Source organism: Anguilla rostrata, chromosome 7 (assembly GCF_018555375.3).
Source record: "Anguilla rostrata isolate EN2019 chromosome 7, ASM1855537v3, whole genome shotgun sequence".
Taxonomy (NCBI): domain Eukaryota; kingdom Metazoa; phylum Chordata; class Actinopteri; order Anguilliformes; family Anguillidae; genus Anguilla; species Anguilla rostrata.
This window is the reverse complement of record NC_057939.1, coordinates 45264722-45841437: the sequence shown is the minus strand read 5'-3', so window position 1 is coordinate 45841437 and position 576716 is coordinate 45264722. Positions and strand designations below refer to the sequence as shown.

At 45.8% G+C, this 576716-nt stretch overlaps 14 protein-coding genes and 2 long non-coding RNA genes across 96 annotated transcripts in view; 10 read left to right on the top strand and 6 right to left on the bottom strand.

Moving 5' to 3' along the window:
* trim24 (tripartite motif containing 24) overlaps window positions 1-9492 on the bottom strand; it is a 13648-nt gene extending 4156 nt beyond the window's left edge. For 2 of the 5 annotated variants that reach the window (XM_064344684.1, XM_064344687.1), the window contains exons 1-15: window positions 8655-9492; window positions 7198-7316; window positions 6563-6713; window positions 5963-6095; window positions 5676-5792; window positions 5427-5541; window positions 4430-4576; window positions 3878-3992; window positions 3163-3644; window positions 2490-2624; window positions 2049-2163; window positions 1280-1337; window positions 909-1047; window positions 551-789; window positions 52-184 (exon numbers count right to left, since the gene is read on the bottom strand). In XM_064344684.1, coding sequence (XP_064200754.1) covers window positions 52-184; window positions 551-789; window positions 909-1047; window positions 1280-1337; window positions 2049-2163; window positions 2490-2624; window positions 3163-3644; window positions 3878-3992; window positions 4430-4576; window positions 5427-5541; window positions 5676-5792; window positions 5963-6095; window positions 6563-6713; window positions 7198-7316; window positions 8655-8940 — 2484 coding nt within the window. In that variant the 5' untranslated portion in view covers window positions 8941-9492. The remainder of the gene's footprint in view (window positions 1-51; window positions 185-550; window positions 790-908; window positions 1048-1279; window positions 1338-2048; window positions 2164-2489; window positions 2625-3162; window positions 3645-3877; window positions 3993-4429; window positions 4577-5426; window positions 5542-5675; window positions 5793-5962; window positions 6096-6562; window positions 6714-7197; window positions 7317-8654) is intronic. The other 3 variants (XM_064344685.1, XM_064344688.1, XM_064344686.1) reach the window with 2 other exon arrangements.
* Window positions 9493-12354: 2862 nt separating this feature from the next.
* LOC135259840 (ubiquitin carboxyl-terminal hydrolase 15-like) lies at window positions 12355-32536 on the top strand. Of its 11 annotated transcripts, none has more exons than XR_010331395.1 (23): window positions 12355-12509; window positions 14453-14580; window positions 15251-15381; window positions 17653-17779; window positions 17878-18023; window positions 20381-20442; window positions 21352-21438; window positions 23169-23313; window positions 24303-24476; window positions 24840-24998; window positions 25466-25690; window positions 25944-26027; window positions 26391-26485; window positions 26598-26786; window positions 26963-27090; window positions 27448-27717; window positions 28106-28176; window positions 28521-28636; window positions 28812-28961; window positions 29165-29268; window positions 29653-29741; window positions 30231-30693; window positions 30856-32536. XR_010331395.1 is itself a non-coding variant. In XM_064344679.1 (22 exons), the coding sequence occupies exons 1-22, from the start codon at window positions 12421-12423 to the stop codon at window positions 30474-30476; spliced, it is 3015 nt and encodes a 1004-aa protein (XP_064200749.1). In that variant the 5' UTR covers window positions 12355-12420; the 3' UTR covers window positions 30477-32536. The 11 variants fall into 11 exon arrangements, 4 of the variants coding, with proteins under 4 accessions (XP_064200749.1, XP_064200750.1, XP_064200751.1 ...); XR_010331394.1 differs by having other exon boundaries at window positions 30792-32536; XR_010331391.1 differs by having other exon boundaries at window positions 30231-30760.
* Window positions 32537-33250: 714 nt separating this feature from the next.
* On the top strand, window positions 33251-62847 carry LOC135259839 (protein MON2 homolog). Of its 3 annotated transcripts, none has more exons than XM_064344676.1 (35): window positions 33251-33757; window positions 41110-41173; window positions 41911-42038; window positions 43288-43419; window positions 43687-43816; window positions 44552-44649; window positions 44836-44961; window positions 45120-45314; window positions 45766-45890; window positions 46257-46387; window positions 46899-47052; window positions 48000-48211; window positions 49102-49183; window positions 49345-49526; window positions 49664-49776; window positions 49966-50070; window positions 50229-50309; window positions 50598-50671; window positions 50848-50938; window positions 51367-51468; window positions 52819-52929; window positions 53016-53191; window positions 53488-53650; window positions 54264-54557; window positions 54841-55039; window positions 55144-55784; window positions 55943-56086; window positions 56726-56743; window positions 57213-57341; window positions 58659-58849; window positions 59182-59242; window positions 59453-59576; window positions 60049-60256; window positions 61673-61755; window positions 61982-62847. In XM_064344676.1, exons 1-35 carry the CDS (start codon window positions 33650-33652, stop codon window positions 62143-62145), a joined length of 5139 nt encoding a protein of 1712 aa, XP_064200746.1. In that variant the 5' UTR covers window positions 33251-33649; the 3' UTR covers window positions 62146-62847. The 3 variants fall into 3 exon arrangements, with proteins under 3 accessions (XP_064200746.1, XP_064200747.1, XP_064200748.1); XM_064344677.1 differs by lacking the exon at window positions 56726-56743 and adding an exon at window positions 56613-56627; XM_064344678.1 differs by lacking the exon at window positions 56726-56743.
* Window positions 62848-75325: 12478 nt separating this feature from the next.
* Window positions 75326-79534, top strand: LOC135259838 (uncharacterized). Its single transcript, XR_010331390.1, has 3 exons — window positions 75326-75641; window positions 78702-78822; window positions 79390-79534. It is a non-coding gene; the product is annotated as an uncharacterized LOC135259838 (long non-coding RNA).
* An 11881-nt stretch (window positions 79535-91415) lies between these two features.
* Window positions 91416-95604, bottom strand: LOC135259837 (arg8-vasotocin receptor-like). Its single transcript, XM_064344674.1, has 2 exons — window positions 94520-95604; window positions 91416-93719 (listed from the first exon to the last, which is right to left on the bottom strand). Exons 1-2 carry the CDS (start codon window positions 95487-95489, stop codon window positions 93427-93429), a joined length of 1263 nt encoding a protein of 420 aa, XP_064200744.1. The 5' UTR covers window positions 95490-95604; the 3' UTR covers window positions 91416-93426.
* A 52790-nt stretch (window positions 95605-148394) lies between these two features.
* rxylt1 (ribitol xylosyltransferase 1) lies at window positions 148395-156111 on the top strand. The gene is made up of 6 exons (XM_064344673.1): window positions 148395-148683; window positions 149608-149811; window positions 150234-150336; window positions 153360-153674; window positions 154169-154339; window positions 154475-156111. The coding sequence occupies exons 1-6, from the start codon at window positions 148542-148544 to the stop codon at window positions 154881-154883; spliced, it is 1344 nt and encodes a 447-aa protein (XP_064200743.1). The 5' UTR covers window positions 148395-148541; the 3' UTR covers window positions 154884-156111.
* Window positions 156112-157133: 1022 nt separating this feature from the next.
* Window positions 157134-225690, top strand: LOC135259831 (SLIT-ROBO Rho GTPase-activating protein 1-like). Of its 3 annotated transcripts, none has more exons than XM_064344658.1 (23): window positions 157134-157474; window positions 157734-157833; window positions 183228-183423; window positions 191539-191701; window positions 197114-197176; window positions 199917-200099; window positions 201286-201414; window positions 203268-203489; window positions 203961-204062; window positions 205702-205899; window positions 206500-206584; window positions 207238-207265; window positions 208067-208097; window positions 208593-208653; window positions 209273-209350; window positions 209811-209945; window positions 212104-212212; window positions 212913-213137; window positions 214165-214244; window positions 216628-216808; window positions 218355-218489; window positions 222145-222496; window positions 222745-225690. In XM_064344658.1, the coding sequence occupies exons 2-23, from the start codon at window positions 157767-157769 to the stop codon at window positions 223117-223119; spliced, it is 3198 nt and encodes a 1065-aa protein (XP_064200728.1). In that variant the 5' UTR covers window positions 157134-157474; window positions 157734-157766; the 3' UTR covers window positions 223120-225690. The 3 variants fall into 3 exon arrangements, with proteins under 3 accessions (XP_064200728.1, XP_064200727.1, XP_064200726.1); XM_064344657.1 differs by having other exon boundaries at window positions 208064-208097; window positions 222148-222496; XM_064344656.1 differs by having other exon boundaries at window positions 157135-157474; window positions 208064-208097.
* Window positions 225691-226926: 1236 nt separating this feature from the next.
* On the bottom strand, window positions 226927-232390 carry kics2 (KICSTOR subunit 2). 4 transcript variants are annotated; one of them, XM_064344664.1, is made up of 5 exons: window positions 232044-232390; window positions 231217-231448; window positions 230145-230433; window positions 229460-229961; window positions 226927-228931 (listed from the first exon to the last, which is right to left on the bottom strand). In XM_064344664.1, exons 1-5 carry the CDS (start codon window positions 232101-232103, stop codon window positions 228617-228619), a joined length of 1398 nt encoding a protein of 465 aa, XP_064200734.1. In that variant the 5' UTR covers window positions 232104-232390; the 3' UTR covers window positions 226927-228616. The 4 variants fall into 4 exon arrangements, with proteins under 4 accessions (XP_064200734.1, XP_064200736.1, XP_064200737.1 ...); XM_064344666.1 differs by having other exon boundaries at window positions 231217-231489; window positions 232044-232389; XM_064344667.1 differs by having other exon boundaries at window positions 231217-231356; window positions 232044-232388.
* LOC135259835 (protein mono-ADP-ribosyltransferase PARP12-like) lies at window positions 231938-238490 on the top strand. Of its 4 annotated transcripts, XM_064344670.1 has the most exons (10): window positions 231938-232060; window positions 233187-233343; window positions 234041-234176; window positions 234642-234897; window positions 235079-235189; window positions 235638-235770; window positions 235930-236098; window positions 236441-236561; window positions 236700-236796; window positions 237397-238490. In XM_064344670.1, the coding sequence occupies exons 2-10, from the start codon at window positions 233216-233218 to the stop codon at window positions 237398-237400; spliced, it is 1155 nt and encodes a 384-aa protein (XP_064200740.1). In that variant the 5' UTR covers window positions 231938-232060; window positions 233187-233215; the 3' UTR covers window positions 237401-238490. The 4 variants fall into 4 exon arrangements, with proteins under 4 accessions (XP_064200740.1, XP_064200742.1, XP_064200739.1 ...); XM_064344672.1 differs by lacking the exon at window positions 233187-233343 and having other exon boundaries at window positions 231942-232060; XM_064344669.1 differs by lacking the exon at window positions 231938-232060 and having other exon boundaries at window positions 232844-233343; window positions 235091-235189.
* A 732-nt stretch (window positions 238491-239222) lies between these two features.
* LOC135259833 (protein mono-ADP-ribosyltransferase PARP12-like) lies at window positions 239223-246794 on the top strand. Its single transcript, XM_064344663.1, has 8 exons — window positions 239223-239906; window positions 240679-240814; window positions 242125-242383; window positions 242733-242828; window positions 243337-243463; window positions 243699-243867; window positions 244402-244522; window positions 245024-246794. Exons 1-8 carry the CDS (start codon window positions 239455-239457, stop codon window positions 245122-245124), a joined length of 1461 nt encoding a protein of 486 aa, XP_064200733.1. The 5' UTR covers window positions 239223-239454; the 3' UTR covers window positions 245125-246794.
* A 687-nt stretch (window positions 246795-247481) lies between these two features.
* tbxas1 (thromboxane A synthase 1 (platelet)) lies at window positions 247482-278424 on the bottom strand. Of its 3 annotated transcripts, none has more exons than XM_064344659.1 (14): window positions 278268-278424; window positions 271955-272063; window positions 265187-265280; window positions 261476-261528; window positions 259903-259999; window positions 258737-258853; window positions 256036-256124; window positions 255511-255659; window positions 254651-254781; window positions 254048-254401; window positions 249710-249798; window positions 249313-249450; window positions 248797-248959; window positions 247482-248379 (listed from the first exon to the last, which is right to left on the bottom strand). In XM_064344659.1, exons 2-14 carry the CDS (start codon window positions 272053-272055, stop codon window positions 248269-248271), a joined length of 1686 nt encoding a protein of 561 aa, XP_064200729.1. In that variant the 5' UTR covers window positions 272056-272063; window positions 278268-278424; the 3' UTR covers window positions 247482-248268. The 3 variants fall into 3 exon arrangements, with proteins under 3 accessions (XP_064200729.1, XP_064200730.1, XP_064200732.1); XM_064344660.1 differs by lacking the exon at window positions 278268-278424 and adding an exon at window positions 276770-276921; XM_064344662.1 differs by lacking the exon at window positions 278268-278424 and adding an exon at window positions 272666-272803.
* An 845-nt stretch (window positions 278425-279269) lies between these two features.
* Window positions 279270-326201, top strand: hipk2 (homeodomain interacting protein kinase 2). Of its 2 annotated transcripts, none has more exons than XM_064344655.1 (15): window positions 279270-279638; window positions 292203-293289; window positions 309267-309390; window positions 310018-310137; window positions 310381-310467; window positions 310675-310859; window positions 311521-311683; window positions 313678-313882; window positions 314532-314653; window positions 316176-316303; window positions 318075-318257; window positions 318497-318766; window positions 319523-319767; window positions 319925-320073; window positions 320482-326201. In XM_064344655.1, exons 1-15 carry the CDS (start codon window positions 279620-279622, stop codon window positions 320923-320925), a joined length of 3531 nt encoding a protein of 1176 aa, XP_064200725.1. In that variant the 5' UTR covers window positions 279270-279619; the 3' UTR covers window positions 320926-326201. The 2 variants fall into 2 exon arrangements, with proteins under 2 accessions (XP_064200725.1, XP_064200724.1); XM_064344654.1 differs by having other exon boundaries at window positions 279271-279638; window positions 316173-316303.
* A 4120-nt stretch (window positions 326202-330321) lies between these two features.
* On the top strand, window positions 330322-366607 carry LOC135259827 (serine/threonine-protein kinase DCLK2-like). 5 transcript variants are annotated; one of them, XM_064344650.1, is made up of 18 exons: window positions 330322-331412; window positions 334386-334768; window positions 345934-346063; window positions 348235-348339; window positions 349056-349106; window positions 351905-351999; window positions 352461-352533; window positions 353447-353555; window positions 354902-354959; window positions 356002-356121; window positions 356344-356490; window positions 357218-357351; window positions 357927-358004; window positions 359535-359631; window positions 360267-360347; window positions 360630-360743; window positions 364446-364458; window positions 365145-365294. In XM_064344650.1, exons 1-18 carry the CDS (start codon window positions 331010-331012, stop codon window positions 365159-365161), a joined length of 2208 nt encoding a protein of 735 aa, XP_064200720.1. In that variant the 5' UTR covers window positions 330322-331009; the 3' UTR covers window positions 365162-365294. The 5 variants fall into 5 exon arrangements, with proteins under 5 accessions (XP_064200720.1, XP_064200718.1, XP_064200717.1 ...); XM_064344648.1 differs by lacking the exon at window positions 364446-364458 and having other exon boundaries at window positions 353450-353555; window positions 365145-366607; XM_064344647.1 differs by lacking the exon at window positions 364446-364458 and having other exon boundaries at window positions 365145-366607.
* Window positions 366608-367190: 583 nt separating this feature from the next.
* On the bottom strand, window positions 367191-574462 carry LOC135259824 (lipopolysaccharide-responsive and beige-like anchor protein). 50 transcript variants are annotated; one of them, XM_064344634.1, is made up of 59 exons: window positions 573362-574462; window positions 550045-550276; window positions 547425-547525; window positions 545980-546075; window positions 543866-543987; window positions 542911-543037; window positions 542381-542500; window positions 541363-541509; window positions 540703-540900; window positions 539723-539856; window positions 538899-539007; window positions 538332-538484; window positions 537123-537291; window positions 536489-536568; window positions 536114-536176; window positions 534627-534724; window positions 533645-533737; window positions 532609-532717; window positions 531550-531631; window positions 529441-529564; window positions 528841-529033; window positions 522532-523398; window positions 522457-522498; window positions 521203-522336; window positions 520564-520754; window positions 519657-519810; window positions 518891-519071; window positions 517446-517576; window positions 515474-515581; window positions 512268-512409; window positions 511517-511901; window positions 504921-505078; window positions 502250-502334; window positions 501500-501633; window positions 498750-498811; window positions 489160-489224; window positions 487731-487839; window positions 475840-476006; window positions 458639-458763; window positions 458286-458300; window positions 450600-450743; window positions 448439-448575; window positions 424246-424363; window positions 423762-423864; window positions 422027-422142; window positions 421631-421743; window positions 413274-413414; window positions 411764-411883; window positions 407289-407441; window positions 394067-394234; window positions 388130-388219; window positions 383301-383478; window positions 382658-382723; window positions 380705-380860; window positions 378497-378664; window positions 373841-373942; window positions 373183-373379; window positions 369512-369663; window positions 367191-369083 (listed from the first exon to the last, which is right to left on the bottom strand). In XM_064344634.1, exons 1-59 carry the CDS (start codon window positions 573554-573556, stop codon window positions 368993-368995), a joined length of 9513 nt encoding a protein of 3170 aa, XP_064200704.1. In that variant the 5' UTR covers window positions 573557-574462; the 3' UTR covers window positions 367191-368992. The 50 variants fall into 50 exon arrangements, 49 of the variants coding, with proteins under 49 accessions (XP_064200704.1, XP_064200709.1, XP_064200712.1 ...); XM_064344639.1 differs by lacking the exon at window positions 522457-522498 and having other exon boundaries at window positions 521203-522375; window positions 522499-522555; window positions 522649-523398; XM_064344642.1 differs by lacking the exon at window positions 522457-522498 and having other exon boundaries at window positions 522499-522555; window positions 522649-523398.
* Window positions 444422-446218, top strand: LOC135259828 (protein mab-21-like 2). Its single transcript, XM_064344652.1, has one exon. The coding sequence runs from the start codon at window positions 444798-444800 to the stop codon at window positions 445875-445877; it is 1080 nt and encodes a 359-aa protein (XP_064200722.1). The 5' UTR covers window positions 444422-444797; the 3' UTR covers window positions 445878-446218.
* LOC135259829 (uncharacterized) lies at window positions 567771-573355 on the bottom strand. Its single transcript, XR_010331389.1, has 2 exons — window positions 572391-573355; window positions 567771-572273 (listed from the first exon to the last, which is right to left on the bottom strand). It is a non-coding gene; the product is annotated as an uncharacterized LOC135259829 (long non-coding RNA).
* Window positions 574463-576716: the final 2254 nt, after the last annotated feature.

Below are 576716 nucleotides of genomic sequence, written 5' to 3'. Positions count from 1 at the left end.
TGCGTTTGAAATTGTGGAGCTGTGAGTAAATCTCTAACGTTGAGCGCTTACTCTCTTGTCCACGGGGGGAAACCCTTCTGAATTGGGCTCCTCCTTCACCGCTTTGGATTCTGGGCCGCAGTCACAGTCGTACTCCATCTCAGGGGAGGACAGATCCCGGCAGAATGAGCAAAACCACTCCCCGCTGTAAAAAAAAAACAGATCAATCGCTCACTTTACTGCGTAGACAAAGAGGAGCGGCTGGCTGTACTGTACAGACACAGATCAATCGCTCACTTTACCACGGAGGCAAAGAGGAACAGCTTGCTTTACTGTACAGACAGAGAAACCACTTACTGTACTGCACAGTCAGAGAAACCACTCACTCTCTTATACAGGCCATTACAGAGCCAAGAAAGAAGGTTTATGCGAGCGAACCGACCAAGGAGGAGATGAGGGGCAGGTGAGGGGGCTGTAGCTGGGGCAGGTGTGGGGCTGTACCTGGCCCAGGTTAGGGGGCTGTACACAGGGCAGGTGTGGGGGTTATAGCTGAGGCAGGAGAGGCGCGTACCTGGGGGAGCCCAGCAGCGTGGGGATGTGGCAGGTCAGGTGGAAGACTTTGGGACACTTGTCACAGCAGAGCAGCTCCCCTCCATTCTGGCACACGGCACACCAGTCCTCGTTCGGGTCGTCCTCTTGGATTGGCTCGCTCTCTGCTGTCGGCTCCGTCCTGGGGGAGGGGGCTCGCGTCTGCGTCTGCGCACGGTCACCTGTGCTGTCCGGGAGGCTGGCCCGGACGCTGGACTGCACCTGCGCAGACGCACTTAGACTGTAGCTGTGCAGGCACAAGCAATCTGTACTGTATCACACATGCACAAGCTCACACACTAACAAACACACAGACACACGCGTGCACACACGGTTCTTACAAAGCGCACATCGTCGTCATCCTCGGGTTCGTCCTTGATGACGATGATGGGTCCCGGAGAGGACCGGCGCCTCCGTTTGGGCGGCCCCGAGGTCAGAGCCCCGCTGCCCTGTGTCTCCGGGGCCTTCCAGGAAACAGCCCTGAAAAACAGGAAGTGAGGTCATAAATTGCAGAAATGGAGCAGATGTCGCAGGGATTCAAATTTTCATCTCTGGAATGCCCTCCTGGGCTCCACCAATCAAACGTGGCTTCTGTGCCACACATGCAATAGCATGATCTGTATGCAACAACTCCTCTTACTGTCCGCAGAGCACTAAGATTCTGTCTGGATTATTATTATAATAATAATAATAATGACAGGTTTTGCCTTACCCAGGTCTTCCCTCTGAAGCAGAAGCTGTGGACATGGGAGAGTTCTGCCTTCCAAGAGCTAGAGAGAGAAAGAGGAAGAGAGTGAAAAAGTGATTGTTCAAATATTAAACACACTCCTGCCTCTGTACAATTACATTGAGAAAATACACAGAAGACAATAAAAATTTCACCTGACATTAAACACTCACAAATAAACACAAGAAACAGAAAAAAGAAAGAAAGAAACACACAGAGCCTAAAATGCAAGCAATACAGTGCCATCACCATTCACTGTACATAGAGCGCCCCCTACACATAATATATGGATGAAGCCCTCCATCTTCCCCATCAGCCCATAATATGGTAGTTCCACCCCAAGGCTAGCTGCTAGCATCCCATTCATCATCAAAACAGCAATCCACAGTCTCACAGTCTCCAGACCCTGGGGTTCTTGTTGCACCTAGTCTTCTAAATCACCAACTTTGCCACTCCAGAAACAAAACTGACCAAGGTGTGTGTGCAGGCCTCTTTTTTGGAATATTTAGGTCCAAAAATGAAACAGGAAAAAAGAACACCTGCAAGCCAAGAAGCAAAAGTTCAACTAAACCAAACACCCCCCAAACCTAGAACACTCAACAAACAAGTGAGCGATGGACCCCATGGCTTGAAGAAAGGGAGAGAGAGAGACAGGAAAAGAAAAAAGAGAGAGAGAGGACCCCTTTGTTTTGTGGATTTTGGTGTGACTCCATGGTTTTAGGATGCTTCCATAGCTGTGGACTGTAAGACTTACCGCTGCGTTCTGCCACAGATGGCGCCAGGGTCTGAGGGAAGTTGGGCCGCAGCATCGATAACGAGGCACTGGCTTCATTCCTCTTGTTCAGGTACGCCGACTCCATCAAATTCAGCTGAAATAAAATCGTAACGAAAAATGAATTCTGCAACCAATCGCAAATTTGACATTGTCCAAGCTAAGGTTTGTCCGGTCAAGATCCACCAGAAATATCCCACCAGCTAAGGTTAAGTTTAAGTTTTTAACTTTATGTTTTTCACTAAAAACTATCAGCCCAAACTAACAATCGCTAACTAATGTGCAGGAGTTTTTGTGACGCCTGCTGTGGTCCTTTAACCTGCAGCAGATTCAGACCGAGCGCACGGTCGAGCGGTTGATGGGCCGTTCGGCAAACACTGGTTCCAGCAGCACGTCAATCAGCGCAGAGGGCCAAGTGCTCACCTGCTGCAGGGAATGCTGGGGGTTGTGGCTAGCCGCGCTGGAGAGAGATGCATTGTGGGAGTAGCGTGAAGCGTTCTGGAAGGTGTCCAAGGGTTTCGGCGGAATACTGGAACTGCTAACGAGTCCCCTCAGAGTCTGCACAGACAATTGGAGAAGAGGGGCGGGGACAAACAATGACATCATTCAACCCGACGACAGCTGAGACCATGCAGAAACAGAGCACACTGAGGCAAACACTTTAATTGCACACCAGGGGAATAAACTGCTGATAGAAGTCTATATATATTTTCACCAATGTTCAAAAAAAATCGTCGTGATGGTGATTTGCAGGTGACAAATGAAGGCCTTTGATGCTGACATTCTGAGACCCATGGGGTCCATTCGGGTCATAGCTGTCCCGGGACATTGCCCGTCACATTCCCCTGTCCATCAGCATACTGTGCTTCCACTGTTCTCTGATACCAAACTGACCTTGCAGAGGCACCATCAAGGGCAATTTTCAATGGAGGTTTTTTCACAACAAGAGCTTGTGACCTTACAATGGACAATATTAAGGATACATGCAATATGTATAATATAAAATTAAATTTACATGCATTTTAAAAAAATCTGCCTGGTGCAAAGAAATTGATGGTTTACAGAGTTTCCCTGGCAACCCTGGGACAGTGTTCACCTGAGGAGGGAATCCGAGGTTCTGCAGGGTTCCGTTGGGGTTCTGCATGGTTCCGTTGGGGTTCTGCATGGTTCCGTTGGGGCTCTGGGGGTTGGGGTGGGGGTGGGGGGCCATGAACCGGCGGACCTGCTGGGAGGGGCCCGACAGGCTCTGCGAGGGGGACCCGCCCTGGATGGGCCGGGTGGGCGGCGGCCTCTGGAGACGCACGTTCTGGTACCAGGCCCAGTGGGAGGAGGGCGGGGGCGGCTGGCGGTTGGGCTGGTGGGCCAGCTTCTCCACCTGCATCTGCAGCTGGGCCAGGGTGCTGTGAGACCCCATGCGCTGCTGGGGGGGGCCCGGGGGAAAGCCGCTGCCACCGCCGCCACCCCCTCCGCCTCCGATGCTGGGGTCCCCCGGTCTCTGCAACGGCTGGTTCAGCTGATACGGAAAGTTCTGGATCCCCACCTGTTGGCGGGCCGGCACGTTCTCCACCACCAGAGAGCCTGGCCACACAAACGGACACCCGTGAACAATCTTCCGGTAGCAGCCATCACAGCAAAACACAAAAACACAGCCAATAAAATCTGCTGTGCTAATTTACATTCCCTTCAGTATTATTACAATAGGGCAGATACATGTATCCTGTGCAACTTACAGGACACAATGGGCACAGTTCAGAAATCAAGTGCAGAAGCACAACTACAGGGGGAAATACAGAAGTGCGTCAGGCTCTCACCCAGATCGACGTTGGAGGCCCAGAATCCCGAGCGGCACTGGAAACGCACCATGCTCTGGGGAACGAAAGAGGGATTGCAGCGAGCCCTCAGGAGGTTCTGAATCTGAAACAGAATCTGGAACAGAAGCGGCATGAATAAAACATCATTTTGCAAAGAAAACAAACAGTAACCATAAAATACAAAAATAAACTGCATCCTAAAAACCCAAACACTCAACTCGTTTTCACAAGCCCTTGAGAGGGTTTGGTGATAGAAGAGACCAGATCCAAGACAAATCTGGGTCAAATAATTACCAGAAATGATTAACCCTTTAGGTGCAACTAGGTTACATTTCGGCAAATTAATGACTTCAGTTAAAATTAGATGAAAAATATTTCTTTAACATTTATTTTCCACCTAATCTTAACTAAATTCTTCAGTCACATGACAAATGCCATATGTATGATCCACTGACATTTTCTCAGACATCCGCAGGAGTGTTACCAGATGTCATTGGGATCTAAAGCACTGAAGCATTCGGGACACGCTGCTGGGGAGAGACCAGGCCTCACCAGCCGTTTGGAGTACAGGAGGGCGGTCCCGCTGCTGCTGGCCGTCGCCCACTTGGTGAAGTTGATGACGTGATTGAGGTGACGGGAGAGCGAGCTGACGTCCTCCTGCTGCTTCCTCAGGCCACTCTCGTGGTCCTTCATCAGGCCCTGGGGAAGGGGGGGGGTGACACACAAGCATCTTACTGAGCAGACAGCTCCAACACAAGGAGCATCTTACTGAGCAGACAGCTCCAACACAAGGAGCATCTTACTGAGCAGACAGCTCCAACACAAGGAGCGTCTTACTGAGCAGACAGCTCCAACACAAGGAGCATCTTACTGAGCAGACAGCTCCAACACAAGGAGCATCTTACTGAGCAGACAGCTCCAACACAAGGAGCGTCTTACTGAGCAGACAGCTCCAACACAAGGAGCATCTTACTGAGCAGACAGCTCCAACACAAGGAGCGTCTTGCAGAGCCGACAGTTACACTACAACAAGCATCTTTCCAAGCCGACAATTCAACCACAATGAGCATCTTATCAAGACAACAATAAATCTGCAACATATCTTACAGAGCCGACAGTTCAACCGCAGCAAGCGTCTTATCAAGCTGACAATTCAACCACAATAAGCATATTACTGAGCCAACAATTCAACCACAATGAGCATCTTACCATGGCAACAATTTAACTGCAATGAGCATCTTTCCATGCCAACAATTCTACTGCAACAAGCAATTTAACAAGCCAACAATTTAGCTGCAAAGAGCATTTTACTGAGCCAACAACAACATTCAACCGCTACAAGCAACTCACCAAGCCAGCACATCTTACCAAATGGGCAAATCAACCACAACAAGTATCTTTCCAATTAGGCCGTAGAATTGACTACCATTTCTTTTCTCTATGTATTTACATAGCAGACGCTCTTATCTGGAGTGACCTAGAACACAACTACCAGAACCTGCTGAACTCAGCACAAGCACGTAAGATCAAAGTGCAAAGTCAGTCTCACCTCCAGCTGATTGACCAGGATCTTCCCTTTCCTGTTAATCTCCAAAATTAAAGCACAGATGGACTTCTTGATTTCATTATGTACAGACTTGCGGTTTTCATCCACCTGCAGGAGTCTGTGGGAAAATTGTAGTAAAAATAACAGATAATCATTAAATTTCATGTTTTGAATATCATATTAAATAACACAAATAACCACTGGCTTGGTAAATCGCTATGGCACTAAGCCAAAAGCAACATGATACCGCACCCATTGTTAATGGAATTGGACACTTCTTCAATGGCCTTCTTCTTCTCCTGCAGCTGAAGAGTCATGTTGACCATGTGCTCTCTGTGGTTTTTATAGGCATCTTCTAAAAACTGGTAACTGGAGGAAGAACAGAAAAACACTAATGAGAGAAGTCGGGATTCAGTACCTGTGCTTTGCACCCCCAGGAACAAGCAATCTGATTCTATCCTCATTCACAGTTTCACTTAGGGTGACCTGTAGGCTCACTGTTTAAATTCAGCTTTGGATTAGCAGTTGATTAGCCGTACTTGTGGTCTTTATGCTTGAGGAGCTGACAGTCCCTGCAGGTCAAACGGTCGCAGGTTTCGCAGAACAGCTTCAGGGGCTCCTGCTTGTGAATGTCGCAGAACACGGGCTTCTGGGTAGAAACACTCATTGCATCTGGAGGACAGGCAGACAATAATCAGCTTTGTGCACACAAATGCATGCATGCACACAACACACAACATAACAACACACACACATACACACACGCACGCACACAAGACAACACAACAAAACACTAGACAAAACACACACACAGCATATTCCCTGCAAGTTTAAGAGAGACATGAATCCAGAGAGCCAGGTTTCCCCAGTCATGTTCACCTTCAAAGGCATTAAATAAAATTTCCATCCAGCATCCTTTTATTGAGCATTCAAATTACATTTTCATTCAGAAGACATCTGTACCCAAAATAACCTATCCAAATGACTTTTTTATATACAATTTGTTTATACAGCTAGAAATTCAGGTTAAGCACCTTGCTCGCACAACAGCAGACATGGGTACAACCACAGGGGCCTACAACCAGCACGACACAAGCCCAGGGCCCTAACCGTTATGCTACCCTGTCAGAGGGCCTCACCTGGAGAAACCTCCTCCTTCTGCCGGATGATGTGGTCCTTGGTGAACTTCACCCTCTGGTGGGCTTCGATGCAGGTGACGCACAGGAACTCCACGCACTCCACGCAAAAACCAGACGCCTCCGTGTTGTCCTCGCAGCTCGTGCACAGCTGCTGACAGGGGGGGGGAAGGGTGGGGGAATCAAGCAATCGGGCGTCACCCCTCGCACGTGCCCTGTAATCACTGAAGCTTTACAGAAGCACCTCACAGGGCTGAGGCCACGCCTCCTGAAAACAGTCCTGCCGTGGGTGTGGCGGGGAGATGAATATAGCCATGAGGCCCTTTCAAAGCAAAACATAAAAGACACCAGTTTGTTTGCGCTAAATGTCATCTTTGTCTCAACTCTGGAGAGCCACAGGATCAGGGGATTCCCCCCCTGCTACTCAGCACATCAAGCAAAGCAGTTAATTACACAGATCACACAGATACACAGACCTCTCCCAGTTTCCCGGGTCTAAATCACATCATGATTTTAAGGTAAAAGCAAAAACCAGCAAGAACCCTGTGGCTCCCCAGGACCAGGACTGGAGAACCCCTGTCTTTCCATGTGTGGGTCTTTACAGCGAACTCCAATGTTTGTGTTCCAGCGGCACTGACCTGGCTGGTCTTCTCCACGGTGCTGCTGGGAACCTCCATGGAGTCCTTCACAAAGAAGTTGTCCATCACGTCCACCTCCATACACTCCTGTCTGCACACCGGGCACCGGATCACGTTGACTGCAGAGAATCACAGGAAAGAAACTAAGTCACTGCAGAACAGCCTCCTAAAACATCTCAACAGCCCTCAGGGACCAGGAACAAAAACACCATCTCCAAACAAAACGACTGTCCATCTCCCTGGTGCACACACAATAACATGCTTCTCCACACACTGTGATACAGACTATAAACACATACTGCAGTGCCCTGAAAAATAGAGTAGATCTTAAATATTGCAGATTAATCTAAATGTAATTTAAAACTAAATTATTTCATTTAATGATTCATTGATTTTGCTTTCTTCCCTTTCATTTTCCCTTGTGATTAAGCCAGACTGCTGTAAGTGAAGCAATCTTAAACAAGAAAGTGTAGCCAAATTCTACACATTACTCAAGTATTCAGTCCCATTAGTCAATTCTTGATGAAAGCAACTTTGGCAACTACTTGCCTATTTCTTTGGGCATTTCAAGGTCATTCCATACTAGCTCTGCACAAGAGTAATTTCTGCCAAATCTTCAGGGACATGTTGCTCAATCTGTGACAAGATCATTAGGGGATTGTTGTGAAATGTATTTCTAACAGATTAAAGTAGGACAGGGTTGCTCATTGACACTGATCAGTGCGGCTGTGTCTAGGATTTGGAGTTATTCTGTTCTCTCCCGGCACTGTGGATTTTCAAAAGAGTTCTACGTACTGTTTTCCCTTTACGATTTACCGTAAGTCTATGGTGTTGATAAGCTCCCCCACAGCAAGATGTTTCCAGGACAGTACCTGACAGCTGTAAACCGTGCTGACGGGGAGGTGTACCATACTGGGCCAGTGTCAGAAACAAAGCTTTGAATTTGGACTACAAAACTGAATTTGTGTAGCCTACCATCTGGCTACAGCAATCGCATCTCACGTGCATGTAGTATCCCTTTACGTATGTAGACTCGGTGCGATATTTAGACTTGAATCTTTTCAGCAATTGCGACTTTCTTTCCGTTTTCCCATATGGGCCAGCTGTGCGCATCCGTGGGCGATTTCCCGGTAGCTCACATTGGAGGGAGCCGAGTACAGGCAATAATAACCGATTTATTTGATTTTACCGTGATCACTTCATGATTTGACTTCACCCCACAAAAAAACGCCACTCCACTACTTTAACATCATGTTTTCTTCTTCCTCTTTTGCTCCCATTATAAGCAGGTAGGCTACGCTCCAGAAACTTAAAACTGGCAATTGAAATGGGTCGATGCGCATGACAGGTTTTCTTAACTCCATACCATAAATAATATTTTACCACAACAAAAAAATTCCAAACAGTTAAGTTTTTCGACTTGACATCTTGACAGAATATAAACAAATACAACTCACGTGGCTTACTGGCGTTGTCACCCTGAAGTTGCGGGGTCCCGGTTTGATCGTGCAGGACCAAACTCCTGGACGGTGACGGCAGACACTTCTTGCAGAAAGAATGGAGACATGGCAGCAGTTTAGGCTCGCGGCTGTTGAAATTCAAACTACATACGGCGCAAGTGTCCAGCAAATTGGGTGTATTTTGCGGCTTTGCGCTCTTCTCTTGAACTGGCATGCTCTCTGCCTCATTTTCCACGATGATAACGGCATCGTCCGATTCTACTTGCTCCGTACTATCGTCCATGTTTGTGCATTAGTGGATAGCTAGGTCAGCTAGCTGGTAAACACATAAAACGAATAAGAAAATCCGACCGCACTCGCGATTTCCGATCGCCTTCTCTAAAATGTTAAGACAATCCCGATTTCGTTCCCCCTGGACGTTTTCCGTTTGTGGTATTCAGATGGCAGATGTTCTTGGAGTCCACACGTAGGCTAGCCACATTGCCTGCTTACCGAGCCGCCCACAATAATGCCTTAGGAATTAGATGTAGCCACGGTTGGCTAACTAAATTAGCTTCCCAATTGTGAAACAAAACGTCCGTGCGTCCTGTACGCAGTCATGAATGACGGAAACGAACAGTTCTCCGTCTTTAGAATATGCCTAAAAATATTAATATTCATTCCAAAAACGTGGGCTAATCAATAATCACAGTAAGTAACTGCAATGTAGAAAATGACTAATTTCTAGGCCGCCTGTGTGTGATTCAGATCCTCGCAAAACAGTTCCAATCCCAGACGTCCTTGCGACAGACGCAGTAGGGGTGTGGATAATATTGCGCATGATCACGCAGTCTGCCGTTCGCAATGCAGTCCCAGCAGTGATTACATCACCGACAGCAGCCAGCACGTGATGCTAGTTCAGGTTTTAACAGATGTGTGTATAGATGAAGCTGGTGTGGTCACGTCAATATGGTTACACCGAGGAAACTTTGGCAAGCTCTAAACATACGGGGGAAATTGCTGAAGATTGTGCACTGCTGTGCGACTGTGCAGATTCTCTGATCTTGAACTAATCTTGGTATCTCATCCTGCCCCTCCAGATGATCCGCATGATATGAAGATCGGTGGGGTCTGCACAGAGGCCACGTCAGTGGTTCCCAACCTCGTTTCTGGGGACCCCTTGGGCATGCTGGTTTTCGTTCCAACCACACAATACAAACAATTACATAAAATGAAGTAACGAAATAATTAATCTTCTTAATTTGACAAATACAACTGAGGTGAATCAATAGGCTCCTAATTGGAGAAAGTGTGGACACATTGGTTTCAGAACTGACAAAGACAAAGCAAATGAAACAAGCCAATCTTGAGTTGTACTAATGTCAAAGGAAAAAAAAAATTAACGAACTGAAACGCATGTGTTCAACAACCTAATTAGGAACCAATTGATTCACCTAATTTGATCCGTTTAAATTTTTGTAATGGACATCCTCATGACTACAAAATGGCATGATAGCTATACACTGCCCTGTACCAAGCCTTTTAAAAATGAATAAAAACTTGAATTACAAAAAAAACTGAAGACTGTCAAAAATGGGAGATCAACTGAAAAACAGCAATGAAAAGCTTGGCATTTCTGTACACTTGAAGTTTGGACAAGTTTATGAAGTACACTGCCACCTTTATTCTAACAATCCCCAGAAGCAGTGTTCGTCCGGCTTAACAGAAGCCTACAGTAGCTGAAAGCCCTTGTTATTTGTCTTTTTTAAAAAAAATTTTAAACTTTTTTTACTGAGCCCTCAAGGATAACAGCTGCCTTTATGCCAGTTTCACACCAGAAAATGCATGCATAGTGCATTTGCCAAGAACAACAGTATAAATACTTTTAGAAATAATAACGAATTGCAAAGCAGTCGACAAGATGCAGTCGGAAGAGGGAGGTTTCAGTCGGTGCCTGAAAGACCAAAAAGCTGGCCACCCAATGTAACAGAATGGTCAGGAATCTGGGTTACTCACAGATTGTAGGCTCAGTTTTTTGGTGGAGTGCTGCCATTGCACCCTTGAGTACAGCTACTTAATGTGCATGGCTGTAGTAAATATCCACCAGCTGCGTGTAAGCATTTTGTAGACTGCATAAAGGAGTTCACACAATGCCTAAATGCAATGTACAGTGATGGGCGTTCTGATTGCAGTTGGTAAGTCATTCCACCACTAGGTGACAAGCGATTCATAACTTCTTGAACTTCATGTACAACAAACTTTAACTTATTTATAATTGGTCAGGGATGATTTTATCAGCGGCCAACACCGCTGATAAAATTCAAGCTGGGATAGGCTCCAGCACCCCGAAGAGGTTGGTGGACCGAGGAACAGGATGAGCAAAGATGAAAAGCTATGATGATGTATCTGCTGTGTGATTAGTGTATACTAGCAATGAATGCAAACAATTATTGTTTTCACAAAATGAATGGTCTATATCTGTTTTTATGTTTAGAATACATCTAAACATCAGGATACTCTCATAAAACATAATAAAAAGTCATCTTATGTGTTCTTAGTCATAATGGAAGTAAGCAGCTGGGGATGGGGTTGACATTCAGCTGTAACTTGGACTCATAAACAGCCAGAAATGTCAGTTTTCATGTTCACCAAATTTTGCCTTCAGAATATTTCAGCAAGTCCAGTAATAACCAAAAATGCCTTTGTGAAAAAAATGTTTTATTCTTGCACTTGTATAAGCACTATGGATGCATGTAAAATGTGGATGTGAAGCTGTCTTGTCATACTGAACTTTTCTAAGTCGTTTTGTATACGAGCTTCTGCCAAATGGCAGTGACATACCACGGGATCTAGAACCAGGCCTCCCAGGATTCCTTCATTTTACAAACATACTTTATGCAAACACACAGCATACTGAAAAAAAACGAGAAAGTCAACCCTGTGCTGTTTGTTGAATAGAGACAAATGTATTAACGTCATATTTAACAGAAGGAAAAATATGTTTAAAAAATAAGAGTGAAAGGAACTGCATTGTGTGATTTTGTGAGGGAAATCTGAACATGTATTTTGGAATTAAATAAACAGCGTCGCTGTCCTCACTTGACATGGCTTTGTCTATAGAATGAACACCCTAACAAACTGTCATCCTTGCCTGACGAATTGGTTGTGTGCTCAATACTTTTCCTGGGGGGTGTTCCATGAAGTAGGATTCCTGCATTTGCTGGATTACTGCACTAAGTAAAACCCGGAACACTGCCAAATCTGGAACATGGACTTAAGTAAAAAGAGCTGTTTCGGGTATTCCTGAGCGCAGTTATCCAGCGAACTCAGTAATCCTGCTACGTGAAACATGGTATACACCTGTCAGGCTCTACAAGTTTTAAATCGCTTAATTTACCAGATGTAGCAAGCTGGATATTACTGGAAAGCACCTAAAGAGGCAAATATCAGGTGTAGATTATTACCAAAAATGTAATAACTAGAAAAGAAAGAAGAATTTTGTGCAATTCATAACTACATTGGCGTGGACCCGAATATCATCTGCTGATGTCTACACAACTCTGTCTTTTTGTGTTTACCTATTTATGCAGGAATTTAATAATATTTAACAACACCGTTACGCAGTGATTTTCGCCCAAACCAAGATACCAGGGTAGTTTTAAGGCAACTTGGTCCATAGCGTCCCCTACTGACCGCTTACAGCCTTTTGCTACTTGCGTACGACCCGCGACGGTAGCCAGCGACTCCGCGCTTTCCCGTCATGCAGCGGCTCAGTTAAAGAAAGATGGCGGAGGGAGGAGCGGCTGATCTGGGGGTTCAGCGGGGAGAAATCGCGGCGCTGTTGAAAACTCAGCTACGGAAGGAGGACACTTGGTAAGGGGTAGCCAAGAAGTGTGTGCGGTCTTGTGGGCTTTGATCCACGGCATTGTCGGGCTGTCAGTCGGAGGGGAAAGTGACACACGGGCCATTTTTAATTCCGTTAGCCATAACTGGCTAGGCAGCAGCAAGTCATCAAGCTATGCAGACACCTAACGACGAATGTCTACACACTATCCCGCTAGCTGTAAATGCTTTTAATCAATTATCAAAAATCGGCGACATGTTTAGTCCTTCTAGAGTTTATTATTCGGGTTATTATTACTGGACTTTATTATTTGGGTTCACTCTGAAGTGATAAGTGATCACTAGGATTGATGTGTGGACTGGTTAATTTAGCACATCTAGGTAAACCGGTGATATAAACTTGGTCTGTGTGAACCACGGCGTCTCATTTGGAGGGGTGCTCAGGGCAAAGGAAACCCTAGGAAGTGTCCCTTTCATACGGGCATACCATGTCAGTGATCAACAAAACCCCGTTCATCGGGCCACCGTTTGCTTTGGATACCTGAGAAGTTTCGCTGCTTGCATTAAGTTAATACTGCAGAACTTGGTCAGCTAGCTTGACAGCAACAGGGTATTTAGTCATATCTGTAAATTTCATAAACAATGTGTGAATCGCCCCTTTAAATTCGTTGACTGAAACAAATTTTGTGATTGGAGAGTGAGACACACGAAAATGTACTGTGTTTTCTAAATCCCTCGAGGGCAAAATTTTCTCGAGCATTCTGTCCAAATGCACGGAATTTTCTAGAAGAGGTCGGCATGCTATCTTCAGAAACTGAGAACCAATGTTTAGTGTTTTACCTTTGCCAAGTCAGCGCTGGCTCATAAATATTGCTCGGGAATATTCGCTGGCAGTGTTCAACAACTGACTTGCTGTTTCCTGTAGTGACAAGTTCTGTTTATGAAGGGTGTGTGCTTGCATGCAAATCAAAATTTATCGTCGAAAGATAAGGTATCACGTGAATAGCATATTAAGGGGTGGTTGAGTGCAGTTGTGTGACTTGATTTTATACGGGAACTAGAGGTTTGAATCTGTGGCATTTGGGTTCAGGCATTGCTGATAAAGGCCTATTGAACTGGTCAGCCTGACTCCGTACATATCCACCAATTAAAAGTATTTTCCAAGCGGACAATCTGCTCTTGTGTCCTACCTTTCCTGTCGATCTCGTGGCTGTTTGGTGATAAATGCAGTGGCATCAGAGAGTTTTATTGCTTCTGTCAGCTGTTCAGAGAAGCTGTTTGTGCATGTGTTTGTGTGCGTCTGATTGCGAGTGTGTGTTTGTGTGTGTGTGCGCGCGCGCTTGTGCGGGTATGTACATATGCCGAATTAATGTACGTGTGTGCGTGCCCAAGCTTACGACCAGGAATGCTCTATTTGGGAGATTTAGCGTCTAATAATTATATTATTCAGTATTTCATAATTAAACACGAGAAATCAAGAAGAATCGCTTCGCTGCGTTGGGTAGACTTAAAGGGGAAGTTCTGTGATGACTGATTGTAATGCACTTTTTAACAATGCTAATTTTAATGGCCTTTTCCCTCTGCTGGCAGAGCTGCTAGTGTTTATAAGTGTATTCTGAATTATTTTATAAAGTTGTAGTTCTCTCTAGACTGTGACTGTCTAGCCAGATCCCAGCCCATTCGCTATGTGCCAAATAAAGATAGCCAGTGGCTGTTGATGGGGAACTGTGGTTTTGCGGGTACAATTAGAGCAGAGGTTGCATACCCCCTTACACAAGTGACTGATCATTTTTCATCATCAGTCAGATAATTTTATTGTTCCGAAATTGTACTGTTCAGCTTCTCTTTGACTTCTATAGTTATCGTCATTAGTAGCTGGTGCCAGTACCTAGGCAACACTATTGCAACCACAAGTTAAATGACTACGGTTTCAGTTGTATTTATCGTGTTTTTGTTGTTTTTGTTTTTTGCAGGTACTTGGTGGACAGTCGCTGGTTCAAACAGTGGAAAAAATATGTTGGCTTTGACAGCTGGGACAAATATCAAATGGGAGAGCAGAATGTCTACCCAGGCCCAGTGGACAACTCTGGACTCCTCAAAGGTAAAAATAAAAGATGAAAAATAAATAAAAGTGCATCTGAGCTTTGACATTGACGTTATTAAATAAATATAAACACTTAATATTATATTTACATAATATTCCATCAGATATTGCCAGTTCTCTTCAATTAGGATATTTGGTGAGCTGTGAAATTGTTTGTGTTTGTGTATCACAAAAGTGTGCACATTTGTTGACGTTATTTAAAATTGTGGACACGTGTTCTTTGTTCTCCACATTCACACTTGCAGAATATTGGGGAATATATGGCTAAGATACGCAATGTGCAGGTTTTGTTGGATAGCCTTTATTGCATGCTGTGCTGAAAGCTAATGCGGTAGTTAACAGAGTGGTATATAATTTTTAAGTGTTCTCAGTGAGTAAAACTAATTTTTCTAAATTGAATTTATCGTTTAATCTCCCTAACATGATCTGATGAAGGAAACTTTTTTTCCTGCTGATGGATTATTCAGATCATTGACACGCTTGTTATTTTAGGAAATTAATGGAAACAGTTCGAGGCCAATGATCTGTTTAAAGGGAAGTCTGACACGGGTAATACTGGTATCAACTGTGTTTTAGAGGGATGTAATACCAGTGTCAAGCCTACTCCACATGTTGCTGTTAAACGTCAGTCAGCACTGGCATTCACTGTTCTCTCTTCTGTGTGCAGAGGATGATGTTTTGGCCCTTAAGGAGCACCTGATTGACGAGCTGGACTACATCCTGCTTCCTGCTGAGGGGTGGAATAAACTCATCAGCTGGTACGGGCTGATAGACAACCAGGAGCCAATCGCACGCAAGGTAATGTAGGGTCAATCCTGAGTCCTGAACAGCAAATATAATGCAAGCGAATGCCACAGTTAATCTGTAGAATGTCCGATTGATCTGGGTTTGGAATTGACCCCTGCGGTTAATCTGGGTTTGTAATCAGTTGGACCACGGCAGTTCATCTGAGGTTTGGAATCAGAGCATTGGAATCAGAGCTCTGCAGTTAATATCGATTTGGAACACTGTAGTGCCGATTCTCAGTTTTCGGTCACACTGTCACTGAGTCTTGGAAATGTGGGTGCCGTTTAAGCCTGGTGTCCAAATAAACGCGTTGTTACAACGCCCTTATTTAAACCTTAATGTAGAAAGGCTGAGCTGAAGCTAGCTAACCTGGCTTAGACTGGAAGAGTGACTTGCTTTTTTTCAGAATGTGCCAGTACCAGTGCCTGAATCACCAGTCCCTCATTAGACTCTGCTATGGTATCAGAAAACTATTTGGGTACAGGGCCCTAATTACAGCCGACTGGGTCAGTGCCGATACGGCTCGGTCCTTTTGCTTGTAAACATCCCTTCTAACAAGAAAGGTTATGATTAAAGGAATGAAAATACTTGTTGAATGAAACCCATCTGTGCAGACATGCTTCAGCTAAATAGTCATGAACAAAAAGTTCTTTGGTTTTTTTTCCTGATGATTAAAAACAACCTCTTCTCCATGTATTGAAAAGAAACACTCAGTGACGCCATTTGTAATTTTAATGGTTTTAATAAAACTAAAAGTTACAAATTTTCTTTTTCTTTTTTTAATGTGTTGTCATGCAAATTAAACTTGAATCAAAAACACGTTTTCTGATTTTTCATTAGTCACTCCTCTCTGTATCAATAGAGGGCGCTCTTCTGTGTGGATGGATTTCATATAGAGTAGACTAACCAGCTTTTCATTCTGCTGAAAATGTTCTTTTTCTTTACTTCTTTCTTTTCATGTGGTCATGTCATGATTTTTTAAATTTGATTTCACACTGTTGCCGTGCAGTTGAAATGCAACCCGAAGCCGTATGATTTCTATTTAATGTAATTTTTTTTTGCCGATTCATCTAGTCAGGGCAACATGGCGACTGCAGTGGCTTCCCTGTGTCTTAATCAGTCCTCCCCCTTTTGCCATGTATGCTTGGGGAGGGTGTCGGGTGGCAGCTGCTTCTATTTTCGACCGGGCTGTGGAAGTCACAGATGTCGCAAGGGGCGATGGACCGGGCCAACATGCAGGAGGTTCTCTGCTCTTTCCTACTTTCGGGGGGTTCGCCTACGTGCTTCGGCGCGAAAGCCGGGTTTCCCGTTCCGTTCGCGGGCCGCGGTTGTTTTCGGGGGTTCTCGCGGGTTTGGCGCGGGAAGGGGTCCGGTGACCTTGTTTTAGGGGAGAGGAACGCCGGCTCAGACGGAAACGGAGCGGATCGAGTGGAGGGGGGGTCCGGCGCTGGGGGCTTCTGTGGAGTGGCGAGTGTTCTCGCACCGCACGCGTTCTGTCCTTTCTGTCGTACGCCTATGTGAAGCAACTGGTCTGTGTGAAGCAGCTGGTCCCCCCCCCCCCCTTCCTTGCCACAGCGGCGGTATTCGCGGGGTCTTCGTACAGTAGTGGCGGGGGGTCCGGTAGCGGCCGGGCCGTTGTGAAATAAATCGGGACGCTTCCCCCTTCAGCTGTTGCTAGGCTGCCGTGCTAAATTAAGGCCTGCATGACTTGCTGTATCAGCCCGACGGCAAACGGGCGGAGAGAGAAACTTACCGCCAGGTTCTGAGGCTCCGAACGCGAGACATACCGCGGACGCGAACGCTCGAGACGCACCGTCGCTAGCAGGTGGCATTCTTTTCCGTCTTCTTTTTCTGAACTGGAGGTCGAACGCTTCTACCTTTTCCCATGGTCAGTAGTTTGTTAAGTGTGACTGTGCATGTGGTCTTGGTGTTGACCAGTGACCTGTTTTGAATTGACTGAATTGAAAATGAATTGACCCCCAATTCTGGTACACTGTCATAGATCTGCTAGGTGCCCTGTTCTTCGTTTTTCCCCCAAAACATGTGCTAGCGTACCTGTTCAGTTTGGTTGCTGGTGGCTCAGCAGGGCCTGTTTGAGCTAGCATATCTGTTTGGTTTGGTTCTTGGTGGTTGAGCAGGTCCTGTCAGGGCTAGCATACCTGGTCTGTTTGGTTGCAGGTGGATGAGCAGGGCCTGTTTGGGCTAGCGTACCTGATCTCTTTGGTTACAGGTTATTGAGCGGAGCTTGTTTGGTGCTAGCGTACCTGTTCTCTTTGGTTGCAGGTGATCGAGCAGGGCATGTTCGTGAAGCACTGTAAGGTGGAGGTGTATCTCACTGAGCTCAAGCTGTGCGAGAACAGAAACATGGAGAACCTGGTCACCAGACGCTTCAGCAAGGCGGACACCATAGGTAAGGCCCTCCTCCTCTTACCTGTGTGAGCTTTTTAAACGCATGGACGGATGGGAAGTTGTGTGATGATTATTGTTCTTCTGCTTGTTCCCATCTAGACACCATAGAAAAAGAGATGAGGAAGTTGTTCAGTATTCCGGATGAGAAGGAGACCAGGCTGTGGAACAGGTACATGAGCAACACCTTTGAGCCGCTCAACAAACCTGACAGCACCGTACAGGACGCCGGCCTCTATCAAGGACAGGTAAACCACACACCTGCGCAGACAAGGCTAATGTCACATATCACAGGATACGGCAAAACAGGATTTATCTCAGCAAGCAAATAACCCTCAACATGCTGCTCAGATAATTAGCTCTGAACAGCTGGGCCTTATATGAACAATGTGAATACAACATTGACAGTTTTGTTTTTAGCACTGAATTTATAAACTTAGGATATGGGCATGAAAACTGTTCCTAGATCAGCTCTATAATCCTGTTTTAATACAGGCCCTGATTATGGATCAGTTTTGCCTTTTAGCTTGTAATGGAGGTAGTTAGGATGTTGTCGGAAGAAAACTAATCTTGATCAACGTTCCTAATCTGAGATGCCGTGTGAATGTGATCCCTGGTCTTCAGGAGGGTTTGGACTGTCTCGGTTCTGCTCAGGTGAAGCCCAGATTTTTTGAGGAAGTGCGGTTAGTTCAGCTGCTGCTGATGGTCTCACTTGTGTCCTCTCTCCGGTTGTTTTCTGTTATCCTCCACTCCTGTATGTCGCTGGTGGTGTGTGTTTAAAATTCTCTGAGATTTTCTAACGATGCTGCTACGGCACCGGACTGTACAGCAGAATTGTGTTTGGATGGCATGGAGTCACACAGTGGATTCATTCTTCCAGTGTTCTTCTATCTCGCGTACCGTTTTCCCAGTTATGGTATGTGACCGGCACGTGGAGAGCAAAAGCACAGACTATCTATTCTATTTGGAGGATTTCACTGTGTTCACCTGCTTTATGAGTGAATATGGATTTAGAAACCACACTTTTCATTGTCTACCTTCTGTCTACCGGAAGTTTATTTATTTATTTATTTATTTATTTATTTTTCATATTGATATTTTTGGATTGATATTTTTTCATGCTCAGCCTGTTGCATTTCAAGTTTTTCTGTGTTTGAGTGTTCCTGTGGACGGCTAAACCACGCCTGGTTCTGTTACACATTTCCCGGCCTGTTCAGTGGTTCCCATGACTGTGTATTGTAATAACTGTGTAATTACATTGGGTTAACATCTTAAGCGCATATTGTTACACGACAGTCAACAGCTTATATATAGTGTAATGGGACTTGGATAGACCGGAAAGTTTAGAGTTTGGACAAAAACAGCCTCAGTAAAGGCTAATGTGTTTGTATGTTAATTCCGCACTTTCCTGGATTGCGTGAGTTAAATTTGTACTTGTTGTTATGTAATAAGTTGCAAAGGTCTGTGTTTGGAATGCAGTGTATAGTAAAAGGATTGGAAAAATGAAATGCCTTCCTTTCAGTTATGCCTGGCTCCATGTATAGCCTGTTTATTGAAAATAGTGGCATTCAGGGTTTAGTCTTCAAAGCAGCCTGTCCTCTGCCTCTCCATTGTCATGGTGCTCCGTTGCTTAGCGACAAATGTAGTTCTGTGTGTTCCGGTGGGCTGTACCTGACTATCATGCCTTTGATACAGTGAACTTTGTTGACTGGGCTGGTATCTGTCATGTCAGACTCCTGTGAATGAGGCTGGAAATTAGCTGCAACTGCAAATGAACCTGTCACATGGTCTGTTGCGCATCACCTGTCACATGATATGGGTGTATGTGATGGCTGGCAGTTGCCTTCTCCTCAGCTGGCACCCTGTTGCTTTTGGCATGGCAGGTCAGGTCACGTGAGGGACCTCTTTGCGGCCAGTTGAGGTACTGCATATAGCTCGCCACAGTAGCCACTGTTTAATCATCACTTTTTATGTCAGCAATACATAATAAGAACTTCATACTCTTTTCAACACAATGATATTTGTTTTGTAGGGCTATTCATTGCATTTTATCAGTCGATATTTGTGTTGTGTTATACCTTACGAAGTTGATAAACATGTAGGTGTAAAAAACCATCTCTGTCATAATGGCTGCTCAAATGTTGTATTTGCTATTACTGCTAGTGTAGCTAGCTACCTAGCTAAACCAGAGTTAGCTGGCTGGTGTCAAAATATGGCAAGATTCTCACCCATAGCTGGTTATAAATCATCATGAACCAGCCAACCAATCAACATCGCGTAGCCTCTATGCTCGTGGAAATGGTTTGAAAATAAGATAATTTCATAAGCACTGTCATAAGTATGTCAGCATATAATTACGTATTCTGCCCATTGCTGTCAACTGTAGGAAGAGCCCCGAGTATGTGGTTAGCATGTAGTAATATCTGTTGTCATATAATCTAATAATGTAACAAAGGGTCATGGGCTAGGAGAATATTCATGTGAGCAGTGTTGAACGCGGCTGAGTTGCGTTCCGTCCCTGTATAAAAGTGACCCAGCTTTGTCCGTCCCACAGGTGTGGGAAAATGTGGGCGGAGCATTGATGAAATGATGGTTCTCCTTTCAGGTTCTTGTAATAGAGCAAAAAAATGAGGACGGAACGTGGCCCAGAGGCTCCTCCACACCCAAGTGAGTGTGACTGCGACTCAGCTGAGGCTGACTGTGACCGTGACTGACTGTTGGAGTGACTGCCTCTCTCTCCTCACAGACTAGTTTTGGTTTTTTGTTTAGGTGGTGGCCCCTTTGTTGTTTGTTCTTTTCTGTTGTACACGATACAGCGGTGCTTCAACACGTTCTCCACACATCCACTCACCAACACTGTTATGATACTGACTTTGACTCTCCTCACTTATCTTTTCTGTTTTTGTACATTTAGGCTGTTCTTTTCAAATTTCAACTTGTCTTCCAAATGCCTCGGTGTGCATTTGTCACGGCCATTGGGCTTGACATTGTTTTGATTGTGACTGTGACCATTGTTTTGTTTGCGACTGTTGTTCTTGGTTGACTGATTGATAGATTGACTGACTGACTGTGAATGACTGATTGACGCTTTGATTGTGACTGAATGTGACTGACTGGCTTTGCTGTAGTGAAATCTAACTTCACAGTTGGGTGGTGGTGGTGAGGATGTCAGAACTGTTCTTATCTACGCATTGTGTGTGTAGCGTTGCACTGATGAGTGACTTCATATCTTGGGCCCTCTCCTTTGAAATGGACTCCCTTCTATGTTTGATTCACTGGTGGTGGTAGAGCTGGTCAGGGGAGAGGTTGTGTGTGTGTGTGTGCATGAGTAGTATTGTCTATGTGTGTGCGCTTTCGTGTGTGTGTTAGAGTGTGTAGCACCTAAGGTGCCAAATTTTTCTGAACAATATGGACACTTCTGTCACAACTGCTCTTTAGTTTCTGATCTGCTGTTTTTGTGTTGACAAGGTTTAATTTGTGAATTGGCTCTCGTCCCTAAATCAAACTTTTGAGTCCTTTTTTCTCTCTCTCCTTCTTTTCTAATGGGTGAAACTATTTTTTTTTTTATCTTCCAAGGTCATCAAGCACTTCCAATCTTTCAGCTTTGCCAAAGACCTCCCCTTCTTCTCTCACAAACAATTATAACAGCTTCAGCAACAGAAAGTAAGAGTTGGGTTGGTGTGTGTGGGGTGTTAGGGGGTGTGGTTTGGGAATGACTTGCGGGGCGTGTTGTAATCAGAGACACATGATTCATTCGCCTTGCTGGATGGGTTCTCTGGGTTCTCCAGGCTCTCTCTTCCAGTTCTTGCTCTGATGTTTTTGACTGTCTCACTGCTGTTAGCAGTACACACCTGCATGATGGAATGGGTATAATCTATGTGCTGCTCACTCCAGTGATGTGGTGTAGGCCATTATGTTTTTTAACGTGGTTGCACTGTAGTGGCTGTGAATCATCCCTGAACCATGTCTTCTGGGATGTGTTGCATGTTAGCATGAGTGTCGAAATGTCATTATAACTACTGTCATAATGTTACTGTGATTCCATGGATCTGTACTGAATGTAAATCAGTAAGGAAGTGTTCTTTCCCAGATGTGATCCCCCCCCCAGTCTCCTTCTCTGTCCCTCTGTCTCACTCTCTTGCTCTCCCCCATCTCATTCTCTCTCCTGCTCATTCACTCTCTTTTTCTCCCCCCTCTCCTTCTCTCTATCCCCCCAGTATATGCTGCAGTGCTGGCTGTGTCCTTCAGACCGTACTGCTTTATGCACCCCCCCTCCCAACCCACCCCAAACTGCAGTGTGGAGAAAGGGGGGATGTCAGTGTGTCCCAGTGCTCCAATATTGCTTTCTTCCCATTAACTTTTCCTGTATTCAGTTTCTGAGAAATTGGATACTGAAGACAAAATAATTATCTAAACTCATCTAAATTATCGTTTTTAATTAATACCCTCATATCTATTCTGAAAAAATGATTCTGCAGAAATAAAATAAACATTCCATGTAATACGATATGAATAATATATGACATGTAAGACATGGAGAGGTAATCTCCGTTCTCACTGTGCTGGGAGGCATTAATGGCGATAATGGAGTCGCGGAACGCCGGCAGCGCGCGTTCCATCCCGCTACATTCTGCAGATTCAGACTCCCCCCCTCCCGCCGCTATAAATAGAACCCACGATGCACTGGGGCGGTGATGTCATACAGGCCCCTCGGAACTTCTCTGCCTCTCCTGTACCCTCCCCTCTCCTCTCCTCTCCTCTCCTCATCTCTTCTCTCCTTTTTCTCATCTGTCGTTTTTTGTTGTGGGAAGCTGGGGGGGTTTGCGGGAGTGGGGGTGCGATGGCACCGCGAGGGGCGGGGTTCTGAAATGAGATGCTGTCGGTGGTGTGCCACAGAGTGTCTAGACTTGCAGGGGAGTGTAGAGAGTGCCGACCCGGTCGAGCAATGGTACAGACTCTTTGCACTGTCATCCGAGGTCCGGTTCTCAATATAGCTCCTTATCGTACTGTGAAATTGTTCTGCTTGTTTTTTCTTGTTTTTATTTTTCATTATAAGTGGGTTGCCAGTCGTGTTTCCTGTTTTTAGTATTTTTTGTGAGGTTGTTATTGTGCTGATTTTATTTTTATTGTGACGCTTTTCCGTGCATGTTCGCATCCTGTTTTAATGAGTTTCTGTACTTCAGTTCTTGGCTTGTGTTCCACCGCTGCTCGTAATTATGGGGGAAAACCTCTTAATCAATTTGTGTGTTTATAATGTTGAGAACATTCTGTATGTTTCTGATGTTTGTTTCTGTTTGTGTGCGTGTGTGCACGTCCGTGTGTGTGTGTGTGTGTTGTGGGGACGGTCCTGCTGTGAACTCGCTGTCCTGTCTCCTCTCTCTCTCTGTCTGAAGTGTGAAGAACTCCAGTTACTGCCTGTCGGCCTGCCCCGGGTACAGCAGCTATGAGCGGGGAGAGCCGGGCTGTCGCAGCGAGACTCCTGGCCTCTGTGGGCTCTGCAACCTGGGGAACACCTGCTTTATGAACTCTGCCGTGCAGGTCTGCTTATAATGCACTACACACACAAATACGCACACACCCACACACAAACATGCACACACCCACACACAAACACACACACACCCACACACACACCCACACACAAACACGCAACCACACACACAAACACACACACACCCACACACACACACAAACACGCACACACCCACAAACAAACACGCACACACCCACAAACAAACACGCACACACCCACACACAAACACGCACACACCCACACACAAACACACACACACACACACACACACACACAAACACGCACACACACACACACACACACACACACACACACAAACACGCACACATGCACACACCCACACACATACACGCACACACAGACACTCACACACACACACACAAACACGCACACACCCACACACAAACACACACACACACACACACACACACACAAACACGCACACACCCACACACAAACACACAACCACACACACAAACATACATACACTCACACACACACACACACACACACACAAACACGCAACCACACACACAAACATACATACACTCACACACACACACACACACACACACACACACACACACACACACACACAAACACGCAACCACACGCACAAACATTCCAGGCTTAGGGCACAGCTAGTGCAGTGAGGAAATGTTAGCAGAACCCGTCTCCGCTCCTGGCGATTCTCTGAGTCAGAAGAAACAGGAAAATGGCGCAAAGTGCTCTTATCTTTATTTGTTCAATTTGTATATGTGTTAATAGCAAAGGGCGTGTCACATTCATGTTGTGAGGCACAAGCACAGTTTGTGTGCACACGTTGTGTGGTCACAGGAACATGCACAGGGCCCTTTGTGTTTTTAACCCGTTTCCTCTTCTTCCCTCCTTTTCGACATTCCACCTTTCATTTCACGTTCCGTAAAACACAGGCCAGTATCTCCAGCCTCGGTTTCCTTTTCTCATCTGTTCTATTATTATTATTTCAACGCAGTGTTTAAGCAATGTCCCTCCTCTCACGGAATACTTCCTGAGAGACAAATACCAGGAGGAGCTGAACGTGGACAACCCCCTGGGCATGAGGGGGGAGATCGCCAAGGCCTACGCCGAGCTGACCAAGCAGGTGTGGTCAGGGAAGTACAGCTACGTCACGCCCAGGTCCTTCAAGGTGATTCTGAGATTCTGCGTTCTCGAGCTGCGCCTGTTCGTGCCAAGATCCGATTAAGATCTTATCTGATTGTGATTTGATTGATTTGGTTCTCGTTCGTGTGCCTGTGTGTCTGTCCGATTGGATCATTTTGTGCTGTGTTGATTTGTGTTTTCTGTTTTTGTATGGTCATGTTGTTTGCGTGCTGTTGTATGTTCCGTGTTGCTTGTTGTTGTTGTGGGGAGCCTTAGCGTGTTTGTGGAATATGTTAGCCAAGACTAGCCTCAGTGGCCTGAGTGTGACACAGGTGAGTTTACTTATGTGCATCTCGCTGAATGGGCATCTCTCTCCCTCCCTCCCTCTCCCTCCCTCTGTCCCGTGCAGACGCAGGTGGGCCGTTTCGCCCCCCAGTTTTCGGGGTACCAGCAGCAGGACTCCCAGGAGCTGCTGGCGTTCCTGCTGGATGGGCTGCACGAGGACCTGAACCGGATCAGGCAGAAGCCCTACATCCTGCTCAAAGACGCCGACGGCCGGCCCGACAAGGTATCAGGTACCCTAACCCCCCATCTCCCCACGTCCCCCTATCACCCCCCTCCAACAGCCACCCACATCACCTTTTATTCTGCTAGCTCACCTGTTCCAGGCTGGTTTGTGACAGAGCAGTCTCTGTCTGGTTTGTGACAGAGCGGTCTCTGTGGACAGAGCAGTCTCTATCTGGTTTGTGACAGAGCGGTCTCTGTGGACAGAGCAGTCTCTATCTGGTTTGTGACAGAGCGGTCTCTGTGGATAGAGCAGTCTCTATCTGGTTTGTGACAGAGCGGTCTCTGTGGACAGAGCAGTCTCTATCTGGTTTGTGACCGAGTGGTCTCTGTGGACAGAGCAGTCTCTATCTGGTTTGTGACTGAGTGGTCTCTGTGGACAGAGCAGTCTCTATCTGGTTTGTGACACTGTGGTCTCTATCTAGTTTATGAGAGGGTTGTCTATCTGATCTCTCTGGTCTCCAATGGCAGGTGGTAGCGGAGGAAGCTTGGGAGAATCACATAAAGAGGAACGATTCCATCATCGTGGACATCTTCCACGGCCTCTTCAAATCCACCCTGGTCTGCCCCGTCTGCGCCAAAGTCTCTGTGACCTTTGACCCCTTCTGCTACCTGACCCTCCCCCTGCCCATGAAGAAGGAGCGCACTGTGGAGGTCTGCCTGGTGTGGATGGACCCCCTGGCCAGACCCACACAGGTACAGTCCCAGACTGGGGGATTGTGGGGCATGTAGTCTGTCTGTAGTTTCTTCAGTGGTGGGGAATGTGATGATGACAGGATAGAGATAAGTATAACCTGTGTGTACTTGTGTGTGTTAATTCTACACTCTTAGTTTTTTATTTTTATTTTACATTTTTACGTGGCACTCCACAAAGCATTGCCTATTGGGACAGTAAAGTCAATCTCTCTCTCTCTCCCCCTCTGTCTCTCTCTCTCTCTGTCTATCTCAGTACAAACTGACCGTGCCCAAAGTTGGGGGCATCACTGACCTCTGCGCCTCCCTCTCTGCTTTATCAGGGGTACCTGCCGACAAGGTAAAAACGGGAAGCTGTTGAAACTCATTTGCTTTTGAATGCAAGGGCAGTTGAACATGTTTTCAATTGAGATTCAATTCAGTATGCATTATTGGCATGAAATACAGGTAGTACATATTGCCAAAGCAAACAAGAAAAATACAAAACTAGTAGTATAACATCACGGAAGTAGAAGTACAACGTGAACAACCATTACTACTTAATACAATTACAATTAGGTTTAAAATGGAATAAAATGATAATAATAATGTCATTTTGATAGTGTAAAGTATAAAATAATGAACAAGAGTCACACATCTCCGTTCTTTTTATCCTATCGTATTAAAGTTTGTTCTCTCTGTCTCTCTCTGTCTCTCCACGCAGATGATCGTGACGGACGTGTACAATCACCGGTTTCACCGAATATTCGCCACCAACGAGAACCTGAGCAGCATCATGGAGCGGGACGACATTTACGTGTAAGAATCTGGGGGGACGGCGTTCTCTTCCTGGGGTACACGATTGCGGTCAGACTGGTGTTTTGCGGTCGGTCCGTGATGCGCTTACGGTCCCGTTCTGCTGAACGCGCAGGTTCGAGGTGGAGGCGACCCGCCCGGAGGATTCGGACCAGGCGGTGGTCCCGGTCCACCTGAGGGAGAAGTACAGGCAGTCGGGGTTCAACAACACCAGCACCCCTCTTTTCGGCGTCCCCTTCCTCATCAGCGTCCCCCGAAGACTCAGCAGGAACAAGCTCTACAACCTGCTGCTGCTGCGCATGAGGTACCGCCCCCGCCCCGCTCTGATTGGACCCCTCACCATGCATTCTGATTGGATGGTACCACCCATCTGTCTTTAACATGGGTTTTGATTGGATGAGTGAGCTGGTTAGTAGTCTGCTGGGGTTTGCGTGCACCTTGAAGATCTCCAGAAACATAAAGTGTACTTTCTGCTTCCAGCCGGTACATCCGCATGGCTGATGAAGTCAAAGAGGAGGAAGAGGAGGAGGTAGTGTCACACGTCCCGAAAGTCAATGGCATCAATGGCAACGCCAACACCAATGGAGTCCTAGAGGAGGGCAATCCCAGTGAGTCTCGTGTTCTCCCATGCCCCCTCCTGCACCACCACACCCCACTCCTCCCTGCCCCGTCCTGCCCCCCCTTGCCCCACCACACTCTGCCCTGCCTCGTCCCCATCAGGCCCTCTCCTATTTAATCTAGCCTTATCCTGGGTCAAATACATACTTTAGATACTAATCTCTTGTTATTCTGGTAAAATCTGAAAACACTCCTGTAGATCTCTGACCATTTTCAGCTCAACATTGTTTAAGCAATTAATCACAGTGACATTCAGGAATTTCACTGTGGCTGAAGGGTATTTCAGATGCAAGTCCCAAATCCGGGTTTTTTGTGTCTGTTCACTGATTGGCTGCCGCCTGTGCCAGGTGAGATGGAGACGGACGATCAGGACGAGGAGTCCAGTCAAGACCAGGAGCTGCCTTCCGAGAACGACAACAGCCAATCGGAGGGGTCGGTGGGCGGGGACAACGACCTGGCGAATGGCGTTGGCCCAGAGCAGACGAGCGAGAGCCAGTCGGTGGCGAAGCACAGAGAAAGGCTTTTCACATTCCACTTTAACAACATGGGCAGGACCGACTCCATCCAGGACGAGCCCGAAATCATCCAGTTTGACGAGGCGCACCTTCGACTCAGTGGTGAGTACGACGGGGCCGCTCGCGGTCCTGTCGATCAGTGTCTCCGGAACTTTCTGGGCCCGCAACCCTCTTTATCAGCAAATACATTTTATGTGTGTGATGATGGGTAACCATTTTCTTTATACCGGGTTGTCTACAGCCCTGGTCCTGGAGAGTTGCAGCATTTGCTGGGTCTTGTTCTTACTGCGCACGTAATTGATCAGTTATAGTTCTGTATTATACAGTTACCTCTCTTGGTTTTTTGGGTCTCAACTGGTTGTTGATTTTTAAGGTGAAAATAGCAACCAGCAGATCCCATTGGCTTTCTGGAACCGGGATTGCAGAGCCCTAATAATGTTCCATTGTGTGTAATTTCTTCATAAGTCTTATATTACTTTCCTTTGAACAGAAAGGTCTTATATCTCCTTGGACTGGGAACCGGATATAAAGAAGAAGTACTTTGATGAACGTTTAGCAGAGGTAAAGCTGATCGTAAACACGTGATTGGCCCAAGTTATTGTCACTCACCTGTACTGTCCAGTCCTGTTGAATGCACAGTGCTCCAGGCCGATTTACCATTGTGCATGCAACAGAGTGTGCATGCAACAGAGTTACGTCAGTGTTAACCAAAATACTTCCAGCATTTGTGCAATTAAAGAATAAGACATTGTGCAGTATTATAATGTAGGGAATTCTATTTCTTTGTGTGTGTGTGTGTGTGTGTGTGTGCACGCGTGCGTTTTCCTCCACGCTGTAAACACTATGGAAGTGACTCATTTCTCACCCCCCCCCCCCTTCCTCTCCCGACTGACTGAAATATAAAGGATTTTGAGAAGCACGAGAGCATGGAGTACAAGCCGCAGAAGAAGGCCTTTTTCCAGCTGCAGGACTGCATCCAGCTCTTCACCACCAAGGAGAAGCTGGGAGCGGAGGACCCTTGGTGAGGATAGCGAGACACGCTGTCGGAGAACGACGCGCCCTCCCGCTCCTCAGACGGGCTCGTTCTTAAATAAAGTCTCAGTGGTGTTTGTTATGTTAACTTGAAAAAATGTGTATTCTCAGACTTTTTTTATAAAGCTGTTACTTACATTACAGTTCAATTTGCAACATTGCAGGTACTGTCCAAGCTGTAAGGAGCACCAGCAGGCCTTTAAGAAGCTGGACCTGTGGTCGCTGCCGCCGGTGCTGGTAGTGCATCTGAAGCGCTTCTCCTACAGCCGCTACATGAGGGACAAACTGGATTTCCTGGTGGACTTCCCCCTCAGGTACTCAACACCGGTGTGACTCAACACTGACTCAACAGCGGCGTGACTCAACCCTGACTCAACACCAGATTGGCTTAACACTGCCTAAACGCTGGCCTAACTCAACATTGACTCAACATCGTACTTTAGACATGTCTTAGTCTCTTCCCTATTCTTCTGCAGGAATTTAAACTTGTCTGAGTCTCTTCCCTCTTCTCCTGCAGGGATTTAGACATGTCTGAGTTCCTGATAAACCCCAACACCGGTCCCTGCACCTATGACCTCATCGCTGTGTCCAATCACTACGGCGGATTGGGAGGCGGTCACTGTAAGGAAAACCCTTCTGTTTACACGTCTATTTAGCCAAAACACTTTGCTCAAATATATACTCAATATACTCTAGTAAAACATTAAAATATATTATCTAATTATTGAAACACTTCACAATATATGTGGAAGTATACTAATTATTGCTATTTTCAGATATTACATTACGCTTCTGTGAAATATATTTATCATTATATTTTTGAAAAAGTGTGCATGTTTACAATATATTTGAGTATGTTCCATTTCAAAGCTAGCTTTGCCTTCTTTTCTACTGGTACACTTGGCCTTGGAAGATAAGAACATTCATGTCCGTTATTGTGCTTATGGATCATAGTGTTTAAGTCCATTTTCTATCAAGGTTAATATGATCATGTTTGGTTTTCAGATACAGCATTTGCTAAGAACAAAGACAATGACAAATGGTACTACTTTGATGACAGCAGTGTGTCACCGGCTAGTGAAGATCAAATCGTGGTGAGCCGGTCTGACCTTTTCCCTGTCCAATTCATTTTTACACATAAATTTGGTGTAATTCTAAAATAATTATTTCTATGAGCGTTGTTGGCACAGAAAATCTCTTGCATCTAACATAGATTGGGATTTCAAAGAAGTGCAAAAACTTGTCACTTTTTAGTGCCAGACTGTGAACAGAGTGGTGATTGGATGGATTTATTGTAATGAATGGGGGCAGTAATTGGGTGGATGCATTTCAGTAAACAGGGCAATGATTGGGTGTATTTATTTCAGTAAGCAAGCCTTCATTTGGGTGGGTATAATGTGAACAACAGGGTCAGTGATTGGGTGTATTTATTTCAGTAAGCAGGCCTGTGATTGGTTGTAATTTCAATTAGCCGGGCTGTGATTGGGCGTAATTTCAGTAAGCAGGTCTGGGATTGGATGTGTATATGTTATTGTGTGCTTGTTGCTGCTGGCTCTGTGAGTAACTTCCCCTCTCTGGTCCAGTCCAAGGCGGCATACGTGCTGTTTTATCAGCGCCGGGACACCTTCAGCGGCACAGGCTACTTCCCCCTGGACCGGGAGACCCTGGAGGCCAGCTCCGAGAAGGGAGCGTCTAATCAGAGCGAGGAAGACGAGGAGAACAACAGCGAGAATGAGAACGAGAACGAGGAAGATGGCGATGACGAAGAGGATGACGACGACAGCGAGGAGAAGGAGCCCGACCATGATGTCACGATGAACGCTCACTGAGCCGGGAGGGGGAGGAGCTATCTTAACACGCACTACAGAGGAGCACAAACCCTGAGTCAGACGGGCTGCAGTCTGCGCGCATACACACACACACACTCAGGAAGGAGGGGCGTGTTACGGAGACTTCACAGGGAAGGAAGGAGGGCTGTGTTATTGAGACTTCACAGGGAAGGAAGGAAGGGTGTGTTCTTGAGACTTCACAGGGACAGAAGGGGGGGTGTGTTCTTGAAACTTCACAGGGAAGGAAGGGTGTTTTATTGAGACTTCACAGGGACAGAAGGGGGGTGTGTTCTTGAAACTTCACAGGGAAGGAAGGGTGTTTTCTTCAGACTTCACATAGAAGGAAGGGTGTTTTCTTCAGACTTCACAGGGAAGGAAGGGTGTTTTATTGAGACTTCACAGGGAAGGAAGAGCGTTTTCTGCAGACTTCACAGGGAAGGCCCAAAATGAGGAACTGCTCAGCCCTCAGGGCTCTTGTGCTTTAGCCCCGTTTGTTTTTCAGTGGTCAGAACGCACAGACGCGCCTTTGTGTTTCCAGAAAACCACTTCCTGCTCCTGTGCCCAGCTCGGGTCTGCTGACGATGGCGAGCGGATTCGCTCGCACGCGCACGCGTTATAAGCAGGCGGCACCCGCGCACGCTACGCGCGTGACCCTGTTCATCCAGAAGAGCGTCGGCGAGCCGCGCCGCGGTCGGTTCTCCTTTTGCCAATGTTTGGTTTGCGTTCCTTTGAGCAAAGCGTTTTTTTTGCATATTAATCTTGATTAAACTCTGCTTTGTAAATACCTCGAGTCAGGCCAGCGCAGTTTGTGGGTTCACAGCTAAGACGCTGCGCAAAAACTAGTGCCACATACGCCAGCGCTCTTACAACCACCCAGAGGTTCTTCACATTGAAATAATAAGACTTCATGAACTGCTTTCTGACTACGGAGGGGAATGTATCATAAGACCTGTCTGCTCCTTTCAAGGAAAGAATGCTTTTAACCTCGGAACAGCCACGATTATTTTGAATGCTGCTCTATTTTAGAAATTGTAGACATGCGTAAATTCATAAAAGCTTTGCACACACGTCCTCTTAGCCACGCCAAACTGTCTTAACCACACAGGCTCCAGGCTTTAGAGTTTGGTTTCTCCTCTCACCTTTGTGCTTCACGCGGTAAACGCAGATTCTTTTTTTTTTTGAGATTTTGAATATTGGGTGATGTGTTTGGTTTTTAAAAAAATGTCCAAATAGTAAAAAAATCACCACCGCCTTACTGTAATCTGAAGTCCTGCTAATTTTTCGCTTTCTCATGTCACTGTCAGCCTGCGTCGCTGTGGAGGGGTTGTCTGCCGGCTACATTCGGCCTTTCGCCTCAGTGGACTCCCAACTAACTGGGCCAGAATGTCCACAGAACACAGAAATGTCAAGAGATTGAGATTGACGCTTTAACTGTTGCCCCCCGTTCATAATTGTAGGCATAGAAATGCAGTTTTTGTTTTATTTTTGGTTGAATGTGGGGATGTACTGGCACATCATTGCCTTTAAGTGGCGCTATGCAAAGAAGCAGGGAAATGCTGCTTATGGTGACTTATAAGCAGGAACATGAAGTGGTCTGTTGCTTTTGGGGGGGTTGGGCGGGGGGTAGAGTGTAATATTAATTTGTGTGAGAGACAGTAAATTGAATAGAAGCTATACATACTGTATATAAGAGGTCACTCTGTGAGTGTACATATGGTAAATTATTTATATGTTAGCATGACAAAAATGGTGAAATATATTTAAAACTGAGAGAAGAGGGAATGTGTATATGACATGGCGTTGCTCTGTCACTCAGGACTCCCACCAGTGCTCAGTGGGGTATTCAGTATTTTAATGATGCTCTTGGATTTAGACTTTTTTTTTTGTAAGATTAATATTTGTATCCTGCATGATTGGGACTGGGGTGGGGGGGGGGTGGGCGGGGTCTGGTTTCATATTTGGCTGCACTTGAGTTCACGTGGATTTACATTTGAAATGTGCATGTTTATTTGTACACAAATTTAAATAAAGTTATGCAAAGCCATAGTCTTTGTACATAATTTTATTTCTTTTCTATTATCTTGTCTGAAAATAATGCTGTGATTATCCATGTGCCGGTGCTTTGTAATGTTTACATTTAATATCATTTTTAAACGAGACCATGTCACGATTTTAGTTCAGAATTGCACTGTACGGCTTGTGCCCACAGTACAGGTGCAGCCCTGTACATTTCCCACCAGGTGGCGATAGAACACGCAAAGTACGGTAAATCCGCGGAAAACTGTTTCGACACAGATAAAATACCGCAACTAATTAAAGCGACAGTATTCAATTTCACGTTAACTAAAATTAAGCACGGCCTTTTCGGTTGTCTACCAGTTGTTAACACTGGTTAAATCATATTTGTTTTCAGTATTTAGTGCATGAATTGTATTCTTTCATTTAAAGTTTTAAAGAGTTTTCATGACCCCCAGACATTTTTACAATCATCCTTTCACAACTCTGACCCAGGCGTCACGAAAATTCTGTCCGTGTTTACGGAAGCTGAAAATGACGTGTCAGTGGGCACTCGGGAATTGTGGGACTGGAACAGCAATGTTGACCACGCGATGAGATTTATTACAAAAATGTAAACAAACTATTCATATTAACCAAACAATAGTATACTTACAGGATTACATGTCATTTTGAGTCAATAATGCAACGCAAATACTAAGAAAGCGTGAATTTTTACTTTTATTGTGAAATTTCCCGCTCTAGTGGTTACCGGAAGTCACATTTTTATTGTGGCTTTTGCTTCATACTGCTGCTGCAAATGGTGGAGACCGAGAAGCCCCGATAGTTCGGGCTCAAATTTACATATAAATCACATTTAGTGAACCTTTCGCATGGAAGGCGACTGCCTTATAATGATTACAATCAACTGTAAGGACACGGGGATCTGTGTCTGAACGGCATGTACGTGTGTCACCACTGCAAATCGGTTTGACAGGCGGAAAGTGCAAATCTGAGGACTGGAAGATTGTGTCAATGGACGCTTCTGTGGTGGCACAAAACGTTTTCTTTTTTTCCACAGGAGGTAAAAAGTAGGCCGGATTGTGTCCTAGGATTGCGATCACAGTCTTTTTTTAAATACCTGACACCGAGAGTTTTTGACAAAGGCAGTATCGAAAATGACGACCAGCAGCCCCGAAGCGGTGAAGAAATTACTTGAGAATATGCAGACGGATTTGCGGTCGCTGTCCATGGAATGCAAGAAAAAATTCCCCCCAGTCAAAGAGGTACCTGATCTGGTGTATTGCTAAAATTCATAGCTGGACAGATCTTACCTGTAGTTTTCCTTGATTTCTCTAACTTGCTAGTTGTCTTTCTGTCTAACTCATTGGTACGATTTCGTTGTGCGTTTTCTCCGTAAATTAAACGCGTTTGTTTCCTGTTTGTTCTAAGCAAATTAAACCAGTTGGGATGCAACGCCGGGCTGCGTTTTTGGAAGAAGCGGCTGGTAGAACTACCGTGTGGGCGTGAATGGCAGGAACTTTAGCGTAACGTAACGTTACGCTAAAGTCAGATTTAAATGTCCGGTGTGTGTATGAAAGTGATGAATAATCTAAGATCGCTGGTTATATTGGCACCTGTGTTGAAAACGTTACTATACAGCGTTCTACAGTGCTCCCATTTTACGAGTATCTGTCCTGACAATTTGTGTGTACTAACTGACAAATAATTGGGATGCATTGTGCTCCTAAATTTTCAATTTAGGAGCACATGCGCACCGTGGAAGAACGTTAGCGTCGAGCCCTGCTATAATGATTATACTTGTAGCTAATAAGGCATTTGGTAAGACAATAGCTGTACATATGCAAAATTAAAATTAAAAACGAATGGCGCTTTCATGTTGTGTCAGAGTTAGCTGGGATCAGTTCGGGGGCTTCTCTGAAAACCAGGCTGGCCACAATGACGTTGACACCGTGTTAGACTTTTTGAACTTACATTCCACTACAGTTGACGGGTCACTGACTTGAAGTGAAGATGCTTCAGTATCTTGCCAGCTCCCTTATAGCGGTTGCTCACCAGCGGTAGCCGCACACATTGTTTTCTTGCTCCTCCGAGCATGCTTGCTAAGGACAGGACAGCAGCAATACTTTGTTACAACGTTATCTAATAAAATAAAATAACATTACTATCAAGCAAAACATGTGCATAAGGCTTTCGGTGTAGGCCTATTTGATTTTAGTCTTGAAGTGCTCGATCTGAAGTTGGGCGATTTCATGTACACGTAACTGCTTTTGCTTATTTTCCGAAGGGCAGATTCTGGTTTTGGAACAAGGAGATGCTTTCTTTCGTAGAAACTGACGTGTCACATTTAAGCCTACTTATGACAGAGAGGCCTGTCTGAGTCGAGATCACTGGGTTAGTATGAGTTCAGAACAACAGAGTCATTCATTCTTTCAGAAAAATACAAACACCCCCACACCCCACTCCTACAGCACGTGTTAACTTGTTTTGCTTGGCCCAACCAGTCCAGTCCAGTGCAGAGTTCTACAGTCTCAGAAGAAGGGGTTCCAGAAGGCTTCTCTGTGTCTCCATAGAGGCACCCTATCTAGTTCAAGGGATCTCTGTTGGACAAAATGGTTCAGTTTGTGAGCTTTCACACGTTTCACACCTACCATCCCTATGGAGACAGGCCCAAGAACCTTTCCAGAACCCCTTTTTGGCTGGACCGCAACAGCGGGGCCAGCCCTACAAACGCGAATGTCTGTGACTAAGTGACTGAGTGATGAAGTTACACCATTGGTCGGCCGAGTTATGAAGTTACACCATTGGTCGGCCGGATGAAGTGTGTTAGGTCCAGCCATATACTAGGTTTTGACCTGGTCTTGTTTCAGAGAGAGCTGGATTGTGAATTCAACTTTTTATTGCTGGTTGCACAGCCTTTTCAGTGGGCAAATTCCAGTGGGTCCTTTTTGTAGTGCCATGCTATTTCTTGTTTTGAATATGAGCTGCTTTCAAGCTCAGTAGATGAGTTTATTTATTTTTTCATTACTTAGTATGTAGCAAGCGGCTAAGAGCACCTAAAAACTTCCCTGGCATATTTTATCCAAACATAAAGTTGGTCAGCTGAGTTCCTTTCTGACTCTGAAACCTGCCCTGTTTAGGCCTTATTTTTCATTTAGGTGTCCATAAATAACTTTTATCTCTTGTCTCTCATCAACAGCCGATCATATAATGGACCTAGTTTACTCAGAAGTGTTGGCATTCTTAGATTTATAATAGCAAATTAAAGGCATTTGTTAACTAAATTGAATCATCAGCTGTTTCCAAGTTACCCACAGTACAGGGTATGTATATTTGAAAACTATATTTAAAATGTATAGAGTTGTGGATATGTTGTAATGGCATAATGTAATTAGGCTACTGAAAGGTGTGGACAGGAGTAAGTAGCCTATAAGCTATGACGAGATATACTCAAATTTTTTTCATGAGTTGTGAGTTTTTGTTTTTCTGGTAATTCAAAAGTCTGTCTGGAAATTGATCTTCAAAATATCCAGATTATTATTATTATTATTATTATTGTTGTTGTTGTTGTTATTAGCTTTGTGGATACCCTTAACCAGTGTGACTTATACATGTTACGCAATCAATTTATGCAGCTGGATGTTTATGGACGCAATCTAGGTCATTCTTGCCCAAGGGTACAATGGCAATATCCCACCTGAGATCTGAACCTGCACGCTTTGCGTCAAAAGCCCACCTCCTTAGCCATAATAGATACCAGGCACACGTTCCACCCAGATTCAGACATAAACTGCAGTGTAATATCTTCTCCCACCTCGTCTCTGTTTGCCCTGCACTGATTTTCCATTTGCGGTGGAAACGTCCACTGTGTGTATTCCTGCCTCTCGCCCAGTGCACGCTGGGATAGGCTCCAGCACCCCCCTGCGACCTTGCCCAGGATAAGCAGGTATAGATAATGGACGGACGTCCACAGTTCCTTCGCACCGGTGGCTTTTACTGTTTTGTATTGTATTCATCAACGGGCGTCTCGGAATTGTCCTGCGCGGAGGGGATGACGGTCCCGCTGTAATGCATGAGCGACTCCTCCCCGGTTTTGGCTGCCTTCTAGAAAAAAAAGTCCGCTTGTGCAATTGTTCGTATTTTGTGGGAGCGAAAGAAAAACAGACGTTTCCCAGAATGGTTGCAGATGTTTTTTTTTTTTGTTTTTTTTGAGTCTATGTGCTAAGTGGGTGGCTTTGTACAGTGTGACAGAGGGGTGTGTGGCAGAATGACGAGTTTGCTCGGGAAGGGGGTGGGGTGCTTAGTGGTGCCCTGACTGTTTTCTTCCCAAGTTTCTTTTTCTTTCTTTCTCAGTGGAACTGAACTTAAGAGAGTTTGAGAAGTTGAGCTATTTAGTTTATGATCGACAGGCTTGGCGTCAGTTCCTTTTAACCCTTTAAAGAGTAGGTCTTTTGGAATGTTTTTTCAGAATCCTAATTTAGTGTTCTGGACCTCCATTGTTTTCAATTACCAGTCGCTGTTGTTGCGTCAGCGTTAGAAGGTTCAGTTGAGAACATTCTAATCACATATTTGTGATCTTACACCTTAAAGGGGTGAATTCAGAAAATCATTGAATTTGATGACTATTGCATCAGTACTTAGTTCAAACACCCCTACTTACCCCAGATTAGCTCCAGTGATACTAAAATAGGGGTGAGACAGCCATGACATCAGCTCACTGGTAGTAAACAGTCGAGGGAGCTGCACCAATCACAGAGTACTCAACGGTGGTGGGTGGATACTACTTCCTGTTAATACCCAAAGGGAAGGAAGTATAGCCAGGGCCCAAGTGTCAGCCACGTTGCAGTTGAGGCTGGGTTCTTTCTGGGTTTGGCTGTAATAGAAATTATAGGATGGGGAATGGAACACTAAGTTGTCATCAAAACTTGGCGCATTCCCCTATTAAAGGCAGGCAGAGTGATCATTTCACTTCATGTCATCTTGTGTCTTTGTAAATGATGGTATCCTGGGTTAACTGTAAACTGCAGCCCAATAGCAGTGATTTAAGCAGAGTGAGATTGCCCATGGCTCTCCTTCTGTTCTCCTGCGGTGTTCATCTGGAATGTGACAGGCTTTAATCTTCAGACAAAAAAGGTGTTTCAAATGGCTTTTACAGCCTGTGTGAGAAGTACAGAAATGTTTTCAACCCTTCTTACGTATGTTAAAAATACGTGTCGCTAGATTCTGCCTTTGAAGGGAGGTGGGGTTTAAACCGAGGGCTGTATTTGAAGTCAAACCCTGTTAGCATCGCTCGAATGTTTCATTTCATTTCTAAAAGCCGTGTGAAAGAATGTGAATTTCAGCTGTTTGCGTTTCCTGCGTGGTGCGTCCCCACAGCTGGTGCACCCGGAGGCTGTATGTGTGTGCCAGACATTACAGGATCTACATCACATTTTGGCGTATCGGAGATGCAGTTTCGGTGCCAGTACACAGGGTATGACTGCTATTCCAGGTTATTCCAGGAATAACCTGCAATAATGGACTCGCTGCTATCATGGACAGGAAGACAAAGCTTCCTTAATAGCCACAAAGAGAACCACAGCATTAGGTATGTCCATTCATTCACAGAGCTTTTAGAATGGACAGGGAATGTGGGGCCACAGACTGTACTTCACCTCACCCACCACTGGGGGAGCTCTACAGCAGGGGGACCTCAGGTGCAGTTTAAATAATAATAATAATAATAATAAAAGGATTTATGCTGTCTTTTATGTTCCAAAGAATTTATTTACACAATAATGACTTTTTTCCATGTTTTTTTGTAAAGTGCAAAGCTTTAATATGTATGTATATTTAAATTTAAATTCAAATTAAATAGTATTTTTTTACTGAATCTTTCACAAATGTGAGATGGAAATTCATTTGCCTGTTTACATTTAGACAAAAGAGAAAGAAAACTATTCATGGCTTAATTCAGGATGATTAGCATTTTCTGAAAAGAGCTGCCGTTTCTGATGAAGCCAGTCCCGCGTCTGGCACAAAATGGCTGGCTTTCATAAAAATTGCATTCAGTCAGCTGGTGGCAAGGCTGCACCCAGAGGCGCACAGCTGTGGTCCTGTAAGGCGGGTCTGTGTGCTGGCTTTTTGTTCCAACCAATTGCCTTAGTTTTAGATTCATGACAGCTCTCTAAACTAACCTGGTTCACTTGAGCACTGTAAAATCTTTTGGATACGCTTGCAGTGTGCGGCAGTAGCTGTTGCTGACACAAACGCCAGATCAGGATGTGATTGAGCTAATGAAATAATTAAGAGCAGAAGTTGGCACTAAATCCTGGAGCGGATCGGCCTAGGGCGCACCCCTGCTGTAGCCATAATGAGCCAGAATGGAGCTCAGCGGCAAACACATTAGGCTGCATGTTGCCCGTCCGTCGTTCAGAAACGATTAGGAGAAGCCCTCTGCTTCGGATCGGAGGTAATCCGTTATCAGGAAGCAGAATCTGCCCGTGAGTCGGGTCATTATTCTGCTAATTGGAATTTGTGTGTTGCGCACGGGAGGCCTGGATGCCATAAATCTCGAATCGATTTGCGGCGAAGTGCGGCAGGCCTAATCCCCCGCAATTTACGGCCCGGAGTTTGGCACACCGCTTCTTCCGTGGCGAGCAAGGGGTGGCGTGGCATGCAATGAGTTGGAGAGTGTGAAAGTGTGTGTGTAATGTGTGTGTGTGTGACAGACAGAGACAGCCTGCCAGCTGAACCCTTAATCTACCCAAGGGTGAAATCATGTCTCACACCCGGTGGACAGCCAGTGAAAGAGTTTCGCACAGCGCCGCGTTGTGATGTGTCATTTTTCCTGGAGGGCTTGTTTGGTGACATCACGCGGCGGGTCTGTTTGTATTGCCTCTGTTTGAAAAGGCAGACGGTATTTTATACCCAGAAGCTGTTGGAGCAGTCAGTCCTGCACCGTCATCCTGATATAGCTCCCTGGGTGCTGTTTTTCAGATGCAAGCAGTGCATAAAATAAACAATTTTTGTGTGTAATGACACAGATGAATGAGAACTAAAAAATGAACTAAAAAATCATTTTGGGCTATGTAAAATCTTGATCTCTCCTGTCTGTATTACTTTTGTTTGACCATTCCCTCTCACTCTCTTTCTCTGTCTCTGTCTTTCGCTCCCTCTCCCTCTCCCTCTCTATCTCTCTATCTCTCTCTCTCTCACTCTGTCTCTGTCTCTGTCTTTCGCTCTCTCTCCCTGACACACACACGTATTTTGTATGGTTTTGGTTCACGTTTCTGTATTGCCGTTTGCCTGTTTTCTTTGGAAGTGGTGTATGCAGAAAACTTGAGAACGTTCCCACTGGAGACTGAATGTTCGTTCAGTTCGCTCTGTGTCTTTTGAAATCGAGCATCTCTGAATCCTTAACAAAAAGGATTTGGGGGGTTGGGAGTACTTTGGGGGTTGGGGAGGACTTGGAGATTTACATATTGTACTCCTGAAGTCATTTGACCAGAAAATTTTGCTCAATAATGTCAGACCGTTCAGTTTGACCAGATAGTCTGATTATTAACATCTGTGAGGGTTCTCTGGGTTATTTTCACAAGAATTGATATTGTTATGGGTAATTCCCCTTGGCTTACGTTTGGATTTGGCCCAATGAAACGGCGATGGCGGCTGTTGTTTTGCCTTTATTATTTATGACTTTGTCTTTGTGATGGATGTGCGCTCCTGAGGCATGTTCGTTCTGTACTGTAAATGAATGATATTTGTCTTATTGGTTATGTGCTTATTCACAGCACCCTGAGGTTACTGTGTGAGAGTGGATTGCTCAGTGCTGTGCTGCCGTGTGTCTGTTTGCTGAGAGGGTTTGATGGTTGACAGACGGCGTGCGGTAAGATGTATTTGCTGTTTGATAGACGTGCGATTGCACTGGCCAGCTCTGAGAGGTAAAGCCCCCACTTAGGCCCTCGGGTGAGCCCATAGACCCTGCTTTCAGGCCCCAAACAATGAGCTGAGAAATTAAACGTCTGAATCACTTTTGCATCGTTGCTATCGCACGTTACGAGACATAAGTGCAAATTGGCAATGGCTGTGGAAAATGATATGTATATTATTGCTACAATACACAAAATGCCTCCAGAAAATGTATTAATAAAATGGTCAAAATGCTGGAGGTGGTAGCTGCTTTGCAGGTTGGCACAGAGAAAAGAGACTAGCAGCACGTATTAAATATGAAATGCAGACATGCGAATGCATATTTCACATACTTGTGTTTGAAATTCTGCCCAGCCCTGGAGGTGGGTTGGTCTTACTTCTCATGAACAGGGAGCTGTCTGCCTACAGCATGGCAGATATTGCATTAACCTCTTCATCTCAAACCAAACATCTTTCCTTAGGTACAGTATAGAATAAAATGGTGTTCATTTTTAAAATAAAATTTCCACTAATGATAACGCGAGTTGCAACGTAACATAGTGTTGATTAAACAACCAAAACATTTAATCCCTATAGCAGATTATGTATATCTCAAATAAACTACATATTTTCTTCATTTAAATTTGTTTGGCCTGTTCAGAGTCTAGGTTGTTATCATTTTGACAGTGTTGTGCTAGTAAAATTATAAACCCGTCTTTTTGTCCAGGCTGCAGAATCTGGGATTGTGAAGATCAAAACCATTGCAGCGAGGAACACAGACATCCTGGCAGGTGGGTGAGATGGCTCCATATCGCCCCCTGGGGGTGTGGATGATACCACTGAAGGGGACAAGGGAAGATTGATGCTTCTAGAGAGAGAGAGCACCTGTCTGACAGTGTCACGCTGAGCATGTCCTCAGGCTTTTATCTGTTGATTAAGTCTACCTTCATATGAACTGACAGGCAAACGCATGCATGGTTCAGGGCGGGGAATTGGCTTTTGGGGAAACAGCCAGTGTTACTGATTGATGAAGTAATTTGCAAACCACTAGGGGGTTAGTTCCAATTCAAATTCATTACATGAAGTTAAAAGTAACCCTAAAACTGAATGAGGAAGTTTCAGCGAATTGAAATTAATTTATTAATTTATTCTAATTAATTTAATTTCATTAATTGAGTCTAAATGGAATGAAGCACCAACCTGGTGTTTTATTTGTGACTTGTGTGTGTACGCAGCATCATTATACGGTAGGGCTGTGACAGTGTAGCAGTGCTAAGTGACAGTGTTGGTAGGCATTTGTGTCTGCTGTTGCCATAGCTCGGAAAGAGAAGAGAGTTATGCCAGTGTTATGCTTGTGCCAAGTGACAGTGTTAATCTGTTTCAATGTTATGTCACAGTGTTGGGGAGTGTGTTAAGTGACAGTGTTAATCTGTTTCCTCAACCCCTGAAAGAGAACAAAGTTATGCCACGGTTAGGGAGTGTGTTAAGACAGTGTTGAGTGATAGTGTTAATTTGTTTCTCTCCTCAGCTCTGAAAGAAAGCAGCTCGGAGGTGGTGCAGCCGTTCCTGATGGGATGTGGCACCAAGGAGCCCAAGATCACCCAGCTGTGCCTGGCGGCCATCCAGAGACTCATGTCCCATGAAGTAGTGTCTGAGGTGCAGAATCCAGCAATAAAACCTGCTAGGATTACCGTAGACACAGTAACTCTCACCAGAATCAAACAGGATTACCATAGACACAGTAACTCTCACCAGAATCAAACAGGATTACCATAGACATAGGAACTCTCACCAGAATCAAACGGGATTACTATAGACACAGGATTACCATAGACACAGTAACTCTCACCAGAATCAAACTGGATTACCATAGACACAGTACCTTTCACGAGAATCAAATGGAATAACCATAGATACAGTAGCTCTCACCAGAATGAAACAGAATTACCGCCACCAGAATCTACCAGGATATCACCAGATATATGATTAAATATTAATTTAGCAAATGCCCTTAATTAGTTTCACAAAATGATGTGCACAAGTGATTCTTCCTGCCAGTGTGTTCTTCTTTGTTCTTCTCTCTTTTGGTCAGAATTTACACAACAACACTGTTCTGTTTCAGTGTTGTGGTGTAAATTCTGACCCCTGGTCTTGTACTTGACATTGGGCTGTTCCTCATTGATAATCTGGAAAGTTATGTCCAACCTTCAAGTCCTACTCTTGGGAAACACGTTGCTGTTTCAATATATTGCATCATGTTTTAGTTTCGGAAAATCTCTAAATTGCACCAGAGTATATCACAGCTCTGAATCTCAATAAATTATTTTTCTCAATTAAGTCTATTTATGGTCACTAGCTTACAGACTGCATACATCCTTGCAGCCAGACGTTTCTGAAAACTGAAATCTGATTTTGACTGGTTTGACTTGTAAAGAGACTCTTCTGTATGTGTGTGCGTATGTGTATTTGTGTTTGGGTGCGTGCGCATGTGTGTGTATGTGCGTGTGTGTGTTGTATAGGCGTATTATCAGGGAACGTCATTTACATGCTGTGTGTATGTTTGTATTGTATATGTACATTATGAGGACTCTGCAGGGAATATCATTAACAGGTTGTGTGTGTGTGTGTGCTTGTATATGTGCATTGTCAGGCCGCTGCAGGGAATATCATTAACACGTTGTGTGTGTGTGTCATGTATATGTGCATTATCAGGCCACTGCAGGGAATAATGTTAACATGCTGTGTGTGTGTGTGAGAGACTGGCGAACAAGACTTTTTGTTATACTAGAATGGTATAATGACAATAAAACTGAATTGAATTGAATTGTGTGTGTGTGTGTGTGTGTGTGTGTGTGTGTGTGTGTGTGTGTGTGTGTGTGTGTGTGTTGTGTATGTGCATTATCAGGCCGCAGCAGGGAACATCATTAACATGCTGTGGCAGCTGATGGAGAACGGGCTGGAGGAGCTGAAGCTGCTGCAGACGGTGCTGGTTCTGCTCACCACCAACACTGTGGTGCACGATGAGGTGCTATCCAAGGTGAACACACTCTCACACACACACACACACACACACACACACCACACTCAGGGGTCCCCGCTATACACCATTCTATATGCATACCCACATGTGCACTATATAACGACGCTCACAGTTACAATGCACACGCACACACACACAAGCAGCCATAGAAAGGTGTGAGTTGCTCATTAAACCCTGAATCTGTGTGTACGTGTACGCACGTGCGATTCTGATTTCGATGTCGCTCTGGTGTGAGACCATTAAAGCCCCGTTGATCTTTCTCAGGCCATCGTCCTGTGCTTCCGGCTGCACTTCACCAAGGACAACATCACCAACAACACCGCGGCCGCCACTGTGCGCCAAGTCGTCACCGTCGTCTTCGAGAGGATGGTTGCCGAGGACGACCGGCACAAAGGTCAGAGGGCGGCGCGCGTTCGGTTTGTCTCCACAGAGAAGAACGAGAGAGCGGAATTCCGGTTTCCCATCTCTCTCTCTCTCTCTCTCTCTGTCACTCTTATTCTCTCTCTCTCACTCTCTCTCTCTCTCTCTCTCTCTGTCACTCTTATTTTCTCTTATTCTCTCTCTCTCTCTCTCTGTCTCTGTCTCTCTCTCACTCTCTCTCTCTCTCTCTCTCTGTCACTCTTATTCTCTCTCTCTCTCTCTGTCTCTGCCTCTCTCTGACTCTCTCTCTGTCACTCTTATTCTCTCTCTCTCTCTCTCTGTCTCTGTCTCTCTCTCACTCTCTCTCTCTCTCAGTGCTTTGGAATTACAAATGTGCTGCGTGTTGCGGGGGTGGGGTGTTGTGTTCAAATATGTCGGGTGGCAATAAAATAATTTCTCCAACATTTCTAAAGCCGTAATCAAATTACCTTTCTCTCTGGAGAAGCTTTGACTCAGCCACTTTCCTTAAAAGCTTTTTTATTTTCGTTTTTTCTGCGTTTAACTGTTGAGCCGCATAGTGGTGTTAGAGGCAGACTCGTATGAAGCCGCTGTTTCCCTGGATCAGTCGAAAAGCTGAGCAGTGCTGATCCAGGATCCATTATGAGCTAAATGGTAAAACTGACCCGGATCAGCACTCCTTGTCTCAGGTGCTTTATGAATACAGGGCCCGTAGATCACATGACCCAGCTGTTCTCTCATACCTGCGCAGGTATCGTGGAGCAGCCGCCGCCCGTCCAGGGAAACAGCAACCGCAGATCCGTTAGCACCCTGAGGCCCAGCGCTAAGGATGCCTACATGCTGTTCCAGGTAATAAACCTCACCTTTACCTGCGGTTCAAACTGCACTCCTGCTCTACTCACCTGGCTGCTCGACCCTCACCTGCTGTAATGACGTGTCTGCTGTACCTTTACCTGCTCTGAGTTGAGCGTTTGGCCTGCGCTGGCTGTGGCGACTGAGCGAGCGATGAGTTCTAACCCCTGTGTCCGGGCGTAGGACCTGTGCCAGCTGGTGAATGCCGACGCCCCCTACTGGCTGGTGGGGATGACGGAGATGACACGGACGTTTGGCCTGGAGCTCCTGGAGTCGGTGTTAAACGATTTCCCAGGAGTGTTTCTGCAGGTAACTCCACCCTCTCTCTCCTCATCTGAATAGGCTGTTGTGGGAATAGCCTGGTTCTTGTCTGACCTCTAGCCTGGTTCTGGCCTGGTTCTGGCCTGCTTCCTGGCTTGTTCTGACCGTGTTCTGACCTGGGTCTGACCCCTGCTTCTCCTCCGCAGCACCTGGAGTTCAGCTTCCTGCTGAAGGAGCGCGTGTGCCCGCTGGTGATCAAGCTCTTCTCCCCGAACATCAAGTTCCGGCAGGGCCTGGCGTCCGCCCCCTCCCCTGGTCCCGTGGAGAAGCCCTACTTCCCCATCTGCATGCGGCTCCTCAGAGTGGTGTCCGTGCTCATCAAGCACTTCTACAGCCTGCTGGTGAGAGGGCACACACAGACACACACACACACACACACATGCACACTTACTCTCTCACACACACACACACACACACGCACACCTACTCTCTCACACACACACACACACACACACACCACACACACACATGCACACTCAATCTCTCTCACACAACGCACACACACACAGATGCACACTCACTCTCTCACACACACACACACACACACGCACATGCACATTCACTCTGTCTCTCACACACACACACACACACACGTGCACACTCACTCTTTCACACACACACAAACACACACACACAGACATGCACACTCAATCTCTCTCACACACACACAGAAGAATGCGCACACATACTCATGCATGCATGCACTCACAGACATGCACACGTGCGCTCACACACTTGCACTCTGTCACACTCCAGTTGATCTGTAATAATGTGTGTGTGTGTGTGCTGCAGGTGACGGAGTGTGAGATCTTCCTCTCCCTGCTGGTGAAGTTTCTGGACGGGGAGAAGCCGCAGTGGCTGCGGGCGGTAGCTGTGGAGTCCATCCACCGGCTGTGTGTGCAGCCGCACCTCTTAAGGTAAGGACCACAACACAACCGCACCTCTTTAGGTAAGCACCACACGACCACAACACAACCGCACCTCTTAAGGTAAGGACCACAACACAACCGCACCTCTTTAGGTAAGCACCACACGACCACAACACAACCGCAGCTCTTAAGGTAAGGACCACAGCACAACCACACCTCTTAAGGTAAGAACCACGACCACAACACAACCGCACCTCTTATGGTAACAACCACAATACACCTGGATCTTTTACGTTAAGAAGCACACAACCACACCTCTTACAATACTGACCACACAACCACTTCACATCCTTACCTCTTGCAGTAAGAACCTCTCAACTATGCTGACCGTCTCTCCTTCCCTTCCTGTTCCAGATCGTTCTGCCAGTCCTATGATATGAAGCAGCACTCCACAAAGGTGTTCAGAGACATCGTTAACGCGCTGGGGTCCTTCATACAGTCTCTGTTCATTGCACCGAGCGCTGTGCCTGCCAACACAGCTGCTGGTGAGTACACGCATGCGCAAACACACTTAAACACACACATGTGCACACACACACACACACACACACACACTGCTACTCAGACACGTTCACTGACTTCACATGTACAGAGTGCCTGGTGAGGTATGGTAGCTCATGCTTATTAATGAGCAGAGATCCTAGTGAGGTAGTTCATGAATATTAATGAGCTGAGATTCAGAGACCCTTGGGCTCTGATTCTATTGGCTGTGGATGCCTGTTGAATTGTTCTTGCTGTCAGTCCATTAACGATGAGGATCTGATGCTCATGTGTATTAATCCCTGCTCAAGGGAGGTTCAGCGTTCACAGGATCTCTAGCTTTTTAAGACAGGATGTGTTCTCTTAAAGGGGGCTCTTTCTAGGGTAAAGAATCTCTGCCCCGGTGAACATCTCTTATATGTCTCTAACTAGCATAACCTTCATATAGGGATGTCTTCATTTCACACAGCTCTTGTTTCTCTCTCTCTCTCCATTCTTCCCCCCTCCCCCCTTCAGGTGGGTCAGTCTCCGGGGGGCCGGCAGGTGTCCAGGGCGGGGCAGGCGCCGGGGGAGCTGGCGGGGGTCCGACCGCGCAGGCAGCGTTTGAATACCGCGGCACCTGGATTCCTCTGATGGCCGTCAATGTCCAGGGTAGCGCTAAGGCTACTTAGTGAGTGTCATTTGTTACATTTTTCTACCCATGAGAAATGCAGATAAAGGAACACTTAGAGATGACAACAAAAATAGCGGAGTGTTCTAGATCAATTTCTCTTATGCTTATAATTAACTTCCATTTGTTTAACAAGGTAATTCACAAGGATTGACAGAAGCAGGTAATGTTTTGAAATGGAAAAATTGCATAACAGAACAGAAGAATAAAATTAAGCTGATATTCACTGAAATCTACCAATACTGAAAAAGTACAACCATAAGTCATTTAAATTAAATTAGACATGTTGGACTTAAAAAGCCGAGGTCTGTCATATGTTTAGATCAGTGTGTAGCTACAAGTCCACATAACTCTTGTTCACATGCAGAAGTGATTTGCAGTGATGCGCTGTGGGAAGCGATGATTAAACCCATTGTTTTTGCAGCTGTGCAAACAGCCACTAGACAAACAAAGGCATTTCTGTCCTGTGTGGTGGGACCTCTGCCCGCCGTGCGGAGGGCCCAGCTGTTTCGCGTCGCGTTACATGTTTTAGCCCCCGAGAGAAGCCCAACAGCGGGAGGACCGCCCCAACAGCTGGCCTCTCTCTTCTCATTGCTCAAAATGAGCTCAGCCCTGCGGGCAGGGCTCGACTTAAGCAGTAGTCAAATTATGCATCAGTGATGAGACTAGATGGGCTGAATGGCTTGTTCTGCTCATTATGTATTCTTATGGTTTTATGTTCCTGAGTTGTGAAGTGGCCTAACATGAAAAGGCCTGAATATCAAGAGCAAAGAGCTTCTGGTTTCTATAGAGGGTATTTGACACAGTGGGTGTCACGTCAATGCATTAGCTGTCCTGTTCCCACTGCTACATATATGTATATATACACACACAGGCATGCGTACACGTGCACACATGCATACATTTCCCAACATCCTCTCTGCCTTGTCCCCCCCCCCCCCCCCCAGCCTGGAGATGTTGGACAAAGTGGAGCCCCCCTCCATCCCGGAGGGGTACGCGATGTCCGTGGCGTTCAGCGCCCTTCTGGACCTGGTGAGGGGAATCACCGCCATGATCGAGCGGGAGCTGGCCAAGGAGGCCGCCGCCGCTGCCGCCGCCCACAACGGCTCGGACGCGCCCCCCGCTGACCCTCAGGGCCACGCCCAAGATCAGGAGCCAGGTAAGCGAGCGAAGGGAGGCAGCGTTAGGAGAGGTACTTCCTCCACACTGTCTGCCTGGTTCATGCAGAAGGAGGATAGAAAATGCTGCTTCTTTTATACAACCATCCAAGTCTATATAATCTGAAGTCTGTAGCCGCTTGCCACAAGCAGCGGTCTGCTATGACATTGTAATACATTACTGGCATTTAGCAGAGAATGCAAACACAAGTACAAAGGTCAGGGGCCAAAGTGTAACAATTCATTAGAAGCGGAAAGTTTAGTCCCAAGAGAGACAGCAAGTACAGGCTCCACTGCCAACTTATCATCTACCCTACTGAACATTAAACAAGTTACACAAACACGAGCAAAACAAGCCCTCGTGAGCACAGAACTGCATTATACAAACAATAGGGAAGAACCACAGCCTCTGTATACATATGATGTTAGCTGCAGCAGGTGGTTAACTTTAACTTCAGCCAGAATGAGGACTGCGGGTGCAAACAGACGCACGTATTGAGCATCATTCCTGTAGTCATTCTGCCGAACGTTGGAGGAGAACGCAAGCGGTTAATCAGAGTTGCGGTCTGTGACCCTGGTCCTGGCATGCCAGTGGGTCTACTGCTTTCTGTAATAACTTGGAAACTAATTAATTTTAAAAATCAGTCCATGAAAGCATTTGATTAAACGGTTAACTCCCTTCACTTGGTTTCTTGGGTCTGAACTGGTTGCTGATTTTAACAGCAGAACTTGCAGATCTCCAGGACCAGGGATGCAGAACCCCTGTAGCGTAAAGTGTTCTCTGACTGAAGGCAGTCTGAAGCTCTATGCTGTCCTCTGCTGGTGTACTGGTGGATTGCAGTTAACTCTGCTCACTAATCTGTGCTGACTGTAATATCTCTCCCTCTCTCAGTTCCCCAGCTGGTTTGGGAGGAGATGGTAAACGCATGCTGGTGTGGACTCCTTGCGGCTCTCTCCCTCCTGCTAGATGCCAGGTACACATCAGCTTCCTCCAGAGAGTTTCAAAAGCTGCTTTACTTAATTTGCTTTTATTGTTACACCGACTGAACAAGTTAAAGAAAACAGCTGCACAAAAGAGCATCAGAGATAACTGCTTTAATTATATGTGTGTGTGTGCACGTGTGTGTGTGTCCAGCACGGACGAGACGGCCACGGAGAACATCCTGAAGGCGGAGCTGACGATGGCGTCACTGTGCGGGCGTTTGGGCCTGGTCACGCCCCGCGACGCCTTCATTACCGCCATCTGCAAGGCCTCCCTCCCGCCGCACTACGCCCTGACTGTGCTCAGCAGCTCCTCCGCCAGTCTCACCACCAAGAGTAAGGCTGTGTGTGTGTGTGTGTGTGTGTGTATGAGTATGACTGTATGTGTGTGTATAATATTGTGTTTGTGTGTGTGTGTGTGTGAGCATGTGTGTTTGTGTGTGTGTGTGTGTAATACTGTGTGTCTTTCACAGCGTACTCCATCCAGGGACAGAGTGTGCAGATGATCAGCCCCTCCAGTGAGTCCCATCAGCAGGTGGTGGCTGTGGGCCAGCCTCTCTCCGCCCAGCCCCAGGGCACTGTGGTGGTAAGGACCCCGGCCTGCTGGTCACCTCCTTCCAATCAGCAGCCAGTGTAGGCCTCGTAAACAAATTGGGTGGACTCTTCAGCCAATCGGTGACTTAAATCAACTTACAAGATGTAAGCGTTGAAGCTCATCCAAAACCCCGCCCAGAGTGTATAGCCCCGAGTGTGTAACCCCGCCCTCTTTCTGCAGCTGACGGCGAAGAACATCCAGTGCATGCGGACTCTGCTGAACCTGGCGCACTGCCACGGGGCCGTGCTCGGCACGTCCTGGCAGCTGGTCCTGGCCACCCTGCAGGTACCCTCCCATCTCCAGGCCTCTCCTGTACGGCAGGTGCTGCCTTAAGTTTGGTGCTCTCAGCTGAGTCACAGCTTTTAATGGAAAGTAAGGTAAAAGCTCTGAGGTCTGCCAGATCCCCCGATCCCCCCTTGCAGCTCACTCTGTCTTTCCTGCAGCACCTGGTGTGGATTCTAGGCCTGAAGCCTGGGGCCGGTGGTGCTCTGAAGCCCGGCCGTGCAGTGGAGGGCCCCAGCACGGTGAGCGGCCTCTCACCCTGGTCTACCCTCTCAACCCTCCAGTCCTATAGACAGCACAGTCACATGACCCACGCGGCTCCTCTCCCTCCATCCTTCAATCCTTCTGTCAACACAGTCACATGACCCACAAGGCTCCTCCCCCTCCGTCTTCCAGTCCTGCAGTCAGCACTGTCACATGATCCATGTGGCTCCTCCCTCTCCATCCTCCAATCCTACAGTCAGTCACATGACCCACACCACTCCTTCGAAGGATCTGACCGCTCGCACCCTCTGCTGTCTGTTCCACAGGTGCTGACCACAGCCGTGATGACTGACCTGCCGGTCATTTCCAACATCTTATCCAGGCTGTTCGAGAGCTCCCAGTCAGTAAACAAGCTCCCCTTCTCTGATGGCTAACACTCTTAACAGCTGCGGTTGCCTTTACGTGTTGAGATTCCGTGTTTGGTTCACGTTTGGCCCACGTTTGGTTCAAGTTTTTTTTCATGTTTGGTGTGCGTTTGGCCAATGTTTGGCTCACATTCTCCGTGTCTGTGTGCAGGTACTTGGATGACGTGTCCCTGCACCACCTGATCAACGCTCTCTGCTCGCTGTCCATGGAGGCCATGGAAATGGCTTATGGGAACAATAAGGTACAGTGTGGCCCCTCAGGAGCGGCATTCAGATGCTAATCTGTGTGCAGGAGTACCAGTCTGCTTTTGGAAAAGCCTTAATATTTATTGATCAACGGCAATTACTTGTGCCTGACTCTGTAGACCAACCATCTGCTACCCTGGTCCTGGAGAGCTGCCTGCTGGCTTGTGCTGGTACTCTGTACTTAACTGGTCAATTAAAGCAGCTGATTACATAGTTAACTCGTCTAAGCTACGTTTTAGAGTCTGAATTGGTTGCTGAATTTATATTGAAGACAAATTCCAGAAAACCCTGCAGGTCTTCAAGATCACTGCTGCTGTAGACTTCTCAAGCGATTTTACAGTTCTGCGTGACTTGTTCACAATACACCTGTCCAAGTCTTAAGAATATTGTTCTTAATTTTGATTTCTATGGTTCCCTTGTTTAGGAGCCTTCCTTGTTTGCAGTCGCAAAGCTGCTTGAGACCGGTCTGGTCAACATGGACCGCATTGAGATTCTCTGGAGGCCTTTGACTGGTCACTTGCTGGAGGTACATATATCAGTCAAACAGTATCGCCCAATAGCTTCCACTTTGTAAAAGGCTAGCTGATTGGCTCATTGAGGCAGAGTGTTTGTGATGCATATGTGTTTGTGATGTGTACTTGTACTACCCCCTGTGTTAATATGTAAACCATGCTGGTTGGTGGCTGCATCTTTTTAGTAGTGTATATTAGAGATTAGAGAGAGCGCTAACCTCCATGTTAACCTGAAATATCCACCACTTGCTTTTTCATTTATATTCTTGTTTAGCAGTAGATTAACCTGTCTGGTTTGTGCACGGCCCGTGAGAGCCAGCCATGTGTCTGTGAGTGTTTTTGTCTTCACGGTGTCTCTCTTTCTCCCTGTCTCTCTCTCTCTCTCTCTCTCTCTGCCGCTTTCTCTTTTGCGTACATTTGTCTTTTGCAGAAGGTAAGTTCTAAAACTCCTCTTCTCCCTTGTTCGCTCTCTTGCCGAAAACCCCAAAGATTTCCGCGTTGTTTCTTCTACACCGGCGATCAGAAAGGACTGCTCAGTGAGTTAAGTGGGCGGGGTAAGGTCATGGTTAAGGCTGGTTTCTTGTACGTGCGGTGTTGTGAGTGGCATGGTGATCAGGTTTTTCCACTGGGGACCAGTTGTCCTTCTGATGAGTCATTCTTTCTTGTCGCCGCTGTGTTTTTTCTCTTTCCCTTCACTGTTGGGGACTTGCAACTCTGCTGTAGACGTCACAGAGATTTGATTTTTAACTTATTTCATTATATACTTTATCTTCACATAAAATCCATCCTGAAACTGTAATGTGTAGACATTCACAAATTTTGTATATTTAACAAAAAAATTCACTATTTATATAATGGACCATAACCGTTTATATATGACTTATGGAATTAGTTACGAAAAAATTATCAAAAAGTTGATTCATTATCTATTTGCAGTACAAATTTATCATTTCAGTGGTTGTCAGAATTTACAGCTTGTAATGAATTGTGGATGCCATTTCCCATTAGACGTAACACAATGTAATTATGAAGTGATCATGTGATGCAGGATTACTGGGTGATATGTGAAGTGTAAAGGAGGGATTGATGGTGACTGTCTGCACTCTATTGAACCTGTGATTCTGAACAGCATGCACACACACACACAAATACACGCACACGCTCTCACACGCACACACACGCACACACACACTCTCTCTTTCTCTCTTCCTCTCACGCACTTGCACCACCTTCTCTACCCCACCTGCGTACAGACTTGTTTACACCACCCCCTCCCTCTCTCTTTCACTCTCCTGATCTCTCTCTTTCTCTGTCTTTTCTCTGCGCGCCTGTTTGTCCATGTTCCTCCCGCTGCACCCCCACAGGTGTGTCAGCACCCCAACTCTCGAATGCGGGAATGGGGTGCGGAGGCCCTGACGTCGCTGATCAAAGCAGGCCTGGCCTACAAGCACGACCCGCCCCTGTCCCAAAACCAGGTACTGGCTCGCAGTTTACGACGATGATGATGTCATTATTGCTATTATTGTTAGTGTTGTTAATTGGACCCGCTCTGGTCCTGCAGAGGCTGCAGCTGCTCCTCCTGGGCCCGCTGAAGGACCTCTCGGGCATCCTGCACGCTGACATCCGGCACCGGCAGCTGGAGAGCGTGCTGCAGATCCTGCAGAGCCAGGGGGACAGCCTGGGCCCCGGGTGGCCCCTGGTGCTGGGGGTCATCGGAGCCATCCGCAACGACCAGGGGTGAGCGACTTGGGTGCAGGGCTTCAGAGCGAGGCTTCAGAGTGGGTTACCGGGCTTTAAGCAGGGCTTTAGAACAGGTCTTTAGAGCGTGTCAAGCTGCACCTTCAGGCCGTTGGTGAAATCACACACTCAGTAAAAATGGCTTTTCTTTATTTGGGTCAGGTTGTCATTCTCTGAATGAAAGCTGAATTTGTTTCTGAGTGTGCCGACACTGTCCATTGTGGAAATTGCAGCTTTCTTCTGTCAGCTGTGAGCCTCTGCAGCCCCTAGTCTCACCACCTCTCTCCTCCCTTCAGCGAATCCTTGATCCGAACGGCCTTCCAGTGCCTGCAGCTGGTGGTGACGGACTTCCTACCCACAATGCCTTGCACCTGTCTCCAGATTGTGGTGGATGTCGCTGGCAGCTTTGGGCTGCAGAACCAGGAGCTGAACATCAGCCTGACCTCCATTGGGCTCCTGGTGAGTGTTGCTGATGGCCGACTGAACCCGTGCTCTGTCTCACCTGTTCACAGTCTTACTCATGAGATTCTCTAATAGCACTAACTTCATTACACACCTCTACGATGCTGCAAGTTGCTCTATAGGCTCTGCTATTTATATATATAAATGTAATTCTTCAGGTTTCAATCTATATACGTTAGATTCTGCAGGTCCATACACATTTACATTATATTATTTGGATTAGTAGCCATTTACATTTGATCCCTTTTGTTTATACCTAAGGGATGCTTTTGATTTCTTGGGTTAGCATCCATGCACAATAGAGTGTTTGGATTTAAACGTGTTTACCAAAAATTATCTGGATTATATTGCATTATTGTGTTAATTTACAGTTTACAGGAAAAACATTCCTCAATTTTCTTGATGGACTGAGAGCCATAATTTATTGGATTAGATTTTGTTGCTTTTGTTGCTGATGGTTTGAAATTTAAACAATTAAATTAAAAACCATCAGCAGCAAAAGCTAATATAATATAGTCCCTATAATATCTTAGTAAATCTTTAAAGCCTCTCTCTCTCTCTCTCCCTCTCTCTCTCTCACTCTCTCACTTATTCTCTCTCCTCTTTGCAGTGGAACATCTCGGACTACTTCTTCCAGCGGGGGGAGCTCATCGTACAGGAGCTGAACAGGGAGGAGGCCCTGATGGAGAAGCAGGCCAAGGAGAAGGGCGTGGCCCTGAACAGGCCCTTCCACCCGGCTCCGCCCTTCGACTGCCTGTGGCTGTGCCTGTACGCCAAGCTGGGGGAGCTGTGCGTGGACCCCCGTCCCGCCGTCCGCAAGAGCGCCGGACAGACCCTCTTCTCCACCATCAGCGCTCACGGCACCCTACTGCAGCCAAGCACCTGGCACACTGTGATCTGGAAGGTGCGTGCTGGTTATTACCACATTCACTGTAGTATTAGAGCTGATTATTATCATTACCGTATTCACTGTAGTATTAGAGCTGATTATTATCATGATCGTATACACTGTAGTATTAGAGCTGATTGTTATCCTGACCATATTCACTGTAGTATTAGAGCTGATTATTATTATGACCAATTATGAAAAAGAATGTAAAAATATTGTACTGAAAGTATGCACTGCGCTAAACAGAATTCCAAGGCCCAGTGAGGTCACTTCCTGTTTCTTCCTCTTGCTCTTCAAGGTACTCTTCCACCTGCTGGACTGTGTGAGGAAGTCCTCCACCACGGCAGACAAGGAGAAGATCGAGTCTGGGGGCGGGAACATCCTCATCCACCACTCACGCGACACGGCTGAGAAGCAGTGGGCGGAGACCTGGGTGCTGACTCTGGCGGGCGTGGCTCGTATCTTCAACACCCGGAGATACCTGCTGCAGTCACTCGGTGAGTGGGAACAGTGGGTGGGGTCACTGCGTGGGTGAGGTTGGGACTTTTTTTTTCCCAGAATCCTGTGTGAGTTCTACTTCTTTCTCTCTCCGATCCTGCAGGTGACTTCTTCAAAGCCTGGGAGGTGCTGCTGGATCACATCCAATCAGCCGCCCTCAGCAAGAATAACGAGGTCTCATTGGCTGCGCTCAAGAGCTTCCAGGAGATCCTCCAGATCACCTCGCCCGCCCGCGATTCCGAAAAGCCCGACGCGCTCGCCGCCATGGGCGTGCCCGCCCTCGCCGACCCCCTCCCCGCCTCCGGGCCCGGCAGACCCCTCCCCCTCGCCCTGCCGCGATCCGATTCGCTGTCCGAGAGGCTTTGCCGCTACGAGGGGGCGGAGCAGGCGCCCTGCGGGCCGGTGGACGAGGCGGAGGACTCAGCGCTGTGGTGGTCGGCCTGGAACACCTGGTACCGGACCGGCATGGAGTGCACCCGCCCCCCGAGCGCCGCCGACAAGCTGGCCTTCATCCCCAGCCAGCCCTTCCTCACCGCGCTGGTCCAGATCTTCCCGGCGCTCTACCAGCACGTCAAGGCCAACTTCAGCATGGAGGACCTGGGCAAGCTGGGCGTCATCCTCCAGGGGGCGGTGTCCGTGCCCATCAGCTCCGACGCCTCGCCCTTCATACTGCCCTCCTACACCGAGGCCGTCCTCACCAGCCTGCAGGAGGCGGTGCTCACCGCGCTGGACGTTCTGCAGAAGGTGAGTGGCCGGGGGTGCTGCCCCCTGCTGGTTTGGAGGTGCTCTGCACACAGGAAATGCAGGTATAGATTGTAAATTATGCTTGAGATGATGAAGCGTCTTTGTGATCAGTAAGTGATCAGTGCCTTCCCTGGGTTTTCTCCCTGGGGGGTATGCAGGCCATCTGCGTGGGCCCGGAGAACATGCAGGCCATGTTTCCCGCCATCTTGGACCAGCTGTTGCTGTTTGTGGAGTTCTCCTGCAAGCCCCCGCAGTACGGCAAGCTGGAGACCAAGCACATCGCCAACGCCAAGTACAACCAGGCAAGCAGCCCTCGCCAGAGTCGTTATGACGATCGGGGGGGGGGGGGTGGCTAGTGGGTGCTTGAAGACAGGGGTGTGATGGATTGGGTGCTTCTGTTAGTCTGATGTCTTCTGTTCTGTCTGTCTGTCCGTCCGTCTACACACACTCATCCCACCCACCCCTCTTGTTGGGGAAAAAAATATCTTTTTGAGAGAATTTTTTTTTTTATCCTGCTCGACTTCTCCAGCAGCTGAATGTGTTTGTTTTTCAGAAATGAAGCCCGTGTTAAGTTTGGTCTGATTCTGTTTCATCTCATGAAAAAGGCATAAATATGTGTATATCAGTAAATCTCTCTGTAGCTTTAGTTCTGAGGGAAATTCAGTCAGAACGCTCTCTTCTCATCATGGTCCCAGTTGGTGCACCATGCCAGGTCTACTGTGTCAGTAATTTACCTCAGAAAAAACTCAGTTCCAACAGTCGTAGTCAGATTTGCTGCATTTTTTACGTTACCTGTTTTTTTTTGGTTGTTTTTTTTTTTTTAAACAGAGAACTACAAGCAAGGTAACGGTTTGTGTGATCTTTTTTCCTCTTTATTTTTTGTCTTCTTTTTATTTTTTCCTCATTTTTCTGATACTACAAAAACGGATCGTCTTTAATAGATCCAACTGTTTGCTCCGGTGAGTTCCGCCTCCCTTCAGTCTGCTTACAGCTTTGACCCGGTCTGAATGATAACTCCGGGGGGAGTGTGAATGATGGCATGGGCAGCACCCCCTCATCTTCCTCTTCCTCACTCACAGTCCCTCTCAGTGGCCCGTCTCCGTCCCTGGATGCTGACGTCGTGTTTGTGCTGTCATGTGCCTGTGATTTCTCTTGTTATTTAATCTTGTGTTATGGCGATTAATGCGTTTGTATGGCCGCATGCTATTAGCCTTTTTTGTTGTTTAATAAAGTTTTATGTTGCTGTGTTTGACATAAGGTGCTTTCTTGCCCTTTCTATCTCTCTCTCACTCTTTTTCACTCACATGCTCCCTCTCTCTTGCTCCCTCTATCTCTGTTTCTCACATTATCTCTCTTTCTGGCTCTCTTTTTACGTCTTTCCTTCTCTCTCTGCCTTCTCCCCCGTGCCTCTCTCTGATTGGACAATAGGCAGAGTGGGTGGCCTTAAACTACGTCCCCTTTGCGGAGCGGTCCTTAGAGGTGGTGGTGGATCTGTACCAGAAGACTGCCTGCCACAAAGCAGTGGTCAATGAGAAGGTTCTGCAGAACATCATAAAGGTACGGAATCGAGAACACCAACACTTAACAGTTTCCACGGAGACCTGTGTGATGTCACACAGGCCAATACAGAGAACCAGTGCAGCAGTAGATCAGGCCCACACCTGACAATCAAACCCCACCCCCCAATCTTGGGCGTGGCTGTGAGCTGATATGATGTATAACACAGGGTGCTGTGGGGGCCTTTCATTTCATATGACTGTGTGCTGGCTCTGTTTTCTCTCCCCCCTGAATGATATGGGCCATGGCAGTAAAACTGGGACCTGTGGGAGTCCCGTGAAGTTCTGGAAGTAGAAACTTGCCTTCCCTCTCGTTATGGGTGCATTGGGGCTCATTAAAAACTCTGTTCTGTCTTGGTCACGTATGATTTATTTTTAGTGGTCTGGTTGTTTCAGCTAGATTTCCCATGTTTGACACGCAGCTGAAAACTAGCTCAGCCCAAGATTTTATGTGCCATCTAGAAATTTGATGACAAAGAGTCAAGACGTGTTTATTGATGTGTGTAGCATCTGCTGGCCTGGTAAAGGTGGAATGCATTATCATTTTCCATTTTAAACACGTTTAATTTTCTCTTCAGTTTTGCTTTTTTTCACATAAAAACTTTATTTAATTTGTAGAATGGGAGAGCATGTGATTCAGGGCAAGATTCTTTCTAGTCGTAACCACACAGACATAACCATTGTGAGAATGCTGGTACTGTGCCTGCAGAGCAGCCATATTCCCTTCCCTCTATCCTTGGAGAGCCACAGGCAGAGTTTTTATTGCCATCTTAAATTCAGCAGACATTTTATACCCTGGAAACCCGGTGAGGTGAAGTAGTGCTGACTGCTTAGTAACAGTGAAAACCAGCACACCCTTGGGCAAGGCTCCCTTGTGTGTGTGTGCGGTGGTGGTGTGGTGGTGGTGTGCGTGGTGGTGTGTGTGTGGGTGGTGGTGGTGTGTGGGTGTGTGTGTGTGGTGTGTGTGTGTGTGTGTGTGTGTGTGTGTGTGTGTGTGTGTGTGTGTGTGTGTGTGTGTGTGTGTGTGTGTGTGTGTGTGTGTGTGTGTGTGTGTGTGTGTTTTTATGGCACAACAAAATTCCTCTGCCTCTGGTTGAGATATTTAGGCTTTGAAAATCATTATTTCCTGATTAATCTGGGAAAAAATTATTTCAGAGGCATTTAGAGACAGATGATTACGTCATATGCAGTAGAAATAACATAACTGCAATGCAGAAGAAGGAATTTGCCAGAAGCAGCTTTATGGCCCATTAGACTGGGTACAGGAAGTAGTCCGGCTCCTCTGAGCTGCTTCCCGTGTTCGCCCCCCCCCCCACAGACTCTGAGGGTGCCGCTGGGTCTGAAGTACGCCTGCCCGTCGGAGAGCACCTGGAAGCTGGCCGTGTCCTCCCTGCTCCGGGTCCTGTCCGTCGGCCTGCCCGTCGCCCGGCAACACGCCTCCTCCGGGAGGTTCGACACCATGTGGCCGGAGCTCGCAAACGCCTTCGAGGACTTCCTGTTCACTAAAAGGTGTCGCACCCGCCCCCTTTTTTACATTCAAAAAATTCCCCGTCATCGTTGGCACTTTCGCTTTTTAGAATGAGCCGGACTGCAGTTCTAACTGGTCAGCTGAGGTTGGTTTATTGTGTCATAGTCGCATATTAATAATCTCATAATTGGTGTCGGTTTTGTAAGCACGGGTTTATTGATTGATTGATAAGCTGTGGTGGAAGTTGACTATTTGAAAACCTGTGCATGTAATAAAAAAACTCAATTTCATCTAAGAGAGAAAAGACTTGATTTGAGTTTTTGTGATTTTTTTTCCCCCCCAAATGACAAAAATCGGCCTCTTTCCTCCATAGCACACCCCCTGATAATCTGTCCATTCAGGAATTCCAGAGAAACGAAAGCATCGATGTTGAGGTAAAACCACTTTTGTTCACCTTTTTTTGGGTTGTTGTCATTAATGTTGCATTTTAAAGGAAAACGGTTTAAGATGTTTATTACATTACAAGGCTAAGGCTACCCTGTTAAACACAATTTAGGATATAGAGCTTCAAGCGGCAGAATGATTGGAGGATGTCATATTGGACCCAGAATAAATGTTTGTGTTTCTGACTCTGTTGTTTGCAGGTAGTTCGGCTCATCAGCACGGAGATTTTGCCTTTCGCCAACTTCATCCCCAAAGAGTTCGTCGGGCAGATCATGGCGATGCTCAATAAGGGATCCATCCACTCGCAGTCCTCCTCATTCACAGGTCAGAAAATGGCTGCCCTGTAAACCACAACTCCCCACATTAAACCCTGTGAATGTCAGTTATGATGGTCACAAAGAATTACATTGTTTTATACATCATTCATTCTTTTGTACATTTTATACATTTAATGCATAATTTTTAGCTATTGTTCCATGCTTAAATATGTTTTTTAAGGCTCACCAAAAGCAAGGATTGTCACCCTAGGCAACTATTGTAGAAAATAAATGGTTTAGGTTTGGATGATGGAGTTTAAGTTCAAGATCCGTGTTTTAATTGGTGGTTATTATTTTGCTTCATGATCCCGGCTCTAAACGGTGGTGATTAGTTTATTTTGACATCCCTGCACTGAATGGTTGCTATTACTTTATTGTGAGTTCCAAGATCATAATTGGAGGTGATTTATTTTGTTTTGAGATTCCTGTTCTAAGGGGAGTTTTTATTTTTGTCTTGTTGTTTCTCCGTTCCCCTGCAGAAGCGGAGATTGACGTGCGGATGCGGGAGGAGTTCTCCAAGGTGTGCTTCGAGACGCTGCTCCAGTTCTCCTTCAGCAATAAGGGCTCCACGCCGCAGGAGGGCTACATCTCGCGCATGGCGCTCTCCGTCCTGCTGAAGCGGTCCCAGGACGTCCTGCGCCGCTACGTGGAAGACGAGAGGCTGAGCGGCCGCTGCCCCCTCCCCAGGTGAGACCCCCCCCCACCCCCTCCCCCCCGCCACCCATAGAATCCAACCACAGGGTGAGATTGCTCACTCTGGCAACCTCTAGGCATACACATGTAAGTATTTTAGGCACAGTCGCTGTCAGAGCCAGGTGTGAACAGATAATGATGCTGGGTCTTACCTGTCACGTAGGTAAATTTGTCAGTCACTGTCACAGGCGCAGGAAGGTGTGTACAGGTATGTATTTTACTCGCTGGCATAGTAACGAGGTGTATACAGGTAAGTTTGACAGATGCTACGCTAACACATCCAGGTGCGTATGTTAGTCACGCTCTCTGACAGAGCAAGGTACGCACAGTTTGGTGTTTTAGGCAATGCTTAACACTAAGCCAGATGCACAGGTATGTATGTCTGTTACCGTCTCTTTCATTACGTTACAATTGCGTTATAGGCATTTAGCAGACGCTCTTATTCAGTGCAACTTACACAACGTTGGGCAGGTGTGCACAGGTGAGTGTTTTAGGTGTCACCTATGATGACATAGCCAGCTGCACAGGTAAGTATGTCACTCATCGTCTCTTACACGGGCAGGTGTGCACAGGTGAGTCCAGGTCAGGTATGTACAGCATGCGCTGAATTCAGGCACGGTCTATTGGGAGAGCAAACCTCCGCTTGTGTTGGATCTCTCTCTGCTCTCTGTGAATGAATGCTTGCGTGTTGCTATGATACTCAGGCGTAGTGTAACGGTCTTTTCACTGTCTTCCTCAGTCCACAGAGGACGAAGCTTGATTGCCATCAGCTCAGGTTAATGCCATTTGCCTCCTTCAGATATCGTTTCGTTTTCCTTTTTTTTTTTTATCCGGAAGGAAACCAATGCTTGTTTCTTTTCTTTTCCCCCTTTGTGAGTGAGTCCACTCCTCTCCACAGTGATGCAGTTACCGGGGGGTGGGGGGTTAGGGGGAGGGGGGCACGGTGCCATTTTGAATGTTATAAGTTGTGTTTGTTTGTGTTTTTGAAGCATATTTTTAACGGTTCACTCTAGAGGGCAGTGTCCTCTCTGAGAAAAGGAGAGAGATGGCTTGAGAAACACCTGGGTTAAAAAAGACAGTATTTGAAGTTCTTTAAACCTTCAGAGACTGGTGAAATTCCTGCAGATTACTGACCATTTTAAAACGCATCTGTTTTCACCCGCTATTGAGAACGATGACAATTCTTCTTTTGTATGATAATGCGTTTTGGTAATCCTTTTTTGCTGAAAATTCTCGGGGATCTGCAGGAACTGTTTTCACATTATACGGGCATCTGAAGTATTAAAGTAGTTCAAATACATTTGACCCAGGTTTGGTAAGAAATACGTGTATGCTTGTGCATGTATGAAGGTCAATTTGGTAAACGGTGGGTTCTTTATTTACTTACTTACTTTCTTTATTGTTCCCCAGGCAACAAGTCACTGAGATCATCTTTGTTCTAAAAGCAATCAGCACCCTTATGGACTCTCTTAAGAAGACTCAGCCTGAGAATGGTGAGGCCAGACTCCTCCCAGAAACACGCCATTGCCGCTTTTAAGTATACAGTATGCAGTATAATTATTAGATCACCAGGCTTGGAACTTGAGGGTTGCAGGCTTGATTCCCAGTTACTCTGGATGAAAGCGTTTTGCTGTGTGTGTCAGTGTGAATGTTGCGTAATGGACGGCCGAGCGTTCTAGCTCAGCGCTGATTCCTCTGTCTCTCTCTCTCTCCCTCCAGTGGACGGGAACACCTGGGCACAGGTGATCACTCTGTATCCCACGCTGGTGGAGTGCATCACCTGCTCCTCCTCGGAGGTCAGCTCCGCCCTGAAGGAGGCCCTGGGGCCGTTCAAAGACTTTATGCAGCCGCCGGTCAGCAAAGTCCAGAACGGGGAGTCGTGACCGGCCCGCGTCCGGCACCGGAGCTCGGACACCGGAGTTCGCTCTTTTGGTTTGTTCTTTTTTTTGTTTGTTTAATGAACGATGGAGGACATGTTTTGCCTTCCTTTTTTCTTTGATTTACGGATAACATGCGTGTGAACTCTCTGCTCACCATGAGCCCATCTAACAGACCATGATACTCCACACCCCCCACCCCTCCCCCGAGGGAAAATTGTGAGTGACAGGCCGGACCTCGACGGCGAGTCTTGAAAGGCCTCAGCGTGTGCTTTTTGTTCAGAGTGTGGGCGACACAGTCAGACTGGCTGGATTTCTGCATCAACCGCTGCTTTTGTTGAACTGCAGTGTTCCTGTTCTATTTTGGATTTTTTTTTTTTTTGCTTGATTTGCTTTTTGTTTTCTTTTTTCCCCCCTTAAGAAAAGGCAAATGTACAGTGTGTGGTGATAGTGTTAATGATGTCATTACGAATAAAGTATTTGGGCTGTACTAACACTAAAAGCAAAAAAAAACAAAAAAAAAACTCATTAACATATTCAAAAAAAAAAAAAGATTTTTTTCTGCACTTTTTCCAACATCAAGAATTTTATGCAAGATCTTACTGGAACATTCCATATCATCATTAGCCAGCCTGAAAGGGGTGTGCTTGTGTGTGTAAAATAAATGGTACAGTTCTATTAAAAAACAACCAAATATTTTCCTCTGTCTTCATGCTGCCCTGTGTTTCTGTTATTCTGGAATTGTTTGCCATACAGTACATGTTGCAGGAAATGAAAGCATTCACTGATCTCTGAATGATAAGAAGTCACCAGTTTAGAATATAGGCCATGTATATTCTTCATGAAATGCATACCTATTTCTGACATAATCTGGTTTAAAGAGAGTAAAAGTTTTGAATTTTGCAGTCATTCCATTGTCTATCTGTGACACAGTGACCCTGATCTTCACTGGCATGTAGTTATGTCTTATGGCAAAAGCAAAAAGACTGTCACTCAATCTTAACTGTGCCGTGACCTAATAAAATTTTAAAACGATGCCCAATACAAATCTTGCTTATGTTGTTTTGGAGTTAGCATGTTACTTCTTGGCTGCATTATGATGTTGATAGATTTTATTCCAATTTTGACATTTTCTTGTATTAAACGTTGAGGAAAGGGAAAACATTGTTCTATATATATATAATCAGTTTTACTTTATCCAGTCACAGAAGGACTTGTGCAGAATGACTTTTTTTAAGTAATGTTTTTCACTATTTTATGGTGCAATCATTCCCTGCCTTCTCTTGTTGAAGGTTGAAATTCAATGAAGTCACAATTTACAATTTTGTTTACTGTCCTAACTACTAAAAGTGAGGACAGGCAAATATCTATAGACAGCTTTCTCCTGAAATCGAAATGAAAACTGATTTGTCAATAATGTGCGACTGTTGTGATTTATCCGAAGACCATGAATAGATTTATATGCAGGCCACTGTTAGTTCGCCGGAATAAAATATTAATGATCGAATGTTTTGCGCATTCCGGTGACCGGTGTGGGGGGAAACTCTGTTTCCCAAAATCCACCATGGATCGGCTGATCACGTGGAAATGTACGCCACGTCTGACGTTTCCCGCGAATTTTATCCGGAGTGGATCAGAAATCACGTACAGAAAAAGCCTAGGTTTTCGGTGGTGACGAAGTGAGTGGTGTACATCTGCTTGTGTGCCTGGCCGCCCGCTGCGCAGTGATAAGATCCAAAGGATGTTTGAAGGGAAGACGCGGAGATAGCGTCTGTCCGAAGCATAAAGGAAGATCAGCGAAGACAAAGTCTGAGGCTTTGCACAAATTTACGGGATTGCTTGGTGTATCCTTAATTTACGGTTTATGCTAGCTAGCCAGCGCATTATGGAGTGAAGAAAATAATGCGGGTGGTGTCATCGCCTTGATCGTTTCGGCATACGGGTTCGATGAAACTAACTGAATATTACAAACGGCAAATTATGTGCAGTTTGGCGGATGGCTGTCTAGCCGATCAGTATAGCTAGTAATAATTCAGCCTTGTTTTTTAGAAAGCAGGCCCGCGGGTTGAAGAGAGACCTATTCGCTAGCAGCCTGTTCTTTAGCATATTGTGGCTCCAGCTAATCTGGAAAGATTTCAGGTAGTGAGCAAACGCAAGCAAGCAGTAACTGGCCAACACTAGCCATCTCGCTAATGGTATGCCATGTGGTTTAACCTGCCAGGTTACCCGTGTAGCTAGCAAGCAAGATGCCATTCGGTTAAGGTAGCCCGTAGAGTAATTTAGCAGAACGTTAAAATGCATACGACAGCGGTCGCCTGTTATCCACTTCGGTGGCTGTTAGTGAAATGCAAAAATGTGCAGCAACTGTTCCTTGTTAAGTAGTAATTTCTTGACTGTAGCAAACCAGCTACCTGACCGCACGTGCGCATTAGCTGGCTGGCTAGCTAATTTAGGGAAGAGGTGACATTTAAGGTTTTCTTGCTGAGAACATATTGTAAAATCTAAAAATACGTCTTCTCGCACTGGACCGGACGGTGCCCGTTTTGTATTAAAATGCAGCATTTGAAATATGCATCGGCGTTCTGGCTATACCGACCTTGTTAACCGAGACCAGAAATGCCAGTCTTGCTAGTTAGCTAACTAGCTGCTGCATTGGCTAACGACGTACTGTTGACAACCAACAACTCGAAACGTTGCTATTAAGTTTTTAACCTCGTGTAAGATACCTGGGTAGCATGCAAGCATTGGAAATATTTCCATTGCAACGCTAATATTATCATAGTTCTTTAATCAGTTTAGTAGTTTTTAGTCCACGCACTGTAGACAATTGTTTGCCTACTAGGCGGACTGTGTGCTTTACGCAAATTTAAAAAAACGAGGCATGACACACCAGTTGCAGGTCATACCAGGGAAAGGGCCCTGGATGGGGAGGGGGGGGGGATCCTGGGTGGGGTTTTCCCTGCTCTTTCGGCATGCGCACACTGGCTGGGAATCGTCTGCTAAACCAGACGGAACCCGGGAGCGGGGTCATTGATCGGCAGCCTGCCGACGTTCGTTGCTGGAGGACCCGAACCCCACCGGCTCCCAGGTCCGCTGCCGCCCGCACTATGCACTGGCTGAGGTAGTAGTTTGTGCTGTTGGTTGGGTTGTGACAGTGCCCGCTATGGAGATGACTGCGCAAGCTACTGCCTTGCTAGTGCTGGTGATCTGCTTCCGACGGACACGACGCCGCTAACGGCTGGGATTGTATTTACCTACAGGTTCAAAAAGCCATTCCAGCATAACTAGCTTTTAAAAATTGCATTTATTTATCCTCTTCGTTTTTTTCGCACACCTAAGTGCCTCTGAGTTGTATCGTTGGGGCCTGCGTGTATATTTCAGAGTATGTTTCTGAGTATAATTACCATGTTACCATATGAATGTCTTGAGAATACGTATGATTGTGTTTTGAATGTGCATAATGTTTACTCATTCTTTAATGACTGAAATAAAATGGTAGATTCTTCTTATTGGTGATAGTCTTTATCAATGTCAGTTTCCATTTCGTAGGTATACGAGTGCTTTTTAAAATCTTGCTACACAGCATAGTTTGAGTGTTTTATGGTGCCGTAATGACTGAAGCTACGTGAAGGGAGCTGTAGGGTTCAGCTAGTTTTTGTTTTAACCTTGAAAGTGGCAACCAGCTCAGACCGAAGAAAACCGGTGAGGTGCATTAACTGCAATCAGCAGCTTTCGGTTGATTAATTAGTGCTGAGTAACGGTGAAAAGCAGCAGACCCTGCAGGTCTCCTGTACCAGGGTTTCACACACCTTGCAAACCTGTGGCCAGGGATGGTATGAGCCTGGGGTAAAGCCTGGTTGCCGTGAGAAGTTTCACTGGAAGGCCTCTAGGGGGGTAGGCTTCCCTATGGACCAATCAACAGAACAATGCCCCTGGGAGTGATGGGGACACTGGATTGGGAGGTGCCTGCCTGTCGAATGAGATGATAAATCAAGGTTCTGGCTCGCTGAACTCAATGACCCTGTCTCACAGCAGAGAGCAGTTAGTTCCCTAACTGCCCTAGTCAAATTCCCATTTTTCTGAATTTGACTGTATAATCGTTTTTAAATTAAATGCGACACTGTGCTTTCTCTCTGCTCCTCAACTGATTTGTGAGGGCTGTTCTGGCACAAAATTGCTGCTGTGCAAAACCAGGTGGGTGGTGTTGCTTATTGGTGGTTGGAATGATCAGGTGTGCGTACCTGTGCCGCCCTTTGAGATTGAAGGACATGCTATCATTTCCATACATTTTTTTAACCTTCCAAATCAGCTAACGCCTGTTTTTCTGGACATTAATTTTCCCTGCATTAAAATTCTTTCCTTCCTCTTCATGTCTGCGACAGTCTTCCGAAATGTAGAGGTGATGTCATTTTTTTTCACCGGGGAGCGGGGAGGGAGCACTTGCAAGTTATTAATTTTTCGATATTTGATTTCACCCCAAGGCAGTGAAACTGCAGCCGCCATCCATAAACATTTAGATCGCGGCAGGGCTGCTGACCGTACACCAATTACATGGTTTATAAAGGAGCCCGTGATTTATGGCGGTGTTTCTCTGGGACGGGCTGTAATGTGTTAGTATTTAGCTCGTCTCTCCGTACAGAGTCTGGGATGTGTGGTGCAGGCGGGACCCGTATACCTCGGCTGTAATTGGAGCGGTGGCTGCATACATGCTGAATTGTGTTGAGGTTGGATTTTGAACCGAATTTTGTAGCTCAGTTTTTGTTGTGGAATCCGTACAGGTCGCACGCTTCCCTGAAATCCATGTCCCCTCAAATCTATATGGCTGGATGTGTATGAGAGAGAGAACAAAGGCCATAAAGTAGGGACAGGCTGGAGGGCTGGTTCATAAGAGGGTTTTTAATGCCTCCAATTACTCTGGTCTAACTACGTAATGTGCTGTTCTCAGCAGCCCTGATTAAATTGTAAATTGGACGTTTAGGGGAAATGGTTAATATATATGGACCCAAGAACAGTCTAAAGCCATCATTCTGAAACCTAACTTTAAAAACGATTGGCTGAAAAGCGAGATCACATGATCGAGCTGCTTGACTAACTGAGTGCAAGGAAATGGCGTTATTCCGGAAGGTGATCCGGCCTTCCCAGCCATAGGCCACACCGGAGCGCAGAGCTGGATTGGCTGAGGAGAGGGACTGATTGGGCGCATGAGTGTCCTCCTGTTTCTAGACCAGGCGGACAGCATTTTGGGCAGAGAGTCCGCTCCGCTCAAAGAGTGAACTACAGGAAGAGCGAGCAGGGAGACGCTGAGACTGTCAAAAAAAAACACTTGGGATTAAACCCCTGAGAGGTAAATTCTCCAAAGTTGGTACAAAATGATTGCTTGCCTGACTCTAAACATCTTTACATTTTATCATCTTTATTTAATATGTATCATACATTGGATGGCGGCTTTATCCTTCAAGTACTGCTGCATCCTGTTTTTCTCTCGTTCACGGGGGAAGAATCTGCAGCCACATATTTATCACAGCTGTACGTGGAAACCCCCCCCCCCCACATGCCTGGACCCTGCATTTTTCAGATGTTTTGAGATTGCCCAACTCTGGCCTTTAGTAACATGATTTTCGCAATGTCGACAAAGACAGTGGGAGGCAGGAAGTGTTTATGCATTTCTTGGACACTGATCAGTGTTCCCAAATAATGATGAAATTCCTGAAAAATCCTCCAATCCTTTCGAGTAACTCTAATAAAAATTTTAAGGTACCCCCTCCACATTCTGCCTACCAGCTTTTAAAATCCCTCATCAAATATGTACTCCCATGCATTGTACCTTTAGCCCATGATGGATATGGTTCGGATATTATGGACTGGGGAAACCTGATCGTAGTTCTGCAGCTCCCTTGGTGACAGATTACCTTGTCACCTGTGCACGCAATGTGCTCTTTTGGCACGCACCATAGACACCGTACAGAATGACTCTGAGGAACTGCTGCAGAGAATGCTGGGATGAAAAGACGGTTCTGCTGGCTGAATTTTTAATTCGGCGTCCCGTTAAAGATCCTTTCGCTCGGGTCGTAGGATGAGATGAGAGGCAGCTGGGACGTCTCTTGGCCGGGCGCCAAGCCCCTGTAATAGCCGTCCTGAAGATGTACTGCCTGCCACTGTCCTTAACCCCCCCATTTTGACCTTTTCACCCTCCTCTATTAGTATGCAGGAGCAAAGAGACCAGTATAAGCGAATAACAAGTAGGATTCCCCTGTCTCACTTTGTGATGGTGGCTAAAGCCTAGTAGCACCTCATAAACTACCTAAATTGAGCAGATGCATGTGTAAAAGCTCACTCGTATTCCTCCAGTCAGGTTTGAAAGAAACAAGACACTGGGAGCTCCTCAAATTCGGTGGTCCATAGATATTTTATGCAGCTTTAACTTTGCCTTCATATAAAGTCATTTCTGTGTGTTGTATTCCTTTTAAAAATACAATTTAAACTTTTATTTTCATTTATGCTTTAGTGGGTTTTGTTGCATTATGTTGAGTATTAGGCTAGAAGTTTCCATTGATTTCAGTGTTGGATGAATTACACAATTGTGCATCTGCACCATGAAGAGTGAGCCTGAAGTCTGGCAAGCTGTCTGTAGATGAAGCTGAGCACCGGACTATAAACTGACTTTAAACTGACGGGTTTGTGAAAAGAATTTGAAAATGTCTCTGCCACACAGTCAGTGATTGCTTGAAGTGCATTTGTCAGGCTGTAGAGTTGTGGATGAGGCTTCAGAGAATTGAAATGCGTACAGCAGCTACCCTGGCCTACTCCTCCAGAGAGAATTTGGTGACCGTGGCAAGCCACGCACACACTCTTACTTGCACTCACACGCCATCTTCCCCACACACACACGAGCAAATACATACCACTCCCCACCCACACATTCACACACCTACCTACACCTGGAGCACTTACCACTCCCTACCACCAACACACACATACCTACACACACACGCTCACACGCTCACACACACACACACACACACACACCCCACCCCGGAGCTGTTCGGCCTGTTGGCAGGTCGCTGTCGTTGAGCGCTGAGCAGATGGATGACTAAGCCCTGCCTCCCACTGTGACACGTAGTGATCCCCTCTCTGCAGTTCAGAAACACGAGAGCCAGGAGATGCATTTAAATTGCCCTGCTACAGTTTCACAGTAAACTGCTTCACTATTTATCGCATTTACTTTTTCCAGTAAAGCACATTATACGCAAGTCCAGTTCATGTACCCCCAGCTGATTTTTGCGACTGGATATTTACAGAACTGATTCAAGTTTCAGGGAAAATTTCAAGTGGTCCTGTTTAGAATGAGTGTAACATTCAAGGGAAACTGTGGTGAAATGTTTTGCATCTTGAAAGACAACCACCCCCCACCCCCCGCCCCCTTCACCACTGGCATTTGTAAATGAAAAACCACTGCCTTTTCGGGCATGTCACAGTTGACCCTATTAACCCTGCAGTTCTGGGGGTGTTGGTTGGACAGTTCTGGGCAGAACTGGGTAACCAGCCAATCCAGGGCAACCAAAGGCCTTAGATCTCGCCAAAGGCCTATTTTCCTCCACGACTCCATCAAAGTTTTTGTTTTTTATCTTTCTTTGTCTCAAATTAAAAAGTTGGCTTTCTATCTGGGGAAATCTTGGTTTAAAAACCAGCTGCTGCAATTATTTCATGATTAAGCCCCAGCTGAGTTGATGCATTACACCTTAACAGCTTTTCTGATTGCTGTAAAAAAAAAAAAAAAGTACCTCAGACCAGGCAGGAGGGCTCAGTCCTCACAGGTGAAAAGGTGCAAACATCTGCCAGATGGTTTGGGCTCCAGCTCCCCCCCTCAGGAGTCTAAACTCTATAACTGTGGTTTCCTTCCATTTTATTTTCTCATTTTATTTGTTTGTTGTTTGTCCAGGTGAGTCCCATGAAGGTCCCATGAGCAGGAATTACACGTTTGCCATTTCAGTCACCTGACAGTCTTCAAATTAAGTAAAATTCTGGAATGGTCTTGAAAATCACAAAATTGTGACAACGCATGTTGATTTGTTCTTGAAAATTGTCATGTCCAATGACTTTCCGCTCAAAATGGTGAGCAGATTTGGATGTGAGGTTGAGAGGTTGAAGCTGGAATTGACAAATCATTCTCAGAGAAAGAGGCAATTTGCATCTTTAATGACCTGTGACATTTGATGAAGCCTACTGTCCAGTTTACGGAGGTCCATGAGTTCAGCAGGATTGGACCTTGAAAATATTTTAAACAAACATGAATTTGTGGGATATGAAAGTGTCACAACCCTGTCACTGTGTGTTAAAAAAGGTATTTCCTTTAGCTGGCCTAGGAGTTCCCCACCCTGGTCCAGGGGAGCCACAGGGGAGCTGGGTTCTCCTATCCCTCACCTGTGGAGCCACAGGGTTCTGCTGAGTTTACCAGTCTTCGTCCTGGGGAGCCAGAGTCACCATTGTTACTCAGAATTTAGCTAGTTGTGGTGATTGTACAAGTAACTCAACTCACTGGTTTCTTATGTCGGAATCAGTTGCTGATTTGAAGTTGAAAACTGAAAATCAGCAGAATCCTGTGGCTGTCTAGCACCAGAGTTGGTCATCCCGGAGCTATACAAATACGACTTTATGAACAACGACTGAGATTTGGACAAATGAGACCGACTACACTGTTCTCCCATCTGGAAAAAAACCAGGTTTAAATCCCAGGTGCTCTGATAAACAGAGCAGAAACATTTTACACTAGAGCTAGGAACAACAATTATAAAAAAATAATATAATTAATAGGCTTTAAGAAGTTATGGCTTTGCAGTAGTTTAGGACCCTGGGCCATCAGCCTGTATTTCCCCATTAGATATTTCAGCTCGTACGTTTGAGTATGATTTACGAGCCGTAATAACGGTCAAAGGGTATCGAGTTTCGAATCCAACAGCGCTGCGTAATTTTCTGCTGGCGCTGGGCCATGTGACCTGCGCTAAGCTCGGATGACGAGGCTGAATTCATGGTCCTCCGCCAGGCCGCCGCTTAACCTGATCTGGGAGTTCTCTGCTGCGCCTGAGGTCATGCAGGCTAAAACATAATGGCTGAAAAAGGTATATGTAAAGAAATATCCTTTGTATCACAGGGGTGCAAAATACAAAGAGAAGAAATAAATCTAGGTCGGTGCGGTGGGTAGCACTGTTGCATGGTTTCCCCGTGTCCACGTGGATTTCCTCCGGGTACTCTGGTTTCTTCCCACAGTCCAAAGACATACAGGTTAGGCTCATTGGAGAGTCTAAATAGCCCCTAGGTATGAGTGTGTTAGTGATTGGTGTGTGTTCCCTGCGATGGACTGGCGAACTGTCCAGGGTGTGTTCCTGCCATGTATGCTGGGATGGGCTCCAGCACCTCCTGACGCCCTTACCAGGAAAAAGTGGGTATAGATAATGGAGGAATGGATGGATGGAATAAATCTACAGTAAATGGGCTAAATGTAAGAATCGCCCAGGAAGTAAATTTGAAGTCTTTTAGAATTTCTCTTATGAATAGCAAAAAATGTATATATATATATATAAAGAATTAGGAACTCTACTGGTGAGGATTTGTAATGACTTTCAGAGAGTGCTGAGTGTTTGAAAATAACTGCCTGCAGGAGGCTATGAACGACCGTAACAAGCTCGCAGTTGCCAGAAACTGAAAGTCTATGATGACAGTGAATGAACAGAAAGATGCCAATTAGATTGAACAGGGACTGAGTTGGTGACAGATTTTAATTAGAGAGTCAATCACATCGCCGACACAAAGACACAGCGACACTCTCAAATGAAGTGTCAGAACCCTCTGAGACTCTGCAAATCTTTTGTAATCCCAATAGGGGGATCCGTTTTTATACTGTCCCTAACTAAATATATTTAGATTATATTTATATTTAGGTTATTATTTTAGCGCAGATGGTACTTATGTATTTATAGAATACATCTAATGGCACAACCAAAAAAAAAAAAAAAGATATTTTGAGCTGTTTTGAGAGCTCTCAGCCCTAAGGGGTAGCTGTCAGAGTGATTAAAGCTACAGCCTTTGAGCAGAATTTCCCTCAGGTTTGCCTTTCAGGTCAGCTACTGCCCTGAACTCAGAACTTCAGCCAGGAACCACAGTTTGCATTCCAGGTTAGCATTTGGCCCAACCTCTGAATTTCACTTGGGTCCACCGCATCACCAGGTCCTGAGCTGCCGTGGTGTACCTGCACTGCGCGACAGGTGGAGGTCAAGGTTCACAAGTCTGCAGATACTTAAAATAAGCCAAAGCACAGTTGCCTTCATTCACTGTGTATCAGGGATCTCACACTCCAGTCCTGGAGGGCCGCAATGCCTGCAGGTCTAACTCCAGTCCTGGAGGGCTGCAGTGCCTGCAGGTCTAACTGTAGTCCTGGAGGGCCGACCACTGGCCACTCACACCATTGGCTACTTGCGGTCTCATGCAGTTTTACATCACAGGCCTCTCACATGGCACTCGCAAGGGGAGGAATGTGCGCACGTTATCCGACAGCTGTAACCATGGTGACGGAAACATTTGCGTGCGAGGCGTGTGTGAAAGCTCTGCGAGCAGCGGCAGGATGCGCTGACCTTTCACCACCCACACAGGTGAGCCGTCAATCACAGAGAACACTCCTGTACACCGCCACCCTGAGCCTAACGGCGTGATTTCTCACCGCCGGCTACCGGAAGCCCAGAGGCCTCTGCTCTCACACTCCTTTAACAAGTGTTTAAATTCAGTTTTCTTTCTGCGTGCTGGATACTCAAGTTCTGGAACCCGTGCTGAGATATCTTTTTCGTACTGGGTGTTAATTATGTCGATTTCACAATTTGCATTTTTCTTTATGTATATAGGACTATACCTTTACTTTTGCCCAGCAGGACAGGAATGGCTTTATTTGAAATCCTGGCCCAAGTGGCAGCAGTATCTTGAGATTAATTGTTGAGTGGCCATCAGCCCCTTTGGAGAACTCTTGCCATTTGTCTCTCCCCCTCACTATCCCTCTTTCTCCATCTCTCCATCTATTATCCTATCATCTATCTCTCCATCCCACTTCAAAGTAAGATTTGGCCCTGTCTTCTGGTCTGTGATGTTGGCTGGACGCGATCACAGCTGGCCCTTAAGCTGCTGTTTGTGTTTGTCAGTGTGGGATCAAACTGCCTCTCGCTCACAGAAAGAGGGAGGGAGAGGGAGAGAGGGCTGAATGATGGCTTACACCAGACTGATTCATTACATTTGGCCTAGATTTTAAACTTGGAATGTAAGGGTGCTGGTTCTATACCTGTGATGTCATGCTATCATACAGTATCACCTGTGATGTCATAATGCAAGATCACCTCAGATGTCACAACACTGACTATGTCAAGCCATTATACAGCATTGCCTGTGATGTCACAATGCAACACCACCTACAGTTGGTTTTTGTACTGCTGTTGTGTCTTTAGATACAGATCAATACAGAGCATGTCCTCATAAGCAATATATCTAACCCACGACCTCTCAGCTATCGCAACCAAACACTTAACTGTGTAAAAAATGGAGCGGTTTTTCTGTCATCGTTAGGCATACAGCATCGGTTTGATATTGTCTTTTCTCCATAAAGGTTTCTTTAGTTCCTGACATTCACACAAATGTTTGGTGTCCTACAGAAGGCAGAGGGGCAGAGAATTCAATGTGTGTGTGTGTGCATGCGCGCGCGTGTGTGTATATGAATGTGTTTGTGAGTGTGTGTGGGTTTTAGAACCCTCACCCTATAACCACTCCAGGGTAAAGGGAGAGAGAAAGAGTGGGGGAGGTCATTTTTCTTTGTACATTTTGATCAGTAACAGTGATCTCTGTAAATTCAAGAGTTTTTGTTTAATATACCCATTAATGCCATCTAAATATGCATTTGACCCATGCCTGGATTCAACGTATCCAAAGCTCTGGTTTCAAACAGAGAGATAGATAGAGAGGAAGGAAAAAATACAGAAAGAGTTGGCGGCAGCATATTACAATACACTCTGTTTTAATATGATTTAATACTACCCAGCAGACTTACATCTCCACAGCTTTTTCATTGGCCTAAACCCCAAACAATTACCAGTAATGACAGCATACTCAAAACTCTAAAGCCAGACAGCAAGAAGGTTCATGTTTAAGCCTTTTGCCCCTGTTCCCCCTAATGCTGTGGACCAGCTGAACCTGCTCCTGTACTGCTGAATAATGCACCAGCAGTGATAAACTGCCTGGGTACACAGAGAATTAAGGCAATGGGGGGAGGTTTGGGGAGGTTTGGGGGGGGCTTGCTCATCTTTTAAAAATATCTATATTTTAAGCCTAAGAATTTCATAATTCCACTTATGAAACCAATAACTATAGCTCATAGGGTGACACAAAATAACACATCTCCTACTGTGACACAAATACACAGTGAAATGTCCAATGTTAATTCAACTCTTAACAGATGACATTTGCTCCCACATTCCAAAGTGGGACCAATTGTTATCGGTTAAGAGTTGAAGTAACACTGGCCATTTCACTGTGTACCAGGTAAATGTGCATTTAACTCGAACATGGATTCATACTTAATCAGGACACCAATAGTAAATGTAATAAAAAAGTTGTCCGGGATCTTGACACATCGGCTCTTTTCCCTGTCTGCTGCCTTTAATTAATTTATAGGCAAACAGCGTATAGGCCTACAAATTGCTACAGATCAAACAGCATCGTTAAAGTGCTAGCTACCGCCGAGCCGTGCGTACGCGCTGTCAACCACGGAACGTTTGCCCCAGCCTCTCCGCAGGAAATAATGCGATGAATTGATATAACCGACCGATGTATAGGGTTAATTCAAAAAAGTTTAAGCAAAGAGCAGGAGCAATACCAAGTTATTAGTTTCAAAACCGATACTGTGCCGACAGCTAGTTTTCTAATTAGTGATTACAGTTTAGAGCGAGTCCCAATCTATCCAGAAAGGGCAGTGTGTGGCACACCTGTTTCTACTAATCCACTTGAGTCTTTGCTAAGCACCTTGATTAGTAGAATCAGGTGTGTGCACCAAAACTGGCCCTTTCTGATAGACTGGGGACCAGCTCTAAACATGAAGCACTAACTGGAAAATAAACAGCTGTAATATTCTGGATTGCAGTTGGGTTGGATGAACCAGACACAGTGGTCCCCCAGGATCGAGTGTGAGAACCACTGCGTTAGAGGGCCATGTTCCCCCAAGGCCAAATAATCAGTGCCCCTAGGCAGTGACAGGAACGCCGTGCTGTAGGCGACGCTGTCTTTGGGATGAGACGTAAAACCGAGTTCCTGACTCACCGTGCTCTCTCAACCTGCCACCACATCACCCCCTGATTTAATAGGCTAAAAACTGTTATCTCCCTCTCCGCCTCAGCTGATGTGTTGTGAGCGTTAGCCTACGACGCAAATTGGCTGTCGTGCGTCACCCAGGTGGGTGATACACATCGATCGTGGTTATGGTGAGTTTCCCCTCACAACTGTGAAACACTTTGAGCGTCTGGAAAAGTGATGCATAAATGCAGTGTTTCGTTTAATTTCTAATATTACGTGAACTTACAACCTTACATTACAATGCTGTGGAAGGGAGTTGTAGCCCTATAAATCGACTGAAAATAACAGGTGCTTGATCGCTCGGGGCAGGCACGGTCAGTATATTTAAACGTGTTAAAGTGAGGAAAATAAGATGCTTTTTGTTTACACATCATAAATAATCTCGGGTAAATAAGCATCGTGGGCAACGGAAGAATTTTCCATAGGCTTCGCTGTGATACCCGGCGTCCTTAACGAAAACAGGAGATGGGCTACGTACGCTAGACCGAACTAAAACCATATGGAAATTCCAGAAATAGCCATCATTTATAACACGTATAAAACACTCAGGGCACGCAGGATAGCCATGTTATAAATATAATCACTCTTCCAGCGGCCTCAAGTTTGAAGACGATACAATGAGTATTTATTTATATTTGTATTAAAAAGGTTCAATTTGATTCAGATTTTCATTTAATTTTCAGGGACATGTTCTGAGCCTGGAATGGGTTTTTAATAGACTGCAGGTTAAACTCTCGCTGGGTCCATATGCTTTCAAGCTGTGTGAAGCACCAGAATCAGCATTTTTACACCGTAGAGTTGAGCACCGCGGACTCAGGTCTGGAACTGCTACAGCAGACTACTTCGATTCACTTAACTGGCATGGCCACACACCGGCACAGTGTCACCAAGTCCACTATTCACTACACAATATTAATTTAAAAATCATTTGCTACAACCGTCATCTTATTGTCCTGCTCCCTTAAATTTTGTGTGCTACCGCCTTTTCATCTTAGAAACTAACCGGGTGGTGATTTGCGTGGCTAACGCAGATCAGTCTGGTCTTTTATACCTGTTCCAGCCGTTTCCCTCAACAACTGCACACGGTTTGGCATGATGCATTTAACGCTTTGCATGCTATTTGTGTGACACCGCGGCACAGCTTCAGAAAAAATGACAGCCAATCACTAGTCTCCTTGTAATTGCGGAGTGACAATGACATGCCACTGGCTGCCAAGGTTGTGTAATATATGGAGGTCTTACCAGAGACCTCTTTGGAGATGAAGGTCAACCTCTCTCACTCACTCACTCACACACATACACACGTAAACGCACATTCCTACCTGGAAAGATTGATTGTGGAACAATTCTAGCAGACTTGAAAGTACAATGAAAATCCCTTAATTTATTCCATAAGGAGTAAGATCTGCAATCCTGCAGAGGAGGCGTGAGTTACAACAACCCTGGAAAAATAAATATTTCCAAAAACCTTTTCTTGTTTACCAACTGGAACATTTTTTTTCCTGTGTTGATCACAAGCTGGTCTCGATGTCTGACAGGTAGCCCTTTATCACAGAGCTCTGGAATCTTGAACCAGCTGCACAGACCTACATCTCCAATACAACCTGTCATCCAAAGACTACAAAGCCCTGAACACACACTATAGCCACTGCCATCACTGAACACAACCTACAGACACTCATTACAGCACCCTGAACACTATGGACTTAAGGACCTGGTATTCTTGTACTCATAAAGTGCCTTTTGAGTAGGAGTGCTGAACTAGGAACAGTTCTGACCTTAGCAGTGTGTCTCAAATGTGTACACAGTCTTGTCACTGTCAGGTTGATGTGGGTTTTTCCTTCACGAGTCAGTGACATACTGTGGCAAAGGGAGCGCAGGCTAAGTGCGCTATATGCTAGCGCTAAAGCTGCCGCTGCACTCGGGACAGAGTGTTCCTGTGCATAGAGTAATCAGATGAATGATTCATAGCACAGACTCGTCCTCACGCTGGAGGAGAGACTGAGGACTGCCCTATTATCTCCACTACTCGGGGAGGGAGGGAGAGAGAGAGGGAGAGAGGGAGGAAAGAGATCAAGATAGATACTGAGAAAGAAGAAAAAGAAGAGAGGTGGAATGTGGGGTAAGGTAACAGAAAAGAGAGATGGACAAAGATTAGGCAAAGGGTGAGGGAGAGGGGCGGAGTCAGTACTTGCCAACCCGTCACTGTAAAGTCGTGGTACAGCCTCTTCCCGAACTTACACTGCAGTCTCCTGGGGAACTCCAGGTGTGTGAACTGCCCCCCCCAGCAGGTACGGCTGCACGTACGCCTGTAACAGGAGAGTTCAGGTACTCAGCTCACCTGTCCTGGGGCAGGCAGGTGAGCTCACTTGACTGTGCCAATGCAAATCACTCAATTTTCATACTAAAGTATTACCAACCAACAGAAAGCATGGCTATTGCACCACATAATTAAAATAACCATCATAATCATTGGCATTATCATCACTACAAACAGAATATTACATTAATATTATAGATTCCTCTTCTATTCATCGTCTCTGTAGATATGGACATATGCGTATGAATGTTAAACAGCAGCATAAACTGCCCAGAGAGAATAACCACGGTAAAAAGAAAAGTCAATTTCCCATTTTCCTCACCACAAATTGCCGCTTCTGTCGCCCTCATTCGGGAGTGAACTCTGTAGTCATGGGGATGACCTCTCTGCTCCGAATGATGACGGCTCTGACGATGAACAACAGCAGAGCAAACAACACCGTAAAAAAAAGAAACACTTAAATCCATCTCCATGACCCACATGACTGTGTGCAAGAAACAGTTTCGGGTTTTTCTAACAGAAGCACTTAAAGTTTGACTTCAGGATGCAGATATAGCCCTTTCATCCTTTGCTCAGGAAGGTCTATGAAGGAGTCCATATAAAAATAAATTTATATTTCCATATTTCGTAAATAACATATTCTTGACATCTGGATAAAATAAACCTCGTCCGGTTTTAACATCCTTGGAAATACTATTTTTTTGCTAAATAGCCATGTCTTCTATCGATCCACAGTATCCAAATTATCATCATCTAAGCATGTCACCATGTGCTAGTGTTTTAACCAGCCACTGCATTGCAGACCGTAGCGGGTGCGGGATAAATGTGTTTAAGGTGAAGGTTAATGATTTTATTTAATTTATTGCAGGCATATTTGCAGACCCACAGGCCAGCTGAACAGGAAGCACGTTTGGTCTAAGCTGAAGCCACGTGGCGGAGCACCGTTATGAATAACAGTGTGTGCCGGGAAGCCTCGTCACAAAGGCCAAGTAAGTAAGGTGGGGTGATCTTGCTTGAATATCCCTGTTTGTTGGGCATTGCTAACTGTTACTGTGAATTAGAACACATTTTTGTCAGGTTTTTTGTGACCTCCTCTGTTATTAGAGATATTTTATTTAGGAACATGGAAAAATGGGAAGTTGAATTGGACACTGATACAAAAATAAAAAAATCTAATAAAACAAGCCATTATTGGGCACTGGGCAGCCTCCAGAAATACTGTACATAGCCGTAACTGTGTGTCCTACAAACAAACACAGGCACTTACACACAGAAAACACACACATACTGAAAACACACGCACGCACACACACACAGAGAAAATACACACACATGCACACTCACACACTGAAAAAACATGCACGCACACACACGCATGTACACACATACATCAGTTGCGTGCGATATACAGAAAACAGCAGCTTGAGCTACTATGTTGCAGTCCTGCAGTTAAGATGCTTGTTTTCATAATCCCTCTTTCATGCTTGAGACGTGATGAAGCCTTCCAAGACACAAAGGAGAACAGCTATGATGATATTAAACCCTTTATTTTATAGCCACCTACACGGCTAAAGCAGACCATGCGGATCTCTGTACACCTACGCCCAGGAGCACGGCTCAGCCAAGCGACTGGTACCTCATCACACTGCTTAATTAAACAGATTCATTATGCTAATTAAACCAAGGGATGATTAAAATATCCATTATATGAATTAATGAGATGAATAATTAATTGCTCACTTGATTAATTATAAAAGTAACACAAAATAGAAATATGAAACTTATTTTCATATAAGACATCACAAAATAATCCAATATCCAGTGGGAATTGACCAGTTCAATCTGGTAGAAAAGTAGAGAGTGTGTTGCACATTGAAACTCAGTCACGCCCTTTGACCTTTAAGTGAACAGTCAGTCTCCTGCTCAGCCACACGAGAGACAGCGCTGTGCGTTCTCACTCCGAAAACCTGAACCGGCCATGGGGGTAACAGAGCCAGGCACGTGTACAGATAAACACCAACATATGCTGAAGCATAGGCCTCGGTCACGCAACAGCAAAGGTGCCATTTTATTTAAAATCACATGCCCTTTGTGATCACAATGTACACCCTCCCCACAACCTCTCTCCCACCCCATGACCTCTCTCCCAAATTGAAGGAGAACGCCCCTGCTAAGAGATGTTGTAAAAAAAAAATAGTCAACAGTTCAGCATTTGCTAGATAAAATGAAAAAGTAAAAACACCCCAGGGGTTCAAAAACTGGTTTACATAAAGAACACAAAGACACAAACATGCACTGAAATTATGCTTTTTTTTCCTGGGGGGTGGGGTTGGGGGGGTGCAATGGGGTAGGTGTGACCCCCACGGCCTCACAGGATCATGGACACGAGTGCGCATATTTCAGCTCAGGTGTAGCCTTGGTAGGCGAAGTCATTTTAAAAATCAGCGAGGGGTGGGGCGGTGATACTACCTAAAGCGCTCTCCTACAGCAGTGAATAATGAGTCACCGGCAGCGCGGGATTTATCGCCGGAAATAAAAAGTGACGCCACAGCAGCACCGCCGCCGTTCTTCAAAGTCCGCTCGTGCTCAGCCGTCGTAAACGCGCCGTGTCCCGCATTCAGCGAAGCGGCGAGCCGCGACGCCTAATTACACCTGGCTCTCCTGGCGCCGCTGGCGAAAACACCGTGTGCAAACGGTAAAATTACCGATTTATATGCAAATGAAGCGCGTGTGAATAGCGGGGAGATTCGCATGTAATAACAGAGGGAAGTATTAGCGCGGTGTATTGCGCTGAATTCCGCATGCGTCCGCACCCAAGGAAACCTGGAAAGGCGGCTCTGTTTCCAGGTCTCAGAGCCTCCATCTTTTATCCAGTGAATGAACACTGGTGGTGACAAGCCCACGACCAGGGCTCCCGCTACCGTAAGCCCATAACTATGGCTCTGCAATATTTCTCGTACGCACCCATGCAGTTGCGCCATAAAGGTGGGGGATGGTTGGGCGGTGGAGGGGGGGGTCAGTACGATTCCCTGGGCCCTGACTGACTGTGGCCCTCAAAGAATATGAGAACATTGGGTTTTCTGGTGTGCTCGTGGAGGGGTCGAATATGAAAATCCCAGTTGCAGCCTCTGTGCGCATGTCTCCAACAGGCTCCAATGAAGGCTGTGAGACCAGCGAACGTGGAAACGGGACGTGACCTGAACGACTGCACCGCGAAGAGTAAGCGGTTTCTAGACTGAGATAAATTAATTGGCCAAATTACATTCGCCAGAAAATACAGTGCAGTTGCGCACAACTGATATGCCAAAAATGCCTGCTACTACCTCATACCCTACAGTATTGGAGGGAATTATGGGAAAATAAGTGACATGATTGATGGATTTCCTTCCCTCACGTCAGAACATATTGGATTGTGGTGCTGTGATGTGTCCTTCCATTATTAAATTCATATGTCATATTTAGACCCCTGCCCCAATAAGGGTTTATCGTAAATTTAAATGAAGATGGCAGAATGTGTTGAAGGACACCACCATCTAGTGGCCAAAGACCACTTAAAATAATTTTATCTGGTAAAGCACAGGCTCTAATAATGCTACCAGTAAACTGATGCTAGTAGTGGTAACTAGTAGTGCTGCCCCCGTCCTCAGCAGTGACCTTGTAACTACAGGCAACCAGATTGAAAGGAGTAACATAATTATGATCTTAAATAAGGAAACGGAATAGCAGAAACTGGAAAAAAGACACAGTTCAAGTACACTCCAACATGGACAGGGTTTTATTGCCATTTAGAGTACACGAGTCGAAAACGAGATCTGGATTTCGTAGCCCAGCTGTCAGCGCCAGCGACCGGGCTGCTCCAGTGTTGGTGGTACCGTAGCTCTTTCAGTTCTGAAAGCGAGCGCTCCATTCTAAGCCAGATGGCTGTGCCATTTTCCATGTGGGCAAAAAAAAAAAATCTACTTTGATGCAATGGATGGAAACCATATGCTGCAGGTTTTAATGGCGCCGCCTCAGACAGTGGATTAGCAGGATGAGTGGGTGTAGCGGGCATTTCAGAGACAAATAAAAGCAAATTAAAAAAAGCAAATTTCTTTGTAAAGCTAATTTTACCAAACGTTTGTCATAATATGCTAATTACAGCATAGAATCAATCCTAACAGTCACACTGACAAAGAGAATCTCCCAAATCAGCAGTAACCTTGGGAGGAGCCAGACTCAGTAGGGGGAGCCCTTCGTCTTTGAGAAGAATTTGGGCGGGGAGGACCTCCTCTTGGTTGTGGGAGTTTTATTTGGGGCGCAGGTGCCTCCCATCATCCTCTTTGCACACAGAACCTCACAGTAGGCCTGATCCTTATTCAGAGTGCTCTTCCCTGTGTTAATCACTCAGCAGGAGACAATGGGAAAACTTCAGCAAATTCAAGGGCCATCAAACTCGCGTGAACTACTGTGGGTCTGTGAAGTACATTTACAATAAGTAACAGTATAATAGACAGTGTCCTCAATAAGCGTGGAAACGGCAGAGTGACATTTATTTTTGCTATATATTAAAGCCATTTCAATTTAAGATCAAAAGATGAATGAGACAAAAGTACTGGCAGTCAGCTTTAATTTCATGGTATTTACATGCGTATATGTTTTGCCATGACCATTTTACAGAAACTGCTGCTTTTGTGTTGAGACGAGGGTTACACACTGCACCACCATGCCGCCCCGAGCGCGTTCTTTCCCGGTTATAAGCAGTAAATGGGGCGAACAAATCAATATTACAGTCTGGAACTGTGTGATTTTACACAGCTGCTTTCAATGAATTTCACCGCACTATAGTAGAATAAAGACAAGCAATGGCAAGAGCACATTGAGACCAGATCAAAACATAATGTGCCTTCATCACTCATCTACCGTCATCCACATCAAATGAGCTTCTTACTTTGCATGTAAAATGTGTTGAAATGTATTTGAATAACCCTGTTGCTGGGGTGAAGCAGTCATTCTCACAGCATTCGAATTTAAAATGCTGTGGAAGACAGATCGGTGACGGAAACAGTGATTGTAGGCTAGGGGCTCCCGAACATGCTGGCAAATTTCTGTGATCCACTCCCCATTTAAAATGTCGCCTTATTCTGGAGTTTATGCACACACAAATAAACTCCAAAATGAGCACGGTCATGTGACACACCAGGATTTGGTCGCGGGGCCGATCCTTTGAGAGACTCATTCCCCGTAGCGGGTGGTCACCAATTCTAGGTCAGACTTTTAGAATTGTAAAACATGACGGGTACTTTGGGCCCTCATCATGTAAGACCATCTGTGCACGGTCCATGTAATACCATCTCTGTGAGGTCCGCTTCTGTTTGACCACCTCTGTGCGATTCATGTGAGACCATCTCTGCGTGGTCCATGTCAGACCATCTGTGCGTGGCCCTGTTGTTGAATCTATGCAGCGCTGGGTCTTCTTTTGTAAAAATTTTAAGTCCAATCCCGGTAGAGGCAGCTTTGTGCACATGGCAGCCTGTATGACTCATTCAGTCCCCCACAGGCACCACGTGCAAGACACAGACATCCCCCCTCCCAGCTTTTCCTGCAAATGCTGACATTACAATGATAATAGCTAGTGTTTGACTGACAGGTGTTTGAGCTGAGACCATTATTGTTTGTGAACGCAGAACCGTGTCACCGCTTAACTGCCTAGACCCCAGTGTGTTCTAAAACCGTTCAAAAGCAACTAAGTCGCAGATGTGTCAGGAGCTTGGACAGATTTTTACTGACATTAAAGTGGAATTATTGACACTGAAATAAACTACTGGTGACTGTGCTGGTGTCTATGAGACTCACTGGTCTTCAGCTTTATTGCTGTCCACTCTTGAGATGAACTTTGTAATTTGTAATTTGCCTTTTGTTAAAAATGTGGATGTTGATTAGCTACAGTATATTGTGCTCCATAATTGCTGCATATATTATTCATTTGATAAAAATAAGGATATTAACCTTATTTATTTCTAAATTATCTTATGGAGGAAAATGGATAATAACAAAGGAACATTGGATGTTTTAAATGTTTAATAACACCATTAATTGAACTGAGGATGTAACCAGTCAGAGAAATATGGACAAAAACCTAATTTCAGTCGCAAGGAAATTGCCCTTTGTTAGAATGAATGAATTCAAGACTTTAATGAAGCCAAACTGGCAGAATGTCTGCATCTATAATTCATGAATGCGTTTCACTGACCTCATAAGGTCAGCAGTTGTGATAATGTTCCCTTAAATCTGCAGTGTGATATAGTAATGAATGCATTGTAGTAATGAATGCATTTAAGACCTTCTTTATTGACGTATAGAAAGAAGATTCAAAACTAACTTGGCATTGATGCCTGCTATTATTTTTAATAGAAATTCAAGATCACAGCCAGTATGTCTTCCTGCTGTTTGTTTTTACGCAATGCGAAAATATTTTCCTTTTGTAGAGGTTGATGCCAAGCTCGTACATGGCAGGCCGTGCTGCTCTTAGGTCTGAATTCAATGAACATTTTTCCTAAACTCTGACTCATGATTAATTGCACGTGTTGCTGTTTTTCCATAACAGACACGGTTTGGTGAGTTTGGAAGGAGTGCAAAATTGCATTAATTGCCATGACAACAGTTTGAATTGAACCCTTTGCTTTTACCTCCCAGGGTCACTAACACCGTTAAATTCAGTTCCTTGCATTCCACACTTCTTCCTAGCCCTCGAGTTGTAAGGGTTGTCATGACTACGGTGCTTCGAAAGAGTCTGGAACGATCCGGCCGCTGTGTTCTGACAGAAGGGCAGCGATGCTTTGCCTGTCTAGTATTAGCAGAATGTTGAAGGCAAAGAAAGTTGATCGTACCAGCGGCTAACCACTAGGGGTCAGTATAGGGCTATATCGCTGCATAGCTAACAGAAGCATCCCTGTAAGTCAGTGGTTCGCAACCCTGTTCCTGGAAAGCTACCCGTCCTGAAGGCTTTAATTTCAACCCAATATGTGGCACACCTGAATCTACTAATTAGCTGCTCAACAAGATCTCTAGCTGTTGAATGCAGTGTGATTTGTTAGAGTTGGAGTGAAAACCAACAGGATGGTAGATCTCTTGGAACAAGGTTGGGAATCAAATATGTAAGTGGAGCAATGACATTTTTTGAAGCCAGGTTTGATCTGGTTGCTTTGTAATTGTATAAAATACCTAACTATACAAATTTAAGCATGTTACTGTTTTCCAAGTCAACAGGCAGACATGGGCTTTTTAAACTCCTTTCATTGTTTTTATTGAATATTTAGTTTATTGTGGAAACAAGGGACAACGGTACCCAAAATGACTATATTTGGAAAAGGCTTGTACAGCATCGAATGGAGAAAGAGCTGGTCCTCTGTGGGGTGAATGGGAAATAATTGTCCTTATTAGTTGTCCTTAATTGTCCTTAATTGCCCACCCATGCAGAAAGGGAGGGAGATGAAATGCACTGCGTAGACCAGAGCCTTTTGAATAATGTCACATCAGCTCACACAGCAAATATTTGATTGGCTGCTGGTTCCCAGACTGTTTGACTGAGTGCATGAGATACCTCACAGCACCACGGAGAGCAGAGGAAGAAAGATAGGGGTGGGGGGGGGATGAAAGACAGACCAAGAAAGAGAGGAACAAGATAGCAAGAGAGAGGGAGAGAGAGAGTGATACAGGGAGAGAGAGAGAGAGAGATATACATTATATGCTTTTACCCCTGAGGTCACAGAGAGTGAGATTATTTTGTGAAAATGGAGATTGTAAATGTCAAGGCTTGAGGCTTGATTCTCATTATGGCTGTGATTTATGCTAAATGCAGTTTCCTTTCCCCCTGCCATGCCTTGAACCCAAGAGCTCCGCAGTTAAACAAAAATAACCAAAATAAATGAGACACACAGACAATGATATGGTGCATACAAGGTAGCTGCCATGCAAGGTAAATACTTTTTAAAAAGGTTGTGGGACAGCTGTGGTTATACTGCAAGTTTCCAACTCTCTTTGTCTGCAATGTATACAAATGATGGGAAACAAGGTGTAGACAGTTATCTGGCAATTAGGAAACATTGTTGGCTTGCAGGAAAAGGCCTGAATGTCAATCAGAACTATTGTGACATCATCACTTAAACAGAATTTCTTCTGATTGCAAACTTCAGTTTATTATCCCAGCTGCAGTGCATTTTTACAACTGACCCTGAAACCAGAAAGGAAAACAGCAGTCCGTAACTTTCCTAGTTTCCCAGAGTGCAAGAGTGCTGATGGAATCTCTGTAGTTTTTAGCCATTAAAAAAAATCTATTAATCAGTTTTACCTATTCCTAATCAGGCCACTGTTGTAATTACATAAAAAGCGTCAATTATTTAATTAACATGGATAAATAATAACAATTTCAGTAATGTTAATGAATACCTCATTATTTCAGAAGTATTACCCCGTGCATCAAATACATTTGTTTGTCATTCATTATTAATCATTGCTAATGATGTTCATGCCTCAATGAACCGGCAGAGAACAAATCACTCATGCTCTAACTAGCGTATTAGCCATGTCTGTTCCTTTTATGATGACCGTTCCCTCATGCCTGTTTAAAAGCTATAGGACCCTGTTGTTTAAATGTAGCCCATTAAATAGGATATACACTGAATGCAGAATGTACAGTACGTAGGATGTGCAGTTGTGTAGTTTTGAGCATGAGAACTCACTTTAGCCCTTCTAGTCTACAAAACGATGAGTATGAACAGATAGGCTACTATGCTGACATTCAGGATATCTTCATTTTTAAAATTCTATTTATTGTCTTGTAGTGTTTGTGTGGTCAACTCCAGTCCTGGAGGGCTGTGTGTATGTATAGGTTCCCAATGTGTTGTGGGAGCGTTTACTGTGCGAGTTGATATAATGTATTTGTGTGCTTGATAGGTTGGATAACTGCACGAAAGTTCATGTTTTGTTGAGTACACACCTCTACTGACCTCATATAAATATTTATAATACCTGAGGTTTTATTACCTCTTATTAAAGTATGTGTATTAAACATTGTTAAATCAATAATTAAAATTCAACAAGTCTTGTTAGTGACTCTTGCAATGTCTGTTTTTAAAAGGTTGGATTCCTGCTTCTCTGATTCAGTCCTCTTTAATTCAGAGAATCATTACAGGCTGCAGGAGGGCAAAAAAGAACTGTTTCTCTGCTTTTATTGGTTCATTATTTCAAGAGTGGAGAGGTAGGTTGGGCAGTAGAACAACTCATAAATAGAGTTCAGTTCATACTTGAGTATTTCTCTAAATATGTCAAGTCAACATGAACTTACAAAAATGTTCACGCTTAAATTGAATTTGAAATGTGTAGATTGTTCTTAGCTGAGAGGTTTTATTTTAAAAGAAACTATTTAGATTCTTGCTGAAACAATGTCTTGTTAGGTTTCTGTGCTTTTGTTTTTTTTGGAAATTTCTGAATGAGCCTTTGAGGTGGGCATCCTTGGTCCAAGAAAGATCGGCACCCTTCAAAAAAAAAATGAAGAGGAAGGTTTTTCATCTTATGCCATACTCACCCTTTACTCGCTCTGGCAATTTTCCCTGAATTGATTTTGCTGAATGTTTTGACCTTCCTTTTTGATCCTACAACTCAGAAAGGCATATTAATTATGCAACAAATCAATTAGATTCCCCGGTTTTGCACAGAATGTGCGTGTTTGGAGAATATAGGGTTAAATTACAAAACATTTTTTCTCATCCTCATGTCATGTACATCTGCTTGCTCTGAGCCATGATTTCAACACAGTTCAATTTCAACTGCCGTTTTTTTGTGCAAAGTTGTTTCACTCTCTTCTTTTCATTTGTATCTCTGGGCCATTTGGTCATAGTTTATCCCGGACCATAGGCAATAGAGGTCTTTTGCTATTGCTTTCTGAACAGCGCGTACACGCTAAAACCCAACTCTGATTTAATGGCCGTGTGGCAGATGGCATAACATGACTGATGACACGTATACGTTTGAGAGCCTGTTACAAGATGCCTTTTATTTCCTGCCAAGTTTTTTATTTCCTGCTGAGTCCCATTGGACCAAATCCACACACACACACGCACAAACACACATGCATGCACCAACTCACGCGCGCACACACACACATGCACACACACACAAACACCCAAGCAAGCCTGTGGGTGCCTGAAATATTGATGGGATCCTGGACCCCTCATTTTTATTACCTGTAGAGAAACCCACGAAACCACTTTAGCACAGCAGTTTGAGGTAACAGAGTTGTTGTCTGAAAGTCCAAATTCTCTGCGTCACAGAGTTTGATATTTGCTGATGAGCTCCTTGGCTTTAGCATCTCTACTGAAGGGTTAAAAGCAAGTGGCACTGCTTTGATTTAAATTTAGATGCCCGGAGCAGATGCCCTAGCATGCTATCATAATACAGCTGAGATGTTGTCCTACAAACTGCTGGAAAAAACAAGTGCTTTAAGCACAGAACAGTGGAAATGAGCTGTTTAAGGTCAGGGTCCTGATGGGACCCCTTTCATCTCCTAATTTTGAGCGACGCCCCTGCCACCCCCTCACGCCCGGTAGGGTCACATCTATCCCCGTTGGCAGGAAATGGGGCCTCTTGTTTTTGAGAATTTGTTTGGTGAATGGGCACTTAACCGGCTCGTCGGTTAAAGCTAGGCCCTTTACTGTCGAGCACGGCAGTACAGCAAACACTGCACTTAGGAACAAAATATGTTTTGAAAGAAGGAAAAAAAAAAGATTCAAGGTAGTGATAAGTAGGTTGCAACCATCTTGGACTCGCTTGAGTTTTGTGTGAAGATAAGTTGAACAAAGATGATGTTTTAACGAAGAGAAACTTGTTTATTTGAGTTCAGGTGGCAGTGGAGGGAGCAGTGAACTTAATCAGCTAATGGATGCTGTAGATATATTAATTGGGGATTAATATATCAATTGAAAAGATTGTTTCTTAGGAAATATCCAAGGAAAGCCACTTGGGCAAAGTCAGCAAAGGACATTTCTTTAAATGTGATTTTTCCCCCCCTGCTTTATGGACAATGTCAATTTAAAAAATGTTCTCTCAGATTCAAAAACTTCTTTGCAGTCATTATTCATCAGCACTGTACTTTTAAATAAGTGCTCCTGTGGTTTGATTATACTTGGTTAAACTGTCAGACAGGCGTGATTGTAGGGTTGAGTTTATCTATTTATCTTTGTACTTAAAACTGCTCCGTTCTTTGAAAAGTATTGTTTTTTGTCGATACCATTTGTGTTTAAATTGACCGGTCTTGGATGTTGCTGCTGCTCCCAGAGTTTTGTCAGATAAATGCTGTGACATCGGGAAGTCTTTGCACAAAATTGATACTAGCCCTCTATAGCAGTTCCCCATTTTGTTTCAAGGAATTGGCATATGCATTTGCAGATGTAGCCAGGGGGGCAATTGCAAGGCAAGATCGATTATCATCACCTGACAATTAACTCCATTATTGCTGTAATTGAGCCGGTGCTGTTTAAATGCACAGACTGCACAATTGAAGCAGTGGAGGGAAATGTAGGCATACACTAGCAGGGTGGTGGAAGAGGATAGTTTATTGCAGTGTATGTCATTACGGGCATAGGTAGAGAGCACAAGGTGTGCATGTCCCCTGGTCTTAGAAGCAGGCCAAATTGCCCCCCTCAATAATAATAATGATAATTAAATTATTGTTCTGCAGGACATTAATTTTTTAAAACTATTTGACTGTGCCACAGTAAGTCCCCCCTTTCACCTGGTCATTTGTTCTCATTGTAGGTTCAGCTTTGTGTCCTTTTCACAAAAGCCTCTAGAGATAAACATTTTGCCCATGGGAACCCTCCTCCACCAACCAATGTCCAGCTGAGTCTAACATCGTGGTTTGCCGGTGGTCAGTAAAAGGTATAGAAAAAATATGAGATCCCTCCCAAGAATACAGCATGTACATACACACACACATGCTCATGCACATGCACACACGCACAAACAAAGGCATACATGCAAACACATGAGCGCGCACACACAGGATACTTATTTTTATCCTTAAAGTGCAGTGTTCTGGTACATTTCACTTTAGTCACTCTCTGAATTGCGTAGTCCATTGATAGCAATTCCAGATGCAGTCCTGAGTTTCCTATTATTGATGCAGCTGCCAGAAACCTCACACGCCATCAGCACCCAGGAGTTTGGCCCTCTGGGTTCAACTCAATATGTAATCTCTGAATTCACTTGTCTAATTTGCTGTGAAAAGCACAGTAATTGTTTCAGTGTGTCCTCAGATGCACATGTCACACGTATTGATTGTTTTGGGGAAAAATTCATTCTGGAAGTTCTTCATGGTGTTTCTTTCACTACTAAACCACCGTGAGGTCGTTTCAGCTGGTAAATGCGCATGCAACATGAAAGGAATGCTCTTGTGTTGCCATAATATAATTCATTCTTCTAACAATAATCACTATTCTGGGAACATTCCTGCCGTAACTTTACTTCGTAACCAAATGGGATTCCAGGCGACGTTCTTTGATATTCTTGCGGTGTTTCTTATTAGCTGGGTCCCTGCACTGGAAGGACAGCATCGCGCTGGAGTGCAATGGGCAGTTTTCTAAAGACTTCTGATACATTAAATATTTGAATATATGGCAGGCATGTGTAGATCCCAGTAGGTATAGGAAGTATGTATATATATTTTCCTGCTCCATTACCTTTGTAATTGTGCATCTGTTTGCAAAGACCTGTGGGAGATTTTTGCCCACAAGGAATTTTGTCGCACATATGTGTGCTGTAAAGCTTTATCTGGTTTGGGTTAAACACAGGGCTGTTTGCCAGAATTTCCAGCACTCCCAGATTTCTAATAAGCTTACAGTAAAGTACCATCATTCTGTCCTTCGTGGCTTAATGCTGTTCAATAGCACATGTGGACACACAGCGTGAACATCATCTTGAGTTTCTCCAAATGGCTCAATCTCACATCAAGCAGCACTTCATAGGAGCAAAACTCAGGCATCCCTACCTGGTGTGATTGATTTCTGAGAGAGAACACTTTTACAGTGCATTTCAGGAACATATTTGGGAGATTTTTTTTAGGGGGGTATGTATTGCAGTACTTTCAGAGTATATGTGGTAGGAGGAGGGGTTGGGGGGTATGTGATATAATCTTTCAGATTTCCATTAAAGCAAACTGCCCCAGCCAGTTGATGTTTCACAAGATCTCAGTGAAACAGATGTGCGATGTGTTAGGGAACCATTTCCTGGTGCTTTTACACGGTTTCCTGGAGTGCAGGGCTGCGGGCTTTTAATGCAGGACGCACAGGCTACCTGAGAACCTGAAGCAGGACATCTCTGTGGTAGATCAGTCCCAGGCCTGGGTTCAGAAAGCATCTCAGATCAGAAGAAGCGCTGGTCATGTGGACACTGCTATATGATGTACTGTTGCTTTTAAGTAGCCTTTAAAGTGTCCTCAGAGGTCATTTTTGAATGAGAGTATCGTACCAATAGCAGTTTAAAAACATTTTCTCTCATCATTTAATGTTCATCTACAATGTGTCCAAGCAAAACAGGATACACATTCTTAATAACTTCATAATTTATTAAGATTTAAAATGGTATAATTACATTCATATTATTTACAAATGAATTTACATTTATGACTCATCCAAGCTTTCATTTCCATGCCATGTTTTAAAGACCCAGCATGATGAAAGAGTGCCAAAAAAATAGAAAACGTGTGAAGGCAATAACACACAATAAACTCTCTACAACAGTTCGTTCTGGAATAATAATACACAGTAAGACTACATACAGACACGCTCATACAGACAGACAGACAGACACACACGCACACACAGTTTATGAGTGGGTTTTAACAGCATTTGTGGGAATGAGGTTTAGTTTTTGTCCAGAACAGACGCTCATGTTCTGGTCCAGTATTCATAATGCATCTCAGGGTCAAGAGAGCCAAACTATGATCAGTTTAGCCTGTTCATATCCTAACCTTGTCGGTTATGAACCGAAAGGTGAAACTGATCCTGGATCAGCACTCCTCCTCTGAGATGCGTCATGAATACCGGCTATGAAGTGGGCGCATACTTACCTGACAGGCCTATTCCTCTTTCCCTTCACCTGTGTCTCACAGGTAAGGCGGCGGCTTGTGCGCTTGTGCTGACTACAAGTATTACAAATGTCAAAAAATTTGATTATCTAAAAAAGTATATACATTTATATAAACATACCTTTTTAACTGGTAGGACATAGAAAATTGAATGCACAAATACTCACATATATTACTGTATGGGGATATTAACAATGATATTCAGAATGGACAGAGCTCCATAGAAAGACACATCAACAGCCATCTATGTAACTATGTCTTATGGAAATAACTAACATTTTAACTTTTTCACCGAGACAGGAGTAATTATCACAATGTGTTTCTACATGCAACACTAAACTTTGAAACTCTTTACACTATGATATGTGAATATACATGTGTTTGCAGCATATTGGGGTCCATTATAGTCGTTTTTACACATTCGGTTTGTTATTTTTTTAAAAGCAAAGGAAATAAAACTTGTCCTCTCATATCAAATTTTCTGACTTCCCAGTGAGTGTGAGAAATAGTTTACTTCCCAAATGTCATAAACGGTAATGTAAACTGCCGAATTTTGTTTTTGTAAACAATCATGACACAATCATGCAATAAAAGTATGAATCTCAACTGGAAAAAAACAGCCGCGCGCTCATAAAAGTGCACATTCACATTCTGTAAAACCTTAAGAATTCTACATATTAATTCAGTTGCATTACAAATCCAGGCAGTCTATCGTCTATTCGAAGCCAATATTGGTTGCTTGTAATCTTACTCCGCATAGCAAAGACTGTTGTATATATGTAAAAATGTAGTTGTAATTGTACATTGTATCAAAAATAGCCGCTCAAGTATTTACATCTCATCACTTTAGTTTTATAAGTTTATTTAGTTATATACAGCACGTGGTTCTACACGTTCAGTCCAGTAAAGAAAACGTAGCAAATCTTCATTAAAGGCTTGTTGGCTTTGTGTTGTATGGTACGTGTAATTGACAGTGTCATGGCTATGTGTGCATTACCGCAGTTTTACACTGAATAACAAATTATAATGTTATGAATCGGCTAGTAACCGCTTATTATAATGTGTTATTGAATTGTTTTAAAAAATCCCCTCACCCAATTTAAACGCATAATTAAAAGAACTGATGAACTGCAATGTTGTCTCAATGCTGTACACCACGAAGATGAACGTATTTCTCTTTTCAGCTACCATATCGTTCCAAAATGTTATTTAACTGTATTTAAGATATGTCCATATTTGGACTACTGTTTGTAACATTCAGGTAAATTATATCGTATTAAGCCCAGAATGCAATGCATTGGTACAAAACACGAAAAAATGCCAAGCTGTGAAATTACAAATTTTACAGAAGAGAGGAGTATTTACAGAACAGTTTCGTTTGGCTGTAATTTCAGGATTCACTGCCTGCTGAACACGATTTGTCAATCGTCCATAAATATAAATACTCTCAACAGCCGGGGATGTGGATAATTATTCAGGACTCTGTCGGTATTAATGTGGCTAATTTGGGGGAGTTGTCGAAATCTTTCCAGGTACCGGAACTGCAGGTGGGACTCCTGGTTGTAATTTTGGTGAGGAGCGTGGTTCTCCGGGTGCTGCTGTCCGAATCCTCCTTTTTGAAACTGTGTTTTATTTTCTGACAGCAGGGGAAACATTGGGCGAAGTCTTGGAGGAGGTGGCCGCTAAAGATCATGTAGATCCAGGGGTTGCAGCAGCTGTTCAGGCTGGCGAGCAGCGCCGACAGCGTGACTGCGGTGCTCTCCGACTCTGAAAGGAGGAAAAATGCGGAGCGAGGGAAACACAGTATCACGTTAACTGCGCCGCTTAAGTGGCAGTCAGCCATAACGTCTGGCTTTTAGTTGTAGTCCGCTTGGTGGATGGAGTGGCCGAGTCGGTGTTGACTACTGTCACTTAGAATGAAATAGGCGTTTCGGGTCCAACGGCTCAATGGTGTATCATAGCATTCCATGTATAATGACATGCAACTAAATTAGCATTTTTAACATGAAAAACCTAACATGCCTATGAAATGAAATAGATTCGGTGAGAAATCATATGAATGCTACGTTGGTTATTTAAAATAAAATGTCGTTAGCATCTCTGTTTAAATCACATACACATGCAGTAGGCCTTTTGGAATGCTGCGTAAAGTCATTTGGTGCACTGCAATTTAGCTGGCAGCGGATGTGCTAGTTTTCGATTATTTTGAATGCAATAATTGTGAATGATAAGCGTCCACACTTGAACAACGTCGTAATCCTTTAACAAGTAGGCTATCCCGTTTCTGTATACTACCTGAAAACAAGTGCACAATAGCCGCGTAAAGTCGCTGAAAATTTGGAGAGCCTTGTTTTACTTTGTGTGGCATTAATGTTTCAGATTTATTTTATCTCTCTCTCTTTCTCTCCCGATCTCTTTCTCTCTCTCACACACACACACACACACACACACACACACACATAATACAAGATATGTTCATGTTGAAATTTCCTTTGTTTCTATATTTTCAAACAATCGAAACTGCACTTTCGGAGAACGTACTTGGATTTAACAAGTCATATACATACCGTCCCATAAAAAGTTCTCGTCCCAAACCGACCACATCTGCACGAGGAAAAAAGGAGCCCAGCACACGACGTACGCCAGGACTATCACAAAAGTCATTTTGACTGTTCTCAGCTTCGCTCTGGATATCGTGGTGATACTGCTTACGGCGGACTTGCCAATCAGATCGTTTTTAGACTTGGGTCCCGGTGCGCTCTTTTTGGTTTTGTACTTGATGTTCTTCCAGATGCTGTGGCAAATGAAACCATAACAGATCACCAGAATGGCGACCGGGATGACAAAAATACTAATTGTTATCCAGGTAATGTAAGCCCTAACGCCCCACGGTTCGATGAAGTGCCCCCAGCAGTCGTACACGTCGGACCCGTTCTTGATTTCGCTCAGTGAAAATATGAAGTACTGCGGAGAGCTTAGCACCAGACTGCACACCCACGTACTCACAATCATGACATATGATCTTCGGGTGGGCTGTTGAAGTGTTTTCAGAGGGTGGCAAATGGCGATGTATCGGTCCAGAGTCATCATGACCATCATGTAGGTTGAGGCAAACATGCCCAGCACCTGCAGGTGTTTGACTATTCTGCACAGAAAGTCGGGTCCGTAAAAGCGAAAGGTGATTTCCCAACAAAGCTGAGGCAAGACCTGGAAGAAAGCGACCACCAAATCGGCCAGGCTCAGATGTTTGATGAACAGGTGCATCCGAGACATTTTTTTCTTTGTGTTGTACATGGCTAACAAAACGCACAGGTTGCCGATAACGGCCACGACCAAGGTGATGCTCAGAACTGCGATCTCTATCTTCGCAACTTCTTCATTCCTTCCGAATGGGTCGCTGTCGTTTCTCGCGGCGCTGCCATTATCAACGTTTCTCATGACCGGGTCTTCCATGGGGCCAAGTCTCAGGGACTGGTTGTCATCGGCGAAATTCCCTACGGTTCCGGAGTAGAGGAGTACGCTGACAGGAAAGTACATGGCACAGCTCCGCTGCAGAGCGCGTGCGGTTCCTCTCCAACGCGCTACTGTTTCTCCACGCGACTCCTGCGTGCCTCGCCACAACTTCTGACCGCTGGTTGCGCTGAGAACCCGCGGGGTTTTATACACGGCTCAGATTTCAATGACCGCGTACGGCTTGCCACCAGCCACGCCCACTTTGTCCATGCCAGAAACCAGTCGTATATCGCATAACTGAACACACAAACACTCCCTCCCTCTTCCATCAAACTTCTCAGCTGTAGCCTATTTGATTTGTATACCTACCTTCAAAGTGTGCTTAGTGGCTTCAGTGTAGATAGTTATTAAGATACGGGTGAATTCACACAACGTGAGAGTTTGCCCTTTGTGGGATCCCGTTGCTTTGGTGCTTAATAAAAACACCTCTCTTGCTGCTAAACGATTACGTGTTTTTTGAACGCGTACTACCTTAGGAAAGAGTGGTGTAGTTCGTCGAACTGCTCCAGCGGTATCAGAAGCATACAGACTTTGAAGACATATTGCCATGCATTGGGCTCATTTATAAGAAAACTGTATTCTGATTTGGATGGCAGTTTTCTATAGTATCTACTCATGATTTCAGTGATATGTACTCAATTTTCTTTTTCATTGTAATAACTTTAATTAATCAGAACCATCTCAAATTATCAGTTACATTTGTTAAATTTTAAAGTATATGTAACACGATTTCAAAGCTGTAAAGTCAGTATTTTAGAGAAGAAATGTCTCGGCAATAAAATGAAGTAATTTGGGGTTAAAGTTTTCGGAGTTTAATACATGATGGTGTGGGGGGCGTACATTGAGGCGTTTATATACACAAAAATGTGTTTTTCTCCTGTAAATTAGACTTCTAATTTTATGAATTATTTATGTCGGGCCATATGAATCTTTTACATACACATGTATGGTATGCATATTACATGCATGCATTACAGTGTGCTGGAATGTCACAATAATGTAATTATGAACCACCTTTTAAAAGCAAAAACGTGGTGTGAAACGTATGCTGTTGCAGCCATTTCTACAGTAGCTCGTAAAAAATGGTAACGGAAAGGATGTGAAGAGGCTGGAACTCGGGTCTCCAAGGGAAGAGGCAGCTGCGATAACCACTGCATTAACGATGTTTGTGCGCGCGTAATATATAATTTATTTTTTAAATGTATTTTTTCGTTAAAATGGACCGTTCACCTCTGTTCGCCTGTCATGTTCTTGCAAACTGATTAACACCCTTTTCGTTTACATTTTATTTATTAAATTCTCAGGTGTGTGATTTTTAAAACACATATATATATGATTGTTTTAATGGACCTATTTTGCTTGATCGCGCTGAGTTATCATAAAAATTCTTCGTGTCCCACGTGTCTTGCTAAAGAGCAGTGAACGAAAACAGATGGGCAAACCTTTTTCTTTGGGAAGATTTTCTCAGAATGCCCAAGAAACCTCAAGTCGTCATGCATCGGTACAGTTCCGAGCTTTTCCTTCAGCTTTTGAGGATGAAGGGTGGAAATGAACTTTTTTAAAACTTATCTTGCTGGTTATGCCAAAATGAACGATTTACCTCAGCTGTTTCATAAGCCGTAGTAATTTTTTTGTGACACAAAAGTTAACTTCACATTTTACCCAAGGAAGTCCATCCCATGTGATCAAAACTATATTTAAAAAAGGCATTATTTCAGAGTTTTGGTCATTAAAACATTCTGATTTCAATTATTTATAGCAATTGATCACATACACACGCACACACGGATCAGAGGAATGCCAATTTCCCTCATATCTCTTCACTTGAACGGAAGAATTCTCACCTTTCTCTGATTCTATGACATTTTATGCTTTTATTGTAACATTTTTTTAAAAGCAGTGACAGTAAAGTACAGTGACAAGGGCAGAACTATATTCTGTAGATGTGCCTCTCTTTCTCTCTCTCCCTCCTCCATATATATATTGTGACCTAACTCTATGTCAGCCACCCGAGAAAGTGTGAGAGGTGGAATACATCCACACAATTCCACAACAGGTGTGGTTCTGGCAGGGAATGCCAAGACTTTTATTTTGAATACAGCTCCCACCGACCAGTACAAAGAAAAATAAACTAAAGACTTGGCTCAAAATTGAGCCTTTCTACTGCACATTGGACTCTCTTGGGGTCGCTCTCTAAACCAGGGCAGGTAAGGTTAAACAAACAAAGAAAATAAAGACAGAGCATTAAACCAAACAACCTGTTGTCTTCCTTCTTCTGATAGCATTAGCAGGGAATGGGGTAGGGGCAGGGGCAATGGCGGGGGGACGACACTCGATGGGTTTGGTGGAAGTGCCTTTCCCAGTGAATTTGCACCCCCAATACACACCATTTGCATAGCCCCCTAGCTCTCCTACTTTTATATGTTACTGCTAATTAGCAACGCTTATATAATCCCTCAACAAACTTATATTTGTCCAAAAAGACAATTGCTACTTTAGTGCCATACAGGTCAGCGTGGTGCATTGGAGCAAGGCAAACATGTAGCAACTTGTAGCATTTGTAGTTGGTGGCTAATATAGACCTGGCTATCTTGCACATCCATGAAATCAAAGGAGTCCCTCGGTTTTTCAGTAATGATCGGTTTCCTGGGAAAGAATTCCTGGGAACTGATGGTTTTGAATTAGTTTGAACACATGGCCCCCAGTGTCTCGGAGTAGGAGTACTGATCTAGGGTCAGTTTTGAGTTTTAGCTCAGTATGGATAAGGTTAAGATATGGCCAGGGCATCCTGATCCTAGATCAGTACTTACTCTCAGAGGCTTTCTTAAATGTGGGCCTTGATAACAGTTCAGTTAAGATACCCACCACATGGTACACGTGTTAAAATCTTGATATTTCACCAATTTTTTTCCACACCTGTAGCAGGCTTACTGGTGGTAACACCGTTATCAGAAGAAGCACAAAGTCTCACATTGCAGAAGCAATATAAACCGTACAACAAAGCACAGTTTTGCTGTGAAATAAAGTTAAACCTTTTTTCTCTCTTTTTAGAGCCAATATAAACATTTCACCGCACGGTGCCGATGGCTTTAGGGGCCCTACAATAACACTGTCATTTCTGTTCTGTGGGGGATGATAAATAAAGACCCAAACCTTAGCCATCATTCTAACCACGTTAAGGTCAGTGTGGCGCTAAGATGTCTGAAATGGTGAATTTTGTGCTTGCATCTTTATTTGAAAATCCTCTTTTAGGGGCATTTAGTCTCTCATATCGTTCATTTTGTTCAAATCTGGGGCAGCTGGTCATGACCAATTCTGGCAGAATCTTCTCACACGTAATGCAATCGTTGTAGAACACAACGGCTTTTGTATTATTTTTATTTTTGGATGTTATTTAGCGATGGAGGAGAGGTTTCCTTTTTTCCTTTGGCATTTTTCTACCCGATATTTAAGATTTTTGACGTAATGGTCCTGGTGATGTCACATACAATTACTAAGAAACTTTAAAATTTTCGGGCACTTATCCAGAGGGATTAGTAAATTGGAAACTCACACGGGGGGTGGACGTAAAGGCCTGCTTCCTCCCCCGTCTCTTACCAGGGCTTCACTGCTTTACACCCCAAAACCTACAACAACCCCCCCCCCCCAGGTTTTTGGACAGACATCTTGTTCTCATTTGAATGAGACATGTTGTTCTCATTCTTTCTGTACCTTGTCCTTTTTAGAAAGTTTGGAGAGGAAGCAAAAGTATTTTACAAGACAGGCCCCCAAGTTACTAAATGTTGAAAGCACAAAATGATGTTTTAATACATTTTTTGCACAGTTTTACATAAGATAAAATTAGTTAAAATTAGTTTAAATTAATCTACAAAACCAGGTGGCGACATAGCTCATTTGAAATAAGACATTGTCTCATTCTGAGCTTGCCTGTTCAAACGCTTGGAGGGGCAAAGTTTTACAAGACACCCCCTAATCTAACTGCTCTGGCACAATGATGTATCATTTTGAAGTTTTAGATAAAAGCTAGTAAAATTAGTCATTTAACTCATATGCCTTTTTAAAACTGTTTTGTTCAAAGCACTTGCTCTATGATTGAAGAGAACGAGCATTAGAACATGCTATTGGTGCATTTACAGTCACGCATGCTCCTCTCATTATCTTTAAGGAAGTAAATGGACCAATCAGGTTCACTTCACTCCTTTTACTTTTTTCACATGAAACTAAGTTCATTGACTGATATTCTTAAAAATAAATTATACAGAATTAAAAGGTGACACTTCGTTAAATTTGGAACAATGAATTTCGTAATTGTAAAAGATAATCTTGTCAAACTGAATAGGTCCAATCCTGCCTCTTTGTCACAATTCTACATTTTCATTAAAAATGTAAGTTCTTCATTGCTTGGATCGTTGTTAAAAAAACTTGCTCCCTTCATTTTCTATACATAATCTAAAAGCAATTCATTGTGGAATATTTTCCAGTGTACTGAAGATATGGAAATGCATACAATACGCTTTCCCCAGAAGATGTTGGACAGTTTAATGTGTTATTTATATGCAGAGAGTGATTGGCACTACAACAAATTCAGGGCTAGAAGAAAATATGTTTTTTGTGGGAGTGGAAAACCAGTGATTGATCTCACATAGCCACAAGTAGAGTAACTGTCGGGTCAAGAGTTGGGCAGTGAGATTTGCAATGTGTGTTCAGCTTCTTTTTCTGATTGGTTTAGATGTCTCTCTATAATCCCAGTCAGGATTCTATCAATGTCCAGGCTCATCATTTACCTACAAATGAGGTTGTATCTAGCAGTGCATCAAAACTGGACTAGATCTATATATATATATATATATATATATATATATATATATAGAATTTACCCTTATCTAAATTTGACCTGTGTCCCTCCTGTCGAAATGACAGAAATATCTCCAGCAGTCCAGCTCGTAATCCCTTGTATGAGTTTAAAAACCTGGCTGTGTTAAAGCTGTTGCAGAAAGATAGGGACGTGTTGCGGGCAGGCTCGGGGTGTGTCTGGGCCAGCAGTCCGTCCATATTCGCCATAATCCGGTTCTCTTTAGACTGTGCGGTAAATGAACCACTGTCTGTGGTTCTGCTCTGTGGGAGAAGGAGTAACGCTCCTTTACGTAGATAAAAAGTCAAGGAAGAAGTTAAGACGGCGGGTAAGGGTGACATCAGTTTTAAGGAGAAAAGCACTTGCTAAAAGGCTGCGTCGACTGCCGATTTGGTTCTAGCGGCTGTATCTCAAGACGAAATCCACCCTGACGTTTTCCGTTAACGGAAGAGACAACACAGAGACTAAAGGGGGACCACGTGGAGAGCGTTATCTCTCAACAGCAGTTTCGCTTGACGAGGTTGTCTTTTTTCATGACGCTTATTAACTCTTCAGAGCTCATAAATCCCTCCTCATTCCATCTCCGTACTGGAAATTTAATAGACTCTTTTATGGATTGGATAGACGAGCACAGGTCTTGTAGCGGCAATCCGTGAATTGTGTGTTATGTAGCCTAATTCTTATGCCTTAACATCGTGTGCACTGTCTGCACGCAGGTGCTGTCTGGAAAGGCAAACAGAACAGAACATAAGGTTCTCGAACTCCGAGAGACATTTCTGCATCATTACTAGTTATGCAATGTGTATTCCATTGACCTGTTAACGCATAGGAAAGATGGTATTTTAATCCTCTTGATTTTTTACGGTGAACATTTTCAAAGGTCGTGTTTGTTGTTAATGTACACTTAGCTAGTTTCCAATGTACTCAATGCAAATATTTTTTTAAAAGCTATCTCTGAATAATGACATATCGACACAAAGTTGCATGAAAGCACACATCAGTGATTGTAACCTTTAACGGACAGGGTAATCAGGGGGACTATATATTTCTTAGTCAATGATGTTTGCTCATCTTTGTGAGCAATAAGTAAAATATTTGGAATGGTAAATATTTGTGTACCTTAGGCGCACTAATTAAGTCCACTGCTCAGGAAAAATATTAGTTCTGTCTGTCTGACTATCAAAGAAAAGAAAGCTAAATTTGATGTATTTTTTATAGTTTCATCATATTTTCCTGGTTACTTTTTATCTTAATGTGGTGATTTCATAAATCATAATTCTGTAAGTGTGTATAACACTTGGGAGTCTTTAAAAATGATCTTGCTGTTGTTTTATATGAAATTTTGACATATTGATTGTCTATGCTAATGCTTTTGACCTGTTTTTCTTATGTTAAAAGAAATACTTAAACCAAATTATGTCTACACAAGACTGTAAAATGATCTTTATTCTAATTTATTGAACTTCTCTGGAAGCTTCAGTACACCTGAAATTTTGTACAGAACATCTGTCACAAATATAATAATAACCAAGCTGACAGATGAAAGCTTTTTAAGTCCTTTCTCTCCAATCATGGAATGGTACCCACTGGATTTGGGCTTATGGTTTGATTTATCAAGAATATGTTTCTAAAGAGATGGTTCTCTGATTTCAGAATTTATGCACAGACTAAATTCCCCTCAGTGGCGGCTGAACTGTGCCAGAGTGCATTTGGCTGAAGTCTTACGTTAGGATCATCATATGCAGTATAATTTCACAGCCATGACTTTTAGCACTTGTGCACTTCCTATGAATTTATGCCTTCATATTGTACATTCTGTATATAACCTTCAAGCTGATTTGTATGCTTTTGTATTGTTGGCACGAGGAGCAAAATGAATAATTTTAGCACTTCATTTGACCTGCCTTTGTTTTAAAAAGTAGAAAAACAGAAAACAGAAAAAAACATTTAATCTTCTCTTGGGAAATTTTTTGCTAAATGACTAAACTGCTAACAGTATTTTAGGAGGCAATAGTTAATCTATTTTGGACATTAAGTGTAAGTAAAAATAATAGTTATTTGGATTTATTGAACCATTCCAGCCAATTGCTTTCAGAAGGGTGTAATTTTAGGATTCAAAATGGTGAGAAAATTACTTTCAGCATCATTGTCATAGCAATGTTGTGTATATCTATTAGCAATCAGAAACAAAAAGAAATATACAAAATATACTGCTCTGAAAGCAACTTGCAGTGCCGTTCTAAAATTCCTGTTTTATGGTCTTTTCAACAGTAGTCTGTGTGTCAGAGTTGACATGCAAAGGGCACCATAGCTGACTGAAATAAACATAGTTGTTACTTTTCGTGTTTTTCCAGTAAAATTCTCAGCATCTTTACAACCCTCACGCCCTTCTGACCTCATACAGTCCCTCTTGACCAATCAGAACAGTGCACCCTTTATGCTTAACTTAAGAGAGTCCAGAGGGGCTCATATTTTAAGCAGAAATGTTGGTGTGGGTTTGCTCCTGGGGTTGCCAGTTCAAAGCCTGCCTCGTAACTCTCAAGCCTCCCACCACTGGTTGCTAGTCACTGAACTCAGCTGCTAAATGCAGGATTTATGCTGCTAAGTATCCCCTAATAAAAAATGTATTTGTCTACATTCTCTCCCACCAACCTACTGCTTCCCTGACAAAGTACTCATAGCTAGAGCTTACCTGGACAGATACACCTACTGTACCCCCCCCCCCCCCAATGGAACTGAAGTCGTAGTGGAACATAAATACTCCATAATTACTGCTGACATAGCAACCCCCTTTAAATTTTTTGCACCACTGTCCCCCTCACACTTTGGAGGAAACTTTTCTCCTTTTCGCCAGTATTAAATGATGAACTAAAATTAATTATAATTTACACATTTAAAAAGTACTGATAGCGTAGTCATACTGGGGTCATATCATGGTCATATTTTAGTCGTGTTATGGTCATATCCTAGTCATATCATGGTCATATTATGGTCATGCCCTGATCAAATTGTGGTCATACTGTGGTTGGTGACTGAGGGCTTGCTGTTTTATTTACAAGTGGTTAAACAGCAAGCCGTCAGTCACCAAGATTGCGTTCCAAAATGCCCTTTCATCCACTTGAAATGCTTCAAATCGATTCTTCCTGCATGGAACATTCGTCTGCCATAGTATTAAGCTGTTTTTGTTTTTAATTTGGCATGTCCAATCCCACCCACATTTGGAATGTCCAATTGGCGAAATATATACAAGTGTGCTATTGGTTCCCTGCCTGTTAGCCCCATTCCTCAGCTTGCTTGTGACTGACAGGTTTTATTGCATTTTTTTTTTTTTGGGGAGGTGGGGGGCGCTGTTTTGTATTCATTCCCATAATTTGGAATATCACCAGGAGGCGGTAAGGTCATGTGGAATTATCCGCATGCCAGAGTCAACGCAGGAGTTCCGCCCGGCGTGTTCCGGAATCCTCAGACGTTCCATCTGCAGTTACACAAAAACACTGGCCATTCTGCTCAGGTTCTGCTGCCTGTCCCGTTCTCTAATGGATGCTGTATGAAGCATGACACTGCCTTATGCTGCAGTTTTGGTATGCGAAACAATAACAGGCTTGTACGTTCTCGGGTTTTGTGTGTGTGTGTGTATGCGCGTTTATTTTTGGATGTTGTATTCTCACTATGCCACAACCCCTAATTTATGAGCGTGTTTACCGATCTCCCCTGTGAACTGTTCTCCACGTCCTGGTGTATTTTGAAACCAGCATTCGAATACAGCACTTTATCACAGGGGATGGGGGTGCTTAACAGCATTTCATTTCATTTCATTTTTAGTATTTATTATTGATTGCATTTGTGGTAACTTGATAGCAACTTGATTGTGATCCTGTTTATCCAGTGTATAACTTGTTATTAATCAAAGTCTTACATGTGGCACATTTTGTCCAAGTTGAGCGAAAACCCTTTTAGGCTGAAATATGCAACGTCTTGGCTAATACCATGCTGCTGCTATTCCTATCCTAGACTGTGAGGTGTGCCAAGGATGCAAGCTTTGGTTGACAGCTCTGAGAAAGAAATGTGTTCCAGCACCTCTTTCTCCACCTGTACTTAAGCTTAGCTGTACCTCCTGGTTCCATCTCCACCTGTACTGAAGTTCAGCCGTACCTCCTGGTTCACTGCATTGACGGGCTTTAGCAAGATCGAACACATGCAGCCAATGCTATCGTGTTTATCCAAAGCCTCGCCTGTTGTGTAGATAAAATGGACGGATCGTGTGCTGCAGTATCTCAGGTAACATCTGCTGTGGCCGCATCACACCGATGGCACCCGACCACGCTACCAGGGATGGACAAAAGCACATGGAAATGTGGGAAATATACCTCCCAGATGTACAGATTGGCACTGCAGCCCAAAAAATGCATGGGCTGCAGCCTGCTTTGCAAAGGGTACAGAGAAATGAACCACACAAAAAAAAGATAGAGGCAGCCCATTCTGCATGTGAAAAACATACATGCACATATACATGTTACATGCAGGCGCATGTTTAAAATATTGCATCTCTGACTGCTATAACTCACCAGGTCACCATGCGATGGGATTGGTTGAGATGGACTTGATCTGATTGGCCTAAGATCAGAGACATGAATCATATAATTATCAGTCATATTAAAGTTGCTTTCCTCCCATAATTCGGATTAGGAATGGGACAGGACCCCGAGCACCAGGAGCCCCTTACTCTTTAGAGATGGGGGTTAAAAGTGTAATGGCTTCCTTTTGAAGGCGTGGCTTATCGCTGCCTCACCCAATTATGCGCCTCGGGCTTGTAACGGATACACGGAAGCTTGAAGATAATGGCTCCTTACCTGGGTAGTAAATTCGCCCCTGAGCAAGGACGTTATCCGATGATAGGGATGAGTGACTGCTGGAAAAGCAGCTTAACAGTTAACGTTAGCTTTTTAAAGCCTGATTCTCATTACTTTCTCATCCTACAGCTGGACTAAACATTGAAGCGAAGATGATTAAAAATAAAGGAAACCTGATCTTAAATTTTGTAATTTTATGCTGTACTCGAGGTGCACGTTCTGTGTGACAACTGTGTGACACACTTGACCTGCAAAAAAAAAAACAATCAATCACCCTTAAAAACTGCCACATTTTTGACAGGCCTGTCTCTTATCCGAGCCTGGTTCACCGGATGGTGTGGGATTTCCATTGATATGCAAATGAGGTGAAGACCTCACACATAATCGAACGTGCATGGCTGTGGTTGCTAGGTTGCATGTCGCAATTATCTGCTGTCAATGGCGCTAGCTGTCATGGCGGAAAGCGGTGCTGTTAATATTTGTGTATGTGTTTGAGCCCATGGAGCCTGATGGACCACAATATGATATCGCCATGGAAGATGCCTTTGCTACATTCGGCACAAGAAGTCAGAGAACAGTAGGTTTAATTTGCCTGCCAGAGTGTGTGTTTCTGCTAGTGTTGTTACGCCGAAGATGTGTGTCATTGCACATCTGTGGTCTTCTGTTAACCTTGGCTTTAAATCAGTAGAGCGGTCATATATTGAGAATACGGTTGCTATGAAATAAAAAAACTAATTATTTCGACTCCGCAGTTCACGCTGGGCTCCATGCTGACTAAATCGCTCTGCGGCACGGAGCCGTCTGTTGATGCTCACGCCCGTCTCGCTGGGCTGCTCGAAGTCTGCTGCACTCCCTCCCATCCCTCTCTCTGAAGTGCGTGAAAGCAAGCAGAGCTACCCACAATGCAATGCTTCACCCATGTATGAAAGAAATGTGCACTTGGGCCGAATTCCGGAACAACTCTTTTTTACTCCAGTCCGTATTAAAGGTTTGAGAGGGTTCCAGGTTTTATTCATTGCCGTTATCCAGCTAACTCAGTAATCCTGCTTTGTGAAGGAGGGCCCTGTTTGACTGATTGCTGGAGCTCATTGTTTAGACTGGGCCATCTGTTCATAAGAGAGCAGTGTGAGGGGCGGGGATCAGTGTTCACAGTCAGCGCCTCGGCGTGCGGGTGATGAATGGCGTTATTGTGACCCCCTCCCCAGCGCTAAAGGTCCCACAGGCACATGCTAAAACAGGATAACAGGTTCCCTCGCTCGTCTGTGCGCGTTGCTGCATCTCCTGGGCAATTACGCATAAACAGACTCCATTCTGCACCGTCGCCCTCCGCTTGACAACTGAACAGAATAACCGAAATGATTTGGCTCATTGTGACAAATATTATGTTTGGCTGCTAATGTTCACAAAGATCGAGGACACACAAGTGATGCTGTCTCCAGCCCCCCAGTTCTTTCTGGCTTCTTTCAATAAGAAATGATAGATAGGACCATTGTGAACCATTCAAACATTTCAGTTGTTTTATTCAGTAGCTGTTTGCATTCTCCGTTTTCTTTTTTCCACTTATTCTTAAAAATGACTTTTATTTTCTGGTCATTGGGGTTAGAGACATTCATCCTATTTTTTTCAGACGGGTTATGGATATATACAGTACGCTTTCTCGAATTGGTGATTGTTGCATTGTATAATTTGCCTGACAGTTGGCATTGACATCGCACTGATAAATAATCCAGTCCGGACAGTCTGCAGGTTGCTTCAATTTCAGAGATGAGGAAAGAGCTACTAGAAATGTAGATTCAGCCAGAACTCTGGTTGAACCTGCACCATGATCCAGTCTGCATCCGGATTCAGCCTTTGCTCCAGTTCAGCCTGCACACCGATTCAGCCTGCACCCAAATTCAGCCTGTTCCCTGTTTCAGCCTGTGCCCTGTTTCAGCCTGTGCCCTGATTCAGCCTGCGCCCTGATTCAGCCTGCGCCCTGATTCAGCCTGTACCCCGATTCAGCCTGCGTCCTGATTCAGCCTGTTCCCTGATTCAGCCTGTGCCCTGTTTCAGCCTGTTCCCTGATTCACCCTATGCCCTGATTCAGCCTGTGTGCTGATTCAGCCTACATCCCAATTCAGGTCACCGGTTCAATGCCAGCTACATGCAGTCATGTGACCAACCTGCTGGAAAAGAGAGAGAGAAGTCCATTACCCGTGAGACAGCAGCCAGTCTGCCAGCCGCGGAGTGATGCAGCTGTGAAACGTGAACATGACGTTGCGCTCTCACAGCCACACACAGCCTCCCTGTCAGCGTGGGGGTCACAGGTGCTTAGCAACCACTCGTGTCTGCAGACAAGCCTCGCCACGGAGGCGACGGTATGCTATCGCTCCGATTGTCACGCTGACGGATTACAGACATAAACACTCCCGCGCACAAGCCCGTGAGTCCCGGACCTGACAAAGAGCATGACGTTAAAATTCTTTAAGGATGACATTAGTTACTGCAAAAGGCTCATTTATCACTGGCTATAACTCAGTGGCCCCCACCTCTTCCCATTGGAGGACCACCTGATCTGCTGGTCTGCTGTTTTCCCCTTAAAAAAAGTTTTTATAGGAGTTTTTTTATTTTTATTTATTGTTGCATCATTCCATGCACATGCTGGTTATAAACAACCTAGATAAACTGCTCTTCACACCAATACTGCAGAAATTTAGACTACTTTTACACATAAACACGATGATTCAGTTTTGCAGTGGTCATAAAAACCGCTGCTTTCCCATGTGTGAGTTAAAATGCCTTCCTGAAGGGTATTGTCTCTATTTAGCAGATGTTTTAGCAGGGCAGTTATTCAAGTAAGTCTCAGTAGTCCTTATACGTGTAATGATTCCATGATGATGCATGCCAGCAAGAAGATCACCTTTATTTTAATTTAAGCAGTTTTCATGTTCAAAGTGCTGATGTTGAATTTTTCTGACTTTAATATTCAGTTATGTGACAATGCAAATAGAAGAGTACAGGACTCTAGGGGAAGCCAATATTAAATCTACTCTAGCCCCAGTGAAAATATTGTTGTTTATGCAATGTGATGCACCTAGAAATCGTGACGATGTATTTTGCCTACAGTATATTTCCAATTCCGCCTGTATTTCATTTTAGAAAGGTTTTCAAACAAGCTTTGACTTTACAGACCTGTGGGTCCTGCTGCTAACATTGCCCAGTGTATTTATTGAAAGAGACTTAAGGGGAAGTTGCTGGTCCTGCTGAGTCACAGGTGGCTGGTTTTGTGTTTGTTGTTAAAGACTCCACTGCTTATTTGTCCTAGGGGAGTCAGAAGCGACGCTCCCAACTGCTCAAACTAACTCCAGTCAGGACGACTCACGCATTAAAATATTTGCATGAATATGTAAATACATTTTTGGTTTGGCGCTGAATGGATCTGCTTCAGGTATTAGTGCACCTGCACACACTACCCTATCTAACAGGGAGTACTATACATTTTCCATGCTAAACAGGAGGAATACTAGAAAATCCCCCAGTATAATAAGGTGCTCCATTGGTGATGTGTGCCTGTGATTGGATGGGTAAGAGAAAAAGTGTTGTGTGTGTGTACTCAGTTGATTATGGAAATGTGTGAATATGCAGTTACTGGGGCTGACCGAATGGTCGGCTGCAATTTTGAGTTTCCTCACCAGACTTGCTTTGCCCATTCCATGCACCCCGCTCATTTAAAGGACAACAAGACCAGGTTAAAACCTAGTATATGGCTGGACCTAACACACGTGATCCGGTCCACCAATGGTGTAACTTCATAACTCGGCCAACCAATGGTGTAACTTCATCGCTCAGTCAGTCAGTCACTCACAGACATTCGCGTTTGTAGGGCTGGCCCCGCTGTTGCACTCCAGCCAAAAAAAAAAAATGCAAAGGCCTCAAAAATTCCAGCTTTATTCAGAGTGTGAATTAAAGTAAAAGTAAGCCAATTTCCAGGAGACTGTAGCAGCACATAAAGCACACGATTGGGCCACGGGCTGTGGATTGCTCCAAATGGCTTGATGTACGCTCCTCGGTATTTCACATTATTTAATAACCTTGTTTAAAAAAAAAAAAAAAAAACTTTCACAGTGTTTTCGTTTGGCTTTTAAATCATTTACTATCAGTGGAGGACATGGGGTGGCTCAGGATCAGATGCGAGGGTAATGCGCTTTGTTTTTATCTCTTGGAGACCAAAAGCTCGCCACAAGCCTGGCAATTACACCCGCGTAAGCTGCTCATCCGGGCTTTCGATATCAGTCAATCATACCGACAGCCGGCTTTTCCCCCCCACTAATGAAAGCGGAACAGCACACAAAGCGCTGGGCCCCACTGTAAAAATAGGCCCACGTGTGGATGGGTTTGAGTGGCATTCCACACCGGGGGCCTGCATGGGGGGGCGGGGAGGGTAAAGTCCCTGTCTGGGGCTCTGGTACTGACAGGGTGAGAGAGGAGAGACCGCAGCCCATGTCTCTCAGCATCGAATCTTCTATGCCGCCGATCCAAATTTGTCACGGTTGGCTGCGTTCCTCATGAAATGTAATGAAAAAGTATGATTTGCCACTTTACTAGTTTCCTCTATTATTGTACATTTGTCATACTAAATGATTTCTGATCTTTAGACATACGTAATATTAGACGAAGCTGAGTAAATGCAAACACATTTCAAAAATGATTGGATCATCATCTTGCTGCATAAGCCAGTTACGCCTCAGCTTATCTCATAGACAGATGCCCGGACATTCTCCTTAAGAAGTTTCTCTTGGTCAGCAGCGGTTTCCACTCCGCTACTTCCCCATGGATCCCATTATTGCCTCATCCCTTTCTTGTTTTGTGGAGTTATGAGCTGAGGCTAGAGATGCCTGCAGTTCTTTGGATGTTCTCCTGGGACCTTTTGTGACTTCCTGGATGAGTTGTTGCTGTGCCTCTGGAGAAATTTTGTCAGTCAGTATTCTCCATTTGGAGATAATGGCTCTCACTGTGGTTAAGTTAGGAGTCCCAGAGCCTTAGAAATGGCATTTAAGCCTTTCCAGACCTATATATTTCAACTGATCTCTTCTGGTTTTGTTGATCATGGCATAGTGTGCTTGTAAAAACCAATGACTGAAGCAAACCTTTTCGATTTTGAGTAGCGTTAAGGCAATCAACACAGATACTTAAACATGAAGCTTTTTTTCCCTTTTCAGGAAATGCTGCTAATGACCGTATTCATAAGTTCAAGTCAGTTCTGATTGTGTGAGAGTGAGCCTTTTGATTAGCTGGTCCAGTGTGTGAGAGCTGGCCCTCACATTGGTTGGTTTGGTTCCTCTTGTGGCTTCACTCGTAGATCTTTTAGTTTGCTTCTTAAAGACTTCTACCCTGTGTAGTTTATTGTCAGCAGCTTGTGACCCTTCTAGCTGCGTGGTGCGTGACATTTCAGATTAATTTCCTGAGTGATTTCACTGAATGTACAGCAGTAAAGCCATCAAATATTGATCAACATTTTACAGTCTATAGCAGGCAGACAGAGTGGGTTCCTTATGCTATAGAAAATATAACAGTGGGAAAAGTCAACATTCAGGCCCATATTGGGCAGGACAGATAAGAGCATGTGGCATTGAAATGTTATACAACAACGCAGGTGCACGCACACGCACGAATGCGTGCACACAGACATGTACACACACACACACACACACGCACACACTCAGACATGCACACCTGCACACACATACAGTCATGCGTGCACAAACACATGCGCATTCACACATACACACACACACACACTCAGACACGTACGCGCACACACACACACTCAGACATGTACACACCCATACACACGCACACGCACACACATACACACACATGCATACACACGCACGCTTGCTACAGACCAACATGCCTCTGGAGTGAAAGATACTTTGTGTGTCAGAGAGCGAAGCACATGACGCACTCTTCACTATGTGCGACAGCTTTGGGTTTGACGCAGTCTTCACTGTGTATGACAGTTTTGGGTTTGACGAAGTCTTCACTGTGTGTGGGAGAGCATTGGGTTTGACGCAGTCTTCACTGCGTGCGACAGAGCGTTGGGAGGGAAGCACTTTTTGTTGTGTGTGACAGAGCGTTGGGGGGTGAGCACCACACGGATATCCGTGTGTTTCAGGTGCATTTCACTAAGTGCTTTTTGATTACGGGGTAATTAAACACAGCACCGGTGTGATTTCATGGGCTTCCTCTCTTTATTCTGCTGTTTTTATGTAGTGATTCATACAGACCCATTTACAGGCTGCGTAATGCCCTGCTGTACGAAACACACCGTCCCTGGGCGTGACCTTAATGCACCCGTCAACACGACATGCAGTCCCTGGGCGTGACCTTAATGCACCCGTCAACACAGCACAGTCTCTGGGCATGGCCTTAATGCCCCCGTCAACACGACACAGTCACTGGGCGTGGTCTTAATGCCCCCGTCGACACAGCACAGTCTCTGGGCGTGGCCTTAATGCCCCCGTCAATGCAGCACAGTTTTTGGGTGTGGCCTTGACCCCTCTCTTTGATTTCTGATTGGTGGTTTCCGTCGCCACTGTGCCTCTGCTCAGTTCCTGTTGCCTCAGCTATTAAGCGGAGAGGGAATTCACTCTGACCTTTTCCATCGCTAAACCCAAAAGCGCTCAGTGCTAACGGCACGGCTCGGCTTTCACGTTTTTGGGGTTTTCTGTGACATTTCGCCTCTGTAGCGTCGCTTCTGTGAGCGCGCTGAAAGCAACCTCCGCTTAGCGGGGCTGCGGTTCACATCCCTGCGGCTCGAGGGCTGGAGGGTCCAACTCGTCTAACTGCCGCGGGTCACTTTTAAAAGAGAGTGCAGCTTGAATTCAATCCTCCTCCTGCTTTTATTTCTTTTTCCGCACTACGAACATGATTTCTGTTGGTAGCAACACAGCTTTGACAGTTCTCACTGTTCGTGAGAATAATACAAGTATAGCCTTCGTCCTTTATTATGCTATCCCAACCAAAGTTATTTCACAGTCACTCAGCTCTCCTCTCCATCTATCACCTCTCTTTCAGTCACTGAGCACTCCCCAACAACAATAACCTCTCTTTCACCGTCAGCTCTCCTCTCCAACAATCACCCCTCTTTTACGGTCCCTGCACACAACACACATTAAAGGCTTAGGTGTGTGTTGTGTGCTCTGATTTGCTTAATTAAACGCTGAGGTGTGTGTTGTGTACTCTGCTTTGCATATATTTGGCGTCCCTCACCCATCCTGGTGTTTCCAGTTTTTTTTAATGTTCACTTCCTGTGCTCTGCGATGCTTGTGAGACAGTGCTGGGTCCATCACCAGTAATGACACTACAAGTGAAAGCACAAGGTGATGCAAAATGACTACGTGTTTTATGAGTTCACAGAGTTCATGTCTCTGCTGGCAAATAGGAAAATTGCCCGTTGGAATTGGTCCAGCCCCCTGTGAACACGCGACAATCGGAAGCAGCAGTTTTACATCCATTAGCGGGCAAACACGAATGGATGTAACACAAAAAGCAGTTCACATGCCATGCAGACCCTGCGGTGTTCTAACACTGAAAACACTGAAGATGGTCCAAATGCCTTTTGAGACCTACTGTAAGACCCAGAGTACCTGCTGACAATAGTTGGCAGAAATGACAGAACTACTGCCAGGGGGACAAAGCCAAAGTCCAGTGCTTGGAGGGGAAACATGAATGCCTTTCTCAGTGCATGTCGCAGACAAACAAGTGCACCCACACAGGACTGCTGTCTCCTTTCTTTTAGACTCACAAACACACACGCTCGCTCATACACACACACAATCACACATACACACACACAAACACACATGCACACACAACACACACACACACACACACACACACACACAAAACTGTTTTATAGAGGAAAACTCTGCAATAAGGAAAAACTCTGTAACGGTCCTGCAGGACCACAATGCTTTGCATTGCATAGTGTCTGCCCAGCTGGAAAATCAAGGCAGGGAACTGTTTCTCCTCTTTGATTTTGTGTTTGCTCTGTACTCTTTGGAAAATATGCTCTTTTTTTAAACAAAAAAGAAATAAAAAACATAGGAAAGTCTCTCACAAACAAATCATTCGGTGGCTGTTGGAATGGTGCCCAAACCGTTTTTATTCCCAGTACTTTTCCTCCCAGTCTGGAAGGGAATTTTGAGTCCCATCTCATCAATTTATCATCAAGCTAGTGACCGTATAATGGAACATATCTACTTCCAACATGTTCTGTGTGCAGCTGTTCCAGGTATTGTTGTATGTTCCAGGTATTGTGTTCCAGGTATATACTGCCCGTTCCAGGTGTTTTGATGGCTTCACTTCCACAGCCTTCCGCATTTAACCTGTTCCTTTTGCAGTGGAGAGAGGCTTTATTTCAAGCATAGTTAGATTCTGGTCCTTGAGAATATATGTTGTTGGCGGTGGGACAAGCAGTGTGCTCATAATGTTTTATTATCTGTGAAGAGCACAGTGACTACCTGTTATTTTCCATACTCATCCTACTTTTTTGGACATCTGTTCAGTTCATCCAAACATCCTTTGGTTTTTTTTTCCTGGTACTACATACAAAAATTGTTCACGCATCAACAAACAGTCTTTGTAAATTTGCCTGTGTCTTTGCCTCTAATGCGTTGAGTAAACAGCTCCTGATTTCTGGCTTCTGTACTGAGGGGGATTGTAAATCAAAGCATTATCCACCACACTAGAAGTCACCAAAAGACAGTTCTCCCCACATAGAACACTCCTGGCTCTTATTACTTTGATTGTAGTCAGCTGTTTTTCCTGTTGGTTCACGTGCTGTTTGTTTCAAGTTTTGTTAAGTTGTACTGTATGTCAGGCAGGAGTGGAAAGGTCTACCTCCATATGGTTCTGTAGGGACAGGTTTTTTCTCCAATTTCCCAGGCTAAATGAGCAAATTACCTTCTACATTTTATACACTATAATGTCAGCTTGTTTATTCAGAAATAATTTATAAATGTCATTTCAAAACTTACATTTAGAGTTTAATGTGGTAAACTTCAGTGTTTTTAAAATGACATTGTTCATCAGCATTTTTCAGACGCTCCCAGGCTTTCAGAAAGACATGCATCCTTCATATAAATATGAATATTAAAATAAGTTTGATATACATTTTTTTGTTTTCAGGCCTTTGGACTCCCTGAGGAGGGAGACAGACCTGCGTGTGTGGGTGATAAAGACTCCTGACTAAACCTGGGAGAGTTAGCCAGTTGTTGTTGAACCAATCAGAGAAGGCAGTGGCAAGCGCATGAGGATGATTGTGTTCGCAATAATAACCTTTGCAATAATCAGTGCAGATGTTATTCACGTGATGTAAGCCGGAGCTTGATGAGTCCTCTTTACCTGCCTCTCTCACTGATTACGCACTCTGTGTTTAAGCACCTGGCTGAATGGATGACTTTGTAATGGATGAGTTCACAAGCGGCTGCTAAGCCTTTTATTATTATTATGGCTTTGTAACTGTATTTTATGGAAACGGATCCCCTGCTCATAATAGCAATTTTTCGAAATATGATTGATCTCCAGATCTCCGTTAATTCTCCGGATGTTTACCTCTGACCAACTAGGTGCCATCATCCCTGGTTATTATTTTTTATTTTTTCACTGCATAATTAATTATTAAGGTCTTGAAATCGCAGAATGTGTCATTGCCACACACAGAGTATCATCCCTTCATATGAATCACTGTTGTTGGTACAATCACCTTGTTTCACAGAGAGCTGATTTATCTGTATGTAAGCCTTCATGTTGTGGGTCAATGGCAAAGATTGGACGTTGGATTTTGGGGTGTCCACAGGTCATGCCTCCCTAAGAACAGGAGGGTGATTGATGGACAGTTAAAGCTTGGGAATGAGGAGAGAGAGAGCTGTGCTCGAATTTGGCACGCTTTGTTAATTCTCCATTGAGTTCCAGCTTCAACTGTGTCTAATGATGTTAAAAACGGGTTCTAAACTAGTCCCTCAGAGCAAACAGCTGGCTCTGCGATTGTCTAATTAACCAGGGGAATTTCACTGAGGACTGATATATTGGGCTTGTACTGAAGTGGTTTTAATGATTTTCTTTCTCAGTATGAAGTACGGTGCTTGAAAGTGCTTGCACAAGATAAATAAATAAACAAACAAATAAATAAATAGATTGCAAATAGCACAGTCATGTGCTATAAGAATCATCATTCTGATTGTTTAAAAAAAAGTTTGCCATTATTGGTAAAAACTTTAACAAAACAACATTAGTATTAGCCTAAGTGAGAAAGTTAGGGGCAAATAAACCAGTTTAAGTAGACTATATTTTCTGCTTTATTGAGTTAAAACAAAAAAATGCTGTGGTTATGGCTTGTTCCTGTTTATTCATGTTTTGGGTGAACCAACTTGGACTTTTTAATTTCAACGAATGCGTTATTTCTAAAATCAAAGCCTTCAAAACATAGAATGTGTTATTTTTATTTTGGTTCTTTCATCTCAGGAAACTCTCAATGGATATCAGTATTATGTTTTGCACTAGTCCAGGCTTGACACAATGCTGGATATTCCTTAGTCAAGGTAAATTCTAACCTTGTTGGGTTGAGTGTCCTATCATCATCATTATGTGCTCTTCATGTTCAAATTAAATGCACACGTTTTTAAAATGTTTAACACTGGCAGTATTCATTTTTGCAGTGTTCACTGGCTGCTGTTTTGTGTGATTTTGACTGTTGTCTGACGACGCTGATGTTCCTGTGAATTCATCGCTGGCTCATGGCTTGTTGACAATGCATGACAAAGCACCGTATATCTCGATTTACCATCTATGTGGGATAATAGGCCTGATTTGGTGCACCGCATCAATTCAAAGCCCCTTTATAGCCTCAGATTATACCGAAATGTCAACATTGTGGCCTCCTCAAGGTTTGGGAAGGAACATATCGATTTCAGCTTTCTCCAGATGTGTTGATTGTTGGCACCGAATGAAAAAGGAAATCGGAAGAAACACCTGGTGAAAGTGATAGCCAAGTGTCTTACTTTTAACCTGACTGCTTTTTAAGTTGTGAAGGAACAAGCCGTAATTCAGCCTCTTAAACCGTGGATTCACTAGAGAGACCTGAAAGCCAACTCTTAAAATAATTATTTTTCTTTTGAAGGCGTTTTATGGGAACAGGCTGAAGCCATTAGGGTTTAAGAAAGAGGCTTACAGCGATGGCCACAGAAAGGTCTGGACAAAGGAACTCGTGACCTCATTGGTCTTCACCGTATTTAAAGCCTACAAGGTTAAGCCCCCTCTGTTTAATTCCATAGTTTAATTCTCAAGTTATAAGTGCTAAATTCAGGCGTGTTCTTGTATTGCTGGTATTGTAGCACTCGGCAGGAGCAGGGTACATCATGTTATGGCTGCTGGCAACAGTCATGCAACAAATGTATACCCTAAACAGGGTCATGTTTTTGTCTTTAACCAAATCTATGACCTAAACAGAGTCATGCTGTTCTTAAACTATAGCCTGACCTTTCTGTAGGTGCCAGAATGACTATGGTGTTTAGCTTGTTTATTAGTTGTGCCACACAAAAACAAGCTAGTTGTTAAAATGCTACCGGAGTTTGTACTGATTGACCAATTGATTGGCTGACTGATCGACTGCTCGACAGATCGGTTGATTGATTGTGTTTTTGAATTGCTGCAGGGTATCAAAATCAAATGGTAAATTATGACTTAGATTCAATAAAAACCTCCCCTGATGTGATAAAGTAAGAACTCCAACTTTGCCTTTGTAAACACATTTTAGTGATTGCTGAACCTGCCAAAGTGTGAAGAAAAAGACTTAATTTACATTCAAGTAAGAGCTACAGGCAAATACTGATTAAATTATGGCCAGATTGTTATTGCCTTTAGAATGGAAGTGAGCTAAAGTTCAAGAAAAAGAATACGTAATGAAGAGAACAGGCCATTCGGTCCATCTAAAATATTAGAACATAAAAATACCTAATGAGGAGAACAGGCCATCCAGCCCATCTAGAACATAAGAACATAAGAACACGTAATGAGGAGAATGACCTACAGACTAGAGAGCACTGCATCAAGTCTGGACATCAACACCCAGAGAGTCTCTGGATTGACAAATATCTGTGTAAAGAATTATTTCCTTAGATCTGAAGTGTTGTCAGTTCTGGCTGGCAGTCCTGCCAAAAGAGACAGCATTTAAAGTGCATTGTGCTTTTTTGATTCTTCTTTATATCATTCATAGATTTGCTGAAAGTCCAGGTTATCTGGTTTGATGACAGCATGCTGTAACATGACGACTGTATTCATCTCGTAGCATAAGCTGTGAGCGGAGAGCACGGCTTTATTGAAAAACCTCCTGGCTCCAGTTCTGACTGCTAGGCCCCATTTCCTGTCGACATTTCCTTTAAACCCTCTATAATCTGGGAAACTCATACCAAGAAGAGAGACGCTTGTATAGATGCGAAAGCCCCAATAAGCAGGAGAGCCTGTGGTAAGGAAAACAGCTGGGGTTGAGCTATTGGCAGGATAGACAGGTCTGGAGTCCAAGTGCAGCAATATACTTCAGCCTCCTGCTGAGAAGGATTGATGCTGCATTACGTCTGGCCACACAGAAATTTTCATGTTAAAGGAAGGTTCTTATGATAGAATATTAGACATGTGATGGTCTGAAACACGAAGTCCCCAAACTAGTTCACAGCCACCTTTTTTGCCAATAGTTGTGGCAGCCATTTTTGCTTCTGCTGCACTTCAAAACTTTGGCCTTTGTGAAGTTCGACTGATGATTAAAAAAACACTTCCAACAACCTTTTTCCTCTCTGGATTCATCTCTGATATGAAAGGGCTGTTAATTCAGTTTTCCTTTCTATTTCTTTTTCTTTTTTCTTAACGAGCCATGGTGAGTCAGAGCAAGGAGGACTGGCACAGGGTATTATCAGTGTCCTCACGTTTGTGTTTATTTTTTTCCACACGGGCTTAAAGGCATGCGTACATGACTGGAGGCAGAACGTGCGCTGGGAGTACACACATGTTTCAGCTCACAAGACACTTTTAGTGCTGTTGGATTCCGTTCGCTTGGTAAAATCCTTCTTACATTATATTGTTATGAAATGTTCGGTTGCCATTACGTTTAAAATTAATACTGCTAGTTCCGCGATAGGGGATGAATAACGTAATTGCGAAAATAACGTTATTTATCTTAGATAAACATTGGATCGTGCGGCCCCCCCAGCGGTTGTGGCCCTAAACAACCGCATAGACTGTTTATGCCACGGGCCGGCCCTGTGTAGCGTTTACCCAGGTTTTATTTTTTCTATAAACTTAATAATTTCATCTTTAACTTCTCATCTCTTTGTTGTCGTAGTTTTGATCTAAATTGTGCTTTTGGTTTGTGGTGCCATTTGAATACATGCCGCCAGTCTCAAGAATGTCCATGAATGCACTGTCCCCCCCCCCACCCCCCACCCATTCCAAGAAGCCCACTAACTTAATTTTACAATAATTAAACCCATACCCATCTCATTTAAAGTGACAGTAACCCAAGAATTGGTTGGTACAATCGTGAGAGACAACGCAGTCCAGATGCTGACAATTGACAGGCTCTGTCTCCCGGTAGCAGAACTTGCAGCATCCGGAATCAACACGGTTCCCAGGGGAGCATCACAAACAGTCGAGCTGGCCCACATTAAACCGCGCAATTAAATAACAGGGCCCATAAAATATATTCTCTGATGCGATATAGCTGCATAACGGCCAAATGACACAGAGCGATGTTGAACAAACCTAATAAAACATAGAAATAAAAAAGCGCGAGTGAGGGAGTTGTTAAAGTGGTTGGAGCCGCAGTTCTGCCCTGTTTTTGACACACACCACTCATCATTCTGTATAATACACACGTACGTCCCACTGGCTTTATGGGTATATTTTTTTTAAAGAGCTGCAGGGTGCACTACGCTAGTAGCTGTTCTGCTGTTTGCCTGGCCACTGTGTCCCTCATAAAAGGGAGCGATAGTCCTCTGTCCCCTGCCTGGTACCAGGGAGAACCCTGTGCGAAGCTACACTATTAAAGCCCTCAATGTGACCTTCTCCATGTGAGATATCAGCTCTGTCCAACAGCCAGGGGCTCAACTGGACCAGAACCATCTATGAAATGCTAAGAAAAAAATACATATTTGACAAGGAGTTTTCACAAATAACAACAACGGTACCATCCATTTTTTGTACCCATCCAGTCAATTTGTTCCTGGAGTCCGTTTACTCATTTGGCCAAAAGAGGCAGCTGGAGAGCACATTCTGGGAAAATTCAAGAATGTTTGTGTTGATTTTTTCAGGAGTTAAAATGGATCCTCATTTCTCAACCCCCACCCCCCACCTTACCCCCAGTCCAGGGGGTTGCAGAAATTGCATTGATGGGAAAATGAATCCTATCCGTTTCCTAGATGAATCCAACCATCACAGTCATTTGGCTAATTTCCATGGGGAGTGGAGAGTTTAGAATGGGCGGAGTGGTTGTGATTGTTGTCTAATCTCTAAGTCTCTCTGATCAGAGCAGTGCAATTCCCTGAGGTCAGAATGATGTGCACACATGTACACACACGCATGTGCATCTACACACGCATGCACGCATGACGCACACAGACACATTTTGTACATAATGTATTAAGTACAGGGGAAGATATGGAGATCTAGATATGAACAGCTCTCACAGGAAAACTGCTTTTTTTATTCCTGCCATGAAGTATCAACTGAAAATGAAGAACAGTATTTGTATACAGTTTAATTCAATTCATTTTGCTGGAAAGCGTAAGTAGCCAGATATTGAAATGGAGATGTGAAGCAGACGCGTTCTGAACTTATTTTCCGCACTTTGGCGGAATTTAGTAAACACGTCTGAAAAATACTTTTTTTTGTGTGTTTTATCTTTGATCTATCTCGAACCAAATGTACTGCCTAGTTTTCTGATGGATTTGCTCCACAAGATGTTTTTGAAAAAGACTTGAATGAACCTGTACTGTAGATCTGTGAGCACTGAGGAATCTGCCCTTACACAGCCAAATACCCAGTGTTAATTCAGCTCTAGCAGTGTTAATTCACATTCCAGAGTGGGACCAAACGTTATCTGTTGAGAGTTGAATTAACACGTTAGAGTTGAGTGGACACTGGACATTTTACTGTGTGTGAAAGCTGCTGCTCTTTCATAAATCAACAGAATTTTCGGGGGCATGGCTTCAGTAGCCCTCCCTCCCACCAGAGTTATTGCCAGCGCTGCTCAGATGTTCCAATGAGCTGCTCTGGGTTCCCCTCGGTGTTGCAGGTTCCCCTCATTATCTCATTTTCACGTTTCCACACTGTCGCTTTCTACCCTCCTGTTTCGCGATCAAACGGGAGCGGAGGAAACGAAGCCCAGCTGATGATTCATCTGCCCAGCGCGGTCCTCCAGAGAACAGAGCAGATAAAAGGACAAGGTGTCTCCAGCCAAACTGCAGACAAAAAATGGGCCAGCTCTCCAAAAAAGAATAAATAAATAGAAAACAATTCTGGGGAAACAGTCTGGTGACAGTGGATGGAAACTGACGGGAGAGAGTCCTACAGAACCTTAAAGCTAACCATAGCCATAGAGCCATTGATCTGGAATATATGGGGTATAATGACCTGGAATTAAAATGGCCTCTTCTGATTTGTATTTCTAACAGCATGAGCAATGAAAATTTAACAAACAACACTGCAAAAATCCTGAATAAGGCACAGTGGTAAACACAGACTGTGGCCCAGAATCAAGAAACATTTGTCTCCAAATTTGATTTACAATTACACACGTGTTTGAACACAAACACAGTTTGTTAGTTCAGCAATAATCAAAATGAACTCAAAATGAACAAACTGTTTCTGTACAGAAGAAAGGAATCGCTTGAGTTTATTTGTGATTTAAGTGAAAGTTCTCAAGTTCTGATGTCATGTCTGCCTTGTGCACTGATGACAGCCATTTTGTAAACAGCATTTTTGTATAGGAATCAAGAACAAAAAAAGCAAGCAGAATTACTTATTCAGTATACTCTCATTGAATAAAGTTCACTAGTGGGCAAATGTCTTTTTTTTAAATTTTTTTTTATGAAAGTTGAATTCAAATGAATCAAATAATTGTTCAGATTTGTTCAAATTTACTGCCATCAAAATTTCAATTAAAAAATGCTTAAATTAGTAAATATTAGTATGGCCCAATTTTACTTTCCCATTAAACCTGTAGCTGAATAGCTTCAAAGCCCTAAGCAATGACTAAGAAATAATGACAGCGGTATTTTGAAGTTTTATTAAGCAAAATAAAGCCAAGAAAGGTCATAATGCTAATGATGCTGTTCACAGGAATAAAATGACAGATCAGCAGTGGCACAAATGAAAGAGAACTGATGAGTCCATTAATTCACAACAAAGGCTTGGATGGCTTACATAGACTAAATTGAAATGATCAAAATTCTTTGGAGGGGAAAAAAGTGTTGGCCTTTGGAGGGCTAGTCAGGCAGTTGCTGCCTGCCTACTTTTGTCCTTGGTTATTGTATAGAACCCGTAATATTTCCAAATCAAATGGCACTCCTAAGATGCGGTGGTCACAATTTTTCATTGCTCCTCCATTTCGAATGTATTGCCTACAGGCTGCACAGATAGCATGACCCATACATGAACTTCATTTAGGCCACCAACAGTATGCCCTGCAGAAAAAACAATAGCATGACTTGTTGTTTATCGTTCTGTTTGATACTGAGCGCTACCATGAGCACAACATGGATGAGGGCCGAACGCAAGTGGCCTCCTTATTTTGCCTAGGCAAGGGTGCCACCAGGGATTTTGAAACACACCCCATGAAAAGATCAAATTGGGCCCCACCATCCAAGAAAATCTTATTTTCTTAAATTTTTTGAGGGCTCCTGTCAGTCAGGGCCCCTTGAATCATCCTAACTTTCCCCCTTACAGTACTCCTGTTCCTAGACAACAGGATTACAAGTTTGAAACCTAAATAATATATTTGAAATTTAAATTTTCAAACAAGATTCAAAGAAGTTTAATTATCGACAGCCCTAGTAGGTAATGAGGAATTCCCATTCCATGTGACAATGTCTGGCGAGGGCAGCTTAAAAGTTCATTCTTGAAGCGTGGCTATTCTTATCCCTTTAACTTTTAAAGGGAGGTTTTAATCACCTTCCAAAATGTCAAGGTGTGCTTTGTGTAAGCCAGCCCAGGGCTCAGAGAAGGGCAGAATTGGCGACGTCCATATGAATGGGTGATGGAGCTCGGTCTTGCTGTTAGTAAGCAGTTGCTTCGGGAACGCAGATAAGCCAGCTCTCGCATGCGGCATTTCAGAAACGAGCTCATTGTTACATGCCTCTGCTTCTCTGGCATTCATTATGAGAGGTGTCACATAAAGCCTGTGGATACTCGTGTACTTGTTGGGTGTGCTGCCTTGTACTTAGGGTACCTAAGTATTCTGCATTATGCAATTGCACATTTGCGCTGGCGCCATGGAAATGAACAGTAATAAATTGTGTTGTCCTGGAGTCCGATGGTAATATAACTGTACAGGATTTTTACTAACTGGCCTGGCGGGTAATAAATTGTTAAATTGCTTGTTTTGTGGTGCTCCGACATTCAGTCATCAGGTTTTCGGGCATCAGTACTGCCTTGAGTTTTTTTTCAGTACTCATCTGCATGAGAAATTATTCCCTTAATAAAGATTTGGTGGAATGTAATGTGGAGATGCTAATGTTGTTGATATTTTAATATCCATTGAGTATTTGGGTTTGAAATAATTGGTCTGACTGCTCCTGAGCTGGGCTGTCTGTTCTTCAGACTAAACTAGCAAAGCATTAAAAATCCTACATGTCTCTTTAATCCTTTATAGAATGTCAGTACCCACTGCAGGTGTCATTGTGATGGATGCTGTAATACGGTAAAACGTTCTTTACTTGCTGGCAAATGTCCAGTTGTGCTTCAAGGTCTTTTTTTTTCATGCTCTTATAAAGACCTGTGTGGATTGCGGTTATACAGTAAGAACTTGAATTGCTCGCCTAAATCAATTTTATTTATGGCCGCCTCTCATCTATAAGTCGATAAAGAAGAACATCTTTCATAAAAGGTTGCTTAAACAAGAATATTAGTTGTTAGCACACGATAATCATCCAGCCAACGCAAGCGCTGGTCTTTAGAAATTTTCTTTTTCAAGTCCTCTGCATAACCAAGCTTCAATTTTAATTTTAGCTGAAGATCTCACATATTTTTCACAAATAATCAATTCATACAACTGCCCACCTGGCGACTGGATTTATCAGGTTGACCCGCGATGATTCTAGGCGGGGGTGGTTGTTGATGGGGTGGGGCGAAGGGACTGTTGACCACAGATTTAGGTCTCGAGAGATGGAATGTGGGGTGCATCCACATGGAGCAAGGAAGCTGGCAATGATAGGCAACTGGGTTGATGCTTCGTTCTATCTCAAAGTGCCCATGGATGACCTCTGGAGTGAGCTGTGTGCATACTCAGCCCAGGGTAGCAGTTGGTTTCAGGACAGGACACTGATTGGACAGGGCGTCTGGTTCAGAGTTCTTAGAACCTGGGGTGGGGGATAAGAAATAGTGAAATTAAAATTGTTATAAAAGAAAGACCATCTGACCTGATGTGAGTTGAGGTGCTTCGCCTCTGGTTATTGTGATCGGTGAAAACAATAAAAGGATGCTCCACCCCCTCCAAACAATACCTCCACTCATTGAATGTCAGTTTGATAACCAAGAGTTCTTTGTTTCCAATGTCATAATTCCTCTCAGATGGCCATCAAGAGAAAAGGGCAGAAGGGCCTCATTTCTGATCTTTATGGGTGCGCTGAAAGAGCACCGCCCCCACCCCCACCCCCACGTCTGAGGCATCTACCTCCACAAAGAAGGGCAGGGACAGGTCCAGGAAAAGAGCACAAGAGCGATGCTGAACCTTTGTTTTAGATTGAGATGTGATTTTTTTAAAATCAGAATCCCAAAGTGCTTTTCGTGTAAAACCAACAAGTAACAACAAATGAAATGAAAACAAGTTAATGAAAACAACGAGTTTGTTGGTAGTTGGTTCTGTTATTCATTTAGGCATTGCACCACTCTTTGCTTAAAACGAAACCATTAAAAGCAGTTTAAAAATCCATTCTGAAACTCACTAGCAGCCAGAGTGGAGGGGTGGGACGGGGGCAGTGTGTACTCTCAGGATGTGCTTGGTCACTGCGGATCAAAGAGAGGGTTCAGAGAAAGGGCCCATTTCAGCCCGCTTGGCTGCGATTTCCCAATGTTTGGTCCAGCTCTCCATATGAGCACCAGCATTTTAAACACTGTATATTCAAAAGCTATGCATAATGTTAAAAACACATTATTTTACAGTCCCGTTGACAAGCTTACTTCACCTTCGTGAGAGAGTCACTGTGCTTCACCAGAGAGCCCGTGAGCAGAAGGAGAACCTGTGCAGAGTGAAAAAACAATCTGTTATGAAATCGCAATCGAAAGCCCTCCCTGGTGATGTGACATATTGGACTTCCTCACAACCCAGGAAATGACCTCAGCAGGTGTCTGGCCCTGTTTTTCTCTACAGCCTGCAGCCTTTGTAATAATATATGTGTTCTACAAGCTTCTGTTTCGGCCAGGCTAGGGGTTATGTTAGTTATCTGAAAATAGTAAGGGTAAAAAATTTCCCATTTCAACGCGTCGTCTCTCGCCTCTGATGGACACTGACACTGGTGGGATCAGTTTAAGTAGCTGTACATTATTGTTATTTTTGATGTGAGATGTTAGATGTGAGTTGGAAAATTTTTTTGTGATTTATTCACCCAGAATCACCACAGGTATGAATTTAGCTGTGCATGACAAGGTTTGTTTTTGTGACCAGTATCAATAGTTAACATGTGACCACTCCTGCAGAAAAGGGGTTACTGGCTGCTGCCACACTGTAGGATACACCGTGGTCAAACACTCCCCCTCAGCCCCCACCCCCCCAATGGGCAAAATCCTGTGCACTGATCTGGTGTGATTGAACGCTGGATTCGGGGATTGGGTCTACCCTTTAAAAACCGATCCGGATGAGCCGCACAGGTTGTTGAGGGTAGGGGGAAAGCCTTTCATCCCACAGGATGGCTGGTTTTCTTTGTTCTGCGCTGTTCATCATAACGAACAGGGCTCGCCGACATTTCCTCCTTCATCCATTACTGAACAGAACACATTTCATCATGCAGTGAACAGGGTATCTATACAGGGTTGTGCATTATTATATGTCTCAGTGTCTCAGGCACTTGGAATACCGGAATTTTCAGGCTGAGATTCCCGGCAACTTTCCATAAATTGAGCAGGTTTAAGCTCTGTTGAGAATTCTTGGGGAAAGTGGAAAAGTGACCTGAAAATCGATTTTGCATGCCTACTCTGTCACGGCGATGAAATAATCTTCCAATGTTCTTCTGCTTTCGCCTTTATAAAGACATTTTTAGCGGGTTGCTCCTCAGGTCAGTGGGACACCTGCAGTCTGCCAGATGTGTCTTCGCAGGGAGCGCAGTCTTTTGTCCGGCTGTGCTGCTGGGCTGTGCAGTGATAAGCAGCAGTGGCAGGGTGTGTGTGTTCTTGTCTGCATTCTCCTGCATTGGTGAAGGAGGTGCCTGTTATGGATTACTGTGTTGAGAATAAGATACTGCAATCCAATGCAAGATGCAATTCAAACTATTTGAAAATGTGGTACCAAAATCAGTATTAATGAGCAAAGGACTGAATTATGAATGACTTTCTCAGTGTTGTCTTCAGTTTGACCTTTAATAATGGGTTATAACCCATGCACACACACACAGACCCACACACACAAGCACAAGCACACACACACTCACCCACACACAAACATACAAAATAAAACATTTTCTTTTTAAAAAATCCTGGTCTGGATATAACAAAACAAAAACCTACAATGAAAAGTGAATAGTGAGGTATTATCTTTATCCCCCTGAGGCTTTGCAGTAGACAGCCCCATACAGATAACGTCAAGCGAAATACAGATCCAGCCACACTTTGAGAGGAATGTGCTTGACCTTTTCGTGGATCTCAGTTCTTGGCCAGGCCCTCCTTGAAGTGGAGTCCAAAGAGACAGAGCGCAAGCAGCATGTGCACTTGTAAATGTCAGATTCTCTTAATGTGATACGGCACAATGCAAAGAAATTGAACGAGTTTGCAAGCCTGCTGTGACCACTGCAAAAACATCCTGCTGTATTTCTAGGAAAGTTTTTTTTTCATGCGCGTGCAGATTTGGCAAGAACTGTATTTACATCCTTCAGGCAGAGTTCGAAGTCAAAACATATAAATTCCTTGCACAGTCATGTTTCATTACAGGGCTACTGTAGTGCCATTGTGTTTAATATTAGGATCATAAAAATGTTTCATTGCGTTGCAGTTCACTACAGTATATTATTATTGGCACAGAGCAAACTTTCTCTAATGTAGAATAACTCAGAGTGGGAAACATTGGGTTTGAGGCAGTTGTCCGTGAACCACAGCACAGATTTGGCTTTTTCAGTAGCACCATTCAGCTAGACCACAATGCACTTCTCCTTCATGACCTGTGTGATTGAATTTGAGTTTGATATATATATATATATATGTGTGGGTAACTGGTTATTGGTGGTTGCCTGGCATGGCATTCCAAACCTTTTCGCTTCCTGTCGGTTTCTATCCCTCCCTCTGTTTCCCTTTCATTCTTCCTCCTGAAAACCATACTTTATATGGAAGATAAACCCTCTGATCCTGACATCTCTTCGTCTTTAATGCCTCTCTGTGAGGCATTAAATAATCCATGCACTGACCCCACCAGCCGCCCCTCAGAGCCTCCTCATACTAAAGTAGCTCAGGCTCAGAGGTCAGAGGTCAGCTTGAGGGTGCCGCACTAATCAGACACGGACCTCTCGTCACGCGGTGAACACCGCCTGATTCTGCGCCGGGTTAGCTTCGAGCGTGCTTATCTTTCAACCTGACGGCGAAAAACCTTCCCTCTCGCCCCCCATGGATTAGCAGCAGGCTCTCCCTGCAGAAAGCTTTCGTGGGAAAAATCAGTAAGTGGTATATCAAAAATCGGTATTCCGCAGCAGTGTCCTGATGGGTTGCATGGAGGGGCTAGTTATTGTTCCATGAAGATCCTGCTGTGAATGTCACACCACCTGCCATTTTACCCCGTGTCCAATATGCTGTATGGATGCTGTGAAGCTTCTCGTAGTCGTCAATTGACAAGCTCATGGGATTCTGTCTCAGTAAACCACTGTTAGAATGAAGTCAGTTTCGCAGTCTAAGTCACGAAAGCCGCCTCCCAACTTCAGTCACGGCCGTACTTTTGGTAAAGTTTTCTACGCGGTATTTTTTTTGGCTGTGATCCTGTGCCGCGAGCTGAAATTGCAAGCCATTTGTTATCTGGTAATAACCAAATGCCCTCGGCGTCGAGGAGGCGTTTATCATGGTTTTCCCCCCCACTCCTTTTCTAGTAAGGTCGGTGCAGAGCGTTTGCACAGCCTTTCTGGGTGATTTTATTTCCGTTCTGCGCCTCAGACGCTGGTATCCGGGGTAAAACTGATCGCCTCCGAATTGCAGGCTCCGAGCTTCAAGGAACGTCCAGAATTTGATTAGCTTCACTGACTCACCGTCGCTGAGGAATGAAATAAGGTTCGTTTGTGGTTCTCTGAGAAAGCCCAAACTGTAACTTATTGAGCGTTGTGAAAGGTGTTATTAAATCTCTCCGACACACGACCGAAATGTACCGCTCCAAATCTACTGTCTGATGAAAACCGCAGGGATGGTGTCCAATTTCAAACGGACATGAAGAATTCTGGTATTGATCGCAATAATGCCTGTAATGGTCATTCACCTATTAGGAACCTGTAAACCTGTGGTTGGTTATTTAGAAAATAAAAGTAAATTGCATTGTTTTTATTTGTTTTGTGCATGTGGTTTGAGCCAGTATGTGATTCTTTTATTCACGTAAGTACCATTTGTTGGAGACCTGGTTATTACTGTAACATGGGAATTGGGAATTCTATTGTATTTAATGTTTTATATATTAAATGTGGGTACCATATAAATCAGCACAGAGTCTCAAATTTTTTGTAAAATAGAAGAGGTTATTCTGGGGATATAAATTTGGGAAATCAGTCCATTGGCAATTTAAGAAGAAAAAGAACCACATGAATCATTTATTGTAATCCATGTCTGAAAGGAATACGCATTCTTTCATTCAGTATATGAAATTCATCATGAGCCATTGCATGATGCTACTTATGGAAAGAGAAAATCTAGATTTTGTGGGATTAATCAAATGAAGCTGCAGTTTCAGTGCTTTACTATTTTGACAAATGATCATTTGACATTCAGATCATTATAACTAATGGGGATTTGAACCCAGTACCATACTCAGGTGCGATGTAGACCTGTGGGGGGCTGAACAGAAATGTGTTTCAGTTTTACAGCATGTTACAGTAGAGTTTTGTCTGAAATGTACAGATTTTTCATGCATTTACACTTGACGTGGAAATACTTGAATGTCAGTGTTCAAGTTGCTTTTTCCTATATTTCACTGTAAAATAAAAGAATAGTTAGACATTTATGGATGCCGCTGTAGCTAGCTGCAGTGCTAATTTATCTTGCAACCTAGATACTGTGTGGGGCATCTGGGCAGTTATATGCATGAAATTAATGAAAAAACCCAAGCACGTACTGCAACCAACGCACTTTCAGTTTACCTTACATTACACTGCATTCATTTAGCGGCCACTCTTAAAACACACACACACAAACACACACACACTCATGCACACACACACACACATACACACAAACGTGCATACACTCATGCACACACAGAGAAACCCAGCACGCACACACATAATTGTGCACACACAAACACACAAACATGCACACACCCACATACACGAGCGTGCACACGCACACACAAAAACACACTCACAAACGCACACACAAACATGCACACGCACGTACACACACGTGTGCGCACACACACACACACACAGGGTGTAAGCGTGATTAAGATTTCGCTGGGGACAGAACCCCCTGTTGCGCTGTGCCTGCAGTGCGGTTCACTTCTCCAGGTGTCACGGCACCGTCGCCGTGTCCGTGCGCAAAGCGGGGTGCTGAAAGCGCCGCAGGCTGACTCATCAGCAGGGGGCGACGAGAGCTCGGTTTCCTGGCCAGAGGTACATTCAAAGGGCCCCGCTGTCATTTGCATTTGACTCTTAAGATGCGCTGCCCCGCGGGCCTGGGAGGTGCTGAGTACATTTTGGCTGCCTCGGACCCGTCACAAGGCAGCGTTACACCGTACGTCCTGGAGGAATTACCCGGGAACTGGAAGTGGAAAATAAGAGCAGAACGCACTGTGCATTCACAAGAGTCCCCGTGTCTCGTGTGCCCCCACAAATCTGAAAGTCAATGTGGAGCGGGCCGCTGAAGTGGACCATTTATTGATGTGGGGACCGTCCTCTGGGACAGGGGTCCTCCACGGAGTCTGCCGGTTTCAGGTTTCGCCTTAAAATCGGCAATCAGTTCAGTTTCCAAGAAACAGGTAATCTGAGGTGACTGCAAAAAGCAGGTGATCTGAGGTGACTGTAAAAAAAACAGTTGAACTGAGGTGACTAATCTGCAAGTGTTGGTTATTTGATGCATATCAATGAAAGCTTGGGGGAAAGGGCTGCCATCAACAATGTTGTTGTGTATCTTTAGGCACGTGTTACGTGAAGAACACAAAGTGTGATGACACCACAGTACATCAGCTGCATTAAAACTGCCGTTGAAGTGGTCCTTATCTGCATTTATGTTTGCACGTTCGGACATTTGGTTGATGAGGTTCTCCTCCAGAACAGCTCTCAAAAAACGAGTAAGTGAATTTGCCTGTGTGTTACCTCCACTGAGTGATCGGAGTAGGCTTAGAATCATTTGTTCCCCTCCCTATGTTGTTTGTGGCTCACTTTGCGCCTGTCACTCATGTAGCTGTGCCAGGTGTTTTCCCGCATTTTCCTGCTCCCGTTGCCTCACCTGACCCTGCGGATAAGGAGAATTCACACCGCCGCTTAAAAAAGACACTGCAGTCGGGTCTGCTTTTGAAATATGTTTTTTTTGAAATATATATTTTGTACTGCACAAAAAACAAATAATAAAGAACTAAGTGCAAAGTTTTCGAAGTTTTTCAAAAGTTGGCTGTGAGGAAAGACTTAAAAGAAGTGCTGGTTGAGCCACATCTGTTGGGTTTGCCAGCGCACACTCACTCTAAGGAGCCTCTGTACTGGGACACTGAAGGCTCTGTATTTGTAAGGATGCGTCCAGCTGATTTCCGTCCCTTTGCTCTGGCGGACTGTGTTTCTTCTTTTTTTAAAACTGACAGCACCTGCACTCAAATCTCTGTGTGCCTTTCCGGTTAGTAAAGACTTGTGCGGCTTTTTGTATAATTTTGGTTATTTCTCCAAATGATTATTTCTCATGAACAGTTAAAAAATAGTTTTTCTCTTTACCACAACAACTGGTAGAAAGTCATGTATGTATGACTTCTTTGCCGTGGCAACAAGAGAGTTCCATTGGTCCTGGGAAAAACATGTGCAAAGTGGTCAAGCAAGTGAAAGATTGACAGCTTATCCCTCGTTCCGCCCATTAATGGAGTTGAGCGTGCGATGAGGGAGATGAGCGAGCAATGGGTGGAGATGAGTGTGCAATGGGGGAAGATGAGCATCTTTTAGTTAGGGTGTGATTCAGGCCACTGATGTGCATATGCACTATCACTCATCTGTTTTATTACCTTTGTCTCTCCCTCTTCCCCTCTCCCTCCCTCCCGCTCTCCCCAATGCCCCTCTCTGCATCTGCAGCTCAGTATATACTGCAGTGAGTCAGGCTTTTCAGCTTCGTAATCAACTGAATCGACAGCAGGTTTTTGGCAGTTTAACTCAAGGCTGTGGCTGTCTGTCCCTGCCATGTATGGGCAAATTATACTGTTTGCATAACACAAGCTTTGAGTAACTCTTTGCTGGAGGGAAACATTTTGTTCCACCTCTTTGTTTTCAATCAGTTTTGTTTATATTCTATGTATTATGTATTCTCTTCTAGATCTTATGCCATATGCCTCTTATTTTAGAAAGTCTGTAACAGAGATGACTGAGATGCAGAATTGTGCAGAAGCACTGTCAGTTTCTTCTCTTTTCACTTTTTAAATCCATCACAAGTACATGTTTTTTCCATTGAATATGATGATCTAGAACTATCTTAATTATTTGGCAAAAGGTTTTGGTGTCTGGAATTTAAGAGAAGCTGGAATTTTCAATTATTGTGACGTTCTGGAGTCTAGAATATTACAAATAGAGTCGCATTCTGGAATCTGGAGTCTGGAATGTTACAATAGAGTAGCATTCTGGAATCTGGAATGTTACAATAGAGTAGCATTCTGGAATCTGGAGTCTGGAGTGTTACAATAGAGTAGCATTCTGGAATCTGGAGTCTGGAATGTTACAACAGAGTAGCATTCTGGAATCAACTCTGTTACAAACAGAGATGATCAAGTCTTTCCCTGCCGGAGGGAATGGCGTTAACACCACTTTCTGTTTCCACCAACTATTCAGTCTGAAGTTTCTAACTAGATGTATGCACCTGTGTTTTTCTCAAGTATCAAGTTATCAAATAATTGACACAAGGTGCCTTTAATGACATTTTTTTTCTTCTTCTAGCCTCAAAGATATTTTATTCAGGATACAAACCCTCTGTAACCACAGGGGTGTTGGTGTTTATGTACAATATTCTGGAGCTGTAGATTTTATTTTATGTGCTTGTATTAAGACGCAGCTGGAGAGAGACATTTATTATATTCAAAAGAGAGTACTGCCATTATACCTCTCTGGGGTCGGTTTCACAGGAGAATAGTTTTTGGGCTTAAAGAAAGTTGAGGAAGAGATGGCAATAAACAGAGAGAGAGTCATGTTTGGAAAGAAAATAACGTCCTGCATGTCTGGTCTTTATCACCAAAGATTTCTTTAAAATCCATCCGATGTTTACACTGAATGCAAATTACAATCATGTTTAATAACCCATTTTTCTTCAGCAATGCTCAATTAGTCTTCAAACCACTTCTGTTTGGTGGTCCAATTTAGAATGGTTGTTTTTTCCCTAACAAAATTAAGCTGACGCCTGATTGGCTTATCCCTTCGGGACCTCATTATGTGGTGGCATGTTTCGGTGCATCTGCAAGAATTGAAAACGGGAACGTCGTGCCCTTGTACCCCCTTGTACCTTTGATTGCCTGTGACTCATGAGTCTGCACTGTTGGGGAGTGGAAGGGGAGGGGGGGAGGGGTGTCAGTCAATGGAAATTAAATGTCAACTTGAATGGAGGCGAGAAAATAGCACTCTCACAGTATGTCTGTGTTATCCATTAGCCAAAATGCCACACCTTCTGCCAAAAAATGGGCAAACACTAGAGAAACTGTTTGGATCTCACTTGATTGTTGTGATGGGAAAATAAGATTTCCATTGACCAGAAATGGGTCTGATATTCTATCAGTGTCTCGTTGGTTTGAACCAATTGCTGTGTTTTGATGTGGCAAGCATAGCCTTTTGGTTGGTTCAAAATGATAATTGACTGCTCATTGTGACTCCACCCATTATCAGGTTTGGATAACCTCTCTCTCTCTCTAATGAACCACTATGACCTCACCAAAAAATATTCAGTGCCGCAAAGTTTTCAGCAGTCTGTCTGTCAGCATTGGTGACCAATGACCAATATAATGACGATCAATCATTCCACCTTAAATTATTATTATTGTTGTTGTTGTTGTTGTTATGATGATGATGATGATGACGATGATGATGATTATTATTATCATTATTATTATTATTATTATTATTGGTTTAAACTGTCGCACAATTTTTAGTTAAATTTGTATTGGCACTGATGAGAGATTGTGAGCAATTGATGTGGGCGGTTTTAAGGTTGCCTGTGTTTGTGTTAGCTGCTCTCCAAAATCAGTACTGCTAATCCCTGGGGACGGTACAGAGCACTGAAAGTTCTCACCACTCAGCTCTGTAAAAAGAATCTTTCCCCAAGTCCATATCAACACCATTTCCAATCTTTTTTTTCTTCTTCCGGTCTGATTGCAGTAGATCAGATACGCTTATCTGAACTGAAAATAAATAACCTTTGCGCTGGACCATTATAGCTTGTGGCCAGCGGGAACAAACTGAATATGATCAGTTATACGGAGTCAACATTGCTTTGTCCTTTTTTAACCCTCTTTTCTTCTTCTCTTGATTTTATGAGACCGATGAAATAATTGTGTTGTTCGGGCCAGCAGATATATTTCTCCTTTGCAGACAGGCTATATTAATTCCAGATGCAAGCAGCAACGTCTCTCCACTCATTGGCCACGATGTTTTAACTGTGATTATTTCCTCTGAAGATCACAAATGGTCAAGTGGTCCTTGAGGCCTGTTGGCTGGTCGCCTGGATTCTAAATCATGCCCAATGCTGCTCAGTTACCTACGAAGGGCTGTGGTATATCATGCTTAAAATATTTGGGTCAAATATGTCGCCAAAATGCTTTCATGCATTAGATAGCGGTAAAAGTATGAAAGGAGTACTTCCTGTTTACAATTTTCAATAGAACGTGCAACGTGAGATAATCACTAGAGTTGCATGAAAGAAGAGCCAAAAGAAGAAAGAATATTGGGGGAAATAAATTATAATTGTAGGTATAAGCTACCGGAGATTTGCTGGTTTTGAGTAGCTGTGCAGCTGAGACTGCGGAGGGGACATGTGACTGCAGTCAGCTGCATGCGTTTCAGAGGATGCAAATGCACATGCTACTATATGAGCCCTATGGAGTTTCTACACCCCCAGTATGGTGGTGGTCTGTGTCATTCTCGTACACTCCCAGTATGACGGTCTGTCTCATATTCATACCCTCCCAGTATGGTGATCTGTCTTCTTCTCATACACACCCAGTATGGTGGTCTGTGTCATTCTCATACACACCCAGTATGGTGGCCTGTGTCGTTCTCATACACAGCCAGGATGGTGGTCTGTGTCATTCTCATACACAGCCAGTATGGCGGTCTGTGTCATTCTCATACACTCCCATTATGGCGGTCTGTGTCATTCTCATTCACAGCCAGTATGGTGGCCTGTGTCATTCTCATACACAGCCAGTATGGTGGTCTGTCTCATTCTCATACACTCTCAGTATGGTGGTCTGTGTAATCCTCATACACTCCCAGTTTGGTGGTCTGTGTTATTTTAGTCTTTGTACACCTTGTATTTCCTAGTTGATCCCCAGGTATGTAACCATTTTTATTTTTTATTTCCGTTATTATCATTCAGCTGGCCATGCCTCCTCAGTGTTCCAATGCTGCGGGCCTCTGTAATAAAGTGGAGCTTCTTTGATGCCTGCACTGCGTGTCTTTGTGCCAGGCTTTGCACTGTCACCTGGCCCAGCCAGCCCACGGCGCTGGCGATCTGCGTGTTCGGATGTACCCCAGCCAAAAGATCAAAGACACTCCTCCTGATCAGAGTCTTTGCACGAACGCTTCACACACCAGGGGAGGGAGAAAAAATATTTGGCTGTTTCACAGCATTAACCACACTTTGTATCAATAACAAGGGAGCTACATAGTGCTACTTGTCTAGGAGTCTGGCTTTGTCGAAGGCAAACCTCTTGTTGTGGAATTTCAATCCTTTAATTGAGTTTATGCATGAGTGTTGTGACCTCTGCTTTAGTTGTTACCTGCTTTTGCGAGTGTGGAGAAGGTGCGGAGAGTGTCCTCAGGTGTGTCTGGGACAGACACGGTGACATGGCACATTCTCAGAATGTTGAAAACCGGCTTAGACGGATGGCTGGAACTGAATCTCCTCTCGGGAACTGTGGAACGATCCACCCCAGGTCACCCCCAGAATTCCTTCGCCACAACCTGGGTGTTTCTTCTGTGCCCGGTCATGGCTGGTTTCTCTTTCACCACCCACATCACTGGGTATTTGCCGTCGGCAAAGTAATCAGCTAAAACAAATACATTGTTGATTTAAATAACGGCTTTCAATTCCTGATCATCACCTTAATACTTTATATTTTACATTTGGCTGCGCTACGCTTGCGAGAAAAACACGTGATCTTAACAAATGAGGTGATCATGAGTTATTGTCAGTAAACCAAAAAAAAATGGATGTTTCCACCTCAAGCATTACTTCGGTGTATCCTGTTGAAATGTTATTGGCTGAATTTTCATTCTGAAATTCCCAACTGTTTTACTTTAATGGCATTTTTGTGTCTGTCGTAAAAAAGAAATGAATCACTGTACTTGTGAGGATAGCAGCGTAAGACTGGAGAATAGCTATTGTGTACAGATGTTCAACACCTGAGACCAATATACACACTGTTTAAATATGTTTTAGAATGGATGTGTTGGACAATAAAAGCTAAAGAATGCATTTGGCTTTATTAAGCCCAGTTTATCAAAGGACTGCATTCAAACAACATGTTCCTTAACTTATGCTAAGTGTTAGTACTTAGTCCTTAATAAATGCTAAGTGTTAGTACTTTCTTTAAAAACACGAAAACAGTTTGGGTTGTTGGGTAATTACAACATTTTGTGCTTCAAAGCACAGGATTAAAGCTTATTTAACCAGGGCCTTTGCCTGCAATGTGATAGAGCCGAATTGAAAATCCAAACGATTTTATTCTTCACAAGAGAAATACATGCATGCAAACACAGACAGCAATAATACTTCTGACATTTTCTTGGACGTTCCATATTTACAAAATATAATCTAATATAAGTCGGTATGTGTTTTTCTAAAAAGCAATAAAATATGATTGTGGTGGATTATCTCCTGCTGAAATGGCAAAACACGGATGGAAATCCTGAGAGGATTACCCTCGCTAAGTTGTTGGGGTTAGTCATGTTCTTAGAATGGCCCACTACAGTATGTGGCCGTATATCACACTTAACTCAACTTGACTATTTATCATCATGCATCTCAATAGGCCATAGAGTGCGTGAGTGGGTTCCTTTGTATTACAGTATTTACGTTAAGATCCATTGCTATTATTCGGTGAGCAGCACTGTGAACACAACAGTATTGTATCCAGCTGTGGAAAGAATATTAAAACGTATTTGGGTCTCCAACAACAGGGGTGAGAACAATAAGCAGGACTCTTTACGCTTTAGAAACGTTTGCAAACCCTAGAACAAGCCTGCTGTTTATCTCCTTTGACTAAATGAAAATATAACTACTGAGTTCTGTATAACTACCGAGGAGAGAATCATTATTTCAAACTGGCATTTGTTTTACAGGAACAGGAAAGCAATCCAGTTACTGTTTAATGTGAAACTCATACTGTAGAAAATGTCAGATTTTTGCCCCCTCACAGACCGCAGAACGTACTACAATATATAATGTAAATACATGGACCTTTAGAAAATTTAATGCTAAATATATTTCCCAACAGTATAAAATACATGGGTTGTTCTGGGGAAATGGATGATCTGTCATTGGGTGTCTTTTTCAAACTTGTTATTCATAAACTGTAATATAATAATTGAATAACTGTAATTCATCACCAATTAATTACTTCTGAGAGAGTGGTGTGTGTGTGCGTGTGTGTGTGTGTGTGTACACATGCATGTGCGTAAGTGTATGTGTGTCTGTGTGTTGGTGTGGGTGGGTGGGTGTGCGTGTGCGCATGGGTGTGTGTGTGTGTGTGTGCTTGACTGTGTGTGTGTGTATACAGCCTGCAGTCAAGTTCTGTGCAGTTTCCCCCTCTCTTTTCAAGCATTCCTTGTACAGAGCGGAGAAACGGATAGCTGTAGGAAGGAGATATTTACATGCTGCTTTTTCTTGAAGCCCACTCTCCACCCCCCCCCCCACCCACACACACACACACGCACAAGCTGCTCTGCATTGACCTGACTTCCGCACAAAAACACCAGCGCTGGCAGAGATGCGGAGAGGGAAAGAACAGTGAATGGCAGGGTAATTACGAGCGCCCACAGCGCTCTGACGCTATTGATGTTCTGCTGTAGACTCGGTCCTCACTGGGAACAGGCTATAGGGACCTGCGTAGGACGGCTGTTTAGGGGACCTGAAGGCTCCATTATGGTTTGATTGATGTTGGGCAGATAGCTCAATTATAAAGTTGACACTTACATGTAATATGAAAGGGATGCTTAATAACATCATTAAAGGCTTTGATTGAAAGCCCCGCCCTGCTTTTTTCCCTGCTTCTGCATGACGTTATTGGCTTGCTCGGGTAAACGCTGTATTTAGAGCATCTTACACAGCTTATGTTTTTACATGTGAACTGTCCCATAATGCATCTGGATTTTCACTGTAGCATCTCGGGTTACTGACTTTGACTTTTCTTACACCTTGGTTACGACGTCAGCAGATCAACGGGGAATCAAACCTGCAACCTCAGAGTTACAAGCTCATTTCCATTTAAAAAAGCCATTGCATTTGTCTATTTTTATGAAAGTAGGTTCGTTATTTATGATAGCTTCTCTTTGTCGATAATGACCTGGCCAGGACACATGGAAGGACGGGTGAAATGGACAAGCCTGCTGAACTGTGGGGGTTTTGCGGGATCTGACAAAGTGCTCAGTCTTCTTAGTGCTGTGTCATGGTTCCCTGCTGGTCCTGCTGGCTTGTCTCTGATTCACCTTCTCTCTGGTGACGTGCTGGTCGATACAAAGCCCAAGGGGCGTGGCCGAAAAAGGCGTGGCCCACTACATGGCAGGGACCTGTCTGCTGCTCTAGAATAGGCTCTGGTAGCTGTAAGGGGGTTTCTTCCTCTCCCCTCAGCCCATCTCCTCCATGTGGGACGGAGGTAACTGAGTCAGGGTTCCCCTCAATGTGGGAGGGGGGTAACAGTGTCAGGGTTCTCAGTATGGGACAGGGGTAACTGAGTCAAAGTTCCCAGCGTGGGACAGGGGTAACTGAGTCAGGGTTCCCCTCGGTGTGGGGTGGGGGTAACAGAGTCAGGGTTCTCAGTGTGGAACAAGGGTAACTCATTCATTGTTCCTGGAGTGGGACAGGGGTCACAGAGTTAGGGTTCTCAGTATTGGACAGGGGTAACTGAGTCATGGTTCCCCTCGGTGTGGGAGACAAAGTGTTAAAGTTTAGCTTCAGCTTCCTTTTTTTTTAGACTTTACTTAATAATGACTGGATAAACTTTCCCTCGTCGACTGGAAATGAAAACCGCGGAATCTCTGCCATTGAAAGCACTTATGTAGTAATTTTGTTCTTGGACGGCTGCCTTAAAGGGATCTCCCGCCAGATCTGAAACTGCTCGGCCCGAAATATAAATTTGCGGGAGAAACAGAGCTGACGCTCCAAGAGCTTTTCCCTCGGGACGTTCCAGCGCTGTGTGTCAGAGGTGCCGCAGACGCTGCTGGAAGGAGTCCTTGGCTCGCGCGCGGTAAACATTATCTTGGTGCAGCGCATGCTGCGGAGACGGTTCCTCGCGATTCACCCGGGGTTGCGAGCGTTCGGATGAAACACGTCAGCTCTTCTTTCGCGTGTCTCTTTCGGCGTTGCTCTGATAACGCGTATTGGGGAGGTTGGTATTAATTTCAGCGGTTCTGCTAGAGTACACCTCACTGCAAAAAAAAATTGTCCCAAGTGTTTTTGTCTTCTAATGAGACTTAAAACTTATTTCTTTTCTTTCAAATAGAAAATATTAGCTTATTTTTCGTTTTTTTTCTTTTAGTAAAAATGTCTCACCCCTTTGGCAAATCTTGAAATGAGTCAAACTATCTCACCCCATTGGCACTCTTTTTGTAAGTAATAGAAATAATATTTTAAGTCTATAAGACCAAAATGCATTTCAAGATTGACTCACGTTTGGGTTTTTGCAGTTCTGAGGTTTCTATTACTGTGATGAGAAAACCAGGCCTGGCTACTTAACTACTTAAGTGCAGTTTGCTCTATAATGCAGAAATGGTTTTGGTAGTGTTAGTTATTTCAGCATTGTACAGTCTTTGCTGACATTTACATTTGTTCTCCTCTTGTGTATTTACAGAGGGAAATTGTTTTATCTCTGAAGTTTGATTGCCTTTCTTTACAGTGGCTTACAAGCTAATAATTGTAGGGAGATGGACCCGAAGTTTAGCTTTGTTCTCCATTGATACATTTTTGAAAAAATGAAGTTCAGGATAAATAACTGGTTGCCAGAATAACAACAAATAGACAGCCCTGCTTCAGATCACACAAGGAAACATGTACTTGTCCCAAGGAAAGTGTTCAGATTTCCAACATATTCTTGAATCTCGTTACGTATCTAATGAATCTAGAGTGGGATAAGCAGCCAGGAGCAAGTAGGGTAAGCTTTTGCTTTTATTTTTGGACATGCAGTATTTTTACTACATGTTTCCACAGCATGACAAATTATCGGCATCACGCAGAGTTCTTCTGAAGGGAAACGACAGCCTGGCTTGCTCAGGGGGTCAGCTTCCTGGCAGAACTCACTGAGCCCCCCAGGCTCGGACCTGTGGCTGTGAGAGAACCTGACCCTGTTCGTGGAGAACAACCTGGGGAATGCTCTTCTGTGGGAACAAAGATCGTCCTCAGAACACCGTTGAGCGGCGACTTAAACGGACAGAAGGGAGTAACGTGAGGTTATCCCTAAGTCAGAATGCTTGAAAACAAGGGACGCTCCCCCAAGGCCCGCTTCTGTTTCTCATGTTCCGCCTTGTTTGCAATAAACCCCCCCCAACCCCCCCGCCCTCCCCCATCCCCCACAAAAACATTTTTAAGCATGTTTTCATGGACTTTTTGCACGAATCACAAGCAGATCAAAGCAGTTGTGTTGCTACCCAGATAGGCCGCCGGGCATTGCACAGCTCTCCTACACAGCGCTGATTACCCCCGTGCTTTAGAAGCTCTCTCTGCAGGAAAGGGTCAGGGACCATCACCCCGCAGTGTGACTAATGCTTCCTTATTGTACCATGAGCACAAAGCACTTTGATGTTTTACTCAGGTTTGTGCGTCGCTCTCTGAGATTCGCTGTGACAAGCTGACAGGTGGAGTACTCAAAGACTGCGTGTTGTCTGCTCGGTGTGGAGAGCACATCCTGCACTGTTGTCCTTCACAACGGAGAACACATTCTTCACTGTTGTTTGTGCGCCATGGAGAACAAGCCCTGCATGTTTTCCACTTTTCTTCAACCTTAGGAGGTGACAACAGCCTGATTCAGCAGTGAATCACCTTATCGGAACTAGTAGTGCCATGGCAGCATCTATTGTATCCACACAAATGTAATCTTATCTGTGGGAAAAAACTCTATGGTCTAGAGGCCCTAGCCAGATATCTATGGTCTAAGAGAAGCAGTAGCAAGATCTATTTCTCTGTTTCTCATATAACTCACGTGGGAAGCGCATGTGTTCTCTTGCATTGTGAGCTGCTGTAGACAAGAGCTTCTGGTAAATGATAGTAATGTTCAATTGCTCATGTGAGGGAAACTAAAGCCTCAACCCGTAGCCATGTTGCTCTCTTCTCTGCAGCTGAACAGAATGATTTACATATTAACAGTGTAAAATCAATAGTGATAGAGTACTTTCAAGAGAGCCTTATGCATGATTAATACCGTCTTATGTTGAGGAGAATTCGTGTCCCAGGAACAAGTGCTGTAGAATGTCCCTGAAACATTTTGTTCTCAAATGAAATGACCGACATGCAGTTTTTTTTTTTTTTGCACGCAATGTTTTGACGCTCGCGGTGAACAGTAGGAGCACCGCTCTTCCGTGCCAAACTGGAGAGAGCCGAGGCAGAAACCCAGAAAGGTGACAAACAAGAACAGCTGAAAAACAAAAAGCAAAAAAGAGGAGGCAAAAAAAAAAACCCCACAAGGTATGGACGCTCCGTGAACCACGGGTCGTTTCAGTGCACTTTTGAAAGCCGGAGGATGTGCTGGGCACTCCAGATCTGAAGGTGGGTTTAAAAGCTCGCCGTCTGCCCCGGGCTGAAGGGCCGGGCACCGGTATCAGCGCCACGCAGGCGGGCTCCGGGCCGCTGGGGTCCAGACTCGTCCATTGTTTTCCCGCTGACCCAAAAGGTCAGCCGCTCAAAAGGCTGTATTTGTCTGAGTGCAGATTCCCACTGGTCTGTGCTCTCTGTGTGGTTCTATTGAGCCAGGCTAAAAAAAAGGAAACCGTGCTGATAAATGTGCCTTTTTGCTCTTTATTTCTTTACAAAAAATGTTTTTCTTTTTCTGTTTATATAAAAGCGCTGCATCTTTAGAAAATGCATATCGGGAGGGCTGCTGGGCATCTCATCCTTTTAGAGACTCTGGCTTCTAGGGCATGGATGGGCCCTGGGGCCCGATATCGAATCCGGACTGTGCCAATATCTCCGCAGGGTGACTCATGATTGGACGTTGCATCGTCCAGAGAGGAAGAGATCTGGTCGTAATTGGAATGCCCCTGTTTCATCGCTCACCAGCGCCCCCGTCTGCTCAGTCGGGTGCCTGCGGTCTGTCTAGTGAGTGAAAAGAAAAGGTAGGGTGGAGTACGTGTTTCGGAGGATAACCTGCATTTTCCTGTGCGCTACTGAATTAATGGAGAAACACTCAGGCGAGAGGACCAACCCGCAAATCCAGCAAAAAGCCTGCAACTGAAACGAAATCAATCTGGATTAAAAGATGCTTTAAAAATGGAATCCGTGTCGGGACATAACTCTCCCCTATGATAGCTCATTGTGCATTCAGCGCTGTAATCGTATGTAATTACGTGCAGTGCTGTCGCTCGTGATTTTGCTAAACAATCTGGAAAGGATTAGACCCTGTTCTCTGAGTCATAGCTCCACAGTTAAGATGAGTTTTCTCCTTGTTGTTTTTAGAAGACAAAATTCAATTTTCTCTTTTTCTTCCCGCATCCACAGCGCTTACAGAGACATGATGGCAATCAAATAAAGAAGCATATTTTCCAGAGGGGGGGGAAACTGAAATACAAATAATATATATCCTCATAAGTCACTAAGTTTCGTTAATAGGTTATTTTTCACTCCTTAGGCTGTATGTTTAAGTCCTTAGTGTTCAAATACTGTATCATGTGATAGGTGATGATATACAATGTAGCCTACCACCCAAGCAAACAAACTGGTTGGTTGGAATATGACTGCAAGGCCCCTGCCAGAGTCGATAGTCTGCAAGGAAAAACATGTTGACACCCTAGGCATGGAAACAGGCTGGTTCCAGTTGTCCTTGCATGCTGTCAAAAACCGTGTCCCCCAATTTCCTGCACCCCTCTAACCTCTAATAGACAAAAGAATACATAAATAACAAAACTGTCCCATGTGGGTGATTCTGTGCTTTGACCCCAGTGGAGAGACACTACAGGAAAACTCTCATACGGGATTCATTACATTACATTTACATTACAGGCATTTAGCAGACACTTTCATCCAAAGCTTACAGAACGTTTTACGTTGCATTTATATTGCATCCATTTCTACAGCTGGATATGCAGTATACTGAAGCAATGCAGGTTAAGTACCTTGGTCAAGGAGACTCAGGAACCGACAAACAGAAATGGGAGTTTCCTAGTGTTTCATGCTAGCTTAGGGCATATGTTAAAACAGGCCCCGGGGGTCATATGAGAGGAGCACACACGACCAGATTATTAATGACATTTTAAATGCGTGGGGCATGTAACTGTGCAGGAAACAGCAGGAAACCGGCCTCTCGTGGTCCTTTTCATACCCCATGGCACTGTAAAGGTGAGGTGCTGTTTGTTTCCATCGAGGGGTAGAAGTAGGACACAGACTCTGTTGCTCTATGTAATTTTCACACCCTGATTTCAGGGAGAAGGTGACAGCTTATAACCACAGCTGTTTGCACATGCGAGCGATCCGATACAGTGTAAACAGTAGCTTGACGTGAAGAAGCAGGATGCGGTATTATCACGCATCAGCACAGGGCAGTGTCAACATCCACAGGGTTCTTTTAAGTAAATGTGCCTGTTTGTTTTCAAACACCACTGACACACGAACACTGCACGTGTGTACGGTACCTTGCCTCTATAGCATATGGAGATACATAGAAGACACATAGAAGAGGATTAACACCTCACCTGTGTCATCCATAGAGCCAAAATGGTGTTTCTGGGCAGACATTTCTCACGAGTTTCTTCCGGTGGCTTGTCTTCATAAGAACTATCATTGATGTACGTGGGATTCTCTAACAGCGGCATTACAAAAAGAAAAGATTGTCCACACCCTCAGGCGCTCATATTAAACCTTAGCGGAATCGAGTTAGGCCTCAAGCTGAAATGTTCCCTTTTGGCAGAGCGGGTTATTCGCGAGAATGACACAGTGCAGAGCGTTTCACTAAATGCCTTTGCTCTAGAATGTGGCTTCCTGCTCATCAGAGCCTCTTCTGCTCATCAGCGTACCGCTGCAGAGCTGATGTAAGAGTCTCATTGATCGTCTTTTTCAGATGATCTGCCACCCAGCTCTTCCCGCACCTCAGTGCTTTATGACATCATTCCTCTCCCACTGCCAACGCTATGGGCAACGTCAGCCCTTCAGCTGCACAGGCTTTTATTCACTTCTTAATGAAGAGATACTTTGTGTTCCTCAGCGAAATGGACTGAAAATCTGCTAATAAAATTCATTTAAAAAGTAAGAAATCAATTATGGGTTAGGAGTAGGAGTGCAGAGGAATACAAAGGGGCAATAAAGAATCCAATTTTCGCACGAGGAACTGAGGGAACGTTTTGCACAAATATTGTTAGGAGGCTTGATTTGTCTTTATTTTTGGTATAGTGGTTTCTTGAAATGCAGTTTCCTTGTGGAAAAACGTGCCGTTTATATGCGAACAAAAGTAACCGAGGAGAGTTCACCCAAACTTATAATGGAGGAACTCTCTTCAGTTTTCCTCCTGGCGCACAGATCTTAGAAAGCTGACCGTCCCGTCCGAAAATTCAACTTGGCTGTTCATTGCAATACTGCGTAACATTTATATTCCCTCCGGCTCAATACAAACGGGGAGGGGGGAAGGGGGGGAGGGTTTGCCATAATCCAAAATGCTGCAGCCTGGACATTAGCGCTTTAATGTGGGACTAAATGTCTTTAGCCAGTGTAGCAGAAAGCAATTTTAGAGCTGTTGTGCCGTAGTGGAAGGAAAATAGCTGATAGCGATTTATCTCTGCAGTCGACTCACTGGCTGGTATTAAAACAGCAGGTCTGACCACTCTAATCCAAACTGGAGGGCCCGCCTAGCCGGCAGAAGAAGCTACAATTGCTGTGATTTCTCTCCATTTCTCCTTTCCAATAATACAATGCAGTACTGGACACACTCTGTGTTTTTCTCAGGGAGTCTAGGAATGTCGTTAGCCAGGTCTGGCACTGAGCTCAGGCAGCTGCAGTTATGGACTGGTTCATTGCAAGTTACTCTGGTTAAGAGCAACTGCTAAATTTATATAATATAATGTACCGAGTACATAAACTTGTATCATTGTTTAATAGTTTTTTCAGTTTGGAATGTCCTAATGGAGTCACTGATTCTTTTCACTCCACTGTCCAGCTGAGGTCACATGCAATTAGCCTGTTGGTGGTTTGTTGACCAGCAGGGGTCACTGGTGAGTGATGAGAGATTAGTGAAGCTATGACCAATAATGCCTTACCCTGCTGTGCAACCTTAGAGTATATAATATGTAGAGACAGCGAGAACCAGGGAGTACAATTTTTTTTCGCTTAACAGACATGCTCAGTTGTGTCCTTGGTCACATGCCTGATCCACGTGTACAGAGCGCAGAGCAGTGACGTGAATGCTGCACAAATCCCATCCCCCTTCTCAACAGATGATAATGGAGTGTTACAGTGATGGTGTCTTTTTGTATGCCTACTCAGAAGGTTCTTCCACCATGGGTTCCCTCTGCAGATTTCCAATGCTTTCTTCGCATAGTGATTTGATTTTTTTTGCAGAAAATAAGGGTCTCTGGGTAACGTAAGCCTAAGACAGTTTCACATTTCGTTCTGAGATAAATTACAACTGTTAATGTCTCAGCCGTGAATTTCGAAGCCGTTCCGTGCCTTAAAAGAGTACGTTGCTAACAAGTTGCTACATTGGAACTACAACGGTTGTCGCGTGCAGGCGGATGAGTATGGAAACTTGGGCTGCGGGTGCCGGAATGAGACTGTTGTTGTAGTTGAGAACCGCAAGCTGGCCCCTTGGGTGCAGCCTGCCATAGTCAGCACTGACACTGCGAGACCATGAGGCCCAGTTTCTGATTTCATAGCTTGCGGATATTTTAGCTTGTGTAAGTAAATCACATTCAAATGTGGACCCCAGGAAGAGTAGCTGATTGCCACGGCATCAGCTAATGGGGATCCTATAAATAAACAAATAAACAAATGGTGAGGTTCTCCAGATGGGGGTTTAGTGGTGGGGGAGTCCCACTCTTTACCAATCTGAGTGACACCACAACACCGTTCGTGGTAGAGAATATCAGAAAAAATAAATAGAGAAAAAAACTGAGGGGGAGAACTAGAGCGGGTGGGGGCTTTGAACTGACTGCCCTTCCTGCTGCTAAAGCAAAGCAGTGAACATTAGTGGAGTAAACACAAATTGAACTTTCTGTCAAACTAGTCATAAATCACACAGCTCATTAAAAAAAAAACATTTTCTTCTTTTCTTCATTTATCAGTGGCCAGCTTTAATTTGCCATGCAAATTGAACTAAAGGCACATTTTAAAAAATGGGTTAAGGACTCTGAGTCCCAGAGGGCTCTGGATTTAGCTAGTAGTGTGTGTGTGTGTGTGTGTGTGTGTGCGTGCATATGTGTGTATGTGTGTGTGTGTGTATGTGTGTGTGCGTGTGTGCACGCGTATGTGTGTGTATGATTGCATGTCTGTATGTGTGTCTGCTGTGAGTGTGTGTATGTGTAAGTGGGTTTTCAAGGGGGTTTGGGTAAGGGAGGGTAATCTTTTGCCTTGTGCTGAAGGCAAAACAGATCCAGGCCATTTCAGCTGTGATTGCTTGTATCGTACAGTCTGTGGTTTAAAAAAAAAAAAAAAAATGTGTGATTTAGAATAGCACTGCTCAATGAGAAATTATGGGTCCTTTATGACAAAAGGGCGCTTTGATGAACACGAGAACAGTGACACCTTGGGAGGAACCATTCATGTCACGATCAAGCCAGGTTATCATTCCAGGTATGGTTTCATTTGACCATGACCCCCAGAAATCCTTGCCGCCTTGCCGTAATTTGGATCTTGTTAGGAAAATTACATTCTAATACTGATATTGATTGATACTGATACGTGCTGTCAGTCACTTAGAGGCCTACTTTAGCAGGTGTGAGGTGGATCAGCAGGAGCAGAAACTACACCTGACAGTGATTCCAATACAGATCACTGGCAAGAATTTAGTGCCATCTTCTGGTGGGGAAATGTGACCCATCTTAAATGACCGCTGCCATTCATCCAGTCACTGTACACTTTGTATTCATTCAAATAACTTCTGAGTTCATTTGACCCTCAGTGTAAAATGAGATTAACACTTTTGAGTATTGACCAGTGTGACTCTCAATTGTGACACAATTCAGTGTTACATTAACACTGTGGCAAGAGTAAAAATTATGCTGTGTAGGGATTGGGACCACATTATCTCAGACAATGTTTGATTTGACTCTATAGGAGTTAATTTAATACTGGTGATTTTATTGCATGTACTTTTTGTGCATGTGTTCCTGTACAGCAAAGGCAAGGCAAGGATGTGCTTCATCTCACAGTATGTAGAAATTCACAGTCAATTGTCTGAGTTGCATGTGTTATACAACACAATTTAAGATAAGATGAAAGCCTTTTTTATATTTTAAGCTTATTAGTGTGAACTGCATTAAATTACAAATAGGACTAAAATACTGTTTGCCATTTTGCTGCTAACCCTATTCATATTTATACTTGTGCTTATTCTTATTACACTTCCACCTATATTTGCATTGTCAGAAAACTGAAATGCCATTTTCAAACCCAAAAACACTGTGTGTGTTGTCCTATACTTTCCTTTATTTGCCAGATGGGTTAAAAATAACCATTATCTGAGATTTACTCTCCATTTGAGAAGACTGAAGAGATAAGGTCTGTAGATAAACAGGCTAAAATGTAAAATGGCTTTTCTGATTGTAGAGTGATAAATGGCCTTTGTGTGTGCTACACTGATAGAAAAAGGTTAACGTGGTATTACACAGAATGTAATTTGCAGTTTTAAAGATTTTTTAATCTACATCTGAAAGGTCAAAAGATATTAAAAGGACCGAGTTGTGGTCATCTTAAATAGCATTCAGAGAACCCGTTTTTCATATTGGATTAGTTGTATTATGATTTGTTGTATAGCCAAACAGATATAAATTAAGCCTGAGGAAAGAACATGCTTCAGTCATTAAAAGCTAAATATGACATATTTATTCTGTAGGCAATTCTCTTAATGTAAGAGTTAATAATTTCTGAGAAAATGATGAAGGGAAATTAAGATTGATACCTATAATTATATGTGAGTAATCTAGCCTTAAGACAGACAGTTCCTGTCCAATTATGATTTTAATTATTATAGGTAGGTGCTTCATAAGAACATTTAATGTCAATACTCAAATTGGCCATAAAGTTTTCTGGAAGGAGGACAGAAATTAAGTTTAGGAGGAAATATGAATCTCAGTCAGTGGAAGGGCTGGTGCATGAAAATGGTGATAGCAGTTCATAGAATAAGCAATTCTGCAAAGAAACAAGGATTCATCATTACTAAGGTGGCCAATCTTACAGTAAGGACAGATATTAGAGTGAAGATGATCAATTTCAAACATCTGCTTGTGCTGGAATCACAAAATCCAATTCAAGCGGGTCAAATGAATTCATAATAGGTATTAGTAATTGATGTCGAGAGGCACTGCCCGTTTGCAAACGTGCTGTGAAAGCAATGTGTGAAACCGGTGCGCAAATTCGTTAAATATTGGGAACCATTTCTCTGTCTTGGGTTACTTCCACGTTGCTTTTAAAAACAACAAATAATATAATAGTTAAAATACCTAATAAAGAACAGCAGTCAAATGTAACTGTGGTCATAAAAGGCGTTGCGTGGGCTATGACTAGTCATGTATACTGCAGCCTACCAGCACTTCAGCGCTAAGGCAGTACAAGTTTAATTTAATTCTGTGCAGGCAGTTTCTGAGACTGCAGTTTCTAAATTACGTCATCTTTGTGTCGGGTCCTTGTGCGACTCGTCGGGTTTCGGTGAAAACATTTGTGTTATGATCTGAGTCAAAATAATAATAATAATAACAGTGTTGCAGAATGGTAACTTGAAAAATCATGAAATTCGGCCGCAGAAAAATATGCTTTTGCATTGTTTTAGTGTATCTGATATTTTCTTTGTATGCTGCTTATAACGTCTTTTTCAACACGAAAGCTATATCTAGAGTCCACAGGGTGGTGAAAAAAATCACAGTCGCTGGTAAGAGAATTTTGAGGATTGACTTAGATGTATCTTAGCTTAGATATATCGCCAATTTCTTGATCATTTAAGGTGGTTGAAAATGTGTTTAAGTTCTACCATAATTGTGTGGTTAATCTTGTTTTAACGCACTGCAGCTTTGATTTGTTGCCTTTCGCTGTCAGTAAATTCCATTTTGCACAGATGGTTTCACGTAGGTTTAATGCTCTCGCCAAATAAGACCCAACCGAACCGATTTATTTAAATGGTGGCCTTATTGACTACGTCTCCAGCATCCGTGCAGAATATCACGTGGTCGACCAGGGCGTTTTATAATTATTTCACAGCTGCTGTCTGTTGTCCAGATGAAGCGTCTTGTGTAGCTACGTATTGTGAAGGACGCTTTTAGAAATTGTTTAAAAGGAACGAAACGAAACCGTTTTACCCAGGGCTGTGTAACACAATTCTCTGCAACACAGTAGTAAAGTTTTTAAACTATTTGAATAACTATGTGTTTTCTTTTGAGATGAGTAAAAATAGATGCATTGTCTTGCTCAATATAAAATGCTTTTCACTAACATAATTATATAATAATATTTTCTTTTTTGGGATGGGGCAGGGAGGCATTATTCTTGCAATATTTCACAATGCACACACATACACACTGAGCAATTGTTAATTGACTCTTCTTGGCTTGGTGGGCTGTCAGTATTGTGCGGCAGTCACTTAAGCTATAATCCCTGAGTCATCAGAAATCTGAAACACAGAGAATCCAACGTAACTTAATGTCTGATAAAGTGAGCGATTTTCTGTAGATCATATAAATACGGGATTACTTTACTTACCCCCCATAAGTGAGTGTCCTTACGCTACTGAAGGGCTTATTGCAGTCCCTGACCTCGTACCCTTCCCTGATTTTTCATTTTTTTGCTCCCTGTTTTTCAGACAGTGCAAAGGGTTTGGGGGTGCAGCCGAGGAGCGCCGCGGTCCCGTCCAGAGGTGAGGGCTGGAACCCCTGGGAGGAGGACGAGCGGGCGGCATCCGTCTCCGTCCTGCAGAGGAGACAGGAGTTCAGAGCCCATCAGGCCCGAATTGCCAAGGACCGGCCCAGGAGACACAAAATCCAGATCTGGGGCAAAGCCGCCATCGGTAAGAGAGAGAGAGTGGGACTGTTCTGCACTGTTTGTTTATGTCTGGTTTCTGCACCCTTGAAAAAATTCTAATTATTCAGCTGTCTGTTTTTCCTCCTATTAACATCTGACGGACATCCAATGAAAACAGTGGAGGACAGTCATGTGACTTGTTGATGACAATCGGCTGTCAGTTAATGAAACTGAGCCCTGGCTTTAAGTCTAAGTGCAGACATCTTTCCACACTGAGTCCTTGAGAGGGCGGAATCAAACCATGATAAGTGAACAAGAGCGGGTTGTTTTGATGAGAACAGGCCATTCAGCCCATCCAGGCTTATCATTTACCTACAGACTGGAAAGCACTGCCTCAAGCCTGGACCTGAACACCTCGAGGGTCTCAACTAATTTTTTGGACTCATCCTTGCCTCTGGTGTCTTCCAGGCCTGTATTTATGGGAGCATATTCTCGAAGGACCCCTGAACCCCGCGGACAGAAAGGCACAGTGGAGGGAAGGAGAGGTGCAGTCAGGGGCCATCACTTTCAGGTAAGAGTTCCACTAACCGCTGTGGCTACGGCGGCCATTTTATTACCATTCAGCCTGTGAAGCTGACTGGTCTCCAGAAGGCACTGATTCAGGGATCCTGTTACATTGCCTTCTAATGCTGTGTGTAATTTAGAGATGAAACAGGCTCACAATTGCTCTGAGTTTGTCAACTAGTTGAAAAGTTTTATCTTCCAGTAACTCGATGTTAGGTTCTTAAATTGCCTGTATTGATGTAGAAATGACCGCAATCTATCTGAAAGATGGCTTACTATTCTGTTCCTGTATTGCAGGACAGCTTTTTCTTGTTAGCTGTCCTTTACAAGTTTTTATTGCTACCACCTCACACACCATTTTTTTCCACCAAATATAACACACTGTCAAAGAATGATAATTGTATGCAAATTGGTATTATTTCTAACAATATTGACATTATTACAATACATTATTACTTGGTTTAAAGATAATAATAAACTGGCCTCACTCAGTAGAACTCAGATCTGTGGGAAGGGGTTAACAGAGAGGCTCTTGGGTAACTAAGAGGCTCATGGGTTATGGAGTCTTAAAGGTTTTCCTTCTGAAGAAGCGAATAGACGTTTTATTATCATCTTTAGTAACAGCACTGTAGCTCTGTTGTTGGTTAGTGGGCTGTAACATGACTCTAAAAGCATAGAGATTAGCGGTGGAGTTCATGCTAAACAGGCCTTAGTCTTCTGCAGTCACCACAGTTATTGTTCCTGCATACTTCTTGGCTTGGTTGTGCTCGGAAGCACGATGGAAGATCATCTGAGGTCTTCAGATACTTGACACGCTAATATACAGAAGCGTAAATTACGAAACCTGAAAGGATAATTTAAGGACGCAGGAAACTGCGGGCCTGGTATGTGCAGCTCACCAGTCCCTGTCTGCCTATTTCTGTCACTCTGAAGTCTTTAAAAAAACTATTATGTGGGTAATAGGGCAAGTATGTCAACACCCCCACCACCCATTCTGTTGTGATTGGCTACGGCTCCTGGCTGCTCTCATTCATTTGTTTTCTGTTATCAGTTGGCTCACCTGAGATGAGTTCTCTTTTGCCGTGACAACCCTGGGGAATGGAAATGGGCGGGAAAAGCACCGGGTTGTGTAGCCAATCAGATGTAGGGTTGTGATTAGGTGGCCAGATGTGGGGATCCATTGTCTGTGTGAAATTTGGCCAGAGTAGTGGGAGTAACAGGCCTACTCTTTTTGAAAAGTGTGCTGGGATTATAACCGTGACCTTACTGGCTCAGAATGTCGGTTATGCATCTTATCTGAATGACAGATCAGCATCTCCCCATTTGACAGACTGTAATTCTGGCTAAACTGTAACGTCCCCGCAGGCTGCGCCAGGCACACTGAGTTCTGGAAGCCCAGCTTTGTTTTGTGATGCTCTCATCTGAGCTGGGCCACCAGCTCCTTTCGCCTAGTGACCTCGAGTGTCCTCCTGCAGGAGGCGGAGCCGTTTCCCAGGATTCAGTGCGGAATTTGAGCACATTCCGGCGTTTCTCACCGCGCGTTCCTTCCAAACTGTCCCAAAGGCTCCGAGAACGCGTTCTCTTAGGGAGGAAATGAGACGCGTAGCGAATCCGTCAGTGACAAGCTGACCGCTCCCCAACTGTCCTGTCCGTTTGGCCGTCAAAGAGTTTCACCCCTACATCATGGGAGCAAATGGAATCTGACACTGTGGGAATTTTACTCATGACAAGTACTGGGTTTGGGTGTTGAGCGCAGATTGATTTCAGACTACATTCCTCTCCCAGCAGAGCAAAAGTATTATGACAGCATGGAGGGGGGGGTGGGTCATTCATAAGATTAAAAGCCATGTTTGTGATGAGTAATCTGATTTTAGAGCACTCAGCTTGGAGCGATCTCAAAATGGTCTCTCCGCTGGCTGTCGACATTAGGAGAGGAGATGGAAAGAACAGGCAGTTCCCATAGACTCAAGGAATATCCTGTCTTTATTCTTGGCGCTCGTTACCTTTCCTCCCATTATGGAATGGGGACTGGAGAGAATGGAGAGCGAGTGAGTTTAGCAGTAGACAGAGTAAACTGCTGACTGGGAGAGACAGTGTGTTTAATGATAGGCAGGGTGAGCTAATCAAGACAAATCCCTTAATATTCACTGAATATGCCCTTCTTGCTTCTATCTCCCAAACCCACCAGAGCGTACCTGCGCATATGTGCGTCTGTGTTTGTGTGTTACAGGCGAGAGTGTGTGGGATTATCCCCTCTGTATCCGAGCCTGTGTTACAGGCCAGAGTGTGTGGGATTATCCCCTCTGTATCTGAGCCTGTGTTACAGGCAAGAGTGTGTGGGATTATCCCCTCTGTATCCGAGCCTGTGTTACAGACCAGAGTGTGTGGGATTATCCCCTCTGTATCTGAGCCTGTGTTACAGACCAGAGTGTGTGGAATTATCCCCTCTGTATCTGAGCCTGTGTTACAGGCGAGAGTGTGTGGGATTATCCCCTCTGTATCTGAGCCTGTGTTACAGACCAGAGTGCGTACGATGGTCCCCTCTGTGTGTTTCCTCTTCAGGGGGTGTCTTCATTGATGAAGGCTAACAGCTGTTTTTATCGTTGTGGTTGTTGTTGTCGGTCTGTTGTGCATCTGTTTATGGACCAATCAATTCATCTGTCAGGATTTTAAAATTTTGTTCGTGGCCATGCGATGCATGATTACCTTTTAACTGGTAAATTACGTACAACATTGCACATACAACACAAGATGTTACAGAACACTTTATCATTACATTACAGAACAACATGTCAGTCCATTGCACGTTTCTCTCTCAAGGTTGGCTTTAAAGTCCAGGTGGGCTATGGCCTTTTTTTCCATTTGCCTGAATTACTTCAGTAAAATATTCAGCTGTACAAATAAATTGTATGTAAAAGTGATACTAGTAATTTAGCCAGCGTAAGAGGCTTTGGATATGAGCATCTGCTATGTGCGTGGTGTGTGTATAACTGTTGTAGACTGTTTTCTGTTCTCTGCCGCCCCCTGCAGTTTCTACACGGGTCCTGCGGTGGTGCAGGGGCAGATCCCGCTCGACACCGACAGCGTGGTCCTGGTGCTGAACGGCCGCGAGGAGCAGAAGATCGCCTACGCCACCCGGTGGCTGGAGCACGCCGGCGCGCTGGTCCGGACGCGCGCCCTGGCCCGCGTCGCCGTGGTGATGCTGGGCAGCGAGCGGTGCGCTAACGACTGGCTCCGCCCCTACCTGCGGGCGCACGGCGGATTCGTGGACCTGCTCTTCCTGGTGTACGACAGCCCCTGGGCCAACGAGCGGGACGTCCTGCAGTGGCCTCTCGGGGTGGCAACGTACGCTCCTCTGGCACATTTTCACCCTCCGAATTTTACTGACACGCTTACCCACAAATTACCATTTCCTGCTTGAGCCCAGACTTACATCTGACAAAATGAGATATCAGGTTGACAGGGTACATACATAGGCTGGTATACTATCTTTACCGACAGAATAAGATATCACGTTTGGCTCAAAACTGAATTGACTTCATGTCTCAATTTATATAGATATAGATAAGGGGGTTGGGATGGATTCCTTTTCTGTTCAGTCCATTGAGGAAGTGAACTGGAAATAGGTTCATGACTTGGGAAAATTCGGAGAAGGCATGAATGTTGCAGTTCATTTCCTGAATTGAAGGTGAAATAGAATTTTGCAATGATTCACAGTTATTTTCACATGAGATATAAATTTCAGACCGCAGACTTCCCTTCTTTTTCTGACAGGACTTTTTGCTTGGAGAAAATGTTAAAAGAAGCGATGCTTCCTCTCCTGTCTGTCCGTGTCTCAGGTACAGAGACTTCCCCGTCGTCCCCCCCAGCGTTGAGATGGTGACCTCGCAGAGGCCCTACCTGTGTAACTTCCTGGGGACGGTGTACAGGAACTCTTCCCGAGAGAAGCTGATGGAGATCCTGAAAAGGCACGGGTTGGAGGGGGAGTGTGTCGTCGCGGCCCGAGAACAGTACGTCCCGTCGTGGGCCCCCCTAGAAGGGCCCCCCTCAAAGGGCCCCCCCTATAAGGGCCCCGCTCCGGCTGAGGTCATTCGGTTGTTGTGACGGTTCAGGCGACGACCTCAGGGTGTCTCTCCCTCGCGCAGGTGGGTTCCCACGGAGACGGCGGAGTCGCTGCGGCGGTACCGGGCGGCGCTGGCGCAGAGCGACCTCACGCTGTGCCCGGTGGGCGTGAACCCCGAGTGCTACCGCGTGTACGAGGCCTGCTCCTACGGCTCGGTGCCCGTGGTGGAGGACGTGGACACGGCGGGCGGGTGCGCGGGCGGGGCCGGGGGCGGCTCCCCGCTCCGCCTGCTCAAGGCCTCGGGCGCGCCCTTCCTCTTCCTCAGAGACTGGGCGGAGCTCCCCGCCCTGCTGGAGAGGGAGAGGAGGATGACGCCGGAGGAGAAGGCGGAGAGGAGGCGGAGACTGCTGGAGTGGTACGGAACGTTCCGGATGAGGATGAGGGATCGGTTCACCCAGGCCCTGGAGGAGACCTTCTTCAGAACCGGCTGATGGGGGGGGGGGGGGGCTTGTCGGGTTTGGGGGGGGTCAGGGTACAATGAGGTTAATGAGAGCTGAGAGCTAGAGCACGACCTCAGCACAAGACACTCCCCTACCGCTCATACTGCAGTGACACTGCTGATGAACTACATGTATGACAGGGTCAAGGGTCAGTTACGTTTCACTCTGTTCAGGAAATGAATTGAAAGTGAGTTTGTTAATTGCAAAATTGACAAAATGTGGATTTTTAGATGCATTTATTAAATTTCAAATAACTGATTTGAAATTGAGTTGACCCAAAACCCTGATGTGTGATTGGGTATCACTAACGAGCATGCACACATTCGCCATGAGGGGTATGGTCAGTTGACTTTGGTCAAATAATTATCCTTTCTGAAATAACTGTTTAGATTCCAGTAGGAATCCTGCAGATTGCTGACACTTTTAATAACTTTATTTTCTCATAATATTCATAACAAACTAATTATTTAATATTTAATGTGCGTTTTGGTCAGAATCATGTTTTGTTGAAAATTCTCCCATATCTGCGGGAGTGTGTTTCAGATTTTACCAGCAATTAAGAGTTAAGTTTTTTTAAATGACCGGTTGACCCAGGTCTGTTAGCCAGTGGGTCAGTACTGAACTTTTTCTGCAAGATGTTTATTTTCTGGTGGTAAATTCACCGGTTCTTTTCGGCTTCACACACACACAGTCCACAGCAGCGTCATAAAGAAAGGAGACATGACGCGGCTTTCCTATGTATTTACTATGGAACTGGCATTTGTTCTCAGCCAATCCGCCCACTAGCTACAATGCTGCGTTGTTTTTCTCATATTAGTTTTCAGTGAAACTCAAATCTGCAACGTTTTGTGTTGTCAGTAACTTCGTGGATTCGTTAGCACTGGTTTCACAGTGTGCAATTCCTCCCTAAGAATGTGTGAAATGTTTATTTTTAATGTGAATATAACGTATTTAATGTCGGAAATTAAGTGCTAACCACCATGAGCTTTCACCTTGTTAATTTATCTCCATGTGTTACCGATTCCTACCACGTGGTGGGGCTATTCGTTTCATATTTATGCGGAATCTGGAATTTTGTACGGTGTCGTATATTGTTAAAATGAAAGTGTAGACTATTTACATTGTATTACGATAGCGCTTCCTTGCACTTGTCTGAAACAGTTTCCTCTACCTTAATTTTGAACAGAAAAAAATAAATAAATGTGTGTGTGTGAATTTATGGGATTTGTGTTCTAGTTCCTTTAGAGTTCCATTATTTTTATTTGATGTGTTATAGGCTGTGTAATTCCGGGGAGTTCTAATGTACGGAGAAGTTCACAACTTTGATCTAAAATTATAAATGTTTAGACAATGAACACTAGATGGCAGATAGGCTACGCATTACAGCGTGACCACAGTAATGCGACAAACGGGCAGAAATGTAATCACCTCTAGAGTGTCTAATGACATTTCTTTCTAATAGTTTAGAGAACAATGTTTGAGACAGGACATTACAGATGTTGATTTTGCGACACTAGTGGAATGCATTTACATTATGTTAACAGTAAAGATTTTTTTTCAATGTTCACGTAAGTCTACCACAGATAATCAACTTTAAAAAAGATGACCATAAATAACCAATATCGAAAAAGTGAGGACGGCCATATTCCTGCATATATTTAAGTGAGTCGTATTTATTAACGAATTACAAGCATACGTTTTAATAGGCCAAATTGCACTGGGCCAAAGCAGTATAGCGTAGCTACATTCCATGCTTGAAACAAAACTTGCAGCTCTGATGGAAAGGGTGGTTTCTAAGGTAACGGAAGCAAATGCGTGCCTCCTGGGTTATGTTCTGCAACACAAAAGCGTTTTTATTATATATTTTCTTCTGCTGTAATCTAAATGTGATTCTGTTACATTCGATGGGCTGCGTGTTCAACTGGATTATGGAAGAAACAGGTAGGCTACAACCATGTCGTTTACCTGGTGAAATGCAATTGATTTTGAAGACGAACGAGAAACAAATTTCTAAACACCCTTTCGCTGGTTTTCGCGCAACTGGTGCGAAAACAAATAACAGACTATCCAACCCCCCTGAAGCGGATGACAAAGGACCGTGGCTATGACTTTCACCAAGTAGGATACGAGAAACCCTGTCCGCGCGTTCGTATAAACTCACTTTGTAACTGACAAATTGTCTCTGAAAGAAAGAAAGAAAACCCCACACATTGGTTGGACTGGTCCGAGTAGTTGTCAATCCTGACCACGTTTCCGCTCGGAGCGCTTCTCCGATCCCTCCCATTCCCACTCTCCGCCAGCTGCGCCGCGGTCGGTTTGCGTCTGGGAAGCAACGAGGCTCCGATGTGTGGGGTTCAGTTACACCAGAGCGCCCGAGGAAGTGCACGCGGCTATATGGCTGTCTCGTTCTCCATTTTTTCCAGCGTGCAATTGCAGATTCCCATTTGCGATTTAGATTGCTTGACCAGAAGAAGGTCACCCTGATCATTTTCAAACATTTGCTTTGAGGTTTTCCTCCCGGACTATCAGCTCCGCAGCTCGTTTTGCACCCGCTGCCTTTAAATTTGTCAGTGATTGAATTGGTAAGATTCTGTGAAGGCGTTTACAGTTTCCTTGAAAGCAGAGAAATGTGATCTCAAAACACGTTTTATATTTTGTAAAAATCAAAGCTCACCTTCGCACAAGGACTGCTAAATTTATCTGACGAATTAAAACGAGCCTCCATGCCCGTATATTTTTTTCCCCTTTTGTCACAGTTGTGAAGACTTTCTGCTAAACCTGTAGGATGCACTAGGCGTAAGTTACAGCAGGACTAAGAACACATTTGTTGATTTAACCTAGCAACTTCGAGAAAACAACCCGAACGGATCCGAGATGTCCAATCCAACGAAGTTCAAAAAGGATAAAGAAATAATCGCCGAGTATGAGAGCCAAGTGAAGGGTAAGTTTTTAAAAATGCATTTTATGTCTCATTGTTCTGTCAGTTCTTTCACCTGCAGCGGTGCCATTTTCTGCTAGCACTGAGAACAATGATTACCCTATGTGTGAGTTGTAAAATTAAAGTATACAATATAAATGCTGAGCCTAACGTCAGTGAGGTTATAGTCGTACGGTGACAGTTTTTTTTCGAATACTGAATGCTGTCTTTGTGTTCAGCGTTGTAGGCTACTATTACGAGCCGTCAGCGTTTCTTCGCATCCAAGCATTGGAAGATTTACCATTCTTGGTTAATGAAGAATGTTTTACACTTGGATAGCTAGATTGTTGCTTTAGGTAGAATTACAGATTTGATGTTCAGATTTATATCTGCTAGCCTGATGGGGCCAGAATAAGGTTTATGTAGGCTATGTTGCTGACGGGCGAAACATTTCACACTGGAATCATAATATCAAGCGTTGCTTTCTCCTGTTTGAGAGAGTATTTTGGCCATTCAAACTTTGTGTGGGCTGTACTGTGCTTGGGCTAATCTTCGTATCATTGGATTATGCCACGGCTGCGGTCCAAATTTCTTTTCTTGGCTTGCTTAATGTCAACGTTTCTGGTCCAATGCGCTTTTTGTGCACAAGATTTTAGTAATTCAGTTCTAGACTTTGAAGAACTTTGAAATGACGTTGGATATTATAACAGTGCTTCTTTTGTGGTCAATTCCATAACTCTGTGACTTATATTTCAAACACTTTTATGATTGTGTTGCATTTGCATGGCACTTGGTGATTTTATAACTGTCCGCTTCAGTCTAAAGAGAGATCGTTAGTTACTTTCTTGTGATTCATAGTTCATTAATAGACATTCAACAGCTGCCAAGCTCATTTCCATGTCCAGTGTAGTGAATATCTGTCCGCATTTTAGACACTGGCAAGACGTTGTTATCCTGCCAATCAACCACTTTGAACTGCCATTGCATTACTGGCCTCAGTTTGTCTGCGCGAATTGATCCTGGCAGCTGGTTGGCATGTAGGCCTACATTAAGTTAATACAATGAACATTTTACCTAACGATTCACAGGCTCTGTATCTGGAACATAATGTGCCGTAACTTTTCACGTTGTATCTTGAATCCTATCCTACTGATGCATTTTTTTCCATTCTTTGGGAACTTGTGTTTTTGGAATGTTTTGGGATGGCATTCAGAAGACAGTAGAGATGTGATCTTGTTTTGTTGTCTCGCCTAGTGTTTCTGTGGAGAAATCTTTTCGAACACAGCCGTTCGGGATAGTTAAAACACTTGGAGCTGGCTACCGTCTCTGCACGTTGGGTCTCTCACAAGCCGATCTTCTTATCCCGTCCATGGCCCATCCATGTGCAGCAGAGGAAGCCGTTGTTGCATTTTGGTAACCATGGGGATTTGGACTGATGCCAGGACCTGGGCTCCGTAGTTAGCAGGCAGAAATGTCTCCTACTCGTCTTTCTATAAGCAAAATCTGGATATGCATAGTGGGGTAGACCCACCGAGACAGAGAAAAGTGGTTCTTATGGAATCACAGGATTGTGTACGCGGGAGCAGAGGCGCTCCTCTACCGGGAATGTTCAGCCTGAGTACAGAGTGCGATGACTCAGGCATTTCGTACTTTAATAGCTGCCTGATGCAGTCACATATGTGATTCGGCGGGAGCTGGCCGCTGCTATTCTCGTTTGTCACGCAAAGAGAGCCGACGGGATAATAACGCCACGCGGATACTGCTGGAATTAATGCAAACCGAGACGGGGGTCGGGGTGCGACTGCTCTGCCTTAACACTGCCAGTTAAATGTACTCAAACAAGTAAACATTTTGCTCTTTAGTTCTCGCTCTGTCTGCAGTGGATAAACATTACCAAAACTCATCACCATAGAAGTTATTTAATATAAAGCTGACTTTCTTTTAATAAATTAGTCTGCCCAATGTTCTTTAGAGTTACACTCTCTTGTTTATTTTTTTTTTCCTCCTTCTTTTTTTTTTTTTTTTTTTTTTTTTTGCAACCTCCCATGCTGTAGTTGTAATTTACAGCTCTGTGCGGTCTGGTTTGAGGTTATAGCTCGTTTGCATTGCAAATGGGAGCTCTATTCAGTTAAGAGCTTAACTCTCAAAACAGAGAGCTGTTTCCCATACGGAACCAATATGTTTGTGCCATTATTCAAAGGGCAGAATGGGCAAGGTTTTGTTTATATGCATGTGAGGAAGCCTGACATTATTTATTGATTATGAATTAACTGCTAGTAAATGAATAATAAATAAACAAAAAACGAAAAAGACTCTCCCATGCTGGCAAGAGTAACAGTAACACTGCAGCCTTCAGTTCTATATCCTCCTGCTGCTTCCACTTGCCTCTCCAAAAACATTTCTCAACTGTAGGTCTAGCTATTGCTCTGTTGCCACAAAGAAACGAAATCAACTTTGAAAAGAAACAGAAATTGAAAGAATTGGAGGGAAATTGACCCCTGTTCCACCTGTTACAGCTGCGGTCGTAGTACTCGAGGCCGCTGTTTGCCGTGGGGCAAACGGGTGTGAGTTCTGTAGTCTCTTGGGGTTAGAAGACTGAAACAGAGAGACTCATCTGAGCCCTGGGGTCAGAGAGGAGGAGGAGGAGGAGGCGGTTGAAGAGTCACGGCAGAGGCGGCAGCAGGTCGGACCGTTTGCGGTAAATCTGGCGCCGTTTGACGGCTCGTCCCGGGGCCAGAGATGACCCCACCCTGACGAGAGAGGGAAAGGAGAGCGAGAACAAGAGAGACGGTTAAAGAGAGGGACAATAAGTGGGGGGAGAGAAAACGGGAAAGCAACAGAGACTTCGGAGCAGCTGTGGCATTCAGTAGGATCTGTCCTCATCTTACATCTGGAGCACACTGGCCTTCAGTGGCCTTTTTTTTACCAGCCAATGACACGTCTTCGTGTTTGGGCTGGTTTGCTGTTTCTCGTGTGGTATAATCCAGACTCTCAGAAGTGTCCTACCTGTGAGAAAGCAGCTTTTAGCTTTAGGGGTAGATTGATAATGAATGAAGTGCCTTTAGAAAGCAGTGGACTCTTGGATGGATGTTCAGACACCTGCAGGCTGAACGTTATGTACAGATATGGTGATATCTTTCCGAGTGGGTAGCCTATTGAGCCACTCCAGATCTTTTTGTTGGCAGGTGAGGAGAATTGACCAACAGACAACTTCTACTCTGCCCATTCCAGGTTTTACAACATCTGCATGTTGTAAAACCAGGAATGGCTCAAACTGCTCCACCCTCTGACGTGCAGTTTGATATGTTGCATCCCTGAGTTATGATATTCCTGGCTCTCCTCTTTGTGCCGTCCAGACTGGCAGGGATGTGTGGAGAATGTAGATTGGCTCTGTTTGGGTTGGTAATGTGTGATCAGGATTCAGTGCGTGTAGCGGGTGCAGGCTGGCGTAGAGGCATCGGTCGTTTGGGGGAGAGAGGGAGGATATGAAAACTTTGGATGGATCCCTTTCAACAGCAGGCTCCGGCTGTCCATTATCCTGGTTCTGGTCCCAGTTCAGGTTTTGGTTTTGGTTCTGGTTCTATATTGTTAATTTAGAACACTGTGATAACATCACTGGATTTTATTTATTTTCTGACAAGGGCCATTATAGAGATTTTTGTGGAGATAACTTCATTAACAGGCTCTGTAGAGGGTGTGCTTCATGAAAAAATGTTTCCTCGTTGTTTGGTCATTTTGGCATTCTGAGGGCATGATAAACTTTTATCTTTAAGACGGTAAAATAAACTACACATGGTGATGCTTTTATAACAGTATTACAATTAATTTCCTCGAAGGTGAATAATGCCATTTTTAAATATTGTTTTCTGTTGTATGGGCTGACATGGTGTCTTCAGATTTGCTCTGACCCTGTAAAGTGTCCGTATCTTGGCAGGCAGAAAGGGAGAAATGCTCTGTGTTTGATCAGATGCTGATGGAACCCTCGCAAATCCTCCCAGCACACTTCCTCAGGGCTAAGAGTGCTCCGTACAGTCAGCATTATTTAGTCATTCAGTCGGGTTTGCGCTCCTGACTGCCAGTGGAGAAATGAAACTGCTAGTTTGATGCCGGGAAGGAGCTGGTCACTTTTCAGCTTTTTAAAAAAAAAACACTTTCAGGGGTTTTTCAGAATTATTTCCTTTTTAGATTATGTTTTCAGTTAGACTGGGCAGTCTTTTTGTGTGGTGAAGGATATTTTAGATACAGAAGTTCCTGACACCTAGCTGGCATTACATTTGAGCAGGTGTTTATCCCCAATTAGCCTATATGCAGAAATACCAGTTTTTTTATTTTCCCGGTATGTGTTTCCTTGAGCGTCATTGTCTCGGGTTGCATGCACCGTGGGAAAATGTTCCAACCAAAAATTATATTAAATGTATATTTTTTTAGAAGAATAATTGGGTAAAATGCACATGTACAGTCTCTGGAGGAATAACGTCACTGTACAAGCTGTTCTGGCGTTGGCCTCCTTAAATTGTAAAGATAACACCCATGTACCAGCCATTGTTAAAAAGCTGGCAGGTGGTTACAATCATATGCATTTAAAATATTCTTTATTGCACATTAAATCTGTAAGGGTCATTTGGGGGGGGGGGGGGGGGGGGGGGTGTACACTAATACTAAAATGTGGAAAAAACTGAGAACTTTAGATATATCAGGAAGTACAAGCATTTCAAAGCATGCTGTCCACTTTTCTGGGTTCTTGAATTTGAGAAAATGGGATCCTGAAATGACTGAAAAAGCCATTGAATGTGTGGAATAGGTGAGTGTGGGAACCTTGCTTCTGAAATTCTGTCTGTTCCTTGGGGGTCACGACCCCTGGGTCACCCCTGAACCCTGGGGGGGGCTGTCCTATCAGAACTGAAAGTCGTCTATTTATCCCTCCAGCCCAGGTTTGAGCTCATTTTAGTGCGATACCAGTTGGTCTTATTGGTCTTTAAACATGGCTTTGATGAGGCATAGTCATGTTGTGGGGTCTCGCAGTGCTGTGGTCCAGTACTAGTCTATTTAATCCCAGATCCACAGAGTCCCAGGGAGAAGGGAGGTTTCCCGTCCGTGCGTTTTTAAATCGGGCTGTTAGCACGCGCTAAATGCTTCGAATGGCTGGCCGTTCTCGGCAGGGATGTGCCGTTGTGCGAGGCCAAAGCATTCTGATCCGAGGCATTCACTCAGCTGCCAGGTCTTTATTTAGAAACATCAGTGCCCCCCACCCCACCCCCCACCCAACCCCTAACCCCCCCCCCACAGTAAGCAACCGACTGCACCTTTTATCTGGAACATTGTGACCCTACAGTTCCAGGAAAGAAACGTGTTGACCGACAGAATGCCTACGTAGTCAGGGAAATCACGTTTGTCTCTGCAGTGGACACGGACAAATTTTATATGACTGGCAACAGCACATTCTTCATATCTGTATCTATATTACTTTTTTAAAAATCTTGCATCCCTTTGGTTATATCCTATCATTTAAATAAAGAGTGGGACATAATTTCAGGAAGGGGGGGGCTAGAAAGTTGAAATGTAGGAACTGTTTCCAAATGCAAATCGGTGAACCTGGATGCAGGCTGGATTGGCTTCCCTGCTGAACCTGTACTGCGCGAGAGGGACTAATGTGGTGTGTCTCATCACACACATTTATCCAAAAGAGATTTAGTATATATAAACAGCGACTTTTAGCTATAATAAGTGACCTACTCAGTTGGGACCCTTACAAAACAATGAGAAGACGGCCTCAGTGAAAAATTTGAGAACAGCTTATAAGTAATTACAACGCTTGTTATGGTGTGGTTTGTCACCATGTAGTGTGTGAACGTGTGTGGTGTGAGTGCGTGTGTGTGGTTGTCCCATTTGTTTTAATGTACTCAGTTGAGTTTTCAAATGACCCCGGTGCCCCCGACCCCCGCCTACCCCCGCTGTTCTTTTCAATCCCTCCACAAAAGCCATCACACAAAAAGAGGGGGGGGGGGTCTCCATTCCCAAGCCCTCTATCACCCCCCCATTCTGTCCTGATTTCAACAATGAGACATTAACTTGGGTCGTACTGCTGCAAAAGACGCTCATAAAAGCAGAGCCATCTTCTGTAGCTGTGACGAATTCCGGCTAATTTCAGATTTCTTCGCAGCATGTTCGACCTCCGGATTGCAAAGGTGAGCCTCGGTTGTAGACAGGTTTCAGCACTTCAAAAATAAAAATGCAGAATTTCTTTTTATGCTGGTTCAGCTGGTTTCCTTTATCCTCCTTGTTATGGAACTGTGTCTAAGCTGCGAATGGCGAGGGTGAGCCTCATTTCGGGTAGCTGTTGTTTAAGGAACAGGTCTTTTTCCTGTGCCGTAATGGGCTTGATTTAGCGCGTTCGCCTGAGGGGTAGCGCTGGCTCGGAGCAGTGGGCGGGCGGCGGTGATGGGTTCTGTAATGAGGCTGGGTGGCGTTCATCAGGGAGCTCTGGGCTGTTACGCAGGCTGATATTAGATATGCAGCGTTAATGAAATTAAACCACGCCAGCAGGGCGGCCGGGATTCGCACGCTTCCGTCGGCAGTTGTTTGCGCCTCAGCGCCCCCTGCTGGAACAGATGGACAGACAGACGGACAGGCCCGTATTGTTCATTTACATTCGTGCTGTTGGCAGAAAATATTAGACTGACATTCCGAGCGTAGTCTGTTTCATATACAGTCCAATTATAATGTGTGTGGGAGCGTGGAAGAATCCCTTTTGTGATTGAACATCCTAGAAGCCAGTTCCTCAGTCTCCACTTTTGCCTTAACAATGTGACAGCTGCCATTTTGGCTCTCTGCTTCCTTCCCTTTTTATATTTTCAAAGGATCCCGTCCGTAGTCGGGGCGATCAGTCTTCAAGCTGTTCCCCAGGTGTTCTGTCCAGTCCCCGTGACTTTTGAAGAATTGCTGTGTCGTGCGGCTGTTTCTAATGCTCAAGCATTCGCTCTTGATTTTCGTTTTGGAAATCCTTTACCGTTTGTCTCCAATATGCTCTTACCCAGTTCCCACGCTCTTAATGCATTATCGGATCCAGGGTGTGTAAAATAATCTGTTACATGTCCAACGGACCATCAAGCTCAGCTCAGTTTGAAAAGCTTCTCGTGTCTCCCCAGATCCCCTGCACATCCTGACTTTAATGTCATTGGCTGATGTGCTCATCCCTTCTTGTTTGAATCTACGTGCTGCAGTTCTTTAAGTCTCTTCAGGACTGCATATGGCCCCATTCACTGTAGTCTCCATTTTTCTCTGAGTCATCCCTGTGTGTTTTTCTCGTCTCTTGGAGCGGTACCCTTGACTCAGGTCATGTGATGCCGCGGGTCATGTGATTCTCTGTTATTTCTGCAAATTAGTCTGCAAATTAGTTTAGAACGAAAGCACACGGAACTGCTGTGAAGGAACTGTGGCAGTGCAAAGGCCAGTAGCTCCGGTTGTGCATTATATGCTGTATGCTCAAGCACATCGGTTTTATTCTTGTCATTGTCAAAGCCGAAATGTATTGAGAACAGTGCGAGCGTGTAGCCTAATGAAAATGGTAGTCTGTGACCATGCACAATATAACAGTAGTAATATAAAAGTGGTACACTTTTAAAGCTGATGATCTTCATGCTAATATTGTGAGATGCTTGATGGTATGGATTTAAAAAAATTTCTTGTCTTGTTTCTCCCTCGACATCGACAGCTGTCCAATTTTAATTCAGTTATTTCTTAATGACTTAATTAGAGCTAATAAGTTGTGATCAGCCTGTCAGGAGCGGATGCATGCTTTATCGATGCATTGTTGGTTTGGCTTTAGCCTATGTGAAGCCTGTGCTCTTTTTGTGTAATTAGTCTTTTTGTAATATTGATTTAAAAAAAAAAAAAAAAAATGTTTTTACATCATTGTGTTTTTGTGCCACCATAAGGCGGTAGACTTGGAATAGTTAGAACAATGACCGCATTGCCGTTAGGAATACAGTAGTGTCATAGGATTAGCTCCAAGGATTGCTGGAGTGGGGCGTAGCGTGTGTGGAAAATGTATTACGGAAAAACCTGCCAAGTCAGCCTACCCACTTTCCTACAACAATTTATTTCTGCCTACGCCACTGTAGCTTGTGCAAAATGAGTAAATAAAATGTTTTTTTTTATTTTTTATTATCCTTTGTGGCAAAATTTTGTTTTTATCAGAATGCCAAAACAGCTGCTTATTTCTTCCCACTTCTGGTACAAGTGTCATAATAAAATTATGAACAACATACATTTATTTTGCCATTATTGTGAGTTGGCATATTATGGCAAAAAATAGGTTCTTTTTTATCAGAACTCTAGTGACTTAGTGTAAAACGCAGATTTTGAAATGTCCTGCGTTCCAAAGACACAGCATTCCATGGGCTAGCACGACCACTGTATCGGTACCTTCAGTTTGTATTGGAATAAAAAAACCCTCTCGCTGCTTGTTTTCCTTCCTGTGTTGACCTCATTCGGGTGCATTGTTAGGTACAGGGTAAAACTGTAGAGCTATTTTTGATGCTCACATGCATCACAGGGCGATATATCCCCACGCGTATCTGGAAGTGGTTGCACGGGTTCTGAAATCTCATCAGAGAGATCTCTTTGGCAGTTAGTCAAATAGCGGTGCAAATGAATGACGTCACTGTTTGAAAACCGTGGGGGTCGGAGAGCTTTTGAGCCCCCCCCCCTTCCTGCCTGCCTAATCCAAGGTGACGCACGGTGCAGCTGAAATGTGAGCTAGCATGAAAAAGTGTCTAAGTGTCTGAACGAAATGTTTAAGTGCGGTGAATAGTTGACAGGAAAAGGGCGAATGTGAGCTTCAGTAAATAAAAGAATATCTGCAATCGATCCTGTTACAAAGGTCATCTTATCGTGCTTGTGGAGTTTCTGTATTCCTTTGTTCAGCCTTTTCTGAAATCTGTTTATGCCCTTTCAATGCATAAAATGGAATAATATACGATTTAACAACATGAGTGGACAAAAATAAATCTGCTGAATGAAGGGAAAGAACGACCAGAATTCAGCCAATAACAGAAGCTGATAACGAGACGAGGAGGCGTGTCTGTGTGTGTGTAATCGTAATAATGTGGTGGGGAATTAATTGGGGGAAAAAAGGTTAATTGAATAACCCAAGTAAAGTCCTAAACAAATTGCAGCCCCCCCCCCCGCCATTTGGGTTCCTGTCAGGACTGATTGGTTCCAGGCTTGTCTTGGCATTTTGAGAACGCTCACCTGCCAAGGTGACCCTGCTCTGTACGCTCACTTCCTGTCCTCCTGAGGCAGCTCGACTCCCTGTTTCCTTCTGAAGGACTTGCCGCTCCCAACTGCAAGTCCGCTGAGAAGCACCGGGGCCCCCTCCCCGCAGAGGGGAGCAGGTGGTTACCTCTGTTTCCTGTCAGGGGTCTGTCCCCGCAGAGGGAAGGAGAAATAACGGCGGACATTTTACAAGCCGCTCCGCGCTCCGTCGTAAACCGCACGCCGCTTCGAGACGCCTCGCCGGGCAGGGTGGCCACGCGAAGCGGTAAATCTCGGGGAGAAGCGGAAACGTATTCTCTCTCTCAGATCGTGTGACTGTTTCTGGCTCAAGGTCGTCCTCATGGCTTTCAAAGAGCTTTTTTAATCCTCCTGCCTCAGGTGTGATTGGAGACTGACCGTGCTGTGAATTTCAGCCGGTAAGGTGATGAGCACAGTGCCACACACTCATTATTCCCCCCCTGCTCATTTTGTGTATGTAAGACCTGTAATGTTGTGGTGTGTGTGTAATGGTGCAGTTTATTTAATAGGTGTCCAAGTAATGATGCTGTGTATGTAACAGGGACCTGTAGTGGTGCTGTGTGTAACAGGTGCCTGTAGTGGGTGTGTGTGTGTGTGTGTGTGTGTGTGTAACAGGTTCAGTGTTGAATTTACCAGTTGTTAACATTAATGGGAGGGTATTTCTTTGTATTGTATTCACTGCAGTTTTTGTCATGCGTGTTCTGTGATCCCACCTCAACCCCTCCCATTGAACCATGGTTTGGGTTCCCCTGGACCAAGGTGTTGGCTCCGAGCTGCTGTGAGGACCCCGATGGGGTGGCCATGGCTGTGCCTTTTCCCGTGCGATCAATCCTTCCATGATGGAGGAGAGATCCATTCGCTGGCAGGTCCTGCCCCCCTCTCTTCTCCTGGCCTGACCTTTGGCTTTTCCAGGGAGGTCTCCCAACAGCAGTGGCATGGCGATCGATGGCTAAAGGCCACTGTTCCAGTGGGGGGTTCCCTTTGAAAGTCGTGAGGGCAGGAGTCGAAGGAGGCGGAGTCAATCTTTCAAAGCCATCAGCCAATGTGATGGCAGCCTGGGGCTACTCTTTTGAAAGCTCCACAGTCCTTCTTTTTTGTGTGGGACCTCTGTGCTCCTGCCACTCCATAGTGGGTTCCCTTTCCAGCCTATAAATATTATTTAAATTCTCAGTGTTTTTGCTTCTTTACTGGGAATATTAGTCTCTTCCTGCATCTGTGGTTTCAGTGAAGTTTACTCTACATCTACAAGAGTTGTTATTTGTGCGTTGGATCAGTACAAGGCCTACACTGAACCCCTGAACCCCAAAACTGCGCCCTGCTTGTCAGATGCCACCCCTGTGTGTCAGTTAGCTCTTCATTTCTCTCAGTTCTGTGTTCCTGTTTGGAGCAGAAGCTCTGGTTTTCTGTGCAAATTGAATAAAAACATTAGAGAGTGTTTTAGTTTTAACTGCCTGGCAGAGCTTTGTAATGGAGCCATAACTAAATGAACAGTGGCTGGTGATTGGTATTGCTTGTGTTTGGCAGAACTGACCATTTGTGTGAGGTCTATGCATTTGCATAGGCCCTGAGGGCATTGTAGTTCCGAGTCTTAATTGTATAATATGTTGCCTCATTGAGCATGCAGTAATATTTCACATGAATATTTTAAATGCCTTTAAACATCTCTAGGCAGAAAGATGAAAATTGCATTTGTGCCATTTTGAATCCGGAAGGAATTAGGCTGAATGTTTGATCTCCCTGGATTTCTCAGTCTGTCTCCCTGTATATTTGTCTCTCTCATTTCCCAGATCTTTCTCTCGCTCTCCTCTCTCTACCCCCTCTCCCCACCCCCCCTCGCTCGCTCACACACTTACTCACCGACTGGCTACTGCTGCAGTCCTCTCACCTGTTTCTTGTGCACAGGTCAGAGTTTGCAATTAACACCTGCCACCAGCCAAATGCTGGTAGAATTTTGATTGTGGCTAGTAAGAGTCTCTACTGTACAAGCCACTTTGGGAGTTAACCAACCAGGTTGTGTTCCATTGTGAGCGGTAATGTGGCTGGTGTAGTGTTGAAAATCCCAGGTGATTTTTTTTTTTTTCATAAAATCCACAAGCTACCCAGGCCACGTACCCTGTTCCTCTCGTGATGCCAGCGCTTTACCACCCGAACGCTCTGCGGCCATGTTGCCGGCTCCTCTTCCTCCTCTTCCTCCCGTGTGTATGCGCGATGCTCCAGCTGTGCCAGGTCTCCGCGGGTTCATCAGCCGCTCCAGAAGCGCTGTTTCTCAAAGGCCGCTGATTGGCGGCTGATGGCGGAGAGACGGCCACATGTGGAGAGGAACGGGAATTTATCCCCGCTCCCTTAATCCTGTGTGTGGCACCCCAGCCCTGAGCTGCTGGTCCGTGCCGTCATCGGGTGACAGGAATGGGATTCGCGTGATTGGTTAAATTACACACCACAGGCCGCGCTTAATGTTCGCCACCTGACCCAGGAGTGACATACGCATCGTTCCCCGGGATCGCTCACCCGCGGCAACAGAAGCGGTGATGGAGAAAGGGGGCGGGGCTACCAAGCGTGTTTATGTGGCTCTCTGTAATTGGAGCTTGGGAGTCTGGTGCCCCGTGATGTGGTCTGTCTGTCTGTCGCTCTCTCTGTCTCTGTGTCTCTCTCGCCCTCCTTTTGGAGGGTTTTTCTGTCAGATAGGAGGAACACAGTAACGGCCTTGCGTGCCCTGCAGGGACTGCCTTTGTGCTCGGGTCCTCGCACTTTGAGTCTCGGGTTTCCAAGCAGATGCCTGTCGAGAAATCAACCCGGGCTGCTTGGAACCCTGGAGAGGGTGGGTTTGCAAGGGTGGTTGGGGTGGGGGGCTGGTGTCTGAAGTTAAAGGACACCCCCCCTCCCTTGGGTTATTATTTATAGATTAAAGATGGTCTGATAAACACAGGAAACTCCTGAAGCTCTGTAAAGTTCAAAAGTGTTTGTCTGTGTGCGTCTGTGTGCGTCTGTGTGCGTCTGTGTGCGTCTGTGTGCGTCTGTGTGCGTCTGTGTGCGTCTGTGTGTGTGTGTGTGTGTGTGTGCGTGCGCGCGCGCGCGTCTGTGTGTATGTGTGTGTGTGTGTGTGTGTGTGTGTGGCGAGGGATAAACTGCCAGAGCCGTTTCAGGCATTGATTGCCTTGAACTCAGGAAAGTTATCTGTCTTGATGACATAATACTGTTATCTGGCTACATTGAGACATGCTGATATTGTCAGTTCAATACTCACCTCAGCTGGAGTCAATCGGTGTGTCACTATCAGCAAGTGCATCATTTCTGTACCAGGGATCTCAGTCTCTGGTCCTAGAGGGCCACTGTATGCAGGTTTAACTCTAGTCCAGAGGGGTGCAGTGTCTGATTCAGTGGGTGATTTGATTGGCTGGTTTGAGTGAACTTGCATGAGCTGTAACTGGAAGCATGCACTCCTGCTCCTGATTCTTCCCTTCGCTGAGCTCATCTACCCTGTCGCCGTGGCGATTCAAGGTGATTAGCGATCATATGAAGTGATCATTAAAAATGCATCCGAATTTCCTCCTGCTGAAGACACTGTCTGAATGTCCCTCCTGAATAATTTAAGCACTTTCATTTGGATTTAGTCTTGTGCTTTGAAGATGAGATCTTGCCGAAATGATGCCGTTCTGCAGGTTTAGGATATTACCTCAGGGTGATGTCACAGCAAGGTGAGGGAGGTGAGAGGAAGGAGAGACCATTGAAGCAGCCTAAAAATGGCTACTTCATCAAACCGTGCAGCTTTGAATCCTCACTGTGCGAATCTTCAGACTCGTAGCTGCCCTGTAATCTGGGCTCTGGATGGCTGACTGTCCGCTGCTCAACCCCAAATGTGAGACCTTCACACCTGAGTTTCTAAAGACCGTGACTTGGCAGGATCACAGTCACAGCTGGACATATAGCAGCAGCGGCCAATTAGCATGCAGAAGTGTGCTCGTGTCATCATTACAGAATAAAAGCTTGGTGTAGGGCTGGGCGATATACCACAACGATATTTATCGAATGCATTAACGGTCATGGCCACCATGTGGCGTATTACGTTTCTTTTGGCCTTTTTCTCTTTTCTACCTAATGCGGTGTTAAACAACCAAACTTAAGAGCCTGTGTAAAATGGTTCCAGGGAAAAAATGTCACTATTGTGGGTGTTCTGTCGGGTGTTCTGTTGGGCTCCCTCCCTCTGTGTGTTCAGTCACCCCAGGCTTGTCTGAGCACTGCATTACCGTGGCGATCTCGCGCTGACTGGGTTTCCGCTGCTGAAACGGCGCTTCTTGGGCTGCCGCGGTTACAAGATTGATGGGATGGATTTAGTTCCCTTATTTCATTAAGTAATTAACTGAAGTACTGCCCTGGAATTGCTTTCCCGCTCCAGGTTTTTCAGATGAAGTAGCTTTTAAACCATGAATTGTACATCCAGTGGTACCCTAATGCACAATGAAAGCTGTGTGCTAACATTCAGACGCTGAGGTTATAACCCTGTGTCCATAGTGAGATTTTGTTGGGTTATAATTCAGTATTCATGGTGAGGTTTTGTTGTTGGGTTAGAACTCTGTGTTCATGGTGACGTTTTGTTGTTTCATTATAACTGTATTCACTGTGAGGTTTTGTTGTTGGGTTATAACTTGGTATTCATAATGAGCTTTTGTTCCTGATTGCTTGGATGTGGTTATTTTTTTCAGTGCATTTCTTTTCATGGAATCCATTGAAACCTTGATGAATTCGGCCAAAAGTAGCGAAGGCTAAAGTTTTTTTGAAATGTGCTTAACAGAGTCACTCTCTCCTTGGGAGTGTGAGTGAGTGTGTTGTTCTTCCCTTAGCCTTGCACATGGAATCGGGCAGCATCGCCATGGCGAGGAGAAGCTGTGCTTCTGTGCTTTCGTTGCCATGGCAACATCCCTGTTCCCTCTCAATGGAGAGGTAGCACCTCAGAAGGTGTGCGAGTGTGTGTGTGTGTGTGTGTGCACGCTTGAATGTGTGTATCAGCCGTCAGTGAATGTGCTCCCAGTTCTCTCTGGATTGTCCAGATTTAGGCTGAAGCACTCCATTTAGGATCCATTGTTTGTAGCTACTTCATGCCGAATTGAAACCTGTTCACTGGTGGGTTAGAGACTGTGTTCAGTGTGCTTATTTGTATTAATATTTGCACTTTGCAACATATTTAACAACAGTCCCAAAGGGGTTTTAAGTGAGACTTTGGCAAACAGCTTGAATCCCTCTAATTTCCTCATTTAGGAGTCTCCAACTACCCAGTGGGGATGTTGGGGAGTCTGAGACAAACCCCCCTAAATCACTTGAGATGTGACCCCAGGTCACCAGGTCTCTCCATGACCTTTGACCCTTTTGACTAACCCTAAGCTCAAGTCAGTGCTTCTGTCTAGACAACGCTCCTCCCCCCCACTTCTGCCCGCTACATGGTGAGAACAGTTATTCATTTTGACTTTTTGGGTTTTCTTTTTGTGCAAATTGAAAATTCTTACCCAGTTCTCTGCTCTGTAAATATTTCATAACTCAACTACCAGTGACATTGGTTCAAAACCCTGTGTGTTTAAACCATAATGACCTGTTGCTAAATGACAGAAAACATTTACCTGCTATTCCTGAACATTTAATGTGGAAAACAACGGGTGTTTTTGCATCTCGTGCTTTATATGTTACAGAATAAAACGCACAAAGCATGTTTTCACGGCAGCTGCTGTTGTCGGTGGTCGTGGAGCGAAGGCTGAATGAAAAGCCGTATCGTTGCGTTTCTTGAAGACTGACCTGCTCGACCTGCTCCAGAGCGGAGCTGGAGGATCGATGGGGGGCATCTCTGAGTATCTCCTGCGTTTCAGGGTGTCCATTATGACCTCTCATAGGCCGAGTGGGGAAAAAAATCACTCCGGAGGACCTCGGCCTGTCTGTACGGCCGCCAGCCCGTGTGGACCCCTCTGTCAGAGGTGCATTGTGGGATACGGCAGCACCCAGTGCTGTCCCCTGGACCTGTCCCCCCCATCCCTTTGCCTTATTAATTGAGGGAGGGGGCAGGTCAATAAGCCATGCATTAGCCAGCCCTCTACCAGCTGTTAGTAATACTGCACCATGCCGTTTTCATTAGCCTGAGTGCTGTTTGAGAACCATCCCTGGGGGGAGGGGTTGTGGAGGACTAGGGGGGGTGTGGGCTGGCTGGCACCGGGGTGAACCGGCGGATATACTATACTCTGAGGGTCGATATATATTCATTTTTTTGTTGTTTTTTACCCAGAAGCCCCTTGGATCATGTTCTTCTGCATTGTGTTCCATGCCTGACTGAGGTGGTGGTGCAGTGGCAGTGGTGGAATATGTTTCTGTCCCCGGAGGAGGGGGGCAGGTGCTCTCCGTAATTGGATAACCGTTAGCGGAGCAAGCGTAATATTTAACAAAACGGGCACGAACGTCAAAACTGCGGTGCTATAATTGGCGGCGGATTGCGGAAGCGCTAAGTGCGGAGTCCCGAGAATTGTTGAGGTGTTAAAGGCTGCGCGTGACAGCCCCGTTAAGTCGGGGAGAGTGCTCCCTGAACTGCGTGTTTAGCGGGTCCATATTAAGCACTTACGGTAATGGCTGGGTGATTAAGCTCTGGTATAAATGGAATGGGAAGATGGAGACTCGTCTGCGCCTGGCTCACAGCGACGGCGGAGTCAGGTTTGCTTCCTCCTGGAGGATTGTGGGTCATTCCGAATGCACTCGCGTGCTGAGCGTTGCGATTGGCTGAAAGGGGTGGCGCTGTGGTTCTGATTGGCAGCAGGTGTTGTCCGTTCTCCCTTGCTACTGTAAGCCACGTGCCTTCAGACCCTGCGCAGAACTGTGCAGCCGGCAGGCTCTGCTTATGCTGTGTGGAGCTAGCTGTGCTGTCCAGGTGTGTGTGTGTGTGTGTGTCTGTGTGTGCATGTGTGTGTGGGAGGGGGGCCTCCTGCTTAGGAGCTGTCAGGTGATACTTGTGGTTTGCACGCTAAGGTGTGTGGGTGTATTGCCTGTGTAAAGGCTGCTCTGCTCTTAGGCTATGAACACTCTCTACTCTTTGTGCTTTGAGCGTCACCAAAGGGTGAAGCTTGCTGCCTCAGTCAACATTAATGCGTTGTTCCGGAAGCCTCTTTGCTCGTTTCGTGTTGACATCCGCGTCCTTTTCCGGTTCCCTGGTGAAAGGACAACAGGCATTTGCATCTCTTTACAGATTTTTCTTTTTGCCAAGCGCTGCGGTCAGAACGTTCCGGAAGGTGTGGAAGAAATGATCGCGCTACTCTGTACTGGCCGGGCAGGCCTGCACAAGCTCGGCTGCGTTCTACTGGCTGAACACAATGAGTGGGTGGGGGCCACACGGCGAAACCTGATCTTCTTTCTGTCCCTCCATCACTAGAACCCACCCCCCCAAAAAAAAAAAAGTACAAAGCCTCAGATGTCCATAGATGAATGCCACTGTCTCTTTTTGCAGCCCACGCACAAAATAAAGAAAAAGAAAAAAAAAAAGAAGGCTGAAAGAGCGAGACTGACTTCAGCGCCTGAGTCCCTCCCCCCCCTTTTTTTATAAAAAAAAAAAAAAAAAGGAGCCAGACAGGGCAGCCAAGCCAGGCCAGATGATAAATCACAGAACCGCCGAGGCTGAGGAACGGTCAGGTGATAATCGCGGTGTAGGTCAGCGCGGGCGGACGCGTGTTCAGCGAGGACATCCTTCGTGGCTAACTGTGCCCGTGTAACGGCTACTCTTGAGGGATTTCGAATGATAAGAGCCAAATGCTCACTGCCTTCCCCTTTGGCAGCAATTTTTTCCTGTGTCGCACGCTACCCTTTAAAGCTGTTTGTGGATGTTTCTGCTGAACAAAAAAAAGAACTTTTGATGTTCAGGAAGCTTAAGGTATGATAAATCACAGAGCTCTTACGTACGGTGAGATTATATAGCCTATTTCACGGTTGTAGGATATGGGCTTGTAAAGTGGTCAAGTGCAGTCCAGTCAAATCTTAATAGACTAAGACCCTGCCCCCTATTCTGACCCATGACTCCTCTGCCAATGTTTCACGTTTTGGTCTGTTCGGGTGCGGCTTTGGGGGCGGGGGATGGGGGGGGTTTGGTTTGTCTCTTTTCTTTGTTCTTTCTCACCCTTCTGCTTGCTGTCAAGGCGTCGCCCAGAGCAAGCCTACTGACCCCTGGTATAGTAGATATATAAATAAGTAAAATCCCCCCCCCCAACCCTCTCTCGCTCTCTCTGTCTCCGTGTCTCCGTGTCTTCATCTCTCCATCTCCCCCTCCCCACAGCTCGGTGGCTGTAGGGAAGCTCTCTGTTTTGGTTTGGCTTGACTGATGGCCCTCCCAGGCCACCGTAATTATTCTCCCTGTGATTGATGCTCCTCCGTTCCCCTGCTTTACTGACCATCGGGCTGTCGCCATGGAAACAGTCTCAGAAATAATAAATAATAAAATATGAGCTGATTTTATTAAAACTTTAGTTAATAATGCAGGAAATATGAAGTAAACATTTGGGCAATTAACCAGCTGAACTGAAAACAAACTGAGCACACTAGGCACACACTCCATGTGTCTGATGGTGGTTTGTAGTAATGCATTATTAATGTACGTCTGCAAGATTCTGATTAGTCAGCATATTTGCTCTCCATAGTTACATTTGCTATATTTTTCTCGGAAACCAAACTTTCTTGCTGTGGTCAGGGTCATCTTCCCTGCGTTTAATTTTGGCCTTCGTGAGGTAGAGTGGTGTTTGGATTCACCGAACTTTAGCGACAAACTTTTTTTCCTGAATCGCCCTTTAAAATAGGAAGGCAGGAAGGAACCTGAGCGTTCATAAGGCCGCACACTCCTGCAGTCCGAGCTGCATTTCCTGTCGCATGTGAGGCAGGAACCTCTGGAGAATGAGCGAGGGGAACGGGCACGGGTTCGACTCAGACCTTCGTCTCGCAGCAACACCAACCAACTCCTCCCTGCTGAAGCCCTGGTTCAGCTATAATGCACACGGTGGTTGTTTGTGAGAGCGTTTGATCAAGTGTTGGAGAGAGCGCTCAATTCCCTCAGAAACCCACCCTCATCTTACGAAGATCCTGCATGAAGGGCTCTGCCCTCTCTTTGCCTGTGACACCAAGGCAAGCAGGTAACAAAAAAAAAAGACGATCATATCAAATACACACAACTTCAGGGGTCATTTCACCAAACGGTGAAAGCAATCAGCTGTTAAAACATGCACTGCAATAAGCAGCTGTATTGTGTTCATTAGCCTCATAATGGCAGCATATTGAGCAGGTTGCCTTGGCCATATCAGATATGTAAGGGATTGGAACTAGGCTAGTCTGTAATCAAAGATCACAGATTGTTCCTTCATTTCCTTTTTCTGTGTTTCTGGCACTGTGTGCGTGTGGCTGTGCTCTGCCCGGTTACATGTTTTTGTGCTTCTGTGAATGTGCTGAGTTTTTATCAGTAAATAGATGAGCATTGTGGTATTCAACCACAGCAGACTGACTGATGATGGCTGATATGGTATGGATCTGTCTCTCTACCACTCTGTCTTCCTCTTTCCCCTTCCCCTTTTCTCCCTCTTTATCTCTATCCCTCTCTCTGTCACCCTCTGTCTCTCTTCCTCTGTCTACCTCTATCTCTTCCTGCTCTCCCTCTCACTCGTATTCTCTTCCCTCTCTCTCCCTTTCTTTTTTTCCCTCTCCCTGTTTCTCTCTCTCTTTGTCTCCCACTCTCCCTCTTTCTCTTTGTCTTTCTGTCCTTCTCTCTGTCCCAGCTCCCTGCCCCCCCCCCATGCTGCAGTTCTCTGGGGGTTTGCCTTTCACATGCTCTCGCATTCCTCTCATCCGGAATGCCCGTCTCCCCCGGTCTCCAGGGAGTCTCCGTGGTGACAGTGTACCCTGCTAGCTATGCATAAACTCTGCCTGCCAGACTGTGGAGAGTGTAGATCGCAGGGCTGATGGTCAGCTGGCTGCTGTGGGCTTAGAATGTATAGCCTGTAAGGCACACACGCACACACACACACATGCACACACACACACACACATACACACACACACACACACACACACACACACGCACAAGTGCTGCCATGCTTGGTGTTGTTTGGTTACATGTTTGAGACCCACATGTCTCATTGTAATCGTTACTCTGGAGAAAACGGTGTCCAGTAGCGGCATGAGGGCTGTCATCTTGTGCTTAGTTTGGATACTGTCAGCAACCGCGATCGCACGGTAATTACTGTGACCATAGTCTGCTCCGTCAGAAACCGCGATCGCAGGCAGAGAGATAACTGAGCCTGGCGTGTTTCACCCAGCAGGTCCGCGTCCTACAGACAGCCTCGTGAAGTCATGTCCTGAGGAACAGACTATGGAATTGTCTGTTCAACCACAGGTTCTGTAGATGCTTTGCCCTGTATTTTAACAAATTGAATCTGAAGCTACAATTTGTTGCCTTTTCTGAATTGCTGTTACTTGCAGGAAGTGTAGTGGAACAATGAGACTAGTAAAAAGAGTCTTCTGATTTTTTGTGCTCATATATTTTTTAATAATAATTTAATTATATAGCACATTTCATACAAGCAAGTGCAATATAGTGTGTTTTAGATTAGATAAAAACAGCAAAGAAGTATAGGAGAGAGAGGAGAATAATAATAAATAAAGAGGGAAAATAACAAGACGATGATTTTACACTAGTAGATGATGGTCACCCATTACAATCTGAGAATACAGGGGCCAGACTTTTCCTATGTGGCCCCTAACTGTTCTGTCCATGCCTTGTAAATGACCATCTGTACCCAGGAACCCTTTGCTCCTGTTACCGATAGGATGAGAGCAAACCCTGCTCAGAGCCAGCCAGTGAAATGCAGCTAGAGGTCACATGACGGGCACCTGCGATTGTGATGTCACAGGTGGCGAAGCTTAATTACATTTCTGGGTGAGGGAACGTTCCGCGATATTCCCCTGGAACGCTCTTTCTTGTCGGTTGTCTTGGCAACGGCAGTAAATGCAATCTCCCTGTCAGGTGGCAGGGTGAAATGGGCAATGCCGCAAGGATAAGCGTTCGGGTACGAGCACAGTTTCAATTTCTGAGCTGTGTTTCTGTTGTGTATGGATTTTTACTAAATCACCTGGCGATTTTACTCAACAAAGGTATTTGTGCTGTGGTTTTTTCCAGTATATTCCCAGAGCAGTACTTTTCCTTTTTTTTTTTGCCCAACCAGAGTGTAAACTTCATTGAGACTTCCCTTTCCCACAGTACTTTGAAATTAAATGAACTGAAACAGAGAAAAGACTCACACATAATGCGTGTACCTCTTACATCTTTGTATGTACTTGTACATGATAGTAGTACAGAGCACCGCAGCGTTTTGCAGTGTTGAGAGGAGTGTTCGCCCCTAGAGACCGACGTTTCACAATCTCTTCGGTGATATTTCGCCTAATTAGCGGCCTTGCTACTGGTGTGGTACCCCTGTCTTCCTCAGTGCATCGGAGGCAATCTTCCCGGGCTTTAATGAAGAGCAGATTGCGGAGGTGGACTGGCGTCCTACATTTACCGCACTGGGTCCTGGTGCCGGCTGCTATTTTGGGTGCCGTCAAAGACCTGCGTTAGGCAAAGAAATGTTTTGACCCAGATATTATTTCATTTTTTTGCTTTTGTTGAAGGTGAAGAGGTAGTGTTTGCTACAGGTCACAGAGGGGGGTGTGTAAACTTGTTCAGCGCTATAAATGTCTTTTAATGATGGGAATTAATTGTAAGTAATTTATTTTAAATGGCTCTGGGTTAAGGGGGTCTGCCAAGTGAGTGCAGTGTAATGAACTGTGTGTATGTTATTGCTGCCACTGGTTTGGCCACTGGCTGTGCTTTTCTATTTCTTTCTCTCTCTCTCTCTCTCTCTCTCTCTCTCTCTCTCTCTCTCATTGCATTGTACTCACTCGATGACTGATGAGAGGGAGGCCCTGACCCTGTGCAGGGGATTGTGGGTAGCGTCCTTCAAAGGGAATCTGGTTTGGGTGCTGGCCAGTTTGGAACAACAGGGCTTTGGTTCTAGTTTGTCCGAGTTTGACCATTTACACGGATCGTTTATACTGATAGTTTATTTTGGAGTTAAAGGGGAACGGGTGTCGTGGGGCATATGTCATATGTGACCTCATAAGATGATTCGCACACAAATTGTCAGTTGACAGAGGATGGACATGCCCACTGACTTATTTTTATGCACAGACTGACAGAGCAAGGGTCAGGGCATCCTCTGTCTCCTGATCTGCTGGAATGACTGGTAACTTTTGTGCATTAGTCATACCAGATCCCCAAACATTTGAGCTCTTTTCAGGAAGAACTCTCTTGTATTTAAAGATCCATTGAACATTAATTTTGACACTTTTAAAACTGGGGAGCATGCACACACACGCTGTATCATAAGCCTCTTGGCCAGTTTGTTGCTGAATTGATTCTGAATGGACTTTATTGTGCAAATAAGTAAACATTATACTGACGCCTGCGGTGAAAGAAAAGAGAGCCAACTGATTGATTTAACTGGAAATGTCTACGGGTAAACTTGACACATTGTCGAAACGGTTCTTTTGATCAAAGAAGCTGGGTTCTGCGGCCGTCCTACCTGCCGAGTAAATGCGTAAAATAAGTCTCCGGTAGAATGTTCCTCGCTGGGGGGATTCGACTGCTCTGTTAAACTCATTTAGTTTATATCCCGAATAAATAAGGAGAATCACTGGGACGCAGGAGAGATGGTTCTACCCTGCATGCAGCTGAGGGCAGGCAACTATTCAGCAGAAATGCCTCCCCCATGCGCAGAAGTCGTGCCTTTTTAATACCGCACCGAGCGCACGAACCGCTTTGACTGGTAAAAAAAAAAGGAACTTGGCGCTAATCTTTAGCCTCCGTGAACGGGGCAAAGGTTGAAAAATCGTATTAAGATTTATCCCAATAATTAAGGCGTCCATTTCACTTTTTCGGTTGCTCTCGTCTACAGACTCCACTTGCATGAAAACTCGTGTGCAATGCAATGCAGTGTCCTTGCTGTTACAAACTTAATGTGTTTTTTTATGTTGGAGAAGGCCGCGTATTATTGTGATGACATAATTGAAATGCAATACAGATAAGACTGCGGAGTTGACTTTGCTTTCTTTTTGCTCACATTGTCCTGTATTGAATTTGTGGTCACGCTGCATTTTTCTTTCAAAGTGAATGAATAGGATTACTGTCCCAGCATGAAGATTCTCGCAGGTAATAACGTTTATTAATGAGCTTGGCTTTTGTGTAAATGTCATTTCCTCGGGGGTTAATTTCCGGATCATCTTTCACTGTGGTTTTTATGTACATTCGCACGAAGGAATGAGTCACATTTGCGACGCTTGGTTTCCGCTGTCGTTAAACAAACATCGGAGCTTTGATGTCTGCCCAAGTCCCCTGCTCGTCCTTCTGACGGTGCGGTCAGAATCGTGATCAGTTTAATCTCATTTTAATGAAGGACTTCCGGCTTCTTTGTTTAGTACCTCTCCAGACTTCATTATGCGACAGCGCTGATGATGGAGAAGGACATTTTAAAAATTAAATAAAAAAGTTTTGTTCACTGTGTGTGGACGATTCCTAAACTGCACCCAGTTATTTGAACAGGGTTGGCAAATGGATGATTTTTTACATCATGCCGAGAGCTTTGCGCAAATCAATGTGACAAGCTTTAGGGTAAATATAGGCTATTCTGGAATAAATTGTGTGAATGGGGGGTTTAAAATAAAGTATTAGTGTCTAGTCTTAAGAACGTGTATGGGAGTCCGTAAAAGTCGCGGATTTGAAAGCGTCTTTTGGAGGATAAAAATCGCAGGGATCTGACAGCGCTGGGTGTAGAGCTAGCAGAGCGCTTGTTGGCTTCGGTTTCTGCGGTTACCGCGTGATGCTTCCGGCGTCACTTCAGAAGGAAGGGCACCGCAGAACACCGTACAAGACACGCTGGGACCGCAGTGACTGGCCGCTACCTGCTGCGCTGTGGATGTGACTGAGCTCCCCCCCGCCACCCCCAGCGTTCTGCTTCCTCTGGAAACCAAAGCCGGCTAATCCTCTTCCGCCTGCCGCTTCCCATTTGCATGATTTATTTTCACGTTTGGTGCCAAGATTAGAGACCTACTGTCCCGACTGTGGTGCGGAGTTTAATGCTGATAAATCACCCCACATCTTTCTGTAATTATTAGGATTGTGGAAATAGTTACTGACCAAATGCTTGGGTTGACCCTCTAAATATTAGGGCAGACCTGTCCCTGTTGATTAAGTGATTTAAAAAAGTGCTGCTGTAGTTTCTATTCTGGAAATGGTTTCTTTTTTTGTCTTAAGAGTGCTGGTACATTCAGCTTTCCCACAATACAGAACTGTGCCTGGATGGCAACAACTGCCCTTCCCCATTCCCTGTCTCTCATCTCTTCTCTCCTCCCCTTTACTTCTCTCTTGTGCTTCCCCCTTCCTTCCTCCGTAACAAGAAATTCTGTTTTGAGTAATGGTACAGTAAAAATAGATTTATTTTGAACTGTCGGATATCTGCAGGGATTATACTGGTGTCTACATGGTTAAATATTTAAAATAAGTGTTTGGCCCAGCTCTGGGTTATTATATCAGTCTTATGCAGCATGACTGCCCGTTTGTTTGTGGGTTTGATTCTGCCCATTTTTCTTAGTAGATTTCTTGAGGGTTTTAGCAATGTGAATTATAAAATCTACAGAGATTCTGACATCTACAGAAAATTAGGGGGACTCGATGAGTCATTTCACAAGTGGGTTTTTTAATGTTTGGAACTGGCCTGGAAAATTTGAAAGGAAGTTAATGATATTCTGCAAAACCAGGAATGATTTAGTGTTCTGTGTGTTTCAGGATTTATTCATGTGTGACTCTTCTGAGCTCATCTCCCATTTGGAGTTTTTATTAGTTAACAAGTTAGGTCTCCTGCAGGTATCAAACTGGCGGCACATTGAGAGATGTGATTGGTCTGCCGAGCTAAAGGCCATAGGTCAAGGGAACCAATCACACTCTTTGTCAGACTCCCGGGGCATTGTAGCCTTCTGTAATGGATGTTCACGGACAGACATGTTTCTATGTTCCACTACACAATGCTGGCAGGATGGAATTTTCTGGTCATTTTAGTTTTTTTAACCTTTAAATGAAATGGTTACCCCGCCTTGTTATCCTGCTGAGATCTTCCCATTAAATGGGGTCGTCCAGATAGGGAAATGTCAAAGCCTAGGCACCCAGTATTCACGGATATGCATTATGCATGGTGAGGGGCCCCCTGGACCCAGCCAGTGAAACGGTCACGGTGTGGAAGAAGCCGCTTTTGTAGCAGATGCAGTTTTAATGAGATGCATGTTCTGTGGCAGGTGAGTTATATATCACATGCGTGGGAGAAACCCACAGGGGGGGGGTAAAGGGAGGGGGGGTGGGCTGCTTCAAACAACCACGACTCCCCCATTTTTTTAGTTTTTATTATTTTTTTATTGCTGTTAAATATGCAGTCGGGGTACCCCAGGGACCATCTTTGGCCCCCTCTCTTTTTTCCTGTGTGATTAGATTCTGGGGCTCCTATTTCTGTTCCCTGGGGGGTGTAGTGATGTACAGTCGTACTAAAATATCTCCATTTGTGTGCATCATGATAAACGCAGCTGTTAATCAGTTGCCGTTTGTACAGCGCCAAACTGTTCTTATTTAAAAATACGTCCCTCTTTGCTGTTGCAGACTCATTTGGCACTTTATTTTATTATGTTTTAGTTGCTGTTGTTGAGGTTTAGTTTAATGGGACAGCTTGCACTAAACTTGGGTAGTCTCATATTGAAGTTGTTATTTCAGCTGTAAGGTTGGGCATGGTTGTGTTTTTAGCAGAAGTACAGGGACAATTTCCTACTTGGTTTTGTGTTAGTTTAAAGGTCTTCATGAACAGCTGCTTTAGCAAATTACTTTTGCTGAAAATTTACTCTAACTCTAATTTACTCTCTCTCTCTCTCTCACTCTCACTCTCACTCTCCTATTCACTTACTCTCTCCTGTTTTCATTCTGAGATCTGGACCCATCTGTTGGAGCAGTAGTTTGAACTGACGGTGGCTCATTCTCTCTCTGTGTTTCTGGTTCTGTTCAGAGATCCGGGCCCAGCTGGTGGAACAGCAGAAATGTTTGGAGCAGCAGACGGAGATGAGGGTCCAACTGCTCCAGGACCTGCAGGACTTTTTCCGGAAGAAGTCCGAAATTGAGACCGAGTATTCCCGTAACCTGGAGAAACTGGCCGAGCGGTTCATGGCCAAGACTCGCAGCACCAAGGATCATCAGCAGTACAAGTGAGTGTGTGTGTCCATGTGTGTTTGTGTGTGTCTGTGTGCGCAGGTCCGCGCATGTCTGCATGTGTACATACGTGCAGCCTGCATGCACGTATGCTTGTGCGTGTGCATCCACGTGCCTGTACGTGCAGTCATCGTGTAAAAGTTTTACCCTCTGGCTGTGGTCACTGTGGCGCTAGAATAGATTTTGCTGACCAAAGCTGTTTTCCTTTTAAATTTATGAAAAAATGAGAAGTTCAGTGTGTTCCAGTTATTCAGTATTAATGAGTAGAAAATGTGTCCTCCCAGTGTCTTGTTCAGATTGTGAATGAGCTGTCCCAGGATAGGGCCTAGTTCTGCAGGATATATTTGTAGGTTACTGCATGTGCAGTCAGAGAACAGAGCCAAGGGGAGTGCTGCAGAGAGAAACGGAAGCTTCTGCCTGTCCTTATAAATAAAATATATGCAATAAAACAAACTTTAAAGAACATTGTGTCAGGGAATGGGTGGGGGTGATTCCTGCTCACTGTATGACTCACTCTCATAATAACCAAAATCCTGGCTGGTTATACTATAAAAACCTAATGCATTTCCATATAGAAAATTGCTTATCGTCACTGTATTGCTGTGAAGTGCTTAAGATGATTTCCATGCTGTCCCATGCCAATCTCAATCATAAATCACAGAAACAGTTTTAAAATGACAGTCTTATGACTAGGGCCACCAGTTTGTCTCCCCTTGTTTTCTCACATTGACTTCAGTCCTCTGTCAAGCCCCTTCTCAAACAATTATCCCATTTTCACCACCTCTAACATCTAAGTTGATAAAAGCAATTGCCACCAATTAAGCACAGATGAGGATTGACAGCGATGTTTACAAGCGACACACGCGTGTAAAATTCAGTTTGATTACTTACTACCGTGGAAATGCTGCAGTATTTTAAAATGTTGTACAGGGGCATGATAGGTTGTGTTATAGCAGAGCAGTTATATAACATTTAACGTCAATAAAGACCTTAAGTAGAATCAGGTGTCTTAGTGATGGGCTAAAGAAAACCTGCCGCCACACCAGCCCTTTTTGGATAAGATCGGACACCCCTGCTTTACATGGATGCATTTTTCTTTTTACTGCAGTGATCCTCAATCCTGGCTCTGGAGAGCCAGAGTTCACTAGTGTTTGTTTTTTTCCCCTTAAGATCAGCAATCAATTCAGACCCAAGTACCAGGTGACCTGAATTAATGGTGTAATCAACTGCTTTAATTGATCGATTGCTGTGCTACTCAAGTACTGAGTAACAATGAAAGCCCGCTGACCCTGTGGCTCTTCATGACCAGGAGTGAGGACCAGTGGCTCAGAGACATGCTTTTCATAGCATTTAAACTTTCATCCATGTTCGTGTTCCTTCCTGACTCCTCATAATAGATCAACTAATTATTTTTATGAATGCCTCAATTAGAACCTCAATTGTACAGTTAGTGACTGTGCCGTTGGAGTGCCTGTGGGGGACCCCTGGAGAATAACCATTGAGATCCAAGTTTAAATCCCTGCAGGTCACATGGTGGAATTAAACTGGTAGCCCCTAATCATGACCTCATAGCTGAATGACCTCTTTTCTTGAGTTTTTTCCTGCTGAACAAAGCCACTTGCTTCAAATGCCATCTCATCTAGATCATTCAGCTTTAGCTTTGTTCTGTTTTCTTCACCTGAACCATAGCTCTCTACCTATAAAGTTGTCACATGGGAAGTATTTTAAAGGTGACCTTGAATCACACAGCTCTAAATCAAAATATTTTATTGAAGCATATGCCTTGATGAGATTGCTCTTGTTTGATTGCACTTTTTGCCCTTCTCTAGTTCTATTAGTATTTGCTTAACATGCTAACTGCACTTTTCCAAGTTGCTTTGCCGAAAACCATCTGGAAAGCCAACATATTTTAAATTACGTACGCCAGTCGTTTTGTTTCATAATATAAACAGAAACTTTTTTGGCTGCATTCCTTTTGTTGAAACGTACAGCAGAAAAAGTCTTGTTTTTTTTCCTGCACCCAGAATGAGTACTGTTCATGTCAAAGGCAAAAGACATTATTTAGCGTTCCTTGAAAAGACACAGCGAAGAGAGGCTGCGTTTAAGAGGCACAGAGGAAGGGAAGAGGTAGTCGTGGAAAAAAAGCAGCAGGAGGTTTCCGCGTCTCTCGTGATTCCCGGGGCGCTCACGTGAACGCCGCGGGCCTGAATTGTTTCTCGCTTAGCCAAGGATTCAGCGCCGCTGCGCTGTTTTACCGTCTGCGTTCGTTCAGACGGCCGCGCGCGGCGTCGGGCCCCGGGTTCGGCCCCCAGCTGCAGTCTCACCTCGTTCAGATGAGAATTCCAATTTGTTTCGGTCGCTCGGCGGTTCCGCCGAGGTGTCGGGCTGGAGATGTGCTGCGGCAGGGCTGCGCCGTATTTATTTTAAAAAATAATAATCATTTTGAGCCAGTAATATTTCCCGTTTCTTTCTTGGCATTAAAGAAGAAGAAAAAAACGCCCTTGGTTATAATAAAGCGCTATTGGAGATCATGTGATGAGATGATGTATATATATATATGACGTTTTTTTTTTCTTCTACTGAATAAATGAATAAATAAAACATTAAAAGCTGAAATGCAATATTCTGTGTGAGCGGGAGGCAGGTGCGGCTCCCTGTATGGAGGGGGGGGGTCTTAATAAATATTCCTATTTCTCTCACACTCTCGCTCTCTCTCTCTCTCTCTCTCTCCCTCTTTCTCTCTCTCTCTCTCTCTCTCTCCCCCCTCCACACACACACACACCCCTGCGCTGTATAACTGCCCTTTATTTCTTTATCATTGCTGATTTAAGAGTGATGTCTACGCTTAAAGCGATTTTATTTTTCTGCAGCAGGCTTTAAAGATCCACAGGCCTTTGCTCCCCACACGGCTAAGGCTGAAATTCCAGGCCGTTCCCTGCGATCGCTGAGCCGCGAGCCTGAGTTCGCGGAGCGCGGGGGGGCCTCGTTTCGGCCCGAATAAAACGGCACGGCTGTTTCTGCGAGCGGCGCGCGGCGGTCAGCAGTATTCCGCTGTGATTTTATTTTTTTAAACACACATCGTACCGGGGGTTTACTGCTCCATAAACACAGCTTTCTCTGAGCGGGGCTTTGTGTGCCGCGAATACTGAACCTTTTTATCGTGTTATCGGAAGGAAGCGCTTTCCTTTAATGTCTTAAGGACCTTCAGAAATGGAAATGGTAAAAACAAAAATAGAGAGAGGTTAATAGTGAACTATTTTTGATAATCTGAGGGAGAAATTTGAAAGAGCTCTTTATGAAACAATTTTATGCCTTTAAGGCACATCAACAGTGATCAGACACAATTAAATTTAAAGGAAATTTGTTTTCATAGCTCACACTCAACATTCGTGGACCTGCACGGAGGGGATAGGCCCAGACTTTCTTTACATCGCTGGGCTCATCTCTCGTTAATCGGACAGATGGCCTTATTCCAGGCTGCAGGGTTATATAAATCTACCTGATCAGTATGGCTGCTGCATAGAGCACGGAGGCCTTCTTCAAACGGACTTTGTTCTGTATTCCTCCTCCTGGCGCGGACCGTCTGTCGGAACGTTCCGGATTCCGCGCAATGCCGATCGCGGTATCGGCTCCCAGCGGGGAGGTGGAATGTTTGTGAAGCGGACGTTTACGGATTATTTACATGTCCGCAAACGGCCGGCGTAGGAAGGAGGGAGAGAGGGAGGGAGAGAGCATACGGTTCGCCTTCAGACACCGCAAAATCAGACGCCGCTGCGGGGAATGGTTTTCGCAGATGTGTTTCGGGGGTTCAGGGGCAGTTTAAGTACTTGGTTTTCTTTTCATTACAAAAAAATCTGTACAGCAGTTCTCAGAGAGCCACCATCTTGTAGCATATTCCCTTGGACTGTGCTTTGGTAAATCTTAGCAAACCACAAGTCCAGATGGTGTGCCAGATCCATGCACCCACATTTTTTCCTCCTTTTAATTTGAGAGAGGAAGCATTTAAAACAGGTGTGTCCAGTCTTAACTGAGAAGGGTCGGTGTGGTGCAGGTTTTTTTGTTTCATCCCAGACACATAGTGCCTGGCTAAAACCCAAAACCTGCACCCACACCGGCCCTTTTAGACACCCCTGGTTTAAAGCCTTGTGTTTGATCTGTTGTTTTAATAAGCAGCGTCGGTGTAAACGGCTCTGTGTGTTTCTCCAAAGCTCCAACATTAGTCCCACGTGCGCAACGATTTGCACGAACTAGGAACGGGCGCTTAAATCGCGTGGTCGTTAGCAGAAGTTTCCACGCCGCGGGGCGGGGAGAGCCGAAGCTCTTCTCAGACTGAGAACGGCGGTTTGGTTTTAATGCGGTCTGTGAAAGTGTCTGCCGTTTAAAGGCAGAAATCACACTCCATAAATCAGACCCGCTGCTCCCCCCCTCTGTTTTCTGGCCGTCCGGCTACAGACTCTCAAGCTTTTAAAGCGTTCCAGAGATGCGGCCTGCGACCACCCCCCCCCCCCCAGGCCAGCGTTGAAAGAAACCAACACCAGCTGCAGATGTCACCCTGTCTACAGAGCCTAGCGTCAGCCCATGTGCTGTTTCTATTTCTTTACCCCCTCCCCTCGTACGGAGTACTAGTCCGTGGAGACACTATTCACGTTTTTCGGGGGGGGGGTCGGTTCAGCCAAGGGAATTGTGGGTAGGTTTTCACTGTCTTAGCAGCAGGAGCAGCAGTTTGCAGCGTGACGGATTGAAGCTGGAAGCAAGCGACTGTTTTTTCAGAGGTGAAGCCGCACGCCAAGGACTGCCAGTCCGCTCTGACACGCATACTGATGCGTATCTCGCCATCTGGAAAAACAAGCCTGACCTTTACCGCATATAACCTTCATAACATAACTTTATGTAATGCAGTGCTCATAAGTGTGTTATAACACCTGTCATAACCAGTTATAGAATATTACTGAGTATGACCTATTTTATAACACTCATGTAATGTATGTAGTAATAATTTAGAATAAGTCATTTTGAATCTGTTTCGTAAATTTGCTGTTCTCTTGTTTGACTGTGGCTTTGGACTTTGTTGCTGATAGTTTAAGTAAAATGCTATGATGTTACGATGTTTTAAATCTTATTTTGTCCTTCGCTTTACTTTGGGCTCTTCATAGCCACAGAACACTGCAAATAATTTAAAAAATGAAATGTTATTTTATATATAGATTCGGTTAGTTGAGGTTCTTGGTAGCTTGGAGGCTCAAAAACCTTCTTCCAAGTGTCAAGCCTAAAAATAAACAGAAAAAAACAAAAACACACCGCCACCATTGTGTGAACCCCCCACCACCACCCCATAAGAATGCCTCTGTATTCTCAACAAAAGCTTGCTACTGCTCACATGCCAGAGTTGTGTAGGATTAAGCAGTCTCCTGCTATCTCGCCATCATATGAAATGACAGCTGTAAGCACTCTGTCGCTTATAAAAGGCTTATTAATCTCCATAACGACAGCAGCGGCAGTTTTAACGGAGCGGTTTATGACGTACGAAATGAGGTTCCGCCGTCCTCGGCCGTTGCGTCGGAAAGGATGCGCTGTCGTCCGCGGGGAGCACAGAAGGCACGTGCGGGAGAGATGCTGGGTCTTCACCCCAGAGGTGAGGCGCGGGCCGTTCACCCTGCGGGGAAATTTGGGCACGAGCGAATGTTAATGAATCAAATTGTCGCTGCTCTCCTCTTTCGATTGCTTTTTCCCCTCATTCCATCCATCTGTTTCACTTTCCCCATCTTGATTTTGTCCCTGTGCCTCGACATTGCCCACAATGCACCTGTGCATAACATTTCCCACAGTGCAGTTGCACAGGACCACTGGCAGCGCCTTCAGATTCTGTTCTCGGGGCCTGCTGGTTTGTGCCGGCGTGTGTGTGTGAGAGTCTATGAGAGTCCCCTTATTGGCCAGTACAGTTGCCGCTAGGAACAGCCTCTTCCTTTTTATAATGCCGAAGGTTCACTTTCAGGCTTTATACCCACAATTCATTGCTCCTATGCCACCATTTCACATAATACAGCTGTTTGTTCTGCAAAAAAAGACTCCCAAGACCCGTGTTTGAAAAGCTTTTGCATTACAATAGCTGGCATTCAGTGAGTCTTCACATCTTTCATCGCACTGCCAGACTTTCAGAACACTTCTGCCAGCGTGCTGAATGGGATCAAACTTCAATTTATCAGTTTTCTAAAAGCTTATTGCGCTGCTGCCCGGTCTTCCGGTGTTTTTCTGTTTGTTTTTTTATTTTTTTTTACGTTAAAGTTTGCTGTGGCGGTTAAGTTCGCCGAAGACCTTGGCAGAAATGGCAGCTGTACGTTCGAATCATTCGCCATTGTGAAGCGCACAAAGCCAATATCCTGTTATCATTTTGTCAGTCGGCTGAAATAAGCAGTTCTCCGCCGTTCAATTTGCCTGCCCTCGTGTAAATCTCCTCCCTGTTGGTAACGTTGTGTCATAACACTCATCCGAATTACAGGCCGCGGAGATGATGATATTGATCATAACACACCGAGAACGCTGTGATTAACACTGATGTGGTTTTTATTGCACATTTTATTGTAAATGCACATGGGCGTGAGCGGGAAGTAAATGTCGGAGATTATCCTGTGCAATCTGGCACTTCTGTCTGTTTCAGTCGTAGAATAAAGTGATCTGATTTCTGGGCTCCTGTTTGCCGAGGGGATTTCTCTCTAGTGTAGCCGTGCGCGTCACATGAACTCTGCTACGAGGAAGTAAGCAGTTTGGCTGGAGAAGTTGACGCCGTGAGATCTTTCTCTTTTGCGTAACCTCGTGGTTTTTCTCTACTGCCGAGTGCTCTGCGTTTGCGTAAGCTCGTATGATGTTTCTCTCTCGCCCTGTGGAGTTTTTTTTTTCTTCCCCTCTGATGTTTTTTGACGTCTGAGGTGTTATGGGAAGCGTTTTCATCCAGCAGTTTGTTTTTTTTGCCTAATATGAGGTTTTGGTTCCCAGCTGACATCCGAGTTCAGTCGTTCAGGGTTAGGGTCACTGTCACAGAGCTTCGCCCGTTGACACCTTCATCTCGGCCACAGCCAATCAGCCGGCCCTTCCTGACTGAACTCCATTTTGTTCCTTCCCGTGACGCCGGTGTGTGGGAGTTCCAGAAAAAACAGAGAAAATCAACCTTCTCCAGTGCCATCATTCTCTATTAGACTTCTCTAGACTTTGATAAAGCCCTGTCAAGATTGAAGAAGCTGTGTGCGCATGTTTGTTTGTTTGTGCGTGTGCCTGTGTGCGTGCGTGTGTGCGCGTGCATTGAGCGTGCATATGTGTGTTTGCGTGCGTGTGTGTGTGTGTTAGGCTGAGGTGAGCTTTATTGGGCTGAGTGAGGGCTCCATTAGAGTTTTCTGGCTCTTGCTTCTCCCCGGAGAGAGTCCCTGGAAACGTGTCAAATGGAGCAGGGGAGTCAGCCAGAGTTTACCCTCAGTGTGAGAGAGAAAAAGCGAAGTACAAATAAATGGAGAAAATTCACCTCGCTCCTCAGTGTGGTCCTTTGTCAGATTCGATACAGCATTCTGACTGTATCATCTATATCTTCAAACTGCTACAAAGTGACCAATGAGAAGCAAGGATTTTCGCCCGAGAGGAGAGGCCTACCGAGAGCTTCTGAGCTCCATGAGTTTGGTGAACCATGTCCTCCCTCGTGGCCGTGAGGTGGTCCTGCTCAGAACGCCGCTGCGGTCCTGCCCCAGAAAAGTCCGGAACGGGAGCTGAGACGAAGCTATCCCAGCATCCTCGGCGCAGGGGCCCGCAGTTGTCAGCTGTGGTAATATAGGGCGCCTACCGTCAGGGGATCTCTGAGAACACGCGTCTCGCTAATGCGTTTGTGATGTCAGCTGATCCACTTTAGAAGCTCTTCAAACGTGGAGCTGCATGCTGCATTGGCCTCGGCAAGGGCGGAGCCATCAAGTCCCGGAGCCTGAGTCTCCGCCCACGAAACCGGTGACAGGATTCAGGGGCCAGGCTCCAGTTAGCATTCCACTCCAGAGTAATCAAATGAGGTGTGACAGTGTTATGTGCTCTCTCTCCCTCTATCTCTCTCTCTCTGTCCCCCTCTCGCTCGCTCTCTCCAGGAAGGACCAGAACCTTCTCTCCCCAGTGAACTGCTGGTACCTGCTGCTGAACCAGGTGAGGAGAGAGAGTAAAGACCACGCAACGCTGAGCGACATCTACCTGAACAACGTCATCATGCGCTTCATGCAAATCAGCGAGGACTCCACCCGCCTCCTGAAGAAGGTGAGAGAAACACCTCTGCCCCTAACCCCTCTTTCTCTCTGCCCCTAAACCCTCTCTCTCCCTGCCCCGGTCTGAGTTACTGGGGCTCTGTGAGGGTGGATATTTCCTTCAATAGATCTTATTCATGGTGGAGGAATAAAAAAAAAACAAGCAAAACCAAGTGTCTTGTGATGTCAGTGGTCACTGCCTTGAGGGAAAACAGGAAGAGTTCAGTGTTATTTCCTCTTGCGCTGCTGTCAGTGAGTTCTTCTCTGAGTTACAGGCTGCATGCTGGACTGCCAGCTCCTCACACACAGTGCGATTGCAGGCTCCTCCCACTGCTCGCTGCGCAGTGTCCAGCACGTTCACGGGGCCCAGTGATGGGTCATTACTCACTGTGATTCCTCACGGGAGCGCAGAAAGCTCCTCGGGGAGCTGTAGAGGTTGAATGGGGTGGAGGCCTGTCTGTTAACTAATGTCAGTAATCACGGGAACGCGGTGCCTCATGTCCCGTCTGACGCTCGCCTGTAACAGAAGCGTTGGTGCTGGAGCCCTACAGGCTGAGCTGAGCTGCGCAGTCGCTCTGCAGTCCCCCAGCTGAGCTGCGCAGTCACTGTAGGAGTGCACTTTGTACAAAGCTGAAATCAGTTAGGGACTCAGTTCCATTTCAGGAAAACACGGTAACTGTGCATGAAGGGCATTTTCAAGCTTATTAAATTAATTTAAGTTCATTTCCTGCCTTAATTGAAGTGACACTGAATTGACCCCCCAGTCCCTCCCGGCAGGAATAATTTGACTGCGTTGGGTAACGTCTCTGCACCAAGGATAAGTGACTTGGTTGGACACACCAGCTCCTATGACTGTGTGTTAAAGCTTCTTGTGTTTCCTTCCCTGGTCCGCTGTATGTCTGTTGAAGCATTCTACCTTACAAAATGCGTTGTTCGTTGTTTGTGTTTGCGCCCCCAAAAAATGCAAGGTGCGGCCCTGGAGGAGCCTGCGAATATGGAGACAGATGAGCGGCTTCCGTCTTTATTTAGAAAACGTGCGCATCGGCGAAACCGGTGTACACTGCGGGATTAAATATCTGCAAGGTTCCGCAAAAAACATTTCATAAAAATACACGTGAGGGAAAAAAATGGATAACGCATTTAAAATGAAATAGATTTGTGACACAATTGGCAACTCACAGAAAACTCACTGTTTTTGCTCAATAATCTACACTGTACATGCCATTGATATTCTGACTATGTGAAGCCAGTGTTAATTACTTGACATGTTTGTGTTGAGCCAATATGTGCATTTTTTTTAAATCATCGTGCATATTTGCATGCTGTTTACTGCCTAAGTGGGTAATTTAATTACTTTGGACTGCAAATGGCAAATGAGTCTGTGATAATGTTAACCCAAGGGCTGGGATATTTGGCAGAAACGGTGTTTTCGCTTGGTTTTGTGAGATGGTGGATGTATGGGAGGTCGTACATTATGATTGGCTTTCTGTGTTACAGGCTCTATAGGGTATTTCTGCACAATAAAGTGAGTATTTTTATGTAACTCCATTTTACTTGCACGGTGGAGAGCTTGCTGCCTGCCCCCAAAAAAAAAAAAATCAATAAAACGGATCAAAATCCTGGAACCGAAAGTAATGTGCTCTTGTGTTCTCTGGTGGGATGAAAATGCGTCTTTTTGTAACTGCCAGAAAGTCACCAGAGTAAGGTATGGGGGAGGAAAAAAAAACATTAAATTGAGTTTGGAAATTTGCAAATTTGCCTTGGGGGTTAGCATGTAGATTTTATGTTCAAACAGTTATGATCGTACCACACATTTAGTTTTCATTATTTATACAGCCGCCTTTGTACCCCGTTCCAGTGTTTAATTTATGTACTGTAAGCTGCAGTCCAGTAAGTTTTTTTTTTTTTTTTTTTTTAAATCGCAGAGTGAGTCTTTTTATTTTTTATTTTTTTCGAGAGCTTAAAAGCTTTAACTGAAGAGTTCAGATTGACCTGTTAGAGGTGCTCTGTTTTCACATGTTGTGATTGATTAAATACAGTTTATGTTGAATAGTAGTGAACTACTTGTTGGGGGTTCTCCAAATGTTTTCATTTTTCAAACACCCTAAAATGTCCACCATGTGGTTTCAACTGCGCTCTCAAACTGACAGGGTTCCGTGTTTATCCAGATGCTAGTATAGGCTGTATTCAAGAGGCCATTTGACACAAGTAGATGGAAATGTGTTTAAATCACGCTGTTGTCCTGGCCTGGATGTGTAGAAGTTTAGTACGATGTAAATAATGACTCATGTTGATTCGTTGGCATTATTAAATATGAAAGTGTTTACAAAATAGGGAATATAATTGCCCCTTTTGCTGGGGACTAGTTTGAGGAACCCCTGTTCTATAACACTCATTACGAATCACATCTCATCACATTGAATGTTTTATTTTATTTTATTTTGTTTTCAATCGGTTGGCATGGACCCTTGGTTCCATCGCAGTGTTGGATTTAATTGCCTGAGTAGATGAACGCTTCATTTTGATCACACTGTGGACCGTTTACTGCCTCTGCGTCGTTAAGTTCATTACCAGGGTCTGCTGTATGTCACACCGTGAGGCTCGGGTTTGTGGGGCATAATATTTACGGTTATATCGAGGCATTTAGCAGATGCTATTATCTGGAGCCACTTTCCGCACACAAGCCATTTATACAGCTGGATTTTTACTGAAGTTACAAATTCAGGATGAGGTCAAGGGTACAATGGCAAAGCCACACCTGGGATTTGTTTCAGGCGCAGGTTCCTAACCCCTATACTGCTCTGATTGCGATTGGCTGGGCTGTATCTCAGCAACACAGGAGTAAAATCAACCCTTTTTACTTGAGGCTGATTGATGTGAGAGCCAGTAATAAATTGCCTCCCTTAACCCCGCCCTTTTGGGGCTCCATTTAAGGGGGTGGGGCAGGTAAGTGCTGCGGCCCCTACTAACATGGTATGAAATTTATGGGAATTTAGCCAGTAAATTATCATTACGCGAACAGGCGCGTAAATTTAACGTCGCCAGGGGAGGCCAGCAGCCACTGATTTTACTCCTTCCGAATGGACAGTTACTGGGTGATGAGGTACATGGCCACCGTTGGCGATAGTTTCCACAAGGCCATATAGGCCACGATTCCTGCCGGTCCTGTTTTTGTGAGACGTTCATTCACTGTGGTCAGTGATTTCCCTGATTATCATTATGTGTCCACCGTGGTCATGTGACCATATTGTTTTTTGCCAATGCAATGGGGGGCCCCCCCATAACCCGGCTGCACCTGTCCTGTACCTTCCGGGACCTTTGGAGTGGGCGTTTAATTGAGCTTTTTGGAAGGCGTCCCGGTCTCTCCGGTGAGAACCGCTGACGGTTTGTTGGAGCTGAGAAAGGACCGTTGCTCCGTCTTCAGAACGAGAGCGGTGCTGACATTTATTCCCCCGAGGAGCGCACGGCTCAGCTTTCCCCGGGTTCTACACAGACGCAGAAAAGGAAGTGGGTTTTTTTCTTCTTCTTTTGCACAGGGTTACAAGCACACTTTTCAAAGGGGGAGGTGGGGGTCCTTTTTGAAGATCCCTGAAAGCTTTAGTAAGTTGCCAATAATGTTCTCACGGCAATTGGGTGAAAGGGAGTAATCAGGCAGGTTCGGGGGTATAATGAAGTAACACTGGGTAATGGTGCGATTTAAGCTAATTAAGACATCGTGCTAACGTGCTGCTTTGTACCGATTTACTTGTATGCATTGCAGAATGGAAAGTAGTGCTCTTTCTGAATATTGCAGTTGTTTGTTTTTTTTTGCCAATGGGGAATTGTGGTTGAAAGAACAGCAGGGAGTGCTGGTTACACCGTTCAACTAATCTAACATGCCAATCAGCTGAATAATCTCTCTCTCGCAGAGAAAGCCAGGCCGTGAGTGTTTTGTCCTGGCTTTGTTGTAACTCCATTTTGGGTGTTTTGAAGATACTGAAGAGCAGCCAGCAGCAAAGGTTAAATGGCAATGGAGGTTTTAATCACCGGGGGAATTACGCTCTCGTTCAAGGCACAAATGAGGCATCTCTCCCCGCGTATCTGTGTCCTTTATAAAGAAAGCTGGAAGGCCTCATACTTCCATCGGCTCTCCAGCCGATTCCCCTGTTCCAAATTGAACTAGGCGAGTGTGCTTGTTCATCCTTGGCCTCCACACACAGATGGGTGTGCAGTGCACCGACCTTCCGTCCTCAAGTCAGGGGTTCATAGTGCTGTTAGCCAATGCAAAAGGTTTCCATAGCATTTCTGCTATATTTTTCATTTAAAAAAAAAAAGAAGAAAGTATTTACTTTTCTATTCTGGCCTTCTCACAACAGAATGTTCCACAGCACAATGTTCCGCAACGGACAACCAATGGAGAGCAGGCTATTGTGGAAGCGAAATCGCTGTCCTTTTTTTAGGTTCCGTGGCAGATCACGCCAGGAGAGCGTGCGTGCCCCAACACCCCGACCCCTACCCCCGCGCTCCGCCCTTGCGTCGTCCTGTGGTCCTGTCGGAAAGCCGCTGGAGGCGGGCCGCGGAGGGAACTAAAGTAGGACGCGCAGTCAGCACCTGCTCCTCCCCGCGGAGTGGCGGTGGGATTGGGGCCGGGTCTCAGCGGCAGAGAGAGAGGGATGAAGCGCGTTAATACCCAGCATGCCGAGCTGGGACGTCCAGCTGGAGAGCCGCAGCTCCGCAGAGCCTGGCTGACTGAAATAGCTTCTGGTGTCGGTGCGATGCAAACTAAGATAGTGTGCGTCTCAGCACCACTTACCTGCACAGCCAGGTCCTTGGTTCAAGTTGTACTTGTTCCTGGTGCCTTTTGTGTTTAACTGATGCCAATCCTGGAGGGGCGAGGTACCTCCCCCCTCCATCCGTTTGGTCCACATCAGGGGTCAGGATTGATTCTCCGAGCCCTGTAATGAGACGATGCCAGGAAAGGCCTGCAGAATGAGATTAGTGCTGAAGTAACTGGGTTAGAGAGAAGTGGGGATGGTGTGAGATGGACTGGCTCCTGCGAGTTCTCTGGGCTCCACACTGCTCTGGATACGTATGTAAGCCAGAATAGGCCGCTCTGCTTCCACATACTGCTGGATACGTAATTTAGCACACAGCTGTCCTGTCAGTCAAAGTTACAATCAGTTTGTCTCCTTTCTTTCACCAAAACTGAATCACCCTGCATAATTAGTATATTATCTTGGGTGTTTGTGGCGGTTACAGTATTCTCAAATTTTGATGAAACACTTGATTTAATTCTTCATATAACATCACATTGTGTTTCAGCTTGCTCACAAACAATTTTTGGATGTTAAAAAGGGATATTCATTCCCCGCACATACCAGCTGTCTCCATTGAGCCGTTTTACTGGCCTGATTATTAATTTATCCTTTCTTTCCTTCCCTTTCAGAGTAAGGATATAGCCTTTCAGCTCCAGGAGGACTTGATGAAGGTGCTAAACGAGCTCTACACTGTAAGTGCGTCTTCATTTCTTCCTTTCTTTACACAGTATGACAGATATACTCAGAGCAACCGAGGAAGTCCTTTTTCCACTTCAGCTCAGTATAGATAATAGGATCGCACCAGGCACTCAACTCCTGTGTTACTGTGCATCTCTCTGTCGTTTCCGGTTAAGCAGAGGAGGTTGTGGTAATTGTTGCCACAATGGATGTTCTGTGCTGTTATCCTTGACCTTTGTGAGTTTTTATGAGATGTGTCAAACTAGGACGTCTGTTAGTCACCGAGGTGACAGAAGGTTCAGTATTGAGATACAGAGCTGAGTATCTGGGGAGTTTAGAGAATCTGTGACCGCATCGCTGAACCAAAGTGTCGCTGCCATGGATACTGTAACAGCAGGTTCTGGCAACCGCATACGGAGCGCCCAGGGAAGAGCGGTTGCCAGATCCGGCACCTCGCCAGCTTCTCAGACGCGATTTATGAGATCGATCCTGAAACGTTGACCTCAGCTGATGCACGGCTGTCGGATTCCTAGACTTAAAGACCTCCGATTTGTTCAGAAACGAGAAATTACTCCCAGGATACATAAAATCAGCTGAAACCAGCCACAGAGGTGCGTGCGGTGGGTGTTATTCACCCCGTCCTGGTTCACACCTGAACACGGACCATGTTCGGGGGGGGGGGGGGTGTGCAGGGGGAGTAGGAGGGGTACCCCGTAAATCTGAGGGGTGCTTCTGGGCGCTTTCACAGATCTGTGACCTTGCCGGAGTCTGATACCTAAGCTACCAATCAATACTTAATTTCCGGGCCTTGATTGCTGTTTCTGGGCTTTGCTGCGACGCCCAAGGACAAAGCAGATCGCGCGTTCGTCCCGGGCGAAGCTAATCACATGTAAATGCGCCGCCAGGTCTCGGAGATTTTATGCCCGGCGTGTCTTACAGACTGCACCCCCCCTCCCCCCCCCACACACACACACACACACACACACACACCTGCCTAAACCCCTGATTTATGGCGCGTAATGTACGGCAGGTATTAATCTTTTGCCGGCTGGTGCGGCGTGGCGGGCGTTCTGGAGCGGGTTCTTGCCGTAAAGGGCGGCACCTCACCGCCGCACGCGGCGTTTGGCTCTGCTTGCCAAACGCGCGTCTTTCTGTTCTGTCTTTCAGTCAGTGCACCTTGCCACGGTTTATGACCTTGAATCCAGGAGTGGGCATGCTTGTTTAGGTTTGTGTGCGTGTCTGAGAGGCTGTGTGTGTGTGTGTTTGTGTGTGGATGTATGTCTGATTGTGTGAGAGAGTGCACGTTGGTGTGTGTTTGTGCACGTGTGCTAGTCTGCGTGTGTGTCTGTCATGTCTTTTGCTGGGTTGTGTGTTTCTAATGCAGCGCATTATCCAGCTAGCACTCGGCTTCGTTCATACCGCTAGATATTTACTGAAGCAGTTCTGGCTAAGCCCCTTTGCTCAAGGATACTCCGACTGGTAATTGAACCTGCAGCCTCCAAGTTACGATCCCAGTTCCCTAACCGCAATACTCCACTGTCATCAGTATTTTTATAGCACCTTTATAGCACAAACTGAAGGTGCTCCACAGCGAAAGGAGGGAGCTTCTCTTCCCCACCCGGGTCACGGGCGGCAGCCATTTTGTGGCACAACTCTAAGTACACATCAGCTGAAGTGGAGGGGGAGGGGAGGGGGAATAATTAAGCCAATTAAACAGGAATGAAATTAGCTTGCTGAGAGGAACTCGTCCTCTTGCCATGCTTCAGGGATGTATTCTGTGAGTCTGTTTCTTTTTTGCGGAAGAAAATGACTGATTTGGGGGATAGGAAGGTTGGGGGGGGGGGGGTGTTATTTTTCCCCAGCTGCCACCCCACCCACGCCGACGAAGTTACAGCTTACATTCGCTGTTCCCTCCGCTCCAGGTGCAGCTGGTGATAAAAAAACCGAACTTCTTACTTTTGTTACCTGTCGTGTCGGCGCCTTAGTCACTTCCTGTGTACGTGGGAGTCGTTTTTAAAATGAATGTGGGGCCTCGTGTCTTGGCTGTGACTCAGAAGAGGGGTACGCGTGTTCACCAGCGCGTTGTCCAGGAGGTAGTGCGTGTCTGGAGCGGTCGAAGTGACTTTGACGAGAGCTGGGCTGTCGCTGAACACCCCCCGCTCGTACAGAGCCGTGTGACGTGGACGCACTTTCGCCCTGGCCTCTTTCCGAATCGCCCCCATGAGCACGCCACAGTCCGCAGCTCGGTCACCAATTATTTTAAACTTAAAAGGCTAAGTGTGGGAGGGGCCTTGTGGGGGGTCGTCTGCCAGTGGCTTAGCCTTGTATTTCTGTCTAGCGCTGCTCGGCGGGTTTCCGTTCTCTCTCTGTGGTCACAGAGGCAGCAGATTGGCTATTTGTGGCTGATCTAAGGTCCCTCAGTGTCCTATTAAATAGCGAGTGTTATTGCGATTTCAGTAAAATCTCCCTCTGTCGTAGTTATTCCAACCAAATGCTGAATGTACATCACTGGTTAATGAGCCTGGTGCAGTGCCTTAAACGCCGCTGTAATTAACTGGTTCTGGAGCTCGTACGAGGAAGAGGAAGTGTAGCTCTGGTGTCCAGTGGCTTCCTTTCATGGCACCCGGCCGCTAATTGGTCTCCGAGTCGGCGGATGAAAAGCTGCCCTTGTTTGCGCGCGGTTCAAAGCCGAGGCCCCGGGGGCCCCCCCGTGAACCCTGACCTCTGACCTCTGACCTCTGAACCCCCGCGCAGGTGATGAAGACCTACCACATGTACCACACGGAGAGCATGAGCGCCGAGTGCAAGCTGAAGGAGGCGGAGAAGCAGGAGGAGAGGCAGATCGGCCGCTCCGGCGACCCCGTCTTCCACCTCCGCATGGAGGACAAGAACCAGAGGCGCGGCACCGTCAAGAAGATCGAGAAGATGAAGGAGAAGGTTGATCTTTTTTTTAAATAATTATAATAACAATAGTAATGTTTAGAGGTGGGGGAGTAGCAGGGCAGTAGCATCATGTGAAGGTGTTTATTTTGTCTCTTTCCAGTGTATTATTTTTTTATTTTTTTTAAATCTCAGTATCAGTTAAATACAGTTGGCACAGCTATTGTGTCAAAGTTAGTTTATCAGTTGGCCATGGGAACTCCTGTAACATTAACTGGGTAGTTACGAGGGTGGAAATATGAGTTGGAATGTAGCAGTTTGAGCCAGTTCAGGTTTTATATGAAGCAGGTGGGTCCTGCTACTTGTCTGGGTTGTGCTCAGAGCTCTGTCCTGCTGCTAGTAAAACCTGGAACAGCTCAAACCGCCACGCACCGGGAGCCTTGCTTCCACCGCTGTCAAATGTCATTAATTCGGCTCCTACGTCCAGCTCCACCCAGTCAGATCCGCGTTGACGTGGGAGTCCGGAATCCCGGCACTCATCAACTGGTCAGCCCGCCCCCCGGCCCGCCGCCGTTCTGGAAACCAAAACCATAAATATTACCACCGGTCTGAGTTACTCACCGGAAAAAAGGCCCGGAATCCCGCTTCGGAAATCAGCAGGGCTCGCTTTGTGACGGAGCGATTAAAAGCCACGTCGGGGTAGTTTTTTTTGGGGGGGAGGCTTCCTGGAGTGCGGTCAGAGAGCTGAAATGTGGAAGTGGGTCCGTGAGTCAGCGTCCGTGGGTCAGTCGTCTCCGCTCCGGCCCACGGGACAGGAAGCAGACGAACGCTCCGCGCGGCGTCCGCGATTGAGGAACCGAAAACAGGAAAGCGAGATTTTACGGAGTCAGCCTTTTTTTAAACGTGCATTTTATAAATAGTACTGCGTGTTTAAAAAAAATGTTTTTTTTAAATAGTTTGTTTCTGTCTTACTCACTCCATATTTAAATTCTGCTGCAGTATATTGGGAAGCCTGAGGAAGTATATTACGGCTGCCATCTTGACTGACACAAAAGCACCCTTAGCTATCAATAGATTGTTTTCCCTCTTTTATTAAATTTCTAAACATTTCTCTCTCTTTCTCTCCCCCTTTCTGTCCCTTTCTCTCCCCGTCTCTCTCTCTCTCTCTCTCCTGACCTCTCCTCTCTCTCCCTCCCTTTCCCTCTCTCTCTTTCTTCCTCTCCCTCTCTCTGTCTTTCATCAGCGCCAGGCCAAGTACTCTGAGAACAAGCTGAAGTCGATGAAAGCCCGTAACGAGTATCTCCTGACGCTGGAAGCCACAAACTCCTCCGTGTTCAAGTATTACATACACGACCTGTCTGACTTAATTGACGTGAGTACAAAAAAAAAAAAAAAAAACACAGATTTTTAATCAGAGGAAAGCTGAAGCTGAAGGACACGCTCTTGGTTTTATTTTCCTGTGAAACTGACAACTCAAAATATAAATTTTTTTCTCTGTGGCCTGGAAATATGACAGCTCTTCCCGTGAATATACGCCGTTTCCCTCATTACTGTCTCGTTAAAGGGTTCTTTACGATGCTTCCTGTCTGCGGCTTTGCAGATCACGGGACGCACGCTCGCCACATTGCCCTGCGTCTGCTTTTTGTGGTGCGAAGCTGTGTAATTAAAACCCGTTTATTTTTACACGGTGTGGAGTCAGCAGAACGGTCAACTGTTGGGCTGCTTTTGTCCGTTGTGTCAATCTGGTGTGAGTAGTGTGTGAGTAACGCGAGTATCGTGCGAGTAGTTTAACTCTGCGTATTCTCTCCTACAAAATTATGCTGGGTTTCTCCATCCTCGCGTTCGCCACCTAATTAAACCTCTGTGGAGGTTATCAGGAAGCAGTGGAGATAAGATAAATTGGATGGTCTTAAAGGTCAGGTTGGTGGGAGATGAGGCTTTTATTCTGACAGGAGTTAAAGGCCCCTGACCTTTGTGCTTTGTTTTGAGAGAAAAACGAAAACTGCCTCTGGAGGAGACACTTTAGGGTTGTCCTGCGCAAAGCCCGACCAAAAATAAAAAGGGAATCTGACCACAGGGAGGTTTTACCTGCCAAGACGTGAGTTTCTACGGTCATGGTGGACACTAGGGGCCCGGTGTCTAATCCTGGGTATACCGGTGCTCACGGTGGCTGGCTGTCCCGCCCGGCGATGCCTAAATTTGTGTCGTTTCACCCAGGAAAGGGAGGGTTTTGGACAGTGGTGTTGTCCTCAAGCGCTGGTTTTGGGTGGTACTCTTTGCTGTGTTTTAGTGTTCTAGAAAGACGTTCTAGACCAGGAACCTGTTTTTTGGGTGACTCCGCCCTGTCCTGTCGCGTCTCCCGCGGGTCGTTCATACGCGAGCTTCGAGAATCGCGACGCTCGGCCAGAACGCGCGGGAGAGCGCTGTTTGGCGGTTTCGCAGGCCGCTTCCTGGAAAAAAAACGATTCCTCCGAGAAGCTGCTCGCGGTGTTATTCGCCCTCCTCGGGAAATAGAACGAGCGCTCGCATTGATCCCGTTACCTGGGAAACGGGGGAAGAGAGCAGCGCTCTGCAGCTGTTCGGTGGCCTCGCGCAGCCCAGGAAGGAAACGGACTCAAACTTTCGCGATGCGCCGTCTCTGTAACCCCCCCCCCCCTCTGTACCTCCGACAGCGATTACACGCTTGTTTTAGCTTCAGCTGTTGTTTTCGCTGCGCAGTCCACTGTGTGTGTCAGCGGGAGGTTGTAACCTGTAAGGAACGGGATGTTTTTGTGTGTTTCTCAGTTACACTTTACCTCAGATATGCGCTATGAAGCCTGAATAAGGCTGTCGTACGCATGACATTACACCCGTGAAGTGTCTTAACACTTGCGATGAATGCAGATGTTTTAATGTATTGTATGGCATTTTTATATTGTATTTTACAAAACTGATTAAAAATTTCTTGAATTGAATTATCCTTGCATACTCTATTACAGTGCTATTGTACGGTACTTTATACTGCTAAGACTAGTTATGATGATTTATGAACTGGTGTTATGTCCTGGTTATGGCACCATTTTCTAGACTTCAAGGCTTTTGGTTGCAGTAAAATGTTATTGCTTTTTTTTGTCTAAATCTGTGTCAGTTAAATCCGTGAGTGAAGCAGGAGGAGCTCTGAAGCTCTGAAACCCTAGACTTCCTGTTCCTGTGGCTGAGCTCTTGTTCTGCGTGTGTTCTGCGCAGTGCTGTGACCTGGGCTACCACGCCAGCCTGAACCGCGCCCTGCGCACCTACCTGTCGGCCGAGTACAACCTGGAGACGTCGCGGCACGAGGGCCTGGACATCCTGGAGAACGCCGTGGACAGCCTGGACCCCCGCAGCGACCGGCAGAGGTTCATGGAGATGTACCCCACCGCCTTCTGCCCCCCCGCCAAGTTTGAGTTCCAGCCCCACATGGGGGACGAGGTCGGTGGGAGGGAGGGGACGTGTGCACCCTTCCGCATGTGTCCTCCGTGGCCTAGAATAATAATAATAATAATATTAACTTTATTTGTATAGCACATTTTCATACAAGGATTGTAACTCAAAGTGCTTCACATGAAAAGAACATACTAATACGTCACATAAGAAACGCTTGACAAAACGGAAATAGACAGACATCATATAAAGGGATAATAAAACTTAATAAATAAATAATGTTCTAGAATGTGTTTTCCAGTGTTCTAAAATGTTTGCTTGGTCTCTCAGATATATTAAATACATTGGTTCTTAAGACTTCATTGATCTTTCTTCCAAACGAGCCTGTGTAAATGAACTTAACGGTAAACCTGCTGTGCTTGTGTGAATGCGTTTAGCGGTAATAGTGCCGTGCCTGTGAATGCGTTTAGCGGTAAGTGCGATGGTCAGCTGACGTGACCCCTCCCCCCCTCCGTGCAGGTGTGCCAGATCACAGCGCAGCCCCCCGTTCACGCCGAGCTCCTGCTCAGGTACCAGCAGCTGCAGTCCCGCCTCACCACGCTCCAGATCGAGAACGAGGAGGTGAGAACGGGGGAAGTTTTTATTTTGGGGTTGAAAATTGGTTTAAAAAATAGATAAATAAAAAAGCAGCCCATTGTTGCTGTCGGTTGGGAGTGCAGTTGCATTCTGTGTTTACTGGAGCCGAAGCTCTGCTGTGTGTTTGGATGAATGGCTGGTTTCTAATGAGGTGGACTCCAGCGGTTTGAGACCGGTGCACCTGTAAATGAGTGGACAGCTCAGGAATAAAGAGCCCGTTTGCTGCCCCACACGCCAGCCTTAACCGCCAGCGCCATCCATCGCGGCTACGCTAAGCAGAACCCAGAGTCTGTCCCCACTGTGCTGAGGGGTCTCTGGTGTTCATTCGGCTTCCTGTAATAACATTGTTTCTGTGGGTAAATATATTTGCTGTTATTTTTTCTGTGGAGTCAGGCAGGGAGCGGGGGATAGCGGCAATCAATCTTCTCTGGGAAGGTGCTTGATATCCCCAGAGCTCGCTCTGTGTGAACTGAGATACTGCACTCTGGAACTCTCTCTGTGTAAACTGAAATACTGCACTGGACTGTAATGTTGGTAAAGAAAATGAGCAATGATAATTTGGGACCACAGACAGTCCACCCGTGCGTGTGTGCGTGTAACTTCCTGTATATATGTATGTTTTTATATATGTATGTTGTATGTGTGTGCTTGCATTCCTTTCTGTCTGTAGTGTTGAGCTCATACAGATGTACAGGAATGTGCTCTGTGTTCTGAAGCTTCTCAGAAGAGGGCAGGAAGTGAGTTCAGAACTCTGTAGTATCAGCAGATTCCTCACTTTCCTGAACACGCGGGGTGCTGGAAATGGGTATTTGAGGGTCCTCAACTGCCCATTTCCTGATCCAAAAAATTCCCCATCAGACTTGGATTTCAGGATGATGGTTATTATAAACTTGGGTCAAATAATTATTTGAAATACTTCCCGCTACCATGGAATACCAAGCCTTTTGACACCACCAAAATTCTGGCAGATTACTGACAAATTTGCATAAAGAACACATCTGTTTTCAGCAGTATTTGGAACAGAATTCTCCTTTTATGTGAAAGCCTGTTTTTAGTTGGCAACACATTGTTTTCTGCTTACAGTTCTGTGGAGATCTTCAGGGAGTGATTTTAGAGTGGATGTGTTTTGGGCTGTGTGTTTGATGGTGGATGTGTTTGGGCTGTATGTTTGGCAGTCTTCTGGGTTTTTGTCTTGTTTTAAGCTGAATTGTGTGGGTCCCGTGCTCATCCTAAGAGCCCATAAGGCAGGTGTGGTGCCAGAGGCTCCCTGCCTGCTGCTCTGCTGTTTACCTTAGCTATGAGAGAACTTGTGTTTGCACTCCTCCCATCAAATAATTGCTTGAAATGCTTTAAACCTTCACACAGAAAGTTCTCACTGCTGTCTTTATCTTGTGAGAGCATTCACTTACCACTTGCACCAACCCCATTCTGCACCCTGCCCCACCCCTCCCTGTCCCACCCCGCCCCCTGCGCCTCCCTACCCATCCCTGCCCCAACCCCTGCCCTTCTCTGCCCTGCCTCCTACCCCTCCCTGCCCTGCCCTGCCTCCCTGTCCCACCCCGCTCCCTGTGCCTCCCTACCCCTCCCTGCCCTGCCCTACCCCTCCCTGCCCCACCCCCTGCAGGTGAAGAAGACCTCGGAGGCGACGCTGACCACCCTGCAGGACATGGTGACCATCGAGGACTACGATGTGTCCGAGTGCTTCCACCACAGCCGGTCCACCGAGTCGGTCAAGTCGACCGTGTCCGAGACCTACCTCAGCAAGCCCAGCATCGCCAAGCGCCGCGCCAACCAGCAGGAGACCGAGCAGTTCTACTTCATGGTGAGCGCCCCCTGCTGGCCCCCTTCCGTGCACTGCAGAGCCGTGCTGAGCCCTCGGAACCAACCGTGGCCTGGGGGGGTCCCATGGTTCTGTCAGTCCCAGGGGGGCTCCTCAGTCATTTTCAACTACAAATTAAGTATTCTCCCTTGCAAGAATATTTGGTTTGTATTTTAATATTTTATAAGGAGCATGGCGCGAGCTTCTGTGTGTAGGATTTGTCTATAAACTGGGTTTTTTAAGTCAAGTCAAGTCAAGTCATTCAGAGTTATATAGCACTTTTTCTGACTGAGTCAGCACAAAGTGCTTAACAGACATTGACATGTACACACAGGTAGAGAAATACCCATGTGTACATGTGAGTATAGGTTTTTTTAGTCACTAGGCAAATCTGAGAAACACAGCACAGCTGGAGTGCTACTAGTGTTTCAGACTTGGAGGAGGGCAACACTCTCCAATTACAGTGTTTTGGACCTAGGGTTGGGAGGGTAACATTCCCCAATTACAGTGTGGAATTGCTCTACAGAGCCCCCTTTGTGCCCATCTCTCCTGAACTCTTTTAATCACCCCAAAAATTTAACAATTGCTCCCAACTCTCCGCAGAAATTCCGGGAGTTTCTGGAAGGGAGCAACCTCATCTCCAAGCTGCAGGCCAAGCACGACCTGCTGAAGAGGAGCCTGGCAGACGGTGAGGAGGCGCTCCGGAAGGGCGGGGTTTGGGTACCGACGCTCGGCGTAAGGGATGAGCTGTCCGTACACCCTAATCGCGTTTATGCAATGCTGACGTTCACAGTGTTGGTGGTGGACTCGGTGAGTCTTTCAGCCATACAGAGCCAATCAGAAAAGGGGCTGAGTTCCACTGGCCTGTGTGCATTTCAGCCAGATACTGACTGCAGAAACAGGGGAGTCTGTGCAGGGCTTCACATGCTGTGACTGGTAGAGTTGCAGGTCCCCTGATGGGTATATCTGTCAGGTGTCCCGTCAGGTAGAGCTTCATGTTGCTGCTGCTAGCAGATGGTCACTTTCCCTTGTGCTGTTACATTCCCCCCATGAGCTGTGTGTGTATGTCTGGTGTGTGTGTGCATGTGCGCGTGTGTGTCTGTGTGCGTGTGTGTGTGTGTCTGGTGTGTGGCGTATCTGTGTCTGTGTGTGTATTTGTGTCTGGTGTGTGTGTGCGCGTGTCTGTGTCTGTGTGCGTGTGCGGTATAGTGGTTCCTGTGGGGATAGATAGCACACTGTATGCTCTTCTGAGCGTGTGCACACAGTGTCTCTTCCCCAGAGGGGAAGACCTGCTCTACCACCTGTCAGTCATCTCACCCCCCTCCCCCTCTGTCTCCGCAGGTCACCGAGCCGACTACATGACCACAAGGTGGGAGACTTCCCTCTTTCGCACTTTTAAAGTTGTGCCTTTCATGACTATAACTGGTGCATTTTGCAGTGAGTGGAGGATTCCCCCACCCACACATACACAAACACACAAACGCACTCACACAACCACACACACACACACACTCACTCACCAGGGCCAGGGCTGGTTTCTGTGGGCATCCCTGTCTTTACTGTTTTACCAATCCCTGTTGAAATGCAGCTTTTTAAAAATCTCTGTAAAGCACTTTGGGTGGCCCCATACCGGTGAACACGATAATACTGTATTTGTGCTGGAAGCTTAATGTATCGCTAATATCGCCATTATTAATAATTTACCAATTAACATAATTATTATTAGACATGAGAATGAGCCGCACATTCTGCCGCTGTCAGGCTTTCTGAAGCGAGAGGACCGAACAGATGTTCCCCCCCCCTCCACCCTCCCCCTCTCGACTTTGATATGGCGGATCGCCCGTTGTGTGGTTCAGTAGGAATATTCCGTCTCCCTGGGGCTTCAGAGCTCGGGCTGCTAGCACGCTGCGCTAAAGGTCATCTGATCCCCAGTCAGCACCGGCCGCCCCTCAGCTCCCTCTGCCGCCTTTGTTTACGAGGAAAAGAATCAGGGCTTTTTGACTTTATGATGTGTGTGAATGACAGCGACTGAATCGTCGCTTGTGTTTTCAGAAATGCTTTTTTGTTGTAGCCAAATCACTATAGGTTTGAGAATGTGGTTTCAATTCGGGTGATTTTAGTGAGGTAGGTTTTTTTAAAATGAGTATCTTTTGTCTATCACTTGCAGCAGAGGACGACGGAACTCACACATCCGGCACCAGGTAGAGTTGCAGCTGCCTGCTTTTCCTGTCTCCAGCATGTGCAGTTCCTGTGTCCATGCTGCACTTCCTGTGTCTATGCTGCACTTCCTGTCTCCAGCTCATACTTCCTGTCTCTATTGCATTTCCTGTCTGACTGCACTTCCTGCTCTGTCAAAAGACTGAGAGCTCATCATCCTTTTGATGCCTCCCAGAAGTCAAAAAATACATTTTAATTGAACAACTGAGAAATAAACAACTTCATTAGCTTTCATTATTTTATTAAGTAGTATTTGAATGCCCTTTTTTATAAGTATACTTTCAAAAGAATTCTTCACGCCCTATGGGAAGTCTGTTGAGGAAAGCTTCCTTGAAGAATCTGTAATTATGTAGATTATATGATTAATATGCCATCCTCTCATCATAACTCATTCCTAAGCAAACGTAGTGCTGTATGAAATGTGCCATGAGGCAACATTGTTTTAAATTCTATCCTAATTTATGTTTCCCTTTTAAAAGGACCCTGGACATGCTATCCCTCGTGTGGTTGAAAGCTGCATTCGTTTCATAAACCTCTATGGTGAGTCGATGTTTCATACCTGCCCCTGGTGGATCTGTATGGGAGTTCCTGGGATGCTGGCTGTTGCTGTCAGAAAAGTATTTGGGGGGGAAATCTGGACCCCGTTCAGAGAACCAGGGACCCCTGGTCGCTAACATTCTGAACACATCACCATCTGCCCTCCTTCATACATTCAGTACTGCCTGTTTGACTGCAGCAGTTTCTATGGTGATAAATTGTGGGTGGGGCCGTTTGCCTCTTGAATGTGAAGCGTTATGATTGACTGGGATCCATAGTAACGATGTTGAGAATACCGATATGCTAGAGCTGTCCGATGGAGTCTGTGCTAAGGATAATCTTTTTAGTTTCCAGATGTTGGCTGCTCTCCCGGACATCAGATCCTTTAAGAAAAAAAATCTGTGAAAAGAACTCAGAAGGCAGCAGTCTCCATTTAGCTAATTTAGTTTAGCCCCATATGCTGACCTTCTGCTTTTCAAATGCCAAATCAGATGTGGGGACATTTCATTCTTCTCTTATTTCCCTCTCTCCCTCGCTCTCCCCTCTTCCCCCATCTCTGTCTCTGTCTGTCTGTCTGTCTCCCCCCCCCCCCCCTTTTGTACCCACCCCCCTCTTTGTGCAGGTCTGCAGCACCAGGGGATTTTCCGTGTGTCAGGGTCTCAGGTTGAAGTCAACGATATCAAAAACTCATTTGAGAGAGGTGAGCGTCATGGTCACGTCCTAGACGTCAACTAAAGTAAAGTATTAACATTAGACTAAAATCGTATTAAAGCCTGAAATAATGCTTAACATTTTAGTCATTATAATCCTCATCATGTTTGCTAGAGTAATAACAAAAGCATTTGAGGATTCAAATGCTGCACACTTGCAGATGCACAAATGTGCACGATTATGATAATAATGAATTTTCTCTCAGAACAAAGTCATTCTGCAGAGGAGAAACTAGCCAAGCGATTTCATATGAGTTGTAATCGTAAATGCAATTCTTTTGACATTGTCCAACTCTTTGAACTAAAAGAGAACTTTGAACTAACTACCTGGTTGTTTCTTTCAAACATGCTCAGTTTTATTGTGTGTAATCTTGGTGTCTTTTTAGTTTAATATGAAAATCAGAATACCTCTCCTGTCTTTGTGTTGAACCTTTTCCACTTGTTTCCCAGGAAACGATCCACTGACCGACGAGGAGAACAACCACGACATCAACTCAGTCGCCGGGGTTCTCAAACTCTACTTCCGGGGGCTGGAGAATTCCCTCTTTCCCAAGGAAAGATTTAACGACCTCATTTCCTGTATCAGTGAGTATTTAAATGACTTGATTTCCTGTATCAGTAAGTCACCTGGCAGCATGGGTCTGTTGCAGCAGTGGCGGATATGACAGCATAAGTTTTTCCCCTGAAAGAGAGTAGAAGGCTCTGTGGAATGCTGTGACTCAGTCCATGTAGTGTTGGTGATGGGGGTGGGGGGGGGGGGGGTGCCATTGTTATGTATGTGACTCAGTGCAGTTGTCATGGCCTGGGGATTCCCTGCTGTTTTCATTCATTGACTCAAATACCAGCACTGTGAGGATAGGCCTCATATACCAGCACTGTGAGGATAGGCCTCGTATACCAGCTCTGTGAGGATAGGCCTCATATACCAGCACTGTGAGTTCAAGTCTCATATACCAGCACTGTGAGTCCTGGCCTCATATACCAGCACTCTGAGTGCAGGCTTCATATACCAGCTCTGTGAGGATAGGCCTCATATACCAGCACCCTGAGTGCAGGTCTCATATACCAGCAATGTTCTTTTTCTCTCCTGTACTCCCCTTTTCTCACCTCTTCTGTCTCTCTGCTGTTCTCCCTCTCACTCTTTTGGCATATTTCCTTCTCACCCTCAGTCTTGGCTACACAACTACATGGCAGCTTTTCTTTAACATAGCTTCCAAGCTACACGAGGCCCTGCAGACACTTTTGGATGGGCTCTTTATAGTTTTATTAGCTTCTGCTTTGTTTCTCTCGCCCATAAGACAAGGAAAAGAAATAAAAATATCTATGTATATGCTTTTTATAGGAAGTGTTTGAAGTCCTCAGGATGGCAGTTTTTATGAAGATCCCAGTCAGGTGCTTATGCAAGACGAAATGGATCAAAAACGTACCCTAGCTGCTTCGTTCCTGTGCTGCCGCCTGGATACGACGGCTTGTTTGATTGTGACAGAACTATTTTGAGCTCGCATTCGTCTGTGACGTTTTAGATATTTTACTGCGCAGTACAGAAAAGGATGAGAGCAAAACTGTTTGTCTGTCAGTTTTTACCTGATAGTACTCGTGTAGAAAAAGAAAAGTTGAACGTTTGGGGAAAAAGTAGGAAAAACTTGGTTTTATGTTCTTTGAATTGGAAGTGTGAAGGGATAGAGGTTTCTGGTAAATTTCTGTGATTCATGTCAGGAAGTGAATTGCTCACTTTTATATTATAATTGCAACATTTTAGTGTATGCCAAGAGCAGGGATGACCCTCTAGACAAAATGCATTAAAACAGTAAAGGCTAATGTAATGAGTGATACAGTCTGCCAGGAGTTCGTAGTCTTCTAGATTTCTGAAGAGAGCTTTCTCAGTGGTAAAATTCTCCCATCTTTTCTCACGTGAGCTTGCCTCTCTCACATCCTGCACGCTTGTAGAGGTGTTTGCAATGCAAGTAACACCAATTTCTGTTAAAATAAATCTGTTACTCCCTAGTGAGGTCATGTGTCTTGTTTATTCTCCCAAGAACCTCAGCACGGGTCATGTGACGCACGTGCGCGTGGCGTCAGTGTGTTGCTGTGCCTGCTGTGTAAGAGGCGTGTTTTTCGGGGTGTGTGTAGTGTAGCAACACCATTAAACTACTTCCGCCTGACAGGTTAACCATTCCAAAACAGAACTGTGGCACTACCACTGTAAATTCATACAATAACTTGGGTGTGATACCACCAAGGCAGTAAATTAATATCTGTTGTGTTATATCTTTAGACCGAGCTCTGGAAAGAGGTTCTGGTTCAGGTGGAGAACTGCCATGAAATGCTCAGCCCTGCAAGACAGCGTGCTCGTAGCATTTCAGAGCGTGCGCACACGCATCAAGGTCATAATTATCAATGACAGTAGAATGCGCGCGCACACACACACACACAAACACACACACAGACCATGAAGGTCGTAATTATTAACGACAGGATAAGATGTGTCGCCCTGACCCCTGTCACGTTCTGCGACGCAGTCATGCTCATGCATAAACATGAACGGGCAGAGAGAGAGAGGGAGAGCGTGAGCGAGCGTGCTTTTATGTATATGCACAGAATTCCAATGCTGGAATATCTCCATCTTTGACAATACGCAAGGTCAGTAATTAGCCAAGTCTGCTTTTTTTTTCTTTCTGCTATTGAAGAAATTAAACATGTCTCTCTCTCTCTGCCTCTCTCTCTCTCTCTCTCTCTCTCTCAGGAATAGATAATCAGTACGAGAGGGCGCTGTACATCCGTAAGATCCTGCTGACCGCCGTGCCGCGATCCGTCCTCATCGTCATGCGCTACCTCTTCGCCTTCCTCAACCAGTAAGCCCCGCCCACTGCAGGCATGCCCACATAAGCCACACCCACAGTGTACAATGACCCTCCCACAAAATATCGCACACGCTCATACAGCCACACAAGCCTCATCTTTCCATCTAATCTAATACTGTATGTGACGCGTGGTGGGGGGGCTGGGGGGGGTGGTGAATGCTAATTAACTCTGATGAGTTGGAACAACCGTGTCACAGACTCACAAGCAGAGTCCTGTGGAGTATGGAGAATTAATATTCCTTTGTCTCTTTCGCTGACACACACTCTCTCTCTCTTGCTCGCTCTCTCTCACGCACACACACACACAAACACACACAGAGGAAAAATGGCATGTTATTAAATGCGTGAAGAAAGCGTAGACAGCTGGAATGACTTACACCTTTTTAATTTCCTCGTACAGAAAACCTGTCGGTACTTATTTGGCGTTCGTATAATGAAGCGGGAGGAGCGGTTTTATTGTTGCATGAACGGGAGGCGCGGGGTTATTAAATCACTCCGTTCATCACCGTCCGTGTGTAAAAGGACCGTTGGCTCGCCAGACCAAATGCCGCACCTGTGTGATTTAATTTAATTGCCACCATAGAAATTAAATAACCGTTAGAGCGGGGAGCTAACCTCTTCTCACGTTCTATGTTCTTTAGCATTTATTACTCTGTAAATATATTTCTCTGTGCCCGCCCCCTCCCAACAGCCTGTCCCAGTACAGCGATGAGAACATGATGGACCCCTATAACCTGGCCATCTGCTTCGGGCCCACCCTCATGCCCACGCCCGACATCCAGGACCAGGTGTCCTGCCAGGCGCACGTAAACGAGATCGTCAAAACCATCATCGTCCACCACGAGGCCATCTTCCCCGACGCCAAGGAGCTGGACGGGCCCGTCTACGAGAAGTGCATGGCCGGGGGGGACTACTGGTGAGAGCTTAGGGCCGCGGAGTCTGCTGGGGTCCCTGACCCTAGTGCTTTGCGGCGAAAACAAAAATCGGTAGAACCTCAGCCCGTTAAGTTCTGCACAATTGTTTTTTTTTTTTACATGTCTTTCCAAAAAGGTTAGTTTTTCATTTGGCCACAGTCAACAAGTGTGTGCCATTGTCCTGCTTGCATTGGCTGAGTAAAAGGATGCCCATGAAGGGCGTGAAGTAATGCACTGTGAACATTGAACACGCAGATTGCAATGCTGCAGCACCAGTAGCTGCTGTTAGTCTTCAGTGCTGAGTACGAAGGAAGACTGCAGTGCTTGGAAGGCGCACGTCTGCGGCCCCTCCGTTTATAAATACAGGGGAGCTGAGTGACTGGTCTGTAATTACACCTGCAGACACACACAGGAAGTGTCTGTCAGGAACCCGGGCTGGGAGCCACAGGACTTTGTGTTGATGCTCACGCCTGTGGCGCCTCTGAGATTCTCCCCTTCCTGTCAGTTGCTGTCAGTGTGAGTGCTGCGGCACAGACAAGCACAGAGACACTGGCTGAATCTGTGAGTACTGCAGCACGGACGGCACAGGAAGACTCTGCAACTGAATATGGTTCTACTTTCTGAAGTACAGAAATTTGGCTCTACAAGAGGATCTCTCACTGGAAGATTTTTTGTGAGGCGTATTTTTATATAATGATATTTCTGTATTTCCGTCCACTGCTGACGTGCATTAATGGTGTTGCTTGAAGGAGGAGCTCATGCCAAGTAAACGCTTCAGGTCATGACGGCATTAGCACTGTGGGCTGAGCAGTTCAGGCTGTGTTTAATGAGCTCTGTCAGAGTCTGAGACTATTTTGAGATCTTATCTGAATAGATCAAAGCGGGGCAGGTCAGTGAGGATTGCTGACTGCGGTCACACACACACACACACACACACACACATACACATGCTTCTCTTGTCTCAGAATGAATTCTCCTGTTTGTTTGCTAGTCTGTCTGTCTCACTGAAGTGTCTGTCTGTCCCCACAGTGAGAGCCCGTACAGTGAACCTGGAGCACTGGAGGAAGTGGATCAGGAAGGGGGTATGGAGACCCACACCAGTGAGGAAGGTAGGTACCCTGTGACCTCCGACCTCTAACCTCCGCAGGTTCCCCTCTGCCATGTCACACACATGCCCTCTGCAGACAGCCCCCATTCAGAAGGCCTCTGGAGAAAGACTTGTCAGGCAGTGGGTCCCTTCAGACTCTTGTCCCCAAGGAAACAAGGGCATATCTATCTGTGGTTCCCCAGTATCTACCAAATCTCTGACAGGCTACAGTCTGCCTGTCAGTGAACCCCTGTCTAAACCAAACCCCCAACCGAAAACAACCGCCCCTTTAGAACTGTGCCCCTGTTGAATTAAGTAGCCCAGTTTAACTGTATAACCCAAGCTGAATGATTTTCAGCGTGTTTAAAAATTTCAGTGATTTCATTTATTCACTGATTGGAGTCACATGACTCATTTCCAAGGCCTAATTTGGCCACTGATTAATTAAAAACCACCAAAACCTGTGACCTCAGCATCCCTCCAGGACTGGAGTTAAACCTGCAAGTTTGCTTTGCACTTATTTTTGATTGTCCGCTACACCTTGACGTTATGAGGGTGAAAGAATTAGCTGGGTTCCTTGCCCTGTGTCCCTGGGAAAAAAACTGTTGCATCCTCCCATTCTTGCATTTTAAACGTCAGGCTGCTTTGCACATGATCTCAGCAGGTGGTATAGTTTATATTCTTCCCTCAGAGAGGATAGATGAAATGTCTGTACTTCCATCTGGACCTGCAGACTTTCTCTAAAGAGGCGGGTGTCTGTGATGGAGGTCCAAGCCAAACACCGTCAGTCTCTCTGGCAACAGGAGGGCCAGACTGAAGGGCTCTGAAAAGCTGTCTGAAACCCCCCCTCCTCTTCTGAGACGATGGTTGGTGCCAACCTGTAGTGAGCTGCGGAGCAGCCACACCCCTCCGCCCCCACCTGAGTCAGCACAGTGGACTCACCCAGACAAAGGCCTGTTTCCATGGCAATAACCACCAAAGAAATCCCACTTCTCCTGAGCTCAAGGTCTTCTGATGCCCAGACATTTTTCTCAATCATGTTGGATGAATTTCAATAATGTGTTTTCCTCCAAGAGTTCTGGAATGAAAGCTCTGATCTTCTTTGATTATGTTAAGTCCCAATAGTAAACAAATGAAGTCATTGAAATCTGCACCATGCCTTCGTTCCTAAGAAACAAAACAGTGATGATATTTATTAGTTCCATTTTGGAAATCAATTCAGTCACTAACTCGTTTACTATTGTTTTGTTCTGAAAACCTACATCAAGACTGTCAAAAGCATGGCATAACGGCTTATTACAGCTTATGGAAAAATGTCAGAAGAGTCTCTGTGCATACAGAGAATTTCACCAAATATGAATGTCATATTTAAAAGGATTAATCTCGAGTGTGTTTCTCGACTGATTGCGTGCATGTCAGATCCTTGTTGCATAACACAACTGTCACAGGTGACAAATTATCCTTTTTCAAAACCTCTTTTCTCTACCTTGTCAATACATTGATGTTCCTTCATCTGGGTTTCATGTGAAAGTGTCAAAGGTGAACTCTCTAGCATATTGATTTTTCAGTGTGTAGCGCACCAGCAATTTCACATGAAGTGTCTATTCTTTGTATAATGGAATGAACCCGGTTGTTGTCCTCCATACCCTGGAACCAGGTCGTTAATTTTCCCAAGAAGCCCCCCCCCCACCCCACCACAACCTTTCAACCGCCGTATAGCTTAGTATGCACCCTCACAGCTACAGAGAACAATCGATCAGAGAAAACTGGGAATCGGCTTAGAATCACGTCGTCTGATTTTGCATGCACACAGGCAATCACATGTATGTAAATGTGCGCACACACACGCATGTAAGCATGCACACAATCACATGTGCATATAAGCACACATGCACACCCACACAGACACGTGCATGCACACACACATGCATGCAAGTATGCACACACACACACACACACACACACACACACACACACACACACACACACACACGCAGACACACACACATTATTGATCTGGGCTCTGCTACGTGCCCAGGTTCCTGTTCCTGCTCTGCATGCATGAGTGTGGAAGCGTTGAGTATGACGTGCCTGAGTGCTGTGCAGGTCAGCTGCAGAATGATCACTGCAGGTCGGATCTGCCTGAGATCTCATCCCCCCACTGCATTATACACACCTGATCTGGGCTCTGATGTCACTTACTGTACGTGTGTGTGGGTATATACTCACACATGCTTATTTTGTGCTGTGATATCACGGAGGACCACAGTGTCTGCAGGTTGGACCATGGAGGGCCACAGTGCACACACACAGTGCACATGCACACATACAGATGCATATACATGTATGCACACACACGCTTTCCCTTCCTCTCTCACCCAGTCTGCTCTCCGTTCTCCTTGCAGAGGGCGAGCCCATCGAGGCCATCGCCAAATTCGACTACGTGGGCCGCTCCGCCCGCGAGCTGTCCTTCAAGAAGGGGGCGTCGCTGCTCCTGTACCAGCGGGCGTCGGAGGACTGGTGGGAGGGGCGGCACAACGGCGTCGACGGCCTGGTGCCACATCAGTACATCGTGGTGCAGGACGTGTGAGTGTGCGATCGCATTAATAGAGCACCAATAAAGCGGTAATAACGTGCTAATAACATGATGATAAAGCTTGAATAATGCAGTAATATGATATTAACAGAAGCAGTAATGTAATGCAAATGCATACTAGACCTAGTAGTTACTTGGCTATGCTAACCGATAAGTAACTAAATAAGTATAGCTGTGGCAACATGTCCTTTGAGGATATGTGCACTCTTCAGGTTTGTCAGAGAACGTTGCAGCTATGTGACATGCATAAAGGTATGATTGGGCGTTCCAAATTGTGAAAGGGATAGGGTCAAAAGTATATACTTTTACAGAGATGTATGAAATATTCATATTAATAATGGCATGCATTTACTGGGTTAAAACAGTGCAGGAAGGACTCGTGAATAAAACATGATCCAAATCCAAAAAGCTTGAGCTGTTCCCTTCTCCTGAACCATTCTAATCCTGATTGGTGTAGATTAAGAGCGATTGTGACATCACAGGGGTTCCGGTAATGGCCCTCTAAGTTGGTGTTTGCTCATGAGGCGTGTGCGTGTGGCTCTCATGAGTCTTTAACAAACCCATCTATCGTATTCCCCTGTTCTCCAGCAACCCATCAACCACATGATCTTTCCTTGGTGATGGTTCCGGCTTAATTGATTTTATCTGGTAGCCCATTAAGAAGGGAATTAAATTGTTCTCAGCGGCTGGGTTGAGTCAAACCACGTGCTCTTCTGAGTCCCACCATCCAACTGGTGTTTGCATCAATAATTTGTGGCATAGTGGCTGGCTGGTATGAATTTTCTTATCTAAATGGACTTAGAAATTTGGGAATTCACAGCGCAAAGTAGATGCTGTCAGGCGTAGGAGAAAGAATTGTGCTCTGTGGTGTTGAAGTCCCCATAATTGCTGTTACTGGTGATTTGTTTGAGGCAAAACTCACTTTTAGTAAACAACAAAAACATTCCTGCATTCTCCAGAGTAAAATTACAGAGAGGAATGGCTCTGTAGCGCAACGGTGTAAGTTATCCCCACTGCAACAGGGCCCCCATGGGAACCATGTGTTCTAGTCAGCTTTAAGGTGACGTTTTGTTTTTGTTTAACCTTGGTTTAACCAGGTCATCGCTGTGACAGAAATGAGTCTCTTATGAGAGGCACACGGTCCAGGGTTGGACCAAGCATGCATGTGGTCCAACCGAGGTCAAATTTATATTGGAGATGTATTGACATATCTTTAACTACAGAAAAACGCTCTACAGATTCCTGAATGTTTGAAAAGAAACATCTATTCTAACCAGATCAGATGTTAATCGGAGCTAAATTCTACTCTTCGGTATGATTCTAGGGATTTGATTTGTAACGCAGGTTTCTTTAAAAAAATCTTTGGGATCTGCCAGAGAGTTTTGAGAATTTACTGGCATCCCGTTGAGTTTTCGTACATGCAGTAGGTATTAGTAGTGTGTGAAGCCCAGAGTGTGGGAACAGATGTTTGAGCGAGCGAGCGAGCTCCAGCAACGAGCTGCCGTGTTTTTAACGCCGCGCCCGGTTCTGTCGCAGGGACGACGCGTTCTCTGACACGCTGAGCCAGAAGGCCGACAGCGAGGCGAGCAGCGGGCCGGCCGGCGAGGAGAAGGGCTCTGGGAAGGACACGAGCTCCCCCACCGACCGGCTCCCCGAGGCCTTCATCAGCAGGTACCAGAGAGAGAGCTGCCTGTCCCACTACTGACACGCCCAGAGAGAGAGACAGAGCTGCCTGTCCCGCGGTACTGACACGCCCAGAGAGAGAGACAGAGCTGCCTGTCCCACTGTACTGACACGCCCAGAGAGAGAGACAGAGCTGCCTGTCCCGCGGTACTGACACGCCCAGAGAGAGAGAGAGAGCACCTGTCCCGCGGTACTGACACGCCCAGAGAGAGAGAGAGAGCCGCCTGTCCCGCTGTACTGACACGCCCAGAGAGAGAGAGTGGGTAGACCACCTGGTACCTCACGTACTGACACGCCCAGAGAGAGAGAGGGAGCCACCTGTGTCCCACTGTACTGACACGCCCAGAGAGAGAGAGAGAGCCACCTGTCCCGCTGTTCTGACACGCCCAGAGAGAGAGAGAGAGCCACCTGTCCCGCTGTTCTGACACGCCCAGAGAGTGATACACTTGTCCCGCTGTACACGCCCGTCTCTGGCCCTACACTACACCCTACTCCCCTACACTATACACTCCTACCCCTACACTACACCTTACTCTCCCAACACTAATGCCAGTCTCCCATGGCAACCGCATCCCGCTGCTGGGACACCGTGGGGTTCCGTCTCCCCTCGCTGAGAACTGTGTGTGTTAACGACACCAAAATCAACCAAAATCAAAGCGCTCCTGCTGATCCTTTTGAATTTTCAACAAAACACGTCACTAACCGAACCGTGCAATCACGTGGAAGAGCTTCAGTATACTTCTCACTACTGTGTGAGGGCAGATGTTTTCTTTCAGAATTGTCAGTGAGCTGCAGGAAGTTTACTGGTGTGTGAAGGGTTAAAGTATTTCAGATAATTCTTTTACCGAGATGCGCCACAGAACTGTCCCTGACTTTCATCTCAACTTCCTGCCATTTTATTTCGCACATTCAAACGATGGGAGATGTTCCCGAACTCCTGAGACAGCATTTCATAACATCAGAGTCTTGTCATGGCCGCTCGCTCTCGCATTATATATTCAGACAGCAGACCCTTTTGTTTGGCCTGCTGGGTAATTTCACGCAGGAAGTGACAGTCGAGGAGACCGTAATGGGGGATTTGCATAAGGACAGCTGGGAGATGAGATGGGGGGGGGAGCGGGGGGGGTTTGGACCAGGGCTCGCAGAGACCCGAATGATCCCTCCGTTGTTTGCCGTAGCTGGGATTTTTCTTCTTGTGGAGCAGAATTGCGCTACGCCAGCAGTTTAGGGGGAGAGTCCCTGGGTGAGTCTGTTTGGTGACAGGCCGCCTCCCTGCTCGGGTGACAAATTGAGAAGTGGTGCCACAGAAACTGAACTGGGAGGGCTGATCAGAGGGGACGGAAAGGAAGACAGTAGAGGGCATGTAGAAGACTCTTCACTATAAGAGTCTCGGTTACCTTTGTTTAGCTGCTGCATTTACTTGTTTGTCTGTTTTAGTTGCATTTGTCCGTGTTTAGCTGTGTTTGGCAGTTTAGCTGTAATTATCTGTATTTGCCTGTTTTTAGCTGTGTATATGGTGTTCAAATGTTTTTAATTATGTTTATGGTAATTAGCTGTATTTGGCTATATTTAGCTGTATTTTGGCTTGTAAAGCTGTGTTTATCGATGTTTAGTGGTGTTTAGTTTTGTTACCCCCTCCCTTCTCTCTCTCTCTCTCTCTCCCCCTCTTTCTCGCTCCCTCCCTCCCTTCTCCACTTCCTTCTCTGTGATGACAGAGTGAATGACCTCTAAAGCCTGTGTTGTGTTGTGCAGAAACTCTGCAGGATCCTACTGAGTGTTCACTGTTTTTAACATCCGTGTTCCATCGCCTGCAGTGACAGACACTTGTTTTATGTTCCTCTGCTTGTAAAACGCACTGTACCCACTTCAGAACAAAGTGAAGATCTTTCACAGTGAAGCACTGAGCCCCAGATTCTAAAAAAAAAAAAAGGGGAAGAAATCATGGATTGTTTCTGCTTGCTTTAAACTGGGTACAGGCCACACACGAAAAGGCTACAGAGTATAAAGTCAGCACGTAATCACTGAACTTCCGCAGAATCCATGCAGTTGGGGTGAAACAACACGAGTTTTCAAATGAGAGAATGAGTCGTGTGTCTGTACCCTGAGTTGCATGAATATCTGGATGTGAGTAATTGCACCCCCTCCCTACCTACACCCAGGGTTACCTGTCACCCCCTATTTGTCTTTCTGTCTGTCTCCTGTCTGTCTTCATCTCTGCCTGCTCTCATTTTCTTTCTCTGATCATTTGTTGTTGTTATTATTTTGGGTATTGCAACCCCTTTGTTTTCTAATGAGCTTGATCTTTGGTACTGGGTGGGGAAACGCCTCAAACATGAAACAGGAGCTGGTTTTCCTGGTAAATTTTTCCAACTCGTACGCAGCCCTGGGGATAGTGCACCCTCTGTTGTTTGCGGAGTGTACTGCAGCTTATTTAACACTTGGGTCGCCCTCAGTGTAAGAGAATGAGCCATTTCTGCTGGGTGCAGTCTCTCATGCGTTAGAGGCACATTTCCCAGAAACGGTTAAATGAGGTGAGAATTTGTATTTCTTCGGTAATTGAAGCATGAAACTTATCACTGTGTGGATAGAATTCCTCACCCTTGCTCGTAAATTATAATTCATGCATATATTCAAATTCTCATTCCTGCTTGTAAAGCACACTAGCGCTTACACGCTTGTGGTGATTATGGTAGATTGAACTCATGAAAAGCTTACCCTTTTCCTTTGATTCTAGATGGGAAGAAAGTGTGTGATTTGGCGTGTGCTACTGCAAAGAGATTTAGAAGCAGTAGGTCTTCAGACGGTACTGGAACTGACAAGAGACAGGCATCTCTTGGTTCTGTTGGTTTTTCAGAATGCCTGTCGGCTTTGTTCCCTAAACTGTTTGAAAAACAGGCCCGCAGTATCCTCCATTTTGACAGAGCTGTGTCTGGTGAATAAGAATGTGTCTATTGTGGCTCTTTTCTTTTGTTGGCCTAACATTCACATTCCCTTTAGCGTCTGGGCCATTACGGTAGCATGCTGTACTCAGCCGTGATGAGATTGAATTAAGCCTGAGAGTCCGCCTTGACCTGAAAGTCTGAGATTGTGGTAAACACGCAGGGCCTGTTGAAAACACAACGGTCTTTACTGTGGCATTTTCCTGAGTGGACTCAGCGAGTAAAATGGCTTTGGTGTAAAATACTCTCCTTTACAAAATGAGAGGAAGTCATACTGATGGGGTGGGTCTTTTCGTGTGATGGGCTTTCTAGATAAATGAATAAAAATGAAAAGTGTTTGGTGGTGGATTGATTTTGGTTCTGAACAGTAAAAACATTTAAAGGATTTAGCTTTAGTTCAGTGTACTTTTAGGTCCAGAGGTTGCACCAATGAGAATTGAAGTGTCCTATGAAGTGCCTAGTGATTGAAGTGCATTATGACTTCAGTGCACTGGACTGAAGTGGCCTGTTACTAAAGCATACTGTGACTGATATTCCCTGGGACTGAGGTATACTGGGAAGTATTTTCACTGACTGGGGTGTACTATGACTGAGGTACACTGTGAGTGATATTCACTGTGACTAAGGTGCACTGTGAATGAGGAGTGCTGTGAGAGGTCATAGGTCAGGCTGACTGCTACAAATGCTCTCTCTCGCCCCTCTAGCAGACACAGGAAGAGGACCGATCCTCCATCGCGCCGCCCCCCCGGTCGCCCCAGCGACGGGCACTGCGCGCCGCTCCCCTCCTCCCACGGCCCCATCGCCATGGAGACGGCAGGTTCCCCCGTGGGCGGTCACTACAGCCCGCGGGACCTGCTGCGCGGGCGGGGCCACGCGGCCCTGGACAGCCCCGAGCGGACCCGCCGCGCCGGCCACGGCGGCGTCGCCAACGTCAGCCGCCACGAGTCGCTGCGCAAGACCGACAGCCCCCCCCTGCGCCGCTCCACCTCCTCCGGGCAGCACGCCGGATTCACCCTGCCGCACGGCAAGCCCCTCGACCCCGAGGCCATCGCACAGGTCAGCACGGACGCCAGGGCCCCAGGGGGCCCTTTCAGACAGGAAGTGATGTCAGGCGGCAGAACTGAACCAGTGGTGGTTTTCTTTTTTTTTGTTAAATGAACCCCCACCCCCTCCCCATTTTAACAACAGAATGGTAGAGATTCTGAGGCCCATTAATAAACTAATAATGGATCATATAGTTTGTGCATGTGTGTGCGTGTGTGCACGCACGTCACTTACTTCTCTCTCTCTCGCTCTCTCTCTAGGACATAGAGGAGACCATGAACACGGCCCTGAACGAGCTACGTGAGCTGGAGAGGCAGAGCTCAGCCAATCACGCGCCAGACGTGGTGCTGGACACCCTGGAGCCTCAGAAGAACGCCGCGGCACCGTCCAGCCCCCTCCACAGCCTTCTGCTACGGGCCTCTGAACAGCCTGCCCGTCGCCGCGGCAACACCAACTCCAACACCCCTTCCCCCGACAGCATGAGCACCTTCAAGCCCCTGCTGGCCCCTCGCATGGGGGTGCAGCTCAGACCCCCAGCCCTGCGCCCCAAACCACTGGTCCTGCCCAAAACCAGCCCCATCCAGCCACCCGCACCCCCGCCCCAAGACCCCCTGGACAAGTCCTGCACAATGTGAACTCCGGCCAGACAGCGCCCCCTTCTGGGCAAACGGGACACGTGAATGAGACTATAAACAAGAGTGGGTTTACATAGCAACATATTATCAATGTTTATAAAATGGAAGGTCAAGAATACGTTACATGGGTGGGGGCGGTGGGGTGGTCGGGGAGGGGGTAGGGGGGAAGATGGGGTATTAAAGTTGGTAATGATTGTTAATGTGTTGATCTAAGATGGGTGTGAATTCTTTCAACGTCTAGAAGTTAAACTGTCTCTGCAGTTATAGGCATACGTATTGAAACCAAGAGATTACCATATGAGTGTTCTTATAGCCTTGTTACAGTACGGGATTCCCATGCAGAAAGCAAATAGCATATATTAACTCAAAAAAAAAAAAAAACGCAGGCATGGAGCCACCGATATAGCGTAAATAGCATAAATTTAACCGTTTAAATGTGCGACACTGTTACATTGTAAAGAGTTTTTCTTCTTGATATATAAGCAACACAAATCACAAGGACTTCCTGTGAATGTTTGGGTACAGCAAATGGAGGTCTGCAAGGAATTAATAAGGAGCTTTTTGTCGTTAGTTTACCCCTTTGAACAATTGTGGAGAATGTAGTTTGTTGCTTTTATCAGTAACAGCTGATAGCAGAGTTTTCCCTTCAGTGAATTAAGTATGCATAGTTAAGTGATCTTTGGCCTTATTGTCATATGAATATAAGCTTTTACTCACTGAGGGACTCGAAATGACCACTTTAGAAAGCTGCTATATTCTCGAATACTGCTTGAAGAATCTGGAAATGGATAAGGATCAACTTTGAGTCTGTTTAGAGTTCGAAAGAGCGGGGACATATAGTTCTTGTTTGAGTTTTCAGTGCACTTGGCCAAATAGGATGAGGTGACAAACTTGCTTATTTACATTTAACAAAAGTTCTGCCAAAATGGACAGCACATGTTCCTGTTTTTATTATCAGTTAAAAATGGGGACATTTTTGTTATTTTTATTATTAGGTTTTTTTCTGCAAGATTAGCAGACTAGTTTCAACAGTCTGCAACTAAATGGACTCAGATTGTAACCACTAGGAGAGCTTGTTTATTCCTTGAAATATTTTGATGATTCTTGGATTGGTGTGTGTGTGTGAGAGTTTGTGTGTGTGCGTGGGGGGAGGGGGTTGGGGGTTCCCTTTGCACAGTGTGCTGTACCTAGGATACGTTTTCAGACACTGAATGTGCATATGTATGCACTTCAGCGGTTTTTTAGAATAGAGGTGCTCTTTGGCCCTGGTCAAAGACACAAGTACTGCCAGTCACAACCCTGTCTCTCTCCAAGCAGAAATAACACTGATTGAGCAGTCCCAGTTCAGCCAATACGGAGAGAGCTTTATCAGTATACTGTACAATACCAAATTCCCCTGAACCACGCCCCCCTGTCCCCACCTCCCTTTAAAGCTTAAATTAGAACCTCTCCAGGTTCCAAATGTTGGTGTTCCTGTAGAGACGACCTGCCTAACAGAACATTCCGCGGCTTCTTCGCCAGCTGTGGCGTAGAGCCCGGTAGCCATGGACTCCTCTCAGACTGTTATTATCAGCAGTGTGTCTGTTTCTCCATCTTTCTTTTTGTTGCCAATTGACTCCTTACCACAGAAAATCTACTCAGTCTTTTTTCATCCATAAATGTAACCCCATTGGGCAGTACAGCACTAAAAAGAAGGATGAATGATTTATGGGCGCTAGCCTTCGGTTGTATGTGGAGTGGGGGTTGGTGGCTCACGCTGTATGATGTAATGCTTGTGTGTGATGGCTGTACTTTGGGTAACCAGCAAAGGCTCGGGAGAATGCTTTGCGATCATGTGAGTCGATCATAAGTCATTCAGGAGTGCCCCTGCGTTCCTGTCAGCTTTGTTGGTAACAGGAGAGAGGTTGTGGAGGAAGGGCGTTGGAAATGTAACCTGATCGAGTTTGCAATAAGCAATTTCTCACTCGCTCTTTCGCTACCTCTTTCTAAAAAAAAAATAATTTAAGAAAAGTGTCAATCTTGCATCTTGTATATATTACCAATTTGTAATTCTGGTTCCTAACTTTTTCCCCTTTTGTTTAACAGATAAATTTGGGATGCTATCCAAGTCGGACGTTGCAGTTTAAAGCTCTGTACTGATCTAGTCAGTGGGATGTAGGTCTGTTGAAGGTCCCATGTTGTCTTCAGGCAATCGCTTGCAGTAGCGGTAGCTGTTCCTTTGCCTCTCCACTGTTACCTTTTATTGTGTCACTGTATATCTGTAGGATGTACATGTGAAAAAGTGCCTTTGAAAATGTTATTTTTTTCTTCTTTTTTTATTTTTTTATAACTGTACCATTGTGGTTAGTTCCAAAACCCCCCGCTACGACCAAGCGCAGTCTGCAGATGACATTATGGGATATTTCTGTGGGAAAGTGACATGAATAATTAATAAACGGTAGAGTTAATCCATGGTGATATTGCACTTTTATGTATAGGACTGTATATTTGGCATGTAGAATTGTAGCGGAGTTCCAGTACACACTCTTAAGGGTTGTTCCTCGAGTGATTCTAATAAAGGAAATGACTGTCCGTTCCTGAGTGGGCTTTGCTATGAGTACCCAGTTACAGCAGGGTTTTGAATGAACAGAGCAGGCTGTGCTCCGGTTGGTGGGTCTGATCCAATCAAACTGGTTTAAATAGCCACAGTAGGACCAGCTGGTGTGGGCGCATGAGGACCCACACAAACCAAATTGGACCAGACCGGACCGGACTGGGGAGAAGCAGAGGTAAAGAATCTTTTTTTTTAAAAACTTTATATTCACTAGGCAAAGGTTGTGCAGATCCAATTCTTTATCTATTTTAATCCTGCTGATGCCCATGAAATGAGTGATACTAAGAAAATGAAACTGAGACCTACTGACAGGGCAGCAGATTTGGTCCCAAACCCCATCCACTGAAATTGGAGTAATTCTGATTTATTTGACCTTATTGTGTGTCGATGCTATAACCTTTTAAAGGCATACTATGCAGGATTTCTTTCCTTTCTCCTGTGTTTACAATCAAAAATAACTTACAGTATAGTAGTAGATTTTCTGAGTTGTGGACTCACCCCTATTACCTAGCTATGGATAGCTAGCTAGCCCATATGAGCAGAGAAAAGTGGATTGGAATTTTATTCTCCAGTCTAAAGTTATTACTTTGTTAAATACAAGACCCACAGCAGATTCCCAGGCCATCGTGGCCAGCCAGCTAACTTTACCAATCATAACTGAATTTAGTTAGCTAATGGCAGCTACCAACCTTACCAAACACTGACCAGCCACTTGGTTGGCGTTAGGTTAGCCACTAATATGACCTGATCTCTCCATCACTAACCAAGCTGAAGATGAACCACTGTAGTAGCCAAGCCATCCATATTTCCTCTTCTTCTATTGGCCACATGCTTTTCAGATACAGCCCATAAAAAAGGGTGATGCCCAGAAACATCCCAAATATTTTTACAACAAATACAGGCAGATAAGCAAGGAATGGGCAGAAGTGAACACAGACATAGATTGCCAGTGCATCACAGTAATAACTGAGCATGGTTGTCATTATTTTCAATGTGAAAATCCTGCATAGTATGCCTTTAAATGATGTGTTCCCATATCTGTAATTATGTTCCCCAAATATCATTTAAATATATTACAAATAACCTCTGACCAGACCTGTACTAAGTGCAGGTCTGGACAGTGAAAAGTACACAAACTCTTTTTCTACCAATACTGAAAACTGAATTCATTGTATGCTTTTACACTCCTTTCCCCAGGGAAAAGAATACACACATTCTTCATTTTTTACCTTTATTCTTGTACACAGTTTTTACTACAGCAGAAAAATTATTTAAATCTGGAGTATATGAGTAATGGAAGGACATTACCTGCAAATGCAAAACATTCTCACAGTTTTGTTGCCATGAAGTGAAGTGGAAATCTTTTAACGTTGACAAAACATTCCAGTAACATTGTTAGCTGGGTTTCTGTCTTGCAGTGAAAAACACATGCTAGTACTGAGAGGAAAGTCAAGCCAATGCAAGAGGGGAAAAAAGTTAATTGTAAGGTATATTACAGCATAATGAACATTGGCCACTACAGCAGAGCAGGGCAAGGCTGTTGGTTGGGACAGAGATGAATAAACCCAGGGAATGCTGTCCAATGCTCATATAAAGCATTTATCATATCTGCCTGGCAGGAGATACCATCAGGAGATACTATTGTGACAGAGCGGACTCATGAAATGCCATCCCTTGTGTCCATAATTAAATGTTTTCCCCCATTTTCCAGAGCCTTGTGTTTATAGTTACTGGGTATTCCTACCGAGAAAGAGAATACATCTCCAAGAGCCCCCATAAACTTGTCAGGACTCATTAAAACATAAACTTTGGTCTATTAATACACCAGTGATCCACTTGAGATTTCACAGCGCAATAAATAATTTGCTAATTCTTGGACCCGTTAAAATCCACATTGTCCCAGGCAGGATGGCGGAAATATCCTACATCACTGCCAAGTATGTAGGTCATCCACCCACAATCAAACTAGGTGAACTTAGCTGCTGGTATGCTTTCCAAGCCATATACTAAAATCATAACACTTCTGCGCAGTTAAAATTAAACTAAACTTCACATTATCTGTTTCAAGCAGCGGTTAATTTCTCCTGCATATTAGACATCCGCATTAATGTCTGTAGTTTCTTTCTGAAGGTGCTCCAGCTGTTAGGCTTACACAGAAAAAATTGTTCAAAGCCTCATTTCTTTCAGGATCTGAAGTTTGTCCATCTGCGGCTGTGGTGGGTGACTCCAGTACTGGAGCACCACAGACATTTCTGGTTTTTGCTCCAGCCAAACTACAACTTAATCATCAGGCTAAAGCATACACAGATGACCATGTGCTGGAGGGCATTTCATCCTTCAGACTATTAGGCTCAGACTCTCAATAATTCATAAGTTTACAATCAAACTCCAAGACCGTTCTGGCACTCCACTGCAGAGGTTGCCTACCCATGAGCCCCTATTTATGAAAAGGAGGAGGGCTGATCTAGGATCAGTTTGGCCATTTGGCACATTATGGATAAGGTTAGAATATGAACATGGGAAACCTGATTCTAGATAAGCCCTCCTGCTTTATGAATATGGACCCTGATCTTTCACACGGAATTCTCCATGGCCTTTAACCTTCCGCATGACACACCTGAAGTGAATCCAGTCCCTCTGGAACTGCTCTTTCTCCAACAAGGCTCTGATTTATCAGCAGATACTGATTTCACAGACCCTAAACGTCATGAGTATTTGGCTTAATTATTGAACACGCTCCCACGCTATTGGCTGTCACTGTCAGTGTACTTGTCGTGTACCCAAGTCTTCTACCGCATAGGGTCTGACAATGAGTACTGACTGATTAATTATGGAAAAAAAAAGCTTGCTGCTCTACACAGCCTTTCCAAACCAGTCACTCGAGTCCAGAACTCGAACCCGCGCTTAGCCCTTGGACCCGGGTTTGAGGTAAGTGAACGGCTTGGAGTTTCTCAGCGAGCTGGAGATCTCCTGCAGGAAGGAGACGATGTGGGAGTCCTTCTCGGACTTCTTGGCGTCGAAGATGACTATGATGGTGAAGTGCGGTTCGGGCCGGGTCAGGTAGTAGGTGCTCTGGACCTTGTCGTCGTAGAAGTGCACCACCTTGTCCAGGGCGTTGAGCTCGGCCGCGCGGTCGCTCATGATCATGATGACGTTGGGCCAGTGCGTGACCGGGCGGTCGCTGGGCAACGACACAACGGCGGGGAACTGATCCACCCCCTGGGGGAGGAAAGGTCAGGGCTTGCTGTGAAATACATCTTTTTCTGAGGGACGAGTGTGTTTCAGAGCACTGAGTCTGTCGCACGCTGCAGAAAAAGCATCATCTGCACAACTGACAACTTCTCTGGCAAAGCCAATAAGAGCCATTCCATTATATTTCTGAGGGTGGATTTGGATATTTCCACTACAGAATTGCACCCCCTTCCCAAAAGAAAAACTTCATATCATGAAGTTACAAGCGAAAGAGAAAGTTCTTGTATATGGAATCCACGGAATCCTAAATCACTTTCCAGTCAGAAGCATGACTTCAAAAAATATTAATCATAATATAAAAATAATACATGTAAAAGTAATTTTTGTGCACTCACATTCTGGGTCACAAATACTATTTAATTCTCTCTCTCACACACACACACACATATATATATATTATATATATATTTTTTGTTATACTTTTTCTATTTTTTTTTTTTTTTACAGTGTTACTGAAACGTATAGAAGGTGGTGACCCGGGCTGGCCTACCGTACCTTGGGGGCCTCGCGGTAGGAGTGCGGGTGGTGATAGCCGTGGCCCTGGAAGCTCTCCGAGCCGCGGTTGTCGAAGATGAGCGAGACGTTGACGGCGTCGTGCTTGCGGATGAAGCCCGAGATGCGGCCGAAGTAGTCGGGCGACGTCTTGGCCGTCAGCGCCTTCATCTCGGACAGCGTGGTCTGGCGGGCCAGCGCCTCGTGGAAGTAGAAGCCAAACTTGGCCAGCAGGGCGTTGCGGAGGCGGAGCAGCCACAGGAAGAGGTGGGGCGGCTGCACGGCCTTCTGCACCTGGCCGCCGAACAGGTGCTTGCGGGTCTCACGCTGCCTCTCGAAGCCCTGGCCCCAGGTGTGCAGCTTGGAGTGGGCGCTGTGCAGGTTGAGCAGCGACGGCAGGAACTGCCACTCGGAGATCTGGGCCTGGCAGCGCAGCAGCTGCGTCAGCACGTCCACCTCCACCTGGAAGCTGCTCTCCAGCCCGCTCAGGATGGGGTGGTGGAATCTGCCGTGGGGAGGGGGGGGGGGGGAATGGAGGGCGTGACCTCCCCAATCCACGTGGATACAAAATCTGCCACCTGTTACGAGGTGGAACCCCTAAATCTGGCTAAAATCTACCCCTAAAACCCCTCAGCTATTATAGCTGGCCGTGTGTTGTCAGCCTCAGTAGCATTAAAACATCGCTCACCTGGAGCTGTATTTCTGCACCACGGAGTCCAGAGTGTTCACCAGCTCCTCCGAGTTGATGGACTTCTGGCTGCCCAGCGTGTGCATCTTCTCGTAGAAGTCGGCGATCTCCATGCGGGCCTGGATGAAGAAGCACAGCTGCTCGGCCAGGTGGGACAGCAGGTCCTCCAGGTACGGTGCCGTCCCCCCCGCTGCATTACGACCCGTCGTCACCACCTTCTTCAGCTCGTTGTACAGCGAGGTGTAGATAGTCCTGATCGAGTCCTTCCGGCTGAAAAATGACTGTCCGCCTGTCGGGGAGGGTCAAACAAGCAAGCATCGGCACACACTAACGGTGAGCGCGCAAGTCTATCAACCAATGATTAATACACTTCTGTCAAACAAACTATGATCAATGCACTACTGGACCGTTATATGACACAAATTCCAGCCCTGGCTGTGTTCAAGCCATGCTGATTTCAGGAAACAGCTGCATGTGCGCCTGAGCAGATTCTGCAGCAAAACTGTTAAACTGGTCTGCTGATTGGTTGGCTGCAGATTACGGTCTCTGGTGGAACCTCAGCGCAAGTGACCTGAGACTGAGCGCACCACTCTTTAAACCGTGATGCGTGCAATACGGTGCTTCCTCTAAAAAAACATGCGGATTTAGTACCCTCCACACAACATGCTGCTGTTAGCGTTTGATGATATGCTGAATTATGCACCTGATTAAAAAATTAGGCCAGTTTGGCGGAAGCTGTTGATCAACTACAGAGTATAATGGTCCGGGAGCTGTGTTAGCAACTCAGATGTTGTATGCTCAGTTCCCGAGTGGGCACTGTCATCGATACACTTAAGCAAAGTACTTCACCAGAATTGCTTCGGTAAATATCCAGCTGTATAAAAGGTAATGTAAGTCCTTCATATCTGAGATGTTATATGTCTAATACACAGGCCTACACGCAGGCCAAACGTGGAATAATCCAAATTACCAAAAACAGAAGTTGACAGTCCACAGTCAGTTAGACCACGTTTTCGTGACTACGATTTTGCTGTTTCCCAATTGACAAGGGTGAAGACTGCTCTTGGCCTACCTATTTTCTGCCCCAGGAAAGTCATGTTGTGGTAGGCTTTCTCTGCAGCTGCCAGGTGGGCAAGGGCGGCCAAGAGAGAGGCCCATATCGCTCCTGCGCTCTTGTTGTTGTCCTTCTCTTTCTCCACGTAGTCCTTCGCTCTGTCGAAGGAAAATATCCCCAGCTGCGTGAAGTAGCTCTCCAGAACTGCCCTCTCTTTTGGCACCGGACGCAGCTCTTCGTCGCGCGTTGCCTCCGTCATCGTCGTCGACAATAAAGATAACTTTTATCAGTCTGTTGATTTGGATGCGCGAGTAAAATGCCAACAATCGCCTGGTTAGCTACTGTTAGCTAATTCGGTATTGAGCCGTCACCTGTACATCACCACAGGACTTCCTAACTGGCTTGCCAGCGCTCTTACCGTTTAAAATGCCTTATTCAGCACCCGGACAAAGCATAACTAGTTAGCTAGATATCCAGCCTATAACAAGTATTTTTACTTAAGAAACAAGACTACAACATATTTTCTGGGGAAAATCAATTAAATTGCTCGGCATTAAATATATTTAACGTCGTGACCATTTGTATAAACAAATACTTGCGCTGTGCTTCTTAAAAACGAATATAGCTATAAGCTGGTTAGCTCACTGTGCTACTGAGGATCCATGTTGGTTTTTCCTGACAACACTAGGGGATCACAGACTGGACAAAAGTGTTAGCGCAATTACAAATAACGCAAACTGACATATTTCACCTAATCTTGCAGCATCATCGTGTGGTAATGAATTGCCACTGCTACAAAGCAAGTGAATTGAGGCTTTTTTTCACGCACATTTTCAGCGGTTTACCTCTTTCTCGCCATCAGGTGTGTATTTTTCATTCAGCTTTACCATAGGTATGCTGTGCATTCCAAACTACACCAGGATAGAGTCAAGGTTATGCTCTTCCCTTCCGGTAGATTAAATAGATTGAGGAGGTTATTGTGTTATGCTGCCATCAGAACATATGCTTTCACCAAAATAAATTGGCTTTGCACGACTTACGTACGTATAGGCTGCAATAAATAGTTAATACAAATTAAGAAAAAAAACTTGACGTGCTGCAGACTGCAGAGGCTAAACTTGTACCAAATTATTTCAGTTTCGTTTCCTCTGAAATAAACGACACGTTTCCGAACTCTATGCAAGGGCTCGATTCCTGAAAATCTACGATCCTCTTGAGTTTCCATTTCCAACACTAATTTGGCACACCTGATTCGAGCGCAACTAGATCTAAAAGCTGCTGAATGAGGTGTGTCGTGGTCGTCCACCCTCCCCAAAAAATACGGAAACGGTGACAACATATTCGCTATTAAGGATGTAAACTACATTATACCGACAAATCAATTTGGAATAATAATTTAAATTATATTTATATTATAATTTAAAAGTATAATTTGATTTTAGTACTAAGCACTTCAGGATTTATTGGTAAACAGGGAAAGCAGATTGCGCATTTAGGCTACAGACAAGTAAAATATCCGCGAGGTAGCCTACTTAACTGTCAGGGGGTTGTAAGCCTATTTAATTACTTTGACTATACTTACTTTGACTCATGTATTAACATGATCTGCATATCATGGTCTTACCTGTGCAATATGAACATGACATGCATAGCCTATTTCAGATTGGGAAACGAAATCGTTACGGTGACAGTGACACCCAATCTATTATAAGAAACAGTAACGCATGTAATCCTTTCGGTTTCCTTTCTTCCGAACGCCAAATCCGACAGGCGATGGAAACTGGTCAGTGTATCGCTAGCTGCACCTTCGGTTAGTATGGATGACATGTCTGTGCTGGTCTCTGACTTCACTACTAGGAAACTCTGTCAAAACGAGGGATGTTTAGACTATGGACAGTTGTGTCAGATGATAAGTCCGATATGCGAAGATCCGCAGGAGATGCTCTTCGACGTCCTTACTAAAAACAGTAGGTTTGTCATCGTTGAAGGCAAAGAGGAGACGGATGCCGGTTGTTCCATGGCCCCGGACAGCCTTGTTGTCCCTAAGACTTCGCTGCGTCTTTGCCACCGTCTCCCAGGAAACTGTGACAACTGCGGTGATCTGCACCTGTGCAGATATTTTGTATGCGGTTTCTGCAGGTACAGGTAGGTGGATGAAGTCTAATGTGCGTCGACCTTTACATTTGGAACTTTGTGGAGTGGCTGACTGTAGTGTTAAATATGGGTGACATTCGCGTAACTTATGCGACTGATATATCCAAAGAGCTACTGGTTGACAGGCACTACAATGTAGCCTATTTGTCCTCTTATGTCAGCATATTTGTTTATGTAAAAGGGAACGGGACCTTCTCGGTTTTGTTAAATGGACTGGTCAAAACTTTGAAGCCATTTGAAGCCAAATCAAAACAAAGAAGAATGTGATTTCCTTTGACTGGACACTGCTGTCAGCATTAGCTACAGCTGTCACTGATCTTGCACCTTATTGCCAGTCATGGCAGCCTGTTTTTTCTGATTTCACCCTGTGTATGTTGATGCGCTTAGTGGTCAGGGCAGGTCAGACATTATCCAAACCAGTATTTTCAGTTCCTCTACAAAGTGCTTGAGGTAACTGTTATGAGGACAAAATGTCTTCCTGCTCAGTGTCACAATGTCTGTACAATTAACAATTGTGTTTTCCCACAATCTTGGCATTTGTTTCTGCTTTTTCTGTAGTTGTTTTATGCCTGTTTGAAAGCCACAGATTCATCCTTTACTAGCTTCCTAACACACAAACTGACAATACAATGACTGCTTTGACTAAAATAATGTAAGTTTGTTATACAGTGTGGATTTCTCTCCATAGGAAGAAATGTAAGAACTGCCACGACCTGAACTCTGACTATAACATGGCGGTTCTGAAGAGAGAGGGCTTGCAGAACCTGGAGCAGGCAGAATTGTTCCTCCTCCTGCTTCAGAATGACTCGTATCTACTGCCAGAGGTGATGCAATTCCTCAACTAATTTTGTCATTCTACTTTCTGTCAGTAAGCCCCATTTTCTGGTGTCATTATTTTCGAGACAGAAATCACCTCAGCTGAGACAGCCCAGTGTAGGGTTTCATACATATACTTTGGTCAAACATTTTCCACAAACAATTTACAAAGCAGTGTATGTGTACAATTTATTTTTGTGAGCAAATTTGTTGAGGACTTAATGTATGGGGAATTAATCTATGACCTGTTATTCAGTCACTAATAGGGGGTATGATGTCACTGTTCAGATACAGGCCTAGATATAGTCCAGATTTGTATACATCTGAATAATAATGTTTTTACTCATCAAAGGGCCAAGAATGCATCTATGGTGGGCCACGTTTAGAGCATGGGATGCCAATGAATGAATAGCCCTCGTCTCATAGATGTACACCAATAGAAAGTCTTAATTTTCTCTTTTGGACGGTTTCAGGTCTGCATGCATTACAACAGGGGTGCAGGACAGCACGGGGACTGCCGGTTTAAGGGAGAATGCACCAACCTCCACATCTGCATGGACTTCCTCTTGGAGAAGTGCCAGTCCAATGGCTGCAGACGAGCCCACAAGTTTGACCCCAAGGCCACAAAAATTCTGAGTGGCAGAGGCATCGGTCCAGAGAACAGAAGCATTCTGCACAGGATCTATAGAAACCGGTACCTGATCACCAGCAGTATGAAGACATCAGAGAGTAAGACCATCCTGCTGCTTCAGAGACTAGTTCAAACCATATTTTAACTAAATGCAAGCTGGTTGCACAGGGGATGTTTGTGATTCAGTTGTGATTCTCAGTACTGCAGTAAACTGGCTTTAAAGTCTTTTTTAAAGCCATTTTCACTGATATTCCCCCATTTCTCTCTGGTGGCTTCCAGAACCAACTACAGAGCAGTCCTGTCTGCGGTCAAAGAACACCAGCACCGTGAAAGAAGCAGACAAGAAAACAATCTGCCTCTTCTTCATTCGCAACCAGTGTACCTACGAAGGTAGCAGCCTTTCTAAATCCCCCTCACGTCTTTTTAAAGGTGGTGAATGAAAATGAGGAAACACCTGGATAAATGAGGGTCAAGAACAGTATGACACAGAGGCTACCACACTAGTTAGAGTTAGCCATTAATTATGCAAACAACATTCAAGCATCTATTGGGTTACATATAAAAGTACAGGACATGCCTGGCTGCCTGTAGTTACAGTTAGCCTGGCTAAGAGGAGACCTCTGTGGCTTTGAAAGAAGGACCTGTGGCAAAAGTAGTCATCTGATACAAAACGGTGGCCAATGCCCTATTAATTGGCTTGACATTGGTGTTTCTTCTATTTTTGTCTACTTCCTGTATGTGTCTTTTATATGAAACTTTGTGTGATGATGTCACATTGAGTCTGGCACAGAGCTTACCTGCCATGTATGTCCCTTGTGCCATCTCTGTTTTCCCCCAGAGAAGTGTAACAATGTTCACTTCCACCTGCCTTACAAATGGCAGACATTGGTCCATGAGGACTCCACCTGGACAGACCTTCCCAACATTGAGGATATTGAAAAGGATTACTGCAATCCAGAAAATGACACCAGGTGTTTGTTTGACAGTTCACAGGGGGGCTGTTAGTACAATGAAAGCATTTTCTGTACCAGATCCTTCAGTGATTTATAACATTTTGTTAGAATATCATGTGAAGGCACTGGATGTTCGTAGTCGGGTTTAATAGTTGTTTTTTCATCACGTCTCTTCAGCACGGGGTATATTACCGTGGACTTCCGCACCATGATGTGTGGCTCAGCCAAAGTCCGACGACTCTCCACAGTTTCTTCGGTTACCAAACCTGCAGATTTCATCCTCACCACCGAATGGCTGTGGTACTGGAAGAATGACCAAGGACAGTGGACTCAGTACCAGCACGAGGTCAGTCAAGACCAGCTCAAACCAAATACCCTTTAGATCAGGGATCAGCAACTCACGGTCCTTAAGGGCTGAGAACTGCTCACGAACAGTTTATGAAAATGGAATTGTTAAATTAATAACCTTAAAAGGGACAGTATGTTCTCCATTTTGCTGAGGAACCTCAGCTTGGGGTCCTTCATTAACTTCCTGGGGTCCCCAGAGCACACTTTGGGAGTTGTCAGACACACAATATCGATTTACGTTATTCATGAGGAATCGTGCAGTTGCTCTGGCTGCTCAAACTGATTTGGCTCTAAAACAGACAACAACATCAGCGCTAAGAACTGACTGTTATCCCTGTAGGTCAGCGGAAAAGCACCATGTTCCATCACTTCAAAGAACCTGGAAGGTCCCTTTCAAGACGATGCCAACAGTGCTGTTTTGCTCAGCAAGGGGGATCAGCATTATGTCCTCAGTTTTAAAGGTATGGATGCTGGCCGTAGGCTGTGCTCACCTCTTCCTTCCTTACTAGAATGTCCGACTGTTTTCGGTGTCTTGGTTCTGGAGAACGTTGACAGGAAAAATCTGATTTTGCTTCCGCTCTATGGTGTCCCTGCTTCAGGAATGCATGAGCTGAGCATCGAGCTTCAGACGAAACGAGAGGTTCGAAGGAGGCCCCGGTTCCTCTCTGCGCTGGAGGTGAAGAAAATATTGGAGAGGTGTGCCATCTCTTTTGTTCCTTCTTTTTACGTTCTTTTACTCTTCAGCAAATATTCGAAAAAAGACTGTCCAGTCTTTAGTAGTTTGATTTATTTATCTGTTTTATATTTTTATCCATTTAGCAAAGCACATCTATTGACAGTTGACATTTACCACATGATGGATATCCTTAGCGACAGTTGTATTCAGAGACTTCGTTTTTTGTATGCAATCCATTTATGCAGCTAAATGGTAAATGGTAAACGGTAAATGGACTGCATTTATATAGCGCTTTTATCCAAAAGCGCTTTACAGTTGATGCCTCTCATTCGCCAGAGCAGTTAGGGGTTAGGTGTCTTGCTCAAGGACACTTCGACATGCCCAGGGCGGGGTAAATATTTTGTGGATGAACTCAGTTTCCAACATCACAATACAGCTCACCTAGATTTTCTACTCTCCACACCTGTAAATAGTCTCTTCCATTTTATAGTCTTATTGTGCTTTATGCTGTTATTGTGCTCACTGTAGGGATTACGTTCTTGGTGCACGTTGCTGCTGTATGAGTCAAGAGGCTTTTGAGAATAGGGATTTATGTGAAACTTGTCTTTTTTTATCTTCAGCTGAGTTCCATGGATTGATGGCTCCTCCTGGACTCAAGACTCAAGAACAAAGATGTTTTTTTTCTGCCTTGGCCCATGCTGGCCTTCTACAGGCACTGAATATTGCTGTGGCCACAGTTGTATGGACGATGAAACCAGTCATTTTTTGGTTAATTCTGTCACCAAGCGCCAGGCTTATCTGCATTACTGTTAGTAAAGTATGTGTGTTTTTGTACCCTAGGGAAAGCACTGCACTAAATCATGATTTCTTTGTCAGAGTAGCTCATTTATACACAGGCACTAAACTAAACTTTTTGCATGCACTTACAATGATTTGAGATCATTTTGTGGGGGGGGGGGGGGGAATATTTATCTATTTTTGACTGGAACAATAATTAACAAAGTAACACTGTAAGCACTTTTGGTCTGTCTGTCTTATGCCATGGTTTTATTACTGTCAAAAAGGTTTGACTGAATGATGGTTTTGTTGTATAATAATTAATGATGATTGTTTTTTTTTTTTCTTCTTCTTGTATTTACAGCTGTATGCTTGATAAGGAAAACGAAATGTGACGTTACTAACATTTTTGGCAAAAACCTTTTCTGAAAATTTAGATTAGTTTTTATTGCATTAACGACAGGTAGCAACTAACTTCAGTTACTATGAAAACATGAAGTAAGATCATATTTTGTACATTTTTCCTGTTGGCTATTACTGATTTACTTGGTCTAACACTAAATCATGGCACAGTAAATTATTTTTCCACATTATGTGAAATACTAACCTTTGTTTTTGTGTTAGCATTTGTTTCCATATGTTGTCACTCCTCGTATTTCTTTGTATTCGTTTACTGCCTCAGTAAATTGACTATTTCGTTCTATTATACTAGCCTACATTGTGGCATTTGTTTTCTGAACGCCTATCATGAATCACGAACTGTTTGACGTAGATTTCTGAAAGTGGAATGGGTGAGTCCCGCATTCACTGCATGCTTACGCTATTTTTATCTAGGTTTCGGTTCTGTGAAAATGAAGGAATTGTGCGTGCGAGTCTTTCAGATGGGGTGTTTAGATTCTGAATAATGTAACACAAAATAAACAAACAAACAAAAAGACCTTAGCTGTCTTCATCTTAATATCATGGGATGCATAATCTCTCAATATTAGGACCACTGAATGGGTCAGTGAGTTAGATGTGAAAGTCAATTTACGTTTCATTTTTCCTTTTCTGTGGGATATATACATTATATATATATGTATGTGTGTGTGTGTGTGTATCCCACAGATATGTTCTGTAAATAGATATGGTTTATAGAATATGTAAACCAAAAAGCATTTTTTGCATATCAGTTAACGACAGAACATTTGATGATAATGATGATGCTGGACGAAGAAAGGTTCTGTAACAATTTAGAACTTCTGTAGTCAAACAGTAGCTATAGGCTAGCCTAGATATAGCAACCAGTCACCATTGTAAAATCCGATATCCAAGATTTGTGCGTTTACACTTTCATTATGCACTCAAGTGCAGAAGTAGCCTACCATCCTTGAAAATGGTAAAAAAAATACAGAACATGCAAATATCGTCTAGCCCATGAGATTGGAAACGAGGGCCGTATCGGTTTCTGGTTTTCATGTTAACTTCTGGTCTTATTTAATTAACCTTAATATTTACGCCATCTAAATTTCATGACAAGCGCATGAATGACAGCCGCATACATTTTGGCTGTGATGTGACTGAAGCAGCTGGTGAAAACAAAAACCTGCATACACCGGCGAATTGCCCACCCCCTTGTCTAGCCTGTGTGCACATTTAATGAGGGATATGTAGTTCCAGACGCTTTAGGAGTTGCTCTGGATAAGAGCGCTTGCTAAGTAAATGAAGAAAATGAATTCAAATTGTAACTCGGAATGGCTTTGGATCTATTTATTTATTTAGCCTGATTGGCAAGTTGTCACAACCACACGAAGATCGTCTATAGCATAGACCGTATAAATATAGGTTATTAGGCGTGGATTAGTGACGAGACGTAAAATAATTTTGTGTTGGGGTAAAACATTCAATTGCCGTCCCCTTCCATGAGGGTTTTTTTAATGCCATCTGGTGGTTTGGTGTGTAATCCACAGTCGTTTAAACACCAATATTTCAGATGTTCCTGCCCCCAACACAACAGTCGATGGCAAGGAAACGCCGGCAAAATGTCGTACGCCCGTGTAATTCATTATGCCACTAGTATCTTATGTTGCAATAAAGGGTCGATGGATTTTTTGCAGCTTCACAGAAAGGTTTTCCAGCGTTTCGAGATCACCGAGGACGATTTCTGGTACATTGTGAGAAAATGTCCACGGTTTGCCGTCGTGAAAAACACAAGCGACAGGACCTCTGAAGAGTGGAGTTCGGACTACATGATTGTTGCGAAAACATCCCTTCGGATCTGCAAAAACTACACGAAATACGAATGCTCCGACTGCCAGGAGCTCCATTTGTGCAAATATTTTGTTTATGGAAACTGTAGATATGGAAAAGGAAGGTAAGACGAAAACGAAGAAAAAGTAGTCTGTGCACCCAAACTGTCTAGCGAGCTAACTGGCTAACGTTGTTCGCTTATTATCTGGCCAGTCCAATACGCCATTTGCGCAGATATTCTGGCACAATGCGTTTCTTAAAACAGAAATGTGCATGCACGATCTATATACAACATTGCAAAGAGAAGCATAATTCATACACGCAATGGTAAATTTGGTTCGCTGGGAAATTAACGATTGGACTGTAGACTGACGTAAGAACACTACGAAGAGACAGAAGTAGCCAGCTAACACGAAATCCCATTGTCTAGTAGCGGGCTAGGGAGGTCGATAAATGATGTACATTATCATACTAACTAGATAACTTGCAATGTTTTTTGTGTGTTAGCTATATTTTGTTTAATTTAGTATACCTGTAATCGGGCTACTTTCCCCTCAGTAGGCTTATGTAGCGAACGCATTTGCCTTAACGTTAGCGTTAGCCAGCTAACGTTAAGTGATCTCAGTGGAGTTGGCAGCTTTGCTTCGACGGCCTGTGGCATCATACCTAGCTGCCTGGCTTACCCAGTAGACACAACTATAGATGACGTATTAGAAATGTGGTGAAACCCCATGTTTGACGTTACTGTTGGTTAATGTGGACACGCAAACCGTACGCCAGCACTATTATTATCATATTTGCCATCGTTTTTGTGCGTGTTATGGGCAGATTCGACTGCTTATTATCGAGGGTCACTAACTTGCATATTATGTAATGCGGGTGTTTACCTCTCCTAGGAAACAGTGTAAATTCTCACACAATGTCCGATCGGAGCACAACTACCCCCTTCTGCGGGAATGTACGCTCCACGAACTTCACGAAGACGACCTCTTCCTCCTGCTGCTGCAGAACGACCCGACTCTACTCCCGGAGGTGAGCTCGTAACTTCACCTGTGCTCCCATATACCTGTTTAAATACACCCACATGAGCTAATAGACGCGATCACATGCCTAAAGTCTAGGGACCAGTTCAGTTCATGCTTTAATTGGTAAGCGTGAAGCACATTTTCACTGAAATAAATCACATCTATGTTAATCGTATAGTGTGTCCATTATACCTCGAGACTCAAAGCATATTTTGATTGAACCCTTCCTAGTATGCTTATCAGATTTCACAATAGTATATTGGACACATTGTTTTTAATAATTATCAGCACAGTACCTACACATATGACAGTGGCCTGTTATAATTTATATGTAATTTTAAAATCACAACCCCACCACCAGCAGTAGCCTATATCAGGATTTTAGTAATGTAATTTGAATTGAAATGCATTAAAAATAGTTTTAACTGGAGACTTGTTGTTTCAGGGATAAAAATGAAAAAAAAAAGAAAGATTGGTTTTCAAAATAACTGACAAAAGTTGGTCAGTCCTCCACATTGATTGGAATGAGTTAATTAGGAACAAGCTGCAGTGTTTGGATCTCCATATAAACGCTACAGTTTGACAGTAAGTTCTTCAAATCAGGGAGACTCCAATAAATATGACAGCAATATCATACCATCAAAAAAACTAGGGCAAAAACCCACAGTATAATGTATTTAAAACATTTTAGTGTGTTAATAATGTTGTGAGCAATCTTTGCCTTTTGAGAGTAAGTCTGTGGTACACATGCGAAAAAAGTTTTTAAAAAAAATAAAATAAATAAAAACAACAACAAAAAAGAAAAGGAAAAAAAACAAAAGAATTTGAAGACAGAGGTGATTTTTGGTCTCCAGTCTGGACGAAGACCTTTTCCTCCGCCTCCTGGACACGTTTCCTGCTGATAGAGGAAGTCTGCTGTGTGCTTGAGGATTGAGTAGAGGGATTTCATTCTTCAAGTGTGGACCTGAGTTTAAAAAAAGAAAAAAAAAAAGAAAAAACAAAACAAAAAAAAAGAAAAACTAAAAAAAAAACAATTGAGTGTCCTGTTGGTGAAAATATTTGTGCCCTGGAGGGTCCAAGAATTGAGGTAAAGTAAAGTGCTTTGCTGAAGAGGTTTTTTGAAAAACAGTAAAGATTTGTTGTTGATGGTGGCACGTGTGTGATTTGTGTGAATTTGAATGGTTGTAAGCCTCTTAAAGGCCTTCCCTATTGTCTTTGTAAGATAAATCTGCTTCTCCGTAAAGCACAGCATGGATTGGCTGGCATTTGAGCCCAGGTTGTTTAATTTTGTAATTCTTTGAATGGTTGGTGACGCAGGTGTGCTCGCATTACAACAAAGGGGCGGGACCGTACGGGGCTTGCACGTTCAAAGCCGGCTGCACCAAGCTGCACATGTGCCAGCACTTCATCCAGGACAACTGCATGTTTGGCCACAAGTGCAAGAGGCTGCACATGATTGACGAGTACGGCCGCCGCATGCTTGAGGAGAGGGGGCTGAGCGGTGACATCATCCACGACCTGCCGTTCATCTACAAGAACGTGTTCAGGCTGACGGCTCCGCCCTACACCAGCAGAGGTACGTCAGGCAGGAGAGGCCACCCGCACACCGGTTTGTTGACTTAAGTGGATCAAACAATTATGTGTCACGGAAGCATCGCATTGTGGTTAGGAACTAGGCTGGACTTAACAGGAAGTAGCCGGTAGCTTTTTGTTTTTTTTTGTTAAGGCGGTCCAGTTGTGTCTTTTGAAGGGAGCTCTTAGTCCGTCTTGCCTCACAGAGCAAACGGCTGTACTCACAGTTGATGCGTGAAGTGTAAACCCGGGGCAGGGGGTGTCTGTTTTGGAAGTGGAGTAAGCGCTTGGATAGGCGTCTGTCTGCTGCGTAACACTGCTCGTTGTGACCGTTTTTTGCCTTTGTGCTGCAGAGGGGATCGCCGAGCCGGTGGTGAGACCCGCGGTGCAAAGCGAAGAGAGGAGCGAGATCTGCCTGCATTTCTTAAGGAGGAACTGTCGCTTCCAGGGTCAGTGCTGCGTCAGTGCCTGTCCTGCGTCTGTCCTGCGTCTGTCCTGTTTTTATTTACAGTGGGTTTGCACCCTGCATTAATGTCTGCAGGTCCCCTACAAAGCCCTTGTTTTGTGGGGACCATTATTTTTTTTGCCAACCACAATTATTGCTTGTGGAAACCTTTCTTTTCATGTCTGCTTTACAGTTATCTGATTCACTCTCCAAGGGCATCTACAGGAAAACAGGACTTTTTGCTTTCAGTTCCTTGCTTGTACACATTACACTTTTTATTCTTTCTTCCTCGGATTGCTACGAGCTGGCAGGGGAAACATTGCTGGCCCACTTCTGGCTGTATGTGCTCAGAAAGATATTTGTCTTGTGCTACGCTGTCAAGAGTAGCACTTCATGAATTGTCATTGGAGCAGTAATGTATTGCTCACGTGATGCAACAACAGGACCAATTGGAGCGGTTCTCTTTCCAGAGTGTGTGCAGGAGTAACCAATCATAATGCTGTTCTCTGCAGACCAGTGCATTCGCATCCACTTCAACCTGCCCTACAAATGGGAGGTGTTTGATGGGGAGTGCTGGAGGGATCTGAGGCGCATGGAGGAGATAGAGAGGGCCTACTGTGACCCCCGAAACACACACAGGTCTGTACTCTGCTCAGGGTGTCTGTTACATCACTGTGTGTGTGTGCGCATGTATGTGTGTTTGTGTGTGTGCATGTGTACATATGTGTGTGTGTGTGTGTGTGTGTGTGTGTATTAGTATATATGTGTATGTGCATGTGTCTGTATATTTGTGTGTACATGTGTATATATGTGCGCACGTGTGTGTGTGTGTGTGTGTACGCGTGTGCGCTTACACCGTGACTGTTTCTCGCAGCCCTGGCTCCAGGCCAGTGGACTTCCTGTCCATGACCCGGGACTCTGACCCGGTCCGGCGGCTCTCCACCGCCTCCTCCGTCACCAAACCCTCCCACTACATCCTCACCACCGAGTGGCTGTGGTACTACAAGGGAGACCACGAGAACTGGATAGAGTACGGCAGGCCGGTGAGTCCATCCGGCTGTCTGTCTAAATAGAGTACGGCAGACCGGTCAGTTCGTCTGTCTGTCTGGATAGAGTACGGCAGGCCGGAGAGTCCGTCCGTCTGTCTGTCTGTCTGTCTGTCTGCTGTTGCTCTGCCACAGACGGACAGGGAGCAGTCGGTGGCTAAGGCTTCTTACACTCCTGGTCACTGTGCTGCACTAAACAGGCTGTAATGCTTGTTTAAGCCCATTGCATTTTCTCACTTCCTTACTGTGTGACCAGCAGCTCACACCTCTGTTTTGTTTGCACTGAAACCAGATCTTAATTGTTTCAAGCACTAATATTAGTGTCTGGATATGGTTCTCTTGTAGAGCGTTACAAAGGTGTGGTGTGTAAGGCACAGTACTCATGTCCTGAAGGTGTAATTATGTAGGTCGTACACAAGGTTCTATGTAACTTTCAGCTGTACTCCAGCAATGAGTACAGGGAAAGCAACTTTGTAATGCAGAACACATTTCTGTAGAACAGACAGCAGAGTGCTATCTGATCTCTGATAGGACGATAAGCAGCGGGTGACCTCGGTCTCGTCGCGCGAGCTGGAGGCGGCGTTCCTGACTGACAGCACCGCGGAGGTCACCGTCATGAAGGGCCACAGGCAGTACTTCCTGAGTTTCCAAGGTAACCGTCGCTATCTGATTAGCTGAGGCGCAGACCCGTGTCGGACCCGAGCCGAATGCTTTGTCTGGTTTAATGCGTTTCAGGTTTTGCTGGAATCTGAATCCTAATGAAAGTGCTTAATCCAGGTCTGATCTGGATGGAACAGGTGTAAAAACCAAAGTTCTTTACTGTGAAACTCTGCAAGCTGCAAGCTTAATCTTTATCATTTTCAGACATTCATGAAAATCCCTCTTAAAATTCCCTGTCTATCCCATTGTTTTGGATTTCAGATTCATAAGGGGTCTTGGAGTAACAAAAATGAACTTTTCTCCAAATAGGCAAAAAATTCTTGTTTGATTCTGTCTACTGTGAAAGACTATGTAACCTGGTTGTGAATGGTGCTGTAAAGAATTAAGAAGGATGACAGGATCATTTTATTGATTGATTGATTGAACATTTGATAGATTTATTGATTAACTGATTGATTGACTGACTGATGGGCTGTTCTCTCTCTGGGCTCAGACATGTACCAGCGCAACCCGAAGCACAACACGAAGCGCAGGGTGAGAAGACGGCCGCGCTTTGTGTCCATAACGGAGGTGGAGAATAAGATTGCACGGTAAACACTGGGAGGAGGAGGAGGAGGAAGGGGGGGGGGAAGCTGAGAATTCTGGGAGTCGGAGTCCCTCTGGGTACGTCTCGGTTGCTTGGGGAAACGCTCACTCTCACTCTCTCTCTCTCACACACACACACACACCCTACACACACACACAGTCTGTAACACCTGCCTCAGTCCTTCCCTGGCAGTGACGTCGGATCGTCTCACACGCACAGATATTTATACATGTAGATGCTGACTGCTGTCATCTCCTGAAGCTGAGAGGCCTGTTTGTGAGACAGAAGCGGAGGTCTAATGATTTTTTTTAATGAAGTGAAAGCTGATTTTTAGAAGAGGACAAGGCTGTTGTTTCGCCCAGTTATACAGTACAATGTAGACTCTTGCGTTTTTTTTAATCCCTTAACGTCACTTTTGATGTGTCAGACAAATAAGTATGTGCTGAACAAAGATGATGAACAACACAACGATTTTGGCTGAGAGAGATTAACACAAACACAGACATTGGACCATGACGCAACATAAGTCTGTGTTATTCAGCGAGATCCATAAAGGTTATTTGCCATTGGAATGTGATTGTAATCGTTGTTTCTGACATGTTCTAGTGAACACATATTTAGTCAAGTCCGTATTTCTCCTCGTACATATTTGGTTACTTGATGATGAGCTTGGATTCCACTGGGGAGAAACAATGGGTCAGAAACCGAAAATATATATTCTCAATAAATACAGTGACTACAGATGTAAGAACTGAATTAAATTGCTATGTGTGTTCTGATCAGAAAACTATCAGCAAGTAATTGAATTCATTATAAAGCTACTATCTTTACCTCTGGAAATTAACACAAACTCTTCATGTTATTCAGTTGTTATTCATATTATTTCGCTGAATCTATTAAGCTAACAACACAAATATACTGTATGCTGTACCTTAAATGTAGATCAAATAGATTAAATGTTGTATCAGACATATTGTATTATAATTGTAATACTATTTTATATACAACGGTTATTGAGGTCATAGTCGTAGCAGGATTAATAGGAATCAGTGCTGTTATTGTGCTTCTTTTTTTCCTCTACGAAGAACAGAGCAGCAGCTCAGCAAAAAATCTTCACTAAGTGCTTGAGCTCTAAGATACTGATCCAGGGTCAGCTGCTAAGTGTGGCTATACTCTAGCTGTGCTAGACACTGATCCTGGGTCAGTGAGACGTGGTTGTGAGGTCACAAACACCAGTCGGCCCTGTGCTAGCGTGTCTTCATGAAACCAAAAAAAATGGGCGGATCTATTGCATGCTCGACTCACAGATTTGAACCAATCATTGTTCTTTTTTGTGGAGAGCGAATTAAAAAAAACATTTTGATTAAGAACTCTGGCAAAAAGTTCCTAAATTAGTTAATAACATTAGGTCTTTAAATATGTAAGGACAGGAACAGGCCATTTAGGCCAAGTAGGCTCATCATTTGATTGGTCTAGGAAAGTCAGTGATTGACAGCTGTTTGTTGCTCCACCCACCCTCGCTGTGCTGCTTCTGTCCTCAAATCCTTGCCCCCCCCAACCGTCGCCGTCCTGCTTCCCGTGCGGTTTAAATTTTTATTTTAATTTGCTGAAAATGCATTTGACTGTGCAGACCTTTGTAATGGACTCCAGGAAGGCAGCAATAAACTGTGCTCCTCAACCTACCGCCTGCCTGCGTCTCATTTCAAACGACACGACACTCCGAAACCAACCCCAACAGACGGCCGGACACCACGCTTCAGACTGAATGCGTTAAAGAATCAAGTCTCAGACATTTAGTATCAGACATGATTCAAACATTTTTTAGTTGTCATTCAGGGCTTAGAGAGGGTGTTAATTTAAACATCCTCAGAGATCATCAATTATTCAGACCCCTATTCAAGGGGTCTGACAGACTCAATTACTGGGGAACAAGAACAGATTTCTGTGTCTAAAATCTAAGCCTTAGGGAATTGAAAAATGTCAGTAGTCTTCACAATAATTTATTTGCTACCAAACCGTTTACATAATCACGCATACCATAATCACAGCATAGTTAAACTGAGACTGTAATTCTTTTACAATACACTGTAAGAATGAGCATGCGTTATCCCTCCGTGCATGGAGACAGGCCGGTATTCAATCTAGAATTTTTCTTAAATTTGCAAAGGACATTTTAGTGAGGCCGTTCTGGTGATTGCTAAAGAAAAAGAATGGGGCTCGGGAAAAACTTATCAGAAAGGCTTTTTTAAATTTTAGGTAAAGTGAACAAATCTTCAGTCTTTTAATGGGTTATGGAAGGTTTTGTGAGTCACACTGAAATGTGCGGCCTGCTGACACTCAACGTAAAAGCAAATGCACAACCATGTTTCTTTGAACTTTGTTCAACTTTTATTTTTCATTTTCACTGGTAAAATATTACACAAAACATACCTTCATTTTTGTTGTGAAATGGAGAGATTGAAGGTGGTTAGAAACTCTTGATAACACAACAGGAAACTGAAACTGAAAAGCAAAATCAACTTTAATTCGGTTCAAGAGCCGTCCTCGTACAGGAGAGCCGTGAGCGTTCAGTCTCGCCCCAGGCAAGAGCCCCGAGGCGTCCAGCGCGTTGAACGCTTCTCTGTTACTGCTCTCTCCTGTAATTCACATTACATTCATGTGGACAACCGCGCTGTGGAACCACAAACACTGAAAACCCTCCGCCATGATCTGTGCGCAAGCAGTTCGTTCGTTCGTTTCTATTCTCTCCAGAAACTGCGCTCGTCTCAAACTGCAGCGTTCTCCTCTGGGTCTGTCTTCCTCAGGGTCGTACAGACTTATTTCATTATCGTGGCTGATTTAAGATTAGTGATGGATTCATAATTTCAGCAAATAGATTCATGGTGGAAAGTTCCCTTCAGGAAATGCATCACAAACTGAATTTAAGAAGGCGTGCTGTTAAATCCCACGCCTTCGTGTGACCGCCCCACGAACCTGAGCCTTGGTCCTCCGCGCAGGCACCAGAGAACGCGGTCGGAAGATCTCGATGAAAGGATCGGTCATATGTTTATATACACAACGAACCGGAAGCGGTTAAGTCTGTGTGCGGTTATCCCAGGTCATGGTCGGTCGTATGTACACGATGAACCTGAAGCGGTCAGCGCGGTCAGGCTCTACGCCTCCGCAGGGGGAGTATCCGAACCGGCTGTCTCATGCCGTGCGATTTTAACGAAGATGCCGTTCTTGGGCCCCAGGGTGGTGAAAGACTTGAGCTCCAGAGGGACCTGGGGACAGACCGACAAAGAGAGGTCAGATTGACAGGCAAGAGGGAGGGGCTTGGAGACACCGGGTACAGCTGTGTAACAAATTCAGACCATAGACCACCCGCTGAGTCTCTGGGGGGAGGTATACCAGATCCAGTTCTGTTTAAACTTAAAAATAAATATCCTGAACCGGACCATTTGGGTTGTGACAGAACACTATTGATGAAAACTGGTTACTTGCGGGTGCACACACCCATACATATACACACACACACACACACACCAACCAGACCACCCACTTGTCTTTTATGCTGATGCTACGAACTTGCATTCAGTTTTATGAAAATAATCTCAGTGGCCTAATGTTTCTGAAAAATCACATGCACAGACACACTTGCGCACATATACACGCGCGCACGTACACACATAGAGACACACCTTGGTTTCTGGGCAGGTGAGGAAGGTGAATTTGTGGAAGATGTGCACCAGCGCCATTTTAATCTCCAGCTGCGCTAGCCTCATCCCCACACAGCTCCGTGGCCCCGCCCCAAATGGCAGGTACACAAACGGGTGTCTGTTAGCGCGGGCTTCCGCTGTGAACCTGAGAGAGAACGCACCTTAAGCACACCCACAATGAGAGAGCTCACCTTAACCACACCCACAATGAGAGCTCACCTTAACCACACCCACAATGAGAGAACACCCCTCAGCCACACCCACAATGAAAGAACCTGCCTTAACCACACTCATAATGGGAGAACACCCCTCAGCCACACCCACAATGAGAGAACACAGCTAAACCGCACACACAGAGAGAAACACACCCACATTGAGAGGGAAGAGAACTGAACCTCATTTTAGTCTAATCAATTTAAAAATAGAATAAAGACGATTTGCGTGTAAAACAGTAATGCTACAGTGGAAGAGTGCAGACAGGTTGGCGGGTACGCTGACCTCTCTGGGTCGAATTTCTTTGGCTCAGGCCAGTGCTGGGGGTCATAATGCAGGTACCCCGCTGGGATCTCCAGTGTGGCCCCTTTGGGCAGGAACTGCCCGTTCACAGTACGGTCCTGCTCCACATCCCGTGCAAACCTGTCAGTGGGACACAGGGGGTGCTCAGAGCAAGGAACCTGCGCACACTGATGACATCACAAGAGGTGCTCAGGCTGCCAAAAAGGAAAAGGTAAGCAATGCAAAATAAGGAGGGATTTCAATTCAAGTTTTGTGTGTTTGATGACCCAAATATCCAGCTAAATGTTTCAGATGCAGCTCAGTGAATAACATTAACTCTAGGGAATAGGTCCTTTGCTTGTTAAAATGTCAGTGTAACATTGATGTAATGTTACTGCACTTGAATCCGGGAGGGTAGAGCCGCAAGGCTTCTGAAATGACCATGTCCAGATACTTCAGCTCCTGCACACTGTGGTAGTCAGCAACATCCTGTAACACACAAAGCAAATACAGTAACACACAGCGTCTGCCAATCGCAGCAGAGATCCATCCTAACAAGCCAGAGAGAAATTACTGCCTTAATTATGCCTCTGGTTCACGCATGAGACAATCATACTGCAGTTCATTGTTTGGTCAATAGAGGGCAGCAAGACTAAGCAATTTCATTATTTTTCTGTCAAACAACTGAAAGCTATCCAGAGATATTTAACTGTTCCTATTTTATTAAGGAGTAGTATTTATTAATTTAGAGAAATTATTCTCAGCAAAGAACTTGTGCTTTTTCCTAAACAGTGACCTGGGAATCATTTAACCAGTATTTTTATCCTCTAGGTGTTGCTTTAGGTACTGTAATTGCAGTAATCAGAGGCAAACAGTTAAGTGAACATAACCAATGATTAAATTAAGGATCAACCGAAGATCTTATTGAAGCAAGGCACTAATCCAGGGGTATCCAGGCTTATCTGATATGGGTGACTGTGGGTGTGGGTTTTTGTTTTCAGACCAATACTGGTACGTAATGTTACGTGAACATTTAAAAACAAACTGGACTGAGCTAAACACCCAGTTACAGAATGTTCCAGGTGATGTGACTGAGAGGGTAACTGTATGTGGTCTTTATACTGTGGCCAATGACACACTAACTTGTTGCAATATGTTGCCCCGCAACAGACCTAGTGGAGCGAGCTATTCCCGCCTTCGCGATATGCCCATGAAATTCCCTGTTCAGTGGATGTGACAGACTGCAGGCGGCTCGATAAACAGTGCTCAGACCCATTGAGCCCCTGGGCTGCATGGAGCACTCCTGACCGTAAGTGCACAGAGGTCCACGTGCTGTGGCGACGGCTGGTGCCGTTCAGTGACTCCGTGGTTGCTGTAGTAACGTGTGTGCGTCTGACTCTGAAAACTTGTGCTACTCTCGTTTGCATCCTATGATGGTGATGTTGTATAGTGGTTAGGGAACTGGGCTCATAGCATTCACATTCCATGTTGGGCATTGCCCTTGTGCCCTTAAGCAAGGTGCTTTACCTGAATTACTTCCTTCAGTAAATATCCAGCTGTATTAATGGATTGTATATGTGGGGGAAAAGTCATGCTGAATTAGATTACTAATAATAAACATAATAATAATGATAATAATAATACCCTCTCTGTTAGGGTGGAATGGTGCTGGAGTGCAGCACTTCATTCTTGTGGGTTTGTGTAAGAAGAGACGGACAGAAGAAGGCGTAATTGAACAGAACTGCTATCAGGCCCTGGATGAAGGCAGGCAGGCCCAGAGATCGCTAGTCTGAGTGAGGTCAGTCCCAGCATCCGTGTCTCCAGACCCCAGGCACACCTGATACATATCTGTGCAGGATAATTATCTATTACCCTTTCACCAGCGTGAATCCAAGGCAACATAACCTGCCCCTCTACTACTGTCTGCAGCACACTGGGACTGCAGCTGAGATTATAGCACCAATTTACTACTGTTTGACTGTCACTGAGATTATAGCACCATTTATCACTCTCTGACTATCACTGAGAATATAGCAACATTCACTACTGTCTGACTATCACTGAAATTACAGCAACATTCACTACTGCCTGACTATCAGGGAGAACATAGCAGCAATTCACAACTGTCTGGCTATCAATCACTGCTGTGACTATTTAACTGGTTATCACCAGTTAAAAACCAAAATGGTGGTTCCTAATTATGGATTTTATTTCAGCTGCCAATATACAAACCCAGAGCTGTGGAGCAGGTTCACATAAACAAGGGGAAATTGCCAAAACTAAACCACCAGAGCACAGGTGTGGGGAAAGTCATTAACACGCTTGGCACAGAAACATAAACCTCTGCTCATGTCATATTGATAATGGCAAGACTCATTGATCAAGCAAATGTTTGTGTTTGCTTCCCTTGTGTATGGAGGGCTCCTCCCTCCAGCTGTCAATCACACATCAGCAGAGTACATTTATTTAAAGACATAACAATCACACATTGGACATTCATTGACCTGAAGAAGCTGAGCAACAACTTTTATAGTTTCAAATGCAGAGGAGACTGTCCCGATTACCCCAGAATATTTGTGACCCCCACAATATTGACATTAGCCAGAATTTCTCTTAAATAAGACCCTCTCCCCCCGTGTGTGGAAACATGAGCTTAGCTTCCAGCTGAAAGCTCTTATCTGCAGCCAGACTCAGCGCCAATGTTCAGTATTTACATTTACATTTTACTCCTGCTCATTATGCAGCCAGCCGGGAACGGGAAAAAACAACCAATTACTTTGTCGGTTTCCACGCTGGGGGGCTTGTGTGGGGGATGGGGTAACTCTGCTGCGTCCCGTTTCCCGGGGCTTTGTTCCGTCGCCTCCAGAGTCAGAAAAAAATTCCTGCCAGCGTTCCGTGCGTGGAGTCGCCGCTCCCCCATAACCGCGACCACTCAGTCTTATTTGAATTTTGAATATCCGCTCCCGAGTGCTGGCCGTTAAGTTCGTTAGACGCAGCTCGAGCCCGGGAGAGCTCCCTTCCCTGTCTCTCGCGTTCCTGCGGGGTTTCCATAGAAACCGCTATTTACGGTTATTGGTAGCGATGGAAGGGGTTGTTCGTTTTAACTGGAGATGGGGGGGTATTGTTAACGCACAAACGTAATGACTCTGTTTGGATCATTTTCCCTTGGCTTGCAAGGCACAGACAAAAAAAAAAATCACAGCTGTGGTGGAGAAAAACTACTCAAATCTTAAACACTTAAGTATTATTATTATTATTATGCTCAACACAGCTTTTGTGCTACCAGGCATGAATGCTCAGAACCAACATGGTTTGCCAATTTAGACTACTCGGTCTACCTTCTTGTAAGAGAGCTAGCAATAAACTCCCTAAAGTTATTCGAGAGGGGAAGATGATGGTTTCACGTGCTGTTGAGCTGCGTCTGATCTGAGTTTGGGGACAGGGTTTATGAATCAAGCTGCTGTTTTCTGCCACGCTGCCTCTCATTATCTGAGATTACAGTTGACAGCAGTGCGGACCTTTACTTATAATGTTTAATAAGAGGAGCGAGAGCGTACAGCGCTGGTGATTAAAAACCAACAACAGCTAGCTCACCACTGGAGAGAAAGGAGAGAGAGGATTCAATAACAACGGCAGGTTTATTTAATCGACTGGAAAACCCCAGGGGAGAGAGAGAGAGAGAGAGCACTGGGGTGTTGATCTTTACTATCTGCGAACAGTGGCCACTTTTAACAAACGGACTCCATGCGCTAAGTAAGAAATAATAAGAAAAAAGGAAAGTAAATGGCTGAGTCCACAATGATTTGCACAAGTGCAATGAAAAGAGGATCTGATGTTTCTTCTGAGAATTCAGTAAGGAATGTGACCAAGTAAGATGCTGTGGCAAAAGACATTCTGTACCCCACCCGTCGATATTCAAACCCCACCCCTCCCGCATTCTGTGGTCAGATATACATGAGCAGGCTGGCCCCAAGAAACTCACACAGTGGCCCCATAGGGGCCCCTATGGGCAAACACAGATCAGGAAGAGAGCCCCCCAGGCAGACAAGCCCTATATTCAGAGAAAGCCAGAACAGATTGGGCGGGGGACCCTAATGGAGGGAAATCCATGAAAATAACATTTGACTGCAAAAGAGGGTGGCTGACTGGAAGGTGTTAAAGCACGAAGAGTATAAAACTAGAACAGAATTGTGATAATGGTTCCATTGACCCAAGAGACTGCTGGATATCCTCTAGGAACCATATGAAAAAGACCACTTGCCCTTGGACCCAGGCCACGCCCCCTTTGGAACCATGAGAAGACAACACTGCCCTTTTAGTGGTGTAAGGAGAAGACCCCACCCCCCTTTAGTCCTGTAATGAGAAGACTACACCCCCCTTAGTACAGGAGGACAACCACACCCCCAGAACCATGAGAATACCACACCATAAATCTATAAGGTGAAGAACACACCCTATTAGAAGCATAAAGACCAGACCACACCCCCTCTCAGAACCCGAGGAGCAGGCCACACCCCTCTCAGGCTAAGGGTGAAAGGTCACTCATGTGTCTGCTGAAGAAGTGGTCCACCTCCTCCTCCTCCTCTCAGAACCCGAGGAGCAGGCCACACCCCTCTCAGGCTAAGGGTGAAAGGTCACTCACGTGTCTGCTGAAGAAGTGGTCCACCTCCTCCTCCTCCTCTCAGAACCCGAGGAGCAGGCCACACCCCTCTCAGGCTAAGGGTGAAAGGTCACTCACGTGTCTGCTGAAGAAGTGGTCCACCTCCTCCTGCAGTCTGGCTTGGCACTCTGGGTGGGTGGCCAGCAGGTAGCAGACGAAGGCCAGCGTGTTGCTGCTGGTCTCGTACCCGGCCAGCAGGAAGATGAAGGCCTGCCCCACGATCTCGTCTTCCGTCATCGTCCTCTTCTGGGCCCGGCGGGCGGGCACGTCCTCGGAGGGGTGGGGCTGATGGGAGGGGGAGGAGGATGGCGAGGGGGCGGAGCCAGAAGCAGGCTGCTCATCCGCCTGGTTCACCACATCGAAGTGTTCCAGGGCCACGCACTCCTTACTGCTCCTGGCGTCCAGCATCAGCTGCAGGAAGTCCCGCCTCCGCTGTTCGATAGGCCAGGGAGATCAGTCAGTCAACCAACCAGCCAATATGTGTATCAACCAACCAAACAATCATTAACTCAAGTCAACTAGACAATCAATCTTTGGACAGTTCAGGCAAAATGGATAAAGGCTTCACCTCAACTGTCCTTATAAATATTATTATTATCATCATTATGATGAGTGAGTGAAGGCTCAGACTGATAAAGCTTGGAGCTTAAAGCCCAGCGCTGTGTCTCAGTGCTGCCGAACCTGGCTAGCCGGCTGCTCCTCTCTCTGTTTGATGATCTCCCGAATGCAGGTGACGAAGAAGGAGTTCGTCTGGTCGCGTACTTTGTTCGGGATGAATCTCACAAAGGGCGCCAAGAGGAAGGGGAAGGCCACTGCAGGCAGGGAGACAAACCACCGCGAGGTAAAAACACATCCCAGAGCCGTCAAGCGAAATTAGAGCCGTCAAGCGAAATTAGAGACCCCGTACAGTCATATTTTAAGTTCCCATTCAGCCACAAGGTAAAAGCTGTACACTTCATCCACATTTATAAACAGGAAAACTAAGACAGTGCCTTCTGATGTATAAGATACATAGTATTTATTTATCTGGTGCATTATTTGGATGATTGTGATTACACATGGTTCTTTAAAGACATCCACAGCAATAAAGAAAATCTGTGGATTTTTGGTGACCTAATTTCTGCTGGAGGATTGGTGTGACTGTGCCCGGAAGGGCAAACATGGCGTTTCCTATTTCAGCGTCCATTAATCAATTAGTAAATCAATCAATCGACTGCTGTATTCTGTGACACAAAACTGTAGCCTGAGGACTTGGAACAGACATCAGTTATTGGGGAGTGAGGTGTCATAGGAAGAGCTATTATCTGCTCACTGGTAGGTGACAATCACTGTCTCTGTTGCTGTGGAAAGCAAATTCTTTTGACTGGTTCAAACAAATCTGTGATTGACAGCTCAGCATTTCTCTTCCTACTGCGGGGTTGAAAACCTCACTCACCATGAACTAAAACCTTACTATCACCAGTAACAGTAACCGTTGTCCGTGTTTCAGTGCTGGTCCTCCCAGAGAATTAGTAGGAGTCCAGTAGGAGTGTTGAACTTACTGAGCAGGAACATGAATGGTTGGAAGAAGGTGAAGGAGAAGAATTTCTGGGCGTGGTTAACAAAAGGGTCATCGGGGTTTTTCTGGGTGTCCACCTGGGTGCCGAAGGCCACGCTGGCAATCACGTCCATGGTGAAACAGCCGAAACACCTGCGACGGAAACAACGAAGTTCATACGTGCTGCTCAGCCAAGCCGTAAATATCACGCTCTGCAATCACAACACATAGATATCTAACAGCCCAGTTCTAATATTTGCCATTGCCACCCTTTTACTCCTTTAGACAACCATAATGGTTGTGGAGAGCAATTAAGCAGGTTTTCCTAAAGATCTGATTTGAATTTCATTCACAGATTCCATAGCATGATTAGCTGAAACACTCTAGTTTAATGCATCTCATGAATATTCACAAGGGGTGCAGGGGGAAAGGGAAATGGATGTTCGTTACTTGGCCACGCCTCTTTATAAATATTCATAAATGCCACCATCTCACAGTTAAGTTCTGGTCACCAGAGCGGAGGGCTCACCTGTGAATGTCAAAGCTCTCTCCTGATTGGGCATAGCCCTCTAGGTTTCCCATCAGCGTTTCAGTGGCAGTGTGGATCAGTGGGACCATCTGCAAGTGACAGAGCAGCATCTTCAGCTCGTATCTGTTTCACAGGAATCAAAAGCTCCAGTCCTGGAGGGCTGCAGTTTCTGCTGGTTTAACTCCAGTCCTGGAGGGCCAGAGTGACTGCAGGTTTAACTCCAGTCCTGGAGGGCCACAGTGTCTACAGGTTTAACTCCACTTCTGGAGGGCTTGCTGTGTGTGCAGGTTTAACTCCAGCCCTGGCGTGCCACAGTGCTTGCAGGTTTAACTCCAGTCCCAGTTTCCGTTTTAATCAGCCAGGCTTCCATTGCAAAACGCGAGGAATTTGCAACATACTTCAGTGACAAAGTAACTAATATTAGATCTGGCATAGTAAGTACCCCAGAAATGTACAAGTAGACTTTCAAATAAACTCCAGTCAATATGAATATTTTTGCCAAGATTAGTGAGAGTGAGATGAAACCAGCTACTTGTTCCTTTGACCCCCCCCCCCCCACCCATCCACACAAACACACACTCCCCCCAACCGTGTAGTCAGAATAACACATCTGCTTCAGAGTTAATGAGGAGCTCAGAGAATATAAACACAAATCACTGTTTAACCAGTCCCCACCGTAAACTATACCAGTCAGTCTGTCTCTCTATTTCTCTCTCTCAATCAAATTCAAATTCAAATTCAAAATGCTTTATTGGCATGAAATACACTTGTACTTATTGCCAATCTCTGTCTCTTCTATCTCGCTGTCTCTCTCCACCATTTCACTTTCAGACACACACATACACAGAGGGCCTGTTTTTGTAAGATCAGCCAGTCGCATTGTAGCTCAGGTTACAGCTCCTCACAGACTCTGGACGCAGTTATATCCTCATAAGCCTGGTGCTGCTTCACTCGTCCGCAGGAATGAGGGAACAAAGGGAAAAAAAAAAAACTTTTGGCTGAGTGGTTGCTCTCTCTCGCTCGCTCGCTCTCTCTCTCTATCTGTCTGTCTGTCTGTCTGTCTGTCTAGCCGAGTAGCTGCTCTCCACCAGAGTTGCGTGCTATTTTCCTTTTCTGCTCTTTTAACAAGCTATTTTTATGAGGGATGAATCATCAAGATCGACACCAGCCCCAGGCCCCCCTCCCTCCCACTGGTCATGTGGGAAGGGTGTGTTTTGTTTGGGGAGGGAGACTGACTTTGTGCACTGTGCCTCCTGGGTGAACAGTGCAGGTCACCGAAGCATGAACCTTACAGTCTATCTGTTTCCGTAGAGACCAGGTTAGCTGTGTGACAGGTGGATCTGTGGGAAAGGTGCCTATCAATAATGGGGAAGAGGGGGGTGTGGAGTAGGGGTCTAATGATACAACAATACAATAGTGATACTCTGAACAATGACATGATGCAATACGATTTCTCTTAATTTCTAACAATATGATACAACTGGTCAGCACATTAATTGTTACTAATCTGGTCCTAGGCTCCACCCTCACCCAGTCCTCTCGTGAACCAGGTGAACTAACCAATCGTGTCCCTTGGAAAGGTGTGCGCGCTGTGTGGTATCGATGCTACGCATCAAAGCACTGGTGCTGTTTGACAAGCGTGCCGTTCTCCTGCAGACGACTCTGTCCTCACCGTGTGTGTTCAGCCGTGTAAATGAATATGCATGCGCACGCTCATAATCTCGTAAAGCAAGCGGCAGGCGTAAGATCTGCTTTGTGCTGGCTGATCTGCAGTGAGATATCAGCGGAGAAAAGCAGCCTGGTGCCTTCCCTTATCCACTATAGCTCAGATGCAAAGCCATTGTCCCGGAGCCCCATTCACAGAGCTCCAATCACAGAGCTCCACATAGCCCCAATCACAGAGGACCAATCACAGGATACAATTGCAAGGATTGACGTATCCCTTTCCCTAACTCCCTTGCCTGAGTGCCAAGTATTCAGCAGGCCGAAAACTCTCTCCCTTGACACTTGTGCTTAAGCGGCCCAAAGTTACTCTAATAATGCTGAATTCCAGCACCATGCAGGGGAGTCCCAAAGAGTGGAAAGAGTCCCATAGCAACCCACTGCAGTGGGCGTATCACCCTTCCACAGTTTCCAAAACTCAGTCAGTCAGCAGTGACCATCCCAGCACCCCTTCTGCTCACCCTGCTCACTCTCCAGGCACTGCGCAGTCACGCAGCTCGTGGTTAATAGCGCCTCCGCGCAGTCACGCAGCTCGTGGTTAATTACACCTCTGCGCAGTGGCACAGCCCGCGGCTAATCATGCAGACCGACAGCTCTCCCCCAGTTTAATAAACAACACCTCATTGGTAAACACAACTTAAGCCGAAGCAGGTTCCTCCTTCGTGCTCTGATTGGTTGGACTCGGGGGGGGTGGGTTTACAGGATGTGGGAATGGCCAGCCCGAGTCAGCGCTGAGTTTAAAAAATGTGACTGAAAGGGTCAAATAATGGATAAATATGTAAATAATTTAAGCCGTGAAAGTTGATAAAATTCCATAAGTTTGTGTGTGTGCTTTTCATGCAGGCGCAGCTGAAGGAGGGGTATGTGGGTGGAGCTAAAGTAGGGGGCATGCCTATATCTTTCTTGTGGGCGGAGCTGAAGGAGGGGGCGTGTCTGTTCCACTCATGTGGCTGGAGCTGAAGGAGGGGCGTGTCTGTACCTCTTTCATGCGGCTGGAGCTGAAGGACGGGGTGAGGATGCTGCGGACTCGTTTCCAGCGTTCATCCTTCAGCATCAGCAGGCAGTCGCTCATGGGCTTGGTAGAGCTGCCGAACGTCTGCAGGGGGAGGAGAGACAGGCCTGCTGATTACAGAGGAACAAATGCACACTCACACACTAATGCACACTTACACACATACACACACACACACACACACACACAAACTTACACACTCACACACTAATGCACGCTTACACACACACACACACGTAAACTTTCACACTCACACACTAATGCACACTTACACATACACACACACAAACTTACACACTCACACACTAATGCACGCTTACACACACACACACGTAAACTTTCACACTCACACACACTAATGCACACTTACACATTTACACTAATGCACAATTACACACACACTACACAATTACACAATCACATGCACTCTAATGCACAATTACACAATCACACGAACACACAGTTACACACTCATACACGCTAATGTACAATTACACACTCACACACACACACACACTAATGCACAATTACACACACACACACACACACACAAATGCAAAATTACACGCTCACACAACGCTTAACAGCAGCGTCTGTAGCCTGGCTCTCACTGAGCGCTGTTATGCTAACAGCAGCGTCTGTAGCCTGGCTCTCACTGAGCGCTGTTATGCTAACAGCAGCGTCTGTAGCCTGGCTCTCACTGAGCGCTGTTATGCCTGGCCCCGTATCGATTTTAGCCTGCATCATTAACCCATGGTCAGTTTATGGCTGTGCATAATGTCAGGGTTTCAGGATGACAAACGTAAGCAACCGCTGGCCTTACAGCACGCTACGTACACACTCGCCTTATCAGCAGCAACACACTGCGCTATCTTAGATAAGGGTTTCTCACAAAGGTGACTGGTGTTGTTGTCCGGTAGGGAATTCAAGGACTGTTTTCCTTGTCAAGGAAAGAAAATATACGGCAGTGTTCAAAATATTCCGTACTGGAATTTTGCAAAAGATTGCATGTAAAATTCTGTGAGTGTTTTTCCAAATACTTGAATTTCAGTGCAATTCCTGAACTGAAACGGAAATGGAGTCCTCTCTCTCTCCTCTCTCTCTCCCCCTCCTCACCCTCTCCCCCTCCTCACCCTCCGGTTGGGGAACAGACTGAACTCCTTCACCATGATCTGTCGCAGCATGTCGGGGTCGGCCACCACCACCACGGGCCGACGGCCCAGGTAGTACCTGAGGACAAACAGAGCCGAAATCAGCAAGGAGTGAGAAAATGTTCGTGAAACATCTGCAAGTACGTATCTACATGCATTCATTTCCTATGTAAAACATGTTTACACGCCTCTGTTTTTGTATGGATTGTACCTCTGCCACCACTACCCACACCTCCACATTTAATTTGAGCAGTTCTGTCTTGCTTTTCCTGTATTGATACCGAAGGCCATTGTTGTGAGAAATCCCATATTGTACGCTATTGGTTTGACAATGATTTATTATGCACACAGTGTGTTGACACAAGCTGTTGCTTATTGCTGGAAATAAAAAGTTGTCTTTAGTGAAACACAACAAAAACTGGAGTCACATGATGAGTGGGAATAACCGGTGATTACAGTCAGCATTATACATTATACAATAAGGATTATTTCCCCAGTCTATAAATCTGGTCCCCAGTCACCTCTGGGGTTTCCCAAAATGAAATGAATGAAGAATACGATCTCTCTCTCTCCCTTCCTTCCTCTCTCTGAGGTGCAGGAGGACTCTGTAGTCAGCAGCCTGCATAGGTCCGTTGCAGGACAGTAAACCCTGTGTTTCCCTCTGGGGATTCTCTAGCCCCTCCGGGTTCCTGTTTCCTGCTTCTGCAGCTTAAGGGAAATTCAACACTGTCTCTCTCCCCCTTTTAACAGGGAAATGAGGAGAAAACTGGTTTCCTTCCTGCACACTGCCGCTCCACACACCCCCTTCACACCCCCACCCCCACCCTGTACCCCCACCTCCACCCCGTACCCCTACCCCCAACCAGTACCCTCACCCCCAACGCATACTCCCACTCCCACCCCATACCCCCACCCATACCTCCACCCGTCCCCCCCCCGTACTCTCACCCACAAACCGCACCCCCCCACCCGCACCTCATAACCCCGTCTTCTCCTCTCACACCCCTGTGACCAAATCACCAAAACTGCAGAGAAAGCCGCAAAGCCAAGCAGGTGACATTTTTTGTTCTGCCTCTCTGAAGGTGGGGGCAGGAAGGCGTGTGATTATTCATCAGTGGCGGCGGTGCGGCTTCTCTGAGAAACTGAGGTAATATTGACATTTCTGCGTTCCATTCGCCTCTATGCACATAATCTTCAGCTGTCCTCTTAAGTTTTCTTGATCTGCCAAGTGAGGGCAGATTACTGATACTGTAACTCGCTTAAATTCTGTAACTTGTTTACTTGTCAAAAATATTCCACCTACACAATTTTACAAAAAAAAAAGCTTTCTTTGTTCAACCTGTTCAATCTGTATCATATAACCACATTAAAACACAGATAATCAAATAATTCCCTTGCAGTTGATATCAGAAATGCAGAATGCAACCAGGGCAGGACTAAGATTTTACATTTGCATTTTCAATTGCATTTGCATTTTCAATTGCATTTACATTTTCTCTTGCACTTGCACTAGCAGGCCTTACTCAGGGGCAGAAACACCGTGCTGTCCACTCACCCACACACTTTCCCATATGTGTTTATCAGGTCCGTGTAAGCGTCAAAAAAGCCCTGCAGGAGACAGAAACTGCTTAGAAACAGGAACATGACAAGAGAAAATTGATATTGTTAGCATTAGGTTTAGCAGTCAGGGTAGGGGTCAAGGGTCAGAGTGTGGGTCAAGGTCTGAGCTTCAGTGGATAATTTCACTATGGGCAAGATCGCTTTGGAGAAGAACGCTCTGGGCAGTCACATCAGTCATTTTGAGAAAAGTTGGAAACATTTGGAAGGCAAAGGAGGCCAGCGCAGTCAAAGTTTCAGGAATCGATTAGGTATCGATCTGCCATTATCGATCAACAGCTCGGGGGTATTGTGTTTAATTCATTACCGATGTGTAACACAGCGCTCTCTGAAATGGTGCCTATTCTCAGTCTGCAGAGCTGCGCAGTCATCATGTCACAGAACTGCACATCCTGGGCAGCTGGCACAGGCCTGTCTGATCAAGTATTATCGCTCTCCATTCTGTCATCAAAAGCATCAGCTGAGGCTACCCTCAGATTTTTATCCAAGTTTCTGACAACTTGTGGCTGAATTTGGCAGTTTTGCTCTAAGAGAAAACTAAAAGTTGCAAACCAGGAAGAACACACGACCAGTAAAACCCTAACCCAACAGGACAAAGATTAAACAGCTCCAAACAGGAAAAGCAAACCGAACAAAATAAAATGTAGTTAAATATATAGAGTCTAACTCTGATCATTTTCAGCTGAATTTACAAACGGACTATTTTAAGACACAGCTGGTTACCTCTGGGCTGCCAGTGACAAAACTCCATGCGATAACATGACAGCACACAAAGACAACTTCATCACATTCACCCCCCGCCCCCCCACCCCCACGAGTTTACACACCACCACATGCAAATTACCCAGAGTGCACCACTGTAGCCCCTAGCACTGACAGCTACAGCTCTGTTCAGCTGATACCACAGCAGGCTGAACAGTAATGAAATCCAAGCAGTGACGCACAGATCCCCAGTATCACACACTGTCCAGGTTTGTACAGTAAGAGGGGCCCCGTGTCTGAAAGTGTACAGTCATGAAAGGCTCTTTGTGGGGGTTGTGTGAAGAGTAGGCAACTGGACTAATGGAACATGCAATAAGCATGACAGGAACCTCTCTCTCTCTCACACACACACACACACACACACACACACACACACACAGGCCGTGAATACACACAGGTGTTACTGTAGAAGGGGAGTGCTGCAGAAAACAGGGGTGGGGCATTCTCCACCCCAGAGATGTGCAAAAATTTTGTCTGGCGAAGGTTTTTTCATAAAATCGCTCCACACAACACCGTGAAAACTGAAGCCCGTTTGTTAGGAGTTTGTCATAGGAAACGAGAACACCACGCAGCTCTTTGCGTCCCGTGCCTGTCACCAGCCTTCCTCAGAGGTGATTAAATGATGCTCTTTGTTAAAAAACAGATGTTTTATCGGTTGTCTAGCCCAGCTGTCTGATAAGCAGACGGTACAGACAACCTGTTGGCTTGGGAGGAGCAGGAAAGCCTCAATTAGCCCACACGCCATCAATATCTACAGCCCATAAATACCCCAGCAACCTATAAATACCCCCAGCAACCCTTCGCACCCACTGCAGGAGAGCCCCTTCCGATCGGGGGCCAGTGTGGGACTGCCAGGGGCTGCCGCTAAGACTGCTGGGAACTCGCCCCCAGGAAATCTCTGATTCTGGGTCATCGGCTGAGAGAAGCAGCCAGGTACTGCTGCTAATGCGCTGTTTATCCTAGCGCATGGCAGAAACGGACTCTAACAGATCAGCTTAATGGAGGGGATGGGAGGAGGGGAGAGGAGAGGACAGAAGATTAGTGCAGAACAGAACAGAGCAGGGTAGAGGACAGCAGAACAGAGGAGAGGAGAGTAGAAATGTATTAGCGGGAAGGAGGGGAGAATCGAATGATGTGGATTAGAGGGAAGAGGGGATCAGGATGTAACCAAACATATGTTCAGACATGGAATTAAAATGCATGTGTGCTATTACTAATGCAATGAGTGTAACTTAAGAGTGACCATAGAGAGGACATACAGAGAGTGTATTGCTTACTCATTTAGAGTGACCATAGAGAGTGTATGATATATTAATATAGAGAATTACTATAGAGTCTGTAGTGTGTATGACATACTAATACAGAGTGACTATAGAGTGCATGATATATTCGTATAGAGTAACTATAGATTGTGTATGATATACTAAAAAAGAGAATAACTATAGAGAGCATATGATACACAGTGTATGATATACATTTGGTTTTTCAAAAGTATCAGCCCACACATGCGAAAGCGCGCGCACGCGCGCACACACACACACACACACACACACACACACACACCCCACCAACACGCGCACACACACACGCACACACACACACACACACACACACACACACACACACACACACACACACACACACACACACACACACACGCAGCAAGCAGCACAGGCACACACACACAGGAAAGGACACACACAAGCACACACACAACACACACACACACACACAGACTGCAGAGAGACAGGTTTGTAAAAGGCGGATTACTAGTTAACTGGCGATGAAATATGACTGATTCAGTGGAGTGAGGGATTCGTAATGGGGAGTGAGGGATTCGTTAGCTGGGAGTGAGGATTCGTAATGGGGAGTGAGGGATTCCGTTAGCTGGGGAGTGAGGGATTCCGTTAGCTGGGGAGTGAGGGATTCAGTTAGATGGGTGGTGAGAGATTCGGTTAACTGGGGAGTGAGTGATTCAGTTAACTGGGGAGTGAGTGATTCCGTTAGCTGGGGGGTGAGGGATTCAGTTAACTGGGGAGTGAGGGATTCAGTTAGCTGGGAGGTGAGGGATTCAGTTAGCTGGGGAGTGAGGGATTCAGTTAACTGGGGGGAGAGAGATTTGCATTGTTCCTGCACAGAATGCTCCACTTCCTGTGACAGCGAGCTGCAAATACTGCAAACACTGCTGCCTGGTCTCACAATACAACAGTTCACATCATTCACAAAGGGAGACAGAGAGGGAGAGAGAAAGAGAGACACTATATATCTGGTAATTGTGTACTATCCCTCCTCGCTTTCCCTTCCTTCATTACACATTCATCATAAAAATAAAGTAATTTCCAATATGCATAATCTATTTGGGGATATTATAAGTCATTACTTGTGAATCTTCCTTAATGAACAAATTAATGAACTGCAGCCTGACTGGCATGAGCATTACTCCTCCAGCCTAGAGGGGGTGGGGGGGGAGGCCCCCCCCCCCAGCACTGTGCCTCCAACCCCCTCCCCCTCTCACCCCCAGTTAAACCTCCACACCCAGTCTCTCCCTGAGCATTCACCTGTGATTATCGCTGTCACATCTATAATACTCCTGCAGTTCTGAAGACTGGCTCTGTGACATCACATCACTAACAGCACATAGTGACCTCTCTGACCTGGTGATGAGGCGGCATTGTGGGAAATGTAGTACTCGCTGTGGCAGCCCTCCCATGTAGTCCAGTCAGTGACCTGTGCAGTCCAATGCCTACTCACATACCCTGGTGGATCAATTATGTGCCATTTTTCTGATAATGGACTACAGAGATAGCCCCTCCTGTTTGAGCCTTGTTGAATTCTTCAGCGAAAGGGGGAGGGATTAGAGGACTGGGCCAGAGCTTTAGAGACTCACCTTTCGAAACAGGAACAAGTTTCCATAGAAGGGCATCGGTTTGGGGTGCCTGATACCACACCTCGCTAACACAGAGTAGGGGAAGATCGAGTACCTAGAGAAAGAGAGAGTGTGAGACAGAGGAGAGAAAGCAGAGGGGTGACAGAGAAGAGGGAGAGAGACAGAGAAACCGTGGGCGAGAGAGGGGAAGAGAGAGATTATTCAGTCTTAATCTCACAGTTATGCTGTCTAAGCACTGAGCCACACACGAACACACAGATATTGTGACACCTGCAGGATTTATTTGTTCGGGGAATGTAAAATTTTCCACCGAATGAAAAAGAGAAGAAAAGGTATGAATTATTCATTACCACCGTTTCTGCTGACATGCAGGTCCTTTAATACTATTTCAGCACAGGGGCTTTACAGCTCTCTGTGGGAAAACACACTTTTGTTCGGCTGCGTCTTCTGTCGCTTGTTCTAACCGTCTCGTGGAATTTACGGAGGGAAATACGGGCGGAGACGGAGGCAGACAGTATGTCTCCAGCCCCCAGCCAGTGGACTGCGGGCCCCAGTGTGTGTCTGTTTGTCTGGATGAGTAGAACAGCGGTTGCAGGACTAGGCTCGTATCCAGGAGGGCGCTAGCCTGGTTCCCAGGTGGACAAATGTTCCCTTTAGCAAGGTGAATCTCGCAGTTTAAATCATTTATGAAAAGGTCATTGGATCAAAACAAGGCGACGCTGTAATAGAACACTGCAATAAGGTTGGGTCCTATCAGAAACTTGTCAACACTCGCCTGCAATGACGGAATGGCGTTTCACCATAGCTACGGTGTTGGCTGTAAACACACATGACCCAAAATGAGAGCGCCTGGCTAACCTACGCTCTCTGCCGACGCGCAGACGGGGCAGGTACACCTGCTCTGCGTCAACGGTGTCCAGATCGCCTTCAGAGTCGCATCGCCAATTTACGTAACCGCCAGGTGGACTTCGCCCTCTGTCCCAATAAAAAAAAACTCCAACTGCAGGTCTAGTCCTGGCACACGCATAATTACGAACGGTAAGTGCCACTACCGACGCAAACAGGCCCCGAAACAATAAATCAGCGTGAATTATAGCTCCATTATGGCAATATTTGTTTCTGTCTAAATATACGGGAACAGCTGCCGGTATAATAACCAGACTGATGACTCTGTTTTCAGAACAGGACATACAGTAAATTAAATTTCCCTTTGAGCGCGCACATAAGAGTGTAGCCGTCACCGCTAGCCAACCCACCCTCTGATACGTGCGAACTGGCCGTCGTCGTGACCTCATCGTGCTTCAGCTGTTTTCATCGCCAGTCTGTGATTTCTGCACTGGCCCTTTCTTACAGCTTCTTCTTCACATCTGCTCCACATAAGAGCAGCAAAAAATCTATCTTCCTTCAAACGTCTGTTCAGAAACCTACTTTCATACACTTGATCTTAACAGCACGCAACCCTTTCCCTGACTGTCGTTTTATAGTTGCTTCTAGGTTTTCTAGTTATTCGATTTTTACTGTCTTAATCTTCATTTTTACAAATTGTTTTTTAAGCATTTCTGCATTTTTGCCATCCTTAAAAAAACTCACATTGTTTCACGGTGTTTGAAAGTGACTGTAAAGGGATTCGTGCATCTGCAGGAGAACCGCTGAGCACATGAAGCTGAGCGTAACTCCTGCGTAAATAACCTTCTACTGATGTTCTACTGATGTTCTGGCTGCTTCAGCATAGTAACTTTTAACCCACACCACTTTCATTTCAATAAAGTGTGCACGATGCTAGTCAGCGGGTCATCCAGGAGACACTGAGCTGAGCTCGTCACTGCATTTAGCAGGATGAGACTGAGTTTACCAGCAGACTGACTGTGAGTTTACCAGCATTCACTTAATAATTTAAACTTTTATCCCAGAGCAACTTTCAGAATGTACTTTCTGTTTCTCAGTTCAAATCAAGTTTTGATCTCTTGTGGCCCAGCCCTCTACCGGCAGATTAGAAGTTGTTCTCGTGAATGTGTAACCAATTTAATACATTCGTCGGAATATTAATGTCAGTTAGTCAGAGCTGTAGCTAACCTTTAACAAACCTGTATGGCTTTTGACATTAGCATGGCTAACACTCCACATCCACAGGCTATTGCCAGCTCCATGTGTTGCCATAGGTGGCCAGCTAGTTGGTAGCATTACCTACAACGGTGGCGCTGTGATCAGAAACAACAAGACTGAATTAAACAGCTGTCACAGCACAGCTCTCAATGTCTTAATTCATTTCTCCATGTTCCTTGAAACATACTGACACCAGTCAGATTCATAACCTTTCATTAATATGACCCTGACCAGGCTTCTCGTAGTCTTACATTACTGAGCCTGACCAGCAGCTCAAAATAATGTTAGTGTTACTGATAGTTCTAATACTCTGGAATATGAGTTGGGTTTTTTATGCCTAAACTAAGCTCTGATGTACTTTTGTGAACGGTGTTGGCAGGAAGGTGAGAGCTGGGTGTTCTGTATGGGTGTTTAATCTTCTGGGCATGCACTTGTGTACTGTATCTGTCCTTGCAGGGTGACCAACTCTAAATGGAGCTTGGACAGTGGCCTGAGCAGACTGACAGGTGAAACTCTCCGTTCGCTCACTTGGCCAATGACTGCATCCCTGGGCGGGGCCAAGACAGGGGTATGTGCAGTACTTTACTTACAGTCAGCCTTGTCACTGACAGAGTTATTTATGGGTATCCTCCAGTTCAATCCAATAACCACGCAACGGCAAAGGTGCAGCTGTACAACACATTTCTAGACAAAGAGGCAAGACTGTGTTTGGCAGGCCAAACGCGTGTGGAAAGAGTGCATCTGCTTACAGTGGGGGATGGGTAACAGGAAAGGGAAAGGTGCTCAGTTTCTGCACACGTGGATGTGTGTGGGCAAACGAAAGCTCTTTAAAGGCGGCGGCGGCAGCATGCGAGGGGTGGCGGGGGACGGATCTGCGAGTAGCGGGCCGCTGCACAGTCTCCTCTCGCGCTCGTCGGAGTTTCCACGTATGAATAATGCAGCGAGGTAGCCGAGGGGGTGACCTGCGAGCGTCCGGGCACGAAGGTTTCGCTCAACCGAGCGCACGCAAACCACAGCTACCGCGAATCCAATCTGCTTTTTTAAAGGCAAGGTCGTAAAAATAACAATAACTATAAAACCACACGTCTGTCGCTTTCGCGCTAAGGAGCAGTAAAAGCAAGCGCAAGCACTTTCGTGCAGAGAAAGTCCAAACGGAGAGCGGAAAACGGATCCCAAATGCTATCGCGAAGCAGGTGTTCGCTGGTAATAACCACACAGGAAGTACGAGCAGAGCTGAGACAAAAGCATTGCGTCAAAACAACCACGCAAAAAACACCTTGGTTTCTACACAGGTTTTTTTACAGCGACGAACGGCACCTTCCATATGACATATTACATTAAATTACAATCATTACAATCTGATGCACAGCAGCGTACAAAAAATATGAGTGTCGGTCTCAGAAATACAAAAACTGCTAAATTAATAGAATGTAATAGGTCCAGAAAGGCACAGCGATTGACAGGTCTTTCCCTTACAGGGCTGTTGCCTGGGTTACCAGGATGCTGGGAGGTGCTCTTAGGCAGGTGTACCAGTTCAGATTAAGAACTTTAGACCCAAACATAAAGTAAACAGTGATCAGGTCAGACTTCCTGTGCACCATCTGTCTCTCACACACAAACAAACATGCACGCTTGCACACACGCGCACACACACACACACCTTAGGGGTTTACCAGACCTTCTATGTAATGTAAAAACAAGAAAGGGCAGGCCTCATACAAATCAATACACCAATACCACACACACACACACACACACACACACACACAGAGGTTGATTTGTGTGTGTGTGCAGATGTGAGCGAGTGTGTTTGCAGGTGTGACCCTTTGTTTGCGTGTGTGTGCATGCGTGTGTGTTTTCCTTCCTCTTCATTCTCACATACGCTCTGTGTGTGTGTCGGGTTCTGAGTACACGGTCCCTCTGGATCTTTCTGTTCTATTAATATGTGAGTGGAGGCTGTGCTCACCCAGAACACAGCTGGAGCTCTTTATATTACTTACACTCGGTAAACAGTAATCAGCACTTGCTCTGCCTCCCCTCCCATAACAGCCATTGCTTGTTCAAACACACCGGATCCCTCGCTCTCTACCGTGCGTGAGCTAAGCCTCGCTCCGCTAAAGACTGTTACATTTTTACACTTCGTCATTTAGCAAGTGCTCCTATTTTTAGCGTTTGCTATATATACATGTCTGTTCTTGCACTTTAAAGGTTGGATCTTATTAATGTTGCCAGCTCTGCTGTCATTTATCATGGACCCCGCGGCTTGGCACCACGGTTAATTCCTGGTTTTTGTTTTCACCTTGAAATCAGTAGCCGGGTCTTTCATTTCATTCATGAACGTCTTTCATTTTTTCCAATGGTGAGTTATGTGGAAAATGCACTTAAGCACAGGTCAGGATTGGGCCCTCTGCGTACTGTACCACTTCAATTGATCGAGAGATAAGGAAAACCAACAGATCCTGTGGCTCTCCGGGACCTGGGTTGGGGACCTCAGCACACCCTGCGGCTCTCTAGGGCCAATGTTAGGGAGCCCTGTTATACAGGCTTGTATCAGCACACACAGACGGGTAGAAGGGAGACAAGAATGACACAGATGACAGACACACAATTCAATTGGCTTTACCACTGAGGCTCAAGTGGGCCTTTGAATTTACCCATCCTCTCAACATGACATGATCAAACTTCACAGCTGGCAGAACGGAACAGGATGTGCAGTTCCCATCCCCTCCCCCCCTCAGGGCTCACTGAAGGTCTGGGGAAGAGGCTTAATGGATTTACCCGTACTGGACTTTCATGGGAGCTCAGCGGCCAGTAGGTGGCACTCTACCGTCCTAACACTCTATCATGAGCACAGGAGGTTACGCACTCCAAGGGAGTCTCAGAGTTCAACGCCAGTCGCGTGTGCAGGGAGCTGCAGATTGCATTTAAAAGATAAATGGAGTTCAGTACAGTTCAGGGAACAAAAATATTCTCCTTCACGACGGTCATTCACTGAACCTGCCTACTGTGAATTCTGACAGAAGAAAGAACAGGATGTGCTATATCGCAGAATTCATGGACCATCTGTCAGACACAGTGTCACGAAGACCTGAGAACTATCCTGTCTCTAATCCATTATCGTCAGTTAGGAACTACTGTGATGCCACAGCACTTCTCAGTTACAAGCACTGCCGAAAGAGAGCTATTGTGATGTCATCACATTACTACTTTATATCATCACTAGTTTACACAAACAAGTGTACTTTTAAAATCTGAAAACGTTTTCTGTTTTCATTCAGGAAAAAAAAAGCTTGTGCACCCCCACATTAGCTGGGTTTCATCCTCAGTCATAAATCTTCATTTGAGAGGCACTTACGTAACAGGCCATCTTTTCAGTTGACTGACGCGCATGGAGGCCAAGTCTTTGCCAGCGGATTGGAATTTATTTGCCTGGAACAACGGAGTGAGTGTGAAAAGTGGCATAACAGACGATGCTGTGTGATGCCTGGGAAAAAAATGCAGGGAATGGCACAAGAAGTTCCGGCTGAAAGGGAGAGAGAATCCAGAACATTCCGTCAGGAGCGCCAAGTTCTCTCCAGAACTCTGGCTCACCTCTGCAACGTGGAGAACTTTCTCCACGGATGCTTGGATCATGAAAAAGTACAGCATCTGCCAGAATCTAGATGTGCACAACTATCCCACTATACTATCCCAAAAATTTTTATTTTTTGCACGATTATAACACATTTTTTGGCTGGACCACAACAGCGGGGCCAGCCCTATAAACGCGAATGTCTGTGACCGAGTGACTGAGTGATGAAGTTACACCATTGGTCGGCCGGGTTATGAAGTTACGCCGTTGGTTGGCCGGTCCAGCCATGTACTAGGTTTTGACCTGGTCTTGTTAACAATAACAGAAGCTTGTATATCATAAAATCACAAAGTCATTAAACCAGTACTTCTATAACTGTGTACTGTGAGACTAAAATCAGGTGTGCCAAATTAGGGGTCGAAATGAGAACTTCAGCAGAGCTCCAGGAACAGGGTTGGGTAGCTCTGCTCTAGTGGGCCATGAGTTAAATATGGAGGAGATGATTTTTTTGGCTATCCACACATTTCACATTAAACAGTGTACTAGTCACCTCTACTTGCTTTGTCATGTTAACATAGGTTGATTCCATATTTGAACATGTGGGCACATTTTCTTGTAAGCTGGTCATTAGGTGAGTCATGGGCTCTGTAAGCATGGGAATCCCAAAGTTAAATGAAGGCTGGCTGTCGCAGCTACAAATAAGATCCCAGGCCCCATTCTTTCCCCCAGTGCAGAATGTTCTGTCTTGCCCTCATGCAGAAAAAAGGGAAACTGATGCACAACACTTCCTGTTTCCCATGACAACATGCTATCTCTGCGCGAAGGTCTCCTGGTCCAGAGGTTAATGATCTCCGGTTAATGCAGGTCTAAAATTAAACTAGCGCAGCCCGTATCCGTTTGAGCGCTTAAGCGGCTAACTGCTCGACAGCGCGCGTGGGGCTGTTTCTTTGACTGCGGGTCCATTGTCCTCCCGTTCGCGCTAAAGTGCGACGGTAGCAGGCCGCTTGCTGTAATGACCCTCGCCGTGCTCCGCGATAATTAGCCTACGCGTTCCGGTCCCCCTGTTAGAGCGGAGCGGCCCGGCCGCGACTCACCAGTAGAGGAGGCCCAGGAAGAGCAGAGCCAGGCACAAGGACACCGAAACCCCGCTGACCTCAGTTGGAAAGAGCTTCAGAAGGTCCACAGCCAACTCCATGATGTCAACTAGGGGAACCAATCAGAGAGAAGAGCTGGTCACACACTGAGAAATACCTTCAGCACCAGCAGCGCTCTCAGAGAGACGGGTGTGTCAGCAGGTACCCAGACACAGTGGTGAAGGTTCCCTCAGTGATCTGCAGAACAGATCACATTTTCACTTAAAGCTACAGAGTTCAGCTACAGTGCTGAAGCAGCAAGCTTGAATTTGAACATGTTTTTTTTTTTCTTTAAAAAGCATAAAAAATAAAATTATGACCCACTCACTCACTCATTCATTCTCTCTCACACACACACACACACTCACTGTCTCATAAACACACACACATAAAAACTGACGTGCACATATGCTTACTTCATCTCTTTTTCTCTCTCGCTCACACACGCGCACACACACACACACACACACACACGCACAGTCACACTTCCTCTCGAGCAGGCAGCTGACATAGACCAGACACTGCTGGTAAAACATTCCTCCGTGTGACCCATTTCACAGTTTCAGCACACGCACATTCATACGCACACACACACACCCACGCACACACACACATTCACACGCCCGCACGCACGCGCACGCACACACACAGCCTACTGCTCCGCTCCCTCACCTTTCTCTGCTCTGGACCACGGCTTTGATCGCCTGTGACTGACAGCACAGCAGAACACCTGTCTGCCCGGTCACAGCCGAACGCTCGGGTCACGGCTCACGCATCGCGGGGCGTCACGTGTCAGGCAGAGCCAGGTGGGCACCGAGGACGGACATGAGCCACTGCGTGGCAGAGCTTCCAGGGACCAATCAGAGGCCTGGCTGAGTCCACAGCATTTAGAACACAACCAAGCAGAGAGGCTGATGATTTTGTTCTGGTCGGAATTTTTGGCCCTAAACAGAGGGATATCTATTCGCAGCGGGGAACAGGGTTGCAATTAGCGATTAATAACCGTCAAGAGAGAGACGCACCTGCCGTTTGTGAAGCATGCATTTACTGCCACTATCGCAATAACGGCTGGATGAAGCTAACGCTAACTGCATAGTCAAATAGAAAAAGGAAAAAAAACCCCATATCTGTTTTATCTCTGTGTGGAATACCGTCCCGCCAAGATGACCTGAAGCGCAAAAGCATCAAAGTTTTGTTTTGGTTCACAAGGCTGGGCGCCATAAAGGCTTTCGCTTGCAGTGTGGGAGAAAGAGCCGTCGGCTAGTCTGTTTATACATGAGACAGACATGTCTCTCTCTCTTTCCCTCCCCCTCTCTCTCTCTCGCTCTCTTCCCCTCTCCCTCGTTCTCCATTTTCCTCTCTGTGTTTTCCCACTGATCACTCTTTTTTGACCTCTCGAGCGTCCAGGTGCAGTCATGCGTTTGTCAGAACATAACGGACAGCATGCGCTGTTGTTTTGAAACCTGCCTTCTTAAAAGCACATTCCTGAGGTTCAAAGGTTCATCGTGTTATTTCATCCAGCAGCCTTCAATCCCCCAAACCAGATAATGAAAAGGTCACGTGAGTTTTTTAAATATTTATTTAGAGCTACTGGACTTTTATACGTTCTTTTGCCTCTGTGATCATGTGCATGTGTGATTATCCTCTGTCCTGTTGGTAATAACAAAATAACATATTAATTATTTTTATTTTTCCTTTAGAGGGGATACTGCTACAGAAGGAGGTGGGCCTAAGCAATGAGCTGCTCCCCCAGAAGTAAAGTCAGTACCTAGTTTTACCACTAGGTGGTGAAAAGAGCAGCAGAACAAAACAACCCTTGAGCAATCCCAATATAATTTTGGCTCAATTGCGGTATCCCATCTGCAAATCTATCTGAGGCCTTCCCAAAAACACAGGAGAGACAATTTATACTCTAATTTTCAATTAGTCCACATTACATTATTACATGATTTATGTGGTTAGCAGACGTTCTCCTTCCCAGCCATTGCAATAGCTCACATCTGTACACAGGTGGACGTTTAACGAAGCCAGTCAGGTAAAGCACCTTCGCTTGGGGATTTGATCCCCACCTCCCCAGGTGGGGATCAAATCTGTAACCTTTTGGTCACAAGCCCGACTCCTCAACCATCAAGGCACACGATGGGAATTCTCAACAATGCCAGCTCGCCTGCTCCTCGTTTACGAGAACATTCCGGACACTATTTGTGTGCCCAGAGCGTCATTTGAATGGGCACTCCTCCTTTACATTCTCCGCAGCCAGAGTAGAGCCCATGGAGAAGTGCCGTATGGAAATCTCACGGCGTGTGCACATGGTTGTTCTGGATGTACTAAGCGACTTGCAGCGCCATAACAACGTAAGTACATTTGTTCTGTTTTCCCACTGCCTCATTTTCCCAGATGGCACTGCTTGTTTTTTTTAAGATTGCTGTGGTCGAACAGGAAGTTTCAGGGGGGGGGAAAAACACTTGATTTCAGCTTGAATAATCTTATATTTGCTAAATAATATTGTGCATATTGTAGCATCTGTACTACAACAGGTTTGAGGGACAGCACATTTCAAAACTGAATGTGTGTTAAGTTTTATCTTACAAAATCCGGAAAAACCAAAGACTGGCCAAAGCAGTTTGTTTTATCATCTTAAATTCAGTTGGGTGAGTGAAAATAGAAAGGGGGAAGAAAGACTTGAGAAAAGGATGACAGCTTCCATACAGTGCCCTTTCTGACCGTGCGGCTTTGATGAGAACAGTAAATCCGTCCGACTACCCACAGGCTGCCTAATTAACACAGGGAAGGCCTCCTGGAGGTGACCTGCGGAGTGGACTCTCCTCTCATAAATCCCTATGATGTCAGTAATCTCTTTCTCTGGGTGACTGCGAGACACCCTTCAGCATAATGCGCTGTTCCTACGGAGTGACACAATGGCTGGGGAGCCGAGGCTGCAGCTCCACCGCTGTGGGTCTGATTCCCCGGTGGGGCATTGTTGCTGTACCCTGAGATGCAGAAAATATCCTGCCGTACAAACCTCATTGTATGTAGAGAATGTAAGCTGCGCAAGTAGGGCAGCGTAGTATAATGGATAAGGAACTGGTCTTGTAACCTGTAGGTCAGAGGTTTGATTCCTGAGTAGGACACTTCAAACCTCACTCTGTCTTATCTGGGCAGCAATGTAGTATAATGGTCTTGTAACGTAAAGTTTGCAGGAACGACACTGCCGTTGTACCTTTGAGCAAGGTACTTAACCCGCGTTGCTTCAGTACATATCCAGCTGTATAAATGGATGCAATAGAAATTCTTGGGTAAGTAATAGGCCTAGTTGTGTAAGTCGCTCTCTGGGTGAAAGCATCCACTAAATGCCCAAAAATGTAAGCGGCTATGTTAGGACAATGTGAAAACATGGCAACTTTAGACCAACCTGAAACCATGTTTGAATTTCAGGAACACAGAAATGACTGGTGGGAATTCCCTGTGTTTATACGAACATGAGCCACCTATTCTCATTTACAAAGGCGACACTAGTAAAACCAGCTTGGACGCAGGGCATAGGGTGTCTGCCTTACAGGAACATGATATTATTCCATGATAGGAACTCCTTTGGTAAATATAACCTTGGAGTAGGACCTGACTGGTGTTCAGGAAAACCTGAACACCAAGATAGTGTTTAACCTTATCATGATTAACGTTATGATATGAATTAGCAGTAGGCATTGTGGAAGGTATCTGTACACTTAATATCTAATTTCATTCACTTGTTTAGTGGTGGAGACTAAATATTTGCACTTTGCTTAGTCTTTCCTGCTGTACATAACCGTATGGATTCAAAGTAATCACATTTTCAATAGAACCTAGGCCAATGACTTGAGCTTAACTGAGAATGGTTCCTGATCTATCCTAACTCAGGGCAGACACTTGGGGGAAAATTCTTAGATGAACAATTAAATAGCATAAGCACATGTAGTAGATTGCATATAGATAAACTAATTAAAACAATATTAACACTTCAATCAAAGCAAATACACTTTACCTTACCTAAGACAAATAAATTCTGGAGCTATTATGAAGATAGTGTAGCTTGCTTTTCTAATGGGCAGCAGTCATTGTAGTTTTGGGATAAATACTGCAATAACCTTTAAGTGCTGCATTCCGCCGCTGATTTGAAAGGGCTGACAACAACTATTGTTGGCTACCAGTGCCACGAGATCCAGAGACCATTCAAAAGTAAAGAATACCCCTCTGACCGGTTCGATACAATTATCTGGCCCGACAGGCAAGCGCAGGGCTAAACCAGGGGCTAAACACATCCTCTGTATTGATATACAGCTGCGTTACTGAGATACACGAAATTATGCGCGACTTCTTTACTTGGACGAGTTGCTCGGTATCTCATTTGATTTGGCTTCGTTCTTTTTTATTTGGCAGGCATTGGCGAACCGATCCAGTTGGATTTGGCAAGCTAGCATATTTAACTGTAGCCTAAAGCTAGGTGTCCAGACACGGAGCACGTCTTGCACGTTTCATTTAGCCAGACGGACGGAGAAAGCCAATAAGTAACTGTGCAATCTTCGTTAACTAAGCAACTAAAATTTGGATGGGTTTTTAAACTAGCTAGCTAGATCTCCAGTGTTGCACGTGATAGTGCTTGGCTGGAAGTTTCAGTGTGCTTAACAGCGGAAATGATCAACGCAGTAACTGTCAATCACTTTATATTAACCCGCTGGTTATATTGGTAAGGTGGGCAAATCATAGTTAATTAAATTAGTACGTTTCAGTGTTACTCACCTTGGTTGTTGACTGCTAACAGAGGACTCCTTGTTGACACCCAATCGTTTTTGGTCAATGTAGTTCTGGTGGAAATATCGAACTACAATTCTGCGTATTGTACGTTGTGAGATTTTGGTTATTGTAGTTCTAGTCGTGGCCATAGTACATAGACCGTATAAAATAGCCATAGTACCGCTGTGCGGAGTCCCCTTTGTGAAGTTTGTGAAAGCAACTTGTATTTGAGTTGATTTTGGTCGTTCATTTATTATAATTTGTGTATTTATTAAAGCTGACATTCATCTAAAGAAAAACTGTTCTACTACTTTTTCAAGTTGCAGAAAAGGTCTGTTTTTTTTAACTCAAATAAAACTCATTGCATACCAATGTCTTCTGATTGGATTACTAATTACTCGCGCAAGGTTGTTATTATTTAAAGGTTTAAGTCTGGATTTATTTTTAATGCACGTACATTTTTTTATTGTGCCTAATGCTGTGCTGGGGTGGAGATGGTATGGATGAGGACGAAACATAATACTTTATTGAAATGTATTTGTTTTAGGTTAATTTGAGATCAGATTGATTCATTGCTTGAATCTTACATTTGCCTGTTTATTTATTTATTTTTATTTACGTGCAGTCATAGGCTAACTGCTCGGAATAGAAGTGTCTGTTTATTTATTTATAAATCTGGTGCTGGGGTTGCTGTGTACAGGGCTCGAGATTGCGACCATTTTGGTCGCATATGCTCCCGAAATTTAATCTGTGCGACCTCGAAATATAATTGGGAGCATTTGTGCGAGTGCAAATAATTGTTCTGGTGCCTGGTTCTGGACCTTTTTTTCTTCTTCTTTTTCCAGTCGAACGTCTCTTTCTTTGTACATTCGCTAGTCAGTACACTCAGTATGTGCCTTGTGAGGTGACAGTGACCCTTCTAACCAATCGTGAGCTTGACATTCTTACCATTAATGCTGATTTTAAATTGGTTAATATTAGCCTTCAATCACTCCCTTTCGCTGCACTCCACTGTCACGCGGCACAGAGAGCTAAGCGTTAACTAATGTTACCTGAAGACCAAAGTTTATGTTCAATTTATTAGCGTTATCGAAAGCTGAAAAGTTGAAGCGAACGATTACGGCGTTTTTTTAGAAACGTTAACTTAGTGTTTTGTGTAGTGACCCGGTTGAAACTGCTAATTTCTCCGACGCAGTTTACTGGGGGTTGATTTAATATAGCGGTATTAATGTGACGAGAAGCGCTTTGTCGTTTGAATGCATAACGAGTCGACACATTTTAAGCGTGACAGTTTAACTGTTACTTATAAACCGTACTGTTATATTGTCGTTTTTTATCAATAAAAAATCTATTGCATATATTGTTGGTGCTCCTTACATTTTGGTGGGTGCTCCTAACTTTTTGAAGTTGGGAGCACCAGTGCTACCTAGTAAAAAAGTTAATTTCGAGCCCTGGTGTATGTGTTTTATAGTTACTAATCATATTTCTGAGCAATTGCACTCACCCACGCTATTTGGTTTGTTTCCCGAAACACATGATCACTTATCTTGGGCTAAAAAAAAAAACTGACATTACCCACAATTTATTATCTTTTGTTTAACTAGCACAGATTTAATTAAACACAGACTTGCTACTGGTAAATAGCAGATTACTTGCATCTGCGCGAGCCAGTTTGTAATCCGATTCTGCTCCAGTTCCCTCTGTGAAAATCCTATGCCGTCATTGAAGAGTTTAATGCAGGCCAGATGTATCACACATCGAATCATTCAACCAAGTATATATATTTTGTGCTGCGTTGAATGCTGTACGTCGAAAGAACAATTTTAGAGACAGAATTCAAACTTGAAATCTGAAAACTGGTTTTAATTCAAACGCAAGATTTTATGTGCAGAACAATCAACAAATTGAGTTTGGTGGGATTGTGTATAAATGCATTTGACTTAAAAAGTTCAAAATTACCTACAGTTACATTTTATATGCCAACTTTTATAAGATTTGATTTCATATGGTAGGTATTTTCTATTAATAATGGACATTTAGTTTAATTTAAGATTGACGGCATTGACTTTATATGAGGTTAAAATGCATTCACAAAACTTAAGTTATACATTTATTTCTTCCAACAGATAATTTGGCATTAGATTTTTTAAAAATGATAATAAAAAAATCAAACTTCACTCTATTTTCATGCAACTAATGTTTCTGTTTATTTTCCTTGTGTTTCCTCAAATAAGTTTTATTTTTCATGATTCTTATACCGTTGACCATGAAACATTTAACAAAAATATGCCTGTTTCTTTATTTTGATTAACTAGCCAAATCAATTACATATGTAATGTATTTTTACCCCAGTGGTGTTGTATCGATTTCCACGTATTCTGAAAAGATAGACGTGAACCAGGCTGGTTATTTGACAAGACTATGTAGCAACAGTACCTGTCAAACAAACCGACATCTATGAGGGTTTACGCCCCCCTGAGCTGATCAATCGATTCCATAGTCATTTGATTATTTCCAAACTCACTACGCTTTCTCCATTGCAACTTTTGCAGGGACTCTACAGACATGTTGGCTGTTAGCTGAAGTAAGACTGGAATTTGGCTCAACTTTTGAGCCAAAAACATTGAAGATTGGTGTGGATATTTTGCGGAAATACTCCTAAAATATTCCTCCCGCAGGCCGGGCGCCGAAAAGGAGTCCTGGATGACATTTTCCAATCTTTTCTGACTGATGAACTGGGCTGGTAATGTGCGAGGCAGCGACCGTGTCAGTGGCTCAAGATGGCAGATTTTTACTGAGTTCTGAGCTGAAATCTCGCTGCCTTTTTTGCCATGACTGAAAGGAGTTCTTGCACCGATGGCCCCCGTATACGAAGGTACAAAGTAACCATGAAAACATGTTATTTTCCTCGGTCAGTTCTCTCATGCATGCTAATGTATGGTATGGGTAGATATTACCTCGCGAGCTACCGGACCCTACGGCTTTACACGTCCACCTTTGTACATTTAATAGCAAACAATATTTTTTGTCGTGATTTGTTTTTTATTTTGCATTTGTGGCTCGTGGGCTAAATGTTTTTATGCATACAGAGACCGTTTTGTTTTAATCCCTTTACGTGTCTGCAAAGTAGGACTAGAGATAGATTATGTGGCCAGCGCTCGCTCTTTCTAGCCAGCTGGTAATTGGTTAGTGGTTGCTAGCTAACCAACCCCCCTCTCTTTTTTGTAAAACTAATTTGTGTGAAATCGTCTGTTCATATGCAAATAGGATTGCGTAAAATCAGGCTGTTGGACCATCTTTAGTATCATGGTTGCAGTTAGGTCGTTTTAGTTGGGAAAGGGGGATGAAGGCGAGACTCAAGTGCACGGCTCAGACGTCCACAGTCGCGTCAGCTCTATTTTGACTGGCACATTCACTTATCCTCGATATTTATTTTGAAAGAAAGTGTATGATGGTTACATTATCTATGCAAAAGCATTTGTTTATTGTTTGTCTGATGTACCATTCAATCAGAATGAATGTGAGCGGTATAGCATACTGAATGCTGCTGCTGCATTAGCCTATGTTTCTGATTGATCTATATATTGCACAATGATATTCGTCATATTTGTGAAGACTTTAGGAAAAATGCTAATGAAAGAAGATATTTGCTACTATGCATAAATGCCCACGTTGGCAGCTTTGCAAAGGAGTGCTTTCAGCCAGTGTCTCTTTAATCAGCCTTAATCAATCAGATCAATTCTTCAACAGCCTATAATGGGAGCATATTTGTCGGCATTTATTTCGGTGTTATAAGGTTGACCAAAAATGCAGGCAAAGTTGAGGAATGTGTTGATTTATTTTTTTAAAAGGTTACCGCCGTAGTGCTAGGCTAGCTGTCATTTTATAACAAAGAAACTGACTAAACTGACCATCAAGCGGTCGAGATTTAAAAAATAGGCTATAGGCTAAATACGCGTTGGTGTTTTTGCTTGCTGGCTTGTTTTGTTTGTTTAACATCCTAAAGCAGTCTCTCACTTGAAACATGAACGCGACCTGCAGTGTACAACACAGTTTAGGATAACACAGCAGGCAATATCGGTAATGGAAATGAAAAGTGGTTGTCATTCAGGGGGAAGAGATTCAATACTGTATCGATTGCTGGAATTGGACTGTATTGTCGGTCTACTGTGTTTCTCTGTCCTATTGTCGCTCCTTGCGCCCTCTCCTGGTCGAATTATGATTAATTTTCCTGGTGAACTCAATGGAAAAAATATTCAGGAGAAACAATGCTTGTAGTATCTACTGCATATCTGGCAGCAGCACGGTGGTTTGAGGCTCATTTGATACCTTGGACCCTTGATGACATAAAGCCATTCAGCCAACAATTGTGTTCCATACTGTATCAGCATTATTTACATCTGAATATAGTCCCACCCCCAAATTGCCATAGAGATCCATTCAAATGCAAAGAGTTATTGTATCGCTTGTAGGACAACCTGAAAATAAGATATCCAGACTCTGATGATGTTGATAGGTCACAGACATCAGGAAGTCATGGCATGCAAATGATATGCAACCAAATACAAAACATGACTCTTTTATTTGACATTATGTTAATTTGTCTATTGTATAAGTGAATTTCCCTGTTTCTAGCTTTTCCCCAAACAGTTCACTGCAGCTAAAGTAAACGAGCAAATGGTGGCACAGGAGGTCTCAGGAGTGCATTTGTTTAATTCTTGCTAATTTTCTGACCAATGATTTTAAGACCATTAAAAGCTTAATATTTTGCCATTTTGGGCATGGCCCATTTTTTTGCCCAGGAGTGTACATGGCCAAAAGTATGTGGACACCTGACATCCAACACCTCATTCAAAATGATGGGCATTAATATGGAGTTGGTTGAGGACAGGGCTCTGTGCAGGCTAGTCAAGTTCTTCCACAATGTTCTCTTACCATTTCTATGTGGAATTAAGGGGCCTAGCCCAAACCATGAAAAACAGCCCCAGACCAAGGGGTGTCCACTGTCCAGATACTTTTGGTCATATGGTGTATGCCTAATAGACTTTGGAGTTTCAGCTAAGTCAACCAGATGTCAAGCCAGTGCTAAAGTTAGATGTTTTTTGAAATGGTATCTGTGGTTTGGCCTGCAGCCATACCACCATGCACCCTGCTCCCGCCGAATGGCTGAAGTTAAGCTAGCGTGGGCTTGGTGAGAACTTGGATGGGAGACCACCTGGGAAAACTAAGTTGCTGCTGGAAGTGGTATAGGTGGGCCATCAGGGGGTAATCGTGCCTCTGGCCGAATAAACCCCAATGGCCCAGTGCAGTGAGGGGGACACTGTGCTGTTCGAGATGCTGTCTTTTGGATGAGGCGTTAAACCGAGGTCCTGACTCACTGCGGTCATTAAAGAACCCATGACACTTGTCGCAAAGAGTAGGGGGGTTCGTGGTGTCCTGGCTAAATTCCCAACCTGGCTCTCTCAAACTTGCCACCTAATCATCCCCTAATTTCATTGGCTAAAAATTGTTCTTTCCCACCATTAGCTAATGTGTGGTGAGTGTTCTGGTGCAAAACTGGCTGCTGTGCATCACCCAGGTGGGTGCTACACTTTCTGGGTGCGTGAGGTTAGTTCCTACTCATCACTGCAAAGCACTTTGACTGCTCAGAAAAGTGATATAAGTGCAATCATTCATTCATTCATTCACTTTGTCCCTCTGCAGTCCAAAAAATAACAAAACTCTCCAATTTCTCTGAAAAACTAATACATTTTTGTATTCTTAGATGATGCTTAAATGTTTATTGTGACAGTAACTTAACCAAGGGCTTTCGGAAAACGGGATGTCATATTTGAGTCAGAGTGACGCGGCTAGCCAGGTGTTCTGTTGACAGGCTGCCCTTGCTAATGGGAATGCGGCGTTGAGCAAACATCACACGGCTCGGCATTGTTAATAAGCGTGTTATTCCGCGAATGCAGGCACACTGTTTCTTAGATTAAACCGGCTACACAGTAAGGTATAGACGGAAAAAAACAAGCTATTACAAATGTGAAATTGTGAGCTAATTAGCCAACTTTATGAATTATGATTTTCCCGTCTCCAATTCCATCAATTGTCGTCATTCTCCATTTTAAAACGGGGTGGTATTTGTGCTATTGTGACCATCAGAAACGGTACAACCGTTTAACAAATTGAACTGCACTGTTCCGAACGTGGCGTTGATGTGTCGTCACGGTCTATGCATTATAGCTATATCATTGTTTTTTCTTCCGGTGTTGATAAAATGATTGTTTTTCGGCGTTGATCAAATAGTGTCATTCACGAGTGACCGGGATCCATCTGGAATTAGTTGTGCGTAAGCGCTATCGCACCCTCCGAAACGGAGGTCATTTAACTCACTCGAACATGTTAAAAATCGCATTCAACCGAACCACAGAACAGAACCACTGACCAGTGCTCATCCAGAGAAATGCGTAACCAGCAAGACGGATGGAAACCGCGCACCGCGTGTTTGGCACCAATGTGATGGTACATTTGACTGCTATTTTATTAACTCTGGAGTGAGATCCATCGGCAGCAACTTCAATTCCCGGTGCTCACCTGCTGGCAACAAAACCAGGAATGGCTGAAACTGCTGTGGTTGGGTGCGGGTGGGGGGTGGGGGGGGGGGGGGGGCGGTGCCATAGAACATGTTTTCAGCCAAGTGTAGTGTGTGTGTGTGTGCGTGTGCGTGGAGAAAGGTAGATTGCGTTGAGTGTAGGAGGGAAAGAAATCGTAGAAAGGGAGATTTTTGCTCTTCAAAGATCCTCTCAACTCAGTGAGTGTCAGAATGAAAAGGTTTCAGGTGAAGTTCAGGACCTTGATGTTCAGCCGCAGTGGTTTAACGGACAGACAGACAGACATCAGCATCCATGATTCATGTGCCTCCTGCTCCTGTACAGAGCCCAGCCCGCTGTACTCCAGCGAAACTCAGTTATCGCTGCAATGCATCGCAGGAAAGGAAAAGCAAATGTCACACAAACCCCCTCCCCCTCACAAACCCTGCCAAAACAAGTCCCACCCCACACAACCCCCCATGCCACTCAGAGGTGATCCAGATTTTTTAAATAAAAATAAAAAAGGATTTTTAATTACTACATTGACGGTGACAGCCAGCGCAAATCAGGTTTTGGGAACAGTACTTTCAAGCAGGGGACTGTGACCACTATTTCTTTCTCTCTTTACCGTAAAGAAAAAATGCTTACCTATAATGCCCTGAAAGAATGTATTTTAAGAATGAAATGGTGTAATGTGTTAAAGTGGTGTAAATATACAGTATGTAGGAGGCGGAGCACAAGACTGGTGTGGGCACAGGGGTCAGAGGGCAAGTGTTGCTGTCAGAGAGTGGGCAGACAGGTTGGCACACCTCTGTGTGAGGCCAGGATGTGAAGTATTACCACAGATTCTTTATTCACACCAGATACTCAGCTCTTGTGTTCTTCCATTCATCCTCTGCTATTTAGCTGCAGGAGGTTCTGGTTGATAACATGTCTGTATCAGCTCATTTAACACATGCCTCTGGTTAGCACGTCACTGATATGGGGGTAGGAAATATTTACTCCTGTACCGGATGCTTGGGGGGGGGTGTTGGTAATGTATGTATGTCACTTTATCCAACCCCCTGACCCTGACCCCGACCCCCACCTTGGTCCTCAGGCCACGCCCCATTCCCTTTGATCGGGGGCCAGGCTAATGGGGTCACCCGCGCTCCTGTGTGAGTTCTGTAATGACGGCTCTGCAGTGAAGGAGAGTTCTTTTGTGAGTGCCTATAACAGCGCTAATCTCCCAGGGCCCCGTTCATCCGGGGAGACGTGCGCTGTTAGAGAGCAGCCCGCCTGCCCTTGCTCTGTTCTTGCTATTCCTTTCCTTTCTGTTCACCCTTCCTTCACCCTTTATTTGGTCTTCAACAGTAGGTGTGCTGACCTGTGCTGTGCTGTGTTGTATTGTAACCATGCTGTGCTGTGTTGTGCTGTAGCTGTGCTGAGCTGTGCCATAATGCTATGCTGTGCTGTAGCTGAGCTGGGCTGTGCTGTAACGCTATGCTGTGCTGTAGCTGTTCTGTGCTGAGCTGCATGGTGTTGCAGTAGTGCTTTAACTGTGCTCTGTTGTAGCTGTGCTTTAGCTGTGTTGAGCTATGCTGTGTTGTAGCTTGCTGAGCTATGTTGTACCTGTGCTGTGTTGTAGCTGAGCTGCATCATTAGTCTTGCCTTTTCTGCCATCTACGTTTTATAGATATCCTGACTCTTTGAATGGTTTCATGTTCCACAGTGTTCCACTGAGTCCATCTGAGAGTAATTGAAGAGGCCACTACAGTTTTGAGAGTTTTAGGTTACCTGTGTACTACAGTGTTTATGATATAGTATGACCGGAACACTACATACACAGGTGATACTATGCTCTGTTACCTGAATAACACAGTGTAGATTGTGTATTACCTCTGTAGTGTGTAGAGGATGTTTAGATTGTTACAGTTTGTAGTCCTAAAACCGGAAAGCGAGTTAGCATTTTTGAGCCATGGGTTCCCTCAGTCGATTTCCGATGCTTTTTTCCCCATAGGGTTTTTGATTTGTGCCAAAAATAAGGTCTGTAGTTAATAAAAGCTTAAGAGAGTTTCAAAAGTTGTTCTATGGCAGAAATACACCTGTTAACAAGTTGCTATATCGAAACTAACGCAACAGTTCACGGCACCACCAGTGTTCACGTCACCACCCGTCAAGTTTCATACTAGCCCGCCTGCACACGACAACCATAGTTTAAATATAGCAACTTGTTAGCAACATACTTTTTTAAAGCGCATAACAGCTTTGAAGTTCACGGTTAAGATATTAATGGGAGTAATTTAGGCTATGTCATGGAACAAAACGTGAAACACAATTAAGCTTACGTTAACCCCAAACCTTTAGAAATCGATATTCCTATGGGAAAAACATTGAATCTGCAAGAAGACTCGTTTGGGCCTACAAAGACGACACTGTAACACTCTATCCCGTGCTGAGTGAGCGGCAGTGCGAGGAGGGCTTGGTGCCTTTGTATGTCCTCCCAGACGAATGGTGTCACCTCACCAAGTCGTGCCCAGCTAGGCAGCCTCGAGCCAAATGTGACACCATGTCTGAGCGTCGGCTGTCCGTCTACCACGGAGGTCCCCAGTATTTTGGGAAAAATCCAGAACGGAATCGGGGTTGAAAAGATGCAGGCCTATGCAGGGCTTTGCATTCTGGGACTAAACCCCCCTGTCTCACCACACAGATGAGGATCAGAGCAGAATCAGTCTCCCCGTCATTCATCTCAAGGTCCCGAGTGGAAAAACAGGAGAAGTAACGACCCGCGCTGTCTCCAGATAAAACAGGATATTCCGCTCGGGCTCAGTTAATCATGTGATTGCGTCTTTCGGGGGAAACGCGCGGAGAGCAGGCGGGCGCCGTCTCTGCGTGCTTACATAACGGACCGAAATACCCGCCGCTAAAGAGACGGAAGGTCGCGGGAAGTGCGGGAAGCAGAAATGCAGGTTTAGCGCGGTTTGCTGTCATCCTGCGTAATGACGGCGTTCTCTCAGGGAAATGACGGAAGATTGCGTTCGCTGAGGGAGGGGTGGTGGGTGGCTGGGGAACCCCAAACGCGCACGTACGCACACACGGACTTTTCTTTTGTGTGGTGTGTAATGCATTTGTGCTTTCCTCTGTGTGTGTGTGTGTGTGTGTGTGTGTTTGTGTGTGTTTTTGTGGTGTGTGTGTGCATGTTAGTGGTGTGTGTGTGTGTGTGTTTTTGTGGTGTGTGTGTGTGTGTGTGTGTGCATGTTAGTGGTGTGTGTGTGGGCGTGTAGAGTTGTGTGTGTATGTTCATGGTGAGTGACTGTTGGCGTGTTTGTGGGGCGTGTGAGAGAGAGAGAGTGGCTCTGTGTACCTCAGGGGTCCACTGTGAGTTTTAAGGGGGGGGGGGGTCTCCGCCCCCGTCTCCTCTCGCCGCAGACGAATGGCGCGCAGGTTGTCCCGGTTGGCAGCGATGCGCGGCGGCGGCGGCGGCAGCCGAGAGCTCCAGCGGCGGTAATGAATCCGCTTCAGATAAAGGCCACGGCGCGACCTTTAGCGTATGAAAGGATGACCTTCACCGGCGCCGCGCTCATATTTTCACCCGCTAAAAGCCTGAGAGGGGCTGCAGGGGGAGGGAGGGAGGGCACCGGCGGACGTCTGTGAAATATGCCGCGGCTCGGTTATGATCGGATCAGAACGGCCCCGGGGGCTGATGGGAGGTTTGTTTGATCAGTGAAGAAACACCTGCGTGTGTGTGTGTGTGTGTGTGTGTGCGTCTGGCGTGAACTGGGCGGGACCGGCGGTGGACGGGTGTCTGGGGTCCGTGTCCAGGGCGTATGAGGGGCCCGGCGGCAGCGGGGGGGGAGCCGCGCAGGACCTGGGCCCGGTGCCGCTGAGTCAGAGGTCAGAGGTCAACGCTCATTTAAACAGATTTAAAAGGTTCCCGGCCGGCAGCTCTCCCTGGAACTAGAGCTAATGTAGTGGCTCTCATACCTTAATGGGTGTTTGGGCAGAACTGTGTGTGCCAGCAGTCAGACGGGCTGGGGGCCCACTCACGGTCTGGGGGTAGCAGAGTTTCCTGTGTGTTTGGTTCTGTTTAGAATATACACACACACGCACACAGACACACACACACACACACATGCACACACCACATACACACACACGTATACACGCACACTACAATACTGTCTTCAGATCGCAGTCACTTGAAATGGACTCCAGCTGATCGTATTGAAACCTTTTGCAGCTGGTTCTACAGAAGCAACCCTGCTCGCATTCTCAGCTAAGGATGCACAAATTACTGAACACCTGCAGCACTGCCTTTTCAAAGTTCGGTTGTAACAGTTTCTGTGCCTGTGGGGTTAAGGCTGCAGAATTTGGTGCAGGAGTTGTGATTAAGAGTGCGCTTCACTCTGTGTGATTGAGAGCATGCTTCTGTCTGTACAGGGCTGTACAGTCTGCATGCGCCATAGCAGAGTTCCAGAAACTGCCGCAGAACAATAAGGACAGAACAACATTCCTGCAAACACAAAGGAGTGGGCCGTGCATGTGTGTGTATATGCGTGTGTGTGTGTGGGCGTGCGAGTGCGAAATTCTTCCGTCGTTTCCTGAAGTTGGTTCTCACGAGCTTTTTAAAAGCAAAGCGAGTTCTGTACAGTGTTTTCAAAACAGGTGCACATAACAGAAGTCATGTCAGCAAATTCCATCTCTTCAACAAATAAGCGAACCGCTGTAAAATAATAACACGCTTGGTCCACTGTCAGCTTGTTTTATAAATCCATAAATGCATTAGAAGTGTTCACTGAACATTTCCAAGGCTGGGTCTGACTATCGCTGAAGTGCCCAAGACCCTACACCTCCTGCGTACACACCTGACACACACACACTGTCTGCACTGCACCAGAAAGCTCCAGAAAGACAGGAAAAACTTACTGTAGTTTACTGGCTTCTTTGCTTTTGTTTGGCTAGGAAGCATAAACAAGATGGTAAAAGCTATGCTGTATTTTGTGTTCATAATAATTTTGATGTCATGTCAGGGGAGCACAACAATGTGTTTGTGCTAGTCCTTTGTTCCCAAGTATCCTGGCTTCATTTTCAAAATGGCTGTGTACAGCATCGGACCACAATCAGACTTTTCACCAAAGATATTTGCAGTCTGAAACTGTATCTCATGATTATATCATGAATGCCAGATCAGATACATCATTATGGATAATGAAATCCTGAGTAGATGTTGAGGTGAAACCTTGAAGTGTATTTAGTGTAGTCCCGGGCATGTACTTTAGTGCTCTGGAGGGTGGGCTGTGTTTGTGTGGGGAGGGTTGTATTTAGCTGAAGCCAGTGCAATAGCAGTGGCCCATCCACTCCACTCTGCTCATTCTTTCAGAAAGAGTGACCCAGAATCATGCGAGGGGGAGGCCAGTCTCTTCCCCTCACATCCCTTCACCGCCCCCCCCCCCCCTCGTGACAGCCGGGGAGATAATGCCCGTCTAGACATGTACAGGTCAGTCGGGAAAATGGCCGCCAGCGCCAGTCGCTTTCAGATGACCAAGTTATTTATGCGGCCCGACTGCGTAACTGTCTGCCCCCCCCTCCCCCTCCCTCCCTCCATTCCCATTCGGCTTTGTGTGAGGGGAGAGGGAAGGGGGAAGGAGGGGGGGGGTACGGCAACATCCAGGCTCTGGGAACAGATGGCTCTTTCATACCCGGCATCGTTCTCTCTCTCTGTTTTCGGGGGTGGGGTGCGGGCGGGTCGAACGCAGGGTTTCGGACTCTCAGGTGGTTCTCGTTCCAGGTGACGGAGCCCCTGGTCCGCCTTTTTTTTTTCCTTTGCGGTGTTCTGGTGGAGGTGGAGGGCGCGGCTTTCAACACTTTGTCAGGCTAAGCTGTAATAAAATCCTAATCAAAACAAGCATTCAGACTGGGGCCCAGTCACTGAGAGCCCTCCTCTCTCTTTCTCTGCCCCCCCCCCCACCCCCCTTCCCTCTCTCTTTACACAGAGTTCACTTCATTCAACAGCGGGAGAGATTAGCTAACCTTAGAGTGAGACAACCGCCCCCCCCCCCAGCAAAAAAATCTGACTGTTACTATTATCATATTTTCAATTGCCTAAGTGCTGCATAATGTCGCAGACACTGCGGTGAATAATTTCAGCATGTGAAGCCACGCTATTATGTAACTCCGCCGAAGGTTTTTCAATAGCGCAAATGCGAATCGTATTTAAGTGGCCTTTCACGTCTTGTTGGCAGAGTGAAAACATTTAAAAAGCTTAATTGATATGTGACAGCAAACCATGCAGGTGGTGGCGAAAGGGTCGCAGTTGTTGGCTTTTACAAACGCTTTTGCGTTTCCTCCAGTCAGTCGAAACTTGCAAACAAAAGCTGTTTTAAAAAAATACTAATAAAACTACGATTTAAGTTCCAATTTTTATTTTATTTTCGTTTTCTCACAGCAAACAGCAGGTTTCAAAGCTTACGTTACTGATTGTAGTTTAAATAGTTTAGGTTCATTGTACTTTTGACAGATGTTGCCTATTTAAAGGCTATAGGTGAACTGCAGCAAAAGAGATGCAAACTTGTAATGAGTAGGAATAAGTTTTTTTTTCAGAATATTTAATAATTTTGTAAACACAGCAATGTCTTGCTTGCAGGAAGCTTGCGTCTTTGTTAGATATTATTTTGAGCAGCATTTCTGTATAAAAAAGGCAATGCTGAACACTACAATATTCTATAGGGTCGATTGTATTCAACTCTGGACTATATTAACCAATAACAGAAAGTACGTAGACCATTAAAGCTTTTGGCCAGCTTGCATGTATTCAATAGACAATTGCATATTAATTTTAGGCGTGAAGTCTAAGCTTTTATCCTAAGAGGCTTTCAAAACTGCACATATGAAGTTTTTGGCGACGACTTGAGATCACATCAAACAGGCCCTTTCTTGGAGATGCTCCAGCCGTCTAACCTCTCCTTTAAGCGATTGTGTAGCAGAGCATTGTGACCGCATGTCTCGTCATTGGCTCGTTGATAGATCATCGATTTCCTAAGTCTCGCTGAGGGACATTCCAGAGTTTAGAAGTTCCACGGTGTTGTAAGTGGAGCGGTCTATTCGACCCTGATGTGGTTAATACCCACAGTGTTATACTGGACCGGGTTCACGGTAACAGACACGGTCACGGTGGGTTCACCCGGCACTGTTCCAGTTGAGTCGGTGCGCTCACGGTTGGACGGTTCCTCTGTGAACGGTCGCCTCATTGTCCTCCCCTGGCTGTGTCCGGGGTATTTTTAGCGTTCAGACCCACGCAGAGAAGAACGTAATCCGGTCGGGGGTGACATACGTTCCCGGTGGCTGAGGTGCTTATCGCCGCTCGCGAGCTCCTGATTGGCTGTCAGATGATCCTCGTTATTTGCTCAGTCGGCACTTTGGGAGGATAGGGGAGGGGCTTCGGCAGGCCCGATGGAGCGTATGATTGGTTACTTAACCCCTGTCTCAGCCTAGGGGCTGAGACGCAATCCGGTATCCTCCAAGATGTGGGGCAGATGGCCCAGGATGCCGTGCGCAGCTTTCCGTGACCCTGCCTCCTGCTCAAGTCTGGGGTAGCAAGCAGGGGTTTCTGGGTACGGTGGACACGTCTGTAAATGTGGCTCAGGGAGCTGTCGGGCCCCCAGGGGGGCCGGAGCTGTTTCCGATCCAGCCTTTTCACGTGTCACTCTGGACATAGACCTGCCAGTCACCTGAATCATCCTTATTAAAAGTGCTGCCCTGTTTTCTTCTACATGTTTGAGGTTACTGAGATGAGCTTTTCCGCCCCCAGCACTTCCAAGAGGGTTCAGCTTGACCCCTATCGGAGACTTCAAATCAATAAAATTTTTATATATTTAAAAAAATTTATCAGGTGGCATTTCTCCCTGTGTTTTCATTGGCTGTGTATGGAGGATGTGAGTGCTTTTTAAATTACCCAGGTGACAGGTGAGGCAGGTGGAGTTGCATGGCCTCAGTCTGTTACGTTTGTTTTATTTATTTCTTTTGTTTCCTGGCAGAACTGAATCATGGTGTCTCTGTGATTAAGTCTTCTTCGGAACCTGCCTGTCTGGTTGTTATCTCCACCCTTTACCGCAAGTGAGAACTGCTCTCATACAGAGAAGTTCCCGTGAGTTTGTTTACAAAACACCTGTGAGTGTGTGCGCTTGCGTATTTGCACGCGTGGTTTTGTCAGCGCGCTCTCTCTTGCCACGCGAGGCGTGTAAATCCCAGCGTGATTCTGGGCTCTCCGTGTCGCCAGGCTCTCTGCTTTTTTTTGTGATAATTCCAGCGCCGAGAAGCTTTCAGGACTATTCTTAGTCTGCTGTTTGTTCGAAATTCTTTCTCTTCTGGGGCAGAATATGTTTTTTTGTTTGTTTGCCGGTTTTGGTATCGGAGGTTTATTTTGGTGGAATCGATGGCCTCATAAGAACGTCCGATTACAAATAGCGTCTAACACACACACGCACATGTGCACATGCACACGCACACACACACACACAAGGAAGTGCACTTATGTGCATGAATTCATGGGTAATTGGGGACCAGGGCCAAAGATAGGCCTGCCACACACACACTCTCTCTTTCTTTCCCTCCCTCACTTCCTTCTTTAAACCCTGATATTCAGTACCTCTCATTCTCACTTTCTCACTCACCTTTTCCCAGCTTCTCTTGGTCTCTCTCGCAAAGAAAAATAAAATATGATGAATTCCTGTCCTTGGACTGGAACAGTCATTTGCAATCGCCTTGAGTGCCATGGCTGCATGCGGTCAGTATTGAAACCGCCTCTGAATTTGCATCGGTAGCGCCAGACTGACCTGTCACTTCCTGTCTGACGCCCCCTCCCCCCCCCCTCCTCTCGCCCTCCCCAGGTATGGCCTCCCATGTGCAGGTCTTTTCCCCGCCCGCCCTGCAGTCCAGCGCCTTCTTTAGCGTGAAGAAGCTGAAGGTGGAGCAGAACCCCGGCTGGGACATGACGGGCTACGGGGCTCACGCCAAGACCTACGGCCAGAGCGCCGTCGCCAACGGCAACGGCGCCAACCCCGCCCTCCCCTACGAGCAGGCGGCGGCGGCGGCCCTGCTGTACCCGGTGGACATGGGCTCCAGCCTGGCGCTGGCGGTGGCCTCCAACCTGACGCGCCGCAGCACGGTCAGCCTGCTGGACACCTACCAGCGCTGCGGCCTGAAGCGCAAGAGCGAGGAGCTGGAGAGCTGCGCCGCGGGGAGCGTCCACGTCCTGGACGAGCAGCCCGAGCCGCAGGCCCCGCCCCCGCAGGCCCCGCCCGCCGCCGCCGCCGCCGCCCACAACGACCCCGCCGGGGCCGGGGCTCCGCCCGCGGGCGCGGCCACGGCGGCCGACTCCGCCCCCGCCTCCAAGAACGGCGCGTCGGCGGGCGAGGGCGACTACCAGCTGGTGCAGCACGAGGTGCTCTGCTCCATGACCAACACCTACGAGGTGCTGGAGTTCCTGGGCCGGGGCACCTTCGGCCAGGTGGTCAAGTGCTGGAAGCGCGGCACCAGCGAGATCGTGGCGGTGAAGATCCTGAAGAACCACCCGTCGTACGCGCGGCAGGGCCAGATCGAGGTGGGCATCCTGGCGCGGCTGAGCACCGAGAGCGCCGACGACTACAGCTTCGTGCGCGCCTACGAGTGCTTCCAGCACAAGGGCCACACCTGCCTGGTGTTCGAGATGCTGGAGCAGAACCTGTACGACTTCCTCAAGCAGAACAAGTTCAGCCCGCTGCCCCTGCGCTACATCCGGCCCGTCCTGCAGCAGGTGGCCGCCGCCCTGCTGAAGCTCAAGAGCCTGGGCCTCATCCACGCCGACCTCAAGCCCGAGAACATCATGCTGGTGGACCCCGCCCGCCAGCCCTACCGCGTCAAGGTCATCGACTTCGGCTCGGCCAGCCACGTCTCCAAGGCCGTCTGCTCCACCTACCTGCAGTCCAGATACTACAGGTGAGCGCTGGGTTGTCTATGTCAGGTGAGGGCTGGGTTTGCTGTACTACAGGTGAGTGCTGGGTTGTCTACACTACAGGTGAGCACTGGGTTGACTGTACTACAGGTGAGTGCTGGGTTGGCTGTACCACAGGTGAGTGCTGGGTTCTCTGTATTATAGGTGAGCGCTGGGTTGTCTGTATTATAGGTGAGCGCTGGGTTGTCTGTAATATAGGTGAGCGCTGGGTTCTCTGGTCTACAGGAGAGCGCTGGGTTGTCTGTTAGCCTGCATGTGTCACTTCAGTATGAGTACTGTTAGCCTGTTAGCAAGTCACTGGCTCCAGTCTAAGAGTGCTGTCAGCCCGCTCTGTTTTACTGCTGCTCATATAACTCATGAGAATGCACTCACGTTCTTTCACCTTGTAAGTCACTCGAAATAAAAGCACCTGCTAAATGAGAGTAATGTGATGAACGATGTGGCCTTACAACCAACGAAGTGCTGCGTGCATTTCATCTGAAATAAAGCCACATACCCCACAGGACCGAACTGGAAAGCGCTGTCATTCCACAGCTCAGACCTGTGTGGCTCTCCTGGAATTTCCCGGCTTTTTCTATCTTCGAGAACTCTTTCTGTCACTCAAAGGTGACATTTTTTCTGTATGGAACGTGGTTTGAGTAATTTTTTCTATATGTTTGAGGAAAAATTCCTCCTGGTCCTGAAACCACTTGCTGGTGAATAGAATGTGTCTTTGGGAATGCGTTTCCCATTTTGAGAGCGTTGTGCTCCATTTTGAGAATGTTCTTCGTACGGAGCGCTCTGGGGCCTAGGTGTGATGCAGTGTTGATTTATTGCAGGGGCGGTCCTCGGTGTGTTTGAACTCTCGGAGATGCGGCTGGTGTGAACTTGAGGTGGTTCGAGCCTCTTGCCTTTTGGGAGCTTTTTAGAGTTTTTACGACACCCTCATTCACCCCCCCATCCCCCATCCCCCCACCCCAGAGACAGAGCTGTTAAATTCAAAAGCTTTGCGGAGAGAGCTGGCTGCTTATCTTGCTCAGTGTTACAAAAGGGCCCTGTTGTGGTGCGTTTTGAAGATTAAAGGCGGCCTCTTTGGTGAGCTTCACAATGTGGGTGTTGTTGCGAGGATGACAGCACCTGGGAAACGTTTACTGGGGAGGATATTTATTCTTTCTTCTGTTTTTAATTTTTGGGTTATCTTTAGAAGGCCGTCTGGGAAAGACAGCAGAGATTTTTTTGTGTTTGTGGATGCGTGCTTGCGTGTGTATGTGCTTGTGTGTGTATATATATATATATGTGTGTGTGTGTGTCTGTGTCTGTGTGTGTGTTCTGGAGAGTCTCAATGCAAGCAGGCCTCGTTTGGGCCCCTGCTTGTCCCCCTGAAGAGGTAGACGGGGGGTCACACGGGTTGGTAACACACACCAGCTCGATATCAGAAACCCACGACCCACTGGGGTCTGTCTCCGTCTTCTCCTTTACCTCAGGAAAGCTGTCAGCATGGGCTGAATGTTCTCGCCATTATTTTTTTCTCTATCGTTGGCAATGGACGGCACAGGCTCGGTTGCAGGGGGGGGTGGTGGAGAGATTAGCTTTGTGTGTTGGGTTTATTCCGCCCCGCTAGAGGACCCCCCCCCCCCTTTCTGGGACGTGGTTCTGACTTCGATCACATTTCTCAGTTCAGCTCTGTGAACTCTATCAACCCTGTGGTTCAGACCCGGGGTTCGGAGCGAGAGACACAGTGAGACGCTGGAATAGCAGGAGGAGGCAAGTGCCAAATAACGTCAGGCTTTCGCAAAAAATGTCCGACTGAGAATCCTAACGGTGTCTCAGCTGGCGTGTCCCTGGCAATGGCTGACGCTGCCACAATAAGTGCTGCTCTCCTGTCATTGTGTGCCTGTGCTTTCTGTCATACTGTGTGTGTTCACAGACCAACGTGTGCCTTAGTGTCTGGAGGCTGAAAATCTGAGCACCTGGAGCCTCCTTTTTCCGTGTGGTTTCTAAACTTTGTTCCAAAGTGAATTATGAAGTGTTTGTCAGCAGAAAGCATGGCAAGACCATTCTTCTAAATGTTTAAAAGGCTATGTGTTATTCTTGTTAAATCAGGGTAAGACTGCTTGAATGTGTTTTGACACAGAAGCAGGCGGTGTTCTGGTATTTGGGTTTCTGCTAGTAGGACCGCTCAGATAAATGTTTGAATAAAGTCCCGTGTCCCAATTTGGGGGCTTTCTTTACTTCGTGTTTTAAACATCTCTACGCTCTTATTGCGTAGGTCTGGGTTTATTGTCTGTTCCTCTTGGCACGGAAAAAAAATGTACCCGTTCAATTTCCAAAAAAAGGCCCCTTTGTCCCTGACGTCTCTGCTCCGTTTCGTGGTGTGTCCTTCCCGAGGGACGCACCGACGCTATTTATGTCCAAACCGTGCAGAAGCGCAGTCTTGTGCTTAGGGAACTGGGCTTACTGTAGGTTGCAGGTTCACATCCCAGGTGGGGCACTGTCTTCGTACCTTTTGTTCAAAGGCGCTTAACCTGAATTACTGCTATTATAATATATCCACCTGTATGAATGGGCGCAGTTATACTGTATGTGCATAAGGGTGTTTCTTAAACAAATAAAATTGTCGTTTGAATCCTCTGTTGAGTTATAGTCTTATATATCCCTCTCGCATCATATAAGGAGGATATGGCTTGAGAGTAAAATGGAGGGTTTCTGAGTCCCTGTGAAACTGGAACCTGACGCTGACCAGACCTCCCGTCTGACGGTCGGAAAGCCCTGCTCTTCCTCTCTATGTCACATGATTTAGCGCATGCAGTGATGAGCTGGGGTCACTGCAAGGGGTAGAGGAGAAGAGACGCCTGTAAATCAGTGCCTTGCCCCCCCCCCATGCGATGGGACTGCATGCAGGCCCCTTTCATTTTGTATCTATTGTATAAATTTTGCAGAGGTCACCTGCAGTTTACCTTAGAGTACAGAGAAGCTCAGAGGTCTGGTCTCTCCAGCCCTGTCAGCCCTGTGTGTACGAGCAGGCCGACCCGCGGCCGCCATCCTCGCCAAGGCCACCGCCGCTCCCGCCCTCGCCTCCTCTCGGGGCAGCGAAGCGTTAATGAGGGGGCCCCTCAGATCTGGGGCGTGAGGGGGGGAGGGGGGCAGTCCTGGTGGAGACTTTTTACCTGCTGGGAGCTACAGCTCTCTGAGAATGACATAATGCTGGGTCTGCCTCAGTCGCATGAACTCTACCTCTCCCCTTCTCTCTGCATGTCTTCCTTCCACAGTCTTTTCTCTTTGAAAAATGTATAATAACAGATTTTTTTTTAAACGAAATTGTATTAATTACTGTTATGACTGAGCCATTCAAATGGTGAATATGGGTCATGCGCTTTTACTTAGATCTTTCCGTGAAACCAGTTATGGCAGCGCTGTCTGTGCCATGTGAATGAAAGGAGCGGTGCCGGGTCTTTCATCTTGGTCATAATGGTACATCTGCTAATATTTTTGCCAAACATTAGCGGTGCACCGTAGAGAGATTTTAGATCTGAGAAACGGCTCAATGAGATCACAGGAGAAAAAGTAATCTTAAGCGCCTAATTCTAGTTTGTGTGTCGTACTCGTAGCATGACTAGTAAGCCGGTGTAGAAAGTGCGGAATTCAAAGCATTTCGGAAAAACAAACAAGCAAACAAAACGATGGGAAGTGGCTTTCGGGAGAAAACGGTTACATAAAAGCTAGCGTTAGCTCGCCCCTGCCTCGCTCGCTATGTACCCTGTAGTTATTTGCTTTGGCAGCGCCTGTAAACTGCGGAACAATCGCTTCTGACTTCTGAGGCAGAACAAGCCGCGCTAAAGCTTTCCTTTTACCCACCTCAAACACGGCGCTATCTGCCGCTGGTTTGTGCTCAAATGCGTGTTTAAGATAGGATGCACAACATGTTTTAGAATTTCTCTGCGAAAGAATATATATTTGTGAGGGGAAATTCTGAAGGGTATATTCAGAATGCAAATGCAGGTTTTACTTTGTTGTTTTTCCCTTTCAGAGCTAAAGTAACTGCGCGCGCTGGGGGAGTTCAGGCGCTCCAATGCTGCTTATGCGCAGGCGGTGTCGTGTCCCTGTACACGCGCTAGGTCACCCTTATTTGCATTCCAGGTGTTGCGATTTAAGTAAAAAGTAAGCTCATCAGTGTTTTTTCCAGGGTTCGGAAAATATTTTTTCTTGGACAACGATTGTAAGTTTTGGTTGGCAGCATATTTTGTCATCAGTTCTCAGGGCATCTACTGCAGTGTTTTCAAAGCTGACTGGCATGCAGAGTCAAAATATTTCACCTATGTAGTTGTACCAGGTACACCAGCAGGTACATACCATTTCTAACTGTGGAAATGATAACTGCCGGATATGTGTGTTTGCTGGGGTATGTATGATACCTGCATATATTAGTATTCTCTCCAGGCAACCATTTAAAGATAAACAGGAAGTGCAGGACGCTGTGAGACATTGGAGACACACGGGCAGTATTGATTTTGAGTCTGTCGTTTTGTCTGCGGCTCTGTGCTGCTCCAGTGAGGCAGAGATTTGGTGAAGAGCGGCGGGTCGCAAATACAAGCCAGTGACAGACGGGGCTCATTTAACAGGAGTGAGAGTGACAGCCACACGTTTCACTGCTCAGACTGAATATTCAGGCTCACACTCTTTAGGAATCCATCAAACCCGGCAGTCTGCTCTGGACTGGAACAAAATCGCTGGAACTTTCTCTGGCTTCTCAGCTCCAGAGCTGCATAATCTGAACGCCCAGCATGCCGAGGGGCAAGATATGGGCCCTTTGTGCTTTCTGACGACCGGTGGCACCTCACCTCTCCTTGTCAGTGACGTCATCCACAGAAACCGCCCCTTTGGACAGCGTGGACATGTTTTAATCTGGCAGGTTGCCCTTAGTTACTGATGTCCCAAAACCCCCTCCTGTGAATACTTTGTGTGTTTTGGTGGCAGTCAGCGGCTGGGCTGCCGATAGAGAGAGAGAGAAAGAGAGAGGGAAAGAGAGAGAAAGAGAGAGTGAGAGAGAGAGAAAGAGAGAGTGAGAATATGTTAATGTGATAGCCCGTTCCCACGCATTTGGAATGCAGGTGCAGGTGAGGCGGAGAGGAAGGCGGAGGCCGCCGTTCCTGCGGGAGCCTTAATCCCTCGTTTCCACGGCGCCGGCGTGCCGTGCATGGCTGAGCGAGTTTCGGGGTGGACGGCGTTCGCACGGCTGACTCTGCCGCTGCCTGTCAGGCAGCCGCTGCGCAGGTGACTCTCGGGTCATCGTCTCTCACATGATTTAGAGCTGTGTGTGTGCGCGTGTGTTTGTGTGTGTGTGTGTGTGCATACGCTTGTGTTTGATTTTATCTGCCATTTTGGAAGGTAATGAAACTGCATACTTAGGACTACATTTGAGGTACCCCTTGTTGTTACTCTCCCAGTGGAATAGCTTGGGCATTCCCACCTGCTAGGGCTGGGAGTTGTAGTGTTCGGGTCTTTTAAGAGGGTGATTGTGTTTGGAGGGGGGGGAAGTCCAGGAAAGCTTAGTGTGGCCCTGTTTCTCATTTCCTGGTGAACTCTTGGGTCTGTGTATGTCTGCGAGTGTGTGTTTGTGTGCCTGTGTGTTATGTGTGTGTGCGTGCGAGTACGTGTGATGAATAGGTCTGAGGCCATCCACGGCTCGGTCTTTTTCTTTTCTAAAACCACTCCCAAGCGGCCCCTGAATGGGGTTTGGCGAACTCCGCTTAAATAACAGCATCCCTGAAAGCTGTAATCCTGAAGTGCGTCGCAGTCGAACCCCACTTTCACCCGGCGATCATCAATTATTCAGAGTGATTAATGGCCGAGCCCAGCAGGAACGCCGGGCCGCGTATCGGGTAGCCGCAGTTCGGGCCCGGGGCCGAATTTGTTTGGAAAAATAATCGCTCATGAGCTGGATTCTGGTTAATAATTAAAGGGAGGGGGGCTCTGGAGACGGGAAGGCTTCCTCCTGTGGAGAATTTGGGGGTTGGGGAGGGGGGGGGGGGATCTGTGAAGTGTCAGAGCTTTGAGTGAGGAACCTGCGCCATTTTGTTTGCTCAGAATATCAAATACAAATCGGTCCTCTTCTGTTCCCAGTTGACCAGGTAGTTTTCAGCTGCGAAGAGAAGTGTCGTTATATGAAATATTGGTTTTTTAAAATGACATTTTTTGCTTCTTTTCTGGTTGGTTACCAGTTTTGGAGTGTGTGCTGAGCCCTAGCCCTGTGTGTGTGCGTGCGTGTGTGTGTGCATACGTGCGTGAGAGTGTGTGTATATCTGTGTGTGCACTCGCATGTGCCTCCTTTTGGTATGTTTGTGTGCATGCGCATGTGTGTGTGTGTCTGTGCGTGCATGCACATTTATTCTCCCTGTCTTCTTCCTTTCTTCTCTGACTCCCACTCCTTCATTTGTCGTCTCTGGTTTTGCTTCATTAGCATGACAAGTACATACTTCTGTTGGCAAAGCACAAGAATAAGGCAAATTAAGCACACTTACAAGAAACGAGGAAACAAAAGAAAAATATGAATACATTTGCATTAGAACAGAAATAGAGACGGTCCTTGGTTCATTATAATTACCATTTCATTTAATCTCTTTTTCTCTTTCTCTCGCTCTCTCTCCACCCCTCCCTGTCTCTCCGGTAAAAGTCCCTGCGTTCTAAAGAAAAAGGATGTGCAGTTTGCGGATGAGATGAACACTGAGATAGAACACAAAGCTGAAAGACTGCGTTACGGAAGCTTTGGCCAGGAAATCATCACCGCGCATTGACGAACACATTAATAGCCAGGTGCTAATTTCCACGGCAACAGAAGCGTCACCGTGGTTATTCTAAATTTGGCGGCTGACGGCGACGGCGAAGCGCCTGGAATTAGCTGCTTCGGAGCCACGCCGCGCGGTCACCGGTTTTCGCGCGGCCCGTGGAAGACGCTCCCGCCCCCCCCGCGGCCTGTAGGGAGCGCTCTCTCTGTCGGCCCGACGTTCAGGCTCTGTCCGGTGTTCAGGTGCTCCAGCCTTGATAAGCTCTGTCCATTACGCGAGCGTTCACCTCTCTTCTGACAGTAACGGTGTTTTTAGTGTGACTGTGAAGTCTACGTACTGGTCACAGGTCTCCAGTCTTAGCTCGTGTTTAGGACTGATAAAGCTAATTTAGGAATATTCTTACCGACCCCACAACTTCTCCCTGATCCTTGTCTACTTCCAAAATCTCAGACATTTGGGTTTTAGAAACTTGAGATCTGTGCCAAACTAATGGCTTTGGATTTTTTATAACTTTGTTGTAGCGTTCTCTTACGGAATTGGAGCAGTCTGCCCCGATGTTGCTGTTTTTGGGGGATGGTGGGGGTAGTGCTGCTGTGGTGTCTAACGTCAGCACTGGCTTTTGGGCCCATCCCAGAAACGGACACGCATTCCTCGGGGGCGGCAGTGTCTCCTGGGTCCCCAAATCTCCCCAGCCCAGCCGTGGCCCCAGTTTGAGACCAGTAACAAAAAAAAAAACACGAAATTCAGCTGAATCCCAATGTTTTTTTTTGCCAAGTATCTCAACATCCCAACCGTTCCTACTTATCATTGAGAGGGTCTCCATGGTAACCTGTGTGTTTGTGCAACAAGGACAAAGAGAGGGAGAGAGAGAGGAGGGCCGGGGAGCAGCCCAGAGAGGGAGAGGGGGACTGGGTGACAAAGACACACACAGTAGCCTATAATTGGGATTTTTTATGAATATGGATGCTGATCTAGGATCAGTTTAGCCTTTTAGCTCATAATGGGCAAGGTTAGGATGTGGCCTGGGGAGACCTGGTTCTAGATCAGCTGTTCCTGCTCTGAGACGCTTCAGTAATGCAGGCTGTGCTGCTACAGAATAAATCAGTCATGAGTGGAGTCCTCTCTTTCTGTGGAATGGCACTGACTGGCCCTCTCTCTTTCTCTCTCTCTCACCCCCTCTCCCTCCCCACCTCTCTCTCACTCTTTCTCACTCTCTCTCTGTTTGCTTGTTTGGCTTCCTGTGGCACAAGCGTATGCTCTGAATTTTGAATGAGGCAAATCCTCCCGGCTGTGTCATGTCAGGCCTAATGTCTGTCCGGTCCTGCCTACCATTCTGTTTCGGTAAAAATGCTTTTTCCCCCAATTTTTGAATCTCCAGTTTTTCCTCTCAGGTAACTGCTGTGTAACCCACACACACACACCAGAAAACTGCTGAGCTTAAGAGTGTAGTCAGTCCTATCAAACCACTAAAAAACATAGTTTGTTCGTTTATTCATCTATCTGTGGTATTTAGGTCTCCACGGCTGTTTGCCTCCTCCGTGCCTCGGTCCTTTCATTGTCCTGCACCTGCCAGGTGCTCCGTCTACCCGCTCGGTGCCCTTTCCCAGCGCTCCGACAAAGGACTCTGTGTCCAAAGTGCGTCAGCGTCTCTCGGGTCGGTAAACGGGTTCGAGCCCAAGGGAGTCGAGACCAGAATAATTCTTTCAGTGTTACTGTAGGAGGAGAAAGAGTTACCTACTCGGGTGTAAGAGTCTTTAACGTGCTTCCGGAACGACAGTGTTTTACCGTAGACACTGACGCAGGTGGGACCTGTGTCTTAGCGTGTGGGCCGTTCCCAGGTTGTCTTGGTGTTCGGTTGGCTCGGTCAGTGAGGTTCAGGCTGTCTTTAAGCGACGTTCCTTCCGCAGCAGGAGGCACCGTCGACAGTTTCCCTTTCCTGGCCCCTTCAGATTGTGGTGGGAAACCCCTTTCCTAAAGGGCTGGTGTGTGTACACCTGCACCCGCTCACCCATGGATTAGACCGCTCACGAGCTTGTCAACAAATGCAGCTAAAATGGCGGATCATGTTGACGATTGGGGCTAATTGAATCATTAGATAAGCGATCGTGATGTAATCGAGAGCAGAGGTCGTCATGAAGCCCTGAAATGGATTCAGCCCTGCGGGGTCAGGGTTCAACCCCCCCTGCTGTAGATGAATGTGTGGGTTTTGGGGGGGGGGGGGGGAATTGGGGGTTCAGTTTGCCCACTGATTGCAGTTAAATGATGTAAATGTTCTTGTTTGTTTCTTGACCTTGACCTTGATCACCAGAGGGGCTGTTTAAACAGCCCCCTTTTGGGGGAGGGGGGGGGTGTAGTCCGCCCGCTCTCTGCTCCCATGATCCTTGACCTCTAGAGGTTCTCTCTGGGTGGGGGGGCGGGGCAGAGGCTTCCTGGGGGCAATTAAACCAGCTGTAACTGAGAGGCCAGTGACACCAGCAACACTCAGAGTGGGCTGTTTCATCTCTCTCTTTCTCCCTCCTTCCTCTCTCTCCCTCCCCCCTCTCTCTCTTTTTCTCTGTCGACCCCCTCTCCCACCGCGTATCTCTTTCTTTCTCTCTCTCCCTCCCTCACTGCACATTGTTCCTCAAAATGAAAGCAATAAGTTATATTGTTTATATTATAAGTTAGACAGGTTATATAAAATACCTGCATTTAAATGTAGCCAAAATGGTTTTGTTTTGTTTGAATGTAAAACATGTGGAAGATGATTACCAGATAGCTGGGAAAGTGTAATCATTCACCACCCCCCCTTCCCCAAAGTGAATTCCTGGCTTTGTTTACTGAGCTTGTCAAGGTCTTTTTGGGATGACTTTACCTAACACTGTAAAGGAAAGTCTTTTGTAGACAAACGTCCTCATCTCTCAAGATCTCACTGCCTATAATTTAAAATAAACTCATTTTAGGACAAAGATCTGGCATGCACTGCCACGGCCAGCCATGCACAGTTGTGGGGGTGCTGTTGAGCTCTCACCAGCGAGATAATGTGTGTTTGCACACGAGACGGAACAAATTCTGCCACCTCTGGTCTCCATTTTACCTGGCTGTCTTCACCTTTGTGACAGAAATCTCCTCTGATTCTCCAGAGCAGGGAAGAGCTTCACACAGAGCTTTGAAAATGGTGTTTCTGCAGATCCTTACCTCACTGCAGTCTCGGTAGTCTGTGTCCTTCCTCTTTCCTGTGGAGTCTTTCTCAGATTGCAGGGGGGCACATTTGTTGTCTGATTCTGGCCTGCTTCATTGTATACTCTTCCCACAGACACCTGGAGGGCAATTAACTGATGCTCTGACGTAATTCCAACTCTGGCTGTGTGGAAAAACGCTGTACGTACGTGGAGGTGCAGACATTGTCCCATTTTAGTTTTAAACTGAAGTGCGTTTCTTTTCTGTGTCACTGGAACAAAGCCTTTTAATGAGCATTGCTATGATAAACCACATCATGACAATTGGTTTGTTGTGTTTTCTGTATTTAAGGTGGAAAACGTTTTTTTTTCTTCTTCCAAAGCTGTCGTTTCCTGCGCAGATTAATTTGAGAATGTTTTCATAATGAGTTATTTTGGTGCAGAAGGCCCTTTCCATGAGATTTCCATGAGAAATGAAGAGCCCGATATCAGTGTGATGTGACGTTTTTCCGCCGTGGCTGTGATTTGAGGTTTGAGCCTGTCTGACTGTTGACCTGCGCGTGACCGCTACGTGACCTCTGCGTGTTTGTTTTGGTGGAGATCAGGAGCGCTCAGGGGGTTTTGAGCTGTGAGAGCTTCAGACAGCGTATTTCAGCGTTTGAAGTGCAGGAGCCCCTGAATCTCTGCCCCCCACCCCCCCAACACTGCACAGGACCAAGTTCAGCTGTGTGGTTTCCATGGAAAAGCGGCTCTTTACCATCTGTAAGAGACGAGCCCAAGGACTCCCCCCCCCCCCCCCCTCGTGCCCCCCCCACCCCCCCGTGCCGCTCTCGTTTTAGTGGCGGCACTCAAACTCGCTTCACGCAAAAAAAAATAAAAAAATAAAAAAACTGCTGATCTGTGGGTTCTGTGTAATTAAAATGTCCCGGCGGAGTTTTTAATTTGCGGCCCCCTCCCCCCCTTTGTGACTCCTGCGCTAATTAACTCCGGTGACAGCTTTTCCATTTTTCTACGGCTGTCATTTGCATGCATCAGAACATCAGAAAGCACCCTACCCCGCCCACCGCCTCCCCCTCCCCCTCCCCCTCCCCCTTCCCCTTCCCCTTTTACCACTTTAGATCAGCGCAGCGGACTGTGTGGCGTAGCGACCGTAGCGCTGATCCCGCTCGGCTGTGCCCCGAAGAACAGCGCGTCCTGCCGCGGACGCACACCGCGCCCGAGGCCGGTTTGAACCCGTGTCCGCTCGAGCCCGGCCTTCAGGAGTCTTTAGTTAACGACGCGAGCGCCAGTGATTTAAACGAGCCTTCGAGGAGCCGGGCGCCCTCCCGCTCTCCTGCGCTCTCTCTCTCCGCCGCACCGCGCAAGCAGATTTTCTGACGAGTGTCAGGATGTCCGCGTGACTCTGCGGGCCTGACTCGCTGCTAAAATCCTTAATGAGGGTCTGAGGGAATTCGGAGCTGAGGAGAGAAGCTGGAAGGCTGGCGGGGTGGTTCCCATGGGCCCGTGATCCAGGCTGTGGTGGAGAAAAATGAGAGCCAAAGTTTCCCCCCCCCCCCCCGCAGAAACGCCTAGAGAGAGGCGTGCTCGAGCGGCGGCGTGATCGGGAGCGGCCTGTGGGCAGGCAGGTGTCGTCTCGGTGAGCGCTACCTGTGCAGGTGTGCTCAGGTGAACACGTTCATCTCGCCCGCTCGGTCTGTCCTGACGTGGCTGTGTTGGTTCATCCCTCACCATGGCTAAGCTAGGCTATGCTAGGCTATAATGGGATAGGCTATGCTAGGCTTGGCTGTGCTAGGTTATAACAGGATAGGCTATGCTAGGCTTGGCTGTTCTAAGCTAATATAGGATAGGATATGCTAGGCTAGGCTATGCTATGCTTGGCTATAATAGGATAGGCTGTGCTTGGCTATGCTAGGCCAGGCTATGCTAGGCTAGTCTAGGCTATAATGGGATAGGCTATGCTAGGCTAGACTTGGCTAGGCTATCCTCCTGAAACCCACCTAGGCAGCATGCAGAGCGAGGAGCGAGGACGCAGAGTAAGAGCAGCCAGAACGGTGTGTTAGCATTCACTCCACGCCTCCTGCCTGCCTCAGTTCTGTCAGGCGGCTGAGAATGACATTGCTTTGTCTGTTATGACTGAGCCTTCCAGAATGAGACACGAAAGCCGTCGTATTGTATAGATTCTCCCAGGACATAATTGCTTTTTTGCTTGAAAGGACAAGAGAATGAGAGATTAAACCTGCACCTCTCTTTAATGCAGATGGCACTGTTGATTATGGAAAATTACCGCAGTCCCAAAACTGGAGGGGGGTGGGGGGGAACAATAAAAGAAAGTAGACAATGAAAACTGATTAAATGTACTTACAGGTGAGTGTTTGACAGGGCTGGAGGGGGGAAATTAATTACCTGTCAGTGTGAGTGATTGTTCCTAAAGAACCCCCTGTCTTTATGAACACAGGACAGCCCTTCCTGTCTGTGCTCTAACAGCATGAGAAGGAGCACCACACCTGGGTTTGCTCTGCCCCTGCGATGCGATGGGAGTGTGTGCGTGTGTGTTTGTGTGTATGTGTGTGTGTTTGTGTGTATGTGCGTGTATATGTGTGCGTTTGATTGATTTGATTATTTTGCTGATACAGCGATCCTTCTCTCTGGCCATTAGTTTTGGGGTTTTCGTTTTCTTCTTGCTCACTGCTTGTGGAATTACCCAGAATTCTCAATGACAGCTCTCTCATTGGGGCTGCATCCTTTCCCTACTCACACAGTCTCCCATCCCCCACCGTCAGTAAGCAGCCCTCTATGATGCGGTGGCTGAATTAATGCCGTGACCCCCCTGCCCCCCTCAGCTACATCCCCCCCCCCCCCACTCCCCCCCAGGTGGAAATGAATGTATAATGGATAAGATCAGCACTGCACTGTGGAGAATGATAATCAACACCCATGAACAGGTAATTATGAAGCATTGCGGGGAGGGAGGGAGTGAGTGAGTGAGAGAGATGGGGGGATGAGGGAGCAGAATTGAGAGAAAGAAGGGAAGCTAGAGGAGAGGGGAGGCAGCGATAGCTTTGTCTGTTTGGTAAGTGCTGCTAATGTGCTCCTGTGTGATACACTGGCTCCCGCTCTGCCTTCGACGGGTTGGCAAAGGGAACGTTTGGGTGAGAAACGTGACACAGCTGCACCCTGCCTGACCACCGAGAACCACACACGTTCATAAGTCTCTCTCTCTCTCTCTCTCTCTTTCTCTGCCTCTTTCTCTCTCTCTTTCCTCCTCTCTCTCCTCCCTCTCTCCCTCTTTCTCCTACTCTCCCTCTTTCCCCCTTTCACTCTTTCTCCATTTCCCTCTCTCCCTCTCCCTCCCTCTCTCTCTCTCTTTATCTCTCTCTCAAACGCAAGCACCAAACTCTCTGAGATGACGCTCATACCGAGAATGAAAACACGATCTGTCACATCCAGTATGGTAATATGACATTTCCTTTTTATTTGTCTTTGTTTGATCCTCGCGGTTGCATTTACAACTCGGTGTGTAGCAGACGCTCTGATTCAGAGCGACTCTTGCAGCTTACCTTTCTATTCTTTATGTAAAATCCATTTTACTGCTGAATATTTACTGATGTAAGACAGCACCTCGCTCTGGCGGACAATGGCAGGGCCCCAAATGGAAAGTAAAACCTGCAACCCCAGTCACAGCCCCACTTCCCTAACCGTTACACTACTGCGCTTGCAAATTTGAGTGGCTTCCTGGGAGCCTTGGATACACACTAGCGCTGATGCGACTGACTGCCTGGAATTGCGGTGCAGGTCTGGGTACTGTCTGCGCAGGTCTGTGTGCCAGCTGCGCATGTCTGAGTGCTGGCTGCACTGGTCTTGGTCCTGGCTCGACCGGCTGCGCATTGGTCCTGAGCTGCGCTGCACAGGTCTGGTCTGCTGCGTCTTAGTCACTGCAGACAGCTCTGCGACAGACAGCAGGGGACAGATGGCAGGAGGATTGATGCTCTGTGAGAGACAGGGAGACCCCTGGAACTGCGCCTGCGTCTCTTCTCTCCCGCTTTTCTGAGTGCCTGCCTCTGTTTTTAGCTCCCTGCCCAACCCCCCCCCCACTGTCCCATCCGGCTGGTGTCTCTTTCTCTCTCCCCCCAGTGTGAGGAGAGTGAGGCATATTTCCAGTAAAGCCTTGACTTCCGCTGCTGCGGCGCCTCATTAATTTAATGCCAAGCAAAGGGGGATTATTCACGTTTAATAGGCTGCAGCTCTTTAAACTCTGTGACTCTCTGGTTTCAGCAGTGGCATCACACCAGAGCTGGACAGTCCCCCCAACCAATTGCATAGACATACAGCTTAGAGAGTACTCCAGTATACTAATACTATATCTGTTCTACTTCCTTCTGACTTGACTGTGGCTTTCTGACCTTTGTCTGAAAAATGCTTGTGTGAGTATTTCTGTGAAAAGTTTTAAGATATTTGGGTGGATGAGGGGATTCCTTATGAACGGAAAAGTAGAATACTGTCATTAATAATTAAAGAAGTGAGTAGCAGATACTGTTGTGATTTTTCTCTGGCTTTTTTTCCCTCTCGGATACATTCCACACAATCTGAAGACCTGTCCTCACTGTTTCATCATTCAGTAGATAACAACAGAGGCCTTAACTTTTTATTTCTCTCGTCGTCCCATTTTCTTTCACTCGTTCCACACTTTCTCTCCCCCCCTCAGTCTGGGGAGTGCTCTTTGGTGCCATGCAGAGATAGAGGGGGAGGAAAAAGTTAGAGCAGTCAGCATTTTTCCCCCTCTCAAACCTTGAAATGAAACAACTTTCCTGAAATGAAAGGACATTTTTCAGTGTCTTTCAAAAAAACAAAGTGTTTGTGCTCAGATTTGGGCGCTGTTCCTGTTCCCAGCTCCTTTCCGGAATGTTCAGTGACTCGTGGTGCATTCCAGAACACCGCCACATGTCCAGCCTGCGGGCGGTGCTCATGGGAGGTGCTCATGGGCGATGCTAAACATTCTATGTGCGTCAGTGATGCAGTGTTGTCTTCTTGGCCTGAAATGCCACCCTTTTTTTCCCAGAGTTTTGTGGGCTTTACTTAGTTGGTAGGAAACATCTCCCTGCTGTGAGTGTGTCCAGAATGTTCCCCTTCCCATAATTAATGTGTGCGTGCGTGCGTGCGTGCGTGCGTGCGTGCGTGCGTGCGTGCGTGCGTGCGTGCGTGCGTGTGTGTGCGTGTTCACGTCCTGGTTGTGTTCAGGTAAGAGTGACTCTCGAGGCTTTTACTTGGCTCCTGGCTGTGCTGATGCACTTTTTAATAACTTACAACTTTATGCGTTGAAACAAGACTCCTCTCAGCCCTGCAGTCCCAGAATGCCTCCGGACAGAGCCCTGTCACCACGTGACTGACCCTCTGGTGACCTGCCGGCAGTGGGGAATTTTTCCCACAATACCTTGCTGCTGAAAATATGCTAGTTTTGTCGGATGAGGAGTCAGTCTCCCCCTTGATCCCACAGAAATGTGCAACACTGTCCTCCGTTTCACTGCCCAGTATTTAAGGTTAAGAGTCTAATAAAATGGGAGAATAGTGTCTTTGTGCAGTGAGAACACAGCATGCCCCCCTGGGGGTCCTTTAAAAATCCTTGAAAATATTTCCGTTCTGATAAGCTGTGGAAAAGCCACAGAATGTCAATATCTCTATGCCCTTGAAAAGTCAGAGGAAATTGCCTGAATTAAATGAAACAAAAAATGCATCCATCTTGCTAAGTTGGCGGCATTATGTCACTTAATTTCACTGCCTGTCTGTTTAAATTCTGTTCTTATTGTGCCACTGTCTTAAGGGATGTCTGTCATGTTTAGTGGTATTTATTGAGAGTTCCAAATGTGGAAAATGTATTTTGAGTTGTGGTGGAAGTGTGGTGGGTTTTCTTTTATTATTTGCCAGTTTATAATAAAGCTTTGTGATACATATTTATTCAGGTGTATAATTTCTTTGGCCATTGATGCCTTATGATATGTCATGCTGTCTCGTGTGTACTGACCCCTGACCTGTGACCTCTGCCCCCAGAGCTCCTGAGATAATCCTGGGCCTGCCGTTCTCTGAGGCCATCGACATGTGGTCCCTGGGCTGTGTGATCGCTGAGCTCTTCCTGGGCTGGCCTCTCTATCCAGGAGCCTCAGAATATGACCAGGTACGAGAGCGAGCCCACCATTCATTCTGAATGTCATCTGTTTATTATTGTGCATATTTATTATTATAATAAGTTCCTTAGCATGCTGCTAAGGTGTGTGAATTTGAACACTACATTTAGAGAGAGAGGGAAAGGGTAGAGCGAAAGAGAGCAAGATGTTGGTGTAAGCATACTGAGAGGTCAGAGCTCAGATCTTGCCCACAGCCGTGCACTGCATTGTGGGAAAATTTGTTAGCTGGGGAAAGGGCGCGCTCCGTCTCCTTGCCTTGCAAAACAGAACCAAACATCGATGTTGTCATGGCGATGTAAAGCGCTGTGTCTAATGAGGATCTGAGTGACAAAACGCACCGAGGCGCAGCGCAGTTTGGCAGGCGAAGCTGAAGTCGGTGCTCGGCGAGCGCTGGGTTTGGGGGCAGCTCCGCGAACACCAGCTGAAACACGTTTCTCTGCCAAAGTCCCCTGATTTCCCATGATCCTCCCTGAAAACACTGTGGGAAAAACACCTGTTGTGTAATGAGTAATTGTGACAGTGATGTGCGTTTGCCATATTGAGGGGGGGTGAGAAAACGGATTGGGATTGCTTAATATTAACCCCTCGCTGTCTGGTTTCTCTCTCTCTTTCTTCAGATTCGGTACATATCGCAGACACAGGGCCTGCCAGCTGAGTATCTGCTTAGCGCGGGAACGAAGACAGCCAGGTTCTTCAACAGAGACACTGAATCGACCTACCCTCTGTGGAGACTGAAGGTAGAGTCTGTTCACACATCCACACACTCTAATGTGAGCTGCACCCAGCAATACTGTGGAATTTCAGTATTAGTTATATTTTTGTGTCTGTGTGTTTGCACTTAACTTTGCTTTGGCAATGTTACCATTGTGACTCTTTCTCCTGTCTGATTTGATATTTGGGTATATCTCATGCCTCTATCTCTTGGAGATCATTTGATGTTTGGGGGTTACCGAGGTGACATTGCCTCTCGTTTCCTACAGACACCAGAGGACCATGAGGGGGAGACTGGGATCAAATCCAAGGAGGCCCGAAAATACATCTTCAACTGCCTGGATGACATGGCACAGGTACCCACCTCTCACCTATACCAGTCATAACAGCACAGTTTGCACACCTCTTACCTGTGTCTGTCAGAACAGCACAGTTTGCACACCTCTTACCTGTGTCTGTCAGAACAGCACAGGTACACACCTCTCAGCTGTCTGTCTCTCCCTCTCTCCTTCCCTCCCTGCCTCCCTCTCTCCCTCCCTCCCTCTCTCGCTCCCCCTGCTCAGGTGAACATGGCGTCCGATCTGGAGGGCAGCGACATGCTGGCGGAGAAGGCCGACCGGCGGGAGTTCATCGACTTGCTGACCAAGATGCTGACCATCGACGCAGACAAGCGCATCACCCCCATCGAGACCCTCAACCACCCCTTTGTCACCATGACGCACCTGCTGGACTTCCCCCACAGCTCAAAGTAGGTTACTGTGGAACCCCCCCCTCCACTAGGAGAATGCCATGGGTGGAATGAGGGGTCCAGACCTGCCATTTTGGGATGGGTCATGCAACAGCCAGTCAGAATCGCCAGAGAGCTATGATGGAACCCTGCCAATCTCTTCCTCCAGTCCATTAAAACACAATGGTCTAACCCTGACCTTTAACCCCTAACCTTTCGACCTTAGTGTCTGTCTTCTGGGGATTTGCTTTCTTTAGACAAAATTGCACCAGTTAAATCTTCTGAGGGACAGAGAGAGAGAGAGAAAAGTGAGGAAAACAAGCCATGCATGCTTTTGTCTTAGAGTTGTCAGGGGCAACAGAGAGCAGGAGCCAGGAGCAGGGTGATGTCATCAGGCCATAAAGCGTTGGCTCCTCTCTGTGTATGCTTCAGGGTGCTGGGAAACACTGCGTACAGTAAAGCTCTGGTGCTTAACACGGGCACTCTGCACAATTGTACTAAAAGTTAAGCAAACAAATTAATGAAATAATCTTTGAATAAATGGATAAATCAGACAGAATGAGGGGCATTATAGACTTTTCTGTTTCTGAAATCTCACTAGGATTGTACTGTCTTGTCTGCTCATGAAGTTTTGATTGAATTGTCCTCTTTGCCCCTGTCCTGCCCCCCCCTCGCCCCCCAGTGTGAAGTCCTGTTTTCAGAACATGGAGATCTGCAAGCGGAGGGTTCACATGTACGACACGGTGAACCAGAGCAAGACCCCCTTCATCACCCACATGGCCCCCAGCACCTCCACCAACCTCACCATGACCTTCAACAACCAGCTCAACACTGTCCACAGCCAGGTTAGTTTTCGGCTCACTCAACACTGTCCACTGCCAGGTCAGTCTACAGCTCACTCAACACTGTCCACAGCCAGGTCAGTCTACAGCTCACTCAACACTGTCCACAGCCAGGTCAGTTTTCGGCTCACTCAACACTGTCCACTGCCAGGTCAGTCTACAGCTCACTCAACACTGTCCACAGCCAGGTCAGTCTACAGCTCACTCAACACTGTCCACAGCCAGGTCAGTCTACAGCTCACTCAACACTGTCCACAGCCAGGTTAGTCTACAGCTTACTCAACACTGTTCACAGCCAGGTCAGTCTACAGCTCACTCAACACTGTTCACAGCCAGGTCAGTCTACAGCTCACTCAACACTGTCCACAGCCAGGTCAGTCTACAGCTCACTCAACACTGTCCACAGCCAGGTCAGTCTACAGCTTCTCAACACTGTCCACAGACAGGTCAGTCTACAACCAGCTTGACTCTGTTCACAGCCTGGTCTGTTTACAATCATTTCACCACTGTACCCAATATCGTAAGTGTTTCTTTATGTGCTGTAGGCACTAAGGGCGCCCCCTATGTGGGGACTGCGCACACTGCGACGCTTTCTGTCCCAGAGGAATTCACTGCTCAGCTCTCTCACGTTATGGCTTCAGTGCCCTTTCACATTTGCTCGAGGTGTGGAAAGAATATTTAGCATTTAGCAAGATTATGGGGGCACGACAAGGAACACAGGTCTTGTTTTTGCAGAATGCTATTATTATTTTTTTTTTTACAGGCAGTAATTGAGACTGGAAGACACACATTGATAAAAAAAGGGATTCTTTTGTGTCATTAATGCACTCATATTTTTTATTGCATCATTCGGTCTGAATAACGATCAGACCCGAGACAATGATTTATTACCTGCTTTTCGTGGGTCTGAAACATTATTGCGGTTTTATGTGACAGCTCCTGGGCTGGGCTGTTTGTTTTGCATGATGAATGCCACAGCTGCACATTGATTGGCTATCCCCCTTGCTTCTCGTCAAGCACACTAAAGAGGAAAGATGAGCCAGTGCTCTTAGTTTGCTCCATACCTGCTTAATAAAAAGATTACAATTACCTCAGAAATATTAGACGGTGACACTCAAGTAAAGTCCAAGGAGTTTCTTCGAGAGGATATTGGCCAGGTGGTCGGCGTCGCCTGCCAAGAGCTAGATTTCATTTTAAGTTACCGGCATAATCTTTATTTCATTAATTACTATAGAAATCATTGGTTGGGCAAAATGAAAATATACGAACAGAAGACGTTTTTTTTGTGCATTGGTGGTGAGAATGACTTTCCCAGCATTTCCTGATTGGGTGTGAATCTTCACACATTCTTGTCTCTTCATTAATTATGCCACATGAAGGAAATGGATCTATCTCCTTGTGTGTTTGTAGACATGCCTTATGTCTGTTATCTGAAAAGGAGACCTTGAGGAGTGTCCTGGTTTTCATGTCTTCATCACACACTTATTTTCTTTAGTTTTGTGAACATTTACCACATGAAAACCTGCCCATTACCCAAGATGCACCCCTTCAACATTCCCTCTCCTCTAGAGAGCGATTATCATAACTAAGTTTTTAAATCATATTAGTCTGCTATCTGCATGGAAACTATTAATAACCAGGTCATCCTGAGCAACTTGAACTTGTCTTCATGGTTATTGCATGGTATATGAAAATTGTAATTATGAATTTTGTTAATGCATTATGTTTGGTGTTAAATATTGTTTGGCATTTTGTTGTAATAACAAATAATAATAATATGTATTATTATTATTATTATTATCATTATTATTATCATTATTATCGTTGTTGCTGCTGTTATTATCATCATTATTATTATTATTATTGTTGTTGTTGTTGTTGCTGCTGTTATTATCATCATTATTATTATTATTATTATTGTTGTTGTTGCTGCTGCTGTTATTATTATCATTATTATTATTATTAGTGACCCCCCCCTCCCCTTTTCAACCCTCTAGGGCCCAGACCTCCCCCCGTCCTCCAGCACCAGCCTGTCGCTGGTCCCCCCCGACGTCTCCGTACTAAACTACCAATCTGCGCTCTACCAGCCTGCCGTGGCCCCCAGGAGCCTGCCCATGCCCCCCCCTGCGGGGCCCCAGCTGTGCGCCGCGAGGCCCGACCCCTTTCAGCAGGCCCTCATCGTCTGCCCCCCAGGCTTCCAGGGTGAGCTGACGGGCTGGTGTACATGCGCGCGCACACACACACACACACATACACGCACAAATACACAAATACACACACACCGCTCATGCACAAATACACATGCACACACCAAGCATGCACAAATGCACACACACACACCGCATGCACAAATACGCACATGCACACATGCATGCACACACATGCACACACAGAAACCCACACAGAAGTCCACCGGACCAGAGCACTGTAATAAACGCTTTGTAAGTGTCTCTGGTTAACAGCATCTGTTAAGTGACTAAATTTAGTGTAATGAAGCTCATGGTAATGTATAAACTGTATAATAATATAATGATAACATGTAATATGAAGTAATGTCATTTTAGTGTGATGTGATGTTCCTGTAATGTAATATGGTAATGTAAATGGTAAATGGACTGCATTTATATAGCGCTTTTATCCAAAGCGCTTTACAATTGATACCTCTCATTCACCAGAGCATTTAGGGGTTAGGTGTCTTGCTCAGGGACACTTTGACACGCCCAGGGTGGGGCTCGAACCGGCAACCCTCCGACTGCCAGACAACCGCTCTTACCTCCTGAGCTATGTAACGTGATGTAATGTTAATGTAATGCTAATGTAGTTGCGCAATATGTGCTGTTTGCTTCTTCAGGCCTGCAGGCGTCTCCCTCCAAACATGGCGGGTACTCGGTGCGGATGGAGAACGCCGTTCCCATAGTAACACAGGCCCCCGGCGCCCAGCCGCTGCAGATCCAGCCCGGCCTGCTCACACAGGTAAGGACCTTCGTTGCCGCGGAGACGCCCTCTCACCTACACCTCAGTGCGTCATATGAGCTGTGAAGATTGCCCCTTGACCCCCCAGCCCCACCTGCCAAAAAGGATTTTGGGTAAGCCTTACGGACAGAGCTGGAGACAGAGCTGAAGACAGAGCTCCGCGTTCACCTGGACTGAACTCTGCTCCAGGAAATGGCTGGCTTGGGCTGTGACTGACAGGATTGGCTAGTTTGGGCTGTGTCTGACAGGATTGGCTAGTTTGGGCTGTGACTGACAGGATTGGCTAGTTTGGGCTGTGTCTGACAGGATTGGCTAGTTTGGGCTGTGACTGACAGGATTGGCTAGTTTGGGCTGTGTCTGACAGGATTGGCTAGTTTGGGCTGTGCCTGACAGGATTGGCTAGTTTGGGCTGTGCCTGACAGAATTGGCTGGATTGGGCTGTGATTGACAGGACTGGCTGGTTAGGGCTGTGATTGATCAGTTGTGTAGTTGTTACCTGAAAGCAACAAATTTGCCGGCTCTGAAATTCTTTTTTTCTGTGGACTGGAATGCCACAACTGTTCTTTAAAGCAGTCATTTTTATACATTTTTATCTTCCCTTACACACAACTCCCTCCCCCCCAAATAATTTTCCATGCGTGCATTTCTACAGAAAGCTGTCTGCTTATTCAAGTGGCAAGCTCTTCCTCTCTATCTCTCTCTCTCTCTCTCTCCCCCTTTGTCTTAATTAAGATCTCTGAGGGGGTTACGGTTGTGCTGCATTCAAATGTTCAGCCTGAAATACCTCAGACCGCAAAACCACACCAAAATGGCCCCCGCGCCCTCCCGCACCCCCTCTCTCGTAAAGCTGTGTTTTCACCCTGAGCGGTTCCTGGCAGAACATCCCTGCTCCTGTCTGCGTTTCTGAAAGAGACGATCCTTCTTAAGGCAGCGCTGGCCCTGACACTGCATTTTCCCCAAAAGCACAGGCTTTGTGTTGTTCCCCTTGGGGATGTCGGACGGTCCTGGTGAAGTGAAGCGGCCTGGGCCCTCCTCGGGGGGACTGGTGCTCGGGACCAGCCTTTATTTGGGTCAGGAATGTGGAGAATGCAGGAGCAATGGGGGGAGAGAGAGTGAAAGAGGGAGAGGGAGAGGGAGACACTTTCAGAGTCTGGGGGTGACAAAAGGGGTTGCACTTCAGTGTGTGTGTGTGTTGGGGGGGAGGGCGCATACTCCTGGGGCTACAGGGTGATTTGTCTCCTCTGTGAGAGAGTAAAAAGGAAATTTTCCATCAGTGTTTCCATCAGTAATGACAATGATAAATATCTCATTCCTCCCCCCTCTCTCTCTCTGTCTGTCTCTCTCTCTCTCTGTCTGTCTGTCTCTCTCTCTCTTTTTATATCTATGTCTCTCTGTCTCTGTCTCTTTATCTCTCTCTCTCTCTCTCTCTCCCCCTCTCTTTGTCTCTATGTCTCTCTCTCTCTCTCTCTGTCTGTCTGTCTGTCTGTCTGTCTCTCTCTCTCTCTCTCTCTCTCTCTAGCAGGCCTGGCCCGGTGGTACTCAGCAGATTCTCCTCCCTCAGGCGTGGCAGCAGTTGACCCACAGTTCAGTTCCACACGCCGCGGTCATCCCTGACACCATGACCAGCGCGCAGCCTCTGGCCAACTGGAGGTGAGCTCAGACCGACCGTAAAACAAGCAACACACCGACTGTGACCTGACCCCAAACTAACCCCAAACTGACCCCAAACCAATCCTACATACTGCCCCAAACTGACCCCAAACCGATCCTAAATACTGCCCCAAACTGACCCCAAACCGATCCTAAATACTGCCCCAAACTGACCCTAAGCTGATCCTAAATACTGCCCCTAACTGACCCCAAACCGATCCTAAATACTGCCCTTAACTGACCCCAAACCGATCCTAAATACTGCCCCTAACTGACCCCAAACCGATCCTAAATACTGCCCCTAACTGACCCCAAACTGATCCTAAATACTGCCCCAAATTGACCCCAAACCGATCCTAAATACTGCCCCAAACTGACCACAAACCGATCCTAAATACTGCCCCTAACGGACCCCAAACCGATCCTAAATAGTGCCCCTAACTGACCCCAAACCAATCCTAAATACTGCCCCTAACTGACCCCAAATGGATCCTAAATACTGCCCCTAACTGACCCCAACCCGATCCTAAATAGTGCCCCTAACTGACCCCAAACCGATCCTAAATAGTGCCCCTAACTGACCCCAAACCGATCCTAAATACTGCCCCTAACTGACCCCAAACCGATCCTAAATACTGCCCCTAACTGACCCCAAACCGATCCTAAAACCTACCCAAAACGGACCCCAAACTGATCCTACATACTTCCCCAAACTGACCCCAAACCGATCCTAAATACTGCCCCTAACTGACCCCAAACCGATCCTAAATACTGCCCCTAACTGACCCCAAACCAATCCTAAACACTGCCCCAAACTGACCCCAAATGGATCCTAAATACTGCCCCAAAACGGACCCTAAACAAACCACAAAACAACCCCAAACTGCAAGACAGTGCTTAAATGGCCAGGAAGTAAGTATACTCAGGTCCTGGGTTAGAGTTCATTAGGCCAGTGCTTCCCAACCTCCTTCAGTTTTTGATCAGTGATCAAATGTATACCCAGCATACACAGGGGTCCGCAGGGCCGAGGCTGGGCACCCCTGCATTACACTGACGGCCGTGTGACACTCTGGGCTGCGGGCTTTGTTATAAAAGTGTTGCACTCCCTCTGCAGAGACGTCCCTCTCGTACGTTCTGCTGCTTCCTCTGGCCTCTGCTGCCACCCGCTGTCGTGTTTGTGCAACATGCGCAACCCCCGTGCTTTTCTCTGAGGTTTCCGAGCAGCACACGCAATCCTCCGTGCTTTTCTCTGGGGTTTCCGAGCAGCACACGCAATCCTCCGTGCTTTTCTCTGGGGTTTCCGAGCAGCACACGCAATCCCAGTGTTTTTTTCTCTGGGGTTTCCGAGCAGATTTTTCTGAAAAAGCAGATTCTGTTTTAACGAAGCCCCGTTTTCCCTGACACACTGAGACCTGTTCGGGTCGTTTGGCATTGCGCAGCAGATCTCCTGTGATTCATTTCCTGCCTGTTATTCCCCTGGGTGATTTCATATTTACTGTACAAATTTCTGTGTCAGAGGACTTCTTTTTTCAATCTTAAGACACCATGTTTTGAGCTTTAATAGTCTTTCTGTCTTTAAAAGCTGTTGTATTCTTTGATATAAAGAATATTATTAATCACATTTTTATATTATTGTTGATATTAATATTCATTTAGTGTCAGTAAAGTCTGTAGTGTAAATACAGTACTGTCTTCGTTAAATGGTAGTTGATGTCTCTTCTGCCAAATCAGCTAAGGTTTGAGAAAGGTAACATTTTCGATGGTGTTGCAGGAACTCCCATCCCCATGGCAACCATTACAATCCCATCATGCAGCAGCCGGCCTTGCTGGCAGCTCACGTGACCCTCCCCTCCGCCCAGCCCCTGAATGTGGGCGTGGCCCACGTCATGCGGCAGCAGCCAACCAGCAGCAACTCTTCCAAGAAGAGCAGGCAGCAGCAGCAGCTCTCCAGCAGGTGGGGATGATGTCATTTCCTCTAACTCTCACAGGCCCCTGTCGTCACTTCCCTTAAATCTTACAAGCCCCTGTAAATACCATCACTTCCGCCGTGATGTCAGGCTGAAGCTGAAAAATCAGGAGTGGTCTTTTACATGTAATTATAGAAATAGAAATGAAATGTGTCAGTTAGATAAAGAGAAAGAAATTGATTAGAAAATGAATCTGACTTGTGTCACCTCTCTCTCTCTCTCTCAGGAACGGCTCTGGTTTTGAGGTGTCTTCGTCCCCGCAGCGCTCCAAGCGGGTGAAGGAGAACACGCCCCCTCGTTGTGCGGTGGTGCCGAGCGACCCCCCCTCAGCCTGCGGGGCGCCCCTGTCCTGCGGGATCTGGGGGGACCCCCAGCCCAACCCCCCCCAGCGCCAGACCATCGTCATCCACGACACGCCCAGCCCGGCCATCAGCATCATCACCATCAGCAGTGACACGGACGACGAGGACGACAACAACAAACGCACCAACACCAGGTCAGAGGTCGCAGGTCACCCGTCCCTGCTGGGGATGCTGGGAATTTGAGTATTTACAACTCATCCTGCAGTGACCAATACAAACACACACACATCACATCTGTTATATAAATGAGCAATGGAACTACATCAGTTAGATGGGTAGCACTTTATTAATCCCCACTGGGAAATTGATTTATCAGCAGCAGCGTACAATCAAAACGTTACCATTAAAACCAATCTAAAATTAAAAACAAAAAAAGAGCAAGAATATATGAAACGGATGCAGCATACAACATAAAAAACCAAGTGCTAAAGAAGTGCTAAAAAGTGTTTACTGCAACATACTACTAAAAAATTAATACATAAGATAAATTGGGCTCTAATCTGGTCTGGTTAAAACAACATATGGCTGCAGATGGGGAAAATTTTCTAAAACTCTCTGTGGAACACCAGGGGGCGATGACGCTTCCACTGAAAAAAACTGAAAAAGAAGTTGTGAATGAATCCCTTTGTTTCCGATGTGATATTCATATACGGCACTCAGAGAGTTTGCCAGATAAGACAGGAGCAAAAACATAAAGCAGTAAACAAAATCTGTTTTATATAACTCAAAGCCAAGTGCAAAACCAGGGTATTCAGAACAGCAGTCAGGCCACAGTTAGCAATTAAAGAACCATCTAGATGCGTAAAAAAGTCTACAGCAGACGGATTAAGAAACTCTCGGGGATGCAGGCATATTACGTTATACTCTTCCTCCTCCTCTTCCTCATGTAGCACAATGTCTAAGCAGAGGAATGATGTCATCAGCTGCGTGACGGTGCACGACTCCCTCGCCTCGGACTCGTCCAATCACAGCAGCCCGTACGCCGTGGAGTCCCGCCCCCACAACAACAATGGCTTCCAGGCCAAAGGTGTGCTGCTGGACAACTACTGTCACTCCAACCCCCGCGCCATCATCATTCCTCCCCCCAAAGTGCAGGCCAACGAGGGGCCTATGGACTGTCACCACCTCCTGCCAGGTACACACTCCTCATGGGTGTGTGTGTGTGTGTGTGTCGTGAATGTGTGTGTTGTGAGCGTTAGGATGTTTTCTGACTGATCCGAAAAGGCTTCGGTCACAGTGCATCCAAATTTTCACCCGACTGTGCCTGTCCCCTCTTCCGTTCTTACCTGCAGACGCAGCAGGTCACCAGAACTCCATCTACAAGTACAAAACAGCCAACGGGGCGTTGTCCGGCGGCAACTACTCCTCAGGGGGCGGGGCTTACAGGCAGCAGCGTTCTGGGCCACTCCCCTTTCAGCAGCAGCCCCTCAACCTGAGCCAGGTGAGCACAAACCCAGCCGCTCGGGTTCTTTTCCTTCATCACCCGAAACCCCTGCGAGTGGAAGCCTTAATTAGCCCTAGCGTCAGCAGCACGCCAGCAGATTCTGCATTACTGTTGCGCAGACAACTTGGGTGCTCTTGTGAAATGAATATAATTTGAATGTGAACTTTCCCAGATTTGCTGTTGCTGTATCATGAGCCTCTCTCTTACGCTGAACATTCATGTTTTAGATTTTATGTTAATTTATTAATTTGGTAGCCACTTTTGTCTGAATTGGTTACCGAAGCTAGTATGTCAAAGAGAACCAAGTGCATTTAAGTAGCACAGATATACTAATGCTACGTTCTCTCCCTCTCCTTGTCTCCCTTTCTCCTTATCTCTCCTTCTCTCCCTCTCTCTTTCTCGCAGGCGCAACAGCACATGGCGGCGGAGCGGAATGGCGGTAACCGGCGGCAACAGGCTTACGTGGCCCCTACCATGGCTGCCCAGGCCCCGTACCCCTTCCATCACCACAGCCCCTCCCACCCTCACCTGGCCGCCGCCCACTTGCCGGGCCAGCCCCACCCTCACCTGTACGCCTACACCGCGCCCACCGCGCTGGGCTCCACGGGCGCCGTGGCCCACCTGGTCACCTCCCAGGGCTCCGCCCGCCATGGGGCCTACCCCGCGGGCCTGGTCCACCAGGTGCCCGTCAGCATGGGGCACCACGTTCTGCCCTCCCCCGCCCTCCACCACGCCCAGTACCAGGCCCAGTTCACCCACCAGACCTACTTCAGCAGTTCCCCCGGCTCCGCAGTCTACACTGGATACCCCCTGAGCCCCACCAAGGTCAGCCAGTACCCTTACCTCTAGAGCAGACACTGGAGCCCCGCCCCCTAAAGCTGAGGTCACCCGTCCCTTAGAGACAGAGGGGCTGGCAGCGCTGTTATACCCACGCGGGAAACCTGAAATCTGATGGCGGTGATGCGGAAAATGGACAAATGGTGCCCTCCGGTGGGCGATGGGGGGACTGAGGATTTATTTTTATTTTACTTTTTTTTTTTTTTTAGCATCGGTACTTTTAGATTCGTTTGTCGAATGGGCCAGTTCCTTTTGTTTTTGTAGTTTGGGATTTTTATTTTTGTATTATTATTATTGTTAGCGTTTTTAATTGATTTCGTTCTTTGAGGGATCACTTACCTGGATGCGTGAGCTCCTTTGAGATGGGGATAAGGTGGAATGAGGATATCTGCTGCTCTTCAAAGAAAAACAAACAGAAACACACAAAACAGAAAATAATGGCCTTGAATTTCCACCTCTGCTTCAACAAAAGAGAGGAGTGAGTCCTTTTGGAAACTCAGAAAACTGAGAAATGGAAAAAAAAAACATTTTTAGAGTATTTATCTTTTTTGTAATTTTGTGTTCACTTGTAGAGAATTGCTGGTTTTTGATTTTTTCTTTTTTAGTTTCCTCTGGAAAAAAAGTTTTAGCTGTGCCCCTTTTTTGGTAGAATGTAGCACCCTTCACCCTTCATTGCGTGAAGCACCTCTGATACCAATAGATTTGCGTTCGTTTCCTTCTCGGTGCGATTGCGCGAAGCGGCGTCGGTAGCATACGCACGTACGAGGCAAACGGTCCGTCAGTGTGGGCGTGCGCGCCCCGTCGTCCGCCCCCGTGACCTTTGACCTCTCGAAATCCTCCAATAGACTTGGCCCTTAGCATCGATCCCTTGTAGTGCCTTACGGACGTGCTGACACGCTTTATTAAAAGTTTACTGCGCTGGGACTTGCAGCCCAGAGGAGGCTGGGTCTTAGGTTTCAAGTCTTCGTGACCATCAGTCGACCCTTTTTTAAAAACTTCTAGGTGTGCCGAGTACAGAAATATAACCTGCGATGTCTGCCAGAGGTTCTCGCTTGTCACGTGTAGTTGTAATTCATTTTTTGCTGCGTCCGTGTAGCTGAGTATGACTTGCCTGGTAAGGATTTTGTTTGCGTTAGGCACTGAACCAAAGCTGCCACTAGGTGTTTCCTTATTCTGTGGAGTGCAGTCATCAAATGGGCATGTGTTTCAGCATTGCGAGATTCATTTGCCTGTGTCATTTCGGCAAGCTTACGTTTGAAACGGTGGCGTTCACCTCTGCATGTATTTACCTAGACGTGGGGGAATGGGTGAGAACCAAATGCATTCATACTGCTATAATGACAGAATGCCTGGTGTATAAAAATGATAGGCTACCTGAAACCTTAATAAGAGATGATTTTCCTTTTCCAACAGTTCAAAATTGAAAACATTTTTATGGTTTCACTCTAAGGTCTGAAATTTTTTTGTTGCAACAATTTCTGTGATATGTTTGGGTGGTTGGTGAGCATGATGACAGTCTAATTTAAAGCCAGGGATTTACTCTTTGGAATTTTGTCCAATCTTACCCGAAAAGGGCCAATGCGAGTTCAGGGTTTGCTTTAAGCCAACACTGCAGCACCCGATTTAACTGATTAACTAACCATGGTCTTCAGTCAAGATCTTGATAAGATGGATGTCTTGGTGCTGGGCTAAAACAAAAATCTGCACCCACACCAGCCCTTTTAGGATAAGATTGGACACCCCTGCTTTAAGCATTTAGTGAAACAATAGCCTAGGTGCCACACAGTGGCCAGCAAAATCACAATGCCAGTGGTCATATAACAGTACTCTGCTACGGGGTGTTCCATACGGCAACATTTCAGTTTCTTAGACCTTTTTTCCCCTCTTATATTGAGAAGTAGAGTCTCGTTGGATAAAGAAATTAAATTGAGTTTTGAAGTCAATTCCAGGGGCCCAACGGGAGTGGGCCCAGTGATGTCACAGAGGGCTAGCTGGAGCAGCCAATGAGAGCACGGCAGCAGAAGCGGAGTTGGGATTGGAGCCCAGAGAGAAAGGGGCGTGAGCGGATGTGGGATAGGTGAGACAGGGAAGGAGGGCAGGGATTGGTCGGTGGATGGAATCAGGCTGTGGTTGGTTGGTTGGTTGGGGGTGTGGAGTTAGGGTTAGGGTTAGGGTCACAATGGGACTATGAAGAATAGCATGTTGAGACAGAGCAGGTCGGTAGCAACGGTGACCCTGATAATTTGGGGGGGGAGGGGGTTCACAGGGTCAAGGAGAGCACACCGTACTCTTGAGACGAAGTTACATTTTGGAGTAGATTTTGCGAGCGATTCTAGCTGTTATGCTCTTTGAGTTATGTGTACCGTATGTCACCTTAACGATACGAACGTGACAGAAGGGTCTGTGCACGCCCGGAGGGGGTTGGTGTTGAGTGTTGGCGTTTAGGTTTGCCGCCGCGTGTCAGTTTTGAATTTCCTCGTACAAACCTCACGCCACCAGACAAGGCTGTGGGAGCGGATCGGTCCGTGGATAAAGTTGGGATTTGCGTAGTTCAGTACGTAGAGCTTTTGTTTCGGGGATCCGGTTGTTCACCCTTTTGTGTTTCGGTCGCGTTTGTTTTTCCGTCGGGACCTGCGCTCGCGAGATTGGCTCAGGAGCAGTGACATCGATGTCGAGTGACGTCACTCGTTTCTCCCTCGACGTCTCGCTGGAGTCGCGTCGCTGTAGTCGCACTGGCTGCGCAGTTGTAGTTCTCTGCCGCAAAGAAGAGATTTTCAACGGCGTTTGGGAGGTTTGTCACATTATTATGTTTTGTCTTTAGAGATTGCTGCAATAATTCTCGTGGGTGTTGTTTTATCAGTGTAAATGTTTTTTTTTTGTCATTTCTTGAAGCTCATTTATTCATGTTATTCGTATGTAATTGAGGAATGTGCGTAGCTGTGTATCGTATTCCAGGGAAGGGAAATGTACCAGTATAGTCTGTGCTGCTGTAAAATGTCCAGCACATTAATAATATTAATGGTAATAACATTAACGTTATTGATGATATTAGTGATGATATTAACCTGACAGTCGGGTAGGTAGGTCGTGAAGACGTGTGAGAGCTCCCAGTACAAGTTTGGAACTCTGTCCCAAAACTTCAGTCCAAAGAATATCCCCTCTTCTCCCAGAGCTTAAATAAGCCTCTTAAGCCTCTTTAAAAAAAAACATTTTGTTCTTTTTTTTGTTTATTTTACCGGGTATAATATTCTGTTCACCCTCGGCTCCAATGTTATAAACACGGCTGGATGTGCATTCTTTTTTTAGGGACTCCGTTTAAGTGGTGATTCTAGAAACTGGGGGTGGAGGGGCCCATTGGGGCCCTTCTGCCGGACCTCCACTGTCCACCCTCGGGGCCCCCCAATGCTCGGGGCCCTAGGGAGTTGCCTGGCTTGTTATTCATTAGATTCACCTTTGTGTTTAGCGGTGGAAACCAAGGCAAAGGGGTTCTTTCACCCTAAGCATTCTGGGACTTCAGTTTACCACCAAAGAAAGGATATAGGATGATGACTGCTCCCCGCTCTCTCCTTCGTTTAGAGTACTGAACTGGCAATAACGTCCCTGTCTCAGCTGTGTATGCGTCAAGACCGCCATTTTGTATCCAAATGAAAACGTTGTTTTGGGAGGAGAAAACTAACTGAGGAGATATAAAACTTGCGTACTTGTGCTGGTGTGAGTTTTGCGCAAGTATATGCTGAATACACACACACATACAGTCACTCAAGTACACACTGTGTACCTGTGAGCGTGTTTGTGTGCAAGCATGCATGCTTTTGACACACATTCTGTTCATTGGATTGGGCACCACAAAGAAAGGGATTTGTTTTATTCTTATCGTGTATCGAAGCCAAATGTTATGATTCGGTCATTTTTATAGATTTTCTCACCAAAAATTTACAAACATGAATAAATGGGAAAGTTGTATTTAATTTTTTTGATTTTTTAAAAGAATACTTGTCTTGTTTATGTCCATGCACATCAAAAATAATTTGTCTTTTTTTCCTGAAAGTTTGGGAAATAAGGTACAGGCCAGTTAAGGAGAAATAAGTAATTACTCTCGTAATTTTGTTTTTTCTAAGCTTGTATTCATAACACCTGCGCTCTGGTGTTTGTGTGATGTAGCTATTGATTTGTGAATATAGACCGCCAGAAGGATTCCCAGTTTTTCACGTGCGGAGCACACTCTCTGTGGAGAGGCGATCGATAAGGATGCAGACCCGTCTCCAGTCCCTGATGTTCCTTGAAGATAACAAACATATTCCAACAACCACTTCCCTAGGGAAATATATATGCATTTTTGTGATTCATGACATGAGCAGTTTTTTTACTCTCACTACAAAAAAAAAAAAAACGTAAATTAAAAAATATTCCTAATGAAATGGGAATTGAACTTCTTCAATGAAATGAAGATTAACTTTTTTTTTTCAAAGTAGTAATATTCTAGGATCTCCTCTAGACTTAAAGAAAGCGTCGCTGTTTCTGCATGGTTTTGTGTCCCAAGGCTGTGTGGATAATCTGCGGTTTCTCCTCTCATTTCCTGTTGTAAACGCCGTGCTGTGTTGCAGTTCCCCCCCCTGTAGGCCTTTCACTGTGTTAATGGAAATTTCTGTTCTTCTGTTGTTTTTTTAAAATAGCTTTTGTTTATGTGTGGGGTTGGGTTTGGGGTTTTGCTAAGTGTAACATCTCCTTTTATCAATGTTTTATCGACCTTTTGATGTAGAGCTGTACGAACGCTGTTCCTCTGACTCACTAAGTATCTTATGAGAATGGATATTTTACTGGCTTATAGAATGTTTAAATAAATAAGATTCTGAATAATAATAATATTAATTGAAATTCTTAACCAGTTGAGTACTTGCTAATAAGCGATTGTGTTACCATTAAGACGTTGTGTGCTTCTCTTAATAATCATTTTCGTTGTAGAAAAATGGAGTGAATTTATATTAGTCCAATTAACTAATTATAGCATTGTAAATTCAATGAGGTTTTTAACAGAAAAATTGGTTAGAGAAGAATATAGTTATTTTAATTGTTCTATTTACTATCTGTAGGGTGAGAAGGGGCTCGCGATGTGGTGAACTATGTTATAGCTTGTTATTCACTGTTACTTTTGATCATTTTTTCGGTCTCAGAGGTGAATCGAGTTATTAATATAATGAGAATTTGTATGCTCACATATGCATATTGTATATGTGTAGAACTGTAATCACACTTTGTCATGGATTTACATTAAAACTGTTAAGTCACGGCACCTGCCTCTTGTCGTATTTGTGATGGGAAGCTCATTTTTAAATTCATCGTGTGTGCATGTGTGCGTATACTTGTGTGTGTATGTGTTTGAATTTAGGAGCAAACATGATTGGCATCGTTGTCTTCTTCCACAGCAAAATGCCAGTTTAAAATTGCTCGTCTCAGCTTGCAGTGAATGCAAAATGTCCCTGTTCAGCCACATCTGCTACTGTTACTATGCAGAGGCATAAACCAGAGGCCATAATGTTAATTCAATTTTCAAAGAAGGAAATGACACATTCAACCTGCAAGTGGCAAAAATAAATCACTTTCACACTAAATAAACCAAATCACACACAAATATAAGCACAATATAAATATCATGAACAAGTCCAATTGCTGTTACATTCAATTATCTGGTTTATGTTTAAAATAAGATGACTTTCTATTAATAGTAGAAGCCCACTAGTGGAGTCCTTTTGTTTGTCATTTTCACAGTGAAATAAATGGTTGTACCGAAATTCAGTCTGCAATAACACTACATCTAGCAAAAAAGTTACAACCTGACTGAGGTGCCTGGTTTAAAACTACATAATCAACTCAAAACCTGTTATATGGCAGTCCTGAGCTTTATTTCTGATTCTTGTGTGTGTGTTTGTATGAGCGTTTGTGTGTGCATGCGTGTGTGTGAGCATTTTTGTGTGTGTGTGTGAGTGCACATGTTTACTAAAAGCTCTGAATGATGAAAAATGGTATAAAATGCGGCTTCTGGAAAAGCTACAGAGTCCCTGAACAGCAGAATGGGGCATTTTCTTCGTTATTTTGAGATAATTGATGGGTGACAGTTTTCCTGCCAAAGACTCCTGCCAAGTTTCTCACACACCGACATCTGTTCATTACAAGAGGAAGCTCAACTATGAATCACTTAACGCCTGTCACATTGCTCCGCCCAGGACTAATTAAACTATTAGTGTCCTCCCATTTGAATAACACGACAAATTCTGTTTTTTTAATGCATTCAAACAAAATTGAGAGTAAGGAAAACTAACCAAATTCTAACAGAATCAAAATAGAGAAAATTATCATCTAAATATACTTTCTTCAAGTTCGGGAGCCATTCCTCTAAAAGCCACAATTTCATTAAAATATGCAAGCAAGCACTTCAATTGGTTTTATATAATTTCATTTAATTTCATCAAGGGCTCAATGAATAAGTGGGCATTCAAAGCACACAGCACACAGAGAGCTGCACAAGATGCCATGTCACATGAAACCATATTTAGTTGACTGCCGTGATCCCAATGCTTGCATTGTGTCAGTACAGTGGTCCTCCTGTATAAAAAGTTCTTTAATTTCTACACATGGTGAAACCAAACTGTATTTAAAAAATTCTCTTTAATGAAACCTTAGAATTTGCTCTTTAACCGCATGTGAATTGTCTGATTACAAATATAAAATTGTGGAGTACTGAGCCAAATCAATAAAAAAATATGTAATTGTAAAAAAAACTTTACAAAGCTCACTGTACATATAGCACATGATAATGCATCTAATTGGTCAATAACAGTGACTATATACAGTGAGCTCCATAATGTTCGCCTGAGACAAAAAAAAAGAACCATTAACAGAAAGAGAATATTAAGTCACGGCCAAATAATGAAAGATAGTTCAGGAGATTGTTGTGTAATAGTCTCTGTTGTGCTTTTATTATTTCCACTATTTTAACATTTGCATTTTGTGACAGCTGTTTGCTTCATAAAATTAATTAAATGACTTCAGCATCCTTTAACTATGGTGCACAGACAGGAATTCAAGTTCAGCAATTCAGGTCATTAAAATGGTGATGTTTCTTGTTAGAGCTAACAGGGATAATGTGGTTGTAATGACTATTTTATATTCTACCAGCAGGTGGCATAAGTGTACGGCACACTTGGTGCCAGCGGCACTGCAGTGAAAATATGAATTCTCTGCATGCAAATCCTGTGCTGGTCCCGCCAGCTGTTGAATTATATATATTATATTATATTATTTAAATATTCTATATTATTATGCGCATTTGAATTTTGAGAACGCTTGCATTGTAGTCAGTGCCGTAATAGAAGGAACTGAAGTTAGTGTACATCTTTGAGCAAGACGTGTTGCCGACACCCATGCTTCACTATGGCATTTGTAATACTCCATGTGTCATACTCACTGACTGTAAAACATGTAAAACATGTCGATAAATATTCATGAATAAATTAAAATGAGAAATACATCAGATATATTTGTACAAACACACACACGCAGACACACATACACACACATATCATAATAATAGTTTTACCTCGCATGTGATTATATTCTAATGATTATATTTTAAATGACCTGTCACTAACATTTGTACATTGTTTTAGCAGAACTACAGTAATAATAAATGCAAAATGATGTGTTAAAATGCAGGCATGACCACTCACACCAGTATGCCAAAGTATAAAAACATTATATTACCCAGAAAGCCCTGGGCTTGGACTCAACCACTAACCATATCAGGGCAGTTTTAATGAGTACATAGGAGTATTACCATTGATTGTTTTACACTGGTAGAATGGATGTTTCTTTTTTAGGCTTATTTCAGTTGGATGATTTCTTAAATTCCACCTACAGTTGGTCTATAATTACAATCCTACATGACCACTTTCAGATCACTGGACTATTGCACTGTCTAGAAACAATGATAAAATACATAATTGGCTTACAGTCAGTTATGCCACACGCCTCTACTGCAACTTTTTTATGCTTATCTTTTTTATAAAGAAAAACATGATATTATTGTTTACAGTATGTATATGTCCTTTCACAGCCTTACACTATTTTTTTCTTTCTGTTTTCTTTCTCAAGCATACAGCAATGTCTAAGATTTGAACCTATAATCCCTGAAACAAAAGTCTGTTTCCTTACCCAATAAAAAAAAACATTGATGCCCTGTCATAATTTATGTCCAGAGCTTCAGAGTAGTGTAGAATTAAAGTATTTATTTGATACACTGAAAAGATGAGGGCTGTTACACTCGCTAAACTATGCAAAACCACCACATGATTGACTATCACAACAGTGAATGATATTTAATAATTTACATTTAATAAGAATGTTACAAATATATATGTCCTAAGGTTGTTAGCCTACTGAAAAAAAAATATATATGAATTTTTATCAAGTTAGATTCAATTCATATTCAAACGACTGAATTGAAAGGGAGTTTAAATCTCAGCGCTGTTCCAAATTGCTCTGGAGCACAGATAAACAGCCATGACAATGAACGTTCAAAAAAAGAAAAAGGAAAGGTATTTGAGTGTCTCACGTTTTTAAAATATACCATCTCTGTCAGGTCTATTCACTCAGACTGCTTCGGACATATTCCTCAGCTTTTATTTAGCTTGTTGTGCTTGTCTGCATTATATGTGTTTATATGTGAGTGGATGACGGCGGTACTTTTCTCTCACACTCTGAAAACAGCAAATAATACAAATGAAGGTTGGCATCAGTGTGCTTCTCACGTACATGTTATTAAGTCAGCCCCAATTAGCATTAGCAGACTGAAAAGCACGTTTTCACTGCCTTTAGTTCTTTAGCTTTTATCTCAAATCAGCGTAATATTTGCTGTCAATAATGATTTATGGATTGCAACTCTAATATCCTAACTGCACGTTCTGGACATTGCTTCTGTTGAAATTATATAGAAATGTGTATTCCTGAATTTATGTGTAACTTGCAAAATGCCTCCCCACACACCATTAAAAAAGTTTTTTTTTTTTTACAGAACACTTCCCATATTCATCTAATATGGCTGTCTAGTTTAAAAAATATGTAGGCCCACCGATGGAGTAGAAGGACAAATAAATAGACAGGCCTAATTATAACCACATTAGTTAGCAATACCAAATTAGCTTTGAACAGGTGGAATTTTATGTAGAATTTATATCTGGCTGTACAAACAATACCATAAATGTGTCATAGTTCCAAACATAAATATCCAGGGGATTTATACTTGCGATCATAAAATATCCACGTCAGGGAACCCTGGCTTAAAGAGAGGAATCGCTTTAGGACCCAGCAGACGAGCTCCTGCAGCGATGACTCGAATACTGTACACCTGCTGTATTGCTGAGCAGGGAGGTCGCTAGAGGATCCGCGAAAGGGGAGGATTCACGTTTTATGCGGTCCTCTCAACCCCATCTATATATACCAGCAATGGTATTATCCTATTTGAAATTATTTATTTATAAAGCGGCCTATTATAACTAAACAAAGATAAAGAACTTCTTGTTTATAATGCTTCGTATAAGGAAAGCATCTACCCAAAAACAGCAAGCTGGACAACGTTCTCAACAAACGTAGGATGATCCGCGAACGAATGGCTGCTAACATAGCTAATTTCAATGAAGACTGCTGCATTTTTTCGGAAAAAAAATTATTACGACCGACAATCATTGTCGTTTGACTACTTGCAAAGGACTCAATGTGGATTTGCACTAGGTTATGAAAATGAGGTTGTAAACCGCCGTCGCAGGTTCTGAAGCTTTTGGAGGATTGTGAAAGAGGACTGTTGTATTGTGTAAAAAGCAAATCAGTGTCGATGAATAGCACCACAAGGAATGATATGAAATTTAAGACACCCTGGGGATACTGCTTCTGCTAAGACTATTTCCAGAAATCTCAATCAAAATTGATTGACGACATCCTATTGTTTTTTTCCGAATCATCAAAGAACGCTTCTGACGACAGGGGTTACCCCAGCTCGTTGAAGATACAGTCAGATCACCGCACGTTTACTCACGAATATACAGCAATGTCTCTCCACAGAAGCATCGAACTGGAGCACTTCGAGGAACGGGACAAGGCGCATCGCTCTACTCGAGCCGTGGGCTCGAGCTCGCAGTCTGGGTCCAGGGCAAATAGTCTGGTTCCCAGCCCAGCTCATAGCGCCAATTGTAGTTTGTATCGCACCCGCACATTGCAGGCGCTAAGTTCCGAGAAGAAAGCCAAGAAAGTTAGATTTTACCGAAATGGAGACAAATATTTCAAGGGTTTGGTGTATGCGGTTTCCAACGACCGCTTCCGGTCCTTCGACGCTCTGCTGATGGAACTGACCAGGTCACTGTCGGACAACATGAACCTGCCCCAAGGAGTGCGAAGCATATATTCTTTGGATGGAACAAGGAAGATTTTAAGCCTGGAAGAGTTAGTAGAAGGTAACAGCGACCTCCAAGAGAAAGCATGTCCACTTGAAAATATAAAGACACGCATGAATTTAAGAGCAACTCACAATTTATTAAATAGCCTACACGAGTGGTTGTTGCATTTGTCAGAGAATGAGTTAGTATTGCACTATGCTAGCAGAATACACGTATTTTGTCAGCACAGGTTTTACAGTTGCGCCACTGCGGTGCTCAGTGAATTATCAGTGTCAAATCAGCCCTGGTAGGGTAGGCTGCATTTGAGTATTCCTCTTGGAATCACAACTATTAGAGTTATATGATCACATTAAGGTAGTAGCTACATTCAGGCGCTCCAAAAATGCAGGGTCACAGACTTTCACATTAACGTGTGGCATTAATGATTTAAGTCTATTCCAATTTGTCATCGTTCAGTAGGCCTACAATGGAGTGTAATGTGTGGCACTACTATCCTACCACAGAGGTATCACCACAAGGCATCACGCTAACGCAACACAATGTTCTGTCCACGTGCAGTGATGACGCAGTACCGATGCAGGTCACATTGCTAATACGTTATAGACACGTAGAAATGTGTATTTATTCACAGACATAAAAAATGTACACATGTTCAAATCATGCGACTCTTATTCTTTTACATTTTACCAACGCCTACAGTGCAAACACGTTTTGACTTAAGTCGCTAAGCTTTGCAGGCTATTCGGAACTAAACTTGTTTGTCTGTGAATTATCACAGTGAATTATTTAGATGCAGGTGTCCAACCGGTTTAGACATGACTGCCAATGTGAAAAATATTTAAGATACTAAGCTAAGCTACTAGAAGAATGAAAAATAAATAAATCATGGCATAGGTTCAGCACTACGGACAGCTCTCACTACACTCAAGGTAGTAGGAGTAGAGACATAATTTTACTGCTTTATTTTTGCATTGTATCCAAGAATAAAGAATAAAACGACCTTAAGTACCATATATATATATTTCTTCAAGCTTGTTTCTATCTGTTCATTTAAACTAATTATTTCTGTCAAGTCCCATTCATAACAGTTTCCGGAGTTAACATATTGTAGTCGTGCTATGTTTGGTTCAGTATCAGCCTTCAGATAATGGCAACATACGTCACACATCTTTTGAATTATTGCAAAAGTCTGTGCACATCTTTGTGCCCCAAATACCTCTTAGAAAGAGAGAAGAGCCGCTAGAAAACAAAATACTGACGCAAAGTACAAATGAAAAAGACCCTCGCGTGAACAAGTGCTGTTGCTGCCCTTCCTGTCTGGCTCACTAAGGAAGTGCATGTGTTTAACAGTGATATTCCAAAACAATAGCTACCCCCTCCTCTCGTAGTTTCCATTCTGCAGAGCTCACGTTATTTTTTTAAAGGGCTATGGACTGCACTATAACAGGGATAATATTTTTAAAGAGCCTCATCCTTTTGAATCTCATCTCAACATATACATCATAAGGTTGCATAATTGAGCCTGTGAATAGATCTTTTCTTCCACGGAGAACATTAACTCACTGACTTCCATTGTAAGGCTCACAGTTCTCTAGCTGCTCCGATTGTCCGATTCTGACAACATGTGAAAAAAATACAATGCGACATATTAAGATTGAGCATGTTTAACGTTTTCTAGGAAACTGCCAAGATGTCCGTTGCATGTTGGTTATTATTTCGGCATCTTGCCAGGTGGAGAATGGAGGAAACCCTTCTCCCCCCTGTCTGCTCACAAACATGGTTCTGTCTGAGCTGTTGCCTGCAGCTAATCCCGTAAGGACGGGTTTCATCTGACTGCTGCTCCGTTTGAGCTCTTCGCTATCTCGTGCGGAGAGATGGGTGGTCTTTTTAAGATTAACGGATGCCTGGCCGTTGATGAGAGGCGTTCTGTAGATCGTTAGCATACGTCAGTGATCACACGAGTGCGTGAAGCACCCTGACGCCGGCAGTGCGGAGCATACGTTCCATTTGAACTTTAAGGGAGACACTGCTGGACCACCTAGTCTCACGTCGTCAGACGTAAAGTCACACAAGCATACTAGTAATTAATTCCTATGAAAATTTTGGAGTGACATGTCTTCCTGTCTCCACCAAAGACTGGGATGGGATGGAGAGATATTCACCACATCTCTGGTCAATGCAGGGTTAAAAAAGCTGCTTCAGTAACATTTTCTCCTGTTGGGTTTTTTATTGCTTGGTGTCACACATCTTGTGTTAATTGAAATGGCCTTGAAATGACTGTGTTTATTGAAATGTGCTGAATGACTGAATTTCATCAGATAGGAGCCGTATCACGCAGAGATTTCAAGCGCATACTATCATTAACTTCCCGTTCCATGGCTTAGCTGTAGCATGGCTATAGCACAATGTCGTTGGCTCTGTAGAAAACACAATGCCACGTTAGAGTGTTTAATTATATGTGTACACACTGTGTTATGTGAAGGAGGTTTAGCCTGTACTACAAGCCGCCTCTTGGAATGCATTTCAAACTCAGAAACAGGAATGGCATGTCTATGAAACAATGTATCACTGTGTCAGGATTTTTGACAGGTTTTTTGACATTCAACCTTTGTAGATTTTTAAGAAGTACAGTATAGATCAGCTGCAGGCAGTGAAGCCAAATATCTATGTTTAATATTTAATATTTAAATTTGAAAAAATTGCAGATAAAGACCCCTGGCCTCCTAATTAATTGCAACTTTTTTTGGATTTACCTTCACCTAATAAAAATAGGCTTAACTATTCAGATAAGATCAGTTAACCTTGCATGCATTGCATTAATTGCATGCATTTTATTTAATGCGACTTACTCAGGATACGCTAATATGTACCAGGCAAAAAAAATGGTTGCAATTCCCCATAATGGTTGCAATACTCTTTGCGGCCAAAAGCATTTTTCATCAGATAGTTTGCAGGAAAGAAGGGATGACATGACAGGAAGTGTGGAATGGTGCAGCCGATCTGAACTCCTCCCCCCCTCCCACATTGCAGGGGAGAGCTACGTCTGCGCCTCGAACGAGCCCTTCCGCAAGGTGGACTACACCAAGAACGTGAACCCCAACTGGGGCGTGAACGTGCGGGTGGCGGCGGCCGCGGCGGCGGCAGCGACGGCGGCGGCGGTGGCCTCGGGGGGCGTGGCCGTGCGCTCGCACTCCGCCCTGTCCCAGCGGAGCGAGTCGCGGGAGAGCAAGGACTTCATCAAGCCCAAGCTGGTGACGGTGATCCGCAGCGGCGTGAAGCCGCGCAAGGCCGTGCGCATCCTGCTCAACAAGAAGACCGCCCACTCCTTCGAGCAGGTGCTCACCGACATCACCGACGCCATCAAGCTGGACTCCGGCGCGGTGAAACGCCTCTACACGCTGGACGGGAAGCAGGTAAGGCCCATTCCCCGGGTCCTCTGTTGGGTATTAGCGGGTCAGAACCGGACTTGGGTCAAATACGTATTTGTTTTGGATTCAACTATTTTTCTACGCTTTACTTCATTTTGTCTGGTGTATTGGAACCAAAGAAAAACTCTCAAAAATTACAAACCCCACCTTCTGTTCATGCTCAATTACACCAGGCAAGATCAATAGAGCACAGAAAAGTATTTGAATCCAAAACAAATACATATTTGACTCAGGTCTGGTGAGAACCATAATATTGGTCACAGCTATGCAGCCTGTGTACCATGAAAAGACCATCTTCATACAGATGATACACTGTCCAGCTTGTGAAATCAAATGCCCTATTTCAAACTCTGCTTGTAGAAATCGTGCTGTTAAATTCAGCTAAATCTGTGCACCAGATGGGCAGCATGCGTCCCTCTGGGACATTTACAAAGGCTTCATGTCCTGCCATTTCAAGAGCTGTCAAAACTGCTGGAATAGAGATGTAACAAAATCATTTTGTAAGACTTGCTAAAACCAGACCTCAGAAGGTAACTGCTGCTCGATGCAATGGGAGCATCATAAACGTTACTGATATGCTTTCTATATTGGTCCTATTTTTAATACACTTACAACATAATATAGGAAATATTATAGGCACAATCTCTCCTCCAGTTTGGCCTGCAAGGAACAATGATCTCTGCCAATACAGGATGTTAAATCCACCCCAGTTCCACAGACAAGGAGTTGAAATGTGCCGTGGTCACATGACAGAGGTGCAAACCAGACTTTCTCAGAGTCTGTCTGCTGGAATGCAGGCGGCTGATGCTCGGTGATGATGTCATCAGGGATTTGCCCGGGCTGCAGTGAATCATAATGAGGCCTCGAAGGCAGTCTGACTGTCTGAGGCTTCCTGGGATTTTGGAGGGAAATCACCACAGTTAGGATTTTTTTTCCCCATCTGTTCTTTTGTTTAATTTACTATTTGAATTATGCAAATAAATGCTTTGAAATGAATGGGTAATCAAGGTATAAAAATTTCATGGTTATGAGAAATGTTTTTTTAATCACAAGCAAGTGTGTGAATCGGGTAGCACTTAATTTTCAGGTTTTTTTGGGGGGGAAGATTAGTAAATATAATAGAATACACTTCGAATAGGTGTCATGCACATCTTGAGGCTCTGTTATTTTATTCTATCAAACTGCCAAGGTTTGTGAATCAGTGCGAATGAGCAGTAAGAATTATGACTACAGTATAGTATATAAACCATAGATGTCTGTTTAGAGGTTCATGTTTCCATAGAAACTGTAGGTTAAAATTCCACACATAGTCGGCAGATACACACTCAGCTTAGTCTAGTAAAGCAATGGTGAAGACATATTGGACAAAGAGCTACTCTTCACAGTGACACAAACAGTGAATAAAAACGTCAGGGAGCTACGCTTAGCCTTATTCACGCAACACCGATCCCTCAACCTTGTCGTTTCTTTGCTCCTTGAGTCCTGCCGAGTGATGAGAAAGATACTCATTTATGACTGAGATTACTATATATATAATATATATATATATATATATATATATATATATATACTTTCATGGTGAACTTGTTAAGGAACAATCTAGAGATTTCTAATGACAATAAAAATTAATTAAGATGAATCAAGAGTTTTGTGAAGGTACAAATTCTAACCATGACATTTTTAGTCGATATCTCTAAATGTGGAGATGGAAGTTGCATTTTCAATGAAAGTATGGAAAGAAAATAGTGAGAACAAAATCACGAGGGAAATTTTGGTTGGATATTATAATCCACATAGCATGTCTGTGCTTATTGTGCTGTGCGCAGTTTAGCACGCATACTGCTTTCAGTGAATAGCTCCCGTACTTGCCTACTGGCTGATTACCTTGTGCTGGAAATATAATTGTTGCATTTTGGTGCATTCATTGCAGTACAGTTCTTATGCTCGTCTGGGTCGGCCATATTAAATAAACAGAAATATGAATTCAAATTAAAATATAATGATATGTGTTCATATAGGATAACTACAGATATAATTTCATTTAAAATACATATTAATTCAATGTATTTCCGATAATGCCTTTAACTGCTAGGTTTGGAAAGGTAGCCCTCGTTTCTCTTCACCACACACAAAGCAATGGATTTGGTCCTCCTTACCGTGTCCTCCAAAAACCATTATGCTTCTTGATAGAATGAAATAACATCTTGTGTCCTTATACGTCAGTCATTTTTAAACTGTAAAAAGAAAAACTGTAACATTACAGCTAGTAAACGCCAAAGTAACGCTGAAACCCTGAAATGGCTTAGAAAATGGTTTCAGGTCTGGTTTCAGCCTTTTTTTCTGGTTTCTTAGTCTTAAGTCATTTATGGGGATTAGGAGGACATTCAAAAAGCCATTGCATGCTAGTGAATGCTAAAATAGATGTTGAGTATCTGTGTCACACCCAGAGTAAAGTAAAATTAGATTTTTGGGGAACATCTCATCACTTAAATTTTTGCGTTTTACATTATCGTAAAATGGCCATCTGTCTCTGTATTTATAAATTGATTAGGGACTTCCCATAGGGCAGGAAATAGCTCACAAATGAGGTGAATACAAAGGGATAATCTTACGGAAACGATTTGAAACGATATCCCATCTGAGCTGATGTCCTCCTTCTATCAATAGCAACATGCTTTGTTTACCTGTCATACATGTTTGTGACATGAATCCTTAACTGCAGAATGCTTAGAGGGTGGATATTCTGGAACAGAAAGATTAAATGTATTACAGGCTCTTAGTGATCGCCCAGTCCTTTTCCCACATTTTCTTCAGTGCACACCACATGCTTTCATAATGGAGTGAAAGCTGAGAACCTTCGCCATATTAAAATGTCAGTGCGTTCTACGCACAGAGGCTGGGGGAGGGTACGATGTTTGTTGAGCGCACAGAGAGGATGTTGGTCTCGGATCACTCCATGTTTGAACCCCCATATCACCCCCCCCTGGGGAATCCACCCCGCCAGGCACAAACTGCTCAGTCCTGTGCCTGCTCCCTCAACATCTCTGTGTGCATCTCTATGTGCACACAAATCACATTATACAGGGAAAAAATGCTTAAATTGTACACATGAAAGAGTGGTTTGTACGCCTGTGCAGTAGATTCTCCATGTAGAATGTTGCAGTGCTTTGCAATACATTTTAGAGGTCTAGCCTTCTTAAAACAGAGGTAATATAACCAACAATATTGGAATTGTTTTTTTTTTGAGGACATTTACCACCCAATTACCGGCACCCCCACGACCCCAGGTTCCAGGTCCCAGCGGCTGGCTCTAAAAACCGATTTAGCTCAGCCGGTGTCACTGCGGATGAATGTGAGCTGGCCCAGACTCCCTCTGCTGTCCCCGTCCTCCGAGGCGGTGCGGAGCAAGATCCCCTCACCCCTCATTACGATCACCCGAAGGAGACAGGCCCGCGTCGGGACACGCCTCACGCGCGCCCGAAAAAGGGCCCCCGTCGCCATTAAAGCAATCGGGCTGTCAGATGTGAGGAGGCGTACCCCGCACCCTGCATTTTCGCGTGTCTGGACACCCACCCACCCCGCGCTCAACCGTGCGGTGAAGAACGTAGCCGGTAATCAGCGTCTCTCTTTTTTAAAAAAGGCCACTCGAAGGAACGTGATCATTAGCATCGCTTTCGCTCAAATTACACCTCGGAGTCAGGCGAACGGAGCCGATAGGGTAGTTATTACCGGCAGCAATCTCCATATTAAACACTGACGCCTCTCCCCGTAGCACTGCTTTAATTCCGCTCCCTGAACACCCCCCCTCCCCCCACCCCCCCCCAACACCGCAGCCCATCACCCCAAGTCTAAGGCTGTAAATTCTCTCTATCCCACGTTTTTGGAGCATCAGCAGTCCACTTCACCCCTGTAAAGCCCAGCTTCAGTGCTCACATGGTTCTGCGGGGTCCTGCTGTGTGAGAGGCAGGGCTTAGTCAGGATGAGGGGGGCCCTGTGCTCTGTTTAAATCCTCTCTGTAGCCTCGTGCGTAGCCTCTTTATGCCAATCATTGCGTGGTGCCCAAAATATAGCCAAGGTTCGGACAGGAGAGAACGTAGTTCTGGGATTTTAATGGATTTCATTTGAGCATATCATTTGCATAATAATAATAATATTAATAATAATAATAATAATAATAATAATAGACACTTCATTAATCATAGTTTCTAGAAAACTATACAGCGTCTTGATTGTTAATGTAAATGTGTTATATTTGAATTAGAATTTGGAGATCTAATAGGTAGATGGATAGATTTCCTGGTACGACGAGTCACCCGTTTCCAGCGGTGCTGCACACTGGGGAGGGGGAAGGGTAATGCTGTATAGTGGTGCCCCCACTGTGAGCTTCCTGTTTGCAGGTTAAGAGGCGGTATCGCTGATGCACCAGAAGACCTGTAAAAGGCACTTAATGCTCGGGCCCCGGGGTACACCACCAAACCAGACCCCGGCGTCTGATTGGCTATGACGTTTCATAAAATCACTGCGTGATGTTTTTGTGAGGGATTTGTTTGCTCTGGGAAAGCGTACACAGAGAAATCCACTGAAATGTTCTCATGATTGATGAGAAATGACAGGAATCTTTGTGCACATGATATATTTTGTCATGTCTCTGTCCATGTTAGCTTGCAGGAGCACTGGCAGGAGATTAGCATTGTGCCTTATGCAGATGACTCCTTTGCAGGGATTTGTTTTCATATGGTGTGGTGTGCCTGCAAAAGTGATTTTCCTTTTCCTGTTTTTGACAGTGAACTATTTATGTTTAGTGGGTCTCTGAAGTGGAATGAATTATTTATTAGGATGTCAATTTGTCAGGTTGTGTTAAAAAAAATAGGTTTTAACCTCTGTGATAAGACAGGACCTTGACCGCTGTTTTTTAACTTGTTTCATTGAATTAATAAGGGATTCATAGGATTCATATTCCCTGAGGGGTCAATAGAATTTTTTTTAAATAACAGTGATTTAAACTGCAACCCTTACAGTGTATATTATCATTGGCACAGTTATTATGAGATTATTTACCTTTTGGCAACATGAAAAGCCAAATTGACGTTGCAGTCCCTGGGCTAAGTACCAATGGGAGAAGGCCAGGTTTGGATTTGACCGGGTTCCTTGGGATTAAAATCCATACTAACTGGTAAAATACGTATTGATAATCAGAGCAATTATTTAAGAGGTGGTCACAGACGCTTTATTCAAGACACTGAGTCCAGATCTTAACTTATCCTTGACTTAACACCTTATCCTCAGAGCTGCCACCTCTTACAACACAGTATTCCTGTCATTGAACTTGCGTGAAAAGTTCCCTTACATGCACGGCTGTAATTCATACACTGATCACCCAATATGGACGTAAGTACCCTGAAATTAAAGCTGACAGTTTACACTTTAACATCATATTAATTGCTTTTCAAATCCAATGTGCTGGAGTGCAGAGCCAAAACAACAGAAAATGTGTCACTCTCCCAGTGCTTGTATTTAACTGTATACTATTTCCTTATTTGTAACTGTGCATTGATTTAAGCCATTTCAAATAAAAGACTGCTTACAGTCCCAGGGTCACTGAATAATGATAAGACGTAATATCACAGTGAGGTCTAGAGATAGGGGTCCAGATAAAGAGGATTTGGGGGAACGATCAAGCCAGGATATCAGGAAAGTAGTGTGATCGGCTTCACCCTTTGGCCTCATACAGTGGGATCCATTTTGTGGACCTTCACTCTAATGGATTTCCTAGCGCCTGATTAGGCGTATTAATCTCACCTCCTCCTTCTCCACTGAACCATCCACTGTCCACATTTCTGTATAAAACCCTGTCTCAGCAAATGTTCTTTGTGGACCAGTTGAGTGTTAGATGGCGGTGTTTCGCCGCACGGTCCGCACATTGCCTCGAGTCGCGGGCTAAATTGAAGCTGATGCCCCTGGAGATGGGAGCAGGTGCTGGGAGAAAAAAAATAAATAAATAAAAAAATCACCGCAGCGGTTACCGTGGCTGCCACTGAAATTCCATTTCCTGCCGGCTCGATGGCTTAAAATGAGGGATTTCAGAATCGACCGGTGCTCCTCGCTGTACTCTGCTGCTTAGCCTCAGAGTAGAAATATGGACACGGTGTCTGACTGAAAATGCTGTTTGCGGAACCAGCTTATTGTATGATATCATTTTTCATGGGTTAGCTACTATGTATTAATTTTGAATAAATACAGTCACATGATTGGGTCTGCATTCTTGAACTTTGTTGTATCTTCAAGCAGAAGTGCTGTATTATTATTATTATTATTATTATTATTATGGGCAAACCAAAGCTATCTTTTTATTTAGCATTAAATAATCTCTGAGATATTAAAATATTCTGATTTCAATTAAAAAAAGACTCAGATCCCTTCTGAGGATCATTCATTCTTAGAGGACGGAAAATGTTGAATGGATCAAACATCATTTTTTATGCCTTTAAATCTCAAACGCAGTAGCTGTGCGTGGGCGTTGTGCTGGTTGGCTGTTCTGATGACGAATGGGTATGAAAATGTGTTTAAACAGTGCAATTACTCCAGTTCTGACAGATTTACATTCAGTGAGTCACCAATAAACTCTGGAGCTGCCAAAAAAACAGTCCCTGGAAATGTATTTGATCCCTGCTTATACAGTCAATTCCAGTGTGTTTGATTAAGCCTGATTTGTTGGAAATGACGTCTATATTTGCCAAGAAAATGAACTTTTGGTCAATATTTTATAATTTAGTCTATATATCTGCACTGTATGGTTACCACTCCAAATATTTTACAGACATATTTTTCAGCCTCTAATGCTGGTACAAGTACCAGCAGGAAAAATAATTAAAACAAATATTACCATGGAATTTTCTCTGGGCGTTTACCGGCAATTCTCATCTTCTGAACGCAATGAGCTGTGGCTCCCAATGGCTTTTCGAGCGCTTCTGTTTGGGTGGCCGCGTTCGAGTTCTGTATTTCTGAGCGACTCCGCGAGGCAGTTCCGTTGGATGGCCGGTTTGCCTCGCAGACGAGCGGCGCTCTCTGCCGTCTTGCTGCCATGGCAACCGCGTTCTCTGTGGGCATTACGGCAGAGTGGTCCTGCGGAGAGCTCCCTCCCCATTAGTATTCAGCGTGGATTCTGCTGCAGGAAACGGCAACCCCAAAAAGAAGCGTTTGTTCCCCGTGAAAAGCAGGCGCTCTCCTTTCTGTGGCTTTAGGGAAGCCTCAATTAATGCGAGCCCTGGCGTTTCGATTGTGCGGTTCCCTAAACAAAAAGTCTAGGGCTTTTAGAACAGCGAATCTGAGACGTTTTAATTTCTGCTGCAGCAGCTACAGCTGCGCTTCCTTCGACATGGGGTGAAGCAATTTTAAACGGATTAGTACACCCTTGCCCTGGTGCTTTATGTGAATATGATGGGCTGTGTTCTTCAAAAAGAAAAACCCCATTACTTCATTTTTGTAAGTGTGCGGTCAGCACAATCGTGCCGTCACACCTCGCTCGCTAAAATGCATTCACTTCCTGTCAAGTGCAAGCATTTTACCTGGAACATGGCATATTAATTAATTCTGATATAATAGTGTCCAGGTTGCGAGGAATAGTAGTAGTACTATGGCCAAAACGATAGAAGTGAAAATTAACAAACATAAAATGGTGTTGTGTCTCAAAGAAGTAGTACAACAGAGTCAGCAAGAGAGAAATGTCAGTAAATAACATAGTAATTGTTTGGGAATTTTGTGCCGTGGTCGTGGAGCTGGGGTGGGGGGGGGTGGGGGGGTGTCAATGATTTGGGGTCGTGCAGCCACGTTCTCTGCAAAAGCATGTTGAAGGATCATAATGACAGCAGTAATAATCAGCATCCCTAAAATCACCTCACTATTTATGCTGGGCTTTGCTTGATAAAATTAAGGTATTTTTATTGGAATTTTGAAAGAAGATAAGCCGATTTGCTTGCGTAATGGACAGAAGCTTCCCACTCAGCTGTTTCGATAGAACGATCCCCCTCAAACATGTCCCTCCTGCCATAAATTTTTTGGAAAGACTCTATGATACAAGTGCCACAAAAACACAGACTAAATATATTAACAGTCTAAACATAGGCTCTGCTTCCTTCTACAAATACATGTATCTTTGGCAATTTTCAGAGACATCTTTGTTATCTCTGGCAGAGAGGCCTGCAGTTCTTAAGATGATTTCCGTCTGCACTGGGCCATGCTAAGATCTATGAGTCAATCCATGAGACTCCAAACACAAAGTTATATATAGCGGTGATTCCATTAGCTTGAATTAACTGACTTTGGTCGATTCTCAATTTTGTGCAACCAGGCTTTATGGAATTGCATCTCGGACGCATACAAATGAAGGTCAGTTGACTTTTTCAATGTACTACGCCTTAGGAGTTTGTCTCTAAACAGTTGCAGTTTTCTCAAAACAAAGCAGCAATAAAAAAAAATCTGTCTCATATGTTAATTATTTGGTATGCTGCCTATTTGATCAAAAGACAAGATAAGATAAGACCTATGAAGATATAAAAACCAGAGCATATCTGTCAAGTTAGGTACTTAGGTACACTTTACCTGAACACAGACCAGCAGAGGAAACATATAATTAAAAAAAATGTCAGTCATGTTGGTTTGTCAGTCTGACATGGGGCCAGGATGGAAAGTCAGTAGAAGAGAGAGAAGACGTTGATAAAGTAGCGCTAAGTCAAATGCTATGTCTGATCCAAGGGGTAGCAGCACGCAAAAGAACATGAGAATCTCAAACCCAGTCTACAATGAACCTGCCCGACTAGCGCCACCCCCCACAGTAAATAAACCACTGCAAAGGAAGAAACAACTCAAACAAAATCCATGTACGAGCTGCATTGACTGTCTGGGGAGATGCTGACAGACCAGCTCAGTGAGTAAAAAAATACATTACCCAGAATGCTTCACTTCAGTCAATCAGAATGCTTGCCAATAGCTACATACATAAAACACTATTCAGCAAGCAAATAAAGACAAAAACTACATTTTGAGGATCGGGATCAAACTGAAAGCAACTGGGAAAAACACTGCCTTGGTCAGTGTTTGGCAAACATGAAAAAGCTGTTGGTTTCCTAACTCGTGGGTAAAGTATAATTGGAAGGTATTGGTTGTCTGAGCACAGAATGGCTGTGTGAGGTCTGTGAGGAGAACTGTCCCCATCTCTAAATGCTCTGTGTTTGCTGATGTGGAAGCACTGATGCAGCCTCTGAGTCTGCAGGAGGACTCGGCACTGAACATGTCGTCCCCAAGGAGCCAGACAGACATTGTATTCATTGGCCGGTTTGACAAGAGTGGCCTGTTCTGCGGGCAGTGCTGGTTCTCTACTGCTGAGATTAGCAGAGCTCAGTGTTTGTGCGTGTGAGTGTGTGTGTGTGTCTGTATGTTTGCGTGGGGACTGTTTATGCCTGATAGAGCCTGCATGACTACCTGTGACTGTGTGTGTGTGTGTGTGTGTGTGTTTGTACGTGTGCGTGTGTGTATGTGTGTGTGCACGTGACTGTTGGTGCTTGAGAGAGGTTGCATGAGTACCTGTGACTCTGTGTGTGTGTGTGCATGTGTGTGTGTGTGTGTGTGTGTGTGCACGTGACTATTGGTGCTTGAGAGAGGCTGCATGAGTACCTGTGACTCTGTGTGTGTGTGCGTGCACGTGACTGTTGGTGCTGGTGAGAGGCGGCATGAGTATCTATAACTGTGTGCGTGCGTGTGTGTGTGTTTGTGTGTGTGTGTATGTGTGCGTATGTGTGTGCGTGCACGTGACTGTTGGTGCTGGATAGAGGCGGCATGAGTACCTATGACTGTGTGCGCGCGTGTGTGTGTGTGTGTGTGTGTGTGTGTGTTCACGTGCGTGATGAAGTGCCAGCAGAGGAATTGTTAGTCTCCTTAGCAACAGGAATGCCGCAATCAGACATTTTAAGCTGCGGTCTATTTCTAAGCTCCTACACTTTGCTAATTTCCATTTTTTGACATCTCCCGTCATACCGCAGCTTTACTGTCGGAGGATGAATCTTCCACATGTAAATGAGTATTACTTTAAGCATCATTTTTTTGCTGGCTGTTGTTTTCAAATCCTGACAAGATTTCTCATCTAAACATTTTCATTAGACCCATTTTAATTAAAGCATTTGAAAGAAGTCAGCAAGCTGTGGAAACTCTAATTATCCAGCTGTAGGCAGTGATTTGTTACAGGCTTTCAGAAGCCCTCTGATGCTGCATACATGCCCAGTGACAAACAAAAAGACACGCATTTGAATAATGCATCTTTTTGTGCAGTTTGCCAAAAATGGGGGTTCTGCACAAACTGCCCTCTTCAGTATAAGTGTCTGAAATTTGCATCACCTACAGATCAAGCTGTTCATTATCACAGTATAAATGGATTCATCGAGATACTCTCTATTCCAAGTTTAAATTCGGAATTTGCTTCTAAGCCAGCGCCTATAAACCAAAGCGTGGATGACATCATCAATGATGTCATGACTTTGAGGAAGTGAATGGCTCTGGGTGGAATGGGTCTGGGTTCAGTCTGTAGTATGAAGCTAAAGGTACAACAGCATGCACTGTCATTTTAATAGATACGTCTTTTTGTAGTTGTATGGGGGGAAGCTTGAAGTACAATACCTACAGTCGTGTATGATCCAGTTGAAATGGAAAGAAGTGTACATGAAACGAATGGCGTTATAACCCGTATACAGGTGGTCATTCATCACTGATCAGGTTTGAGGAAGGTGGAATGTGCTCAAGTGGAAGTGTCTGGAGGAGCCTTCTTCCCAACTGCCCCACCACAGTGTGTATAACAGTATCTGCTTCCAACCCAAGAGATTGCAGGTTTTATCCTCTCTAGAGGCAAAGCTAATGACTGAACCAACAGAAGTGGCACTAGGCATTAAATAAGACAGGTTTTTAGCTACAATAGCATGACAGGCAGGGGTCCATTTTGGGGAGCTGCTCACCAAATGGCATTAAATCTCAGGAATCAAGATGAGCTCTCACCCTATGAGCTGCCTGGCTTCGGACACGAGTCCCGTAATTGAATCGATCTTACGATCGATTCCCGATGGACAGCACGTCACTGGAATAAACTCCACTTCCTGTCCCTTCTTTAGATCACCTGCCTGCAGGACTTCTTCGGAGACGATGACGTGTTCGTGGCGTGCGGCCCGGAGAAGTACCGCTACGCCCAGGACGACTTCGTGCTGGACCACAGCCGCAAGGCGTCTGCGACCTTCGTCAACGGTGAGCCTCCTGCACACAGGGCTGCCAGTGCGGGTCTATAACCCTCTCAATCACAGAGCCATCTCCCCTGCTGTCTTTCTGCAAACTGAAATTCATCATCATTGTTTTGGCAGCTACACAAACTCAGTGAGCTCCATAACGTTTGGGAGAAAGACACTTTTTATCGCCTTGATTTGACTCTGTACGCCACTATTTTACATCTGTAATGTGGTTAAATGTAGCGATTCACGTGTGGGTAAAGTGCACATTCCCTGCTTTTATTGAAGGTCATTTTTTTTACATTTTGGTTCCACCATGTAGACATTACAGCACTTTTTATACGGAGTCACCACCATTTCAAGGCATCATAATGTTTGGGACATATTAATATTATGTAAATGAAAGTAGTCTTGTTTAGTACTTTGTCACATGTCCATTGGATGCAATGACTGCTTGAAGTTTGTGACCCATAGACATCACTAGAGTATCAAACATTATGGAGCTGTATATTACTTGTATCCACTTCTTTACCTTGCCTCCTACTCATGTTGAGTAGGAGGACAAAAACTTTCTTCCCATATTTAATTTAGGAGATTAAATATTTTTATTTTGTTTTTCAAATAAGTATTTTTATAGCACAGAAGATGGCACAACAGAGTTATGAGCCATTGCCTTCAGTGATTCAGCTCCCCAGGGTGTTAGTGAGATTGGCAAGGAATTTAATTACTACAGATGGTTAGTTTTGTGTAGCAGTTATTTGTCAGCAATGCAAAGCAGATGACTGAAAAAATTACACGTTATCACCAACCACACAGTAATGTGAGCTCCATTCTAATTTTTTTAAGGCCTTTGCGACACTGCAGTCTGAAAATTAAGTAGAGTGGCATCTTCCACTGTTGGGCCAACAACTGCTGTATCATCTGTTAATTTTTAAAACATCAACCGATCCAGTTCATATTTGCATCCGGTGTGCAGTGAACAAGAACCTTAAGTCTGCTGTTTCCTCTGGGACAGAGACACTGTAGCTTAGGGTTGTATTTAAGGCATCTTTAGTGTGCACAACATGTTACTTAGATATATAAGTCAGACCAGTGTGACATATCACTTGCTCTTTCCTCTTTTGCACACTCAGCGTTACTGGTTTCGAGGGAACGAGTCTTCACTGAAGGGACAAACGGTGCAATTCCACCGCTGTCCAGCGGGGCATGGCATGGCACCTATCTCTCCTCATTAGTGATCTGTATTTGACTCCATTGTTTACTGTCCTCTTTAAGCGAACTCCTGCGTGTGTGAAAAGCTCTAACGAGATGACTCACGACATAATGTCTCAACAGGAGACTCATTGCTACACGTGGCTTGGCCAGTGGTGTTCTCTGGGGAGAGGACTGTCTGCCACTCAATAATATTTTCAACTATTAATATTTGAAAAGTATCAACTGAATAACATTGCTTGACCTAAACTTGGACATGACAGGATGTTCTCTAGACTGCTGTCCTGTTTTGATTGCAATTTTGATCCAGCAGTGCAATATACATGTGTCTCCATTTTTTGTGGGTATTTTAGGTTGTTAAGTTAACAGTAGGCTTAACTTGCCTCTCCCTTTGTTTTTGAGATTTAATTTGCAGAACTAGGGCTGTGCCAAATACCTCATGCACCGATTGATTCCTCCTGTCCAGCTGGCCATCTGCCAGAGGTGTTTTTATTTTAAGTAAATGCTTACTGAGGGGCTTCATGAACAGTGTGTGTTCTGAGACCTAGCATTGGCCCTGGATCCTGAGAAATTGATACATTCATCCTCCAACCCTTGTTTTAGGAACTGTAAGAGTCATCTGCTTCTATTTCTGACCATGAGGTAGAAGAATACATTTATATCAGTTGGTATATAGATCTATAGTGTATAGTCCTTTTAAGCAGAATTTTGAGTGTTGGTTATGATGTAAGAGGTGGGCTGAGTGTTGGTTATGATGTAAGAGGTAGGCTGAGTGTTGGGTATGATGCAAGAGGTAGCCTGAGTGTTGGGTATAAAGTAGAGTAGGTATTGAGTATGAGGTAAGAGGTGGGCTGAGTGTTGGGTATGAGGTTAGAGGTGGGGTGAGTGTTGTATGATGTAAGAGGTGGGGTGTATGTTGGGTATGAGGTTAGAGGTGGGTATGATGTAAGAGGTGCATCACTGTAAGTGTTATTCCTGCAGAGTGCCGGGTGATGAAGTCCTCCAGCCCTCGCCCCGCCCCAGCAGCGCGGCCCTCGGGATCCAGAAGCCCCGGGTCCTCACGCCGCATCAAATCCCCAGGAACAGGTAGGGCCCTCGGTTCCGCAGGATCCGCCCCCAACGCGCTTCCCTTCACCTCATCTCCCCTCGAACCCCGGAGAATAATGTCACCTCAGGTTATCCTGAAAGTACGACATTTTTAGGCGCCTTCGATTTTGTTTGAGTTACCTTTAAGCGGCTCCGTCAACAAAGGCACTTATTCTCTCCCCGCGTAATGAATTTGGTCACGGAAGCGGTCGGCCTGCTTTCCCGATGGAGGTGAACGGAGCTCTCCTTAATGAGCTGCTCCTCGGTCCTCTCGCTGTCACAGGCTGCCTGGGGAAGATTAAAACCTCCCGGCCGTGGCGTGCCGTGGTGGGCGGCAGCCGTGGAAGCACCGTGAATCACGCTGAGCCCTCTCGACAAACTCTGTTATTCAGCCGCATCAGAAGTAGTTTCCAAGGGAACAGTGTCCTACCACGGACTGAGGCTTTCCCACACATACCGTAGATTTATGCCTGAACACAAAATCAGAAATATCATCAATCAGTTTGCAAGGTGTCCAAGAAATGCCGGCACTCATTGAATACCTACTTTGAAATTGGACTGCCAGTGTAATACTGTATACAGTCAAGACAGAATGGATCTGAATGTATAAATGCCAGGTGTGCTAAGCAATGCCCGCAGGTCTTAAAATGTGCAGATCCAATGATGTGTGATTGATTCCCTCTCTCCCTTCCTGCTCCACGTCTGAATGAATACAGCGAGAAGAGCCGGACAGTATTCTTCTGGCTACTCCCCAGTCAGATCCCCAGGTAGGCCCTCTCCTTTCTGTAGACAGTCTGTCATTCTGGGCGGCAGTGTAGCATAATGGCTAAGGAGTTGGTCTTGTAACCTAAAGGTCACAGGTTCGATTCCCCGGTAGGACACTGCCGTTGTACCCTTGAGCAAGGTACTTAACCTGCATTGCTCCAGTACATATCCAGCTGTATAATTGGATACAATGTAAGTTGCTATGGATAAGAATGTAATTCTGTTTCTAACTATCACTGTCCATCCTCACATGTCCCACACAGTCTATGCTTTTCAGTACAGTGCTAACACCACACATACAGTCGTGCAGTGATTTTGTTGCAACGGTGAAATTTTATATGGACCAGTCAATTTTAGCAGATCATAGCTCTACCATGGTTTTAAAAAAGCAAAGTGGTTAAAGAAAATGTTTTTTCTGAAGTGACCTCTTTTGCTTGACTTCACTGTCGAGTTCCCCACTGTCTGGGTTATACGCAGAATGTTTGGACCGTACCGCATCCTGAAGGACACAGAAGTGTTCCAAATACAATAAGTTAACAATCACTTTGTGCAAACAGAGAGTCCAAATTTAATCTGGGTTGGCATGGAAGGGATCTTCCAGAGCCAGAGTCAGTCATTTTGCCCTTTAGATGAAGACTATAAGGCAGCTCTTGTACTGCACTAAAATAATGAACGCTTGCTGGTTTTTAGAAATGAGCTAATGTATCACCTGATTCCTGGCTTAGGCTGGTTTTTCAAATACTGAGAAATTGATACATTCATCCTTTTAAGAGCTCGTTATGAGCACACAGTATTATTTATCAGATACGTTTCAAATGTCTTTTTTATTTGCAATTTCAGTTTCTGAGTAATGAAGGGGAATGTTAGACACAGAACGTGGACTCTGTACCAACTCCTTTGTCTGTAATTCTGTCTGCTGCCTATCAGCTCTTTTCTGTGTAGCTATGGCTCACTTCAAAAACAGGATTTCAAACAGGATGGCAAGCAGCCCTTTGGCTAAATCGCGTGCAGAGGGTTTGAATGGCGCTAAACTAAACTGGCACTACCTTTCTGTTAATGGTCTGCCAGAGTGGCAGAGACAGGGGTGACTCCCTGGTCCTGTTGCCGTGGAGATAGTCGACCCGTCTGCGACACCGCCAGGGGTGAAGGCACTCGCCCCTCCCCTCTGGGTCCTCAGCGTTAAAAGAGAAGAGAAAGCAGGAGTAGGTGCTCTTTTTAGACAGCTTTCAAAAGAGTGTTCCAAACTGCTCTCTGCCTACGAATATATAAACAAAGACTCAAAGAAACCATTCTGGGATAGCGAAGTGGGGGACTTTTCATCTTGCCACAGCCACTGTGCAGTTCTTTGCACAATTAATGTTTGCTCAGAATCAAAGTTGCATGTTGCTTCTCCACCAGCTCCATAGAAACAATTTATTTAAAGTTAAAGGTGCATATCATATTCCAACTATGCATTCAAAGGTACTTATACTTCAATCAGTTACACTATCATATTTCGTAAGAAGTTGCAGTACTGCACAAATTGTATCCCCTGCAGTGCCACAGCAATATTTGTTTTATATCAAAGATACATATTTATTATCCGTGAGCTCCATGGCAATATTTATTCACAATCAAAGTTCCATTTTCTATCCGCATTAGTCCCTTGGCGATAGATTGTGTCTGCAAGCTCATTCAGAATGTTTATGAGCAGTCTGTTCCCTCTCGTAGTTTTGCCATTTTAGAGGAATGGTTTGAGGCAACACTCATTCTTAAAGCTCTCTGGAGTGTGTTAAGTACAGCGATTCAGAACATTTTCCCCTTGGAGACGAGACGCGCTGCTTTTCTAAAGAGGATACTTGAAAAAAACCGAAACAGTTTCAACCATCCTCAGAATACTGTACAGTGAATTTTCCTTTGTTGTTGATAAACTTATTTTGTTAAGAACCCAATCATTTTTTGTCATTGACCTCAATATATTTGTACAGCAGACCAGTGAACTGCTTTTGAACTGAGGGGACAGACAGGATGAAGGTCTGTACATTAATGTGTGAGTTCCTGCCCAGCTTGAAATATGCTTCTGAAAGGGTGGTTTCTTCCTGTAGGAACACTGGCACTCAAACAGTGCTGGATGAATTACTGTTGATAAGGTGTGCGGCGCTTTCACAAAAGTCCTTCCTGTGTTCTGCCTTCACATTGCAAAAAGGATCAGTCACAGGGCTTTTCACAAGGACAATGTGGTGGACTCTAGGTGACCGAAAGAACAAAAAAGAAGAACAAAAATAAGAAACTGATGAATCTAAGCTAGCTCCTTTGAGACTGCAGAGGAACTTCAGAGGTTCAGATCTAGATAGAAGACGTATCCCCGCCATTTGTTCTCCCAGATCTTGAATGGCCACTATAATCTGTAATCGATTCTATCACTACAATGACCTCCTTCAAATTAAGCAGATTAAGCATCATGCATCTTCAAATGCCATGCAGTTAGCTGCCACTTGCGAACCCTGCAATCTGCTAGTGTAACTGCTGCAGTTCTGCAGCAGAGGACTGTGGAACTGCTATAGATAGGCAGTTACCAGCGGTTACCTGTGGTTACTTGTTATAGGGTATACCAAGAGGACCATGACCCATGGCATAAATGGCATTGGAAATGCTCATTCGTGAGTTATGGTACTGTGGCCTGCAATCAAAAATTAGGATTCAGTCCAGGCAGTACAGAGGTGCTAACTTACACATCTCACAATTCCAATGAACTTGGGCATGGGCAGGGAATACTACATCTCCATTGGCTGCTCTCCACACTGTTTCCTCTCTCCTTCAGCCAATGGGACTCCTGGAAGCCAGATCTCTACGCCCAAGTCCACAAAGTCCTCCGGCTCCTCTCCCACGAGCCCGGGGAGCATGCGCAGCCTCAAGGTAGGACCGCCCCACCCAACACCAGCAGCGAGGCTGGAATCACACCACATGTTCACTAATGCAGCAGGCCACTGAGTGGCTCTGCATGTCGGATGTGAAGTGCTAGGCTTATCTCTACATGTCTGAAATGTTTTAAAGCCAGCTGAAACTCAAATATTAATGCTATCTATACTTCCCCAGATAACTATTTAAGCTCCAGTTTTGTATGTTAGAAGGTGATTTTGGGTATCGTATTATATTGAAATATATGGGACACATTGATGATCATGATTTTTCTGGTTTGTGAATATATTGTGGAGCTGAATTGCAAAACAAGAAAAATATTAGATATATTTTATGTTATATTAGATATTTTTTTTTACTGTAAAGAAGGATTTCACCACCGGTTGGTAAAAACTTGGTTCAACCAGTTCATGTTTTCCTCCTGGAAAAATCCAGACGATGGTTCTCCTTGTTTGCAGATTTCTGCTCTTCACGGGTCTGCCTCCAACGTGAACGGGGCCATAGACCAGATGGCTGACCTGGGTCTTGAGAGTAGGTACACCCCAGGAGTAGCACTGGGTCCCCCCCCTCTCTCTCTTTCTCTCTGGCCCTGATGTCTACATGACATTACACTTACCTAAGCTTACACGTTATCCATTTATTACAATTATGATTGATACAATATTGCTATTCATGTAGCAGAGACTTTTTCAAGAGCCATTTACTGTACAGAGCCAATTATGGCAGGGTATGTTTTTGACTATCATATATATGTTATATGTGACTGCACACAAAAACGTGCAATTTTAGCTTTAAATGCAGTCTTAGGCTCACCTGGTGATCTCCATAGAGATGGATGTTCCACAGTCACACCACATGAATCCTCCAAATCTATTCTCTGGGGGAAGTTCTATGTCCAAACAGAAACTACGGGACAGGCATGCGGTACATACTGATCTGGGTACACTCTGCGCCTTGCACAGTCCTGGACTGGCTGGGTTATCTGCACAGAATTAAAATGACTTTGGCTCAGCTGATAATAACATTCAAGAGGGACGGTTTAATCACATTGCTAACTGAATCAGTGTGAGGCCAGGGACAGCCTCAGTGTCATGGTCTTGTTAGGCAGCACACTGGCTCTCCATTCATTGCATTTTCATTGTTAATATTATTTGTCCTTCTTAGCTGTTGGTGCTTTTCACACTTTATTAGATCTCCCTCTTTTTTATTATAAAATTATACCACCAAAATTGATTTTTGTCGAAAATTGCTCTTCACTGTGTTTAGGGGAAAACTCTCATTTGCAATGTTGTAAAAATGTGACTCTCCTAAGTGAATGTTTCTTGGGAGTCCTGCTTCCATACAGGGATAATGTCCAGGGTCTCCTGGCTCTGTGCCTTCGAATGAACCTTCAGTGTCCTCTCTTCCCTGAATCTTTCCTCTCCTAAAGCCACTTTCTCTCCAGCAGTTAACGGGAACAGGTGCCTGCTAGCCTCGGCCATCCTGGACAAATACAAGGTGGGCAAGGTCATTGGAGACGGGAACTTTGCTGTTGTAAAGGAATGCGTTGAGAGGTAAGCACTATTGCGTCATTGTTTTAACTTTTTTCACTATTTGAAATGACGTAACAAATATTATTTCTTTTATTGTTCTTGAATACTTTATTTTTATTTTTACCAAACTTCTAATGAAAAAAATGCAAAGTAAGCTGAAGTCAAATCCACATAATCTTTTCTCCCTCCTATTAGAAGCCTGGTGTTATACTAATCCCTCTTTCATTCTCATTTTTTCTTTACTGTAGCAAAACCCTCAGCTTGTTTTTGTATAAATAATTACTGTATATGTAATGGAAGGTACCAGCATTGTATTACAAGAATTTCATTAACTACATTCGTTAAAGATACACATTTTATAGAGAGGGGTAAAAGACACAAGGTTTGAATGTGCTACCTGCCATTTCATTACTCACATGGTGTTCTATTCCGTTGGCAACTTTTAATAGGTACCTTCTAAAAGATAATCACTTTGGTTTAATTTAATGAGCATTCTGAGTTATAAACCTGTTAGCAGTCTGAATGAAAACAGAGCCAGTGATTGGAAATACCACTGTAATTAAAACCTGCATAATTACATTTGCTTCTCCGGAAGTTTACAAACTGTTCTGTTTGAAATCATTGCATGAAATTACAGTGTGTTTGCACAATGTAGAATAGTAGAATAAAGGATTGTAGAAGGATTCTTTACATGCCTCCTATCTGTGCTTTTTATTATTCAAACATTCTGTGTGTTTGTGCCAATAAATATTAAAGGTACTGCAAAGCAAAGTGACAGTACCACATAAAATGCAACATGTTTACAAAGGTGGCCTCATGGGGAAAAATCCAGAGCAGACAGAGCAAAAGTACATTGGTCTATTGTGTCTGTGAACAAAAGCCTCACCTTTTTAAATTCAAATAACAAAAAGGTGAGCAACTTTTAACCCAAAACCAAATGATAGATATATTTTCAGTTGATTATTTTCTAGTGCAAGCTAAAGTATTTTAATTTTTTATTCTTTTACTACAATTGTCTTGGATAAAAAAACCTTTAGTTTTTTTGTTCTAAAGTTTTTGTCATCCAACATCTCTGGTAGTTTAAACATCCCTGGTAGTTTAAATTTCAGCATAGTAGAATATATGGCTCTCGACAATGAGACCAGAGACTCATGTCCCCTGTAGGGGACAGAAATGAAGTGCTGGGACTTAGGAGGATAAACCTGCTTTCACGCTACACTTGTTCTTTGTTGAAACTTTGGAAGTGGAAAACTCTGCGAGAGCTCCATTGTTTCATATGGGAGGCGTATCTCCTGGAGGTTTCTGGCAGTGCTGTCACAGGCATATTGCACACTGAATCCTGGTGATGAGTTGTGCTCTTCTGGCAGGTCCACGGGGAAGGAGTTTGCTCTGAAGATCATAGACAAGGCCAAGTGCAGCGGGAAGGTAAGGGAGCGCTTCACCGGACAAACCGACGCCCCACGTGGCGATTATAGCGGTTAAAATCTGTTAAAACCAGGATTTTGCATGGGGTGGTATTTATAAGATGTTCATTTCCTAGAATTAAATCAGCGTCCGCTCATGGTTTATTCATGAGTTTGTTCATTCAAATGATCATTATCCCGGGAGTAGCCGGGGTGTCGGTGCAGCATAATGAGGTCGTCACGACGATGGCTGACCTCCGAAAGCAGCCATGATATGAGCGCTTCATTATCCCCCCGCCATTTAAAAATCCAGAGTGATTAATCTCTATTCACTCAGCGTGACCTTTAGTTAGATTAAACCACTCTGAGAATATTTGGTTTTTGAAAGGTCCTGTGTTTAACTCCTTTTTCACCGGAGAGAATATAGCAGCTTGTTACCGTCCACTGTGCTTTAACAAGCATCTCTTCATTACTTATTTTACCTTTATTTAACCAATCAGGCCAGTGGAGAACCCTGGAGAATCAATGTCGGCAGGCAAATCAAGGGACTATGTAGCCAATCAGATGTAGAAGATGGCTCACCTAATGCCTGATGTAGACGACCAGTTTTTTTTTGTGGGATCTTGACCAGGAAGGGCCGTAGCATCTTAAATAACCACTGTGAGTCAGGACCTCATAATAATATCTCATCAGAAGCAAGGCCCCTTCTATAGCACATTACCCTCACATGGCACTAGGGCCCTGGGTTTCTATTTTTGGACAGAGGGAAGAGTGTCCCCTACTGGCCGGCCAATGAATAACTCTTCTTCAGAATCCTAAGTTTTTAAGTACTTTTCCTATTCAAATACTGTACTAACAAAACCTATGCCTGTTTAGCTTCAGAAGTTTGACAAAAAGTCAAAATTTGCATTGTGCAGAAAGCTTCTACCTCTCTTGTCTTATGGAAGAACACAGCAAGTCATACTCTATTAAAGGGAGGGTGTATATGTGTGTATGTGTGCCGGGGCAAACGTTGAGTCCACGCGTGATTGGTGGTGCTGATCGACAGTGCCTTCTGTGCGCAGGAACACCTGATCGCAAACGAGGTGGCCGTCCTGCGCAGGGTCAAACACCCCAACATCATCATGCTGATCGAGGAGGTGGACACGCCCACTGAGCTCTATCTGGTCATGGAGCTGGTTAAGGTGAGATCACTCATCTGTTCCCAAACTGGGCTGCGTTTTACCAGGTCACCAGAATGGTAAAAATGAGTGTGCACACCCGTTCAAAAATCCTATCAATTCCAGAATTTTTAAAAATACGTCAGTATGATATCACATGCAATTAGCCATTACCATTAGAAATGACATTGAACATTGGTTATGAGAACGGAATGATTATAGAGAAACTCATTTTCTTTTGCGTAGGGCGGGGACCTGTTTGATGCCATTACCTCCTCGACCAAGTACACCGAGCGGGACGCCAGTGCCATGGTGTTTAACCTGGCCGGTGCCCTCAAATACCTGCACCAAATGAGCATCGTCCATCGGGATATTAAACCCGAGAACCTGCTGGTGAGTGCGATTCCTGGCCAGGCCCTGCACTTTCACCACAGATCCTATAGGCTAAGCAGATCATTATCTCATGCGCTCCTTCACTTCCCTCCACTTGGTAAAGACGCTCTATATTGCAGCAGGCTACAGATAATCCACTCTTAAGATGGAAAAAGTGTTTTGATGCATGATGGAAGAATGAGAGAGTTCAGTGTTAAAAATACGATGCAGAGTTTGTCGTCGGCCTATGGAATACGCGTCATCACCAGTTCAGTACTGCGCCAGAGTGGGCAGCAGAGTGGAGCCCATGCATGCAGAGAGTATTCTCCTCAATGACACACACACACACACACACACACACACACACACACACTCTCACGTAATTCTGAGATATTACACAACGAGCAGCTGTAGAAAATGTCACTTTAAATAACAGGGATGGGAGGGGGAGGGGGTGATTTACCAGCAGAGTAGACACAGACAACACATGCACACAAGCTTTCGCTTTTTTTAGCTTTGCAAATCTGTGTGATAATGTATTCTCTCACAGCCGAGTATTTGTTTCCCCAGTATAATCTGTCGGAGCAAGGAGATTGGCACCGCCTGGTCCAGGTGACCGGATATTGAGGGCTCATGGGGTATTGAAACAGAAGGACTGTGTGTGTGTGTGTGTGTGTGTGTGTATGTGTGTGTGCTTGTATGCGTATCTGTGTGTGTGTGTGTGCATGTGTCTGTGTGTTTCTCACAGGTGTGTGAGTACCCTGACGGCACCAAGTCTCTGAAGTTGGGAGACTTTGGACTGGCCACCGTGGTGGAGGGCCCGCTGTACACTGTGTGTGGGACGCCCACCTATGTGGCCCCCGAGATCATCGCCGAAACAGGGTGAGGGGGGGCGTTGGTGGTGGGGTGTTAATCAAGAAACAACACCTGACAGAAGAAGGACTAAACCGTACTACCGTGTTTCTGCTGTGATTTGTGGACAATCAGGAAAACTGTCTACTTAATATTGAATTATTACACTGCAAGACAGATAGACTCACAAAGCATAATACTTCTGCTAAAAGTATTTTATGTACAGAACATTTTGGAATGGTTGTGTGCAAATAGCTGCAACATCTACATTATCTACTGTGCATCAGCGTCTACATCAATGTGCTGAACTCTGACAAAAATGAGGTATTCGTATCATAATCAACAACAGACAGTTATAAAATCATGTTTGTTTTTATTGCCAGTGAACATTGTATCATTAATAATATTAAAATGAATAGGCGTTGTGGGAAATAATAACAAAATACTTGTAATGAATACAGGGTAGATAAAGTGCTAACATACTGCTTGTTATGACTGTGTGTTGAACTCACCTTGTTTGCTTTGGGCCTGTTCTTCTCTCTTGGTTTGTCTTGCTTGGCTCGGTCCGGCTCGGTTCGGCTCGGCTCGGCTCGGCGGGGTCACAGATACGGGCTGAAAGTGGACATCTGGGCCGCTGGGGTCATCACCTACATCCTGCTCTGCGGCTTTCCTCCGTTCCGCAGGTCAGAATCGACGCCTCGCGTGTAAAACGGGGAGAGCTCCCATTTGCAATAGCACCAAACGTAATAAATAGCCATTTCTATGTAAGTCTGAAAAAGCAGTTTCCCCCCCGCCCCCATTTAGTCCCATTTGTCTTATTTAATCTTCCCCAAATTATCTCAGTTGAGCTTCCTATTACTGTACTCCAAAGCTCTGGGGATAATCTGGCAGAGAACTTTCTATTAATTCAGCATCCGAAGCCTGGTAATTTGCTCTTTGCTCTTACATCTGCAGTGATGCAAAATGAAATGGTTAACCTCTGCATTTTGGAAATTTTAAGATGTAAAAGTTTTTAAATTATTTTTGGTCAAGAGTACAAGCACACGTTGTACACTCTCTTTTATCTTCATCGGCACAAGCGGTACTGGCCATAATCTCCACACCCTAATCCCCCTCTGCCGCGGTGCCTAGGTTCATGCCAGGTCTTTGGCCTCTTTCTATTTCTGGGAAAGGGAATTGGGTGATTAATAAGCCTCTCTAAATGTGCTGCTTTTGCATTTCCAAACCTCAATCAGAGAACCAGGCCAGCTGCGGTGGCATTAGAGGGGGACAGAGGCAGGGCATTAAGCAAACATTTTTTTCAAGGGAGCACATGTGCTCCTAAATTTAAAATTTTTACGAGCACACTAATGCATCTCAATTAGTAGATGTGCTCCTAAATAACTACCGGTTAGCAGACATCAATTTTCAGGAGCAAATGCTGTTACTGTAAAACCCTGAGAGGTCAGCTTCTTGGAACAACCTTTTCATTAGTGCATCTTTCTAACCTGCATTTTCCAGAGTCATTTGCGAACCATTTGGGAGATGGTTCTCAGTCGCCTCTGTGCAAACCTAACCTACAGCGTCTATGTTCTGCATTGCTCAATTCTCACGCAGTATCCAGGAAAAAAAAACCTCAGATGCTGGAGGACTTTGAATTACAGGGTCATTAACTGTCTTTAATAAAGTGAAGTAAGATGATTTCATCAAGGAGATATGTGGATCAGCATACCATTGATATGCATGGTCTACACCAGTGGTCTCAAACTCCAGTCCTGGAGGGCTGCATGTCTCCGCTGGTTTTTGTGATTTCCTTTCGATCAGCAGCCAATTTAGGCCTTGGAAACAGGATATGCAGAGTCTTTAGACAATCAATCACTTAAATTAAGCGCTTATGTGCAGGAACACATAAAAAACTTGGCAGACACAGTGGCTCCCCAGGATTTGAGTTTGGGATTGTTGGTCTACAGTATCAGTTACTCTCCACCAATATCTTTCTGCTCCTCATCTGCTGTTTAAAGTTGACCATAAATTTAACGGACTGCAGCTTCACAACATGCCTGAGTAGGGATGGGTGTACATAAACGTGTGTGCTTGTGTATGTGTGTGTGGTTTATAAACACTATGGGAACACTGCCTGCGTTTTACAGTGTGTATCTGTTTGGCTGAGTGTGTTTGTTGGTCAGTTTCTCACACACACAGACACACTGACCGTCTTGTCTGTGACCGCACAGTGAGAAGAACGTTCAGGAGGATCTGTTCGACCAGATCCTGGTGGGACGGCTGGACTTTCCCGCCCCCTACTGGGACAACATCACAGACTCCGCCAAAGTGAGTGCAGAGGGGACCCAATCACACACAGAGCGGGACCCAATCACACACAGAGCGGGACCCAATCACATGCAGAGCAGGATCCAATCACATGCAGAGTGGGACCCAATCTCGTGCAGAGTGGGACCCAATCACACACAGAGCGGGACCCAATCTCGCTCAGAGCGGGACCCAATCACACGCCGCCCGTCTCCGCCAGTCTGCAGCAGGGTCAGATTGTAGCAAGCAGATCAATGAGTCAACTCCCTTGGCCAAGCTCTAAATGAGATTTTTAAAAAGGAGTATTTCTGAGGTGATCAACTGTCTACCAACCCTCCCTCCCTCCTTTCTCTTACCCAAGCAGTGTCTGCCAAATTTGGCCAAGAGACTCTCTTGTCCAGGCAAATGACGTCATGTGATTATTTTCTGCATATGAATTTTTTTGGCCGGTCAGTGGGTTGCGCACTATTTTCAGCCAGCACCCTGAGAACGTCAGACACAGCAGAGTCACCCTTCTGTGACGCAGCTGCGTGCCGCAAGGTCGTACTCTCCGCTGAACACCTTCCTCTGCAGACCGTGAAATCGCGCTTCTTGGCAGGCGAGAGGTGTGAGTCAAATGCCCTTGCTCTCGGTGGGTCACGTGTGCTGTTTCGCAGGAGCTGATTGGCCGGATGCTGCAGGTGAACGTGGAGGCTCGCTACACAGCGGAGGATGTCCTCTCTCACCCCTGGGTCACTGTAAGCACAGATCTCTCCTATGCCACCTAATATGATGGCTCAAACTCATTCAGCATCAATGACTGTAATGGTAAAGATAAATAAGTGAACTACAAATGGCTGGTAATTATCTGGTATGTTAGTCTGTCCTGCATGGAGGCCGCACTCTCTGGAGTCTTTAAGAAGAGTAGGTGTGTGTGTATATGTGTGTGTGTTTATGCGTGAGTTTGCGTGTGCATGTGTGCGCGCGCGTGCATACGTTTATGAATACGAGGTTGCTAGTGTGTCCGTTTCCCTTTGCAGGATGATGCTGAGATGGAGAATATTCTGAAGGTTGAGATGACAGGTAAACTGAAGCAGCACTTTAACTCCACACCAAAGCAGAATAACGCCTCGGCAGGAGTGTGCGTCCTCATGGTGAGCACTGAGACTGGTCTGGCTAACAGCTAGCGCCCCACATCTTCTCACAAGCACACTCTCTTTCACTACAATTCATCACTAGCGTCTCACAGTTAGAGCTATGATACTACTGCTATCATCCTGTTGCTAACATCTCACTATAAACATCTTGTATCCAACAGCGTCTCAAACACTCTTTCTCCCAAATTCATCGCTTACACCTCATAAGAACCTCACCTGTTTCATTAACAGCTCGCATCACACAGCTTCTCACAAACACACTCTCTCTACAATTCATCGCTAATACTTCACACGACCTTATCTCTTTTGTTAAGAGATAGCATCCCATAGCTTTTCACAAACACACCCTTTCTCTAAAATAAATCACTAACACCTCACAAGAACCCCATGTTCCATCAACAGCTTATGGACCTAGCTTCTTACAAACATCATCTTTCATACTAAAAGCAAATTGCCTGCTGCCATACAATACAACTACAAACATATCTCACAAACTTTGTCCACCTGATATACAGTCAATTACAGTTACAGAGATTTTCTGTACATCTTGGCCAGGTTTTGTAGCCTGTAATTCAGTGGAGATCTGCTGCATGTCTATATTACTCGATCTTAACGCATAATTAAAACTGAGATTAAGCAGAGATTAATTAGATAGAGAGGGGCCAATCGCAATGAATGTGAAGAAGACCACCAAATCAGCACATTAACTGAGCAGATTAGACCAAGGCTATGCTGACACTGCAGGAAATGATGGCATCTAAAACCCTTTCCCTGAAAAAAAATAACCTTGTGCAGTAACATCTATCTGGGATGCTGTCTACCTTATGTTACTCAAACACAAGGTCTTTACAGAACAATGTAAATCCATCACAGAACAAAGGGACAAACATTTATATTTGATGGAAGATGGCATGAATGTTCTGTCATGGTCACAGGCAGGAAGACCTTGCAATGTGAGGACAACCAATACCAAATACTTTGTCAATGTTATAGTCTTTTCTTTAGAAAATGAAAATAGTTCATTTAAAGCATCGGTTTGTCATTATATCATAGTTTATCATAATAATGGAAAACCTTTCATAATAGCTCATTACACTGTCAACGGTATTAATTTCTTGCCAAGTCTTATTTTAATAAGCCAAAATTCATCAGTTGAATAATCACATTCTGTTTCCAGTAAACATTTATGTATTATTGCCACATAGTACTGAGCAAAAAAGCTACATATTTCATTAGGCTTGAGAACTACAACATACAGTATATATATCATGCAGTTGCATTCAGTTAGTAATTCCTTGGTAATTAAATAATTTGGGGGCTACAATGGGATGCTGAGCAGCGGATTTCTTGAAGAGATTTAGCACCACCTTGCTGCTGGAGTACTGAATTACAGGCTGTAAAATGTTGCTCTGAACAAGGCTTCCGGATCAATATGCAATATTTTCTGAGTGCTATGGCCAGCTCAAGCTATCCACACACAATTTGATTGAAGTGCTCCTACTATCCAAGATTCTCTAAGTTAGCATGAAACATAGAACGGAACCACCCGTTGGTTTTCATAGGACTTATGGATTTATGAAATAAGAGATTAGACGTGTGACCATTTGGGAGTTTACATCCAGAAATCCACACGCACACACACACACACACACACACACTCACAAAGACACACACACTTTTCTTGCAGCATTTTCCACAGTTCACTTTGTGTTTCCAATCGGTTTCCAGGGTTTTGTCAGATCAGACATGTCATTGGTTTGTGATCCTCAGTGACTGAGACGCAGGAGGCAGTGTGTAAAGTGCATTAGATGGTCCCTCTGCTACAGTGTGGGGTGGACGGAACCTGGTGACTGTTACTGTGTAGAGCCCATGCACAGTTGGCATGGCAACTACAGATCTCTCTTTCTTTTCCTGTCTCCCCTTTTCTGCATGGGAGGGGGAGGGGGAGGGCTGGGGGATGGAGAGCTCATTGTTGTAAATTTTGTTTGACAGTCTGAAGTGTAGAGGGAGAAACGCAGCTTTCTTGCACACCCCACCTCCCTCCTGCCCCCGCCCCCACCTCCCCCCCCCCAACCATCCTGGGACTGCAAGAAAAGGCCTGGAGCTGAACCCTGGGTAGACCACGCCCTTTTCCTCCCGCCTGTTCCCAGTAACAGCTTTGATGCCTGGCTGACCACAGGCTCTAACTCTCCAGTAATCTCCTCTCTGTATAGCTCACCCCTCTGACATCATATCTGCCCCAGAACACACTGTGGCTCCCTCCAACAGGGCTGTTTAATCCCACCCAGCAGGACCTCTCTCTCCCTCTCCTCTCTCTCCCTCTGTCTCTCCCTCTGTCTCTCTCAAGCTGCCTATCGCAATACCGCCTTTATCCTCAGTTAACCGGTTTGCCTCATGTTTTGCTTTCTGCTGAATTGGTTTATTTATTTTGGGCTGTTTGGTCTCATTTTCAGCTGGCTGGGCAGTTAATGTGTGCATGTGTGGCTGCAGAAACGCCTCTCCCTCTGCATCTCCTCACTGTGTCAAGCCATGCAGACTCACACCGGTGCTGGAAACAAATGTCCAGCGAAACGAGTTCCTGCTGTGTACGCAGTGTGCATGTTCTGACTAGAGCTGCTGTTCCTAATCTGTAGATTTTTAATTTTTTTTATTCAATTTAATTTTTTTATCATTAATTTGCTTCCCAGATGTCATAACACAATGAATGAAAGCCATCACATGGGAATTCCAGTGATTGAAGTGGATATTATAAAATCCCATGGTTACAGCAATTTAGAGTTTTAAGAATATATTGATAGTATAGTTATTTCATTTATAATTAGACTGTATTATATTTAACAATGTTCAGGAAATGAGAGTCTTGAAAGTTATATCTTGAGAGGAAATGATTATTTAAAACAGCTTTGCAGTGTGCTATGGGAAATGTTTCCAGAAACCATTAACTGAATTACACGCACACACATAATATACCCTTTTTTGACTACATGGAGATTGCTTGTGGTTGGTAGTTCATGATGGATTTTCATTGACTGTTCTATCTATCACTGACTGGAAACAACTGAAAAGAAAAAAACAGAACTGTGGCAACCTCTAGTGGCCGTTACAGGAGTTACATTATATTCATGTTCGATGGATGATTCCACATACGTAACAGAAAAGTATACATTAGTTTCTCCTGCATTCATGTAAAATAGCTTTAAACTAAATCAAAGCAATACTCTAGAATAGAGAATGTAATAATATATTGTTTATTTTTAATTCTGCACTGTAAGTTAAAAGATATAAAAAACATTTTAAAATGCACCATGGGTTGTTCTGTGAGACATACAACCTACTGGAAAGTTACTTGAAGTACCAAGGTATTATTCACCCTTAAGAAGAGTCATGGTCTTGTTTTGTGTTGAATTCCGTATATTCAGCTAACACTTTCCCAGGAATCCATTTTCAAAGGCCCATCCACTTTTGCACATAACATTAACAAGCCAGTAATTTCATCCTCCACACAGACAAAAGCATAGTAAGTGAAAGAAAATTTTTTCACCAGGTAATTAGTCAGAGCAGAGATGGGCTCTTGGCGTCCTTTAAATGTTCTGCGTGTGCTGCTGTACATGTGACCTGATTGTGTTCTGCTCTGAGTAAGACTAGTCTCTGTCCCTCTGCTCTGCTCTCACCAATGCCTGGACTGCTACCCCCGGCTAGCGCCAGGGCAATGGTATGTACTAACACCCACCGCTGTGCTTCTGCTGTGCTTCGGTTTAACAACGAACACGGGGAAAATGAGGAAACACGGCCTACGCCTCACATTTTCAGGCTTATACACCTTATACTACATCTACAGGAATCACCAGTCCAAATGATGACAATGACCAGGAACAAACACTTTCTTGTTTAAAGAAAGTCTTTTAATTTCCTGAAAAAAATAATAAATCCAGAAAATTCTTCCAGAAAGTTGCTGAAAAACAGTCCGCTTGGCAGCCTTGTTCCTCATTTTCCCTCCAAAACGGCATGATACTCAGCTATGACAGTATGATTTGCTCGCTTCCTGTTTTGGGTCAGTCCACTGTGGAGATAAACAATAATGCCACAGTACTACCGTTCTCCATTGTGTTGGTGTTCGCATTCATCAGCTGTCATGTTTTAGTGTGGTACTGTACGGAAAATCTTGCGCCAACACCACATCACCATTTCCATAACTTCACCATTCTAGATGTCCTGCTGGTATATCGAGAGGAAGCTGACAGATATTTCTGCCCTTACACATTTCAGACAGGCAGGAACTGGGGCACCATTGTCTCTGCTGTAGATTGACCCCCCAACTCCTCTCCCCCAGCCTCTCCCTCTCATGTGGTAAATCGCCATGGCGACGGCGTGACTGACAGGTGTGTGCCCTTTGCCCAGAACACAGCTCTAGATAAGGAGAACCACGCCCTGCTGGCCAGACGCTGCCGGGAAGCCCGCGCCGAGAGGGGCAGCAGGATGGCCCAGTCACCGCCCCCGAAGGACCCCGAGCCTCCTGGCCCCGCCCCTGTCCCCGTCCCCGCCCTCGCTGATGGCCGTCCCGCCTCTCCCCCATCGACCGCCCCTTCCGTCGCCCCGGGCAACGCGCCGTGTGAGGAGGGAGGGGCCAGCCAGCCCTGAGATTTGGGGAGGGTGGGGTTGGGGGCAGCGTGGCGTCCGGTCCCCAGGCCTGCTAACTGCATGTAGGGGCGGAGCTCTGCCCCTCTGGCTCTGCCACGCCCGTCACCAGCAGCCTTGGCATGGCCCTTTTATGCCGTCCCCTGTCTTCATTCATCCCAGCAGTAGGGGGCAGTGTTCTTATTCAAGTTGAGTTTACTGTTCAAATGTGTATGCAGTATATACTCCTGAGCTCCAGAGAGGACTGAGTAAGACTTGAGAGTTGTATCATTTTTGGTGATTGTTCTTTTTTTTCATTTATATATAATTCTGTGTATCCCCTCCTAGACATTGTGGTTGCTCGAAACAAACACAAATACACACACACACACACACACACACACAGAACATGAATAAATGTGTACACGTATTTATACTGCGCGACTAAAGGTACAATTCTGTAGGTGCAAATAGTTGAGAGATTATTTTTTACCAGGGGGCACGCTCGCAATGAAAACCCCTGAAGGTCCTGGTCAACAATTTTATTTGACCAGCGCAAAGATGATATAATGCAGTTTGCCTTCAGTTGGTATGGGAAGATGAGTGTGATCCATTCTGAGGACATTTGTCACTTTTTGACAGCAACATTACCTCAGCCTTTTCAAGACCACTGGAAATGTGTGAACACCTCATTGAGAGTAGGTTACACAGAAGGACTTCAATTCCGAAAATAATCAGTGTATTTGTGCAAGAAGCATTTTGTTTTTTGTGACTGTATTTTTATTTCTTTTTTTTCCATTGACAATGCTGAGAAAACAGGCTTCTTGGTTTCAACAGTGGCTCAATGCACAGCCATCTTGAATGGACAACAGCTCAATACTGCATTTGCCTTTTAAAGTTAGACTGAACCACAGATAAAAGACAAGCCAAGCTTCCCAAGCTCACTGCTACTGTGTTTTTGTTCATACTGTAGGCAAGGTAGTCAGACTCATAATCACCCGTCAGTGTAATTTCATCCTAGTGGTCAACAGGTTAACAGAGGGGTGCAAAGAGTTGGCCAAATTCAGTGTTTGCAAAGTTGACATTTTTGGAAAGCATCGCGGTTCCTGCAGTGACATAATCATATCGAGTTTATATGTGTTTGGGACAAAATGTACTGTGTCTCCCGTTGGTTTAAATGTACTGTTTATTTTGTATAGTAACAATAAATTGGAACTGAAATCAATGCAATAAAACCCTGTCCCTGAGTTTGCCTCCCCCTGTCTTTACTGTGTAGAACCACAGATAATCTACATACTGACCAGATATTCAGCTTTTTAGGCTATAATCATTTACAGTTCCATCTCTGCATTGAAAACTCTCATTATTGGGTTCATATTAATATTGAAGACAGTTATGGTTAAAATAAAGCATCCATAACTACGATTGAAATGCTGATAGCACTGGAAACTCCTGTTACAAACCAGAACCTCCTGTAAAAGGAAGTACGGAAGACAGAATGAACTAGAAGGAGCAGAGCATCTGGTCAGAATATAGAAAATCTATGGTATATCCATGTGTCCCAGTGACCGCATAACGAAATTCAGTATTGATAATATACGAATCATTAGGGGTTTTTTTTTTTTTGCAGTACCCACTCATTTCAGCCTTCAGACAATGGCTGGGTCTCTAATAAGGGGCAGAATTAGGCCTCAGGGCAGTTTGTCCTTAATTTTAAACAGATTTAGTTTTTCCTAACATGAAGAATTTCTTGAAAACTCGACTTGTCGTTGAAGACCTCGAATTCCATGTTTTAAGGTCATGAATACAAAACACAACTGCTCTTTCCAGTCACAGTTTCTATTGCATTTGTTTTTATTGTTCAAAATCACCACTCACAAAAAAAAAAATGAAAAAAAATCATGACGTCTCATTCCAAAATCAGTTACCAAAATATTTTATGATAGATAGATAAAAACACAGTATTTTTGAGGGGTGTTCAACAGGGCAGAGTAGTACAAGGCAGTTTGTGCTCTTATTGAACAGGGCATCAGAAGCGCTAACAGGTAGGCTATGCTAGGTGTATCTTATTGAACAGGTTATCAGAAGCGCTAACAGGTAGGCTACGCTAGATGTGTCTTATTGAACAGGTTATCAGAAGCGCTAACAGGTAGGCTACGCTAGATGTGTCTTATTGAACAGGCCATCAGAAGCAAAAAGCGGTTAGCTACGCTAGGTGTGTTTTATTGAATAGGCCATCAGAAGCGCTAACAGGTAGGCTACGCTAGGTGTGTTTTATTGAATAGGCCATCAGAAGCGCTAACAGCTAGGCTAGGGTGTGTGGTGCTGTGTAGCGCTCTGCCTGTTGATCATGAATTGAAATAACCCAATGGAATGTCTTTAGTCAACGATGAGAAAGCAAGGCTTTGCGGACCAATCAAAACGCACCGCCCCCTGTGGCAAACGCTCTCATTGGTTCATCTCAACCGTTGGTTTGAGCAGTCGTCTGCGGCGAGACTCTCGCTCTGTTTGACGTGCAGCGGCGAATCCCTTCTTCAGAACGCGACGCGGCACTGTAGCGGCTTTAGCGCACGGACCTCACTTCCTGCTTCTGATCGCCCGAGGCAGAAGACTGAAGACAGCGGCCTCCTGCTGTACAGGCTGCGCTCAGAGCCGAACCAGGGACGCTTTCCCCTGAACCGTCACCGCGGGTCACACGCCAGACTCACATTTACACGCTGAAACAGTGGGAGGCGGGCACAGGAAATGACAACGAAATGCGACTCAAAAAGACCGCGCCGTTTCCTTTCAGGTTAACAAACGAGCGCGGTGCATGGATAAATCTCCGACGCGGTTAGACCCACGCGCACACCGTACGAAACGCACCTCAGCCACAGTCTACGCAGAGTCTACGCACTCTCGCGCACGTGGCGATATTTGACTACCTTCAACAACAAAAAAATCGATTCAAAACCGGCTCTTCAGAAACTTCATGATTATCATCTGAGGAGCATATCAAGAATAGAAATGCAAGATATATATATAATTTATATATATAAAAATACAAAAGGGAACCTTGAGGTCAAAGCAAAATTGATATGCAAAATAGAGCAAGTCCCTTGTCAATCACCATAGTTTCCCACATTCAGCCAGACGGTGTGCAAAACCTATTAGACTGAGTGCAGCTCTTTCTCTGGTGCTTTCAGTAGTATACACAGCAGGAGAGAACTCATGAAAAAAGTTCACCGATTAAACACATTTTTCCTTGATATCACGTTATTAAAACCACTTCCCCCCAAAGTACACAAATACCGTAGAAGCATATATATTTTTAAGACAACAGATGCAAATATAATCAGCTAATTGACCCCTCAAAACCCTCATTAGCCTTGCAGCTCGTAGCTGAAAATAGAACTTTCACAGCTAAAAATAGACCTTTTGTCATTTTGCACCACCCACCCCACATACTACATTAACCGAGCCCCTACAACATCAGACATTTATATGAAATTCTGTAAGATCTACAAAATATAGCAATGAGCGTTTTAAAAATAGTTTGCTTCTTTTGATATTATTTAAGTTACATTCAGGTTTCAGCAGGTGTGATGTAGTAGTGCCCCCCGCAGGCGAATGGCAGGATTGCGGCCGAGGCCTCAGTATCGCGTCTGGTACTCGTGGTGCCACCTGTTGAAGTCGTTGTAGAACAGCACTATGCTCCCAGACGCCATGCCAGTGATTATACACCTGAGAGAGGGAAGGGGAGGGAGGGAGGGGGAGGGGGGAGAGAGAGAGAGAGAGAGAGAGAGAGAGAGAGAGAGAGGGGGGGAGAAGGGGGGGAGAGAGAGAGAGAATTTAAATTATTTTTGATTTATGTTTTAATTCAGTGTGAGTGCATGTGTCAATACAGTTGCCATGATTCCCAATTACATTTAGAAATGCAAAAACAAACAAAAATTAATTTCCAGCAGCGTTTAGAATTATACAAAAGTACTAATAGAAATTAATTCCAGTTGTATTTCTTCATTTTCAAATCTACATGCATATAGCAACAATTTGTGAGTTAGCAACAATTTAAATTCCAAATAACAATAAACACGGCATACACTGTAAAAAAAAACAACGGAACACTAGACTGTAGAATGTGATGCTGTCATTTCTGCAGCAGAGCTTACCTTTGGTCATGTGACATAGCCATAGAGCGGATCCCTGCATCGCAGCCAGGGTAGGTGAAGAGCTGTTTGAGGTCATGGACCTGCCATACGGTCAGCACCCCTCCATCTCCCCCCGTGAGCAGGTACTGCCCATCCCGGCTCAAGAGCATGGTCTGCGGGCACAAACATCAGCGCTAATACCGCTAACACCAACTCTACAACTCTACATTCTACACAGACATCAGCGCTAATGCTAACTCTACAACACCTCCACATTCCACGCAAACATCAGCGCTAATACCGCTAACACCAACTCTAAAACTCTACATTCTACACAAACATCAGCACTAACACTGCTAACTCTACAACACCTCCACATTCTACACAAACATCAGCGCTAACACTGCTAACACCAACTCTAAAACTCTACATTCTACACAAACATCAGCACTAACACTGCTAACACCAACTCCACATTCTACACAAACATCAGCGCTAACACTGCTAACACCAAATCTACAACACTGACACTTCAGCTCCGACAGTACAAATACTAAAACTACACATATTTACAAAAAAGAAGTTTCTTCTGGTCTTGCCTAGGTAACTAATATAGAATATTAATACAGTTAACAAAAGCCAATGGGATAATACAATACACAGAACTAGTCCCACTATAAACTTGCGTATGATACATTATTCAGGAGTACAGATAGTCACTGTAATCACAAATACAGGGTCAGAAGAGATACAAGGAATACGGCTGAAACAGTAGCACGCACGAGGGAGTAATCATCTGTTGTCAGAACATAACATTCTGTTGATACGAGAAGCTGGTACTTAAGACAACAAGGTCTTGGGCCTTTTGTTTAAAATATGACAGCAATCTGCTCCTTAATAGCACTGTACGCCTTTCTACCAACAGCCCCATGAAATCTGCATTAACCTATGACTCCAGCATTAAACACACCCCCTTCCATTTACCAGTGCCTTTCAGTCTGATAAACGTCTCCTGAGCAGTGGAGGGCATCCCTACTCAACCTCTTCCCTCCCTCTTCCTCTCTCTCTCTCTCTCTCTCTCGACCCACCCTCCCTCTCCGCCATCTGTCACCATCTCTCTCCATCTCTCAACATCTCTCTCCATTGCTCACCATCTCTCTGTCACCCTCACCATCTCTAACTCTCATTCCCTCACTATCGCTATCGCTCCCTCCCCATCTCCCTCTCTCTCAGTTTCACCACCTCTCTCTCTCTCTTCACTCTTTACGACTTTACTTGGTTATTCTATATCGTTTTTTAAGTGCAATCATAATGCAGTGTGCCTTCAGGGCCGAGTGACCCTTCTGTATTTTAATTATTACATCACTTACTGTCTTTCCTCGCCCTTTCATATCTCTCCCGCTCTCCAATTACAATTCAAACTGCTTTACTGGCATGGCGAGAGAATCTTATACTGCCAAAGCACAGATACATTTACGGATGTAGCACACACAAAATGGAGGACGGCTAATGATTCAGTAAATCAAAGTCATTCATGATTAAACTAAAAATAACAGCTGAATTACTGATGAATCTGTGACTTTCTGTACACAGTCAGTCAGTTAGTGACAGGAAGTGACATATCGTGCCGTGAAAGCCGTACATTCCGTGTCTCTGTCCCAGGGGTATGCCGCAGCGTTGTGTGAGCACATTCAGTCTGGCCGACCCTGCTATCGGAGCGCAGAGTGGAAAAGCACACGTGGGTGTCTCGCTGGGCTCGGCAGGGTGTTGGAGACCCGGGCTGGAGGGACGGGGCTCGTAAAACTGCCGGCAGAAGCCCGCCGGCGTGACGAGAAGCACGGGCGCTCGGGGAAAAGCCAAGATGGCCGCCTCGGTTTGGGTTTCCGAGGGAGGGGTCTGGGACGGAGCAGCGGGACGCCAAACTGAAACCCGGCTTTTATTTCATCATCCTTCTCCTTCCTGTTACATCTGGCAGGGGTTACGACCCGAATATATGGAGCTGTTCATCTGAGCGGTGACGCACACAGTACACACACACACACACACACACACACAGGCATGCACACACACACACAAACCACACACACACAAACCACACATATACACACATACACACACTTCTTGTCCTCAGAGTCATTGCTATGCAGACGCCTGCATGTGCACATCGTAGCGTGCATCAGCAAGCCCTGCCGGTGTAGAAGGGTAATACCTTCGATTATCTGCTCCACGGAGACACTGGAGACGCTACCCGACATGAACATCTAATGAACTGCGAGCGTCTTCAACAGACTGCCTTAAAATGTCAGCCGTCAGAAGAAGGCAGGCTGATAATCGCTGGAGCAGATGCTGGACGCCGCTGATAGGCAGGGGAGGGCAGTGAGGTGTAAATCTGCACGGCCTTCAATAGAGACAGGTACAGTGCGTGTCTGGAGTGGACACAGCGCAGAAGGCTAATGGTTACAAAGCGAGCACCACAGAAACGTCCGCCGAGGCTGAAATCTGTGGGCCGCAAGTGCACCAACCCAACATAACCCCGGCTCCCGCCTGGCTCTCACCTGGCCCTAGGGAAGGAGGTTTACAGTGAAACCCGAACCCCAGACTGGCCAGCCCTGGTCCAGCTCTCAGATGTGTTGTAACAGTGAAGGGAGAAAGGGGGGAGGGTGGGCTGAGGTTCCAGGGCTCAGATGTGTTCTAGCTCTAGCAGTCAGGGGGAGGGGAGGGGGGGGGGGGCAGGGGGTTTTCCAAAATAAATACAAAGCAGGTGTGAGGCTCTGATTGAGCTCCGCTCCGTTCCCAGGCCGGCCCGGAAGCCCCAGAGCGTTCCCAGCCCCTCTTACCCCCCCACCGCCCACACCACCCCCACGCCTGATGACTGCAGGCAGAGCCTCTCACCCTCGAACCCCACCCCCCCCCCCACCCCCCACGACACCCGAGAAGGAAATCAAAGGGCCGGCGGGGGGACCCAGAGGAGCTCTGCTCTGACCCGGCCCTTCCTCTGTCCCGCGGAGCTGTGGTGTGCTTTGGGGCAAGGGGGAGTGGGGGGCGCCTTTAATCACGGCCACTGATGAAGCCCGGGGGGGAGGGGTGAGACTGGAGGGAGAGAGAGAGAGAGAGAGAGCTGGGCTGCCTGGGGTAGCGGTTGCAGGCGGAGGCTGTGTGACTTTGCGGCTGGGCGCCGTCAGAGCAGCGCTCGGGGGCCTGAGGCTGCTACAGGGTCTCCTCTGACACGACTGTCACACAGGGGCCATTAATAACACTGACACACACACACACACACACACACACACGCATGATGCTGCTGCTTTCACACGCAAGCAGGGCTACGTCACGCTACCTGCACTTTCACACGCCATTAGGGCTACGTCAGGCTACCCGCGGCGTCTGTACGCTAACTCTTCAGTATGCTCCGATATACTGGAAGCTCAAAGCCTGGTGTTGTGCATGTCATGACTGACATGACATCATGTCACAATGATACACAGAGACAGTGCATATCTATAGAGAGACAGTTCAGGATAAGTTAAGTAATGCAAAAAACTCCCTTCTCCCTCTTACAGTACTTTACAATGACAGCACTTATGTGGACACGTGAAAATGAAAACAAATGGTAAAGGAAAACTGACTGTGACTGACTGTGCTCAGATAGGCATCATGGGTAATGGAGTTTTTCCAGTGGGTGATCAGGATCTCACCTTGACATTCTCCTCCACCTCCATGTGTCCCAGCAGCTTCCCGTTGACGCTGAACACGCAGAAGTTGCCCTGGTGGTAGTAGATCACGCAGTGGCCCTCTGTGGACGACTGGATGAGCCGGGGCCTCAGGCAGCTCGCGGGGCCCTCAAGGGTCCTCAACAGGTCCCCATTCATGGAATGGATCAGGCAGGGCCCCTCTGCAAGTGAAAGGGGGGACGCTCAGAGCCAGCAGTGGGACCTATCTGCATTTCCTAAATGTGGCCCTAAGCTTACATATTTAAAGTTCTAATATTTTTAATATTTTGGTATAAAATACAAGTATACAAATTCATCTTGATCAATTCGGTTGAGCACTAATTGGTATTAAACATGTTTAAGGAGCAACAAAGACAATGACAGCCTGATTCATCATTTTAATTACTTGATTCTCTCACAAAACACAGCAGTCCAACAAAAAACTATTTAATCCTTCACTCTTCTGGGAAGGCTTCATACTTGATGTTTGCTGCAGGGATTTGCTTCCATTCAGCCAGAAGAGCATTAGCCCACCCCTGAAGGAGTGCAGCCACAACGACCAGGCCCCTTACGAATCCCGCCCCTTACCTGGAGTGACTCCGCCCCTTACCCAGTGTGACCCCGCCCCTCCTCGGGCACTCACCCTTGGAGCCGCTGATGACCAGGCCCAGCTCAGCGCACACGGCGGCGCAGGTGATCTCGCAGTCATGGCCCGTCAGGATGGCTCTGGGAGTCACAAACTCTGCTGGAGACACCATTCACCCGGTGTTAAAGTCAGAGGCAGAACACTCCACAAACAGCTATAAATATCATTAGCCACCACCAGGGGGCAGAAGTGAAAATAAACACTGAGAAAGAAAATGTGGAACTATGTCAAGTACAGGCACTTGTAGCTAAAGTAGACTGCTCAAATTTACAACAGCACTGTTCCATGAGGAGAGAAGTAACATGACAGGTTTCTTAACCTTAAAAGCACACTGCTAGCCCACTACACAGCACGTTTGGCTGTGTTCTCTTCTGGGTTCCAAAAGTATATGCAGCACTGACCAATAACTTTATTCTCTGTCATTAGTAATGTAGCATGTTCAACAACACCACAACCCTCCAACAGTCCTGGTGCCACAGTAACCAACACCATAGTCCACCCAAAATCTGGGTGCCATGGTCACCAGCACCACAACCCTCCAACAGTCCTGGTGCCACAGTAACCAACACCATAGTCCACCCAAAATCTGGGTGCCATGGTCACCAGCACCACAACCCTCCAACAGTCCTGGCGCCATTTCAAACATGCCTTTTGAACACGGCCTACCTCCACGAGACGTCAGTGCCGTATTCGTACTGAAGAGGCGCATCTAACATACTGCAGCTAACGCGAGAGACAGGGGACAGAGGGGAAGAGATTCATTACCTGCGGCCTGCGGGCTGACCGGCTGATGGGAAAACCACTCGGAGGCTGAAAGGTTTTTTTTGTGAGTGTGTGTAGTTAACGTGGGGATTATGATGAAACCATACAGAGTCTCGCAGGGCCACAGGGAGCCGGGGTGCTGATAAGACTCCTGTTTTACAGGCACTGCCTCTGACCCCCGTCCGCTTTGATCCGACGAGACGGCCGGACTTAAACAACTTTCTCAGACCCGGTAGCGAGTTCATTACAAGTTCATTATCTGCTTTAGAGGAGCGGGGGGAAGCACGCCAGAGGCCTACTTAAAGCCTGGGGGAACGGTGGAAGCGGAGAGGAAGAGACAGAGGGAGAAACTTCACTTTTAAAAGCTCTGTAACAGCAAAGGTAGGGGCGAAAGAGAGATGGGGAGGGAAAAGAGAAATTAGAGAGAAATGTAGGAGACCAATATGAGGAGAGAGAAATAGGGGAGGAATGCAAAAAAAAACCATTTCAATTAATCTCAGCATTCTACTTAAGAAAACTAGTTTCAAAACGAATTCCCTCGTGGTCTTCAAACACCTCTACAAACTTCACTTCTCATATCAACTCCGCTTGCAAAACCAGAACTGGAAAGGAGAAAAAGAGCCTCAACTCAACAAATGTCCAGAATTTCTGAAATATCGATCTATAAAATTCTCTTTCCTTGTACTTTTCAAGCCAACAGGCTGGAGTGTAATCAACTAACGACGATGATGACAAAATATTCAGCCCAATGCGAGGCAACCAGACACCACAATAGTTTCTTGCACGGGAGTGAAACAATGTTGTTCGAACCACTTACACTGACATATGGTGACCCCAAGATAGCCACTGCTAGGCACAAAATAATTCATTTAAATGTACATTTCGTTTGGATAATGGATAACCCCGCTAAGGCTATTTAACGCCGCAACTCCAACTCATGTTTTACAGCTCCGGGGATTAAAGCGCGCCGGACAGATTTCTACGGCAAGAGATCAGTCAAACTGATATATAGGCCTATCGTTTAACCTTTAGCCACCGGCAGCATTTGGCTCGCATTACGTCCGCGTCTGATTGCGATTGAACGCACGTGTATCCGTGGTAACGGAGGGTATCGCTTACCTGGAGGCCGAGTTCTGCGCTGTCGACGGCTTCACCTGCTAAGCTATTCCTCACCCCGCTGCTAATGCAGCCGTTAGCCGGCGGCTTCTGATACGCATCAGCTCATCCATCTCCGCTGCCCTCCCGCGACAAGGGCTCTTTAAATACCGACAGCAGCGCGAAACTGCTCGATGACAAACACGCAAACGGTGAGGAGGGTTTGCTTTCCTGTCAGAACCGAGCTGTTTCAAGTGATTTCTACAGAGGAACGGCCAATATTTCAATAAGGGCTGTCAATATTTCCAACTCATTAGAAAAGACTCTTGCTTTCCTGTGCTGTTTTGACCCTGCCACACCGTAGTTCACTCTCAGCAGCTCAGGAAGGAGTTAGGAAGGTGGGGGTGAAATGCAGTGACTACTGATAAGATAAAAGAAAAAACGTTTTAGAAAAGTGGTTTAACTGCAAGGCCATAGAATGATGGGATTCATATGAAAAGAAATTAAAAAGAAACACACTTCCAACCAAGCTGCATTAGGAGTCAGTTCTTGCAAAATGTCTTCTTTAAATGTTTGTAGGTTTCTTGTAATTTTTTGTTACTAGTGTGTTCTTTGTGAAAAAAAAATACTAATATAAATGGTGAAAATGATAAAATAGTAAAGAAAATAATAAGTCATATATAAAAATAACATTATAAAAGCATAATGAGAACAATAAAAAAATAATAACAATAAAAAAAACAACAAAATACGACAGTGTTTAGTTCTTATTTCAGTCACTAGATGGCAGCCTAGTCTGTGGAATCCCTCCTTACACTGAACCGATGAGAGAGAGAGGGGGCCGCTTGAAAGCAATGTGTTCGTAAGAGGAAAAAAGGAAATCAGAGCTATGCTTGGGGACCCTGTGGAAAACCGACCCTCTTCCGGAACACGCCAATGTAAAGTTGCATTGCTTCGCGGACTGGCTGAGTAGACATCATTAGACCCATTCCACAAGCCAAGTTTCAACCCTCCTCTTTAATCACCGAAAGCAGCCAGGTCGGAACGTGTGTGCCGAGATTCCGAGAGAGGGTGCATGTGTCTCCCATCGTTTGGAGACATTTTAGTCCCATCCCATTTAGTCTCAGTGCGTCATTGACAGGGACAACTAAATACAGCACTAGTCACTCCTCTCCACTCATAGTCTATGTACTGTGTACTATATACAACACACTTCAGTTTACAGTCATAAGTTTAGTTGAATAACTGAGAGTGCCAGCTCACACTTACAAAACAAAACAATATTCCACATCAACAGAAGAAATACAGTGTAAAAATACAAACTGAATAAAGCAATTGTGTAAACAATCCAATATATTTCCATCACCTCTTTAAAAGTTATTTTAAAGTTATTTGTCTTCAGGTCAACAGAGTAACATTGTCTCGGTGCACAGTTCTAAAATCCTTTAGTCTACAATTATTTAATGCTTTTTAAAATATGCTTGTTAAGATACTTCAAGTGGAAGTGTTAATATTAAACCTACGTACTAAATCAATAAATTAAACTCTCCAATTTATTTTTGAGGTGACAATCTATAATTATTGGCCAAGCTCTTAAAAAGTAAGAGTGAATTTTAGTGAGTGAATTTCAAGTATAAAAAGTTAATCACCCAAGGATTTTTACTTTCCTGCTTAATATATTTTAGAAAAAGAATATACACACAAAAAAGTAATAATGTAAAATCAAATACACCTTTTCCAAAATTTAAAAATACCCCGAAATGTAGTATTTATTTGAATCTGTTTAAATATATGAATACTGCCCCTTTGTTGTGAAACTAGTGCAGAACTGAATTTTTTTAAGGATTAAAAAAATGTTGAACATATGAAGCATTGGATATAATGTATATGCTGATAACTAAATCATATCAAGCCATGTCATTGTATGACATCACCAACCTGAACGGCAGTTCCTATTTATAGAGTGCATAAAAAGTATAAATAAATAAAACCTCCGCGGTCTAAGCAGTTGGTCTAAATATTGGCAGCAAACTAAACGTACTGCAACTCCGTAGCAGAATTTGGGATGTTACTCAGGTGGCTGAAATGGACCCCCCTTTGTGAACAGTTTTAACTGTTAATATTTTGATGTCTATGCAAAAAAGCCAAACATAATAAGCAAACATCCATTCATTTTTTTGGGGGGGGTTGAAACAATCCAGCGGTACTTTCAAAGAGAACAACAAACAACAACAAATGACAGAACCGCGAAGGCCATTAAAGGAAATTGCCGTTTGTCATAAATTCAGGCGCATTTGTACACGCGCACTTAACGACGGGGCGGTGAGTCTAAGCTGGGTAAATTAGGGGAGAAGAAGCCGGTGTCGCCATTACGCGTCCGCTGTTCTTTGATCCCGCGCCGGGCCGTACGCTGCGCTGAGGCCGCTCACACCACTCCTCACTTTCTCTGACCTCGCGACCTTGCGACCTCGCTCTCTGATGGATCGCCATCGCCGGCGCCCGCCTTTGATGCGCCACGCACCCTGGGCCGTGTTCGCCGCCTCCCCGGCCACTTTCCCTTTCCCAACGCGCAGTTTTAAAAAAAAGAGCTAGCTGAACCTATTTACTGTGAGATGTCCCTCAGCCTCCTGAAACCCAGTCTGTTCGGAAGAGGCCCGGTTTTGGCGTAACGAGTCGCATTGTTGCTGCCGGCGAGCGGCTAGCTAGTCAGCCTGCCAGCTCAGGACGGTAGGGCACTAAGGAGGACACGCACCGCCCGTTACCCCCCACCCCTGACCCCCTTCGCCGGGCACTTACTGCTCGAGGTCTCCCCCACGCTGCAGGTCTTGCCATTCCAGTACCAGAGCAGGAGCGTGGCGTCGCGGGACCCCGACAGGATGTAGCAGTCCCCCCCGATGTAGGACTCGGACCGGGCCAGGCACGTCACCACGTCCCGGTGCCCGAACACGATCTGGGTCAGCCGCCCTGGGACAGCCGGAGGAGAGGGGCACATTTACAACATGGAAAAACTTCACACCGCACTTTTGTGAGCAATGTGCTTTTTTGATCATTTTTGTACTGTTACAAATTTTTGTCTAAATGAATTCCTTACGGACAATTTATTTACACTGGGGTTATAACTTATTCAAGCTTTCAACAATTTAAAATAAAAATGATACAAAATAAGCCACAATATTTCAGCTGATCAGTCACAAAGATTTCTGTATTATCAGTCAGAATGTTTTCAAACAATACATTTTCTCAAAAACGTATAATGGAAAACACACACAGTGTGTCTGTGTGTGTGCATGGGGTCAAAGAGGATACATATCCACAGTTACAACTTGGCAACCTCGTTTAACTGCAAAATGAAGTATTTAATGAGCCTCTTAAACTGAAAATATAAACCCTACGTATATTTAGCAGCCAACTGTTCATCACAATAAATGGAAAGACGTTAAAAATGCTTCACGCACAACTTTAGGGCCAAGACAGCAGACACACGGGAGAAGAAAATAGAAAAACACACGATTTGAATTATTCCCTCTGAATTCTATAAAGTCCGTTATCATATATCATTTTATTCTAAATAACTTTTATATACACCGTTGTTGCTATCTCCACATTGCACTTTTAAACAGATGATAAAATGTGATGGTACGCATAGCTTTTATTACAACGAGAAGACTTTCTTTCATTATAACATTACGTTCATTAAGCAGACATTCTTATGCAAAGTGGCTAACGATGAAAGAGCGCGTAAATGCATTCGAGCGCATTAGCCTCGAGTTATACGACCAACAGTGTCGGGCCTAGCTAACAACACACAGACCGGTGAGCGCACGTGCTTCATTAGCAAAGCGCTGATGCAGGTTAACTATTCAAACAGGAGACCCAAATTAAATCTTAAATACATGCAGATAACATCGTTTAACAAGCTATAAAAAACGTAAGGCTATAGAAATACCATAAAACCTGCGTAATCGCCTGAATTAATACAAACAACGAGGCACATACAAAATGGGGTCAAAATTTTTACGGATTTTTCCGAAGAAATGCTTTGTATATCTTGTTGGAAGCCCTCAAAATGACAGTGTTTACAGGAGAATTACGGCTGTCAAATTGTGTGCTGTGCTAAAACAAGGCCACCTCGGGCTGATTAAATTATACGAACTGTGGCCTTCAAGCCGGAAACAATATACGACTTCGACCAGTTTGGCAACAACCGGTGACACGTGTATGAACTAGTGGAAAATATTGCACTATGCTCCACCATCACACAAACAACAAAACAGTGGCATCCCAAAATAAGTCACTGTCATTCTAAAATCTTGAACAAGAATGCAATAATTCATCTATGTACTGTAGAAAGAATTTTTAAAAATGATATCTCAACATTACGATGTATCACTGTTTCTGTACAGCTATCTCCATTTTGACTAAATTAAAGTTTTTTGTTAAATGGGGGTTACCGGCAAGCAAATTCCCTTTGACTCTTTTAAAAACAGACTTTTTCACCAAAGACGACAGAGGTTGACCCAAGTCAATCCTCAGGAACATTCCACCAGGGTGGCGAAAGGGAATTATTCCAATTAACTCTTAAATTAGTCGCTGACCCCTGCCGTGTGACTGGTGGGGGTGGGGGGGTGAAGGTACAGGGGAAGTCTGTTTTTATGATACACGAGTGGAGCCTTCCCCCGGCTGCATGTCATCTCTTTAACAATTATGCCAAAAAAGCAAAAGGACGGCATGCTGGAAGAAAGCGTTGCCCTTTTGAAATTGAGTTTGGGGCCAACAGAGATCCTTCAGAACAGCAGAAATGTTTTTTCTAATGAGACGAGAATGAAGCTGTGGTCAGGCACACTGAAGCTGGCTGTGCTGAAGCTGGTAGCTGTGTTGGTGGAGTAGGGTTAGGGTTAGTGTTAGGAAGCTGAAGCTAACCACACTGAAGCCAATACCTGAGTTGGTGGAGTAGAGTTAGGGTTAGGGTTTGGAAGCTGAAGCTAACCACACTGAGGCCGGTACCTGAGTCGGTGGAGTAGATGCGGAAGCTCTTGTCCCAGAAGCCGCACACCAGGATGAAGCGGTTGTCAGCGGTGATGATGAAGCACTGCGTGTGCACCTGGATGCTCTGGTCCAGCAGGTCAGTTATCTGTCTCCGATGGGTCCCTACGTTACTGGCTGGAGAGCGAGAGAAACAAGAGAGAGGGAAAGAGAGAGAGGGAGTAAGAGAGAGAGAAAGGGAATGAGACAAACAGTTAAATTCACACTTTCATCAGACAGTTACTGCACATTGTGCAGTCAAACACAGCAGGAGGGTAAATATCCAGAACTGCTCCAGCCCAAGGAGAGGCCTCACCTGCTGTTAGAGAAAAGGAGCTCGGCAGGCTGTACACAAGATGCACAATTACACTAAAGGCTGGGAAGGCTTGTGTGTGTATGTGTCTGTGTGAGGCGTGTATGTGCATGTGTGTGTATGTACATGCCAGTGTGTGTAGGTGTGCGCGTGTGTGTGCACACGTGTGTGTGTGTGTGCGCGTGTACTGTACATGAGTGTGTTTGTGCATGCCACAGCACTCTGACTCGTAGAGCAGGTGTGGAGGGTGTTCTGCTGAGACACAGAGCAGCAGTCGCTCCTCACACCATATTTCACGCCATTATCAACACCGGGCCGAACCCCGCGGCCTGGCCGGGCCTGCGCTTTACTGTGTTTATACTAACCCCCCCCTGCGGAATGCAACAAACATAAATACATATATCAAACCCTGACAAAAACACCCCATGCCCATTCATGCACATGCTCTTTGTATATGGCCTGGGTTCTGCTCAAGGAACACAAACCGTTATTCTGACGTGGCAGCGACTGCATGCGTTTCATTCCTGACTATTTTAAAACTGCCCTGTTACAATAAGGAAACACAATATATTATCTAATTATTCAACTTCTGGGGAACTATTATTAATAATACAGTATCATCTGATTAAAGACCACAAATCAACTCATGCACCTTTTTTTTACTTTAATCAATACCCAAAGATAAATGCTCAATATCATTACCCAGAACAGCGCGTACAGGAGCTGTACGTTATGCGTTGGGCACCGACAGGGTTTACAGGCTTCACTTTTTAAGCAGAAAAATCTCACCCGCCAAAACCTAAACATCAACATGGAGCTCCACGGTGTAGGACCATAAAATATTTCATACACTGAACAGGAACGAAATTGAATTGAACAGGTGTTCTCAAAGGCAGAGAACAATACGATCACCACAAACCTCTTTTTTCCAGGTGTGGGGGGGGGGGGGGTGTCAAAAAACTGAAATTAAAAAAGAGAACAGAACCCCCAGTACAGCGAGCGAAACATCGCTCAGAGAACGGCCCCAGCGCTCCGCACAGGGCCACATCATTCAACACGCGGACAAATACCGCCATCACCCCGCTGGAAGCCCTCTGTCCGGACAGGAGGTCCAAAAAGGTGTCTGGTTAATGGTGGAATTGTGGGAATGCCAGGCCGATTATTCACCTTGCGTGGGGGGGGGGAGAGTGGGGCAGCGGTTATTATTAACGCCCCCCACCCCCCCCAAGCCAGGCGCCGCGCGGCGTTGGCGAGTAAACATCACGGCCCCGCTCTCCTCCTCTCCGGTCTGAGGGCCGCGGAAGCCCCGCATCACCCTGACAGTGGCCCCGCCCGCGTGCGCTCTCAGTCGCGCGGTCATCACGCCGTCCGTGCTCATTCCCGCCGACACGCCGGCCACCCCCCCCCGCTCGAACGCAGGCGGCCTCGGCCGGGGCGACGGCGGCGGCGGGGTGAAATACGGCCGCCCGCACAGCTCATTGCCTTCCAATTTGCATGCAAATGGCTTATGAAGGAGACCCCGTATAACGCGGTGGGGAGGGCTCCGGCGCTCGCTGGTCCAGGGCCACCGAGCCCCCCCTAATCCCACTGTAAAGAGCAGCGAAGGAAGGCGAGAGACGCACCTATCAGAGGGTCGATTTCCACCGGCAGCTGGTACTGAGGATCCTGGACTGAGGACGCTTGATGTCCTGGAGGGAGGAAAAAGGGAAAGTGACAGAAAGAGAGAGTTGTCATGACACCCAATGGCACATCATTCTATCCCACTTTGGAAATGGTAAGAAAAAAAAGCTTCCACCTGTGTTTTATATATATATTACAGATTAATTCCAGTTGTATTTCTTTACATTAAAACCTACCCGCAAATGATGCCAATGTCGTTTCTCACCAATAGTAACAACTATAATGATGTTTGAAAACATTTTAAAATCTATCAAAAAATGCTATTACAAAATAACCCAGAGCTGGGAAAATGTTTGTTTGGCCGCACTGAGCAAAGAGAACGCCTGCTGGTCCTAAAAAAATATCCCGTGTTTCCTTCAGAGAGATTAACTAGTTTTGGTATAAAAAGTATGCAGTTTTCATCTGACACGAGTTACCTGTTCGCAGAGATCACAGGCTGCACTGACTTACTAACCAATCCTTTCAACCACCATAGCAACTGAAACAAGACTACAGGTGTCACCATGGTGACTAGGTCATTAAGGTGGGATATGAGGCCCTGAGGTAGAAAAGGACTACATTTCCCAGCATGCTCAGAAAGCTTACCCGCCAGGCCGTGCCACCGGTTGACGGCGAAGAGGCGGTTGGCGGTGACGGTGATGATGGAGGGCGCGGAGAGGCCGGGCTGCGTGTTGGCGGCCACGTGGGCCACCGGCGAGTTGGATGGGAACTTGAGCACCATGATGACGTCCTGCTGCATCTGCTCGGTGAACATCAGCGGCGTCTGCGGGAAGAGAGACGGTGTTGAGTGGCCTCGCAAGGGAGCGACGTGAGGGGAGGGGGCGGGGGAAGGGGGAAATGCACAGGAAGGGAGGTTAGGGGGAAACGCACATCGATGAAAGGGAAGGTGAGCAGTCCAGCGAGCAGGCCGAAGCAGAACCAACCAAAGGTGGTTACCACACAGTAATTAGACACAGGCCTCCCATACGGACCAATCGAGAGCGAGGCACTGGGCGGACGCCATGAGAAAACTAGGGCAGAGTTTGGATCGAGCGCAACTTTCCGCATTTTTCTCACGCTGAACCGCAAGAGAAGAGCTGGGGTAAGCACTTGCTTAACATCCATCTTGGCAACAAGCTCCCTCGCCGATGTCCGATGTTTAAGTGGTTATGCAAAGGTGGACAAAATGCCTTCCCCGCGCTGTCAGGAAGGTGGGTAATTGTTGCGCCCCGAACTTGTAAGCAGAATTATAACCCCGGGTCCCGGCGGACGGACGGGGGAGGAAGCCATTAAAATTCCACATCACACAAGAGAGGCGAAACTCAAAGAGAGGGGAGATATTTTCAGCATCTTGCACAGACAGGAAAAGGACCAGGACTGTGAAATATTAACACAGGCAACAGTAATCACAAGCAATCAGGAAAAAGTCCAACATTTATAACGACTGCAAAAAGGCCAGAACTATTTGCTTTGTACTGTTAATACCATGATGTATTACACCATGGTGCATCAAGGGCTTTCGTATAAATGAACAAACGGTATGTTCTTAACTAGTTTTTGTGGTCATATAGTATTACTATTTTCCGTGTTAATGCCCAAATGTAGCGCTGCATGGTCTGGAAATATTTATAAATGCGCGTTTATGTGCGTGTGTATGTGTGTGACAGAAAGAGGAGGAGACACACATCATTGTTATAGACAGCTCAGAGGAGGGACAGTAGACACTAGCCCTTCTCATGCAGCCTTAAACAGCGAGGTTTCTAGTACTTTACCGTTCAGGAAACGTGTGAACGAGAGCCGTAGTTTGCGTTTCGGAAAAACTGCTCCGGCACTTCGATGGCTCAAGACCTAGTGCTATTTCTTAAAGGGCTCCACTTCAAATTAGCGTGAATAAAGCTGTAAAGTTGCCAGGTCAGGCAGGCAAAACTTAATTTGTTTCGCTAAGACACCCATGAAGCTATGCTGATTCTTAACAGATACTTCAGAAAACAATAAATACAATGATGCACAACATGCAAAATAAATGATAGCCTAGCTTACCAACTACCTACGCCCAACATGCTATAAGCATCACATATTGCTATACAAAGGTTTCTAAAGTTCTTCCAGGTATATGTGCACATTAAAAGCAGGATGTTTTCTGGCAGGACTTCAGATGTTTTAGCCAATAGCTACTTAGCAAGTGATAGCCTGCTTCTCAGGCTAGTAAGCACAAGTCCATCATACAACACTGGGCTTTTTCAGATAACAACTAGCTTACTGGTACTGGCACGCGTGAATGCTACCAACCCAGTAAAATACCAGATTGTATTTATTGTGTGAACAATATAAGACACTGCGATGTTCCCAGCTCTACAACGTATGCTCCTGTGCTCCACATGCTGCTCCCATTCTCCACCAAATGGATGTGCGTGTGGCTCCGGGCCGGTCAAGCTCAGGAGTTATTCCCACCCAATTGGTCCCTCCATTAAAGGAGGCGGTAATCCCTCATGGGGGGGCGGAGCAGGTACCCGCCAGGCGAGCGAGCGGGCCAGGCCCAAGGCCTGCTAATCGCTCCACCTGCTGTACATTACAGTGGCTGGGTCCGGCCCAGCGTGCCGTTTACTGCTAATCAGACACCCCTCCTCTGGTTCCCCTCGTCTAATTTCACCCGGTGGTTAGCTGTGAGCCGGTGAGCTCCAACTCGCGAACGCCGGCCAAATTAAAAACAGGGATCTTTTTTTTCCACGACCCCCCCGGAAGGCCACGTGCTTTGACTGGAGATAACAAATAGCAGCCTTCACAGGACGCAATCAAAGAGGGTGGGCATCAGTTCAGATCCCGGATCTATACTCCTACGCAGCCATTTTAGTCTTTTCCACAAGCTCCACATTCTCGACTTGCAGGGAAGAAAACGTTTCTGACATCTACGGTTTGAAGGCTATTTAATTATTTTAACAACGCAATATGGTACGCATTAAATCTGCTCAGGGTTTTCTTTTTTTTAGGTTTGTGTTCCTGACACAATTTTGTGTCAAGAACGTCAACATTACTGTACGCCACATCCGCGCCGAGCAAATTTAAGGCCCGAGGCTGACCAATACGATTTATGAATATTAACGTGAGCCGGGTTAAAATTACAGAGGGCCAATCCAACGGTGAGTCATGAGGAAAGTTAGCCGTTCCCATGTGTTCTCCATGTGCAAGGAAATATTCCCAGGGACGAAAACCGGGATTACTATTCAGATATGATGAATAGGTTTATGCTCCAACTCTGCATATACATTTAGAGCTATGTGCAGAGTGCTGTTTGGAGCGGAATATGTGCTTAATGTCAAGAGCTCGCCACAGCCAGTGTCCCCTCCTGAGTACTGTCACTTCTGACAATGTCATTACCAGCAGCATAATTGTGTGAGAGAGAGAGAGTGTGTGTGTGTGTGTGTGTGCATGTGTGCGTGCGTGCGTGCGTATGTGGGTATATGTGTTTACGCACCAGACAGAGAGTGTGTGTGTGTATTGTGTGTGTCTGTGTATATGTGTGTGTGCCCACGCACAAGACAGAGACAGGGAGAAAGAGAGACAGCATGAGTATGAGAGAGAGAGTGTGTGTGTGCATTGTGTGTGTGTGTCTGTGTGCGTGTGCGCATATGTGTGTGTACATGTGTGTGCCCACGCACAAGACAGAGAACGAGAGAGAGACAGCAAGAGAGCGAGAGAGAGAGTGAGCAAGAGAGTGAGAGAGAGAGACTGTGCTCATCTGCTTCTGGTTTGTGGAGCTGGCTGAAGCCTTAGAACATCAGACGAGACTGTCAAACTCTAATGTCACACCTGCCACAGCCCGAGCAGGAGTACAATTAAACACAAGACACCTATAACGACGTGAACGTCAAACTTCAAGAGTCGGCTGGTGTCCGGTGTCTCCATTCCACGGGGCTCAGGTGTCCAGTTTCAATTAAAACTCTGCGAGACATTTCAACAAATTTCTCATCTACTGATCCTAGGGACTCTTTTTTTTTTTCTTCTTTCCGGAAAAATCATACTCCAAATCTGCTTTAAATTTCGATGTGTATTTTGGTTGAGGAGCTCTTTACCGTCGTTACTACTGTACTTAATTTAATACAGCAAACAGAAGACTATAAATATATGCGTGCGCCGCGATGTTATCGTAGGAAAGGCTGCGCAGCCACAGTTTATTTCTCTTTTCATTAACCCGTTAGGCCTCAATCGCACACGAACAGAGCTGATGAGAGCTGGGAACTCTGACTGCACACACACACTGGCCTTTTGTTTTGCCTCAATGAAGGGCTGCTATAATGGTGTGCACTTATACTAGTTAAAATAATATGGTCAAAAAACAAAATCTTTTTCTTTCTTTTCTTTCTTTTTTTTGCAAGCTCCCTAGAGGGGGTGGAGCTTTACATTGTGAGAGGCTGAGTGGAGGACTCATCCAAAAGCATCAAGTTTACAGCAAGGCCTGCACAGATTCGCTAATGTTGACGTTCACTATCACCCCATACAGGCCATATACTGTACAGGAGAGTGGATCTGTGCAGTTCTTGCCATCATGGAAAACCTGGGAGAAATTGGTGCGCTGTGTGCATAGGGTACAGCTGTGTATGGTTGAGCGGACCTGCCCAATGTGCATGACTGTATAACGGGAATGTTGCTAGCAGAGGCTCGGACAGTCCCACAATGCTCCCGTTTAGAGCTGGCAGCCTGTTTCCTTGGCGTTGGGACTGGAGTTATGTAGAAACGCAGGAGGAATAGGCGTCGAAGAGCTTCGCTTTACCAAAGGAAAATCATCACAGAGTCAGAAAGCCGTAACGCCAGGCAAAGCAGACATTCAAGCAGGAAGTACCGGGGTTTGCGCTGCCCCGTGGGAGTCTGGGAGTAATTCTGCTGTCTTAACTGTGCTGTAAAGCAGCAGTTCCCAAACTTTCGAAGCCGTGGGCCGACTCGATGAGGAAATGCATTCCTGTGACCCACCTCCTCATTTCAAATGTTTTATAACACGCATTCCAGCATGGGTTTTTTCAAACATATATCAACATAACTACCAGCGCAATGCATGTAGCTACTGCAGTGTGGAAATTGACTTTTGTAAATGTTGATGGAAAGTGGATGATATACTGTACAATAACTTTTTTTTGTTGCTCTGTGTAACCCACCTCAACCTCTCTCACAACTCACAAGTCGGTCCTCAGCCACAGTTTGGAAACCACAGTACAATACTGATGGGAGAGAAAAGCTTTGCGAAACCAGAAATTAATAGGGTTCCATTCTCACTGATATGAACTACGATTGGTTCAAGAAGTCACTGATTGACAGCTCCTGCCACCCAATTCAGGTTCTTGACATTACTGCGACTGCAGGACAAAGGAAATGGAGGGTGCAGTACAACAGTGCTAGTTCATTGTAGGAGTTTGGGTTCAGTGTACAGCAGCGATGTCACTCACCACCTGCATGGCTGAACTCCTCGGGGGGTGTGGCTCAATCAGCAGCTGACAGGGCGTCTGGCCGAAACTTCTGATCTGGGCTTCCACGGCCTGCGTGTCATTAAGGAAGGACTGCATGTTAGATACAGGGGCTGCTAATAACTTTTACTGTGCACCCACAACAACAAAACACCAATATTCCTTTAAATGTTCAACAGCATGTATGGGTGCAGCAAGACCATGTACTGTGTGTGCTCATGTTTCTGTATGTGTGTGCACAGACAGTAAGTCTGTACATGTGCATGTGTGTATTTGAGTATGTAAGTGAACAGTATGTGTATGTATATAGTGTGGGTGAATGTGCGTATGTAGACAATGTGTCTAGTTCAGCTCAGTATGTGTGAGTGTGTGTCTATGTGTGTTTTTATTTATGTAGTGTGATTTTATGTATTTATTTATTTTGTTTATTTCATGTGGACATCACAGTATTTATTACAACATGAAAGATGCACCAAGCACCAGATGAATAATTTTAAGTGTATATAGCAAGGTGACAAAAAAAATCCACAATTACAGTTTAGTAATAAACGAGGAAAGAGAGAGATAAGAATAAAGACTGAGAAGTAACACTAAAATAAACATTGGGTGCAAACTTTATTCAGTTATGTGAACAATATTGATTTTGTTTGATCCGTAATTAAACAGCTATAATAAAAATGATAAAATCTTCGGACGTTTTTTTTTTTTTACCTCGGTTTTATGCAGTGTGAGAATGTGTTGCCGCGTGCAGAGCGCGAGGTGAGCGTGTATCTGCGAGGGTGAGACAGCGCGTGCTAGTTAAGGCGTCTCCCTATCTCTGATTTAGAGGAAACGGGAAGGTTTTCCGAGCAAAGAAATACATAAATAAATATTCTCTGTAAATATTTCCATGAGAAACGCGGAAGACTACGCTCATCCTGACCACGTGAAGCTTAACCAGAGATTGCCCACTACTCAGCCCCGCTCAGCTTCGTGTGCAGCTCGCTCCTGCCGTTGTCAAAGATCGCACAGAAAAAATGCCCATCTCAAACAGGTACGCTTAAATCCCTACTCTTCCCCCCAGACCCACGGCTTCCATCCGCTCTGATTCATGAGGATAAGGAAGCGCACTTCTCTGTCTCTCTGCCAGACATTTTAAGCTTCAGATCACTAACAGCTATAGGGGACACTAAGCACTCTGTCCTTTCATAATTCATCCGTTATGACGTCGCATGTGCGAGGCGAAATGTAAATGTACCGATGGTAAACTCACACTCAAACTTAGACTCAAACACCAAGCAAGGTATTCCCAAAATATCTTCAATAAACCACAGGCAATGCGACACTAAGAGCACAACTGCCCAACTCAAAAGTCTGCGCAGGATCACAACATGATAAAACGCAGAGACGTTTAATTAGCGCAGAGCTCATTTGGCTCTCGTCTAAGAAAAGAAAAGGCAGCGGCCTTTAATGCTAACTTTCAGCGTTTCCTTTTTGAAGTTGGGTGACATTAGGCAGAGCGTATTGATTAAACGTATTTTGGGGGCAGAGCGGCCTCACATTCAAATGAAAATCTGTGGATGGGATCCGTGGAGCAGTACGCAGACGTACAACATCACGTAAAGCGCAGAAACTAATTCGCGCGGTACTGGCCTTTCCACATCAGTTCCTACGGTGCACAGAGAGTAGAACCGATGGCACTAAGTGTAGGTCAATTTTACACCCCATATCTGACACAGGTCTGGCCACAGTAGCCACAAACAGGTACATTCAATTGCAAATAGTTAGCTCACGCATTCCTGTAAGAAGCATCGGGTAGCTACACTATTTCTATTTAGCATTTACATTCCAGTTACCTGTACCGCAAAGAGCATTAATTCTCATTTTGTGTTTATCTACGATTACAAGCTATTCAGACTGTGAATGACACACTAAAATTACGTTTCATATCTATTATTTACTAGCTAATATGACTGCAGACACTTCTCTTCTGCAAAAGGGATATGCTCATGTTTGCCTTCTTCATAATTCTTCATGTCTCTGTTTACTTTATAGACATTCATTCAATTTAGCCTGTAAAACGTACATTAAAAAAAAAAAATCACAGGAAATGAAACATGCCACTGAAAACCCAGTTTTACATTCCCTAAAGCTGATGCTATTGTTTTATATTATGAGAAACATTCACAGACGAAACACTCAAACTCAATTTATTTTTCTGTATTGAATGACAGATAAGAAACAGTGACACAACAAAAAATTACACTGCATGTCAACATGCATTTATCAGAAGTCAAAATCTACAACAATTTAGTGACAGTAGCCAATTTTCCAATAGACAGAACAGTATGCAGTTTGAGGTTTTTCTCCCCACTGGGAGTTTTTTTTTCCTTTTGTACTTGCTATTTGGGGGTTCAGACCTGGTGTTTGTTCTGTTTGCTCTTTTTGCTCTGTCTCTTGCCTTGCTACTCTGTAAAGCGTCTTTGTGACAGTTCTCTGTAAAAAGCGCTATACAAATAAAATTGAATTGAAAATGAATTGGCAATGCCTCTCAAAATGATTTAAATAAATTTGTGTTAAATTATTCGTTTCACCCGGAGTAATGGACTGCTGGTGTTCTCAGTGGCCGCGGAAGCCAAGCTCAAGGTGACTCGACGTCCCAATTCGTTTTGGACAGTTTGCTTAAGCTAATGCGGGGGAGATCGTCGGAGTCGCTCGACCAATCGTGATTCAATTTTGAGCTGACATTCACGACAAGGTGTAATTCCGCACGCGGCGGGTTCGGGTCAGGGAGGCCCGCTCCTTCATCCCGCTAACCTGATTAGGCCGCGCGCGCTGAGGCCAACCTCCCCGCGGTCGCTGGCCCGTGACTGATGGGTTCCTCTTTTATATTCTGTCCATTTAAATAAAGACCCGATATTGCCCCTTCTATCAAGAGCCGCCGCAACCGCTAGCAGAAAGACACCGCCATCACACTTCCCAACCTCAGTGAAGTGTAAATGAACACAGCGTGTAAGAGTGTGCCCACAGGCCAATAACACAGCTATTCATTAATATATAGATTCCACGCATGTATTTCCATGACGACCAGTTAGGAGCAAACTAAACAGTAAAAAAATCTGTGCGGCGCATTCAAAAGCAAGTTAATCGGGGTGAACTGAACAGCTCTGGTAACATACTGTTTAAGTGATCACAAATTTTAATGCCACTCTAAAATGACACCAAGGCAACTTAAAAGTTTTGAGGCCTTTACCTGAAGGGAAGTATAATCACCCCAGTTTGTGCGAGCACATCTGCCCCCCCCCCCCCCATTAAAGCGGGGGTCTGACTAATCACACTGCTCCAAGCCTTCTTCCATGGCAGATATAAACTGGCCACATGGGGGACATTCATTCTGACATAGGATGTGAATTCTGTCCCTAATTACGTGTGTGAGTGCAAGCTCATAATTAAAAATGCATTATGATAATTCAGAGAGATTACCCAGAAAAAAACAAGCCTTTCCATGCCAATGCTAAAATGGCATCTGTTATTTTTCAGCAGAACAAAATACACAATAGACCCATGAAAATAAGTAAACAGATTTAAAATGTAGGCCTACTTTTCACATATTTTCCAAATGCTATGCTAGATAGTTGTGTAGGATTATCCTATTGCTCTCTTAAATTCTTAAATCTCCCATGAACACTGAAACGGTGTTAATATTTACGTAAGGAAAGTGATGTTTGTCAGACGTGAAAGTGAATTTGTTTCTAGGTATGCACTTCGTATCCAAAAAATGTAACAAAGACTGATCACAAAATAGGGAACAGATGGGAGACTGTCAGTGAGCACCATTGGAAGTGAAGTGGAGGTAATATCGGGTTTAAAGAATACGGGAAATCTTTCTGTTGATTAGGGTGCGTGAGTTCCCCTCGTATCTGATGATTGCTATCAAAAGAAAAAGAAAAAATGGCATAATGTGGACTAGTACACAGTTTGTGGGTGGTGCTGATGTACTGTAATGGTAGGACGCTTGGAAAAACTTAAATACAATAATTTACATACACGTTTACCACAGAGCTGGCCTCCAAAGTAGCCATAGGCTGTATGCCTCTACAGTATAAACCTGTGTGTGGTAGTGCGTAATAAACTTGATTTGGTACAATGCGCATGAGCTATATTTACCGCTGACATTGAGAGACTCTGTTTGTTTACACCATGCTGATTACACGGGGCTCCACTCTTAAAAAGACGGATCGCTAAAACGGCTACGCCGGGAGGGGGACCAGGGGGCCCCGAATTCTTCCCCACGAGCCGATTTTAAAAATAACCGCTATTAAGTCTAATTTTGCGGCCGCGGAGGAAGAAAGACAGGAAGTAATCAGCTCTGTGAAAACAGAGGCCGGTCTACCCGGCAGGGCCCTGGAGCTGCCCCTGATCTGCCCCGGGACATTCCAAAGGGCCGGTCTCTGGAGCGGGTCGGCCCGCCTGACACAAACCAGCCCGGCGACCGGCCCGGCTGTCCGTCAAACCCGCAAGCCCCTCCCCCCCCCCCTCCGGTCCTGATGCAGCTCCACCACCCCCTCTCAAAAAAAAAACAATCACACAGGACTGAATGGAGATTGTGGCCGTCGGTTTTGTGCATTTAAGTCACTCAAATCACCATAAAGCTGAAGCCCTGAGGGTTTGAGTGAAAAGCTCTCTACTCACTTCAGACAAAACAAGAAAAAATTAATTTGTAAGGCCAGCTGTTTTGTAAATGCAGCTATGCCTGCTTGTTTGTGCGTTTGCGTGCACGTGCACACAGTGCTCACACACCGGCGTGAACACGCGTGCGACCGCGGGCCCTAATACATTCTGGAAAACTATTTTTAGGCTTCGCCGCCCATGCGCTGTTGGTTAATGACGGCGCCGTGAATTTATTTATTTTTGGGTCGCTGGAGCGGTTCTGGGGAAATGGCGGGTGTCAGGGATCCAATTTGGTTTTGGGTATTAAAAAGGCGGCGGGGGTAATGGGCTGAGGTGGGGTAATGAATCTGCATGCGGGGCTAAGCAGCGCATCTGTATGGGGAGTACCTGAATGAGCACATAAATCAGCACCTCGCCCCCCCCCCCTGCACCCCGAGCTCCAGTCACCCAGCATGAAGGGCACCGGGGGAGAGCCGCGGCCTGGACCCGCTCCACACACGCCACCACCCGCCGGCCAATCAGAGCCCAGCACGCTGTGCTGTGTGTGTGTGGGTTTGTGTGTGTGCGTGTGTGTGTGTGTGTGTGTGTGTGTGTGAGTGTGTGAGAGTGTGTGTGTGCATGCGCGTGAGTGTGTAAGGAATGACTGAGTGAGAGAGAGCGTGTGAGTGTGTGTTTGTGTTTGTTTGTGCGTGTTGTGCATGTGTGTGTGTAAAAATCAAATAAACGTTTGGCTGTCAGGGTCTGTTTCAAGAAGCACTATTAATGGGGCTAGACCGGGGAAAGAATCCCAGTGTAGACTTCATGTGTACTTACTTAGGAGCATTGGCAGAGAATATATAGGATCTTGTTACAAAGATTCTGTTCTTTGTTATGGAGGATGTACATATGTTGTGCTGGGGACTGTCTGCATGTCTTGATTTACACATTGCTTTGTGAAAAGGCACACATGGTTAACCTATCCCGTGTTCTGTAGCGCACAGGCCAAATGGTGGATTCTATACCAAAGCCAAGGCTGCAAGGCTATATAAATATGAAACTTTTAATTTCATATTTATACAGAACCATAAACATATATTTCACTATCCCATTTTCCGCTGATATACAATGTGGACAATTCTGTTATCTTGTGAAGAATTATGCTGCTCTGTTCTGCACTCCTTTTCTCAGAACAGCACACTGTTGCCTGTGATGTCACTGCGATGTCATAATGGGCACCAAGTAACTGTGATGTCGTAATGGGCACCGCCCGGGGCACGTGCGGAAGCTCACCTCTCTCAGCATGGGGTCGGTGATGGAGCTGAGGTTGACCGCGCCCTCGTAGGTCAGGTAGTAGAAGACGTTCAGGGCCCGGCTGGCCTCGGGGCCCTGCTGCTTGTAGCCGAAGATGAGGTCGATCCACTGGTGCAGCTGACAGGACACAAAGTCACTCTCCAGGGCCTGCAAATACACACGCACAGACAAACATGCATTACAACACCGACTCAAAACAAACGTGTGGAATTAAACTAAATGGAGCAAATGCGAAATGTGATTTTCTCATTAAGAAAGAAAGTTGGAGCTGTCATATATTTACGCAGCACCAATTTATCCAAACTTTAAATGTTAATGCATGCATTAAAGGAACTATTGGAGTACTAAGAATAAAATATAAAGCTAAATGTGAATGATGTTGCTATTATGTGCTACAGCACATTGCCATGAGCTGTGGTGGTTGATTTAAATAAAAAATAAAAAAACACTACAAAATGCTATTGAAGATTATCATCAAAACATTAAACCGCGATTTCACTTAGCATTGACACGTATATTTCACATTAAAACATTCCTGCGACTGGCATCTGTTTCATACACTATAGTGCAGTAACGCACAATAATAGCTCGGCTGTTTTATGGATCTCTGCCAGCCTGTGGAGAGATCCTTAAAAATTAAGATGACACCCTCAGTAATTCCTAAAAGTCTTTCAAATAATAGGAAACTTGTCTCCTGGCGCAAGAAATGTCTTTTTAATGTCGCGACATTAGCATAAAACACGCTTCTCTTCTCTTCATTAGCCGGCAAAGGAGGAAAACATTTATGCTTCCGCATAAGAATAACAATCGTCTTAATTTGCACGGGGCTGTCTGCGCAAAGTCACTCAATGTGTTCAAATTAAAGCCGGTGGCTTGATTGTCATTGCTGGCTGGTGTCACATTAATGCATGACAGACATTAAACCGTACACTTAAATGGCAATTTATATCATTTAAATGTTTACGGCTGTGGCGGTTCATCACTCATTTAAATGCGACTCCCTGACAGCTAATTTCAGTTCATTTTCCGCACTCACTTAATTAGAACTTTCAATCAAGAACGGCGAAGATCCGGTAAATGTCTGCTGTCCGAGGTGGCATTTTCGCTTTGACGGGGCGCTGACGGCGTACTGCGAGAGCTCTCTCGTTTAATGAGTTTATAAGAAGTAAAGAGAATATCAATAAAAGCGCGCGGCGCTAGGATAACTCCCCGGAGAACGGCAGGTTTTTAAAGTCCCAGGACTTTCTTTTTTCAATTTTATTTAGGAATCGGAGCCCTCTTAATCGCCTATATCTTTTATATGCTCAGCATATTAAATTTATAATTGTACATCACCGTAATATAGTGTATATGCACGACAATAAACGGTTAGATACATAAAAATTCAATGCAAAGGCTACTGTGGAACTTTTCATATTTAACATAAAACACCTCCTCAGCAGCACCCTTGTGGAGCGGACGCAGGTCTGTCCTACGCGAGTGCACTTATTTCCAGTACGCCCGTGCGGTGTTACTGCGTTAATCAAACCCCTGGCCATGTTACAGGGAAGTGCCCATCCATTCTGTATGTGAAAGCGGCAGGATGAAGAGGCGGGGCCGTTTCCCATGAGGATCAGTTCATTATGCGACGGGTCTGACCTTTTCTGCTCCCCGCTCTCCTGTTTCAAAACTAATGCTGAGCCTGATGGCCATTTAATGCGCAGTGCAATCGCGGTGTCAATCAGCGGCTGGAAACAAAGAGCCGGGCGCCTTCCCAGATACGTTTTATGTTAATCTCGCGCGGAGCGAAGGGCGGGTGGGAATCAATGCGTGATTACACCGGCCTCCGTGTCGCTGCTCTCCTGGGAACGACCCTATCACCAGCCTCTGTGTCGCTGCTCTCCAGGGAACGTGCCTATCAGCCCCTTGGAACACGCTTCTGACCCCGCCCCCTACCCACGACGTTCCATTCCAGCTACCAGCCAGTTAAGTGAAAACTAAAATAAGCCGGAGATAGGGGTTTTCACTTGAGTGATGTCCCGTAGGTGAGACACTAAATTAATAGATCTCACAGCCATTCAATATCACACCACTGCAAGAGAAGGTCAGCAGCTTCTTTTAATAATAACAGCAACTTTATAATAAGGTTATAAAAGACACAAATCAAAGAGAATGCAATGCATAAAAATGGCAGGTATTAACATCAAAGAAAATCTGTACTTGAAGGAAATTCCAGCACAATGAAAGGCATCGGTGGTAGGAGGGACAGGAGGGTTATTTATGCACCAATTAGTGGGCCTTGTATGCATTTTTTGCGGTCTGTGGGGGATCATTACAATAATTCATGAATGAATTAGGTTGCGCGTATGTTAATGCCTTGAGGAGGGAGTATTCCTACAAATCACCGCTTTTATTGTTGCCTTTTTCCTGGCATTCGAGAGCATGCAAGTTTCCTGCAGGTATTGTGTTACAGAGTCGTCTTTTTTCCAAGGGTCTGCGCATCAAGCACTTGAAATCGAGCACCCCCGTCTCCGATTCCCAATCCTGCAGTGCCTTGGAAACCAGGCTTCTGGCCGTCTTTAAGCACAGACACAGCCCCATAGCTACGGTAGCACCGACGCACTTCACGCCGTGTGGAGACAGGAAGCTTGTGATCCCTGCATTTGATTGTGGCCCAGCTGAAATGACTCTTACTAAGACGACAAAAGGCCTACATATCCTGGTGCTCTCTCAGCCCTCCTTATGTGATGGTGCTGATTGGAGCACTCCTTCACTTAATCCACACCCAGTTGGGTGGACTGGGGATTGGCATGACCTAGAAAAATCTGCTGAGGTCCTAACGACCAGGCTTATTTTTTCTCACTGAAAAACGTGTGTGGAAATCCACAGGTTAGGTTTCTTTTGGTGAAGAGTTCACAGGCTTTTTGTTTGACCTGCAAACAAAAAGCCTTTGACCTACAAAACAAAAAGAACTACAGAAAAAGAAACAAATGTAATGTGAAATATGATTTCACTGATCTCTTAAACAACAATAAGGAACTCATGTGTTAACGGTTAAAATCTGCTGTCTGCAGCAACTGACCAGGAATGGGTCTTCACCCCAAGAGTGCTCAGACCTGGAGAAAGAGCAGGTCTTGCTTTCAGACAGTTCTGATTTATGGGATGGATTTCACGGACACCTTTATAGGGTACTACCGGATGACTACTTTTCCTCCCATTTATAGCCCTCTAAAAAAACCAGTTTAAAGCCATGCGGCAGCTTTCTCCATTAAGACGTTAAAATCGCGCTCTACAAATCAATCACTTAATTAGCGCACCGCTGAGCTCCGGGCGCGGACGTAACCAGGCCAACCGGCCGCTCCTGCTCGATGCGGACACGCCGCGCGCTTATCCTCGTCCGACAGCGTGCCCCTCCGCCACCGAGTATCGGGAGATGAGAGCGACGCTTGTCAGAAGGTGTGCTTAGCGCGTTAGGTACATCCCATGCAACGGGTGTGTGGCAGCACGGACATTAGCATAAATATCTGCAGAGAAACGGAATCACCCATTCAAATTTCCAACAAAGATTTTCCTAAAATCGGCAAAAGATTCCTCAAGATTTCTCTGTCTCTTTCAGGAGTGATTTTCCAACGGGGACTCTGATTTGGGGTTGGGGGGGGGGGTCTCCAGGCCCAAGTCTGTGAGCGAGGGAAAGAGAGAGAGAGGGAGAGAGAGAGGGAGGAAGAGGGGGTCTCTTCCAGACGTACCCCCTCCCCATTCCGTGCTCCCGGTAAGCCGAGACATGCTCGCAGCAGCTCCGGAAAACCTCTGCCAACTCTCGTCATACCTCGGACCCCTTCCTCTCCTTCCTCCCTCCCTCCCTCCCTCGCTCTCTCGCTTTTCCGGCTTGCCTTTCATCTGGCATTCCCCCTCTCGGCTGACACGCATCTGATTAAAGGCCTATTAGCCCGGGCCGTGGCCGTCGAGCTGATTGTCAGTTCGCGGTAAGAGCCCTGCCTCAAACCCGGAGCAGGCCCGGCGCGTTGGGAGCCGTCGCTGGGGGGGGGGGGGTGGGGGGGGAGGGGAGGGGGGTTGGGTGACGTAAGAAACAAAAGCCCGCTCCGGAGGGCCCAAATGTGGACGCTCTCGGCCCCATTCTCAGGCGGGACGTGCGGGAGGTCCACCCCCCACCCCCACCTCCCCCTCCACCAAATCAGTCAGGTAAAAAAAGAGGACGGGTTCGGTACGAAACGAGGGGCTCTTGAAACGCAGTCACCACTTAAGTGGAAGCTGAACCGCCTGTATTACTTTACAGCAAATTGAATACCCCGCTTTCCGGTGACAGGAAGCGAAATTCGTTGTGATCGCGGAAAGTCGTCTCAGAGCAAACATGTCAGTTTTGGCGCACGTCGGCTAATCACTGCCATAAGTTTTGGATGAAATGTATCAGATATGTTAAATTATTTAGATTTTTAACATCAGATATAGGTACAGTACTGCTGCCTTCCCCTTCTCATACTCTCGCTGTGGGACAATTTTTTTTCACAACACCTTTTACACAGTAGTGCAAACAATAAGGATGTATGTATGGAGCATTATGCATGCAGAATAAATAAGAAATGTGCATTCAGATAAGCATCATTTCCTCAGTGCTATCACAAACCAAGTGTAATGGCCTTTCTGTTTAACATCATCTCTGGTTACATTAAAACAACATGCAGGGCCTTTCAGAAGCCTGTCAAAGCAAACCTCACTTTCACTCAGACGAAACCCTCCAGCCCCCCATCTCAACGCTGCAGACTGCCAATACGCAAGCAGAGAGCTTTTTCATGGTTAAGCTGACACCGCTTCGTACAGTTAAAGACTGACAGACAGCAGATTTATAAACTTCCGGACCCTGGCACACTCTCTCAGTGCGGAGCAGTGGTCATGCAACCGAGCCTGAAAATCTTAGGTACCAAGATTACAGGTTCAATTCCAAGGAAGGGCATGACTATTTGCACAAAGTCTTCAACTAGACTGTTCAATTATAGTTATAGCACATTCGATAACTTTCTGTTCGTGGAGTAGAGATAGAGATTATACTGCGTACATCAACTTTCCCACACTGTAGCCTCTCACCTGTTCACCCTGTCACATGACCAAGGAGCTGAGGCCATTTGAAACAGAAAACAAATGTTGGTGGTTCCTGATAATGTCAAAAGAGCCAAAGAGCCTCACATGTATGTACTCCGCTCCATTCTGAGCAGGCTCTTACGATATCTTTGCCCCAGAATGGAACGGAGGGAAGATTTTATCGACTTAAACTAAATCAGAGCTGCACTACCATTCCTTACTTTCCACAGAAAAATTTGGTCTCCCCCCCCCCCCCCAGCTTTCAACCTCAGATATCCATGACCAGAGATTTATTTCATTTTTTCGAGCAGCTTAGACCATTATCTGTATCTCATGTGAATTCAGCTTTGTGCGCGAAGTTTGTCTCTCTACGATGAGAGAAAAAAGTACAAGACAGGAAGAAAAAAAAAAAAAAAAGAAAAAAAAAAAAACTTAAAAAGTTACCTTTGAAGATAAAATAAGAGTCTGGGAGAGTTTGAGAGTACAAACTTACACTTCTCAAACCATGTGCTTATCAATCAGCCTTCCAAGACTGCTTGACACATTCAATAAAATCCAAACCCAATTCTTTCCAGTTAATTTCTTAAGAATGTGAAGTATTAAAAACATTGTTAAGAAATTAACTGGAAAGAATTGGGTTTGGATTTTACTGAATGTGTCGAGCAGTCTGGAAGGCTCCAAGTTAGCGCTTTTTCAGAGAGCGGCGCTAGGTTCCCTCTGACACAGTAATGGCAGGGACGGAGAGCGAGTAAAGGAAGAGTGAAAGTGAGAGATGCAGGAAGAGGCCCTTCAGTCTGAGAGTGCGGAGCGGTTTTATAGGAGGGGAACCTGACGGGTTGAACCGATGCCACCGCCTGACGGGAGTGTGGGCAGGCTGCGGCGGGACGGTGATTAGGACAGATGACTGCGGTAATTAGCTCTGATTCTAAACCACTTACGGGGACAGAGAGAGAGAGAGAGGCTGGGAGGCAGTTCTGCTGATGGTCTGCCACCAGCAATCAGGCCCAGGGCACCGTGTGTGTGTGTGTGTGTGTGTGTGTGCGCATGTCTGTGCATGCGTGCGCCTTCAAATCTGTGCATGATGTGTGTGTGCAACAACATATACAGTATCCATGCATATATCTGTGTGCACATGTGAGCACATGTGCATGTGAGACTGTCAGAATCCCAGCCGAAGTTTCCATGGTCTCTCTCTCTCTCTCTCCAGCACAGGCTACAGAACCAGCGGCCTAACCCAACCCTCCCTCCTGGCCTCTCAGACGCACCCTGCTCCGTGTCCCTGGTGCCAGGCCCAGTTCCACAGCAGTGCCCCCTGGTTTGGAGGACAGGCTGCTGGCTTCCCTGTCACCCTTTCACCCCCTGCAGGGGAGGGGGCACCAGGGCAGCTGTGACAACCAGCTGCAAGAAACGTAAGATACAGCAAAACCAAGCAAGGCTAATTCCAATGAAATATTAAGGAAAGTGTTGGACTGGAGAATTATGTGTGGCAGGTATAAACAGTCTCTCTCTTTAGCTTTTCGCATTGCTGCAGGACCAGTGATCTTTCATTACTGTCAGCTGCTGTTTTTCCATTGTGGCATAAATAAATAAAAATTAAAAGCTGTTAATTGTGTTATTAATTTAAATGGTAATTTCAGATGGAAACACCGCGGCATCGCTGCAGTGTGTCGTTTGCAAAGCAGAATAAATGACCGTGCTTCAGAGGGGATATAAACCACGCAAAGGGGTGTTGTCTGATAATAAGCCGCTATTCAAAGCGGCAAATAGCCTTCAAAATCAAGCACTCATTTAAATCATGTCATTTTAGCTCAGTGGTTCTCAATCATTTTTACTGCAATGTAAAAACGAAAAGTAATTATTGGCCAAATGAAAAGTTTAGGTGACCTCGTACATTAGAGAACACGCATTAAAAGGAAGTACCTGTAAAACCTAAAATGAAATCTAGCGAGAAATTGATGTAGCGGAGAGCGATGAAGAGCGGGAGGGGTATCTGGGGTCGTTTCGTTGTGGAGCGTGTCCTGAGAGTTTCTGTCCTTGTCAAGCAGTAGTTTAGTAATTCAGAGGCTCTTTTGTTCAGGCAAGGCCATCGACCCTCCCCATTTACCCACAATGCACGCCTGACTGGCCGTCCAATCCGGAGAAGGCCGGGGAAGCAAGACGGCACCACAGCACCTCGACGTCTGCTTTAAAAACCACCTGGGGGAAGGGGGGGGGAGGGGATGTTCCTTTCCCCAGAGAGCGGCTATCACCAATGAACAGCGGCAGGGCGACGTTAGCGGGAGAGCGCGGCAGCCGCAACAGATCCGGCGGGTTCTCAGGCCTCCCGGCCGTCGCCGTGACAGCGCGGGGGGGTCTGCTCGTAAAACACGCGGCGCGCAGTAAACGTGTCCGCCCGCGCTCGGCGACGGAACCTCGGCCAGCCGCAGCTGACGCTAACCAGAGACCGCCAGAGATCGCGACCCCCCTCCCGGCTGGGGCGGGAACACCGCGGCGGCTCCACGGGGGCGGGAGGACATGGCGGCAACGGCTACATGGTCAGGAGCGTCCTCGCCGCGCTCCAGCACGAGCTCAGAGATGAGCTCATACCTGGACGACCCGTTGCCGGGGACTCCCACAGAAGGGCTTGCTGCGAGCGTAAACACGGGCGACCTTTGACCCGCGGGAGTAGGCGGTCTCCGCGGTCGGCCGCGTTCGCCTGCGCGGCGTGGGAGCCGTGCGGGGGCCAGGGGTAGCGCATTAGCGCATTAGCGCTAACAATCACAAACAGCCCATCACGGCTGCCGTGACACCTCCGCGCTGTAACTTCACCGTAAATCTATCAGGGGAACTCCGCGGCTGTTTGAGATAACGCACTACAGCGACGCGAGTTCACAATCCGACCCCGAGGGTGAGGACTCCAATATTACCACCTCGCAAACTCCCAGTAAAAATAACTGTTTTAAACTCACGTAGTCAGAAGAGTTATTGCACGGGAAAAAGCTAAATACATAAATAACACATCTTCCTTTCTTGAGCTGCCACGATATCTGCATGTAAAGCTTTTAAGCCGCTGTAATATTTTAACAGACTGCCGTTGTGTATATAAATGCGCGTACGGCTTTTCGATCCGGCGAGAGGCAGCTTCAGTCAGGGGTTAGCGGGCGGCGGCTAACGTGATTTAGCTCGCGTTAAAAAGGCGCTCGTCTCTCAGCGGCTCTCCAGCCTGAAAGGCCTCTGTGGGCTTTCCCCGGCCCGCTGTACCCAAAGCAGCAGCTGTGCGGGGCGACCCGCGTCCGGACCCGCCCGCCTCTAGGAGGGACAGGGGTTATGGGGGAGGTGCCATCTTCACAGGGAGTCCTAGCAGGCGGGGTTACTCTAGACGTTCTGGAGGGGGGGGGGGCACATTGCTCTGGCCGACCGAGGCCTAAGAGCCCCCCCGTCTGCTTCCGCTCCTCAGACGCATTCAGCAGCCCCGCCGGCCCTGAGTGACGGCTCGCTACGGCTTATTTAATGGACGGCCCCGTCACATGAGTGACTGGATCTCGGCGGTTACGAGGCCGCGCGGCTGCCCCGGAGAGGGCTCTCCGCCGCGCCTAATGCCCGTTTGGCCCCCCCTTCCCCAGTCTGCAGGCGTGGAGAAAGTGAGAAGTGCGTCTAATGGGCCGGCATCAAGCGGCGTACCGCGCTCCTGAAGGATGAACGAAACGCAGCCGTCGGAAAGAAGAAGAAAGTGGGAGCGCACATCAAGTGCCGCATCGATCATCCACGTGCAAATGCGTCTGCGCTTTCAGACGGTATATCACCCGAGTACGTTTATTCCCTTTACAGTAACAGCCAGCGCTAAAAAAAATAAAAACTATTTTACATTATTTAGCATCTCGCCGCAAAAGTGCAGAGCGCTTCAGTTTTCACAGTCGACTGCAGTGTAACTTTGCCGTGAGGATTATAAAGCTTGAAATATCATAACACGCATGCAGACATGTAGAGAGAGGCCTGTGGATGCTGTGACGTGATCTAGGGTTCAAAAATGACACACAAGAATGCGCCAAAGTCAAGGAACCAACAAAAATGGAGGAAAAGCTCATGCGCATAGCTAAATAGTTACTAGATGGCTACTCTCAAGCAATACGCAATATATTGGCCATAAAACGTCTGCTCACCTTTTAGGTGGCAAAATGAGCACACACTGATGTAGTGATAAATCCCATGATCCAGAAATTGAACTGAATTGAGGTTCTTGATGCTATTCAACACTCTCAGAATGACAGAAAAGAGTGCAGCAATATAAGCTGATAGTGATGAACAGAGCCTTGCTGTAAGAGACAGGATCGTACTGGGTGGAACACCACAAGTTGGTGAATTATAATTATGTCCTCACACAGTCTTAGAGGTCATTCTTGCTCTCTCCTACAGGGGGTGCTGTTCTTCCTTGCCGCAGAGGGCAGGAAAACACCTTCCAGCTTCTCACAGAAGCACATTAGGGTCTGATCCCTGAAACTGTGAAACGATCTGCTTTGCGTCTGCGAGACAGCGTCAAGAATTACAGGATTACTGTCGAGCAATCTCCACGCCAGAATCGTGTACTACCACGAGACGCGTGTGAACCTGATTAAATGGCCCGTGTGCGTCTGACTACGCTACCGAGCATGGGTGTCGTAACGGCTTGAGGAAAAAATAATACTCGTATTTGCTCTGTGAAACGTAAACGACTGGGACACAAAAAGGGTCTAATGAAGTGCGATTTTTGGAAGAAAGTGAAGCAGCACTTCAGACAGAGACGCTAACGTGCTTTATGGAGTGCCGCTTAATTAGCCGGCAATCATCTCTGTGAAATAAAGGACGAGGAGCGCGTGGCCTCCTCTTCCTCCCTGCTGTCGCGGCTCCTGATGCCCGTCTCGCCCAGAGAGCGCCATTAACGGCAGCTGTGACGGAGGAGCGAAACACGCCATTAACTCCTCGCGCGTACACGCGCGCCGATCCAAAATGGAGGCCGGGGCTCTCGTTAGGAATCCCTCGCTGGATTTGAGGAGCCAGCTGACGCGCCTTAATGCCAGCTATCAGTCATCAGGGGCTCCCCCAGGGCTGAGGACCCGCTTTAATTATCATTGGCTGTCTGTACCTGGCACTCCACCACAGTGAGCCCACATGTATAACACACGCGCACGTGCGTGTGCACACATGCGCGCGAACACACACGCACACACGCACACACACACACACACACATTCACACGCACGCTCGCACACGTACACATTATCGATACCGTCATCCAGTATTACATACGCTTCCCTAACTTAAATTGTGCACCTTATTTATTCCATTTTTATTTTTTTCGGATACTAGATACCTACTATTCTCAAACCTCCACTACAAAACACCCAATGACATCACACGTTACGTACGGTTTATTTTAAAAGCATTATATTCACGTTGTGACATCACAGTGAAAGGAATGTTAAACAGCGAGCAGAGCTCTCCTTTGGCAGGCCGGTAAGGGGTGCAGCGTGTGAGTGATTAATGGCCTTCATGATACAGCCTTTTGGCCTCATTTCCTCCCCTACTGAAGGGTCCCTACTTCACCCCAGTGTTTACAGATGGCGGTATTGACGTGATTCCTGGTACCGCTGCTGGTATCGGCGTAGACTGAATATGCGTTTGTGTGTGTGTGTGTGTGTGTGTGTGTGTGTGCTCGTGCGCGCATACGCATGTGTTCCAGAGTACATTACGATACGTAGCGTACCGCCTCAGAGCCCTTCACTAGTGTAATTACAATAACATTCAGCGAAGGTAACGTTGCGGAGGTACAAGAGCGTTCATTGTTCGATTTGTTTTTCAGGTTAAGGGCGCTTGGCAGCTCCCTGTCCTCTGGCTCATCGTTTCGCGGTACGCTATAGCGTTACAGCTAACGAGAAGGCCAGGCTTCAGACGGGCTGCGTTTGACAGGGGGAATTACCTGCAGGTTTGTAGCCTCTCTGTATTGTGGAGACGGACCAGGCAGAGAGGGCTGGGTGCTGAACTACAAACCGATGCACAGAGGCCCCAGTGCTGGAACAGTAGCTCCCTGTTATTTTTTTACCCCTCTATATTTCAATATCTGGACCTCTCGACTTGCATATCAACACAACGCTCTTCAGATAATAGCATTCAATGCGTTCAGACGTCTGCAAAGAACGTCCGATTCGAAGAAGAGAAAGGCGCGTTATCTGGTCTGTGTTATTAGAGAGAGAAGACGGGTAAATCAATTTGAATTGATATATTTTTTATTCTTGGCACCTTTAGCTTTTCTTCTGTACACAGCTCAGATTAAGATCCCGGTGATGGAATGCCCCCCGGCGTTTCCACGCCGCGTCTGTTGACGAATGATGATTGCTTTTTAATGTCACCGTGGAGCCGGAGGCAAATTTCCACACGCGGCGCGGAAGCGCCTTCCAGTTCCATCGAGCGGCCGAAGCCACTGAACCGTTTTAAGGAAAAACAGCGGAGCGCCGCGCAATCTTTTTGCCAAAAATTGAAATACGCGAAGAACAGAAGCCGCAGCGTCTCCCTCCCGCTTCCTGTGTTTATTTAAGGCGTCGGGGTTCGCCTGCCTCTCCTTGCTGCTGGGAGGGGATCGATACTCCGGATTCGGGAGCGGAGGAGGCGGAGGCGGAGGCGGAGGCGGAGGAGGAGGAGGAGGAGGAAGGAGTGCTAAAAGGCCAGGGTATTGATCCGCGCAGTAACTCCGGCGCGGAAGGCTGCTGCTCGGCCAATTACTTTCAATCAAAACAAAGGGTGCGCTGCACCCTGGGAATTCTCCCGGACGGAGAGAGGGCCGCCAGACTCGGAATAATGAAGACGACGCCCCGGTCTCGTTCCGCTGCAGTTTCACTTTAACGGCCATTTATTCCTCACTTCTGTATGAACCTGTGTGTGCGTGTGTGTGTGTGCAAATATACTGTACACACACACCCCTCAGGATGGGTAAACGTAGGATACGATAAGGGGAAGTCACAGTGTTAGGTAAGGGGTAGTACAGCCTTCTGTATGGACCTGTGTGTGTGTGTGTGTGTAAATATACTGTATATATACTGTACACACACACCCCTCAGGACGGGTGCCAGATACTATAAAGGGAAGCCACAGTGTTAGGTAAGGGTTAGTGCAGCTCTAGCGGATAACTAGCACTGTGCTTCACTTCTCTGACCCGTTACTGCGCCATATGTAACCACAGCCTGTGCTATAGCTCATACGGACACAGCAGCTTGCCGGGTGCGCGGCTAAAGACAGCCTGGCGACCGGCCTGCGTCAGCCGCGGCGCCGGGGCACGCGAGGCGGGAAACCGGCGAGCGGAGACCAGGGTGAGCCCGGAGACCGGGGTTAGCGTGGGGGGCCGCGGGGAGGGGCCGGGAGGGGGGGGGGGATGATTAATGAGCGGGACGCCGTATTAGCACCGCCCCCTGATTAGCGCGCCGCGGCGGGTCACAGATCAGAGCGGCGTGCCGCGATCGTCGCTCTCGGTCGCGTGGGGCGAGTTCCGCACGGCAGCGCGGAGGGAGGCGGGGCCAGCGACCAGAAACAGCGCGGAGGGAGGCGGGGCCAGCGACCAGACTGCCGAAGGTCAAGCAAGCCGCGGCTACGTCTGAGCCGCCATTGGACATGTTCCGCTCGTGCGTTACACTTTTACACTTAAGAAACAGGCCTTGTGGGGACATGAATAGGGGATTTCAAACATCGCCTCAAAACCAAATAAGTAGAAAGTGCAGTGCAATGATTTGTGAACTTGTGCCCACACAAATGTCAAGCCATCCATAAAATGAGGCCATAACCGTATCAAATAATGAAGGTGACTCACAACAATGAAAGAACAGTATCCAAACTCTTAAACAGATGCTTCAAAAAGTCATCTTTCAAAAGGTCAACACCTCCCAGGTTAATGTACTTTCCCAACAATCAGACGTCTCAGACACTTCTGAGACGAGCAGCAGGCCATATAAGAATAAGTGACGTCCCAACTGGACCAAATTCATGAGTATTTCCTGTTAGATGAAAGGGGAGGGGTTAGGGTTAGGCTTAGGGGTGGGGTGGGGTGGGGTGGGGTGCGGGAGCTCCGTCAGCGACAGAACGGCTCGCTGACACGCCGAAAAACGCAGACGCACCGCGCCCCTCTTACCAGTCTGTTAATGCGCACAAACTCCTCCGGGGTCTTGGCCCACGGCGGGAGCTCCACGTCGGAGACCACCGTCCCGTCCTCCATCACCCCCAGGTTGTAGTTGTTGGAGTTGACGAACATCTCCGGGAGGTAGTAAAACTCGGGAATCAGCTCCTGCGCGGGGGGAGAGGAAGCAGGCGGGGAACGGTTAGCGCCGGGGAGCCACGTTCGATGCCGTTCGTTCCGGCGTTTCTGTCGGAGCTGAGCTAGCTGCGTGAGCGGCTCCTGCTTCTGTGTTTGTGGAGTCCTGGGGTATCTGCTCAACAGCCTTCCTTGATTTGGTTCTGCAGGAAAACACCACGCATAATATAAGCATCGTCTGATTCAGCTTCTATTTATTACCCTACTTTTTATTCTTCTCTGTTTCACGTTATTAAAATGAAATTTATGTATGTGTGCACACTCAGAAACTACACACACACACACATATACAGTACACACACACACACCCCCACGTGCACACGCACATACATATACACACACACACACACACACCCCCACGTGCACACGCACATACATATACACACACACACACACACACACCCATGTGCACACGCAACATACATATACACATACAGCACACCAAACAGCAGTAAACATCAAGCAACTCATAACTCACTGCACATCACATCATCACGTGCCACGCATAATTCGACTCACGCATGCACGCACACACCACCCACACCACACACTCGAACCCGCGCCATCACTCACCAAAATTACACCTCAAACTCTTCATCTGTTGTGTTCTACCAAATGTCACCCTGATAAAAAGCAATCAGAAGACCGGGTGGAAGAGAGAGTATTCCCCCCCTCCTCCATCTCTCCCTTCTAACCGGGGCTGCAGAGTGCTGCGGTGTGGTGCAGGCTTGCCACCAGCAGCACACCATTTGGACACATAATCCTGGTTTATGGATTAAGTGCTGTATTACGCACAAATGCACTGGAATGGTCAATAGCGTGTATTACATTATGCGAAAATGCACTCCGGTGGTCAATAAGAGGTGTGACACATTATACAAAAATACATCTAAAATGGTCAGAAGGATGTGTCATTACATAATGCAAAAATACACTAAAATGGTCGATAGGATGTGTACATTACACAAAGATGCACTGAAATCATCGATAAGATGTTTTGCATTACCTAAAACACTGAGAGCATCAATAAGGCATGCATTACATAATATAAACGAATACTGAAAGAGTAAATGGTACTTTTCCTTTATTTAAAACATTTTACACTAATCTCAGTAACTGCAAAACTCATAATGCTATGTAAGCAATCACTGACGAAGAGACTTCATTAAGGATATTGTTCTTTAAGCTGAATCACTGAGTAACACGGATAATGTGTCTCCTGGGTGGAATTTTCGAAGAACTCTAAAGCCTTCCAGGGAACTAAGAAAAAATAAACAATTTCAAGCTCGTACTGTGATGAATAAACATAAAATAAAGAAAAGTAATATTCACGAGTGATCATCTTCCTGAGAAAAACTCTGAGAAAGCTGCACCACGAAAGAACCGTGGTTATCAAATTAAAAATGAACTTCTTACAGTTCATATAGAGAGAAGGGAAAGATACACCTAATTAAAGGGGAGGTTAAATCTAACGGACCGATAAGACGGGAAGTGAAGACGAGGTTGGGAAAACGGAGGGAAGGAAAACAGCGGCGGGCGGGAGTTTGGCTGTTTCTGGCGGGAGTTTGGCTGTTTCTGCGGAGTTGGCTGTTCTGGCGGAGTTTGTGTTTCTGCGAGTTGCTGTTCTGGCGGGGTTGGCTGTTTCTGGCGGGGTTGGCTGTTCAGGAGTTGGCTGTTTCTGAAGTTGGCGTTTCTGGCGGTCGGGGCAGGGTGCGCTCTGCGGAGCTGGCTGGAGCAGCTGACAGACAAGAGCATCATGGGAGGAGCGCCCGGCGCTTGTTTGGAGTTCTGGAGAGCCCCCCCCCCCCTGTGCCTCCCCCGCCGCGGGCCAACACCCCCGGCCCGGGGGCAGTGACAGAGGCTCTCCAGAGCTCCTCCTGCGCGCTCCTCGCTCACGGGCTCCTCACCGCCGCTGAAGCTAGACTGCGCTCCACCGAGGGGAGAAGGGACGCCCCTACACCTGCTGGAAACGGCGGCTCCACAAGAGCAGGGCAAACGCCGGGAGAGGAGTGCGACTGAACTGGTCTCGTCTTTTCCAAAAGACTTACCACTTAACTGACTGTGCGCGGTACATCCGACTAAGCACAGCACAGCTGTGCCAAACTTACTCTGATAGAGTACGTTTTATTCTGAAAGAGTACATTTTTACTCCTTACGGACTCATATAAACACTGTTAGTGCTGAATGATCACTGAGCACTTGACTGCATGGTGAGAATAACCTGTGACTTGGTTCAGTAGATACACATGCAAGACTAACCTCTACCACATTGAGTTGACACGTGGCAATTTAAGAAAAATGGGGATACAAATATTATTAGCATAATATTAAGCATTATCCCTCCTCCTTTTACTCCCACTTCAGGCTATACCTGGATCTGCAAATTCACTCTGTATTTTCCATCCATTACTTAGTGTAGAATGCTTATTAGTTACCTCTGACTGACTGGTCGACCGATGGACCAGATGGATATTTAACAGCAAAGGTCTAAAAACTAATTCATAATATGGCTTTTGTCGACACATTTTCCCCTCCAGAAGCTTCAGGGCTGGACCGCAGTCTGCCCAGGGAACGCGTCCGCTAATTAGCCGGCCTGAGGCGCAGTGTCCTTCCAGGACAAAGTCACGCCGCACCCCTCCACAGGAGAGGAAGCAGCCAATTCCACAGGCAAACAAACAGCGGAGGGCCAAAGGTGGCCATCGCCACTCCCCCTCCGCATCGGCAACAAAGCCCTAAAATGAGAGAGAGGTCGCCGCTGACTGCGGGCGGAGACGGCGAGGGGTCGCAGGAGGAGGCTGGCGCGCACGCTCTCCGCAGGACGCCGCGTTCCGCTGACCCCGCCCACCGCGCCAGGGGGGCCAGCAGCTCCGCTCTCTCCGATCCCGTCCCGATACGGGTCAGCTGAGGGGCCGCCCCGGACCGGGGTCGAGGGTCGGAGGTCGGGGTGAAAGGGCAGAGTCGGAGACGGACCGGATCAAGGAGAAAGTTGCTCATTACCACCTTCTCACAAAGCGAAAAAAATCCTTTCAATGCTTATTCACGCAAAGAACTACGGAACCGCGCCAAGCGAACGCATCTACAAACCGCTATGCGCTGGACATAGCTAACGACTCAATTTTATTTGCTCTAATTAAAACATGCTTAAAAACACGATCGTAAACAGTTGTCCGGGGAAGAATTAAAGCGCATAATTCGAAACATTTCTTTTGAGACACGGAAGCCAATCAATTCTAGCCGTTAAAGTGACACAGTAAAAGGCTAGGGCGGAAACTCCGGCCCTCGGAGCCGACCTGACCTTTATGTTTTGATTTGAAACGAAGTCGTTTACGTCTATCTGCCGCGGCCGAGCGGGTCGAACCCGAGCGCGGCCCCGGCCGTTTCGCAATCAAGTGCAGCCGCTAACGCGAGCCACATGCTTCATCATTTCATCAAGCCAATCAGCAGCGAACCGACACGTAAATAATGGGCCGAATCAAAATGGAGAAACGCTGCCGAGACAGCAACGAATATTTAAAGAGGGGCTGACACTCAGAAACTCAGAATAAGGTCTTAGAAGGCTTCGGTAAGCTTGGTAGGAGAGTGAAAACGACCTGGCCTACGGACCCTTCCCTGTTGCTATGAGGCTTAATTCGGAAAAGGTTCAAGCCAAGGTCGCGCCCCAGCGGGGGGTGAGGGGTGGAGGATGAGTCAGAAATCAAGACTAGTCTGACGCTTTGATCGCCAAGCCTACCGTCATACGCGCACGAGGAGTACTGGATATGACCGAGCGCAAAAGCAGAGGAGCCTCTCTGTGTGTTTTAGCAGATGTGCAACGCTGCGTGAGAATATTAACAGTGACAGTGTGGATGTGTAAGGTGGTCTGGTCAGAATGAGGAGGAGCAGGTTCCCACGCAGCCCAGAGGGTCTGCAGTGTGAATGTGTGCATTAGAGACTCCTGGCTTTCTCATCTACTGCTGTCCGCTTCCTGCCAGCACACACACAGCGTCAGATGTGACTTAATACGGAACAAATCTTTCTTTTCAGATTTTCTGTGTGTGTGTGTGTGTGTGTGTGTGTGTGTGTGTGTGCGTGGGCATGTGTGTGTGAGTGTGCATGTATGAGTGTGTGTGTGTGTGTGTGTGTGTGTGCATATTTGCATAGGTGTGTATGTGTGTGTGTGTGTGTGTGTGTGTGAGACTATGCACGCGTGCGTGCTACATGAGTGAGTTTCCACGTGTGAGTGTGAGTGTGTGTGTGCTATTGGAGTGAGTCTCCCCGTATGAGTGTGTGTGTGTGCGTGTGTCTGTGCACTCTACCTTCACATCAGACGTGTCTCTCTGGCAGTTCCTCCAGGCTCGGGACACAGAGGAGAAGGTCCTGTCCGCGTGGTCGAACTTCCCTCCTTGGAAGTTGAGGAAGAAGGTGGTGAAGGGCTCCTGCAGGGAACAGGAAGCAGTCAGGTAGGAAAATCCCAGAATCCCCTGCGTCGCATCACCCTGTGAGTCTGTCACACACTGCGCTATGGAAGCGGGCCTTTAAAACACAGAGTAATGAGGATACCGATTCAAGAACCCCGCTAATAACACTTGACCTTAAGTCCTTCTGCCTAAAACACAATGTGTGCTGCACATTGATGAACCAATCTGCAAAAAAGAGACAATGTGAGACAGAAAATGCAGCCTTGCCATTTGAATTCATAATGTAATGGAACGTCTTCTATCCAATAAACTCTTCGGTATTCTACCTTTAACGCAGTGTCTGATACTCAACTGAATAGCGTCAGTGATACCTCTGTAAAATTCCCAGGTTTAAATTCTTTGGGCAGCTCAGTTTCTCCTAAGAAAGCACCGTGCTGAACATTAATAAAACTTCACTCACAAAGGGGAGCTTAAAAAAAACAAAACAAGTATTTAACAGCATTGTTTGTTAACGTCTAATTTGTGCTGCATGTTGTCTAGACCAATCAATAGCTGTCTTCAGGAAACAATGGCCCCCCTGGCGCAGTGAATGCAATTAGCCTTGGAGGACCTCAATAAAGCTTAAATAAGCCATTTTGTGTCAAAATGAGCTGTTCGTTTCAAGCTGGTTGAATTTGCGCACGGCTCGTATTTGAGATCGCAAGGGTATTGTCCCTTTGAGTCCACAAATCTGCACGCGTCCGTTTTCCACTGAAACACGCGAAGGCGAAAAGGTAAAAGAGTGTTCGTTAAAGTGGATTTAAAATAAGCCCCTAATGATTTGATCAGATCAATCCTGACCCACTGGGGAACAGACATGAATGTGAGCCACTACAGCAATTAAAGCAGAAGAGAATGACCCGGCATTGAGCTGTCCACCTATTTTAATCACCGCCCTTAACCGCAAGGTTACCAAACACACTGTTCAGAGCGCAAGGCAAGGTGAAATATTTTTATGTTAAAACATCAGTATCAATATCACACTATACATAACTGATTAAAATAAGTTCATACGAATACATAAAGATGAGAACTTCAACCTATCTCAGATCGCTATTTACCTACAGACTAGAATATTTAGCACTTTGTGCGAAGAAACACGTCCTTTGTTCCTGGTGTTTGTACAAACTAGTTATGCTACAGTGTGAATGAGAGACATTTACCTAATTACGCAGAAACACAAACCCAGAAGTTACTATAAAATCTATTTGGTGCAATTAAAGGCACAATAGAATGCTTCCTGAGTAACATCTAGTTTATTGGTCAGTTTGTATCCCTGGTTTCTGTACACAGTTATCTTAGGGATGAGTGAATGAGGCATGGTGGCATAAAATGCAGGATGAGTCAGCGGGGGTGGGTGCAGGCTCACCATTCTGATCAGCCACATCAGCGTGAAGCTGGAGGTGGAGTAGTGCGTCCCGTAGTGGAATTTGGGGACCTGGTCATCCTCCCACGTCTCGAAGCGCTCGGAAAAGAAGGCCGCCCTCTTGGGGTTCAAAGCGCCGATGGGCTGTCAGGACAGAAAACAGAGCGTCTGAGCAAAGCTGTGCACCCCAAAATACAAATCTTTCTGCACACTGTCAGTGCGTACCCTAAACTTCACACTTCCAATTTGGACCATAACTGGGGAACCCCAAAACCTCCACACTTCAAATTCGAATCATAACCGTGTACTCCAAACTTCGCACTTCGAATTCGGACCATAATTTTGGACCCCAAATTTCCCTTCTTCCAATACGAACTGTAACGGTGCACCCCAAACTTCCACACTTCCATTTCGGACCGTAACTGAGTGCCCAAAACACTCATACTTTTTTTCAGATCTGTGGGCCTTGAACTTCCTTTGGATGTAACTGTGTCCCAAAACGTTCAACTTCCAACAGACTGTGGGCCTTGCTTCCCTTGGGTGTTAATTGGTAAAGTTCACTCCATGGGTGTTTGTGTTGTGGATATGTGCTGGAGACTAACTAGAAACCACAGCACCAAGGCACGGGACAAAGACAAACCCGATCCCGTTTTACAACGTAAAAATCCTGACATTTTTCATTTTAAAAAATGTATGTGAAATATTTAGAGAGAGATCAAAAAATCTCTCTCCAATAAAATGTATTTTTTATTAAATGGTATTATCTTGTGTGGGCTGGAAAACAAACACAATTATTAATCCAGCGCGAGACACTGAAAGGGCAGGAACATCAATAGTGGGAGACGAGGGTCCCTTCAATTAACCTTCCCCCTGCGTTCCACTAGCCGGCCTATCGGTCCAAACCCGCACGGTTACAAACACAAAAAAAGGTAATGAAACAACAGTAATGTTCCATTGATATCCAAAACCCCACACCTCACGGACGGATCAAAGGTTATTATTAATTTACTCCTTCGGAGAAATCGCTTTTATCCAGTTCAATTTTTATTACTTCTCCAATAGCCCCCCCCCCCCCCGGCCCGCCCCCTAGCTGCCACTGGCGGACGATAATAGAATAATGGCCTCTGGAAAAATAAAAGCCAAACCGATTTGGATCGATTCGGCCCCTTTGCCACTGCATCCTTGTTCGGGGGGAGGCCCTTCAAGACAGTGGCTCCGGCATCGATCCCCGGCAACCAAGGGGATTCTAAATCAGGGTGCATGATGGGAGTTGGTCGTGGTGACGGGGCTTCCTCTCATTCCAGGAGGAGGTGGGGGGGTGAGTGGAGAGGGGGAGAACGGGACCGTGGCACTGACAATGACACACTGTCGGTTTGCCCAGCTCGGCCACAGCGGGAATACACACATTGAATTATACATTACCGCCGGCGGCCTGATTTATAGCCGTAATAACGTCTACCTCATTAAAAAAGGAGAAGGGGGGGGGGAGAAAAAAATGGCGTGCGTTGTTTACCGCTACAAATGGAGCGGCGATGAGAGGGCCGCCGCGAGGAGCCCCCCGATCCCCCCCCCACCCCCCGCTATAGATCTGCGGCGACAGGGCCGTAGATCAGCGCGTCCCGGCCACGCCCGTGACGGAGCGAGCGGCGGGTATTGGGCTAATATGCTCCGCCGCCGCGGGACGATGCCTCACTGACAACCGCTCGGATGAACGAGCCAATCTGGACGCGGCTTTAATTAGCCCGCGGGGCGGCCGCTGAGACGGGCTGCCTCGTTCGTCCGCCCGTTACTCGGCAACGCAAGAGAGCCCCGCTGCATATTTCTGCATTATTTCCATCTGTACGTTTGACGTACTGTAAAGACGTTTTAATGCTTTAATATCAGCATAAAGAGTTTTAATATCTTTTACGTATGTGAGAGATGTGGATGGGGAACAGGGGTCTTCAGTGATTTCCTTTCCACGCACTAATGCCTATTTAACGGCAATAACATAATCGTTCTCCGAAAACGATCCATTTCTCACAGTCCCCGAGACCCAGCAGGTACATTATCAAAAAGGGTCATTTGGCAGACGAAATGCCTGTCCCTGGAAATGGCACATTCTCTCCAGGAGAGTTTTGAACCATCTGAGGCTCGCGAGGACACCCACGTCATAAAGACAAATCTACCAGAGACCTCTTCTGGGTTCAGAGGAGGTTTATACGCGTCTGCTGAACGTGGTTCGTTTTTGTGCGAGCGAGTCTTTCAGGTGCGGCGTTTCCATGGAGATTTCAAGCACCCATGTCGCACATATCTATCTGCGTGAATAATGTGGGCCTACACCACAAGGGGCGGTATCGCTGTTAATGAAAGACTGGTACAATTGCACGAACGGCACATCTGGAAAAACAGCTGCCGGAGAAGCAAAGTGTTTTTCGCGAAACCGTTGCGATTCCACCTTCATCATGTGAAAAGAATCACACTCAGAAGACCTGCCAACGGAGAGAGAGAAATATTTACAATTAACAAGTCAACAGACAGCAGCTGCGTACGATCGCAATTAACCTCGTCAAAAATGGCAGCGCTGTCGTGGCCTCCGGCGTAATGGTTCTCAGTTCGGTTACGGTGAGCGGCAAACCTTAAAACTTTCCAATTTTAGTCATTCAAAGGAGAACGGCCAACGTGCTTACAACGGCCTGCTTCGAGGACCCTTTCCAATCGAACGTGCGGAGCCAGAACAGATCGTCCCCAGCGGCCGAACATCAGAATGTTTCCACAGACCGCCTGACACTGCCGAGAACTGATCATCTGGGTTTTTAAATAGTGTTTACACTTTATGTTCCGCCCTACGCTTATAGGCCAAGAAAAAGCACACGGGACACGTACCGAAATCAATATGCCATTAAAAAATAAAAAAGTCAGCAAAACAAAGTGTCCTGGACATCCAGTCAACGTTCAACATTGTTTCTGTAGCTTTTCCAATACAAGCACAAACATGCGCAGGTCAACACTTCTTTCAATCACTCAACTGCCACTTCCCAGGACCTGTCAAAACGGCCCGTTAAAAAAAAAGACCAAGACAAAACAAACGCACCAAAAACGCTATAACAGTTTAATGGTATGGCTTAGCTAAGACTAGTCTTAAACCTAACCACAGTATTATCTTCAGTAAATCTCATTGGGGGTATGACATGGGCATCAGTATTGACTGTGGGCAGCGGCATTGGCCATAGGCAACGTTATAGACCCTGGCAGCAGTACAGATCTTGGGCAGCAGTATAAACCTTGGGCAGCAGAAAAGACCGTGGGCAGTGGGCATTGACTGTGGGCAGCAGTATTGACTGTGGGCAGTGGTATTAACCATGGGCAGTAGTATAGACCATGGGCTTCGGTAAAGAGCATAGGCAGTGGTTTTAACCATGAGCTGCAGTATTGACTGTGGGCAGTGGTTTAACTGGCATTGACCGTGGGCATGGTAAACATGGGCAGTGTATAGACCATGGGCTTCGGTAAAGAGCATAGGCAGTGGTTTTAACCATGAGCTGCAGTATTGACTGTGGGCAGTGGTATTGACCATGGGCAGAGGTACAGACTGTGGGCAGTGGTATGGACCATGGGCAGAGGTACAGACTGTGGGCAGTGATATTGTCCATCTCAGTCGTCGTGTGACTCAGCGAGCAGCAGTGAGCGAGGTCTACAGAGAGAAGAAGAGCTGAAATTACACTACAGATGCCCTTTCAGAGCAGGACGGATCCGATCCAGCGGTCACACGGTGATATTACTGTGTCGGCGGTGTGAATATAACAGACACAATAAAGGTTGCTGATATTTGCTGTCCGTTGGCAAGAAAATGGATGGCAGAGCAAAAGGCAGCCTCCATCTCTCCCCTCCCTCCCTCCCTCCCTCCCTCACTCTCTCTCTCTCTCTCCCTCCCTGTCCTCCCTGGGGTGTAAGAGCTTGACTGAGCACAGCACCAGATCTGTCAAAACTCGGGCGAGGGCCAGATCTGCAGCAGCCGCGCCGGCTGTCACGTCTGAAGCCGGGGGCCAACGCCGAGCCCGAAATAACAGAAGGGGGGCGGGGGGGGGGGGGGAGGACAGCCAGCACAAGAGGGGAAAAGCCAAGCCAGCCAAACAGGGTGGGGTAGGGGGTGGCAGGGGGGAAAGTTAACATTGTGGCCGTGTTTGTGGCATGTTTACACACGGATTGCTAACAAGCATGGCCAGACCTTGGATGATGGAGGGGGTAGAGGCTGGGGTGGTTGTGAAGCGGGTTTTGGGACCATGGGAGGGTGGTTGACTTCAGAATGCTCTCCTAATGACTTAGAGGGGGTTGAAGGGACTCGACTGAAGTTTACCCACGATGGACAGACCTTCAGTCGCTCGTTCCAATGGGATGGGATGGAGATAACTTCCCTTTACATACCGATGCACTTGCAGCAGACTACCACGTACAACTAAGAGACAAAACCGCAGCCCAACCACCACAATGCTCAGGTCAAATCGTTTTGCGTTCATGAATGCTGCACCCTGAAATGAACTGCTGAACATAAACTCCATCTAAAAATAACCCTTATGTTACAGTTCCACTTCGCCAGTTATCACAGCTGACATGTACGATAACTATTAGTGACAACGGTAGCCATGGCAAAAATAATCAAATGGGAATGAAATGCCTCAAAGAGGCAAACCACAACAGTTTTAAACTTTCAAAAACTACGGCAGCTGTCGGAAATAGGCTAAATCCTTCAGCGCACACCACACATCTCATTTAAGAGCTTGCAGAAGACTATAGTGGGGGGGGGGGGGGGCTGCGGTCTCTCCCAGTGTTCAGTAATGCATTACCCTCCAGGTATCCAGCGCCCATTAATACAGGAGCCTTTTCTTTGTTTTCTGTGGGCATTAAATGGCCCTAATGTATGATTTATTCCGCCATTTCCTTAGAAACGGACGCCCGTTTCATCATGTGACCTTAAGTGTAATCCTCGGCAGTCCTGCCCCCGTCGCGTTCGCCGGCCCGTGCGATTGATGGCCGTTCCAGCACCTCCCCACCGAAGCGCTCTAAACGAGCCTTCAGAAAGCGGCGGCCATTTTAAACACGTCCGCCCTGCTCTTAATAATCCCTGTGATAAATAATGAAGGTGTTGTTGGATGCGCCGCGGAAGCTCAGCTAATAGACTGCGGTGTATTGACACGCCAAGCTGTGAAGTATAGGCCCTTTAAAATGTTTCCCTAAACTCAACCCGCAGGCAGAGGAAAAAAAAAGAAATGTGAATGTGCTTTTAAGACTGGAATCTTTAAAGAGAAAAATGTCCAGCAAAACACACACATACACACAGACACATACACACACACACGTACACACACATACGTGCATACAGAAACACACAAACACGCACGCGCACACACACACACACACACACACAGAAGCCCTCCAGCCCTCAGTCTTAATGGATATATCAATCGCATCAACATTTTTCACCGAACTGTGCTCACCGTTTCCTCTGTCGGCTGTGTGTGACCACAGTAATGAGACCCCTGCATACACAGTGACAGCACAGCCATTTGTAAGAGTGTTCATTAGCAGGTGAGGGATAGCAGCACCTGATTGGCCTTTTCTTCACTCGAAAAAGGATGGTCAAGCCAAAGAGGACCTTTTATGTGTACACACGCAAACTTACCATAAAGGTATCCCACAATGCACTGGTTTAATGTAAAAAGAAAAGCAATTTCTCACTGTATTCACCGAAACAACATCTCCTTTCAGTTAAAGCATCCTAACAATTAAGATTTCAGTCTTCTTATAGATCTTTGAGATCGGTATCAGCACAGTGACACTGCAGTTTGTGATTAAAGAGGTGTCTCGCTAAACAATTATCAATGGAAATGACACCTCCACTAGCCAGGCCTGATTAACAGTGATTAACCGGCTCTGTTTTATTGGAGAAACAAACCACTGAATCTCCTGTGGCCATTGTGAAAACACCTTGCATGATTCAAGCATACTTCAACATTAATGATAAAATAAACAATGCAATCATAATACGCTTCTAGGACAAAAAAACATGAAGGTGGTGAAACGTAAAACATAAACTTAACACAACAGAACTTCTCCCACACTTTTTCTGAGTCTCCTAAAGTCTAACTCATTTTGCCATTTACAAGCGCTGCAATTACCACAGTGAGCAAAACAGGGACCAAGGAACAAAAAGCGAAAAGAACAAACAAACTGAAAAAAGTGTGGGTTCGAAAAGAGAGGCTCGAGAACGTCGGCAGAGAGAGCTGTTCTTCGCCGTCCATCCGAGCGGTAACACAATGGGCAGTCCCCGCTAAGTGCGAAGGTCATTAATTGGTTCCTTGGGGGAAACAAGTGCTCGGCCCGCAAATGCAGTTTGTTTTCCATGTTTCAACCCCTTATGAGGACCACTGCTCTGCCGAGAGTCTTAGGTTACCCTCTCTGAAATAGTATACTTTAACACCAGTGTTGTTTAAACAGGAATTACTTATAACAGAAGTGGGGAAAGGAGGGATTTGCCTGCCAGGGCTGGGACACACACACACACACACATGCACACACACACATACACGTACACACGCGCACACACACACACACACACACACAGAGTAGATGGGCTGCATTAGGGGACAAAACAAATAATTTACTGCAGCACAGAGTGACTACTTTCCAGACCTTTCACAGAGGTACACAATATACACTGTAGCTTTCTGGGTGTGTACAACCCTGCATTCGCATTATGAATGTCGTTGTCAAGCAATCCGGTGTTCACAGTTTACATATTATTCACAATTTAAGCTACGCAATTTACAAATGCAATTCTAGGAAAGTACTTGGCGCTCGGATGCCAAGTAGTGTCCCATCTGGCATTTTAACAGGCATCCTCCCAGTCACAAATGGGGTTTCCTAAGCACATATCTACACTGGGAAACGAGAAAATTTCCCCATAAGGAAAAACGCCAGGAGAATCACTCACGAGACTGCCTATCGACAATTACGACAACTCAGCGCTGAAGGATAATGCTTAGCACCGTGAAGAGCCCTGACTGACATTATAGCTCATTGTAGGAGATGGATTAAACAGATCCAGCATTTCTGATTGCCCTGTCAACTAATCTTAATGAATAACAAACCTGGAGAAAATTACATGACAGAATAACATGGAATGAGAATAACTAATGTTATCATCCGAAGTAATTGCATGAAAACTACTCCCCGGTCTTCAGCACCGAGGCCGGGACATCGGCCAAAACTTCTGAAAAGAAAATAATTATTTCCCAGACAGAACCGCTCCAGTCAGAAGACACTTTCTGAGCTCAGATACTTCGGGGCGCAGGCAGACGGCCAATGCTAACATTCAATCATGATGATCGCCATTAAAAACAAAATTGCGCACGGATATCACTTATTGCAGCATCCACGGCAGAAGCTGTTCGCAATTAAAACGAAGAGCGAGTTGCTCCCAGTGGTGACGTTCCATCGTTGCGTAGAAAGGACTAGAATAATTCGGCAATTACGGCATGATGGGGGAGGGGAGACACTGGGACCCATAATGCCGTGCGTAAAAATAAGGCCTGCCTGCGTTATGTATTATCTGGGACCACTAATCGCTCATCTTCATGAGAGCTGAGGAGATGTGTTAGAATCACAGCGCGCTTAGAAGGTCGTTTTCCGTCGCGCTTTTTTCTGAGCTGTTACCGCACCCCTGAGCACGGCCATTTACGGAAAACCAAACGCTCCGTTACGTGGACGGGCGAGCGAGTCTGTCGGCGATGAGTCGGTGGATCTCCTGGTTGCTCGGCTATGGAAGCTTGGGACACACAGAAGCAGGCTACTGTATCAGTTCAGGCTATGAGCTACAAGGCAAATGAGTAAGAAATCAGAGGCTGCTTTTCACCCGAGAGAGCCATGCTGTTCGGGCTCAGTAACTATGGGTAAGTAAGCTCGGAGTGATGGACCTACGTCCATCTCCATTCAAAACCAAATTACATTCCTGGGTCAATCATGAACCTCAATACAGACTGACTACAGATTCTTGAGTGTTTTACTGCTGAGAAAGATGTCGAAAACCCACTAGACTGAGTTTAGCAGTCAAAAGGGTCATCGGCCCCTGTCTGTAGCATGTCGTCCCCCCAAAGCCAAAAATGGCTGAGGTGATGTCCAACTGTAGTGCTTCGAGAGGCCTGTAAATGCAATTCTTTAATAATGGATTAAAAGTGACGTGTGCAAACAGAGCGATGTGTGACTGAATGAACGAGGCGAGCAAACTGATGGCAGACTGTCACTCAAGAAACCCCGCCCACCTCCTCTGGGCATATTACTTTGTGCAGGTATGTCAGGCCTCGCCCATCTGCAGGCAACATTACCTTGGACAAATCCCTGTAGTTGCTGGGTAGTGTCAGGTCCAGCTCCTCGCTGTCATAGTTGGTGATCACCCAGGGAAAAACGGGGTACTGGTTTATGTCATTGTAGGTGCGGCCTGGAGGACAGAGAACAGAAAATTGCCATGAACAGTGCATCAGCACCACTTGTGCTCACTGCTTGGAAAACATTCAATTCACGTACGGAACAGGACAATAAGATTGGGGGGAAAAAAACGGATGTACCTAAAATGGTGTTGAGGAAGCTGTACCTAAAATGGTGTTGAGGAAGCTGTACCAAAAATGGTGTTGAGGAAGCTGTTCTTAAAATTGTGTTGAGGAAGATGTACTTGAAACAATGTTGTGGAAGATGTACCTGAAATGGTGTTGAGGAAGACGTACCTGAAATGGTGTTGAGGAAGATGAGGTACTCGAAGTTGGAGATCTCCCGGCGCTGCCAGCGTTGGGTCATGTTGGAGGCCTTGAAAAGCTGCTTGGGGCTGGCCAGCGAGATGCGCCTGGGGGAAGAGCACGTTTCTCAGGCCGGGTTAGCCCACAGGGCCAGGGTGTGACCCTAAAACCTCACTGCGGTCCAGCCTGGTAAACCTATTCCAAGCTGTTACTGTATCCACACATACAGCCATGTACACACAACCCAAAATGCAGTTATGCAGTAAGACTAATATAATGCTGAAACTGTGAGCTGATTGGGTCCAGGGGTGTGATTCTAAAAAGCCTTCCAAACAGGATCAGGGCTTGGCCAAACGTTCCTTTCTTCATTTAGAAAAGGGACTCCAGGAACTCCAGCCCCTAATGAATGATATATGCAAGGGCTAAAACAAATGACCTGCAATCCAATTAAAACAATAGCAAATGATGGTATTAATCACTGTCAGGGTGTGAGATTACACTCATTAGGGCTCTTTGAAGTTCAGGCCGGCCCTCTCCACTCTGTTTCTGTTCACTTTCATAACCCACATATCTCTGAGTATGAAAGAGACAAAGAAAGCGATCACTGGAATATCTAACAAAAGAGTCATTCTTTGATGCTTTTGCTTGTGTTCCGTTTTTTTATTTTATCTTTTGAGCAGCTTTTCATCCGTTCTATTAGGGAAGGCGTACGCTAGCCAGGGTGCCCTCTGGTGCACGTGCGGCAGGCACTGCTTCTGCTTTGGCTCCTAAAGCCCTTCCTGCCTTTGCAATGCTGTGGCTAATGATGCATCACCCTCTGGAACCCAAAGACACAGACGGCACTTGAGCGATGAGGGCTTGACCCTGGAAGCTTTGACAGCAAGTGCTCTCGTTTCTGGGTGGCATCTAAAAGCACGTGACATTGTTTCTCCATGTGGATAGAAACTGGTGTGGTTTTTCTGTGTTCAGAATTTTGCTGCCATCAATAATTCATGAGGCCAGAGGCATGTGCAGATAAATATAACTCTTCTTAATTTGATAAACGCAAAAAAAAAAAAAACTTCCAATTTTAGCGACAGTAAATGTTACCTGTAATTTTGTAGTCTCCGGTCTCTGACTGACAACAAAACTACAACTGCAAGTAAGCAGTGTGTGCTTAATGCTTCTGACATTTGCTGATATTTTCTGGATTGGTTCATTTGTACATTTCTGGTCTTTTGGCAGTGTGCAGATGTAACATTACACAGGTCCTTGACTTCAGAAAATCCGGAACTAGGGTCAAGCCAGAATTAAGCGGTTCATCGCCTGGGGCAGTAAAATCAACCCAACTCTTTATTTAGAGAAGGAGAGAGATAAATAAACCCAACCGTGTTTGTGTGAAGGTAATTACAGCATATTATGACTAGGAAAATCTGTAAACATGCCCCTCACTTGTCTATATAAACCCTAAAACACAGGCCCTGGGGTTTCTCTGTGCTATGACATGGAGAAGGTGCCCTGCAACCAGCTGCCCCACAAGCAGCTGCCCTGCAATGCAATGCTCACTGCCTTTTTCCGGAACATTCCAACTGACTCCAATCTCAAAACAGAAAGTGTCACTGAGTGCAATAATGATTACTTTCAGCTAACGACATGACTGTGAGTGACAGCTTTTCTTAAGTGAGTGGACAGACAGTAGTGGACCTGTGGTAAGGTATCACAGTGGGGGTGTGTGTGGGGGGTTTACCTGGTTTGGGGGAGCCCAAAGTTGGTCCCCACCCCCACCCGTGGAAGGCTGTGGACCACCTTCTTCACGGTGGCAGCGTCAGGGAAGTTGAACATGACAGCAGCTGCAGAAAGACAAAACCAGGACACGTTATGAGGCCAGAGACCAGAACAAACTGCGAGAGACCAACTTCACCTCACAGCGACATCGCCACCTCTGCAGGCAGGCACTTAGTCAAACACATCCGTGTGATGAGAAAAATGCCCATGTTTCATCAAACATGAAAACAGAATTTCTTATCACAATTATGGATAAAATGCTAACATGCTAACAAGCAGACCGCTGATGATTCCTTCATTTGATGAAGTACAGATAATAGAAATCAATTACTTTGCAAGGAATAAAATAAGCTTGTTATCTGCCTATCAAGAATATCAAACCAGGTGAGCACAGAGGGAGGAAAGGAGGCAGAAAGAGAGGGAACAAAAACGAGAGAATCTCTCACTCCTGTTGGCCATGAAGATCTCCAGGGCGGTGTTCTGCAGGAGGTAGCGTCTGGAGAAGGCGGCTCGGATCTCGGTGAAGAGCCATTTGCCGTGCAGGCCCTCGGTGTAGGCCAGAATCTGCAGAGACAGGGTAAGGGCGGGGGGAGAACACAGTATGCTTCTGTTCAGCTGTATCATGAAAGAGAGATTTCATGAAGATTTCACCGACTTCACTCGGTTGAGAAAAAGGGCAGTGATCAGTGATGTAATGAGGGACTAGGCATTTGTCAAAGTCTGTTTTTGCTCTGTGGTTTTTGGTTTTTGTTTAGAGGATGTCCCGGCCGTACATTTACGAAGCTTTACTTCACCAGTAATTTGACAGTAGCTCATTTTGTGTGTAATGTTCCTGTTAATGTGGTGCAAGTAAGCAAAGCTGACTTGAGTTGTGAATGAAGTTATTGATTGGTTGACTGATTTGAATTTGCTAATTGTAAAGGTACGAGGTTGAAGCTATACAGCATAAAAGATGTATAGGTCTGTTTTAGCATTAACCTTCTAAACACAGTTATGTACAGGACGAACTCCTGTGGATTTTAACAGTATTCATTATTATTTACTGAGAATATAGGTTGACGGCAAAGCGATATTCAGACCAGGCGATTAGACGTTTACAGACAGCCATGAACCCACTTTTAAAGACTTACTCTTGATAGTGAATTTATTGGTTCTAAGCAATAAGGTAAGCCCTGTAAGAGCCAAAGTGAATTAAACCAACCGACACCATCTGACTCAAATAAAGGCCTTCAGGAGGCAAAAGGAACAGCACAATGCATTAACTGGTCTCAGTATCAAGCAAGGCATGTTCACAGTTAATACAATATGCTGCCCGGTATACTATTAATAATGTATAGCCCCCAAACACACACACACACACACACACACACACACACACACATCTGTGGAAGAGGAACCGTAAGCAAATTGACTTAGAGTAAATGGAACATGCCCTCTCTCCCACTTTAAAAAACATCCCATTATTCCAGCATTCAAAGACGCGTGAGCGAACAGGCCCCGCCGTTGGAAACAGGTGAAGAGCCATTTATCCGGCTGCCGCCAGACGGGGGAACCCGCAGATGAACCCCAGCTTAATCTCTCTGCCGAGCCGCCGCTCGCCGGAGTCACTTGCTCTGGCGGGTGTCACGCCGTTTGACAGACGCGCGTGCCCGAGTCCTGCCGGCGTTCTCTCTGATCCCCTCTTTAACCGCGACTCGTTTTCCCGCTGCCTCTTCCGGTATCTCCCGTTCACATTTCAGAGCAAAAAAAAATTAATAATAAAAAAAGTGACAGAAAGGCTGTAAGGCAGTGGTAACCAACCCTGTTCCTGGAGATCTAACGTCCTGTAGGTTTTCACTCTGACCCTAACTAAGCACGCCACATTCATCGGCTAGAGATCTTGTTGAGCGGCTTATTAGTGGTCAGGTGTGCCAAACCTAACAGGATGGTAGATCTCCAGGAACGGGGTTGGGTACCATCGCTGCACGGGGGACATGCCAAAAGGGGACCCCTCACCCCTCTCCAACATTTATAAAAAAAATTATTAAATGAATAAAGAGACTGGAATGGGTGGTGAGCTTACAGGGCCGCTCTGGAGTATCGGCTCTCTGAATTGCTCGTTAAGTCGATGGTGTTGGAGGAGGCCGGGGGTACTGGGGCCTAGTGGAGAGGTGCTACTGCCTGGCTCTGCCGCGCTCAGTCTCTGGGGCTCAATTAAGCGTGGATTAGGCAGAGGGCTGCCCGTCCGCGGGACCCGCGCGGGTCTCAGCGGGGCCTCCGCACTCTCCACCGCGCGGCCGGGCGAGGGGGCAGTCACCATGGGAACCAAGTAGCGCTGACCTGCCTCTCCCGCATGTGCTGCATTTCTACACAAACGCACGTTTTTCTTTTCATCAGCTCAACAACAACAGAACTAGCAGATTAAAGGCAATATAATAACACAGCCTTTAATCTGATAGTTATAATAATAATGTTTTGGACAAAAGAGGGCATATATTTTATATTAATTGTAGGTGTGTAAAAATAGAAGGTACATTTTTTTAAGCTATTACAGTATCGCACCCACCATGTCCTAGAAATGAGCTAAAGTGAATTTGCTGGGGAACAAGAGAATATCCAGGAAATGACTGAGCCATCTGAAATCTTCAGACCTCTGTGTTCTCAATTTCATGTCATTTTACAGAGAATTACAACCAAATAAATGGAAAAGAAATCCACGAGCAGTGTTTGCATTGCACACACATCAGCTACTATCATTAAACTGTGAACATTCCCTTTGAGGTGCTTAACCTTATCTTAGCTAGAATGACACACTCCTTATAATACACATACACAGCCTGACCTCAAATCTAAATAACAAAGAGGGAGTCAAACAACCAAAGGTTCAGTCACACACAGCATTTCAATCACAGCGAAGCAAACATCCAAATTTAAAGATGAGGAAATAAAAAATAAAAAAAAACAATAAAAGAGATAATATATCTGACTGTTCATAAAACAATCAGAACTGCCGCGATAAAGACAATATTCAGGTGATTTATTTGACTCTATAATGGAAGCGCGGCGCGGTCTTCATATCACTCAAACTCTCCGAGGAGTTATGGATGCGCTGCATTCATAAACAACGACAGAAAATCAGTTCGTGACCTTAAGGCGTTCTGATGCAAAGTGACAACAAAAGCGATATTCGCTCAATCTGGCAAAAAAAAAAAACGCGCAGACATTTTCTGACGGGCCTAAAGAATGAAAGGGAAGTTACCGGGAGGGCCCGCGGCGTGATGCTGGAGAGCGCAGCTGAGAACGCGTCGGCGAACGAGGCGTCTCCGCGTTCCCTTGTCCCCTCGTCCGGGTGACGTACACGGCCGCGGTTATCCGCCGGCACGGAGGGCGGTTACACGTAGGGGGCGGGCCCCCATATTTCACCTCTCCTGTACGCGACCGCGGAAACGACTTGGCCTCCCGACCTCGAATTTTGCTCCGAGACAGAGATATCTGTCTGGAGAAAGCAACGCTGTTTCTCAGGCGTCAGCCTGACGGTTTTGTCTGACGGTTTTTATTTATTTATTTATTTATTTATTGCATAAAAAAGGAAAAAAACTGAAATTGCGTTAGCCGAAGACTCCCCCCGGACGGCTTTCTGATCCGTGGAAGAGCCGAAATCCCGGATGGACTCCGCCGACATCAAAGAGCCCCTCTCTTGGGGCGGCCTTTCGGAGCGGACGAGCCCCTCTGACAGTCCGGAGGCGGCTGTGATGTGCGATATGATATTTGTTCTGGACCGCCGCCCCGTGAAGTCTCTCTCTCTCTCAACCCCGCAAATAATCCCATCAGCTGGAGCGCGCGGCGGGGTCGCTCGCGGCTCGGAAACTCTCCCCGGTGACCCCCCCCACCCCAAACCGCACCCCCCACCCCCGGACTGAGCTCTCAGGCCGCTGCCGCTGCCGCTGCAGGCCGGTGCCATAAACAATCTCGCCGAGAGGTCTCGGCGACGCACACAAGCTCCGTATGAATCACCGCGGGCCCCCCCCGCTCTCCCGCCCGGAGTTATCGCTACACACTCTCTGCTTGTCCCATGATAGATTGCGGGAGAGCGCGAGGTCAATGCAAAACGCTCACCTCCAGGAGAAATTGGGGGGGGCGGGGGGTGGTGGTGGTGGTGGTGGGGGGGCGCCAAATGTGAATTAAGTCACAAGAAAAAGCGCAGGCCGGACAGACGTGAGATGAGTCTTTGTCAGTGGCCCTCAAGAGCTGAAAGGACCGGATGATTTAAACGGACGCGAATGAACTGGAAAGTGGCTCCTGCGCCACTCCTATTAAACTTGGGAGAGACACACGGTACAGGTCTGTGTGGACATCTGCAGGCGTGCTGGGATGCAGTCCTTCAGGGCACCCTCACTCTCAGCCACTCTCAGCACTGGCCGGACGCTGAAAACCCCTCTCCTGCTTGTGCTCATCTGCAGGTGCTCAGTGAACAGCCACGCCCTGCTCGGCAGTGCTCAGACAACACCAGCCGTAGAACGAAGGCTATACCGTCAGGCAAAACTATCGCCATCATTTAAAAAAACATTTTTAAAATCCAAATATGCTTGATGTGTGACAATTTTACATTTCAGAATTCTGTGCTATTTTATGTTAGCACACAACAATGTTGGTTATTTTTTAATTCACTATTGAGGGAGAGCATGCAGTAGGTACTATAGACCCATTGTTTACAACAGCCCACTTGACTGACTTTCTGCTGACAAGAAAAAAAAGATCTCGATCTTTTCTGCATTACACTTTCATTCCGACTCCCACTGGCTGGGGTCAGAGACGTCGCAGAGTTCAATTCCAAAGGGTAAAATGGAAACAAACAGCGAGCGCGTCTGGTGAAGGTGAGCCTCGGCACGGTGGGGTGGGGGTGGGGGGGCGCGTTCAGCCGGTGCTGGGGCGCGAGCGCCGTCGTTTGTCTCTGTCAGGGGCGGAGCGGCCCGCTGATGAGGAGGGACACATGAAGGCCGGTCCCGGGCCCCCACCGGCTCCCAACGGACGCCCCTTTGATCCCGGACGAGCCCCACCGCTAACGTCGCGAAACCCAGCGGCTTCCTCCTCCAGGGGACTCGCCCGGGGACGGCGACGCGGCCCATGCGCTCGGACAAAATCGAATTTTCGGCGGAAAGGACACCCCCCAGGGCCTGGAGGGTGAGTGCGTAAGGGAGCGTGGGTAAAAAGGACGACGGAGGCACAGAATGAGGTTTGCAGACGGGCAGACGTGTGTACGCCCGATAAGACTGCCGCGTTAAAAATAAATAAGGAAGCATCTCTCGGCTCGAGAGACAAAAGCCCCATTTACGCAGGACACAGGAGGCGGACCAAACGCTTCACTTGACATATCACTGCAGCGAGAGTAAATGATGCTTCAAAAAAAACGAAAAAAAAAAAACCCTTGTCTGAAGAGGTCTGGTTTAATATGCGTTCTGCCACCGAAGGAGAATTAGGCGAGTGAAGTTCAATTTGTATCCTGTTATTAACCCTCTCCACAGCCCCCGACGGGCTCGACGATAACGGATGAAGGGTTTATTATTACATTTCGGACAGCTGAATTGGCGTAAAAGATAAGGTGACGGAATTAACGAGCGTAAGCAAATGGGGCGATCAATCAACATCAAGCGGAGAGAGGCTATCACAATGTTCAGAATATTCAGAGAATTCATGGGGGGAAAAAAAACACAAAATAAACACAGCGTTCCCTCAGCAGAACTATACAGACCCTAATCCAACACTCAGTCTCAATATAACACCTCTCCTCCTAGCTAGTCAGTGTGTACGCACTTCACAAATATCTCCAGACTTGCAGGTGGTTCTGCTCACACTTGACATAATCAAGGTATTTAACTTGTAAGAAAAGCAGACTGTTAGATTTGGTCATTCACAACACTTGATTTAAGTCCTTAAATATACATAGTCGGAGAACTGTTTCATTCACTATAGGATTAAGGTAGGCACAAGTTCCAGAATACTGGACAACTGCTTAAGGGAATTAAAACACCCCTGAATATATTCTTTTTCCCCCCAAGACATTTACAATGAATTAAAGTAAATTGTCAAAAGTTTTGGGAGTAGGTGTTTCACATAATCATAGCAACATATTCCTTCACTGGAACATGGCATCAACTACATCATAAAACAACAAGATCTCATAAAAACCTATCTTAACAAATCGATAAATAGAAAGGGCTTATATAAGTGTAAAAATGTGCACTTTAATGACTGAGACTCGCTACAAGTTCACACAAAGCTGTGCCTCAAGCTCCCCTGGCTCCTCGCTCCCCCAACGTGTCATCCCCCATCAACCAATGAGTTCATCAGATTAATGAGGGTTCAGACCAAATCAGCAGGGCCTAATGAAAGCAGCGGCCCTGCTCCGCTGCAGCCCATCGGACCCTGACCGCAGTGACACCGGCCCCCTGATCACAATTAAGAGGAATCTGTTAGCTGCATACGGGAAAACCAAGACGCTCCACTGCTCTGCGTCTCTGTGCATTCGAGGTGGGGTGGGAGTACCGGAAGCGATGCACTCTGATAAACTGCTTTAATTACTGAGCTGGCTGTGCCATCAACCGAGGAGAAAGGAATTCAGGAGCAGTGTGCTCAGTATTCTGCAGTATCGGGCCGCGGTAGCGTTAGAATCGGGAGATTGGAGAAAAGACACATCGGCATTAGCAATGCGTTAGCTTGGTAGCTAAAATGAACAGAAAATCTAGGGTGAATTGAATTTTAACACTGCTTCTTTATAGCGACACAAGAACCTTAACATTGCGCAAAGATACACACTCATGACGGCTGTCGTTGTTTTCTAATGATCACATTTTATGAAGTTAAACCAAATGCAGCATTAAAAACTGCCAATATACTCAATAAATTAAAAATTTCAATAGAAAGCATTAAGTGTAATTGGTGACTAGGATAAAGAAATATCCATTTGCCAGCTATGCTGTGCCTTAATGTAAACTTCAGCTGTACTTGTAGCCTCATATCAACTGCAGTTCACTGGAACTAAATATTTTGAATATTATTTTTTTTATTTGTTTCAGGTTGTACTCACTAAACCAAGACTTCCCCTTCACAATGGCTTTGATGAGTGCACGGTCTGAATATCACCTTATAAGGACTAAAGCCACTCTGTCTGCAAACAGGTTAGTCTTTTCACTTTCTCTGAACACCATGCCAGGAGCTTAGCCTTCTGAGCAGGAACAAAAGCACTGTGCAGACTTCCAGAAACTTCCACTGCGCTCTTGGGCTTAATTGCAGGGGAGGAGTGACGACTTAAATGTGTCGACTCATTAAACATTTAGCCCAGTGTAAGCCGTGGCGTGGGCTTAGGAGGGACCTAATCAGATGCCGGTCAGGCAGAGTAACACTGGATGACTGTTCCACAAGCTACAGAAGATTAAGGGTGCTTTTGAGCAGGCATTGTAGGGTGCTTTTGACACAATAGAAAGTTCAATGTGTGAAGGTTTGACTTTTCTTTTCTTTCTTTTTTTTAAACAAAATGCAACTCATTTCAAAGAGATCACAGGCTTCAGAGGTATAAGCCCTTATTCAGTGTGAGCATGTGAGTTTATATGGGGGGGGGCTTTAACCTCTGAACTGATAAAAGGGCAGTGATGGGGGGATGAGATGAACAGCAGGGGAAAGGTAGAAGACGGGAGGGGACAGAGGGCGAGCGTGAAATTTGTCGGACGTAAGCAGAACCGGTCGACTCCGGGCCGCCCTCCTGCATCTCCCCCGGCCTCTGATGAATATTTTAAACCCGATCCCATCCTGCTCCATCGGGTCCACAGCATAAATGTGTGATTATGTCTATGAATAATACAGAGCTACACATTAAAGGAGAATGGAGTATGTGCTATCAGTGAGATTTAACTTGATTTTAATCAAAAGGTAAGAAAAAAAGTAAACTTTCATTTGATTGGTTGTACTAGTTCATTGTTAAATGAAAGTTTCCTTTTTTCTAAACTTTCGAATGCAGGAAGTGATCCAAAAGACAGTTGTCCGCCACACTGTACAAGCCGGCCGACCGGAGTCGTCTCACCCAGGCCTGAAGCGAGAGGAGCAGAGAGGATTTTAGAGACGGACAGAACCGGGCGCGACTCTGAGGCATTGTTTCCGCCTCCCTCTAAACCTGCGGCACACATCAGACGATTTCGGATTACCCGCCATTATCTCTTTCATTCTCTCTCTCCGCTTTTCCAGAAAATTCCATCTCGCCATCCGCCCACTGCTTTTTTTTTTTTTGGGGGGGGGTGGGGTGGGGTGTTGAGGGACCGCGGAGAGGTGCGTTTTCCCCTAATCCCGCTATTATTCTGGCTCTAATTGGATTGGAAGCGGGGGCGTATGAAAAATACCCCTCTCTCCGGCTCGCGGGGCTGCGGGAGCACAGGCCGGGAGGAGAGGCCGGGAGGGAGGGCGCTTCCGGAGAGAGAATCCGCAGGGATCAGGGGGGAATTTAAGGCGACCCCAGCCGAAGACCTCGGTTCTCTCGTCATGTCCTTAAGCAGGTAATGCTCTCGGTGAACGCCGGGTTCACAGAACGCAAGAAGCAAAACAAAAAAACTCAAGTGCGCACACTGACTGAGTCACAATGCTGTGTGTTCTATAGATATCGCCTGTCTGTATTCAGCATTTCAGTTCCCGGGGCAACCAAAGTGAAACTGGATTTTTTTTTTTAATTTTTTTTTACAAGCACCGGCTGAGGCTACACCAGAGCGCACTGGTTTTGCTTTGGTTTGTTAAAAATAAACGTATTGTCAAATCATATCAAAGCTGAAAGAATGACTACAGCTCAAATTAAATTACACCAGACAAAATTTCCTCAGGGAGATAAGCAAAATATTAAACGTTACAATCAGTAACACAAATTCCCGCTTAATATACATATCTACATGTTGACTGTAATTCATTTATAAGCTAAAATGCAAAAACTGATATAAACTGAGCTTGTCGAGATGCATTTTACTTTAACGTGTTTATGCATCAATGAGGAGAGCACAGCAGGGTTCTGAAGCCTACACAAAAGAAAATGTCCAAACGAGAGGGAACGCCATTCCATTTAAAAAACGAAAGAGAGCCAAAATGGCGTTTTTCATCAAAAGATTAGCCATACGGCTTGGCAACTGTGTCCCCATACGACAACCAGGAGAGCGAGAGACCCTGTCCAGCAATGGGAAGACGGAGGACGGCGGTCAACCTCGAGCGTTACGACGGCCACATGAATCAGCCCTCGGCCTCGCCTTTTAGCCGAGAGCCAGCCCGCGGCCGGCGGGAACAACGGACAGAAGAATCAATCAGGGGGAAGTCGAGCTCGGGATGTGTTCATCAGCCGGCGGGGTCAGGCCTCCGGATGCCGTGCGACGGGGGGCCGCTCCTCGCGCACACTCCTTCGCACACATTCTACGTCCCGCACCTCTCCACCGGCCAGGAGGGGGCGCTGGCGAGCCCGGTGCAAGCAATTAAGCAGAGTTCTGACACCTGGATGGAGGGAGACCTATCATCTCTCACCCCTGGTTTATGGGAACCGATTAATTTTTTAATTCAGGAGGATTTCATCTACGCGGTTCCTCCGCGTGTAGCCCCTCCCCCTCATTAGCATATCCGCAGCTGAAAAATCGTGCTCGCGTGGGACCCGGGTCTGCCGAGGCAGCGGAAAAGAAGGGAGGGGGGCGCAAAGGAATGAAAAAAAAGGCTCTGTGTAGCAGAGGATGAAACGCTGTAATACGCCTCCCTCCAGCCCCAAGGGCGTCCACTGACAAAAAGCGGCATCGCTGCTCGGTACTCTTCCCCTTCTCTCGTCCTCAGACGGGGATTCTGCGCTCGCTAGGAAACGCGCGGTATATTAAACCTCGAAGGCAGAGACGCGACGAGCTCCTTCCTCCCCTTTTGAAGAAGCGGAGTTGGGACGATAACGCGGACGCTCTTTACCAGCTGAACTCCGTTATGGAATCGCGGTTTTAAAAAGGGGCTTATCGGGCCGGGCCGCGGGATCAGAGGCCTCATTCGCGGGGCGGCGCGTGCGCGAGACTGCGACGGCCTGGAGTGAGTAAATCACCGTTATTGATGCGGTCAGCCGGGGCCAGATAAGGGAGATGGAGGAGCTCAGCGCCCAGCAGGTTTTCAGGCTGTTTGGCGGGAACTCAAGAAACGGAAGCCGTGTTGCAGCGGGGGCCCCTAGTCGCCGCTACACCGCACAGCCGCACTCTGCGTACCATCGCGAACACGGACGAGGAAAGCGAGGCAGAAAGCAACTTTGGGAGAACTCCAGCGTTCGCTCCGCCCTTCTTGCCGATAATTCACGTTCGCCGATTTTGAACTGTCAAGTAGGATCTCGTCCTCGGGAGGAAGTGGGGGGGGGGGGGGGAAGCGCATGAGGAAAAAGTTCTGGAAACTTCTCCTGTGTCGTTTATCGGGACCAGAACAGGAAACGTTGCTCATTGTCCGCTTCAAGGATTTCCCGAAAATGAAAAGAGAGGGGGAGAAAAAAGCTAGGGTATTAGGTTCGATCCCGTTTCTCAGATAAATCGGAAGTGAAAGCCAACATGGAGAATGCTCTTTGACGGTACTAATGATAATGAATCAGTCCGCCGTTTAGCTCCGTACAGTTTAATTTCCTCCAGGTGCTGCGGCTGCGCTGCGGTTTCTGCCCCGTGATGAGCAGGGCGGGGGCGAGCGGGTGGGGGGAGGGGGCAGAGAGGGGGCGGGGAGGAAGGTGCGGCTGTCCTCCGTTCATTAGCCAGGCCACAGGTAGGAAATATAAAGGAGCACACAGGGCTCAGGACTCAGGACTCAGGACTCAGGACTCAGGACTCAGGACTCAGGACTCAGGACTCAGGACTCAGGACTCAGGACTCAGGACTCAGGACTCAGGACTCAGTGCTAGATGAGAAATCAATAGGCCCTTAACTGCACCCTCCCTCACCATCAGGTATGGAGGCGGAGGCTGGCCCTGGTGGGCAGGGCTGGTAGAATGAGCCTGATGGCTTCAGTATTCCATAATCCCGCCCCCACCAAACACACACACGCACGCACGCACACACACACACACACACACGCACACACAAAAACACACACACACATACTCCTTCATCCTCCACACCCACCAGAGAGGCGCTCTGTCTCACCCGTATGCGCAGAACTCGGAACAGAACGTACCCCCGAACCGTTACACACAGCCAGCCGGGCCGGCTAGCGAATGCCGCGGGCTCTCCGCCCCGTGCGCTGACAGCTTACACAGAACAGAGGGCCGTAACTGTCACGCCACGCCTCTCCCTTTTCACCCCGACGAGGGCGTTATCAGCCGGGGGCAAAGCCCTGGAACACGCAGAGCCCGCACCGCCCCGTCATCCGGGCTTTTCACTGCCCTGCGTAGTGAACCACCAAAAAGGAAACGACAGGGAAGCGATCCATTGCAGGAAAGACTTTGTAAGCCTGGTGTGTGAGAAAATGCATGCGCTCATTTAACAACGACACAAAGTTCTCGGGAAAGTAATTTCTTCTCAAGTTTTACCCTCAAGGCGTTTCCGAGGCGTTTTTTTGTTTAAGCGTCAGAGGACATTACACGCGGCGAATTCGCGAGCGGCCGGCACGGAGTTGGAAATTCGTCAAAATTCAAATGTTCCACTGTTCAAACGGCTCCTAAATCCCGTCTGCTACTTTGGGATTAGCATCCGCTAACTTGGCACGGCCAGCACATCTCCCCCCCCCCCGCCAATAGTTTCTGTCCAATCGAGCGAGCCGATCGTCTTCGAGGTCCTCCCAGTCCCGGCCCACAATCCCTTGCGCGAATGGGAAACGTGACTCCACATGTAGAGCGGAGGCTGACAAACGGACGGGAAGCCCCGGAGCGACGGCCGCGGCGGAGTAAAGGGACGCGCGCATCTGCCCGATGACATCACCGCGTCTGCCGAGCAGATGCAAGAGGTCCTGCCAGGCAATTAGCCCCATTGGCCCATTCCGGGAGGGGGGGGGGGCTGTGGGTGGGGGGGTGCCGCCCACTGCGAGAGCAGCTGGGCTCCTCCGGAGTCAGAGGTGGCGGAGTGCAGGTGGGGGGAGGTGGGGGGGTCACGTCGAAGAGGACGCGTATTTTTTAAGAAAACGTCTCCAGTTCCGCCCCCACCCCCCACCCTGATGAAAGCTGCGAGTGATGGCGTGAGTCCCCCCGTCCCCCCCGCCCCCCCTTACCGCTAACTTGAAAGCGGGTCCCGTAAATCAGCGAAACGCTCCAATAAAACTGTGGCAGTCCCGGGCCTCCAGACTGAGCGCGCTCAGACTGCGTCCGTCCCTCGCCGTGTTTCAAACGAAACGCTGGAGATGAAAAGGAGTTTGGCTCCGCGCTCCGAGCCGCCAGGCTCAGCGGCTGTGTTTTCAATCCAACGGCCTTCCTTAGACACAATAATGAATAACTCGCAACATACAGGCTTTCAGATTAACGGTGAATATTAATTTACTATGGTTTAAACAGTCCAATTATGACTGAAAACGTTGAATGCATTAGGTCCGAATACCATGGACTGGAATTTTCAAAAGGCAAAGAATTTATTATATTATTCTTATTATCATATTATTTATTATAAGAATTTGTGATTATCCAAAATGATGACAAACTGGTGATCTCTGAAGATAGATATTCAGAACATGGTGGCTTACAAAAAAAATAATTAAACAAAAAAATATATCAGTATGTTTCCTGGAGGACAGGCAAGATCCTTGCTCAAAATAACAGACAATTAATGTATTGTTAATTATTCATGTTCCAGGCTGCTAGTGTTGGTAAATTCAAAGCTGTTTGCAGAAATCATTACAAAGTAACAACTGTCATTTCAGACACTGTTTAGAGGGAGTGGCTAGTATTCAATCCAGGGGATGCATAAAAAAATGTAATATCAAAAAATAAAATAAAATAAAAATTGGAAACACATCCATTACCCGCACCGTGACGGACAGGTGAGAGCTGTACAGCGGGCTAATTATTTCCTTTCTAATGCGCTGTTCCTTCAGCTTCGAGCGGCAAACTGTCACCCATCCTCAGCTGGCGCACAGTAGCGCAAGGAAAGCCAATTAGCGAGCATCAATCACAGGGGTCATGAATCAGAGCCCAGACTCCCTGTAATTCCCTAAAACAGGGAAAATCCCCCGTAATGAAAACAGATCCTTATTTTGTCATCCTTGTCCACGGGAGCGGAGACAGTCGGCGGGGGTTCGGACGTGTCGCGCGGGCCCGCGTCTGTCCGACTCCCAATCCCAAATTGCGACCTTTAATTTCTCAGACTTACTGACTGCAGCGGTGCGAGCCAGATCTGCACTAATGAACTCATCGTTAAGTGCCAGCGTGTAAGAAAACAAGGGGAAAGAGATATTCTTGCGTGAAGTAATTCTGCGCGTGCATTTCAATGTTTTAAATAGTCAGCTGTTTAAATAGATAGTCAGGATAGGATATCCTGGATAGGGGCATCAAATACAAAAAGTATCAAAATAATAAATAGCAATTAAAAAAATATCTTCTTCTTCTTCTTATTATTTTTATTATTATTATTATTATTATTATTATTATTATTATTAATAATAATAAGGCGTTCTTGCAAATAAAGTACCAAAATAATGAACAGTAATAACAATCCCACTTTGTAATTATCATTGCAATTATCAGTAGTAGTAGTGGTACTAGTAGTAGTAGTAGTAACAGTTGTAATAGTACTAGCAGTAGTAGTAGTATTAATTGTAATAGTAGTAGTAATGATTTTTCATAATGCGCTGAGCCTTCGATACAGAGAAGTGCAGAACCACTGTATGATGCTATACGTTCCCTTGGTCTTTAGTTTCTCTGTAAAAACAAGTTCTGGCTGTTCGCTGGGAGCATGACAAATCCCCCCAGAAAGAAATCCAAACGCAGACTGGGGTGGGGGGGTGGGGGGGGATGGCCAGCAAGGTGATAATAAATAGCAGCTTTTAAAGGCCTTTTGCCAGAGTCTCCCTGAGGAGCTGGGCGGGGCCGGGGCGGTCTGATGGGGGAGGGGGGGGGGAGGTTTATCGGACATGGACACTGTCCAGCCCCGTCTGCCGGATCGCCGAGAGGGACTCCCACAGACGCAGATCAAAGCCAGCTCGCTGCGAAGCCCCCGTCCCCCCCCCCCGTCCCCCCCTCTTCCACCCAAAGCCACTCTGACTCCTATTCAATACTAAAAGAAGCTCTTTAGGATCCGCAGATAATGCAGAACGTTTTGATTAATGAAACGGAATGGAGTGGAGAAGCCCAGCCAGAGCCAACCAGCCGGCCTTCAGGGGCTAGCAAAGATCTTCTTTTTAAAGATCCGCAGCGGTATACCTGCAGCTCGTTTCTTCGCTGCCGTTTTCGAAAGAGCCTAAGATTAGTTATCGTTTAACGTACAGCCGGACTGGCAGGCTCGACGTAAATTGCGTTTTTTTCCCTGGATAAATTGACATGTATCTGCAGCTGAAATCTGCGCTTTGCTGGAAGGTAAAACAGTGACATTCTTTGCTCAATGCATCCAACCAAAGAGTTTCCCTAGGTTTACATTTCTGATCCGTATCTACCTGAGAGCAGATCTGTTTTGTGTTGAGCTTTAAAATGTTCCTGTTCTCCTTCTTTTTTTTGAGCACCAGATTTATTAAAGGGCATCTGCAAACAGCGCTCGCAAGAGACATTTCAGCGATGAATAATGCCTTACTCCACTGCATTCTCCCCTCAGAAGGAGAGCATCTGAAAGTAGACCGAGTAGCACAGCAAAGGAAACTAATGCGACAGGGCAACCCAGCCCTACACAGACAGAAGAAACTAATGCGACAGGGCAACCCAGCCCTACACAAACAGAAGAAACTGATGCGACATTGGCAACCCAGCACTACACAAACAGAAGAAACTAATGCAATAGGGCAACCCAGCCCTACACAAACAGAAGAAACTAATGCAATAGGGCAACCCAGCCCTACACAAACAGAAGAAACTAATGCAATAGGGCAACCCAGTCCCACACAAACAGAAGAAACTAATGCAACATGGGCAACCCAGTCCCACACAAACACAAGAAACAAATGAGACAGAGCAGCCCAGACCTGCACAAACAGACGGCCTGCAGCAGTACCCTCATGCCAGGCTGGCTGGGATGCACTAAGGCGAATGAAAGCACACAGAAACCTAGAGTACCACTTGAATAGGAGGTTTCTAAGTAGGGAACAGAACCCCTGAGGTGATCTGACTTAAGGCGATCTCATTTGACAAAGCGAAAGCCTGTAAAAGCTTCTCAGACGCAAAATGACCGATTCAGACACAGAGCTGACCTGAGAAGAGCGCTCACAGAGTCTGCTGGGTTATTTTACAGCGTAAGATCTATTAAAGCCGTATTATGACGAACTATTCCCATCTGATGAATCAGCCCATGCATTCCGTTCGAGAACCATTAAACGCGTACATTAACAAAGAGCAGACAAGGCTGCAGAAATGTAAAGTTAAGTTACTGCTCACGCATGCGCCGTTAAGACCCGTCTCACAGAACGAGGTCTCCAGCACTGGCTCGTCTCAGAGCTGTGTGTAACGATATTTACACAAAGCCATCCCGACCGCGCGGCGCATCGGAGATCAGAGCCGAAAGCCCAACCCACGCCGAGGCAATGCTGGGTTACAGGGACCGCTCCTTTCCCGACAGGAAATGACAACACGGCAGATGAAGTCTGAGTCCTTTCAGGGAAAAGGAAAATCCTACGGTTTGAGAGTTTTAACGTCTCAGATTTAATGTACACATCTATCACCAGCGGTGCACTTTAATGTCCAAATCTGTCGATTCTAATGTCTTTCGCAGCCTGTCCCTCGATGGAAAGGATTTTGTTTTACAAAGGAAAATACACAAATCTCAAGCAATTAAATCTCCTGAAACTACGGTCTTATATTCCACCTCTGCTTGCGGGGTCATTTAAAAAGCACCATGGAAACCTGTATCAAATTCACTGTGCACAGTATGACAGGCTGCAACTGACATGATCAATCACAAACTGATGAGGGCACTGTACTGTCGTGAACGACAGCTATGTCATTTTAGTGGAAAAAGAAATAATGATACAAGATGTCAGACTTCTGAATTCTCCCAAAAGCACAGGTCCTCTCTACAGTAAGGAGCCTGCAGGCCACGCCCTTCTTTAATGAGCGCCTCCTTCGTTTATTGCGTTACTCATGAGTTAAGGTGTGCTGCACCTTTAAAAACTCCACGTACCAGTGTGGCCATAAGACGTCATGCACTGAATAGCCGTTAGAGGATAGCTGAGAGAGAGAAGAGACTGAATGAAGAAATACAGCGTTGGAGTGTTTATTTTACATTATATTTGGACATTTAGAACAGCTTTTAGTGGCCATTAATCTCTTCGCTCTTGCGCTTTCTACAGAAGATAGACACACTGAAAAAGTACAAAAAAGTAACTTGGGAGTGAAAGAAGGCAAAATAAAAATTGAGCACCATAAACAGTTACAGGGTTTCATCAAATGAATGCTTAATCTTAAGAGTTTTAAAAATTTTAATTACCAATCTTGCTTTTGCATATAGCCAACAGTAGGTGATTCTCTTTTCCAGCTTCAGTGTTAAACAGAGAAGTGGATACTACAGGAATGTTCAGTAGCTAGCGTAGCAGCGTAGCAGCAAAGAGACTAGGCTCTAGAGTACTCACACATATTCCACATACGAGAGAGCACATTTCCTTTAAGAGTAGCTTCCTCTTCTTCCGAATCAGCATATGCAATGTAAACTCATAAAGTTAATCTTTCTCTGTGAATAATATTCTATGGATTGCCAGTTACATCTAGGGGTTGATGAATCAAATCAAGCAAAGCTGTGGTATCTCTGAATTCTGGAATCCATAATATAACGCTCAGTTTTTTTTTTTGCATCACTTTTGCAGTTGTGCATTTAATTTGCACATCAAAGTAGTTAATTTCTGGATTTCTGCAACTACAAAACCAAACCATCTTGAGAAAGCACTTTAATGTTAAATGAACTGAACGGACTACACTAATATGAACAAGCTTTGCAAAACTTCCTAATTGATCTCGCTGAGAATATGCAATACATTTACATCTATTTAATATCACCAGACATATAAGAGAGATCAAAAATACTGTCAAATCAGAGGGAACTGTAAGGGCACTCTGTCCGTCTCAGCTATAGGCTACCTGATGCTCCTCTGTTTTTGAGCTTGTTAGCTGTCTGCAGTTGAGCAACTGGGGAGCCACTGCTGCAACTGTCAAGTGTGATGTATGGCATTATTACACACAAGCTCGCGCACGCGCGTGCACACACACACGCATGCACTCACCCACCTGAACACGCACATGCATGGAGCTTAACAGCACCAAAGTGCTACTGTCAGGCTCTGAACAGACATGGTTGTTCACAGCAGTTAAAGAGAAGAGATGAAATGATAAAATAAGACTGGATGTGTGCGTGTGTGTGTGTGCTTACGTGTGAATGTGTGTGCCTGTGTGTGTGTCTGTGTTTGAGTGTGTGTGTGTATGTGTGCGTGTGTGCGTGTGTGTGCATGTGCGTGTGCCTGTGTGTGTGTGCGTGTGGGAATGCGCGCGCGCGTGCGCGTGTGTATGTGTGCGTGTGCGTAGGCTGCATCCTGTAGTGTGCTCTCTCTTGGTTTTGTTTTTAGTCACTAGATGGTGGAGAGGGTCCTCTGATTACTCGAATAGCAGAAACCATATATTCCGACACAGGGAAGGTTACTCCTCATTCAAGCCGCTATCGCATTTCATATTTTAGACTTTTGTTGGTCCCTTTGTTTTCCTCCAAAGACTGTGTTCGCAGTCATTTGTAATTTATTATTTTTTCACAGACATAAACATGACAAAACAGACTGCATGCTGTAACACTAGCCAAAATTTTACAAAAAAAGATTCTTCAAAAAATAAAAAATGAATAAATAAAAAGGACCCCTCCAATATTTCTCTCATTAGAGCCGCCATGCTCAGCTGCATAAGGAGCTCTGCAAGAGCTCACGCTGCTAAATCGTTTCTCTGTGTTACCCTGCAGCAGTTTGAGATTCATCACCACTGAAAAAATGTATGGAAATGACAAGCAATGGGCATTAGGCATTTTCTCATACTGTAAGCCTATCCTATAGAAGAACACGTCTTTCTCTCGCTCCCTCCCCCTCTCCCTTCAATTTTTCTAGTGCTACATTGCGAAAGTTAAAGACCAGAAGGGCCAAACATGCAAAATAAGCAATGCCGTTTCAGTTTCATTCAGGTTCAGGTGCAATGTGGATCACACCACCACCCCCGCGGGGAAACTTTAAACAAGATCCACCGTTAAGAGAAACGGCACTTCGGACGCAACGCGCTCTGGGCATGAAAAACTCAAGACAAATTTATTCAAGTACTGAATCTTATTCTGTTCTGTAAACACCTGGAGCAAACAGAACTGTGTGTGTGTGTGTGCGTGTGTGTGCATTTGTAATCCTGCTCACTATGCCAAACAATGTGCAATCCATGCATCTGATTTTTAAAAGTTTTAATGCCAAAATAAATACCTCCGAAAAGTAATGGCTCAGGTTTTTGTGGCAAATCTCCATAACTGGTTCACAATTCAAACACCTTTTCATATAAATATTTCCATTTAATTAAAGCCTTCGTGATCTTGTGTATTTTAGGTTCATCTCCTAATCCGTGTAGCATTTAATTTACTCTCAACGTAAAATTTGCTAAAAGAAACAAAAAAGTCGATTTCCTTCATATACCCATTAGCGTGCAATACGGAATATTCAACGTACATGCCTTCAAAATTAAAATAAGCGATTCAGTTCGCTATGCGCTAGGCTATAACACTGTAAAGGTAATGTATCAGCACAGTTCGTTACAATAATTTGGTGACACCTTGTATAAAAATATATTTCGAATTGACAGTAGTTCTCCAAGAAAGATTTCTAATGACAGGCAAACAAGCCCTACTTTACTTCTGAAAAACGACCATCTAACTTGATCGCCAAGCAACACTATTCGGCCAAAGAAAACCGGGTAAGACAAACAGCGGGAAGGTGGAATACATATTTGACTTGGTATGGCTTGGTAACGACATTAATTGATATTTTCCGTTTACCAGTGCATACTTTGGCAATGGGTTCTAAAGTCAACACAAAGCCGCGGTGCCATTCTATAGTGATTCTCTCATTTGAATAAATACGAATATGTTAATTAATCTGGAAATCAACTCGGTCAACTAAAACATATTGAAGTGCAATTTTCTTAACTGAAAATGAGCGAAGATGTTATGCTTATACTATTATTATTATTATTATTATTATTACTGCTTTAATTATTATTATTATTATTATCATCATCATCTCAGATGTCACAGTATAATATCAGTAATTACTGGGATACAACAAAGGAGCAAAGCATTAGCTGCTTTAAATTGTAGTATTTTCAACCAAAAATAAACATAGCTAACCCGACCTTGTGCTTTCCGCGCCGTGTCTAGGTGGAGCAACAAGGTGCAATTGCCCTCTCTTAATATATTAAAAACGTAGCTACTATTACATTTTTTATAAAACAATAGGCCATTAGTTAAATGGATTTAATATTATTTCTATGCGGGCAAGTATGTGAATTGATGCGTGCAAATGCGTGCCTGTGGGAGTAATTGTTTAACCATATTTAAGTAGGCTGAAATAGGCTACTTTGCGTATTCTCCACGGGCCAATATTAGATAGACATTAGATCGCTTTATTTCACATGCTGACATCGTGGACAAGTGGACATCATGTACACGCAGCCTGTCAATTTTCAGAAACTGAAAACGGAAAGAGGACGTTTGGTCTGCAAAGTGAACAAACGCCAAAATTCAGCAGCACATCAGGACTAAATTGTCAAAATGACTGTTTACATTTTTCAAGCATTCGTGAATATAGGTCGATGATAAGTCATGTATAGCAATGCCACCCCACAGGACAAAATGCAAGAACTCCTTACAAAATCCGGTTTAGTTGCGAAAAATATTATTTTCTTTCTGTAAAAAAAATACTTCAATTAATTTTAACAGGCAAAAGTTCATTTGGTCGAGAAGGAAAAAAAGCATATGCATTTATGATTACAAATCGAAAATTGCAATTGAGGTATTACAAAAGATTTAGCAAAATTGCCTACGTGAAACAATGTTCTTAGCTGGTTAAATATTTCAGATTTCAAAGCGCCCTATAATGAAATTAACGGTAATTAGATACTGCTTGAAAATAATTGTTTTGGCACCAATATATCAGAAGTTTAGATTTTGCACTTCGCATTAATTTGCATGGGTTTCCAAAATAATAAATAAGTATAAATAAGACTCATTCTTTGAGTCTTATTTATACTGAACACATTACACAGACTATTTTAAACATTAAAATGTTGAATGAGTTAAATGGTAAGTGGACTCTCGTTCAAAATCGCAATTATGGACCTCGAACCTGCTCAAACCAAGGATTTGCACAGTGATGTTCCTGAGAAGTGTCTGATCTGTCCAACGTGGTTATCGAGCGCAGATTTGATTGGCTGTTCGGCCTGACAGCTTTGTCTGTGATTGCAGGAGGAGAAGTACCACCCCCTTCACTCAGGCTCGGGAACCATTCATAACTAAACAACTCCTGCTCTCCCGGTTGAGTCTGTATAACATAGCAGACAAGGCGCTGTACAGTAAGGCACAGATCTACTGAGATGAGATACAACGACCAGCTTTTTATCTTTTTTCAAATATAGGTTTTAAGAGAGACAAAAACAGTGAAGAGCTGACTTTCGCTTTTACGGTTTAACGGAGCCGTCCCGATTGATACTTGGTATTTTATTGCACTCGTATCGATTTCTGTAAGCAACTGAAGTCCATCCGCTATTTCCGCAAAGGTTGTTTTTTTCATGACTCTGTAGCGCTTGCCTCTGGCTTTACCGTGAGCATTGGATCCGTCAGTGTACTGCGAGACCCCGGTGTACAACCCGGACATTTGCCCAAACATGATAGCTGCGCAAGCAAAGCTTGTTTACCAGCTCAACAAATACTACAACGAGAGATGTCAAACTCGCAAAGCGGCCATCGCCAAGACTATCAGGGAAGTGTGTAAGGTGGTGTCGGACGTCCTGAAGGAGGTTGAAGTCCAGGAGCCCCGTTTCATCAGCTCCTTAAGTGAGATTGAGGCGCGCTATGAGGGGATGGAGGTGATCTCCCCCAACGAATTCGAGGTGGTGCTTTACCTGAACCAGATGGGCGTTTTCAATTTTGTGGATGACGGATCTTTGCCGGGGTGTGCTGTGTTGAAGCTGAGTGACGGACGCAAGAGGAGCATGTCCCTGTGGGTCGAATTTATCACGGCCTCCGGCTACCTCTCCGCTCGAAAGATCAGATCGAGGTTTCAGACTCTGGTGGCGCAAGCCGTGGACAAATGTAGTTACCGTGACGTGGTTAAGATGGTAGCGGACACCAGCGAGGTGAAACTCAGGATTCGGGAGAGGTACGTGGTGAAGATAACGCCAGCTTTCAAATGCACAGGCATCTGGCCTAGAAGCGCGGCGCAGTGGCCCATGCCCCACATTCCCTGGCCCGGTCCTAATCGGGTAGCAGAAGTCAAAGCTGAGGGCTTCAATCTCCTTTCTAAAGAGTGCTATTCGTTAACCGGGAAACAGAGCTCAGCGGAAAGTGACGCCTGGGTCTTGCAGTTCAGCGAAGCTGAAAACAGACTGCTGATGGCGGGCTGCAGAAAGAAATGTCTTTCCGTCCTGAAGACTCTGCGCGATCGACACCTAGAGCTTCCGGGCCAGCCTCTAGACAACTACCACATGAAAACATTGCTTCTGTACGAGTGCGAGAAACACCCGAGGGAGACTGACTGGGATGAGTCCTGTCTGGGTGACCGACTGAATGGAATTCTTCTCCAGCTTATCTCGTGTTTGCAGTGCAGGAGATGCCCCCATTACTTCTTACCAAACTTGGACCTGTTTCAGGGCAAACCTCATTCCGCCTTGGAAGCGGCGGCAAAACAGACGTGGAGACTGGCGAGAGAAATTCTAACGAATGCGAAAAGTTTGGACAAATTGTAGATCAATTTGAGCGAGTAACCTATTGTTATTAGAATATGAGCGAACGTTGGAGATCACTTCACTTTAAGTGGAAAATTGTGATTTTTTTCTCTCTCCGAGTAATGTGAAGAAGTCTTTAAAAAAACCAAGAAGTAAACGGGAAATTGCAAGAAGAAATATTAAGGTACATTTTCAAATACATGTATTTTTTCTTGTTTTGAATGTTTTCACAAAGTGAAGAAACTTTTATTTAAATGCGCACAAAATCATTGCTGCAAAAACAAATACGATGTAAAGTGCCAAGTTCAATTTTTGATTATGTGCCCTACGATTTAAATGTAATAAAATGCATACAAATTCAACGTTGTCTTTACTGTTTACCAGGCCTGATTGGCGTATTGAAATATTCGCGTAAATGTATAACTTGAATTTAAGAGAAATCCAATTGGACAAGTTCAATGATTGTCAATTGAAAATGTATGTTGTGACAACGCACAGGAGACTATTTAGATTTTTAGACTCAAAACTTTCAGTTTTAGAAAGCTTCCAGGTTCACGTTAACTGAAAGGTAAAAACTATTTAAAAATGAATTTCCTCCAAATGAAAAAGTCAACCGCCTTAAAATATAGGCAACAGCAAAATAAAATTACGATTAAATAAATGAAATACACGCGTCTGTATTATCACTTTTATGTTATTTTAAACCAAACTTGTATTTCAGCTATATTTTTACTATCGTCAGCACAATGTTATTTGCAGACTCTGGCTGTGTTACTAGTAATGGTTTTCAAAATGAATACAGATTTTTTTTTATTTTTTAAAGCTGCTACTTCACAGCGCCGTCGATTGTATTTAAAGAACCATCTTCACCTAGGCCGCAGAAACTAGAGAGCAGCTTTCATAAACAAAACCAGGTTCAAAGAATGGAAGTGCACGTGCCTGGGTACGAGATCAGGATACGTGTGGCCCTTAAAGTTGTGTTATTCAAGCGCAAAATTACATCCAATGTGTACTTCAATATGAATACTCAATAAATAACTGAACATAACATTTATTTATCCACACTGCTTGTAAAAAGAGAGACTGTGTTGTATGTAGGCAACACCACTAAATAACAATTACTGTTATCTTACCCATACAAAAATTAGCTTTAGGAGCTACAAATACAGACCTAATCTAATTGTAGTAATTAATAACAAAGTTTACGCACTTTGCGTAATTTGGAATACATGTAGGTGCCATTTTGTACCAAATAAGTAGATCGTGGTTCTTGGCATATTTCAGTTGAATTGAAGACTGAAGTTATTATTTTTCCCCTCCAGTGTGTGTGTGTATTCCAGAAAGACTGTGATCTCCGTGTAAATATTAAGTGAAAAAACGACCATGGCCATGTTTAATATAACACGTTAAGATTTCATGAATTTATTTTGATTACATCTCCACAAGGCCTCGACGTAGGTTACTACTAATTTTACTGCTGATACCACTATAACTACCAGGCCTAATACGGTTGTTGTTGTTATTATTATTGTTTTCTAAAATAAGTAGAATGGTATAGAACCATTAAAATTGCTATTTGCATGAATCCCAAGGCAAGTACACTCACTTAAACCTATACACAGATGAAGAATCAATGAGAAGAAGCCTAATCATTCATTCAGTTCTTCTTATGGTTCACTGCGATTTAACGAAGCCTACATACTGATACTCTGGACGTGATAATCTGTATTAGATATGTTCGCCACAGTAGCCTACTATATGCTGTGACACTAATAGCATGCAGAAATATAGCCAATTTAGAGGCTTTATAATATTAATAAAATACCAACACTAGTTATTTGTAAAAGCATATGGCTTATAAAGAAATACTTATTTTGATTTATAAATATCAGAATGGTAAAACGACATTACACGGTAAGAGGCTGCAAAATGTTTAACGAGTACCTATTTTGGAATCACGTGAGATTTAAAATGTAGCGTATTTACAAGGGCATCACTTTTACTATTTGCAATAAGTGATTAATTTTACTGGCATTACTAGTTATAAATAGAACGTTGTTTATTTCCTTCTTTTTTCCTCTTTGGTTTAGCTCTGGATTTGCCCGGTGACAGTTACAAACCACGCCTAGCCACAGCTTTTCCGTTCGTATTTTTTGATTGGCCTACCTGTTTCGTTAAAAAAATAATAAAATAATTCGCAGCAATACAGACACAAACATTAAACATATGCGAATCTGTAATGCTTTTTGTTTAATCATTAATTTACTTTATGGAAAGGTGAATATGTGCTTCGGTCAAGATGATGTGGGTAGGTTGTGTGTACGTGTGCGCGCGGGGGGAGGGGGGGACTGTATGGGTAGCTGCTTAAAATAATTATGAAACTATTATGGCCGCTGTTTTATAAGATTCTTATCAATTATTTCTTAATAAAATTTGATAGCTCATATGCTGTAAAGGTGGCGATCGATTAGGGGTACTCCTAGTCAACCAATAGGCTAATGCAACTTCATTTGCGCAAAGTTACCGTCTTAGGAGGTGAAGTGGCAAGCTATTTGGATCAATGAGTTTAAAAAACCTCTTACCTTTGGATCGATTTTCTTAAAGCTAGGTTCCTCTTCATCCACCTCGAAGTAGAGCTCGGAAGCTGTGATGGACAGCGTCCCCTTTATCACGACCGCGGGCGCGACCAGCTGGGCCCCAGTACTAAGGTTCACTGGCCCTAAGAGATAGCGGGGAGAACCAGTCAAATAGAAGATATTACCGTTACGTGGTCAAGAGCAAAAAGGGAACATTATCGCTACACGCTCAAAATAAATCCAGAAATAAATTATGGAAACGGCTACATATAAGAAAGTCCCAAAATTAGGCGATATAGGAGCGCGACACAATTTATTGTGATCAATTTACTGTAGGCTAAAACAATGCAACATAATCCACAAAACAAGCACAGCGTGGTGGTTTGCCCAGTAGGCTATATTAATAGATTACTACCGCATTCTGGTCCAAAGATGTAGCAGGGACATCACAGTGTGCAAAAACACTAAACTATTCCAAAAGACTTATTTATATGCCCTCCAATTTCCAAAAATATACACCTTTTAAATATATGAATCGTCAGGACATACATCAAACGATTAGTAGCCTACTATAAAGTAGCATTATTATTATTATTATTATTAGTTGTAGTAGTTGCCTAGTAGTACATACAAATCTATTCATTTCTGCATTCCACTAAATAAACAACAGCGGTATCAATTTTTTCTTTTTAAAATGTCATTTACGCTAACTTTTATCTCAGTTTATATTAGATCAGACTGATTGAACTGTTTATGCACGTAATCAATGAGCAGGTCGCGTGGAAATCAAATGAATTGTCATTCCCATTGATGCGAGTGTGGCGTTTAATCTCTCATCCATCTTAATGCATGCCAGGATGACAATGAGTCGCGCTCTCCCGGGAGTCGCGGCAGGCTTTGTCCTCAGCCAAAAACGCGCAGAACATTGCATTGGCAGATGGTATCACGTAGGTAAGCAGCAGATTTGATTTCCCCAAACACGGTGGCATAAATGGATGATATTAAGCAGCTATATTCATTTGCCGTGTCCCATTGCCCTCTGTGCATTAGCATGTAATCCTGAGGTAAAAAATAACATTGTTTTCCAATCACTCGCAGACGTTCTGTTCGGAGCGGACAGCACGGAGGTGGGGCGTTGGGGGTGATAATTTCCACTTCACTTCCGAGCCATGGCACTGTATCATTCAAGATTACCCTTTAATCCCATTGTCGTCATAGGCGGCTTTAGGAATTAGCCTACATTATCGGGGCTCCTCCATTATACACAGATAGTAATTGTACGTCACTGGCATTGGCGAACCGATGTAGATAAATTACAAAAATACGTATGAATGCTGAACTATGACGACTAAGCTAAATACAATACGTGCATTTGAGAAAGTGATCAGTTAACTCGCTGATCCAATAATTTAAACGTATCCCACCGTAGGCTTTTGGATAGCCAAACATGTACTCATTGGCACTAAATTTAGTCTTTTCTTGTAGGCTAATAAAAAGTAGTTGCATATTTCACAAATGTAACGAAGGCTGTATTATTTATATTAACCCTAAATACATTTTTTTATACAATTAAAATAAATTATCACCCTGCTTGCACATTTCACGAATGTATCGTAATTTGTAAGACTTGTATAAGAATCAGATTTAAAATGATATTTATCACTCAATAACCAAATTTCTGCATTTGCATATTTTTTGTCATGACCTTTAACTCGTAATGGAGACAAACAGTAATCTGTCTGCTAACCCAATATTGCATGGGGGGTCTCATGAGCAGGCACACAGAAACAAAAGTTCATAGTCTGTGTTCTTGCCAGAGAGACGGCTAATAAAAATCACAGGAGAGACATTGGCAATACAAATATTCATGTAAACTCCAAGGGCTTACTGCAACATATTATTTCATAAATCAAATTAAAATGACATTCAAAGTTTTTTTTAAAACTATACATTCGGCAAACATTCAAAATGAGATATGAAACAAGTGATTTATTAAACTTAACCACTGTAAATTCACAGACATGTTACATTATTCCACCCTAGCTGCCTCGAGGAGGACATGTGAAACTATCCTGCGATAAAGCGAGAAAGGACTGTTTAGAACTTACGTTTCATCCCGTTTCAACATAGCACACAGCACAATCATATAGAGAAAATAAGGCCTTACCCGTTAGGTTTTCCAGTTCTTTATCCTCCAACGACGACAAAGTATCGTCATCTCCATCCAATGATAACTCGCTCTCCGAGTTTTGATTTCCCAAAGCATGACTCCTGATTGACTGTTTGCCTTTGAGGACATCTTCCTCTGGGGCTGCAAGTAAATATGTATGAATGTAATTCAAATAATTCATGCGATTCGTTTTTAATTTCACACCTCCATTGCACCTTTGTCTTCCCTCGTAGGCTAATGTTCAGAGAAAAAATAAATTAAAATCGCAAACGTTAAAAAAATAAAACAAATCGACAACTTATGCGCAACCTAATTTGATGAATTATATCAAGAATTAAGCAACCCGTGTAAACATTATTTTAAGATAAATGGAGTAACAATAATTGTTTTTAGTCTGCAAAAAATAGGCACAGTGATATTTTAGAAAATTCGTCAAGTTCGTCAAAAAAGTTTATTTTCATTCCTATTTTCCCCAATATATCTTTGGGGCAAAAGAAGTATCCAGGCAACATGTATCGGAGTCTGTAGGCTTCTTCCACAGGCAAGAGAAAGAAAGTGCAGGCAGTGCTAAGTGATGTGAACAATTAAGAAGATTATAACCAGTTTTAACATTATTCAAAACGAATTCACATTCAATAACGACACAAACGAAACAAAATTCCAAGAAATTAAAGGCTGCTTTTTATACTGACCGAAACACATCCCGCTAACAACATGTAATAGAAGGCTAGGCCTACAATACATGCACCCGGATACCGGAATAAAAATAAAGCATTTTATTTCCAAGTCGAATTCCTCCCCATCTCGAATGTGGCGGTTTTCTCCAAATGCACACACTATGAAAGTGAAAACTTGAAGTGATTTTACAGCTATTGGTCAGTCACACCTCCAAAGGTTATGTGTGCCATTTTAATTCTAATTCCAGAGAAATGTAATTAGCACGAGCCAGAAAACTGAATAACGGCAAGCCTAGCCATTCTCAAGAAAGGTTATAAATACCACTTTATTTTTCATGAAATAATTCCATATCTATTATATGCCATAGAACGAGGAAGGGGATTATCAAAATGGCATACCTACTCTGATGCAGAACAAATTTATCATCTGTAAAATCTCATTTCTGGCATTTGATATTTTCCATCTGACCAGGAAGGGACACAAGTTGTCTGTGTTACTTTAAGACATCAAAACAAATCTAAAATAAATACTATACTTTGAGCCAAACCAATACTCGGTAACATGTGCCAAACAAATCACAACACAGCAAGGCCAGCTCCCTGCTCGTTACATTTTCTTATTTCTGCCGTACATGACTTGAGGTTCCGAGTGGATTATTTAAGGAAAACGCTAATCTGCAAACATTTATCGAAGGCTGCATTCCCCGGTGGCGGGGAAGGTTATGTGCTAGGCCGGTCTGAAAATAAATCCACTGTCCGTGTACAAGCAGTACTTCACTGAAATATAAAGAGTGTGTGTGTGCACGAGTGTGTGTGTGTTTGGGCGTGTGCAAGTGTGTGTATGTGTGTGTGACAGAGAAAAAGTGAGAGTGAAAGAGAGAGAGAGTGTGAACGCACCCAGCGTCAGGTAAGAAATGCACATAATACACAGTTCATTCACCCATTTACCTATTTACCCATTTACTTGTGGAGCTGAATTTCTCCGAAAAGTAAAAGGTACAATTGCATCTGTTGGTCTTTTAAATTCTCTCACAAAGTCCCTCAAAATGGAGCTGAAAAAAATCTTTTGTCATGGAAAATATGCAGCTTACTGATATTTAGAATGGTCTTCCTGTAATTAAGTCTCCCTGGAGGATTTTTAGTTACCAGCGGTGAAATTACTACCAGCTTCCTAATACACACCACATGCTTTACTTTCACACAGTAAGTGGACGGGGATTTGGCAGAAAAAAGTGTTCTATATGTGTGCTGTGTGTGTGTGTGTGTGTGTGTGTGTGTGCGTGTGTAAGAAGTTCTTGCCTTAAACATCTGCAAATTCAATCTGAAATTATCAAACCTGTAATTAAATTATGTATGATCATGAGTGCAACATAACCCCTATTAAATTAAAATTGAAATCCTCAATATGTAAATGAGGATAATGTCCGGCTAAGTTTGGCTTATTGCGTACACTTGTCCAGGAACTGGGTTTACCCGGCACAGGTTACCCACAGGGAAGTGAAAGCTGACGGACTGGAGCTGACACAGGGAGGGCACATATGGCATAGACCAAAAAGAGCCGTAGGGGGAAAGAAATGGCCGCAACACGGAAAATGCACATAATTAAAATGAACTCTGGAAAGAAAGAAAAGAATTGCTGTCCACTTTCATTGAAAACTTCCTTCTCATGATCCCTGACCTATGCTAATGGCAGACTTCATCTGGTAAACATTTCTCACAGCACTAAGTGTGGTGTTTTTTTCCACAGTTGTTTCTCAACACATCTCTACTTTAAATGGAAGACAGCACATAATAATTTAACACACACACACACACAAACACACACACAAACACAAACACACACAACATTCGCTTTTGAGATAGAGACAATGCAGATTTGCACACTCCATACTGCATAATTCCTCTAGATTAAGACTTGGTGAAAAGTGACACACTTTAGCATCATCTTGCTAAGGTATGCACTCAAAGACTTGCTGCGGCAAAGTATTTGCTCTGACTAAAAGCAACACTGTCACTCCGAGACCAAACATCATAGGAAACTATAAGGTGCAACATCAAAGGACAGTTATTAGATACCACTACGAACAGCGTTTTTTTTCTTCTTCACATCATTAATAACACAGGTTTGCAAACGAGTGAAAATGTGAATTGTTTGTGCAATAAAACACTGGTTGTATGAGTTAAGCACAAAGAACATACTGTATCTTTAAACGAGAAACACCAACATTTGCGGATGCATTTTTGTGTATTTATAGACAAGAGTACAAAAGTGTGTGCATGTTTTATAGGATGCATTATCCATAACTTGAAACTTCTTTAAACCATTTCATATTATTATTATTATTATTATTACTATTATTACTATGTGTGCATTGTGCAAAATAAAAACTACAAACTGGAATTACGCTAGAAACTTACACTGCTATGATACAACTATAACAACGATATCGATTGTCTTTTGAATAATACATGCATAACAAATCAACACAGCCAGACCATTCCTCTTGGTGGACAGTGCAAATGTAAATAACACTGGTTACTTGACACAGTTTTAAGCCGTTTGCAGCTCAGTAGCCCAAATTCCCATTTATATGCCACTGCAGGCAGGCTCAAGGCAGGGCAATTATATTGTCAGAATTAACAAATTTGTTTTTAACAAGAGCGTAGCCAGGAGTGTAGTCGCGAGGCGGGTATCGATCACCCGAACAGAGGCATTAGTCTTCAGGTATTTATTCTGCCACCTCTGGTCCGCAGACCCTCATCCAGACCAAATCAATCTCCGCAAAGCACGGCTCTCTCTCGCCGTAAATACATAACTACGCTCCACACAGCCAGCACGACTCTATGGGCTTTTCGGCGTAAATCGCTCCGGATTTCTCTGGCGGCCTGTGAATGATCTTGACTGTATTCGTGTGCATCTTGAAAAACACACATGCTAAACACGTATTTAAAAACATCCTGTCGCAGGGGTAATTGATCTCGGTTCAATTTTAGCACTGGACATAAGACAACAAACTCGCAAAAAATGTGTGTGTGTGTGTGTGAGAGAGAGTGTGTGTGTGTTTGTGTGAGAGTGTGTGTATGTGTGTGTGAGAGAGAGAAAGGGTGTGTGTGTGTGTATGCATGTGTGAGAGAGTGTGTGTGTGTGTGTGAGAGAGAAAGGGTGTGTGTGTGTGTATGCATGTGTGAGAGAGTGTGTGTGTGCATGTGTGTGTGTGTGTGTGTGTGTGTGTGTGTGTGCATGTGCGTGTGTGTGTGTGTGTATTCCATTGCTTTTTGTCCAATAAAGCTATGGACTCAATTACAGTATGATTCTAAAATGAACGCACCTTGACTGCACAGCTCCAAGACTGCGAGCGGTAGCGTGAAATAACGTTAAATACGGACTCTCTCCCGCGTTTAATTGTTTTTAATTTTTTATAGTGGTCAGAGTGTCCGTTTCCCCCATTCGTCTGAGTGAAAATAATTACAGCCAGATATGACCCCTCCGCTCCCTTTCAGAACGCGAGCCTGCGACCCTCATCCACATGCGATTCTTCACCTGAACGCATTTACACGGGGGAAAACAACATGAGATTTTAATTAAAGAGAAGCAGAGAAATACACCCCCCTCCTTCACCGGAGAGGGAAAGTGCTCACTTCCTTGATCCGTACACTCTGATCAGTGTATTCAAAACAAAAAAAAAAGAAGTAAAAAAAGAGAAACTGTTACTGAGGCAGTGTTCGGACATCTCTGTAGGGGGAGGAGACTCCGGTCTAATATTCAAACATGGCGGCAGCTCTTTGACAGACTCGTCAGATTGATTATCAATTACGTTAAGGAAAAGAGAAGCCAGGGGGAGGAGTTTTTAAGGGCCAGCGCTGCGTCAGAGCGAATCGCGACGCGAGAGGGGGATCTGCGGTTAAGCCACTCAATCAGCATTCGTCAATTAAGTCCCGGACGCCCCCACACAAACGTTCCGGAAAGACGCGGAGATAGGTACGATCGGCGCACGCGGGTAGGCTACTGCACCATGCCGGAGTGTAGCGCACAAACAGGAAATGGAGTCGGCCACCCCGCGTCCTCTAACAGCCGCGCATTACGGCCATTAGACCCGGCTCCGGTCTCTAAGGATTCTGGGATTTGGTACGGTTATTGCTTTTAGACCACGTTCTTATTGACTCCTGTCACGCCGGTCGTTTGTCTCCGGGGCCGATGTCGCGTTCGGACCGTTACCCGGTGACATATTGCGGTCATTTTCTCTCCAGAAACGGCCCCTTTTCCGGGCGGAGTGCAAAAGGTTAAGCTGGTAAACCCGAGCCGAAATGTTGCCGACCGCGAACTGCGGCAGGGGGGCCGCATCCAGGAGGCCGCGCCGCTTTTAACGGAAACAAAGGAACCTGCCCGGCCCGGCCGAACCGCTCCCCCCACGCGTGCATTTCAGATTAAATTAACGGCAGAGAGGAGGCGTTTTTTATTTCTAGCTTGGCTAGCGGCACGCGTCATTGTCATGCACGCGTGAAATATTTAATACGCGCGCCGCAGAACGCTTCCTGCAAGCCTCGGGTTTTCGAAGCCCGGAATTGAAACGAGCGGAAGCCGCATCGTCGCGGCAACGTCGTTTAATGCAAATCGCTGGACTGCGAGCCCGGCCGCGCGGACGAGTTACAGGCCGCTCGGCGCGAAGCGGAAACCCCGCCTCCCGCTCCTCGCTCCTCCTCCTCGGCCGATAAAGACGGATCGGCGTTATTATTTCGCCATTCGCAGAAGCAAAGCGGGGCGCGCCTGATCCATCGAATCCAATCTCCGCGGCCGCGAAAGGCTTAATCAATGTTCCTGATTACTTCGCTGCCGCTTCCATTCGCTCGCCATTAAACGGCTATCGACGCCGCCGCGCTCAATGCCGCGGACGACGCGCGTCCACGTACCCTCCGGCGAGACATTTTCGCCAGAGAGCGAAACGCGGGTAGTTATATTAAACTGATTTACCGTCGCTGTATCACGCATTGATTTTTGTTTTGTCTGTAGGCAACCGTCTCAAAGGAAAGGTCACGGGGGCGTCTGGTCGGGTTCAGGCAGGCGGTCCTCGTGCCGTATAGGGCAATGCTGTGTGTAACTGAGATGGTTTTCCAGCTGTTAACTAACCTGAAATATTCTGCATTTTAGAGCATTTTTGAAAGGTCTAAGAGTGATTCTAAGGCATGATGCTGAAGCACATTTACAACCTGTTGAGTCGAGCGATTTACTTCAACACGCATGCCTCAGTACAATGCGCTGCATACCTCAGTTGGAGGGGAAAAAAATAACAAATCAAGAAACGTGAAGAGAAAATTTGTTATTTTAAACTGCAAAGAATGCGGGGGGTCTTCATTAAAGCACTCACAAAAATGAATGAATGAATAAATTAATGAATAAATAACATGTTCGGTATCCTGAGGCTAATGACACTCCTTAAAAGCCAAGGTTGCTTTCAATCGGTTCTTTAATGGTACGGAGTAATCGTCGAAACTTTCCTGCCCCGCAGAGAGGGTGGCTTCCAAGATGGCGGCAACCCCCCCCCCGTCCTGCCGCTGATTTGAGGAGCGTTCACACTGCCTTTATCCAACACGTCGGGGCCTTCGCGGTAATGAGAAGCGAACTCAATCGAGCATTTACGGGATGTTCTGGAGCGGTCCGAGACAGCGTTTTTCCACCTCCACCAAACGGGCCCGAGCTGATTGGCTATCCCTGCAGAAACGCGGTGTCGTGTTGCCCGCGCAGAATTCCAGACGCCGGTAAGATTACGCCATAGTGCGCGTGCCACAAACGCGGCCTCAACGGCGTATTAAGTGACTTTCTGCTGGCGTTTCGATTTTTCAGCTAATTACCTGTACATACTGTACATATACACACATAACCTATATAGGTGGATGTGAAGACCCGATTCTCTAGTTAAAATGTATACAAATTATTATAAGAGAATCACTTGAGGTGCACCTGGTCCAACAGGCATACGGATAAAATCTTCAGAGGGGAGGTGAATGAGATCCCGAGCGTTTATTGTACTCAGTTGAGCACTTTGTACAGCTGGTGGTAAAACAATGGCAACCATCAAATTATAGTCATAAGATTGAATTTGATCTAAGGAATGACTCAAAATGCATTCAGAGCAAATGCTGTTCTTCAAAGCAGTGGCCACTACAGCAGGGTCCTGGTCGTGCACACACACACACACACACACGCACACACAGAAAGCCACAAAGTAAGCCTTTGGGAAGCCATGGCAAAGCATGAAATAGTTGATGCTGGATTTATACTTGAGACTTGGCTGTATTAAAAAAATACCTACCTTTGAGGCATAGTCATCGTTTTGTCCCATAAATAGTAACTGGGGAAAATTCTGTGACCAAATCCAGACACTGTTGTCCTTCCCACTTGCCTTTCACAAGGATGAATTTGTCTCGCCACACTACTTTGCTCCTTCATATAGCTCCATCAACCATCTAGTAGTTTCTCCTGATAAGAGCAAGACTGAGCACCTTTTTCTTTTTGGCCTGTTTAGCTGGGAATACCCAATACAGCACGCAAGCAAACTGCACAATGATGTGAAATCAGTTAAATATTTCCCATCATGCCTTGTGATCTTACTATAAGGAGAAAGAGAGAAATGTAATTATACAGTTTGATTTTAAACCGTATTAGGGTGTAATGGTCAGATATGGTGTCCACTCGGGGTTGGATCTGGGCTGGTGGGGAGAGAGGACAGGGCCGTATTAGGTGATGAAGGAACGCTGTGAGTCTGGAGGTCGCACACGTTTACCAAGGCATTGTGTTCTCAGCCAATAACGGCGATGCACAGCGCAGGTAGCATACTCCGTACCTTACACAAGGGCATGCGTGTACCCGCTCTGAGGCGCTGTTTGTGGTCAATTAGTTAAAAGGGTATTTTGGGGTTCAGAGGCTAAATGCACGTCCTAAGCCAAGAAAGAACACACACACACACACACACACACACACACACACCAGCAGGTCTAGCATATCACTTACCCGTAACTCTCAACTCTGAAAAGCAAGAAACAAGAAAAAAAGAACAAAACAACAAACATTTTCAAAGCAAAAGTCACAACAGAAAATGAAACAGAGGTAAAACCACGGAAGCGGAGACCGCAGTGTAACCCCAGACAGGACGGGACGTCTCGGAGCTGGCAGCCTTTATTAACGTGGGCCTGCTGGAAAAAATTTAAGTGTGCGAACTATTTAAATGAGACGCTCGTTCTTTTTTTACGGCGTCTGGAGGGTCGATAAAAATTTTACGGCAACTGTAGCTCTAATTTTTACTGCCGTGTACCCCTGCCCGTGACACGGTACCCGCCCCCACCCCCTCCCGGGGCGAGACTGACCGTTCTCGGCCGCGGCCTTGAGCGCGGCCCCCGAGTGCGTGGATCCGAAGGGGTTCCTCACGAAACGCCGCCGCCTCCGCAGGTCGTCCTCCCAGTAGTCCAGGCGCCAGAACTCCCGCGGGCGGCTGCGGCCAATCAGAGAGGGAGAGAGAGAGAGGGGGGGCGGCAACACGTGTTAGCAATGAGCGTGCGGCACGGCGGAGAGTGCCGCGTGGTGCTTTCCTTCATTAGCCCCGCCCCCGCCCCTCCCCCCCGTCGCCCCGCAGAGCACGGAGGGCACCCTTAACTCGGGCGGCGTCCTTGAAAACAACAATTTTGCCTTCCTCCAAACCGAGGGAGTTCCCTGTTCCCTGTCCCCCCCCCCACCCACCCACCCACCACCCCGACCCGTCTGTATTTCCTGAGCACGGCGAAGGTGAAATGAGCATAAATACATCACCGCGACAACCGAGCGGCGATGGCGAGTGTGTGCCGATCCCGGGCTCGTTTCACCCGCGAAGGGGGGGGGCCTTCCACCGCGACGGCACTTGCAAACCAGAACTGGGGGGGGGGTGCCATTAGGAACGCGGGACGGCGGTACCAATATTCATCAATGTCCGAGTCCCCCCCTCATTTTTCTTAAACCCCCCCCCCCATTCTCACCTCGCGCTGGCGGTAAATCATCGCGGCCCGTCGCGGGACCGCCAAGTGCTAACTTTTAATGAAGAGTACCGGCGGGCGCCGGGCGTGCGCGCGATAATAAAATACTACGCTATTTAGACGAGAAGGAATTTAATTAAAATAATCTTTTAAAATATTCATTACATGGAGCCCCCGAGGCAGAACACAGCGCGGGGGAAGTGTATTTGGGCCATAACTTCTCTCGCTTCTCCGCGCTCGCTGGTTTTTAAAAGGGCACGTTTCTGAGGAGGCGGGCGGCCTCTTCTGAGCGGGGAAACGCAAATGGCGGTAAACGCGCTGTTCCTCAAACTTGCGCCTAAAAGGCCCAAAAGCTCCTGTCTGTAATTTAGGTAGGGCTAGCTATGCGAGGTTTTCATGTAGACCAGGAACGAAACCTCTTTACCACCTACGCATACCATTTAGGGCACATACATATTTAAATTTAATGAGAATGAACCCTCTTCTTCATTTCACATTCCAGGACAGAATGACCAGACATGTCGGACATGTACGAGTCCATATCAGCCTAGCAGCCGCTGCATGTGAGAAGGACTTTTACACAAAAGCTCTCGAGCCCCCGCAACACTGACTCACAACAATAACAATATGACATTAAATTCCAACCATCCATTTTGCTTTACAGAGCCCAGATGGTTTATGGTACAACAAGACCTGAACACCCAAGACATATAAATCACTGCGATTCTATTTAAGTGCCTTCTAGACACCCAACCCCTTTTTTTTATGTTTGTACCGTTCACAGAGGACCCAAAGTATGCTCGGGTACCGCGGTGGTGACATCTGCATCGTGTGAGTGATCTTGTGAGGACTGACGGCTTTGCAGCTTCTTTAAAAAAAATGACAATTTGAACAAGAGGGGAAAAGAATGAAAAGAACTGAAAATATTGAGGGGCATCTGCAGAAGCTCCTGAGAAGCTGATTTTATTTGTGTAAAGCGGTTAACTTATCTGATGCAGACACAAGCCACAGCTGGTGCTCAGGCAAACACTGCGGCAATTCGCATGGAAATCTGAAGTTAATCCGGTGATTCTTTATTCCTTGCAGAAACTTTTTTTTGACAACGTCCGCCAGCGCTGAACTAATGCGGTGCGAGTAATACACGGGGAACAGCAGCTCAGACATGTGGCACAAAATGAAGCACAAACTAACAAGCGAAATTAATTCCTTCTCGGGAGTTGAATCATGCATACACATACATGCACACAAGTGTTCTCTCTCTCTCTCTCTCTCTCTCTCACACACACACATACACACACACACACACACACACTCTCTCTCTTTCACTCTGAACATCTGCAGGGACTATAATCCTGGGGTAACAGTAGAGGAAATGTACACACAGAACAACAGAGATAAATACGTATTATTTCTGAGTCAAGCCTAAGACACCCGTAACCCGAGCATAATCAGACCCATGAATTACTTGATTACGCTCCGCATCGATTTCACAGGGCTGGCCGAAGCACAGGAGCTTCTCGCTCTCTTCATCTTGCGAGAATATTCTGGAAAGACTATTTACAAACACACATAGGGGGGATCGCGCAATGATCAAATGCGCCATTACGGGGAAAATGCGTTGCGCTAGGCAAGAGTGGCGCTGCGAACGCGACAGACAACATTATTGGAGCGGTATTTCAAACGACGGAGACGTTGAATATTTCATTGCAGGAGGAAAAAGGACGGCAGACGTGGTGCACGGCTGTGAGGGGAAAACACAGCTGGGACCGGCGAATTACCCGAGGTCTGTCTGACGCTCACGCCCCGGGGGGCGAGGCGGCCACGGCAGCGAGACTACGGGCAACCCCGAAAACGCAGACAAGCGCACGTCCTGCAAACGGCCCGTACGATCGACAATCAAACGGAACAAATTTATCAAAATGTGTTATTAAATGTATTAAATGCACAAAGAGGGATAAATATCTCGGAAGGTGTGTCTTTGGATAGGAACGCAGAAAGCGGCTCGTGGAAACAGTCGAGACAAAACTGCGGCGCTCTGGCGCGCGGAGACCGCTGCTTCCGCGGTCGATCTCGGCGCTACGCTCCGCTCGCTGAGGTGCGTCCAGCGGGGCTTTCTCCTGGCGAACCCGGAAGCCCTCCCGTCGGCGCGGAGACACAATTTCCTCTCGCCGTGCGAAGTCCGCCGCGTGTTTTTCCGCGATGGCCTCGATCGCGAGCGGCCGCTTCATCATTATGACTTCCGTCGTTCGTCCGTTAAAATGAATATAAAATGGCTGCCTAAGAGGAGCCAGAATCGCTCGTCACCCTCACCAACCCCCGCCCCCAACCCCCCCACCATCGTCTTAGGGGAATGACACAAAAAGGTTCAATTCATCAGTGTGGTCCAGACGTCAGTGGGAGTTGATTAGTCGAGGGGATTTCGCCACGCGTTACAAATATATGACAATGGTAGCTCGAATCAAGGCCGAGAAAAGGCGTTTGCGTTCTGCGCCGTCATCAATCCCCACCAAACCCGGCACGCTGAGTGTATTTTCCTAAAGGCGATAAATTATTAATGTCTCATCCGTCCTCCCGGTGTCTTGGTGGAGCAAAACGCCGCTGCTCCTCTCGTGGCTCGACAATTAAAACTACAAAGGCCAACGAGCACCGAGCACGCTCAGAGGCCGCACGCGCAATTAGCAGTCGGCTCGCTCCAAAGACGTGCCCGCAGGCTGGGCTAACTCCTCAGGCTAATCCGGACCGGCCATGGAGGAATAACCTCACCATGTTAAAGGGGCCGGTTCAAACAGAGGGTTCCCACCAAATGTTCATTATTAACGTGAAACATTTGTCAGGTTTAAAGAACAGAACTGACTAAAGCACTATAGCAGAACAACAGATGTACCCTTTATGTGCGCATGTGAGAGATTTTAGAACTGAATGTATGTACAGTTATGAAAAGCCAATAAACACATCAACTGCTAAGGTTAGAAGGTGACCTACCCCACTTGAGCATTCCTCTGTAATGTGCAAAAAAATATTATCAGCAAATAAATGACACTCATACGACCTACCGGTCCAATGAAGTCAAAACATGAGGCTCCCTATTGTGTGGATCAGCTTACTACGAATGCATGCTGGGTACAATAGCATAGAATCTGCACGTTTATATATGGGCTACATCATTAGCCTCCTATGAATACAGTCAATCGTATCCCAAGAATGAACATAACGGTTTTATATGCTTTTGACTCACCTTATATTGGACCTGAATTGGGGCAATCTATTAAGATATACCAGATGTAATGTATACTGCACATTTTCATCAATTTATTATTCATAAATATTTGAAATGCATTCACATTTTTTGTACAGTATTAATACGCAGCGGCACAACCTCCAGCACTGAACAGCTGCGTTTCAGTATCATTTTGTGCGTTATGCGAGTAGCTGCAGTATGGATTTTCTACACGACTCGACAGCAGTAGAGGATAGACGAGTGACCTCAGCAATGCACTTAATGATCATTCGCGGAGATCCTCTGTACGAGGGTTCGGGGAAACGCGCATGAAAATCTGACACGATCAGCTGCGATCAATCGCAACAATCTCCATCGTTATTGGGAAACAAAGCCCTTGATATTGTTCTGCACTGCTATCCCAGAAGCCCCAAGGGTTTCATATGACTCCAAATCAGGCTAAATCTTTAGGCATCCAAAACCTAGCGTAGAGGTGCCTGAGATCACAGATCATAAACAAAACCGAGGATGGGAAAAAAGAAAGAAAGAAAAAAATGAATTCATTACTTATTATGAGGTCGCAAAAGGGCGGAAAAATAAAAATCGAGCAAGCGTGAAATATGAACAATTCCTGATAACGACACCAACACAGATTACCCAATAAAGATCCCTGTCACTTTCATTATTCATGTAAATTTAAATTACAACGACTCGGTCACGCGTCAAATAAGACACTTATTTTTCTCCATGCGAATGAAACACGTGAAGGCCGCGGAATAAAGTGCAATGCATTTCCCTTTCTCAAAACAGACTGCGCACCTCAGAATTCTACAACTGAAAATAAGCGCAATTTAAAGTAAACGGTAAAAAATAAACATGAATATTGAATAATGGCTTTCACACTAAGTGCAAGCTAGGAGGGAGAAAGGAAAATGGATGTTTCGACCTTTTATGAGCATACGTGTTATTCTCTCTCGCACTCCTCGTGCCAAACACAATACAGTGAAGGAGCCCTAATAGACTTCCTGCGCTGGCACGGAAAAGTTTGATAAGGCTCTTATTTCAGTCCGACTTCTCATCGCATCCCTCCCGCCGACAAAGACAAATGATTGCCATCCATCAAGATCCAATCAGGTACGCAGAACGCAGGTCTGTTTACCCCCCTTAAAATGCCATTTGTTTAGCCTCCTCCGGATTATTTCGTACACACACGGGGGTCTGTAAAATATCAGTTTCACGGCAGGCTGTTTAATCCCACAGCGGAATTAATTTCATGAATAAAGATTTTTAAAAGAGTTTTTAACCCCCTTATAATGTGCACGTCACACTGATGACTGCTGGCGGGTTCATTTCTGACTGGAGGATTATAGAAATGATACCGCTTGACCTTTAGCGTTACAAACAGGACATGCAAAACGCACATTATTGCATACATCACCGCCACGCGAGGCATTCTGCAAAGGACAAACAGTCATTTATAACGCTCCAGCAGGATTAATTCAGTCACAACCAATGATATCAAGTATGCAGAGAGATTCCCTTTTTTGCCTTTTTCATTAATGTGGCCGACTGGCACACCCGAAATTGCTTAACTGTCGCCATTACCGCAGAGATGATTTCGAGATTTGCATAAACCATGTGTTTATAAAAATTGACTAAATAAATTGGATATTTTTTCATTCAACGGGAGCTGTGCTGCGCCTCTTTTGTCAAGTTATGGCAGCAATCGACCTCACAGTACCCCTAGCTTAAATTAAAATGAGCAGGACCGAATGCCTCGGTACAGTGGAGAGGGGAAAAACTAGAGTGTATGATTAAACTCGCTGAAGTGCAATCTGATACAAGTGTATTAAATATATCAGTCACGGCACTGGACCGTTTGTTTTCGGGAATGGATCTGAATGTGTTCATTTGCGACGAGTAGATTGGAATGCTAATGTACTTAAATACACATAACTTTCAAATCTATGTTTGTTTGTTCACAATGACGTTCATCAGAGACTCAAGGTTACACTAATGAAGAATAGGGAGATGCGAAATCAATCACTAGGCCACAGGTTCAGTGTTATTGTGCAGGATAAACTACATTGATTCTTGTTTTTATCATTCATTTTATTCATTTAAAAATCATTTAAATCAAACGTTATGTGTTATTACTGTGTGAGTGAATGCGTTCAGGCTCAGATGAACTGCAATGCAGTGATGATTGCTTCTGAATGTAAATTAAATATCGCATTACATTTACATGTATTTCTTTAGAATTTAAAAGGATTCTAAGACCTATCTAATCAGGGGTTGTCTGAAAAACAGAAAAAAAAGGTTTTGGTCTGGAGCAAATAAAACAGGAATTCATAATTAATCATTGTTGTGCTGCCAAGGCAATATATACTGTACATACACACACATATACATACTGTACGTAAGCACGCACGCACACACACACACACACACACCTATTCAGTAAAGAACACTTTCCAGTACTTTTCTCCAGTCCTCTTTCTTGGTACAACAGGGAGCCTTTTTCCAGGAAGCCAAAAAGTCTGTTTGTGTTTGTGTGCGTGTGTGTGTGAGAGAGAGTGTGTGCGCGCGTGTGTGAGTGTGTGTTTGTGTGTGTCTGTGTGTGCGTGTGAGAGTGTGTGCGTGTGCATGCACGCAAATGAGTACAGTCTGATACAGTCATTGAGTGACTTGTACATATTACAATGAACCAAATATATTACAAGACTGCTTCTCAGTGTACTCTGAATACAGACACTTCAGAGATAACAACAGAACAGCGTGCTGGTTTCATCAGATCCCTACCATGTCCAGGAGCATGTTTCTATTCAGTCTAATTGCTTTTGGTTGTCCATTTGTGCATGTAATGTGCGCAAGCAATGTGTTACACCACTGGCAAGCAATGACAACGCATTTGATCATTACTTTGTTGAAATAACATGAAATTGCTAAAGAACCATGTGGGTTAGGAAAAAATTCTACAACGTAAATGGGATTGAAATGTGATATCTACTTGTCTCGAGCAAGTACTGTACATTATAACTACTGTGCATAAACAGAATACAGTATTATACACAGCATATACACTATTCAATATTGATTTAATCCGATGTAATATTATTTCCACAAACATTTGCACAAACAAAAAAGGTTTGCCAGTTACATAAACTGATATGAAGAATCTTTTTAAATCCAAAAATATTTTAGGTATGCTTTTTTAAACAAAAAACTTCCAACATAATTAAAAATATATATCAGTTATTAGTTGAAAATAGCACAAATGCAAAAGTACATGGGGAAGTGTTTGTTATTACATATACGTAATTGAATGACACGTAGCTCTCTTGCAACTATATATCTATATATTAAATATTTAACTAGGAATCTTTCATCACCTGATTTAATATCACTGCTGAACTTGTTTGGCAACTGCCACAAATCAACAGTGAAAATCATGAAATTACAGTACACTAAACTACAGTACACTAAATTACAGCATACTAAACTACATTATGCTAAACTACAGCACATTAACTACAGTACACAAACTACATTACACTAAACTACAGCAGTGATCTTCCTTGAACTGTTCAACAGGCTTCGACTGGAGACTGGGTGTATGAGCAATGTACAACTGAATCTTGCACAAATAGTGCAACACTAGTCCAGATCTGACCAATTACTCCAGCATCACACAATGCAGCAAAGGACTGCATTTCACTGTATTTATATTGTACTGTAGTAGATCTATATTTCTCATGCTTGCAGCATTTTTGAGTTTTTAATTAAATGTCTCTACCAAAGTAACTGCAAAATATTGAAGATATTCTGTTTAGTATTTCTTTTTTAAATTGCACTCTAGAGATTAAGCCCTTCTCTATTCGGCGTTTCTGCAGTAACAAGCAGGATTTAAAATTAAAACGGCATTCGCAAAACAAATTAGCCGAACGATATTTACAATAAAAATAATTACACAGAAATAATTACAGAGTAGGAGGATTATGTTGTAAAAGTTCAGTAAGGCATAATGGCGTTACAGTCCACCTGATGTGGCCAGGAATGGTTAAGTGTAAGGACGTGGGGTAGAAGAGTTTGTTACGGAGCAGAGAAGGAGGCCAGGAAGAGCTTTGCTCTCTCCAGCCGGCCTGCTCCTAATTAATCACAGATAATCCCTTTACGCGCTATCGGGAGAAGGGAAATGAACTGGAGGCGTGAAACCCCCCCCCCCCCCCCCCCATCTCCGTATCGCCAGCAGGTCCGGGGGGACTGGGGCTTTTCGGAGAGAGGGGGCCCGCCGCCCATAAAGACGCCGTCTCCGCGCCGCCAAAATGAAAAATGCAAATGGCGCCCTAATTACCGGCGGCTTAGTATAATGCAGCCTCCAATTACCGCCAATTAAACTCGGTGTAAATTTCACGACAAAGGCTCCGAAAATGATATGCTAATCAAGCGGAGTGGAGAATCCGCGAAGCGCCTCCGGTGGGGCTAGTGTGCCCCCCCCCCACCCCCACGGCAGTAAACAGCGAAACGAGAGCCGCGATAAATCCGCTCCTCCCTTTTATTATCCGTTTATACTTCGACTGCGAGACCTTTCAACAGACAAACACCTGCCAGGCAAACATCTTGCACACAGAATTTAGTAAACTGACTGAAGCACTGAAAACACCTTATTTAGTGCAGTTGTAAATTTTAATTATCAGGGCACTCCAGAAATTATGTCTCTTCTCTATTCAGAGCAAATACTTTTATATTTGTTTGCAATTAAATCCAAAACTCATGATGTTGGGAAAAGTTTAAAATTTCATTTGTTGTTTTCTTAAACTTAGTTACTTTTTTGGTTATCCTGAAACATCCCATTAACCTCACCAAAAAATTAAAAATCCATAAATTCAAAATTGAAACATGAAATGCTTAAAAATAATTTTTAAACATCTATTTATTTGGGGGTAATTCGGTCACCTTGGCTGGATGCTGAAAATGTGCAAAATGGAGAACAGGAAGGGAGCGAGAAGATTCACTCCACACTCTGAAGGAGGGAGCAGAGGAAGAGGTCTGTCTGCCTGATTAACTTACTAATGCACCAGAGGGTCTCTACTGCACCCCTCCCTAGCCCACAGGTCCTGTCGCTCCTCAAATCCCACATTAAGGTCCTCTCTGTACAGTCCTTCAGTATCTCAGGATGTGTGGATTACCCACTCGTCTGGCAACCCTGTCAGATATTAATGAGGGCCACACTTCTTTGCCCCATCACATACTCATTAACCGGCTCCTCTGACAACTGCTTACATTTTCACTCAGCAGCACTAATAAAGGAAGTGCTCTGAAAATAATTTAATATCAGCACTGGTAGCAGTGAAGCACCAGAGAGACAAGATAAAATCAGAAACATACAGTAATAACAGCAAGACTTACTTATACAATAAACCTATGGTATGGACAATGTTACAAAATGTTATCCACAAAATTATCGCATGAAGTGCGAACATTGCTAACATTACAAGTACAGTATACCTTTTTCTTTATAGTTTGGGTGTCTGGATGATGGGCCTAAATTGAGTATAAATTGTCAGGAAATAATGTTTTCTTGTGGATGAATTAGTGTATGATGAAACCTAAACCATGTTCTTTAAGCAAATAACAAACGACTTTGTAACTTACAACATAAGAAAACCAGTATTTACACCTAGTATGCCTAACCTCTTCAAACCGTAATGGGCTCGGTGTCTCCTGTAGCTCAGTTTACATTGTACAGTACGGAGTATTAGAAACTTCAACATGAATCCGCACATCTATTGAAATGCATCTTTCCACTACAGTAATTCTTCACACAAATCTTTTGTACAAGGACTAAATGAGGAGAAAAATCCGCGGCCTCTGACAAAGGTTGATGACACTGAACCGCAAACAAGAACACCGATTTGTGCGAGACCGCCAGTCAGCAGAGAGGGGTCTGGGAGGAAATAAGTTCTCTTCGAGATTTAAAAAAAAAAAAGAAAAGGCTTCCAAGGAAGGATGCATTCATCCTCCTCTGAAGAGCGTGCCATATTTTATGTCTCCATTTCTGCTTTCGCAGCAAAAGAAAAGGGCCGCGCTCCGGAGATAAAACAAATTTTTTGGTTAAAAAAAAAAAAACGGTGAAAGTGCTGAAATGAATTATCCGCACGCCTGGCCTATAATTACAGCAGCCCGTAGAGTAACAATCTATCACGCGAGAGGGTGTGACACCGGGCCTCGGGGTTAGTCAAAGGAGATAGCCTTTGACTAACTACTCGACTCCGACGATCAATACGGATGCCTAGATATAGCGGGGAAAAAAAGACCGCCTTTTAAAAACTTCCGAAACGGTCCTTCATTCAGATATCGATCAGGGCCCTTATCGTGACCTTGCTTCTCCAAGGCCACACGCATTGGCCGAGGTAGATGAGCCTCGTAAATCTGTAACCGGTAACATAAAAACGGCGGTGCGGCGCTACTGGGTAATGAGCGTTTCGCCAGGCAGGTTCCCCTTCACAACAGGGACTCCATCACAAAGCCCATTTGGCGGTGCGACGCGTCTGGTCTAAAGCTTCCTTCTGTAGCGAGTCTGGGCGAGATGGAGGGACTGAGTAGGAGACACGAATTTTGACATGAATTTTGTCTCTGAACATTCACGCTCATCGCTTATGCAAGATATATAGTTCATTTATAAGGCTGGGAATTTACTTTAATAGTGAGTGTGTTAAATCAACTAAAGGGAGCTATGTAGTTCAAATAGCACCCAGGTTTTGAACAAACAATCTTTAGTTACAGGCCCATCTCCCTAACTGTCATTCCATACAACTACCACAAAATATAATTGTATCTAACACTTTTATACAAACTGGGGGGACCATGTATAAAAAGATCTGTAATTCCAATATGGTTCATCCAATATGTATGTAAATACCTGCAAATTAAATTTGGCCATCTGCACTTCAACCTCATATTCATCGTTTCATTTCAAATCCAATGTGCTGGAGTACAGAGCCAAAACAACAAAAAATTGTGTCACAGTCCAAATACTTACGGGCTTCACTGTACACACACAATCGTTAGAATGGTCCTAATTGCAAATTGGTTCTGATTTTTCAGTTTCAATGCCCTGCTGAAGATTCTTTGAACAAGGACAGGGGCGAGGCGATGAGAATGAGAGCAGCATATGGAAAACCTCAGCTGGTCTGGGGCCTTTAATATGCTCTGCTTTGACCGTTTGTTGGTATTGCTTACAGTCTCCACCACGCCGTTGTTTATACAGTTAGAGCCAAATGTTTTCACAAACGGATATTTTAATGAAATTCTCCAAATCCCCCCTGGACCATAAGAAGGTACATGAGCCTTAATCTTTACTTAAATCATTAAAGGCGCTACTGTCAAATCTTTATGCGCTCCCTCAAGATTTAATACCATCCCGTACCGTGTCCTCCCTTTGTTTAAGAAATGCCGTGAGTGATAAATGCCACTGAGATTTTCCTCAAATTGTTTAAAAGACGGCACTTGAGATTCCTCCGACGATGACAGGGTCATTTACAAAGATAATCTGGGGCCCAAATATAGACATGAATAAGAAAGCCCTCTTCGGTTTCCCGGGCAACTTCACCGCGAGTGTTTACGGTGGACAGATAATACACCGCCTTATGAAACTCAACTCTTTCCCGGCTAATTGTTTTTTTTTTGTTTGTTTTTTTTTTTTAATACTCCAGACCCGAGACGAGGAAAAACGACGATTCGTTCCCTCCGAGGGGGCGGATGTGAACGCCAGCGAAGTCCTTGAGCCCGCAGATGTCCCGGTTCTGTTTAGCCAAGGCGAACAGCGCAATATTTCGGCATGTTTGCAGATAGCCCTGAAGTGTTTATAAGCGAGTTAAACCATTAACGGAGCAGCGTTGCTATAAATTACCGGCTCTGAGGGAGGAAGTGCACGTAGCCGAGGTTGCCGTCGGAGACGGAACGGAATTTCTCAGAACTTTCCAGCCATTTTGTTTACCGTCAAGTAAATGGGTGTCAAGAATAACGGTAGCAGAAACAGTGGTATATGTAAAACTATAGGACAAGCGAGCAATCGCATGCCATGAGTCAAGTTTGGTTACAGAACAGTGTAAACTACCAAAAATAGCATTACATGCTTCCACGCTCTAACTGCAAAGAGACTAAAAATATTTGTTCCATAAACTGCTTCATTTCCTCCTCAACTTCACCACCCATTACATGGTGTGCACACAGATAAGACCCCTTTTGTCTCTGAAGCAAACTAAGATTAGGGTAGCAATGTATACTTTGTTTAATTTGTGGATAAAGCAGGATTTTCAAAGCCAGAATCTCGATCCTCAGCGATAGAAACAGACAAAATGGCTGAATGTAAAACAGATGCATTCTCAGAAGGACGTATGGTAGAGCGGTACCACCGATGCACTGGAAATACAGGCCGTGCAGGAACATGCAAATTTAAACGTTGCCGAGGACGTTCAACGGCCTCGTTCGTCCACGAGGCTTGTGCTTCATCCCGTTCCTACCGTACGGGGCACGAAACGATCCCAGAGAGGACCCGAAAGAGACTGAGGGGGGCAGTTAACTTGTCTGCTCCCGGGGCAGATGCAGTGCGCGGTGGTGGGGTGGATTAGGGGACCTTTTAAACGCAGCTCCGCTGTGCGCTCTGCCAGCGATCCTTAGCGTGGGAGAGCGATCCTGAGATAAGAGCGGAGGGGGCCATGCTAAAACAGAGCAGACGTGCAGTCACTTTAGGCTTATAAATGTTAAACAGCCTACAGTCAGAAACAGCTACGCTGCTAGAAGTATTAAACAGCCAATGGTTACGAGCAGCTGAACTCTTCTGGTGTTACCGGGGGTACGGATGTGCTGTTCACCACTGACCAATCAGTCTTAAGCTGCACCTCCCAGACATCACCACCAGGTGTTACATAAACAACCTGTGCGCCATGGAAACATCCTTACATGCATCATTTTAATAGGATGCAAATCAGGAAGTTTCCTTTCACGGTGCTTCAAACAGCCAATGGACACACTTCCGGAACTCTCTTCTCTTCCTGCACTTGGGCTCGGCAGGACAATAAAAAGGCATGCTCGAAAGATGAAATAAATAATATTTAAACAATATTTTTAAAATGATACTTTAATTTCTTATTTGTAAATCCTGGGACTCTGTTCAATAAAAAAGCATTACACTTGATCCAAGGCATCGCTTATAGCCAAGTTCAATTTGACAATTTTTGATTCATACGGAACATTTCACATATGCATACATAAAAATCGTTATGAAGGTTGGAGGATGCTGGCCAAATTGGACCCGGACATAGACTGGACATCACATTCTTCTGTAATGGTTTATAATGAGCATTAAAATTGCAATGCAGCCCAGGCTTTTTGCGACTCAAGTATTTAAGCAGACAGAGGACAGGTGGGATATTTCTTTGCACCTTTTCTTTGAATTTATACAGTGTGAGAGCTCACCAAATTTACTGGTGAGGAGGTGTACGGCCAATTCTCTCACAGCGGGGGATTATTAAGGTGCACTTATTCATAGATGACAATTAAAATTGCAGCAGAGTGGGAGATGAGGCTGGTCCACTGTGCTGTGACCTCCATCCTCCCCAACAGAGTCGAGGCTATAGAGCAGTGCACACCTCCTCTACAGCTACACAAACACCATTTTACTGACTCTCAGTAAAAATATTCATTTCAATTCGATATATTCATGATATCTATAGTATATAGTATAGTGTACAGTATACACTCATTTCAAATATTAAATTAAAGTGGGAGGGAATTATGTCAAAATGATCAAAACCTCCACAGAAATACGACCAAACAGCAGCCAAAAATATTCACATGAAAAAAACCTTTAAATTTGAAACAACATATAACCGCAGAAAATTATTTAAAAAATGAACAAAAAGGAATAAGCAACCAAGGTAATGCTCTCCAATTTGTTCTGTCAATGTTTTAGGCTTAAAGAGAATCTTTACCAAAAAGCTATTTTTATGTTTTACTTCATACTGCGGGCAGAATTATGAAAACGAATCCATGTCAGCGTTCTGAACATTAAGCCTGACGGTACCTGGTCTCGGGTGGCTTGGTCATTAAATGACACTGCGCAAGATAAAACAGTGATGCTAATATTGATGGTTTGTCCATTACAGGTCAGGTAACTGTCCAGGGGAACAGTTACAAAGCTGTTAGTTTCCATTTCACAAGGCCGATCGATAGGGAGGCATACTGTTTCAATTTTGCCGTTATTGATTTTTTCTTTTTTTATAACGCCGCAACCTGAAAGCGTTCGTCTTTCTGAGAGAAGGGGGGGGGATTTGATTTACTGAGGAAAAATTGGAGGGCGCATCGCAAAGATTTTCCCCGGCGCTGCCGTGTCACCCCAAAAAAGATGGATGTCCCCTTTTGGCGGCCCGGGGAGCCTCCCGCCCGAGGGCGTCCATTAGAGAGCGCCGGCGCTGCCGAAAATGAGCTCGGCGGGGGGAGGGAGGGACCGGGGGGGGGGGGGGGGGGGGGCAAGAGCGCTGCCTGAGAGAACAGACCAAGCCCTCCGCCCAACCCCCAAACCCCACCTCCACGCGGTCCGGCGATGCTGAAGCCAACGCGAACTGCAGCGAAAACGCTAACAAACAAACCCTCGTGGATCGGCCTTACCAACAGCCGGTTTCCCCTGAATGAAGTGCCCCTCATAATATGCCAGTGAGTCTCTGTGGTACATTAGATGGCCTATCAGAACAGAGTGAGTCTCCGTGGTTACATTAGCTAGCCTATTAGATTACAGTGAGTCTCCGTAGTTATGTTAGCTGGCCTATTAGAACACAGTGAGGCTCTGTGATTACATTAGCTGGCTTATTAGAATACAGTGAGTCTCCACGGTTACATTAGCGGGCTTATTTGAATACAGTGAGTCTCCATAGTTATGTTTGCTGGCCTATTACAATGCAGTGAGACTCCGTGGTTACATCAGCTGGCCTATTAGAATTCAGTGGTGGAAGAAGTCAGGGAGGGGAAGTGGTGGGGGCAGCGGGGAGGGTCCTCAGAGACCTTGCACCAACCCCCCCCATCCTTTCTCAGCCACTTTGGCCAGGTGTCATCTACATGAGGGATGATTCGTCTCCTGACCCAAATAAACGCGGCGGCCGGCTCCGCAACCTGCTCCCCCCACCCCGGCAGAGGAACATCACTCCCGCCCCTCGCCTCATTCGCGCGGGACGTGCATATTCGTTTCAGCCCCGTTTATTTATTTAATTTTCTTTATCAGACGCTTCCTGGTCTTCACCTGAGCCCTCAGGGCGCGGTGACAGTAACGTATGGAGGGACAGGTACCTCCGTCTGCCCCCCCCCGCCCCCCCATTTCACATCTGAAGGGAGGTGTTGACAGTAAAGGACACGCCGTTCCCACAACCTGGCCAAAGGAACATTTCCTTTGTTTGCTGCAGAGAGAAACCCACTGGAATCTCAGCAGCCTAGACATGAAAATGCGTGTGTGTGTGTGTGTGTGTGTGAGAGAGAGAGAGGGGAGCTGGGAATGAAAAAAAGAGAGGGGGGAGAAAAAAAAAACAAATGCCTAACCCCCCCAGGGGCTGAAGCCTGTGTAAGCTGGATATTAAGGCACAAATTGTATTCGGTCGGGTCAGAGAACGTCAAAAGATATTAGAGGCTTGCTGTGAGGAAACAACAATACCTATCAGCTGCCGAGAGAGTAATATTTTCATTTTCGCTGTTTTATTGGATGGAAACTTTGGGGAATACTTCTTTATGAACTGCTACAAGGGCTTGCAAATCTTGCGGGCCTGTGTGTGTGTGCGCATGTATGTGTGTGTGTGTGCATGTCTGTGCGTGTGTGTGCATGTGTGTGTGTGTGTATGTGTGTGTGTGTGTGTGTGTGTGTGTGTGCGTGCGTGCGTTCATGCGTATGTCAGTGTATGTGTATGCATGTGTGTGGTGTGTGTGTGCATGCGCATGTGTGAGAGTGTGTGTGTGTGTGCGCGCATGTGTGTGGTGTGTGTATGTGTATGTGTGGTGTGTGTGTGCGCGTGTGTGTGCATGTGCGTGCATGTGCTGTGTGTGTGTGCATGTGCGTGTGTGTGCGTGCATGTGAGTGAGTGCATTTCCATGCAAATGTCTACACATTGTGTTTGTGGTGCATGCACGCGTGCATGTTTGCAAGCAGTAATGCCGCATGATGCGTGCGTGCTGCGCCTGTATGAGTGTGCAATTTGGTGCAGGGGTGAATGTGTCCAAGTCGTGTGGCGTAAGCGGTTAGCAGTGTGCCTGTTGTGCGTACACATGTCCATGGAGATAGCGATGTGTGTGTACACATGGTTGTGAGTAGCGTATGAGAAGAGGTTTCACCTCTCCCCCCTCCCTCTCTCTCCCTCTCTCCTGCTCTCTCACTCCCCTCCTCCTCTCTTCCTCTCTCCCTCTCTCTCACTCCCCTCCTCCTCTCTCCCTCTCTCCCGCTCTCTCTTTCCCCTCCTCCTCTCTTCCTCTCTCCCTCTCTCTCTCACTCCCCTCCTCCTCTCTCCCTCTCCTCCTCTCTCCTCTCTCCTCTCCCTCTCCTCCTCCCTCCTCTCTCCTCTCTCCCTCTCTCTCACTCCCTCCTCTCCTCTCTCCCTCTCCCCTCTCTCTTACTCCTCCTCCTCTTCCTCTCTTCTCACTCCTCCCCTCTCTTTCTCCCTCCCGCCTCTCGTTCACAGCTCTGTCGCAGGGCCAGATGTCTCTCGCTGCCCCATGCTGTGGCTACGCCGCTGAACGCAGCACCTGACCTTCTGGGTAATTGACGGGCGATATCGATGTAGCGGCTCGGGTCCGGCGGTGATTTATTAAGAGCGCGGCGATCCCGCGCTGTCCGCCGGCGCCGCGGCCTGCTGATCGCACAGCGTTAGCGCGGCCATCAATATCGCAGCTAAACGCATTATGCTAACGGGTCAGAACTGGAGTTTCAGAGCTGGGGCTCCACTGCAAACTGCAGCCTGGTGCTTCATACAGAGACTAAATCTAATCCATCATAGACTACCCACACCCACACCCACACCCACACCCACACCCACACCCACACCCACACCCACACCCACACCCACACCCACACCCACACCCACACCCACACACACACACACACACACACACACACACACACACACACACACACACACACACACACACCCACACCCACACACACACACACACACACACACACACACACACGCGCGCGCGCGCTCACGCAGATACTAAGGGATTTTATTCAGCTGCGCAGAGCTGCTGTTCTGTGATGCGAAACAGCAGGTAAAGCAGTGGTACGCGCGGAACCACACGGACAGGCTCTCACCTGAGGGCGGAGCTTCCCCAGGCGCCGTGCTTGTCCGTCAGGATGTTGATGATCTTCTGAATGAGCTGGGTGGCGGTCACGTGGTCCCGGTATTTGGCCGCCCGGATCAGGTGGTCGCACATCTTCTCCTCGTCCCGCTTCTCCGCCGCGTACTGCGCACACTGGGACTGTGGGAAAACATGGCAGCCGCTCAGTCAATTAACCAATCAGCCCCTTAAGGTGCATGATCACAAATACACGATTAGAATGTTCCGGACACTCAAACGCTGATGTAACAATCACTACTGGTAATGGAATGCAATGGAGTTCTAGACCACTGATGTAGAATTTTGGGGGAAACCCTTAATAAAAATGTCAAAACGTTACAAATGTCTGGTTGTTTTCGGAAGGTTCTGATATTTCCAGTTTTTAAATCCATACCACCATTCAACATATCATGAGCTGCTTGGTTTGGCATGATGTAGCTAACGCATGCAGGTAAGTGCACTTTCCTAAAAACAAAGCACAGTTACCCCATGGCCATATATGACATCACACAGAAGAGGGTAAACACATTTGGCCGACCACCAACATGAATGAAATCTCTTTACACCGCATGAATTAAATCGCATCACGCTGTATTCAGGCTAAAGCCCTGGTACGGCCACGCCCTTGTGTATCCAAAGAATTTGCTTCCGCGCGCACAAGCCCGAGACACAGCTGAAATAAATGTAATTGTGCGGTCAGCGCCCGCTCTGTTGTCACGGTGATTAATAACACTGGACATGTGTTCGCTACGTGCCTCGGGCTGAACCAAGGAAACCCAACACTGTGCCGGACCAACATTTCTCTCTGTCTGAATCTGTAATCAGATATATTCCCCAACTTCTTAAAGGAACAGCAGCCGTGTGACCTCGGACTGCGACGCAAAGTCACTCTCAGCTGCGCAGTTTTGTTGTGGGGATTGCTCAATCAAGCCATAGCATAATTCTGTTTTCGGGAATAGAACACACGTCCCTTAAGGACTGTTTAAATGAAAATACAGGAAGTGCAATTTCAAGAACGTAGCTGAAACATGGAAATGCAGGAGAGTTTTGGTAGACATTCAGGGTTCTTCATCCTTTACGTTGGACACAGTTAATTTCAGATGAGACCGGCTCCACAAAGTTACACACTCTAAAGTACCTCATAATGGAACCTCCTCCCCAATTTGAAACCCAGCTTTTCATATGTGACAGGAAATCAATAGGCATAAATCAGGCATCAGAATGCTACTCTTACCTAATTAGGAATCTCTGTCTCTTTCTGGATACCTAAAGCAAGGCATTAATTTCTTTTTTTCCCCCAACTATATATAGGTATACTTTTTTATTCAGTGATTGTCTCTGGGCTAAGCCTCGTTTTATTTCTCCAGAAAGAAACTGAGAGCAATGGAATAGGAACTTAATTGGAGTTCAAACATTTTGAATTGAAAACTGGAATTATAATTTCAATTTTTGGAATTTGAACTGAATTTAAATCTAGTCTTTATCAAATTAAATTTACAATAGAGTTGGAGTGAATTGGAACACAATCTGGAATCTCAATGTACACACAGAACTTGAATATCAAGGCGTGACTTCTTTACACCCCGTGTAATTAACATGGCCAAAGAGCCCACAGTGTTAATTCTCACATCCTGAGCTCAACACAAAGGGCTGTGCAGACCTCGGCAGTGTAACAGAACGCCGGTCTCCGTGATGCCCTCTCACGGGACCTGGTGGCAGGCATCTTATTAAAAGCTCTGACTCTCGCCCTTCTGACATTGAGGCGTACGGGACAGGGGCGGCCATCGCCTGCCGCTCGTCTCCGATTCCTCAAGCTATCGGACAGCCGGGCCCCCCAGGGATTCCCCTCTGCGAGGGAGGGGGGGGGGGAGCGTCCGCCTGAAAGAGGTGCCCTTGTCGTATTCGGAGAAATGCAAATTCACAGCCGATAAAGTCGTTTGGAGGATTGGGGGGTAGCAAGAAAAAAACTAAACAAGGAAGGTTTACCAGCTTTTACCGGTTTACCAGCTTCTCTCGTACGGCGATCTCTGCCGTAAATCCTCAAATCGAAACGGCAAACGGCGCCGGGGGAATTCCGGGACGAAGGCTCACGGAGCCGCCGCGAACGCGACGGGGAAAAAACGAGCGCTTAAGAGCGCTACGGCGAACGAAAGTCGCCGAACGACCGCGTCTGACAGCCCCTTCAATCCTAAAACGATGCCTTCCGTCTCCCAACGCCCCCGAGTATTGATTTTCCTCTGCGCGGTGGGGGGGGGGGGGAGAATGTAATCCAATGAAAGAGATAGAGAGACCTCCCCCATGGATAGCGGCCATCAAGGTTAACAAAGACGCAACACTTATCAAACCATCTCTCCTGCTTCCTCTCGTTTTTAATGGACTGGCCCCAATGCCCGGATGGCAGCCTCTTCATCACCGCAACCAGCCTCCCCCCCGCCCCCCCCCCTCCAAATGCAGTAATGCTCCCCCCATCAGTCCAAATCCAGGGCAACAACGCGCTTGCAGCGACTTCAAGGTCAAGCGAACCCGAGAAATCGTACGCAAATAAATGGAAGTTTTCAGCCACCACAGCCAAACGGGCCGGGTTCCAAATCATTTTTTCTTTCCCTTTTCCTTTCAAAATGCCATTTTTACTCCTTTTCTCCGAGATGAACTGATTTCACTATGGTGTTAGACTGACAGCAAGGCCGGCGAACGGCATAAGGACTAATGCGATGTCTGCGGCTGCTCTGCATTAGATGCCAAAACCGGTGCACATCTAACAATGTTTCATACAAGGAGACTACCAGCAGTCATGTAAGATAAGCAATATTTTTTCGCCGATTTCCCTTGTTTTAAGTGGTGTCTCATGAAGTATTGGCATTCTCAGATCATGCTGTATGGCCTATAACGCATTACACTTTTCGACATAAAAGAATTACTCCAGACAGTTTATACAATGCACTGTTTATACAAGTGATTTCAATAAGTCTTTAAATGCATATGCACTGAATATTTTGTCTATCAGCAACCATCATTTTTGATGTGTTTGTGTGTGAAACTATGTAGAGAGAAAGAAAGAGCGAGAGAGAGAGAAAGAAAGAGAGGCAGAGTGAGAATGAGAGAGAGACATGATCATAGGAACAGGAAGGCACATTTGGCACTACTTCAAAAATTCTTGAAAATTTATACCGACAACAGGATTTCATGTGCAAAATACAGATGCTGGGTGATGATACTCCTCTTGACACCAAAAAATAATTCTGCCCTGAAAAGTTATATTTATGTTTTCTAAAATGATCCCTGACAAAATGGAATGGCGGTCAATTGCATAGTGTCACTGGAAGACTGAAACCTTGAGGCATATGCATATAAGCAGTTTTACAGTTTCTCCAGCAATTTATTCCTTGGCAAAAGAAAAGACATGAAAACCACATTTACATGGATGTAAACCGTAACACGAAATATCTTCTTTTATGAAAATTGAATGACTTAGCATAGCATTAGCATAGCATAAATGCAAGACTGTTCTTTCGCAGGACTGTCGCTGTACGTGAAGCGTGCAGGGCCTCAGCTCGCTCTCTCCTCGCTGCGATGAAAAACCGCGTCGGACGACCGCGGCCAGCTCAACATTATGAATTATTAAGCGCGGCCTCTCGTTGTCAGGTGAATTACGGCTTAGTAACGTCCCCGGCTCGCGCACTCGGGACCCCGCTAATGGCGATAGCCGATCTCCGAGCGCTAGCAGGTAGCTTGTTTTTCACCTATAAATAGCGCCCGAAGCCGCTCTACGGAAATTAGCCGAGCGATAGCTATCGGCGCAAGGGTGAGCGCGGCGCTAGGCTAAACCAACCAGCTCCCGGTGGGCAATGCCACTGGCCGATCACTCTCGGTTAGGATCCGGCAGGAGGCAGGGACAGGCGAATTCGCGGGAGTGCGTGTAGTTCGCGTCCCAAGGTCAATGCTCGACTTACCGCGAAAAGACGTCCAGCGCGCCCGCGACATGGCGGCAGTCTCTTGAAGGACCATTAGTTCCGCTCTCTGACAAATGGAACCCCGGGAGAGCATCCGATTGGACCCATCAAGCATTTTTCAGACGTCGGCAGTGTAGCGAGGACCCCGAGGGCGATGGCCTTTAAGCCAAAACGGAAGCGTGTTGTTCTTCGTCTGTCAGCGGCGCGCTCACACTAACGCTGTGCTCCCGTGGAAACGCGACCATTACACCAGCCCGGGATGGACGTTTTTTCATTCCCTCCTCTCCTCGTCGAAAGGCGCGGACTCCCATCTCAGAAAGACCGTCGCCATGTTACACACGGCCCGCGCACACGGACTCAAGCGTACGTTATCACGCTTCCACACGCGCCCAGCCGGCCCGCGCACACGGACTCAAGCGTACGTCATCACGCTTCCACACGCGCCCAGCCGGCCCGCGCACACGGACTCAAACGTACGTCATCACGCTTCCACACGCGCCCAGCCGGCCCGCGCACACGGACTCAAACGTACGTTATCACGCTTCCACGCGCGCCCAGCCGGCCCGCGCACACGGACTCAAACGTACGTTATCACGCTTCCACGCGCGCCCAGCCGGCCCGCGCACACGGACTCAAGCGTACGTCATCACGCTTCCACACGCGCCAGCCGGCCCGCACACGGACTCAAACGACGTTATCACGCTTCCACACGCGCCCAGCCGGCCCGCGCACACGGACTCAAACGTACGTCCATCACGCTTCCACACGCGCCCAGCCGCCCGCGCACACGGACTCAAACGTACGTTATCACGCTTCCACGCGCGCCCAGCCGCCCGCGCACACGGACTCAAACGTACGTTATCACGCTTCCACGCGCGCCCAGCCGCCGCGCCACACGGACTCAAGCGTACGTCATCACGCTTCCACACGCGCCCAGCCGGCCGCGACACGGACTCAAGCGTACGCTTACGCCATCACGCTTTCCACACGCGCCCAGCCGCCCGCGCACACGACTCAAGCGACGTCTCACGCTCAACACGCGCCCAGCTGGCCCGCGCACACGGACTCAATCGTACGTCATCACGCTTCCACGCGCGCCCAGCCGGCCCGCGCACACGGACTCAAGCGTACGTTATCACGCTTCCACACGCGCCCAGCCGGCCGGGGGTGCGGATGGTATTAATCCTCAGACTGCTGTTTCTGATCCCGGAGCGGTCTCACGCGGAACTCGCCGGGCCTTTCTCTTACATCTTAATAACTCTGCGGCCCCGGGGGAAAAGTCCGGGGCTTTCTGAGAAGTTCAGAGTGTGATCCGCAGGGTGTTAAAAAGCTCGAATAGCACCACGGAGGGGAGGGATAGGGTGATAATCGTACCAGCCTGCTCATACGGAACCTCTGCTCTCAGACAGAAAGAGGAGGTTTCGTTTAAATTCCATTAAAGTGGGATGAAGGCAACCGGCAGGGGTATGAACCCCAGTCTTCACCACGATTTCGATTCACGTGGCAACGGTTCGATTTTTGGCAATGTCACAAAGTTTGCTATTATACGATCCAAAAAAATTCAAAATAGTAAGACAGGATCGATAGATATGATGCAGCTAACAGAATCCTGTTACAACCTACACTAAAACAAGGTTAAGAGTACAAAAACCTACTGACGTCATGTTTAACAGAAGGAAGCCGAAAATGTAAACAACAATGACGGCAGAGTTGCAAGACCGGCATAATATCAGAGACATTTAAATAAGCATTTCGCTATGATTCATAACAATATGTATCTATATTTGCACATTGTATTGACTATATCGAATCGTTTCCCTTTGAACCGAAAAGTAGATCCGGACGCACGTATCCCTACGCCCCCCACAGCAGCCGGCACGCGAAACGGAGTGATGCCTCTCCCGGCCTCGCACCTCCGTATCGAGGGGCTCTCATCTGCCCCCCGTGCCCCGAGAGCCACCCCACTCCATCCCCCCCGTGAAGGCCCATAAAAAGAGTTTAATCCCCCTCTCCCTCTCTCCCCTCTCCCCCCTCTCCCCGGGAGCGCGCACCCTCTCCCCGTCGCGCCTCTCCACAGGCCCCGCATCATCCCAGGATCTTTTTCGCATTAAGGACCCCATTAGGAGGAGAACACCGGGAGGTAATTGAATTTCCGTTGGGTTATCTCCGTCTCTGTCAGCCCCCGCCGCGGTAATAACTTACTCTCGGGAGGGAGGATAACTCAATTCCGTCCGGCCCCGGCATGTGCTACGAATCTCCCAAGCCGAGGTGCGTCTGAACCGCCGCTCCCCCCCCTCCGTCGAGGGTTCTTGCGGGCGCGATCTCGGCCTGACTGGGGGGCAGGCATAAATTCGTTTTTTTTATCAGTTTAATAATTCACTTGCCGGTGTCGTCCGCGTCGCCGCGGTTACGGTCGCTTATCGCTGCGTCTTCTGCCGGGGTGGACTGTAATTCCCAGGGTGTCCATTTATGACATTTCACATACTGTACTCGCGCGGTCTGAAGTGGAACGTGTGCTGAAGCACTCCACACCTTCTCTTTTTTTGTGGGTGGGGGTTTAGTATACAGACGTGCAAGGGCTTCAACAGATAGGAGCTACACTGATTTAGCGACATCTCACAAGTAGTTAGTGCAAAGTACAGTAAGCATACCTGTGTGCTGAATTATCATCCCTAACATGCCAATCAAAAATCCCTGAATAATTCCAGTAAAATGCAAACATTCTGTGAATTCTGGTTTGTTGTAAGATTCGTACAAATTCACTATTCAAACCAACTATTCAAAGAGCTAGGGATAGACAGAACAGAAGCAAAACACAAGCTTCATACGAAGCACCAGAGCAAGCCTTGCAAAAACAGCTAAAACCACATTGACACTAAAAGTTGAGTGGTTCTGTGCGCAACTTTCACTGTTTACTTTACAAACAATCCAGTTTGAGTCGAACTCAAAAAGACACTGGTGTGAGGAGAGATACTCTTCACAAACGTATATAATACAAGCCACATGTGTGCCATTTTAAATACAGACAACTTCTATTCTGGCATCAATCGATAAATGGCAGATAAATTCATAAAATGAAATGAATCAATCATGCAAATTTTCCTACTTAAATATAACATGAAAACAAGTAAGGTTTTAATGATTTAAATATTTCGGAAGAAGTATGATCAGAAGTGTAAGATCCACCATTTGGGCTGGTGTGCCCTCCTGGGCAGACCTTTTCCCAGACTGAAAGATAAAAGCCGAAGCCCCCCGCCTTCCCCCCCCCCCCCGAATCCAACGTGCACCGCAATAACAAAAAACCGAAGACAGCGAAACGATTTCACCCGCGGGCCCCGTTCGACGGCCACTTTTTTTTATTTTTCACTGCGGCGGCTTAAAATGAAAGTGGTGGCTGAAGAAGAGCAGGAGGAGGAGGAGGAGGAGGAAAATCAATACGGCAATATCAGCGCGCGCTCATTGGCCGTCGCCTCCCTCAGGAGGTCACCGCGCGGCGCGCCCTGAGCGAGAGATTCAATCGTGAGACGCATCGGGCGCGCTCGGGCCCCTGATTAAACCCAGAGGGGCCGCGGCTCGAGGGAGGGAGGAGGGAACCTCAACACGAGAAACCCCAACGCGGTGGACCGAGAGAGTGAGAGAGTGAGAGAGAGAGTGAGAGAGAGAGAGAGAGAGAGAGAGAGAGAGAGAGGGAGAGAGAGAGAGAGAGAGAGAGAGAGAGAGAGAGAAAGAGAGAAAGACAAGAGGGGATGGCGAGCATGTCCGACGCGGGTCAGAATAAAGCGGCTTCTCCTGCTGAGGGAGGGTGTGGCTACGGTCCGGGCGTGTCTGAATCACACAGCGGCCTGCGGTTGGGCTGGCTGAGTGAACGGGTTAAATGTAATGCTGGCGCAGCTCTACGAATCGTCCAATCGATTAAATCCCACGTGAAAATGCCACAGCGTGTAATCTCTCTCCAGTCATTGTGTTCGGCTCTCCCTCTACAGGAAAGCGCACCTGACACCACCGAGCCTGCCCTGGGAACGCACAGGCACACAATGCACTACGCAACGTCAGCACAAAAACACCGTTAAAATGCACGCGTCTTTTTCCACTTTCCTTCATCAGTGCAGCATCGTAGCAATCTCGCTAAAACTGCATTTGCTTGCATTTCTTTTCAATTTATCCGCAAATAGCTGCAGTATTTACACTCGAAAACCCCGACAGGACGGATAAATGGACCCGCATGAAACCGCAAGCAAGCGTAGATGCCACGGGCCACTCTTGCTGGCGAAGCGGCCTAAATTTCCCCCCGACGGGGCGGGCATGACCGTAAATGTTCGCAACGTGCAGAGGTCTTTGCACCTGAGCTGATGGTCAGAGCGCCGTCTTCCCATCTCCTGTCCTGGAAGGGCGGTTGCCTTTCTGCAGTGCTTCTGCAAACTTCACAAAGTACTTAGCGTAGCATAGCGAGCTCCCCTTTAATAAATACACTGTATCAATACAGCGCAGTTTTACACAAACCCCATTGCGATTCACACGGTACGAATACGCCGAGATAGACAATAAGAGCGGGACGATAATAGGTGGTGTAAGAGCGCACAGCTCATTACTCCTGGGTGGAGGCGGCGGCTTTTTTGATTTGTGTGTTTATTTGCTGAAGAGCTGGGATAAGCAGTCTCAGGGCGTCCTGCGGAGCGCACGTCCACACCTCTGTGATACCACAAAGCCCAATTATTCTGTATTCCCCAGCTCAAACAGTCCCCCGAGTACACGCGCCGACCCCCCTGCACCCCCCCCCCCCACCCCCCCGTTCACCGTGGAAACGAGGAAAAGAAAAAAAAAAAAGGCAGCGAGGAGCACAAATGAAGGTGTTCGGCGGGGCGGCTGGCGAACATGACCGCGGGCGGGGGGGGGGGGGGGGGGTGGGGTGCTCATTTGCGCTCGCGTTCAGTGGGGTGTGAGCGTCGGGGGCTGCCAGACCTGTCAGCGTCTCCAGACGACAGCGACAGCGACCCAACCCCCCCCTGGTCGCGGCTGCTGTGTCACGCACCGCGGATCTTCATGAGGCCGCCGGGCGGGCCTGGCCGCCCCTAATGATCATTGGGCAATGGAGTGAGTGTTTCATCTGTCACGCCCGCACCCTGGGGGTTACGAGGGGGGAGCATCTCACACACACACATGCTCACACACACGCACGCTAATACTCTCACTACACACACACACACGCACGCACAAACACACACAAGCACTCTAATACTCTCACTACACACACACTCTCTCATAATACACACACACGCACACACGCACGCTAATACTCTCACTACACACACACACGCGCGCACACACACACACACACACTCTAATACTCCAGCATCTCACACACACACACACACTCTAATACTCTCACTACACACACACACTGTCATAATACACACACACACACTCACACACACGCACTCTAATACTCTCACTACACACACACACTCTCATAATACACACACACACACGCACTCTAATACTCTCGCTACACACACACACACACACACACACACTCGAATACTCTCACTACACACACACACTCTCATAATACACACACATACCACACACGCACTCTAATACTCTCGCTACACACACACACACACACACACACACACTCGAATACTCTCACTACACACACACACTCTCATAATACACACACACACACGTACACTAATACTCTCACTACACACACACACGCACTCTAATACTCTCGCTACACACACACACTCTCATAATACACACACGCACTCTAATACTGTCACTACACACACACACTCTCATAATACACAGACACACACACACACACGCACTCTAATACTCTCACCACACACACACACTCTCATAATACACACACACACACACGCACTCTAATACTCTCGCTACACACACACACACGCACTCTTATACTCTCGCTACACACACACGCGCGCGTGCACGCACATGCTCACACACACGCACTCTAATACTCTCACTACACACACACGCTCTCATAATACACACACACACACACTCTAATACTCTCACTACACACACACACACACTTACACCTGCACGTACGCACACACAAATACTCTCACTACACACACACACTCTCAGACAGGCACACGCACGCACACACACACTAATACTCTCACTACATGCACACACACACAAACACTCTAATACTCTAAACATACACACTACTGTGTGACATCCCCAACACCCTCCACACCAACCTGAGACAGCCTACAAGACTTTCCCAACACCTCAGAAAAGACCAGCCAAGAACCAGCCCAACCACCCATCAGACCACACATGAACCGGATAACCGGGCAGCTCACACATGGACACCATCTACAAGCTCTCTGAATAGAGCCGTAATGGAGCCTGATCTAAGAGACAAGAGTACAGTTGCTCACTCCCGCAGTCATTCACTAACACAGCTCAGAGCAGAACTCGTGTCAGCAGGACTCTCCTGGCGAGAGGCCGTCCGGCAGGAAAGATGAAGAGCTGTGGCAGAAGCCCAAAGTTTCACAAGACTACCGAGATAGCGCGCTTAATATACTCCAACTGGATAACTTTTCCCCAGTTAGCAATTTCCGCATTCTATATTCATTTGTATCATTATTCATTTTTTGCTTTGCGAGGCAGTTTACTTATATAATCCACTTATGCAGCTGGTTACCCACCAAGCAAACTCAAGTTAAGGTCACGGATAAAAACAGCACTGAGCCACGCGGGAGTCGAACCCGCAGCTTTCTTCTTAGAGCCCGGTTCCCCGAAGACGAAAACTTACTGCCGTAACTGTACTTTTCACAATACTGCCCCCCCCCACCCGCACCCCCACCTTCCCCATCAGCAAAACCTTGACCTTAAGAAGTCAAGGAGTTTTACAGCTCAGGAGTGGAACTGCGCAGGTTTTAAACGCGGACCCTCTGGGACGGCGTTCGCAGACCCGAACCCTCTCCCCCCACACCCCCCCTCCCCCCCACCGTGCGGAGTCTGCAGTTTCAGTGTCGGCCGGGTTACCGAACAGCGCGGCCATCTTGTTTTTGCAGTCTATCCCACGGGGACCGACGGAAGTGAGAAGAGGTTAGCGGGCGTGCGCTATCATCTCCACGCCTGCAGAACGGAACCGCTAATGCAGTGCGTAAAATATGCGTTAAATAACGCCTGGAACCCTGGTCTCATGGGTGTGACGTAACGCGGCGTATTTTCATCTTTGCAATGTCAATCTTGTCAGACACAACATGTATTATTTTAAATTTTTTAAATTGGATATACGTTTGTTTCCTGGTGGGGTTCCAGTACATTCTTTTGACCCTGTGGAAGGCTATGCAAAATGGCAAACCCATAATTCACCCTGTTTGTTAAATGTACTCAATGCTAAGCCCTTTGTGGTCCAGCTCTCCTAATTTTTTAGGGTCAGTCATTTGTAAAGTTACCCAGCTAAGGGCTAATTTTCGTACTGACGGCTGCCTGTTTGCTTGGGGTTAGCGGTGGGGCTGCACCTCGACCCTCCCCTCAGAGGGGGGCTTCTGTTGATGTAGCGCTGTTTAATGGGATCTGATAGGGCTCGCAGTAAAACATGCAGGGCGCTACAGCAGTGTGCGTCTGACACGGTGGGGGGGGGGGGGGGGAGGAGGAATGCGGCCAAAAAAAACTACAGACTGGCGGCCTGGCGGGGTAAATCAGCACTGAAGCTGTATGACCATCTCTAACTGCAAAGAGCCAGACCAGGAAGAGATCAATAAAGACAAGCCAGACTTGCATACATTTATCCGGATGGCACAGCCTTCTACTCGGGTTAAGTAACGCGCTCGAGCATCACTTAACCCGGAACGCTCACTTAACGTGCAAGCGGGATTTGAACCGGCAACCCCCCCTGTTTGGGATTGCGGCGGTGGACGGGCCTCACCTCGAACTCGGCGTGCTTGTGGATGTCCTCCGCCCGCTGTCTGCTCAGGATGAACTCGGCCTCGTTGGCCACCCTCACCAGGTGATCCTTCATGGTGTGACTCAGCAGCCTGGCACGGGGAGAGAGACACACACACACACACAAAACACACACACATTAGAACAATTATAGATATAGAATAATTAGATTCGGAGTGATTGTTGAATCGATGGGAATGTGAACTACTGATCTGAATAGGTGTGATTAAGCATGACCCAAGGAGTTAAAACTTGCACAAACGTGTTCATTAGTTACTGTTAACAACACGCTTAATAAAACATGAATGTGTAATAAAACATATACGAATAACGCTTGCATCAATCCACAGCACCCAATGTCTGGGGAGCTGGTCTGGTATTGACAGGAATCACCTCCAGGTTCGTCAACATTAATTGATTTGTTAATGATATGCATCGGACATGGGCGGGGGGAGGGCTGAGGTGTTGGGGGGGCGGAGCCTGAGTCTGAGATTGACAGGCAGAGAGTCTCTGTGTATCTCTGTGCCCTAATAAAACGCTCATCAGGAGGAGCCCTTCGCCGCCCTCGGGTCAGGGGGGGTCGGGACTGTGCGAAGTGGAACGACAACAGACCGCGCCTCTTCCCCCTGTAACCCGACGCCGAAGTTTCGGCAGCTGGACCCCTGGGCGACCCCCCTCCCACGGCTCCGGCCTCATCAATGACGGTGCTCCAGCTGCCGGGCGCTACCGCCGCCGAAACCCGCTATCCCACCTGGACCAAAGGCCGGATGTCCCCTTACGGCACGCTAGCATAACGTGCGCTAACGTGCTGTGTGTGAGCACTGCAGCTCCCCTGGACCGGTTACCTCCGAGACTCCTCTGAGAACATTCAGCGCAGGCACAGCGCCCTGTGGCACAAGCTTTTATACATCAGTCTTGTAAAGGCACTCTAGTTTTGCGCACTTTGGGCATCCCGCCAACTTTCTTCACCAGGTTTCACCCTCAATGACGGCTTGTTTCAGATCCTGAGCCCCAGTCAATAGACAAGAGCTTAATAACAATATGGAGTACAGAGAAACAGTCCCCAGTGAGTGAGAGTGCTGTTAGGGGGATGGGGGATTGGGGGCGGGGGGGTAACCCTTGTGATTGAGTTGGGGGGGGGGGGGGGGGGGGGCGAGACAGCCGCTCTCACGCCTGCGAGGCGTCCGGGATCACAGCCCCTGTCACCTGGCGCGTCAGCCCCCCCCCTCCCCACCCCCCCCCGCCCCTGGGGACGGGGCAGGTATTGACGGAGACTTGAACTCCCGCCTCTCCTCTCTCCTGGGCGTATTGATTTTCCTGTGGCGGCCCGGGGGCGCAGTATTGGATTGGAGGGGGTGAGCGTAATGAAGAGGCGGCTAACGCGCGCGGCGCGGCTCCCCGAGCATAATTACCTCCCCTCGTTGACGAGCTCGATGAAGGCCAGCCCGGCGTTCTTCTGGATGGAGTTCTGCCATTCCTGTGAAACACACAGACAACACACACACTCTCATTACAGCTGAAATACACCACCTCTCTTCCACACACACACACTCTCATTATACCTGAAATACACCACCTCTGCCACACACACCAACACCAAATACAACCACAACTTACACTCTCTCACACACACACACACACTCTCATTATACCTGAAATACACCACCTCTCTTCCACACACACACACACTCATTATACCTGAAATACACCACCTCTCTTCCACACACACACACACACACACACTCTCATTATACCTGAAATACACCACCTCTCCTCCACACACACACACTCTCATTATACCTGAAATACACCACCTCCTTTCCACACACACACACACAATAACGTCAGATGGAGGCACGGAGTTTGAAACCACTATTTTTCCTCCAAGAAAGCCAAATAAAAACTGCATCAAAAACCTTGCCGTCACGAAACCGACGTGGCACAATGGGTGTAACTTGTCGCCTGCCACTCAGAAAGGATTCCGTGGTCGAGGGGGGGGGGAACGTGAGCCGCGGGCTGAAGGACGTTAACCACGAGGCCCTGCCGCCGGGCCCCGAGCCACGGCCGCGCTGCTGCTACGGCAACGCCGATCCATTTTATACGAAGTTTCGCAGAGGCGGCGATGAGCTGCCCAAAGAAGAAAGCGGCAATCGCCCATAAATATTCCAGTTTGCTTTACAGGCCATGTAAAAACCGTACAGCACCAAATACGGCACACAGGAAATACTATTAATGTTCTGCTGGGAGATTAAGTATGCTTATTATACATGCATAACAGATATGCAAGCACTGGCTGTAAAGCAGCCTAACAAGCCCTTATGTCAGAATATTATTTCATAAATTAGCATGTTTTAGATTTTCTATATGAGATGCCAAGTAACAAATACAAACATAATGAAGTGAAATCTACCCATAGACAGAAATGATCAAAAATAAATGGGGGGGACAAACAAAAAATAGGAAACAAATGTTTTTAGATTTGGATGACTCAGTAACATCAGCTGTATCATTCCATCCAGTCCATGAGGATGTTGATGACCTCTGACCTTTGACCTGCACTCCTCGAGGAGCCATTTCGCTTCCTGCTTTCTGATCCAATCGGCTACCTAAAGGACCTTTTCCGTCACCTTAATTCAGAATGACAGAGGCTTGTGGGGATTTATGCTCAGCCCTCTCACTGTTGCACCACTACTGAAACACCGCAGACTGCTGACATATACAAAATAAGGTGTTTGTGTTTGTGTCAGTGCAAGACCTGAAATGATAAAACTGTTTGCTCAGACTGTCAAACTAAACTGTACCTTGCAGAATTATATGATTCCAATATTTAAAAAAATCAAAATATCAAAAAATGTTTTTATTTGCAAAAGATACAGTACCGAGTAGCGCCAAGGAGCTAAATGCTACATGTTTGATGCAGTGCCCATAACAGTTTAGTGGTTATGTTTCCTCTGAGTGAGTATCAGCAGCAGTGGAGAGCTGTTGCGAAGCCATCATCTCACTGAGTGAAAATTAGCCTATCGCACTGCACACACCTGGGGTTTCCGCAGGGCTCTGCTTTTCATTGGACGATGCAGAGAGGCCTCACTTGGCTCACGATAGCTTAATACAAAGACGGTACTTTCTAGTGATGTAGGTGCAGGCCAGGCCTGCTCTCTCAGCTGATGGGACGCACAATCGCAGGGGTACTGTGGACGTGAGGGCAGGGCCGATGGGGACCTCCTTCCTCCAGGGCAAAAGCCCATTCTTCTTGTGTACTTATCAACCCCAAAGAGACCTCAACCCTCCTTGCTTTTCAGTTTCAGTGAAGAAAACTATACGTCTCTCAACACGTAGAGGATTATAGGAAGTCAACACCAAGCACATATTACCATTGCAGCTCCTGGAGTTCTTTTACTAAAGGCAGACATAAAAGGTAAACAGCAACTAGACTTTAAGAGATACAACCAATTTATAGTTGATTTTAAAACTCAAAATTCTGAGCGTGCAAAATGTCTCTCTCAGCAGAGGAAGGTTCTGTTTTTTGAGTAAAGTGAGTAAAGTTCAGAACGCTGCTTACTTCTTCTCTCGATGCAAGCAAAAGTGAGGCTGCACAGCAGCGAACGCCACTCTCAATCAGGGGCGGCCAGCTGCACTTTGTTTAGTCTCGAGTTGATGAGGGTAGCTCGGCCGTCACAGTGTGCGCCCCGAAAGCCGGGCCACGTCCCTTTCATCATTAGCGCTGATCCCCGATGTTTAAACCAACAACGACCAGACCGGAACGCCAAAAAGAACCCCGCACGCACAAAATAATAAACACTCGTTTGATTCGAACGGGTTCGCGTACCGCGAACGTATCCGATTAACCGGCTAGGAAGCAGGCGGGAAAGCGCTATCGACCGCGTGCATCTTTAGCGATTTTACGTTTGCGAAGGTCACTCTTATCGGAAACGAACCCGAGCGCGGAAAAGGTCGGTTCTCTTATCGTCCTCCGCGTATCGCAATGACATCTGACAGGACGAGCGGATTTTAACTGCCGCTGTGAGAGAGGCGTGACGCTCGCCCGCCCACGCGTGCAACCTCAGATGCTATCTGGCCCTGAGGAAACCAGCCTTCGGAAGAAACGCTCGGGCAGATCTGAATGGTAATTGCAGAACGCTCAGCGAGGGACTTACGAAGGAACAAACATTCTTTCAACGGCCTTTAAAGGAATAAGCCACGGTAAATCTGTACATAATTTTGATCGGAACAGCGTCATCGTGATACTCCACTGGCGCAAACACAACTGCAACGGTTTCTGCTTCCAAAATATCTGAGTCTCCAGCTTCTTCACATTGAAACAATAACAATTTTGGAGTTTTTTTTTTTTTGACACGGAAAGGTTCGCTATAAATCTGCAAACGTGAAGCTGTACTGCTTCTGTTGAGTCTTTGTATTTTTTCCATTTATGGTGGAATGGAACCGAAGGCGTCCAGCGCATCGTAATATTTCCCTCCGCGCGACAGCGCATTAGCGTCCGCGCGCGAAAGATGAAATACGGCGCTGCGATTTTTTTTAAAACCAAACACGCGGCGACAGCCGCCGTCTATAAAAACGATAAAGCCGAATTCCGAGCCTTGTTTGCTGGAAGGAAGACAGACCCTTTCTTATTCGCCGCGGCAGCCGGGCGCGCGCTTTTCACAGACTGTTTATAAACAACGCCACATTTTCACTGTTTTTTAGCGTCGTCTCCGCTGTCCAGACAAAAAACTGTAAAGTGGTCTGTGCCGAAAAGAAAACTTTACTTTAGGTCCCCCGCCCGCTAGGCCCCGCTTCCTGTCTGGGAGAGAGTTCGCCTTCGCTGTCCGGCTCCCATCCGCAGGGGCCCGGCGCGGCTAAGTGCCCGCTGATACCGTGTTGTTTTTGGTTCGCCGCGCTGGAGAACACGGTTCAAAGGAGTGGCTCTGAAAGCAGCGTGGTGCTATCCTGCAGGCGAGACGAGAGAGAGGCGGGGAGCCTGCTCATGAGGGGGTGGGGTGGGGTTGACTCTAAACGCACTGATCTTGAACCTCGCATGTGTGTGTTTTTGCAAACGACGGGGTGTCATTCTGGCTGTGTAGAACAAGAAACTCTGCGCCCCCCACCCTCACCCCCACCCCCTCCATTTCACCGCATTCCTCAGCCCCCCTACTCCCCCCATCCTCGAGAGGTTCAGCTCTTTGCCTAACGGAACGCCTCCTGCCTGCTCGGAACCTTTTCACCGCGCCGCCCCTCCTCCGGGGGGTTTCACGAACCCGCGCGGCGTTCAGATGGCGGTTCTCCCTGACGGAGACGTCAGGCCGCGGCGTGAGGCAGGGACGTTTGTCTGTGCGCCGTACCGACAGCTATGACACGCCGAAGTGCGGCCTCTCGCGTTTTTGGGGCGTCGACGCTCGCCGCACGGTCACCGGGACCGTGCGCTCCCTGCCTGAGGGGAGCTCGGCTCAGCGTCGCTCAGGGGTCAGAGGTCACGAGATGGCAGCGGCGTGGGAAGCGAGCGTCCCTCTCCTGTTCTCAGCTTTCGCCTGAAACGCCCATCTGTTGAGACGAGGGGAGGCCCCACTCTGCTGAAATCGGTCACCAGAGAAACCGCTCGGCCGTCTCTGGGAGGAAGTGGAGGAGGTAACGTCTGCGTGGTGGAAATGTGTGGAAATGGTGTGTGTGTGTGTGTGTATACATATACACACACGCACGCATGTACAGTGTGTGATCTTATTACGCTGGGATAAAATAATTTGAAGAAACAGAAAATGATCCTTTTCAAGCTTAAAATTGCAGTCTTTGTCTATAGACCTGGATAATTAAAGAAAGTTGTTTATTTTGGTTATACATGCGACACGGAGAGTTCAGCATTTCCTTGAATTAACAATCAGAAAGGAAGAAAGAAAAAAAGCACAGGGCTTACAATCACAGCTCAAATGTTCGGAGGCCGCGGCAGTTAGAATGCACAGCCTCAACGATATCTTTTCGCTCCGGTTTAAGTTCACTTCTAAAATAAACCACGGAAGCGGTCTGCTCGATAATTAGGGGCCTGCTTTTCCGTTACCGGCCAAGCCTGCATCAGTTCCGTTCCGGGCCGTTTTTCTTCTGCGTTCACCCCTTCCCCCGGTCCTTCGCGTTACGTTCAGAAGTGTCTCGCCGGCTGAAGTTATCTGCCGTAGACCTGCGCAAAAAAACTGCCTTTCTGCTGCTGAAGCTACGCGGTCAGTTACGCGGTCAGTCCCGTTTCTCACAGAGAGAATAATAACAGACGGCCAGAGCGGAGGCTCAGACAATCGGCTATGATGTACAGGACAGAAACGCAGCTACTCTGAGATTTATGTGACAGGACTTTCAGATAGCAGACACTATAGCGTCCCCCCCCGAATGATTTCTAGTCCGTAAGCTCAGTCGCTGAGTGGCCCTTCTCATTACTTATTTATCCCGTGTTTTTGGGCTGAAGCCTCTTCTGTTTTCTGTCTTTTTTTTTGAGGTGATGTACTTCGGAACGCGGCGGGTGTAAACGCACCTTTAAATCAGAAATCGAGGTCGCGTTGTCGAAAGGAAGCGTCAGTTTGAATTAGAGGAGCGGCCCCAAAAAACTGGCTAGCGCGAAGCCGCTCGGAAAGGCGAGAAGAGGATTTTGGAAAGCGATACGGTATCTGTATCGGTCTCTGGAGCGGGCCCACTTTGACAGCTCCATCATTTGCAAGTGCTTGGATGAAATCGGCTGAAATACCGCATCAATTCCCAGTTACACAGTATGACTTAACAAAAAAAAAAAATCAGGAAGAAAAAACTGTTTTCCACAACAGACGTTTGACATTTATAGCAAAATGAACACTCGCTGTCTTTGAATAATTTGTCTCTTGACTTGAACGAGCCTAGTGACTGGAACCAAACTTGAAGTTGAACGAGGTAAAAGATTTGTGTATCTTGAGCAGTACAACCTGCAACTGTACTGTGCAGGCAAAAAAGGAGGACAGATTGGCCACTGACTGTCTGTTACAGGCAAAATGACAGATTGGCCACTAACTGTCTGTTACAGGCGAAATAAGAGCTCCTGTTCCAAGCCTGGGCGAGGCCTAGTCTGATGCAGGGTTCACTCATACAGGCACGCCGTTCCTGATGGGCAATCTGCAGAAGCTGATTAACCTTAACAGCACGCCGATGGTCTGTGGGCGGAACCCAGAGGAAGAGGAGAAAGAGCCCACAGTCACTCTATTATACTTCATATTAATCCAACAGTTAATTAATCCAATTTGCTGTGACAGACTGTAATATACCCACAGCAGTAAACTATACTGAGAGTGAGGAATGGCGTATATTGTGGCCTATGTTAGGCTTTATTACCATTTATAAAGCTGCCTATTTTACAGAGGAGAAGTCATATATTTATAAAGCTGGGTATTTTATAGAAGAAACTCATGTTAAATGACTTGTTTAAGAGGGAACTAAACAGCACTTTTGAGTTACAAGCCCAGTTTCCTAACCCTAACCATGATACTACACTGCTGCCCCAACAGGCATGTATGTAAAGGCAAAACAAGAGGTGCAGCTACAGCCAGGCAAACAAAGCAATCCATCCTGGACTACAACCCCCATCAAACTTATTCACATCACTTTGCACTCCACAGGAAGAGAACTCTCAGCGGTGCAATTTCAATGATAAAACAAGGAACCGGGGGGATGACATAGACCGGACTATTCTCCCACTGCTGTTTGCCAATGGGAAAAGGGATTAAGGATAAACCCCCTCGTCGATTTGGCCACAGTTTATAGAGAGAGCTTGTTTACACTGTTAATGAACACGTCCACTGTGTTATTCTTTACTAATTAAGTATTTGTCGTTTTTATGCTGCACTTTTCAATATGTTTTAAACAAGTAAAAAAAACCTAATTAATCATTTGCTAAAACCAATTACAAATTAGAGCGGTTTTATTTATAAACTGTATGTCAGAAAGAGGACTGTTGGTTTAATGTTGATATTAACAGATTAATGTTATCTTCAATATAAATTCACTAGATTAAAACCATTAGGTTAGACAGACATATTTCATTTTTAAAAACTATCCATTGGGAATTTAACACTTTCATACTTAGTGTATACGAATGATACAAATGATGTTAGCTATACGTTCATAAATTAATATATAATCCTGAAAGATCTTGAAAAATAGCTCACATTCACCCGACAAAATAAGAATCATCATTAGAGCTCATTTTTCAAACAAAATCTTACATGACTATTTTGGTCATTTTGCTTCAAAATGGCGTATAGTCCTGAAAAATCATGAGAAATAGCACACCATTCACCAGACAAAATAAGAATCACCATTAGAGCTCATTTTTCAAACTAAACCTTCCATGACTATTTTGGTCATTTTGCTTCAAAATGGCGGTCGCTTTGAATTCCCCTCTGTTGCTATTTAACTCTTAAAGAGTCCGCACCTGCTTCAGAGAGTGGGAGAGATCAGCAGTAGGCCCTTAGGGAAATGAGTATCTGTGAGGGTGACAAACCCAGTCGCTGAACGAATCCATCAGCCATGCTAATTTCACATCTTTAATAGGCTTACCACCGTCTTAGCCTGTTCCCTCGCACGAGATTTATATCTTCTGCTCCTGAGACAGCGTACGAGACGCATACGTATTAAATACGAAAGGGTTGCTGGAAATATGCTAATCATGAGTCAAAACCACAATATGAATGTTCTTAGTCCTGCTGACATAAGTCAGGTTATACTCAAATATCATGAAAAAGTTAAAGAACAGCTTTTATCTAAAAATTCGAACAGCTGCGAGGCATTCTTATTTACTCCCTTTGGCTTGACAGTTTTGTTTTTGAGTTTTTCCAAAGTACTGCAGATATGGAAGAAATTGCTATAGCATAGATATACACTATGTGTCTTCCCAACGTTGCCTTTGAAGTTTGAGAGGTACAGTGTCTCTCTCAGTGTACTGCACAGAGAGGGCTTTGATAAAGCCTGCTGAGAAACTTCAATCAACTGCAGATAGAGGGAAAACAAACTTCAGCTACGTCAAAACAAACAACCATTTACAATATTTGTCTACTAGTCTAACCATCTAAGAACAAAATGAACATTTGTGACAATATTTACGTAAGAGCAAAAATCTTCATTCCACCAATATTTTTTTTCCTAAACAGATTGATAACGACAGATCTTTTTATTTGTTAACAATTAAACTGTTGTTTATAATTCTAGCGTCTATTCTGATCCAAAAAGCTATTGTGAAAGGGTAGTGCGTACAGTCTTCATATTTGCGGTGATTGAAAACTCTTCAGTGGCACAAATCCCTTGATCTCTAACACCGGGAGACACTCCACCTCCCCTCTCGAAATAAATTAGGATTTTAGAGATACCGTGCAGTCCTCCCTGCCTCAGCTGAAAACTAAATGAGTCAAACTCGTCCCCATCTCCTCCCCATATCTACAGTACGTCTGTCCTAATCTTCATCCTCAATCTCTTCCTCTTTTCCTGTCCTGTCACACCACTCCAGTGTCATTTCTCAAAGACGCAAATCTGTCCTATCCCTCTCCAGTCTCACCTTCTCCGAATCGCAAAGCGTTCTGGCAAAACGCAAAATGCAGTTCAGAGCTCTACGCTCACATTTTTTCCAAACAACACGTGCACTCCCAAGTTGAAAAATTTGTGAGCGCACTAACGCACCCCAGTTAGTAGATGTGCTCCTAAATTATATTTTTCCAGTTAGCACACATTCATTTTCAGGAGGAAATACTCCTAAGATGGGAGCACTGTAGAGCCCTCCAATTACCAGAGTACAACGGTCTATGGTAAATCCCTGGGCAGGCTCAGCAAACCATAGAATACTTTTAATTCAAGGACATACTTCCCCACTATAAAACCCCATTTACGGTGACTGTGGGAGAGTTTGGTCTGGTGACTTCCTGAAGCAATTAGCGCCGATTTTCAAGGTGTGGTCCCCCCCCCTCGTTCGTTCCTGTTTTTGTTTTCCCCCTTTCCGCGGAAACTCCGGCGTGTTCCGCGGGAGCAGGGGCGACCGACCGGGGGGCCCGCGCGGCGATGCCCAGATTGGGGCTTTGATTAGATCAGCATTACACAGCGGCCTGACAGACGTGACAAATAGGCGCGTTAGACCGCGTCATTCACTCCGCCTCCCGGATGCTAGGGTTCAATCCCCCCCCTGCGCCCCTGTCCCCCCCCGAATACGCGCGGGCGAACGACACCGCAGCGGACGAGCGCGATCTCTCTATATTACCGTCGGAGAGCGAGCCCGGCGAACGGCGCCTGGTAAACAGGGGGGGAAAAACAGCGAGAGGAAGCACATTTCCGCATGGAAAATAATAAATAAATAAAAGTGATTAAGCGCGCTGGCTGAAGAAAGAGAAGGGTGATAAATCAGGCCAGTTGGGACGATCTTTTATTCATCATTTTTCCCTCTCAAAGCGCCGCGATCGGAACGCAAGCAGCTGTCCGGCCGAGGGGGTCGTTATTCGACGCTTGCGCGGGACCCTACTGCTCTATCCCGCCCCCCATTAGAGCGGCCATTAGGCCCAAGCCCCCCCCCCGAAAGCCTCACTGCACCCTATTGACAACGTGCGTCATTGATTTTTACACACCTGCTATGATTCCTTCATTTGTATTCATGACCTGTCTGTCAACATCACCTAAATAAATTTGGCAACATAGTTCCCTCCCGCCACCCCCCCCCAAAAAAAGACAAATCGATGCAAAGCAGCATTAATTTAGCGTTTATTCGCTGGGCGGCCCGGGTAAAACTCGGGTCAAAGTTTTTCGGACGGGTCGGGAACCCTTGACCCTCGCGCCAATACCAGCCCCGTTCGAGGGTGCCGCCATTATCTTTTTTCACCAAACGCATTACCGGAGCTAACGTGGAGCCACATCGCGCCACCGGGGGGAGTGTGCGGCTTAGATAAGCCGAGCGCCCTGGCTTTGCCGCCCCCTAGAGGGCGGGGGTGGAGGTTCGGGAGGGGCATGAGGAGTCAGGGACGTGGGGACTTGCCTGAGAGCAGAGCAGCATGACCAGCTCCACCACGGAACTGCTGGACTTCATACACACCAGACCTGGAGGAAGAGAGAGAGGGGGGATCAAATGTGCTGTGCTAGCGCTCACGCTGTTAGCACCGGAATCAAACACACTGCACTAGCCCTCACACTCACACAGCTAGCAAACCTCACTAAAACCAAACGTACTGAGCTAGCTCTCACACTCACACAGCTAGCAACTCACTAAACCAATGCACTGCATAGCCTCACACTCACACAGCTAGCAAACCTCATAAACCAATGCACTGAGCTAGCCCTCACACTCACACAGCTAGCAAACCTCACTAAAACCAAATGCACTGAGCTAGCCCTCACACTCACACAGCTAGCAAACCTCACTAAAACCAAATGCACTGAGCTAGCCCTCACACTCACACAGCTAGCAAACCTCACTAAAACCAAATGCACTGAGCTAGCCCTCACACTCACACAGCTAGCAACCCCTAAACCAAATGCACTGCACTAGCCCTCACACTCACACAGTAGCAAACTCACTAAAACCAAATGCACTGAGCTAGCCCTCACACTCACACAGCTAGCAAACCTCACTAAAACCAAATGCACTGAGCTAGCCCTCACACACACACAGCTAGCAAACCTCACTAAAACCAAATGTACTGAGCTAGCCCTCACACTCACACAGCTAGCAAACCTCATTAAACCAAATGCTCTGAGCTAGCCCTCACACTCACACAGCTAGCAAACCTCACTGAAACCAAATGCACTGAGCTAGCCCTCACACTCACACAGCTAGCAAACCTCACTAAAACCAAACGTACTGAGCTAGCCCTCACACTCACAGAGCTAGCAAACCTCGCTAAAACCAAATGCACTGAGCTAGCCCTCACACTCACACAGCTAGCAAACCTCACTAAAACCAAATGCACTGAGCTAGCCCTCACACTCACACAGCTAGCAAACCTCACTAAAACCAAATGCACTGAGCTAGCCCTCACACTCACACAGCTAGCACACCTCACTAAAACCAAATGCACTGAGCTAGCCCTCACACTACAGTAGCACACCTCACTAAAACCAAATGTACTGAGATAGCCCTCACACTCACACAGCTAGCAAACCTCACTAAAACCAAATGCACTGAGCTAGCCCTCACACTTACACTGCTAGCACACCTCACCAGGATCAAACGGCTGCGCTAGCGCTCACACGCATACTGTTAGCATAGCTCACTGGGATCAAACATGCTGCGCTAGCACTCACACTGCTAGCACATGGCAGCAGATCAACGCTATGCTAGTCACATGCTAGCCGTCGCGGGATCAAGTGCATCTGCACTCACATGCTAGCAGCGCAGCAGATCAACGTGCATGTAGCGCTCACACGCTGACGTCGCAGCGGATCAAACGTGCTAGCTACGTCAGCGACAACGGCAGAGCATCACATGCTAGACGTCGCAGCAGGATCAAACGTGCTATGCTAGCACTCACACTGCTAGCACGTCGCAGCAGGATCAAACACGCTGGGCTAGCGCTCACATTCATACAGCTGTAACTTTTTGCTCACACCAACCTCACTCACCCAATTCTCACTTCACTAACGATTTGTGTGTCCTGCTGAATGTGCTACTCATTAAAGTACAAGATCTCATGGACTGCTCAAGCACGTGCATCTTACCCTTATGAGTGTGATAGTCTTTGTGTCTTTTACAGTTTAACAAGCATCACTATTACTAGTCTAACACAACAAAAGAAATCCTTAAAAGTTCCCTTGCGAAAACAATAATTTATATAGCAGCACTATCCTTAGTTAACATGTGTTCAAATGGATAAAATGATATACACAGCATCGTAGGACTAAGATTCATAATTTGAAGAACAGCTTCTCTGTCGTGCAAATAAAAATGTCCTTTTTTATTCTTTTAATTTAATGTTTTGAATAAAAACTCCATGTCTGCTGCTGCGTTCTCCCCTGGACGCCCGTACCAGCGGAGCCTGACTTCAACCCCAGAGCAACAAGCGAAAAAGGGATTATGTATCCGACATCTGCAGGGGCAGCACGGGATACTAATGAACCGACAAAATGTTACTGTAAACCAATACGCGGCCGGGCCTTGTGTCGCGGCCTCAAATGGGCAGAGCATATGTCTTATTGATCCATCATATCTGCATTTTGTGAATTTCGGAGCCCGGGGGGCTATTATGTATGCAGGGAGGGGAAATGGCTTCCTGACCTCTCCACTCCCAGCTACCCGCCCCCTCCCCCCGCCCCACCGGCTATCAATCAACTTTCCATTTTGTTTGGAGGCAGGAGACATCCAAAACACTCGTATTAGTGGCCTGACCCCTGACCCCCTGCTGCGTAAAGCCCTTCCGCTGCCCTGATCAGTTATTTAGAAGATACACTCGGTGCTTCGCGAGCTTCGATTTGATTGCAGGGCTTCGCAACAAAAGAGCTATATTAAGAGTGCAGGTTTTCAAATAAGGGCCCTGTTCATTATGGGTTGGGGTGGGTCGGGGCGGGCCGGGGCGGAGAAGGGCTGGATGTGTTTCGGAGACAGATCCCGGGGCGAGACTCAGGTCCTCAGAGGGGAGGGGCTTGTTTAGTTTATCAGAGATACACTCTAGTGTAAAGGAGGAAGTGGAGTGAAGTGTGTGCTTTTGATAATGTCCCTGCCTTTCCTAGTCCCGCCCACCACCCCTAACCTAACCCCCCCTCTTGATGACCCCCGCCCCTCCCGGTACTCACTGGTGCCCTCGATGAGCAGCTCCTGCCCGTGGCTTCCCAGGAGCGTCCGGGACAGGAAGGGGGCGAAGTCCACGAATATCTCCCTCAGCAGGGGCGCGGCTTTCTCCAGGGCGTGCTCCAGCCTCTCCGAGATGCTGCGGGGGTAGGGGTGGGGGTGGGGAGGGACAGCAGCGTGAGAAGGGTGTTGGGGGGGGGGGGGGGTTGAGGGGGGAGAGAGAGAGAGAGAGAGAGAGACGGGACGGGGGCCTCGCAGACGCTCGAAACGAGACGTGGCGCGGCTCCAGGAACGCGCGGGGCCCGCGGCAGTAAACCCCGCCCGCCCCGGGACGTCTTTATTTACGGGGGAGACGCGGGGACGCTGACAGGGCCCGGCCCGACCCGACAGGCCAGGGCCGGTGAAGCTCGCAGACGCGGACGCGGGGGAAAAGCACGCCCTGCGTGAAACTACGCACTTTTTAAAAATTCAGTACGCTCTGCTGAGAAAGCCTGTATTGTGTCTCACAGTCTATCCCTCTGTCCTCTGTTCTCTGTGGTCTGACAGACACTTAATCTTTCTAAAAACTACACTGTAATATATTACCATCACACACATTTTGAGTATGGAAAGGGTATTTTATTTCCTGCGTGTATATATACAAGTATTCCACACATACGTGCACACATGAACGCATAAATATGAAATTTGAGTCCCATACGCATAACTGAGGCACTCTGAGGTTTTTTTCCATGGGGCTCATACGGGTGACTCACCTCATGCTGGACGCAGAGTCCTCCTGGACCAGTGGGGGCACTGTGGGAACAGCCGGCAGGTTGTGACTCGCACTGGCGCCCCCTGCTGATCAAAACAAGACATGCTGCTACTGTGCCAGGCTGAACAGGGATGCAGACTTTACAATATTACAGATAAAAATTTAAAAGCAAGTATTTGCCAGCAACAGTTTAGAACACAGGGGTACAATAACACCCATTCACAAAAGAATTTATCTTTTGCACATGAGAAGGTGTTAGCAATATGAATAACTATTGCCTTCAGAAAAACATATTGTGGCAATCCTTTATTTTCACAACATAAAATTCAGAAATAACACCGCAATTCGCAAGAAGTTCCATTTCCATGCAATAACACACCACACTAAAAATCCCCAGTGCATTTAATCTGCTGCATGAAACTTTAATTCCAACGTGAATTTAAGATTTAAGAAATTCAAGAGCCTTAAGAAATCATTTTTATTTATAAATTTTTTTATTGCCAAGTACCCCCCCCCCCCCAACCAACTGTCACACCGCACACATGCACACACATACTGTAGGAATGCTCTGATATGAACCTAAAATCAGGCAGGTGTCAGGGTAAACCTGCGGCTGGTTGTCAGGGGAGCGCGTGCGCTCGGTCGCTCGGCAACCCCGCGGCGGCGGCGGCGGCAGTGCGCGGGCGTAACTCACGGCCGGAGACGGGCGACACGGCGCTTCCCCGCGGCGTGGAATGCGCTCCGGCGGGAGGCCCGGGGGCCTTAAGTACGAACATGTGTGTGTGTGTGTGAGGGGGGGGGGGGGCAGGGGTCCCCCGGGTGCCAATGAACCAGCCACTCCAAACGGCCCCTAAATTAACTTCTCTCTATCAATCCCCACCCTGAAGAACCGCCTCCTTTTAGCGCACTCGGGGTGACATGAGAGGGAGATGCTAACGCTAACGGGTCGCCCGCCCGCCGTCGACCGAGCGACCGCGCCCGCGCGTCCGTTTAAATAAAGGACGCTTCCCGAGCGGATTGGGACGTTTTTCTAGGACGCCTGGGGTTGTTCCCCAAAAAGAAAAAAAAAAGAACTATTAGCTGCCTTTTACGGCGCGATGCGAACGCAGCCGTCCAGCTCTGAAAGAAGTCAGACCCTCGCAGCAGAGTGCGGTGCGTGTCACCGGTACGTGGAACGCCACCGAGCGTACAACGACCACACCACAGTAAAATGAGCTTTTTTTCTGTAAATGCTTTAGTCCTATATCCGCATATCAGCTGAACAATCCTGGTATTTTTCTGTTTTTTTTCTTCCAAATAAGATCCCTAGGTGCACTTTAAAACAGCAGCACTCACTACATTTATAAGGGCGTTAAATCATAATCAAGGACTGTCAGCAGTTTTAAAGAATCACAGTGGACTGTGCAGAAAATATGTACAATTAAACCATTACGCCCATCTGTGGAGCCACTCTTGGTAACGTTACTGTACGTGTTACATGAGAAAGAGATGACGTTCAAAAAAACACAGGCGTCCACTGACATGGAACAGAATGACATATTTTGCCAGTATATGTAATATTGTACGCGTGCTGTAACATTTTGCTGAGTTTGACAATAAGCACGCCGCACGCCAAACGTTAGCATGCTGTGCACTCCGCGTTGCGATTCGTAAAATCCCTTAACCTGCTCCTCTCTCTAGAGGTCCCGGGACGGCGGATTAGGAAGGGCTCGTAAAATACGGGGCCCCGGCGGACCCGCGGGGAGCTGCCCCGTCCCGCCGGAGGCGACCCCCGGGCCCAGCGACGCAGCCCGGGTCGGGTTTCGCCCCGTCGGACGGCGCTTCCGTCGCCTTCCTGCGCGTAGTAAAAAAGTGACTTATTTACAGCGCGCTGCACCCCCCCACCCCCCTCCCGTCCGCTCGGGGGGGGGAAGCGCTTTCGCAGGACGCCCCTCGTCTGGCTTATCGCTCCTCCGCAAAAAAAAGACACGGCCCTCTGGGTAACGCTCGCCGATGCGGTCGGACCGGTCCGAGCGCGGACGGACGGAACGCGCCTTTTCGGGTGCTCCGTTATCGCCGCGGAGATACGGAACTGTTAATCTGCACCGCCGTTACTTCAGAGCTCAGAGCAGAAGAGAAGGGGCTTGAGGGTGTTGGGTTACAGTAACAGGAAACTCTCTCTCCTCCAGACATCTGAGACAGTTTCCAGATCCGCCACCTAATCAGCTCCTATCTGTGAGAACAGGACTCCTCAACTTCTAAAGGTAGATACTGTTCTCTGAACACACATAATGGGACAGACTACAGTCCTCTCTCTAGTCGACACAGTTTATTTCAGAAGGAATTACCCAGCATCTCTCATTCTGTCCCATTAAAACAAGACAGGCTCACACAAGAACCACTTTGACTCATTAACGCTGACTCTCATATAAGAACCACTCTCTCTCATTAACACCAAATTTATCTCATACTAGAACCACTTTGTCTCATTAACACCAAATTTCTCTCATACTAGAACCACTTCATCTCATTGACACAGACTCCTCGTTCATATAAGTTATCGCTTTGTCTCATTACCACTTACTGTATAAGAGGTATGGTTGGCCATTCAGTAGACTGTGTCCCTCAGCCACCTCTTTATAAACTGTGTATAAATCTCAGTTTTGGAGATTTTTTACCTATCGCAGACTTACCTGCAGCGGACTCAGCACTGGCGCTGTGGGCGGGTTCTCCCGAGGAAACCACGGCGACGTTGTTGACGGGCGTCCCAGCCGGAGCCTGGGCGGGACTGGCGGTGGACGTGGCCCCCGCTGGTGCTCCGCCCGCCTTTTTAGGCGCGACCACAACGCTCCTGAAACACGAAGCACACACCAAGGATAATTACACAGATGCAAGGTATGAAGGTGGAACGAAGGAAAAACTGTATTAACACCTCCCACATATGTGTTAGCTGACAAACATCTTGAAAGTGGGCAGTGGGTTTTCAGTGGGCAGTAAGCATGGGTCTCCATTTTCATTTTCACACACATCCTGGTACTTCTGCAAAAAAACAATGTTCTCTTTAAAGGCGTATGCCAAAATGCTAATAGACAGCATGTGTGTCATACTGATTTCTTGGGAGTTATAATTAAGATGCACACATTTTAGCCCAAATTTGAAATTCTGTGCATGCTTTTGTCATGCGGAGCGCGTGCAGTAACACTGACTTCTTGACGATAGAGGCCGGCTATTGAACATGAAATTTAATTTCGCACTGGATACAGCAAGCTTGCACAATAACACTGCAAGTCCATTAAGGCCGGGGGAGCAATAATTGCAATATCCCTGACAAGCAAAATTTTCCTTAATTGTTGCATCAATCTTCCTCTGAATCAATGGCTTGTCCTGCAGTGCCGCCGCCGGTGGCTCCTACAAACTTTTTTAATTGCCCAAGTCAAAATCCCATTTTCTCCTCAATCACGTAATTGGAGGCCGTGGAGACCGTTTTATCTGGCGAACGCTCGCGAGGGCCTTTGTCTCTCCCCCCCCCCCCATTTTCGTACTTAAACCGCAGTCTGGACGGACCGGTCTGCGGAGATGGGCCCGTCCGCGTGCGCGGGACGCATCAGTATTGATTTACGGCACATTGTACCTGCAGTGATTTTAAAAGCACGTCCGGCTCCATAAATCAGCGGGCGCATTACCCGCTGGGCGCGTCCGCCGACGTAAAAACCGCTTCCGAGCCCGCGTTTGCGTTGGGGGGGGGGGGGGAAGGGGGGCAGGGGGTTTATTTAAGCGGCGGGACGTTTTTTGGTCTGGAGGCTCGGCGAGGGGGACGCTCTCTCTCTCGTAGCGTGGGGCCCCGGGGCCAGCTTTTTTTCAAAGGAGCCGCGCGGAGCTCCGCGGCGGGCAGTTAAAAACCAGATGTCGCGGCGGACGGCGGGGTCGCGGCGCGGGCCCGGCGTGATTTAAGGCGGGGGGCCGTGACACGTCGCGGGGACGGACGTGGGGGGGTGGCGGGGGCGGCCCTCCGGCTAAAGACAACACGCTCGTCCTCACCGCTGCGGAGAGAGAGAGAGAGCGCGCGCGTAAAAAAGCGTCGCCGACCGTCCCCTGCCTCCCGATCCGGCGCGTGAAGGGTTAACCCGTAAACATGCCGTCAGGGGCCGTTCTGACGAACGGTTTTTTTTTTTTTGACTCGTAAAAGGTGCGGAAATCGCGCTAACAGGGTGAAGCTCATCAGCGAGGGGCGGCGCTTCCTTTTAACCACGCCGGCGTCGGCCGCGCGGCGGAAACGGGGCCCGTCGCTCACGCGCGCGTTCGCTTAACCACCGCCTTCGCCACAGAGACGTTCGCCACGTATTCCCACCATGGCTGTAAACGAGCGATTACACAGGGCAGAGCGCCTTTAAGCATTAGAACTGCTTAAAACCTGGCAGCATGTTTGTTAAATGCTTTTTGATAAGACATCGTATCACAAAATCCTTATGAGATAGAATACACTATATGGACTGCATTTATATAGCGCTTTTATCCAAAGCGCTTTACAATTGATGTCTCTCATTCGCCAGAGCAGTTAGGGGTTAGGTGTCTTGCTCAGGGACACTTCGACACGCCCAGAGCGGGATTCGAACCGGCAACCCTCCAACTGCCAGACAACCGCTCTTACCTCCTGAGCTATGTCGCCCCATATCTATAGTATCGTATGACTAGTAGCAAAAAATAGATTACAAGTACAAGGGACGTTTTATTCTATTAAAAATATATAAAATAATAATAATTATTATTAGTTATTATCATTATTAAGAAGAAGAATTTTCTATTTTTGCTGGCGGTCAGCAGTTACACCAAGCAGAAATATGAATAATTTCTGGAAATGCAGTTATGCAAAACAATTCACTTCAAAAGCCTCCATATTATAAAAAAATATCACGGTATTATGTATTAGTATTATGATTTAAAGTTATTCGCACAGCAAGCATTTTATCTGGTGTGTAGTCACCGTACAGAAATATGCATGACATTCTGTTAAATTAGTGCACTGCAGTGTGACAAAGAATGCCATAATCTATTTACGTTAAATCTATTCTTGTTTTTTAAAAAAATGAAAGTCATGTTAGTCATATTTTAGGTTTTTCACTCAATACCGTCAAAACTGTGCTTCTCCAGTCAAAAGGAAAACATAGCGACACAAGCAGCGAGCACATTTGATTCTGACTGGCCCCGAGGCTCTTTGTGACGCACGTCAGCCAATCGAACGAGGAGGCGAGCGTTTGTGTAACAAACAATCACCTCTCTCGGTTAACTCTCGGGCGGGGAGACAAGGTCTATGGGCTGGGGGGCGGGACCCTCCATCTGCTCGGCCGTTGTTCCTCTAAATTATTCAGCGGGTCATTAGCCACACTTATCCCCGGCAAACAGCAGGCGAAGCGCTACAGTCGATTAATAACCCGCCGGGTCGTCTGTCAGGGGGGGGGCGGAGGCTGCGGTCACCGGCCACCGGATCCTGTCGCGGTTTAAGCCCGCGTCGCAGCAAACGTGTAAACACCGCGCAGGAGGACGGGGACGTCTCCCCCCCCCTAACCCTAACCCCCCTTCCCCCAATCTGTGTCCCTCAGGGAGAGGTCTGTCTCTCTCAGATGGAAGCCTGAAGACATTAAAAAGCTGAAAATGTTCCAAAACCTGGGGAATGGGGGGGGGGGGTACTGCTCCGTGCATCCTTCACACTCTGTGTGATCTGACGCAAATCCATCCGTCATAACGGCAGGGGCCGGGGTTCACAGTCTCACCTGCGCTCAAGCTGTGTCCCTTCTGTCCGTCGCTCAGTCCGTCACCTTCCCCTCTGTTTTCGGACACCCTCTTACACTCAAGCTTAGTCCTCCAGCCCATTCTGGAGTGCAGTTACTCTATGGTTCTAGCTAGCAATGGATTTTGAAACCGGTAATCGTGTTCCAAACACATTCCCTGTGGCCTCAGATCAATGACAGTGATAGCGATGTGAAACCCAGCACTCGCTCCACACGGCCAGCCAAACGTTGACCTCAGATAGCGAGGGAGCCAAGCAGCCATTGGATTTGTGGTTTGGGAGGCAGCTTTGGGGTACGTCAGCCAGCATGAGATCGAGTGATCGACCGGCCAGGCCACATCCCCCATTATATTTGTGTTTATCTCAGCAGGTGCTCAGGGCGACAAAAAAATTCCACCATTTCCGCTGGATTTCTTGACCCAGTTTTAAAGGCTACTCGTAACTGGATTCAACGTACTTGGCAACCTGCAGTTGAGGGCTTGGCATGAGAATGGCGTTGTTATTTATCTATATTTTTGTGGCACTCTGCCTATTGAACATCTGGGTGGACTCCACCGTGCCAGACCAGCATCGCAGCTCTTGTTACCTGTCAGTACCTGGGGGACACATTACATAAGGACATGTCAGCTAGCGCACTCCCAGAGTAGTCTCCGCTGAGGAACAGTGCCAATAAGGGGGAGGCACATTTTGATTTACGCCAATGTCACTGTTGCTGTACTGACGTGTAATGGTGTGATCTTTTTCACTTTTTGCACCAAAAACAGTGCATGTGGGCAAATATAACTTATATACAACCAGTATGGAACCTATATACAATCAGCACGTGACCTTTATGCAACCAGCACATAACCTATATACGGCCATTATATAACATATATACAACTAGTCTATAACCTATATATAACCCCTATATAAGCTACATATAACCACTATTCAACCTATATACAACCAGTATATAACCTATATATAATCACTATATAACCTATATATAAGCTCCTCTGAAATCAAGCCCTAGTTAGTGATTGACAGAATGGGAAGATGGGAAAAGGTGGTAGAAAAGAATTAATGGTGGAAATCCCACTGTTGAAATCCCACACACCAGCCACTGAAAATCTTTACTCAACGGTTTATGTGAGCGTTTATGAGAACATACTATTCGACTAAACAGAATAACGTATGCTGTTTCAATGCTACAGTCAGTCTGTAGCTTACTGTAAACGTACTATATATATATATATAGCTCTTATATAGCCTAGCTCTTAAAAGTAAAGCAACACTTTCACTTCAGCTGTAAATCATACGCAGAGGCTTTCATATCTCTCCCGTTCGTAAGCGAGCCGAGCCCCCCGTCCTCCTCCGCGCTGCCGTTCTCGGACGACTTCCCGCCGGCGGTATCGATCGGCGAGATTCCCGTAAGAGCCGCCGTTTCCTGGAGCGCGCGCGGCTTCCCTCCGACTCGGCTCGGCCGCCGTGAATAATTAATCGGCGCTCTTTCGCCGTCTAGACGCCGCGCCCCCGCTAAAACGGCCCCGCCGCGCCGGACACGGGCCCGTCACGTCTTAAGTAGGGTTATCGCACGCTTTTTTTTTTCGCGGCCGAGCTCTCCGCCCCGCCCCGGTTTGAGAGCCGCGCGGCTCCTCTGCGGTTCAGGGGCTGAAAAGCGGAAGCCGTCCCTCCCCTCGGCCGACGGACTGGGAGCCGCTGCTCTTACTGGCCGCAGATGCTAACGTGAGACCCTAGCCATGACGACGAGCTGCGAGTGGAAAACCCTTCACACTCTAAATCTCCTTTCAAAAGACCCTGCACTTTCAAAAGGATACTTTTAAAAAAAGTTAGAACCACAGAAAACAAATACTATTATTAAGTTTAAGTCAGTCAAGGTGTTAAATTAGTTATTTTACAAAAGGAATCGGAATTGGTCAATATGAGTCAGTGTGTTTTTGTGTAATTAACCTGGCATGTTACATATTAACCAATCAGCTGCAGCCTTCTAGTCGCCTGGCAATGAGAAGTGAACTTGAAGTGAGTTTCCATACAGACCTCCAGCTCTCCTCTTTAGAAATGACACACTTACATACATCAAAAAGAAATGTAATTACTTTCCCATTTCAGTTATTTGAAGAAGTCGTCATCTTGTGGCTTTCTGAGTACTTCAGAAGCAATAGAAATCAACTGAACAGGACTTTAATGACTGTGGACCAATGTAGGCTGTCCTCACAGTTTAATAACAAGTACAGTAGGAAGGAAGGCTAACGAAGAGCTGAGGTGTGTTTTGGTTCTGTATGTGGGGTTGGGGGTGGCTGGGGAGGGTGGGGGGGCGGGAGAGATACAGCAGGGGCCCTGTGGATGCTCCTGGTGATAAGGCAGCTCTCTGGGGCCAAAGAAGTAGAGGCACGCCCCTTCCCCCCGGGGTCGAGACGGGCTCCCCACTCCCGAGCCGTTTCAGCGAGGGTGGGGGGGGGGGGGTGGGGGGGGGGTAAGGGGGGGGCGCCACACTTGATAATACAAGAGATATGAGGAGACTTGTGATTTTTGGCCAAAAGCATTCCTCAGATAAATACAGGATCAGAGGGATGCCTCCAAATTCCCACAGATACAGCGGGACGGGGGTTTTTGGGGGGGTGGGGTGGGGGGGGTTTAACGAGGAGCCCCTCTCCCGAAAAAGCAAAGTTAACCCACGGCGCTTTGCGCCTGTCACAGAACAATACTGTAAATGCAAACCAGACCCGGCCTGGTCTCCAACGCTCACGTCTCCCGCTGCCGATGATCTGGCTTTCCCCCAGAGTGCCGCGGGGGGGGTGAAGACGATATGCCCCCCCCCCCCCCCCCCGCCTCCGTATTGTCTCTCCCGGCAACGCACGATCAAGAGCTGCTTCTGTTTTTCTGACGGGATTCTCTCCAGACCGGTATCTGTTTTATTTTAGTTTTTTTCCCACTTTCTTTGTTTCTGCTGAGAACTGGCTTCAACAGCAAAATGCCCCAGGTAGATTTCCCTCACAGCAACAGCTAAGCTCTTCGCAGACTTCCCTGATGTGGAGAGAGAGAGGGACGGTTCTCTTATAAGCTCTGCTGCCCTTTGATGATGTGTCTGGAGAAGGAGGCGTGAGAGGGGGGCGAAGAGAGGACAGAGGAGCGAGGGATGAGGAGAGGAGAGGAGGAGCGCAGGGGAGAGGAGCGGAGGGGAGAGGAGATAGGGAGAGAGGTGGAAAGTGGACTGAAGGGGGAGGGGAGGGGAGAGGTGAGGAGATGAGGGGAGAGGAGAGGAGAGGAGAAGTGAGGAGAGAGGAAAGGAGTGGAGGGAAGAGAAGAGGACAGAGGAGCGAGTGATGCAGAGAGGAGAGGAGGAACGCAGAGGAGAGGACAGTAGAGGAGAGGAGGGGAGTGGAGTGGAGTGAAGAGGAGAGGAGAGTAGAGTAGAGGAGAGGAGGGGAGTGGAGTGGAGAGGAGAGGAGAGGAGAGAAGGGGAGTGGAGTGAAGAGGAGAGGAGAGGACAGGCGCACACACCTGTCGAAGGAGCGGAACTGCACTGATTGGTCCTTGGCGGCGTCGCCCACGGCTCCCAGGAAGGTGGGCGGGAGGAGGCCGGGGTCCACCACGATGTCATCGGCCGGCGCGCTGACCAGACTGCGCAGGATGTCTTTGACGTTGACGTTCTTCCCCTGCGAGGAGGAGGACGAGGAGGAGGAGGAGGAGACCTCCTGGCTCTTCTTCACCTCCGAGGACAGCGTGGAGAGGGCCTCGCTGATGGCGTCCGGCCCCGAGGCCCCGCCCACCCCGAACTCCGCCTCGCCGGCGGCGACGGACACCTGCTCCTCCCCAATCCCGGAGTCTCTCCTTCTGAGGGACAGCCCACCCTCCGGCTCCAGCCCCGCCCCGCCTCTCCCCACATCTGCGTCGACATGGCAACACAAACACACACCATTTCTACCCCTGTTACTCCACATCAACACAAACACACACCATTTTTACCCCCAATACTCCACATCAACACAAACAGACACCATTTCTACCCCCATTACTCCACATCAACACAAACACACACCATTTTTACCTCCGTTACTCTACATCACACCTGCATACCAGAGATATGCAATGATATGTGAGATGCTGAGCACTTTCCTGTGAAGGATCGTACATAGGAGTAGCACAAAGCATTAATAAAAGCTACTTAACACATTCATGAGTAGAATGTAAATGTTAATTGAAAAACCTCTGCTGACACACTGTCACATCTCTAAGAGCTACAGCGCTGTACCTGCGCTCCTGGTGGACTGAGAGCGCTGGACGGGCCTCCGGTTGTTCTGGGGCTCCAGGATGTCCCGGTACTTGGACACCATGAGGACGGAGATGAAGTAGACCACAGCCAGGGCCAGGAACTGGGCCTGCTTACTGTCCTCCTGTGTGTGAGAGTCGACACGGCAGGACCATGAGAGAACATGCCAATCCCGCTCACAGACAGAAGTGCTGTCCCAAGGACTTTACTTCAACTGCACACTTCATTCATACGCGGTGCAGTGACGTCAAATTAAGGCCAGTTGTGATGACTACTTCCTAACAGACGCAACACAGCTCATTATGCCACAAGATGAAGATGTATACTTGCTGATTTTGTTTTATAAACAGCATTTTGATGCAAATATCTGCACGTCTATCCGTTTCAAGTTCACTTCTGATTGGAAGCTTGCTAAATGGCCACCCCTCAACTGGTTAAAATGCTGTGTTACTAACACACTAAATATGGTCTCGAAATAACCAATACGAAATTCTCCTGAAACAGGAAGTATAAGAACTTACACCGCTGCTTTTTGGATAAAACTTCATTTGAAACCTAAACTGAACAAATTTCAGTCTTTAAAAAAAAATGTGTTATTTATGCAAGTTAGATCTTCCAATAAATGATGATTTTGATCGCAGTGGGTCTTTAAAAATATGTGCAGGGCAGCCAACCCCAATCAACTGCCAGTGAAAGCAGCCTTCCACCTCTCAGTTATTTGAGCAGCAAAGCATGCCTGAATAATGATGCCATTAGAACTATTATGCAGCTATGTTTCATAGCTTGGCATGCTGCTAGGAAATGTGATGTTTATTTTGGCCGTGTCTTTTTCTAAAAATAGGCTCAAAATACCGAATTCACAGGTCTTTCCTCCCCTAGCCTAGACTGAACCAACAGAAATTATACAGTCAACACAACGTTCAACTGAGCATACTGAAATTTGCCTTTATTTAAATGTTGGCCTTTAAAAGTTTGTATAGTATCAGAAACGATTAATGAAAGGCCTGGTGGCCAGACCAGTGCTGAAGGGTGTTTGAAACAGGGCTTTAAGTAGTGCAGAAAGTGTTTAGGGTGTAGGAGTTTAGGATCGGCTCGCTCACTATGTCCCTGAAGGGGTTTAGGGTGTGAGAGTTTAGGAAGGGCTCGCTCACTATGTCTCTGAAGGGGTTTAGGGTGTAAGAGTTTAGGAACAGCTCGCTCACTATGTCTCTGAAGGGGTTTAGGGTGTGAGAGTTTAGGAACACCTCGCTCACTATGTCTCTGAAGGGGTTTAGGGTGTGAGAATTTAGGAAGGGCTCGCTCACTATGTCTCTGGAGGGGGTTAGGGTGTAAGAGAGTTTAGGAAGGGCTCACTCACTATGTCTCTGAAGGGGTTAGGGTGTGAGAGTTTAGGAACAGCTCGCTCACTATGTCTCTGAAGGGGTTTAGGGTGTGAGAGTTTAGGAAGGGCTCGCTCACTATGTCTCTGAAGGGGTTTAGGGTGTAAGAGTTTAGAAACAGCTCGCTCACTATGTCTCTGAAGGGGTTTAGGGTGTGAGAGTTTAGGAAGGGCTCGCTCACTCTGTCTCAGAAGGGGGTTAGGGTGTGAGAGTTTAGGAAGGGCTCACTCACTATGTCTCTGAAGGGGGTTAGGGTGTGAGAGTTTAGGAAGGGCTCACTCACTATGTCTCTGAAGGGGGTTAGGGTGTGAGAGTTTAGGAAGGGCTCGCTCACTATGTCTCTGAAGGGGGTTAGGGTGTGAGAGTTTAGGATCGGCTCGCTCACTATGTCTCTGAAGGGGGTTAGGGTGTGAGAGTTTAGGAAGGGCTCGCTCACTATGTCTCTGAAGGGGGTTAGGGTGTAAGAGTTTAGGAAGAGCTCGCTCACTATGTCTCTGAAGGGGTTAGGGTGTGAGAGTTTAGGATCGGCTCGCTCACTATGTCTCTGAAGGGGTTTAGGGTGTAAGAGTTTAGGAAGGGCTCGCTCACTCTGTCTCTGAAGGGGTTTAGGGTGTAAGAGTTTAGGATCAGCTCGCTCACTATGTCTCTGAAGGGGTTTAGGGTGTAGGAGTTTAGGAAGGGCTCGCTCACTATGTCTCTGAAGGGGTTTAGGGTGTAAGAGTTTAGGGTCGGCTCGCTCACTATGTCTCTGAAGGGGGTTAGGGTGTAAGAGTTTAGGGTCGGCTCGCTCACTATGTCTCTGAAGGGGTTTAGGGTGTGAGAGTTTAGGGTCGGCTCACTCACTATGTCTCTGAAGGGGGTTAGGGTGTGAGAGTTTAGGAAGGGCTCGCTCACTATGTCTCTGAAGGGGTTTAGGGTGTGAGAGTTTAGGAAGGGCTCGCTCACTATGTCTCTGAAGGGGTTTAGGGTGTAAGAGTTTAGGAAGGGCTCACTCACTATGTCTCTGAAGGGGGTTAGGGTGTAGGAGTTTAGGATTGGCTCGCTCACTATGTCTCTGAAGGGGTTAGGGTGTAGGAGTTTAGGAAGGGCTCGCTCACTATGTCTCTGAAGGGGTTTAGGGTGTAAGAGTTTAGGGTCGGCTCGCTCACTATGTCTCTGAAGGGGTTTAGGGTGTAAGAGTTTAGGGTCGGCTCGCTCACTATGTCTCTGAAGGGGGTTAGGGTGTAGGAGTTTAGGATTGGCTCGCTCACTATGTCTCTGAAGGGGGTTAGGGTGTGAGAGTTTAGGATCGGCTGGCTCACTATGTCTCTGAAGGGGGTTAGGGTGTAGGAGTTTAGGATCGGCTGGCTCACTATGTCTCTGAAGGGGTTTAGGGTGTGAGAGTTTAGGAAGGGCTCGCTCACTATGTCTCTGAAGGGGGTTAGGGTGTAGGAGTTTAGGATTGGCTCGCTCACTATGTCTCTGAAGGGGTTTAGGGTGTAAGAGTTTAGGATCGGCTTGCTCACTATGTCTCTGAAGGGGTTAGGGTGTAGGAGTTTAGGATCAGCTCGCTCACTATGTCTCTGAAGGGGGTTAGGGTGTGAGAGTTTAGGAACAGCTCGCTCACTATGTCTCTGAAGGGGTTTAGGGTGTAGGAGTTTAGGATCAGCTCGCTCACTATGTCTCTGAAGGGGTTAGGGTGTGAGAGTTTAGGATCAGCTCGCTCACTATGTCTCTGAAGGGGTTTAGGGTGTGAGAGTTTAGGAACAGCTCGCTCAATATGTCTCTGGAGGGGTTTAGGGTGTGAGAGTTTAGGAACAGCTTGCTCACTATGTCTCTGAAGACCACGGCACGCAGGCGGTTGATGTCCATGTCCTGTAGCAGCCGGTCCATGTCCCGAATGGGAGACACTCCCCCCGTCACCATGTCCACTGGACTCTGTGGGACAGCAGCACACATGCACACATGCACACATGCACACACACACACGCACACGCACACGCACGTGCACGCACACACACACACATGCACGTGCATGCACACAGGCAAACAAAAACAAGTACAATTGTAATGAGTACCCTACATACACATCCACAGTTGAACATCAAGAGTACATTTCAAAACAGATTCTTTGAGAGCCCTGCGATGTGATAGGTCTGCTCATTTGAAACGAAAAATGACCGCTCTGTGAGTTTCTCAGTAAGAAATGTGATTTCACAGTTCATGCAGTAATTCTGTTTCAATAAAAATATTTTACAGTAATACATAATTCCTTACAAAGTCCATTATCTTTTGTTTCTCTTCTTACACAAACACATGAGATCTACCAGAAAGGTTTCCCATGTCACAATATTAATGAACTACTTCATTTGACTAGGCCCCAGGTTCAACATCTGAATTATTCATGAAATGGATTTACAATATTTTTAGGGGGGGAGGGGAAAAAAATAAGAAACCAAAAAAAAGGCAATTTTATCAGATGAGAAAAAGCACCCGTATCAGATGGAAATGGCCGGTTCTAAATAACTTCTCTCTCCTGACAGCAGAGGCTCGGTAATGCAATAATGCGGAGGGTAATTCAATAACGTTCTGTCATTGCGGAGCGCTATAAAAGGGCCTCTTCCATAACCCGCGCCGTTTCTGCCGCTTGGTCGTAGGGTCCCGACACGCACGTGACCCGACCGGGACGAGGCCGTGCTGTCCACTAAGTGCTCACAATCCCATTACAGGAATTTGCAAAAAAGCGAATCGATGATCGCGTTTCTCTTCCCCCTGGACCCTTGAGGAGGGGTCTGCCTCTTCCCCCCCTGCGGTGTCCTGTTCTGGGATTACTGGAACGGGGCACAGTGGGTGCGCTGTTACTGGTGTCATCTGACTGTCCCGCTGGCTGCTCTATCTAAGCATGAAGCACTGACGTAAGGGTTTTTTCCTTCTTCTAGATGCTTTATTTGTCTGTGGGGTGTGTTAAGCGTGTTTATCTCCAGGGTGTCTTAAGCATGTTTGTCTGTGGAGTGCGTTATGCGACATGTGTTAAACGTGTTTGTGAGGTGTGTTAAGCGTGTTTGTCTGCAGGGTGTGTTAAGTATATTTGTCTGCAGGGTGTTAAGCGAGGTGTGTTCAGCGTATTTGTCTGCAGGGTGTATTAAGCGTGTTTGTCTGCAGGGTGTGTTAAGCATGTTTGTCTGTGGGGTGTGTTAAGCGTGTTTGTCTGCAGGGTGTGTTAAGCCTGTTTGTTTCCAGGGTGTGTTAAGCGTGTTTGTCTGCGGGGTGTGTTAAGCGTGTTTGTCTGCAGGGTGTGTTAAGCGTGTTTGTCTGCAGGGTGTGTTAAGTATATTTGTCTGCAGGGTGTGTTAAGCGAGGTGTGTTAAGCGCGTTTGTCTGCAGGGTGTGTTAAGTATATTGTCTGCAGGGTGTTAAGCGAGGTGTGTTAAGCGTGTTTGTCTGCAGGTGTGTTCAGCGGTTTGTCGCAGGATGTTAAGATATTTGCCCTGCAGGGCGTTTCCGGTCATGAGCGTGTTTGTTCTGCGGGGTGTTGCGTGTTTGTCTGCAGGATGTTGCGTGTTGGGCTGCAGGGTGTGTTAAGCGTGTTTGCTGCAGGGTATATTAAGTAATTGTCTGCAGGGGTTAGGGAGGGTATGTTAAGCGGTTGGTTGCAGGGTGGTGTTAAGCGTGTTTGTCTGCAGGGTGTGTTAAGAATATTTGTCTGCAGGGTGTTAAGCGAGGTGTGTTAAGTGTGTTTGTCTGCAGCCTCCAGCCGTTCCCAGCGGCTCACGGCGAGGACTCCGTCTGGAAGGTAACTCGCCTGCGCGGGCCCAGACTTCCCGGCTCCCATGAGGCTTTGCATGGCTTTCTGGCCCCGGGCGCTCTCCCCGCCGGCCGTCAGGCTGGAGTGCTGCTGACACTCCAGACAGTTTCGCACGGCCATGGCACACACTGGAGAGAGAGGGAGGGAGGGGAGAGAGGGAGAGGGAGAGAGAGAGTATGAGAGAGAGAGAGAGAGAGAGAGAGGGGAAAGGAAAGGGGAAGGAGGAGAGGGGAGGAGAGAGAGAGAAAAGAGTGGGGCGGAGAGGGAAAGGGAGAGAGAGAGAGAGAGAGAGGGACGGAGTATGGGGGGGAGAAGGAGGGGAAAGAGGGAGAGAGTGGGGGGAGAGGGAAAGGGAGAGAGGGAAAGAGAGAGAGACAGAGAGAGGCTACATAATCTCCCAGCATCAACACTATGAACCTTTAATAATTAATTGCAATGAAGAGATGCACAAGATGTCCAGTGATAAACTACACCACAGATCATGTATTCACAATTTCTGATAACTTCTGCCCGTTTCCAGCTACAACAGCAGCATTTACTTTACTTAATCTGAAGCACTGCATGCATGATTTAAGCACACGCCCACCCCCCCCCCCCCGAGCCCCCTGCCCACCCCCCCCAGACCCCCAGCATCTGACAACTGACAAGTGTATCTTCTAAAACGTTTAGATTATTCCCGCTATTCCCGCCGGAAAGGACTAGCTTTTTCCATTAGGGCGTTCATATATCCATCTCGCAAAGAGAAGCCGGAGAAAACCTTGTTATGGGCCCGGCAATCGGATTACACCGGCGCAAACAGGGAGAGCGCGCACCTCATTAAATATTCATTTCATAAAACCAGCCTTCTAAAAGCAGAGGCGAGGTCAGGCATCCGCTCCGCTACGTCTCGAGGATTGTAATGGCCTTATAAAAATTCAGGTGAGGCCGGCTTTTTTTTTTTCTTTCTCTCCCCACCCTAGACCGTCAGCAGAATCGCACGCCATTTTGTGCACCTGCCTTTTCTTTAAACACTATCTCAAAAAAAAAAACCAGAAACAAAACGACTACAGAGGAACGGCTCGGCGTACTGCGACCGTCACATGAAGGAAGCAGGTCGGGCTTGTCTGTGTATTAACCAGAGTCTGCCTGACATCAGATACCAGGGGTTGTGGGGGGGGGGTGAATAAAATGAATAATGCAGGGGGGGGGTTTGGCGAGTCTTTCCCTCAGCCCCACAGCCCTCAGCTCAGTCCGTGCAGCTGCAGTGTAATGGACTGCCAGGCCAATGGGCTTCGGCCAATAGCGTTACTCCTGGCTGGTTAACCGCCGCCCACGTCTTTTTACTACAGTAAGAGCGACGAGACGGGAAGGGAGCGGGGGTGGTGATGCAGCTCTGCGGTTAAACTCAGACTGATGGGCGGGGCGGGGCGGGGCGGGGCGGGGCGGGGCGGCGGCGTTCTTACCCAGGCGCAGGCACTGCCGCAGGATCCCGCCGGACGACATGTTCTTCTCGGCCTCGATCTCGGTGAAGCTGAGCGAGCTGGCGAAGATGATGACGTCGGCCAGGCCGATGAGCCGCTGCATGAAGGTGAGCGAGGCCTCCACGGAGAGGCCCTGCGACGGCTCGATGGCCTCCAGCTCGTGCTGCGGGGAGAGAGAGGGAGAGAGAGAGAGAGACAGAGAGGGAGGGAGAGAGGGGGGGGGAGAGAGAGAGAGGGAGAGACCTCCTTCAGCATCATTCAGAAGAAAAACAACACGAGCTTCACTCCGGGACAATAAAGACAATGCATAACATGCAAATACAAACAAAGCAAGAAACCGGCGGGCAGAAACCCTGGGAGGTCAAAGTAATGTCAATAACGCTGATTCGCCAAGTTCTGAAGGGTTAGTGGGTGGAGAGCAGGGTCATGGCATAGACTTGTTCAGATGCGATTATGACACTGAGGGCATTTCTCTGAAATGTGATCACTGCATTACCCTGCTATTCATACCTCTACAAGCCTGCCATGATTTTTAAAGCTTCCCAGAACACCTCGATTAGCATGAGGAAAACTTAGCCTTGGGGACACCGTCTGGCTGGATACGCCCTGCCACGCTCACGCCAAGAAGGCGTCGTTCGCAAAAGGCTCTGTGCCGCACGCCCAACGAGGAGCGTTTCCAGAGTCTCGCTATTTTCGGGGAAGAGGCCACAGGTACCCCTAAAGTCGGCGGGAACCCCAGAGGACTCACGGAGGAGGAGGTGGCAGCGGAGAGCAGCGGCAGGATGCCCCCGCAGGCCATGACGATGTTGTCCACCACCTGCGAGACCAGGTGGACCGTGTTGTGCACGAAGATGACGTTCTCGCTGCCGTTGACGAAGTCCATCACCGTCTTGGTGGAGTGGCTGCGAGAGACAGAGCATTGCTTTCGCGTTCTTGAAAACAGCAATAATCAGAAAATACAAATCTAACGCAGTTTATATTATTGTTGCAGATGATTTGTGCTTTGCCAATACAATGACCATATAAGGCACTCGCTGACAGTTACTGAGAGGAAGAGTGACCGAGCCAGGAGCCTTAAAACGCTCCGTCTGCGTGCTTTCCTTCAAAGCTACCGCAATTAGCGCAAATTTCAAAGCAGGCCAGCTACGTTTTTTTCCCCCTGCGTTAGCTTGTCCTGCTCTCCATCCACTGACAGCAGAAATAACAGTGTTTCCATAAGGTTTGGAGGTTAAAATAACAATAAAAACATTCTGCCCTATTTCCACATTCATTCTCCTGGGGCAGATTTCAAAGCACGGCCGTTAGCCGCACTGTACAGTGTACAGAGAGCCAGCACGAGGAGAACAAGCCAAGCTGCCACACCGGGGGGCCTGAGAGACCACATGACCCTCTCTATCTCTAACCACTGCTTCCTCATAGCAACCAGGGGGCCAAATGATTGGCTGATGCAACTGGCTGATAAACCAATGATCTACAACTCATCAGACACACTTTAAACCTTAATCTAATCTGATATGGTTAGATGCAAAACCGAAGACCAAAAATTTAGGAATAGACACCCGTGAGTGTTGAATTGTCAGGCAGACGGGTGAAAATCGGGGAGTCGTTATTTTTTCACAAAACAAAAATAACACCAATCTCAGAACGTTGCTCACCTCCGCCACATCTGAACGTCCGTCTCGATGGAGAAGAGCAGGTCCGTCAGCAGGCGCTGGTGCATGTGGGACCAGCGGAACTCCGGGATGCGGAACATGGTGGAGCGTCCCGCGGAAGCCCCCTCCGCCCCCTGAGCGGCGGGCGCGGCGGGCGGGGCGGTTGGGGTAGCCGGAGTGGCGCTGGCGTCCTCCTTCGAGCCGAAAGAGCGTTACTGCACTGAACGTGCGAAGCAAGGCTAACACCACCAACAGCTAACAGCTCGCTAATGCTTAGCTTGCTAACACGTGCTAATACATTACATTACAGCGTATCCTACATTCACACACACTGAATAAGCTAAAGAACTAATTAAATATAATGGTCACTGCATACAGCTGAAGCATTAACTGAATGTAACGGTCACCACACACAGCTAAAGTACTGATTGAACGTAATGGCTGCCATGTACAGCTAAAGTCCAAATTGAATGTAATGGTGATTGCGTACAGCTAAAGTGTTAATTGAATGTAATGGTCACCACGTACAGCTGAAGAATTAATTGAATGTAATGGTGATTTCGTACAGCTCAAGTCCTAATTGAATGTAATGGTCATTGCGTACAGCTAAAGTATTAATTGATTGTAATGGTCACCACGTACAGCTGATGTCTGCTCCTTCAGTTTCAGCTTCTCTGTGTCCGAGGCCACGCTCGACACGTCCAGCCGGGCGATCTTGATCTCTTTGGTCTTCTGGGCAGTGCTGCTCTCGCCCCCTTCATTCTCTGGCGAGGCCACCTGTTCCACTGTCTCAGTGCTGGGGAGGTTCACAGTTTCGGCAGGCTGTTCCACTGTCTCGGTACTGGGGGGGTTCACAGTTTCGGCAGGCTGTTCCACTGTCTCGGTACTGGGGGGGTTCACTGCTTCGGCAGGCTGTTCCACTGTCTCGGTACTGGGGGGGTTCACAGTTTCGGCAGCTTGTTCCATTCCCTCGGTGCCAGGGGGTTCAGCAGATTCAGTGGACTGTTCCACTGCCTCAGTGCGGGGGAGATCTTCTCTTTCAGCATGCTGTTGCACTGTCTCAGTGCTCGGGGGCTCTATTGTCTCAGTGGATTCCGCAGGGTGGTCAGCCTCCTCCAGTTCCACAGGCACCACTGCCTCAGCTACAGGCCCCACCTCTGGAGCCACTGGCTCCTCCATCTGAGTCACAGGCTCCACCTTCTGAGCCACAAGCTCCACCTCCTGAGCCACAGGCTCCTCTTCCTCAGCCACAGACTCCACCTCAGCCACAGGCTCCTCCTCCACCTGAGTCGCAGGCTCCACCTCCTGAGCCACAGGGTCCACTTTCTGAGCCACAAGCTTCATCTCCTGAGCCACAGGCTCCTCCTCCTGAGCCACAGGCTCCACTTCCTGAGCCACAGCCTCTACCTCCTGAGCCACTGGCTCCTCCTCCTGAGCCACAGGCTTCACCTCCTCAGCCACAGGCGCCGCCTCTACAGCCACAGGCTCCACCTCCTGAGCCACGGTCTCCTCCTTTTTGCAAACCACCTCTTCGTCACAAGGCTTGCCAGTAGCACTGCTTTGGTCATCCTCCTCGTCCTCTCCTATGGTCGTAATGGCAGACACGTAGGAGGCATCTTCCAGGCTGTCATCTCTGACCTTGGCTGAAGGAACGCCTTCATCTTCAAGGTCCTCTCCCTTTGACTGGGTCTCACTGCTCACCGCATCAACAGTAACCACTGCCTCAGCTACTACCTTCTCAACCACAGCTTCAACCTTCTCAACCTCAGCTTCTACCTTCTCAACCACAACTTCATCTACAACCTCAGCTTCTACCTTCTCAACCACAGCTTCCTCTTCAACCACAGTTTCTACCGTCTCAACCACAGCTTTTACATTCTCAACCTCAGCTTCCACCTTCTCACCCACAGCTTCTGCCTTCTCAACCTCAGCTTCTACCTTCTCAACCACAGCTTCTACCTCAGCTTCTACCTTCTCAACCTCAGCTTCTGGCTTCTCAACCTCAGCTTCTGCTTTCTCAACCTCAGCTTCTTCCTTCTCAACCCCAGCTTCTGCCTTCTCAACCTCAGCTTCTACCTTCTCACCCACAGCTTCTACCTTCTCAACCACAGCTTCTACCTCAGCTTCTACCTTCTCACCCACAGCTTCTACCTTCTCAACCTCAGCTTCCTCCTTCTCAACCTCAGCTTCTGCCTTCTCATTCTCACACACAGCTTCTGTCTTCTGAACCTCAGCTTCTTCCTTCTCAACCTCAGCTTCTACCTTCTGAACCTCAGCTTCTTCCTTCTCAACCTCAGCTTCTTCCTTCTCAACCTCAGCTTCTACCTTCGTAACCACAGCTTCATCCTCTCCTGTCTTTCCCACTGTAGTTTCCTCTTTGGTGCTGTCTGTAACGGAGTCGGTCGAGGTCTCGACCGGCGTGTCCTGCTTGCTTCCATCTTCTCGTTCGCCAGCGGCAGCTTCCTCTGTGAGATTCCCAGCATGCACTGCTGCCTCCTGAGCTTCTCCTGCATCCGCGCAGGGTCCAGAACCACCCTCGTCCCCTTCCGGCTTCTCCTCCTCGGGGGCTCTGCTGAGGATGTCGGACACCGTTATGGCCACTTCCGCGGGCGAGCCTTCCCCCGGTCCCGTGGCGGTCGCCCCGCCCTCCGCGGGAAGCTCGATGACGGCGGACGGGGCCCTCTCCTCCACGGTGCGGAGGCTGGAGGAGCGGGTGAGCGCCTCCGCCTCGCTGCTGGCCCCCGAGACGGTTCTGATCCGGCCTTGCCCCTCCGCTCCCAGCCTCTGGTACTCCTTGAACATACGCGCCAGGTTCTCCTTGTGCTGCTCAAACGATACCTAAAAAAAAAAAAAACAGCCAAGACAAACACAGCCTGGTGAACATCATCGCCGTCATTAGCTGTTATTAGGACCGTTCAACGAACGTACAAAGGTCTGGTTAACGTCAGCCCCATGCGTCTCCTTCAACTTCCAAAAAGTCTGTCTGGTACGGACATAATCCCCAAAATCAAAAGATTTTTTTTTTTTGACGTACAAAGAGAATTCTGAGATCACAGGAGATTACGCACGCAGAGCGACGGCACGACTAGGCCGTTTACATTCTGCGTCGCAATGATGGGCGCGGTCTACACAAACTGCACGGCCGTACAGAGTGGGGGGGGGGGGGACGAGGTGAGGTACCCCTCCGCACTCGAAGGCTTTGGATGGAGGCCACGATAAAAAAATGTGAGTATGAATATGATTATCGCTGCACTCCGTCAAGTTTGGTCAAAGGCACATTTTGCGGTTTCGGCGGACATTAGCGAAAAGTCACTGTTTTCAGTTACCGTCAGAAACGGCTATAACGTCCGCTCGCCTGCCTCAAAAAAAAAAAAACACACAGTCAAACAAATGGCCTGGCAGCACTCGTATATGGAGCTGCATCAATCTAATTAACTTTGAATACAGGAAGTAGGAGACACGAGCGTTTACCTCAGCGGAGCTTCACGTCTCACCCGAAGGCATTTGCATCTGGAAGAGGAAACCTGATCGTTTGCAATGAATTAGCAGCTATTGTTCTAAATGAGCTGGCAGCCCAGGCAGTCAATCTTCCAGATCATTTGAGTCTTAATCCATAGTGGTTTTCTTACTGCAGAATGCTTCTAAATACACCGGCAGTTAAAGGCTTTTTTTTCTTGTCTGGTGGCCAGTCGAAGCACCGGCTGTGCAATTAATTAACTTAATTTGACGTTCAATATTTAGCAACCGCCCCCCCCCCCCCAAGCTAGCATCAAACTTGCACACTGAATATAGAACAATGGCATGTGTTGAAAATGGAAAATATTAAACAAAAAACTGGATAAAAGGAGGAAAACAAATTGTAACAGTTCAAACAGTTGTTCATACGTTAAAAAAAATACTTCTTATTTCCTCAGCACAGTGGAGCCTCAGTCATTTGTGTCCAAACTTGTGAAACGGCTTGAGCATAAAAGCGTGTGTAAAAAAATGGGGCAGATTCTCGTTTCCCCGTGCGCACGAGCAGAATGGAATAGAAACAAAATGGCGGTACGGTTGCTCGCTGCGGAATCTCTGTTCCGTTTCAGCGACATGCACGAGAACACGCCAGCTACTAATGACCCGATCGTTCACAGAAAGCACACAGTTACTGCACTGCACTGAGCAGCGTTTATGCATGGATGGTAGGCCTGTGTGTTCTGGACTGTTTTTTACAACACACTCAAGCACGCAAGGAAACATGCATGCATATGGTAACATTAAATATGTTAATCTATTACTTGCAATATTTTCCCTGCGCAATATTTTCCCTGGATTTATTATTATTATTATTATTATTATATAATAATATATTAAATTAATTAATTAATTACATCAGCAATGGGTCAATCTTTGTATAATAAACAAACTTTCTGTGCATTTTATATATTATGTTTCACGACTAAGCACTTCAAATCTAAAATGTCAAATTCACAGTGGAAGAAATAACAGTATAGCCTTGAGTCACAAAACATGGTTTATAGTACAAATAAGTGAGGTTTCAGACACCGTTTTCAGAGTAGCCTCAGAGATCAGAGCAGCTCATACTCAATATTCTGCTCCATGTCTCCAAGGAGAGCTATCGCTACACACATGGTTCTCTGGCTTGGGGTAATTGCAGCCTTAAGGTACAGTGAATAACAGAGTGGTTTTATAATGGGGAAACAATTGAATTTGTAATGTACCAGCCGAGTACGCGCTCCCCAAAACAACAAAGAATTTGAACGAGTTTAAACCATCATTTATGCCGCTAAATTTCTGGTATCGTGTTTTTAGTGGTATATGTGTCTATGTACTATAGATCAAAGCTCCCCCAGAATGTCAGAGCTCCTCCCACTTCCCTCTCAGCGAATGACAATCGCAGAAGCTTTGGGTGGGAGGGGCCACCGTGGTCCAGTAAGGTCACTGTCGCCCAGGACAGATGCACTGCAGGGCGTTCCACTCTTCTTGTTCAGATCGATAGATAGAGCGAAACCACAAAACAAACGGGTGGGAGAAGGAGAAGTCGGGTGCAAATCCAATTGACCAAACCAAATTCCAGCCTAAAAGAAATAAAAATCAATGCAGGCCGCGGGGTGTGTGGAGAGTGTCTGTGTTTTCCTCCTGAAACTTTTCTTTCTTTTGCTGTAGCGGTATGGGTAGTTGTGCTTGTACGTACAGACTGATGAAATAACCTGACAGGTGAGTCGACTGAAGTTCTGAACATGAGGGGAGACTCAGAAGAACTGAGAGCGCGGGGAAGTTCTGACCAGCAGGGGCAGCAGAGTTGGACCACATCAGTGAGATGGGAAGCGCCATACAGCAGACTCGACTGCGAACAGCCCCGAAGTTCGACGAAACTGAGACTTTTTCTGCAATTTCACTTCGTTTCTCTCACGTTACACACCATTTGTGCATTTATACTGTTGTTCGTTGAGCATTACGGTATGAACTATTCTCCAAGTTATCTGGATAACAGTTCCTACAAAATGAACACATACATGTACACGGAAAAAGATTTGTTACTATTTGCCACCGACAAATGCACAAGGCCTTGGTGTTGTGAAATAGGTTTGCTTTAAGCAGCTGTGTTCCAGAAAATCTCTCAATAAACACAAAAGCAGCAGAACGGAAAACAGCAGCCGGGTTGGAGAACACACTCTTTGTATAGCATGAGCAGCTAAAAAGCTAAAGAATATGCTCATAATTCGCCCATCCTGATTCTGCGTATAACTGTACCTATGTAAGTAACTAGCTGAGGAGCACCAGCTTCGGAGAGACTCAAGCAACTTCTAGGAGTCTTCCTAGCCCTGCAACACTTCACACGCTGTGTGAGCGTGTGCATTTTCAGATTTTTTGTGTGTCATTTTTCATAGTTTTCCCGCCCTCGTACTATACATTTTTTTTCTTTGCTTTGCTTCCATAATAATTTTTGCTCTGCATCCTACCCTAGCCACTTGACTGGCTGTAGCCATTAAGAGTGCTTCAGACAGTACAGTGGAGCTACAGTAGGAGCGCAGCGCAGAAACCTGGAACAAATCTGTAATACAAACTCAGCCTTTCGTTTTTCCCCAGGAAGCCTTAAACACGGGCCTTTCAATCTAAAACTAAATATTGATACACGCTGAAATGTAGCCAATTACGCCACTGACTGCGTGTTATGTTTTGCGGGGATAATTTTGTCAATTCTGGTGAAGAACAGAAACGGTATTTATAAATCAGTATAATGTTTCTTATTACGGGCATGTTCATTGTACATTTTCAGTATTTTTCGGCCAATAGAATCAACTATAGGAAGTAAATTAACGCAACTTTTGGTTTTGTTTTTACCTTTATAATTTGATTTATTTCAAATATCAAATACGTATAAATAAAATCTTAAGATGTACTTGTTCATGAATTAAAGTAGTGCAGTAATGCTCCAATTGATACATATATTACAATTGAGCCTCACAAAGATACTACACAGAAAGCTGCTAAATAAAATTCAGAAATTTGGAACAGAAAATCATAATTTATACCTACATTTGTAAAAAGTGCGCTGGCAATGAAAATGTTATAACCTCAAAAAAGAAAAGAGAAAAGAAAAAATACAGCTGCCTGTGGCAAACTGGCCAACCAAACAACCATGAGCACACACACACACACACACACACAGCACAACACACAGCATCATGACAACAACCACACACCAACACACGACACACCACACACACACACACACACATACACACACATACACACACACACACACACAGACACACGCACACACACACATACACATACACACGCACACACACACGCACACACACGCACACGCACGCGCACACGCGCACAGCTGCTGGGAGAACGGAGTTACAGTGACAAACAGCTCCGTGGCTGCGGAGGTGGCAGGAGATCTATCAAACCGGACAATAAAATAGCAATCGAGTTTCTCCAGCTCTCGCACCGCGGGCCGCATGCATCTCAATGGTCATCACAGACGGCCGGGCTAACGCTGGATTCCCAGAGTAACCGCGCTTTCAGATCGGCTAAGGGGGACTGCAAACCAGCCTACACCCAGCCCATACACAAAAAAGGAAATTAAAAAATCATATCTCACGTGAGACAAGCAGGAGAGGTATCTGAATGGCTGAGCATTCGTCCCCTAAATGGCAACTACTCTGTATGTCCTTACAAAAAGAAGCAAAAAATGTTCAAAATGTCATTTCAAATAATATGTCTGATTCAGATCACATATATTCACAGGGAGTCAAATTAAATTGGCTGCATTTATGTGCATTAATTTAGTGTGCATGCACTGTATTCAATAATCAGTACATTTCAAACCTTAGGCTTTCCATTGCATTAATGATTAATATCTCTAATTCTCAATTATTCATTTCTCAGGTATTCATTTTTCAAATTAAGGTTTTACTCCAATGATAAGTTGGCACACTCCTGTGCGCTAGAAACTAGAAACTATCTGACTGGCTCCAGTAAAAACCTAACCTAAAGCTTAGAAAATAAAGAGATGAAATGTCACTGCACCAGGGTCCACATAAATACAATGACAATTTGTCAATGGAATTCAAAAATGAAATTCTAATATTCTTTCATTACGTAGTGTGAGCTTCCTGCATTGATGAGGTAATACGTTATACACACGCATGTACTCCTGTACTGATACGTAATGATCTTCTCTGCACTGATACGCAATGAAATGACAGTCATTACAGGCCAGTCAGAACCTCATCAAGTGAAAATGCTCTTCGGTCTCTTTTGTCTCTCTTCCTCCGCAGAAGCAGGTATTAAGTAAGAGGCTGAGACTCTGAGGAGGTTCATTAGACTACAGGCTGCCGCTCAGCAGAGCAGTTCTGCCCCCTTGTGGCCATCTGCCGTCGCTGCAGCGATATGCAAACTGAAATATGCGAGCTTTAAAATCCCAAACCACAGGCGGAATTACTTCACTGCCCTGGAACAAATAACGTAATGTAACATGAACAAAGATATAAAGATCACCAGATATAAATACTGAAGTTATAAATAAGCAGTCGTGGAGGGAATTTTGCAACTAGGCTGAAGTAATTCGATTTTAAATTAAATGTGCGGACGGCGGAACAGAATGCAAAACCTCAACCTTATTTTTTTTTTCCTGGCCAATTTTGGGCAAAGGACTTTGGATGATTTACCACCCTTTCGTCGAAACACCGGTGTAGCTAGCAGGCGCACGCGTTTCTGAAACAAAAAGTGAGCAGTGTGAAGTGTGTATGTGTGTGTGCGTCTCACCTTGGAGTGGGTGATGGACAGCGTGTCCACCCACACGCGCCAGCCGCCCCACTCGTACTTGATGGCGTGGTAGAGCAGGATGCGGAAGACGGCGTACACCATCTCCGTGATCTTCTGCTCCTCGCTGCTGTGCGGGCTGATGTAGCTCAGAGAGAGCATCCACTCCTGCCACACCGAGCACTGCAGCAGGCTCCTGCTCGCACACACACACACAGGTACGAACACACACATACGCACACACACACACACACAGGTAGGAACACACACACACACAAACAAACAAAGGTATACACACGCACATACACGCACGCACAACAAAAGTGCATAGCCCCACACACAGATGACACATCACACACACACACAAATAGACAAACACATCAAACACACATACGCCACACACAAGCACGGTAGGAACACACACACACACACACAAATTGATAAGACACATACACAGAAAAAAAGCTGTCAGAAACAGCTGTACGTATTTGAATTCTTTATTTCAGTTAAATAGAGCAATGAGAAAGAGTGAGGGAGAGAGACAGTGAGAGAGAGAGAGCGAGAGAGAGAATGAGAGAGAGAGGGAGGGACAGCTGTGCTCACCTCCTGTTGTCTCGGCTGTTGTTAAACAGCTTGATCATGTCGGACAGGAAGACCCTCCGCACCTCCATGCTCTCCGGGTTCTGAGGCGAGTTCTTCAGCAGTGCGGCAATCACCTTCAGGATCTCTACAGACACAAGCACAGTATCACTGTTACAGGAACTCTACAGACAAATGCACAGCGTCTGTCTTACAGGAACTCTACAGTCACAAACACAACACTACTGTTACAGGATCTCTAAAGTCACAAGCACAGCACCAGTGTAACAGGATCTCTACAGTCAAAGGCACAGTATCGCTGTTACAGGATCTCTACAGACAAATGCACAGTATCGCTGTTACAGGATCTCTACAGTCAAAGGCACTGTAACAGGATCTCTACAGTCACACGCACATCACTACTGTTACAGGATCTCTACAGTCACAAGCACAGCACTACTGTTACAGGACCTCTACAATCAAACGCACATCACTACTGTTACAGGATCTCTACAGTCACACGCACATAACTACTGTTACAGGATCTCTATAATCAAACGCACATCACTACTGGTACAGGATCTCTACAGTCAAAAGCACAGCACTACTGTTACAGGATCTCTACAGTCAAAAGTGCAGCACTACTGTTACAGGAGGATTCGGTAAGATTACGCAGTACTGAAAAATATGTAACAGTTAAAAGTAACTGAAAAAAAAAGAATATACTTGAAATAAATTTGCACATTATATTTTCTCATACATCGTTTTTTTCCCCAAATCATTGAGTAAATAAAGATACCACAAATGCAAAGGTCTGAAACTCGTCAGGTCCTTTTTCCCGGCACTGGTGTATTTTTGTGTCACACACAATTTTCTTTCGCAAAGAACAAACACCTGGTCGCAAAATGGTGGCCAGAAACCAAAAAAAGAAAATTGTGTTTCATAACAAACACCGAGTTGTTTTCCGGAATATTCCGCAGCCCTAAACTGAAGAGACTGGGTGTTTATGCTGGTTACTCAGAGGATGTCAGGGTCCATTTGCCTGAGCAGGGCACTCGCGCTCCCCGTCTCCCTGACCCAAACCGGGCGGCTCGGTCACGCGTTCGTTCAGACGACTGTGCCGCTTCTGCGCCAGGGCCGAATTATGACTCACTGAACGCCGCCGATAGAGAACTAACACCGGCCTCGCGTTCAGACCCCCTCGTCCGTTCCTCGTTCGGTCTGCGTTCTTCCTGAGGTAATTTCAGGGAAACGGCGTTTCCTTGTCTGCGTTGTGTTTGGACTTAAAAGGGGCAATGGTAGGAAATCAGCGGCTTGAGGAGGGACTAAATCAAGACTCCCTAACGAAAAAAAAAAAACTGACACTGCTCAACGGTGTGCACTTTCTACATAAAAAATAAATTAATTCATAAAACAGGCAAAAGGGTAGTATGATTTTTTTAAAAAGGATCATATAACGTGAAAAGTTTTTTTTCCCTACTATCTTCTTAAATATAAATTTAATTTGATGAAATAAGGTTTACCACCAAAGACCCAAGTTAACAACTAATCTCTAGATATTACAAGATCTCTAGATACTGTAGGAGATTTGGCGGTATTGGAGCTTTGCTGTTCGAACGGAGTTTCCACTGAAACACAGGCAGCCCACCTGGGCCCAAGTGACAAGAGTTTCAGTCGGGCACAGATAAATGAAACACACCACAGAGACGCCCCAAAATGGGCAGGATAGTCAGCAATTAGCCCACCATTCTGATTGTGCGGGAAAACATCAGTTATCCATGCTACGCTATCTCTTTCAAGGTGCCACTGCACTTTTTAGAGCACATTCATTCAGGAAAGCACAGATTTTGCGTGGGTTGTGGTATTTGGCGCAGACCACTTTGTCAAATTGCTAACTTTAACTTCTAAGATTTTATGTATAAATCTTCCCAGCTGAGCACTAAAGGAAACCTCAACTTCTATAGCTATTTAGTGTACAGCTGTTTCTTGGGAAAATTACAATGATTTATGCATGTGAAGAAAGGTCCATTTTGGCTCATTAGTGTCTCAGCAGACCCGGGAGGCAGACTGAACCTGAGCTCCATTTTGGCTCGAGATGCAGATGCGTATCAGAGGGGAGACGGGCGCACTCACGTGGGTTATGAATCTTTACGCTGGAATCTGGGTCAGGGTGCTGTTTGTGAATCACTTGTGTGCAGATCTGCTCTGTCAGGATCTGCAGAGAAGGGGGGGGCGGGGTCAATTCATCAAGATATTTTACCCACACGAAGGAAACACTGTACACTCATTTCCTTTACTAAAAAGAAAAACAAGGTAAGCATATTGATACTTTAATAGCAAAAATAAAAGATGAAAGTGAGCAAATTCAAACAAATAAATTTTCAATTAAGAGATGTATTCCCTGGGTCAGGTTAGCAATTAAAAGGAACAAAAACATCAGATAAAATAACACACAAGTTACATGTACACACACACACACAAAGCATGTACAGTGCACATACATTGTGTGTGTATATACAGAGAATATACACACACATTTAAATACACAAAAATATGCAAGGTCATAATGCTTAGTGCAGTTTAAAGAAAACCTTTTTTCCCTTTTAAAATGGTCTCAAACCATTTACAAATTTCAAATACTTAACACATCTTTTAATAAATCCGAAATCGCCTTGAACTGCACAGGTTTAATGTGAGTTCTCAGAATTTTAGAGGAAGTGGAAGAACTTTTAAGCACTATATTGCAGCAATGTTTTGTATGTTAAATTTAAAATGTTAAAATAATTTCAGGTATTTCATCTGTTGTATAGCAATAAAGTCAGAAATTCTAAAATGATAAAGAATTAGAGATGCATTATTTAAATTATGTCTTTATCAATCAGTTCTTCATACCTTTTGATTTTGGAAGCCAAACCAAATATAAAATTGGCCAAGATGTTATTTCTCATCAAAAATAAAATCTGCCATAACCTTGAAAAAAATACTAGTGAGAAAATCTGTCGAAAACTAACATTTTTTCCATGAAATACATCCAGTCAAATACAACAGAAGTAGCAGGAATAATACATTTTCAATCTGTATTCCTTTATTAATCCGGTAGTACTGTTCTGTAACACCGCTTAGAAAATAGTCTTGGTGCATCTAAATGTACAATTAGCTGAGGATACGCGGTTGTCCTGGAACATTTCTGACCTCAAAGAGCACGTTGTAGGTGGTCATTGTGACCTTGTTCGTCTGGAGCATGAGACGTTCAGACAGCAGAGAGAAGAGGCCGTGGGTTTGCATGACTTCTGACTTCCTCCTGCAAAAAAACACACACGCACGCACGCACACACACACACACACACACACACACACACGGACGCACGCACACACACACACACACACACACACACACACACACACAAACGCACGCACACACACACACACACACACACAGACAGACACATTTATCAGCATGTGCAAGGCACTCAACTCTGTAAGAGTAAAAGCTCACAGAAGTATGGACGGACGTGTTCGCCCTTAGCACTGAGCTCTGTGCTGGTAATCACACTAGCCTGGGCCAGGGCTTTGAGAACGCTCTCACTCACGCAGCCTGGCTTTTGGAGGACACACTGATCAAAGCAGAGAGATTTTAAAAAGATCAAATGCAAATTAGCAAACGTCCCCAGTGCCCCGATAGGTCCATTTCTTCTGGAGCACTTCTGTGAACCGAACACTGCACCAATAAAGAAAAAAACACTTAATCTCTAATTAAAACCGACAAGTTCTCCAGATTCAAAAGCGGCTAAACCTTCGGATAAAAAAAAGTTGTTTAATCACCACTTGACTTAACCGTACCCTGTAAATATGAAATATCTGCTCTGTGCTGAGCGCACTTCGGAGTTCATAAAGCTGTCCTGAGACTTTCACTTCACACCTTGGCCTCACTTACAAGAACAGAAAGATTGGTGAACGGAAGGACTTTGTAATCATAACTCAAATGCACACGCTCGTATTGTTACTTACTGCTTTGCATCTTTTCACAGTGATTAAAAAGCCTACACCGACATGGACCGGCATACTGGCATATTCTCTCCGTGCAAGGCACATTTCAGTCTTTGTAAAGAGGTATTCAAGCATTGCCGTCGTTATAAACAGCACAGTATTCAAGAAATTGCAATTAAACGCAGAGATTGGAGGGCCACTCTCTCCCCCGTGCAGCACATGCACACGGTTCTGCACTTACTTAGGCGATAAATGCTTCAGGAAGTAGCCCACCACTTTGAGGGCCTGCACTCGAATCCCCTCGCTTTTAGACGCAAGCAGCTTATACATGACCCTACAAAAAAACACAAAAAATTACATAAACAACAAACAGCACCTAAAACATCCCACACCACCTGTGATCTCTTCACACTTTCGCTTGCTTTTCTACAATCAGGGCTAGGCAAAATAATAATAATAATAATAATCTTAAATTATATGCTGTATTCCATGTATTAGTGATGTTTATGCACATACTTGGAACTGTGAAAGTGATGGCAAAGTAGTGAAATACATCTATAATGTATAACCAGCATACAATCTGATAGGCATGCATGCTGCAAAATGACAAACTACTTCAAGACACCAGCATCTATATCCTCATTTACATTTTACTAAAATATTGGTCCAAGAGTGAAACCCAAGTATTTAGCTCATAAACAGTTCCCTTCTGAAATGACAGGCTCGAGAATTGTAATGAACTGAACAAGTGACATTTTTATTAAATTTCCAAGGAACCAAATTAACTCTATTTAAAATGGAACAAAATTGTGCTTTCTTCCCCCATATGAATCATCGGTGTGAATTTGTGGCTCATGTCTGAGGTGAGCTAACGTTAGCCTCCGTAACCCTGACGATGTCTGTATCCGATTGCGTTTCCCCCCCGGACTGTAGCTCCGCCCCCACACAGGCCTCACGTACAAATGGGATCGTGGGATCAAAAAAAAAAAGTTGCGAGAGACAAATCATGCAGAAACGTGGCGAGCGGAGAGAAAGATTCATCGGAACGTGAGGGCGCCTGGTCAGCTTACAGTATGTGCTGCAGTACCGCGAGTACTAAACACAGTTAGGCCTCGTAAAACGTTTTTATGGGATTTTCCAAAATGATTGCGCTCTGGCCTGGTTCAACGCTGGAGTTTTGCCATCTCCGGGGAGAGGGGGTGGGGCGCAAGAGAGCGTCGCACCTTATCCCGTTGCGCTGGTCGAAGGCCTGCACCATGGACCCCGGGTGTTCGGACATCAGGGCCACCAGCAGCTGCAGCACGTCCATTAAGTTGTCATCCTGGAAAATAAAACAAATAAGTAAACCTGGCTCTCGCCAACCGTAAGCACCGCTCCTGATACGATAAACAACCAGTTAATGCGAATGAGAGTTAAATGAACATATCTTTAGCATTGTTAATGTAAGCTAATCGGCTGTATGTCTAGCATTTATAGGAGCTAACTGACCGCACGTTTAGCATTGCTAATGGAAGCTAACTGACAATAAATTTAGCATTGCTAATGGAAGCTAAATGACCATATCTTTAGAAATGCTAGTGGAAGGTAACTGAGTGCATGTTTAGCATAGCCACATCGCTACCACACTACTGCAATAAGGAAACTGCTTTGATCGCTGTTCCGGCTGTTCCTTACGCTCCTCATCCAAAAACTCTTTGCTCCCTGAACCTTCTATGTGCTTCCAGGAACTGCATAATCTTTCATTTTGAGGAAAAAAATATGTGACATGTCTGCATGAACAAGCAAGGGCAATATGCAGAAAATCCATCTGCTCAATGAAGTGGCTGCACAGCGCTACGTTCCTTACCACAAACCAAGCATCGACTACACAGCCTTCAAGTGAAGTTCAATGACTTCAAGTCCATCAACGATAGAAAAATGAATATACTGTACGTCCAAGCTTTCAATTTTTAATTTTGACACATTTCAGAAAGCAGAAAAACTGAGTAATGGAGTACAAATCATGATTTATTATTATAGCACCTATATTCCCTGTGTGACCGTCCATAAATGATACATTCAAGAGAAAAAACTAGTTGAAGTGTGGGACAGGGCCTTTTGCCAAGTGATATTTCTCTTTGGGATACTCAGCCTTTCCTGTCTCCTCAATGAAAAAATGATGACAGTGTGTGACATAGCTCTCCCTCTAACCTTGGTAATTTTGTCTTTTTTAAAAATATGGCATAAAAGCCAGTTTTGAAATACAGGCAGCGCGAAAAGGGGCAGTAGCCAAAGGAGTATGGGTAGGGCTCCACCTAGTGGCCAAAGGGCTGATCAGTCACGACAGCTTCAGACTTCTATGGACACAATCATCCCTCCACAACAGCTGCTATTAATGAATTAATCTATTTCATCATTTTAAAAATACACATTATACTGCACTGCAGTCATTTCATACACTTAAAACTGAATTTAAAATATCTGAGGACAAAAAAACACAAATAAAGCCAATATGGCTTATTTCCATTGCGGTCCACCAAAACACTTTTACACTTCAAGAGGAATTTTCACGGCGAAATCGGGCTTTATTGCGGGATCGAACGGGGCTCACCACCAAAACAAACAGGCTGTTTGTTGTGATTTGCCAGGGCTCCACTCGATTTAAAGCGTGCGGGACAGCTCATTTTCACACGGGCCTCTTTTTAAAGGCGTGAAATTTTGTCTGGATTACCTCGTGCATCGTGAGCAGATAGTTCAGAATGCTCTGCAGCTCGTCCTCCTTCACACTGTGGTCCTGGAGGACAGAGGCAGTACAGTACTGTAAACTTTCACCATAGCAGCGCACACACAAAAAACAAACCAGCTTCGACCTTACCTACCTTGTGTTTTATCTCACTTTTTTTTTTTAATACACAAGGACTTCCCTGAATAGCTTGTTTGCAATCACATGACTATTATGACGCGTGAAATGCAGATGGAGGGCAGGAAGTGAAGAACCTATAGTCCTGATATGCCATTCTTTGTCAATTTTCAATAAAGCAAAGTACTAAGAATGAAATGTCTTAACACTTTCAATAAGGACAGAGCAACTTTGGGCGGGACTTGCCTTCATGATCAGCTGTTTGACGAACAGCAGCAGGAAGGCTCTCAGGGACAGCATCTCCTTATGATTGGGTCTGGGGCCATCTGAAGGCGGAGCAAAGGACAGCCTGTCACTCAAACGCAGCTCGGTGACAGCAGAGGAGCGGGCGTGGTTAGGCCCGCCTCCAAGAGGAATCTTCATAAGAGCAGTGTGAAAAGATGACTGAAATGCTGAAACGGAATATTCTTAAGCCTCTTTCTGTGGCTTTGTTAAAGAGAAAATCACCCCTCTAATCCTTTAGCCACTCTCTATTACTGAGCATAGTGGTTCTCCTTATTTTACAAAACTCCCAGTGGCTTTAGGACGATAAACGGTCCAGTACCAGGGGCACTGTGAGTTTACACAAGCTAGACCCTCGCAGGGTAACCTAACCTTCAGAAAATTATCCTAGCACTTGACACAGACAAGTCTGCAGTCTCGAGCACAATACAATAATGCACCGGTCTTAAGCACAATGTAATAATAACTGTGCTGCTGCACAGAATGAAAAGAATGTCTCCAGGACCATGGCTGGGGTTCAGCAGAGAGAAAATGAACCTCAGGCAACGCGGTTGTGAAAAGCAGGCTGAAGTCGTGTGATTGGCTGACGGCGTCTCACCGAGGCCCTTGGCCGTGACCCCGCTGCGGTCCTGGGGGTTCACCACCCAGTAGAAGTACTTGAGCGTGTGCATGACCTGCAGCACCGTGCCCACCCTGCGGATGGCGTTGTAGAAGGTCGCCGTGCTGATGAACTCCGTCGCCAGGTAGGTGTAGAGCGGCAGTTGTACCTAAGCAAAGGCACGCACGCACACACACACACACGCAAAGTCACATGCACACACGCGCACACACACACACAGGCACGCACATACACAGGCAAAGACACACACACACATAGGCACACACACACATGACCACACAGACACACAAACACACACACACACAGAGAGAGACAGATGTCACACTCCCGCGCGTATGTTCACGACAGCTGTGCAGACCCTCAATATTCATGAGACGAGATGCCTACAAACCAGAGGGGTGTGATAACAATGACAACATTTTCAAAAACCATGCAAAGCGATAGCAAGTCAGAACAGCATCTGCAAACACACGCTAAATAAACAGAATATGCATGCCGGTGCACAGTAAGCACTCCCGTTTAAGAGACAAAAGCGGCTATCGCAGATTCTCGAGTGCATCCGTTCAACGTCGCGTTAAAAAAAAAGGTCTTGAAATGCAAATAGTGCGACAACGGCTACAGGGCAGGAGCGCTGCAGACGAATCGAAATGAAGGACGCTGTTACTCGGCCTCTCGAAGCGCTCGTTCATTATGAAGCTATCCTTGGCCCGGCGGCTACTTTGTTATGCAAACCGCGTTTTTACTTGTCACAGCGCGTCGCGCTTCGCGGGGAACAAACAGCGCCGGCGTGGGAGCTCGCAGAGCGCTCGTGAGAGCAGCTGTCTGAAGGGATATTAAACCCAGGGAAAGAGTTCAGTTGGACACCGGCGACGCTTGCACGGCTGAGAATTATATCGTCACAAGTGCTTGCGGGAATTAACCAAACTCTTTCCCTGGGGGGAATCGTTAATACATACTGACTTATAATAACTTCACTGGAATTCAGCCAATGTTATTATCCAGGGCAACTCACAATGGAAATACAAATGCAAAGACAGGGGGTTTGAAGTACAGCAATTCCCAGTTGAATTCGATAGACTAGAGAAGAGTCTCCTTAACTAAATTCTCTTTCCGAAGGTCGAACCAGGTGAGTACAGGTGAGAGGGTTGGCGATGTGCGGGGCTGGCTGTGGGGGGGAGCGTGCCGTACCTTGGCCGGAGAGTGGATCCAGATGTTGGGGTTGAACAGGATGTGGTCGCACAGCTGTTTGAGCAGCGGGACGCCGTTCTGCAGGTTGCCCAGGTAACGGGCGAAGGCCAGGAAGATGTCCAGCACGGGCCAGGTCACGTGGACTTTGGAAGACTTTTTTTTTTTTTCCCCCAAACAGACGGTAGAGAGATCCGATGAGATTAGAGATAAAAACAACAAATTCAGCCCGACAGAGACATGGTTGTTCAGGCAACCGTGAGTAACCACTCCACGTTCTGAAGCACCTGTACTTCAAATCACGTGCTCATAATGGAAAAAATCACCCATTGGAAATCAATGGCAGTGTTGGGCAAAACTGCTTATTCTTTTACGAGCCCTCAGCAAAACACACAGCCACTTTTACAAATGTGCGGGGAGACAAACTCCTTCATGAACAACTCTGAATTCATCGTGAAGGTTTATTCATCGTCTTTCCCAAAACAGCCAATCAGTGCAGACTCTGCGACTGGGAACATTTCGAACCAGCAGTAGACCCGCTATCCCCTGGGGTACGGCCCGCCCCCTCACCTTCTCCAGAGCGTACCCGATCACCAGGAAGCCCTTGCAGGCCAGGATCTGCTCTTGCATAGCCACGGAGTTCTTCAGCAGCTCCATCACAAAGGACAGCAGTGTGCAGCTGAGGGAAAGGAGGCCACAACAGGAGCCGGTCAGCCACCAGGGGGCAGCACTCCTCAACGCACTCACTGACTGAACAAGCAGCCCCTCAGCACAGCAGGTTTTTTTGGAATGGTTTTTTTTTTTTTCAAAATTCAGTGTTCTAGTACTCCATTGGTTTCAGTTACCAGTAGTGATTGTGACATCAGTATTAGAATGTTCAGTTATGAACATTCTAATTGCATATTTGTGATAACATCTCAAACAGTCCAGTGCCTCACTCCCCGATTTACCAACGTCTTCTCACTCATTCATACACTCCTTTCCTTAATTCCTCATTCACACATTCTTTCGTGCAATTATTACAAACTCACTCGTTTCTATTCATTCACACACTCACTTCCTTGTTCTGTCATAGTAGAGTTGTCAGAGGGCTAAGAATGTTACAAAACAAATAGTTTGCCCGCGCCCTGCATAACCTTGACATCCGATACTTTGTAGCCCTGGGCCGCAGTGTCTGCAGGATTCCCCGACAGCCCGGAAACTTACATACGGCTTCAAATAACCGTCTGCACTGAGACAGCTTACCCGACATCCCCTGTGTGTTCTCCTTAGAGAAGTAAAAGGCAGGTTGGGCCTTCAAAGTCAGCCAAGGTCAAATGTAAGAGCCAAAAAGCACATAAAGATGAGCACTGTAGGTCTATCTGTATTGTAAGTGAAGGCAGGTGAGCTCCTACCAGACGGAGGTGTCCAGCTCATGGCTGTTGTGCTGCAGGAAGTCCAGCTGGGCGAAGAGGGGAAAGAGCACCTGCACGCCTCCTATGGAGTGCATGGCGCTCTGGACCGAGTGCGTCACCACCGCTTTGACATCCTGCGGAGAGACAGAGCCCACCAGACACACACCCCACCCTCCGGTCATTCAGTCAGGTACAGTACACCAGACCCACATCTGAACTAACTTCTGCCTGCAGTTTAACGCACAAGAATCAGCACCCTGTTTGGATACCCAGGGTTTGCATAATCTTTACGTCATACACAGAGGAGGGTACAGCTACACACGAGGGTTGAGAGAAAAGTACACTATATGTGCAAATAAACTCTGCAGACGGCTGCCGCTCTCAGAGGACGGAGGGAGCACCAGGGGTGACCGCTGGGTGTACGCCCAGGCGAGCGGTGCTGTTTTCGGGGGGGGGGGGGGGGGGGCAGGATTTATGGCTGCCCTGGCAAAGCCAGCTGACCCCCACCCAGCTCCAATCTCACACCTGGACAGATTTAACCCCATCAATCATAATAAGTCCAGGATCACATTATGAGATGAATAAGGCCTTGGAAGGCTGTAATTATCGCGGCCAATGGTTAGGAACCTTGCTGTTCCATGCTCCGTGCCAGAGAAGGCTCGGTTTCAGGCACCAAAGATCAGAAACTCAATTAAAGCCAGAGCCAGGTTTCTGAATACATTTACTGTACAAAGAGCAACCTTTACTGGACAGTGTCCTACTGTCTGGCAAAAGCAGAAAGGAGGATTCCAATCAGTGTTATAAAACTTCAAAATGGATGATAAATTTAAACCATGAAGGGGAAATGTTTGGCGCAATCAGTAGGGTGGAGCCCCCCGTCCCTAACCTCCAGGAATTAGCATATGCTAACGGGCTCAGGCTGCGTCGGTCGCGGCCGCGTTCGGGCAGGGTGCATCGTGGGCCGGCTGCGGGGGGCCTACCTGCAGCATGAGGGCGTGGGGCGAGTGGATGAAGATGGAGGCGTTGTCTTTGGGCGAGGACTCGAGGCACAGCTGGGTGTCGGTGGCCCGGGGGTTGTAGGTGAAGGCGATGCTGCCGGCCAGCTTCCCGTCGTACAGCAGCGTCTTGTGGTGCTCGGCGAAGAGGAGGTCGCTCTCGGCCTTGTACTTAAACGTGCCCTGGGGTGCAAGCGGGCCAGCGCGTTATCTCACGCTGAGCGAGGCTCTCTGACACACTTACTAAAATATTATTTTCTTCTTTTGGAATTACCAGATATGGGGTGTTAAATAATGTTTTTTCCCCCTAATTTCGTAAATAAAGTCACCGTTCGCCAGAAAATTAACACCAGATTGTGCTTGATGAACCCAGCCAGACACTAACAAAACAGGTAGATTTGAAGATAGGTTCTGCTCTTCAGTACTGACCCCAGATCAGTTTCAACAAGTTTTCTGTAAAAGCTGGGGTTCAGACAAAGTTCAGTGATCTGATTCTGTATCAGAGTTGTGCAAGGTAACCCGACCGCATAATAGGCCCAACCAAACACTATCTCTGTTCAGAGAAACATAAGGGACTCACTGTGGGGACAGTGGTGGTGTGAGCAGAGTGTAAAAAAAAAAAAAGGACTACAGTTCCCAGGTTACCTTGTACCCGGGCCCCAGCTGATAAATGGCCAGGATCTGGGCAGCACTGAGGGCTTCGCTGAACAGGTACACCGCCCCCATCTGGCCGCAGAACACCCTGTTAGCGTCCGCCGTCTCCGAGGACCCCAGGAAACACTTATCAAACGTCTGAGAAGAGAAAGCCCAGCAGGGAGCAGCAGTCAACAGCGCAGACAATATCCAGCACATCAGCCAGAGCAGGGATTCAAACCGCCTGCAAACTTCAGCATCCGAACACAGAAAACAAACAGCGCCAATGACACCTCCCAGCTGGCCCTGCCGTCTACTGAATATGGAACATCTGCTAGCGCTCAGAGTTTCTCTGAAGTCATTACCGACAAGCTTCAGTCCACCGAGCCAGTCATCTCACCAACTTAGCCTCTTCTGCTTTTTTAAAGAGACAACACGTTGATTCAAGTAGTACATGAACAACTGCACAGTTATATACATCCATACGCAGTGATTTGGTTAAAAGAGAAACCTCTCTTGTCTCTCGAATAATATTTCTCTTTACTTCATTACGCAAGTGCCCGTTTTAAACACACAAAAGAGAAGTGAAGCTGCAATAAAGAAGTACACTGTAACGGTCACCTTCAGCAGAGCAGAACACTGACTGAATCAGCTGACCAATTAGGGAGGATGTTTTTACTCCGCATCGCATCATTTTTCTATCCAATCAGATGATTTTATCTGTAAAGTCTGATGGATATGCGTACGGCAGCCATAACAAGGTGAATCCAGTATGTCAGCAGCCATTCTCTTGATTTTTATTTTTGTCTGAAGGTAAGAGAGCTCAAGTTACTGACTGACCGTAGTACCCCTATAGCACAGTCATGTTTATTTAAGTTTTCAATCTATTGTTGCTCAATCCACAGTGTACACAAACCACCCACTCATTTAATGAGCTTTACCTATCACTGCGCCTGCTAACTGGCACGGTAATGTTTCCAGAGAGTCCGGAAGAACCACGCCCTGCTAACGGTCATGCGGAGAAACTCACGTCGCTGGTGTTGACGAGCCAGGTTATGTCCCCGTAGGACGCCAGCTCCCCGTTGACGAAGCAGCTGATCTCGCTGTTTTTCCAGCGGTTGTAGACGTGCACTATCGTCACCATGTACCACTGAAGCAGAATTGAGGGAGGAACAGGGGGGAGTGGCTCGTTAAAATCGGCGCTGCTGGAACAACGGCACAAACCACCAAACGGCCTTACTACAAACTCAGTGTGAAGCATTACGCCTGGTTGTTTCCTGCTCCAAACGAGCGGAAGTAAGAAAGGGTAGCAGGTACACAGTTTGTAGGTAAACGGTGAAAGCTAAGTACCTTTTAGTGGCAGTAAAATGGCAAGCAACGTTGGGCTGAATGGCCTGTTCTTGCTGCAATGCTATGCTATGCTATGTGTTATGTTATGTTATGCTATGCTATGCTATGTGTTATGTTATGCTATGCTATGTTGTGTTATGCTGTGTTATTCTCTGCTAAGCTAAGTGATGCTATGGTATGTAAGACAGGAACACCTGGACCCTAACCCACCTTCTGCGGTTTGAAGTCGTACTTCACACAGTGCTGGAACCCCTTCCCTTTGGACTTTAAGGACGTCACGATCAAACAGCCCCCCACAAAGTGCGCGGAGTACCCCAGCCCTTTACTGGTGCGGAAACTGCAAAAGAGAAAGAAGCGTCCTTTTGTCTGTAGTGGCCCAAGCGTGAAGCACATTCACAACTTAACGCGCCAAATAAAGTTTTTTTTAAATCAAAATATCAGATGACCCGTGCCTGACAGCAGCAGTTAAAAATCGAGAACACGCCTGGGATTTATGAAACCGATCCCCTTTCATTTTTCGAAAGGTCGAGGCACAGGAATTACTCCGCATAACGTCTCACGTTTCTCCTTTTTTATTGAGCCCAGAGCTGAGGACTCCTCCTTGTATAAATGTCATTTTGATGGGAATTAATTAGCATGTGAAAATAGGTCGAGTGAGGCCTGGAATTCCTCTCCTGGCCCCACGAGAGGGCGGAAATTTGAAATGGGGCGAAGTGTGACGGTCGTGGGGCAAAGTTTCGGGACCCTCCGCACATCCATTCTTTACTTACGGCAGCAGTCCTAAAAACCGCACACCGTCCCTCCCTGCTTCCTGGGACATTTTCCAGTGAATTTCTTTTATTTATTTATTTTTTTTTAATTATGTTTTCTTGACTTCCCCTTCAAAGGCAGCGGGGACTGCCAGGACCATTAAAGCACGGAGCACAGAAGACACAAACTCGACGCCTCTGAAATGCACAGCTGTCATGACAACTGTCAGGCACAGCGATCCTCGCACAAGCTCCCGAACTCACACTCGCCAGAGACGGGTGAATAATGCACAGAGCCGTGTGAAGAACTACCTCGGGAGAGGAGAGGAGAGGACAGGAGAGGAGAGGAGAGGAGCGAGGGCTCGTTTGTTTGTTTTGTGAAAAAGAGGGCGCGGCCTCTGAACCGTTTCACTCACCAGTACAGGTAAGGCTTGTCCTTGTCCACGTTTAGGTTGTTGATCGGGTCCATTCGCAGCCAGGTGTGAAAGGTGAAGCCGTTCAGGTAAGGCCACTTCGCAATGGGAGGCAGCGCTATAGCCTGTGAAGCACAGCGAATCAGTTTTTAGCAGGTTTTACGGACTTGTGCTTCTGTGAAAAGGCTTAGGTGCTGACAGGAAGAGATATCTTCTGCTCTATACACTCACACACTCGCACGGACACACACACACACACACACACACACACTTGCACGGACACACACACAGCCGCACACACACACACACGCTCTGTAACTTCGTGGGGGAAGGCTGAGGACGGGAGGTGTGTGAGAAAGCGTCAGAGGAGAGGAGGGCTGCTTACATGTGAAAACCTCTCTCCTCGCCGCTCTCAGCACCATCTGCTCCGAGCTCTAAAGAGCACAGCGGGACTCAGGAACATTCCCAGGTAACTGCACTGGGTAAATGTGCATGTTCACGCACCATCAGACGAGCGCTGGGTCAAAGGGGAGCTGTTCAGCTCCGAGCCCTCCTGTAGACCTGACTGCACTGCGGCGTTACGACAGCGTGCGGAACGGACGCGCTTCACAAAGCAGCTAGAGCTCTGCCATTCAAAATGAGCAATTCTGCTTTGCATTGTGGGATACCAGGATGGGAAATGGCAAAAGGCAAGTGGACTGCATTTATATAGCGCTTTTACCCAAAGTGCTTTACAATTGATGCCGCTCATTCACCAGAGCAGTTAGGGGTTAGGTGTCTTGCTCAGGGACACTTCGACGCGCCCAGGGCTGGGATCGAACCGGCAACCCTCCGACTGCCAGACAACCGCTCTTACCTCCTGAGCTATGTCCCCCCGAGGAGGAGCAATACTCCCAGGGTCTTAAGAGTGAAGATTCTCACACCTCACCACAAACCTTTATAGTGCAAGAAGGCAGTCCCCCTGCCATTTAGCTACACTGTAATCCAGCACCTTCAGTCTAACGAGCTGTGGTACTGAAAGCTGAAAACAGCTCTGAAACTACACTTTTACAGAGGTCATCCAGGCACTGAGGATGTACCTTTGGAGAGCGGGAGAAGAAAAGCTTTTCTGGAAATAAAAATCTCCTGATTGGCGCACGGTTTCAGTCTGTTAAATAAGGGAAAGTCCAAAGCGGTTTATGGGACTGGATGGGCGCGGAGATCTCGGGAGAATCAGCCAGCTCCCTCACTGATCACGGGCACCGTCGTTCAGGCCGGCATTCAGAGACGGGGGGCTGGGCGGAGGTGGGGCTCCAGGAATTGAAAAGTAGAGAAGTGTCACCCAGCGAAGGCTTTCTTTCCGTCTAAGGGAATTTCAAGGAAATGCGATTTTCCAAAGCGGTCTTAAGGACAGGCCCGGTTTGCGGTGGACTGATAAGGCGGAGAGACTGATAAACCTCCTTATCTCCGTACCTCTTAACGAAGTCCCCCCCCCCCCCCGCCACCACCATCCCTCGGTGAGGAGAGAAGCAGCTCACCAGGAGATGTAATCCCCATGCTGTCTCCTCCCTTTGTTCAGGTTCACCTCCTCCCTGCTCTCTCCCAGCAGGATTAAAGGGACTCGTCCTGTGAACACTTTTCCCGCCGATTCGTTTCCCGGTTCCCACACGGCTTTGAGGTGAGCTCACGTTCTGCTCTCTCGCGCGTCGCTGCGCGCAGCTAACATAAAGGGCTGGGCGGCCAATCAGAAGTCAGAAATATCTAGGCTTCTTTGAAAGTTCTGGATACGTTGAGCCAAACACGGGCCTACAGGTCCTTCCCCAACTTGCTCACCTTGTTCACTTCCGGTACGTTTCATTTCAAGTCTGTGCTGAAATGTACACGTAAAATAACAGTGGGCTGAAAAGTTTTCAATTCATTCTTTTTTTTTTTGTTAAAGAAACACAAAGGACTACCGGAAGGCATAGAGAATTTCACACTGTGCTGACCACCTGTTGAATGTGCATATATAATGGGCATAGGATGCCTACACCTGTACACAAGCACACACACAGTCACACACACACACACACTCACACACACACACACACATACACACACACACACACACACACACACACACGCGAGCGTTCACTCACCGCCGCACTTTTCCCTGGGAAGCTGAAGAAGGAGTCGGGGCCGGTTCTGTGAGGCATGCACTTCAGCACAGACAGCAGCTTCACAGCGTGTGGAGGCTGGGGAAGAGAGCACACACACACGCATAAGCATACACAAACACACACACACACACGCATCATACACACACACATATACACGCGCAGACACACACACACCATACATACACACACACACGAAACACATACACAAAATATGTCAGACCACACGTTGCTCATCAAAGACCCAGCTCTGTTCGCTGGCGGTATCAACCCTGAAGACGTCTTAAAATGCACTTTGTGAAATGAATGGAGTAACTTTTATTCATGCCTCTCCGCCTGGTAAACAAACTGCAGGAAGTCTCAGAGACTGGAGCGGTAAACATCTCCAGCTTCCTACGCCACCGCAGGGGTGCCTCCTGGGGGAAAACACTCAGCGGCGCCAGACTTTCATCGCCGCCGCGGAACACTCTTCCGCTAGCAAGCGCGCGGCTGGCTAGCTAACGGCGCTCCAGAAAGGCACGATAACGAGGACTAGCGCAGGGTATTGTCGGTATGCTAACTCGCACATTAGCTGTCGCGGCCCAGGCTTTAATTCAATAACATACATTACCGCGCGTGTGTGTGTGTGTGTGTTTTTACTTAGCAAGGCCCTAAACTCCACACCGTTCTCTAAGGTGGGTTTTTGTGTGGTGGCGTGAAATGAGAAATCACCAAGCTTTCCTAGCCTGGTGTGATCGAATATCGAAAAAATGAAATTTGCCCAGTTCACTTGACAAGTTGATGAGGCCAAGTGATCAATGAACGCCTTCCTTCAAGAGTGAAATCTCAGTGGATAATACATCATACAGCAAATAATATTCCGCCTGCTCTCACACCATTACACACACACTCACACACTCACACGTTCCCCTGGCTTTGCACAGCCACTGTTTTTATTGGAAAAACAAATGAGGGCCACAACCAGTGAAATGAGGACTGCTGATGTCTTATTACACAGACTGCACAAAATGGGCTTCAGACTAGCAGGTTAAACATTCATTAAACGTGACTGGCGTACAAGTCAAAACGTAAGAACACATCTTATGTGTCTGTGGCCACTGTGTCAGAGACATGCAGAATAATGACTGTGAATGATTAGAAATGAAAGGCGCAGGTCTTGTCCGAGAGACAGACAGACAGGCAGATAGGCAGAGAGAGACAGACAGACAGAAAACAGACTAAACAAACAGAGAGAGACACAGGCACACAGATAGAGACAGACAGACACACAAACAGACAGGCAGAGAGAGACAGACAGACAAACAGATAGGCAGAGAGAGACACAGGCACACAGATAGAGACAGACAGACAAACACACACACACAGGCAGACACATAGACAGACACACACAGGCAGACACACAGACAGCGGAGCAGGAAGGCGAGTACCCAGCAGCCTTTCTCTCCCTGCAGCTTGCTGAAGAACAGCTTCAGCTCCTTCACAGTTATGCTGTAACGAGCCAGGACGCCCAGCATGTCCACCAGCAGGTCTGCAAACAACACAGAGGCAAAAGTTAGGGAGGGTCCTCACAGGCCCGACAGACACTCCCACCCCCCCGGGCACAGACAAAGGTTCAGTCCCCGCTCTGCTAATTATCTCATTAGCCTCCAGTGCTATTAACCCACATTTACACAGGAAAACCCTGAAACGGAGGGCCTTGTGACTTAAATAGGATTCATTATCCCATTCTGATAAGCAAAGATTATCCTTGGAGCTTTTACAAATGACCCAATCTGGAATATCGCTCTGAGTTAATCACACAGTCTTCACGTTCCACTTATTCTCCGAAAATGAGGAGAAATCAAAGCACTCTTCAATTTCAGTCTTTTGGCACAACTGAAGTAAATCCTGAATCAATCTCGTTGTGGCGTGAATTTACCAGCTGCGTGACCGTAGTTTAAGTCGCACCAAAACAATGTTTTACCACACTGTGACGACGAATGAAAAACCTGGTTTCTGCACTGAAAAAGCCAAGCTGAGGCATGACCAGAGAGAAACTGTGTACGGCGTAGTTCAGATGTGGCTTCAGCTTTCGCAACATTACATCAAGGTCACATGTACAAGAAGACACAATCTACAGCAGGGCTGCCCAACCCTGTTCCTGGAGATCTACCATCCTGTAGGTTTTCATTTCAACCCTAATTCGGCACACCTGACTCTACTAATTAGCAGCTCAACAAGATCTGGAGTTGCTGAATGAGGTGCGCTTTGTTAGGGTTAGAGTTAGAGTGCGCTTTGTCAGGGGTTAGAGCACCAGGGTTGGGTAGCCCTGATCTACTGTCTCCTCAAGAACAATGCAGCAATACTGCGAGTGACTGTTCTCTCAGGGCGGGAGATTAAACGATGTGGTCACGCTCAGTGGATCCGGCAGCACGACCATTATTCAGACTGCCGTGTGCATTACTGTGCCCCAAGCCAGACCTTCGGCTGTACAGAAGCACTGTGCACTACTGCAGAACCGAGGTCCCTCACCAAGGCCCAGGCAACAACTACATTTTAGGGTGGTCCGCCCGGTTTTCCAGCGGAGGTGGAGAGGACGTGCGGCCCCGGCACTTGGGGGGCCATGGCGACAGCGGGTTCTCTCCAATCAGATGCCAAGCGGGGGGGGGGGGGGGAAGTGGGTGACAACGCAGACGTGTGTCTCCAGGAACAGGCCCTTATCGCTCCCTTCTCCTAATGGCCTTCAGCCCAATCCCTCCCAAGGCCGCCTTTCCTCGCGTTCATCCAGCGAAACGCAGTCACATTCGCTTTTCAGGTAGCCAGATCAGCGTTTCCCTACCTTTTTCCTTCCGCGGCTCACTTTCCAAATTTACAGAATCTCATGGCACACCGCTCTCGAAAGCATGAAAAATAAACACCCTGCAGCCCCCCTCCACGCGACGTACTGACGTCGATGCGACGTGCCAACAGTAGGCCTAAGTGTTCTTTTGGGGTTTTAATTAAGCGATATGCGATATTTTAATGACATTGATTTTGGCTTTTGTGAATGGGATTTGTTCATTTAAGCTTTTTTAAAAAAATTTGTTGGAACATTAAAATTTTTTTAAAGGATTTCTCACACGGCACACCTGACCTCGCCTGACGGCTCACCGGCTGGGAAACGCTGAGCTAGATGACTGATAGGGTACTCGGGGCGAGTGGGTGACGATGAAGATGGAGGAGGCGACTTCTTTGATTGTGAACACAGGCTTAAAAAATCCTGCGCTGTAAAAAATGCTGTAACTATGTCAGTACAGAGCATGCCCAGAAAAGCATCAGCCATCTTTTTTTAACCTCCAGAGGGCATCGGGGCCAGATGGATTATACGGCAGGACAGAAATGCTCACGCAGGCACTTCGAATACAAAGGGCATCGAGGGCAAAATGCAGGGCGCCACGGCAATGGTCGTATCGTATCCATGGTAATGCTCATATGGTATCCACGGTAATGATCATGCCGTATCCACGGCAATGGTTATACAGTATCCACGGCAATTAGAGCTCTGTTGCAAATGAGTCCTTCAAAAAGGTTACTTTAAACAAAAAAAAAAAGATTGCATTTTAGTCTGATTGCTGTGTGTGGACCTTCAGTTCCTGAAACGAAACCATCCTCGGAAAAAGAAGAGCTCAAAGAGTAAAGCAAACAGCCACGAGGCACGCCCATATTGTGTTTCACAAGCTGAAGGAGAACACTGAAAGAACCGGAGCGGGTGATTGGTCTGACATTAACAGATCAGGATGTAAACTAGCTTATGCAGTTTGTGCACCTCCCTCCTTTGTCTTTCGGGGCACCAGTCACCCTTGGGTTAGTCTGTGGCCCTCAAGATGGAGGGAACCTGCCATCTCTCAGCCTTTAACCATGTGGGTCACTGATGATGAGCTGCTGCCCTGTTTTACAGCCAAATGTTTAGCGTCTGTTAGAACAAAGTGGCAGGTAAGACAGGGCAGATGTTATATTGTTGCCAACAGTATGATACCTTGAGTGAACCTTCAAACTACATTTCCCATGGACGCGCGGGCTGTAACGTACCGGCGATCATGCAGTCGGTCCTGTCGATGCGGGTCAGGACCTGCTCGATCAGGCCGGTCTCGGTGCAGGCCTGCAGGTTGCGGATGCTCTTCTTCAGGATGGCACTGAAGATGCTCCACACCTCGGCCTGGCAGGTGGGCTCGCACCGGTCTAGCAGCTCCACCATGCAGTCCACGCTCTCCACCTCCTGGATGATGAAGTTCATCTCCAGGTCGAACTGGCCGCCCACCAGCTGGGGAAAGAGACGGCCAGGAGGGGTTACAAAGGCAGGTCAAAGAGGTAACCCCTTAGCACAGGGGGTCCCCACCCCTGGTCTACAAGATCCACGGGGCTTGGTGGTTTCTGTTTTCACCTTAAAACCAGCAATGAATTCAGATCGAAGAATCCATCACCTATAACATTATACAATACTGAACTTTACTTAATTCTATACAAGCAAAAACAATGGTCTTTTTGTGAATTAATTTAAAGTTAAACCACTGAAATTTCCTCATTTAAAAAATCTTGAAAGGTTGATCAAAGCTGAAGTGCGTGTTAGGTCTGTTATGGTAACCAGCTGAAGCAAAAAAAAAACACAGTTCCAGATTTTTCCGGAACTTCACTGTTTTCTTCATTAAAAGTCCCTCACAGAGGCCATGTTCCCTTCCAAAATGAAATGAAAGATATGAACCCAGTCATCTCCTGTTGGCCTTGATCTGTCGTAAACAATACCCTCCATCGTGTCATCCTTGCCATAAGCTTTTGTTCACAACAAGGGAATGACTAACACAATATTATTTAGCCCAGAGTCCAGGGCAACCTCACACAACCAGAAAGCTGAAAATTTAATTACATTATCTCCAAAAATGACTTCTTAGTAACTGAATTTGTCATAGGGCATTCATTTTTCAGACACTCTCATGCGGAGAAATTTCAAAAGCCAAGACCTTAGGCGTGTACAACAGGATTACAAGAGCAGGAGTAACTATGGAAGAATAAGAACAGACTCAGAGCCACTACCAGCCAAAGAAGTGTTGGAATGATCAGACATACTGAAAAACAAATTCCAGTCAGTTAGGCCACTATCCTGTTAAACCAACAAGTGTTAAACCAACTCTTATTGCATCTTCTCTCATTCCATGAGCGTAACTAATAACTAGCATTACTAGCTGAGGTTGGTTTCATACCTCATACATTACAGTATTTGGGGCTGGAGGTCAGGGGGTGCATGGGGCTGAGGTTTTGCGATGTGGTGTCAGGCCCCATGCAGTAATATGCACACAAATGCACAAATTTAACAATGTTCCTTTTTCCCTTCCACACGTGCTGCTGCCTGGCTTGGATAAATCATTTCGGAAAAGGCCGCCTGTGCAAAAGGATAAAAAATCTTATAACGTACGAATAACGCCGTTTGCGGCGCAGAGTAAATCACGGCGCCCATAAACGTCTCCGGGGTTTGTCGCTATTTAATAGCTTTATGGACCCGGTCGAACTGATCCCGACCTAAAAGCAATAATGATAACGACGGGGAAACGACGGAGGTGGCACGATCAATTTAGCTAAAACGACGAGGAGGCGGCCGTCGAGAGAATGATAGCGACCTTTTGTCATCGGACAGACGGCGAAAACGATTTGATCGGGTGCTTCGGGGGGGGGGGGGGTGGGGGAGATAAATCCCTCCCCGTTTGACAGCCGACTGTCACATTAAAATGAGGGAGGGGAGCGTTAGCCTCCGCGCGCCGAGCTAGCGGGGAGAGATAACGGCAATAACCGCGGCTCCCCCGCCCCCTAATGTAGGAGCGGCTTCGCCGTGGCGACCCCCCAGCCCCGCCCCCAGCCCCTGCCCCAGACAGTGGGGCACAGATTATCACTCAGAGCTCTTCCTCAGGTCTCCCCTCACAGATTTAAGTTCCTTTAAGATCTATCTGGCGGTGGCACAGGGGAGGGACGTCGGCGATAAAACTCACTAGAAACGATGCGCCAGGGCGAGGAGGCACCTCAGACGAACCGCCAAAGTGGCGCCGCCCTCGACGGCGTCTCCCCGTTGTCCCCCCACCACCCCCGCCCCCGGTTGATCTCGGACCCGTTAGATTTCACCCATCGAGGGGTCCGATAATCACCCCCCCCCGGCAAATGAGGTGCGGCGCTCGCATTTGCATCTGCGGCGGGCCACGGCGGAGGTGGCGGGGTGATTGATGGCGGCGGCGGCGGCGTCCCGGAGTCTGAAAATTTGTCTCGGACAGGACGCCCCAAAGTCACCTCAGGGTCACACCGCAGTTTTCGCACGTATCGGTCAAACAAGGCAGCGCCCCTCATCCATTACTGCAAGTAGATAATGAAGGCCATAATCGCTTTTATTTTTACATGAATATAATTTTTTTATTCTTAACGCATGTGTTTTATATTAGCTATAATTGCACTCTTAAATGAAACTGTGGTGACAAATTTAATGGGATTCAAACCGGAAACAGGAAGGATAATGACAGTGACACCGATTTTTTTTAGAGGCGAGACTGAGCGAAAGTCCATAAACATCCATTTTCCTCCATCTTGGGTCATTAGCCACTTGGAAGGAAGTACTCTGCCACTTCGTGCTGTCATAGTCAACAAGACAAAGCCGTACTTGAGTCAATCGATGAGTAAAACAGTAACATGCATAACACCAAGCGGCCCTTACCACTGACACCTTTAAATACAGGCTGAGCACTAGCACTACACACGCTTAATTACACAGCCGATCCGTCACTTGCAATCATTTGGTGCTTTTTAATCTTGATAAAGCATAACTGACATCAAACTTCCCAGCACATATTCAGATTAGCGATAAGATGGGGCATAATTGGAATTAAAAGCAAGTATTTAGCCTAATGAGCTGCATATTAAAAAACTGATCGGAACTGCACTAAATGAGCTGGACACGATGAAAGCTGTGGTCTTGCAAAGGGCAAGTAGTTGCATTAGTTCATCCAAATGCAAAATTAAAGGGGGGGAAAAAAAAATAACTTTGAGCCAAATGTAAGTTGCCACGATAAATTTTGCCGCAGTGATCTTCTGCAGGAGAACCGTATTCCCCTTACAGCGGGTCGACCACCAAGTGAGAGTCGGGTCGGCTAATCTGATTCAGCAGCGGCAGAACAGACAGACACCCCACCGTGAGGCAGCTTGGCCTCACTGCTGAACACGTGAACACGCATGAAGCATTTTTTGGCTGGACCGCAACAGCGGGGGCCAGCCCTATAAACGCAAATGTCTGTGACTGAGTGACTGAGTGAGTGATGAAGTTTCACCATCGCTGGGCCGAGTTATGAAGTCACACCATTGGTCGGCCGGTCCAGCCATATGCTAGGTTTTGACCTGGTTTTGTTTCTACCAAAAAGGGTCTTGCGTTCTCAGTTAAAAAACATACTGTAGTCTATCGGGCCAAAAGAAAACAACTTACAGTATATGAAGTCCTTTCCTTTCTGAAGTGCTGTACTATTGCTCTTGTGCGCTCCAGAAAATGAAAAATATCAAAAGCTGGAGCATGACTAACCTTAAATTGGCAAAATATGGCCAGTCGTCTTAGTCGACGGCATCCGTGCATTGATCAAGCACCGCCACCCGCAATGTGTGGCCGTCTGGTGACAAATTCACAATATAAACACAGCAGAGACGCTGAGGAAATTAAACCTTTGAGCCGTGCCGTCCAAAATTGCTTTTTTTTTTTTTTTTTAAAGAACATCTGTACCCCTGAGAAGAGAGGCTTTCCTTTCACTCAGGAAGAAATACCGTGTAGAATTAACACATGCCATTTGACATCTCGAACAATCAGTCACAGCACAGATAGCAATCTTAATTACGCAACTTTACAAATGGCTTACTCAAATGTGTCACTATACGTACCCACTAATACCGCAGTGGTTTTGAGTATGACCTGTACAAAACCAGAAGTAAAAAATTAGCTCCTATAACCAAAGTTGTGCTACATTGTTGTTTGTAAGCATCTCTCAGTAGGAAACCGCTGAGATTTTTAAACAGATCTTTGCACACCACCAATACTGAAATACCCAACAATGTGACAAAGCCAGGCCAGAACCTGGCCCCACAGATCCATGGGAAATGTAGTTTGAAGGTTCACTCAAGGTATCATATTGTTGACAGCAATATAAAATCTACCCTGTCTCACCTGCCTTTGTTCTAACAGACACTAAACATTTGGCTGCAAAACAGGCCTGCAGCCCATCATCAGTGACCCACGTGGTTAAAGGCTGAGCTGCCACAGAACAGGCCAGATATGCCAGGTTCCTGCTGCAGTCTAACCACAGGCTAACGACAAAGGAGGGAGGCGCACACACTGCAAGTGGCATCGACTCTGCGCTACAAGCCTAGCACAACTAAAAAAAACAAAACAAAATCAGGACCCATTAGGTGAATATCGAGAACCTTTACATGGGTCAAAATGTTAAGATCCTACATAAAAAACCATATTCAGTTTACTAGCATGATAAATAGTGACAGCAAAGTAACATAGCCGGTAGCATTAAGAGTAGCCTTACCTACTTTACATACTTTGATTTTAGAAAATGTCACTTAAAACAGAGCTTTAAAACAACCAGTTCCATGGATTTACAGGCAAAAACTCTTTAAATAAATTAAAGGAAAGTGTGGACAGACTTAATAGCATTTCATTGTATCATTTTATGACAGGTGGAGAGATATTTTGACAGATCATTTTTGTTTTGCAGTAGTAAACAAAAATAAAAAAACAAATATAAATAAATAATTAAAATACATAAATGTTGAAAGAAACGCACTTATGAATTCATTAATATAAAGTTATTTATTTTTACATGTATTATTTAATATGCATTTTACCAATCATATATTTATGTATTCTTTCCTATTTTTGTTTATTTTGTTCATTTGGCCGGTCTCCAACACTGAACCAAATTCCATATTCAGTGTGCAATGAGTAAAGCTGGAAATGTAGGCGAATATTCCAGCACTCGCTGTCCACACATGGCCAACCCTAACCACCAATCACTGAGGCCTATTTCCGCACAGCCTCAATTCCTCATGTTTGGTTGAGACGGCCCTTAACGACCCACACACCTGTGCTTAAGTCCACCCAGCCAGACGTGTGCGCCGCACCCCCCCCCCCCCCCCGTCTTGCCCTCTAACTGGAGATGTAAGAGTCCTTAAAAGTTAAGTGTTTAAAAATTTAAGAGTTATTAAAGTTACTGCTATGTTCGTTCCTCCCAAAAGTGTGCCAGGCTCTCCTCCCATAAGTGGTAGCTTTGCTCTGCGATACGGTCTGGGCTACAGGAAGTGGAGAAATCTCTGGATTGTGGGTGAAGCTCAGAAGGAATGCAGCACTTCAGAACAGTGCAAGGGCAGTGGGCTCAAACAGTGACTGGATTGTAGAAAAAAATTTCATCAAAACAAACCTGTGCCAAAACGAATGCCATTCCTTTAATAGCTGTGCACATACTATCAAATTACAAGTGACATCATATCAATTTGATCCACCTCTTAGGTAGAATCATGGTTCACTGAGACTATATCACTATATCTAACCGTTGAATAAGCAATGTGCTCATTCCAGATACAGTATATATGTGAAAGGTCAGGACTTCGCCTTCTAGACTCTAATAATGCGCCTGAATGTTGCTTTTGGTACGTAGAGAGCTTGTACATGTCAAACTTGTTACTTTTCCTAGCAATACATTCCCTACAAAAGATTGGTTTCCCTCCGGCTAATACAACATAGCTTCAGCACAGCCTTGAAATTTCAGTTTGCTAGACAGCTTTGTTCGGTTATGTAGTTTGAACTTCATATCAAGAGCCAGATCACTGGAACTAAGGGAGTTCACTGTACAGCTTAACAGATCAAAGGGTAGACTAAGTATCTTCAAGAAGGTCATTACAGAACCTATTAGCCTGGTTCATTAGCATGTACTTTATATACAGCCACATTTGTAGAAGAACATAGCGCCTTAAAGACCACAAAGTTAAATGTCATAAATTATTTCAGAAATGGAATTTAAAAAAGAGCAATAATTCCACGCTTTAATGAGCGAGATGACTGCTGCGCTCTACGTTTCGGATTCGCTCCCGTTCGCGAGCGGCGCTGGAGGTAAAGAAACCAATTAGCGCGCGCTCCAGGTCAAACGGGCCCGTGGGAAGCCGAGTCGGCTTCGCTCGGTTCAGTCAATCGCTCTAATTTCATCAGATTAACGAGGGATTGCCCGCCGCACTAATGAAGCAGACCACGGCCGCAGAGTGAAACAGGCTAATTCAGAAAGCTCCGGACGACGGGCGGTTAAAGGCCCCGCTTTGAAAAGAACACGTCTGCTCCTCAGTCGGCTCAGATAAACGTGCCATACACCATCTAGCTGTCTGTGGACGGATGCCCATTTTTTATTCATTTATTATTATTAGAGGGCTTCCATCACATGACCATTCTTGAATGAGTGATGCCATATAATGCTGTACGTAGGTGGTACTCCCACACTGCTGCAGTTCTCAGCTCTACATTGGTGATTTGGATATGAATAGTCCTCCAGAGGCAAACCTTTCATTTTCCACACTGGATAACAGAAAAATTAGGTCAATTGATAACCAGGCACAGATTCACTTAGGATGGACTGTAACCAGCATGCATCGTCTTTGAATCGAATGATTGCTCAATTCACGACCCGTTCGTGAACATACTTATGCCAAGTGGGTGATTATGCAACCGATACAAATGAATGGCAGCTGACTGAAACAGCAAAGAGATAAGGCAAATTCTTACCACAGCAGACATGGCAAATTCAATTGGAACACAGCACAAAAGGGAAAACTTTACAGGATGTATAACTGTACGAGTGTCAAAAGGACATAGATCTTCTGTAAAAAGAAATCTTGCGGACATTGTGCAACTTAAAAGATGGCCAAGGAATGATCCCAAGAGGCACATTAAAAAAAATGTCCAATTCCACTATCAAAGGCAAACATGACAAACAGGAAGTGGGTGAGCTGAAAAGTGGCCTCTGTCCGAGCAGCAAGGGCATTCATTGGTCACTGCAGGCAGGGCAGGGAAATGGAGCAGACAGAACAGAAATGGCTGAGCCTGTAATGCTTAATAATTAATAATTAGCTTTTTAGTCGGCTAGAAAAGCAGAACTCTCATGCAAAATATCTTCCCGCAGCCGGATGTGTTGATAATGTCTGTCTTGCCATCATGACAGCTATGACAGTCAATGTCACACCTCTATACCGCATCGGTTTCACTGTAGGCAATCGAATTTGAAAGATTTTGGGAGTGCTTATTTTATTTGCTGGTTAACTCATTTACAATTGATAAGATTTGTGGAGCCCAGAAATCCAGATGTGTACGGAAAATAACATAGAAATGTGGAAAAGGCCTGTCATGCCCCTATAAGCAGAGTGGATGTTGATCATGTCTCTGACACATCCAAAGTACTTTGTGAATTCCAGGTTTTTGTTTTTTTTGGGGGGGGGGTTTTATGCACATATTGTGGTTGCAAAGGAAACTCAATTTTTAATCCTTGAGTGAATCTGCTCCTGACAGAGCCACAAGAGACAAACATCAATAAACACGCCACGTTTGTGGGGCAGCACAGCCCGGTTGTTAAGGATCTGACAACTGAGCATGTGACCAGAAAGTTTAAAGGTCAAATTTCTGCTCAGTAACTGTAATTGGTGCCTTGCACAGGCGCCCAACCTCAATTAGTCCCATGATAACCAGTATTATAGCATAGATAAGCAGTAGTATAACAGGCAGCACAGTCGGTACCTTATAGTCGCGCTAGAATGGTTGCATGCCAATTACCCTTTTCCTTGCCCCCCCTCCCCCCCATCTCCCAAGCCAGTCACTCTTAAAGCAGAAATCTGGGTTCAATTATGAGCACAACATCTGCATTCTCACTGTGCATTAGAGCAGTAAATACGAACGCATCCATGAAAACAATAAAATAAATTCGCATCCCAGTAATATACGTCTTATGTTGACACTTGTGCTGATAGTGGAGTTGTATTTAATGCTAGCTGACATTTTCGCACTTAGAAATGTCAGCGTAAATATTTATTATCCTGCTGTTCCTGAAAGAATCTGCCTTGGGTTTAATATTTATGATGAGCTGGATTCTCCGGGCCCTCGGTTAATTGTATTCTCGTCGTCTTTTCGAATTTCCCATGAAGTTTTGTGAAGTTGACCGCGGTCACACTCAATCAACTTCACTGCTGTATGTTTCAGCAACGCATTTCATTAGCTTGGGCGTGTGCGTTTGTGAGTTTGTGCGTTCGTGCGTGTGCGCATGCACGCGTGCTTGTTGACATCACGAAATAGCCGGCACAGGCAGTAGAAACAGAGCTTCTTACGGTCTTCTAAATACAACACGATGGACTTGACTTTCATAACTGTGAAATGGCATGCAAAAGTGAACAGAGTGGATCCAAAAGCAGGGATATAAATAACACTTCTAATACAAAGCAGTTCGAGCCATTTGAGCACCTGCAAACACCAGCATGCTTCTTACAAAACCTGGAAGAGCACACACCGTTGGATGTGGGGCGGTATTTACCACCAGGGTGTGAAATTAACACCAGCCAAACGCTGGCAAATTTTATCTGTGGCTGGTAACTTTGGCAGGCAACTGCCCGTCACTTGGAGGTCCAGTTCTATTGTAAATACCTAGCTGTCTGTGCATTATTAGCTTTGCGAAACACTGGCACGTCAGACTCCGGCTTGGCTTGGCCACGGGGTGTCAGGAGCCAGGTGCACAACGTTTTGGATCCGGGAACCAAGTATTCTGAACAGGTGACAGTGGAAGACTGAATGATCGTGAATGGGTATTAATTCAGTGAACTATCATTTGTGCAGCACCGAGCCCTGCAGATAAATTTAGAGTAGGGGCTGCATGAATTACCTCATCGAGGGACTGGATCAAGAGCCAGGCGTAATTACCAAAATAAGCAAATTAGTGACGGTGGGGTGAGAATGAGGCGCAACAGGACGCCGTGTTAACAGCAGGTTTGCTTTTGTCTACACGGGGGAAAACACAGAAGGAAACCTTTAAGATTTACAACTTTTAAATCTCTACGACTGTACAACTATTATTACAACTAGTGTTGCTGATATGACTTCATACACACGTATTGAAGGATAATTACATTGGGCAGCGGGAGACCAGTACAAAGGCTGTGTAATTTCGCTTAATTCCTTCTTAAATAAAGCGATAGACATGCTATCATAATTATCAAAGCGGCCTTAGCTAAACATCCACACCGCTCGATGTATTAAAACATAATCAAATCACGGCTCTCCTGCCAACCATTTAAAGGGGGGGTCACATTACAGGGACCATTTAAAGAATGGGAACAGCATATCGCAATTACTCCTCACTGGTGTTAAAATTTTTATTTATTTTTTTTAAACATTTACTGTAAATAAAAATTAAAAAAAGAAACATTTTGTGTTCCTCGCTCTATTCAAAGTAAGAGCACAGCCTTTCCCCTCATGAGATGAAATGGACACATACAGCACTTACAGGAAGAAATACTGTATAATGCAAGAGCTCTCCATTAACACAACGAAGCACGCAACAAACATTTTATTGGCCTCATTAAGGCGATTCATTTCTGCATCTGGGATCATTAGAATACGTCCTCCTACACTTCCGACCGCTCTCCTCCGACGCTACGCTGAGGCACATTAATAATTTCTTATCGAGTGCCTCGTATTAATGAGACTGCTAAGATCAAACGTGACTCGGATAAGATATGGGAAAACACAGGCCCGGCAGAAGCCTGGATGTTGCCGTATGTAGATTTATTTTCATGGCACGTGGACGGAGATAGACGCAGCGCTCTGTTCACTGAAGCGTTGCAACTGCTCCCTTTACCAAAAAAAAACTGTTTCATTTAAGAAACTGGAACTTTGTTTTTGAAACGATATACCCTTTTGACCTTCTGTTTGGCCAATGCAAATCTGCACTTGCTCATGCCGTGTCCCACAATGCACCGCTTCCCTCAAACGATTTCTGAGAGATCGATACCCCCCCCCCCCCACGCCATTCGTGCCGATTTGCCGTTCGCCGTGTTAAATGTTTTCCACTTAACCCTCCACCCCAGATCTATAAAATGTAAAAGCACGGCCTCCCCAGGAGAGCTGCCTCTGATACCGCATGCTCTCGTTTGCATGTTAGCGCGCGCAGTTAGCCCGTGCGTCCGCATACAGGGGTTTACGACCAGGCAGATTTTTCAAGCCAGCGGTCCGCGGCACCAGGACCGTGGGCTTCAGCGACAAAATCTCAGGAAGTCGCCACAGTTCAACAGGTCCCTTCGGAGGGGGAAGGGCAGGGGGGGGGGGACAGACAGGAAACGGCAGGGGGCCTCATTAGAGGGACACGCATGAAATCATCTTGACTCCGAGGGCCGGTCTCGCTCGGCTTCTCGAGAAAACCCAAACCCTTCCCCGAAGTCGGCCTAAGACAATTGTACTCCCTTTGCTATTCGGCTAAACGCAAAAAAAATCTTCCGACCTGAGGTCGCAATAAACCAAAATAAGAAGCAGAGATATTTTAAGAGGCATTTAAGAACACAAACAAACAAAAAAACATGGGTCAATTTTCAGAGACATTAAAGGTCGCAAGCACCACAGAGAACAGTGAAGGACTACATCAACAGAGAGATCACCTTTCTTTCCTTCTGTTTATGCAAAGCTTGCTTACTAAAGGTGGACCATCACCAGCTGTTCTTTTGTCACACTCCCTTAAGCCCTGGTACACCTTAAAAGGTTAAATGTCTGATGAACAAACATCGCTGTTGGGGTAAAAAAAAGGAGGTTATGTGGTTAGCCAGCATGTAGCAGCGAGGCAGATTAGCGTATGTGCTGTGGGAGTCACGGCTCCTAATTAAACAGACTGCCCGAGAGAGCAAAGCTCTGGTTACGTCACTGCCTGGAAAACAACGGCAGCCATTTCGCAGCTCGATCTGACCGCAGCGCTAACCTGTGACCTCAGAGCGTCGCTCAGACTCCAGGTTCAGCAAAAGCGCTCTTTCTTATCCGCATCTCATCAGTGTGTTACGCGCGAAAACCACAGCAGTGTCTGTCACATAAGCCGCCCGGGCACAGGCTACGACTTACGTTTGGCAAATGAAAAAAAAAATGACAGCCATAATCCAGAAACAGAAAGAAATCAGCACTAAGAGACAAAGGCAACACAATTCCTCAAGAAAGACATAATGATACTGATTAGTTGAGGGGAGCACTAAACTGTTGTTGAACTGAACAATCAGTGTTCAATCCAAGGTCTTTCTTGAAGAATCATTGTGGTTCCTTAAAGGCAGTTCTTGAAGAAAGACATTTAATTGAATACTGATTGACTGATATCAATCCTCATGGAAGGCATGAGACACAAACATTTTTTTTGTTGTGGTTGTGTTCTTTCAATTTTGCTGTACAGCCTATGCTATTTACACGAAAAGACAACCTGCCGTGTTTACACAATACAATTTTGAGACAATCTGAACTCTGGTCACAGTGCAATTAAGACAGAAAACAGCCACTGGAGATCCTGGGGACTCCAAGACCTGCTAACGAGGCTCACGGCATTACCATTAGCGGTAGCTGAAATGCCAGCAGTCTGCCAGGAAAGTGGGCCAGAGTTAGAGCAATGATAGAAATCCAAGGCTTCTGCCAAACCACTACAGCAAATCCACGCTGCTACTGATACATTACCTAAAACCGATTCAAAATTCTGGACTAGCAAAAGAAATCTAGTCCGTATAACATAAGGGCACTTGCACTGTAGCAGGCTGACATCCACTCAGGGAAGTAGCCTACTATACGTACACAATGCAAGTTCTTGTTTTAGAACGTCAGACCAAAATTTGTAATTTTCCATCAGGCATCAGAATCCGGAGCTCAGAAGACCCAATGTTAAACCTGAGTGGTCTCATGATCAAAGAAAAAGTGCAAATGCTAACATTTCCCTGATTTCCACTACAATGGGGAAATGAGCATAGGGTCTGAAAAACCTTCTGAATGCAGCACGTCGGGTCGAAGGCAGCAGCCTTCGGAAATGAGGTTTCCAAACAAAAACAAAGCCCATTGTGAATGGGGCACGTCTCCCAGAGCTGTCCTTTTGTTCCCCGGTTCCTGTGATTGAGTGCGAGGCGTTTTTAATGTTCTCAGCTGTAGCTTCCATCACCACTACTCCCCTCCCCCCCTCTCCCCCCTCCACGACCCCCTCCCTTTTAACAGCTTTTTATCTCTTCCCATATTCAGACTACTTGAGTAACCAGAGAGGATAGGTACTGTAGGGACAGGGCCCTGGCATCCAGCTCTGTGCCCCGCCCACCGCTGACTGATTGACATGGAGACGGCCGCAGCGGCTCCTCCGCAGCTGAATAGCAGACAGCTGGGCTCTCTACAGGAGCTCAGCGCTCTTGTGTTTTAACAATCTAATCACAGGAATTTCACATCCCCCATCCAGCAAGTTGTCATTCGCTGCCAGCAATCCTGCAAGCACTTCTCATATACTATGCTTAAAAACATACTCGCAACTTAATATTTCAGCAATTTTATTCTTATTCCGGGTGTCCTCGTCAGATAAATGAAATTGAGGTAGAAATCCAAAGATCAAAAGCAGACTATGAATACGAGGAGTGAGATTAACGACTTGCCAAACACCAGGTTGACAGGTCTGCTGCCTCCCTGGCGTTACATTGGCTCACGCCAGACCCAGCGGAGCACACAGGCCTCCACTGCAGCTTGCTGATCTGACGAAGCAAAAGGAAGAGCAGCCAGAGGAGGAAATGTGCTTGGCCCAAGCCGACGCTGCCCGCTGCTGCTTCTGAACCTTGTCGGAGTCGCAGCGGACCGCGGCGCAGACTCGAACGCCGCGTGGCACAGACTCGAGTTCGCCCACGAGAGCTTCGCATCAGGAGCGGACGGAAGCCTCCGCCGCCGTCTGTGAAGGACCGCCTCTGGAAATGTAGGGCATCCTATTTAAACGCGCGTCTGGCGAATTCGCCGTTCACTACCCCGACGGAAGTACACCTGCTAGGGAAGGCTCCGGCAGTCAAGACAGATGGAGACGGCAGAAATAGCAGGAGACCAGGAAAACGGGTCACTGGAAAAGCACACCACTCCAGCATCATCGCTTCTGAATACGCCGCTCCTGCACAGAGTGATTAAGCACCCTGCTCATATCAAATGGAACCGCACGCACAACCCACACACAGTCCTCAATACACACACATAAAGGCCAGGATAAATTGCGATATATGATTCAATGGAAGAGAAACATTTTTGGCTGAAATAAATTAGCGTGGTAAATATAACTGCGCTGAATATGTTTCACAAAAAACGTGCTTCTTTAGAAAGCGCAATGATGGAATCGATTCACATCCAGCAGTCAGTGTTTTGTACCCGCTTTTCCGATTCTGACGAGATGGAGAAAGCAATTCCACGTGAGGTACATACAGTTCTCAGGAGAGTCTTTGTACTGTTCCTCCCGCTAAAATTATTTTTTCCTCCTTCAAATTTCTTCCTTCCCACATGCACAAAGCTTTCCTGCATTAAATATACAAATGTCCTTCGAGATACGGTTTAGTCCAGGGAATTCTTCCTCCCTTAATGGTTTCCCTGCGGAATTTGATGCATGCTTTGTTGTGTCCTTGTCATGCCAAAATACTTTTTCTTTTTTTGACAAAAGAAGATTGGTAATTTAGAGACTAGGCTTTTAGCCAAAAATGCACTCAATCCTCCCATTGATTTGGACCAGGGCACAAGGACCTCAAGATGTAAGTTCAGCCCAAACCAAAACAGACCCCTCCTCCATGCTTCACGGTGATTTTTCCCTTCTCAACACAAGCTCCCATATCTCCACACCAAACACAGCGCTGATGAACGTGTCCGCTAACGCTCAAATTGTGTTTCATCTAACCACAGGGCGCGTCTCCAAGGGTCATTAAAAAGCAGTCTGACCAGTCAGTGCCGCTGGTTTTAATTCAGTGGCTTCTGAAGAGCCCACTTACTGGCAACTCTGACACAAACAACACATTCAATCTGGCAGTATTGAAAGCGAATTTCTGAGACACTGCACCCCTCCCCTTCCCCAACAATATCTGAGAATTCCTTTATGTCATTGTGGACCTCGGGTCAGGGCACTGACAAGGTGGCAGATACTCAAGGTCTGAAGTTCTTCACAAGGGATGCTGAAGTGGAAATGAGCATGTTCTGGGGGAAAGTGGCATGTGTGTCTTTCAGTTAAAACAACTAACAGATGTCAGAGAACCGTCGCCTGAGATGTTCAGACAGCACTTTGACTAACCTTTGCAATGGTAGCAGGATGAGGCCATGCTGAGGGTCAAGCACAGTAAGGAACTTAACCTTTATTGCCTCAGTTCATGCTCAGTGTAATAAAGGCATGATGTTTCAGATTTTAGCAAACAACAAGGGCTTCTGCTTAGCAAATAACATAGATTGAATGTAGGTGCCAGTATGGAACAGTTTACTTTAATGCATGACCTACTTTTACCCACAACGGTAATTTTAAGCAAGTTTATAACTTTACAGCTTTTAAGTTCCAGACAGTCATTTTTACAGGCTACAGGAACTTAATACAGAACTACATTAACTAGATTTTATTTAGCAATAACTGCAAGGTGCGAAGAAATATGGAAAAAATTGTCATTTGTAAATCTGCTTCTCATTGCTGCATTGTTTTTTAATAAACACATTTTTAATAGATACTAAAAATAATTGTACATTTCGTCCTGCATTTTTCATACAAAAATTGATTTTGCACAAAAATATTGCAGGCCTGAAAGCAGTCCGATATCCCACAGACAAATAAATGAATGTTAAAAAATATCAATAAAAGCCAATTTACTAGCAGGTGTGATAATCTTAGCTCATTCCCACGTCATACAAACTCTTTGCCACTTTGTATGATGCAGTAAATTGATTGATAGGCGGACAGCTGTCCTTAAGTCTATAATTTAAAGGAGTATCTCTTCTTCTTCTGAAAGGGTACCATTTTTTATAGACAAAGTGTGAAGGAACTACTGCGCGTGGAAAATCCCTTGTGGTTTGATGTCTACAGAAGAAACATCTATAGCAGTGGCACTGATCACATCCTGCATGATGTGATTCATCTCTGCCATTTCAAACGTGGCATTTCAGTCTGGAGCCAACTATTACATGAAACCCAGACACCAGCGGGTTGACATTTCAGGTGACAGTTTCAATTAGAAAAAATCAGCAAAAGCAAGCTGAAGTATCATTGACGGTTCGACATTCTGTTCTCGTTTCGCCCCCGCGCCTCCTGACCCCGCGTCCGCTGGAGAGCGACGACCCGCTCGGACACTGCCAAACCGGCCCGCTCTCCTCTGACGGGCCTAGCCTACGAGGCGTCGGCTCGCCTCCGCGTGCCACACTCAGAATTCAGAGCCGCGGAACGGGGCTGCAGCGCGCCGCGTGGCTAACGCGGAAGGGTGAGACGCGAGGCTGCATGCTAATGCACGCGTTTAGCGCCCTTTCTTGCTTTTAATTCAGGCTTCTGCTAATGCTGCGTATGCCCGTGCGGACATTTCCTCATCTAAAATTTCTGACTCCTGCAATACATTAGGACGCATTTTCATTACAAAGAAACAGAATTTGAATTACATAGGCCTATTCAAGGATACACAGCCTATGTAAGTTGCCCTTCATATTCCAGGCCAGTCCAATATACGGTAACACATAAGGACCTTAATTTATGCGGCTTCTTTAACTGGCTTTCACACAAACCTTCTTTCTACATTACTTTAATGAAGCTGCCCTCGCCACATAACCCAACAGCACATGATTCTGGTATTCTGGTAACAGCAGAAAAAAACAAAAACACCACCACGCTCATATGTCTGGAGAACATAGCTGTCACATGGTCACACGGACAGGGCCCGAGCCAATTGCAGGCGCCACGGCCGAGAACGACTTCGCGGCGGAGCTCTGAGCGTCGCCCGGTCTCCAGAGGGAGGCTCTGGGTGGAGCGCGATCCCACCGATGCACATTGTTAGCTCTGCAGAAGTCAGCAGAACCCGAGCGCGAGGGCGCGCAATTACTCCTCCAGCGAACGGGCGGCGGGGACGTCGAATTCATTAAACGAAGCCGAAGCGAGCGGAAGTTAAAAGAAACGGTCCCGCCGAATCGTTCTTCGGCGGCACAAATTGGTCCCCCGTGAGGCAGGCTTTATGGGGGATTTAATGCAAGGCTCACTGAGAGAGCCCTTTTTACTTCACAGGGAAATCTTCCCGCTCTCCTGACATTAACAATATTTAAATGCGATGAGAAAGGACACTTCTGTTCATTGTTCAGCGTGTATACTGTATCATTTAAATGAGTTACAGTTAATATATGCAGAATAATGAACAGAAGCTGCATTGTTTGCTTTGGTGTGTTTTTAAACAGCAAAGCCTGAACCAATATGGACTGTCTAATTCTCTTCATAATGCCAGCACGAATTCTAAAGCGCATCTAAAAGCACTGCTCCGAAGGCAGGTGGACTTCAGACAGCGGCGAATAATTTTCAAGCGAATCGGGTCTCTGACTTCCAGACTCCTTCGCAAGTCGAGTCGATTTGTTTCGAGAGACCCCCCCCCCCCCCCCCCCCCCCCCCCGGGTGCCCAAAACCTCTTCAGCCCAGAAGCACTTAAAAACCCCTCCATCACTTCGCCTTTCATCGGGGTTACGTTCACTGTGCAACTGGTAAAGATAATGATGGAGTGTTAACGGTCAAAAGCCTCTGAGAACGCCGGCCTACTTTTCCCCCCCTCCTCGGTCCTTGGCTGCGATCCGCGACGCCTCCCGTTCTGTAGCCACGCCACAGCTAAAGTGAAGAGCAGCCGCGAACGTGAACCTCGACCCGCGCTCGACCGGATTGTGGGCGCGCGGCGCTCTTGAAAATCGCCGCTCTGGCGAAGGACACTCGGCCCTCCGGTGCTGGACACATGTCCGTCAGCAGCACGGCTCTGCGAGGGTATTATCTGATCTGACGCTAGCTAAATAAAGCTTCGGCATAAAAGCTAAGCAGAAAACAGACACCACGGTGTCTGGATTTATCCTTCATCAAAAGACATTGAACGTGAAGGCCTATAACGGAAATATAGGCGATTGGTGCAAAAATACATCTGCAGAATCCTATAAGCCACTTTATCATCAAATGCTAATGTTGGTCCGTGCGTAGGACGAGGCAGTGCAAATATAAGAAAACAGAGTGTCGCTTTGACATCAGAACTATAAATCCTCAAAGGGGAGGGCGTCCATGATGAATCGAGCCCGTTTTTCAAATGATCGATGTTTCCTTGACGGCTGAGTGCTTTTATTTGTGCTACCAACCTTCCATTAGGGAAACACTGGCAATGTGAAAGATAACTAGAGTGTTGTGAGGTTACGCACTCAAACCGACCTCGCGGTAAGGCTCAAACTCTGGCGGCTCTCCGTCCTTGCATTTCTGTTCCCGATTCGGTTTTGCTGAAGGTGGTTTGTTTTCCATCTCATGACAGGCTACAGTGAGTACATAGCATGTCTGTGCTCCGGGCATTCTGTAAAAGACAAGGCCTTTCTTGTTTTCTCCTCGCCCTGAAAGATAAGACATTCCTGCCTCTCGTTTCACACAGATTCTAACTTTGTTCCAGCACTGCATCAACAGTACACAGCCCAAGTCTGATGACTGCTATACCAACATATTCATAAACGACTTGGACAGAACTCATCTCTTTTCAGACAATTTATTTATATATGTGAATTGAAATGTTATAGTATCTCGTTTCCTTTGTTTTCCCAACAACAGATCTACTGCCAAACACATTGCTGGGTAGCAGAGATGTTTCCTTCTCTAAAGATACACCAAGCTAAACGTTTACTCTCATTCTGGTGTGTTTTCAAGAAAGCAAATGACTTATTTTTACCCCACAGAACGCACAAACAAAAGATGCATTGGCACAAAGCCATGTGAGGTGTTTGTTTATGCGTGGACTTACAACAGCTAACGTAAATAGTGGTGGTGACAATGTAAACACAAAGGACTGCATTCTGGGGTAAAACCGGAGCAAAGCCTTTCCAGCTAACACAAAACGTTCTCACAATGTTATAACATTGATTAAACATTTTGGCAACATTATGAGAACATTTTGTGTCAGCCGGGAATTCCAGCAGCCTAACTTAATGTCACGCTGCTTCCAGGCCAGAAGCCTTGTCTGTGACAGTTAAGACCCATAACAACCAAGATTTTCACACAGTGTGTCCGAACAAAAATGCATCAAGTGACGTTGTGGCAGGTCAATGATGGTAGCCCCTGTTGTCCAAAAATCACCAAGTGAGAGAAAACAAACCATGTTTTGAAATCACAGCCAGATGGTAAACACAGGAGAACAAAACAGAAGTCAAGTTTCACAAAAAGGGAAAAAAAAATCAATTAATTGGACCAGCCCCATTACATAAAATAATGTTTTAAAAATGCAAGCTTTGTATATATAATATATGAAAATATATATGGTTTTTGTTTCACGAGCAGGCTATGCTCATAGCTAGCTAGGAAATCACTTGGGTTGTTTTGTAAACTAATGATTCGCAAACAATTTTTTTTCATATGCGCAACTATCTCTTTTACATATAATCAGTTGCTTAATTGCTTTCTCAGTCTCACAAAACACCAAATCAATTGCTTTTAATCAAACATGAATGGTGGTCTGTATTAAGGGTTCAAATTAAGAGAAACATTTTACAGAAGCCCCTTTATTTGTATTTGTCAGTTAGAGCAAACAACAGTCCTTCTGTAACAGAAAACTCACAGCACAAGTTGTATAATACAGATTGGTATTCAATTAACCACTCAATCAGGCCAAATCAATGAAGAACTCCGCTGCAATGACAATTAGCATAAATGGTGCGCCCCCAGCACCAGTCTGAAAAAAACTGATCCAGACTTTTGTGGCGTTAGTTCACTGTTTTCTGCAAAGCAGGAAGACGCAGCACAAAAATAAACGCCCTTTGTTGACATTTTAACAAGATGCAGTCACTGGAGGAACATGCATGTAACTAGCTGACTAAAAATAGCATACTTTTTTTCCAAGTACCCTTGAGCTAATCATGTACATTTAGGCTAGTTTGCCTATTGTTGTCACATAACAGACCATAAGCCAACCACAAACAAACTGCTTTATAAACACTGGTATAATCATGTATACAAATCTTCCTTTGAAGGGCTCTATAATTGTAGTTTCACATTATGTTTATTTTTGGGTTGTACGGCAGATAGATAGTATCCTTTCCAAATATTAAATAGGTACAACAGATGAGAAACAATGGCTTCCCTGTTAGTTTAGTAGTGAGATAAACATGCCAATAAACTGAACTTATAATTAAGCTGATCGCCAAACCGTCGTTTTGGATGTTAGCGATATCTCAATTTAGGCCGAACCTCCCACTCCTTCTGTCATGTCATTAGCCGACTCTTTTCGAATTCATTTCGGCAACAAATTTAGAAGGGCCAGATGGAACGTAGCCAGAAGCATTAATCTATAATCTTGCACTACAATCTACCATCAGTCACATCTGACTCGCTGACCTGCAGACAGCCGTATCACAGAACCCACTTACTGGCCACCGGTGTCTCTGCTGGTTAAATATTTGCTTTACAGAGATGAACAGAGAAAAATGAAAAGATAATTAAAGACTGGCACTAAGTCAACAGAGCAAAATGGTGACGTCTCTATTTATTAAAGAAAGATGGCACTGAAAGGAGTAACGAAGGACAGAAGAAAAAAACCTTTCCACAGAATATGGAGAGACTGTACAAATGCCCACTAGCTCATTAAATAAGTAACAGGCTCCAGGTACCACTGAACTCATACTAATGTGTAAACCTTAATTACAGCTGAAGTGGGTGAAGCAGGTCAGCAGACTGCTGACCCTCGAGCTGTGTGTGTGGGGGGGGGGGGGGCGTGTGGGTGGGTGTGCAGGCGGGTGGGGGGGTCCAGTCCGGAGTCGTCCGTGTGGGGGTTTGACTCCGGGGGCGGGTGGCCGGGGGGTCAACTCCGGAGTCAGGCGGGCAGGGGTTCGACACCGAAGTCGCTCGGGCGTGGGTTCACCCCACCATGGTGCCTGCTGAGTGGTCACCCCTTCTCTATCCGTTACCCTCTCTGTATTCGCCCGGTCTGAATAAAGCGAAACTTACCAAGGGCCTGTCCACTCTCCATCAAAAACTTTGAAAAGGGCTTCATTACAAATTAACTGTGAACAATACTTGTAAGCAAACAAAGTGGTGTCATAATAATAATAAATTGTTTATTCATGTTTTTTTTCTTCTTTCTTATCAACTGTGTACCAGACCAGACCAATTATTTGATCTACAAATTACATTCAAGTAGAAATTCACAATCTGAAATAGGTTTCCTGAAACATTTAAAAAGAAACAAATGTAAGGTAATGCTGCAAATGGAGAGGAGGATATCCACTTTGAAGGAAGAAGCAGAATGAATCGATGACACACCGGTCACATTTTAGATTATAGTGCTCTCTGTTTCAGAAATTAAAGAGCAGTTTTATGGCAGGCAGGTATGGCATAAGGGCACTAAAATAAATGGGCTACATAATGCTGTCAAACATAAGGTTTAATTGCTGCTTAACGCCACAAAGGTACAGAATTCAGAATCCACCTGAAAAGGACATGGGGGTCGAATTACATACACCTGTCCTTCTCTGTTACCAGGGTGAAAGACTGGATTCAGATTAAAATATTCATGAGCCTGCAAGGGATAAATTGGCAACACATGAAATTGCTTCTTTAACTGCCTATGCAAATATTACAGAGCACAAAGAGGAATTATTTAACACCTTCCTCACCAAAAATATAAAAGCCATGTGTCAACTCAACTTGTATCCACTCAGATATTTGATTTGTTCAATATCCCAGAATGAGAAATGAGAGAATGTGAAGCTCCACATTCTCAGCTAAACTAATGTCAGAATATAGAAACATGAAAGAGCTAGGAAGATGCCAACCACCTGCTTTGACATTTACCTTTTCTTGGTGGAAGAATACAAGTGGAATTTAACCGCAAACTCCAGCGTTTCCAGTATGCCTAACAACTGAAGCCTGAGAGCCATCTAAACCAACAGATTACCGAGAGGAAGCTAACAAGACATGGGGTTGCGCGCTTAATAAGCACCAGAATGAATGGGGACAGGCAGCGACCATCCATAAGGGGAGGGGGGGGTTGAAGATGCTAATTTGGCCATCGCGTCTGCGGCCAAAACGGCATGATGCGACCGCAGGGGAACAAATCGCAGGGCGCAGGCACGCGCCCAGTTCGGAGCTCCATCCCCGCTCTGTCCCCATGCCTGCACATCACATCAAACTTCCCCCTCTGCAGATGAGGCTCGTTCTTCTGAGGCACTCAGCAGAAGAACATTATTTTGGCTTTGACCAATCACCACGAATGCCAGCCATCCATCAAGCGACTGCAAATTAGCCACTCCTGGAGAGGAGCCGCACACCCACGGCTATGATAAATCACTGCAATGTGCCGCACGAAGGGAGGGCATCCATAAAGAGCGCGAAACGCTAAACGCCGTCACTGAACCTTTTTAAATGAACTTAACTTCTTTGCAGACATGAGAAATGGCTTTAGATACATCATGACAATATCGTATATATCCACTAATTTATTTTCTTACAATCACTTCTCTTAACTTCAAATACAAGTCAGAGCAATGCAATTACAATGTGTACATCCTACACTACTTAATAAAAAAAAAAAGAAGTGAACGGTCAGAAGCTACTGAGTAGCATAAACAATTCATTCATTCATTATGGTTTTGCAAACATTTTGCAACGCAGTGACCAAACAGGGGGCTACCGCGCAACATTACAGAGAAATTACATGCGCTGCGCAGACTAAAGCCGGCCTGTGTCGCTGTGTAATGTTATTTGCGGCTACGGTAGCAGCAGAAAGGCATCATCTTCCAATCCCGGAGCGCAGGAAGGTTGGCTGCGGCCACCTGGGATGCCTCCCCTCTGTCACTGAGGGCCATTGTGTGGCAGCAGTGACGCAGCAGATTGCGCTGCTATCTATATTCTGTGCCCTCTCCCGTACCGCGAGGTGTAGTTTCACTTCCTCCTTCGCTTCATTCATTCGGAGAGACAGTCCGAAATCCCCCCACTCCTGACCTCCAAAATAAGGGCTGCTCTTCAACGACCACGGGGAAATGAAACCTGACACAAGAATCGCCTTTATTGTATGACTGAAAGAAGCCCCCATCCTCCTATAAAAATGTGAAACTTGGAGACTGCTGGCAAACTTTTTATTTATTTATTTCAAAAACAAGATACCTGTACTGAAGAAAACCTTTCCACACATTCAGGAGTACTGTAACATGTATGCCTCGCCTCCCTTAACCTGAACAGTGAAATAAAACAGCTTTAATTTCAACCTGATTTGTTGCTATAGTCCCGGACGAATTAATCCAAGGCAGACTCTTCATTCCCTGGGTACATGACAAATCAACGTTTATTGCTACTACAGCAGAGTGATTACTAAGCCCTGGATCTTTTTATACCACAACAGGTGTCTCCACCAGAGTAGTATTCGACATTTTCCTTTTCTGGTTTTCTCTGAATATTTCACATTCTCTCACCCGTGAAGCACAGTTCTTTGTTTAACGTCTTAGGGACAGCGTCAGAAAATAGAACATGCACGCTGCAGCCGTAGTTTTCAAGGAGCAGATATTTGTGGCAACTGAAAGGACATTATCGACCAAATGAAATATTCCTTCATCGAACGCCTTTAATGCATGAGTACTTATGCACCGAATAAGCGTAAAAACGATTAAGTACTCTGCAAAATATTTATGCATTCATTTTCTTCAGATAACCGATTTCCTCATTAAGTACAATCAGAATCCTTCTGACGTTAAGTCATCAAGATAATTTCTAATACTGTGAAAATGATCAGTGTTAAAATATATTTAGCGCTAACTAAATTGTGTAGGTAGCTAACTAGGTTAGATGGCTGCTAACGTTAGCTTTCTGTTCTTGGAAACTGAATGTCATTGACCAGCTGCTGAATGAGAAATGCACTGAGGCTGCAGCTAACGTTAACACTTATACAAAGGCTAACGTTATACAGCAATGAAATCACAATCCTATAATATACTCGTCGTTTAGCACGGACAAATGTATTTTGTGAGCTTTATTGTTTTCGCGCTTTAAACTTTTTTGTTCATTCAAATGTACTGGCTGGTTGACAATGCAACCTTGAAAGTAATGTCTATTTAAAGTAGCAATGAAGTTAATCTTCTTACCAGATTGAACACCGTCTCCACAATATCTCTGTTGGAAACTTCTCCAACTTCCACCAGACCACCAAGCACGGCAAATTTCATCCGAATACCCCGAATAGGAATTCCAGGATTCAAGGGCAACGCCGCAGTTCCGTCCTCTTTCTCTACCCCATCACCTGCCGCTGGTCCAAGAGCCGGTACCTCCTCGCTGGCCATTTCAAACCGAAAAGACGAGGTGGCGTCCACACCTGTAAGGCACTTGTGAAACAGGCTAGGACGTGGATCCGAAGAGTTGACGGAAAATAACGATCCCCGCCTGTATTTTATTCTCCAATTGATAAATGCACAAGATATGTTTTCCTGTCAATCCAAAAAAGTAAAGTAGATATTCTTGACCCTTCTCTTCTTGTTAGTAGACTAGCTACTGTAATTCCACCATGATGGCAGTAGTACAGTAGCTAGACTCTCACTTTCCAGTCTCCAAAACGCCAACATGAGAGTTAGCCAAACAGCTAGCTAACTAGCTAGCTACTATTCGGTCTTCTCAGTCCAAGCCCTGCGTTAAATGTGCACCTCCTACTATGAAACTTGAAGTTGAAAGATAAAAATCTTAGTTGGCTAGCTAGTTATTCCAAGGCAGCTTGCAAGCCAGTTGTGCAAAATATAGCAAAACCGAGCCAACAATCTTACACCTGATAAGGATAAAGTCTTTTCTTGCCCCTTGATAAAAATGAGACACACAACTGCGACTTTTCCTTTTTTTGAATATCAGCTACTCTCGTAGCAGCGCCACTAGCTTCCTGGTGTAACAGCTAGCTAGCTAGAGAGCTAGCTTGCTGTGATCTGACAGGTAAAATGAGCGTACAGTCTATATCCATCCAGCGTATCTAGCTCGCTAGCTAGCTAGGTGGGAAAGTCCAAAACAAGGACAGCCCGAAACAAAAGTCCGATTGCACCTAAGCAGTGCTTGCCAGACAACGAGTGGTGGCTCAAAGTTGTCTATGCGCCACTTCACCAATTTAAATTTCTGTTTAAAAGCACACTCGGCGTCACCTCTTCCTATTCACATCCTGCTTTTGCTAGTCTCCGCCATGACAGTGTTATCCCTTGAGCAAGTAGAGCATGCGCAGTGAGGATAGAATACTCCGAAACGGTAGACAGGTGTGCCCAAGGTAAAGTCACTGACCTCGTTCATGGCTCGTCCAATGAAGCTAGTGAAGAAATAATAATCCCGAAACCCATAGTCATTCAAAAATATCAGAATGTTCCTCTCATTTTTAAAAATATTATTATTCACGATTCATCGTCCGGCTTCTATTGTGCACGGAGTACGCCTTATGCAAAAGTTATTTAAACAACCAGATGACGTGCTTTTTACATGGTTGTTCTGTTCAAAACAACACAAGCAGTATCTCTTAATGTCCCATTTTATTTCTGTAAACAAAAATACTTGTTTTATTGAACATACCACCTCTAAAGAGTGAGCTAAACCTGGATACATCTATTCATATATAAGTTTTATTGTTACAGTCAGCAAACTTTTGTACATCAAGAAATACATCATTTTGACTTTCTATAAAGATGCATAATTTAAGTTTATTTTTTATCTACACTTGTCCCATATTTTACATGTCTTTATTATCCACTTCTGGTATTTTCCAATCCCAAGCCTCGATACAGTAAATACATTGTTAAATATTCAAAATATAATAGACACACATATGTAACTGATCTGTAGTTCAGATTCAACAGAGCATAACTGTTAATTAGGGCAGTGAAATCTTTTTTTTTTTTAACTATTTTTTTATAAACTGATATACAGCATGGTTTGCTACTGTACTTTAAACAACTGAAGAAGGAATGACTGTGGCTGATTTTGATATGGCTCTCGGTGCTGTCTAAGCCACAGCTTGTGCTGTAACAGAGGTCTCATTGGAAACTGATGTCAAGACAACCAACTTCACTGGATATACAGTTATACAGCACCGGGATTCACCATGGAATCAATGACCTAGAATTAGATTCTTATTTATTTATCACCACTGCAATAAAAGCTTGAAAGAAAGCAGGACAAAGAAAAATTTAACGTTGAACCTTAAACATATGGAGCTGAGTGTGGATCCAAGTGAGCCATAGTGTGTAAATAATAAATAAATGAGCCACACTATTGCCTTCTCAGTCCACAATACTTACAGGCTAATTTGTGGTAGTGGAATTAAACAGGGTAATAGGAAATTATATCCTATAGCTATAATAAGTTCTGGTAATTCACTGATGTTTAGCCAGATATGTTCCAAAATATGTGATGTTATGACATTTATGTTATGCTAATTAAACATTTCTCTGTATGCAATTTCTCTAAAGCAGCATTGCTTTGTGTATGCATGAACTGAATGAAAGAATATCATGTAAATGAGACCAATATTCCAATTCTTATAGTAAAATATTTCTTTGGTAAAATTAATAACCGCCAACTCAGAAAGTGGAGACTGATAAATCTTTTAATAATCAATTAAAGGAAAAAATATGCAAGTATAATGTTACCCAGCATGCATTATGAGACTCCAAAGGGACCTGCATATGACTTAGGTTCCATTGCATAACAGTGGGATGAGGACATATCTGGTGTCTTCTGCATACAAATTGGCCAACATTTCACAGGCAAGGTGAGGAAAGGATAATAAATGCAAAAACAGACCAATGTGTTGTGATGAAGAAGACAGGACTTCATCAGTTGGTGAAAGATATATCAAACAATGGAAAGTGAATGCCTACAAGAAGCCAATGTTTTAATTTCAGACTGCAATCTTGTTCACTGGGGATATTAGTAGACTGGTCCTCGTGAGGATATTGCTGCCTACATACACTTTACTGCCTTGAACTGGGCTAATTTAACCTACTTGGATGGTGTTCCCAGCACAGTACTACCACTACCTCCTTATTATTAGACTGTTAATACCTATTGGAATGCCATAATGAAAGTGCATTTTAATTGAAATATAATTGTTCTTGTGATAACAGAGACTTTATCTTTGTTCATTTTGTGGTATGGTGCTACTGTCCAGTTATTTACAGTTATTTAATTAGAGGGGCAAACACAGCAAGTGTGTGGCCTATTATTTGCTTGTTTTGTTTGTCTCCTTCCTCCAACTTTTCCATTTGCTACCTTTTAATCACCTGACTTAGGTTGGTTTTTATGAACCTAGCATGGTAAATGGACTGCATTTATAGAGCGCTTTTATCCAAAGCGCTTTACAATTGATGCCTCTCATTCGCCAGAGCAGTTAGGGGTTAGGTGTCTTGCTCAAGGACACTTCGACATGCCCAGGGCAGGGTTTGAACCGGCAACCCTCCGACTGCCAGACAATCGCTCTTA

Coding starts and splice junctions, on each gene's coding strand:
- LOC135259840 (XM_064344679.1), top strand. CDS start 12,421: ATGGCGGAGGGAGGAGCGGCTGATCTGGGGGTTCAGCGGGGAGAAATC. Junction 20,443..21,351: donor AGAGGCTCCTCCACACCCAA/GTGAGTGTGACT, acceptor TTATCTTCCAAG/GTCATCAAGCACTTCCAATC. Junction 24,477..24,839: donor TCACGCCCAGGTCCTTCAAG/GTGATTCTGAGA, acceptor TGTCCCGTGCAG/ACGCAGGTGGGCCGTTTCGC.
- LOC135259839 (XM_064344676.1), top strand. CDS start 33,650: ATGACGACCAGCAGCCCCGAAGCGGTGAAGAAATTACTTGAGAATATG. Junction 33,758..41,109: donor AATTCCCCCCAGTCAAAGAG/GTACCTGATCTG, acceptor CTTTTTGTCCAG/GCTGCAGAATCTGGGATTGT. Junction 49,777..49,965: donor AGCCCCAGGGCACTGTGGTG/GTAAGGACCCCG, acceptor CTCTTTCTGCAG/CTGACGGCGAAGAACATCCA.
- LOC135259837 (XM_064344674.1), bottom strand. CDS start 95,489: ATGTACTTTCCTGTCAGCGTACTCCTCTACTCCGGAACCGTAGGGAAT. Junction 93,720..94,519: donor CGAGAACTTTTTATGGGACG/GTATGTATATGA, acceptor TCCTCCTTTCAG/AGTCGGAGAGCACCGCAGTC.
- rxylt1 (XM_064344673.1), top strand. CDS start 148,542: ATGAAATTCGGCCGCAGAAAAATATGCTTTTGCATTGTTTTAGTGTAT. Junction 149,812..150,233: donor CTGGGGCAAAGCCGCCATCG/GTAAGAGAGAGA, acceptor GGTGTCTTCCAG/GCCTGTATTTATGGGAGCAT. Junction 154,340..154,474: donor GTCGTCGCGGCCCGAGAACA/GTACGTCCCGTC, acceptor TCCCTCGCGCAG/GTGGGTTCCCACGGAGACGG.
- LOC135259831 (XM_064344656.1), top strand. CDS start 157,767: ATGTCCAATCCAACGAAGTTCAAAAAGGATAAAGAAATAATCGCCGAG. Junction 205,900..206,499: donor CCGAGCAGTTCTACTTCATG/GTGAGCGCCCCC, acceptor AACTCTCCGCAG/AAATTCCGGGAGTTTCTGGA. Junction 214,245..216,627: donor GACCCACACCAGTGAGGAAG/GTAGGTACCCTG, acceptor TTCTCCTTGCAG/AGGGCGAGCCCATCGAGGCC.
- kics2 (XM_064344664.1), bottom strand. CDS start 232,103: ATGCACAGCATACCTATGGTAAAGCTGAATGAAAAATACACACCTGAT. Junction 230,434..231,216: donor TTTCCTGGGGCAGAAAATAG/GTAGGCCAAGAG, acceptor CCTCCCCGACAG/GCGGACAGTCATTTTTCAGC. Junction 228,932..229,459: donor CCTACCGCGAGGCCCCCAAG/GTACGGTAGGCC, acceptor TTCCTCCCCCAG/GGGGTGGATCAGTTCCCCGC.
- LOC135259835 (XM_064344668.1), top strand. CDS start 233,015: ATGGATGACATGTCTGTGCTGGTCTCTGACTTCACTACTAGGAAACTC. Junction 235,190..235,637: donor CAACCAGTGTACCTACGAAG/GTAGCAGCCTTT, acceptor GTTTTCCCCCAG/AGAAGTGTAACAATGTTCAC. Junction 236,562..236,699: donor TTATGTCCTCAGTTTTAAAG/GTATGGATGCTG, acceptor TCCCTGCTTCAG/GAATGCATGAGCTGAGCATC.
- LOC135259833 (XM_064344663.1), top strand. CDS start 239,455: ATGAGGGTTTTTTTAATGCCATCTGGTGGTTTGGTGTGTAATCCACAG. Junction 242,829..243,336: donor GAGGAACTGTCGCTTCCAGG/GTCAGTGCTGCG, acceptor TGTTCTCTGCAG/ACCAGTGCATTCGCATCCAC. Junction 243,464..243,698: donor GACCCCCGAAACACACACAG/GTCTGTACTCTG, acceptor TGTTTCTCGCAG/CCCTGGCTCCAGGCCAGTGG.
- tbxas1 (XM_064344659.1), bottom strand. CDS start 272,055: ATGGAGTTGGCTGTGGACCTTCTGAAGCTCTTTCCAACTGAGGTCAGC. Junction 261,529..265,186: donor ACTTGTTCCTGTTTCGAAAG/GTGAGTCTCTAA, acceptor TGTCTCCTGCAG/GGCTTTTTTGACGCTTACAC. Junction 254,402..254,650: donor AGGAGCAGCCGGCTAGCCAG/GTTCGGCAGCAC, acceptor CCTATCGAACAG/CGGAGGCGGGACTTCCTGCA.
- hipk2 (XM_064344654.1), top strand. Junction 310,468..310,674: donor GCCTGGATGACATGGCACAG/GTACCCACCTCT, acceptor CCCCCTGCTCAG/GTGAACATGGCGTCCGATCT. Junction 313,883..314,531: donor CTGCCCCCCAGGCTTCCAGG/GTGAGCTGACGG, acceptor TTGCTTCTTCAG/GCCTGCAGGCGTCTCCCTCC.
- LOC135259827 (XM_064344647.1), top strand. CDS start 331,010: ATGTCTCTCCACAGAAGCATCGAACTGGAGCACTTCGAGGAACGGGAC. Junction 359,632..360,266: donor ACATCACAGACTCCGCCAAA/GTGAGTGCAGAG, acceptor GCTGTTTCGCAG/GAGCTGATTGGCCGGATGCT. Junction 360,744..365,144: donor CAGGAGTGTGCGTCCTCATG/GTGAGCACTGAG, acceptor CCCTTTGCCCAG/AACACAGCTCTAGATAAGGA.
- LOC135259828 (XM_064344652.1), top strand. CDS start 444,798: ATGATAGCTGCGCAAGCAAAGCTTGTTTACCAGCTCAACAAATACTAC.
- LOC135259824 (XM_064344595.1), bottom strand. CDS start 573,556: ATGGCCAGCGAGGAGGTACCGGCTCTTGGACCAGCGGCAGGTGATGGG. Junction 520,755..521,202: donor TGAAGGAGCAGACATCAGCT/GTACGTGGTGAC, acceptor TTCGGCTCGAAG/GAGGACGCCAGCGCCACTCC. Junction 411,884..413,273: donor TGATGTGGCTGATCAGAATG/GTGAGCCTGCAC, acceptor TGTTCCCTGCAG/GAGCCCTTCACCACCTTCTT.